The sequence below is a fragment of the Mesocricetus auratus genome, unplaced genomic scaffold, assembly GCF_017639785.1.
Source record: "Mesocricetus auratus isolate SY011 unplaced genomic scaffold, BCM_Maur_2.0 Super-Scaffold_100011, whole genome shotgun sequence".
NCBI lineage: Eukaryota > Metazoa > Chordata > Mammalia > Rodentia > Cricetidae > Mesocricetus > Mesocricetus auratus.
Window position 1 is genome coordinate 78,295,936 of NW_024429195.1, and position 502,638 is coordinate 78,798,573.

The 502,638-nt window shown below is 41.0% G+C and overlaps 2 protein-coding genes across 5 annotated transcripts; one reads left to right on the forward strand and one right to left on the reverse strand.

Annotated features, from left to right (window-relative positions):
- The first annotated feature begins 5,813 nt into the window (after nucleotides 1–5,813).
- Ano4 (anoctamin 4) lies at nucleotides 5,814–407,384 on the forward strand. Of its 4 annotated transcripts, none has more exons than XM_021225955.2 (30): nucleotides 5,814–6,247; nucleotides 19,024–19,107; nucleotides 28,060–28,311; nucleotides 204,684–204,878; nucleotides 229,361–229,465; nucleotides 239,543–239,679; nucleotides 242,783–242,941; nucleotides 271,079–271,179; nucleotides 273,090–273,134; nucleotides 296,797–296,928; nucleotides 323,170–323,276; nucleotides 328,042–328,097; nucleotides 329,062–329,183; nucleotides 331,343–331,477; nucleotides 332,551–332,647; nucleotides 337,411–337,471; nucleotides 348,423–348,505; nucleotides 351,241–351,381; nucleotides 353,220–353,384; nucleotides 364,745–364,781; nucleotides 366,617–366,728; nucleotides 367,689–367,746; nucleotides 367,878–367,975; nucleotides 370,167–370,309; nucleotides 375,314–375,466; nucleotides 376,501–376,648; nucleotides 388,497–388,616; nucleotides 396,022–396,127; nucleotides 404,306–404,544; nucleotides 406,609–407,384. In XM_021225955.2, exons 1-29 carry the CDS (start codon nucleotides 6,127–6,129, stop codon nucleotides 404,495–404,497), a joined length of 3,465 nt encoding a protein of 1,154 aa, XP_021081614.2. In that variant the 5' UTR covers nucleotides 5,814–6,126; the 3' UTR covers nucleotides 404,498–404,544; nucleotides 406,609–407,384. The 4 variants fall into 4 exon arrangements, with proteins under 4 accessions (XP_021081614.2, XP_040611036.1, XP_040611037.1 ...); XM_040755102.1 differs by having other exon boundaries at nucleotides 5,815–6,247; nucleotides 404,306–404,501; XM_040755103.1 differs by lacking the exon at nucleotides 229,361–229,465 and having other exon boundaries at nucleotides 5,815–6,247; nucleotides 404,306–404,501.
- A 6,921-nt stretch (nucleotides 407,385–414,305) lies between these two features.
- On the reverse strand, nucleotides 414,306–459,771 carry Slc5a8 (solute carrier family 5 member 8). Its single transcript, XM_005067987.4, has 15 exons — nucleotides 459,020–459,771; nucleotides 453,702–453,767; nucleotides 451,593–451,644; nucleotides 438,549–438,616; nucleotides 437,459–437,613; nucleotides 436,014–436,154; nucleotides 434,689–434,818; nucleotides 433,047–433,135; nucleotides 431,584–431,696; nucleotides 429,723–429,790; nucleotides 423,167–423,253; nucleotides 422,068–422,273; nucleotides 419,523–419,626; nucleotides 418,226–418,305; nucleotides 414,306–417,901 (listed from the first exon to the last, which is right to left on the reverse strand). The coding sequence occupies exons 1-15, from the start codon at nucleotides 459,368–459,370 to the stop codon at nucleotides 417,776–417,778; spliced, it is 1,836 nt and encodes a 611-aa protein (XP_005068044.1). The 5' UTR covers nucleotides 459,371–459,771; the 3' UTR covers nucleotides 414,306–417,775.
- Nucleotides 459,772–502,638: the final 42,867 nt, after the last annotated feature.

A 502,638-nucleotide genomic window follows, 5' to 3' on the forward strand; every position in this document is an offset into this window, starting at 1 on the left:
AAGGTTGCACCACTGCGCCTGGGCTGAGTTTCATCCTGTCTATTAATTCACACTTAGGCCTCCATCTGCATCTCATACTCAATATAGTGCTACTCCTCTGAGCTTAGACCTTCATAACCAGCCGTGCTTCACTTAATCATCTGGAATAATCTGTTCCAAAGCGTGTTAATCCATGTGTACTAACCCCCCCGACAGCCAATTTGTTCTTAATGCTCAGGCTAGTGTGACGGCAGCAACAGGAAGAATGGAGGAAATCTAGCACCCACGGAACTCATCTCAAGAAGATGATTATTCCAGGCATATCTGGGCAACTGAATTTTGGGGGCAGAGCAGTTTCATAATAATATAAATAATTATTTATTGAAGTGCTGAATAGACGGCGAAAATTCTTGTGGGGCAGCTCATTAGTAGACAGGTGCAGGCACAGCTGCTCTAATTAATGTGTTAGCAATCCAGTTCTTGATTTCCATTAGGGATCAGAGGAAGGTTTTTCTCTCTACCTGATTACACAAGAGGCTGAGTGAGGCAGGGTAACATTAGGGCAGCTGTGAGGTGATGATAACGAAATATAGAACTCCAGTGGTTTATGCGGACAGTTTGTTTTCCTAATATCAAATGATTTGAAGCCAGGGAGCAAACATTTGATGGTATTGGTTTACCAGCTTGATGATGGCCGCATTCACGTTCTTGAGATTCTTTGAGTCTTTCTTATGCCGGCCCCAAGTGACTCTAAAGATCTATCATTCCCAAGTTGGCACGAAGAAGGTAAAAGGAGTAGAGAGAACAATACATAGGCATCCATTGTTGTAAGCAGACCCACATTTAAGTCTATTGACTATGCCAGGTGGTACCTGGGTAGCTGCAAAGCAAGTTGGGAAACTAATAATTTCACGTGAAACCTTCATATGCTGGATATAAATAGTTTTCTATCACTAAAATAGTAAAGAAAGTGTATTGTGGAGGGAATTGTTCCTGTTTTCTGTCAGAGGCAAACCTAGGGATATAACTGGTATTTGTGTCTTGGGTCCATTTTCTTTTCCACCACAGGAAGAAAGAGAGGAGTAATGGGTGTCGTGGATTTTAAGTAATTACACTAGCAATCAAATACATCACAGTAAACCTCAGTGAGATGTTCATGGTGCTCTCTCTAATTAAACATGAACAGAATGCAACAGATTCAGATTCTTAGGAAATCGCCTCATTTATTTGAAGCAATGAATCATATTTAGGAGAAAGTCCTGGGATCTGTTTGAGGGGCAGTTGAAATGCACTAAAACTTGTTGTCTCTAAATTCACAAAGTACTTAAAAATATTCAAACTACATCAGGAGCTCAGGCAGGATATAAATAGAGCCTTTAGTCCTGAGGTGTGCAATATAAAATAGGCCATGGCTCAGGAGCCTCTTCGGAAGATGCCTGCAATGTGAACTTTTGGACCCTGATTCTGCAAAAAATTATCCATCTTCAAAGCTAGGTGAAACCATGGAAGTTGAACTTCTTCTCAAACATGTCATTTCGAAACCTTGTCGGATCACAATTGAAATATGAAATCTGCACCTTATTTACATCTCAGACACTACTTAAAATTGATTATGTACCCATTAAGGGTAAAGTTTGACAAGTATTATATATTTGTATTATTTGCATAATCTTACTTTCATCAATGTCTACAGCGACATTTTAAATTTGTTGGTCCCCAGAATCTCCTTTTTAAAGATTAGTGATATTCTTTTTTAAATTAGAATATAATTTAATCAATTTCCCCCTTCTCTTTCTTCCCTCCAATATGTCCCATACCCTGCTCTGTTCTATCACAAATTCATGGCCTCTTTTTCTTAAATAGTTATTATTACACACACACACACACACACACACACGTGCGCGTGCACGCACGCACGCACGCACAAATGTAGTTAAAGATACCATAAAGAAGAAAAGGTTTGTGAAATTTTGAGACTACATTCTTCCTGAAATTTTAAATACTAAAGAAAAATAACAAGAACTTCGAATTATCTGAGGCATTTATGTGCATTTATTGGTTTTTAATTATAACTTGGTCCAGGATCCAAGACAGTGATGGCATGTGTTTTGAATCTTGGGGGCAAATATAATACTGTTCTAGTCCAACCCACACTACTTTGACAGTAGAAAGACTCCAGGGAGGACAGCAGATAGTGAGACCTGCAAGAGGGAGCTACAGCCTATTTGTCATCTAACACACGTGAGCAGAGCTAGTGCCTCATTACATAATGAGTGGGAACAGCTAGAGTTACATGCTATTACTCGGAGCTCAGAGATCATCACAGAGAACAGTTGTTCTAATGATCCAGTAACATGCGCTGTTGTGCAAGGGAACAGTAAACATTCAATTAAAAAAGTTGTTTTTGCCAATACACTTTTCATATTTTGAGGATAAGCTTTAGATCTACTTAAAAATAATGCCTGGCTCCTTGGACCTCCTGAATGTCCCCACATCCTAGCACCTAAAGGGTTAAGCCTGACAAATCAATAACCTGTTTGATTTGTGGTGCCTAGCACAGTGTTAATTATTGCATATTCTGACTATCATTCCATAGTGACAGGAGTGGAAAGAGTAACTGGTTGGAAGTCTCTGGATGCTTCCAGGGGATCTGGGTGTGGTGATAATGGCATTAAAAGGCATCGAGACCACCATACAAACCTGGTCCATGAGCTAGCTTGTTGGAGCCCATTCCTCAGGGTGAGATGCATGCTCCAAGGCAGTAGGACCATGATATAATCCTGGTCCATGAGCTAGCTTGTTGGAGCCCACTGCCTATGGTGGGATGCCATGCTCAGTCTTAATGCATGGGAGAGGGGCCAGGCCCTGCCCCAACCTATTACACCAGCCTGTGTTGACTCCTCATGGGAGCCCTTATACATGAGAAGGAGTGGACTGAGGGTGGACTAGGGGGAAAGTGAGGGAGGGTGGGAAGAGGTGAGGGGGTAGGAGAGAGAGCTGTGGTTGGAATGGAAAATGAAATAAAAAATAAAAATGGAAAACAAAACACAAGGCACTGAGACCTTTTTGGTTAGAGGTGACTGGGTGTGTCTCAGTCTGGCCACATCAGCCTTCAGGACACCGGGATCATGGTCATGTACCACTCATCTTCAGTGAAGTGGTTACTCTCAGCTCCATTTTACAGAAAAGCAGAAACCAGGGGTTGAGTTTCCACCAATGTAACTAAAAAGTGATTCATTTACAGTATGTGCTTTGCTGACCCATGGTCTTTGCTAAACCTCCCCGTGGCTCTGCCTTCTGGGGGTCAGCGATCAACACTTGCTGTGTTGTACATCCCAGAGTTCTGTGCAAAGCACTGTGGGTGACGTTAAGAGAAATAAGACCCCATCCTGTTGGTGTGTAGTTCACTACTTAGAGACCGCACAGGACTCTTAGTTTCACAGTGCCCACTGTGAATTAGGAAGGCAGTATTCTTTTTTAAAACAGTTTCTAGGGCAGGGAAAATAATTTTTAAGGCAGTTTCAAATTTTCAACACAGGGGTGGAGGTGTGTGATGATGTTGTTCATAAGTATGAATACACAGAGATGAACTTGAACTCCATCAGATGATTCTGAATATAAAGTGTTAACATAAAACCATTGCAGCAGAATCTGACAAGAGACAAGTGTCTGTCCTCAGAAAGACAAGTCATTTATAAAATATAATAAAGAGGGGGGAGAGTTTTCTTCAATCCATCATGGGGAAAAACCATTATTTTCTGGAAAGATTTAGAACACAGCTTTTTCTGGAGGTTATCATATTTCATATTTTATCCCTGAAGATGGAAAATGAATAAAACATAAAGTTTGACAGACAGGCTTCTCCTTAAGACATGCTATCGGCAGCTTACAAATCCTGGACTCATCTTTCAAATGACACGGCCTCAGTGAAGTCCCGTGGGAATCCTGCAGAGAGAGTCACTTGCTGCCCTAGGGAACTTCTGTCACTGTTTCATGGGGACATCACAACTCTTCATATGCCTTGTTCCCCAGGGGTGGATGGCCACTGCTGAGTCCTCTTCCTGCTCCTCCTAGGTAGGTTGCTTCAAGGTCTCAGTCACAGCGCAGGACCTGAGAACACCTGGCAGGCTCCTTACCCACCTCACAAAGAATGAAGTAGGTTTTGCCATCAATTCCTCAAAAGGAGGTGCAGAGTTCATGACCTTAATTCTCTCCAAGGGTCTGAATATTTGAAGGACTTGCTTTGCCTGGGCAGAGGTAACCTTAAGAGAAGTGTTAGTTAATTAATTAGACACTACCTTTTAGTTCTTGCTAATTAGGAAGAGCTGTCAAGAAGAATTAAAGTGCAATTTATAACTCATTATGATTGTCTTTCCTCCTGACTCTACCTGGTCTGGAACAGTGGCAACAGGAGAAAGAATTAGAGGTCACAGCCAACACCACATGGCTTTGGGAGCATCTCGGGGAGACAGAGGCAGCTTCAGGTTTCCAGAGAGTCACCAGGAGAGGAGCACTCAGCCAGGGATGCTGAGGAGTGGGAGGTGGGGATGGGTGGGATGAGAGGAGATAGAGGATTCTGAGGCCAAAGTGGAGGCTTGAAGGACACTTCCAGACAGGAGCCCCACAGAGACCCACTGAAGGCTACAGGGGTGACCACAGGCTCAAGTTCAGCCTTATGTAGAGCCAACCAGAGCCAAGGTGAAGAGACCCGGATGGAGAAGCAGCCTTCAACTGGGAGTAGAGGCAGAGTCTTGGGAAGACACCGTCCAGAGCCCACCCAATCCCCACGACAGCCCTGTGCAGTGGGCAGTGGAGTATTAACTCTGCAGACAGTTCAGTGGAGCTCTGAGAGGGTGTCTGGAGAAGGGTCACCCAGCTGGAAGGCAGCTGACTGATGCTGAGTAAAACCCAAGTACCTGGGGCTAGCCTGGCCCTTCTCTGGTCCTGGCTTCCTTTCTCCCAAAACGACCGAGCACCTATGCTTCCTAGAGCCTGGCTCGCTGTCTGCCTTAGGTCACTAGCCCAAAGGAAAGTAGAATTTGGAAGGCTGGGTTAGGCAAAGTGAGGCTGCTGGGGTGGACGCTGTCAAGCATCTCAGAAAAGCATCCTATAAAACCTCCAGGTCTCGCCCTGCCAAATTTCTCCTCCTTGTGTGATGACACTTAAGGTGGCACCGTCCCAAGCGCAGAAGACTGGCCTTGATGGTGTCTCTTCTGTCCAAATTCGTTAAGCGCTGCCGATTCGTTAAAGCTGGGATTGCCATCACCATCAACCCGGTGTCACAGTGTCAAGGACGTGATCACAAGATTGGATGGCTGAGAATTGCAAAGTGTCCAGTGCAGCGGACCCCAGGGCCATTGTGTCACCTTTCCTTTTCTGCCCCCAGGTCACTGGCTTCTCAGCTCTCTTTCATCCACTCTCCCTTTCTCAGCCAGGTGATTTCCAAACCAGTGTTCTCAAAACAGGATAGGTGGGCTTACAAAGAGGCATCTGTCCATTCAGTCATTCAGCAAACTGTCCCAGCCCCACCAGGAGGTAGGGTCAAAACAGAGTGAGACAGAAAGCTGCTCACAGCTTCCAAAGCCCCATTTAGGGTGTCAGGATAGTGTTCTGGAATGGGTTTGAAATGCTGTGGCCAAAATTACGAATTTATCGCTCCACACCTACACTAAAAGGCCTCCACTCAAGGTTGCCACTCTCCATTGGGCTTTGGTCTCCGTGGAGGCCAGGCCAACTCTTTCTAAGTCCGTCCCCTGGGCTGGGCACGGTGCCTGAGAGTCACGGATCATTGGACCCACCCACTGCGTCCGGGGCGCGCTCTCCAGTGGAACTAGTCTTGGAAGAGACTGAGGCTTAGCCATTCGGAAGGTTGCGGATCCTCCGGGGACGCCCCCGGCAACCCTCATCACCAGGATCATACCTGTCCTCCAGGGATCAGGGCAGGGAGGCAGCATTAGGCTCGTACCCAGCTGGGTCCCCCTGGCCACCCGCCTCCTCTTCCCCGCGGGATCCCCCGGAGCGCGCCCGTTGCCCACGCCCTCTCCGCCGAGCCTGGCTCAAGGCTCCCGCACGCAGCACCTCTCCGGAGCGTGGCTGGCTGACTGGGCATGCTCCGGAGCCCGGCCCGGAGCCCTGGGAGCCGAGCGCATGCACTCGCCGGGCCGGGGGCTCGCCGTCCAGGGGCGCGGTGCTCAGGCGACCGCTCTCGCAGACGCGCTGGCCAGCTTGCGCCGGACGCGAGCCAGGATGGCCTCCCTCACCGCTTACGGTACGGCTGGCGGGAGGGCCGGCGGGGCGTGGGAGCCGAACCGGCACCCCGGGAAACTTCGGGGTTCGGTTATGTCTGTGGGGCTGCCAGGGAGGGAGCGGTACTCTTGGATGCAGGAGGATGCTTGGGAGACTGGAGGCAGGTACCTGCCAGGGAGAGTCCTGGAACCCCAAAAGGCTCACATTGGGGAGCCTCGGGACTCCAGAAAATTTTAACGGTCTCTGGAGTTCTCACAAGGGACGTGGGGTGTCAGGTCCTGTTTGGGGTTTGAGCCTTGAACTTGGGGGACATGCATTTGCTCAGAGGCTGTCTTGTCCCTGTCTGACCTTGGGCAAGTTATTTAAACTTTTCTGCTCCAGCAATGTCTCCGTCTGTAAAAGTGAGGCGAGAACATCCCTCACAGATGCCGTGAAGTTAAAATAATATGCACCGATTTTTTTTCTTTTGATGCAAAAGGGAAATCAGATTGAGGCAATAAAAGTTCTGAGGCAATCGAAGGCGTGATTCCCTCAGCCCGTTTCTCAGTTAAAGAATATGTATCCGAGTACTTGTGAGTCTACAGACATGTTAGGGCATTGCACAGTTCTGAAGGTAGTCACAGTGAAGGTTTGAGTTTCTGCGAGCAATCCTAGCAGGGCCGCTTCTTATCAACATTCCTGCTTGTGTGGGAAAAAAAGCAATTCTCTCTAGTCCTTTATCAGAAAGGCTGCTGAGCGTGGGTTATAGGAAGCAAGCTAGCAGTCTGCCAGCCCTTTCCCTGCATGCAGTAGCTGACATAACATCTAGATTTTGAGTTTCAAGGAGAAGGTTGTGAACAGTCTTGGGGAGTGTTTTTTCACAGACAACTGGAAGTCTGTGCTTGCTGGGAGGCAGTGGGTGCTCCTGGGTGTTGAGGTTTTGGTCCCCAGGCTTGTGATATTCCACGACAATTTCCCCAAGGTTAAAGGGGCAAGGTCTCTCGTTCTCTTTCTGATGATTTGGTTATTTCACAGCATTTGCAGTTGATTCCTGGGGACCACTCACACACCGTGAATAGATTATAAAGGACTTACAGAGTCAAAACATTTTTTTTCATATTCCTCACACATCTGACATGTAATTTCCTCTTTCCTCGGTTCCTATGTGGGAGATAATTCAATATCCTGATGGTGTTTTAGGCATATTCAATTGACAAAACCTCACCAAATTTATACCTTTTCCTGTCAAAGGTTCTAATTTCTGATTTTTTTTACATCACTGTAGATGCTGCCCCCAGAATACCATCAGTAATAGGCTTGCATAATAACAAGCTTTATAAGTTTTTAGAAACTCTAGAGATTTACTGGGCACCCAGGTGGGAAAATGAAATCATAACAAGTGAAATTGCTTTGTAAAGCCAGTATATTCAGCAATCAAAGGAAATGGGGGATGATTAGCTTGGGGGTACCTGTGAATCACACAGGTTCTTCTTTAGACAAGGGGAAGTAAACTGATTTAAATATAGATACCAGTTAGAACTTGTTCTATTTTAAATATTTTCCTTCTTCCCCTATTCCTAACATGTGAGTATAGTTGGCTACCAAGTCCATGTTAATTCTTAGATTCCTAGCATAGTGACTTCAGTTGCTACCCAGATAGGTTAGTCCACCACAGTTCTCAGCTTACTGGACCACCTAAAGAAAAACATGTTCTCCGTTCATGGAATATTGTGAAGACAGTTATCTGATGTGTTTTGGTGGGGCATGGGAACCTTCTATACACATCATTTTCCCAACCATTGAACTGCTTGTAAAACACCATTTTATTTCTACTAGATACAGATGTAGATAGCATGACAGAGGATGGTCTGCAGCAATTATTTTTGTCCAGAGTGTAGGAATCCAACTTTATATTCATCTGACTGGTCTAATACATGTGCAATCCTGTCTTTAGCACTGGGGTTGCCGAGAGAATGAACAGTTATACTGTAGAGCTCCTGCTTTAGGTTGGAGAGATCTGGCTTATGCATGCATTCCAGCTGCAGCAGACTCCAGCAACAACCTCCTTAGCTCCCTTCCAACATGCATTTTTTTCCATACAGGATTAGAACTTGTTCTTTCTATATTTTAAAGTGAATCTTTCTTCTAGGCCACTGTCTGAACTCAAATATTCTAGGAATGGGAGGTGAGAGGTAATTGTAACATGACCTTTGATAAGCATCTGTTCCATGATTTGTAAGACTCTTCATTTTTAAAGCCCTTTATACTCACTATCGAAATTTCTTTCTTGTCCTTTAAATAGTTAGGCTCTTAACCACTTTTAACTCATTATATAACTCTATGTACAAGGCTGAAGAAGGGTATCAAGAGAAATGACTGGTCATGCAGTAGAAAGCTCTGAGCCATGTTTGATCCAGGAAGAGCCTTGTCTTTGGACATGCAGGGATGGTCTTGAGTGGCAATCTGGGATCCCTGGATGCTTAATAAAGAACTCAGAGAGGTGACATCATGGCTGTTTCGTGCAGGGGAGGCCTCGCTAGGGAGATGTTTGGACAGAGACCTGAACGGTTAGAAGGAGCAAGGCATTCTACTATATGGGGTGGGGGATGGTAAATGGTCATACGTATAGAAAAGGTCCTGTTGATGGAATGGACAAGCTGGCCCTATCCAAGGCTAATCAGGAAGGCGATGTGGCTCGAGCAGAGACAGCAAGAGAAGACAGGAAGACCACACAGTAAGAGCGGGCACTGTTGTGACCGTGCCCCGTCACCTTCCCTAAGTCGCTTATTCCTGACTCTTAGGTGTAAGCCAGTGTTCACCTGGGTTTTGACCTTGACCTTTTATACACCCACTCTCAATTGCATAGATTGTCAAGGGCTAGACAATGGCTGCGGGTGCAGACTCTGTCTCTTAGTGAGAGACCTAACAAAGTCTCCTGATGTTAAGTAGAACGTGGGGTGTGCTTGGACACAAATATTAATAATAATGCTTTATGGGAGTTACCTCAGAAACCAGGCCCATGTCAACCCCACACAACTGAAGGAACTGTGGTACAGACAGGTTAAGGAATTCTCTTAGCCTCTGATGATGAGGGAACCCCCATCAGGGAGTTTGGCTCCAAAGCCTGGGAGTGAGTGGGCACAGTTATAAGAGCAAGAGAGGTGAGTAATGCTCTTGTTTGCTGCAGTGTGGGTAATCTCAGCCCGAAGGCTGGCTGGAGCCAAGCCTAGGAGACAATGGCTATCCAGGCCAGTAATTCTGACTGGAGGTGGATCCAGGTGGACTACAGCGGGAGGCACCACAGTACAATGTCTAAGTCAAGAGAGCCTTGAAGAAGGAGCCCAGGTTGTAATTTCTCCTTCTTGACTTCATTTTTATTCAAGCAGCTCCACATAGAAATCGGCTCAAAACTTCTTTCATGCAGGAGCTGTGGTTGCCTTCCAGCTGTTTGCTCGACCTTCCCACTTCCATGTCCCTTTGCCATCGCCAACTCAAAGGGTCCACAGCACAAAATTCCTGTCTTCTGGGAATGTCTCCATTTGCTGAGCTCAAACCACGTGTCAGGCCCCAGCTCGCACCCAGGGCTCCCAGGATGAAGGAAGCAGCCCGCTGTTTCTCTCCCAAATAGCAAAGTCAACCAGAGTAGATAGATTCATAAATGAAGAACTCTAGTGGGTGGGGTTGGGGGTGGGGGTGGTGAGGGCTGGGCCAACAACAGTTCCCCAGAAGAGGAGGACACAATAGTTAGAGATTGATGGGGGAGAAAGAAGGCATTCTGAGAGCAACGACAGCATAAGCAGAGATAGAGAGAGAGCCTCTGGGAGTGAAGGCAGCCAGGCAACACAGCTCAGGGCAGGCGGGATCACGTCAAAGGAGACAGGGATGTGGCCAGAGAGGCGCGGAGGCGTAGGCCAGAATCCTGGGAGTCAGTCGTCTTCCAGAACTTCTTGGTTGCCTTGGGTGGTGTAATCTACCTCCTCTGCTGTTGCTTCTTTTAAAATCTGTAAATTGGGTCATGATGAGCTTTACATGCAGTGGTACTCGCAAGCGCATATGGGTGGTGCACAGTAAAAGCACCTGGTGCCTGAGATCCGTCTTAGTGACTCTTCTCATTGTTGTGACAGAATAAGCACATGGTTCAAATGATGTAAGACAGGAAAGGTTCATTTTGGCTCATAGTTTGAAGGTGTAGTGCATCATAGCAGGAAAGTCCTCATGACTGGAGGTTAGGGAAGTTGGCCACAGTGCATCTTCGGTCAGGAAGCAGAGAGAGAGGAATGCTGGTTCTCAGCCAGTGCTTTAGACATGTGTCTAGAACCTCATCCCATGACATATTTAGGGAGGGTCTTCCTACCTACATTAACCTAGTCTAGAGGTGTAGAGATCAAGATAAGGATCCCTTTAGTGGGCTGTGATTGAGCTGGTGCCTGAGGGAACAGAATTCCTGCCTGGATACAGCCAGTGTGGCTAAACCTTGTATCTGTAGTGTTGCAACTGCCGATTAGGACAGCAGTTGCTTAAGGGGCAGCTACTGAATTTAATGAAAAACAACAAACAAATATGCATGCAATTTGTAACACACACACACACACACACACACACACACACACGTCTCAGTTGACTCCTTGGAGGCAGAACCTGCAGATGTGGGAGGCTGACAGATCTTTGCATTAGCTGTTACCATCAACTGCTTCTTCCAGCGAAGAAACTCACCCGCCAAGTTCTGTTGATTCTCTGCTTAACATGTCTCACCTCGGTTTATTCCTTTCCTTTAGCCTGGCTAGCACCATTGCTCAGTCTGAACCAGCAGCAGCATCTCAGCTGCTGGTCCCACTGGCATACCTCAGTCTGCTATTTCTCTGTTTGAAACTCTTTTCTGGCCGGACTCTTCTGAGGACTGGGGTCTAACCTGCCCACTCTTCTTGCCCTTGGCTACATCTGACACCTCAGGGGAGCAGGTGATGAGTCTCTTGGGTTTCCTGGGTGCATTCTCTGACACGTACCTCCACCTTCCTTATCCAGATCTCATTTCTTCTCCTCAAACTTTCTCCATGTCGCATGGTACCTCTTCCAGAGCATCTTAGGGAAAAGCTAAAGAAAGGCTTACCTAGTGTCTTCCTGTTTAGTACTGCGATGACTGTGTTGTAAGATCTCAGAGAATGTAAGCTCCACTTTTTTCATTTTGTATGTGTGGTGCCTAGGACCATACCTGGCGTGGGACCAATTCTTGGCTACCTGCCTGACTGGAGGACTGAGGAACTCTAGAGTAGGCTGTAGCAGAGGGCAGTCCAGCAGTCCATCCCCAACTCCCAAGCTGTTGTTTTCCTTTTAGAGATGTGATCTCTGTGTTCTCGAGGCTAGTCCTGAAATCCTGGGCTCATATGACCTCTAGCTCCAGCCACCTGAGGAGCCAGGATGACCGGTGCACCTGACCATTCCCAACTTTATACACACTTAAAAATCTTTATTTTTATTCTTTGACCATTTTATGAATGTATATCATCAATTTTAGTCCTTTTTACCCTATGGCTCTGTCTCATCCCCACTTCTGCTATTGAAAATTTCATCCTACTTCTCAACAAGTTTCCTCATACTTTCGTGTTGCACAGGTGTGTGTATGTGTACTTGCGTGTGCATGCGTTAGTGGTGTGTGTGTGTGTGAGTGTGTGTGTGTGTGTGTGTGTGTGTGTGTGTGTGACCCAGAGCTTCATTAGAGTTGTCTGCATGCACAATGGTCTGAATTTCCTGGAGCATGGGCAGTTTATCAGCAACTACACCATTAAAGACAGTATTGCCCAAGTCTTTGAGATTTAATTTCCCTGTTGAAATTTGCAAACAAAATAGCCTTTAGCTCCCCCCCAAAAAAACAAGAACATGCTGAAGAAAAAAAACCATTCTTGTTACAGTGAAATGAGACACATGCTAACTGGCTAGGACTCAAGTTTCACTACAAATGGCTCCAAGGAGCTATTTGATGACTTCTGTTTCCCCATCGCCATCTGGCACACGCATTCATTATGCAATACAGACAGACAATCCTGGTCAACACTGATTAGGATCCTTTGATTAAGGAGTTTCTGCAAAGCGTAAGGACTATTTGACTTTCAGCCCTCCACATTATGTAAGTTTCTTACTGGGGTAAAAGCAAGTTGAAATCTTATTTTGATTCTATGAAGAGTCATTTTACTCTTTCCTGTAAAACATTATATATGCATTTTTATGAAAGTGTCTTAGTATATTGCAGGATATATATAACAAAATACCATAGATGGAGTGGTTTCCACAGCAGACATTTATTTCTAATAGTTCTTCAGAGTGAAAAGTTCAAGATTCAGGTGCTGGCACATTCTGAGTCAGGTAAGGGACACTTCCTGGCTTGCAGATAATTGCCTCCTCATTATGGTTGACTTGGACCCTCCTAGGTATGTGCTCATGGGAGAACAATGTGTTTGTCTTCTTTATGTATGCTAATCTCATTAACAAGGGTCCCACCTTCTATAGACAGTTACCTCCTAAAGAGCCTGTACCAAATACGCTTGCCTCAGGGGTTACAGCTTCAATATGCCAAGGTTGGAGACACAAACATCCAACTCGTGAACAAACAAGGATGTGGACTTTTCTAGGACAGAGACATAGACAAATACTCTATCCACGGCTCCCAAGGAAGGTCCTAGAAGAAATATTTCAGTCTCCCCTTTGTGAAGGCTTACCGTGCACTCAGCACTGTTGTTTCTGGAAGTATAAATACAACCTGCCTGTCTAATGAATCTTATAATGGCCCAGGTCTTTATTCTCTGAGGAAAATGAACATGAAATGCGTGATATTTCAGCATGGAATTAAGCAGGCTTAAGGAGGAAAGGAAACGGTTCTCTAATTAAGGTTCATGAAAGGGCTTGTGTTACGGTGCCTGCTGCTAGAGTGGATCCAAGGGAAGCTGAGACAATGAGTGTCAGGCAGAGTGTTTAAAATGCGTGAACAGTGATTAAAGTGTTTGAAAGTTTTATGGAGACATTTGGCAAACAGTCGTTGTGCCTTGTGTACGATACACAGAGCCAGGCACCGTGGACACCGCTGCCAGAGGGTTGTCTTTGCCCTTTAAGAATGTGATTCTTCCTCACGTCGCGACGAGGATGAGCTACTCAAGTTCTCGTGCTACCTGGGGCCCCTGGAAGGTGGCAGGGAATGTGAGGAGCTGATGCCCAGCTGCTGTGAAAGCCGGGAGGTCCCTCGGGCAGTGTAAGGCAGAGCCCACGGCGTGCTGTGTGTCTGTGTTGTAGCATTAGAGAGATCTGGTTTTATAGAAAAAGCTGGGGAGGCAGACTTACTGCACTTGGATGGATTTGTCAGCATCTTAGAGAGAACTCCCCATGCATCTGTTTGTATCTGGAGCTGCTCTGTGCCTGCTCTTCATAGTAGGCATTAGTGTAGGACTAGCCGTCACAGCACAAAGAGGATATTAGAAATGTTTCTACACAGCAAACGGGACATCGCAGGACAGCATCCTTGTGTTTTTCGGCAGTTTGAGCTACATCCCTCAGAACTCATCCCGGAGGTGATGCTGGTCTAACTTGCCATTTACCTGGTGGTGTAACTGACCTCAGCAAATTCCTCTTACAAGGATGTACTTGCAAGGTGAATTCTCTTGATAGCACTTGCATGATGTGTTCATCTTGTGATGATTTTCACTGGGTTGTGAACCAGGGATTTGGGCATCTTATTGTAAGGGTGTTACACCTCAGCTCAAAAGGCTCCTTCTAAATGAGTTTTTCCTCCTCAGAGCAGATCTTTCCGTGGAGGGCTGCTTGAATAGCACCCTAGCTGTCAGCGCTCCCTATGGCCTTAGGCTGTCTGTGCTCTGCAGTCTTATAGTTCCTTGGATTTTGTCCTTTCTGACACATTGTCCTCCCAGCTCCCAGCACAGGCTAGATCACACAGACCCTTAAAAATAAGTTTGGTTGGTTCCAAGGCCTTTGAGAATATCGCCTCTCTTTTTAATGAGGTAGCAAGTCACATGGGTATCTTGTTGAAATGGAGACCTTGATTTGTATTTCTGAGGTGGGCACTTGTGTGAGAGCATGCGTGCAAGCATGAGTGTCCCCCCACATAGTAGTTACCACTCTTCCCCTGCTTCATTGCCCAAAAGGATACATACGATATCACAGGTTAAAGTTTTAAGAAATATCCTTTGATGGTATTGATCTGTAATGGTTGAGATTTGCTCTATGATGTAATGTATCATCAAGTTTTATAATAGTTCAATATAGGCTTAGTAGTTACAAATGTAAAGGGTCAGCAGACAAGATGTCTCAGTGGGTAAAGGAGCCTGCCGACCTGAGCTCTCTCTCGGGAACTGGCTCCCACAAGCTATCCTCTGACCTTCATACATGTGCTGTGTCTCCCACAAGCTGTGCTCTGACCTTCATACATGTGATGTGGCATGCGTGCACATCATATACACGCATAAATAATGTAATAAAGGGGATTAAGAATGCATGTTCTCTGTTGGGAGTAAGGATTAAACAGAGATTATTTATGCTATTTCACTTTTTGGGTGTGCTTGTGAAAGCCAGAGGTCAGTGTTGGGTGTCTTTGATTGCTCGAAATGTTTATTTTGGGACAGAGTCTCTCATAGAGCCTGAAGCTCATTGATTTGGCTGAGCTGGTGGCCAGTGAGTTTCAGGGATCCCCCTGTCTCTGCAAGCCTGCCTTCCAAATGCTGGGGTTACAAGAGCATGCCTCTGTGCCTGGCTTTGTTTCAGGATTCAGTGATCCAAACTCAGGTTGTGTTCACCTGGCAGGCACTCTACCTACTGAGTCATCTCCCTAGACCCCTATTAACTTTACAAACTGTTTTATTACCATGTGTTAATCAGACACGATAATGAGTTTCATACATATACTTAATGCATTTTGATCATCCTGATCGGCCCTACCCCCATTGCCCTCTGTTGTCCTCCTCCCAATCCTAATGATCAGCTTCCTTCCTGTTTTCTGTGTGTGTGTGTGTTTGCACTCAAATTTTATTTGTACCACCAATCGATTACTAAATCTATGTTAAACTGTCCCCCTCTGATGTTGAATTGGCCACTCTTTCTGTGTAGTGTCATGTATCAATATAATAATTTCAATTTTGCCATACATTTTATAGTTACTTTGAGTGTACTCTGAACTTTTCATGTCTTCCTGGAGAATTGAAATGTCTGTGGCTATTACTGATTCTTTTGTAGTCTTGTCATCTAAAGGTAACGGATACCTTGCGTTTATTTGGGGTAATATTTGCTTTCCAGTTAGAATTTCACATCATTTTATATCTGTTGCTTCAGTGTTTCTTGAATCATGTTTTAGATGTTTCTTTCATAAACAATAATTTGTTTTTGTAAGTCAATCTCACAATTCTTGAATAGTAGCATCAATGCGTTTACATACTCTACTATCACTAATAGGCTTGGACATTGTCCTGGCATCTACTTTTTACCCTGTCTTCTCTTCTATATAATTTTCTTGTTTGTTTCCTTTTGCTAGTTTGAACTTTTCATTAAATCTCATATCTCATTCTTCACCCCACTTCTACTCCTGAACCCAATGAAGGGCTCTGGAAATTTGTGGTTTTCTAACATATGTATATGTATATGTATATGTATATATATTTCACTCAAAATTTCCTTTTCATTTCATTTATTTATTTGTTTGTTTTTCAAGGCAGGTTTCTTTGTGTAACAACCCTGGCTGTCCTCGAACCTACTTTGTAGACCTTGCTGGTCTCAAACTCACAGAGATCCACCTGCCTCTGCCTCCTGAGTGCTGGGATTAAATGTGTGTGTGTGACCATCACCCTGCTTACTTAAAAAATTTTTAATGTTAGACATTCTCACCATATATATTTTTTAATTAATTCATTTATTTATTATGTATATGGTGTTCTGCCTGCATGCATCCCTGCATGCCAGAAGAGGGCACCAGATCTTATTTTAGATGGTTGTGAGCCATCATGTGGTTGCTGGGAATTGAACTCAGGACCTCTGGAAGAGCAGTCAGTGCTCTTAACTGCTGAGCCATCTCTCCAGCCCCTTGCCTTATTTTTTTAAGTAACTCTAAATTTACTGTGATAACTCTTCCATTGGCTTTTGGGCACTGGGCTTCTTAAATATTTTTATTATTTAGTACTTTAAGTTTTTTTTTTAACCTTCTCAGATTAGACTAATTGAGAGCTTTCACAGAGAGCTAGAATATTGACTGTTTTGCGTATGGACCATTCCTACAGTTAATTTCTCCAATCTCTCAGGCTGGCTTTAATTATTTTTCTAGTGTGGGTTGTGATCTCTTTGGGAGGGTTGAAGGACCCTTTCACAGGGGTCTCCTAAAACCATCAGAAAACATAGATGTTTACGTTATGACTCATAACAGTAGAAAAATTACAGTTATGAAGTAGCAATGAAACAATGTGAGGAACTGTATAAAGGGTCACAGCAATAGGAAGGTTGAGAACCACTAAACTAAGATGTCTGCCTTTTCTTTCTCTTGCATATTTGTGCAGAATTGACGTTCCTGATTTGTTTTACTACAATATCCACCCTCTAGATTTCCTTTTAAAAGTTATAAACCCTAACCTTTGCACAAGTGGGGAAGACACGTTATAATTAAACAAATAGTTGTAAGATGAGTGTCACGGGACCAAAACCCAGGTCAAGTGACAAATCATATTCTGCAAGAACTAGCCTTGCCTTACACCCTCTCATAATTTAAACTCTTTCCTCCACCACTACACTCACTTGAGTGGTAATTATTTTATTATTGTTACATGCAGGGTTACTGCCCATGTATGAATCTATGAGCAATGTAATTTAGTTCTGTTTTTACTCAAGTGTTTTTGATTGTGTGTGTGTGTGTGTGTGGGTGTGTGTGGTGTGTGTGTGGCATGTGTGTGTGTGAGTGTTGTGGTGTGTGAGTATGTGTGTGTAGTGTGTGATGTGTGTGTGTGTGGTGTGTGTGTGGCATGTGGGTGTGGGTGTGTGTATGTGTGTGTGAGTGTGTGTGGTGTGTGAGTATGTGTGTGTAGTGTGTAGTGTGTGTGTGTGTGTGTGTGTGTGTGGTGTGTGTGCATGTATTGCAGGTGCAGATGGAGGCCAGAGGACACCTCATGTGTTGTTCATGTTTGGGGGATGTGCCCAGCAGGCTAGGCCGGCCAGTAAGCCTCAGGACCTGTATGTCTCCACCTCTGTCTGTCACTGGGTTACACAGGACACCACTATACTAGGCTTTGTTAGTTTTTAGCGTGAGTTCTGGGGGATCAAACTCAGCCCCTCTTTCTTGAAAGGCAATTTTTTAACTGCAGCGCCATCCCAGCCCCGTTGTTCAGGTTTTCAGGAGGAGAACCACATGTACTGTATATTGTTTTTATTCAACATTATGTGCCTGAGATTAATATGATATTTTATGAGGCTTTCTGCCATTCATTTTCTTTTCTATGTAATATTCTGTTTTATTCTCTTAAAATATAGAAAAAGAACAATAGTTAACACAAAGCAAATGTTTTATGCTGTTAGATGTGGTTATAGAAAGACTATTATTAGCTGACTTAATGGTAACATAATGTCAAGTGTCTATACCTCTAATATTAAGGAACAAAGACCTATAGAGAAATAATGTGCCCACACATCGGAACAAGATATAGACTCCAGGATCTGTATCACTATCTCCATCCATCCATCCATCCATCCATCCATCCATCCATCCATCCATCCATCCATCCATCTACTCCAGGATCTACAGGCTTCATTGATTTCATTCACTTTCAAGGTTTTCCCTGGTTACATGATATTTTCCTTTTCCTGAAATTGGTTCCTCAAGGACTAAATCAGTATTAAGGCTCTCCTGAAAAATCTGTCTAAGTGCCGTGTGTAAGTTTTTGATTGACGTTTTCTGTCTGAGGCTCTTAGATGTGTTGCTCCCTTTCCCACATGGCTTCCTGTGTCACACATGGCCACGCGTCTTTGTGTGTTTGCTGCCCCGCATTTACCACTGAGATGGGATGGTTTTGCATTTCGGTTTGTTCACGGCCCTTCCTGGGCATTCCTTTCTAGTTCAAGCATCTTGCTTTTCTATTGACCCCCAGTTTTCCGTGTGCTTTTCTCCTTCATGTCTGTTCTTCACCCGTAGTCACCCTTCACGTGTTTTTCTCTGTGTTGTTTGCGTTTTTCATGCCTTCGACCTTGCCCCCTAAAAATCTCCTTTCCAGGATCTCCTAAGGACAGGCTGCCAGTGAAGGCAAGGATCTGGAACAACACCCTTAGGGCGGGTAGACTCGTTGGCAGTGCTTTAGGTCTGTATTTGGTTGATCCAGCAGATCCCACAATACTGCCTCGTGAACCAGGTACGCATTTCCCGTGGCTGACCCAGTTCTCATGGGCTGGCTGGACCTTATCTCCCCATCCCTCAGGTCAGCCTTAGAACCGCCATGCTCAGGTGGAGGCAATAATACTGAGTTACGCAACTTGAACGAGTTAAAGAACCTATACAGAGCAAAGCTGGGCTTCAAAGGCAGGTCTTCCTGTTTCTTTACAGTTATAACCAGGAAGAACTCAAAGCAGTTCTTCCGTGAGTCATTGAACATTGTGGAGTAGTTTGTGTCTGCCCTCGCCAAGTTCAGGGATTGCTGGCGTGTAAAACAGAACACAACTTTGTGTGCCAGCGGATGAACACGAGAGCACCTGTGTCACAGACACAGAGCTGGCTCTGTTGTTTTTCCTCAGTCATAAGCTTACATTGTGGTCATGGCAACCATGAAGCATATTAACCTTCTCGTCTTATTTTCTTAACAGACAAGGATGTGAGCAGTGCGAGTTATAACCTGTCGTCCGCGACAACGGGCAGCTACTACAGCTGTGTCAGCCAGATCACCATAGGTGAGCAATTGCAGCCACGGCTATATAACAGGGTTAACCTGGGCGGGAGGGTGGCTTAGGAAGAAAGCAGAAAATGTACCCATGAAAGAATTGATTTTCAGAGCCACAGGGATTGCTGGCCGGCTCGCTTCCTGGGGCGCCCTCTTGCGGATTCCTGCTGCCATTGACAGGAGTTGGAAAAACTAGTCTTGTCTGGCTTTAATAACTTTCTAACATTTGCTTTAGTACACTTAATGCCACAATCGAGTTTCTTTTCAGCACCCGTGGAGTATTATTAAGTGTTCTTTTAGAAAGAAACCTTCTGTAATTGAAAATAGCAAACTAATCTCCGGAAAAAATAACTGGCAGTTTTGTCCACCAGTCCTTGGAGTAAAGGTGCATTCTTTCTGGTCTGTAGGAAGCAAGTGTTCATGTGGCGCTAAAATCCAAAGTCAGGGTCTCTGTTAGGATCTGAACCAGAAAGAACCAGACGAACATAATGTCCTCTATCTCCCTGATGTCCTTTGGCACCTACTCAGGTTTGGGCTCTTGGCCGACCTTAAAGGCGTTCTGTGGTCTAAGGGATCCTGTGTGTACTAGCCACCCTGTCCCTTCCCTCTAAGAATGACATCTCCACACCCCGCAGTCTGTGACATTGGAAATTTGGAGTCCTCAGACTGGGGCGTGCTGTTCTCTTCTCTGCCTGCCCAAAGCCCACGGAACCTGCAGTGCATGGGCAGAGCACAGTGTGTGCTCCCGGATGTCTCCCACTTCCCTTCCTACTCAAACTTGAGTGCATTTACTGTGCCCTAAGGGGGAAGACTAACCTTTACTTTTGTTTGTTGAGTCTGCCCTCTCCATGTCTTTCTACTTCCAAAGTCCTTGTCTGATCCACGTCTAAGAACCCACGAACAGTTTTTAAAAAGATTTGATGTGTTTATTTATTTTTTATTATTTTTCTTTTCTTTATTTTTAAATTTAAATTAGAAACAAGGTTGCTTCACATGTCAATCCCAGGTCCCTCTCCCTTTCCCTCTCCTCCTCCCGTGCCCTCCTACCAACCCCCACAATATCCCCTCATTTCCCCAGGGAGGATGAGGTCCTCCATGGGGGTGTCCATAGTCTGTCATTTCATGCAGGTCAGGGCCTAGGCCCTCCCCCAAGAGTCCAGACTGAGAGAGCATTTCTCATTGTTGGATGGGCACCCAAAGTCCATTTGTATGCCAGGGATAAATACTGATCTATTACCCAAGGCCCAATAGATTGCCTAGGCCTCCTCACTGACACCCACATTCAGGGGGTCTTGATCAGTCCCATGCTGGATTCCCAGCCATCAGTCTGGGGTTCAAGAGCTCCCCCTTGTTCAGGTCAGCTGTTTCTGTGGGTTAAACAAGCCCAGTCTTGACCCCTATGCTCATCAGTTCTCTCTGTCTGTCACTGGGTTTCTTGAGTTCAGCTCATTGTTTAGCTGTGGGTGTCTGCCTCTCCTTCCATCAGTCATTGGTTGAAGGTTCTGTTTCCCAGACTCTCTGGCAGTGGAATTGTAGGCTGGCACTCCCCTGATCCATATCTAAAATTCATATATGAGTGAGTAATGTTTGTCTTTTTGTGACTGTGTTACCTCATTCAGGATGTTTTTTTCTAGTTCCATCCATTTGCCTGAAAATTTCAAGATTCCATTATTTTTTTCCACTGTGTAAATGTACCACATTTTCTTTATCCACTCTTCAGTTGAGGGGCATCTAGGTTGCTTCCAGGTTCTGGCTATTACAAATAATGCTGCTATGAACATAGTGGAACAGATGTCCTTGTTGTATAAATGTGCATCTTTTGGATATATGCCTAAGAGTGGAATTGCTGGGTCTTGTGGTAGACTGATTCCCGTTTTTCTGAGGAATCTCCATACTGATTTCCAAAGTGGCTGTACAAGTTTGCACTCCCACCAGCAGTGGAGGAGTGTTCCCCTTTCTCCACAACATCTCCAGCATAAACTGTCATTGGTGTTTTTGATTTTAGCCATTCTGACAGGAGTACGATGGTAACTCAGAGTTGTTTTGATTTGCATTTCCTGGATGGCTAGGGACACTGAGCACTTTCTCAAGCATCTCTCAGCCATTTTAGATTCCTCTATTGAGAATTCTCTATTTAGTTCTGTACCCCACCTTTTAATTGGATCCTTTGGTATTTATTTATTTATCCGTTATGCATACCGTATTCTGCCTGCATGACAGAAGAGGGCACCAGATCTCATTACAGATGGTTGTGAGCCACCATGTGGTTGGTTGCTGGGAATTGAACTCAGGACCTCTGGAAGAGCAGCCAGTGCTCTTAACCTCTGAGTCATTTCTCCAGACCTCACTTCTTTCTCTATGTTCTTGAGTCCAGAATCTTAGGCAGTGACTTACAAAAACAACAACAAAAAATGGTGGTAATCAAGATCGCCCTTATTTTGTATCTGTCAGTGGCTGTTGGCTCCCTACTCTCACCATTTACTTAATAGGAACTCTGTGAGACGGTACCAATATTTCTTCATTGTACAGATTAGGAGGCTTGGTTTGTTTTTGTTTTTGTCTTTGTCTTTCATGCAGTTATTAGTATGCTCTGGATTTCAGGACAAGTCTGTTGGAAACCCATGCCTGAGACTTTGGGATGTGGCTTCTCTAACTGCCACACTGGGGAGCTCTATAAAATATTGATGAGCCTGTAAAGTGGATTTTAATTCTTTTGATTTTAAAGTTACACAAGTATATTTGAGCATAAAACTAGACATAGACACCTTCTGTTCTAAATAGCTATAAAAATCACATTGAATTTAAAGATGCTATAATGCAAAATAGCCCTGATCCCTGATTAGTTTAATAAGGGTGTCCTTTGGCTTTGCTGGGATGCAGTTGCTGCTCCAAAGGCAACATGCTAGCAGTAACAGGAAGGAGACCTTTGACCCCACACCATACTCCTGGGTATTGTTTGAAGGGTCCGCACTTTCATCACCTCTGCATAATCTACTTGAAAGTCTGTGACTGCTCACTGATCTGAGGTCCCAAATCTTTGTTTGGTGTGAGTACACCCTGACATACCCACTCCTCCTCTCAAGAAGTCTGTGGATTGGCATCGCTTTATTCAAACACCAAAGCAGATTCAAGCATTAAAATTAAATAGTGGAACTTGGCCCAGAAAGTTGATTTTCTTTTTACTTTACAATGAAGAATAATGACATTTTAAAAATCCTCTGGAGCTCACCCTTCAGATCTAGTTTGAAAATATCAGATACTTAAGATGTTTTTAGAGATACTTGTCAATCACGGGAGGTCACAGAGGGAGGGCCTGCAGTAAGAGAGTAAGAACCTGAATGCCCAGTGTGGATGAGAGATGATCCTGATAGTGATCTTGCTGTGTTTCCTGTATGAGAACCTCGTGTCCTAGGCCAGTTAGTGGCTGCGACTAGTTTTGACATGAGAGAGTAACAAACCAAGGGTGTAGGGTCAAGAGGCATGTCTGGAGGGAGAGGGATAGGATAGTGGCTGACAGTGGTCATGAACTCAGTCTGAGGGTAGACAAGTGTGTTCTGTGATTTTGAGTCAGGGTGACAATGAGTCTAGCCATTGTGGGAGATGCTGAAGTTAGGAAAAGGATGGAACAAATACAGTTTATATGGGCCGGGCTTAGCCATTATAGTTTGGATGCGAGGTGTGCATACAACTCCATAAAAATCCCTTGTAGGAAACTGGAATTTTGGGAAGAATGGTTAGATGAATCTAGAGCATTGTCTGCAGAGAGGCCGGCTGAGTCTTTGGGATTATCTGAGATCAAGAGAGTGAGAGTCACCATGTTCGGTGTGCAGAGGGGGCTGAGGGCCGGCCTGAAGGGAAACCCAGGTAGGGGAGAAAGAAGGACACAGTAAGAGGATGAAGCAAACACGTTTCTTGAAAACCTAGAGCAAGTCAGAGGTCACAACCAGCTGTGGTGACAATCCTGCATGGGTTCATGTTGCAAAGGGATTGGTGGGCCACAGACTTGAGAATGAAGACTGATGAAACTGGAGGAGGGGCTGGCAGGAGGGGGCTGGCAGGAGGGATGATGTAGTAGAAGACCCTGTGGGAGGTGGTTTCCCTAAGTGCATTTCTGAGTACTTCCTCATCTAATACTGACAAAATCCTGAGGTAGATAGCATTACTGCCCCACTTTATAGATGAGGAAACTGAGACCCTGGGAGGTTATGCAATTGCCTCTAGACTCTCTGGTAGTGAGAACTGGGGTTTGAACATAGGCAACCTTGCTTCTGTTGGAGGCACTCCTGTAACCTGGCATCCTTCACACAGGGACAAATGCTCTTTCTTTGTCCAGGAGCTGTAGCTACCATGTCAGGTTGCACGGATTATACTATGTCTCCCAAAAGGTATCTTGAAGTCTCAGTCTTCTGTACCTGTGAAGGTGACCATATTTGGAAGCAGGGTCTCTGTGAAACGTCATCATGTTAAGATGATATCATACTTGCTTTCCCTAATCCACCAGTGTGCCTGTAATGAGAGGAATCACAGAGTTATAAGGGACAGTGCCTTGTGACAATGGAGTAAGATGTCTGTCAGCCAAGGAATAGCAGTGAATTCAGTAACATAAGGACCCAAGAGAAAGGCAGGGACCATTATCTCTGGCAGAGGCCTCACTTTAGATTTCTATCCTCTAGAACACTGACACATACGTTTCTGCTGTGTTAGGCTGTACAGCTTGTGACATATGGTTACAGGAGCTCTACAAATCTAACTCTGAAGGGGAGCTGGGAACAGAAGATGCTTAGTCTTTTCCAATGGTGATGATGTAACCAAAAGACTCAGGTCCCTCATTGGCCAAGACCATGAGAAGTTATTATTTCATTAACAGAAGGCCAGCAGCAGGCTTGTTCTTTGGAACTGTTGTGAGAGGCTTCCTCCTCTCTGCTGTCTTGGTGGCTTATCCTCCTGGTGGTAGCCACTGTGCAGAGAGGGAACACAGTGTCTCCTCAGGCCTCTGCTTGAAGGGCCAACAGATCTGGCTTGTATCATCGTGTCTATGGTGTTCCATGACCATCTCTGAGCCAATCCACTGACCTTATTCCTATCAAGGCCACTTGAGGCTCTGGATAGGTGTGGGGGGATGAAATCACCTGTTGTGAGCCTGAGGGCTCCTCGGTGGGACAGATTCCCCAAGACAAAGTCAAGACTAGGAGGAGGAAAGGGCTTAAGATTCTGCAGAGACAACAGGTGGTGTCTATGATGCACAGTCTGGCTGAAGTCCAGGCACCTTGGTAACACTCATGGCAAACAGAATATGGCTACCAATTCTAGACACAGTGCTAGCAGCAAGACACCTTTCTTTGGATCATTTAAAGAGTTTGGTCTGAACAGTTCTGTGTTTTCTCTCATCCCCTGTACTCATCGTCTTCAAGCAGAGTTTCTCAACTTGTGGGTCATTGTAACGTATAGTTTTCCTGCCAGCCTGGTTCCAGAGCTGCGCCAGTCCCAAATGAACACACAGGAGGCTATATTAATTATGAAGCTGTTGGCTATCTGCTATTGTTTCTCATTGGCTAGCTCTGACTTAATTATTGACCCATAATTACCAATGTATATTTTATAAGGACTTATCTTTACGAGGACGCACTCCTGCAGCGTCCTTTCCTCCCAGCAGATCACATGGCGATGACTCTCTTCACTACATTTCCCAGAATCCTCCTAGACTCCTAGTCCCACCTATCTTGCTTCTCTATTGGCCAACAGTGCTTTATTGACATATACACAGGACTTCCCACATCAGATCATGATCCCTTTGGGATCGAATGACCCTTTCACAGGGTTCGCTTAAGACCATCAAAAAACATGGATATTTACATTACCATCCATAACAATAGCAAAACTACAGTTATGAAGTAGTAATGAAATAATTTTGTGGTTGGGGGTCAGCACAACAGGAGGAACTGTATTAAAGGGTCATAGGACTGGGAAGGCTGAGAACCACTGTCTTAGGGAAGAGTCATCTTGCACAGTAACTTCATATGTGAGGATCTAAGTCACAGGATTTGTGTAGATAAATCTCTGCATGAGATACTGAAGCAGAGGTGTCAGAAAGAGTCCAGGCACATAAAATCACTCTTCCCAAGCCCTTCAATATGTCTTGGCTCTTGACCAAGTCTGTATTTTTGGTAGATCTTACCCACGTGTTAAACGTGTAAGAACCCTAGAGGTGATTAGCGCCAGTGTTCTCCCCAAGAATACTGACAGCTCTGGTGTGGTTTCTATACTTTCTGTCACAGTTTTGAGTCTGGCAAGTGACAATGTTGGTGTTGAACTTTTGTTTTCTTTATTCTCATTTTTGGATGTTGAATTTAAAGGGAACCGAGAGACACCTGTTGCCACCTTTCCCCGACAGGATTGATGTTGCCAGAGGGAGCACGGGCCTGCCCCTGGTGTGACATCCTGCTTCCTGTGTCTTTGTTGCCAGCTCTTCTTTTGGTTGACTGTTGCCTCAAAATCCTTTGACTTCATTGCTACTTTTAAATTTAGCATCCCATTTACATTTGATCATAACGATGTGACTTTTACTTTAGCTCATTCGTATCAATGAAATGGATTAAAATAAACCCTCCAGCCGTGTGAACAGCATCTTGATCTGCTTTGCCTCCCAGATGAAATCTAGCCTTCGTCTCTTGGCGTGTCTCATATTAACCCACCCTTTTCATTTTGTGTTTTCTTCAGACTGCTTCCACATTGCATCCCATGATCTGTACCTAAGTGACATCTGCAAAAGCCTGCAGAGGCCAGACAGGCCCAGCGGATGAGTGACGAAAGCTGGGCTGAGGTGTTAGGGAGTGTGGGGTCTGTGGCAGATTGATGTAGACTTGGCTGCCATGTGGGATACAGTGCAGTGTTATTTAATATTCATGAGAAATTCAAGAGATAGTTTTTCACGAGAAATCAAAAAGTGGCTTTTTTGTGAGCATGGTTTAGATTTAGATTTTATTCACTTCAAGTTTTACTTCAAATTACCAAAAAGGGCGGTGTACTGGGTGGTTTTGTGTGGCAAATTGACACAAGGTAGAGTCATCAGAAGAAGGAGCCTGAGCTGAGGATATGCCTCATTGAGATCCAGCTGTAAGGCATTTTCTCAATTAGTGATCAGTGGGGGCAGGCCCAGCCCATGGTAGACGGTGCCATCCCTGGGCTGCTGGTCCTGGGTTCTATAAGAAGGTGGGTTGACCAGTCACAAAAAGAGAAACATGGTATGTACTCACTCATATATGGATTTTAGACATGAATCAGGAGAGTGCCAGCTTACAATCCCACTGCCAGAGAATATGGGAAACAACCTTCATCCAGTGGCTGATGGAAGCAGAGGCAGACACCCACAGCTAAACACTGAACTGAACTCCTGCAACACAGTGACAGAGGGAGGAGTGATGAGCAAAGGGGTCAAGACTGGGCTGGTGAAACCCACAGAAACAGCTGACCTGAACAAGGGGGAGCTCTTGGACCCCAGACTAATGGCGGTGTGGCTAGCATAGGACTGATAAAGACCCCCTGAATGTGGGTGTCAGTGAGGAGGCCTAGGTAATCTATGGGGCCTTGGGTAGTATTTATCCCTGCTGTACAAATGGACTTTGGGTGCCCATCCCACATTGAGGGATGCTCTCTCAGCCTGGACTCTTGGGGGAGGGCCTAGGCCCTGCACTGGATGAAATGACAGACTCTGGAGATCCTCCATGGAGGCCTCACCCTCCCTGGGGATCGGAGTGGAGACTGGGTGGGGGTTTGGGATCCCTGGTGGGAGGGTCGGGGGAGAGAGAGGAAGTTGGGATTGACATGTGAACCAAGCTTGTTTCTAACTTAAATTTAAAAAAAAAAAAGGAAGAAAAAAATGTTGGTTGAGCAAGTCAGGGGAAGCAAGCCGGTAAGCAGCATCCTCCATGGCCTCTGCAGCAGCTCCTGTCTCTGGGATCCTGCCCTGTGTTAGTTCCTGTCCTGACTTCCTTCAGTGATGAACAGCAATGCTGAAGTATCAGCCAAACAAACCCATTCCTTGCCGACTTGCTTTTTGGTCATGGTGTTTCGTAACAGCAGTAGAAACCTAACAGAGACAGGTGGAATAAACAAGATATTTCCACACAACAGATTTCTCCCACTGGCTTGAGATGCCAACTTCGTCTATAAAGCTGTATTCATGCTACCTTCTCCACGGCCTCACTTCCCCAACATGGAGGGGCCCCTCCCTAGAACTCCCAAGGGGAAGTTTCTGTTCTCCTTTTGATGTCTTTGTCCTCTTTGTCTTCTGGATGGTTATAGTTTTGGGTTCAGACACCTCTGGGCTTGCATTCTGCCTTTGGCATTTGTGGGCTTCTTGATCTAGGGGAAGCTGATCGCTACTTTTGTCATCCACAAAACTGAAATAGTTAATAGTGCCCTTTGCAACTGCTGTATGGGTTTGAGAGTGGCTTTGTAAAGTGTCTAGCATATAGCTGGCCTTCAATTGCTTTTTAAAAATTTATGATGGGGGGGGCTGGAGGGATGGTCCAGCAGTTTAGAGTGTTTGCTGCTCTTGAGTGGCTCACAACTGCCTGTAACTCCAACTGCTTCAAATTGGACATGATCATTGGGCCTCTGTGGACAACTGTGGCACACACACACACACACACACACACACACACACACACACACACACACACACAAATCCCACCTAAAATCCTTCATGATCACAAATCTTGTCTGCTTTGTTAGAGTACCTAGAAGGCAAAGACTAGGCACCTAGCACGCGCTATGTGTTTAACGTGACAAATGAAAACGGTTCATCAAGTGTGACAATACCTGTCTGCTTATTGTGAGCATGCATCATTTCAAATGGTGTTTGATTTGCCTCACAGATTAAGAGTTTTTGAAAAATACACTAAAACCAACAGTGTATAAGGTTTTGATTGTAGTTACTGACTTAATCTGTTTTTCTCCACAGGCTATGATGTTGCTGGGCCTGTTGCAATCGGACTCACCCACTGGAAAAATCCCTATGTCCAAAACAGACCCACCCTCCCATCAGATCTGCCCCTCTTCCTCTCCAAAGATGGAGGCATCCCTGTGTACCACCAATCCTTTCCTCGAAAAGCAGACCTGGCCACACCCTTGTCCTGTCCAGCCTCCCTGTCCATCACCCCAGTGCCTTCTTACAGTAGCAGCAGCCAGGAGACCCTGAGTCAAGACACAACAGGTAGGAGTGTTGGCCTCTTTGAAGGTTCATGCTTTGTTGTAGCTAAGGTTCTTTTATGCATTTTTCTCTGCTGAACAGACTGCTCCTATGTTTCTCTCTGTGTGTGACGCTCCGGACTGGTATAGTATCTCCATGTTCCCTGTGTTTGATCATTTAGCTGGACTACAAGGGAGGTTGTGCTTAGAGACTAAACCCTTTCTGGGAAACAACTTTGAGTCAGGATTTTAAGAACAGTGTGCAACTTTTTGCTGTCTAATTTCCTTTTGAATGACTTAGAGCCCCACCAAATTGACCTGTGTCAGGGGTCTTGAAAACCATTGCCCATGGGTAAAATCTGGACAGCCAGTGTCTTGCTTTTGAATGGCCAAAGAATTAGAAACAGTTGGTTGTTTTTTAACCTATACAATTCCACCAACATGACTGCCTAAAGCTGAGATGAACAAGAACAATTGACTGCTAAAGTTGATGGGGGAAAGACCACGGGGGCTCAGCCTGTTACAAGGAACTCCAGGCAAGTAAGGGTTGCTGAGAGCAGGAGATACAGTCTTCCCCAGGGAAGAGCTCACCAACTGGTTATCCAACACCAAATGGTTAGTCCTGAAAGCATACACAAAAGTAGCATTATGTAGACTGAGAAGGATTTTATATATACATATATATATATATGTCTGTACATATACATATCTGCATGTAGCAACAATTAATGAAAAAAGAAGCCGTGAGTTTGATGAGTTTGAAAGAGAGCATGGAGAGGTATATGTGAAGGTTTACAGGGAGGAAAGGGAAAGGAGAAATGTTGTGATTATATTATAATCTCAAAAATAGAAGAAAAAATAGTTTTTTTCATTTTAAGTGGTTGAAAAATAATATTTTATGACTATGAAAATTATATAAAGTTTGAATTTTCTTATATCAGGTCTTATTGGATTCAGCCATACTTTTATTTATGCATAATCTATGGTGATTTTTGCAAAACAATGCAGAGTCAAGTAACAGATTTTTATAGCTCATAATGCCTAAATTATTTACTGTCTGGTCCCATTTTGGAAACTATTTGCTGACCACTGATGTATGTGATCTTTAGAAATCATAAGACAAGCAACCAAGGCAAAAAAATCATTTATGACCTGTCACATTTGAAGTCAGCTGCAGGAAGCTCTCCTTGGGCAAAGGTGGTCACTGTCCTTATTTCCGAAGCTTGAGGTGGAGGTTTAATTGATGCAAAACAAAACAAAACCAAACCAAACCATGCTGCTCTATTTTCTTCTATAGCCACAGCACTTAGCGATAAAGTGCTCAAATCCAATGTGTGACCCCCTGCTCAGAAACTAAATCTTTGCAGGATGGGAGTTCTTGGCAAGCAACAGTTCACAGATGCTGCCACCTACAGACAAATTGCTGATGTTGCAGAAGTTCCAGATGGTCAAAGGCTCATCACTGAACTTGTTATAATGGAGGATCCTAGGCCCTACCCCCGGGGCTGTGGTCACAGCACAGAGTGATCCTCAGCAGCCTGCATTCTACAGACTGCTTCTCCTGGAAATGAGACATTTCCCCAAACTCTTTGATGAAATTGCTCAGTTGAAATTTAAAGAGTGTTGGGGATCAGTTACTTGGACTTAACTGTCGTTCTGATTATCCTTACTGATCATTTATCTGTAGAGAAATCTGTGTAGTAGCTAAAAAAAGTCTCTGGGAGTTTGAATTTTTAAATTAACTAATCAATTAGTGTGTGCATGCATGTGTACATGCTAGCAGGAACCTGTAGAGGTCAGAAGGGATGTAAGATTCCCTGGAAATAGAGTTAGAAGATAGTTGTTGGCTATAGAATGGATGCTGGGGATTGAACTCCGGTCCTGTGCAAGAGCAGCCAGTGCCTGCAACAGCTGAGGCATCCCTCCAGCCCCAGGGGTTTGAGTTTATTGTGAGGAGTAATGACTGGTCTTCAGGACTCGTGTGCATTCTATGACCACAGTAAGGGCGGCTAGGGCATTTTCTGCACAGAGGACTGTGAAGTGGGAACTGCCAGGAGGTCATGTCACACCCCATCAGTTAGTCCCCTTTCCTTCCCATAGAGCAGTATGTGCAGAAGCAATCTGATTTTGGAGAGAGTTTCTGTTTTTAACTTACAGGTTTTCAAAAACAAGGTAAATGCCAATAATCTTTACTCTAGGGCTTTCCTTCAACTGTGATACTGGATTTCTCCATGTAACCATTTATTACTATTTTCTTTTCAGTATTACTGTTGTTGCTATTTGTAACTTTGCAAAGTAACTCTGAACACTAAAGATGATATACTGTACAAGCACGTGGTGTCAACTTTTAGAAAATTATACATGTTGGAGTAGCTTCTATAAATTTCAAGATTATGCTTATGTTGTGGGCCTATTACATTTATTTTGTTACAGCAATTTATTGATTTCAGCATGTAAAATATTTATGTGAAAGCTTCGCTTCCTTATTTATTTCTTTTAAAATATATTTATTTGCAGCTTTTATATCTTTTTCCTTCTGTTTCTAACTGGAAGAAAACTTTGGGATTACAGGAGTCAGTTCAGCCATACCAGAATGTCTTGGAAATTCCAGAGCTTGCTAAGTGACCTTTAAGGAATCTATGTTTTTTTTTAAATTTAACCCCATAAATCTTGTCACTGCTACAGACGAGCTGATGAGCTTTACATTTATGTAGCCAGACAATTATTTACTGATTATTGGACTTTTCATATGCCTGTGAACTTCCATAACCACGTTTAAAAACCATTTTTTCCACTTTATAAATACTATCATTCTACAATTCTCAGGTGAATTAACACAATATTCAATGAATGGAAGCTCTTGACCTCTCCATTAATTTTTAAACCATTTTTTAAAATATGTACTATTTCTTATTCCTTGAGAATGTTATGCAATGTGTTTTGATCATATTTACCCTCCTCCCCAACTCCTCTCAGGCCTACCTCTGCCTCCCTACCCCTAACTTCATATCCCCCTCCTCCTTTTTAAAAATAACCCATGGAGTCCAGTTTGTGCTGTCAATATACTCCTGGCTATGGCGCCACCTGCTGGAACTAAAAGAAAACAGACTCTTCTCCAGGAGCAATCAACTATCAATAGCTCCCCAGTGAGGGATCAGGGCTCATGAGTCCCTTCCCTCTCCAGAGTGTTCTTGTCACCATTCTACTCTGTCATCTTTCTCCTCATGTGTAACTGACCTGCACAACGGGTCCTCGTCCATTAGACTTAGTTCTACTTGCCAGTGTGTGTAGTGAACACGCTGTGAAACCCTGAATATACTGCTCCTTTCTGTGACAAATAATGTGGTTGTCAGTAAATAAATCACAGCAGATTAAGCTGAAGAACAGTCTCTAGTGCTGGCTTTCTCCATCCATCCATCCATCCACCCATCCACCCATCCATCCACCCATCCACCCATCCATCCACCCATCCACCCATCCATCCACCCACCCATCCATCCATCCATCCATCCATCCATCCATCCATCCATCCATCCATCCATCCATCCATCCATCCACCCATCCATCCATCCATCCATCCATCCATACATACATACATCCATCCACCCATACATCCATCCACCCATACATCCATCCATCCATCCACCCATCCATCCATCCACCCATCCATCCATCCATCCACCCATACATCCATCCATCCACCCATACATCCATCCACCCATACATCCATCCACCCATACATCCATCCATCCATCCACCCATCCATCCAGTGTGCACTAAGTTCTCTCTTTCGTGTACTGTGATACGATCTTTGGATAGGAAATTAAGAAAGACATCACAACTCTCTAAAGGAAATCACTGCTTAATGGAGAAAACAGATAAGAAACCAAGTATTCTAATTTAGTGTGATAAATGTTAAAATAGAAGTGCACTGGCTACTTTTATGTCAGCTTGACACAAGGTAGGAGGAGGAAACCTCAACTGAGATCATGCTTTCATCTCATGGGGCAGTAGGCAAGCCTGTTGGGCGTGATGGGTGTGAGAGGGCCCAGCTCACTGTGGGTGGAGCCATCTCTGGGCTGGTTGTCCTGATCTTTTTAATAAATCAGACCGAGCAAGCATAGGAGCCAGCCAGTAAGCAGCTCTGGTCCATGGCCTCTGCATCAGCTCCTGCCTCTAGGTCCCTGCCCTGTTTGAGTTCCTGTCCTGACTGCCTTCAGTGATGAACTGTGACATGGAAGAGGAAGAAAAATAAATCCTCTACTCCCAAGTTTCCTTTTTCTCATAGTATTTCCTTGCAGCGATAGAAACCCTAACTAAGGCAATAAGATTTCACAGTGAGGACTCACATGCATGCACAAACATATTCCATCATTAAAGTAATTAATTTAGCATTGAAAGTACCAATACAGGTCAAGCGTTGCTTGTCAGAAATTCATGGGATCCAAAGTGTTTCAAATTTCAGAATTTTAAAAATAATTTTGAAATGTTTTTATATACATAATAATACATCTGACTGTGGAACCCAAGTCTGAATACTGAGTTCATTTAAGCTTTCCGTGTGTTATACACACTGCACGAGGTGATTTTATGCATTGGTTTTAGAATACTTGTGGTCGAACTGTGACCTATTACTGAGGGTCAGGTGTGGGATTTGCCAACTGACACATAACGTGGGTGCTCAAAATGAGCTGGGGTTTGCAGCATTTCCGGCTCTTTAGGTTAGGGATCCTTAGCCTGTGGATGTATAATATACAAAACACATCACTAAAGATCAGTAAGGCCACATTAAATGAAGGTATGCACTTCTTCACTAGAAAAAGATGCAATTGAGAGAGTTCGAGAAATTTCCCATCTCAGACACTCTCTGTGTTTTTCACCCTGAAATTTTGATGGCCAGGTTTTATAACTCGAATCCCCACCTTCCAGCTTCCGTTTGTGGTCGCTCCCCCCAAGGAGCAACCTGACTCTCAGACCCTCCCTCTGCACTCAGATCCAGGTGCATGCCGTGGGCCCTAACCTGGCAATCCCATGCCTGACTTATCTGACAAGCTAGGATGTTTAGTTATAGCTGACTACTGAACTTCCAATTTCTTCTTTGATATTTTAAAGTTATGTACCCTGGGTGGAACTTTCTTCTGGTGGCCCTTAAAGTTGAATTTCTCATTCCATCTAATGGTGGGATAGTCCGTTTGTTTTAGTTTGGACTTCTATAACCAAAGTATCATAGACTGAGTGACTTAAATCATAATTAGTTATTCTCATTTTAAAAAAATGTAGGCTAGGAAGGTCAAGATGGGGCACTGGAAGAATTAGTCTTTGTGGAGACACTCTTCCTGGTATCCACATGGCCATCTCTTGGCTAGGTCATATCATGGTTATTGTTATGTCTTTAAAGACTGTATTTATTTATTTACTTATTAATTTAATGTGTATGAGTGTTTGCCTGCATGTGTTTCTGTATGATACTTGTGTGTTGGGTGACTACAGGAACCAGAAGAGGACGTTAGAGCTCCTGGACCTGGAATTGCAGTAGCTACCATGTGGGTTCTGAGACTTGAACCCAGGTCCTCTGCAAGAGCAGCACGTGCTCTTAACCACTGAGCTATCTCTCCAGCATAGTGCTTGGGTGATAATACTTTTCAGGAGAATTCTTCCTCATGGTTAGTTGCCTCTCAAGACACTGTCTCCAAACATATCACTTATTTGGCAGGACACAGGCTTAGTGTGTCTGTTGAATCATTCTGATGGTGTCTGCAAACTTCACTTTCTGTTGGCTTTCAGTCTCTGCAGCTAGGTAGTTAGACATACATTGCAGCTGGCTAGAAAGTATCTCTAATTAAGACCATCTTCTCCATCCCTGCTTTATCATCTCAGCTCAAGCCCTCATTTCCCTACTCATGTAGTGCTCTTCTTGCCAACCCCTTATATACCTTCCCTTCTGTCCAGAGCACTAACTTTCTCACATTCATCCTGTCCTCGCTCCACACTCCCTCCACTCTCTTTTCCTCCTCCCCCTCCCCTCTCCTCCCCCTCTCCATCTCTCCTCTGTAGTCGGAATTTTCTTTGGTGTTGGGAGCCGTGCAGCCTAGTCTCAGATCAGCATATGACTCCTGTCCAATGGGTTTCCTCAGGGCAAAGCACCTGTGCAAATGGACTCTTGCTTGGCAAGAACCAGTAATCCATGGGACAGTGTAGGAATTTGCAAAATTCGTGCAGATCGAGGGCTCTTTTCTCTCTCATTTTATTGGTGATTCTTTTGGGGCGGGGTTTAGTTTTACTTGGTCAGTCACACATGCAACAGTTGTAAATTTCTCTGAAAATTCTGTTCCTTTTCAAATATTTTCTCCTAAGATTCAGCAGGGGGCAAATGTTTCTCAAATCTCTTATCTAGAATTACTAACTACAACTCCTAATCCTGGGAGCTTTTCTGACTCAATGGAGATAGTCAGGTACATATGGGAAAACAATACTTGGAACATTAACCATGTCTCACAGTTCTGGAAAGGAGAGTCAGGCATGCATACACAGAATAGGGGAAAAGGCCTCAATAATATACATAATGTCAGCTGTTGAGAGTAAGTTCCCTGGACACCAAGCACATAGAATTAATGATGTGGGATGCATAAATCTATCTTTACCATACACAGGAGCTTATATTTGTGGGAAAAGTATGGTACAGAGAGATTGAGACATGGGACCCTCTTGTAGAAAAGGGTTAATATATATATAAAAATATATCTTGCAGACATGAAAGAATTCTCTGGGCTTTAATATTGTTGTCCTTAAAGCATTGTGCCCAAGTCTATTACTTTAAACTTTGTAATCACAAGTATCTGTGTCTGGCACAACATTTAGTTAACCCTGCAAAAATGCTGAACTCTATGTCTAGAAGTGGGTTATGAAGGGGGTGGGAAAGTGTACTGGGGAAGCATAAAGGGGGAAAATGGGAGCTTTCATAATGATCAGGACACAGTCCTTAAACTGTGATGTATTTCTTAAAGTCAAAAGTAGAAGTCAATTATAAGGCTGTTCATGTTGCCCTGGTAAGAAAAAGCTCTGTTTAAGTATAAATAAAGACAGTCTGAGCTATTCATGGCCACTTGAGTGCAATCCACTTGGTGGTCAGAAGTTTTCTTTGTGCTGAAGCTCCTTCCCTGTCTCAGGACCTGAACCTAAGCGAGGTTGACCCTGACACTTTGGGCCACCAACCAGCTCCCAAATAAAGATATGGAGACTTATTAATTATGAATGCTCGGCCTTAACTTAGGCTCATCTCACTAGCTCTTTTAACTTAACATGTTTTTATTCATCTACATTTTCCCTCTGGGCCTTTTGCCTTCCTTTCATTTTGTATGTCCTACTTTCCTGCTTCCTCTGTGTCTGTCTATCTGGTCCCTGTATTTCCCCGGCACCTCCTTCCCTGTGTATGACGAAGAGGCCTTGTGATGGGTTCCCTCCTTCGAAGCATTTGTAGGACTCATCTCTTCTCCTCTAGGGATGTCCCTGTTAAAATACATTCTTTCTTCTTTTTTTTTCCAAGAAAGGGTTTCTCTGTGTAATAACCCTGGCTGTCCTGTAACCAGGTTGGTCACGAACTCACAGAGATCCATCTGCCTTTCTTAACTCATTTTCCCTTCACTTCAGGCTGCACACAGGCCTTTTCTTCTTCCTTTTCTACTAGCAATGAATAGCAATGTGAGCAATGGTTAGCTTTTGCAATTGCTCTATCAGCTGTAGGATATTTGGATATGTCTCTGTCTTGCTCCCAATATGTGCCAGTTGCAGTAACTAAAAGTATCTCTTGGCAATGCCAGATTTCTCACCAGAGAGTAAAGTCATCTCAGTTGAGAATGACTATCTTACACTAACTTGCTCTTTGAGTCTCTACGTGGTGAGAATATTCTGGTAATTTACTCACAACAGAGGGATCATGGGTTTTAATACTTTGTATCCCATTTTAATAGATGTCTTTTGCAGACTGTGCCATGCAGCCTGGAGGATCCCCCCCCAAAGATACAGATCTTTTCCCCCTAAAGATGAAAGCCACACCCTTGACCCCTGCTCTGTTTTACCAGCCCTAAATTTACACTCTGAAATCATGTTATAAATTAGATACCATCTGTTGGTGAACTCTCTGCCTGCCTCTTGTAAGAAGAAATGAGGACTTGCTCCTCCTGTCATGTATGGCCCTTCTCCTGTGTCTCACCCTTCTCCTTCACTGGTCTCCTGCCAGAGTTAGGTTTTAGAAAGAGAACATTAGTGAATCACAACATTCTTTATGGGATTCCTAAGTATGCTCCTCATTGGTGGAAGATCTTGAAGACGTGAGATGACTGCTGTTTGCTTCATCTACCTTGTGCACCTAACGTCTGGGCAGAGTGCTTGTATCTTGTCAGGAAATGGGAAATACTTTTCCTTGCTTGCTGGTTTACCAACTGGGGCTTTCCAGTAGATAGAGAAATGTGTGTGAACTCTGGATTCTTGAGTTGTGGTAATGTAATGAGTTTGCCTGGGGTAGAGAGTGTTTTGAAACAAGTGCCCTTTTTATAGCATGAATTCAGTATCTTTCAACAAATTGTGAACAGATACTTTCAGACCAATGTCAAAGGAAATACAGAGAAGCTAAATATTCAGAGGTTGGATGGCATTAGTAATGACCCTGTAACTTGAGCTCCTGGTGATGTACAGGATGCAGAGTAATCTGACCTTGCTCGAGATCTGTGTGTGATACAGGTTGGGGTCTGCCTGTGTTTTAGAAGTAGGAGAATTATTTCACATATTCATTTGACAGGAGAGTTGACTGTGAGAAGCAAATCACTAGGTTTTGTTCAAGTTTCTTGTTTCCCTAAATCGAATTCTTCTTTTCATAATTCAAGTCTATGCCATTCAGTTTTCCAGTCCAGCACAATTCTGTCAGTTCCTGCTCCATGTGTGGTCATTATTTTGTCTTAAAAGACTAAAGTCACCATTGGATCCAGGAACAATGAATGGCACATGGGGACAAAGTCAATTAAACACTGGTTATGAAGTTACTTGATAATTATGATAAGAAACTGAAAACCTTGAATTCAAACTGCCTTCAGATGATCTATTTCAGAATTAAACATTACCATGCTCCATGGGAGTTATCCATTCACTCCGTCACCTAACTCTCACCACTCGAAGTGTTGATTACAGGTCTGAGTTAGAGACTGCTTTGGTGACACTTGGGAACAATGGTCTGTGGCAGTTGAGTATGTGAATGGATGCCATAAAAACAGAAGCTCCTTTCTGCTTCAGTGATAAACACCACAACCAGAAACAACTCATCCATCACACTCCCAACCAAGCAACGGGGATGGGGCTGCGAATGCCATATCAGTACACTCACTACTGGCTGATGGCTCCTATAAATGCATGTGGACATCGATTCACCCCTAAAATGACTGGGGCCTTAAAAATGAAACTGAAGCTCTGTGGTTTGGATGAGTAATTATCACACTTTATCAAGAACACACCAAACTGGAGATTTTGTTGAACGGCAGATCCTCCCGTGGCTGGCCTGGGGAGTTGGTGGTACAGCCTGTATTTTTGGCTTTTTCTCAAAGGATGTCTGTGCTTTTAGCCTCAGGATGTGGAATTAATACAAGAGACAGATAAAAAAATATTTTGCCAAAGCATGTAGGGTAACCACACAGGCCGGTGTTATGAAAGATATGTGTGATCTTAAAGAGCTCGGACAATGTTATCTGTGTCAGAACACTGCCTCTGAGTTTCTAAAACAGAAAGGACATTGGCTTCACCCATCAGTTGTAAGTGGAAGGCCTGCTTATCCCGTTGCCAGGAAACTGCTGACTCATGAGATACATGCTCTGACTCTCCTGTAGACATTATTTAGAGAGTAGAGCAAAATGCTGCCAACAACCGTGACACTCAGTCAAGATGGATCTCAGTTGTCTTAGCTCCAGGTCCCTAGAAACTGATTCTGAGTTACAGATATACAGGTATGACATTTCCTGAGGTAGTCCTTGGGAACAGCCAGTGTGCACGTGCATGGGTAGGAGGGGAAAGGAAGATGCCTGACAGAGGTTAATTTTGAGAAATGGTGCTGTCCAAGGAAGACCTCAGACAATTGCAAGGGAGATCTGGAACTCCATGCTCCAGGATGTCCCATAGCAAGGCATCTGCGTCTTCCCGTTGTTGCCTGGATACAAGATGCTACAGGAAGGTCTTGAAAATTTCTCTTTGTGGGCAGTTCCTCAAGAGAGAGCTGAAAGCCAACTCTGCCAACATCCAGAACAGCTGGCAGACTAAGATCTGTCACTTCAGGTGATTAACATGAAGTAGTTGAGAGGATATAAATGGGAGCATAAATTGTAGTGCACAGAATGATTCTCGGTGAGACCCCAACCATGAGAAGCCTTTCAGGCCTTTGTGAGGAGGAGGGTGTGTAATTATCAACTTGTGTGTTGAAATGCTTAGTTGAAGTAGGATGGGCTTTCATAAGTTTTTAAATCAATTTATTTATGTCTCTGTGTGTGTGTGTGTGTGTGTGTGTGTGTGATGTCACATGGGTGGAAGTAAAATGACAACTTGTATAGTCATTTCTCTCTTCTCATCATGTGAGACCCAAGAGTAGAACTCAGATCATCACACTTGGCTGCAAAGCACCTTTACGTAATGAACCATTTTACCAGGCCCTAGGCTAGGACTTTTGAGAGCTGGCTTATCAGAATCCAATTAGTGGTTTTGTAGACATGAGTTGGCAAGTGGTGTTGCCAGTCCAGACCAATCACAGAGTCATCAGAATATCTGAGGTTTGTGAGGGCAAAGGCCCAGAATCTGGGGTGATTTCCGAATGCCCAGGAACTGATGAATGCCTGGATTCCCATTAAGTTGATAGTTTTCTCATTCAAAGGGTTGGAAAATACCCTTTGCTTAGTTTTCCCCTAGTTCTGAGGGTGTGTGAAAACTATAGCTTTTATCAGACAAGGAATAATAGTAGTAATTTTGGGTCATCATTGTATAGTGGGGCTGTTAGTTCAGTTTCTTATTCCAGGTTCTGTATTCATCACTGCTTTGGGGTGCTGGGTATCCTGGAGTGACCCCAACACATGACTTCTTTCTTTATGCAATAATATAGGACCAGACTAGCAGAGGAGATAAATATTAAATAATTACAAAAACAGGGAAATCTGGTTATTTCAATGAAGACAGGGCACCCTTGTAGGTAGACCATAAATCAGGAATTAATTTGGCTTGGCGTGGTGGTTTGAAAGAAAATGGCACCCATAGGGAGTGGCCTTCTTGGAGGAATATGCCACTGTGGGGATGAGCTTTGAGGTCTCCTATGCTCAAGCTATACCCAGTGAGACAGTCCACTTCCTGTTGCCTGTGGATCAAAATGGAGAACTCTCAGCTCCTTCTCCAGCACCATGTCTGCCTGCATGCCACCATGTTTCCCACCATGATGAAAATGGACCACACCTCTGAAACTGTAAGCTGGCCTCAGTTAGATGTTTTCCTCTATAAAAGTTGCCATGGTCATGGTATCTCTCTAGAGCAATTGAAACCCTGACTAAGACACCTGAGGAAAGGGGAAGAGACTCAGGGTATGATAATAGGTTGAGGGAGAGCTCAAGGATGTCTTGGAGCTCATGGAAGTTTAGTAAAAACGTGGAATAGAAGACTGAAGATCTGGATGCTGTCCTCAAATCTGATGAACAACATGTTACCATTATCTAGAGGACTTGACTCCTGGTACCTCTGTTTCTCTATCTGCACAATAGTGTCATAAGGCCTAAAGAAGAGAAAATAGACACGTGCGCTTCTGAAATCATAGACCTCAAGTAAATGCTGTTGTCCTAATAGTTAGGGCAGCCTACTGATGTCATCCTCCCTTTGGACTTGTCTCTTCCTTCTATCTCCTGGGCTGAGCTTGTGGGCTGACTCTAGTTAGTGTTTTAATGCTGGATAGTTACTTTCTCTCACTTTCTGGAATTTTTTAGGTCAACAATTAAATTAAAAGATATTTTTATATTGTGTTCCAGTGCTCCTCCTCTTTCAGTTCTCTCTTCTATTTACACACATTAGTGAAGATATTTCAGGAAGTAATACTCAATACTTATTTGTTAGATGCTCTGATAGTTTTCAGTCTACTCCATTATGTTTTGAAATTGGACTAGTCAGGATGCAGTAATGTGATGTCACTGCCTACTGATGAGTTACAGCTTGTAATTTAAATATTGATCTAAGTAAGACAGGACCTATAACATAACACCCCCTTCTGAAGATATATACAGACTCCAGGAGCAATTAGTTCTCTAATATCTGGAAGTTCCACATATTATACGTGATTTATATAAGAAGTATAGCTATGTATAAGAAATGATTTAATTCACAGCATATAAGAAGGTCTCTAATATGTGGAAGCTCTGATATGTGGAAGTTCCAGTATATAAGAGTTGATTTAATTTCCGGTGCATAAGAAGTGATTTCTCATTGGAGACTGGTTGTTAATGCTACATTAAAAACATCTCTTATACCCACATCAGTGAGACAGTTTCCTCATATTGGTGAAGCTGTAATCTTGCAAAGGATCTGTGTTGATGAAGTTTTCACAGGTTGGGGTGACCAAAGGACTGTGGTGAAATATCCTGTCCAGCTAACTGCTGCCACAGTAAAGCTGCCCACCAGATATTATGGTTTGGATATTAAATATCTCCCAAATCTCACATGTTGAAAGCTTGTATTTCAATTGTATGAGAAAGTTGTCCTAGGTCAGTTGTTGAATGGCGTGTTGTGATCCCTGGCCCCTCCTTTCTTTTGCTTCCTTGTCACCGTGATGTGAGCAGGGTTTCGCCACCGTGATGCGAGCAGGGTTTCGCCACCGTGATGCGAGCAGGGTTTCGCCACCGTGATGCGAGCAGGGTTTTGCCACACATGTGCCACTCCATGGTCAGTCTCCTATAGGACCAAAGTGATGAAGTCAGATAACCCTTGACTGAAGCCTTTAAAACTATGAGCCAGATTGTAACTTTCCTTTTTTGACATTGTTGGAGTCAGGAGTTTTGTTACAGTGGCAGGAGACAGACTAACATACCAAACTCCAAACCTCAGTGTTATATAACAGTGTTCAGACCCGGGTGGGCGCTGGCTATGTGGCTCAGCATTCAGCTTGGCTGTGTTGGCTGATTTAGATCAACTGTGGCTAGAACAATGGAGATGATTCATGCCCACCCCACCATCTCATCCTCCAGCAAGTATGTTCTTGAATGTTCTCATGGCTGTGACAGAGGGGCAAGAGAAGAGGCCAAGCTATTCGTGCAGATATCAAGCTTGTTCTGGTTACAGATTTGCTAATGCCCTATCAGCTAAAGCCACATCACAGGGTGAGCCCAGATTTAACTGAAGATGGACAGTATTGTAGCCGACAGTGAAGCCACATGGCCACGTGGAATTGGGAATTACAAATAATTAGGATTGACGATGCAATCTGATACATCTGTCTTATATTCAATCTACTGACCCAAAACAGGTCAAGTCTCAGGCAAAGTCTCAGAGGACTCTGATCCCCTCCCCATTCCTTTCTTATAGTACCTTCCTTCTAGCTGTTCCTATGAAAGCCTTTTCTTATAAAAGTCTTTCCTCCTGGTGTAGGCTATCTTAGCAAGGCAGATGCCTGCAGGTTGCCTTCCTGTCACTCTCTGAGATGAGCCTGGGCCTACCCGGATCCTAGCCATGGCTATAATGTAAATTACGTCATAATACATGCCAGATATTTCACTCTCATATTCTGTAGGTGTAAGAGACTTGTCATTGCCTTGTGGCCTGTTTGAGTTGATTTAGTTATTTTCATCTAAATCAGAGATTTTAATGAGTAAAGCCACCACTGGTATATTTGAAAATATGTCTTTTGTCTCAACTTTTCTCCTAAGATGTTGCTGTGGATCTCAGGCTGTCTCTTGGGCTGCCTTGCTGTGCAGACACATACAGACTTGTCTGGTCTATGTTCCCTGTTTTAGCAGCAGCATCAACATCTCTCCTGCTCTGAACAGGGAGCAGAGTCATCTTGAACCCTATGCTTTCACAGTCATTATCTTTCCCTTATGAATAATGACTGGCCCCATTATGTGACCAGACACTAAAATTGCTCTTCGCTCATTTTCTGGGCAGCTTCTTTGCTAAGGACGAGGAAATGTGAGAGTGACTAAGACTCTCTCTGAAACTCAGCATTTAGTTGAGGAGGTGAATTGTGACTACAAACCTCAGCATAATGGGGGACTGTGAACAAAGTGTTCTCTCCTACCCCTGAGCACATCTAATTGCTCGCCAGTCCTTTCCCATTCTACCCCAGAGAGGCTCTTCACATCTACCTTCTCTTTGCTGTCCCCATGGCTGCTGCCTTTGCAGTGGTTCAAGGCTCTGTCCTGTTGCCCCAGTGGGGCAGTAGCCTCTTGTCTGGTTTCTCTGCCTTCACCCATTCCTTAGTTTATTCCTTCACTGGACCCAAATGTTTTCCACTTGTTAACATAGCCTAAAACATTGATTTGAATCCGTTCTTTCTTGGCTTAGAAACAATCATTGGGATGGGAAGTTCTTAAGTAACTTAGAAACAAAATTACCAAATGGCCTAGCCATTCTTCTTCTTAGTGTAAATGCCCCCTCCCCAAATGCAAAGACATGTTTATAGCATCACTATTCACAACAACCAAAGGGTGGACCCAGAACAAGGCTCTCCAACTGCTTAGTGAGAAAAGGGATGATGCTGGGTATGGTGGCACATGCCTGAAATCTCAGCACCTGGGAAGCCATGGCAGGGGAGTTTCTGTGAATTCAAGGCCTGCCTGGGCTTTACAGTAAGAACTTGTCTCAAAAGACAAAGCAAATTATAGAATAAATGCTATGTGCTGTAATATGGGCGAGCCTTGAAAATTTTATTCTAAATGGAAGAATCTAGTCATGAAAGGTCATACAGCATATGATTCCATTTATACACAATTTCCAGGACTGGAAAATCTATAGGGAAAGAAAGCAAAATCATAAGTTCCCAGGGACTTGAGGAGAGGAGAATGAGAAAAGAATGTTCAGTGTGTTTTGAGCTGATAAAAACATTCCAGAACTAGATGAACTAGATAGTGGTGATGATTTCACAATCACACACACACACACACACACACACTTATGTAATTATATATATATAATATATTTGTGAAATGATTTATTTTGTGATATGATACACAGATGCACACACGCATACACACTACTCTATCAATCAGGGTTCTCCAGAGGAACAGAACCAACAGAATGTGTTTGTGCTATAAAGGGATTCACTAGTATGACTTACAAACTGACTGAGGCTGTGTACTCCTACAATGGCCATCTGCATGCTGGAGAGGCCAAGAATGGGTCCATGAACCCAGTTCTCACCTGTCTCAGTCTAGAGCTAAATGCATGGGGGATCCCTAGAGGCGCTAGCCTTTAGTCCACATTGGAACCTGAGGAAGCCCGGTTCTGACATCAGTGAAGGGCAGTGGCAACAGAAGCCAGCCATAGCAGCAGGAAGACTGCTCATGAGCAAGATGGGAAGATCCCTAGGCAAGCAGCATGGCTCTGCTTTGGTCCTCTTGATATCTGGATCACCACCAGATGGTACTACCCTATCTAGACCTTAATTCTTCCATCATGTTGGTCCTTCCTGGAAATACCTTCCCAATCCAATTAAACTGAGATTCAAAGTTAGCCATCACGCTCACTAATGGGAAATTCCATGTCAGGTAGCACAATAAAATAGATGCAATTCCTCTCCCTGTATGTGCCAAGACCTCCATCAATTGTCTCCAGTCTATACTTCACAAGCATTGACTTCTGGATTCTCCTGGTCTGTCCTCGCCTTCTGATTAACTCAGTGGTTCCCAGACATCCTGGCTTCCAAGTCTTTTTGAGGTACCAGTAACATTCTTTGCTTATGCCAAATTCACTCCTGCAGGGTCGTATTCTTCTTGATCACAATATAATGTACCCCGCATTATATTATGCTTTGGAACCTTCTCACATTAAACAGAAGATTAACAAAGATTGCAGTGAAACTGAAGTTAGCATTTAGATTTGTGTATGGACCATTATTTTACAATGTTACTTTGAGGTAACAAACATTGACCAGGGAGTCACATAGGAAGAACAGGAAGTGGTGAGACAAATAAATTTCTTCCCACCCCATCCAGTATCTGAGTGCTTTTTTTTATTCTTTTTTTTCTAATTTTATTTAAATTAGAAACATGCATGCTCCAAATGTCAATCCCAGCTCCCTCTCCCACCCCTCCTTCCTTGTCCCTCCACCAACCCCCCCCCCACGGCCCAGTCCCCACATCATTCCCCAGAAAGGGTAAGGCCCTCCTTTGGGGGGGGGTATCTCCAGAGTCTGTCATTTCATCCAGGGCAGGACTTAGCCCTTCACCATGTGTCCAAGCTGAGAAAGCAACCCTCCGTGTGGAATGGGCTCCCAGAGTTCATTCATATGCCATGGTAACACTGATCTACTACCCAAGGCCCCAGAGATTGCTGAGGCTTCCTCACTGACACTACATTCATGGAGTCTGGATCAGTCCCCTGCTGGCCTCTCAGCCATCAGTCTGGGGTTCAAGAGCCCGCCCCCTTGTCAGGTCAGCTGTTGTTGTGGGTTTCACCAGCACCGTCTTGATCCCTTTGCTCATCACTCCTCTCTCTCTGTCACTGGGTTCCAGGAGTTCAGTTCAGTGTTTAGCTGTAGGTATCTGTCTCTGCTTCCATCAGTCACTGGATGAAGGTTCTAGAATGGCATATAAGGTAGTCAGTCATCAACCTTATCATCAGGGAGGGGATATTAATGTCGTCTCTCTGCTATTGCTTAGTTTGCCAGTTGGTGTTATCCTTGTAGATCTCTGGAAATCTCACTAGTGTCAGCTCTCTCCTCAAACCTATAATGACTCCATCTATTATGGTATCTCTCATCCTGCTCTCCTCTATTTTTTAAAAAAGAGAACTACCATATCTTGAAAGATTCATTTGTTCTACTTACCGAGAAATAATCACCCTTTCCCATTTCAGAATGGTAAATATTGAACCAGAAAAATCCAAGTTATCTATTTTATTTTAAGATTTAATTTTTCAGATTATCTAAATAAATACAGGAATGATAGTCATGTGAACATCATTGTGCTTTTGTAAGGGTCCAAAGAACTACACAATATAAAACCCATAGAAGAGCATCGACACATATTTATTGCTATAATTTTGTGACCATAAAGCTTAATTAGTGCAATATTTATTGAACACCTCCTATGTGCATGCCATTGTGCTAAGTGCTGTGGGTTTCTGGAAAGATGAAAGTGTAGAATTCCTGGTTCTTTTGGCACAGATGGAAGAGAGGACAGTTACATAAATAGTTATGATTCACTGTGATTCGGCAGTGTGCAATCGTCTCCTCTCACCCCCTCCCTCTTCTCCCTCCTCGGGGCCACTCTTCACAGTGGTAGCCATGTCTATTTAGTCTCTTCAGGGATTATACTTTTCTAAATTGTTCTTTCCTGTTCTTCTTCCTTTAGCACCAATCGTCACCCAAGTTCTACAGCTTATAAACAAATAAAATAAATGTTCAATCTATAACTACAATAAAGGAACACTAAAACAACATGAAACCCAGAGTTCCCTCTGTCCTTTCTTTTATATTACAGTTCTGTCCCAGAGAAATGGTCCTCATAGTTTTCTACCTCTTGCTCATTCCCATCTCTGTGCTTGGTACCTACCTTATAGAGGATGGCAGCTTTTATGTAAGATGTGAGCACAGGGGTCATCAATGACCCCTTAATTGCCAATCCCAAAAGATAGCTTGCTATTCTTGCCTTCTCTCGCTTTCTGACTGGCATTTCTTTTTTAGATCATTATTTTTATTTTTTAAGTATATGTATGTGACTGAATCTATAGGTGCCTGAGTATAGGTACCCAAGGAAACCAGAGACACTGGATTCTCTAAAGTACATTGCAGGTGGTTATTAAGCTGCCCAGTATGGGTTCTGGGAATTGAACCCAGCTCCTCTGCAGGAATGATATGTGCTCTTAACCACTGAGCTGTCTCTCCAGACCATCTGATGGGTACATCAACTCTTGGGAGATTTCTTCCTTAGAGCTTCTCAGCTTTGGTTTGTTCTCATTGTTCTGCCTCTTACTGTTCTTTACTAACTCCTTTCCCCCATGCCTCTTAATGTCCACATATCAGAGTGTGTGCCTGGGCTCCTTTCTCTTGCTTTCTCTGGTCCTTCGGTCTTGTCTGCCATCCCCATCTCACCAGCAATCTTCATTCTGTGCCTTTAGCTCAGGCCTCTCATCTGATCTTTTCTGACTCCCTTTCAGAATGCCCCATTTTAATGTCTCCCACATACTAATTTGGGGCAACCAAAACCCATCTTTTGGTTCTAATTTCTTTCCTGTCCATACTGTACTTTCTATCTTGGTGAATGTACCCAAGACAGAAGCCTAGACTAGTCATAGGTTTTCCTCTGCCCTGTTCATCATACTGGAATGGTATTGAAGGGGCCTATTCCTCTGTCCACATCCTGACCATCCCTTCAGTGACTCAGAACCTCAGCACCTTCCATTAGGCTCACACTTGGTTTCTAAATTTCCTTGGAATCTTTTCCATCAATTCTCTACAAGGTGGTTGGATAAATCTCTCTAAAGGGAACACTTACTTGTGTCACTTCCTTCTAGAAGTTTTGTGTGGTTACAATCACGTTGTGTAGAGTTCAAGTTCCATCTTTCTAGTCTTTCTGGTTGGCCTCTGCCTGCCTCTTTCCATTCCTATTCCTGATAGATACTATTTACCCTGATGTCTCCAGTCTAAGATAATAAACCTGATTGTTAAGACTCTGAGTCCTGTGTGCCAAGAACTATAACCTTATGGAAATCCTTGTCTGTGTGGAGTGGAGTGGCCACTGGAGACTTTGCAGTAGAGAAAGCTGAACTCCACATTGGGGGAATCTTTAGAGGCTACTGAGTCCACTCACTCCATTATCTCTGAACACAGACTGCCAGCCTGCCCGTTGTTCTTTGTTCTGATGATAAAAGGAGATCAGTATTAACTTCCATGCAGGCATATTATGAAGTCTAAAATAACTGTCAAATCTGTCAAGAAAGATTGTCTCATTTTCCACATACATTCCTTCCCTATTATGGTTTCTGCCAATTTTCCTTCTCTAAGGTATTCATCAATACATATTTTATACTTTTGCCCAATTTAAATTGATTTCCTACCTCCTTAAGGATTCTGCATATTTTAAATTTTTATTATTTTATTCTTCTCTCATACATTACATCCCAAGTACCACTTTCCCCCTCTTTCCAGTACGCCCCTCAACTTCCCTCTCCCCCAGATCCACTCTTCCTTCATTTTCCTTCAAAAAACAAGAGCAGGTTTCCCAGGGATATCAACTGAACATGGCGTAACGAGTTACAATAAGACTGGGCACAGACCCTCATCAAGACTGGCTGAGGCAACCCCAGTAAGAGGAAAAGGGTACTAAGCACGGGTAAAACAGTCAGAGACACCCACAATCCCACTTTTAGGAGTCCACAGAATACAGTGACACCACTGTAACATATATGCAGAGGGCCTATGTAGACCCACAGAGGCTCCCTGATGGTTACTTCAGTCTGTGAGGCCCTTTGAGCTCTGCTTAGATGATTTTGCAGACTGTGTTCTCATGGTATCCACCACCCCTCTGGCTCCTACAATCCTTTCTCCCCTTCTTCTGTGGGGTTCTCCTGGCTCTGCCTAGTGTTTGATTGTGGTTCTCAGCATCTTCTCCCATTAGTTGCTGGATGATGTCACTCTGATGACAACAATTTTTGAGAATAGCAGAATATCATTAGGAGTGATTTCTTTGACTTTTTTCCAGTTGTGCTTAGTTCGTTCCTTGGTCTCTGAGCCATCCAGGCTCTGGTTTCTGGCCATCCAGGCAGTGTCAGGCATGAGTTCCCTCTCATGGCATGGTCACAATTTGGACCAGTCACTGGTTGGCCATTCCCACAAGTTCTATGCCACCGTTACCCCAGCATGTCCTGCAGGCAGGCCAGATTGTAGGTTGAAATTTTTTGTGGCTGGGTTGATGATCCAGTCCAATTGCTGGGAAGATGGCTGGTTTGGACTTCTTATCCCCCATTATTAGGAGACTTCACTGGGGTCACGCTTGTAGATTTCAGAGTTTCTACTGCACTTTATTTCCACATCACTCCTCAAATGCCCCTCCCTATTTCAGTCATCTCTCTGGATACTTTCACCCTCAACTCCCATATCTACCAGCAGACTCCCCCCTGTTCCCATTCCCAACCTCCCCTAGTTCACCCGTATAATCTATTCCATTTCATTACCGGCAGTCTCATACAATCTCCCTGGAGTCCTCCTTGTTACTTAGTCTCTCTGGGTCTACGGTCCATGGCTATCCTTTAATAAACAGCTAATATTAACTTATAAGTGAGTACATACCATGTTTGTCTTTCTGGATCTGGGTTACCTCACTCAGAATGATTTATTTTCCCGTTCCACCTATTTTCCTGAAAATTTCATGATGTCCTTGTTGTTAACAACTGAGTAACACTTTATTGTGTAAATGTACCAAATTTTCTTCATACATTCTTCAGTTGAGGGACTTCTGGGTTGTTTCCAGTTGCTGGCTATTCTGAACAAAACTGCTGTGAACATAGCTGAGCAAACAGACAGGTTGATCAATGGAATTGAATTGCAAACTCAGATGTAAACCCACACACCTATGAACACCTGCCTTTTGATAAAGAAGCCAGAAATACACAATGGAAAAAAATGAAGCACCTTCAACAAATGGAGCTGGTTTAACTGGAAGTTAACATGTAGAAGAATGCAAATTGCTTCATATATATCACCCTGTACAAAACTCAGGTCTGAGTGGATCAAAGACTTCACCATGAATCTCCATATACACTGAACCTGATAGAAAAAGTGGGGAATATCCTTGAATGCATTGGCACAGGAGACCACTTCCTGAACAAAACACCAAAAATGCAGCACTAAGCAATAAATGGGGCTTCATGAAACTGAAAAACTTCTGTAAGGCAAAGGACACCCTCAATAGAACAAAACAGCAGCCTACAGAATGGGAAAAGATTTTCACTAATTCCACATCAGACACAAGACTAATATTCAAAATATATAAAGAACTCAAGAAACTAGACATCATCAAACCAAATAATCCAATAAAAATGGGGTACATATTTAAATAAAGAATTCTTAACAGGAATCTCAAATGGCTGAGAAACACACAAATGTTCAACATCGTTAGCTATCAAGGAAATGCAAATCAAAACAACTCTGGGAATCCATCTTACACCTGTCAGAATGGCTAAGATTGAAAACATGCTGGAGAGGATGTGGAGTAAGGGGATCACTTCTCCACTGCTGGTGGGAGTGTAAACTTGTACAGCCATATGGCAAACAATATGGCTGTTCCTCAGAAAATGGGGAATTGATCTACCTCAAGACCCAACTATGCCACTCTTAGATATATACCCAAAGGACTCTCCACCCTATTATGAGTGTAAATTCAACACTCTGAAATACTCTGTTATTCAGGAAAGATCAGAAATGGCATGGGGTCCACGTGGTTCTCAAGAGTCATGAAGAATGGATGCTTTCTGAGTTGGATACAGGCAGCAGGTCCTTCCTTCTGGTGCCTCCAGCTCTTCTGCCCTGAAATGTGCTGACCAAGAATTGCAGAGCTCACAGAAAAGGTCTGGCCTCTGAGTCACCTGCCCTGGGTCTTGGCTCATTCAGAATTAGAGTAAGGCTGACATTGAACTGTACTTGGATGTGTGTTGTTAGTGCAGATGGAGGCCTTGGTGGAATGTTCAGCATGTGGCCAGTGCCTAGAGCAGATGGCCATGTATTTTCTGTACTAGCTGACACTTAACTCTTCCTGAACAGCATGAATGTAAGCAGAGTGAGGCAGTGTGGGGACAGCAAGCTACCCAGACACTACCCACAGAGCTGTGCACCAGCCACCAGCCCGTCCTCTATGGAAATTGCAGCTAGAGTGCATCTGTAGATGCAGGTCTAGAGTTTTCTTTTCTGAAGTGAGACGTTATTCTCTGAAATTTTATGAATCAGTAATGATGATCACCACTTAGGCCATTTTGAAGAGTTCACGAGCATGAGATGCTTGTCCACATGCCCTGTGTAAGCTCTTGCAAATGTGGCAGCATGATGCAACATATGTCTATTTCCCCACACTTCTGAAGGCTTGATGTTTGAAAGCAAGAGGGGAGAACCATTTCTCTCCCTTTCCAGCTTTGGTGTCCCTTGGAAGCCCTCACCTTGTGGCAGTCTAACTCCAGGCTTTGCCTTGTCTTCATGTGGCCTTCTGTGTCTGTCATCCTTTTTTCTTTGTAGGGTGCTTGTCTTGAATTTAGGAGGCTTCCAAATCCAGGGGGACCTCACCCCAGGAGCCATAATCGTAATCAAATCTCCAAAGGCCCTTATTCCAATAAGGGTAAAGTCTTTTGGGAAAGGGATACTCTTCAGCTCAACACTGTTAGTATCCTCAATTTCAGGTGCATAAACTCAGGAGAAACATTTTTGCTGGTAGACACAGCAGAGTAGGAATGAGAAGAACATTGTTTCTGTATGTGTGCAGGCACTTGTATAACTAGGTGTGTTATGTATGTCCATGTGCTCACATATGGAGGCCAGAGGCCAGTGTTGGATATCTTCCTCAGTTGTTTTCTACCTTAATTTTTAAGTGTCTGTCTTCCGAGCCTGGAGCTTACTGACATGACCAGACTGGCTGCGAGCAAGTTCTAGGCATCCCCCTGCCTCACCGCCTCATCATTTGTATTACAGCTGTGTGCTGTCATGCCTAGCTGTTTTATGGGGATTTTTGAGGTATTTATCTCAAGACTTCATGCTGGTATAACAGTGGCCATACCCCCGGAGCATTGATTTTGTAATGTGTACTTATTAAGCACTTGCTGTATACCTCATGGACTGTAAATACTTTTGTCAACTTATGAATAGACTAAGCTGGAATTATTTCATTATCATGAGTGAGACCAGAGTCAGGGGAAAGCGAGTCTTGGCTCAGTTGTGTCATTTTCTTTGTCTCCCGTCTCCTGTTATCCGAGGTGTCAGGAAGAGCTGGGGTCGTCTGGTCAGTGTGGTTCACCGGACCTGGCAAGTGCCCAGAATCCTCAACACGGCTAATGGATGTGACCTACAGTGATTCCCTTCTTGTTTGGACAAAAGATACCTGTATGCCAAATTTAAAACCTAGCACAGAGTTTTTGTATCTTTGTACATTTATTAGGAGGACCATGGTATCTAAGATACTGGCCAAGGTTGTGCTATGCCTTCTTTTAAAAACTCGTTTCATGATGGAGCATTCTAGCCTCCAGTTGCCTTAGACTTCCTCCCAGGGCTTGTATTTTCCAAAGTACCAAAACTTTCCTTTTTTGCCTTCATATGAAGACTTACTGGTCTACTGTGCCATTTTTTTCTGGATAATTTTCCTTTGATTTCTTTTTGTTCATTTAGACATTTTATTACAAACTACTTTAGATATATTACAGATATTAAAATCAATATTTTTCCAAATTGGATAATGCTTTTCCATGTACTTTCTGTTTAGGCTGTAAGAGAACCCCACTCAATTAAGACTGAGATCTCAACTCAGACAAAAATTTAAGTGCCACCTGAGTTGTGCTGGTCCAGGCAGAGGGAGTAAATGACGTCATAATCCTAGTGCTTTTGACATCTGACTGCATTACACCTTCTTAGTGGAGAAACATGGCTTCCTTGGAAAGGGCCGGTGACAAGGCAGATAAATAATTCGAGAAAATCCTCTACCTGAAACATCTGCATAGAATCTGGAGATGTGAGGATCGGGTGTAAGAGCTTTTCTCTGACTGTAGGTGGTACTGTCATCAAAGAAAATACAACCGGGCATCCTGTTCAACCTTTGGAGGTCTCAGTCCCTTCCAGAACCGTGTCCTTAATTCCTCTGGATGTCAGGCACTAGACAAAGCAGGATGGGTGATGCTGGAGTGGGTGTGTCCTGAGCACCCAGTCTGTACCAGTGCTGATGCTTATCTGTGCACTCAGAGTTCTTGATAGTCAGTTTGCACAGCAGCAAGAGAGTAGGGAGTTCCTTTTGGTCCATGGGCGAGCCACTGACACTGGACCCTGAACAGCACGTGCCCAGTGGATGCTCACCAAGTGAATCTATGCTGCTTCCCACTGACTATTCAGAGCAGCCTTTGGGGAAACTGTTAGGTAGTGCGTGTTCTCTTGCAGATGAGAAATCTGTACCTGAGTCTCAGTGAGATTAAGTAACTTCCCCAAGACATATACCTAGTAAGTAGGGATGCAGGAATTTGAACCAGGTTCCTAGGAATGTAAACATAGGGTTCCTCCAGAATATGATTCCCTGTAGCATTCTATACATAGTATGCTTCGCTGGGAATTTATTTTTGTTTTGTACTCAATTTCAGCAGTGATATCTCATTTCTGTAGAGTCCACATGGTCTGAAGAGGAGTGTGAAACCACTGACTAGGAACCCACTGGCCTGGTACCACTCTCATTCCAGGGGACAATCCCTGTCTTATATCATACTAGATAGCCCCCCCCCCGCGCTCCCTGCTCCCTTTAGTCTGAAGCAGTTTATTCGTAACACATATGAAAGAGGAAAATGTGTAAATGCACACAACTATTTCACACAACGACTTCGGCTCCCTGGAGGTATTTGCTAGTTGTTTAAACCATCCCTCGCTTTACATCATGCCCTCTCTTCTTCCACAGGTCCATATTGGAGCTACTGAGATTATGCAGTGTACTCCAGTTTTAATTCACACGACTGCTTGGGTTCTTCATTTTAGATCACTGGGCTTTTGTGAACTGGCCTTAAGTTTGGTCAATACTTACAATACTGTCTTTTCATCAAACCATAAATCCTCCTTACACCGACTCCGTACATGCCGGGTTTATGTATGAAGTGACCACACTGTGCCTTATTCATGTGGAACTTGTTTTCTGAGTTTCAAGCAAGGAAATGGAAGACACTTAATCTCTGAATGTAGCACTGTGTGTTATGCATCTAAGAGAAGCAGGGCCATATTTGATTCACAGTCTTCTGAGGACCTTAGCTGTGGGCTGCATTTAAACTGGAAAATCCCCTGACAACCCTGAGTGGCTAGGGTGGGTACTGGTAGTTCCTTTTATTCATATCATTCTTTGAGATATCACTTAGTCAATGTGTTCTAGAATGAATATATTATGCACAAAGCTAAGACTCATACTATTGATCCATTATTTGAGGATAATAGGTGAGTCAAGTAGCTATTGTTGATTGTGAATGAGTTAATGGAAGTGCTTGCTTGAATAGGCTATCATAATCATGGCTATTGGGTTTTGTATGGTGAGAGCGTCCTATCTGGCAGGAATACACATTAAAACGAGTAAAAAAATGTCAAATTTCCTTATCTTCTTAAAGAAAGAAACATACTGAGACAGAATACAATTTTGGTAAAGCCTTCAGTTCTTTAAAAGTGTGAGGCAAAACTATTTTTTAATGTCTTGAAGAAATATCAAAGTCAACCTTTTGTAGAGACAGTTACAATGTCAGATTTAGTCTCGTTCTTACTTAAGTCCCAGCTCTTAGATTATTTTTCAGAGAATTATAGATAAATCTAAATAGCTCATTCCTCATATTGTAATTAACCAATCACTTGTGAGTACCATTTTAGTGCATGAATGTGATTCACAGAATGGAGTTACATGACAAAATGATAATAGGAGATGTTCAAACTCCTATTTAAAGGATTCTAAAATATGTAGTACTTGAGGTTTTGTGGAATTTTAGCTGTGGAAAATAGGGGCGTTAGTGTAGAATTTGCCAGAGAATAGCTGCCAGTATGGTTATGGTGGTCTATGTCTGTTAGTCAGCTACTTGGGAAGTCGAGGCAGAAGTATTGCTTCTGCCCAGGTATTTGGAGTGAGACTGGGAAATGTACCTAGATCCTGGCTGTAATGAATAAATAATAATTAGAAAAATAAAAATCTTAAAATTTAGTATCTGAGAACAGCTATCTCTTCCTTCTTTTCTCTACCAAGCTGAAGTGTTGTCCTGGAGGGACTGTTGATCAGCTCTCCATACTTTGTAATGCATATATTTCTTAGTAGTGGTAGGAGAAATCAAGGTGAGAGAGGGGTCATGAACTCCTTCTGCATGGTTCCTGAGAGCCGGTGAGGACAGGCAAGGTGTGACAGGATTACTGTCCCTTCTTTGAGGCCTTGGAACGCCATTGCATGAGGCTGTGAGGGTGAAGTAGGTTGCGGTGGGTACCCCAAGATGTTAGAGCTGCCAGAGCCATGAGACATCTTCCAAGGAGATCTGCAGAGCCCGCCCAAGAAGAGAAGCAGTGAAGTGGAGGGTTAGAGCCATCCAGGCCTTGGAAACCGAAGCCCCAGACACAGGGCACAGATTTGATGTTTGCCTTGCTGGGTTTCAGTCATGCACTGGTCTGGTCTTTCCTGCTTCTTCTGCGTGGATGAAGATGTGATCAGCACGCTTCGTGCTCCCACCGCCACGCCTTCCCTGCCCATTGCCATGTCTTCCCTGCCACAGCAGACTCTATCCTCCTGGAGCTCTAGGTTGGAATCAACCCTCTCTTCCCTATGTTGCCTTTTGCCAGGGTGCTCTATCACAGTAACAACAAGAGGAACTAATGTAGCCTGAAGCCTGCGTTCTCTTGAGCCAGGAGTCATGGGAACTAGTTTGTCAGTGTGGTGGGCTGAATCTACAGGGGCTGGTCTGGAGCCTCAGTTAATCTGATTCAGCAACTAGCAGATATGGGATGGTATGCTGCTACGATGAGCTAGGACCTGAATCTGAAGGTGCTGCTCTGGAGGCTGGGTCCTTATGGATAGTCAGAAGATCCTAGTATTTCACTGTAGTCTCCTGGGACAATTCTAGACTCTGAGTCGGCTGGAGCATGGGGTACTAGGGGCTATTCTAGTATCTGAAGGCTGTATCTAGCTGTGCTGTCCTGGAACCAGGGTCAAAGGGGGTTGGCCTAGTTCATGATTTTATTATTTTGGTGCTGAGGTCCATTTGCAAATTAGGTGCTGGTGTTACCTGCTTCCCTCCCGTGCTAGTTAGGCTTTGTCTAGTGAATACAACGTACACACACCCGAGGAGCAGGAGTATCAGTTGAGGAATTCCTTCCATCAGATTGGCCTGTGGACATGTCTGTGGGAGTACTTTCATGATTGTTAATGGATTCTTCAGGGCCCAGCGCACTGTGGGTAGTGCCTTCCTTGCACAGGGGTCCTGGAATGTCTGAGGAGGGTAGCTGAGCAAGTCAAGGGAAGGAAGGCAGTAAGCAACCTTCCTCCACAGTCTCCTACCTTGAGTCCCTATATTGGCCACCGGTGATGATGGATGACTGCAAGATGAAATATACTCATTTTTCTCCTCAAGTTGGTTTTGGTCGTATTTTATCACAGCAATAGAAACTGAACTAGAACACTCCTATGGGTGGAATTTCTCTGTCCATAGCAGTGTTTGGTATGGTGCGGTCTATGAAGCCATTCCCCCCAACTTCTATATGCTTTTTCTTATTTTTTTGTTATACCAAAGTGCTGACTCTAGCCTGGTTTTCTTAGGTCTTGTGAATTTTTTTATGAATAAGTCCTGTTGTACCATCTTGCTGCTGATATCTCTGTAACTGCGTTTTTATTCTTGCATGCTTATAAACCCAGGTCCCTCTTCTGTTTCTGAGCGCCCTTGTGTCACAACGTTATCCGTATTTTCATTGTTCCTGCTGTAGTAGCTCTTTAATACGTATGTTGAATTGAATGTCTTTGTTCGGTTTGTTAGAATTTTTATTTTATTTATTTTTTTGGGGGGGATGGGAGGTTTTCAAGACAAGGTTTCTCTATGTAGCCCTCACTGTCCTGGAACTCACTCTGTAGACAAGGCTGGTCTCAAACTTAGAATTCAGAGATCCTCCTGCCTCTGCCTCCCATGTGCTGGGATAAAAGACACGTACCACCACCACCTGACAGAAATTTGGTTTTTCAATGCCACACATTTATGTGGATAATTTTATGAGTATCTCACAATGGCAGGGATTTGATAATTTTCTGTAACCAAAGAACATTAGTTTCCACAGATTTCAGGCTTCCCGGTGATGAGTCTATGTCACAGCATTGTTTGGTGCTACAATTCTGCCTTTGTGAGTTCAGAAAGGAACTTTCCTCTCCTTTTTATCTGGGCAATTAGCAGATATTAAATGTCACGGCATGAATCTCTGTGCCTCTGATAAGTGTCAAAAGTGCACAAATATCATGTTAGGTGGCCATTTATAAGGGGATAAATAGCATCTCTGTTGAAGCCAGGAAGTGACCAAAATATAAGGAAACATAAAACATGCGGTGTATACATCCTTAAACTAACAGAACCTCTTTGGTTTTGCACAAAAGATCAATTTTCTTTGGTCATGTTTGCTGAATTATGAAATTGTACATCCGTGTCATTCTCACTTTTCTCATTGGGGTGCAGGGTATTCTGAGAGGTATGCAACTAGAATTTTAATTCAGAGGAAAGGTATGTCTGATCTAGCTGGCTCCTGAAATGGAGCTAGCCTCTTAATAAATGATACAGGAAGATAATAGGATATTGACAAAGATAACAAAGATGGAATCAGTACATAGGTGTTGGAATGTAACAGTGAGAGCTTACCTTGTGGTTGTGCTAGGGTGTGGAGGAAGGAGCCCCGATCTTTCATTCTTGCCTGCTGCTTTACTAACCATTGTCCAAGGACAACCCTTTAGACTCTCTGAGGCTGGATTTCCTGCTTGCCAAAGGTTACTAGAAGCTTGCACACAATATTATGATTTTTTAAATTAAGATGCATTGGTCAGAGGAGAACCTTGAGTGTCTTCTTATCAATCGCCATCTTATTTTTTTGAGGCAGACTCTCTCACTGATGCAGAGCTCACCTTTTAAGAGTATGCTCCCAGGGTCTGCCCATCTCTGCACAGTACTGGGCTTACAGACATGTGTGATTGCATTCTGCATCTATGTAGGGAATTTGAACTCAGATTCAAATTGCTTTCACAGCCAAAGCTTTTGTCCACAGAGCCATCTTCTCAGCCCCAGGATGGGTCTGGTATAAGTGTGCAAGTAGATATGTTGTGTCTAGATTGATATATTGTAAGTGTACATGTAGATATATTGTGTCTATATTCATAAATTGTAAATGTACAAGTAGAAAAGAAGAGTAGACTACCTGGTGTAGGTTATTACTCCTTGGGAATCTTTTGGGAAACTGGGCTTAGTTAAACACAGATCCATTGTAGAATGATCCACTTTCATACCTGAGATCTCTTCCCCTCTCATGCTGTTCCAGGGTATTCAGGATATTCAGAAGCTAGAGGAAAACTTACCTTAGTCAGTGAAAGAATATTTGCTTAACACAATTTCAGAAATACACTGAATACTACTTGGCATGTTTTCCTTAGTAAAGTTCTCTAAGTTTGTAAGAATTCTTCCTATGAATTCCAATTCATTTAACTTAGAATAACTTTATTGCATAGGTAGTGATACACATTATATTACCTTTAGACTTTGGAACATTGTTGTCTCCTAGCTAAATGCAGTGATGTATAACACAATGTTTCCCGTTTTGCTTTGGCTACCATAAAGCTCAGAGCTCCCATTTCAGTTGTCATGATTATCATAGCCAGTGTCAGCGTCACCTGGATTTCCTGCTCATGGTCCTTATCACAGGTTTAGATTTGTTTGTAAGTTTCAGAACTGGACATCTCCTGACAGAATACTGCTTATTCTTAGGTACACTAACATTTGAAAATTACTGGTTTGGAATTTCATACTTGGGCTTCTTCCTCTCATTACAGTTTTGATTTTTTTTTGTTTCTATCAGAATAGGTATAAACTGTAAGTTTTTTGAAAGTAGGCGAGCACAGAATGGCTGAAAACAAATGTTCATTTTAAAGGGTTACAGAAGTCACAGTGATGAATACAGTTTATGCTAGCCCCTGCCTTTCTTTCCTTAGCTCTAAGGACCTCAGGTCAGCACCAAGGGAGGCAAGGAGGAGAATGCGCTGCTAGGAGCTGCTGGCTCATCAATGGCTCCTGTGTCTGCTAGCAGTGACCTGTGTGCTAGCAGTGACCTGTGTGCTAGCAGTGACCTGTGTGCTAGCAGTGACCTGTGTGTGCGGCAGACGAGTTCCTGGAGACCCCTGCATTCCATAATTAACACTGTGAAAGAGGTCCTGTCTTGATTTCTCTTTTGACACTTCTCTTTTGCTTGATTACAAGATCCTTCCCAATAAAAGGTCAGACTGCTATTTTTGTATATTTCTTAAGCATCCCAGTGCCTTGACTTTAGAATTCATTTAGACTCATTTTGGAAGGTGAATTATGTTGATGGGTGTCCGTAATCCAAACATCATGTACTGACATAAATTCTGAGAATTTCTATATCATTGAATGCATCTACCTTTGAAATATACATTTACAAAACCCAATCTAAGTTAACTAACTAAAAATATTACGTACTCTCTCGTTCTCCCCATCCCACATACTCTACCAGAGAGGAATGGATTTGGCAGAAATGATCAGATTTTGACTGTGAGTCAATCTGCTGGAGGCAGGAGATGTTTGACCAGTGGGGGCAGCAGGAAGTACCTCGCATAGGCCATAGCTGTTGGAGGACAGGGAAGCTGGAGCGTGGATGTGACAGACAGACAGAACACTCTGCTGACACCTGCAGAGACCAGTTGGGCCTGTGAGGTGCTTAACTGAGTTGAGCTGCCACGTCTCAGGAGTGGCAGGTGAGGAAAACAAGCTAATATGAAAGTGGCAGCTAAGACTTTAATCACAGTGCAGCAGTGCAGGCCACAGGCTGAGCTAGAGAAACTGCTCCATTCCCCCTGCTCCATTCTCCCTGGTCCGTGGACTCTCGTGGTTGGGGGCAGCAAGGTGCATCACCATGGTGCATGGCTTATCTCTTTGCTGATAGAGCTTAGAACATAAGAATCTTACAGGTTTGTGGAGCCACGGTCAGCAGAGGAACTAGAAGCCAAGCAATAGAGAGTACCGGGTCAGAATGTGGAGAAGTGTCTTTCAACACCAGAAAGGCCTCTGGATACTGTTGGCTTGACTAGGGATGCAGAATGGCATGGCCAGGGCTGTAACCCCAGACTTGAGCTCTCTGTGAAGATTCTAGTGTATTGTCTGTGCACCAAGTCTGATGCAGAGGAGGGTGGTTTCCCTTGGGATGTGGACCATGTAACATCCTTGTAAATACAGAGGACTGGAAATGACCTGGCCTGTCTCGGGGTATGAATAGGCATGTCGGCAATTAAACACCATTTGATAGGGTTGTACTTAGCCCTCTGGTTGGCACTAATCAAAGAAGCATGGTTGGAAAAAGGACAGTTTTCTAGACGTCTGAGCCTCAGGGAGAGGCGATTGGATGGTTTGGAAGCTAGGGAATGTGCAATGCTAATTGCGCCTAGGTCTGTTTTTTTTGGCCTGTTTTCCAGTACTGATGTTTCTAGTGCCCCCTGCTGGCAGGCTGTGTTCCTCAATCCCCCAGAGCCCACCAGTCCTGCACAACCTGACCCAGAGGACATCTGAATTTTGGGAGACCATGAGGCTTTGTGTAACAGATGTGGTACAGGAAAACCACAACCCAGGGACTCCAGATCAGCGGGCAGAATAGTCTTTTTGACTAACTTAGGAAGGAAATGGTTTGCTTCGTCTTCTGAGGGAAGCCGGGGTAAGAGCTCGAGGCAGGAACATGGCGGCATACACTGAAGATGTGGCAATGGGGAATTCTTCTCACTGGCTTGTTCCTCATCATTTGCTCAGACAGCTTTCTTATACAACCCAGGACCACCTTCCCAGGGACAGCACCACCTACAATATGCCAAGCCTTCCCATGTCAATCACTTTTCTGCTTCTTCCTAGGCATATTTAGAGAGTATTCACCATTTTCCAAGCACTCTTATTGGCACTAGACTTTAAGGGAGAATATGACAAGCAGGGTTGATGATCTCATAGTGCTTACATTTTAGCAGGCTGACAAACAAGTTATTTGTGCATTATTTAAGGAAATGTAACTGTCACTAATGTAATTACATATAATAACTTTCTTTCCCATGATTGCTTTTTTTTGTGTGAGTGGTGTGTGTATTCATGTGCCTGTGTATATGAAGGTGTGTACACCCATTTGTATGTGTAGGCCATAGGTTGACCTCACAATGATCTCCTCAGTTGCCCTCTACATTATTTTCTGAGACAGGTTCTCTTTACAGAATCTAGAAATTGCTATTTCATCTAGAATGACTGGCCATTGTGGGCTGGGGATGCGCCTGTCTCTACCTCCCTAAGCTGTGCATACAGATAGATGCTTGTGGACACACAGAGCTTTTTACAGATGTGCTACGGATCTGAACTCAGATCTTCCTACCTGTGCAGCAAACACTTTCACCTACTCAGCCACCTCTAAAGTCCCTCTTGGTTAATTTCGATGAACAGATTGTCAAAAAAATCTACTCCATATCTCAAGCACGTCAGTCATTAGTCAAGAAAACTCTGAGACATGCTCACAGGCCAATCTGATGAAGGCCAATTCCTCAATTGAGACTCCCTCTTCCCAGGTGATTCTAGTTTATTCAAAGTGGATGAAACCTAACCAGCACGACATCCCCACTGAGGAGAAATCAGATGTAGGTTATGAGGAAAAGATCTCTGAGTTGATTCTAAAAGGAAAACCGGGACTTGGTCAATTAGCAGGAATATATCCAGCAGAAATTATAGTAGCTTTTACTAATGATGAACTGACAAATTATGGGTAGAGAGTAAACCCTAGCAAAGAGCTTGTAGTATTTTTTTGGGAGAGGTCAACAACAATTATCCTCAAAGAGAGAGAATTTAACTTATGAAGAGGACTGACTGGATCCTTTTTCACATTGTAAGGGAAACATCAATAACTGGGGCCCCTATGTTCTATACTGAGGCAAATAAATCATGAAAGGCAGGTTACAAATCAGAAATTTAAGTAAAGTGGATCTAAGTCCTTATAATTCTGTCCAAAAGTCAGAATTTATATGCTATTCTCATGGTGCTAATAGATCATAAAGAAACTCTCAACATTTGCAATATGCAGAAAGTGTAGTTTTACATATTGAAACCATTGAATTTATACCAGGTGTTACAGAATTGACTTCATTATTTATTCAGTTACAAGACATAATCAGAAATAGGAATCATCCCATATATATAACAAACATTCTAGCACAAAGTAACAAAGAAATTGACCAACTATTGATAGGAAATTTGCTAAAGGTCTCAGAATTTCATAAAACCACCATGTCAATAACAAAGGTTTGAAAAGAGACTTTTCCATCCCATGGCAACAAGTCAAGAAAATGTCCTACTTGTTATTGTATAAGCCAAATTCTACTACCTGTAGGAAGTACCCAAAGGGTACTCAAAGGAATGAAATCTTGCAGATGGATGTGCTCCATTTTGTATAATTTATAAAATTAAAATATGTACACCATACCATTGATACCTATTCAGGTTTTCAATGAGCAACTGCTTTGAGTTTGGAAAAGGCAATTATACATTTGCTAGAAATTATAGCCATCATTGGTACACTTGTACAAATAAACACATACAATGCTCCAGCATATGTCTCTTAGAAAATGAAACCATTTTTTTGCTTAATACAATATAAAGCATATTCCAGGTATACCACACAATCCTACAGGGCAAGCAGTTATAGAAAGATCAAATCAAACTCTAAAGGAAATGCTAAAGAGGCAGAAAGGGATGATAAAGAACCCCCAAAATAGGTTGCATAGTGCTTTATTAACTTTGAATTTTCTGAATGTTAATGAGAAAGGACAACAGCTGTGGTGAGACATTGCATAATAGGAAAAACTATGGAATTAAATCAGCTGATGCCTTGACCTCAGAATGGAAACCAGAACATGTGTTATATTTGGGAAGAGGGTTTGCTTTTGTTTACACAGGTGAAGAAAAGCTACAGATACCATCAAAACTGATAAGGATTTGATTTGAACAAGATATATTTTAACTAGAAGATAGTTTATCAAACAGCCTGGCCATTTAATCTAAACTAACCTATAAAACTAACAAATGCTTTTCATTTGATCAGATAAAACTTGCCAAAGAAGAACCTCCCCAAAATTTAGGGTTGATGAAGGATTTTATTTTTGCCTTTTCAGGAGAACAAAGGCACCCAGCTAAGGAATCCAGAGATCACTGGACAAATGAGTATATGAAGAAAAAGGACAATTCATCCAGAAAAGTTGTCCCAAGGAAAGGAGTAAATTGCCCCATTGCTATATTTCCAACAGGATAAAATTTCATAAATCTCCCCAAATGTTTGTTTCTGCTTTTCTCTGTAGACATACACAAATGGTCTTTTTTGTAGTCCAATTAAAGATTAAAACTGGCTTTGGAGTGGCTTTTTACTTCTATAAACCCAAGCATGCTTGTTAAAGAAAGATAAAAAATCTCTGTCACATGTCAGAAGAGTCACCTGATATGGAACAGAAGATGAACCAATATTTAAGGGCTATTGTATTGCCACTAATCTCTTAAACCTTTGGATTTATATTGACTTTCAATTTATATTAAAGCATAAATGTTATATTTATATAAAATTTGTAAGATTAATATATATGTATTTTAAAGTTATTGTCATGATACTAATGGTCATAGATACCTGTAATCTCAGCATCCAAGGGGCAGAATCAGGAGGCCCAACACAAGTTCAAGACCAACCTGGTCTTTACAGTAAGTTCCAGGTCAGCCAAGGTTACATAGTAAGACCCCAATTTAAACAATAAATAAATGATACTTCTAAAGAAAACGAAATGTCCTAGCAATAAAAAACCAGCACCTTGGCAGAAAATGTAACATAAAGAAAATTTTAATAATTTTAACATCCACCACATGGAATAATGTATGCCAAGAGCAATTTGCTGTTGTATAGAGACAATAAAGAGTCCCAACTCACCTGGTAAAAAGTTCCTAAAAGGGATTGCTAAAGTCCTCGACTAGAGTCTAGGGTGATGACTCAGTGGTTAGGAGTGCACACTGCTCTTGCAGAGGACCTGAGTTCAGTTTCCAGCACCCACATCACTAGCATACCACTGCCTGCAACTCCAGCCCTAAGGGAGTCTGTGGTGATCTGAATGAAAAATGTCCCTCATAGGCTTCAGTATTTGAATAATTGGTCCCCAGTTAGTGGCACTGTTTGGGGAGACATAAGGGGTGTGGTCAGAGGAAGTATGTTACTGCAGATAGGCTTTAAGAGTAAAATACCTCACACCACTCCCCCCCCCCGGTTTGTGCTTGATGTTTAAGGTCTGAGCTCTCAACTTTGTGCTGCTGCTACCATGTCTGTTGTCTCCCTGCCATCATGAATTCTGATCCCTCTGGAACCATAAGCCAAAATAAACTCCCTATACAAATTTCTGTGGTCATAGAGATTAATCACAGCAACAGAAAAATAACAAACATAGGATCTGATATTCTCTTATATTCTCTGGAACCATCTGCATTCACATGCATGTGTGTGCATCACACACACACACACACACACACACACACACACACACACTTGTAAACAGGGTTCTGTTGCTGTGAAAAGGCACTATGACCAAGTCAACTCTTATGAAAGAAAGCATTCATTTGGGAGACTGCTTATAGTTTCAGAGGTTTAATCCTTCATCATGGCAGGGAGCACACTGGCACTCATGGCACTGGAGCAGTAGCTGAGAGTTATCCTGATCCTCAGGCTAACAGAGAGACTCTGGGATTGGTATGGGCTTTTGAAATCCCAAAGCCCACCCCCAATGATGTATTTCCTCCAATAAGCCACACCCTCTAATCCTTCTAATCCTTTCCAATAGTGCCACTTCCTGGTTAGTAAGCATTCAAATACATGAGCCTATGGGACCATTCTTTTATTTTTTTGGTTTTTCAAGGCAGGGTTTCTCTGTGGCTTTGGGGGCTGTCCTGGAACTAGCTATTGTAGATCAAGCTGGTCTCGAACTCACAGAGATCCACCTGTCTCTGCCTCCCGAGTGCTGGGATTAAAAACGTGAGCCACCAACACCCAGCAGGACCATTCTTATTTAAATAATCACATTCCCCTCCTTGGCCCCCATAGGCTTGTTGCCATATCATAATGCAGAAATGCATTCAGTCCAAATTCAAATGTCCCTATAGTCTGTCATAGTCTTGACACTCTTTAATAGTTCAGAGTCCAAAGTCTCTTCTGAGACTCTTAGTTGTAACTCCTTGTAAAATCAAAATACTTTCAACATACAATGCAAAAGGGAGGGAAGGGAGCATGGTAAGGAAATACTGGATCAAAGCAAAACCAAAACTAGTAGTGTAAGCTCCAAATTCAGTATCTCCATGTCTAATGTCAAAGCACTCTAAAGTTCTGCTCTTTAGAACTCCAACTCCTTCCAGCTTTGTTGACGGTAACACACTTCTTTCTGTTGGGCTGGTTCTCCACTCTGCTAGCAGCTGTCTTTAGCAGGCATCTCACAAACTGTGGCATCTTTGAGTTTCCAAGGTAATCCAGGCTTCACCTTTAGTTAAATGCATCTAATACAGTTTTAATGTAATGCGGTCATTCTCATTTGTTGTCCTATTATCTATGATATTCTGATGTTTTGACCATAGAGTTGTGAAGCTGCAGCAGTGACCGTGCAGTCTGCAGGGCTGAAAATACCCACTATTTGACTCTCTATATCAAAGAGTTTGCCAACTGAGGCTCACTTGTAAAAGAAATAATTATTCCTATGTCCTGTGTGGTTTTACCCTCTCAAAAAAGCCATTTAATGAATCTGTTTGAGGAGCGGAAGTTAAATAAGTATAGCATTCAAAAATATCAAACTGTATAATCTATTTTAATGAAATCTTAAGAATAGCAAGAAACTAAACCCAAAGCAAATTATCTCTAAATCTTGACCTCCTTAAAGGTCTGCTGAATTGCATCAACAATGTTTATAACTAGAAGATTGGAACAGCCCAATCATTTTTAGGTCACAGGGTGTAACTAATTGAATAGAAAAGGAGATCACCACCTTGAGATTCTATCCCTGGAGAAGGCAATACCTGAAACAGATTGAGTTTTTTGATTAACTTATTCCTTAGTGAGTAGAGGTTAAGCATCCACACAGATGAAAAGGCCTAGAAGGAAATAGAGGAGAGCATCCACCATTCTGTAACTGACATTTGGAAAGTGTATATGCACACTGTGCCCTTCCCCAAACACGCATTCACACGTGTGTGCACATAGATGTACACTGATGCCCAGTCAGACAATTGAAAATGAAATGGTCTCTGTTCACCTGTCTTCTTCTTTTCTGCTTCCCTGTAGCAAAATCAATTTAGTTTTCTCTGGACAATCTCATAAATGGAAATAAGAAGCAGGGAGTAAGTTAACTGGCTATAGGGAAAATGCGTTTGAAGATAGATGGTTGTGCAGTCTTCACATTTAAAAAACCCAACTTCATCTTTCCTTGAAGCTGTATTTCAGTCTAAAGCTTTCCAATACTCTGAGGAAAGTATTGTTTTGCTTCTTGCGGGCCAAGAGTTGAGTTGCAATCCAAGAAATATATATATATATGTTTCAAAGCTTCTTTACACTGCTTACCTCATATCTTCCTTCCCAATTTAAAAAATAATTACAAAGTTTGTCTTTCGAACTTGGGCCCAAAGCATGTCTGTTGAGTGGAGGGGGATGTCTGAGTGAAAATTGAATACTTTAAGACTGCAGGCTTTCAGATGTATGGAGAACTGTCTCCCCTCACCTGCTTTTGAGGAAAACAAAATGGCTATGCTTGGGGATGCACACTTCTAATCCATGCAGTCCAGAGACTCAGGCAAGGGGCTCGTGTGTATTGTGTCGGGGGAGTGACCAGTTTTAACATGCAGTGCCACATAAACTGACATGGTAGAACCCACCTGTAATCTCAGTACTTAGGATGTAGAGTCAGGAGGATAAGAAATTCAAGGTCATCCTTGCCCATGAAACCAGCCTAAGGCCAGCCTGGGGTACCTGAGACTAGTTTCCAAAGAAATAAAAGCATGTTTTGCTTTTGTTGTTGTCGTTGTCTGTCTTATCAGGTTTATAGATTTGAACACTTGTTCCCCAACTGGTGGTGCTGTTTGTTCTTTGGACTTGGGGTCTAGCTGTCACACAAATAGTATGGGTAGGACTTCAGATAGAAAGCTGGTGGCAAATTTCCCTAGGCCAGCTGCCTAATGACTGCCATTGCAAAGTAACCAAGAGCTTCTTGCTGTCACTGCCATCAGAAGCTTCTCAGTACTGTGCCTTCCCCATCATGACAGATGACCCTTACACCTAGAGCTAGGGGCCAGAATAAGTCATTAGGCAGTGGTTGTCACCCTTCCTAATGCTGTGATGCTTTAATACAGTTCCTCATGCTGTGGTGGCCCCAACCATGAAATTGTTTCGTTGCTGCTTCATAACTGTAATTTTGCTGCTATGTAGCAGCAGCTATATACAGTTCCTCAAGTTATGGTGACCCTCCAACCTTAAAATTATTTTTGTTTCTACACTATAACTTTAATTTTCTACTGTTATGAATTGTAATGAACATCTATGTTTTCTGATGGTAGTAGGCGACCCCCAGAAAAGGGTCATTTGGCCCCCAAAGGGGTTGCCACCCACAGGTTGGGAAATGCCTCCTTAAGCAATTTCTCTCAGCTATTCTGTCTAGAGATGAGAGAAGCAACTGATGTATACAGACACAAGTAGACCCAGGAGTCCAGGGTGGGCATGCCTGCTTTGGGGGTATTGCTGAGAAAGTTCTCCACAGTGACTAGAGAGCTCTCTTCAGGCCCACTCCAGAGCTCTAACTTAACGACTTAGCTGCTCATCACTGCAGTAATTTAGCCCTAGAAGTGACACAGAGCCTGGTGGCCTGGGAGGAAGAGCCCTTGCCACCACCTTAGCTCATCTTTCACCGGGACACGCAGAGTAGAGAGGCCCCAGTGTAACTGCCGGACATCTTTTGGGACCAGTATTCGGACAATGGCAACTTACAGTGTATAGGAGCTACTTAACATCATCATAAAAACAATGATCAGCTTTAAGAGCTAGTCTTTAATTAATTAATCAACATTAAAAAAATCCCCTCTGCCTTAGGCCCATCCATTGCTCTTTCAGACTTTGTTTTGCCGATACAAAAGAGCAAAATCAACCCCAAGAAAACAAGCAGCAGTGTCCTTTTCAAAGAATTCCTGTCCCCTTTTCCCATTGTGAGTGCAGGCTGAATTCCTTGGAGACTGAATTGTGGAGAGATGGCTGGGATGAGAGCAAGGAGAATGTTACGATGTGAGAAAAAAAAAACATTCATATTGGGCCTTAAAGTGACCCCTAGGGACATTGCTCACCAAATATCTCTTTGGTGAGCAGACAGGATTGCGACAGTATCTGAGTGGTAAAGGGTCCCTAAAGAGAGTTCTGTGCTTGTTTTGTCGATGAGGCAGATGAGCTTGGACCAGAAACCAGCTCTCCCGAAGTCTCTCTCTGCTTCTTTTGTTTGTTTGTTTTGCAGTGCTGTATGTGAAGAGTAAAAACCCACGAGATAGGGGCATCCTTCAAACACCCCCTTGGCTAGGAAATAAGAGTCCCAACATCAGCTTATCTAATACCATAAAAAGAGTTGTAAAAATTGCAAGTCTCCTTTCTATGTTTTATTTGGCAAAACAAAACAAAACAAAAACATTGCCATTCATATAGAAATTTGGCAATAACCAGTATTCTTATTTTGTATCATTATTGCTTATGTTTAGACCTAGGAATTTAATTCCTCTATTCCCTCCCACAAAATAAATTTTACCATCCTCAAAGATGGCAAAGAAGAAACAATAAGCTTTCCCTTATATTCACAGTTTCCACTCAGCAGCATGACTGTGTGCGCTCATAAGCTACATTCACAAGGATTCTCAGTGCTGTCACTGCACTCTGAGATTCCCTAGGAGTTAAGGGGCCAACTTAACTTTTGTTTTAGAAGAAAACACTTAAATCTTGAAGCTTCTTTTTTCCTCCTCGTTGCTATAGAGCAGTTTGACGGACTCAGGAACTTTGATGACACGAGAATGGAGGTGTGTGTGTATTTTCTCTGGGGTCTTCACGTGCGTGGAGGTTATGTGGATGAGGAGGGCAGCAATGTGATTTAGTTAGCACATGCAGAAACGAAGCAGTAGCAGCCTAGCTCTGTGGCACTGTTGTCTTCCGCCACCGAGAAGATCCAAAGACCGCAGATGGGTGAGGTCCAGAAAAGGCAACTCTTGCTTGGGGCTACCTCTCTGGCTTGAAGTTCTGTGGGGTCTGGGATGAAGGCTGGCTGAAGGTCAAGGGGTTCAGGTCCATGGGAACTAAGAGTGATGGCTGATGTCACCTAGGTGGCCCGTAGTCCTTTCAGTATTAAGTTGGCTTCTAGTCAAAAGTCTGTAGCTGTCAGCTCTGGTTAAGCATGTTAACAAGTCAGACCTTGGTCTTCCTTTTGTAAAAAATAATTTATTTTTCTAAAGTTTCATTTTACATTATAATCTCAGTTCTCCCTCCCACCCTCTTCCCATGCCCCCTCTCCACTCCTCCCTGAAAGGCTTCCCATGAGGAATCAAAGTTTGGCACATTGAGTCGGGGCAGGACCAATCCCCTCTCCCACACATTACATTTTCCAAAATTTCTATTGTAAGATTTAAAACACAGGAATATGGGAAGACTTTTTATATTTACATATTTTTTCTAAAGATTTTTAAATTTAGATTAGAAGCAATCTTATTTTTACATATCAATCCCAGTTCCCTCTCTCTTCTAACCTTCCATGCTCCCCACCAACCCCCTCTTCCCCCCATGCCCTTTCTGCTCCCTAGGGAGGGTGAGGCCTTCCATGAGGGGTCATCAAAGTCTGTCAAGTCACTTGGAGCAGGGCCTAGGCCCTCCTCTGTGTGTCTAGGCTGAGACAGTATCCCTCTACGGGAAATGGGGTCCCAGAGCACATTTGTACACTATGGATAAATACTGATCCACTACCAGAGGCCTCATAGACTGCCCAGGCCTAACTGACAACCACGTTTAGGGTGCCTGGTTCAGTCCTATGCTGGTTTCTCAGCTATCAGTCTGGGGTCCATGAGCTCCCACTTGTTCAGGTCAGCTGTTACTGTGGGTTTCCACAGCCTGGTCTTAACCCCTTTGCTCATCACTCCTCCCTCTCTGCAACTGAATTCCAGAAGTTTGGCTCAGTGTTTAGCTGTGGGTCTCTGCTTCTGCTTCCATCAGCTACTGGATGAAAGCTCTAGGATGGCATATAAAGTAGCCATCAATCTCATTATCAGAGAAGGGCATTTAAAGTAGCCTCTCGACTATTGCTTAGATTGTTAGTTGGGAGTCAACCTTGTAGATCTCTGGACATTTCCCTAGTGCCAGATTTCTCTTTAAACCTATAATGGCTCCCTCTATTAAGGTGTCTCTTTTCTTGCTCTCCTCTACTCTCCCCTCACCCCAACTCAATCTTCCTGCCCCCTCATGTCCTCCTTGCCCCCTCCTCTTCTCACCTTCTCTTTCTCCTAACTCTCTCTCCTCTCCTCATGCCTCCAATTTGCTCAGGAGATCTTGCCCCTTTCCCCATCTTCAAGGGACCATGTATGTCTCTGTTAGGGTCCTCCTTGTTTCCTATATTCTCTGGTGGTGTGGATTGTAGGCTGGTAATCCTTTGCTCTATGCCTAATATCCATATATGAGTGGGTACATACCATGTTTGTCTTTTCGTGACTGAGTTACCTTATTCAGGGTGGTTTCTTCAAGTTCTACCCATTTGCCTGTGCATTTCAAGATCCCATTGTTTTTATCCCATGAGTAGTACTCCATTGTGAAAATGTACCACATTTTCTTTATCCATTCTTTAGTTGAGGAGCATCTAGGTTGCTTCCAGGTTCTGGCTATTACAAATAATGCTGCTATGAACATAGTTGAACAGATGTCCTTGTGGTATGAATATGCATACTTTTTACTATGATGACCTACCTATCCAAGAGTATGGGAGATCTTTCCATTTTCTTGTATCTTCTTTAATTTCTTTCTCTTAAGACTCAAAGTTCTTGCTCTACCGGTCTTTCACTTGTTTGGTTAGTATTATTCCCAGACATTTTATGCTGTTTGTGGCTATATTAAAGGGTGACATTTCTCTGATTTCTTTTTCAGCCCTTTTGTCATCTCTATATAGTAGGGCTACTGATTTTTTTTGTTGATTTTGTATCCTGCCACTTTGCTGAAGGTGTTTATCAGCTGTAGGAGTTCTCTGGTAGAGTTTTTCGGGTCACTTATGTAAACTATTGTATCCATCTGCAAATAGTGAAAGTTTGGCTTCTTCCTTTCCAATTTGTACCCCCTTGATCTCCTTTTGTTGTGTTATTGCTCTAGCTAGAACTTCTAGTACAATATTGAAGAGATATGGAAAGAGTGGACAATCTTGTCTTGTTCCTGATTTTGGAGGAGTCGTGTTGAGTTTCTCTCCATTTAGTTTGATGCTGGCTGTTGGTTTGCTGTATATTGCTTTTATTATGTTTATGTATATCCCTGTTATCCCTGATCTCTCCAAGACCTTTATCATGAAGAGGTGTTGGATTTTGTCAAAGGCTTTTCCAGCATCTAGTGAGATAATCATGTGGTTTTTCTTTCTCAGTTGTTTATATGGTGAATTATATTGATGAATTTTCATATTTGTTGAACCATCCCTGCATCCCTGAGATGAAGCCTACTTGATCATGTTGAATGATTTTTGTGATATGTTCTTTGATTCGATTTGCCAGTATTTTATTGATTATTTTTGCATCAATGTTCATGAGGGAGGTTGGTCTGTAGTTCTCTTTCTTAGTTGTGTCTTTGTGTGGCTTGAGTACCAAGGTAATGATATCCTTGTAAAAAGAGTTTGGCAATTACCCTTTTGCTTCTATTGTGTGGAACACTTTGAGGAGTATTGGTATTAGTTGTTCTATGAACTTCTGGTAGAACTGTGCACTGAAACCATTTGGTTGGGAGACTTTTGATGACTGCTTCTATTTCATTAGGGGTTATAGGTCTATTTATATTGCTTATTTATTCTTGATTTAATTTTGGTAAGTGATATCTTTCCATAAAATTGTCAATTTCCTTTAAATTTTCAAATTTTGTGGAGTGTAGGTTTTCAAAGTATGACCTGATGATTCTCTGAATTTCCTCAGTGTCCACTGGCATTTTTCCCTTTTTATTTGTGATTTTGTTAATAAGCATTCTCTCTCTCTCTCTCTCTCTCTCTCTCATAAAGGTTTGTCTATCTTTTGATTTTCTCAAAGAACCAACTTTTTATTTCATTGGTTCTTTATATTGTTTTCTTTGTTTCTACTTTATTGATTTCAGTCCTCAATTGGATTATTTTCTGGTTTCTACTCTTCTGGGGTAAGTCTGCTTCTTTTTGTTCTAGAGCCTTCAGTTATGCTGTTAATTCTGTAGTGTGATTAATCTCCAGTTTCTTCATATCAGCACTTAGTGCTATGAACTTTCCTCTTAGCACTGCTTGCAAAGTGTCCCATAAGTTTGGGTATGTTGTGTCTTCATTTTCTTTGAATTTAGGAAGCCTTTAATTTCTTATTTTATTTCTTCCTTGACCCAGGAATGGTGCAACTGAACATTGTTCAATTTCCATGGATTTGTTGTGTTTCTGCAATTTGTGCTGTTGTTAAATTATAGTTTTAAAGCATAGTGGTCTTATAAGATGCAGGGAGTTATTCCAATTTTTTTGTACCTCTTGAGGTTTGCTATGTTTCCGAGTATGTGGTCGAGTTTAGAGAAGGTTCCATGTGTGTCTGAGAAGAAGGTATATTCTTTTGTGTTTGGATGGAATGTTCTATAAATGTCTATTAAACCCAATTGGATCATAGCTTCTGTTAGTTCCTTTGTTTCTTTGCCAAGTTTCTGTCTGGTGGTCCTCTCTAGTGATGAGAGTGTGAGGTTTTTGTGTGATTTGAGTTTTAGTAATGTTTCTTTTACGAATGTGGGTGCCTTTGAATTTGGTGCATAGATGTTCGAATTGAGACTTAATCCTCTTGGATTTTTCTTGTGAGATGGTCATGTGGGTTTTCTTTTTCAGTTTGTTTATATGATCGATTACATTGATGGATTTTCCTATGTTGGATTTTCCTGCGATGAATATGAAATGACCTTCTTCATCCCTTTTGATTGATTTTAGTTTGAAGTCTAATTTGTCAGAATTAGGATAGCTACACAAGCTCATTTCTTGGGTCCATTTGATTGGTAAATCTTTTCTCAACTCTTTTCTCTAAGGTAACATCTGTCTTTGAAGTTGAGGTGTGTTTCTTGTAAGGAATAGAAGTATGGTTTCTGTCTTCATATCCATTCTGTTATCCTGTGTCTTTTTATATTTGAGTTAAGACCATTGATATTGAGGGATATTGCTGACCATTGATTGTTAATTCTTGTTTGTTTTGGATTTGGTGGTAGTGGTGGTATTGTGTGTGTATTTTCTCCCCTTTTTACTTTTGGTTTTTGGTAAAGTGGGGATTATCTATGCCCTATGATTTTGTGAGTGTAGTTAACTTCTTTAGGTTGGAATTTTCCTTCCAGAACTTTCTGTAGGGCTGGATTAGTGCATATGTATTGTTTAAATCTGGTTTTGTCATAGAATACTTTTTTTTCTCCATCTATAGTGTTTGAAAGCTTGCTGGCTATAGTAGTCTGGGCTGGCATCCATGGTCTGTTAGTGTTTGTAGAATATCTATCCAGGACCTTTTGGCTTTTAGAGTTTCCAAGGAGAAGTCAGGTATAATTCTGATAGGTTTGCCTTTATATGTTTCTTGGCCTTTTTCCTTTGCTGCTCTTAATATTCTTTCTTTCTTCTTTATGTTTGGTGTTTTGATTGTTATGTGACAAGGGAACCGTTTGTTGTGTGTGGTCCACTCTGTTTGGCGTTCTGTAAGCTTCTTGTACTTTCATTTCATGTTTTTCTTTAGGTTGGGGAAAGCTTTCGTTTATGATTTTGTTGAATGTTTTCTCCACATTTGAGGTGAGGTTCTTCACCTTCTTCTATACCTATTATCCTTAGGTTTGGTCTTTTCACAGTGTCACATATTTCCTGGATATTTTGTGTTAGGGATTTGTTGGACTTAAGACTTTCTTTGGTTGATGAATCTATTTCTCCTAGTGTATCTTCAGTGCCTGAGAGTCTCTGTTCCATCTCTTGTATTCTGTTGGTTATAATTGCATCTGTAGTTCCTGATCATTTACCCAGCTTTTCTATTTCCAGCATTCTCTCAGACTGTGTTTTTTTATTGTCTCTGTTTCAACTTTCAAGTCTTGAACTGTTTGAATTGTTTCCTTCACTTATTTGGTTGTTGTTTCTTGGCTTTCCTTATTTTCTTTAAGATATTTGTTTATTTCTTGCATTTTTTGGATTTTCTTTTCCTCCATTTCTTGAAAATTTTGTTTTTACTTCCATTTCTTTAAGTCATTTTCTCATTTCCTCTTTTAGGGTCTTTATCATCTTTATAAAGTTGTTTTTAAGGTCATTCTCTTCTGCTTCATCTGTGTTGGGCTGTTTAGGTCTTGCTGCTGTGGAGTCCCTAGACTCTGGTGGTATCATATTGGTCTTTCTGTTTTTGAGTGTGTTCTTATATGGTAGTCTTCCCATCCCTTCTTCAAGAGTGTGCAGGTCTCCCTCTCCTGGTGGGCAGGTCCACGGTTCTCTTCTGGTGGGTGCAAGCAGGTCCAATACTTAGAAGGCTCTCCTAGTGGGTGCAGGTGTGTCTGAGACACTTCCTCTCTCTGTGGGTAGAGGTGGAAGTGGCACCCTGGTCATGTGGGCAGACTCTGGATGACTTGGTCCCCTGAGGCTTTTAGCCCTCTGTGCAGTCCCCAGTCCAGGAGAGTGGAAGAAGGGCAGGCAGATTCGGGGCCTGATATGAGCCCACACTCACCTCTCCTCTTGGATGTTGGCAGGACTAGCACTGGTCTGTCAGCAGACTCTGGATGGCTTGATCTGGTTGGGGAGGTGGGGGAGTTGGGGGGGGGACGGGTTGCTCTGATGGCAATCCCCAGTCCAGGAGACTTGAATGGGAAGACTTTTGCAATGAACACTCACCACTCTGATTCTATTGTTAAAATTATATTGAGCTTCTAATGTCCCTCCTTCCCTCCCTCCCTCCCTCATTGTAGAATATATACCTCTGGACGTAGGGAGTGTAAAGAAAGGAGATTTTTATTTCTATGTTGTATGCCTGTATTATCGTTTTAACAATAAACAGGTATTACCACTTGTATTACTAAAAGAAATAAACAAACTGAAAGCATAGCATAACTATATATACATATATATATATACATACATATATATATATACATATATATATATATGTATATATATACACACCACCCAGGTCTCTAACTCCCAAGAAGTGTTTACAGTAGATCTGAGTTTGGGTTTTCATTTTTTTTAAGTGTAACTAGGATTGAGATCAAGGGGCTGCGTGCTCTCCAGAGTGCCATTGGAGTATAATATTCTGTGAGCCGTGAACTCCCCTTTATCATCAACCTGAAATCCCCTCTGTAGTAGATTGGCTGGCTGCACTGGATAGACTGACTGTAATTCTGTATGAGGCTGGCAGTTCAGCACTGTCACTGCAGTAACAATGAGCCTGGAGCCAACTGAAGGTGCTTCTCTGCCTTGGACAAGGCCTCCATTTCACGATTGCTGCCTTATTTCTTGGCCGTTTCAGTTTTATTGAGTCTACCAAGTCAGCTGTCTCAGACCTTCACCAGGAAGCCTTAAAACCACCCGCTTCATCTCATTCACGGTAGGTGGGATCCTAGTTTGTTGTGGTTGAGACTGGAGCCTGCTGCCGTCCTGGGTGACTCTGCGGTCAAATCGCATGGACCCCGTTCAGATTTCTCCCCAGAGGAAACTTTTTTCACGCCTGCATTCCTCTGGTTATTCCGAGCTCCCCAAACATCCCGGCCATGGGAGCTTTGAGTTAGCTCAGCCCCATTGCCACCCTCGTCTGTGCTCTGTGCTCCCCTCCTCATCTTGACCATCCTTGTGTCCCCAGCTGGAGACATTATGTAGGTCTACATGTTTGTCCTCTGTATCAATAACTGATGCAATGGGGCTTTTAAAAATATTCTTAGTAGGATTTCTGTGCCTCTGAAAGGCTATTTGAACATTTGAACATTAATCTTTAGTTCAGTAAAGTTACAAATTCAAAAGCCTAGTTTTTCTCTTAAGGTTTTAAATTTGCAAATATTATCCTTCAGTTTTTGAATATAAATAGTCACTTATAAGGAATATGTGGTTACAGTTTACATTCATTTAATTAAATTCCCCTAGCTGCTGCTGCTGCTGCTTCTTCTTCTTCTTCTTCTTCTTCTTCTTCTTCTTCTTCTTCTTCTTCTTCTTCTTCTTCTTCTTCTTCTTCTTCTCCTTCTCCTTCTCCTTCTCCTTCTCCTCCTCCTCCTCCTCCTCCTCCTCCTCCTCCTCCTCCTCCTCCTCCTCCTCCTCCTCCTCCTCCTCCTTCTTCGAGACAGGGTTTCTCTGTATAGCCCTGGATGTTCTGGAACTCGCTCTGAAGACCACACTGGCCTCATATGGGCTTTCCAACTGCTGGGATTAAAGGTATGTGCCACCACCACCTGGCCTTCATAGCTCCTTTTAAGGACTTTTTCTACATAGCAAATAAAATGTCTCCCATTCTTACAAATCTACTGAACTAAGTGTATGAAAACAGTAGAACTTACATTCTGGTAAACAGTTCAATATTTTCACAAATTTTGCACCTTTTGTTTTTGTTTGTTTGAGACAGTGTCTTCCTCTATAGCTCTGGCTGGCCTTTTACTCACTATGTAGGCTGGGTCCTTTTGGCTCTGTCTCCCAAGTGCTGGCACTGAAGGTGTGTGTCACCATGCCAGGCTCTAGCTTTTCATTTGAAATCCAAGTCACAGCTTACCCCACCACACACTTTAATTAGCATTGCAGTGCTTACTTATTAGATAATTCCTAATATGCTAAATTCTCTTATAATTCTTAGCCCTTTAATTATCACAAATAATGATGTTGCTCTGACAGACATGATTATACTATTTCCATGTTTTGCTGAGTTTTCCAAGCTTATAGTTACTTGCTAAGGGAGTAACTCTCCTAACTGTCATGCTGTTTTGTTAGTTCTAAAGTTGGGAGTTGCTGGAGTTCAGGTAGCTACATAGACCCCCTTTCCATAGATGCCCATGAGACCCCTGAAAATGCATGTCTATTTGGAATGGACTCACCATCTGAGGCTTCCCTTCTCTAGACTGACTGAGGCCTTTAGTCACCCAGCCAAATTACACATTACTAGATTATAATTTAATTAACCTATTTACTGCTTGATGGAATTTCTTTGTGTTCTGGCCACAACATGTTTAGAAAATTAAATAATGTCCAACTGTATTGTTTGAATTCTAATGACAGTTAATAGTTGTTTTCCCAAGAAGGAGGCTTTCCATGGTGCCCTGCAAGAGATATATGTTTGTGGAAGGCTTTAAAAAATGACATCATTTAATGCATGGTAGTTAATTTGTAATTGCTTTCCTTTTGGTTACCAGAGGACAAATTTAACCACCTATAGTAATTTCTCATATGCCTGGGATAATCAGTGCTACACAATGGGTTGGCATAATTCCAGCCCAAATGAAAGAAATCGCCTCTGTTCACATGAAGCATAGTTGGAGGCAGACACATCATTTCCTTAGGCTTATTGCAACCTGGAGATGTAGGCATCAGACTGGGAACCACAGAACAGTGTGCTGTGGCCCTACTTTGTCCTTTCTCAATGGCTCCATCCCTTGTCCTCTCATCATGTAGGAAGCAGAACTCATTCTTTGTATTTTGTCTACATAAAGGTTTATTTTTAAGTTTCTCATTCCCTTTCATTAGCATATATGAAGTATTAATGAATGGCTTACACACACACACACACACACCACTCATCCACAGTCATCCATGTATAAAATGTACTTGATCATATTGTCTACTTTTACTCCTCTGCATCTCTTTCCCTTTCCTGTTGGTCTCCTTTTCTTTTAAAAAAATCATTATTAGTATTTTATTTGGATGTGCATTCATGTTTTGCCTGTGTGTATGTCTGTGTGAGGGTGTTGGGTCCCCTGGAACTGGAGTTACAGACAGCTGTGAGCTGCCATGTATGTGTATGTCTGTGTGAGGGTGCTGGGTCCTCTGGAAGGGCATTCCGTGCTCTTAGCCACTGAGCCATCTCTCCAGCCCCTAGCCGTATCTCCAGCCTCCTTCTACTGTCACGCCTATTTTAAAAAATCTAGGTGAGGAAAATATTTAATGTGAGAGTTTATGGACTCTGAAATCAGTGAAGGTTTAGAAGACAAGAATGGTCTATCCCCCAAATCTCTGTAAGAAGTGTAGAGTTAAAATTCTTTTAGTCATGATCCATGGGTCAGGGATCCCAAGATGCCACTGACCATATGTGCCAGGTGTCCTTCCAATATTATGACAAAATACCCATGGCAATCTATTTGAAAAATGGAAAGGATTCATTTGGTTCTCAGTTTTAGAGATCCCAGTCCATCACAATTTCTTTTGGGCTAGTGGTGAGATACTACATTTTGGTAGGGTTACACAGTAGAAGACCATGTTAATTCTGTGGGAGCCAAAAAGTGAAGAGAGAGAGGAGAAGGGGCTGGAGTCTCAGTTTCCCTCTAGGGACACAGCCACAGTAACTTTTATTTGTTTCACCAAGTCCTACTTCTAAGGTTTCAAAACTTTCTAAATGTGCTGCAGGCTCATTCAAGACCTGATCTGTAGCACCTGCCCTTCTCACCCCAGAAGATGATTCCCTGCACAACGGTGCTGTTAAGAAAATGGACAGAAACTCAACGCAATTCCTCTAAAATCAGGAACAAAACAAGGCTGTCCACTCTCTCCATACCTTTTCAACATGGTACCTGAAGTTCTAGCTATTGCCATACGACAACCAAGGGGGATCAAGGGGATACAAATTGGGATGGAAGAGGTCAAACTTTCACTGTTTGCAGACGATATGATAGTTTACATCAATGACCCAAAGAACTCTACCAGGGAACTCTTACAGCTGATTAACACCTTCAGCAAAGTGGCAGGCTACAAGATCAACTCAAGAAAATCAGTAGCCCTACTATATACAGATGATAAAAGGGCTGAAAAAGAAATCAGAGAAACATCACCCTTTACAATTGCCACAAACAACATAAAATACCTTGGGGGTAACGCTAACCAAACAAGTGAAAGACCTGTATCGTAAGAACTTTGAATCTTTAAAGAAAGAAATTAAAGAAGCCCTCAGAAAATGGAAAGATCTCCCATGCTCTTGGATAGGTAGGATCAATGTAGTAAAAATGGCAATCCTGCCAAAAGCAATCTACAGATTCAATGCAATCCCCATTAAAATCCCAGCACAATTCTTCACAGACCTTGAAAGAACAATAATCAATTTTGTATGGAAAAACAAAAGACCCAGGATAGCCAAAACAACCCTGTTCAACAAGGCAACGTCCGGAGGCATCACCATCCCTGACCTCAAGCTCTATTATAGAGCTATAGTCCTGAAAACAGCTTGGTATTGGCACAAGAATAGACAGATAGACCAATGGAATCGAATTGAAAACCCGGGTATTAACCCACACACGTACGAACATCTGATCTTTGACAAAGAAACTAAAAATATACAATGGAATAAAGAAAGCATCTTCAACAAATGGTGCTAGCATAACTGGAGGCTGGCATGTAGAAGAATGTGGATCGATCCATGTTTATCGCCATGCACAAAACTTAAGTCCAAATGGATCAAAGACCTCAACATAAATCCAGCCACACTGCACCTCTTAGAAGAGAAAGTGGGTGGTACCCTTGAACGAATTGGTACAGGAGACAGCTTCCTGAACATAACACCAGTAGCACAGACAGTGAGATCAACAATTAATAAATGGGACCTACTGAAACTGAGAAGCTTCTGTAAGGCAAAGGACACAGTTAGCAAGACAAAAAGGCAGCCCACAGAATGGGAAAAAATATTCACTAATCCCACATCTGACAGAGGGTTGATCTCCAAAATTTACAAAGAACTCAAGAAGCAAGTCTCCAAAAACATCAAAGGACCCAATTAAAAAGTGGGCTGCACAACTAAATAGAGAGTTTTCAATAGAAGAGTCTAAAATGGCTGAGAGGCACTTGAGAAAGTGCTCAACATCCTTAGCCATCTGGGAAATGCAAATCAAAACAACTCTGAGATACCATCTCACTCCTGTCAGAATGGCTAAAATCAAAAACACCAATGACAATTTATGCTGGAGAGGATGTGGTGAAAGGGGGACACTCCTCCATTGCTGGTGGGAGTGCCAACTGGTTCAGCCACTTTGGAAATCAGTATGGAGATTCCTCAGAAAAATGGGAATAAACCTACCATAAGACCCAGCAACTCCACTCTTAGGCATATATCCAAAAGATGCCCATTCATACAACAAAGATGTCTGTTCCACTATGTTCATAGCAGCTTTATTTGTAATAGCCAGAACTTGGAAGCAACCTAGATGTCCCTCAACCGAAGAGTGGATAGAGAAAATGTGGTACATTTACACAATGGAGTACTATTCAGCAGAAAAAAATAATGGAATCATGAGATTCGCAGGCAAATGGATGACACTAGAAGAAACCATCCTGAGTGAGGTAACCCAGTTACAAAAAGAGAAACATGGCATGTACTCTCTCATATATGGATTCTAGACATAGATCTGGGGAGTGCCAGCCTGCAATCCTATGGCCAGAGAGTCTGGGAAACAGAAACTTCATTTAGTGGCTGATCGAAGAAGAGGCAGACTCCCTCGGTTAAGTACTGAGCTGAACTCAAGAAAGCCAGTAACAGAGAGGGAGGACTGATGATCAAAGTGATTAAGACTGGGCTGGTTTAACCCCTAGAAACAGCTGACCAGACAAAGGTTAACTCTTGAATCCCAGGCATCAGCCTGGGAATCCAGCATGGGACTGATCAAGACCCCCTGAATCTGGGTGTCAGTGAGGAGACCTAGGTAATCTATTGAGCCTTGGGCAGCAGATCAGTACCCATCCCAAGTATACACAGGGACTTTGGACTCCCATAGAACAATGTGAGGTGCACTCTCACCCTGAACTCTTGGGGAAGGGTCTAGGCCCTGCCCTATATGAAATGACAGACTATGGACACCCCCATGGAGGGCCTCACCCTCCCTGGGGGAATGAGGGGATAACGGGGGGGGGTGTTGGGGGGAGGGCACGGGAGGAGGGGAGGGAAAGGGAGAGGGACCTGGAACTGACTTGTGAAGCAACCTTGTTTCTTATCTAAATTTAAACTGGAAAATAAAAAAAAAGAAAGCACACATCTCTCTGATCTTATCAAAGTGGAAAACAGAGCACAGAGGTCAGGAAGGCTGTCTCATTCTCATTTCCACCTGCTGAAGCTCATGCAGGGGTGTGGTGGAACCCACTCAGCCTCGGCTTCAAGGAGTCTGGCAGGAGTAAGTGATGCAGGGCCCAGGGTCTCCATCCCACCAGGCTGTGGCTGCCTACAGCAAATGCAACCTAACATTCAGGGCCACGTAGAGTCTTGTCCCTGGCATTTCACTAAATCCCGGTCTTACTGTGTTTGCAGAGTCACTGACAGGTTCTGGACATATTCTTGTGAAATGCTTGAATGAACCTATGAATCTGACCCTGGCCCAGTTCTCTCTAGCCTCTGGCTATGGTTTTAACAGATGCAGCAGCCTCTCCTAACTTCTGACGCCCTACTCCAGCTGCTTCCCCTCCCCCTCCCTGCCCCTGCCCCAGTGGCTGGTGGTCCTTTGTGTCTCTATCTTATAGCTGTCATTGTGTCAGAACAGGGAAGCCGCTACAGCGGTGCCTCATGTTTACCTGCACACTGTGACTGCCAGCAAGCAGCAGCTAACCTCCCTCTTCTGGGGCGCCCCTCCCCAGCCCTTGTCTCATGTTTTATACCCACTTCCTCCTTACTTCCTACGGCTATGGTGAATAGTTCCCTTCTCTGGAGAGTCATTTCCTTCCTGTTTATTCCATGTGGTTAGAATTGAACTTGATCAGTTACAAATACAGCTAAGTCTTCTGTGGCCGGTCCTCTCCTGCCAGTATTCCTGAATAGATCACCATATGCTGGTTTTTTTCTCTACTAGCATGTTCCCTGTTTTAGCCCCAGGTAGGGGTGCAGGGCTTGGAAGAAAAGGGTTGGAATTCTTCTGTAAATTTCCCTTTAATTTTCTTAATAGAATTGACTGTGCACACTTGCTTGTTCTTTGGGTCTTGATAGAGGAACCCTACCACTGGAGTATTCCATTTCTCTAGGAGTCACAGTTTGTCTCCACACTGAAAAGGTGCTGGCTGGCTTAGTGTGTCTTCTAGAACTTCCCTTACTTTCTGTGGGGGATGATAATTCTCTAACCTCCACCCTCGCAATCCTTCCCCTCCTCTTCCCTTCTGTTTTCTTCCTCCCCCTTCTCCTCCCCCCTCTTTCTGCTCTTCCCTCCTCTTCCTTCTCTTTCTCTCCCATCTCCTTCCTTCGACTCCTCCTACCTCCTTTTCCTGTCTTCACGCCCATCTTCTTTCCTCCTTTCTCTCTGCCTCTCCCCTCCATCTCCGCTCTGGACCATCTGTATTTCCAGGTGTGTTACTACATGAGGCAAAAGAATTTCTTGTATGAACGCGAGCGCGCGCGCGCGCGCGCACACACACACACACACACACACACACACGTTTGTGGGGGGAATGGGAAGTCACAAGAGGATATCCGCTCCCTTGGAGGTGGAGTTAAAGGTCTTTGCAGGATGCCTGGCTTGCTACCTAGGTCCTGGGATCCAAACTCTCACTCTCACGGTTGTGTAACAGGTGCTTTTAGCCTCTAAGCTGGTTTTGGTTCACAGCAAAACGGAAGAGTTATTTGTCTACACTCCAGTTCCTCCATCAACAGATTGGCTCCTATGTTGCAGCTCACTTACCTTGTGAGTTTGGATGACTTGTTAGAGACTCAGGGTCTGTCACTGTAATATCACACAGAATGGTTCCAGTGACTTACAGATCTTCTGTGCTCTGCCTATTCACCCCTCCCCTAGTCCTTAGCAACTGCTGATATTATCACCTTCATAGTTGGAATTGGACAGCATGCAGCCATTTCACATTGGCTTCTTTGGTGCTATACATTTATGAGGTATACACATTTTCGTAGCTCAATGGCACACATCTGAACATTTTTCTGTAGTCTTGATGTACCACAGTTTACTCATCTATTTGCTTCCGGAAGAGCATCTTGGTTCTGTGTAAGTTCTTGCACTCATGAATAAAGCCACTGTCAACACCACACATGTGCAGGTTTTGTGGGGGACTTGTTTGCAGCTCCTTTGGGTAAATACCAAGGCACACGATCACTGAACCACATGATAAGAACATGTTCGGCTTTGGAAGAAGCTGCATAACTGTCTTGAAAATGGCCACACCATCTCTTGCCCCTACCTGCAGTGCAGATTTGTTTATCTTAGAGGTTCAAAAGACTTCTACAAATTTGTAAGTCAAAAGACATCCCTCTAAAGGTGTGGAAAAATTAGTTTAATTTTTTCAAAACCTGGGCATATCACGATCCTTTAAAATATTGGATCTGCTTTCATATCTTGCTTCAAGTAACAGAACTGAAACGGTTGCTGGACAATGAAGGGGCATTCCATGACAATAGAGACTTGAAAGTCACCTCCCTAGCACCAGCAGCGCTATAGTTCATTAGCAAGTTTTGGCTGTGTGTCAGCAATGCAGGAAGGCTAAGGGAAGCAGGCATACTTCAACTCCCTGCCATCAGCCCCTTTAGTCAGGGCCCTGCCAGCTAATGGGTGGGGTTCCTTGTTGGTGGATTTAACCAGACTAGCATTAAACATTCTTTATAAACCAATAGTCATTACAGCTAGTTTTGTGCATGTGAGTTTCACTTCTCCAGGGAGGAGAGGGGAGGAAATTATGTAACTCTGAGTCTGTGTGGACAGTCCACTGACACCCAAATAGTGCCCCGTTTACCTAGAGTCACATGTACAGCCTCACCATTTCATAAGATGCGCTCATACTGGGAGGCCACTGGGCTGCCCAGGAACATCCATAGTGGAATTCTTCTCTCTAGAAGGCAGGCCTCTTTTCACTCCCAAATTAAACAGCAGTAAGCTCTCTCTAAGAATTCCCTTCTGCCAGAATCCATATCCTTTCCCCCACCAGGCAGCTCAAATCAGAAAGTATGTCTGGAGTGCTTCATTATCCCCAAGGTGCCTCCATTAGTTGAGCTAGCCTAAACAAGCCAAGAACTTCTGAGGCAGTATCCTTATGAATTAATGCCTGTGGTGTTTTATAAAGAAGAAAAAATTATAGATTTTAAATTTTTTTAAAAAGTGAGCTAAATAGAAATCAGTTTGGAGAGTTAATTTTTTTCCTTTTTAATACTTGGAGCCAATTTTTTTCTCTTTTGGCCAATCATATGATGCAAAGCAATTCCACACATATGCATTAAGTGCCCATATGTTCTAGACATCATAATGAGCTGAGTGGTTGGAAAGACAGGTAAGATTCTCTTTTAGCTCTCAGAAGATATGCAATCTAGCGAGGGAGCCAGATACACAGAGAAGCCGGGGCTTTTTATATCCATTTATTTAAGTGCTTGCAGAGAAAGTTCCTCTTGGGGATGTGAAGATGATAAAGACTCAGGACTGGGGCTTCCTTGTAGGAAGCTCATACCAAGGCCCCTTTGTGATTTTGTCTGATTTTGAGGCAGGATCTCATTTTGTAGTTCAGGCTGGCCGAGAACTGGCAGCAGTCCTCCTGCCTCAGCCTCCCGAGTGCTGAGATTACAGGAATGTTCACTATACCTTGCAACAGTTATAGCACTATAAAATTAGTGCCAAAATCGGGGATGACTTCATCTGTTCCGATGCAGGAGGAGTGTTGGGGAATTCTTTTAAGCAGGGACTAGGAATGTTTGAGTTGGGCCTTAGAGAAAAAGAGGTCCCAGGGACGAGGAGAAGTTAAAGACTTCTCCGGGTCTCTAGAGATTAGGTCCAGCCCGATGAGAGGGCACAACTGAGGAGTGACAGCAAGAGGGAAGGGAAGAGAGGAGACACAGGATCCAGTATGCTAGAACCAGGATCCTGGAGAAGGTACGAAGCAGGGAAGCATTTCTGCAAGGGAGGATGTGGTGGTGTCTTCATTTCAAACCTCACAGACAGCCATACCAAGGGTAGATAGGGAAATGTAAGGCTCAAGCCAGGGAAACTGTCATTTTAGTACTGGGGGATGTTGGCAGCTAGACAGGGGCAATGGCTGCATGGGGTGGATGGAAAAGAGAGAGATGTTTAGGAAGGGATCTGGGCTTGATGGGTAAAATAGGAATGGCACCAAGACTGAAACGGTTACTCATGGACACAGGTCATTTTCTTTAGGTAACAGAGTCCACTAGGATGCACATAAATGGAACAAGAAAAGTCAGAGGAAGAGTGAATCTGGGAGAAAAACATGGTTTTATATTCTGTCTAGGGAGTCCTTATCTTTTTTTAAAAAAAACAAAATTCCAAAAACTTCCTGTTTCCTGTAAAGAAAGGTAAGTTCATATGCCTGTTTGGCAAATTACCATATTTAGTTTTGTTTTAATTGGGCATGGTCAGTGGTGCAGGTGCCTAAGATCTCTCCCTACAACCATGCTGTTGCTAATTGAAAATATTCTAATTGAAATGACCATTGGCAAGTAGCCTTCATACATTATACAGGATTGCTGTGGTTATTTATTTATTAGGCCTCCTGTAAGGCTGAGCTGATCAGGGATAGGGATGCTATGGCCAGACTCTGGAGGATTTTCTGTAGCTTGCTCTGCAATAGCTTCGTGGGAGGCAAGAAAAATTGCCTAGATTACCCAAAACTATGTGTTCTAGTTGATTCTTCAGAGATCAAGGAGTGTACATGTTTCTTTCCGGAATAGGGATTGGCTGGGGCAAGGACAATTTTGGCATAAATAAGAAAAGGAAAATGTGGAATGAGAATCCAGGGAAACAGCTGATTTTTTAAAGCAGCATTAAATATTTCCTCTTGGTGCTTAAATTATGCTGGTGAGAGTGCTATTTCTCTTCCTTCAGAACTGGGAATGGCCATCTTGTTTGTGAAGTCCCTCCCATTTCTGGACAGCATTTCGATATTTGTTGATAAGTGTCATAAATTATTAAGTACCTATGTAAACTTGAGCACTGTGGCATTGTCCTGGATTTTTTTAATGAAGTGACCTCCAATATTTTATATCTGTTCAACAGTCAAGGGTAATTTGAACTTTGTAGAGCTCTAGAGAGCATAGGAACACTTGTGTAGACACTGGCTGTAAATGTTCAGGGAGTGGGTACTGAGTATGCATTGTATTTTGGACTCAGTAAGGAGCCTGAATGAAATGGCCGCCTCACTCATGTAGAGCATACAGTGAGGTACAGGGGATGAACACTAAACAAATCATCAAATAATCAATTAGTTAGACAAATGGTATAAGGAAAATGAGGAGAATAATGACTGGTGATATCAGTGAAGACTGTTAAATTGCCATGTTATTGCCTTTCCCAAGCCAATCATGGAACACTTTCAGACTCATGACTATAATGGATATATTATTATATGTGTGCAAAATTACAAGTAGTGATATGTATATTATATATCCCATCTTATTTGACAGCATGCCAAAGTATGTATTATTATTTCCAATTCCTAGACGAGGGGCTTGGGTCTCAGAGACCAGGTCTCCACACCAAGACATTGACTTCGAGTTGGAGGCTTTCAGAGACTCCCCGCTTCTCCCCAACTATAGATGAGCAGGCTGAAAGCCAGGCGCTTGGAATGACTTCAACGCTGAGTCTCCGGCTCCTGGGCTGGTTTACATGGGCTAACTGTCTGAACACATTCTGTGATGACTGATGATATCTTGGTAGCGACAGCAATTGCAAGACACTAGTGACAGTAAGTGTGCCTACGGTCATGTGTTTACACTAGTGACAGTAAGTGTGTCTGCGGTCATGTGTTTGCACAGTGACACAAGTGTCTACAGTCATGTGTTTACACTAGTGACAGTAAGTGTGTATATGATCATGTGTTTATACTAGTGACAGTACAGTAAATGTGCCTACGGTCATGTATTTACACATTTTTAAGCACTTTATTCTACAGTCATTACCTATCTTGTAGCTCATAGAAGCCCTTGTGTATTAGGATGTAATTTGGTCTCTTTGAGGTTGAGGTGGCACAGGCTAAATACTAGGACTTGGCTCTTCTGATTCTAGCCCAAGGTCCGCCCCTTAAACCACAGAAACTCTTGTTAGAAGAAGGGAATATTTATAAGCCTGTAGTCCTGCAGACTTCCAGAAACCACTCTTGTGCTGTCTTCAAAGTGCTTTGGACTGGAAGAGGCATAGACAACAGTCATCCACTCATCATGTACTATTGTGCATCAGATGCTTAAGGCATCAAAGGACCTCAATAAATTCCTTAAAAGGTGCTAATTAAGTATCATGTATTTGTTATTTGTAGTTGTAACATGAGACCAAAAAATACTTTATGGAGAAACAAAAGTCATTAAATCACATTGGACAATTTGGTGCCTTGACCAAGAAGATGATAGTGAACTGGACCTTGAAGAATGAATAGGGGAGTGTTTTCCAGGGAGCAAAGTAAGGATGGCTATTTTAGGGAAGTAGATTACCACAGTCAAGGAAGTGGTGTCCATGGGGAATCATAAGTAATCAAGTGTAATGAAAACATACACTATAGGGGGCATAATGGTGGGGATTAGCCTGGGACGTACTAACTGAGGCCAGATTGCGGTGGGCTCTCAATTTCAAGTTCAACAACTACTGCATTTGGTCTGACCATTCCTTGATTTTAACAAGGGAATGAATGGCATGATTACATTTACTTCTATTTTAGGAAGAAAGTGCTAATGATGTTAGGGAAGTTAGCTCAGACCAAGGGAGAGACTGGAGGCCATTTTAATGGTTTAGAGGAAAGAATAGTGTGCCAAATTGGTTGTTGAGACTTGAGGACTAATTGCATGCAGACATTTCCAAAAGATTTCAGATATATGCACTGACATGCATGTCTGTTTGTGGATGCTCACTCTCTGTCTTTCTCTGTGTCTCTGTCTCTGTCTCTTTCTCTCATTTTGTCGTCTCTAGATTCAGCCTAACTGTCACTCTTTAGGTCAAATATTGCTTTACTTTGCTATCTTCAAAAACAGGAGGCAAAGAGGGCTAGCTGTGATCTTCATGGATTTTTTTTCTGTATGGTTTGATCTCTGACAATCCCAGGGGATTCTTCTGGCTTGAGGAATGTTGAAAACAAACACATTTTTCAAGACTTGGATGCACTGGTTATAGCTTTGAGCCTCAAACGCCTCTTATGTATTTAGAACTGTTGTTGACTATTAAAGCCCGCCTACTAAGCACTTTGGGAAATTATTCTCAGCTAGTCAGTGACCCTCAGCAGGTCACCCTATTCTCTCTGCATTCCAGACCTCCCACAGGAAGCAGAAGGACATTTTAGATATTAGAGATGAGACTTTAATGTTTGTGTCACTTCCATGCTTTTCTGGAATATTCTTTCCTTCTATTTTTCTAGCAATTGTGGATGACTCAGTCTGGCCTTAATATGAAGCTTTAGGAACTGAGGAACATAAATCAATAAATATAAATGGTTTTCTCTTTAAATTATGAGCATAAATTTTTGCTGTTGCATAAAAGGTTTAAATTTAATCTCTGAAGTAAAATGATCTTTCTTTTTGCTTTAGCTTAGACTTTCTCAGTCTTACTTCATTCAAATTGAGATGACAGTATGGGAAGGGTACCTCTTCAACCACATGGATTGAATCAGAAAACATTCTTGAAGGCTTTTGTGCCCTCCTCAGTATGTTTCCGTGAGAAAGTGGAAGTGTTCTGAGCCAGTCTAATTGGCCACACAGGCAGTCTCCCTTCACACCCCTGTGTGCACATCATTCACGTCTTAGGAGCCCACACATCTGGCTGACACAAGGCATCACTAGAGTAAAGCCCCGGGAGAAGCCAGATTAGCAAGGTGGCTAGTATCATCAGATGGAAAGGTTTTAACCTTATGTAAATTACAGGTTGTCAAAACCATCAACCGATAAAGTGGTATTTAAATTCCTTTGATTCTCATACCTCCTTTAATAGTTTTTGATGTTAAAAATGGAATGGGGGTCTAGGGAAATGGCTCAGTGGGTAAAAGCACTTGGAGGACCTGAGTTTGAATTCCTATGTAAAACTGGATGTGTAGCAGGAATGTAGGTAATCCCAGGGCACATACAGGGAGACAGGAGAATCCTGGGAGCTATCAGGCAAACTAGCCTGGCAGACACAGTAAAAGACAAAGCCAAAACAACAAAGAGACAGTGCCTGCCTCAAATAAGGTAGACAGCAGCACCATATCTGAGCTTGTGCTTTGACCTGCATGCATGCTCCAGTGTGTGGCATCTGTATTCACACACACAAATTGTAAACACACACATACACAGAATTACATAGCCATCTACTCTTGTAAAAGCAAGCCTGTTTTTTACTTCTTAAGTTGGTTACTAAAGGTAGATCCCCAACTTTTCCATTCCCACCCTACTTTTGAAGGACTAGACATCGACACATCTTTATCTTTTGACTGTATATGCCATTGCCAGTGAACTTCCTGGGAGATGATTTTCTGAAAGAGCAATCTTTTTTTTCTTTTTAAACAAATTGACGTAGGTACGTAATTCAATTTGTTCTTAGAAAATCCAACCTATCGAGAAGTCTTAAAATGAGGCATTAAATTGTGCACTTGTAGAAATTTAGCAAGAGTCTTCTTGGCCAATCAAGTGGCCATCCAACAGGTATTTCTTGGTAACCTATGATATGTTTGGTGCTGGCAAGCAAGTCACAGTGCCATGCCCTGAGTTTAACTGATTTTTTTGTTTATACAGTGCAAAATTAAATGTTATTTATTACTGTCTGAAGTTGAGACATTTCTATTATCATTTGAGGAAGGATGCATAGAGAAATGACCAAACTTTAAAAATTAATTACATTTGAGTCACTAGAATACCATTTTCATTGACCTCATTGCCATATAGATGTACAAGTATTTAATCTATTAGGCAATTTGTATTTCTGCTAAATTATCCTTTTCATGCTTCATTATCCTCCTATATAGTCAAGGTACTGCTTCTGTCTCATAAACAGTATTAATCTCCATTATTCAGGAGCTTTAACTAATACTCTCCTTAAACATATGATTTGAAGTGCTGCCCGCGTTATTGTCACATTAGGAACTGCTGATGCTAATCAAAACAAACATTCAGCTGAAGAGCATCAGACATTAGGTTTTAAATGTGGGCCTGGGAGATGGCAAATGTGCTTGCTCCCAAGCCCAAGAGTGTGAGCTCAATCCTCAGGACCCACATGGTGGGAGGAGGGAACTGCCTCTCACAAGCTGTCCTCCCTACCTGTGCTGGGGGTGTGTCCCTACCACACCACACAGGTACTCAAAATAAGTAAATAGACTAAAGACTATTTGTGCATTTATGTTTACCAGAAGCTGTATTTAATGTATTTAATACATTAATTTAATGTATTAATGAGGCCAGTTCAGAGCCTTGAGACTGAAGTTCTGCCTCACAGCTCGATTCACCTGGAGAACACTGAAAAGAATGTTCTGTAGGAAGTTAAATTCCCCTGTGGGACTGTAAACTCCTGGGAGGCAGGCACATCTCTGCACCCCTTCCATAGTTGATGGTCTTCGTGGATGTGTGGATGTGAGCTGGACGGGGTGGATGATAAAACAGAATTTGGGTCTCTGGGATTTCTCTTATTCAATGTACACACAGCTACCCTGGTGTGCACCCTTTTCTTCCTCATTTAAGAAGTCTCATTTTATTAGGCCTGTCTTCTTTGGGGAACAGTTTTATGGCCCCCTGATGTGACTCATGCTGAAACCCAGCTGACTGCTTCCTTGGAGCCTAGCCCTTCTTTTAAAGCTGCCTTATTCAGGTTCCTCCACACCACTCTGCAGTTTGCCATGGCTAGATGGCATAACAGAATGTCCAGTGAGTGTCCAACCTCCGAGTGAAAACAGAGCTAAAATTAGAAACCCGATGTCATACAAAACATAGAAGACATGGATCTTCCTAGTTACTCCTGACTGGAAGAGGGATTGGTTCTCCTGCCAAGGGAGGCTCTTAAAGATTTCTCCAAAGTTAAAACATCTGCAAGTTTTATTATGACATCTCATTAAACTAGCATTTAGCCTCAGAGACCACTTCCTGATCCAATTTAACCATCACAAGCAAACAGCTTAATGTGTATGTTACCAGCATTCTAGGTTCGATATGAAAATCGAATGGCTGTAGAAAAAGCAAATAGGAAAAGCTTAGAATTATCCATCATTGACCATAAATAAGGCCTTGGCTCTTTTCTGTTAGCATAAATTGTGGCATCTCACTTCAATACCTATAAATTAGTACTATTTACCTAGAGCATGTATATCCTGTCTTAAATCATGGCCGATTTAAGAGCTGTCAAAGAGAATTGTTAACTGTCCCTAGAAACTCATGTCTAACAACATTTCTATACAAACATCACACAGATGCTTAATGAAGATGGAGGCCAAATTCCCACAGAGACCTTTAACCCCTTTCTGTCTAAATTTCGCCCACGATGCTCAAAGCCCTATTCCTGACTATTGCAACCTGCACTTCTGCCATAGAGAGGCACCGGTCCAGAGTGACAATTTTGAACTCATGGTTACCTTGTGGAGGGTCCACATCAGAGCTGCCTGGCATGTGAGGAGTCACTGTGCCTCACTTACTGGGCTTCCTTCAGAAATCGTGTGGGATGCCTTGGGAAGTTGCTGAGTGGCCAGCGTAACTATGGGGCTTTGGGAATCAACACACGGCAGGAAGCAAATATTAACGGAGACTGGGGGGAAGGCAAGCTGCCAGTCCTGCCAAACTTGTGTTGCTGTGTGTTGCTGGCAGGGAGCTGTCCTGCAGCTCCCAGGACCCGCTGTCATCTGCACTCTCTTGTCACACTGGCAGCAGCCCCCTAGCTGGGCTGATTGGTTGCTGGCAATAACTGATATGGAATGCTGATGTGCTCACCAGCAGTCCCTTCCACTCCAAAGAGACTCCTTCCTAACCCAGACCTCGCTTTCCAAATCCTAGCCTGAATCCGCCCCCCCCCCCCACCGCGCGCCATGCCGCCCCTGCACCCAGTGGGGAGGGCCTGTCCTGGTCGTGATGCTCTGAGGTTGTGGTGAAACTGGCTCCAGCAGGCTGCTTTCACTCCGCTTGCTCTCCGGAGAGTCCTGGTCCAGACTTCTCAGGGTTTTTTACAGCACAAACAACTGCATGCGGGCTGGAGGGAGGCTGGAAAGGACTTGTGTGTGGAGGGTTTGTTGCTGCTCATCACTTTGCCGGCCTCCTGAGTCAAGCCTGGAGGTTTGCTGTGAATTTCTGTCTACCACAGACACTGAGGAAGGATCCCTTCTCCTTCTGTTGACTCTTTCTATTTTTATGGTAAGTGCTTGCCTTGAATGAGCTGTTCTGCTGCAGTGAAAAGGATCGCTCCCTCTCTTCCCAGCTAGGCTTAGTGACCTTCCTTCCGCGTTTCTTCTGTTCTCATGGTCGTTTTCTGAAGGACCCAGCGAACTAAAATGCCTGGGGTCATTTGTCTGCATAGTCTGTCTTTGATTTATTTATTTCTTCGTAGACCGGAGCCCTTCGGCTATGACGGAAACATAAGTGCTAGCTCTCTTTGTCCTTGAAGCAGCAGCTAGGCAAATGTGTTCTCCACAGCAAACTGCAGCAGTTTGCAGGGGGGATCCATGCAGGCTGGCTGATAGATCCCGGCAAGAGGATTCCTCATCATTCTAAGGGGCACTCTCAGAACCTGGAGGGACCAGGGGGTGACCTGCCACATTGCGAATACTTCCATCTTACCGGGTGAACGTGAGCACATGCGTGTGAGTTATGTCAGAGTCTGTATGGGCAGCTGTGCTTTGAACATTTGCCCGTGGGTCCAGAATGGCCCCATGTCTTCTGGGGTTTACAACTTGGGCAGGAACATTAGTAGTGAGAGGCATCCTGTCCTGGCAAGACAGTAGACTGCATGACCTCATCGCTTCCGAGTCTCAGAGCACCGGGATCTGCAAACAGTGCTGGGTAGCTTCTTCGGAGGGTGCTGGGGAGTGATGGCAAGAACCTTATTTTGGAGTTGACAGCATAGTTTCATCTTCCTGCTGAGAGAGAAAAGCTTTGAAGCTGTTGGAATGGGTAGACTTTTCCAAGAGGAAACAATCAGTTTTCCAGTGAAGAACGTGTGCATGGCAGGTTGATTTAAACCAAGGCAGGCTTACTGGTGCTCTCTTTTCCCACATGGCCTCCCAGGTGGGCTGTAAAGTGTACTGCAGAAAAGTCTGTTACTGGATGCCTCGGGAAGCCCAAAGGAAACCCAGAGTATTCCTGGAGTTTCACCTTGTTGAACTTGTGCCTTCCTTCCTTCCTTCCTTCCTTCCTTCCTTCCTTCCTTCCTTCCTTCCTTCCTTCCTTCCTTCCTTCCTTCCTTCCTTCCTTCCTTCCTTCCTTCCTTCCTCCCTCCCTCCCTCCCAGAACATGATTAATTGTGTTGGGCAAAGCAACAATGTAAATTTTCAGCTTCTAAGTTGTCATTCTCCTTAGTTTTTTTTATAAGTTTTGGGCTAAATGTTGTTTCTCTTCTTGTATATGGGAATTTCAACTTTAGGAAGAGTTGCCATAAGGTGTAGTTTAGCCTCCAATCCCTGTGATTTTTGTGACGAACATGGAGGAAATATAGGATGAAGTTTCTGCTCTCGGCCCTGGCTCCTGGGACTGTGGAGTGTGGGGCTCGGCCCTGGCTCCTGGGACTGTGGAGTGTGGGGCTCGGCCCTGGCTCCTGGGACTGTGGAGTGTGGGGCTCGGCCCTGGCTCCTGGGACTGTGGAGTGTGAAGCTTTGGAGCGGTCTCACTCTCTTGTACCACTTTCGTCTCCAATCTGCATTTTTCTTAAACTAGTCCTGATGACGTGTGCTTTTATCCTGTGTCCTGGGTCCAAAGTAGACACATTTGGTGTTTTGTTTGCATTTTGTAATTTGGTGATTATTATATTTTGCATGTGTTATTTCTTGCACAACAAAAGCTTGAAAGCATTCACTTAAAATAGCTCAATGATTTATATGTTTATATGATCCCTCCAAACTCATTCAAAAGTAGACTGAGCAAATGAGCAAATGTTAAAATGTCTTTTTAACAACTAAAGAGAAAGGGGATTGTTCTTGCAGACTGCAGTGGGAGTCCGTAAATGATGCTTGAGCGACTCTGACACACACTGGTTCTTGTATGAACCCTTGGGTCGTGGCAGTACTGGGATATGCCGGGCAGGCGCTCTGTTTCCTCTGAGGATTTTTTTTTAAATGTACAACTCTTTCCCTTACTTAATCTCCTCTCCAGGCGAAGCAATTTTTCTGGGGGGTTTGTGACTGACAACTTGGGTGGGAAGAGTTAGAATCAGCTTAGATGAACTGGAAAGAAGCTCTGCACTTCACCTTCAGGCAGTTTGCAGTGCCTTTAGAAAGCATTGGATTGTAATTAGCAGCAACTTGAGTGTCAAGACAAAAAGATCCCTTAGACTTACTTTGTTTTGTTTAACAGATTGTTCCTCTAAATAATCAGGACCATATATATGTGTATGTATGTATGTATGTGCGTGTGTATGTATGTATGTATTTACATCCATATATATACATAAATGCATATACAACCATATATACAGATATACTATTTAATTTTGATAGAATGGTCACTATAATTATAAAATTAAAACTATAATTTTAATAGTTGCAGCATACATAGGGAATTGTAGGAGAATTCCTGTGGTATTGCCTAGCTTTGTCTAGAGAGCCTCGTGTGTGTGTGTGTGTGTGTGTGTGTGTGTGTGTGTGTGTGTGTAGAGAGAGAGAGAGAGAGAGAGAGACAGAGAGAATTTCCCTACTTTCCTCACCTCCCGTCCAGATAATGCCTTTGGGAATTTCTCTGAACCAGGGGAGCACTCTCAGCATTTCTTTGTTCCACAGCAGGCTGTCATGTTAACTCCTTTGCAGCGTCTCTGCATAGAAAAGTACCCCAGGAACTGATAAAACGCTGTGATGAGTGGAGCCTGTATCCTCAGTATGATGAAGTCACTGCAACGTTTTATTTGAGTGTTTATCTTGTTGCTGTGCAACTGCGACACACGGAAGTTATTTCAAAAGGGTCTCAAATTCCTAGACTGATATAGATGTGATATTCATTTGTTCACACTCCTCAATTACAGCCTCCATCCAAACATTCCCCTCACTATTTCTTTGGGTGGCATTTTAATTTGAATTACAGCTTATATTGTGAATCAGGGGTGTCCATTTTCATTCTCTTGTCTCCTGCATTGTGACTTCTCTACTTCTCTCCATGTTTGATTCCATATATATAATATATAATATTCCATATATAATACATGTATATATATTCACTCGCTGAAGCACAGACACGCATATGTATATTGATAATAAACTCAGTGAAAATGAAAACCATATGACAATTAATAAAGTTAGACCTTTTCTTTGGTAACCAAACTGCCATTGTTCAAACTAATATAACTGGGAGATGAAGCTCTCCACATTAATATACATATCGCCTCATGACTCTGTAGGTATTCTTGTCATTGAAACAATTTTCCATAGCTGATTACCAAAGGACCAGAAATAGCATCACTTTTGCATTTTAATTAATGGCATTCTAGACCTGTCTAGGTTAGACCGCCCTCAATTTTTGACATGTTTACTGTCTGAACGGTTTTTGTGTTAAGAGAGAAAGTTTGTGAGTGACACAATGTGAAATCATGGGACTATAAGATTCAACCTGCCTTGTCAAACAGCTTGAGCCATGTCATTAGGAAGTTTTTTTCTATTGCCTTTTTCAATATAATTAAGCCAATGTATGCCTTTATCATCTTCCCACGAGCTCCTTTTACAGGGTAAACAAGTAATGTACAATTCCCACAGCATCTTCCTAAAGGGAAGACTGTTCTTCAGCTGAGAATCAAAACCACTTCTAACACCACCATGGTGATCCACTTTGAAAGGAACTCACTATTCCATTGGCAGCACAGACTGTATAGAATAGGAGAGATGCTTCAGGAGCTGTGTCGCTGACTGTGTTTCGGATCTGTGCCACCCTACTGAATTTAGGACTACAGTCAGCCAATCAGCCTCCTGGAGGATGAGGGGCACGTTCCCAGTAGAATAATAATCTATCCAGACTGTCATAAATGTTTATATTCCATGTTTTACATCTTGGGTGGTAGCAGGAGATGGCAGAACTTTGGAGGCGAACCAAATCACAGCCCCAAAATAATGTGAGATGAAAGTGGGGGGGGGAATTCTGTCCCTATATTTAGCAGACAATTCTCCAGTTGGACCGTTGGTTAAGTGTGAAGAGCCAAAAACTTATTCAAACATATCCTGGCAGGTTTTGTGGACCTTTTTGCTATTAGAAATCTTTAACCCTTCACCAGGCAGCTGCTGGGTGGCCCTTTGACTCAAGTCAGCTGGTAGCCTTTCTTACAGAACACAGACATTATTCATCAAGAATTCACTGTGTTCTTGTTGACTCCATCGGGGAGGGGGGAGTTCTTATAAGTGGTGGAGGGGGAGCAAGTAGAGAGGATTGAATATCAAGATGAGTCAATCATAGAAGCATGTCTTCGGGACCCTTGAACTCTACTCTAGACTTTGTCACTGTCTATATGACTCAAATTCTGGATCTGCTACCTTAGTTTTGGGCCAGATCATTTTAGAAGATGTTCTTCTAGCCATGAGAAATTGTGAGATGTTGGGTTTCCACTTACTACTATGAATAAGTGGATGGAGATACTTGACTCATATTTAGTCTTCCTGAAGGAGGTGGGTTGCATGTCCTCTCGACCTACAACACTCTCAAAGCTCGGGTATTAACGTGTCCCTCAGAATGCCTCAGATCAGTATGAGAATTTGGAACTGTCCTGAACAGAGCTCAGATATGATCACTTGCTCACATTGTGACATTTTGATTGTCTTGTTGGAGATGACTTTGAGGAACATCTGACCTTGTTTTATACAAGTTAAGGAAAGAAAGTCATTTCCTGAGGTTAGAGATCTACTTGGCATCCGGGCAAGGGGAATTAATGAAAAGCACATTTACTGATTTACTGGGATCTCTGTACTGTTTCTGGTGTGGGGCCTCTTCCATAACACACAGCTGAAATTCACTATCATTCATTGCTCACAAAACTGCTTTGTGGCAACTAACTCACTGGTGACCATTATGTCCAGGCGCACTCCATGCAGATTACGTAGCTGTACCAGCCAGCGTAAGTCACATCAAGCAAATGTTTGTGGTGATTTTGTTCATGCTTGTGTGGTAATGCTTTTTTTGTATTGAAAATTTTCTTTTCTTTTGGGCATTTCAAAAATTTTATAAACACTATGATTAGGTTTTCCTTTTGCACTTAAATCGTTCAAGTGATTATGTCTGTGAATTGATTCCTCTGTGAGCTTACAAGTTTGCTTACTATTTGCTATGCATATGCTTTATCTGTCCAGTGAGCAGCATTAGACACATTATGGAAGCAGACACGTATGGTTATCACCTTTGCAGAGCACGCACTGTCCACTCAGACTTCATACAGCTTACCTTCTCTTGATCCTTAGCCTGTCTTCTGCTTGCCGTCATATCTCATTTCTGAGAGAAACCAGTTGCCTGGGGCAGTTTGTGCCTTTGGTTTAGTCATAGAGAATTTCCTTTCATAAAAAGTCATCTTTGCTCTTACTGCAACATGCGTCCTGCGGTTTTCCAAAGCACCTGCAGCTTGTGATTTTGTTTCCTGACTGAACAAAAGAGATTAATTAGTGAAAGTGGTTTATACTGTTGCCATGTGGTGAGATAACAATTCCATTCTTTGGAAAAACTTGCCTGTTTCCTAGGATCCTAAATTGACAACTTGGGTGGAGCAGCATATGTGGAACTAATTGCAGGCTGACTACCAAGTCCCTTGCTTTTGTAAACCACAACCACCTTAATGTTCAGGGCTTGCTTCCCTGTTCACCCTGTTCTGAGGCAGGCATGGGGTATTCCAGGAGTTCCAAAACTATTTGCAGTTCTTAGAAATGCCCAGTGTTCTGACTTGCCTCACTGCCTTTGAACATGCTATGCCTTCTACCTGGAATGTCTCCCCTCTTTTCAGAGTCAACTTTAAAAGCACATTTAGGAATGATTTCCCACCAATTCTTTGGATGCCATCCTTGTTAAGCGGTATTGCCCCAAACTGAGCTAGCTGACTCTCTATCCTTGGTTGCAGGGATTATATTTCCATCTCTGTGCCCAAAGCCTTAACTTAGTAACTGTGGTAGGACAAATACCAAGTCCGCTGAATAGAGAATGACCATCCAAATCCTGCGGCAGGTCTGGTCTATGTGGAGAAGTTAATTTATGAATACAGTATGACTCCATGACTTAGGTGGAAAAAGATGAAGAGATGGAGAGAGAAATGGATGTAGTCCATTAGCAGTTCTATAAAAAAATCCTCAAGATGTCTTTGCCCTCCAGTTTAACTAAAGTAAATGATGAGAATATATTGAGTGTTCTCCATGGGTAAAATGATGCTTTATGTGCCAAGGAATGAAACAAACAAACAAACAAAACATCTTGTTCCTGTCCTTGAGAGGGTTACAAACTAGTAAAGATTAACCTGATGTATAAGGTACCTAGGATCAGACAGTCATACATAGAACTACTAGGCCAATACTTGCAGATATAGCAGAAGAGAGAGGATTCCAGACTAGGAGCATGTGGAACAAACTAGAAGAACATAATGGAGTGCACCAAAAATGAGGATGGTTTGGAAGGAGACAGTCTTAGAGTGAGGGCAATGGGAACAGTACTGGAAGGTCTAAACTTTTATTTCTTTTGAAAGCTGGGGGATAATCAATTTAGGGAAAGTCAGTTGTGGATATGAAATCTCTTCTTGTGTTTAATTACACAGAAGGCCTTCATACATCAGAGATGGCCATTGCCCTTAGAGACACACCTTTCACTCATTCCCTTCGTCCAGTGGGGTACACTGTGGCAGTTAAAGTCTTCACAAAGATACAGGCTTAGTGGCCCAGGTATGTAATTTATCCAACCTAGAGCCTAAGGCAGGAGGGACACAAGCCTAGTGGCTTCCTGGGCTATAGAGTGAGTTCTAGGCCAGCCTGGGTAACTTAGTAAGACTCCATCTCAAAACAAAAAGTAAGAAATGTGCTTTAGGTGTAGGTTAGTATTACAGTGCATATGAGACTCTTGAATTCAAGCCTCAGTAGCACAAGATGAAAAATCATAGCAAGGAATTAAGCCAAAAAAATCTAAACTAAATCAATCATTTAGGACCTGAAGAGAATTTTGGATTGATATCATTGTGGTGTTAATTAGAAAACTGTATAGCACATGAGAAGCCTCATGGGTTCATTGGCGTTCTATTGCTAGTAACATAGCTATGTTTCTTTTTCTTCAGCAATTAACTTTCTGCTGTTACAAGGAATAAGGTTATTTTGTGAATCACTGGGTTATGCATGCATAAGCTACTTTTCACGTAGGTAAAAAGTGGCTTAGAAAATTCTGCTTGTTATCAATTTAGTTCACGAGCATGATCTCTGTCATGCTGTTTCTTTCTCTTTTCCAAAAAGTAGTCAGCCAGTACATGTTTAGGGGTAAGCTGGTGTGTTTTGATACCTTGAGATTGTATCTGATCATGTATAATGCTCTTCTTTGAAAATTAATCTAAACTCATTAAAGAATTTGGACCAATGTGGGTAAATATCTCGGCTAAAGCATGAGAGCACACATATTTTGTTTGTAGAGTAATAGGAAAGAGAGAAGATTCTGTTATCCTTGCCCTGTTTGTTAACTCTAGAGGTATTGTTGAACATTTACCCGTGTTCTAGACAGAAGAAGCAACAGTGAAAAATGTCAGCATTCCCTCTTCATGGGCTGGCACCTGATGAGAGTGGTAGGAAGAAACAGAAAAGATTGCTGGCAAATATTAAGTTTATCTGAGCATGGTTATCACAGAGGCAAAAACAAAAACAAACAAACAAAAAACCAAAACAACAACAACAAAAAAAATGTTTGTGTTTGCCCTGGCTTTCATACTTGGATTTTCTTTAGATTCTAGCTTCTTGTGCTGTCTTGACCAGATTTTCTCTGCTGTGACAAAAATATCCAAGGTAAATAAGTTGCAGGAGATCCAGTATAGTCTGACTCATGGTTTCGGGGGTTTCAGAGCTCCCAGCTCCACTGCTTTGAGGTGGAGGCAAGGAAAACCCCATGATGGAGAGGGTGTGAGGGAGCAGAGCTGTTCATGTAGTGAAATCTGGGAAGCAACGATAGAAAGGAAGTGTTCAGGGCAAGATGGACCTGTCAAAGACGTGCTCCCTGTGATGTACTTCCTCCCAGTGAGCCCCACGTCTGAACTCAGCAATGGATTGTCTATTGATGGAGCGGTGTCCTCATGATTCAGCTGTCTGTCAACGACTGGATCCATGAACTAGGAACTTAGCCTTCAACCCATGAGTCTTTTGGGGAACATCTCATATGCAAATTCTATATTATGTTTAAATTATTTTTTCACTATTCACATATTATTCTTAGTTCATTGTATTTATTTATTTACATTTTCCTTCTGACTAATCTTTTAGAGTCTTGTGGGTGCTTTTCCCTGTTGAACAATTAGACTAGTCTGTATAAAGATTATAATAATAAAGCCACTTCAATCTTCAGTTGGTTACAAGAAAAAAGCTTCTTAGACATCAAAGCTCATGTAAACCCAGAGCTGCAGTGAAGGCGGAAGTAGATTTTTCCTTTGCTTGAGTCTGAGGTCAATTTGGCAGGCCATCCTAGGAGAACTGGGGATCATGGGAACTGTAGCCCTTGAAGAGGGAAGACAACCGTGTATGTAGCACAGATCATTCTGAGAAGGGGATAGGAGGGAACTAGAAAATAAACCCACAAGAAACTTGGCAAGGGAAGGGAACTAAGGAAAGGATAGGAAAGCTGGTGAGACGTGTGGATGCCAGTGAACAGCATTTACAGAAACAGGTTCTGTTTTGGGGAACATCTGAGTGAGTTGATTGATGTCTTAGTCTTTCCCTGTTATTGTGATGAAAAACTGATCAAATCAGCTCAAGGGAGAGGAGGATGATTTAGGCTCACAGTCCAGGCAACAGTCCATCATAGCAGGGAAGTCACTGTGATGGGAACTCCAGAGAGCTGGTCACATTATACCTGTAGTCACGAGGCAGAGAGTGGCAAATGCATGCTTGGGCATAGCCTGTTTTCCTGTTTTCCACAGGCCAGGGTCCTCAGCTCAGCAATAGTCTTGCCCCTAGTTAAGATGGGGTTTCTTGCATCAATTAACATAATCAAGCCACACCTCACAAGTGTACCCAGAGGCTCATCCCCTAGGTGATGCTAGAGTTTGTAATGTTGACAGCATCAGTACTTTACCCAGCAAGTGCTGATTTGTTCTCATTTTGTGTCCTTTAGTGTTAGGTGCATGTATTTCTCTTACATTTGTGCATATATTTTCCTGCTCAATAGTGTTCTCGTGATAACTATGATCATTTATCATGTTTGTAATTAATGTTAAATGATGAAAATTTTCAGAAAGTCTAATGGAGTTTTGTTATCAATCTCTTAGACTCTTGCCATAACTTGAAATTCATTTAGACTGTGTCACAGTGATGTACTTAATGGTGGGCAGGGCCATGTGGCCAGGGAGAGGCTTTGTAAATGGTTTTGTGACAGGAAAAGCTAAAAACAAAGCATGAGAATGGGAAAGGTGATTGAATCCCCCTGTCTCTGCTGACACAGGGTTGATGGGCATCCTTGGGTGGTGTGTACTCTATAAATAGGTTATTACCAAACATGGCAGACAGTTTCCTGGGTAGAATAAACAAGGAAGTGGGGTTGGTGAGGATGGAAGCAGATGGTTTAAGTAGAGTGGTCATATGTAGCGAAGTTTCTTAGGAAGATTTCTGAACTTAGAATGCTTGGGTTACAGGTTATGTGAGTTTAAATGGTTTCTTAGAAAATAATTTTTTAAACTTTTATGTGCAATGGCGTCAGAGCCCCTAAAACTGGAGTTACAGACCGTTGTGAGCTGCCATGTGAGTGCTGGAAATTGAACCTTGGTCCTCTTGGAAGAACAGACAGTGCTCTTAACCACAGAGCCATCTCTCCAGCTCCAAGTTAAAATGTTTTGATGTCTCTTGCTGACTTACTGTTGACTGAAGTATGAAGTTTATGCTCCCAGAATCCTTGGGTGAGAATACGTCCTTCCTTATGTCTAAGCTCATCGCAGACATTCTGATTTTTTCTAGCCTGCTTTGGTCAAAGGAGCATCTCAGTTTAGTTTGAAAATCTTTTCGTGTTTATGTTTTTCTTCTATGAGCTAATTTTCTGTTGTAGGATCACTTTTAAAACTCTGAGGGTTTTGTCTTCTTGATTTTTAGCAGCTTTTACTTTTATTTTACGTTTTTTTCTTTTATTGAAAATAGATTTTAGTACAGTATATTATGATTGATTGTTCCCTCACCCAACTCTTCTGAGATCCTTCTCACCTCCCATCCCATCTGAATCCACACCCTTTCTGTCTCTCGTTAAAAAACAAACAGAAATCTAAAGAGCAATAAGAAACTAAACTAAACTAAACATGGCGGTGCTGTGGGACAGTTCTTTCTTACTCTGTGAATATATAATATCTCTTTGGCTTATAAAAGCTGATTGGTCAATAGCCAGTCACAATGTATAAGTGAAGTGATCAAATGGGGAGAAAGATGGGTGGAGTCAGGGAGAGTTGCCAGGATCCCCAAAAGGTACAGGACATGCTGAAGGACAGGTAAAGAAATCCACATGACAGAATGTAGATTAATGGAAATGGGTTAGTTTAAAATGTAGGAGCTAGTTATTAATAAACCTGAGGTATTGGCCCAGAATTTACAATTAATATAAGCCTCTGTGTGGTAATTTAGAAGAGGCTCCTGGGATAGAAAACTCCACCCACTTGGTGGTCCACACCTTTAATCCCAGAGCTCAGGAGGCAGACGCAGGTGGATAACTGTGGGTTCAAGGCCAGTCTCATCTATATAGTGACTTCCAGGACAGTAGCACTACATAGAGAGGCCCTGTCTCCAAAACAAAACAAAGCCTAACCAAACAAATAAAGAAAAAAAAAGAAGATAATACAAACAAACATCATTTCATCATTTCATTTGATGAGGGGATAATGGGGGGGTTGTGGGGGGAGGCATGGGAGGAGGGGAGGGAAAGGTAGAGGGACCTGGAACTGACTTGTGAAGCAACCTTGTTTCTAATCTAAATTTAAACTTAAAAATAAATAATAAAAACAAACAAACAAACAAAAACTAAACAGGGATAGGACAAGACAGAAGAGGCAAAGAAAAAGCCTAAGAAATACAAATAGATACAGAGACTCATGTGTCCCTACACAGAGAAATCCATAAAAACATAAAAAAAAACCCGCAGCCATAATAAATACAAAAGGACTTGTAAGGTTAAAAAATGAGGAAGAAGGAAAAGAAATGCCCTGGTAAGGCATTATGAGAAAGAATCTCCACAGAAGCCACTGAGTTTGTTTTGTGTTGGCCATCTACTCCTGTGCATGGGGCCTGCTCTTAAGACTGGTTTGTATACACAGTGAGACTTTGTTGGAGAAAAGGAATTTTTCCTTGGTGAATTGTTATCAATTGGAGATAGCGTCTGGCTTAGAGATGGGGAGATACGTCTTCTTTTTCTCTCAGCCTCGTCTGGTTCAGACTTGTGAAGGCCTGCCTAGCACGTGATGGCACAGTCTCAGTGAGTTCCTGGCCCATCAGTCCTTCTGTGTTTAGGAGGACCGTTTCATTGATGTTCTTCATTCCTCTGGCTCTTGCAATCTTTCTGTCTCCTCTTGCTGCTTGAGTCCAGAGGAGTTTAGCAACGTACATACACACACACAGACACACAGCTGGGCGTTGGTGGCGTTCGCCTTTAATCCCAGCACTCAGGAGGCAGAGGCAGGCGGATCTCTGTGAGTTTGAGACCAACCTGGACTACCAAGAGAGTTCCAGGATAGGCTCCAAAACAATACAGAGAAATCCTGTCTCAAAAAGCCAAAAAAATACATACATACATTTCATCATATTTTGTTATTTATCTTTGATATTGTTTATAGCATAAAATTTTTTAAAGATGAATTACCACATTGCTTGCAAGGCATATATTATTTAAGAAATGTTTAGGAAGATTTGTATCAATGTTAACTGAATACAGTGTTGAAAATTTCTTGCCTGAGCCAGTGTTGAACTTAAAGCTGGAAGGACCTAGGTATACGTACCTAGGAATTAAAGTGCACAAACAAGATTAGAGGACTGCTATTTAGGAAATAACAGTGGGTTGGAAAGTGAGGAGATGTAGGACGTGCAGCAGGGATGCTTTAGAGTTTGGCATGCCCAGCATGGTGCATGTACCACACTAGGTTAACTGATTCATTGTGCACTTGGAAGCTGAACTGGCTGTGTGTGCTAGCCACACACACACAGAGTTCCTGCAATTGCTTTACTCCGGGAGCCTGTGTGCAATGGATTCCATCAGAAGTATATAAGCGGTGTCTACTTTGTTGAGCAATGCGGTCCACAAGCAGGCTACACTTAAATGTAACTGTAAGCAATCCAGGAGTCTGAGAATCTTCATCCAGCAGTCATCACAGACCGAAGTATATGAGGTGCTGGGAGCCCAGTGTAACTGACAGGAGAGAGGGACAACCGTGGGCCACAGAACAGGGCCTGCAGGTCTTCATCTTAAATTTGGAGTGCCGGGAAAAGGAATTTAATATGAGAAGTAATAGATCGCATAGCTCTCCATTCAAGCGTTTTACCCCAAAGCAAGAGAAAGGGTACATTTCTCTTCTAGTGAAATGTTATAAAATTGCAAGGTTGGTTCCCTGATCTGGGAAATGAGCTCTGAGTGGAAGTTACATCAGCCCCAAGTCTTTCTTTTTCTCCTACCTTTCCCTCCTTACACCCGGCTCCAAGTCTTAAGTGCATTCTTGTAACAGGTGTGATGTGTTATGCCGTGAAACTGACAGTATAGTGAGAAAATGTTTTGTGGTATCCTTCTGGTTATGCCCTGACCTTAGAAGGATTTTAGGTGAAAACTGATGGTGAAATCCATGCCCGTAGACTGTCCCAAGCACCTCAGACTGAGTATATTTCTACAGCTCACGATGAGTAGGAATTCAAAATGAGCATGAGTGGAGGCTGTTCTCTTGGTCCTACCTGAGACCAAGCCTCTACGTTTGGTACATGTTTTTGTTCTCCAGGTAGCTGTACATTGAACCATGTGTGGTTCTCTATTACTGAGTGGACTCATTAATTGAATCTGGTGCTGCCATTGTAAATCTCAGGGTTAACTTTTTAGTTACTATACCAGGGGATGGATGGGACGACATTTCTAGCTATAGCAGACACTAACTGCTCTCTTTTTTATGCCCAGTTTCCTATAGACTTACTTCATGGGGCTGGAGAAATGGCTCATGTTTGAGAGTACATCTGTTCTTGCAGAGGGTCAGAGCTCGGTTCCTGGGCATCCGCATCGTATGGCTCACAACTACCTCTAACCACAACTATAGAAGAGAGTCAAACACCCTCTCATGGCCTCTGCATGTGTGTGTGTGTGTGTGTGTGTGTGTGTGTGTGTGTGTGTGCGGCACCTCTGCACATGCACACCTACAGACACGTACACATGTGCAGAGGCACACACATACAAGTGATAAAAGTCAGTCTTTAAAAGATGTGTTTATACTGTTTAGACTTATTTCATAAGCATTTGTATACACATAACCCCGAGAGCACTCTCACTTTTTTCCAGTGTTGGTTTCTACTTAACTTTGTACTGTAGACATTTCCTGTAGTGTCTGGGGTGGTCTGCAGGTGAGCTTTCCCCTTCAGTTTTCCATGAGAAGTCTGGTGTGCTTTCCTTGCCCACCCTCCCTTCTGCAGACTGTAGTAGTCTCTTTGAAACAGGAGCCATTTTCATTTTCATTTCAGTTCTTACCACCTGATGTCTGTCACAAAGCAGGAGTTCAAAAAATTAATTGTTGAACGAAACTGAAAAACAGGTTTTGACTTCTCTTATTTCTGTTCTCTTTCTGGTATTGTTCTGTGGGTTAAATGCTCTGTATCCACTTAGTTCAGAAATGCTTTTGGAAATGCTAAGTGATTACACTTCGTGTTCTTAGCAGTTTGGTTTTATGTGACAGTCTATAGCATACTTGTGAGTCTAGCTTTAAAAATAGGTGATATTTTAAAGGGAAGTTCTGTTTCCTTTATGGGTATGGAGAAGGCATGAATAATGGGACAAAACTACAGTTTGTGGGTGTTTTTATATATATGTTACCTTATACATGCCTAACTTGTAGCCATGCATAATGGCGTGGAGTAAAAGTAGATCAAAGGTAAAAAACACGTTGGGAACAAAATGCAATGAAGAACAGTTCAGGAGCTGTGGAAATGATCTAAGCATGATTCAGGGGTCATGGTTTTGGCTTTAAGCTCTTAGAAGGTGGGGGAGGAATGCTGGTAGAAGCAAAGATGCATCAGTGGCTTAGGATGTATGTAGCTGCTCTTGGCACCAGGAAAACCAAGGTTCTGCCAGGAGTCCTCATACAGAGCATGCTGCGCTGTGCTTACCAAAGCCAGCAAAGCTGGCGAGGCTAATTCTCCTAAAGTCCATTGTGCTAACCGCAAGGCTCCCAAAGTTTTATGAAAGCAATAGTCAAAGGTACCTTTAGGTACCAGTTCTCTCATGGTCAGACTTGACCTGGGCATATGAAATACGTGGATTACGTTCCTTGTAAGCCATCTTCCTCGTGTATTGATTTTTCAGCTAAGACTTTTGGAATCATTCATATTGAACTTAAGGCCAGGAAACACTGCTCAGCAGGTAACCACAAGTGCTGTAAATTCACGGATGTGACAGCCATGTCAAATCCTGAAAAGAGCATTTCGCAATACTCCTCCCACCTCTAGTTCTTGTATTCTCTGAGCTTCCTCTTCCAGGATGTTTCCTGAGCCTTGGTGGTGGTGCACAAGATCAGTTCAACCAAAGTTCCAAATAGGTGGGGGAGGTACCCTCCAGGGCATGCCCCTTCCTGGGGAGTTACTAACAGCTGATGACTGCTGGAAGAGGAAATAGTCTCCTTTGAATGTGTGTTCACTGGTGGATTCCCATGCTCCTGTGGGTGGTCTCACACCCATACACACATGGACAGCACCAGGCGGACTTACTGGGTTATTTTAAAAAGACATGAATTTAACAGGGAGCTGTGTTAGGGGACTTGTGGGGAGTTTATGCTTGGGTATATTCATGTTTCATCCTATATACACGTCAAATTCTGAAGAATAAAGAAAAGTCATTAAAAAGAAGAGTTCCAGGCAAATAAGATCCCGAGTGCAGGTATTGTGAGGCTAGTTAGAGGGAGACTTGTTCTATCAGTGTCAAGTTAAAGCTGAGGTTATCATCTTTTTAAATGGGGCATCTTGAGTTGCCTGATAAAGACATCCACCTAAGAAGGAGGTTAGGTTACCTTCCGCATCTCCAGTGAGGGCATAGGGAAACTGAGCACTGTGACCCGGAAATGGGGTGTCCTTGAGTGCTCAAGTGGGAGGTTTAGATGGGTGTTCAGATAGTGTGAACAGATGCTTATCAACAGGCTTCGGGACCATGAGTCCCCAGATCTAGACCACGTGCTTAGACTAATCTCTTATGTGCTCATTTACACTCGCTCTTCCCTCAGTGAGCAAAGCAAAGCATCTCTCATCCATCCCAAATCTCACCACTGTGCATTGCGTGGAGATATAGAGAGGCTTCCAATACTAAAAAGAACAGCTGCTTGAAATATTCCTTTGCAGACAAACATAGTAATATAGGCAGTAAAATGCTTTCAATGTAAACAACATAAAATATGCTACATCAGGGTGAAATTGTTGGAGAGGCAGACTAGATATGATTTTAAGAAGAAAAATTGGCTTTACCAATTTCCTCACTGAAGGAGAGTATGAACTTGATACAGTATTAAAAATGGAATGTGATAGTATACAACAGTTTAAAACATGTTTCATGTTATATTTATTTATTGTGTATAAATTGTGTTTAAAAAATGTAACAACATGCTTACGTTGTTATTCACTAGGGCATGTACATTCCATGACCTGTGTGTGGATGTCAGAGGACATCTTGCAAGAGTTGATTTCTCTCCTTCTATGATGTGTGGACTGGGAATCGAACTCAGGTCATCTGGCTTAGTGTCACGCTCCTTCACCCACTGAGCCATCTCTGTAACCCAACAGTTTTGTTTTAAAAAATTTACTATTTACATATATAAAATCACAACCTTTGTAATATTATGAATGTAGGATTATAAATTTTAAACTTCTTGACAGTGTAGCACAAAGTTTCAGGAGAAAATGTGTAAGATGTTGTTTTGTTTCTAATCTTTAGATCAGATGTGAGCAAGAGTGTTTGCACAACACTGTCTATCCTATATTACACAGAACAAAAATCATGTCAGCCTGGTGCTTGCTTTCCCTAAAAAGGAAAAAAACATCAGTTGAAGATAGGTCATCTCTTTTAAGAAAGAGAGCACAGGCTCAGAAATATATCAGTGCAACACTTACCATTTCTTCTTAACTCAGTGGTGTTCTGTGCCCGGGTCATTGCAGCCACCCGCTAGCTCTGAGCTCCGCATGGAAGCCCAGAGTTACCTAGAGAAAGGAGAAGTCATCCCCTGCAGCTTACCATGCTCCTTGCCGGCCCTCCTGCACATCAGCACCCACGCTACAGCCTCAGGTCTTTGGACCGATGTGTCCTCTGTGTGGGGAAACTACTTTTCTCCTTAGCTGACCACTTTGAGAAGAATTTCCTGACCACGATGCTTGACATTGCACCGCTTTTCATCCTCATGGCAGTCGCAGACCCTCTTGTCTATGTATTGTGTGTTTTGCCTTTCAGCGTGATGTGGTGTCTACTCACTCCTCTTCATCATGTCTGTCTTCATTGAGCAGAGATCAGGGATTTCACGCACAGTGCTCCTTGACGTTCTTCAGGACTAGGAACGGTTCCTAGAACACTACAGATACATAGTAAGGGGTCAGTGGCTAGACCTATCATTCAGTATTATGAGTGAATTTTATTAATGAGATAGGTGGCAGAGTAGTAGATCCCAATAGAGACTCTATAAAGGACCCAATTGCTAGTTAACGTTGCACTCAATTTGAGTTTAAATTTTTCTTCCTTTAACCTTATTTCCTTATTCCTTTGATATTGGTTTTAATTTAAAGTTTGATGTTTCTTAGTTTGAAAATTATCCTTTTGATTTTTGTTGGGGAACCTGTGTGCCTTAAACTGCTTCAAGTCTTTTATTAGAATGAAGAGCAGCTGACACAATCATGTGAGTGTTGGGTGCCTGTTGGTTGCAAGACCCTGGGGGATACTGGGTGCTGCTTCTGTACCTTCCTGACCTCCTGCCTCACCTTTGCAAGGCACATTTCTCAGAATGAAACTAGGTGACTTTAAGATGTTTGGAGAACCACATCGACAGCAAGTAACAAGAGTGTGAATCCTCAAAGCTTGGTGGGTATAGGCTGTTGATTATTCTGTTATTTTTTTTCATAGTTTGAAATACAGCTGAAGTTCATTTACAATAATGAACAAATTTTATTTTTATGTTAATAAGAATAATTTAGCCACTTAGTTACAATATCACTGTTTATAGACAGGTAAGTTTTTTATTATTTTGCCTTTGACTAATATAGAATATTAGTTACTTTGAAAACTCATTAATTAAGGTATGGTGCCATATTAATGTATATAATTTGACAAGTTTGGAGAAAATAAATAACCATGAAACCATCACTAAAATCTATGTTGGTTATTCTTAATCTCCAAAAATTTCTTGTGTGTGTTTGTTTGTTAATACCATTCAATATTGATCTACACTTTAGCTAATATTTAAGCAAACAATACAGTTTTTTCTACTGAATAATTCAGTTTATTTATTTGAACTTTTTCTCATTTGTTGGTTGCACCAGTGATCCACAGAGGGAATATAAAAAGGAAAAGTTTATGAGTAGATATACTGCATCTGTCCCTACTGTGTGTAGTTATGTTTTGTTGTTCAGTTAGGAATTTGTAGCAGAGCTGTGTGTATGCATGCTTAGATGGTAGCTGGTGGTGAATGTTCATTTCTGGCAGTACTGGGGGTAGTTCTTGATAGTGTTGATGGTTGCTGCTAGTGTTGTTTAGATGACTGTTGTTGATGGGTGTTCATTGCGTACCACGTTGGAGTTGTTTCAGATGGTGTTTATGGTTGTTGCTAATGGTGTTGGGGTTGTTGGTAATGGCATCATTATGGTGGTGCTGGGGTGCAGGTAAAGAAGGAGGAGGTGGTAACAGTGTAAAGTTTTCTTTTCACCAATCCATTGTAAGACCTACTATGCTCTACAAATTAGATGAAATTACTTTCATATATATATGAAATATACTTACTTCACAATACATATATATATATATTTACATAACATACACACAATGACACTTGGTATAGTCTAAGGTAGTTATTGATTTTATTTAAGAAAGCCTTTGAAGAAATCCTTGGGTTTCTAAGTGATCAAATCAGAATGTTAAAATCATGTATGTATGTACTTGAGGTCCTTCAGACCCACTCTCAATTTTAGCAAGTTGAGTTGTTTGTGCCTCTGATGGCTGCTTAAGTATGTACTTGCTCTCTAACTAATATAGATTCTCTGTCTCTGTTAACTAAGGTGTTTCAGCTTAATATCTTTTGACCTTCCGAAAGCCGGGCAGAACCAGGCTACTGTTTCTTCACTGAGCCTGAAGTGCAGTTTTAGCATCTTGATGCTATGTAGCATTTTCCAGGATACTTTACACTCAATTTTGTGGCAGTAGGAGTTTTAGGAGGTAGACACAGGGTATTTCTGTCTTTATATATCCTTTGAAATTTAACAGACTTAGAAAAATAGAGATGTAGGTGGGATGAATTACTCAAGGTCAGAATAGTCCAAACAGGATTTTAACTAAAGACTCCAATTTGCTAGCACTCGATCAACTTAGCAACACTTATTCTTGCTTGTTCTATCCTCAGAGACCCCCACCTCAGTCTCCCTCTCAGATAGCAGCCTCCTGAGATTTAATTTAGCTCCTAGCTTGGATCATTATGCCCTTGATCCAGCTCTTGCTCAACCCCAAATGTCAGGGCAGCTTCTATGTATAACTTTCCTCTCTTTCTTCCCAGTAGATGACTATACATTAGCATAATCCTTGCAGAATGTGTTAGTATATTCTGATAACCAAGTAGAAACTCCTATAGTTCAGGAAAAATAAACTATATATTCTACATTTGCCAAGATTCTTTTGATGGTGCCTGGTGCCTTGGGTAACACAGAAAGACAGGCTTTTAAAATGAGGTTGTTTTCTGTATAGTTTACCTATTCCAAGTTAGAGATCAGTGACTTTAGGAAATTACCACATTGTGAGATCATCATCACAAATCAGTTTTAGACCACTTTTGTCACCCTAGTAAAATCCGCCATTCCATTTGCACCTACATCTCTTCCTTCCTTTCTTTTTCTTTTCTAAAATTTAAAACTCTTGAGTTCCAGTGACAGAGTTTATACAGGCCAGCAAAAATAGAGGTAGCCAAGAGGAACAAACCCAGAATTTAATCATTTATCAAAGCAGGGATGCTGGTATATTTTATTTAATTCAAACACAGCCTGGTGTTCTCTAGCTCTTCATACATTTTACTTATATAAATATGACATGATGTAAAATGAGACTCTTTCTCAGTTTTAGCTGGTATCTCAGGGATCAGAAATAGTATGATAGTTCCCCTTACATTAGTCACTTATTCAGAATATGGTTAGAGCTTTGCCAAAATCATGCATTGTCTGACTGTCCTGTGTCTGAAGTTTAAGTTGGGGGCCCATGTTGAACTTGACATGCACTTCCCACTACAATTGGGGGATGTGATGTTGTAGAGTTTCATAGTCGCTCTTCTGATAATTGTGAGGAATTTGTTTCAGAACCCCAAACATAATAAAACCAGAGGATGCCCAAGTCCTTGAACAAATGGTATGGTACTTACATATAACCTATGCACAGTCTCCTACATATTTTAAACTATGTCTAGATCATTTATACCCAGATATAATATAATTGGCATGTGAATAATTAATTGTATGGTTTGAAGAAAAAGTACTCTACAGATACAACTTTAAAGGATACTTTGAACCCGGGTGTGACTGACTTCACAGTTTTGGAAACTGTTGATATAGGGAACAGAATGTATGTCTGAATCTTGAAAATGTGATACTCAGGGGCCAGAGGCAAGAGAAGCAAAACTATGAACAAGCTAAAAATGTAGCATAGTTAATTAATAAACAATATATGAGATATATTTCTGTTGCATATAGAAACATCTCTTCTGCAACAGCTACTTGGCCAATGGGATTGGGGCTAGTAAGAGTAAAATTTGACCAAATTATGAAAACAATGAAGTAAATTTTAAACCCTCTGTATGAAGGGTAAACTCTTAATCCTTCTTTCAGTATTCCTAAATTACTTAAAGTCTACAAGAGTCAGAGGCAGTGGGTGAACACAAGTTGATAGTGTCGTCTTGGCAAAGCAGGACACCTGCACGTATGAACTCACAGTGACTATAACAGAATGCACAAACCCCATGCAAACTCAAGACAGAATGACCCCAGCATGGAGAGGGGAGGTGGGCCAAGAGTCAAGTCTGTCTCTCGCTGAGGAACCTTTGGCAAGTGGTGGATGCTGTGGGAGGGAGAGTCGGTTATCTTCAAGGATGTAGTCCCTGGTAAGCTGATCACACCCCACTGGAAGGATATGTGTCCAAAACTGTATGGGCAGCATAAACTGGACTTGATAGGTGAAAAAGAAAGAATATGCAGTTAAGAGGATAGCGAGCCAGGGAGAGCCTTGCAGGAGTGAGAAGTAGGCGGATATGATCAAACACATGATATGAAATTCTCAAATAGCCAATCAAAAAGAGATAAGGACATTCGGTTTGAATAAAACACAGTGTGGAAGGGTTAGAAATGAGAAGGGGGAAAAACAAATAATGGAGTTGAAACTAGGAAAACATATAGCTTTACATCTTCTCCCATGAATCATGTGTCATTTACCTACATTTCCACGTGAGTCTGCAAATATAAGTAAAACTTAAGAAGAAAAAAGAAAGAAAGGAGAAGGAAGGAAGAGAAAGGAATGAAGAAAGAAAAGACAGAAAGGAAGAGAGGAAGGAAGGATGAAGGAAAGGAAGAAAGAAAAAGAAAGGGATAAAAAGAAAAAGACAGAACCGTGTTGTGAAGCTGTTGAAACCCACATCAACCTCGGAGGCCAGTACTTGCTTTTTACACCTTTTGAGCCAGGGTTTCCATTTTGCTCTTTGACACTGCAGGCTTCCTAACTTCCGAGCTTCTGGGCTTCTCCTGTCTTTGTCTCTCATCTATCCAAGGAGCACCGCGATTGCAGACAGGCATTACTCTCCCTTCTCCAGCTTCATGGGATTCTGGGGATTCAGACTCAGGTCCTCACGCCCGGGCAAGTGCTTTACCCACTGAGGCATTCCCTGGGACTTACATTTTCTTTCTTGCATCAACTGTGTTTGTGATTTCATTACCTTTGAGGCCCTAGGCCCTTGTAAAAACAATCGAAGGGCAAAATTCATTAAGCTTTCGATGAACTCACCTGGTGTTTCACAGGTGACTCCACACCAAGCCATATCCCAGATGTTCTTTAGTAATTTTTTTATAAGTGTGACTCAGGATTCAACTTACTTTTTGTGGAATTACCCACTTAATTTTAATATTCCATTGGTTTACACAGCATTTGATTAAAACCCCCATCATCACCATAGTTGGTAAAAATGGCAGAGAAAGTTTAGAGAATAAACAGGACTAATTCCTTAAAATGGTGCAGCTTTAAGAAGGAAACGGAAATGAATTAATGAATGTAAGCTGTGAATTTTCTTTACAAAGGGAGTGGAGACTGTAGGTTAAGTTGAAGTTAGATAAGATGGCAGCTTTTGTTTTCAGTGTGAGCTGGCTTCACACTCATTAGCCTGTACTTTTATACACTGAATCAGATAGCTATAATTCTGCATAGAATATAGCTCCTGGCACTAAAAAAGACAGTATTAATATTCTATCATTCTTTTTGAGCGGGGTATAATTCTCTGTTTAATTGGTGAAACTGTGAAAGGTTTCTTGTGATTTTTTCTGTGTTATTATTCACACTTAATATCCGTTGTGTCCCATATGCCTCTCCAATACTTGAGACCTTGCATTTCTTCTTGGGCGTCTCTTTGTACTACTTCTCAGGGTCTCTTTCTTATTGGCTGCCTGCATCTTAATGCACATTTCAACCTCCCTTCCCCTGGCCACAAGGACTTCCATACTTGACCTCAGAATTACAGTGTGATCAGACTACCCTCCAATTACTTTGGCAATTCTAACCTATTACCCCACTTTGGGAATTTTTGTATTTGAACATCAGTGAATAATCTTTGGTCATTCCTAGGTTTTGTGTCTTAATGATACTTTTACTCTGTTCTTAACAATGGATCTGTTTGATATAGCTTCTTGCTAAATAGGCCTGGCTGGTCTGGAGCTTGCTTGGTAGTCCAGAAAATTGATAAGCTCTATAAAGACTCTTAGAAATGGGATTGAAATGATTGGCTTGTGAATGGCCATGACATCATAGATTAATTTCTGATTTCTCTGTCATGGGGTTTCTAAGTCAGAACTCAGAATGTAAAGACATGGCTCATTACAGAACAAAATTTGTTCCTTATAACATGTAGGCTTTGAAATAATATATTTAGTTAAACATTTACAGATCACTTATGCATGTTAAAATTTAACATGATGGAATATATTCCTATGCATATATTAGTGAGTAATTTGTTTGTTGGAGATAGGATCTAAATCTATAGTTATGACTGTCCTGGAAATTGCTTAGAAAGCCCAGCTTGGATTCAAACTTCTAGCAATCCTGCTATCTCATACCATAGTGCTCTGATTACGGGCACATAGCACCAAACAATGAAAATTTTAGAAATGCTTCCATCTTGAACCCCTCTTAGTGCTCCAGCCTCCACTTTAGTCGTTTTTCTCTAGCTGAAAAGAGTGGACAGCCAACTGTAGTCCCATCATTCCATGGCCTCTTGACTTTGTTTTGGTCATTTATTTATTAGAAACTTTACCTCACCTTGTTTTTCCCTCACTTGACAAATAATATATCATCACTTAAACCTCCTTCAGATTGAGCTTTCCACAGAAACACGTTGCCTAACACTCTGGTGTGAGTTTGTTGCTTTGGATTTTTTGCTGCTATATCATCCTTATAGAGCTATTGTAACATGTGTGTATCACACACTGGATAGCGTGTCTTCCAGAAGTATGCGCCATCTCATGTACAGGGGGCACAACAAGGCAAATATAGTATATATTCAATGTTTGTTTAACTGAAGAGACATGTTGAAGTTCTTGCTCTACAAGGTTCAAATTTTGGCTATAGAATTGTGTTTTAAAAAACTGGCCCTTATACATGTTGGATGAAGAGAACAGGAACTTGGCATGGAACTAAAAAAAAAAACAAAGGTTAATCTAAAATTGCAGTTACAGTGCTAGAGGGGTAATAGATGAATATCTTGGATGTATATGTTATCCTGACTGGCAGCCCTTGAAGCTTCAGAAGTGGATTGTAAGAGGTGGGAGCTTAAATGTTCCTCTAAGCTGGGACATTGTCTTGAGTCATTCCAGGCTGGTGTTCGGCAAACCTATAAACCTTAACTTTTCTGTAGCTAAAGAAAAGCGAGAGTGGGTAAGTTTTCATGTAGTGATGAAACAGCTATTTTTAATGTTTAAAAATGTTTAATATTAATGTGCTTCATCCCAATGAACTATGTAAACAAAACACCTATTTAATTACCAAGTAAGGCAATATCTAATGAGAGGGGGGCACTGACGAAAGAACATTAGTTAATTTACAGTTTGGAAAGTTTGTCTTTGCTCTCAGATATGCCAAACTCTATGTTAATGACTAAGTAGGTACTGGATCTCTGGGACCAGATCTTAGCGAAGAGTGACTTTGCTTCTCAGCAGGCATTGGTTGAGATCCGGAGACATGATAGATTACCACAATTTGGAGGCTGTTTCTAGGATTTAGTGGACAGAGGCCAACAATACTGCGAAGATCCTACAATTAGCTCCCAACTGCAAAAGTTACCAGTCTGAAATCTCAGTAGTACCCCCTAGTGCCCTGCACTGCACTTTCTATTTTAGAGTATATTTTAAGCATATCTGTAGTATTTTTAAAGTATATTTCGCTCACACTCTCAGGCTGATCAGAATGAGGATACTAGTTGAATTCAGAAGTTCAGCTGATCTTTAAATGGGGTTATAGTGATTTTTAATGAATTAAATAACCTAAGAAGAGGAGAATGGTTATAAACCCAAACTCACTATTTTATACTTCTTCTGTTTCAACATTCTCTATCATTGGCTAAATATAATTTGTCGAACAGAATAGATTATTTCAGTAGTCTGACAGTTTCCCAGTGCTGACAGATAGATCTCAGAAGGATTTATAAAGAATGGGGAAAGCTATTTAATGATGGAGATCATAAATGCTATAATTTCACTGAAAACTGTATTTAAGCAAATAGTAACTCACAGAGATGTATATGTCCTTATGATTTAAAGTAAGATGTGTCAGAGATATAAAATTGATATCATAGTGTGCTGAGCCTTACAGGCTCAGATAAATTCAAATGAGTATCACTGATGACAGAATTCTACAGTATTTTGAAAGAAATATAGTTTTTTTTGAAACTCATGGTGGTGGCTGATGGTTATGGCTTACATATGCATATTTGTGCAATGAAGTTTGACATAAACCTGGGAACAGGTTTCAAAAGCAGTCACATGAGTCCAAGCCATATTTTTCTAAGTGTGAGTCTTTAATCTCCCTCTAAAATGTTTTATAGCCTAGAGTGAAAATATGCACAACTTTTTGTGGCAGCAGAGCGAGAAAAGAGTGTGTTTTCTTTTTGTCTGCCTTCTGTCCTCTTTCCCTTTCTGCCTGCCTACTCTGCCTCCCTGAAAAACGGGATCTCCATTAATGGTGCCCAAATTGGAGGTCAAGTCAGTAATTAGATGATGGGCTTTTGTCTTGCTTGTCTCCAATGCCTGATGCCTGGTGCATACAGCTAAATTACATCCCTGACCCTGACCTTTGGCCCTTTCTCTGCAAGAAGCCCTGGCACAGCTTTCCCTACTAGATGCTCTGGGCTGAATCTCTCTGTGGCCTTCAGTCCACTTCTTACTGTTTCTCTGTTCCTCTCTTCCAGCCCAGGTTGGTATTCACAACCAGATTCATCCTTCAATCTATGAAGATCTTACTCTTTTTAAAAAGAAATATTTCATTTTGTGGTGTGTGTGTGTGTGGTGTGTGTGTGTGTGTGTGGTGTGTGTGTGTGTGTGTGGTGTGTGTGTGTTGTACACACGTGTAGCTCAAGACAGCTTTTTGGGGAGTTGGTTCTCACCTTCTGTCTTGTGTCGAGTCAGAATGTCTTTTGCTTCTACTAGTTTATCACATACTGCAGGCTGGCTGGCCCGTAAGCTTCCTGAAAATGTATGTCCTGTTTCTGCTTCCTGACTCACTGTAGGAATGCTGGGATTGCAGAATACGAATTCCCACATCTGGCTTTTCATGTTGGCTTCGGGAATCTGAATGTGGGCCATCAGGCTTGGGCAGCAAATGCTTTTACTTGCTGAGAGGTATGCTCTCTCCCTGGACTTCTTTCATTTTTATCACCGAAGAAACTCCTCCACTGACTGTTACGTCACAAGAAGGTTTACAGAGCTCCAGCGGTGGACGATTATAAAACACTCATTTTACTCTGTGCTCAAGTGGATTTGTGGCATTACTGTCTGAAGGAAACCCAAGCACCTGTCTCATAATGGAGAAAAATTTAAGTCATCAAGCTTGTCTCTAACTCGCCATGTTAAAGGAAATTGGGTGTTTTAGAGCTGCTGGGAGTGCTTTGTAGTTATTTCTCTACTACTATGTCAATTAATATTTCCTTCCTCAAAATGGAAGTGGTATGTAGGCAAAGTGTTAGCCAGAAGTTGAAACTCTGACCCACTATGAGGGGTAACTGTGAAAGTGCCCTCCGAGGGATGCCGGTTTGCAATTTGGGTTACAATATCATTTTTCCATGTTTGCGAGGAAACCGATAGAGGAATAAATACTTGTCACCCTCCTACTGTGTCACCCTGATCCCGATTGACCTCCCCATTAGTGATGAAAAGCCCAGTGATTGATGTTGTGCTCATGGGACATCTTTTGCATATCTCTTTCTTTCTCGGTTGAGGATCAGTAGTTTTGCAGCTGATTTACCTGCTTTGAACTTTCCATGGCCATCACACTTTTGAATAAAAGTGCAGGTGGCTGTCGCTGAACTGAAGGGACATTACTGTTCTGATTGCCTTCTCAATTCATTTGAGGATGCCCTGGAGGTGATTGTCAACTGCTTTATTTATAGAAATTGTTTGTGCAGTGTGGTTGTGTCTAGTGAGTTGCCATATGGTCTTTTAATATGCCATCAAATGGGTAATCAAAGCTTAGAAACAAATTTTCAGAACTAATAAAACAACTGTGATGTATAGAATGAGCTTTATTTGTGATAATAAATGTTGGTGGCTGGGGCATTGGAATGAGCTTTGCTTCCTCTCAACGTTCTGTAGATGGAAGTTTTTGACTGTTCTCAGTACATGCAGTGCTTACATTTCTAAAAGTATAAAATCTACACATCCTTATTGTCAGAAATATCAGTATGGCATAGAAGAATAAAAATGAGATGACCCAGTTTGTGTTTCTGATCCCCAATGCCACTCTTGGGGAGATCACATCAAGGAAAGAGTAGAGACAGAACCCACATCACACCTGTGAGGCTTAAAAATATAAATGTGTCACAATATATATGGTGATTTAATTGTTTTCCCCATGAATTTGTCCAGAAAGCGGTATGTGTCAGGAGGATATAGTGCTGCCTCACTGTTTCCAGAAGTGTTGCTGTACACCAGGTCATAGATACACTATAGATGTGAGCCTTCTTTGGAAAAACAAGGTTTTTACTGTTGTTTCATTATTATGAGCAACAACCAGGCACATCTGTGTACCTTTGTATACACAGGTTACATTGCTCACTATTAACACAAATGAAACTTGTTACGCAACATGATGAGATCCCCATGACAGTGATATGTCCGTCATCACTGAATAGAAGTATTCATTTCCCCTCACCTTCATCAGGACCACCATGCTCTTCTTGATAGGAAAGCACTTTGTGTATTTTTAGTGTGTTAGTTCGTATACACTCACCAAATAAGATTCTGTCTTAATCCATGGACATAATGAACAATAGAAAACTAAAATAATGAAAAAAAAAACCCTTCAAAGACACAGATATTTTGAGTGCCCAAGCAAAACCAAAGCAAACGAAAGAATTCTTTGTTGAATTTCAATGCTTCTGCTTTCCCCTATGCTGAGCCACAAAGTCAGCTAGATTGGATTACAAAAGAACTTAGCCCGTCTACAGTGCCCTGACAAGTCAGTAAGCAACAGCTTTAATTCCCTCTTTTACTCACATTCGCAACCTAAGTCTTATGTCTCGCTACTTCAACTGGAGAAAGTCCACACCTAGCGGTGTACACATGGCAGAGTCTTTGCCCTGAGACTTAGCAGGCACCCTCTTGAGATCTTCTCAGGGAAGGCATTCAGTCCCTCAGCTGTAGCAACTGAGAGTGTTAGTCCATAGGCAAAAAACTGTACACATGTACACACTTGCATGCACATTCACCCATGCATATACACTATGTGCACACACAAGCACACTCACTCATACACACATACATGTATACACATATGCATACATACAAATAAGCATACACAAACATGCACACATGCATATACATGCACACACATACACACATATGTGCACACACACATACACAGAGAGAAAGAGAGAGAAGACATTAAAAACAGTAGCTGGGGAGAAGGGAGGGAGGAAAGAGAGAACATCAGCTTCTGGGAGGAGGGACAGCCCTGAGCCTTAAATCTGATCCGTCTTAATTCATAGTCTGATAGGCCAGGTGAAGGCCAAGGCCTAGGGGGTAAAAGAAACTTGAACTTCTGTCAGGGACTGGCAAATGTCGTTGGATGCCCCTCTCACGCATTCTCTCTGTGGTCTGTTTGGGTCTGAGCTCCTTTTCCTTGAAATGCAGAATTTGCTGTTTCTCTACTTGGTTCTACCTTTGCAGATCTTATCATTCGCTACCTTCACTTTGTCCTATATTTTTATTTTCTTCTCTTTTTGTACCAGCACTATGCCCATTAAAAATCCAATCTCGTTCTTTCCATTCAAATGTTATTTTTGTAAGCATAGGCTTACAGATGGGTCACCACACCACAGAGGCTGTCTATTTGTGATTCTGTCTGTGTTCAATGTCATCTATGTTACTTCATTCTCATATTATGAAAATGGTTTGTCAACGTATAGAAATAGAAATTTCTTACTATACCACCATAGTACACTTCCAGTCAAGTAATTTATTTTACAGTTTAAGTTAATTTACATATGTGGCAAATTCTGTGATAATCCAGGCTAAATTATACATCAGAAACAGGTTATTTATATTTAGATTACTGAAAGGAATAAATGAATTGATAAAATATCTCTCCCTTCACATAAACATGAATGGCAATTGCTCTTGTCATTTAAACACCAAAATGTCTTCTCCTTTCCCACATTCCCTATTTTCCCTCTGGTCTGTGTCTGCTTCCAAGAGAGTTGAGGTGCATGCCATTATTTTTCATTTAAATGTTGGATGGAACTCTGGGAATCTGGAAAAGAGTTTGTGGTATTTTCCTAGACTAGAAACTTATGCTGCAATGTGTTTTCAAACTATTTAAAAGTCTAGTTTATTCACATAAGTCAATACATCTTTTGCATAATTTTTATACCTCCCTGCCCCCATTAGCTGCTAAGGATGGAACTGCAGTCTCCAAGGAGTTTTTAGGTCTTAAAGCTGTAGTTTTCCTGTAGATTGAAATGACTCCACAGGTAGCCATTGCAACAAAATCTTTTTGTAGAATGAGCTATTATACATGCACGGTGTGTATTTGATGAAATGGTAGGCAGTTATAGCTTACATAAACATGAACTGTATTGTAGAACAAAATAGAGAATAATAATTGGATTTTTATAACAGTAACCCACTAGTTAGACAATAGGAATAAAGATGTTCTAAATTTAGTCATGAAAAGTACCATTGAAAGATGGTTTCTTTTAATATTCTTCAATATTTTTCTGAGTGTAAGTGAGCAAATGGATAGTTGAAAAATAACATCGTCATAAAGAATAAATGAGACAATTTCTAACCTCACACCTGGGAGCTTGTTTTTGTTGTGTCCAGGGTCTTATGCATGCTAATTTCCTAGACCACACTGGAGACTTCCATTTTTATTTTTTATTGTTATTTTCTATGTATGGGTGTTTTGTCTGCATTTAAGTCTGTATACCACATGCATGCCTGGCTTGAAGAGGCCAGAAGAGGGTGTAAGATCCTTCCTCCTCTAGAAGAGCAGCCAGTGCTGTTAGCCACTGGGCTGCCAGGCACACATGGGAATTTTTGTGGCTCTGGAATGAGAATATACCATGAAGAGGGCTTACCCAAATCTCAAATTCCTCATTTTAAAAAAGAGGAGCCCTGTACTGCAAAGCAAAGCTTTGATGGACATAATGAATGGATGAGAGTTTCAAGAAACTGCTTTCTATGATTGTTAATATTTACTTTGTGAGGAGATAAGCTTCTGGTCAAGTCTGGGAGGGACTCTGGGATCTAGGTTAACCTCTGAGTATGCCTTGGAATAGGTTAGCCTCTGGGCATGTCTTGGAAGGATTTTACATCAGCTTAGTTCAAATGAAGACCCACCTCACCTATGGGTAGTGTTATTCTGTGAGCTGAGGGTCAGGCCTGAATAAATGGAGAAAACAGACTAAGTACAAGCATTCACCACTCTGCTTCCTTACTGTGAACACAAAATGATCGGCTTCCTGGAGCTTCAGGCACATTTTCCATCCCACAATGCACTGCACCCTTGAACTGTGTGCCAAAATAGGCCTTTGCTTCTGTATGTTGCTTTAGTCACAGGGATCGAACCAGTGACTAAAAAACTTCCCAACTCCAAGATTCTGAAATTTTGTTAGGAATGTGAGTAAGCAATGATAAAAAGGAAGACCAAACCAGCATTACAAATTTTATACACACTTCCAACCAGATAGTCTATTTAGTTTACATTTGTATGTTTATGGATTGTTCTAAATAAGTTTTCTTGAAATGGACACAAAATGATTTCTGGACGTGGATACAGTATCCTATTAGCTGGTATTCTACAGAAATGCAACTCTGGATGATGCCAGCTTGTCACAGATGGGGATAAATTATCCAAAACATTCAAATGTTACATAAAGCAACATTGGCAGCTACTGGGGAGGATCTTATCAATGAAGTACCCAGAGCTCTGAATGTTTATTTCGCAGAGGAAATCACTTCATGGACCAGTAAGCTAAGTTGTCATAGAAACTCCCATGCATGTATTTTGTTTTGGTTGGAATACTGACAGATTAAGTAGATCCACGGAGAAAAAAAAGAAATTTTCATATTTCTGTGTTCTTTTATTTTAAAATGTGCTTATTGATATCTACTTTTAAAAGGACTTGGGGAGGAGTGCATATTTGCATGTATGACTGCACATGTGTGTATGCGTACATGTGAATGGAATAATGCAATTCCTCAAGATGTTTATTGACCTTGTTTTTTGAGACAAGGTCTTTTATTGGCCTGTAGTTCACCAACCAGGCTAAACGAGTTGGCCAGCAAGCCCCAGAGAGCTGCCTGTCTTTATTTCCCAACTATGTCTGATTTTTTTTAACATGGGTTCTTATGATCAAACTCAAGTATGTTGCATGCTGAGCTATTATTGCAGACCTCAAAAAGGAGTTTCAGTATCACAAAGAGAGAAGTGTTCTTTTGCTAACTATTTCATTTGAAAACCTTTATGAAATTGTATCTGGTTGTTATGAAATGTGTTTTCACATGATTTTTTTAACTTTGTATCATCAACCTAACTGGTATCATTTGCAGACACAGAAAGGAGTATACTATACAGACTCCAAAGAAAACCAATGCTCAGATTTGCCATCTAGTTGTTTTTTTTTTATTATCTGGCAAACTTATACCTGGCTATACCAGAATCCTGATTGCTTTGATTTCATGTGATTCCTTAACTACTCCAAAATATATATTTTCTCATTTCTTGAGATACTAAAATGTTCATTTCCTCATGGCATCATGCTACTCTATGTCATACAGATAACCAGACACTCGTATCTAAAGAAAAGCACGTCTCTGTCTCAAAAGATAAGACAATTCTGGCTCTCTAACAAGAACTGGTGACTATAACTGGGGAGCATCCAGCCCTCACTTGAGATGCTCTCAGATAGACTTTTAGACCTTGAATTAGCATCAGTAACCAGCTTCTCACCTTGTGTGAAAATAAAACACTTATCACCATATAATAAACAGTAATTCCATTTGGTGGATGACTTAAGACATGCCCGCATCTGTTTATAGCTCTTAGAAAGGGCAGGGTATGACTCTCAGGCCCTTATCTGCACTACACAATGACTGAACATTTTCATATATGCTCCTGATATGCTCACACACTATTTTTGTTCTTATTCTTTTTTTTTATTTTCCAGTTTAAATTTAGATAAGAGACAAGGTTGCTTCACAAGTCAGTTCCAGGTCCCTCTCCCTTTCCCTCCCCTCCTCCCGTGCCCTCCCCCCAACACCCCCCCGTTATCCCCTCATTCCCCCAGGGAGGGTGAGGCCCTCCATGGGGGTGTCCATAGTCTGTCATTTCATATAGGGCAGGGCCTAGACCCTTCCCCAAGAGTTCAGGGTGAGAGTGCACCTCACATTGTTCTATGGGAGTCCAAAGTCCCTGTGTATACTTGGGATGGGTACTGATCCGCTGCCCAAGGCTCAATAGATTACCTAGGTCTCCTCACTGACACCCAGATTCAGGGGGTCTTGATCAGTCCCATGCTGGATTCCCAGGCTGATGCCTGGGATTCAAGAGTTAACCTTTGTCTGGTCAGCTGTTTCTGGGGATTAAACCAGCCCAGTCTTAATCCCTTTGATCATCAGTCCTCCCTCTCTGTTACTGGCTTTCTTGAGTTCAGCTCAGTACTTAACCAAGGGAGTCTGACTCTTCTTATTCTTAAAGTAAATTACTTTATTATGGTAACAAAGCCTTGAGATGTTTGTTAGCAAGGAATTTAGACTAATCAATCATTATCCAGTGGAATGTAAGCATTCATAACTTAGCCAGGCTCTGATGACAGGTGAGTTAGATACACCATCCTCAGTTCTGTTGTGGCTGATATGCTGCTCTATAATGGGCACAGCTTAGTTTGGCAATTTTTATGAGCAAAATACTGTGTAGCAAAACGAAAATCTGAATTGGAATATGAAAAATTATTAGAAAGGGGTCAGTTTGGGACTATATATGTATGTATATACATATATATATGTAGATTTTCTAAAATACCGTGTATAAAGTCAGAAGTGTATCTTTGAAGGTATAATTGAGAAAAAATATATGTAAAATGGTGTTTACCCACAGAAAGATCGCAGAGCTCATTCATTCAATATAATAATGCTTTGGTGGATGCAGCTTATGTAATGTCTACAGAAACCCAGAAGCAGCCTTTACCATTGATGTATATAGCTCAACTAATCGTATTCACGGATGTGTGATGGCTAACACCTCTTTTGTTTGTACTTGGAGCCTACTGTGCTGGGTGCTGTCCATGGTACTGAAGTGTATTAGGGCTCTGGTGTTAGTATGGAAATTGTAGAAGTGACTGATTTCCTCCTTCTGTCTCCTGCACCCTATTTTCTTACCTAATGCTGTGCTTGCATTGTGAATGCAACATATAAACCTGTCGAGAACATTTATTATTATTGGAGTTTTCAAGGATGAGAGCTCAGCAGAGGTCTCAAAATTTAAATGTTGGCTGATACAGTACCTGATATTTTTTGCTGTCTGATCTCATTGCACTCTTCATGTCTCAGTCAATGGTAATGCCATCAAAAAATTAAATTATATCTTTAAGAATTGTATACATGTATATAATTAAATACAATCCCCATTTCCCTCTCTAAATTATCCTGGGTCCCCCTAACATGACCCTCTCCCTGTTCCCTGTCCTCATGTCCTCTTCTTTTTCAAAAGATTAAAATATATCTTAATTAATTAATTAATTTTGTTTTTTGAGACATGTACTCTTTATGTAGCCTTAGATATTGTGGAACTCTCTATGTAGACCAGGCTGACCTTGATCTCTCTGAGATTCACCTGCCTCTCAAGTGCTGGAATTAAAGGTGTATGTCAACTCTCTCATCTTTTACTTAATTTTTAATACAGTATATTTTGATCATGTTTTTTTCTCTCCTCAAACTCCTCCCAGGTTCCCCCCCATCTCCCTACCCCACCCAACTTTATGACCTCTCTCTCCCCTATCTCAAAAATCCCTCACAAAACAAAATAATGAAAATAATCAAACCAAACACTGATAAGACAAAACATGCCAAAGAAATGTTAAAAAACAATCTATCCATTAAACCCCATTTTCCAGTGGACAGGCCATAACTCTCCTTAGTTGTTCAGGCTGAATCCATGATGTAATCCCTCACTCACATTCTACATATACTGATTCTACCCTTAAAATGTAGTCAGAATCTTGTCAGTGTTCACTGCCTGGACTCTTCTTCCACAGTTGACCGTCATATCTCTCTGTTCTTGGTCATCTGCTTATTTAGTGTCCCTTTTCCATACTCGCTTTCAAAGTTTACTTAATTCATTAGCCATAGCACCCTTGAATAACCTGAGTGCAGCCATGTCTCACTGTTTAGAATTCTGGCATGGTTTGCTGCTTCAGTAGGAGCCAAGGTCCTGGCACAGCAGTTTAAATGACATGGAGTGTCTGTACTGAGCCCATTTCCCTCTCTTGCTCTTTCCAGCCACAGAACATTTTGATGATTTCCAAACACACCAAATGATCTTGCTGTGGGAACTTCATATGTGTTTCTGTTCAAACGGATTTATTTTTATCATCATTATCTGCATGTATTATTTCTACACTTTCTTGAGGTCTTTATTCAATTTTTTCATTTATATTCTCTCTATTTTACTATTTAACCTTAAAAAAGGAAAAGAAAGAAACTTGTTCCTTCCTAAGTCTGATCTCCCTGTCCTAGTTATATTCTTAGTAGGTCTGTAATCTAGAAAGCTATGTGTTTTAATTGAATGTATTCCATGTGCTCTAATTGTAGAGTAATTCCTGTCACATAGTAGGAACTCATTAAATATTCATAAACCTAATGAATGAATAGAATCATGTTCACAAATGAATAATTTGGGGAGGATGCCATGCTGACATTTGATGGTATAAATAGATATTTCTCTCAGATTATTTCTCTTTAATAATAGGAAAATGACTTAGCATTGGATAACTTATGGTTAGGGTCATAATGCTCAGAGGCACTAAACATAGAGTGGCTTTGACCTTTGTAGATGTAGACGTTTAGAGGAGGTGAGGTCCTCAAGGGAACATTCATATAAGGTCCCTAATCTCACTCTTGTTTGTTATTTACTCCTACTTATAACATGTGTGTGTCCTAGGGAAGCTGAAGGCTCCTGCTCATGTGGAGTTAAGAGAGGTGCCTGCCTCAAATCATTTCAAGTGGGCTGAGCTGGATTCCCTCTTGGGCTTTAATTTTGGAGACAAGGTATGGATTTGATAAATTGCACCAGCCACTAGGGGGTGCTAAACAGTCGTTTCAGAGTAGGCTACAGATTGTCAGGTGTGGCAAACTGCACGAAGCCTTTGCTGTATTTCCTTATATGCCTTTTTGCATTTTGAGTGAGGTGATCGTTTATTTAATATTTACATTGCCACTCCCACTTTCCATTATGTTCAATGGATTGTGGGTCCATCTGGGTCTCCACCATAGTAACTGATGTTGGAAGGGGCAGGCACTGGATCTTCCTAGCGCTTTCCCTAACCCTTAGCATCTCCCCACTCTGCTGAGAAGTGTAGAAGACTGAGGTGAAGCAGCCTGTGTGTCAGAGAGATTTTAGAAAAACAATTTTCAAAATGATGCAAATGAAATGTTAGCGCACAGGATCTCTTGTCCTGTCCGTTTTTTAGTTTCATGCCATTTTAGTTTAGGAAAACAACATGTATGTGGCACCAGCTTATTCTTTATGGTATTTATATGTGATTGCTGAGAAGGTAATGGGAATTTCAGTATCCACAGTCAAGACTTAAACAGAAACCAGAAAAGGTCAAGGAGTAGGCAGTAGGACTAGAAAGACATGTAGTTTTCTCTCTCTCACAACACAGCTTGTTAGATTTTTAGTTTAAACACTGGTCATTTTTAGTTACAACAAAATATTCATGGTATGCTGGTAACAAAACACTCATCTTGTTTTCTTACAATATATTAGTTGTTGGAAATAATGGACCAATGTATGTTGTTTTAATATAGTAATTAAAGGCAGGTTATTTAGTGTTATAGATCTTGATTTAAAATTAAACTATATTAAAATTAAAACAATTAGAATTAAACTATTAAATTAAGCTTTTTTAGATGAGTAACTTCAAGAATTTTTAACTTTCACTTTCCTTATCAATTCAATGAGGATAATAATTCCTATCCTACAAAATTATTCCTGTACATATGTATGTATATATGTGCATACTATATAGGTATATTGACTATCAGTAAAAGTAATTAAGTATGATATACTGTACCTACTTCATAGAAATTAGTCCATGGTGTGTGAAACATGGGTAAAACTATTTGTCCCTCCAAGATACTTTCTTTTTCAGAGTAATTTTTATTCTTTGACAGTTTCATATACATATTCAATGTATTGTGAAGATACCCCCCACACTCCTCTTCCTTATCCATCCCTCTGGAAATCCCCCTCCCTCATATACTTTCCCCTCCTACTTTCACACCCATCTTGCATTTTAAAAACCCACCGAGTTTAATTAGGGTTGCTAGCATTGCATGGGTGTGGGGTGATGGTGGGTGTGGGGTGATGGGTTGATCGTGGCCAACTTACCAGTGGCTACAGCCCTGCATAAAATTACTCTCTGTCCCCTCAGAAGCTACCAATATCCCCAGCTGGCCTTTGACCCTAGACCTCTAGACATTGTTTCTGTATTTCATAGGCTGTGTGCCTACAGTCTGTGCAAGACGCTACATTATGGAAAGAATTGTGATGGTTTTACATTTCAAGACTTAGCTCTTCCATAAAATAATTGTGTAGTATTAGGCAAGTTCATTAATTGGTTTGATACATAGCTCTTGGCCATAAATAATAGTAGTACTTCTTCAAATCAGGTAACATTTTATAGAAATGTGTGAAAGTGTGTATATCTAAGCGCTCTATAATCTTTTCTTTTTATGGTGTGTGTGTGTATGTATGTGTGTGTATGTGTGTGTGTGGTATATGTGCACATGCATGTGAATTCTCCTGTGTACATGGTAAGGCCTGAAGAAGATGTATGCTCTGTTACTCTTTGCCTTGGTCTCTAAAGACAGGGTTTCTCACTAAATCTGGAGCTAGGAAATCCTAGGGATTAAACCTCCTAACTTCACTCACACCCACTACAGTACTGAGGTTGCAGGTGTGTGTGGGTCCGTAGGTGGATTTTTAATGGGCACTGGAGATTTGAACTCAGCTCTTCATGGGAGTTTGAACTCAGGTCTGTCTGCAAGCTTGTGCTGCAAACACCTTTATCTGCTGAACCAGTTCTCTGACCCAACTCCATAAATTTTGCAGTCACTCAGGACTGCAAGTTGTTTCTCATTGCTCAGCTTTTGGCTGCTTCCTTCACCTGTCAGACCCCATTTCTGAAGTAATACGTGCTGCTGCTGTTCACACAGAGAATATTTATTAAGAGTTCCAAGTGATGTGGGGAGCCGTTTTTCTCTACTTTCTTTCATAAGCAGTGGCAGGAAATTTACAAGAGGGAAAACTGAGGATTAATTGGAGGAAGCTCTGCTTTTGCCTGGGGGGTTGAATACCCCAAATGCTTTGGACAGACATAGGACTCTACTGGGTTCCTCTGCTTGAGTGTCCCCATGAACCCAGCCTGATTCTCTTATGTGGACCCAACACACCTTTCCTTCACCTATGTGAGACCTTCTCCTGCACCCTGCATTTTATCTAAATAACATTTTTCATTTATCTTACGTAACAACCACAGTTTCCCCCTCTCCTCTCCTCCTGTTTCCCTGCCCCCCCCCACTTACCGTCTACCCCCTTTCTGCTCCACTCCTCCTCAGTCTCCATTCAGGAAGGGCAGCCCTCACATGGGCTTGAACAAAGCTTGGCACATCAAGTTGAGGGAGGACCAAGCCTCCCCCCACCCCCTCTTGCTTCAAGGCTGGGAGAGTCATCTGCACTCTTGCCATTGACCTCATCTCTTATAGCAGATGAAGTGCCCCTGGGGCTGCCTTGATGAATATGCTGTGGACATCCAGCCCCTCCATCTGGGTCTAGGGTCCTATGTCACCCTTCCTGCTCACGCTGTGACCTCATCCCCGTGCTTCTCTGTCACCACAGCTGACTGCAGTGATACTATTTCCCGTGTTTCCCCTTCTGCTTGAGAATGTTTATAAGACATTACAAAGAATTTGACTTCTCATTTGCTGCTGCATTGAATTCACTTTACATTTAATTATCCACATTGATCACAAAGCATATAGATTTCTAAAAGGAGTTGACATTTCCCCCTCTCAATCAGTGTGCTACACACCCTTCTGGATATGATGTAGAAGCCTGTCTCCTGTGGAAAAAAGACTTGGCCTGCAATTCATAAAATAATTTCTGTCTCATGGAGTTTAATATAAGTGTACAGTGTGTTTTAAATCTCAGTGTGCGTAAAACTTGTTTGGTTAGTGACTTTGGATAAAGAATTGTACCTTGTCTGCTATGCTGTTTTGAAATGATCTTTAAAAGCCTGTAAGTATCCTATGGCTGTTGACTAAAGCAGTTGATAGGAAACATGGTGACATTTTAAAAGTTGTCAGGCTGCACTGGGTGACTTCTTGAGGTTGTTACAAATATCTCACACTAGTGACATTTAGCCATTTTTTTCCTGGCGCCAGGTGTCTTACATAATGCCTTTTGACTATGATGACGCTTGTGTATCAGACATTTAAGAGGTGCCTGGAGAGTTTGTCTCTGATGGAAATCTGCTGTGATTCTGGGTTAACTCCTTTTGCCTTTTTGGGTAAGTTGTCCCAAAGGAAACAGAATGAGTACTTCTCTGTGTCTCTGTTGTACACGTGTGCAGGTGCTGTCATCAGTGAGTTACACGGATGGGAAAATAGTTAACAGGATTTAGTGTGGGCGGGGTGGGGAGACCATGGAGGAATTGAATTGCTGTATGTGGTGATAAAGTTGGCAGAAAGAAAAGGGGTGTGGGAAATTTTGAACACAGGAATTTGGTGGTTGTTTGTTTGGGGATAGGATCTCATGTAGTCAAGTCAGTTTTGAACTCACTTTATAGAGGAGATGACCTTGAACTCCTGATTCTCTTGTTTCTGCTGTATAAATATTGGATTGAAATTGCATGCCACCATGTCTGACTGACCACACATGTTTAGCACATGCTTACTAAATCAAACGTGTGTAGTAAAGTTAGTCTGTGGTTCCATTAGGTTGCAATCAAGTGGCATTCCTTGGTGTCAGTAAACATGTGCTTTGTACGGCTGGGTCTGTCTCTCAGTCACTTAGCTGTGACTCTTCCGTTTAGTGACTTCGCTTCTCTGGCCTACAGCTTCCTTGTTGGAGGAGTGATCACCTGGGACCACGAGACTTCTAAAATTGTGCGAATCTTGGTTTTCTGCAGCATAGGCACCTGTATTTTAATGACATAGTGACTGCTAATGCTCATTGAGGAATCAAGATGGACTGAGCTGGTACTATCTTCTTATATTGTACACAGTATAACTGGTAAATCGGCAACACTCCAGTCTGTTCCTGTGTCAGAGCCAGGGTTGGAACTGAGGTCCTGTGGTCTTGCTGCTCATGCTTGTAGCTGACGAACTGCCTGGCCTCTACGTGAAAAATGATGAGGAATCTCACACTCTCCATTCCATGTGCGATTCTCCCGGATCCACTCACCGTGTTCCGGGGAGATTCCTTTGGCTCTCCATTTCTGGGTCCTCGGAGGTCCTCTCAGATCCTAGCTATTCCTTGTTAAATGGAGAAAACTTTCTGTAAAATTCCATGACTAAAGCTGCCATTGACAAATGATGGACAGGGAATGGTGTTGGAGTCAGTCACAAAGAGTCAAACCTGTGTAAATTCTTTGCAATGCCTATTTGAGAAATCTGGCAGTGCATGGCACTGTGTCTTCTTATGTAATTCACTGCCTCACCTGTGAGAAAGGGGCATCAGGTGCCAGTCTTCACCCGTCATTTTGTTCAATTTCTCTGAGACTTAGGTAACCATTGCTGTGTGCTGGGAACAGCTATTCGACTTCAGCCACCCACATTAATAATAGAACAATTGTTCTTTGCTATGCTATGCTCTTTGCTTATGTATTTGTTTAGGACTTTAATGATATCTGTTGGCCACCAACCTGAGTCAAATCTGCTCACCTTTCAAGATGTGTTGAGACAGTTCTATCTTAACAGAAAAGAAGTGAAGTTTTTGAGACATTTGGAGCTAGGCTATCTTAAAGATTGCAGGGAGAATTGGTCAAAGGAACAATTTCCGTTATTGCTTTCTTCCCCAAATCTGTCTCACTCACCTCCAGTACAGAAAGTGTCCAATTGTTAACACTTGTGACACAAGCTAAATAAACATTTAAACGCTTGTATGAACAATTCACTTTTAGACTTTCTAGCACACAGATTGACTGGGATTTATACCTCTAATAAAATAATATAAAAATTCTTAAGATGATTTGAAATTTCCTTTCCCTACTTCTTTTTCAAAAAGTGTTTTGTATGTGTGGTAGAAGCACATGGCTAAGCAGCTGTGCATATCTGCACAAAAGTGTCAAGGCCAGAGGAGGATGCCAGTGTGTGTGTGTGTGTGTGTGTGTGTGTGTGTGGTAGATACACATGACTATGCAGGTGTACACAACTGCCCAAATGTGTCGAGGCCAGAGGAGGATGTCCGAGTATCTTTCTTGGTCACTCATTGCTTTAGTTGTGTGAGAATAGGTCTGCCACTGAATTGAGAGCTCCCAGGACCTGCCTATTTCATTCCCCAGTGTGTGGGTTGCAGGTTTGTACAGCCATGGGGACTTTTTACTGTAGGAGTTGAAGAGTCAAATTCAGGTCTTCATGTTTTCACAGCAAGGGCTCTTAACAACAGGGCATTTCCCAGTCCCTTTCCCATTTCTTTATGAATACTAGGAGGCTCTGGAAAAGAGGAGTATACCTTTAAAACATATTGAAAAACCAGAAAGATTTATAAAAATTAAAAATAAGATTTAGAGTGATAAATCTATATTTTGTTTTAAGTAATTGAGAAACAAAAGGCCAAAGAGTAATTATTCCTTATACTTAACACATAACCCCAAAATCTAATAATAAACCAATGTGTAAAAAGGGCAATATGCAAATGATATTACTTTTAATATATGTAAATACATTAATTTACTTGGAGTGTAATATACACTTACTGTTTCATGTTCAAATTAGTGTTTCTTACAAAATGTGAATTCTGTCTTTACTTTCTTTAGTAGTAGATTCTCTCTACTCTATATCACCTCAGACTTAATCTCGGGTTTTATTCAATGTCCCTCCAACTGTTATGTTCTTCTGTTCTTCATTTGATCTTCTAAGTCTTCCATAGACTCCCTTGAATCCATACATCATCTTGTCTGATTCCGAGTCTCCCACTGTCCAGCATGTCATGGGAACTAGAGGAAGATGTCCTTCAGAGGCCTGGCTACAGTGCAGGATTTCAAAGTACTGACAGACCACCATGACGTTCAGTTTGTGTTAGTGATGTGTGGTGTGGAGACCTGTAAGGCATAGCAGAGTGACAGAACATTCTGCCGTTCAGGACTTACAAGTAAAAAACAAAAATGAAACAACAAAAACTGGCCAGAGAAGGTCTGACTAGGAAGAGGCCTTCGATAAAAAGCTGATGGATGAACTGGAACTAGGATGCAGATACTTGGAGAAGAGAGACCAGGGCAAAGAAAACACCAAACAATACTTAGGTCATATACTACCTTGGCACGCTGAGAGCCAAGACAGAAGCTAGTGTGGCTGCAGAGAGTGCAGTTGGGGTTGAAATGAGAGGTATGAGGAACCAGATCATGGGTACAAGTCATGAGAACAGTACAGGTTTTGCTTCTGAGGTCTTGTCGCTTAATTGGAAACTCAGCTGTGCAAGGACATGCTTCAGTAAAATACTGCCAAGTACTAAAATTTGTCATGAAACAGAGGCTAACTGCCCCTGGTCAACAGCATAGGCCTGGCTAGATCTCTGCTTTCCTGAGAGCACCGCCATGGCAGGGTGGGTCTTACTTGCATGTGTCCCGGGTATCTTGTGAAGTATCTGGCACATGCGTTTTGTCTACATAGTTTGAATTCACTTTGGGTGGCTGACCAGGGGTTGGATGAACACACTGTATAGAAGAGGATCAAGCCTTTTCCTTAACTGAACAGAAGGCTTAAGGAGTCTAAGCAAGATTGGAGGGTCATGGAGGATGGAAGATTTCAGATTTGGTTGTCTATATTCTCTCCTTAGTCCCCTTTCTGTTTCGGGCATCATTACTCTATGTTATAAAGTCTTGAAAACAAAAACTACTGTCAAGATTTTGGAGAGGCAAACCTAGTGTCTATATTAGTTGCATGATTAGTAAAGTCAAGAGAGTAGATCATTTAGCTGCAATTTGGGGAGATGATTGATTGGTTTATTTGTGCTGTTTTATCCCTGTGCAGAAGTTGTTTCACTTGCTGGTGTAGTTTTTCTCTACAGTGGACCAGAGAATACCCAAATGTAAAATATAACTGCACCTCCATATGGCTGCAGGCAGGTATCAAAGATGATATGATTTTTTTTTTATTTCAACTGTTACTGCTGGCACACTCAGTCATTTAGTTTTACCTCGTGCTGATTGGCTCCTTCTGCAATGCCCTCTTGAATTACCTAGTGGAGATTTGGTGCCCTTATATAACTAAGTGCTTACATTATTTAATTAAGCAAGGTGCTACATGAATCAAGAAAACAATGCAGCTGAATATAGGAAAACACATTTCTATTAGTGACAGCAGGACCAGTGCCTGAGGGCACCATTTATTGGGGAGAAAATGTGACAGTAACAGAAAAAATGAAAATTCATTTCCCGTAATATCGTGTGCAGAACTAGTAGTTATTGCAGTCAGTAATCTTCACATGCATCTCTTGCTTACCTCTGTTCAGAATCCTTCTCTTGACATGTGCAGCCTTGGCAGATGGGTATGTTGATCTGTTTAGTATTTGTAAACACCAGTCAAGGTTTAAGTGGGCACAGAAACTTACTGATATCTTTGAAAAAAAAGTTTTGAATCAGGAACTTGGGATTTTAGGGATACAAAATGTGAATATAATAGGAGGTGCTAAACTTTCACTTAAGAGAGAACATACTATAGCCCAGTGTTATAAAGACTGACACAGAATGTATGAGAGAACTCTGAGAACCCACAGGGAAGGGGAGGTGTTCTAAGGGGGCACAGCAGCGCTTCTAGAGAATTCATTTGGAGAAACGGAGAAAGAGAAGTAGGGCTCCAAGTGAAGATAATAGCCTAGAAAACTGCATCATGCCCCATCAAGAGTTGTGTGAGCTGAGTACCGGAAGCACTATGGAAGTGGGAGGGCTCTCTGGATTCCTCCAGTAGGTCTTGGGGGGCCACGAGGTTCCTGTGGTTGGGCAATCAGGGCAGAAGGTAGAGGCTAGTTCCAGAACCGTTAAGAGAGGGTTGATGAACTCTGACTCCCACAAAGGGAAGAATTCACACGAGAGATGAAGAAAGCCGAAGGCGTGGTCTGAGTAAGAATGTCCCTCACTGCCTCAGACTTAGGTCCTTGGTCCCACTTGGTGATGTTGTTTGGGAATCTGGTGCAGCCTTGCTAGAGGAAACATGCTCTGAGGTTTCACTGCCTCTCCCCACGTCCAGTACACTCCCTGTTTCCTGTTTGTAGTCGACAATGCGACCTCTCAGTTTCCTGCTCTGAGCACCTTGTATGCTCCTGCTGCCACGCTGCCTCACCGTGATAGAATCTGGTCCTTCTGGAACTATGAGTCCAAACAAACTCTCCCCTGTATAAGTTGCTCTTGGTCATGGCGTTTTATCACATCAGCAGAAAAGTAATAGAAAAGTATTCATCAGACATATTTCAAAAGGCTATCACGGCTTTGCTTTGAGTTGGTAATTTTTTTAGTAATAGTAAATATTCATAACAGTAAATAAAACATTCTTAGTAAAATAAGAATGTTGGCTATAATATTGACCAGGTTGTTATGGCAGCTGAATTTTAGTAAGCTGGCATTTGAAGAATTTTTTATTTCGTCCTATGAGGTAAGTTAGTCTTAATGTCATCCTTAATCATAAATGTAGAGAGTTAAGCACAGAGTCCTTAAAGTCTCAGAGATAGCGAGCGATGGGCTTTTGATGTCACCAGAGGCATTTGGCTTCAGAGAGCATATTTTCAACTTTCTACCATATTATGAATTGTATCTTTTATATGATCCTGCCATTGTTTGGGGGACTACATAAGTAAAATTTGTACTTTTGTATAACAAGCAGGGCACAACCATGTGAATGATCAAACACATAAAGAAAACTTTCAGCAGATTTCTTGATTTTCAAACCAACATGGTAAGGTGACTCCATCCTCAGAAAGTTTACTGTTGCTTAAAAAAGTCATTAAAAAGTTTTAAATTTGTACACACAGTAAGTAGTTGTTATTGTTGGTATTGTCAAATAAAAACCTTTTCCTTGTTTCCCTTCCCCAACTTCTCAGAAGTACCTCTTCCTCTAACAGGCTATGTTAGGTGTTCATTAGCCAGCATTCAGTGGCTTCTGCTGGTGAATACTAGACCTACTGTTACCAGGACAGGGATTATGGTGGTGTGACTGACCCTTGAGATGATTGCATATGAATTTAAGATGCACTAGTGCCACCCAGCTGAGGCTGGGAGGGCTATCGTAATAGATGCTAGCTGGCATGAGTAATTACAGAGACTACTGGCTAAAATGAGTTGAGTGCCAACTTGGTGGGAAATGACTGATCCCAATTATTTCCTGGGTTTTAAAATGATTCTGAGCTGGAAGTTTCATAGAGAAAAAGAATAAGAATGTTCATGCAGTCTAAAACCAAAACACTCCCACCACAGCAAAAGAGGACTACAGAAGAAAGGGAACTCCACAGAGACTGGAAAGAGGAGAGAAGACTTGTCAAGAGGAAAGAATCAGGACCACATGGGATGGGAAGATAGTTTACGCAGAGATATGATTGATACTGGTAATACATGTGGTGGGTACATGGGACAAGGAAGGGATCAGGCAAGTCAGATGTGTGATGGGAAAAAACAAGTTTGGCAAATGGAATGAGCTTAGGACGTGGGGCATTCAGAATCAGTTTGGTTTTCAAATCATAAGAAAAAAGCACAGCAAAGAGGGGTGCTCTAATTAAGGAAGAATGGCGAAAGACATCCTGATAGGATGGATTTCAGAGGGGGCACAGGTAGGAGGACCAGAGAGGAAACTGCAGATACCACATGTATGATGTATGCTGCTGCTGTGGGTCTGAGAACCAAGGGGCATATTCATCAGGAGCCTGAAGCAATGACTGATAACAATAGAGTAGAAGAGGAAGAGGAGGAGAAAAAGAGAAGGGAAGAAGAAGAGAAGGGAAGAAGAAGAAGAGGAGGACAGAGGAGGAGGAGGAAGGAGGAGGAGGAGGAGGATGAAAGAAGAACCGAAATTCAAGCCCTGCCTCGAAGTGAGAAGACAGAGAACACTCATAAATAGACTACCAGAAAATTGTTTTTCTAAATAATTTTGCAAACCCTTGAGGGGCTGCTCTCTTTTCATCATTCCAAGGTGTGTATCCTTTATCTGTATCTCTGTGATTAGGATCAAATCTCACTTCCTTGTCATTGACCAGACAGTAGATCGTGTCTCTTCCACTGCTATTGACTGCAGATTTACCTCGAGCTTGTACCCCATTTAGGGACAGTGTGGGGTCAGTTATTGGAGACATGAAATTAGGATTGCTTAGTCAAAATGTAAGAGAGATTTCAAATTGACAGTTTAGGAATCCCATGACAAAATTATTTCCTTTGCATCTAACATAGGAATGATGAACTCTGAAAGTCAGCCTCAGAAATTTTGAAAGTACGTTTCAAGAAAGCTTAAGAAAAATGGTGAAATTGATTTATCTCTTGGTTTCATTGGATTTTATTTTCTAACACACATAATAATGGGGTATAATTGGTGGTATTAATTATTTAATGAAATAAAGTTTAAAATCCAGGAGTTTCTTCTTGTTTGGAATTTTGTTGTGAGATGGTCATGACAAATGGCATTTTAACAATTGATTTCTAGTAGAACTTAAGGCTGAATGGATGTAGAACGTATGTTGCTCACTGCTGGCATTTGTGGCAGAAAATCAGATTTTATTTTCTGCTTTAAGTGCTGAAAAAACTAACAAATTATTGGGAAATGTGTCCATATATGAAATGTATACTGGTCTTTTCTAAATTCTAAGTGATGTCTTGCTTAGAATATTCAATTCCTCTTTTTATTTTAGATTAGTTTTGTGTCTATGGGTGTTTTACCTGCCTGCATGTATGTGTACCACGTGCATCTATGTTTACAGCATGCATGCCTGGTGCCCGCAGAGTCTAGAAGAGTTCACCGTATCATCTGGAGCTGGCATTGCAAATGTTTGTAAGCCACCCTATGAGTGTGTACCCAGGTTCTCTGCAAGAGCAATCACTGCTTTCAGCCGCTGAGCTGTCTCTCCAGCCCCTCGTGTTGGTCTGCAGAGAGATATGGATCCCATATTACATGGGAAATACAAATGACTTGAGACCACTGTCTAGTACATCCTTCTGGTTACAACGACTCTTGCTAAACATATTGGCATTGAGAGTGTGGCATCTCACTTCCTATCTCGTGTGTGTATGTGAACAGTATGTTTATTGAATTTCTGACATGCAAGATCCTTAGATTAAAAACATACAAATAAGCAGCAACAGTGACGGCAACAAAAGCTAAGTGGACAGAGAGCCACCTTTTTCTAACTTCAGTGACATTGTCTGTCCCTTTCAGACCCAGTGGAGCTTCTTGTCTTTGAGGGAGCTTGCCCTGCTAGGTTGGCCATTGTGTTAGAAAGACCTTAATGTAAGTGTTAGGAAGTTTTATCTTGAAATTTGGGAATAATCACATCATCTAAGGATAAAGAGCGTTTTTTATATGAATTTCATTTAAATTAGAAACAATCTTATTTTACATATCAATCCAAGCTCCCTCCTATCCTCCATGCCCCCCAGCAACCCCCCCATCCCATCTCCCATCCACTCCCCAGGGAGGGTGATGCCTCCCATGAAGGATCATCAATGTCTGTCAAGTCATTTGGGGCAGGGCCTAGGCCCTCCCCTGTGTGTCTAGGCTAAGAGAGTATCCCTCATGGGAAACGGGCTCCTGAAGTCAGTTCATGCACTAGGGATAAATACTGCCAGAGGCCCATGCCAGGCTAAGAGAGTATCCCTCATGGGAAACGGGCTCCCAAAGTCCTTTCATGCACTAGGGATAAACACTGCCAGAGGCCCATGCCTCCTAGCGGACACCCACATTCAGGGAGCCTGGTTTAGTCCTATGCTGGTTCCCTAGCTGTCAGACTAGGGTCCCTGTGCTCTTAGTAGCTCAGGAAAGCTGTTTCTGTAGGTTTCCCCAGCCTGGTCTTAACCCCTTCGCTCAGCACTCCTCCCTCTCTACAACTGGATTCCAGAGTTCAGCTCAGTGTTTATCTATGGGTGTCTGCTTCTGCTTCCATCAGCTACTGGATGAAGGCTCTAGGATGGCATATAAGGTAGTTGACATTCTCAAATAGGGGAAGGGCATTTAAAGTAGCCTCTCCACTATTGCTAGATTGTTAGTTGAGGTCACCCCTGTGGATCTCTGGACATTTTCCTAGTGCCAGCTTTCTATAAAGAGAGGTTTTGTGAAAAGCATTCTTCATCAAACACTGGACAAAGCAGGCAAGACAGTCATTATGCCACTTTATCGCTGGGAACCTGAGCCCTGAGGAGTGAGTGACTTGTTCGGTATACTGATCAGAGGAGGGGGAGATGACTGGGATGGATGACTCCTTGTTCAATGCTCTTTTTATCTTTTCTTTTCCTGTTGTAAAGGTTGAGATCAAACTCAAACTCTTCTCCTTTTCCCGACTCATGGGCCATCAGAAACACGAAAGCAGCTTTTATGCAATGATGTCATTCCTTTTCAGGCAAAGCATGGACCTTTTCCAGCAGTACAGGGAAGTACAGGGACTCACTCAACGATCCCTAAAGAAACAGTGTAATACTTACTGGAACAGTGGGTCATCTTTACTGTCCTGTGGATTGTCCAAAGGGGTATGCAAGGCTATAAATATTAATTATTTCCTGCATTTGTATTTGATTAGCCTTCTCTAACTGTAACACAAAACTAAGATCATTTTATCTTTTAGTTAGATCTCAGACTTGGCAACAGCCTTTTAGGTATGCTTAGAACATAAGTTGCTGAAACTCCATGAGTCGATCATCTTTGTTTCCCAGTGGATTGGAATTGGAGGCGAGTCTGTGCCTTAGCACCCACTTGTGGAAGCCACAATTTGAGCATTTCATGCTGTTCATGATGAGTTTATAGGGGGAGAGTCAAATGTATCTTTTTAATACTGATACTGCATTAATAAATGATAAATGACCTTTTTAATTTTTAACGCAATCTCTTGTGATCATATCTAACCCTAATACCCTTTTTAACCCTTCCACTACTGATGAACCCCTCTTCTTTCCAATTAGTCCTCATCCTACATTAATGGGTTCCCCTCCCTTTCTCCCTCCCCCTCCCCTCCCCCTTCCTCCCCCCCCCTTTCCTTCCTTTCTTTGTGTGCAGGTTTTATGTAGATAGTCATAGATGTTGTGTGTTCATGATTGCAGTGACTGTGTCATATCCAGAAGGCAACATTTTATAGCACTCTTCCTATCTTCTAGCCCTTTGAAGTGCTCATCCCCTCTTCTGTGATGGTCCATGGGCCTTAGAGGAGGTGTCATAGATGTTCTGTTTAGGGATGAGCACTCAATAGTCATTTATTCTCAGAACTATGACCAGCTACGACAAATGCAAACCTACTGTTAAAAAGTCACCTCTTACCAAAAGCCGAGGTCATAATATTCTTTATTCATCTTTGGGCACTGAGTGTCTTTCCTTTTTATTTCTGCAGCCTAACCTTTGTCATCTGTGACATTTTCATAAGTCCCAGCTTCTTTCTGACTTTTGTTATAGTTCCCTGATATTTTTCACATAGGTCATTGCTATTCTTCTATCTCATTCTTTGTTATATATGTCTCCATTCATTTTTATAGGGCTGTTTGGAAACCCAAACCTGTCAGAAAGTTGCCTCTGGAGGAACATCAGTCTTCTCTTTGAATTTGTGTGTGTGTGTGTGTGTGTGTGTGTGTGAGAGAGAGAGAGAGAGAGAGAGAGAATGAGTGTGTGAGTGTGTGTTAGAGTGTATGTGTGTGAGAGAGTGTATATGTGACAGTGTGTGTGTGAGAGTGTGTGAGTATAAGAAAGAAGGACTCTGTGTGTGTGTGTGTGTGTGTGTGTGTGTGTGTGTGTGCATGTTCAGTTGTATATTCACTGGTGACTCCACCAGTCCCCACTCTCTAGTTTAATGGAGTCAGTAGTATACAACTGAAGTGGCAGACATGCATGCAAGCACACGCACACTATAGTTTCTGTCTTTTTAAAGACATTGTGTTTCTAATTAGAATTTCCAAGTGCAGCATCATGCTGTCTTCCAATTTTTCCCAATATTATTAGGATCTATCTTAGTCACTTTGTAGTTCTATAACATAGTACCTTATTCTGGCAAATTTCTAGATAATGCAAGCCAATTTCTTATATCTCTGGAAGCTAGGATATCCAAGGTCAAGATGCTAGAACATTCTGTATTTGCCTGGGTTTTCTGTCTGCTGTTGGAATGGCGCCTTATAGCTGTGTCCTGCGGTGATGGGATGTAGAAGAACAGAAGGTCCTGTTTTGCCTCCTCTAGCTCACTTTTAAGTCACAGATCCCACCTGTGTTGAGGTGTCCTCACATACTGAAGACTTCCCAAAGGCTCTGTCTCTTACAGTGTTGTATCAGGGCTTAAAATTCATCATGAATATTGGACACAAACACTCAAACAAACAATAACAAAGTTTATGTTTTTTTCTATTAACAGAAATTATTATTTCCATTTGCCATGGACCGGTTCCAAGGTGACATATTTTCTCCTAGTGTTCCCACCATAGCATCATCTTCCCAGAATTGTGACAGAGCAACTCTGCTCAACTTTAGTGTAGCATAGTATTAATAACATGCAAATATCTGTGTTAAAAATCAAATCCATACCTACACTCCACATCACTTTAGGCAAACGGTAAGAAAGAGCGAAGTAAAGCACATCCTATATTTAGGACAGTGCTTGGCAGGTTGTCACTCTTTGGTTTCTTAGTGGTTAGCATGTCCATTATTAACATCAACACTACAATTCCAAAGAGGCAGCAGCATGATTATTTTCTAACTCTAGGAAAGTGTTTAAACTTTACTAAGAAGAAATTCTTCATTCCTTCCATTGCCTCACGAAGAGAAGACTGATTAGTTTTGTTCTTTGACAATTTCTTACGTATGTAGTGTATTTTGATAACTTCCTCTCCCTATCCTCTCCTGGCTTCTTCTCCACTCTCCACCTGCCCCTTTACAAATTAATCACTTACTTAGTTTAAGGCCATCTGTGTGAATATTGGATTGGAACTATTCACCAGAGTCTAGTGGAGGTCTTAAATGGATACACAATGACAGCTCCATCCCTGACCTAGCCGTATCATTGCTTATTTTCTGTATCTAACAGAATAATGGTCCTTAATGATACTTTAAAAGTAACCTGTAAAATTATGTCATGGAAGTGTGCAACTTAGAAAGTGGATGAACCATTCAGTGAGCACCAAAGCTCCCATTGTTAGAAGTGAGAACCCTACCCCTCAAACACGGAGAAAACAACTTTTAAATTGGCTAAAATTTTGAAAAAAGGAGAAACCACTGGCTTAAGTAGTCACTGTAAATGATTCTACCATAGTAATGTGTCAGAATTATCTGAGTCTAGAATTCAACTTGAAATATATAGTGAGAAGTTTGTATTGAAATACTCGTCAAAGGAAAGAATATTGGGCTATTAGACAATTTTCTTTTGATTAAAGTTGACCTAAAAATAAACATGTTGCTCATTTATTTCTGTCAAAGGCGAGTCATGGCTTAGTGGAGATTTCTGTGCTGAGGAAATCACCTCCCACTCTGTTCTTATTTGTTATATGGCATGTACTTTCTTGAGCTATAGAGGTGAAAAGACACACAAGGTAGCTGCCACCATGGAGCTTAAACACAAGAGACGTTAAGCAAAGGATTAGTCAAGAAGACCATTTCATGAAGTGCTGAGAACTACGAAGAAAAAAGGAAGAAAATAGTATAATGTAATGAACAGTGCCAAGAAGGGAGAAAAGAGAGGAGTTAGATGCTGGGGAGTGAGAGAAGAATGATGTGAAAGTTTTGGTCTTCAGGAAAGTACTTTGAGGTAAAACTAGATAAACATAGTTCATTCCATGTGGATAGGATTGCGAGAAGGCCAGTAACATGCTACACGGATTACTCTGACTTATTAATCATATATGTTATAGGAGGGGTTGGGGGACGTAAGGAGACTTATTTAGGACGTGGTGCAGAAGAAGGAGGATGGTGGCTTGGATGGGAGTGGAGTAAGAAGGGATGTAGAGAAATGAATAAATTTAAGGTTATTTGGTTGGCTTCACAGATAAGACTGTGGATAGACGCAGTTATGTGTAGTGATAAGACAGAGTGCTGTTTCTTGTCTACTAAGGGGCAGAAGGCAGAGCCCTTTATTAAGTTTTTTTTGAAGTAAGATGGAAAGAGTGGGAGGAATGAAAAATCAAACCTTGTAAAGCTCGATGTGTCACCCACATGGTATTATTGAACAGGCAGTCAGAGTCAAAACAAGAGGTTTGCTTGACAATACCTACATATTTGTGGCAATTATATTATGGGATGGGATATAAACAAGAAAGAGAGAAGAGAGAGGAAAAATGATGGCTTGGGGCAAAGACCTAGAGCTGCCAGTTAAATAGATGGACAGAGAATGGGAAAGTTGTCAAAAATACTAAAAGACCCAGAATTCCAACATAAGATCCAGAACTTTTGGGTCATATAGACTTGGTTTGGTTTGAAAACCTCATTTTGCTATTTAGAAAATGTGAGGCCACGGGAGGATTGTTATACAGGTCTGCTTCCCAGTCTGTGAAAGGAAATTATAAACAATTGATCTTACAGTTATTATGAGAGAGGAGGGGTTAAAGATTGATTAGCAAGGTACCTGCAGCTAGAGCCCTTCTGACTAGTGATGACTCTCATGCCCTAAGACCCTGGATGAATCAATAGTACACTCTGGAGAAAAGGTGAAGAGATTCATAATGCATAATGATCATCATTCTTTTCTGACCATTAGGTTTTGGGTAGACCCAAGATCTTACTTTATTCAGTTGGAATTATTATTCAGATAATTGTTGATTTGCGAAATATTAGAACAAAAATGGAGAGAGAACTTGTGTATAGCCCTCCCATGGCAAAATTTTAAAAATCTGTCCCCTAATATCACTTGATAATTTAGTATGCTAAAAGTGAACTTATTGTGGCTGAAAGCAATTAAAACATCAGAAAATTTCCTTTAGCCTACATTACCTCAACTCAAAACAAATATTCTGAAGTTCCCAAATTACATCATTACTCACACAGAAATAAATACAGTATGTACTTCAATTCTCTGCTCTCAAATTATTAATTTTACATAATTTGGAGCTAAAGCAACATCTTGACTGGGCATTGGAGGGGATCATTAGATTAATGGATGGAGTGCAGCAACAACTCCCTGACCTTGGTCAAGGTGCTGAACTTTTAAATTCTAGTGCTCTTGGCAAACGTATCCATCTGGTAGTGCATAAGAATCCCCTGGGTGAATGAGATGCCTTGCAGTGGTCCCTCTTGCCTCTGTTCCTAATGGATTCCCAAGTCTCCCTGGTTCCCCTTGATCCACCTTGGAGCGTCTCATTTCTTCACACACCACCCTGCCTCATCTCTGCCGTTTTCTAACTGGCCTTCCACCCCTGTGCAGCTCACTCTGTCTCTGCTTCCTTCCCTCCCGGCTTTACCTGCTGAGGTCCACACAGTCTCACCCTCTGCCCTTTTCTATTTACCCCTGTCTGACTCCTATTGTCTACATCAGGCTTAGCAGAGTCCTTTAGGGGAAGCTTCCATGCCTCCCAGTCAGAATTACCCTGTAGTGATGCCATAGCTCCATACCCTACTTGTTCCCTTAGCATCCTGGTCCTCTGCTTAATAGAATGTCAACCCCATGTCCTTGTGCATCATCTACTGTCTGTTCACCAGGATGTGGAGTGTGGCTGGGAGACGATTGCCTTGTTTGTCGTTGTGTAATAATTATCACAGCGCTTACCATTGAGTGGGCACTCAATAAATTACCCATAACATGAGTGAATGAACAAATTCAATAAACACACGCTTAACTTTTGGTGAGAAAACACTATACAGATCAGGTACAATTGTGCATGGTATTTCTTTTAGTATATGACTCATATAGATCCAAGGCTGCTAATTATTCAAAAATATACCTTTGTAGGGTATTTTGGTTTTCCTCCCCCTTCCCCCCCGTCTTGCTTTTGTTTTCCCGTTGGAATCTCTGTGTAGTTATATCTTGCACAATATGTCAAACAGTGGTCAGGATGGTTTCAGAAATTATGACAAACCAAAAATAGAGGTGAATGTTTGCGTTGGTGCACTGACAAGTCCCAAATGAGATGCTGTCTTCAGAAGCATTGAGGTATTTCAGTATGGAGTATTGCCCTGCCTCATTTTGCCTTAGGTAGTGGAATTGTCCCATTTTTAGGCCAACTGAAGTTATATATGCTACATGCATATGGATGCCAAGTACAAGGTCCTCACTCCAACTATGCGGCTGAGATAAATATAATGTTAACTTATATTGCCTGTTGTGGTACCTCATGCTAAGTTTAAAGAATCAAAAAGCAGTTTTTGTCTCTAAATTATCTTTCCCTCTGGAGACAGACCCTGCTTTGGCATGTTGTTCTGTTTCCTAGTTCCTCTGACTGTTGTAGAATGAGCCCTTGAAAACCAGACTTCTGTCATTATCAGCACTTCAGTTTGGAAGAAATTTCAAAGAACTGTTTGCCTTGTTTCTTTCCTATTCACTTAGAGGGTATTTTTAATCATCAAAAAGTCCAGGCCAGAAGGTCTCAGATACCAGTTGTTCCTATGGTAAAATTATTGTTAGCACATCCAGGTAAACACTATAAGAATGCAGATTTAGGGCTTGAGAGAAGACTCAGAGGTTAAGAGCACTGGCTGCTGTTCCAGAGTTCCTGAGTTCAATTTCCAGCACCCACAAGGAGGCTCACAACCATCTGTAATGAGATCTGGTGCCCTCTTATGGTGTGTAGGTATGCATACCAGAACACTGTGTACATAATAAATAAATAAACCTTAAGAAATTAAGATTCCTGAACTTTGTACTCTAAGTCACTCAGTAAGTTTGGGATACGACCTGAAATCAGTTTTTTGTTTGTTTATTTTAAGAGTTATTGATGTACATCTTAGTTTGGAAACTGCTTATGTAGGTGGGATTCCATTGCTTGGAGACCTTTGTGCCTATGGCTAGCAGCTTTTAGGCTCAATCTCTTCATACTTGCACAGCATTTGTGTTCTCGTTTTTCCAAAGGTGCACTGCTTCAGCCCATGACATTAGCCTGCCTCTCAATCAAGCCACCTATTATAGGTTCTTGAATGTTCCACGGGCTCCTTAATTTTTACATATGGCGGAATGGGGATTGCTTCCTCCATGCTATGGGTAATTCTCCACATCTCTTGGATTTCTCTGGAGTCTTGACTTGATGCTGCAAAGATAAACAGCACACTTACTGAAAGTATAAGTAAGTATTTATTGTAGAAAATGCAAGAGGAGACGTTCTGCTAACCGTCTTTTATACCTTCCTCCATACACGCCCCTAGCCATGCCCAGAAGTGGGCCTGGCTAGTGACTTAGCTCACCGCCTACGTCCGTATACGTCTTTAGTCATGCCTAACGTGGGTGTGGTTAGCGGTGCGGTAAACCACCCTTTTATTACCTCATCTGTATGTGCCTCTAATATACCATATGGCTAATGGCGGAGCACCAAATTTCACCCTACATTGACTGGGTTGGGTCTTTTGCCTCATGTGGGTTCCCTCTGTGCTTTCCTCTTTTGCCTTGGTTACTTATATGGCTGTTGTGAGAAAATTTCTAGTAAAAGCACCTTAGGAAGGGAAGGCATGCTTTGGTTTACTCTTTCAAGCTATAGTCCATAATGGCTGAAAAGTGGGGAGGCAGGAGAGCAAGATAGATGGTCATAATGTGTCCGGATGCAGGAAGAAGAGAGATGAATACCTGTTTAGCTCACTTTATCCTTTTATTCGATTGGGGACCCCAGGCCCTGGGATGGTACTGCCCATACTTATGGTAGACATTCTGTCTTCAGTTAAACCTTTCTGGAAGCACCATCATAGACACATACAGAGGTGTGTTCTTATGGTGATTGTTAAATCCAGTCAAGCTGGCAATGAAGTTTAACCAGCACAACCTTCCCTTTCTTTCACACTTAACCACACAGTATTGATTTGCTTGGCCCTGCGGGTGCTAGATAGTTTCAAATGGAGTAAGTGGCTTGTTTACCTTTCTGTCTTCTTACTACAGTATGGGTTCCCAAAAGGGAAACTGGTTACTTTCTAGCACATGGAGAAAGTGAAGTAAATCACAGTTATTGAACAAGTGAATGAATGGTTAGTAATGAAAGTAGAATAACCTTATCCTTTGAGTAGAAACCACTACAATAGTTACTGCTGTTCTGAGTTGGAGAAAATTTCTCTTACAATAGACAAACATTTTACTAGAAAAAGCAACTTGAGCCATTTTCAGTAATTGATACTTTGAGTATTAGGACAACAGAAATGTGTAATCAAAATCTTCTTATGTGTATCTTTTAAGTGTTTTAACATAATAGGCAACAGTCATGTGTAACAGATCCTAAAAATATAGAGGACATGCCGGGACCCCTGTCGCAGCCTCCAGACAAGTTCCCACAATGAAGAGGCAATCTTGGTGTCAGTTTTACTATTTTTTTCAAAGACAGATGGTAATATGTGCTATGTGGCATTCTGTTCCTTGCCTTTGACTTACTTTGTGTCTTGGCAAACATCTTATGCGAAGGAGTGCACAAGGGGCTTTTTTTTTCTTGGCCTCTTTTACAGCTTCCAAGTCTCCTGCTCTAGGGTATATCTAATTCATTCTGTGAGCTCCTTACTGGTGGTTTTGCAGGTTGCTATTTTAGATTAAAATGAGTTACTTTCCTCATCCATGTTGCTTTGTACGTGCTTGTGAATATGTAGGAAAATTTCCAGTGCTGTATTTGCTAAGTTACTGGATATATTGCCAACATGCCGTATATAGGGAGTATACTAATTATCCTGTTAGATGTCATTGCAAACCTCTGCTATCTGATAGCTCTTGTAGGCTCTGGCCATCCAATACACCATCTTTCAGGCTCTCCTGTGTGCTGTTATGCTATGTTATGACTTTTGTAGAAACACATAAAGAAGGATCTGTTTAGCCTCGATATAAAGAGCATTGACAGAGCAAAGAAGGAGCTCTGTCCAAGCAGGAGCACGCATGACTCAGAGGCAGCTGAGTCATTGAGAAGTCCCACCCCAGCATGGCTGACTCATGAGCAGCTGCGCTGTCTAGAGTTTCCAGCCCCTGATCAACCTTTCACTACCTCTAACTCCAGCCTCCCCAAGGCTGTGTGCAGCAGAGCAGGAGGGACGGTGGGTGGACTTCTAGGTGAAGGTCTTGTGATTCTTCTCCTCTCCAATAGGGATGTTAACAGTTTCATTAGATTACGTAGACATATCAGCTGCTTATTTTCTTCACAAGACTAGAGGTCATCACAACCTCTCTGCTTATGTGGAAGCCCGGAGGGAAGAGTCACATCATATTCTATGTGCATTTGTTTAAAATAAATTAGAGGTGTTTAAAGGCAACTGAAACTCTAAAAGGTGTGTGATAATTCAGGCTGCGTTTTCCGATGCTAGTATTTATAAATTGAACTCACAATCTAGTTTGAGATATTTAATCAGGAGTCAGTAAAATGACTGATAAAAATATGAAGATTTTCTCCTTCAATGCTTTCTCAGTTGATCCTTGAACAGGGAATAGTTCCTATGTGTCATTAAGGAATTTGAACACAGAAGCAATAACAAAGTTGCATATTGACTGAAATAGTGACCTCTATGGCCAACTGGTCACACCTACTAAACAGAATTGTTCTATTTCTGTTATATTAATGGATCATGTCTCAGATCTGAACAACAGATATACATTATATTTGAAATACCAAACAAGGCTGTTAACCTTCATTTTAGCTCATAAACTAACAGGATTAAGCATCATGGGAACTGTATTTTAATTTTGTGGCATTTTCATTGTATATATTATTATATTATATATTATTATTATCTCATATATTACATCCCAACTACAGTTACCCCTTCCTCCCCTCCCCCCAGGATCCCTGCTCAAATCTTTCCTCTCCTCCAGATATACACTCCTCCATCTCCCTCAGAAAAGAGCAGGCCTCCCAGGGACATCAACTAAACATGGCATAATATGCTACAATAAGACCAGGTACATACCATCACATCAAGGCTGGACAAGGCAACCAAGTAGGAGGAAATGGGTGCTATAAGTAGGCAAAAGAGTCAGTGGCTGCCCCCTGCTCCCAATGTTAGGAATCCCACAAGAACACCAAGCTACTCAGCCATATATGCAGGGGACCTACGCCAGACCCCTACAGGCTCCCTGATCTCTGTGAGACCCCATGAGTCTCTGTTAATTGATTCTGTAAACCTTGTTTGCATGGTGTCCCTGACCCTCATGTTTCATCTGATCCTTCCTTCCACTTCTGCACAAGACTCCCTGAGCTCTGCCTAATGTTTGACTGTAGGTCTCTGCATCTGCATCTGCCCCTGCTGGTTGCAGGGTGAAGTCTCCCTGGTCTCTTTGATGAAGGTTCCACTAGGCTCTGTTCTCAGAAAACTCTACCTGTAAGACAAACTTCAGGTCATAAGTTTTGTGACTGGGTTGGTGTCCCAATCCTTCAACTTGAGGCCTTGCCTAGCTACAGAATATGTTGGGTTCAGGTTCTGCCATTAATTACTAGATGTCTTTGATAGGGTTACTCTCATAGATTCCATGGAGTTTTCACTGCACTAGATTTCTACCTCATTTCCAAAATACCTCCCCAACTCCAGTTGTTTCTCCCAGTATTTTCTCCCCTCTACCCCACCCCAAAGTTGATCCTTCCTGTTTCCACCTTCACCATGCCCAGTTTACCAATGAAATCTTCTATTTCCCCTTCCCAGGGACATCCTTGTATCCCTCCTTAAACCCTCCTTGTTATTTAGCTTCTATGGGTCTGTGGGCAATAGCAAGATTATCTTTTACTTTACAACTAATATTCACTTATAAGTGAGTGCCTACCATGTGTGTCTTTCTGGGTCTGGGTTACCTCACTTGTGATTATTTTATTTCAAGTTCCATTCATTTTCCTGAAAATTTCATGATGTCATTTTTAGAAGCTGAGTAATACTCCATTGTGTAAATGTGCCATGTTTTCTTTATCCATTCTTTGGTTGAGGGACATCTAGGTTGTTTTCAGTTCCTGGCTATTATGAGTAAAGTTGCTATGAACATAGTTGAGCAAGTATCCTTGTGATAATGATGGAGTGCCCTTTGGGTATATGCCAAGGAATGGTATAGCTGAGTCTTGAGGTAGATGGATTTCTAGTTTTCTGAGAATCTACCATATTGTTTTCCAAAGTTGCTATACAAGTTTGAACTCCCGACAGCAGTGAAGGTGTGTTCCCCTTGCTCCACATCCTCACCAGCATGTTTTTTATCTTAGCCATACAGGTATAAGATGGAATCTCAAAGTCATTTTGATTTGTATTTGCCTGATGGCTAAGAATCTTGAGCATTTAAGTATTTCTCAACTATTTTCATATCCTCTGTTGAGAATTCTGTTTAGATCTATACCCCAATTTTAACTGGATTATTTGGTTTGCTGACATCTAGTTTCTTGAGTTCTTTATATATTTTGGATATTAACTCTGGTGGATGTGGAGTTAGTGAAAACCTTTTCCCATTCTTTGGACTGCTGTTTTGTTCTATTGATGGTGTCCTTTGTCTTAAGAAGCTTTTCAGTTTCATGTGGTCCCATTTATTAATTGACCTTAGAGGTATTCTGTTCAAGAAGTTGTCTTCTGTGCCAATATGTTCAAGGCTATTCTCCACTTTCTCTACTATCAAGTATAGTATATTTGATTTCATGTTGAAGATCTTCCATCCACTTGGATTTGAGTTTTGTGCAGTGTGATAGATTCAGATCTATTTGCATTCTTCTACATGTTGACAACCAGTTAGACTAGCACCATTTATTGAAGATGCTTTCTTTTATTTTATATTTCTGGATTCTTTATCAAAAATCAAGTGTCCATAAGTGTGTGGATTTACATCTGGGTCTTCAATTTGATTCCATTTATTAACACACCTGCTTTTATGGCAGTAATATTTTATTACTACAGCTCTGTTTTACAGCTTGAAATCAGGAATGATGATACCTCCAGACATGCTTTTATTATACAGGATTATTTTAGCTTTTCTGAATTTTTGTTGAATAATGTTCTTTTAATGTCTGTAAACTATTGTGTTGGAATTTTGATGGGGATTGTATTGAATCTGTAGATTGCTTTTGTTGGATGGCCATTTTTACTATGTAATCCTACTGATCCATGAGCACGGGGGGGGGGATCTTTCCACCTTTTGATATCTTCTTCAATTTCCTTCTTCAAAGACTTGAAGTTTTTATCATACAGGTCTTTCACTTGTTTGGTTAGAGTTAACCCAAGATATTTTATAATATTTGTGGCTATTATGAAGGGTGCTCTTTCCGTGATTTTTTCTCAGCCTGTTTGTCATTTGTATATAGCTACTGAATTTTTTGAGTTAATCTTGTATCCAGCCACTTCACTGAAGGGGATTATCAGCTGTAGAAGTTTCTGGGTAGAATTATTTGGGTAGTGTAAAAGGAAAGCCTTTTTTTTTTTTTAGAGAAGCCTTCCCGTCAGCCTGGTTCCAGAGCCGCATCAGTCCCAAATAACACACAAGACTCTGTATTAATTATGAAGCTGTTGGCCTTGCTTGTTTCTTACTGGCTGGCTCTGACTTAAGTAATTATCCCATAATTGTTAATCTAAGTATTTCTCTTACCGGAGAATAGCTCTGGGCTTCCTACCCCATGGCGTTACATCTTGACTCCTGTGTTTCTCCTTCCCAGAGTCCTCCTGGACTCCTAGTCCCACCTATCATGGTTCCCTATTGGCCAACAGGGCTTTATTGACAAATACACAGGACTTCCCCCCCATCATCTCCTCTTTTCTGTCTAAACAAAAAGAAAGGTCTTAACTTTAACATAATCAAATTATAAATAACATAACAGTTATCAAGTAAGAACACAGTTACAATATTTGGTCTATCAACATTTAAAAAGGTTTAAAGAAAATATCATCCATCCCATCCTTGTGAGTCCAAAGTTCTATATGTAGCTTATCTTTTATCATAACTAAGGAAAACTATAACTATAACTATCTGTCTTCAACTCTATCAAAGACCACAGAAGGATAATATATAAACACTAGGATTGACAGAGACATCTTGCTACCTGGACAGTCACCCAAAGTTTCTCAGCAAAGCAGGAAATTTCAAAACTGTCCATCTGCATTGGCAGTCTGTCAGTCATTTCTCTGTGTCCTGCAGAAAGTCTCGTAGACTCTTCCATGAAGCAGGAACCCCGTAAGACTGAGTTCAGCAGTCACTTTCCTGTAGGTCCTGCATGTCCAGTTTATACAGCAACAGTCAAACAGTCTAGGCAAGAGCAGTTTCTTGCCCAAATCTTGCCATGTTGAAAGCAAACTCCATAACGAGTCTCTTCGATGCCCATCTTCCTCTCAGACGTAATTGGTGCTGCCAGGAGCAGACATTTCTTATTGTTAAGAAAAACCCTAAACCATTTTAAATGCCATTTTCTGAAGGTCTTTGAAAGGTTTGAGGACTATCTATCTCAAATATATTTCTGTATATCTAGAAAACATAACTTACCTAACTATAAGTTCTGACTATTATAAATAACTATCTATAGTCTGTATTGAATTATGCATTATGTTTTAAAAGATCAGTATAAGCACAATACTTAATCAAGAGGAGAAATACACACATCACAAAATTGACCTTGAGTTTGTATCAATGAAAAACCATACCAATACAAAGTACTCATTTCCATACCATAATCCCCTTTTTCCTTTAAAAAGAGATTGGTTGTGATCATTATCCAATTATAAACAATCCCATTTAAATGAAAACAAAGGTTTATAAACAAGATGGGAATTAGGACGTCGCTCATTCCAAACTGCTTTGTGCTGGAAAGGGGCGCTGTTTGTACCATGGGGATCATGACAAAACTCAGAAACCTGTTTAAGTCCTTATTTTCAGGGTCTGTGAAGCTCCATCATCTTAGCTGTCTCAATTGTTGGAATACCTGGCCCACTGCTTCCGGGGATCTTGGTTCATCAAACCACAGAAGCCTGGAAGGAATCCTCAGCTTTCCATTTTCTGTAGAAACATAAATAAAAACACCTTTCCCAAGTAACATATCCTTATACTTAAATTTTGAAGTCAAGGCATTTTCAAAAGATATAAGTTGAATTAATTCAGCAGCATTTATAATCAAGTGTATTTTAGCAGTTGTTCCTTCCTGAGCAATCAAAAAACTGAAAAACACAATAGCATACAGTATCCAGACTCTCTGTGTATTTTCCATCTTTGCGTGGCTTATTTATTTATCTATTATTACTCTATTTCTTTTACTTTTATTTCTTTTTCGCTGAGACAGGGTTTCTCTTAGGAAATCTGCCTGCCTCTGCCTCTGCAGCAATTCCTACTGGCGTGCGCCACCACAGCTGGCTTTTCTATTTTAAATACACTGTAAACCTTTAGAGGTTTTGTTCATCCAAGTCTGACTTTACTGTAAATCTTAATGTTTTTCTGGCCACGTGTCTTATCTATTAAAACCGTGGCTGCTTAAACTGTAGTTTTTCCAAGATGGCAGGCGTAAGCATGATTCCAGTACACAGTCTATGCTGACATCCAGCAAAAGCTTGCCGGCTTGGAGATGTTGTTACTGCCACTTCACTTCCAGCTGTACATACACATCTTTCAATTGTTACTAGAGTCTCTTAAAAGAACTTTGTTTTTTTTGTTTTTGTTTTTGTTTTTTATGCTGAGTCAGGAAGCCTAACTTAAGCCAGCTGCGAGTCTCTACTTGCCGCTAACAAAACAGAGCCCACCTGAGAAAATGCTGCTAACAAAATCTGTGTTTCTCTCCGTTCTTCTGTTTCTAAACTTCCTTTAACGCTTTTGTCATTTTACGTGGAAATTTATCATCCCACTCCTGATCACCATTATGTAAAAGGAAAGCCTTTTTTTTGAGAGAAGCCTTCCCGTCAGCCTGGTTCCAGAGCCGCATCAGTCCCAAATAACACACAAGACTCTGTATTAATTATGAAGCTGTTGGCCTTGCTTGTTTCTTACTGGCTAGCTCTGACTTAAGTAATTACCCCATAATTGTTAATCTAAGTATTTCTCTTACTGGAGAATAGTTCCGGGCTTCCTACCCCATGGCGTTACATCTTGACTCCTGTGTTTCTCCTTCCCAGAGTCCTCCTGGACTCCTAGTCCCACCTATCATGGTTTCCTATTGGCCAACAGTGCTTTATTGACAAATACACAGGACTTCCCCCATCAGGGTAGCTTATGTAAACAATCATATCATCTGAAAATAGTGATACTTTGACTTCTTCCTTTCCAATTTCTGTGCCCCTGATCTCTTTTACTTGTCTTATTGTTCTAGCTAGAACTTCAAGTATTAATATTGAACAGATATGGAAAAAGTGAGCAGCCTTATCTTGTTCCTGATTTTGGAGGATCGTGTTGAGTTTCTCTCCACTTAGTTTGATGCTGGCTGTTGGTTTACTGTATATTGCTTTTATTATGTTCAGGTATGTTCTTGTTATCCCTGGTCTCTCCAGGACCTTTATCATGACGGGGTCTTGGATTTTGTCAAAGGCTTTTTCAGCATCTAGTGAGATGATCATGTAGTTTTTCTTTTGTAGTTTGTTTACATAGTGGATTACATTGATGGATTTTCGTTTGTTGAACCATCTCTGCATCCCTAAAATGAAGCCTGCATGATCATGGTGGATGATTTTTCTTATGTGTTCTTGGATTCGATTTGCTAGTATTTTATTGAGTATTTTTGCATCAATGTTCATGATCTGCAGTTCTCTTTCTTAGTTGTGTCTTTGTGTGGCTTGTGTACCAAGGTAATTGTAACCTCGTAAAAAGAGTTTGGCAATGGCCCACTTCTGTTGTGTGGAACACTTTGAGGAGTAATGGTACTAGCTCTTCTTTGAATTTTTGGTAGAATTCTGCACTGAAGCCATCTGGGTTTGGGCTTTTTTTTTTGGTTGGGAGACTTTCAATGACTGCTTCTATTTCTTTAGGGATTATAGATATGTTTAAATTGCTTATCTGTTTTTGATTTGATTTTGGTAAGTGATATCTATCCAGAAAATTATCCCATTTCCTTTAAGTTTTTGATTTTTATGGAATGTAGGTTTTCAAAATATGACCTGAAGATTCTCTGGATTTCCTCATTGTCTATTGTTATGTACCCCTTTTCATTCCTGGTTTTGTTAATTTGCATGTTCTCTCTCTGCCTTTTGGTTAGTTTGGATAAAGATTTGTCTATCTTGTTGATTTTCTCGAAGAGCCAACTTTTTGTTACATTGATTCTTTGTATTGTTTTCTTTAATTTGACTTTATTAATTTCAGTTTGATTATTTCCTGGTATCTACTCATCATGGGTGAGTTTGCTGCTTTTTTGTTGAGAACTTTCAGTTATGCTGTTAATTCCCTAGTGTGACTATTCTCCAGTTTCTTCACGAGAGCACCTTGTATTATGAATTTTCCTCTTAGTACTACTGCTTTCAATGTGTCCCTTAAGTTTGGGTATGATGTGTCTTCATTTTTTGTTGAATTCTAGGAAGCCTTTAATTTCTTTCTTTCTTTCGTTATTTCGTCCTTGACCTAGGAATGGTGTGTGTTGTTCAATTTCCATGAGTTTGTAGGGTTTCTGCAATTTTTGCTGTTGTTGAATTTTAAATTTAAACCATGGTCATCTGATAGGATACAGGGATTATTCCAATTTTTGTATCTGTTGAGGTTTGCTATGTTGCCTAGTATCTGGTTCATTTTAGAGAAGGTTCCATGTAGCACTGAGAAAGTGTATTCTTTTGTGTTTGGATGGAATGCTCTATAGATGTCTGTTAATCCCAATTGGGTCATAACTTCTGTTAGTTCCTTTGTTTCTTTGTCAAGTTTCTGTCTGTTTGTCTTGTCTAGTGGTGAGAGTGGGATGTTGATGACTCCCACTGTAACTGTGTGGGGTCTTATGTGTGATTTGAGTTTTAGTAACGTTTCTTTTACGAACGAACATGGTTTCCTTTGTATTTGGAGCATAGATGTTCAGAATTGAGACTTCTTCCTGATGGATTTTTCCTGTGATGAATATGAAATGGCCTTCTTCATCTCTTTTGATTGATTTTAGTTTGAAGTCTAATTTGTTAGATACAGCTTGTTTCTTGGGTCCATTTGATTGGAAAATGTTATCCCAAACCTTTACTCTGAGGTAATGTCTGTCTTTGAAGTTGAGGAGTGTTTCTTGATTGGAGCAGAAGGATGGATTCTGTCTTGTATCCATTCTGTTAGCCTGTGTCTTTTTATAGTCAAATTAAGACCATTAATATTAAGGGAAATTAACAACCATTGAGTGTTAATTCTTGTTTGCTTTTGATTTGTTGTTGTTGGTGGCATAGTTTGTGGATTTACCCTGCTTTTCCTTTTGGCTTTTGGTAAAGTGGGATTTGTAAGTTTAGTTAATTTCCTTAGGTTGGACTTTTCCTTCCAGTACTTTCTGTGGGGCTGGATTAGTGGATATGTATTGTTTAAATTTGTTTTTTTTCATGGAATATATTTTTTTCTCCATCTATAATGATTGAAAGCTTGGCTGGGTAAAGTAGTCTGGGACGGCATCTGTGGTCTCTTAGTGTTTGTAGAATATCTATCCAGGACCTTCTTGCTTTCAGGGTTTCCGTAGAGAAGTCAGGTGTGATTCTGATAGGTTTGCCTTTGTATGTTAATTGGCCTTTTTCCTTTGCTTCTCTTAATATTCTTTTTTTAAATTCTGTATGTTTTAATTATTATGTGCTGAGAGAACTTTTTTGTGGTCCACTCTTTTTGTTGTTCTGTTAGCCTTCTTGTACTTTCATTGGCATGTCTTTCTTTAGGTTGGGAAAGTTTTCTTCTATGATTTTGTTGAATACATTTTCTTCACCTTTGAAGTGGGTTTCTTCACCTTCTTCTATACCTGCTATTTTTTGATTTGGCCTTTTTATGGTATCCCATATTTCCTGGATATTTTCTGTTAAACATATAATGACTCCCTCTATTATGGTGTCTCTCATCCTGCTGTCTTCTATTTTTCCCCTGACTCGAAGCTCCCCCATGTCCTCCTCTCCCCTCCTCTTCTCCCCTTCTCCTTTTCCTGGCTCCCTCTCGCCTTGCCCCATGCTCCCAATCTACTCAGGAGATCTTGCCTCATTCCACCTTCTCTGGGATACCATGCATATCTCTCTTAGGATCCTTTCTTTTCCCAGACTCTTTGGCTGTGAGGTTGTAGGCTGGTACTCAGTTGATCCATGTCTAAAATCCATATATAAGTGAATACATACCTTGTTTGTCTTTTTGTGACCTGTTACCTCAATCAGGAAGGTTTCTTCTAGTGTTGTTCATTTGCATGCAAATTTCAAGATTCCATTGTCCTTTCCACTGAGTAGTACTCCATTGTGTAAATGTACCACTTTTTCTCTATCCACTCTTCAGTTGAGGGGCATCTAGGTTGCTTCCAGGTTCTGCCTATTACAAATAATGCTGCTATGAACATAGTGGAACAGACATCCTTGTTGTATGAATGTGCATCTTTTGGGTATATACATGAATGGAATTGGTGGATTTTGTGGTATACTGATTCCCATTTTCCTGAGGAATCTCCGTACTGATTTCCGAAGTGGCTGTATGAGTCCGCACTCCCACCAGCAGTGGGGGGGGGGTGTTCCCCTTGCTCCACATCCTGTCAAGCATAAACTGTCATTGGTGTTTTTGATTTTAGCCATTCTGATAGGAGTAAGATGGTATCTCAGAGTTGTTTTGATTTGCATTTCCGTGATGGCTAAAGATGTTGAACCCTTTCTTAAGTGTCTTTCAGCCATTTTAGTCTCCTCTATTGAGAAGTCTCTACTTAGTTCTATACCCCATTTTTTAAATTGTATCCTTTGGTGTTTTAGAGACTTGCTTCATGAGTTCTTTGTAAATTTTGGAGATCAGCACTCTGTCAGATGTGGGGTTAGTGAATATCTTTACCCATTCTGTGGGCTGCCTTTTTGTCTTGTTGTCTATGTCCTTTGAGGTACAGAAGTTTCTCAGTTTCAGGAGGTCCCATTTATTAATTGTTGATCTGAGTGTCTGTGTTACTGTTGTTATGTCCAGGAAGCAGTCTCCTGAACCAATTTATTCAAGGGTACCATCAACTTTCTCTTTCTATTATATAATTTTAGCTTCTTTGTAAAAGATCAGGTGTTCATACGTGTATGGGTTAATATCTGGGTGTTAAATTCAATTCCATTGGTCTACCTGTCTATTTTTGTGCCAATACAAAGCTGTTTTCAGAACCATAGTTCTTTTATAGAGCTTGAAGTCAGGGATGCTGATGCCTCCAGACATTGCTTTGTTAAACAGGGTTGCTTTGGTCATCCTGGGTCTTTTGTTTTTTCATATAAAGTTAATTATTTTTCTTTCAAGGTCTGTGAAGAATTGTGCTGGGATTTAATGGGGATTGCATTGAATGTGTAGATTGCTTTTGCCAGGATTGCCATTTTTACTACATTGATCCTGCCTATCCAAGAGCATGGGAGATCTCTCCATTTTCTGGTATCTTCTTTAATTTCTTTCTTTAAAGACTCAAAGTTCTTGCGATACAGGTCTTTCACTTGTTTGGTTAGCATTACCCCAAGGCATTTTATGTTGTGTGTAGCAATTGTAAGGGGTGATGTTTCTCTGATTTCTTTCTCAGCCATCTTATCGTCTGTATATAGTAGGGCTACTGATTTTCTTGAGTTGATCTTGTATCCTGCAACTTTGGTGAAGTGACAGCCATCAAAGTCAGCAAGCATGCAATAGTAGTGTGGACCTGGTTTACATCACTAAGGGAATTATAACTTGGTCTAACCTTCCTTGGATCAAGTTAATAATTCATGTGTGTCTGTAACTGAATCTCATTGAGAGTTTGTTAGGCATTTCTCTAATGATAAATGAAGAGAGTGGCTTTGCAGAGGTCTGGTGACCATCGGAACCTCCTCTGTGGTAAGCTGTCTGTTCATGTCCTTTGCCCATTTTTCTACTTAATCACAGTCATTTCTTTTTAGATATATGAAGTTGTTTCTGTTTTTCTGGATGTAAGCCATTTGCCTAGGATACCTGTGTGATGCAATTGGCTTGTTATAGCTTGATTATAGTCTTTTCTGGACAGAACAATTGATTCTGAAACTGTTTAACCCCCTACCATATCCCTCTCCTTGTATATCTCCCTCTGCCTCTTCCTCTCCCTCTTTCTCCACCCCCACCCCACCCCTGTGTGCTGGGAATTGAACCTAGGGCCTCATGCATGCTTGTGAAGCCCTCTACCACTGAACTGTATCTCTGGCTCTGTCTTTTGTTTCATTGCTAATAATTGTGTGTTTTTCTGTCTTCATGAAGGTAATTCACAATGTAGTGTTCCGGAAGATGGATAGTGTTTTCCTTCATGTTTGTATGAAGATAAATAATTTAAAAGGCTGCCCTCTACAGTGTCTGCATACAGAATGTCTGCTTTGCCACAGTTTGCATGTGCTGTTCTCTTTTTGAGCTTGCTCTGTCCTGCTGGCCTACCTGTCAATCACTCACTGTAACTCTGGTCTTAAAACTTAGTATCTTTCCTCTTAATTCTCTCAGGTTAGAACCCAAAAAAGTCTTTCACTTGCCTCTCTCTAGGAATTAGAGCATATTTCCTTACTCCACACTGATGGTCATATATACATAAATGTTTCACATGTATGCTCACCACATGCTAAAGACAGAATCCCTTTCTCCCTCACCATCAGCACAAAGACCTAAGTACAGCAGAACCATGGCCTTCCCACTCTTGTGTTTATTACCACATTAGCTGTCCCTACTGTTTTGTGCTTTGGTAGTGAGTAGTTTTTATGTTGCTTTACATACGTAACTATGCTTTAGTTACTTACTCCTTTTTAGGTTTGCTCATTCCATCTTTGTTCCCTAATAAGCAGCATCTTCATGAATCCTGTGAGTGCAAAACTCTCCACCTTACTTTATTGAAAATGCCTCTGCTTTGTGCATGAATAGTAAGGGTTCCAAGTATAGATTTCTACAGGTTGTTACTTTTTCTCTTCTCATCACATATTTTCTTAGCAGTTCTGTTATGTTACTCAAGGCTTTCTGACATCCTTTGTAGCTGATAAGACTCCTGTTGATCCAACAATACATTTTGATTGTAATTGTCTCTTTTACTGTTTACTGAACTACTTCCCTTTTCTTTGAAGGGGTGTATTTTTACTACCTATGCAAATCTGTATTAGGTTTAGATGTAATGTCCTCCTTCGACTGTAGGAAAATTCAGTTCCCTAATTTTTCAGTTTGGAAGTCACAGGTACATGAAGTTGAGTATTTGCCTGCTTGTGTTTCCTGATGGGCGCTCATGTTACTTCTCTCTTCCCTTTTGGGCTCTGCTCCACTTTCAGAGCCACACCACATACTCTGTGAACTCACTCCCCCAAGTAGATCTCTTTTAGATTCCTTTGCAAGACAGCCCTGGTTCTCACAGATCCCTGTCCTCAGCCTCCTGCCTCTCTATTAAATGTGTTCTGTTGGTAGTATTTTAATGCATTTACCTATGTATTCAATGTTATTAACTTTCATAAGTTGAACAGTTCACGAAGCCCAGTGTGCTATTTTAGCATACACATGCCGCATGCACTGATACAATCAGCTTTCTTTTGTCTCCCTGTTCTGGCCATCTTTTCCCACCCTTTGTCAATCACTATTCAGTTTTCAGGTTACATTTTCAGTAGTTTTCTAGGTAGGAGAAGACATATGGTTCTTGTGTTTCTTTCTTTGGCCTATTTCACTTGCCATCATGTCTTCCATTTCTATCCATTTTGCTGTAATTGACAAGATTCCACTTTTGGTGCTGAGTAATATTTCCTTGTGAATTTATCCTACATTTGAAAGTTATTCATCCTTTAATGGACACCAAGATTGATTTCATTTCTCAATATTTATGAACAGTATCTTTTAGACTTTTCTGTTTCTTTAAACATTGGGATACACTTTATTTTTTTTCTGCTCATCTTCCTGGCAATATTTCATTTCCTGATGGTTTGTGCTTCTGAGCAAGCCCTAAGTGTCTTGCTTTTTTCCCCCTATGGCTAGGAGAATTCTGTTTCTTGCTTGCAAGCTTGGTTCTATATTGCTTTTCTTTGTTATATTTGTTTATTTAATTTGTCTTCTTATTAATGTTACACTTTCTCACCACACCCTGTTCCTCCCCCTTACTTCTGTTTTATCTTCTTCAGTAGCTTCTAGTTTCTGTCTTTTGAGTTTATTGTTATTAGAAAAACAGCTTTACACTATATTGGAGAGTCTATAAAAACAGAAATTAAAAAAAAACAAGCCCAACTGTTCTCCATTATCCTACCATTTGGTGGGGGGAAGGTCATGTTTATTCTCTGGATATACCCTAAATCATTTTTCATGGGGCTCTCTAGTTATACTAATGCCATTTATTTACTTTTGTATGCTAATTCTTCTGATTTATATTTCTTTCCATGTTTCAACATAATCTACAAATCACCACATTCAGTGGCCCTGTAATAGACTTTTGAATTGGCACTCTGTTGTGCTTCAGAATGTTTCTTGTTTCCAGTTCTTCACTGTTAGATATTTTTTTCCTCAAACACTGTCTGTTGCAGTTCTTATGTTATGTGGTTAATGTCTTATGAAGGGGGTGTTACATCAAAACTTCTTATGCAGGTTTTTGCCAACTTGACCTATGAAATGACTTATTTTATGCTGACAGCAGGAATAATTTCACATAACAGCAGTAACCATTTATTTAACTCCAGCTTGTATGAGAAGGGCTGTGCATTCTATAAGACCCAGAGCACTTAGTTAAATGGTTTTGGCTGTTCAGACAGTTTTCATTTTTGCCTCTAATTGCAAGCATTGGTCTTAGCAAGCCACACACTGTAGAATCATGATTTTATACATCATTATAGACTTGTTTACTTTACACAGGAAGAAAATAATTGCTATACAGGTGAAGAATCCCTTCCTAGTTTACAGTAGAAGCTAGAAGTATGTCTAAAGTCTTCCTGGAAATACCCATTTAACTCCACTTGGGACTCTATCCTTCGGTCTGAGAGAACAAAATTGAATAAAGCATATGGTGTGCCCTCAAAGCCAGTTTCAGGAAACGGATACATCAATAATTGGAAAATTTCAGGGGAATATCAATGAATTGTAAGGTATGTGCCATATACTCTAGGACAGCTGTAGAGCAAGGTGGGTAAATTTGGAAGGCAGTGAAGTATAGATGCAGTGAAATTTGTCAACTTTACCCATAAAGACTGTTCTAGCATAAGTGAGGGCATCCAGACATGGAACCAAAGTGGGGGGATCGTAGGTGAGGCACAGAGCACAAATGTTAGATGGTGTTCTGGTGTGCAGTGTGGACTTCATGGCAGAGGATCTTAAAACATTTAAGAGGGAAACTCGGCAGGACTTTATGACTAGATGTGGGGCAAGGCTGTGCAGAGATAAGCAGCATGTGACTCTGAGGTATATTCATCTTTTCTTCTCCAGACAGCTACATTCATCATATTTAAGACAGTAGAGTTTCTGTGTCAGTAGAAGCAATGTGGCTCATACTATATGATAGAAACCCTCATCAATCATGCAATGATCTTGAGGCCATCTGGATACATCTGGAGGTCACTGCCAGGGGCCACGCACATTTCCAGTTTGCAACAGTTCTCATTTATTTTGGGCAGAGTTTTCATAAGGAGGTTGAGGATATCAAATTGCATTAAATACAGTTTAGAAAATAAATCTTAGGGGGGAAACCAAATGGACATTAACAATATAGAAAGAGAAGTTTTCCTGGGTGGTGGAATTCATCAATACAGAACAAGTATTGGTGATATACCTGTTGTCCTCGGGGTAATGACCTTGTCCACATGGTGCTTTGCATTCATAATATTTAAGCCTTACTGCAGCCCCTACTCTGGAAGACAAAAGCACACAGAGTGCAATTACTCATACAAGGCCACCAACTCCAAAGACTTCTCTCATAACAAGCCACATAGTGCCTCCCTGTGAAGCTAATCGACTAAAAGGTATGGTTATAGGATTTTCAGAGTTTTGCTGTCAATGGCTGGGGCCATCCTTGTGAGATAAAAGGTTTGATCCCTTACACCAGTTGTGTTGGAGGAATAGTAGAATATTATATGAAAGAAAGAAATCAGATAATCTCAGATGCCTCCTGAGTCTACAATGAGACAATGAAATTCTGAAGCCAGGTTCAAAGTAGCATACATCTTTTCTTTTCTTCTAAAAGAATTTTCTCACTAAATAAATGTATGTAAGAAAGCAAAATCAATCAGATGTGGTGGTATATGCCTATAATCCGGGCACTAGGGATATTGAGGCTGTGGGTTCATGTGTTAGAGGTCACCTGGATTACATGAAAAGACTTTTAAATATAAACCAGAAAGAAATAAAGCAAAATCAATCCACTTGAATTAAATTTCTCATCTGAAATCAAACCACTACAGCTAGAAATGAAATATGATATTTATTAATTCCTAAAGAGTGATGTATGTTTGAAAATATGATTTCTATCTTCTGTGATATATGATTGAGGTTATATTAGGGAAATTAAGCTTTAGAAAGATTATATACATGCTCTACTTGATAAATAAAACTATAAACCTCATACTAAACAGAGAAATTAGACATTGTCTATGTGTCGGTATATAACTAATTTCTACTTACCTGCCTTTGCTTCTTAGAAACATTAAGCCCCATGTTTAAACAAACAAATAAAACTGTCCCTTAATACCTTCAGTTTGACAAACCATCATTTGCAGGTAAAATAATCTTTTATTTCTTTACCTGGTCCCTCACTCAATGATTATTAATTTTATTGAACAATTCTGATTGAATTAAAATTCTTTAAAAAATTAAGTTTTCTGTCTCCTTATATATGTGGAGTAGTATTCAAGTTTGGGTTCCATTTTTAAATCATCTTTCTGTTTCCTGCCAGTAACTTCATTCCAATAAACTCCTCATCATCTCCCTAGTTTTGGTTTCTTTCTCTACCTCAGCTTCCTCATTTGCTAATGATGGCTAACAGGGATGACTGAAACCTATGTGAGAAGTAAGATTCCCAAAATTGCTAAATTGGAATGGAAAGTGTTACAAGACAGATTTTGAGTCATTGTATGTCTTAACTTTCATGCAAAGAAAGTCAAGCCTTGGGCAAAAAGTCACTTCATCAACACATTCAAGAAGAGCCCTCTCAGGCCTCACTCCTGCCCCACCTCTTGTGGCGTTCTTCAAGGATGTTCTTAATTATTTGCTTTCCTCCCACCCTAGTTAGCTTTAATTGCCAACTTGACCACACTTAGAGTCATCCTAGAGGAAAGCCTCCATTGAGAAACTGCCAAGATCAGATTGGCCAGCAGGCCAAGTCTATGGGGTATTGTCTTGATTGTTAATTGATATAGGAGGGTCCCAGCCCACCCTGGGAGGCACCATCCCTAGAAAGTTGGTCCTGGGCTATATAAGAGAGTTATCTGAGCATGAGCTTGTGAGCAAGCAAGCCACCAGCAGCATCCTTCATGGTTTCTACTGTACTTCCTTGACTGTGAGTTGTACTTCCTTGACTGTGAGTTGGAGGCCGTGCTGTGTGGTTTCTGTCCTGACTTCCCTTAACTGTGGGCTGTGAACTATAAGTTTAAGATGAAATGAACCTCCCCAACTTGGTTTTGGTCAGAGTATTTTGTTTCAACATCAGAATGGTAACTGGGACTCCTTTTGGTAATAGAGTACACTATTTTGGCTCATTTCTCTTCCATTGAATTCAAAGACAGCTATGTGATTTCTCTTACCCAGTTAAATGTGATGATGTCACATTTTAGCAGAAGCTTTAAAATCCATGTTTACTAACTTTTAATAGTAGCTGTTCTGTCTGCTTGAGCATCTAAATGGTGAGGAAAACAGAGCCACTCAGTTGCCTTGTCATGGGGAAGTACTGTGAGCAAGAGAAAAATCTTCACTTTTATAAATCACTGAGACTTAATAGGGTTGTTAACTCCAACAGAACCTGATCTACCTTGACTAGTATAACAAACATGTATAATATCACAGACTCATAAAATGCATAACAGAATTATTTTTAAAGATTAAAAATTATGTGTGCCTCTCCCCTCCCTGCCCTGTCCCATGTGTGTGCACGTGCGTGCGTGTGTGCACACTTGTGTGTGTGTGTGTGTAGGGCACCATATTCCCTGAAGATAAGACAGGCGATCATCAGCCACCCAGATTGAATACTTGACAACCAAATTCAAGTACCCTGTAAGAGCAGCTTGTTCCTGTAACTGCTGAGCCATGTCTTCATTCTTTGGATAAAAATTTCATGACACCATCTAAGCACTAGTTGAAAATGATTTGATGACTTAAAATTTTAAAGGACTTTCAAGCATCCACTTGAAGATAATATACTCCTCCCCATTCCAGCATACAGAACTGTTTAACTTAGCACACAATAGTTTAGTGTTCATAGATCTACATTTGCTCTGACAGGTCTTTGATCATAGGGGTGATGTCTCATTTGCTTTTACTCCTTGGAACCTGACACCACATGGTATGTTTTGTAGGCACTTGGCAATGCTATACAGGTGAATGAACAGGACCAGAAAAAAGACTGATATGTAACAAGTGGTCAGTGAATACTTGATATTGACTATATTAATGCTTGTGGTTACCCAGAGTGCATTGCTGAAATATCACCTCCTCAGTAGCGCTTCAATCTGATTTTCAGGTGCAAAGACTCAGTTTGATGCAGATTCTTAAGCTGTATTTTCTCTGCACCCAAGGCTTGAAAACTGTATGTAAAGAAGTGCCCCCAGTGGGGTGCTGGCTGGAAGGATGTTGTATTTGCATATTAACTGGCTTGGAGTGGATGCTGAGTTTGCATCTGACCACCTTTCCACTGGACATTATAATTAGGGGAAATTCCAATGCTGAATCTTGGCTGCTGTGCAGCTATTGATTCAAAGTTTATTGCCTCACTAGGGATCGTGAAGAATTTTATTTGATTCAAGAAGTGCTTAATGATATTATTCTGAGGTCTTGAAATATTATCAACTTGGGCTCTTTTTGAGCTCTCCGAGGTCCAGTGAAGGACCTGCCAGCCCTTATTTAATTTGTTTTTCCTCAGAAGCAATTCTGGTTGTCTGGAAAATTTATATACGCAAGGATGTTGCCATCAGGTCCTTGTTTGCTTACTTCATGCATTTCCTAAATTTAAATGTTCTGAGAGGAGGGTGCCTTCTTGCATCTCTGTCCTTTGTCCAAGCATTTTATCAGATGTTCCAAAGGACCTCCTCACATTCATTTATCTGTTCTCTGATGTATATGAAGAGTTTACTCTAGTAGACATACTCTAAGTCTGGTGAATACAATTTTCTTGGAGCCCACATTTAATTAGTTAGAATAATAGACAGAAAACAGAAAGTGAAGACATGTCAGGTGTCTCTAAGTAGTCCAGACAGTTCTAAGGACAGGGCAATTGTAACTGTGGCATTAGTTTGGTGCTGTGCTATTCCGTGCTATGAGTAAAGGAGAGCCCAGCTGACATTGCATTATCTGAGCAGAGACCTGATACCTTAAAGAAGTGAGGGGAGATCCATGAGCACATGGAGAGGAGATGGAAGGACTCTCAGCAGAGAAAAGCAGAAAGTGCAAATGCATGGAGCTTCCAAGACAAGACGCCAGTGTTGCATGGTGCAGAATAACGCTGGAGTGGTTTCTGCATACCATGCAGGGCTTTTTGGTCAGGTAATTCAGATTTTATCTTGATTAAAGTAGGAAACTCTTGTAGGGTTTTTTTTTTCATTTTCTAACAAAAGCATGTCTTAAGAAGACTGTGTCAAAGTAATAAGAATAAGCTATAGGATGGCTGCAGCAGAGAAAGGGTAACAGGTTAAGAATTTGTTTGACTAATGCAGTCTTCAGGTGAAGGCGCTGGTGCACAGTACTTCAGAGTTTTTAAGTGGATCCAATTCTGCCTTCCCCAGACTGTGTCAATGCTACATCTCCTAAGTGCCCAGACACATCGACTGCTGCAATGCAGGTTAGCATCTAAGTCCACACATACCTAGAGGTAGATAGTATAAGTAATTTCTGGGGAGAAGCTCAGTTTGAGAGCACTTGCCTAGTGCCTAGGAGACTCAAGGTTATGTTCCCAACATAGGAAAAAATAAAATATTTTCAAACAGCAAATACAACAGGAGTTCTCTGAGCTAATTTTCTATTAAAACAAGGTTTACATAAATATAACAAAAGTATCAGGCTAATTTAAAGTGTGTTGTGTAAATTATATACTCACCATAGAAGCTATTATGTAGGTTATTAAAAGCAGGATAATTGTAGCAAGCATGTAAAATGACAGACCATTTGAAGGAGGAGCATTTCACTCAGGTTTGAAATTGCCAGTGAGTGATCTGGGAGGGCTGACTCAATGGTTAAGAGCGCTGGAAGCTCCTCCAGAAGACCTGGGTTCCAGTCTCAGCACCTTCATTGTGGCTTTTAGCCATCTGTAACTCCGACTCCAAGGGGTCTGGCGCCCTCTTCTGGCCTCCGCTGCTACCAGGCATGCATGTAGTGCACAGGAAAACATGCATTACACATGAAATAATTTCTTTAATTGCCAATGAATGGAAAATGATAAAACAGAAAACAGACTCGGTGTATTTTATTACTGCTACAAAATTCTTCATTAAATACATTTTTCGGGGGCTGGAGAACTATCTGTGTTGGGCAGTTCACAGCCACCTATAAGTCCAGCTCCAGAGAACTGGACATCATCTTCTGACCTCCTGTGCTTACATCCACAAAATCCCACACAGACACACAGTAGTGAGCACAATTTTTAAAAATCTAAAATACCCTCTTTATGCTTTGTACCCAGGATATATTTGTCTCACAGTCATGCCCTGGGGATGCCACTGGTAGACATTTTTCTGTTGAAATTGAAAGCTTTTAGCTCAAAGCATCCCAAGCAAAAGAAAATTCTTAAGGATTATCCAGACTCGGTTCGATCCAGGGAACTCGGGGTCTTCAGATCAGCAACATGTTTCTCCAGTCTCCTTTCATGAGTTGACTTCCTTTGCAGCATGCCTATTTATAGTTGCAGTGAATACTGCCTGTTTTGACAATGGCCCTCTCATCAAGTGTTCTTGCTCCAAGCCTTTGAAGCAAGAGTCCCAAGGTATGACTGCCACATATGCTTATTCTTGAAAGAACCCTGGTGTCCCGGAAGATGTGATACTTGATCTAGCTAGACAAGGCCTGAGTCACTTACTTCTGTTTGGGCTTGGGAATAAGTGAGACCATTTCACAAGAATTCTATGAAAGTGAAGTAGGAGAGGAGACCCCCAAGAATTGCTGGAATGGGAATACATAGTGAGAAGCCACACAGTAATCACGTACTATACAAAGATATATCCTAATTATGTTCAAGCAGGTTCCCAGTTGGTAAGTTAGGCATGTCAGTGTGAAACTGTCACCCTGAAATTGACTTTAGGCTTAGGTTCTTTGGAGGTCTCTTATCATCAACCTCTCACATCAATACAATCACATAGAGAAGCCCCAATTCAATTCAGAGACTTTACTTGGTCATATAATATCATAGTGTGCGTGGGTGTGTTGTGGGTAGATGTATGGGAAGAGGTATGTTCAGAAAAATACAAAATAATGCCTTACAAAATCAATACTTTGTAATCACGTTGAGGCTATAGGAATCTCAGTCTAAGTGAGAGACAGATGGTACACTCAAATTAGGGTTATTTGAGAAAAATGTATTAAACAGACTATTTGCAAAGGTGTGAACAGTATATAAGGAAACTTCAGAGATGGTATAGCCTTTGGGACTGTCTCTGAGGCTCTGTTTATCTCCTCCAGGAGCACATGAATGGAATAAAGAGAGGGACATTAACAGAGCCAGTAGACTAGGGACAAATGGCTAGCTCCTGATGGTTCTGCAGGGAAGAATCTTGGGAGTGCTGACCTGATATCTCTCTTCATCATTCTTGTCTTTTCTGTGTTCCAGCTGGCAAACTCCAGAGGGTAGGGAGTCTGTTGACATGGTCAGTTCTTGACAGCTCTACCAAGGGGAGGGTGCAGTGGAGAAGAGAAGGTCTGGAGAGACACTGGACATTATCCAAAAGAGCCAAACCCCTTTGCTTGCTAATATATGTGTTCATAGTTTATCTAAAGAAAAAGTTCCCATCTCCTTCACAGACGTTACAGGAAGTTCTACTGTCTGTGGATCATTGGGGAGTAACTGTATTCTAGGCACTCACCTTGTTCAATTCTGTAGCAAGAGAAAAAAGGAATCCTACAAAGCATAATTGTTGAGGTTCTGGACTCCAGCATAAGATGTCTACTCCTGGGAGCATTCGATAGCCCTTTCACTCTTGCTAGCTCCTCAGCTAGAAGGAGATGCATAGGGTGTGCATGTATGTGGGAAGGTGGATAGTTGAGAACTCTTGCAGTTATAGAGGCTGAAATGCCTCAAGGTCTGTAGCCAGCAAGCTGGAAGACCAAGGGGGAACCAACCGCATAACATCTGTGTGAGTTCAAAGGCTTGGAAAACTGTAAGTTCCAATCTGAGCCTAGTTCCAATAGTGAGAGAAAACCAATGTCCTGGCTCAATAGGCATAGAGAATGGTTCTTCTGTATGCATCCCTTATGGTCTATTTAGTTTATCAGTGGATTAGGTGAGATCTACCCATACTAAAGATGGCTGTCTGCTTTGGTGAGTCCACTAATTGAGATGCTGACCTCACCAGGGTGTGCCCTCATAGACAAGCTCACCACAAAGTTTAACCAAATACCAGGCACCCTGTTGCTAAGTCAAATTGTTACTTAAAATCAACTACCATAGATCTGGTTTGGGGTTTTGTTGAATGAGGTGAAGATAGGAATTGTTACACCTGCATTCTCTGAGTCTCGTGTATTCAAACCAATCTCTGAAATGCCTGTGATAATTGTAGATGAGTAGCCATGGGGATTCTAAGTTTCCCCATGCATACTGATGATCATATGTTCAGATAGTTCAACTTTTCATTCTTCTTTTATATACTTTCTAGGACTATGAGAAGAAACCAAGAAACCCAAGCATCTTTGTATTCATTACTGTTACCATAGCAATTAAATGCTTGGACCGTTTAACCTCCCAATACCTCCCTCCCTATCTGCATTTCACCCTGTGCCACCTTGAACAGCTAATGTTGTTAATTTTCCTGGTTTACCTGTCTTCCATTCCCTCCTAGCAAGGAGGTTTTATTTGTATTTCTCAAATGAATGATCCACTGTTACTACTTCAGGGTCTCCATAGAAAGTAGCATGCTGAGATCATAATGACAGCAGGGAGCAGTTCCTGGGAGCTGAAAACAGATATTGCTGCATGGAGGTTGAAGACAGGTGTCAAGATCTTCAGTTGAAGAATATCCCTGGTGCTTTGGACATGTTGCTACATTTCATACAGTATGCAGAAATGCACCATATTTAAGTCTCTACACAAATCCTGTGACTTTCATTTTAAAAGAATGCAAAATAATCATTTCCATTTATTTAGTTATTCTTATCCTATTCTACAGCTAATAGGATTTAGTTAGGTAGCATTGACCATCTCCTGAAAGGCCAAGTGAATATGATGAGGATTCACTTGAACTTTTTATTAATTCCTTATAGGATCGTCCTTGAATCACGATTGTTTATTATCCTATATATTTGCAGTAGTTTTAAAAATGAACTGCATTCTGGGTGGTTTTCAACTTTTAAATACTATCGTAGCATGATTTATTTGAATTCATTAGCCTTTTGGTCACTTTTTACCACCTATTGCTTTCATTTAAAATTTAATTAATGCTTTAAGCTCCTTTTCTAGAATGCAGGGAAATAAACTTTTGTAGTTCAGCTCAGTAATCTATAGTCCAGCAAATCAATACCCAGATTCTATACATAGCAGCTGTTTTCTTATCTGTTCCTCAGATTGCTTGAGACTTCCACATTTATGGTATGGGATTCTGTAAGTTATGTAGGTTTAGGGACTGCAGAGAAGCTCCCTTCCCTATAACGGTATTTTCAGGTGTTCTTAGGATGTGTCCTTATCCACCTGGAGAATAAGTACATTAGCCTCTGTCTCCATTGCATCCTTTCTTTCTCCCAAGTGTGCGGAGGTGAGAAGAGGCACAGTTGCCCCTAAACATCTCTGTTCCCAGGTATGAACTGGATCCTAGGGATCCTTATACTAGGCCTGCTTCTAGCAGCCTATCTCTATCCATCATGTTGCAATTACTGGCTTTTTTTCTGAATTACCTTGGGACTTTGATGAGCTGTTACTCAAAGAAAGAAAGCCATTTGTTCTGCCTGCGTTGTTGAAAAAGGACAGGATGAGACAGGGGTGTTTTTGCCCTTCTCTGAAAGTCAGCTTCTCTACACAGTGACACTTAGGGAAACTATAGGCAATTATCTGTCTCCAGAGCTGTGGCCTAATGCACTCTGTTTGCCCTTCTGCTGTAGCATGAGACATCTGGTGCTTTGTAATGTGTTTTTACCAATTTTTCTCCTCCTGTGTCCTAAGTGCCTGGAGATCAAGGACTGTTACTTATTTCCCATTCATACAGGGTATCTTTTCCATTCAGGATGCTATAATTTTGTACTACAGACCTGATGGATTACAAATAATAGAATTTATTCCTCATACTTTTGGAGAATTGGGAATCTAAGCTCAAGTCAATGCTAGTTGGTGTGCACTAAGAATCTGCTTCCTGGCTCATACATGGCCATTTTCTTTCAAAGTCCTCAAATGATGCAAAGAATGACAAAGCTCTCTGGAGGATCTTTCATAAAGGTCCTACCTATTTATTGGGGTTCTTTCCCATCACCCAAATCGCGTACTAAGGCCCTATATTATAATACATTAGGGATGAAACTTTTAGCACATGAATTCTGGAAGATCACAACTCTGTAATAAAAGATTTGCTTGGTATGTGAATTTCAGTTGAGTAAATTTTAGCTGCAAACCCACTTGGCATATCTTTACACCTATAAATAATTACCACTAATAAATCAAATACAAAAGTTATGATTGTGCACTGGTATTGTTTGCCTCATAATTATAGACAAATGGCCATTGCTTTCACTTTTCAACCTTCTTTTCATTTACTTATTGAGCATCTATAAAGAATATACTAAAATGCTCTAACTTAGCCTCCCAAAAGATTTTTCTGCCTTTTCACTGTTTCTGTTTCCCTTTAGTTTTGAGAAAGACAGAAAAGCAAAATGATCATGGGAAAACATTATAGATGCCATCACAGGAATAGTGGAAGGGGAGATTGACTGTGGCACCTGAAAGTTGTAGTCCAGCCTCCTATAATCATGAATTGTGGCCTCAAAGTCACCTCTATTTTCTTTGTAAACCAATGTGATCGGGAACATGGTTTATGTGTCTGGGTTGCCATTTGCATAGTGTTTTGTGGTGCTAAATTTTTATGACAATGAGCTGCAGAATTAATGTGCATTTTCAGCTGAACAGGTCATTAAAAATAAATGTAAGTCCAATCTAGCAATTCTTTTAGCTTTAGTAAGCTCATTTATTTCAGCAAGAACTTTCTTAATTCCTAGGAAAAGAGCCTCAAGAATGACCTCATTTGCACTTTAATTTATATTCAAGTAGCTATAATTTGTTAAAAAATGGGACACACCAGCCATCTAAAAATTAGTTATGTAATTTCTATAAGTCACTTCAAGTAATTATCATCTTCTAATGCATATGCTTCCTTGAAATTCTAGGGAATATAAACAATTTTGCAAAACTACCAGGGCCTTTTCCCCCTGTTCTCAGACTTAACACATACTTACTTGGAGTCTACTATATGCCAGTAAACAATAACAAAACCCACAGACACTCTTTCCCTGACTGCTACATGAGGTCATGTAAAGCAATTAACTAGAAGTATTTGGGTGAGAAGTTGAGAGTAGAGATCTTAAGTGTCATCAGCAAATGTGCTGCTATGCAGTCTTGGAAGCACATGAGATCCTTAAAGGGAGCCATATATTGAAAGGAAGAAAAGGGGGGGGTTGAGATAGTGTTTGGAGAATTCCTGCATTAGAAAAACAAGAGTCAGAGCTGGCTTTATGGACAGGTCACCTATGTGGTGATGTCAGGATCCTACATGTAATAGGGTCTAATAATTTGATGATTTGTTATACATCCTTGAAATTCTTAACTATTTACTTATTTCATAGAGTTCTGCAAATTATATAGCTGCTCCTGTGGAGAGTTCTTAGGAGATGTAAAAATCCAAGAGTATGTTGTCCCAAAGTGAAGGGAGCTTTCAGGCAGAAAGGTAGTCTGAGAGAGCAAGGACAACTTATGGAAGGAATCCTGGTGAGGGGACATGACACAAGGCATAAGAGTGTGGGGGGGGGGGGAAACAACAATAGAAACCTGCTGGAGGGCCACCTGAAGCCACAGCATTGTGGGCAAGAAGTCAGAAAATGGAACCATAATTTGAAAGGGATGCTGGGACAAGGAATGCTTCTGAAAGAGGAGAGAAAGTAAAAATGTCGATTTCCCAGGCTGGAAGACCCACAGAGGCAGCTGACCTGAACAAGCGGGAGCTCATGGACCCTAGACTGAGCAACCAGCACAGACCCAGAGTCCCTGAATGTGGATGTCAGTTGGGAGGCCTGGACAAGTTTTAAAAAAGAAAACAAAAAAGAATAGGAAAATATGTTGGTTTCCTTATGTAGGTGACTTAGCAGGGTGTCTTAGTTAGGGTTTCTGTTGCTGTGAAGAGACACAGTGACCACTTATAAAAGAAAACATTTAATTGGGGCTGGATTACAGTTCAGAGGTTTAGTCCATTATCATCATGTGGTAAGCATGGTTGCATGCAAGCAGACATGGTGTCAGAGAGGAGCTGAGAGTTCTACATCTGGATTGTCAGGCAACATAAAAAGAGAGTGACACTGGGCCTGTCTCTCCCAATGATATACTTCCTCCAATAAAGCCACACCCACTCTAGCAAGACCACACCTCCTAATAGTACCACTCCCTATCCACCTATGGGATCGTTTTCACAGAGATAGGAATTGGTGATGCAGGAAAGGAAGGAAAGACTTCAGGATGAGTGCCTGAGAATGTAGAAGGCCATGGACATAGAGGTCAGCTTGAAGAATAGGTAAGTGTTTATTTCACAAGCAAAGAAAACAGATTTCTTGAGTCCATTTGCTGAAGACACTGAATTCCTCCCAAAGTGTATTCATAGAAACTTTGTCAAATGTTAATTGGCCATGAGCGTGTATGTTTATACTTTGGTTCTGCTGTCGGTTCTGTTGTTTCATATGTTTGTTCTACGGCAGTAACACATTGTTTTGGTCACCCGAATCTTGCAATATAACCAGAGAGTGGATACCCTCAAAACACAGACTCTTATTGCTCAAGATTGTTATGGCTACTTGGCATTTTAAAAAGAAGGGATTTCTATCATTGCTGAACTTGAAAGACATTAGGCTAAGTGGGCATTGGAATCAGAACATGGGTCCCAGATATAGAAAGGCAAATACCACATAATCTTACTTAACTGTGACTCTGGAAGAACTGAATCCATTGAAACAGAGAACACAGCAGTGATTGGTGGAAACTAGAGGCCAAAGGTGAAGAATGGAGAGATGGTGACCAATGATGGCAGAGGAATATATTCTGGACAAGGGTTTCACAGCCTGTTAACTGATTTAATAATATCACATATGTGAAAATCTCTGGGAAGAGTCTTCAGATATTTCTCACACATGGAAAGTGGCAAGTAACATATATGTGAATTATCTCAATTTAAACAAATTAAACATGACACAATGTATATATGCATATATACATTGTGTCTGTTTTATTATAAAAATATATATAAATATATATAAAATATAGATAGATAATATATACATATATATATAATTGTAGGTGGAAGTTTCTGTCCTGACAAGTCCCTCAGACGTTTAGTCCCAATAAATACATAGAGGCTCATGTTAATTATAAACTGTTTGGCCAATGGCTCAGGCTTCTTATTAGCTATCTCTCTCTTAATTATTAACCCATTTCTATTAATCTGCATATCTCCATGTGGTCTTGGCTTACCAGAGAATGCCAAGGCATCCTACCTTCCCAGTAGCTACCAGTGGCTACATGGCATCTGCCTGGTGATTTTCTGCATTTCTCTTTCCAGCATTTTCCTAGTCTGGTAGCCCTGCCCATACTTCCTGCCTGGCTACATCTTGTCTGTCCATTGGCTAAAACAGCTGTAATCATCAACCAATAAGAGAAACATATATTCACAGCGTACAGAAGGACATCCCCCATCATATAATATCACATTGAACACCATAAACACGTACCATTTTCACTGATCGATTATGCTTTATGTTAAGCAGGAAACAAAGAAAGCAGAGTTTATGGGTTTAAATATGTTGGTAATGTGGAAATGTTTTTCTTAACGTAATATTTGGTAAGGTCGTTAGCTGAGGGGAGTGGAGAAGTTACAAATTGGTAAGAGTTACTTCAGATACGGGCAAGGCTCAGTCTAGGCGACCCTGGCCTGAGTTCCCATGTAAAGTTTTGTGAGCATCCGAGTACTGTCAAATTCCTAGGTAAGTTTTTCCCTTAGTGTATTGCAGCTCCCTGGGGTGACAGTAAAGGAAACGGATGGATGGGTTGGTCAGTTGTGTTTGTTATGGTCCCTGTATTACTGATGGAGACACTGGGTTCAGAGAAGTAATTTATTTACCAGGAATTGGCAGAATCTGGAGGTAAATATCTGCCTTTAGACCCCAAGCATTTTGAGAACTATATTAGTTTCAGAGCTGTTCTTGCTGTCTTGGATGAATCAACATAGATTCTACAAGTTTCCATTTCTTTCTCTAGTGTGAACAGGCAAATGGGAAATACTATAATTTGGGTGTCAGCTTATATTTTTCTATACTGATCCCTAAGTAGTATGTGTTTTTCAGCTAGGCACTAAATTTGGTCTTGGCAGTCACAAAGCAAGGATCCTGGTTTATTGGGGGCAGACTGACCAAGTTTGAACACAACTTCTGCCCATCAACTTTATGACACATAGTTGATAGAATCTATACTACTTTAATAAAATCTACTTTCTCTCTCTCTCTCTCTCTCTCTCTCTCTCTCTCTCTCTCTCTCTCTCTCTGTGTGTGTGTGTGTGTGTGTGTGTTTGCCTTGTATGTGGGTGCCTGAAGAAGCTTGAAGGTCATCAGATCTCTTGGAGCTGGACTTACAGGTTATAGATTGTCTGATGTGGGCTCCAGGATCTGAACTTGGTGCCTTGGGAAAACATCAGATGCTCATAAGTACTGAGTCATCTCCCCAACCCATCTATTCCACTTGGATTAAACATATAAGGATGCAGTGAATGTGATTCAGTCTTGTCTCCTAAGGAAACACAGCCCAGTGAATTCAATGAGATAGCACATGCTTTGTGGGGTGTGTTCAGCATGCTGAGACCCCAGTTACTGACAGTTATTTTTGCCTTCTGTATGTAGCTTGACATCAAGAGCCAACATCCCTTAGTGAGAAGTCCTACACACAGTAGGAAGTTTGTGCTGGTTTCTAAATAGATGTATGCATGAATATCTATTGGTAATACCGGAAAGTTGGTTGCTCCCTCCCTAACCGTCAGCTAAATCAGACTCTTGGGAATCTAAAGCCAACATAGGGCTTTTGCTGAGCTGACTCTACCTGACTTCTCCTAAAGCAATAGGCATGAAAATCAGTGAGTTGTCTTTTCACAATGCTGGCCCAGTCTCCCTAGAAAGTACTGGTGTTTAGCTGCTGGTTGCTTTGTTTTATTCTATTTTATTTTTTAATGTGGGAAGCATCTGATTTTCCTGGTTTATTTGCTTTCATTAGGGAATGAGAATTCTTTAAATGAAGTGAATCAACAACTGATAAATCTTAGGTTTTACAGTCTTGGTGACACAGACTTCGATTTGCCAGTCAGTGTTTATTTCTGAGTCTTCAGACCTTGGCAAGGCCTTTGTAATATTTGAGTTAGTGTGTCTTAAATAACCTAGCCCTGGGGAGGAATCTTGTGGCACAAAAAGAAGACAGTATTTTATACTCCTAAAGGAGATTTGTCTGTCTTGTGTCCCTCTATCAAGGTGTCAATCTGGGCAAGTTTGTTGAACAGACAAATGGACTAACAGTGTGGTAAGTGGGGTGAAGCTTGCTTTGGATTAGTAAATTGAATTAAACACCATAAATCTCACTTTCTAAAAATTTCTAGTGCAGCTAACATTTCTGACAGTGAAGGCCGCCACTGGAACAGATCACATAAATACTGGATGCATTGTTATGCAATCAATTTAGCCTTTCATCCTCCATGTTTCTCCTTTACATTGGAATCATGTTGCAGGGAAAGGAGGAAGAGATGAAACTCAGAGGCCTGAAGGGTAGTCCAGCCAGCACTAATAGACAGCGTGACTCTCACAGCCAGCACAAATAGAGAGGATAGACTTTCACAGCTGCGGGCCATTGTATAAAGAACATGAAGTCATAACTCCTCTCTAACCATTATGAGATTAGTTTTGGTTTATTCTTATAACTCCATTGTGCAATTTTGAGTGTGACTTTTGTATACACATTATAACACAGTGTCAAAAGGTTGGACTTTGTGCTAGACTGAGAGTCTAATTGTGTTCTCTCTGTGACATAGAAATCTCTGTGGGCTGAGATTTTGCTTGTGTTGATTTTAGCATTCACATCAATGCATAACAAATTACTAGTTAAATGCTGATTTATTCTCTGGAGGAATATATAGAGACATTTTTTCAACCAGCCAAAATGCAAGCAGATATCTTTTTCAATCTATCACCCAATCCCACATCAAGCAAAGGGTTGGCATGATTCAGCAGTTGTTGACTCCATCATCCTGCAGAAATTTGCTGAATGTCCTGCTTGGTCCAACACTTAGAATACATGGATGAAAGAAAACAGTGTAGTAGGGAAAGTTTCCATCTGGTTAAAATAGAAGTTTGTTTAATCTCTATGAAACAGAGAGGGGAAGACCCTGTAGGAGTCTCGGAAAGGTCTGCAGAATGGTTGATGGTGCCAAAAGGACCTGAAATGGTGATGGTTGAGCATCTTTTGTGGAGGTGGAGCATATCAGAGTGAGCCAGCATCAGCACTCAGCACCTGGAAATAGAATACAGGAATGCAAACAGAAAGAATGACACACTTGTATTTACAGAACTGTGAAATAGCCAGCACGTACTGAGTGATGGCTTAAAGTGACTTGAGGAAGGAGTGGGTAACATGGAAGAATGATAACAATCTGAGAAACTGGAGATGGCATTAGATGTCATGACCTAATGAAAAGCACAAAACAGCAATAACAACCAAAACCCGGGGTGAATACTTTGGGAAGATGAAAATTAAATTCTTTAAGTCCTATCTCAGCCGTGGAAGTAGTGGTGGTTAATGTTCAGTGAGTACTATTTAAAATGTGTGAATCATTCCATCTTCCTAATAATTATCAGGATACAGATGCTGTCTTTATCCTCATTTAGTGAACAAAGGAACTGAAGCATTAGAGGTGCCCTCTGCAGGGTCCCGGAACTAGTTAACCCAGAGTCTTCTCTTGGTCACTAGGATTTATTACAGTAACTAAACTATATATATATTACAGTATTGCAATTCTGAAGCTAATTGTAAAACAATGAAGTTCCATAGGTTGGAATTTAATTTCCCTTTCAAGTGAATTAAGAGCATCCTGGACCACTGCTTCTGCTCTTCTGATGATTTTCAAGGCTTGTCTGCTAGTGCCTGAGACTTTTCTCTGTGAGGTGAACCAAGTTTAAAGACACTGCTGTGAGACTCACTGCCATCACAAACGTACAAACAAACCCTCAGTGAAAGCTGTTAATGTGTTTTTCCAGCTGTGAGGGTGGCTGTGAGGGTGGTTAGCCTGGCTCACCCATAGAGACATTCTCTGTGGCCACAGGCTCCGGCATCCCCTTCTTCACATGCACTCCCAGCCCCTCAAGAACTCTCAGGCAGTAGTTCGTCATGAGAGTTTACTTCAGAGAAATTGCCAAGCGTGGGTGGACTCTATTTGTTTAATAGCAAATACTCTATGACGCTAAAGGGTTTTTAAATGAGTTTCCTACCGTTTTGCCATAGCAATTTGTGGTGGCAGGAAAAACAGACTGTTTCAGATTGTAGCTTGGTTATTCATCCTACCACTGAAATTATGTAGCAGTCTTGGGACACTGTTGAACTGTTTAATGTCTCGGGTGTCCGCATCATTGGGAAATGGGAGTGTTAGTATAGTGATCCGTATGTTTTCTCCTAGCTGCAACAGTTCTTATTTGTGAAGTCTTATGGTCAAACCTACTTCTTATGAGGGAGGAAGCCATTGTTGCCATTACTACTTAATATACACTCCTATTCCTTGATCTGGCTGTTTTCCTTGAAGACATTTGCTTCCATTATGATATAAGGCTCCAAGATCATCTCTTGCCTTTATGAGACTCTGATTCCGGTTTTATCAGTCAAGAACTCAGTGAATGAAACCTATTCCTTAACCTCCCTTCTGCCTGTTCGTTTATTCTTAAAGTGACTCTGGTAATAACGACCTCATAGTATGGAACTTTTGGCATCAGGTCTTGTGCACAATGAAGAAAACATTGATATGATAATACCCACAGGAATAATAAGAAAACAGCTAACATGCATTGTATACATTCTCTGATCCAGGTATTACTGAAGTGTTAACAGCCCTACGGGCTTCTGTTAGACCTTTCATTGCTGTGACAAGTAACTGAGAGAAACTGCTTAAAGTAAGAACACATTTATGTCTCATGATTTCAGAGTCTTTCATTCATGGCCAGCTGGCTTCCTTGCTTTGACCTGAGGCCTGGCCGACTTCACACTGGATCATGTCAGCCTGGGCAGAGTAAGACTATATCTCAAAAATAAAAATCCACAGGGACATGATGGGCCAGAACTGTTCATGCCACGGCAGGGAGAAACTGCCTGCATCCCCAGTCTCCCCTTTCCTAGTGTTATTTTTCCTATCCATGCCTTCAGCAGATAGAATGAAGTCATCTACATCCAGGAAGGGTCTTACCTACTAGGTGTCTCTCAACCCAATCATATTGTCAGTTGATGTAAATGTTAGTGTTACTCCCACAGTTAGGTCAAGTTAACTGTCCAAAGTCACACGGCTGGAAAAGGGAGAACCAGAACCCCTGGGTCTCAGGTAGGCTAGGGTCAGAGTCGACAGTTTGAAACTTTTTGTCGTGGATCTGTTTTTCTCCCGTGACATTGTCACTGTATAGTTGTGAGTACTCCCTGGTTTTGTGCCTCTGGCTATGTAAGTGAAACTGCTCTAGCTTAAAGGCAGGTGCTATCAGTGTCTCCACTTTCATGGACAATGAGCTTGAATCCCCTGGACATCGAAAGCACACAGCAGACAGCAGAAGAGGAGGCTTGAACTCAGGCGTCTGACCCTGAGTCAAGTCCTCAGACATGATGCCTCCATGGAACCACTCAGTCCAGCCCGTGTAAGAAAGTCATTGCAGTGTTACATGCCAGAGCATTACTGAGCCTATTGTGGTGTGCTAGAACTCTGCTTATGTTCTCTCTTGTTGATACCTACAGCAAAAGAAAAAAAACCATTGCTCCTAACTAACATTTTACTTTGTGACCCCTAACCTAGGGGAAAGCCTGCTGTGGCAGATGATTAATGCCATTGAATTTGGAGTCTGATGCTGCTAGGAGATGGTGCTTAAGTAAATGCAGTAGCACTGTGCTTATTTTCTCTTTTCCTCATTTCCCGGGAGTCTTGATCATGTCATCACACATTTACTGATCAAGTACTTACAAGTGATTTAGCCAAACTTCCAGTGTTCACATTGCTTTGAAAGTGGCATCCAATGATACTCAATAATACATCAAAATTTGAGTTTAGCGACACGTTTACCACACTGTGTGACAAAGATGAAAAACCAGTTTTTAAAAAGCTAGTGTAGAATAAGAACATGTGAATCTATGTTTTCCTTTGAGCTATCTCAAATCTCTTGCTAAATAAATAGAGGGCAAATTATAAATTATTTTGATAAGCATCTAAGGAAAATGGAATGTGATTTTTTTAAAGACTAAGACATTTCAAAAGAGCTTTGAAACACAATCTTTATGTGTGGAAGGATTTCATTCATTATTAATTATATCAGAAATTTAATTATGTGAGCATTGAGGTTAGTTGGGATTAATTTATAACTCAAATCATATAAATCCTCAACATTATTAATTAAAAAGTTGATTTAAATGCTGCATTTCAAACTTAAATGTAATTTAATGTCCCTTTGTCCCTGTTTTTCAAACATATGTCAAACCAAGTGTCCATAGAGATACATTATGTGGCTAAGAATTGAATTGCAATGTTACGGATGAACATGGAGCTATAATCAGTAAATAATTACTGGCATGTACTTGAGGTTTAGTTTTGATAAATTTCTAGAAGCCTGAGAAATAACATTTAGTTTTTGGTTAGTTAAGTAAATTAAAAGTTGATTAAGGAAGTACAGATAGAGCCAACTTCATCATCTCTCTCCTTCAAGGACCTCTCATGAGGCTGACCACCTCAGCCTGGGATGTACAGGACGTCATGCCGTCTAGGGAAGCTGTTAAGAAATTCAGACTTGAGATTGTTTCCCATTGCTGCAGTAAGAACGGCTGCACACCGAGCCGCTCCCAGTGGCAGCTGAAAAGCTGTACTGTTCTGCAGATGGAAGTGAGGCACGGGGCTTACTGAACTACAAAGATCAAGCCCAGCTCTCTTCCTGCTGGAGAGAAGGATCTGTTGTCACCTCTGAAAGCTCCTTGAGCTGCTCTGTTCTTTTCTTCATGACCCATTCTCTCCTCTAGGAAGAATCTCTGAGCACAGTCATAAAGGGCCTTTACTCTTGAGGTTACATGCCATTGCTCTCTGCTCTATACCCCAGGATAATCTCATCTTAAAGACTTTAATGAAACCTGGGAAGTTTCTCCTGCCATGCATTCTCAGAGATTAGGACTTCAGCTTTGCAGAAGAGCAAGCGTTCTGTTTATGACATGATGTGACGGCAGCACGCTTGACCGGCCGCACTTCCTGCCATTACTGCCCCATTGTCTCACGCCTTTTGTGTTCTGACTCCATTTCTAGCTTTGTAAACTTCAAGCCTTTCTCTTCTCAGTTCTCAGTGTTTTTTATTTTCCTTTAGCATGGAGTTTCATCAGTCCCTTTCTTCTGCCAAGAGCAGTATTGCAGGACAAACTACTTGGGGTCAAATTGGACTGTGCAACTTAGTTGAGAAGACATGCCCAATCCTTGTACCTCAGTTTTTTCCTCTGTAAATGAGAATAAAGAATGTGCATGCAGGATTAATGTGATGATTAAATGAGTGGACATATTTAATGCTCTCAGAGCAATGCCGGTCCTGTCCTCAACACACGATATTGTTGCTTTTATTTTGATGTTTCTACTTCTACTTTCCTCTAAATGTTATCTGTGATCTTGTTTCTCTTCTCAAAAAATTCTGGCTTCTCTCAAAGCTCCAGCATTAATCTGTAGGCAATGAAGTCTAACCAGACACGTTTTAAGCTACATGCGTCTATTTATGGCCACACTGGGTAAACACATCTTTCAATGAATTAATTTTTCTTACCTCATTTTTATTAGTTCTTCACAATTTCATACAATGTGTTTTTGTCCATGTTCAACCTCTTTTTCCCAACTACTCTCAGACCTACACCCCTTTTTGCTAACTACCCAACTTTGTGTCATAATATTTTTTTAACTCATCAAGTACAATGTGTGATGTCCTTCTATTGGGTTTGTGGTAATCCTACTGGAGCATGACTGATATATTTGGGACCACACCCTTAAAGAAAACTGACTCTGTCTCACTGAATAGCTATCAATTGCTCCTCATCTACTCACTTGTCCATTCCATACTGAACTTTTGTCTAGCATGAGCTTGCTCAATCTTGTGCATGCTGTTGCCACCACCATGAGCTCACATAAGCAACTGCCCTGTTGTATCTGGAAAACATTGTTTCATTTTAGTTATCTAATACCTTTGACTTTTATGCTCTTTCCACCCATTCCTTCACAACAATCTTGGGAGTAGAGGGTATGATATAGATTTCCATTTGAGCCCAAATATTTTATAATCTGGTATTGTCTGCACTCTGGTCAGTTGTCTGTGTTAATCATTGTATGCTGCACAAGGAAGCTTCATTGACAAGGCTGAGAGGTGTGCTAACTAAGGGTATAACAATAAGTCATTACGAGTTGGTTTAATACTAAGTCCACTTATCAGAATACTGGTAGGAGAGTCTCCTTTCGGGGCTGTTACTGGTTCCTTCACAGGTTCTTGACCGAACCATGGTACCATGTATGGGTTTCATCTTGTGGAATGGCCAGATGACAATCTTTACTCCCCTGACATTCATGCCACAATTGCACCAGTAGTCACGTTTTGTCTGGATGGTCATTTGCTGGCAGCCATCCCCTCCCCAGTGGTGGACAGGCCCTAGCAGAGGATGCAAGGAGTTGGCGAGGAAGGAAGTGAGCCAGGCCACGGTGGTCAGGAGAATATTGCAGCCTGACTAACTAGCAGCCAGGGTGCTTCTTTATTTATACAGAATTCAGTAAGTAGGGATACATTAGTGTTGTTCCAAAACATAGATCGTATCATTTTTGTTATTGGACATGTGCTTAACATTTTCTCCTATTCGTGTTTTAGTCATCATTAATAAACTATGATAGAACACAGTTATAGTTTCCAATCATTTTCTCTCACGTTATGACATCATTGATAAACAGTTATCATTTATAACCATTTTTACTCACCAACCCCATAACCCAATTTTTAAGAATCCAGAGGCATATGACAGTGTGTTTTCAGTCTAGTAGCTCTTATGGCTACAAGGACAATAAAACAAAATCTCCAAGTTAGCCTTGGCAGATTGCCATATACCAAGCAGTGTATTGTTAACTCTTAGTGGTCACAGTACAGAAGAAATCAGAGCACCCAAGAAATAGCATCAAGCCAAGCTACTGCAGTTACTTTTTAAATTCTGGAATAACACAATGTTTGCATTTTATATCTTTATAGAATGTGTCTATATGTCTAATCCTGGCATTCTGTTGTTCCTTGGTCATATGACGCCACAATGACTCTGCATGTGCTAACTTTTCTAAGATCGGAGGACCTAACATCTCATTCTTTTATCATCTTTCCACCCCATATTTTGCTCATCAATATGAGTCTCTGTGTAGGGCAGAGGTAACTTTGTTGCTATACATACCTGGTAATTGCCTGGGCGAATAGTGGGAAGAGGCTTGCAATCTGAACTGTGGCCAACTCCTCTAGTTCACTGAATCTTGCTGAACTTTTTGAGTTTACTTTGTTTTGAATCCCTTATTCCATGTAAGATGTTTCAAGAGTGTCTCATAGCCTCATACAGATACCTCTGGCTTCTTTATGTGTCATAACTTCCAAGGCATAAGGAAGACCTTCAAGTAGATAAGGATAGCTCCCTAAAAGTGGGGGGGATAGTATGTTCAGGACTGTCCTGATGAAGCTTAGAAGCAGCATTCCTGGGAGAAGGCATAAATGATTCATAAGGAAATTTACATTAATCCAATATCCCTAAGTCATGCAAATATTAAAAAGTCCCCCAAGTATGCAACAGATGGAGATGAAAACTGAAGGTGGCATGGCAGCCACCGTGCAGATCAGCTTTGCTGGATCTTTGTCAAACAGCTGTGCTGGCCTTATAACTTTCCTGTTCCCATCAGATGTGGCTGTGCCAGTCATTATTGTACCTTGTAAGGACCACAGCCAGGTAAGATTGTGATTACTTTTCTTCCTCCAATAGCTTGCTTAGCACCTTCCAGAAGTATGAAAACTGGCCAATAGGGATGACATTCCCAGGTCAGTACGCATCTGATTTCTCCACGTTCTGCAGCTCAAGTGTGTGGTATGAAGTAGCTATTTCTAACTGACAGCTGCTTGTAAAGGAAGTCTCACTGGGTATATTAACCACAGTTAAGGGAAGGTCCCAAGCCCAGCAGTAGATGGCCAGGACAAAACCAACTCAGTGGCATTTTGTGAAATTGTTTGTCTCATATTGTTTTGTTTGTTTGTTGTTTTAATCGTACTGGTCTTTTGCTTGTATTGTATATTATGTGTTCTGATTTTGAGGTTTTATGGGTTTGCATGTGTGTGTGCTTCTGGTGCCTTTTCCTTTCTTTTTTATTCTGGTTTGGTTTTATTTGCCTATTTATTTTCTAAAAATAAAGAAGGCATGGAGTTAGATGGGCAGATCTGAGAGGATCTGGGGGAGGAGAAACATGATTCGAATATATTTATGAAAAAGTATTTATTTTCAATAAAAAAGAAACACACAGAAAAATCAAAACCAAAACAAAAGTATATGGTGTCTTTAGGAAAAGGGTTCTACTATTAAGTTTGGCAGTGGAGCAGGTAGGGGAGAGACAGTGGCAACTGACAGCATTGGCAATAGCCTATAATATTTGAGAGTCTATGGGACCTTGCTGGTGAACAACTCCAAACTAGATAACCAATTCCTGGCACTGAACTTTTTTAGTTAGCCTGGGGTATCTTGGAGAAGCATTGTTTCTCCACCAATAGGGTAACTCCAAGTAGACTCTGTTTGTGCAGGCTTATGTATGTTTCAGGAAGCTTCTAAAGCAGTGGCTTCCCATAGATTATTCAAAAGGTCTTTGGTGTTAGTTATCTTCCTAGATGTTCCTCTACTGTGTCACCATTTCTATCCCATTTAACCCTTCTGGTTCCACTATTCCCCTTAACCCTTTACACCACTCTGTGTTCTGTCCCCCATCCCCATGGCCCCTTACTTTTTCTGTCCTCTATAGGCATTCAAAATGAAGCAACATATCTAAAAACCTAAAGATAGCATCTATAACCGAGAAAATAATGTGATGTTTGTCTTTCTGGGTTAATCTCCCGCAGAATGATTCTTCTCCACCCTTCCATTCATCTGAGAATTTCGGAGTTTTCTTCTTCTCTGTAGCTGGATAATATCCTACTTAGTAAGTGCACCACATTTTCATTACCCATTCACCAATAAATGGACATCTAGGACATTTCCCTTTCTTGACTGTAGTGAACAGAACATCAGTGAATACACATGAGGAGTTAGCTCTATAGCAGGACTAGGTATATGCCAAGAACAGTATAGCTGGATCATGTGGTGTATGTATTTCTCAGTAATCAGTATAGGTAAAAATTTTTGGTGTTTCAGGGAGACACAGACCTGGCATATTTGAAGCTGAAAATACCTATAAACTATTTCAACAATGTCCTTGGTTTTATGATTGCCCCTATAGTTTGGATCCTAACTGTCCTCTAAAAGGCCATGTGTTAAAGGGTTGGTTCACCAGGATGCTGCTGTTAGGAATTAGTGGAGACATTAAAATATGGGAGGATATGAAAACAAAAGGAAAGTCTGTTGGGGGACAAAAACTGGGACAGCAAGGTAAGGCTAAGTATCAAGAGGGTAGTGGGCGAGAGGAACAAATAGGAATGATGGCATGTGTATGAAAATACCATATCAAAACCCATTGCTTTGAATACACCTTAAAATGATTAATTAAGAGAAGAGATGGAGCGTACAGGGACATCTCAGTGTAATTTGGGGTTTGATGAGACAATACTCCCTCTGCTGCTTGCCCTTACAAATCTAACTATCCCATTTCCAACACATTGTAGGTTTCCAGTCCTTTATGAACCTGTATGTAAAAATTCAATGCAGAAGACCATTAGTTCAGGTCTAAACAGCTGATGTTCCTGGTAACACATCTGGAATTCCTCCTTTCTTGAATAAGGTCTGTTCCTTCAGAACAACACACCTTCACTCTGGTAAACACTTTTCCTCACTTTGTCTATGACAACTTTCCCAGCAGCCCGCTCTTCACAGCAACACTGCTGGAAGTCTTCCCTTATGATTTTCCCTCCAACCTTCTGAGTCAGAGGTCAGCAAACCATGCCCTGAGACTAAATCCAGGCTACTCTCGTTTTTCAAATAAAACACGTATTAGGCCATATGTCTATATACCCACGTATTAATATGCAGATTCATTTATATATTGTCTATGACTACTTGAGGGCTACAGCAGCAGGATAAAGAAGCAGAGGCAACAGGGACACGTGAACCCCCAAATCCCAAATATGTATTCTTTTCCATTAAAAATTGTTTAAGCACTTCTCTCCATTGGAGATTATGCAGTCTTCCAGATTATGCAGTTACACATAAGATACCTCCCTTTTGTCGGGGTTACTTCTGACAATTTTCTTGAAAAATTTTCTGTCCCTTTAGACATAAGTTCTACCTTTAGAATTTTTGTTTCTGGGGCCTGGCAGGTTGTAGGCTCAGCAGTTATTGGTAGAAATAGATTACAGTATACCATAAAGTCCTTTTTATTTTTTCACTAAATGTTATGCATTTGCTTAAATGACCAACATTTTCTAAAGCCCTGATCCCTTTAGAGGGTCAGTACTTACCATTTGATGCTCTTGGGAGGAAAGTGTTTTGTGTTTCATTTCCAGAAAGCTTTTATTGACTACTAAGACAAGGCATAAAGTTGAGTTCAGGATCTTAAGGAGTAATGTTCATAATGCTCACTTGGTGGTGCTGGAATTTAGGACTGCAGTACACACAACCTTTCACGAAGTATAGTTTTCACCACGTGAAGCAACTACCTGCCTAGGTCCTACTTTGCTATTTTTGTTGACTACCTGAGATTTGATAATATTTGGTTGTGCTACTCTTCTATGAAACATGCTCAGCAATTACATTTATTTTAGGAAACCAGATGTTTCATTGGCTTCCTAAGGATAAACCAAGTGACATTGCCTTTTCCTCTTTATTTTCATTTATTTATTTGTTTGTTTGTTTGTCTTTGCCATGGGGTTTCACTGTGTAGTTCTGACTGTCCTGGAACTCACTCTGTAGACCAGGCTGGTCTTGGACTCACAGAGATCCACCTGCCTCTGTCTCCCATGTGCTGGGATTAGAGGCGTGCACCACCACCACCTAGCTGCTTTTCCCTCTTTATAAACCCAAGAAGTATTGATGTCCCCATTCATATCACATTCAGTGCCTGTGCTCTTTGCCGTGTCAATGGTTGTGTACTGTGTCCTCTGTTAGACTGTGGGCCGCCTGAGTGCATGGACTCTGTTTCGTAAAGCCCGAGTCCTTGATGCTTGGCACAAAGAAAGTTCTTGACACGTGCTTAATGAACTAGCAAATGAACAATTGAAGAGTTCACAAATAACCACCTCCCAAGTATTGTAAGCATATAATTGTCTTTGTAGTCCATATTATTAAAACATATGCCAGTTTTCTGTTTGAACTTTAGGCCTCTTCAGCACTTACAAATCAATGTTCATATGAGAAAGCCAGGCAACAAGAATGAACCAAATGAATTACTAGAAAACTGAAAGACTTGGTACATTTTTCTGTCTTAAGTGTTCATTGTACTGATACGTTTGCTATGCAGTGTTCAATGTAGAAGTGTTGAGTACACTTAATCATTTCCCTACTGAATCAAATAAGTATGTAATATCATTGTGAGTAGAGTGATTGTTTCAATTATAACTGTTGTGCCTAAGTTGCAAAGTCCCCAGAGACCACCAGGAAAACAGACCCACTAAACTGCAAAAGCAAGGTTTAATGTTTGTTCATTCACTGATGACAGGGACCCCCTCTAGCAAGCTGGAGCAGCAGCCCCCAGAGGGAGTGAAGTTCCTGTCTACTGCTAGGTTTTATAGACAAAAGTTACAGGATTACATCAGTAGGTACAGGTTAGTTTCTGATTGGTTGACATTTGGGAACAATTAGGAGCATTTCTCAAAGTTATATTTTGGCATGAAATACCTGTGTACCAATTATTTTCATTGGTCAGTTCTGATCAGGAACATTCTGTGGTTTCTATGGCATTGTCTTGTTACTTACAGGTGGCCTGTTGTACTTAGGTATCAATAGTTTTCAGAACTATATCCTGGAGACTACAGGGGAGGTTTTGGTCTCTCCTGGAGTTTCTTTTGTGGCCAAACAGTTCCCAGGAACCCAGCATCTAGGAGGCTGGGGGTGGTGGTGGTCTGGAGTTTCTTTTTTTTAATTTTTTCTTTTTCTTTTTTTATTTTTTATTTAAATTTAAATTAGAAACAAGGTTGCGTGCCGGGCGGTGGTGGTGCACAACTTTAATCCCAGCACTCGGGAAGCAGAGGCAGGTGGATCTCTGTGAGTTCGAGACCAAGTCTGGTCTACCAAGCAAGGTCCAGGACAGGCTCCAAAACAATACAGAGAAACCCTGTCTGAAAAAACCAAAAAGAAAAAAAAAGGAAACAAGGTTGCTTCACATGTCAATTCCAGGTCCCTCTCCCTTTCCCTCTCCTCCTCCCAAGCCCTCCCACCAACCCCCCAATACCCCCTCATTTTCCCAGGGAGGGTGAGGCCCTCCATGGGGGTATCCATAGTCTGTCATTTCATCCAGGGCAGGGCCTAGACCCTCCCCCGAGAGTCCAGGGTGAGAGTGCATCTCTCATTGTTGGATGGGAGTCCAAAGCCCATTTGTATACCTGGGATAAATACTGATCTACTACCCAAGGCTCAATAGATTACCTAGGCCTCCTCACTGACACCCACATTCAGGGGGTCTTGATCAGTCCCATGCTGGATTCCCAGTAACCTTTTGTTCAGTTTTGGCCCTAGGCTCTGGGAGACCAGAGGATCTGGAGTTTCCTTGTGTCAGAGGCCTACGGGTCTTTTCTGTGGCCTGTCATGGCTACTATAGCAGGGGGCTGAGTGAGGGTCTGGTCCCTTTATTTCTAAATTATTAGAAGTGAAGCTCTTGAGTTTAGTTTACCCCTTTCAATAATATCTGTTGTGTATATGGTTTCTATCAATAGCGCTTTGGAAAAAAGAGGTATGTTGTCCTCGGTCTACAGGACACAGTTAGGACTGAGATTCTCTTGTTTCTCCCTTTGTGTGCTATTTAGGGGGCCATATTCAGTTTCGGCTGTGTGTCACCCACCACACACCTCAGTGGTTGACACCCAGATGACTTTGTCTTTTATTTCTTTTTTTCCATTTTTAAATTTTATTTAAATTAGAAACGAGCTTGCATGACATGTCAATCCCAGCCCTCTCACCCTCCCCTCCTCCTCTGTCCCCACTAACCCCCCCAACCCCCCACCCGATTTCCCCTCTGCTCCCCAGGGAGGGTGAGGCCCTCCATGGAGAATCTCCAAAGTCTGTCATATCATCCCGGGCAGGGCCTAGGTCCTCCCTCATGTGACCGGGCTGAGACAGCATCCCTCCATGTGTAATGGGCTCCCAAAGTCCATTTGTACAACGGGGATAATTACTGGTCTACTATCCAAGACCCCATAGATTGCCAAGGCCTCCTCACTGACACCCACATTCAGGGGGTCTGGATCAGTCCCATGCTGTCCTCTCAGTCACCAGTCTGGGGTCCATGAGCTCCCCCTTGTTCAGGTCAGCTGCCTGGGTGGGTTTCACCATCCAGGTCATGACTCCTTTGCTCATCACTCCTCCCTCTCTGCAACTGGTTTCTAGGAGTTTAGATCAGTGTTTAGCTGTGGATGTCTTCCTCTGCTTCCATCAGCCATTGGATGAAGGCTCTAGGATGGCATATAGGGTAGTCATCAATCTCATTATAAGGTAGCCTCTCCACTCTTGGTTAGTTTGCCACATGGTGTCATCCTTGTAAATCTTTGAAAATCTCCCTAGTGCCAGATCTATTCTCAAATTTATGGTAGCTCCTTGACTCAACCTTCCTGCTCCCCCATGTCCTCCTCCCGTCCCCTCTTCTCCCCTGTCTTTCTCCAAGCTTCCTCTCCCCTCCTCTCACCCCATGCTCCCAATTCTTTCAGGAGATCCCATCCCATTCCCTTCTCTGGGGTATCTTGCATATCTCCCTTATGATCCTCCCTGTTTCCCAGATTCTCAGGTGGTGAGGTAGGCTGGCAATCCCCTGTTCCATGTCTAAAATCCATATATGAGTGAGTACATACCATGTTTGTCCTTTTGTGACTGGGTTACCTCACTCAGGATGGTGTCTTCTAGTGCCAATCATTTGTGTGTGAATTTCAAAATTCCATCAATGTTTTACACTGAGTATTACTCCATTGTATAAATATGCAACATTTTCTCTATCCACTTTTCAGTTGAGGGGCATCTAGGTTGCTTCCAGGTTCTGGCTATTACAAATAATGCTACTATGAACACAGTTGAACAAATGTCCTTATTGTAAGAATGTGCATCTTTTGGGTGTATGCCTAAGAGTAGAATTGCTGGATCTTGTGGTAAGCTGAATTCCATTTTTCTGAGGAATCTCCATACTGATTTCCAAAGTGGCTGTACAAGTTGGCACTCCCACCAACAGTGGAGGAGTGTGCCCCTTTCTCCACATCCTCTCCAGCATAAGCTGTCATTGGTGTTCTTTCTTTTAGCCATTCTGACAGGAGTGAGATGGTATCTCAAAGTTGTTTTGATTTGCATTTCCTTGACAGCTAAGGATGTTGAGCATTTTCTTAAGTGTCTCTCAGCCATTTTAGACTCCTCTACTGAGAATTCTCTACTTAATTCTGTACCCCGTTTTTTAATTGGGTACTTTGGTGTTTTGGAGAATTGATTCTTGAGTTCTTGTAGATTTTGGAGATCAGCCCTCTGTCAGTTGTGGGGTTGGTGAATATCTTTTCCCATTCTGTGGGCTGACGTTTTGTCATGTTAACTGTGTCCTTTGACTTACAGAAGCTTCTCAGTCTCAGGAGGTCCCATTTATTAATTGTCAATCTCAGTGTCTGTGCTACTGGTGCTATGTTCAGGAAGTGGTCTCCTGTACAGATTCGCTCAAGGGTACTTCCCACTTTCTCTTCTAAGAGGTTTAATGTGGCTGGATTTATATTGAGGTCTTTGATCCATTTGGACTTAAGTTTTGTGCATGGTGATATATATGGGTCTATCTGCACTCTCCTACATGCCAGCATCCAGTTATGCCAGCACCATTTGTTGAAGATACTTTCTTTTTTCGATTGTATAGTTTTAGGTTCTTTGTCAAAGATCAGGTGTTCAAGGGTGTGTGGGTTAATATCAGATTCTTCCATTCAAGTCCATTGGTCTAACTGTCTGTTTTGGTCTGTCTGTTTTGGTGCCAATACCACGCTGTTTTCAGGACTATAGCTCTATAGTAGAGGTTGAAGTCAGGGATGGTGATGCCTCCTGAAGTTCCTATATTGTACAGGGTTGTTTTGGCTATCCTGAGTCTTTTGTTTTTCCATATAAAGTTGAGAATTGTCCTTTCAAGTTCTGTGAAGAACTGGACTGGGATTTTGATAGGGACTGCATTTTAAGATTGCCATTTTTACTATGTTGATCCTGCCTATCCAAAGACCATGGGAGATCTTTACATTTGCTGATATCTTCTTCAATTTCTTTCTTTAAAGACTTAAAGTTCTTGACATAGAGGTCTTTCACCTGTTTGGTTAGAGTTACCCCAAAGATATTTTATGATGTTTATGGTTATTGTTAAGGGTGATGCTTCTCTGATTTCTTTCTCAGAATATTTATTGTCTATATAGTAGGGCTACTCATTTTTTTATTTAATCTTGTATGATGCTATCTTGCTGAAGGTGTTTATCAGCTGTCGGAGTTCCCTGGTAGAATTATTTGGGCTACTTACATAGACTGTCATATCAGCAAATAGTGAAATATTGACTTTTCCTTTCCAATTTGTATCCCCTTGGTCTCCTTTGTTGTCTTATTGCTCTAGCAAAAACTTTGAATACAATATTGAAGAGATAGGGAGAAAGTGGACAGCCTTGTCTTGTTCCTGATTTAAGAGGAATCATGTTGAGTCCCTCCATTTAGTTTGATGTTTGCTGTATATTGCCTTTATTATGTTTAGGTATGTTCTTCTTATCCTTGATCTCTCCAAGACCTTTGTCATGAAGGGGTGTTAGATTTTGTCAAAGGCTTTTTCAGCATCTATGGAGATGATTTTGTGGTTTTTCCTTTTTAGATATTTTATGTGGTGGATTTTGTTAATTAGCATATTCTCTCTCCGCCTTTTGACTAGTTTGGATAAAGTTTTGTCTATCTTGTTGATTTTCTCAAAGAACTAACTCTTTGTTTCATTGATTCTTTGTATTGTTTTCTTTGTTTCTACTTTGTTGATTTCAGCTCTCAATTTGATTATTTCCTGACATCTACTCCTCCTGGGTGAGTTTTCTGTCTTTTGTTCTAGAGCTTTCAGATGTTCTGTTAATTCTCTAGTGTGGCAGTTCTCCAGTTTCTTCATGTGGGCACTTAGTGCTATGAACTTTCCTCTTAGAACTGCTTTTAGTGTGTCCCATAGGTTTGGGTATGTTGTGCCTTTATTTTCATTGAATTCTAGGAAATCTTTGATTTCTTTCTTCATTTCTTCCTTTACCCAGGAGTGATGCAATTGAGCATTGTTCAATTTCCATGAGTTTGTGGGGTTTCTGCAATTTGTGTTGTTGTTGAATTCTGATTTTAAGCCATGGTGGTCTGATAACAGGGGGTTATTCCTATTTTTCGAATTTGCTGAAGTTTGCTTTATTGCCAAGTATGTGGTCGATTTTAGAAAAGGTTCCATGTGGTGCTGAGAAGAAAGTGTATTCTTTTGTGTTCTATAGATGTCTGTTAAACCTAATTGGGTCGTAACTTTCTGTTAGTTCTGTCCTTTCTTTGTTAAGTTTCTGTCTGGTATTCCTGTCCAGTGTTGAGAGTGGGATGTTGAAGTCTCCCAGTATAAGTGTGTGGTGTTTAATTTGTGATTTGAGTTTCAGTAATGTTTCTTTTACGAATGTGGGTGCCTTTGTGTTTGGGGCATAGATGTTTAGAATTGAGTCTTCATGATGGATTTTTCCTGTGATGAATATGAAATGACCTTCTTCATTTCTTTTGGTTAACTTTAGTTTGAAGTCTAATTTGTTAATTAGGATAGCTACATCCACTTGTTTCATAGGTCCATTTGATTGGAAAATCTTTTCCCAGCCCTTAACTCTGAAGTATGCCTGTCTTTGAAGGTGAGATGTGTTTCTTGTATGCAGCATAAGGATGGAATTTGTCTTGGTATACATTCTGTTAGCCTGCATCTTTTTATAGGTGAGTTAAGATAATTGATATTCAAGGATATTAATGACCACTGATTGTTGATTATTGTTTGTTTGGGATTTGTTTTTGGTGGTGGTATTGTGTGTGAGTTTTTCCCCTATTTCTGGATTTTGGTAAAGTGAGATTATCTATTGCCTATGTTTTTGTGAGTGTAGTTAATTTCCTTAGGTTGGAATTTTTCTTCCAGAACTTTCTGTAGGGCTGGATTTGTGGATATGTATTGTGTAAATCTGGTTTTGTCATGGAATATCTTGTTTTCTCCATCTATAGTGGTTGAGAGTGGGCTGGAGTCTGTGGTCTCTTAGTGTTTGTAGAACATCTGTCCAGGAGCTTCTGGCTTTCAGAGTTTCCATGGAGAAGTCAGTTGTAATTCTGATAGGTTAGCCTTTATATGTTAATTGGCCTTTTTCCTTCATTGCTCTTAACATTCTTTCTTTATTCTGTATGTTTGGTGTTTTGATTATTATGTGGTGAGGGGACTTTTTTTTGATCCAGTCTATTTGGCATTCAATAAGCTTCTTGTACTTTCATGGGCATGTCCTTCTTCAGGTTAGGAAAGTTTTCTTCTACGATTTTGTTGAATATATTTTCTGAACTCTAGAGTTGGACTTCTTCACCTTCATCTATGCCTATTATTCTTAGGTTTGGTCTTTTCACAGTGTCCCATATTTCCTGGATATTTTGTGTTAAGGATTTGTTGTATTTAAAATTATCTTTAGTGGATGAATCCATTTCCTCTATTTTATCTTCAGTGCCTGAGATTCTGTCTTCAATCTCTTGTATTTTGTTGGTTGTGCTTATATCTGTAGTTCCTGATCGTTTACTCAGCTTTTCTATTTCCAGCATTCCCTCAGTTTGTGTTTTCTCTATTGCTTCTATTTCGATTTTCATGTCTTGAACTGTTTGAATTGTTTCCTTCATCTGTTTGATTGTTTTGGTTTTTTTTTTGGCTTTCTTTTAGAGATTTGTTGATTTCTTGCATTTTTGGTTTGTTTTTTCTTCTATTTCTTTAGGGGATTTTCTCATATCTTCTTTGAGGGCCTCTATAATTTTCACGAGGTTGTTTTGAAGGTTATTCTTTTCTGTTTCATCTGTGTTGGAATGTTCATGTCTTGCTGGTGTAGAGTCTCTTGACTCTGGTTGTGTCATATTGATTTTTCTGTTGTTGACGGTGTTTTTATATTGTGGTCTTCCCATCCCTTCTTTCAGTTGGAGCTCCTAGGGTCTCTTCTTCTCCTGGTGGGTATGGGTCTTAGGTTCTCTTGTGGTGTGTTCAAGCAGGTCCAATATTCTGATGGGTTTCGCGATGTGTGCAGGTAGGTCTGAGAAACTCACAAGCACAGGGAAGAGGTTGGAGGGGACTGAAGACTGAGGTGTGGCCAGACTCAGGTTGGCCCTTTCTGGTGGGGTGGGTCCTCTCTAGGTGCAGAGCAGGCACAGGAAGATAGAAGCAGGAGGATGTTGGAAGTTGGGACCCAGAATATAGCCCTCACTCACCTCAAGCACAGAGCAGGGTCCAGAGGGGACTGAAGTTTGTGGTGTGTCCAGACTCAGGGTGGTCTTTTCTGACAGGGCAGGTCTACTCTAAGTGCAGAGCATGCCCAGGAAGATGGAAGCAGGGGGATGTCGGGAGTTGGGGCCCAGAGCAGAGCCCCCACCGACCTCAAGCACAGGACAGGGGCGTCTTTTATTTCTTAAGGGAATCTTGGCTACAGTCTGTGGTCAAGCTCAGTATATCCTGTGTGTCTCCTTCTAGAACCCATGTCTGCTTAATAAATGTATTTTTCATGGTAATAACAGAAGCATCCGAAGCACATGCCATATGTCAGTGTTTGTCATACCGGCAACTATCTTGCTGGACAGAGCAAGTCATGATGGTCGATACCCAAACCAAGGAGGACTGTATTATTTCCCTCTTAATCCAGGAAGTGCTAACAAGTGACTACAAGGAAGAGGGACGGTAGGAGCTAGGGACAGAAATCTACTCTGCCACTAAAATTTCCTGAAATGAATCCGTCTGGTAGAATTCTGAAGCAGAGGGAAACAAAGGCACTTTGCATTCATCCCCACTATCAGGAGGAAAGTACAAAAAGGCTACAGACATTTTAAAGGTAAATTTGAAAGACAAAACACCAATAATCCATCGGAGGTGCTTTATTTGAATTCCAGGAATGATGGTTCAACATTCCCCAAAGCTACTCCCTTCTCATTCTATAACTTCTTCCTGCTGACATCATTCCAAATGTTAGTTCAAGCTATATTTTATATTCAGCCCTTAGAATTTTGATTTCTTTTCAAAATGCATGAATGCCATATTCACATATCATTAAATATGTAACTGTCCACAAAATTGCAAAATGACTGCATTTTGGCAAGAAGTCTTCCTAGTTTTGATATGTTGGTACTGCCAGATTTGTGTACCATTGCTGATAACAATCTGTCAAATTCTGGCACATATCAATAAACACACACATACACACACACACACAGAGAGAGAGAGAGAGAGAGAGAGAGAGAGAGAGAGAGAGAGAGAGAGAGAGAGAGAGGGAGAAAGAGAGAGAGGGGGGATGCCTGCCCAAGAATCTGGTATAACAGAGGATGACATTGCTATAGCAAATCCTCCCATCCAGGAAATGCCCAGAAGAACCTAGATGGTTTAGGCCTCAGACTCTCCCCTAAAAGGTACCCATTCTAGTTAACATTCAATTGATGGTGCTCAAAGTTCCTTGGAACATGTTTACCCTAGGTGCATCGGAGGTCACTTTGTGGAGGACACTAACTTGTCCCCTCCACAGGAACATGCCCAAGTTAACATTACGCAGGCTGTTCTCTCCTCTAAGTACACTCCTCGGCATTGGCCTTTTTCCTCCCTAATATCACAGGGGTCTCAGCCTATTTATAAACTATGTGTAAAGTATTCTTTAAGTCAAATAAGAGAAGTTATTAGAAAAGTTCCAGGAAGTTGGAAAAAGTTAACCCAGACCTGAAAGGAAACAAATGAATTTTCACCTCAGTTTTGATCTGTGTTTGGGAAAAGAAAAGATCTGAATTTAATACTATCCACTTTTCTACTTAGGGAGAAAACTAAAAATAAATAGGTCCATTTTGCAGATTGTTATCTTTTTGAAATTAGGAATAAGTAAATCCTGTGTTTTGCTCATGGGTAGTGACATTCAAAACAGATTTTCTTTGTTTGACCAGTAATTTAACCAAGAAAGGACAAGAAGGGCGATATAACACATAGTTGCTTCTGCTGTAAGTTATAAAACACTGACAGGGCTATAGCTTTCTGAATCATGGGAGTGACATTTAGATGAAAGTAAACCACTACCTCAGACACCCTCCCATGCACACACAGCTCAGCCAGGAATAATGCCCCTTGGATATGGACCAGGAGAAGGGATTACCTAAGAATTTAATTTTATTGATGGAAAAAACCCTCACAGTTTAGTTTATTTTTGAGTAATGAAAAGATATGTGGGCTTCAAAGGAAATCTGGGGTCCCCTTCCTCACCCTCAAACCAATATATGACGCACTTACCATGTTTCTGTAGATGCACTTGGGTTCTTAGTGATTCAATAGATACCACTTACCAAAGTTAAGTCAAGATCAGATAAGCAAATTAAATAGACTGGTAACCCTCAGAAAAAACAGAAGCAGTCAAAAAGTTTCCCAACCAAAAAAGCCCAGGGCCAGATGGTTTTTAACACAGACTTCTACCAGATTTCCAAAGATGAGTGAATACCAATACTCTTGAAATTATTACACAAAATAGAAACAGAAGAAATATTCATTTTATGAGTCCACAGTCACCCTGATACCCAAACCACACGAAGATTTAACAAAAAAGGGAATTACAGACTGATTTCACTATGAGGATAGATGCAAAATTACTCAACAGAATACTTGTAAACTGAATCCAAGAATACATCAAAAAACATCATCCCTGTCCTGTAATCAAGTAGGCTTCATCCCAGAGATGCAGCGATGGTTCAGTGTATGAAAATTTATCAATATAATTCACCATATAAAACCAGCATCATCATCTCATTAATTTCCTTAGATGAAGAAAAGGACTTAGGCAAATTACAACACCCCTTCATGATAAAAGTCCGGGAGAGATTAGGAATACAAGGGACATACCTGAACATAGTAAAGGCAATTTACAGAAAGCCTATAGCCAACATCAAATTCAATGGAGGAAACCCAAAGCAATTCCACCAAAATTAGGAACAAGACAAGGTTGTCCACTCTCTATTTAATATAGTAACCAAAGTTATAGCTGGAGGAATAAGACAAGTAAAGGGGACCAAGAGGATACAAATTGGAAAGGAAGGAGTCAAAGTGCCTTTCTTTGCAGATGATACAATAGTATACATAATTGATGCTTAAAATTCCACCAGGGAACTCCTACAGCTAATAAACGTCTTCCAGTGACGTGGCTGGATACAAGATTAACTATAACAACATCAGTAGCTCTGCTGTATATAGATCAAGGAGGAGAGGGAAACTTGAGGCTTAGGAGTCGGAGAAAAACAGGAGGACTGTGGGAGCTGCACCCAGAGGTGCAGAGTCATGGAGTGCATCAAATCAGCTGGGTACCCCAAACATTACCACAGATGCAGGGAGACGAGAACCCCAAAGTCAGGCCATGGAACATGACCACTGTGGCAGGATCCAAGTCCTTGGATTTGTAACTATTCTTTTTTATTTAATTTTCTTTTTTATTTTTTACATACTGACCTCAGTTTCCCCAGTTTCTCTCATCTAGTTCCCTTCTCCCTGACTCCCATCTACTCCCTCCCCATCCACTCCTCCTTTAGGGCAGGCCTCCCAAGGGCTTGAACAAGCATGGCACATCTAGTTGTTGTAGACAGAGCTCTGCATCAAGGCTGGGCAAAGTAATCCAGCATGGGGATGAGGTTCCCCAAAGCCAGTTAAGTGCTAGGGACTCACTGATTTCACTGCGAGGAGCCTTGCAAACAGACCAAGCTACACAACTGTCACACACCTGCAGATGGCCTAGGTCTGTCCCATTCAGGCTCTCTAACTGTTGGTCCAGAGCCCATGAGCTCCCATGAATTCAGGTCAGCTGTCTCTGTGGGTTCCCCCATTATGACGTTGACTCCCTGGCTTGTACAATCCTTCCTCCATTTCTTTAGGAGGACTCCCAGAGCTTAGTCCAGTGCTTGACTGTGGATCTCTTCATCTGCTCTCATCAGTTATTAGATAAAAGCTCTCTGATGACATCTTTGGAAAGAGCCTTTGCATATGTGATTATGTTACAGGTTTTGAGAGCAGAGATTATCAAGATCGTGCAGATATCGTCTAAGCATTGTCACAAATGTCTTCTAAGAGATAAACTGGACAACAATAGAAGGCTGTGTGACCACAGAGATGAGAGGTTAGCAACATATGACCACAGGACCAGGATCACTGTAACGCCAGCAGGCTGAGAAGCTGAAGGAGGCAGAAAACTGCTTCTCCAAAGTTTCCAGAACAAATATGATCCTGCCAACACCCTGGTTTCAGACTTAACAAATTCTAGAACTGTGAAACAATAAGCATAAATTGTTTTAGCTCACTGGAATTGTGGTGACTGGCTGCAGCATATTAAGAATTGAATACTCCTACCTTTTGGACCAGAAAAGGAGCAAATATTTAAAAGTAAGAGGTAGTAAAAAGCTTAAATGTCACAGGAGTCAAAGGAAGACTTTCAAAACAGAAGAGCAGAGGCAATGGTGTCAGATGTTAGGACTGAGATAACAGAACTATGATTAAGTGGAAGTCACAGGTAAAAGAAAGGTAGTGGGTGACAGCTATGGGAAACCGAGAACCTACTATGTGTCTAACACTGCCATAGCATTTTATAGACATTGAATCAATCTTATAGAAACCTTATATTCAACCCCATTTCCTGGTGGAGAAAATAAGCTTTAAACACAGACAAATGAAACAAAGCTTTCAAATCACATGTTCTAGGTAAATATGGCTATGACTTGAGCCCCAAAATCCTTCAACCCTAATGATGTAGTTTCTAGAAGTTGTGGCTTTGGGGCCTTTATCTAGGGAAATGATAACTCGCAGGTAGAAGAAATATTTTTGTAAATACAGTTTTGTATTGAAAGGAAGGAGAAAAAGTAGATTTACCTTGCCTGTACCTTATCTTCCAATCTGATAGGAAAGAGAAGCTGAGAGAGATAGTTGTAGGCCACAGGAGTGTAGGCCATAGGAGTATAGGCCATAGGAGTGTAGGCCACAGGAGTGTAAGCCACAGGAGTGTAAGCCACAGGAGTGTAGGCCACGGGAGTGTAGGCCACGGGAGTGTAAGCCACAGGAGTGTAAGCCACAGGAGTGTAGGCCACAGGAGTGTAGGCCATAGGAGTATAGGCCATAGGAGTGTAGGCCACGGGAGTGTAGGCCACGGGAGTGTAGGCCACAGGAGTGTAGGCCACGGGAGTGTAGGCCACAGGAGTGTAGGCCACGGGAGTGTAGGCCACGGGAGTGTAGGCCACAGAAGTGTAGGCCACGGGAGTGTAGGCCACGGGAGTATAGGCCACAGGAGTGTAGGCCACAGGAGTGTAAGCCACAGGAGTGTAAGCCACAGGACTGTAGGCCACAGGAGTATAGGCCACAGAAGTGTAGGCCACGGGAGTGTAGGCCACAGGAGTGTAGGCCACGGGAGTGTAGGCCACAGAAGTGTAGGCCACGGGAGTGTAAGCCATAGGAGTGTAGGCCACAGGAGTGTAAGCCACAGGACTGTAGGCCACAGGAGTGTAGGCCACAGGAGTGTAGGCCACGGGAGTGTAGGCCACGGGAGTGTAGGCCACGGGAGTGTAGGCCACGGGAGTGTAAGCCATAGGAGTGTAGGCCACAGGAGTGTAGGCCACGGGAGTGTAAGCCACAGGAGTGTAAGCCACAGGACTGTAGGCCACAGGAGTGTAGGCCACAGGAGTGTAGGCCACAGGAGTGTAGGCCACGGGAGTATAGGCCACGGGAGTGTAGGCCACGGGAGTGTAGGCCACGGGAGTGTAGGCCACAGGAGTGTAAGCCACAGGAGTGTAGGCCACGGGAGTGTAAGCCATAGGAGTGTAGGCCATAGGAGTGTGGTAAAGACTGTGTTGGTGTAAGGAAACAGAAGGTGCTAAAGTAGACATTGGTCATTTCACTGACTAACTTTTGGCTATGTGTCATCATGACCAAAAAGGGATTGCATCATGTAGATTGAAGCATAGGGAGGAGAAAGGCCTGGAAGAGGGAGCCGGCATCTCCCATCTGTTATATGGAGAATGTTTTGTTCAGAACTGAGGAAAGAAAGAAACAAGTGAGAAGCATGCTTCTTGCCAGTGGAGATATGATCTACTTGGAGGAATGAACCTCTGGTGGTCCAGAAGAGGAAGCAGGGTTTAATGATGTTGCATGACAAAGGGCCTGTTGAAATATTAAGGACTAGGATGCTAAGTGGAATGACCAGAGGAATTGGAAAGCTTCAAGAAGAAGAGACAGGAGCAGCTGGTTCTCACCATGGAGGTGCTTGAATGGTAGTCAAGAACCAGAGGGGGCATTTGAGCATGATGGTGGTATGAGTCAGGGGAAGAAAACTGGAAGAGGATTCTAGAAGACTGAGGTTCAAAAGAAGGTCAGAATGTTATGCTTTCTTGTCTCTACCAAAATAGACCTCAAGTTCTTAGTACCACTGCCAGCTTAAGACACTCCGTGTTTGTGTTGGTATTCAGTCTGTCCTTTTATATGGCAAAACTGAGAAAAACAATTTCTCTGTGTGACCTTGGACAAGTAACTTCTTGTTTTCTATCTGTAAAATATGGATCTGTGTGTGTGTATGTCTCTCTCTCTCTCTCTCTCTCTCTCTCTCTCTCTCTCTCTGTGTGTGTGTGTGTGTTGTGTTACATTTGTGGTGAAGCATTAATGGGATAAAAAATGTCTATAGCAAGGGTTCTCAACCTTCCTGATTCTGTTTCCCATTTAGTACAATTTCTCATGTTGTGGTGACCCCCAACGATAACATTATTTTGTTGCTACTTTATTACTTTAATTTTGCTACTGTTATGAGTCATATAAATATCTTATATGAGAATATCTGCTATGTGGCCCCTGTGAAAGGGTCATTTGGCCCCCAGAGATGTAGAGACCCATCTGATTTAGAAGAATGCTTGATATTTAATTGTTAGTGTTACCATTTTTCTAAAATAATGAAGAGCAAATTAGATGATGTAATTTATTAGGTGATGATTCATTTCTAAATGAATATGAGTTTGCTATCTTTTACACTTTTCAACATTTTCAAATATTTGCAGCATATTTGTTCTCCTTATATTAGATGTTTATTTATATCTCTGTCATGCCCATGGACTTGGCCCTTGTATAAGGAGAGATTTAATGTGCCAAGGCCTTGTTCACTATCTCTGAGGATTCCTCATTTGTAGAAGAATTGCGTTGGGTTTGTTTCAGTATTGGGGATTCTTCCAAAATTCCACTGTGACATATTTCTCTTCATCATAGCTATGTTCTGCGGAAACTACTCATAGATCATTTATTTTTAACATTCTCCCCATGATCTACATTATTACGTTTTTAAAGCACAAGATTCAACCGTTTCAAGTACTTAAGCCATTACATATCCACAATCTAATTTTTACTCTCATTTATGCCACTTTATGCTTCTTTGAGAGGTGTTATGCAACACTCAGGAGTGCCACGCTGAGCCACAATCCTGTTCCCTTCACCCAAACACTCACCCGAAAGAAGTATAAGTAGAGAGTGGTTTTTCTAATATTTTCAGCCTGAACCTCCAGATACTATATAGTGTTCACTAAAAGTCTCTACCCCATCCCTTTTCTGTCATCTACAAGTTTGTCTGGATTCAGCTGGGTCTAGGGAAACCCAGGCTGTACTCTGAAAATGTGGAACTTGGAATGATGTAATGGAGAGCAGTGGAGGAGAAGGATGATAGCGTGAGACTAGTGTGCCAGTTATGGCCACAGAGAGGAGAAGGATGATAGCGTGAGACTAGTGTACCAGTTATGGCCACAGAGAGGAGAAGGATGATAGCGTGAGACTAGTGTGCCAGTTATGGCCACAGAGAGAGCCATGTGGGAATAGAAGGCTCACACATGTCCATGTGCTTTGGCATCTCAGCCAGATATTGATTGACAGAGGAAGCCTACCTGACTGTCTCCCAGGGGGCCAGCTAGCTAATCCTAACTTGAGTGAAACTTCAAAGACCAATACTCAGACTCACAGTATCATGGGTTTGGAAATCAGATCTTGGGGACAAACTCATGCTAAGCAGTCCTACGGAGGTAAATGTGTAGAACCCCAGGACAGAAGTTTGTTAGCTCTCACTGAGATCCCTACCTACCATTAGATGGGAAAAATTGTGGTTGTCCTAATCATATAGTATAAGACAAGTCATAATCCATAGATTGTCCAGCAATCACTGCCAGGATGAGGTACTTAATGCTTTAAGAACACAAAATTGTGCCGGGCGGTGGTGGCGCACACCTTTAATCCTAGCACTCAGGAGGCAGAGGCAGGCAGATCTCCGTGAGTTCGAGGCCAGGCTGGACCGACAGGCTCCAAAACAATACAGAGAAACCCTGTCTCGTAAAAAAACAAACAAACAAACAAACAAACAAACAAACAAAAAAACAAAATTGTGCCGTTGGTCTGTCTGTTCTGTCATGAAGAACTTTCTTATTAACCATTTGTCTCCCTTGAAAGACAGGATAAATGTTGACCTCTTTCCACTTGAGAGTTTTCTGAATAATAACTTGATATTTTAGCCACCTCCAACAGTAACTAATGGGCGTTTTTAAAGACTAATTTTGGAACGGAGATTCTTGGTTTTGCATGCTGCTCAATTACCAGTTCTGGCCTCTCTGCAAGTTCCATGAAGAATGTTCTTTGATTGTCATTGATACTCCAGATATCCAGGAGCAGTTCCTAAACCCCAAAGATCCATGAAATATGAAAATATGCAAATTTGTTCCCAGGATTTCAGAAGGAATTTTGTTAAGTTTAATATATGACTATATAATTCTCATTTATAGGATTCTTTTCATGACAACTGAGGAGGTCCCCATTTGAATGAAGCACTCCCAGTAAATACTGTGAAAAATCACAGTTCTAATGTGACTCACAGTCCCTGGGAATAGTTGCTGGTTTTCTCTGCAGTTCATGCCAGGACATAAATTTGTGTTTTAGCCATTAGCAAACTGACCTCTTCAGTTAATGGTGCTATTTCTCATTGCAGGTTTAAGTTTATCTATTCATGGGGCTGAAAAGCGCTTGCAAATCCATCAACGGCGAAGTGTGGCAAGTCGCCCAGGGTCACATCGTCGCCTGCCTGTGGTCAGGCATTCCTCACTCCCACCAGGCAGAAGGTCAATAAAAATGGAGGCCAGCTCTTCTGGAACCACTAATGGAAAAAACAAAGTTTTCCATGCAGGTAATGAATGGGCAAGTTCAACAGGGACCCACTCCATCAGCAGAGTCATGCACCTACATCGTGCTGTTAGTGCCTGCCATGCCTCCAGTTGGCTCATGTTTGGAAAGGAAGTCTCATTTTTCCTCTTCTCTTTACTCCAATCAGTGGCAAATGTTACCAGGACCAACAGGTGGGGGGGGGCAGAAGAGGAGAGAGAAAGGTGACAGAGGATCTTAAGGAGACATGCCACCTATGGTGGTCAAATCCAAGTGTAAAGCAGAAAAACTGTTACTCAGCTCATTAAACCTTGGACAACTGAATAGAGTTAGACATTTTCCTGTAATCTGCTTAAGAGAACCCAGGGAGGCTTTGTTTTTAAATGTCCATTCTTTATGTGAGTGAGTTATCTGGATAGACTTGCTTGCATCACCCTGAATGAGACCTCATATTCAATTTCAAGGTTCTACAAAGCATTTGTGGCCTCCCAAATTTGTTAAGCCAATGCGACATCAAAACCTGTGATTTCAACTAAAAGGTTTTGTGTGCTTGTTTGGAAGGAGGCTCATTCAGGTATTCATTCATGCGTTAATTCAACAGGTATGTGATGAGTTCCTGCTGTGTGCTAGACATTGTTCAGGAAATACCACTGAACAAGACAATGTTCCAGTCAGTTAGAAGGTAATTCAGAAGTCATTTAGAATAGGTTTCACCAAATTCCAACTCTTCTCCGTACTGTCCTATGGATGGTGGCCAGCCACCATGGAAGCCAAACCTGCAGCTGTTGCCAAGTCACACCCTTCTCTCCCTCTGAACCGGTGGCTTTGTTTCCTAACCTCTCTGAGAAACCCCAGGCTACTGAGCATGAATGCCTAGGAGCCCCTTATCTTCCACCTTTCTTGTCCTGTTTTCCAAGGACAAGTCTTCCCACTGTCTCTGACAAGCCTGTGCCTGTGTCCTTTAGCCTTGGCCCCCTCTCCTCTCTGGTGAAGCAATCAGAAGAGTGCATTTCATCCCTCACCCTGCTGGCTGCTCTGCTGAGTGTAGGTCGCGGCTCATCCTCTGTCACTTCTCAACATCTCCACTCGACACTGTATCCTTTATGGCTCTTTGGCATCTTTCCTTCTCCTAAGCCTTTGCTGCTCTGCTTTCACAATTCCCAGCCACTCTTCGGCTAATCCAACCCAGTTCTAGCCCCTCCCGCCTTCCTTTATCACAGTGTGGTAGATGCCCGGTCCACTCTTCTGATGCACTGGACTGCACTGGGCCATACACATTCCCCAGACACAAATCCCTAGTCTTCCACGGTAGCCCAAGCCCTCTCAGTTTTCTCACATGGAGCTTTCCTGGCTTCTCATCTGTAGTAGCTTTCCCTTCCTCTTGCCTGCTATTCCAGTGTGTCTGTAGTGTAAGTCCGGAAAGAACACCTTGATTTCTGATCATGGGGTTCACCTTTCAGGACCTTCTCCTGAGAATGATGACAGTGACTGCAAGAGTGACAGAGTTAATTGTTTCTGTTTCAGGGAGACATTTTACATACCTGTCATGCTGACCACGCCTGCTTGGGCGTGGTCACAGGTACATAGAAGATGCAGGGGATAATGAGCTAAGAGGAAGGGGACTTGCTGTCTTTTGGGCTTCCGGTCAGGTCTCGGAATGCAGCTGAGACTGACCTGGGTTGCCGGTTTCTCTTGTATATACCTTCCCCAATAAATAGTCATCTATATCCTCATCAGGTGCCCGATTTTTATTTCCTTACCATGCTGTGCTTTCAAGTGACTCAAAAGACTTTTCCAATGGAGTGGGTGTGCAATAAGAGATGGCCTAGAATTAATGAAAACTCTTAAGGTCTTGGCTAGAGAAAATAGGCATAGTATCACTGAAGTGGGGAAGGTTTCAGACTTCCTCTGCTTGAGGAGAAAAGTGGAATGGTGTTGAGGTTTTAATTATAGAAGAGACAGCATGAAAACTAGTGACATCTTTTGGATGGTAAGAGAAATATCTCTGAAGTTTGATCTGGGAGTGAGATTTTAAAATTGATATTTGTTAGTATAAATGCTGAATTTAAAGACATCAGGTAGAAAGAGATGACCCAGAAAGAAATACAATTGGCCATCCAAATCATTGAGCTTCACATTCTTGGTTTCTTTTTTCTCTTTTATTAAATATATTTTGATCATATTTTCCCCTCCCCCAAGTCTTTCCAGATACTCTCCCCTCTCTACCCATCCAACTTTAAGTTCTTTCTCTAAAAACAAAAACCCAACACAAAATCTACCCCAAGCCAAGAAAACAAAATAAAATCACACACAAAAAGAATAAAAGAAAACACCAAAATGTAACCAAATAAACACACACACACACACACACACACACACACACACACACACACACACGAGGCCTGCCCTGGAATGGCTAATATACCCATTGTCACTCCTTTGGAGAAAACCAATTTTCCCTCTCCCAGCAGCTATAAACGACAGTTCAGTTGATAACCTTTATCGTAGTGACTAGGTTTTCATTGATTCAATCACTTAAAAAATATAGCAACAAAAAGGGATAAAACAAAAACTACTACATCAAAGTTGGATCAGATAAACCAACAGAAAGGAAAGTGCCCAAGAAAAGGGCAAGAAAACCAGAGCGCCACTCACTTACTCAGGAATCGCATTAAAAACACTGAAGTAGAAGTCATGATGAAGATGCAGATCCTGGTACTACCCCTTGCAGGCGCTGTGCACGTGCTCCAGGGTCTGTGAGTTCCCTGGGGCTTTTCTCGTGTTGATGTAGAGGACCTCATTCCCCATCTCCTCAGCCCCTTCCACTCTTTCTGCCTCCTCTTCCATTGGGGTTCCCTGAGCTACGGGGTGGCATCTGCTGCAGGAGGAAGATTCTCTGTTGATTCCTGAACCAGGTACTGCAAGTAGAGCAGACTATCATTAGTAGCCTTTATATCACTATACTCTTTTTTTCTTCTTTAGAACTGTATTATTTGGTTTTACCCTGAGTCCCTGGGCTATCTAGTCTCAGGTTCTTGGTCAAGTGAGCATTGTTGAGTATGGATTCCATCTTGTGGAGTGGGCCTCATGTCAAATCAGGTATCAGTTGGTCACTCCCAAAAGCTTTGTGTCCATTGCCTTAGCATATCTTGCTGGTAGCAGTACATCATGTGGATAAAGGGTTTGTGGCAGGTTTGATGTTTACATTTCTCTCTTGATGTCATACAGAGTATTTTCCTGTACCAAGAACACTGACTGGAATATAAGGGTGAAGTCTCTGTGTAGGCACTAGCTTGGTGACTTCATGCTCAGTGAGTTGTGTAGTAGTTGTCTTCAGAAATAGAGACCTGTTGTCAGTTTGTGGGGAACAATCGATTGTCTTGGCGACAGCCTGGGTTATTTGGGGATTCTCATGGATCCCCTTTGGCCAACAACTCAAGTAGATGTAACCAAATTCTGGTACTGGAAGCTTTGTTTGATGACAAGAAATGTCCAGTCTGGGTTTGGTCTCCTCCATGATTTGGTGATTTCATTTAGATAACATATATATATGTGTGTGTGTGTGCGTGTGTGTGTATGTGTGTGTGTGTGTGTGTGTGTGTGTGTGTTTTAGGAAGCTTCTATTGTTTTAAGCTTCCATACTACCCTCAAATACCCCTTAATTTTAGTTGTCTCTCCCTGAAATCTTTCCATTTTCCTCCTTCCCTCACCCCCTCCACACTTCATCCTCCCTTTCAATAGTCTTGGTTCTAACAAAATATAGGTCAAAACTGTTATATGGGGGAACCTGTCCTTATCATGTGCATTTTATTCTTGTCATCATTCTCTAAACAATATAGCATAACAACTATAATGTTCACATTGTATTAAAATAATATAAAATTATTTAAAGTATACAGGGCAATGGACAATGCATTAGTTATGTCTAAATACTCCACCCTTTTATATAACTATATTGGTTATAGCTCTTGGAACCAATCTGCTGTAGATAGTGAGAGGTGATGTAGGTGAAAAGGGGTAGGAGTTCAGGGGCTAAGAACTAAGAGCTGTAAATCATCAGTTAGGGTCATGAACCACTAATGAAGTCCAGGAGAGAATGGATGACAGTACTGGAGGAAAACAATTTGAAATTAATTATCAAGAAGACAAGAGTGATAATCTAGGTGAAATGTTGAAAGTCAAGCAATATGAAGACTGAGAATTGGCCATGATTTTAGTAGATGTCTATGAGGAGTTTGATCAGAGCAGTTTAGTGAAGCAGTGTTGATGAAACCCTTTCCAAAGTGGATTTAAAAGAGAATGAAAGGATACAAATTAACCCCTATGAAAATAGACAACTTTTGAGACATTTTAGAATGAAAGAAACTAAAGAACCAGAGAAACAATTGGAGAAATGAGGCAAGAGAGTTTCTTTCCCAAATCCGACATCTAGAGCAACTCCTCAAAAGAAGGAGGAATTTTTAGTGTTAGAGATGAGGGCTCTGTAAAGTAGGGTCAAGGGTAGTATCTTTGATGACATCAAGTGGGAAGGGGAGTATTTGGATTTTAGCTGGTGTGGTGAAGTTCCTTTCCCACTGTGTCAGTTTTATCTTTGCTGTACAGAACAACATCATAACTGGGAATGGCAATGGAGCTGAGGAATAGGAAAGGTAATGGTCCAAATTGGGAGCAGAGTTGCTTGACACCCACAGTACTTGGCAGTGAGATTCATAGTCATGAAGTGAGGGACTACCTATCATTACTCTTTAACCTTATTTAATTATGTGAGTATGTAGATAGAGTCAGATGAGAGTCCTTTGACCAGGATTATGATGTTCCTAAGGCAGTAGGAAAAGAGACTAAAGACATTGATTGATGAGACATGAAAGGCAATAGTGAGTACAATGATCTAAATTTGGTAATGGAGGAAGTAAAGCTATCCGGGGAATAACAGTGGTGAGCCGTTAGTAGGGTCAGTTCTTCAGAGTTCCCAGAAGGGACAGGCAAGTGTAACAAAGATGATATGGAATATTGAACGAGGATGCTCTGATAAGGGAATACATGGTAGTAATATTGTAGAGTAGGGCACTCATACTGGTAACAGTAAACAAGATCTATCCCAGAGCATGAAGGAAAGAGGCTGTAATAGATTATAATACAAGATCATTGGAGAATTAACAAGAAACAGCCTCAGAAGTCAGAGGCAGCCTCAACCTTGAGTCGGAGACCATCCTGGTCTACAGAGTGAATTCCAGGACAACCAGAGATACACAGAGAAACCCTGTTACTTGAAAAATAGGAAGAAAGAAATATAATTCGCAAGGACTGCCTACAGTCCTATAGTGTGGGAAAGACTATGCACATAGTTGGCCTCCTGTAAGGACTCTTAAGGTCCTGTTCTGCATCTGTAAATTTAATCAATGGTGGATCAAAAATATTTGGAAAAATACCTACGTCTACAATGAGCATGTACATGTCTCTTAGTAGTCTACCACATAAGCAATGTAGCATGATAGCTGCATATTATTTAAAGCATGTTAGGTAGTATAAATAATCTTAAGATATTTTAAAACATACAAGAAGACATTGCTAGCCTAGATGTAGATGAGTATTTGGTGTAAGGAACTGAGTGTCTGTGGAGATGGGTGTCACCAGAAAGTCTAGAACCAGATTTCTGTGGACTCAGAGGACTGAAGTGGTCAAAACTGAGACATTTTAGAGAGTGTGAAAAGCCAGGTTAAAAGCTGAAGAAATAACTAAATACGACCTGGGAAGTAACAGATGAAAGCGAGATGAAGGAAGAAGGTGATAACGCCTAATAACATGGGATTAAAGAATCAGGATCTGAGAAGAAGACAAGGAAAGTTGAGACTCAAGAATGACACCAGCTGTCCATTCTGATCTGCTGTTTCCACAGCTGTGGGGCAGGAGTGCTACCACATAAGAGCATGTGAATTGATCTCACCAACTTTTCACCATCCAATACTTCATGTTATAAGCTTGCAGTGGGAAGCTGTAGCTTGGAGAAATATCTGGGTTTCAGTTAGAGCCTAATGGACAGAGCCCTCCAAAACGAGATTGATTGACTGACTGATTGATTGATTGATTGGTATCAACTTAATTCTGCAGGGCCCAATAGAAGGGTTTGGATGTTGCATTATCAACTGCGATGACTTTGTCCAGCTTCCCACATTACCCTGGAGTCTTGCTTTGACAAGGGTCAATGTCACTCCTCTTGAAAGTTTTCATGACTATCTAGAAGGAAGTGCTGCCTTAGAAACTAGTTATCAGTCCTCTGTAGTTCAACCTTTCCAGACTTAACCTCCTTTAACCATTTTTTTCTAAAGTTCCTCAGCTGGAGTTTTACTCTGCCATTGCTTGGACTCCTGTGTCAGTTTGGAAGGCTCTTTACCCAATTTTACACTTCCTTACACTTCCCTACTTCAAAGACATTCACATCCTTCTTCCCCCAAGAAGCCTTTTATGGTCTAACTAGTCAAACTGGGGGGTCCTGTCTCCCCTAGCTCATAAGCCCTGTTACAGACCCACTTGTTTTAGGATTTATGATTATTCTGCCAAGGACAGCATTTAATTCCTTTTTATATCTGCCATTCCTCTCTGCCCTATGAATTATTTTGGAGTATGCTTTAAATGAATGATTATTTGTTGTTTGTTAAATTATATTTTACCAGCCATATTTAGGTTTTCATACTGAAGTTATACACCCTAAATTTGATTTTACTTTCATATGATCTTTCAGCTGTTTAAAAACTCATCTTGAGCTTTTATCTGAGTGAAATACTTCCTAGTTTCTGCATGGTTTATTTAAAGATTGACACTCATGGCCTTTGCCATCCATGCACTCTACCTTTAGAAACAATCTTATTTCATTCTTGCCTCTTTAAGAAATACAGTGCCTAAAGTTGAATACAATATGGCCTAACCCAAGCAGAGTATAACCAGCCATTTTCTCCTTTAGCTGATAATTTGGGTTGACATTATCATAGCTATAATTAAAGACATTTTATTGCCGGGCGTTGGTGGTGCACGCCTTTAATCCCAGCACTCGGGAGGCAGAGGCAAGCGGATCTCTGTGAGTTCGAGGCCAGGCTGGACCGACAGGCTCCAAAACAGAGAAACCCTGTCTCGTAAAACCAAAAAAAAAAAAAAAAAAGACATTTTATTGAGGCATTTCTTAAAAGTGTAATATAAACCAGGTTCTTTCTTAAAACCTGTGTGTATGAACTCTTGAAAATATTAGTAAAGTCAATTGGTTAGCACCAAATGCTTTGAAATTTTTCTATTAAGCAGGAAACCCATTTAAAAACACATATTTGAAATTTGAGTTGTTCTGGCAAGGTGGCATGTGTCTTTAGTTGGTTCTCTTTATTTTTGGTGTGCTGGCACCAATGCATTATAGCCCCTATTGGGAAACTGCAGGAGAACCCTCAGACCAAGATTATGTTTAGTGAGTTAGTGATCTTAGAAGCATGTGGATGTTTTAGCCATCTTGTACCTATTAAGTCCCCTAGCTTCTGTTTACACAGCTAGTAATTCCTGATTCCAAAGTGGGTTCTAAAAGTCACTCAGACTGGTCATTTAGTATGAAGAGAGGAGGCAGAAGATTCCTCTAGACCTTTTATGCTGTAGCCTGGACACTTTGATTATTCTACCTTTGAATTTACAAATATTTCAGAGTGTGTACTAGCACTGTGTCTTCATTCGGAAGACCCCTTCCTCAGAGATAAGGTGGAGCAGAAATTTATAAAACATGGATCTTTGAAACTCACAGTCATGTGCAAGGGATGACTTTTTAGGGCTCTTAGTTAACAAAAACAAGAACTAGTTATTAATTGCTGCAGATCCACCGCAGCCAGGTTCAAGTCTTGAGACAGGGAAGGGGCACTGTCATGAAGAAATAAATTGTATGATCACAAGATGAGTTTCACACAAGTGGCCAGCTCCAAATAGCTCAAGTCGTCTTTATTTATACTTCAAAGACAAACATGTTTTTCCCATCCCCAACATTAACCTCTGGCAAAATAAATATGTCAAATAAGTTTTCCCCAACTTTTACACCAAAAAATATTTTAAACAAAAGCAACACTTATTGTTTTGCTTGTTTGGCCAAATATCAAGTCAGATAAAGCTAAAAGGTGATAAATATAGGCACACATTTTCAAGAACAACAGTATCATTCAAAACTTAACAAAGATTACTGGGGTGAATTGCCTCCCAGGCCAACAGCAGTGAAACAGGACAGCTCCCAGGGGCTGGAGTGACAGCTGACCTTTCCAATAAGAAACCTGAGAAGATTCAGTTCTCAAAAAAATTTAGGGGAAAATATTTGAGAAAAGAAATGGGGCTTCTTGGAACAAAAACATTTGTTCCATGTGTGACTGACAAAGTAACACTAAAAACCACCAAGTGTATTGCCAATATTATAGAAAGAAGAGACCACAGTGGTATTCTGCACTGTCCCAAAGTCCACTGGTCCTTGTTGAGGGACACTGTCCCCATGGGCTTTGCCTCATCTGGAGACCCATTGGACAAGCACTCATGTACTGGTCCTAAACTAGACCACATAGCTCCCAACCAAACCAATAAATTTAAATTCACAAGAAATAAGTAGAAAACTAAAGAATCAACCTTGGAAAAGGAATCAGGAAATAAACTATTTGACTATCTGGAGTGGGTGAAGTCTTACCATGTCTCTCTTGTGTGATTTAACTTCACATTTTGTACAAAGAGCCTTCCCCTTTGTCTGGTAGACAGTGATGGGCAAAAGACCTCTTCCTTCGGCTTTCATTATGGGTAGGCAAGTGTGCCAGTTCGTTTTATGTCAACTTGACAAACTAAGGTCATCTAAAAAAGCAAACCTCAATTAAGAAAATGCCTCTGTAAAATCAGGTTGTAGGCAGCCCATAAGACATTTTATTAACTAGTGATTAATGAAAAAGAGACCAGAACATTGTGGGTAGGGCTGTCCCTGGGCTGGTGGTTCAGACTTTTATAAGAAGGTCGGCTTGAGAGAAAGCCAGTAAGCAGCACCCATCCATGGACTCTCCATCAGCTCCTGCTTCCACATTCCTGCCCTGTTTGAGTTCCTGCCTTGGCTTCCTTCAATGATGGATTATGATGTGGAGATATAAACCAAATAAGCCATTTTCTCCCCAACTTGCATTTGTTCATACTGTTTTATCACAGCAATGATAAACCTAACTTGGAGAGGGAGGTACACATACCCAAAAGGGAACATAAGTCACACCAGGAAGGAGAAATGTATGCATAAAGTGTCAATTGTGGCATATTTCTTAGCCTGCTTTGGGAGAAAACTACATCAATTTAGTAACAGAGATAAGTTAAATTATAGGAGTGTTGTTACTGTAGACTGTCAATAGGAAAAGAAAATGGCCCTTCAGGTAGAGAAATGAGCCTAATAATGCATGGTGCTGCATTGATTATAGATGCAAGCCTTGTTGTTAGAATTAAAAATACAGATGTATTACCTAATAGCTTTAAAACCCTGGATAAATTATTTAACTTTTCTCAATGTCATTTTCCTCATTAATACAGTAACGGTGTTAATGTCCATTCTCACCAGGTTAAGCATAGCCTATCCGGTTAAATTTAAAACCAGTAAAATACTTTTGTCTTTGTTTTTATGTTTTTTATAATTTCAGACATGGATATAACAAAATATGATTGTATCTGCTCCACTTCCCCCTCCAACTTACACCCTCTCCTCTACAACATGCCCCCTCCAAATTTCATATTTTGTTTTGTTTGATAACCCACTAATTCCATTTAGTACTGGCCATATATGCATGGGCGTGGAGCCATCCATTGCATCATGAGAAGCTTACCAGTGACCATAGTCTCAATAAAGAATGAGTCTCCCTCCCCAGAAACTACCAAGTGCCAGTAGCTCCTTGGTAAGGACTGGAACCTGGAGACCATCTATGCCAGAATTTTGGCTGGCTTGTGCTTGTGCCAGTCTTGTGCAGGTAACCATAGCTGCTGTGAGATCATGAGTATGGTAGCCATGATGTGTCCGGAAGTCAGCGTCTGGTAGCCCTCCTCCCCATCTTTCTGTTCTTTATATTACTTCTGCCTCATCTTCTGTAATGTTCTATGAGCCTTGGGAGTGGTAGGAATGATATAAAAATGTCCCGTTCATGGCTGAGTACTCAGTCTCTTATTCTTAGCCCTTTGACCAATTATGCATCTCTTGACTGACTGCTGCTCTCTGTAATGAGAAGGGTTTTTGACCAGGGTAACAAGTAGCCCACTGTCTATGGGTATAAACATAAATATTTAGAAAGGAATTTAACAGCATGGTCCTTTATTAAAATAACAATATCAATAACAAGTTCTACACTAGGGCCTATGACTTTCCCAGTCATGAGCTTTTGACCAGAATTATAGTGCCAATAATGAAACTCCTTCCTATGAACACAGCCCCTAATCCAATCAGAAAGTGGTTATTCACCTACCATAGTGGTAGCACTATTCCCTGGTAGTCCATATTACAGCATGCGGGACTGGACAAGGTATTTTACTAGGTTTTATTTCTCCAGTAGAAGAAAGTCTAAAAGTCCTTCTACTGGATATATATATATATATATGTGTGTGTGTGTGTGTGTGTGTGTGTGTGTGTGTGTTTATATATATATACATATATATATATGTGTGTGTGTGTGTGTCTTCATTGTAGCACAGGATACATTTATAATAAAATCATTATGCTTATTTGCAAGCCAAGTTTAGCTGGACATTTGGTGCTTTTGTATTCTATTTGGCAATCTTTTGTAGTTTTTGTGACAAATAAGTTAATTCATGTAAACTGCCGAGCATGCTACCAAACACAAGTGGTCCATGTGAATGATGATAGTCCCATAAAAACAAAATTTGCAAGTCTGAAGGTGTATCTACCCTGGATCATTCCGTGCTTCATCCCCATACTGTAAAGCAGCATCCAAGTTAAGATGAGAACAAATCAGTAGGATGGGCTCTCATCATGTTGTACTGCCACAACAGCCATTTTTCTGCCATCTTTATAGTTTCCTTTTCCTTCTGTTTTTGACATGTGTATAACCAATTTCATTTGACTTTATCCATTAACTACTCATAACTGATGAATATTATTTTCTTCTTCCCTTTATAGCCATTAGTCAAAGTATTGCTATTAAAAATAGTACTGGGTCTGGGACTATGATTCAAGAGACAAAGGCAGGATGAACAAAAGCCCTGATTTCAATTCTTTGAGTATGAAACTGGAAAGCAGAGTAGGTAGATCAAATTTTCTTAGCCTAATGACTCCACCATACAAAATAGAGCTAGCAGCTTACTAAACTGTTTCTTCTATCTATTTCATTATATGTTAGCTCCATCATCTAGTCATAGAGAAGTGTCATTAGTCACAACAATGCCCTTTGTTCTTCTTTTGAGTTTGTGAAATGACACTTTGATGTTAATAATTCATTACTTTCCCAAGTGATCTCTAACACATCTTTTATGTCACTTTTAAGAACCTAAGTGGTCTTTTCCCACTTTTGCATAATCATGTCTCTTTACATAAAGATGGTGTTTGAAACTGGGACATATTGTTTCACCAGAGAGAAGCTTTTATTTTTTCCAGTGATTCCCATGCTCTGAATATATCAATATTAAATTACAATTTGGTGGTAATAACACAGTTACAACTATGATTTATTAAGCAACCTATGTATCATCTACCTCAAGAACTATTATGGGCATTCAATATTTCATTTAATTTCCATTGTGTCCTCATTCTATTATCCTTATTTTGTAGCCAGGGAAACAAAGCCTTAAGGAAAGGTAATATACAACCAAGAAACGGTGAAGGCAAGATTGCAAGTCAAGAGACCCAATTTGCTCATTCAAATGACTTAGTTACAACATTTCTAGAAAGTCAGTTTAGACATAAACCTGAAATAGTTTCATTTGTAGATAAGAAACTCAAACAGGGGTTAGATAGGACCAGTTCAATCCTGTGGCACACACCCTCATCTCCTTCACGGCACACCACGGTTTATTTCCACAGAGGTGTCGTTGTACTGCGTAGCTTCTCCTTTTCGTTCTGTTTTACACTGGATTTTTAAAAATCCTCCCATTCTCTGTCTCTGATGGAAGATTTGCTCATGTTTCCCTGTATCTCAGTTATTACTTCCCAGATGAACATTCAGTCCTGGTCCTAAATCCACAGATTCAGTAAGTACCTTATAAGGTGCCCCCCTTTTTATCTAAGAAGGAAAACATAGGGAAGAAGTAAGTACTCAGCTAATTTTCAGAATGACAACTGTTGTGATACCACAAACTCATGTTGGGATAACGTCCTGTTGTTTCCAAATGTCCTGAAAATTTTAGTGAGCTGCCTTGGCAGTCCTAAAGGGTGGGTTTACACTTGGCTGTGAGTTGGAAAATAAAATGACTTACATAAAAGTGAAAATGTGATCACTGACAATCCAACTAGAACATTACATCTTAGTTTCTTGTGGTTTTCCTGTTCTGTCATCTGTAGAGTATAGTTTCCCCTGCCGGTCGCCTGGGCCCTGCCGCTCTGTCTGAACCCCCAAATAACACACATGACATTATATTAATTATAAAGCTGTTGGTCATTTGCTTGTTTCTTACTGGCTAGCTCTGACTTAAATATTTAACCCATAATTGTTAATCCAAGTATTTCTCTTACTGGAGAAAAGGGTCTGGACCTCTTACTCTGGCGGTCTACATGGTGTCTGTGTCTGCCTCTCTTTCCCAGAATGCTCCTTCACTCCTAGTCCCACCTATCTTGCTTCCCTATTGGCCAACAGTGCCTTATTCAACAACCAATTAGAGAGACAGATTTACAGAATGACATCTCCCATCAGTCATCTTTAGGTTTTTTTTCCTTCTAGATGAGAATGGTCTGAGTGTGAAATTGTTTTCTCATCCATATTTCCCTGAAAAGTGGCATTTTCTTGAGATCTGAAACTTGGGCAAAATTATCCAATCATTTTTCTATTTGCAGGATGGGTCTTTGGTGGGGAGGGAAGGTCCACATAACTTTAAGATGTAAGGAAGAAAAGATGCAGGGATACTTTGGGCTCAGATTCCTTTTCTCTTTGCATGGAAAGTGGGTAGGGTGCCTTTCAGAGTAGCTAGTGCTATGGGTGGTAATAATACTAATCTTCCTTAATTTGAATCTCCTCCTTTGTAAGTGGATTTTGTAGACTAGGGTGTGAGTTTAAGAAATAGGGGTACTTAGGGAAATAATCCATGTAGGGTTTTGGTAAATGTGGGCACAGGTATCAGTGCTCCTGGCTCTCATCTTCTGAGAAATAAAATTGTGTTTTATTTCTTCTCTTCTTTGCATTTTCTTTTTCCTTTGCCTAGAGACACAGGTACATATTTTAGCTCATAGGATAGATTCAGGTAGGGTTTTCTGAATAATCTTTGTTGCATTCAAAGTAAATGAAGAAAGGCTAAGAAAAAGCAGCCATAGAGAAAGCCGAATGAGCACTCTATGGGAAGGCCATCGTATTTATGGAATTTGAAACTGCTTCTTATACTCAGGGCTCCTTCGATGAGTTTTGTTTTTAAGAAATCTGAAGGTCTTTAAGTACATAACTCAGGGGGCATGCAGTCAAAGCAAGTAGGACTGGAACTTAAAAGTATATATCCTTAATCCTAGTATGCAGACAGGCAATGGAAAAGTCTCATGATGGAAGAGCTGAGCAGCTGGTGGGTAAGGTGCCAAGTCCTGGCTCTTGTGAGGCATGCTGTGTGAGTGGCAGGTTCCTCCCACTCTATGCCTTACTGAATATCAACAGTTGTCATCTATACTGAAAGAGTAAACAACTTGTTAGTAATGCTGAAAATCTCAGACTTTCTGTTCTCCAACCTCTCCAAATCTTGAATTTCTCACTTCTGCTCATAAGCACTAAATCTCACCATCCAGGAGACTGCAGAGCACCAAGGAGACCTCTCTTTGTAGCTTTTGGCATAAGGATACATTATAATTTAGTACACCACTGTCCTGCTAATCCTGGGAAAGATCAAAGCATATTTCTTGAAGGTGACCCATTAGGCTGAAGCCCTCAGATGGCTAGTTTTGTTTGTACCCAAGAGGCCTTTCTCATTATTAGCCAAATGCAGTTCTCTGGTGTGTCCCAAGTCCATTTTGATTGTAAGGTTCTCTCAGTGTTGGTCACTTGAGGGAATAGCTTTAGCATTCCAGATTGTGACACATTAAAAGACTTTGGTGACCACTAGAAAATAAAATTAGAAATCAAGAGAATGGAAAGTTTTTAGAGAACCAGATATACCCTACACATGTGCCTAGTTTCTGATTCCAGACCCTCCAGAAGATTTGAATTCATTTTCCTTCTTTGGGCTTCCATGATTTTCCCTGAGCTCTGGCTGATGCAAATGATCAGGGAAAACTACATGCTGCTCTCCTCCAACTCTTTATAATGTTACAGGAATACTTCACTCAACTATGAGGGTTCAGATCCAAACTATCAATTTAAAATGTGGCGTCTTTGCTCCCTGTTACACTACATTCAGTGCCACTGTGTGTAAGGATTTATTTAAGAATTTAAGTTTGAATTTCAAAATATCGTGTTTGCCTATTCTGTAAAAATAAAATAAAAAATGTCCTTAGAGATTTCTGCTGAACATACTTCTTGATATCAACTACCAGTTTTATTGTTAGTTTATAAAAAGAATGAGATAATAGCCTAGATGTAGTATTATTATATAGAAATCATCATATAAAATGCCATTTGATCTCCCCCACTTTGCTCACTTTACCTATTGCTTATCATTTGTGTTACATAGAGAAGGTAGCATTTAACTTGTGAGACTTTATTTCACTTTAATATGAACTATTCACTCTATTTGATTAAGGACTATTATGCCATAAAAGCTTTTAGCAATATCTTAAATTAAACATAATTAGAAAAGTAAATCTTGTACTGTAGAGAATTTTTATCATGACCAATTTTCAATACTTTCTTCTCCATGAGCAAGGTAATTATTCTTTTATTTTTATTATTAGCATTCACTTGTACAAAATGGCAGTTTTGTGATGACCTCTTGGTCTATCATGTATCGTTATTATCTTCACCCACTTGTTACTCTCAATTGCCCTGCTCTCATACTTTCCAGTGGGGTACCTTTTTAAACCCATGTATCTCTTTATATTTTCACATCTTTTGCATATTTTAAAATCTAGAGCCTGAATATGAGAGGAAACAATGTAATACTTGTTTTCTGAGTCTGGATCATTTCACTTTGCATGATAACCTTCAGTTTCAACTATTTTCCTGCAAATGATGTAATGTCATTTATGTTGTGTGTATATGCCATACAATTTCTACTATTATTATTATTATTAGTAGTAGTAGTAGTAGTAGTATTTATATAACTCTGGTGGGTTATCTTAGAAAGTCTTTGCCTATGCTGATATCTTGAGGTATTTTCCTATAGCAGATGATGGGTGTGGTGGTGTAAGCCTATAATGATTTTATTCAGGGAGCAGGGACAAGAGAATTGTTACAAGTTCAAGGCCAACCTGATCTACACAGTGAGTTCAGGCTGGTCAGGCATAGATAGTGAGAGACAGTATCAACAAAACAAAACACACAAAAAAGAAAAGAAACAAAAACTGAGACTGTCTTTCATCAAGAAAACCAATGACAGCAAATGCTGATAAGCGTGTGAGGGAAGGTGAACCCTTATTCACTGCTGGTAGATTTACAAACTGGTGTAGCCATTGTGGAAATTGGTTTGGTTGTTCCTCAAAAAACTGAAAATAGAACTACCATGTAATGGAGTTATACTACTCCTAGGCATATACTCAAAAGACCTCTAGAGCTTGCCACAAGGATACTGACTCATCCATGTATTGTTGCTCTGTTCACAACTGCAAGGAAACGGAATCAGCCTAGATGTCCATCAACAGATAAAAGGACAGTGAAAATATGGGACATATACACAGTGGAATTTTATTCAGCTAGTAAAAATGAAATCATGGCATTTGAAGGAAATAGAAGACCTGGAGAATATTATAGTAAGAGAGGTAACCCAGGTTATAAAGAAAAATAGCACATGTTCTCTTTCATATGAATACCTTAGTTTTTTAATTTTTGTACTTTTATCTTTATTCGAGGGTGAGTGGAAACTAGAAAGGAGTCTATGAGAGGATAAAAAAGGGGCTTCAAGGGGTAGAAGGGTAGTAGAATATATGTGACATAGAGCTAAAAGTTTTAAGCGGGTTTGGGGACAGAGAGATGAGGTACAGGAGAGAGTTGAGGAAGAGTCAACTAAAACTATATACGAAAAGGTTACAAAGAAATCTGTTATTTTAAAGATGAAATTCTAGTAGTTCTAAAAGGTCAGACTTGACCTTTGTGATTTTACTCTTTTGTAAAAATATTTGAGTATTTATTAATTACAAAAATAAAAAAGCAGTAAGTGTGTGTGTGCGTGTGCGCGTGTGTGTGTGCATGTGTGTGTGTGTGTAAATACGCAATAGAAACTCCTAAGTAGTTATTTTAAGGGAAGAAGGCTGAGATTCAGAAAAGGCAGCTACTGGTTTTCACTATACACCACTTGGCACTTTGAAATTGTAGTTATTACTTGATGAAATTTAGATTTAGTAAAGGCTAGTAAAGCAATCCTGAACAAAAAGAATGTGGGGCTAAATGTCACCTGATGTTAAGCAATATTACAGATCTGTAGTAATAAAAAAAAGCATGGTACGAGCACAAAATAACAAGCCAAAGAGAAACATAGAACAATGGGGTAGAACTTAAGGCCCATATAGAAGTCCAAGCAACTACAGTCACTGATTTCTGAGAAAGAGGCCAAAAAAATGTACATTAAAAAGTCACAGCACCCTCAATGGTGCTGGGAAGATTAGATTTCAGCATGAGGAATACCGGGTCCTGTTCTCTTACAATGTGCAATAATCAACTCTAAGCAGTTCAGAGACCTCATCATAAGACCTGGTACCCTGAGATTGCTAGAAAAAAAGCAGGGTGCGCACTTCAACTTATAGGCACAGGTAAAGGCTTTCAGAATGACTTAGTAGCACAGAAAATAAGACTGACATTAGACAAATGTGGCCTTGTGAATTTGAAAAAGCTTTTATGCAACATAGGCAACTGTTAAGTGGGTGAATAGACAGCCCACAGAAAGTGGAAACTCTTTACTAGCTATTTATCTGACAGGAGATTGATGTCTGGAATACACAAAGAGGTAAAAAAGAAACTAAACATTAAGAAAATAAACAACTCAAATAAAATGGCTATGGGGCTGAAGTGAAAATTCTCAAAAGAATAAATGCAGATGGTTAGGAAACATTTTTCAAAGTGCCTAGCATCCTTGGGTATCAGGAAAATGCAGATTAAAACCACCTTAAGATTCTACCCCAGGCTCCCAGCATTCCTTAGTGTCAATAGTTCTTGGTGTAGGGCTGAACCTTTACCAGCTTTCCCCACTGACTCAGTCTCACGGGAAAACTCCCTGACCCTCTGCTGCTCACATCTTTTCAGTCCTTCTTCTTCAATGTCCCTGAGCCTGAGGAACTGGGGTTGCATTGTAAATGTATCCAATGGGACTGGGCTCACATCTCCCCATTTGATAGGTTGTGGTTTTCTGTAGTGGTACCCTGATGCAGAGAGGAGTTTCCCTGATGAGGGGTGGCTATCTTTTCATTTGGAGTATTTTATTTGTGTGTGTGTGACTACTGTGAACAGGATTGTTCCCCTAGTTTCTTTTTCAGTTTGCTTGTCATTGATAAATGGGAAAACTATTAATTATTGTCATACCAAACGGTCAGCCCTGAAGGCAAACACACAAATAACATTATACAGACTGAGCAGGTTGTATTTATCTATTTAGGAATGTGTGTACACATGCACACATGTGCTTGTGCATGTATAAGACAATGAAAAAAGAAGCTGTGAATTTGAAAGAAGCAAGGAGGGGTATATAGGAGAATTTGGAGGGAGGGAAGGGAAGGGGAAATTTATATTGTAGTTTTAAAAATAAAAGAAATAATTTAAAAATGTATACAAACTTTAGGAAAGCATTTCACAACATCACTTTTTAATCATTTTTTATTTTAAAACTATCTTTTCTCATTTTACATACCAATCCCAGCTCCCACTCCCTCCCCTGCTCCTAATCCCCAGTACCTTACCCCAGGCCCTTCCCCCATCCACTCCTCAGAGAGGATAAGGCTTCCCACAGGGAGTCAACAACTGTGGCACATCTCTTTGAGGCAAGACCAAGGCCCTCCCCTCTGTGTCTAGGCTGAGCAAGGCATCCCTCCAAAGAGAATGTGCTCCATAAAGCCAGTTCAAGCATCATTTTTACAGCTAACAACCAAGTAGACATTTTTGGTGTGACTGTTGTAGGAACCTGTTGCTTGGTAAACCAGAGTATTTTCGTAGACTTACATTTACTCTTTACTAATATAATAATGATATGAATAAAATTTATGTATTTAGGAATGTGCATATGTGTGCATGTGTATAGAGTAGCAATAATTACATGAGAAAACATGCAAACTGTGCAAGTTGTATTGATGGATTTAGGTATATGTGTGTGAACATATAAGCATCATTGCCTTACCAGTTATCAGTATAAAATTTATGTTCATCATCTAAATTCACATGTTAATATTAGGTCCCTAGTAAAAACCAGAAACTGAAATACATGGTGTAGCATTTTTCTTTCTTTTTTGTAGGAGAATATCTTGGCACTTTATTTATTTCCTTTTTTTCTTGAGTCATGATTTCATGTAACCAAGGCTAGCCTCAAACTTGCTATGTAGCCAAGGTTGACCTTGGGCTTTCACCTCCCATGAGCTAGGATTATAAATGTGGGTGCAGCACTTTTCTAAAAGTACCTTTTATACCTTATTTTTAAAGAGAAAGTTGAACTGAGAAACACTGTAAACAAGCATATGTTTAAAAGAAGAGGTCCCAAATAATAATAATATGCTAAAAAAAAAGATTCTACCTTACCCCAGTCAGAACATCTATCATCAGAAACACAATAATAAGTGCTATCATGGATATTTTGCTAAGAAAGTACTCATAACAAACTAATTTAACAACTTTGAAAACCAGTGTGGAAGTTTCTTACAAACTAGAAATAGAATTGCCATGTGACCCAGACACATCATTCCTTGGCATATACTCATGAGACTTTACATCCTGCTACAGAGACACTTAAATGTCCATAGCCATTGCTCCCCTATTCACAATAACTAGACATGGAATAAAGTAGCTGTCCCTCAACAGATGAATGGGTTAGAAAAACATAGCCCACAACTGCAGAGATGAGTGGACTCATGGAATTTCCAGGTAAATTTATGGAACTGAAAGCAACTATGCTGAGTGAGGTATCTCAGGCCAAGACTGGCAAATGCCATCTGTTCTCTCGCACACAGAGATCCCAGGTTTAAATCTTTTCTTTCGTATAGTTATCTTGGGGCACAAGTGGAAACCAGGGAAGCAGAATGGGACTTTTGATAGGGGGAGAGGACACTGTAATTGAGGGAGGACAATGATGAGGTGGAGTTCTGAGGAGGGGAATCTTCACAGCAGGAGGGAGTGGGAATACGGGGAAACCAACGGGTGAGTGAGTTATGAAAAGTTGTACGGAAGCTGCTGTCTCACAACACAACTTTGAAAAAGAAGTCAAAAGATAATAGAACACACGGGAAAAGAGAAAGGAGGGAGAACACCAGGGATGAAATAGCTATGGAAGCTGTGAGTAGAGGAGAAAAGAAGGTATGGGTAAGTTAACCAACCCTAAGGATGTATGCAAAAGCCTTATGGAAACACTGATCAATGCTGAATCAGCCACCGCCAAGGCTCCAAGAGCAGGGAGCTGAATGAACAGGGAGGAACTCTGTGAAATGCTGCCCCTGGATACAGTATGGCCATCACACTCATGATGTCATAGCATCTGTGGCCACTGCACAAAATCAGGCCATCCCCAAATCCCGGCACAAGTGGGGTAGATGATCTCCATGCCCACCCCTTACTGAGGAGTTATTGACAATAGATAGCAGTCAAGGAAGGAAGAATCATTCTTTATTGAGGATGTGGCCACTGCTGCATTTTCCATGCTGCAATGAATGACACCACATCCATGCACATACAAGCAGTACTGACCATTCTTAGTGTAGTTACAAATAAATAAATATAAATAAATAAATGAATTTTGCAGTTCAGAGAAAGGTGTATTGAAATGTATCTGCCAAATCTGAGTAGGGAATTAGGTAATGTAGTTATGAACATACTTTATGTATGTGTGTGTGTGTGTTGTGTGCATGTGTCTCAAAAATAAAGATAAAGGAGATTTTACAAAGGGAAAACAAATGCTTTTTTATATATCTTTCTATATATAGAACCTATTCAGAGAGGGACCTGGAACTGACTTGTGAAGCAACCTTGTTTCTAATTTAAATTTAAATTTAAAAAAAAGAAACCTTGTTTTCCACCTTTTTTTTAAGTAGCAGGCTTCCTTATGGTATTTTCTTACATCTTGTGGATTAGGTAGGAATGGGAAAACCAGAGCACTTTGTAGCCTGTAACTGTCACTGACACAAATGAGGTAAAATAGCAGTTAAAAGGCCTCAGCTGAGCAACAGCTGCAGTCAATGCCTTGTTCTGGGTAATACAGATTTAGGATGGACCCAATGTGCCCTGAGGCTATAGTGCATTACAGTTCCATTGAGGATGCTAACAGTGTTGGAGCAAATCTATATCAAGAAAAGTAGTATCCCCCATGTGCTCTGATTTCTTCATTCTGTGCTATGAACCTTAATTTTATGGGAAATACCTATTAGAGAAAATATAAAGACTAAACAGCGTCATAGGATCAATAGAAAGAAACACTATATTCACATATCAGGACCAGAAAAAAAATTCTGAAACAGAGAATGTGATGGGACCTTGACAGGTGTGAGATGGGACCGCTGATCCATTGACTGTTCACTAACTGGGAAAGACATGTTCGAAGTTCAGGTTTTGATCCTCTTGTATATAAGCATTTAGCTAAAATCCAAGCTAGATCCAAATCTGCAGTGAATGTTTAGCCCATTGCTTACCCAGCTGACAACCTTTAATCAAATGTAAATGCCGTAACAAAGTTGCTTTTGTTGCCTATGTGTGTTCAACCGTATTCAGGCAGAAGAACCATAATGAAGAGTTGAGGTATAACGACATCTATCCATCAAACTTGTGAAGATATCTGTAGATATCTCAGACCTTATAGCCTTTTAGTTTGTTAAAATTGTTTTATTCACATCTTTGAGGAATACTTTTTAACTAATTCAATCTCCATAATTTTGTATTTGGCTCATATTTATTATAAGTTTAAAAATGCTCCGTTTGAGGAGCTGGAGAGATGGCTCAGCCACTAAGAGCAATGCCCGCTTACATCTGTCTGTAGCTACTGTCCCCATGGACCCATGCCCCCTTCTGGCCTCCCCTGGCTCCGGGCACGTACAGGGTTCACAGACATGCAAGCAAAACAAAAACACTCTTCATACTCGTGAAATGAAATGGTACTTTGAAAATGTTTGCTTTGAATCTGTCTGTTCTTCCCATCTCGTGTCATAGACACTCCCATGCTCTGTCATTTGATCCCAAGTTAATTTGCTAGCAGCCATGACGAGGGTCTCAGACTTTTAACTTTGTAGCAACCATATTAAAACAACATGAATACTAGTAGGTAAATAAACAAATAAGCACAATGTAAACTTATTGCGTCTTATATAATAAAGCCATTGGCTGACAGGCAACACATGCTAAAATTGGAGAGATTCTATTTTAGAAATGGAAAGCGTCCTGGTGCCCTGGTCTCTCTCTCTCTATCAAGAAAGTCTTTGTTGTTTGGGGCTGGCATGAGGCTTGCTGCTGAAGGTTCCACGTTATCATTTTATACTGTGTGTGTTGTAGAGTAGGGGGAAGATGCCTTATGTCTTAAGGGTTTCAAGCTTGATTTTAAGTTACACCACAAAGAGTATGTTATCTGCTGCCATTTGGAGCCATTTTGTTCATACATTTTTTTAAGTTGCATTAACTTAGGACCTCATTCAACTGAATAATGCTCTAAGTCTGAATTCTAAAGTTGAAATTGTTATCACCTTTCACCGGGCCAGTCCAAAACATTTAAATGTTTTTAAGCATGTCATATGTTTGTTGTGAGAAGCAAAACACTAACACTAAAATGTAATGATTAAACTTTTTGTAGCTGACTTCTGTACTCTTGACATGTCCTTCTTCTCAATCATATTATTGTGTACTCTTTTTTATTATACTTGGGATATTTTATCTATACCTGCATTCTTGGTGGTCTCCATGACAAAAAGGCAGTACTAAATTGTTATTTTGCCATCCGTAGTAGGGGGTGTTTTTCCATGATTAGAATAAAGCAGAGGTTGAAAGGCATGAGAACTTCTCTCTGACCATCTGAAGTATCTGGCTGAGGAAGGAAAAAGATAAATGTGTTGTTTTCATTGTGGGATAACAGAAGAATATTTATTTGTCCTGAGAAGCTGTCCCACGGGTAACTTGAGACTTTGCAATGAAGCAATTGCATGCATGAATCTGAAAAGTTCATTGCAGGGTTTATATCAAACAGCATTCCCTGACAGTTAGAAGAATGGTCATTAGGGTCCCTGCTATTCCATATGTAGAAATGCTTCGCACAGATAACAGTGTAGCCTTAATGAATTACTATGGATGATAACACAAGTGACCTCCTTTACTAAATTCTGACCATGACAGCAGAGAACTTTTCTCTATATTAGTTCCTTTAATCCCCGTGCTACATTATGAAGCTGTATTCATCAACCCTGAATTTCAGACAAAGGGACTGAGAACTGGAAAGGCTTAAGGTGACATAATCAGAGTTTCAGTGCTGGCATTTAGCTTGGCTTTTGTGCCACCATGTCTCATAATCGCTTCACAGCCTCATCCTTTCATCCAATGCATGCTTGCTGACCGCAGGCCCTGTAGGAGGCTCTGTTCTAAGAGCTGTGGCCACAGCAGCAAGGTCACCTCCCTCCTAAGCCTCACCTTCTGCTGTAGAAAGTAACTTGTGAACATTCCGTAAGACAGAGGCTACGGCTTATTGTTATAGAGTTTTTGGAATATAACTAAATATTCACAGAATCCATCTATCATCTATCTATCTACCCATAGACAGAAAACACATGCACACACTTTTTAAATCTTATTCATCATGTTACCTATGTATTTTAGACTTTGTAGATTCTGAAAATTAAAAGAAGTGTTGTTTGGTTGTGCGCCTGGCCTTTAATGGCTAAGCCAACTCTCCTTCTTGGTCTCTATTGGGTCCCTCCCCCCAGAGCTCTGGGAACCCCACAGCAGAGGGGGAGGAGGAACTGTGGGAGCCAGAAGAGTTGAGGACACAGGAGAGCATGGGGGAGAGCAGGGTCTGCCAAATCAACTAAGCAGGGGACATGGGGCCTCACAGAGACTAAGTTAGAATCATGTAGCCTGCATGGGTCTGTGCTATGTCCCCTGTATATATGTTACAGTTGTTGGCTTGGTGTGTTTGTGGGACTCCTAAAAGTGGGAGTGAGGGTGTCTCTGATCCCTTTTCCTGTTCTTGGGACCCTTTTCCTCCTGCTGTGTTCCCTCACCCAGCTTTGCTGTGAGGGTTTGTGCCTGGTCTTATTTTATCTTGTGGTGCCATGTTCAGTTGTTACCACTGGAAGGCCTGCTCTTTTCTGAGAGGAGATGGGCAGGGGGTTCTTGGAAAAGTGGAGGGAGGGGAAGCTGTGGTCTGCATGTATTACATGAGAGAAGGATACTTTTTTTAAATTGTTAATGATAAAACTCCTTTTAAGGGTTCTGTTGAGTGTGTGGAGTAGCAGAGAAAAATACCTCCTTTAGAACACACTCAGATACTCCCAAAAACCTCCCACAAGAAGCTTAATTGTTTTGTAACATAGATTGACAGATCCTGCTACAGTTAGAATACATGTTGCAGCCGAGAAATCTCATTGTGAACAAGAAAATATTGATACCCTGTTTTCTGCCATATTCTAAATAGCAAATCCTTCCACAAGAATAAATTAGTATAATTTTGAAGAGAATGACATCAGAGAGTATTTTGTTAAATGCCACATTTTATCTACATAGAAAAGATATAATTTTAAGTTTCCCTGATTGGAAGCTAAGATTTTGTTTTAGCCAGAAAAAAATGTCAGTAAATTCTATGAAACATGTTGCATTATTTAAAGTAGCTGTTTTGGTTTTCAGCAGGAATGGTTTTGATACATAGTGACTTGATGTGTGTCTTTCTCTTTTTTTCCCTTCTGAAGTCAGTTGTCTAAGAGGAGGGATCACTAGCAAGCCAACTAGCTGTTCACTTTAGATGCTTATGTTGCTTTTCCTAGGGGGCCTTAATGCTGGGCCCTCATATAACCAGTGCAAACTCCTTGGATATCTCTCATTTCTTTAGAAGGTGGAGTGGATTTACAAGGCCACCAGCTGGATATGCAAATCCTGCCCGACGGCCCAAACAGTGACGTGGACTTTTCAGAGATTCTTAATGCAATACAAGAAAGTAAGTTTCACTCAAATTTTAAATTCACAAGAGGAAAAAGTATTATAATACTGGGCAAGGAAAAAAAGAACTAGTAGCTTAGATGCTTCAAAACTCAAGACTAATCAACCTATGTTGTAAAAATGATACTGGAGAAAATAATTTTGAGACAAAAAGAGACACTGTAATTGGAGTTAATTTATGAAACTGAACCACAAGATATTGGGGTCTTTGGACAATTCTATGTTTACAGTATAGCTTCAGATCAATTATAACCAAAGAAAAATTCATTTTTAGCAAATCTAAATATTGTTCTTCTGCTCCAGTGCAGAAGAACTATATGTTGGCCCACTAAGCCCAAGTCAAAGCCATACTGTCTAAAACAAATCTGTGGAGACATCAATGAAGGGTCATGTCCCTGAAGTGAGCCCCTCCTTTCTGCACAAATTGATTATCCGTCAGAGGGCTCCCCTTCCACTATTGTCTTCTGTAATTGTCACTCAGAATCCTATTTTAATCAGCACATTTGCTCAATTGCAGATTAAGCGCTGAGCAAATTATTGCCACTTGTTTCATTAACAGCAAATTTTCGATGATGACATCAGTTGTTTTCAGATGATGCTGAACTGGAAACCTTTATATTTGAAGAGCATTTCAGGAAAAACATCTGCATTTTTTTCTACTTTTAAATTAGAGGTATTACATTTTTTGTACCAATTTCTTTCTGTGTATGTGCCTATGGGGATTAGACCCAGGGCTTTTCGAATACCAGGGAAGTGCTGTACTTATAACCTCATCATGCTAAATTTCTTATGAATATTTCTCATCATTTTGTAGTACTTTCCCCATCGTTGTACTGTTTTCTTTATTTTATAAGATAATGGTTTAGTACTCTTTGTGGCATAGTTGAAGGTGGGGAAATTAACAAAGAATTAGGACAAACATTGGATGCCAGATTAGAATGGTGACTGCTATAGCCTTCATTTATTCTTTCCATGAATGAGTTCTGTTCTGAATTTAAACATGTTGAGATGCAGATGAAGCTATATTTGTCTCATTACAGATGGTTGTGAGCCACCATGTGGTTTCTGGGAATTGAACTCAGGACTTTTGGGAAAGCAGGCAGTGCTCGTAACCACAGAACCATGTCTGCAGCCCCGAAAGAAGTGGTTTTAGTTAAGAATATATGAGGACAAGTTATTTATTCTAGATGGTCAATCCTTCATATTAGCTAGTGAGTACAAAAGAAAACGTTTCCCCAGGAGGATGAAAAATCAAATTAATAGACAGGGGACAGAAAATGGCTTTTCATGGAAAGTTATAAATTTATATAATTATTTCATTTGATATGAAGAATGACAAATTGTACAGTTCTCAAAGAATTAAAAATAATGTCTCCACTGGCAAAATTTGGCTCCATATAAATGCTGGAAATGAACTTAATCAATGTGTTTTTAGAACTGAATTAACCTGCATCAAAATGAAGTGAGAGTTTATAAGGAAATAATTTTTTACAGTAATTGGTCATTAGTAGACCTCAGTTAAAGGTGTCCATGTCTAATGTTGCTAGCTATTGCTAGTTTAAAATGATTTCATCTTTATGAATATATCTTACGAATAGAGGAATACAAATTGCTGCTGCACATATTTACAGGAGTTTAAAATAAGATCATGGAGAGTTGCTGGAGAGATGGCTCGGCAGTTAAAAGCACTTGGTACTGTTACAGAGGACCTGAGTGTGCTTCCCAACACACGCATGGTAGCTCATAACTGTCCACGACTCCAGTTCCAGGAGGCCCACAACCTCTTCCTGAGAGGGCAGGCAGATCCCTTGAATTCCTTTGTCAGACGACTTCCCTGCCACCTAATGTTGCTACTGTTTCTCTTTGAGAGCAGGAGCTTCCAAGGGCTTAATGTTTACATAGAAGAACCAGTGAGGAAAGACTAACTTCCTCATACCTCTCCCTCCCTCTTCTGCAGATGCAACACAGCTTCTGCCACAGTAGAAGGAAGATGAGGAGACAGTTTCATTGATCTGGCGCCTCCTTGCCTTTCTGTGACCCCCATTTACTGCAGAAGGTTCTTAAGCTCTAATTCTAAAAAGCTGATGTTTTAAAACAGCATTCCTAAGACAATTAGAAAAAGAAAAATAACTTTCCCAGCATGGAGAGGGCGTTCACCATGAAAGCCCCACCCATAACTGAAGAGCTACCAGCGTTTGTCAGCAGCTGGGAAAGGAGGAGTTAGTTTTCTCTAAGATTGCAGCTTCTGGTATACCAACTAAGCTCCAGTGGAAGGTGTGCACTCGAGGACATGTGGGCAATGCAAATTGGACCTAATGAATTAAAAAAATAAAAGAGCACACAAATTAAGTGGATAGGGGAGGAGAGTAGATATGGAAGGAACTGAGATGTTGAATACGCAAAACATACACATAATTCCCATAGTAATAACACATATGTATGTAACTATTGATATGCTGACAATTAGCTGATTTTTTTAATTTTCAGATAAATATTGAGATCTCCTATCTGCTAGCTCCAATGTCAGTCTTCTCCATGACAGAAAACACAGTGCAGACATAAAAATAGATTTATTATAAACAGTCTGGTGTTAAAATTGAGACATAAACCATCTTTTTCTTTTTTATATTCCCACTTGCTTCTCAGAGTGTCCTTCTTTATGATTCCTCGTGGTGCTTTGAGATCAGTGGGAAATGCCTTCAGAATCCGGTGTTTCAGATGTAATAATATGCAATTTATGGCAAAAATAGCATAGTGACCTGGCACTCTGCAGAACAAATATAGACAGTGGGATTGTGCTGCTGGGGCCTCTCACGGCTTCCTCTAGGACCTATAATCTCGCCTTGCTTTGTCCCCAGCGCAAAGTGCTAGGATTAAAGTATTGCGGTGACAACATGAGGTTATCCTAATGCATTTGGAAAATTAAAGTACACTGAATTGAGTTCTTTGATTTTTAACCCCCCCCCACTTACTTTTAGACTGTTTCTCAAACACACTTACTGTTGGTTGTTTTAAACATTGCTTTTATAGCACTGTCTCCCAATGTCATCCTCTTGCCTGAGTGAGTAGACTCTCTCTTCTTGCCTCCTCTACCACCTAACGCTAAATGCTGACTCAACAAACACATGGCTCATAACTCATAATTAGTTAATCTGATTATTATCCTTGCAATATATTTGTGATCTCTTTTCCTTAGAGAATTAATAATCACTAGCGCCAAATGCCGCAGATGACTTCCCCTAGAGAAGCAGTTGAAGTAACTGTAAATATTTGATGAGTGCAACCATTATCTTTCTCATCATATATAGACAGCCTCAGTCTGCCTGATAAAAGGTCCAGGATATCCCTGGTCCTCTGGTTTTTCTTCTCTGTCCCTGCCCTGGCTTGGAACAGAAAGAAGCAGTTGTTCAAAATTTCCTTTTGTGGACTCAGCCCCCATAGCTGGTATTTTGGTTTCCCAGGCAATTTGAGATCCTTGACTCTTGTTCGGTTACTGTATGTGTCTCTGACACTCTGTTGCTGACCACCCCCCTTTTGAGCTGCATTTCTAATTTCTGAAATAGAGAATCTTCTCAGTAGCTCCCTTGCTGCCCAAACAGACCCAGCCCACCTGCCCTCACTCCCCTTGCTGTACGGGTCTGTTCACACAACTCTTAATCAGTTTGACCCCTGCTGCTGATCCCTGACTATGATCCCATTCAATTGTTGCACTCCCCCTCCCTCTTGTTATTTTTAATTGAGTCCCCAGAGCATTTTGGCTCTCTTCCTCACTTAATAAGCCTAATAGCAGAATTCTACTATGTAGATGGTTATCAAATATTTTCTGTTTGAGAAAAAACATTTAAGGGAGGTGTGAAATCCATTATCAAGTGATCTTATATAAATGCATGTCATCTCTGCGAGGTTCAAGCCATGGATGGAGAAGCCTAACTCCCACTTGAGATGGAGCTCTCTAAGGCAAGGGTCCATGCCCCTGATGTTCAGTGCCTCAACCCCAATCCCTAAGCTAATATAGTACCTAGACATAGTAGGTACTTAAAATACTTGTTGAACAAATAGATTTTTTAATTGGTAAATTTTGTAACCTAAGACTTAAGTTTCTTCTTAGGAGATAGCATAAGTTTGTATATAGAGTATTGCATTACTTTGTTTCTAAAACCTGCCCTGTAGTTAGAGATTAAAATATCAGGGGCAATGCTGGCATGCTGCAAATCCCCCTCCTCTTTTTCTCTGGAGGGTATACCTGGCCACAGTGTTCCCCTGCTTACATGCTTAGGTGCACATGCTCTCCCTTGTTCCTACTTCATGGCTGGCTCACCCACACCTCTGCCAACAGGGTCAGCTGTATTGTGCTGCCCAGGTGGTGCAGGGCTCGCTCTCCTGAGTGTTGCAGCTGCTGGGGGCAAGGGCTGCCCTTATGATTCCAGGGATAGCTATCCCCCACTCATGCCACCCATGCAACCCATCATTTTTAAACCTAAGTTCTTTTATGTTGCTCAGTTACCTTTACTCTGTACTCCCCATCCTGCCTCCTCGCCATCTAGCTGGTGACTCTGCCTTTCTTCTTCTCAGACTCTCTCTGTTCCCAGACGTCCCGTCTACCCTCTTCCTGCCTAGCTAATGGCCATTCAGCTCTTTATGAAAGCAATTGCAGAGACACATCTTCACATAGTGTAAAGGAATATTCCACATTTCCCCTTTTTGTCTAAATAAAAAAGAAAGGTTTTAACTCTAACACAGTAAAACTATATACAATAATAACAATTATCAGCTAAGAATAATATTTACCATGTCCAGTCCATTTGCATTTGGCACATTTAGAGAAAATATTCCATTATCTATCATATCTTAGTCAAAAGTTTTATACCTAAACCATTTTTGTCATAACTTGTATTACCATCCTAAAAATATCATTTTAGATCTTAAAACATCTTTTTAGATACACAACTTAAGCTTTTATGTTTATCAATCATATAAACTTTACGTTTCTTTATTTAGGTTTCTTTTATGAAATTGGTAACAAAGAAAGCTATAAAACTATAACTCTCTAGTCTTCAACACCTACCAGAGACCCAAGAAGGATAAAATGCTACTTGAGTAAATAGGGAGTGCAGAGAAAGCAACTTTCAAAACTATAGAAGTGACAGGAACCTCTGGCTACATGGACAGTCACCCCAAGGTTTCTCAGCAACACTGGATCATCCGTCTTCAGCCTACAGGACTAGAATATCTTACAGACTTTTCTGTAAAGTGGGAATTTTGAAGGACTGTCCTACCTTGTCTTGGCGATGTTCAGTAGTCAACTTTTTTGTGTCCTGTGTGTCCAGTTTGAACAACATACAGTCAGCAGTCAAGGCAAGGGCAGCTCCTTACCTAAATAGCTAACTTTTGCCACAAAGAAAGAAAACTCCTTATAGAGGTTCTTCAATACCTGTCATCATTTTTTCAAGTAGATTGATGCTACCAGGAGCAGATAGTGCTCACTGACAAGAAACACCTTATTTTATTATAATATATTAAATGCCATACTCTGTAGGTCTTTGAAGTGTTTGAAGACCATCTGTCTATCTAAAATATATTTCTGTATGACCTTGAAAACATACCTAACAAGGCCATAAGTTTGATTGTAATGGTGCAATACATTAAACAAGAATAGACACATGTACAATATTAAGAAAATAATCTTAAATATGTATCAACATGCAAAAATTCATAGCAATGTAAAATATTTGAGACTTGTGGTTGTTCGAAAGTAAACTCAACAATCCACCCTTTTATTCAATCCTTTCTATACTATATCCCCCTTTTCTCTTCAGAAAGAAATCTTGAATCTAATATCTTCTGTTTAGTTTTTTTTCTTGACCATGACCAATAACAATTTTTAACCAATACCCCTAAACAATGACAAACATCTATAACCCATCAAATGACCCAAAACCACCCACCCTACCTCCTGAGAATGTGGGTGTCTGTATTCTCTAGACTGCTTCTTGTTGTCTGTGGACAACAATATCTTTATAAAACCCAAGAAAATTGAAATAAAAGTCAAGTCTTGGGAAAACTAACCATAGAATTTGTTGTTCAGTCTCTATACAATGGGAAAGTGTAAGGCTTATTTTTAGTCCTAGCTAGAATAGTCAGTGAGGCTGGACCACCTCAGCCTGGAAGCTGTTCTGAATGCAGAACTCTGAGAAAACTGCAACAGAGGCATTCTGAAAGGCTGGATCATCTGGGCCAGCTGTTTTCATCACTGTCTGGTCACCTTGATCTGTAAACATGCAAATTTTCGAAGGTAACATACATAGCTGCATTAACACAAGTATGGACTGTGCATTGTACACAGCCATCCAAGGATGATTTTTTTGTTTTGTGTTTGAGCAGGTAAAATATACATCTCCTGTCTTGTATTTTTTTAGGATTTTTTTATGTCTGCAGCTGGGATTTTCAGGGGCTCTCATCCAGTTAAACCTGATCCCCTTAAACCTTGAACGAATCCACAGCCTTTTGTTCTCCCTGGAAACAAGAGCATAACCTCTTTCCCAAAGTAATATGTTTTTGTCTTCCATTTTAAAGTCAAGTCGTTCCTAAAATATCTAGGCTCATTTAATTCAGCAGCCCCTTTCACAATCCATTGTCTCTCAGCAGCTGCCATCTCTGCTCATTAGCATTTGAAAATTCAAATCTGTAAGATGCCATATAGGATCTGGACTCCATAAATTTTCCATCTTTACATGGCTTACCCCTTTTATATCATTTTATTCTCTGTTTAAAGACTTTATCTTATTATTTATAAACTATTTTTTCTATGAATGCCTATACCCATTTTCTTTTATTTTAAGCTTATGCGCATGTTTTTAAACACACTGTAACCTTGTTTAGAGGTTTTTTTTCCCATCTGGATCTTTCTTTACTAAGCCCTGTGAGACAAATCTTAAACTGCTATGTCACCTGTACACAGCTCGGTTTAGCACATGGTGCTGGATGGCTCCAGCCTGCAGGCAGTGGCCACCAAGCCTACCTAAAATATCATGGTCACCAGGAAGCCACTTTTGATTCTATGTTCCAAACTTTTTTTTAGACTTTCTTAGACCTTATGATGACATATGTGGCCTGGTGTGGGGTGCCGTATGAAGACAAATTTTTCTTTGGGCTGCCATCTCATAAAGAAACAAACAGACACAGACTTATTACTTGTAAAAAGCTCGGCTTGTTCCTAATTAGTTCTTATAACTTAAATGAACCCATTTTTTAAAAAATCTACATTCTTTTATGTGGCTCAGCTACTTTTACTCTGTATTCCCCATCCTCTCCATGTGACTGGTGACTCTGCCTTTCTTCTTCCCAGATCTCTGTCCCGGGAAGTCCCTCCTATCCTCTTCTTGCCTAGTTAGTGGCGGTTCACCTCTTTACTAAACCCATCACAGGGACACATCTTCACATAGTGTAAAGGAATATTCCACAGTGCTGTGGAACTCACACTCTGGTAAGGAAGACCACTACTGTAGAGAGAAGCCTTCTCCTTGCCAGCAGCTTTGGTTTTTCCCCACCAGTCGCCTGGGCTCTGCCACATTGTAGTCCCCAAATAACACACAAGACTCTGTATTAATTATGAAGCTGTTGGCCTTGCTTGTTTCTTACTGGCTATATCTGACTTAAGTATTTACCCCATAATTGTTAATCTAAGTCTTTCTCTTACCGGAGAATAGTTCCGAACTTCTTATCCCTATGGCGGCTACATCGTGACTCACTGTGTTTCTCCTATCCAGAGTCCTCCTGGACTCCTAGTCCCACCTATCTTGCTTCCCTATTGGCCAACAGTGCTTTATTGACATATACCCAAGACTTCCGCATCACACTACCGCGTATGTAAACATGAATAGAGAAGGCAGTTATGGACTGTGTTCAGTGATAGGAAAGAAGTAAGAAGAATATGACCATGGAAGGGGTAGCGTCTCTGTCCAGGTTGGTAGACAGTCTGTCTTTGTAACGCTGCCCATACTGCATCTTCAGAAGCATAAGCTCCTTCAGCTCCTGTCTTTGAACCTGGCTATGTGGAAAGAACATGAGGCTTTCTTTTCTGTAGTCTTTGTAGTCTGAATACCAATGGTGATGACATTCATCAACACTGTTATGCCGAATTGCCACTCCCTGGGTATCTTCAAACTGCTCATCTGTTATTTGATGCTCTCAGGGTCAGAGTCTGACATTAAAGTGCTGGTGGTCCCTGTACTCCTGCTGGAGGCTGTCTGGGACAATCAGCTTTGTTGGGGTTGCAGTCTTCTACAGGACATCTACTTGCTGTGGTCTATGGCTCTTCCCTCTTTTCCGAGCCTACAGTATAGAATCTCCACCTCCTCCGTCTGATTCTGAGTGTCCTGTGATTTCATGAAGCCTACTGTGTAATCCAGAAGAAGTGTCCATTTACAGTCCTTAATAGAGACACATCTGGAAGCCTGTATTGATGTAGATTAACATATTTAGAGGTTCTAGAAATTTGGTTGCCCTTGCAGGAAGATAATTATCCAGCCTATCTCAGTAAGCTACAAGTGTTAATTTCATTCCCATTTCCATTAATTTTGCTTTACAGGCGAAAGACTTAAAAGAACAAGAGAATTGCATAAAGTCACATGTTTAGCTATAGGCTGCGAATGAGGACATCCCAACTGCACAGATTATCCCTCTCTTCTCTTTTCTTTTCTAACTACTTTCTGTTTGCATTTATTTGATCTATTTCCTTTTTCCGTGAAGGCAAAGAGCCACATCACTTTGTTTTTAGTTTTTTTAACTTTTTTTTAAAAATAATGATTTTTCATTTATTTTGCATACTGACCTCCGTTTTCCCTCCCTCCTCTCCTCCCTTTAGTCAGTCCTCCCAATCCCCTTCCCTCTATTCTCATTCACTTCCACTCCTCCTCTGTCTCCATTCAGAAAGGGGCAGGCCTCCCATGGGCTTGAAAAAAGCATGGCACATCAAGTTGAGGCAGAACCAAGCTCCTCCCCTTGTGTCAAAGCTGGGCAAGATAATCCAGCATGGGGAACAGGCTCCCAAAAGCTAGATAAGCACCACGAACAGGTCCTGATCCCACTGCTAGGAGCATTTTCAGAGAGAGAGAGAGAGAGAGAGAGAGAGAGAGAGAGAGAGAGAGAGAGAGAGAGAGAGAGCCACATCACTTTTTGTCACCAGAACATGCCTATCTCACAACCATATACTTGGCACACCATGTTAACATGTCCAAAACATTTATGAGTGGGGGGGGTGGGAGGAGATGGGGGTGGGATGAATATTCAAATCCAGTGTCCCACAAATCATTTTATTCATCACCTTATGGCCAGTTATAGACCCCTGGGCACCTTTAAAGCATCAAAATAAAAAACAATTATAGTGTTGAGCCATAGTTTAAGGTGGTGAAGAAGACATGGTTGTCCACTCCTTTGGGGTGCTCAGCCTCTCAGCGTGGTGTGCTGTAAAGTGCATGTAGTCTCCCCTGATGACAGTTCTTTGTATATTGTTGTGTTGTTAGCACAGTCTACAGGGGGAGCCTCTGAAAGGCTGCTGTCTTTCACTTCGTCATTAGAGGAAGAAGGAAGCCAAGAAACGTAACTGCGTGCTTCTCTTTTGAATTTATTAGAGAGATTATAAAGGAAGAATAATGAAATAGATAAGTGCCACCAAGCCATACAAGTGGCACTTTTATGGGTTGCCTTGTCAAGCTGTATGGCTCTTAAGTAAGAAAATACAGCATTAAGAAGCATAGCTTCACAACCTGGAGAATGAATTCTTAGCTTCAAATGAAAGTACCTTTCTCTAAACAGCTATATAAAAGCAATCTGAATAAATCACCTTTTGTGATTCTGGAAGACAAATTATGTTTATGACATGAAGGTGTTTTACTTACTTTGTCTGGACTAGTGTCACCTATTTGTATGACATCTTTTTCTTAGGAAGTGATGAACCTGCCACTCAAGGTTTTGTTGAAACTGTGTGCATAGAAAGCCAAAGAGAAACACCTCCCTCACTGTGTTGTTCTCCAGTCCAGCTGCTTAGCCCACTTTAATGTATGTGCTTTGCTTCTAGTGGCCAAGGATGTCAATATTCTTTTTGATGAATTAGAGACTGTCAACAGCCCTTGCAAAGATGATGATTCCCTCCTACACCCTGGAAACCTGACCAGTACTTCAGAGGACGCCAGCAGACTAGAAGCAGGGGGAGAGGTAAGAGTTTGCATGACTTTCTGGAAGAGTAGTGTTTCAGGTCAGAACCTGGGAGGCATTCCAACAGACCATTCGGAGCTGAATCCCATCCAACGGCAGGCTTCTGGGAAGCATGGTTTATATGTCTGTGCTGCTCCATGACTCTAGCACATCTCAAGGATCTGAAATGAATGTGTGCTCAAAACTTAAAGGTCGAGCTTGTATTTGCAGTCTCACATCTAGAGATGTTTAATGTATACAGAGGAGGATTGTCCCCAACTGCCCATCATTCTGTGATGTAGTCTAAGTGCTCCTAACTAATGGAAAGAAACTGGACAAGGATGAACGTTCCAGTATAAACCCCTGAGCCTACAAACTAGCAATGTAAAACACACCAGCTTTTCAGGACATGGTTATCTGAGGTCTCTGTGAGTTTCCATTTGCCTCCTCGATAAATGGGAGACTTTGTTGTGTTTTGTGTGGATGTTCACTGTTGCTCAGGCCATGTCTCAATGAGATTTAATATTTCTTTTAATATGTGCCACACAGAAGTGAGAGGAACATAGAGGTGAAGTCAACCATTGATTGCCTCTACCCTCTGCTTTCACTTTTCCCAGCCAATTACCCATTGAAAGGATGACACCTTTGAAAAGGAAAAATTAGTAACTTCTACCAAGCTTCATAGACCTCTCCCACAAATATCACAGTCTCTCTCTTTCCTCCCTGTTTTTCTTTAAGAATAAAGTCAGTTACTGTCATCTCTACACACTTTGGATGGCTTTATAGTATGTAGATGGAGTTTCTGTTCTGCATGGTCCCACAGAATCCAAATAAACACACAGAGGTTTACATTAATTATAAACTGTTTGACTGATGGCTCAGGCATCTTACTGGCTGGCTATCTCTTAATTATTAACCCATAGCTACTAATCTATGCATTTCTACATGACTTTATCTTACCACAGAATGCCCAGAATCCTAGCTTCCCAGCAGCTACATGGCATCTCCCTGGAGGCTCCTCTCTGGTCCTCTCCCCCAGAATTCTCCTCATCTGGTAGTCCCACCTATACTTCCTGCCTGGCTACTGACCAATCAGTGTTTAATTAATCAACCAATAAGAGAAACATATGTACAGAAGGACATCCCCATCAATATTAGCCTCATGAAGGGACATTGAAAGGACCCTCAAAAGCAATGAATTTATTTCCCTTTTGGGAAAGTGGTAGTTTCTGAAAGGGTTCTGCTGGAAGCAGAGCAGATCACTGCCCAATCAGAGTGAGGCTTCCTCATGGCACTTGCGAAGAAAGCCCTGTTGTTTTTCATTTTGTTGTTGTACTGATTGTAGCATTCAGAATTGTACCCAGAGTCTTGCGGTCCTAAGCAGCACCCTTTCGCTGAACAGTGTCTCCAGGTCAAAGCCCTGCTTCTGCAGGCAGGTGCTGGTTTCTGTTTGGTGGATAACTATTCATAGGTGCCTCTTCGGTCTGACCCCCAAGTATGTGGTAAAGCAAAGAGCCAAACAGTGTTTACGGGTTGAAAATGTCAGTGCTGAAATGTGGGGCGCAGGCCTTCCATTTCTCCTGGCTGAGGATGAGCTTGCATGCTTGGTACTTGAGCATGGGTGTGATTCTAGCATGGTTTTGGAGTCCTAACATGGTTTCTGTCTTTATGCTGTTCGTGAAGAGTGGTGTGTTCTGTGGTTGAGAGAAGACAGGTTTCCCATTTCCACTTGGCTGGGTTTGTAGACTCAATTCTGAGATCTATTAGCCTGAGACACTTGGCTCTGGCTTGAGAAGCCCCAACTTGACGTTCTCTGTCAAGTCCCTACATTAGTACAGTCTAAGGAGCCTGTGTGAAAAAACCAACCCATGCATCCGCTTCTTCAGTTTCCTGAAAATAATGTGCATAACTTCTAAATATGTTTTATAATAAAATGAACATCAGTTGAACTATCATCCAATTTATGAAGTAGAAAGAACCTTTCAAGCTATATGCCTTATCAGAGTTACTAACTTGTTATTGCTTTTAATGCAATAGAAAATTAATATCAGGATGTATGGAAATAGGCCAATGCATATTGTGTTGTCTTAGTTGTTTCATATACATGTATTTATGCATATACCCAAAGATAAGAAAGAGCGTAAAATACTTTTCTTTCTCTCTCTTTTGCTTTGAGACAGAGTCTGTGCAGTTCTGGGTGGCCTGGAACTTGTCATATAGACCCGACTGGCCTTGAATTCATAGAGATATCCCTGCCTGTGCCTCCCAAACACTGGGATGAAAAATGTTCATCATCACACCCAGTCTTTAAACTGTTTTGTGTGTGTGTGTGTGTGTGTGTGTGTGTGTGTGTGTGTGTTTGCTTTGTCTTTACTGTGGGCAGACAATATTGAGAAAAACAGAACTAGAATATGACTAGAACTTGTGATCCTTTTACCATTCCAGGGGTACCATCCTCCCAGTGTTCATGGTTTCGTTTTCATTTTCTTGCCCTAAAAGTTTTACTACATATAGAAATTTGTTTTATTTTATATTTTATAGAAAATCGTGTTATGAAGTCTTCTTTGACTTATTCTTTTGTAAAAATTTATTTTTCTTCAATATTCCTTTTGTTGTTGTATAGTATTTCACTGAATATATATCTAGTACACAATGTATTAGCCATTTATTGTGTATATCTGAGTGTGTTCTCTAACTTTAAATTTTTCTACTATTCTGAACAATGCTATTATAAATATTTATCTATGTCTCTCAGTTGCCTTGCAAAGAATTTCTCTAGGGTTTTATGTTATGCAAATGTTCAGTTTTACAAGATAATGACTATATGTTTTCCAAAGTTACTCCTTAGTTTTGACTCTCACCAGCATGGTATAATGATTCTCAGTTTGCCCCATATCTTTGTCAACACTTGCTAGTTTCAAACGTCTTGCATCTTGCCCATTCTCTATAATACATCTTCAGTTTTTATTTTGTTTCTTCCTGCTTGCATATTTCATTCTGTGAGCATGAAATTTTAGTAAAACAGCATGGAAATTTCATTTAGTTTTAGTTCTTCTTTTACATTGCTTGCCTAAAGCTCAGGTTCATGAATGGCTTGAACTGGTCTCTTTCTCTTTGTACACAGACAGTGCGGGAACGAAAGAAATCAAACGGACTTTACTTTAGAGACGGAAAATGTCGAATTGACTACATTCTTGTGTACAGAAAATCCAACCCTCAGACTGAAAAGAGAGAAGTATTTGAAAGGAATATTAGAGCAGAAGGATTACAAATGGAGAAAGAGGTAAATAGGTTTTTTTGGCATAGGAACACATACACACACATACCACGTTGTGTGGGCAAGCACACACTTACATATACACATCAAGAATCAGATTTCTAAATGAGGTTTTGGCATGCTAACAGGACATTTTATTTAATTAGTTTCCCTGTTTTCAGTATTTGGGGATGTTCCATGTATTGGGCTTTTGAAGCACATTTTACCCTTAAGAGTACTTTAGTGTCTAATGACTTCATGATAAAATATTCTGTTCCAATTAACCGGGTTGTTTTAAGATATGATGACTTATCTGATTTCCCACATCTGCCGCTGTTCTGTGTCTATGACTGAGGGTTCTAGTTACACTTGGTAAAGAAAACTGAATAAAATGCCATCAGCCCCCTCTGGAGGCCATGGTTACATTTAATGGTCTATAATGAACTTAGGCATCCTTGCAAACCAGAAGAGATTGGCTTTATGGGGGAGGAGGAGAAACCACTTGGCGAGAATTTATTAAAATGGTTCCAGTTTAAAAAAAAATATTCAGATTATTTCTTACTGGGTTCCCAGATCAACCGTTAGCTCCCCTCCTGCCCAACCTCCTCCCTGTCTTCTTCGCATGGAGAGTTTTGCAGAACTAAACAAACAGGAGGCTCTGCCAGGTCTCTGATAATAGTCCCCTGGAGACTTGTACAGCTAGCACTGTGTGTGTGTGTGTGTGTGTGTGTGTGTGTGTTGTGTGTGTGTGTGTGTGTTTTAGCTGAGTTATGTAACTCTTAGATTCCCCTAAACATTGTACGATCAATAAGAAATACATCCTAACAAATTAAAATGTCTACTCTGCTTCTCAAGGCTGAGTTATAGATCATTGAAGTCAGACAGCCAGGATTTCATTGCTCAGAGGCATCGGAATAGTGGAGGCATTTTACACCCACACTGGTTGTGTCCATCTTGGGAGACAGTGGGTAAATGGGACTTTCCCAGGCTTGGTAGACTGACCTCATTCCTTGAACATTTTCAGTGCATAAGCAGTATGTCTCTGGAATGTCTCCAACAAGAAGTTGGGGAAATGATGAGAAGAGTGTTGCCTGGGAGAATCAGTTCTTATCCCAGGGGACTGGACCAGCTTTCCCTTTCCCTTCGCACAGCAAACAGAATTAAATGTTGCCTTTTCATTGTCTTTGTGGCATTCCCAGAAATCCTTCCTATGCTGATCAACTGAGCATAGCACATTGCATTTTTTCTTAACTGGCCTTGCTTTTTGTCCTATAGTCTTACTTCTAAGTGGCAAGATTTTTATATGAGAAAAAGAGAAAGATTATAACATCAGCATAGTGTGAAATAATGAAAGTCCCTTCTGACTTTGTCAAAATGTTGATTCCTATCAAAATACAGAACCCTGTGCAATTAATGAAAGATTGGTATTTTAAGCTTCACGACTATTTTTCCCATTCCCGGGGCTTCCTCTGCATAGCCCATTTCAAAATCATTTCATGACTTATTCATTCAAACTAAAAAAGCCTAATACTTTTTCAGATATGTGTATTATTAAACCGCATACCAGCCTTCCACGTGTCTCCAAACACGGGCACTGCAGTATGTAGCTGCTCTTAGTGGACCTGCCGTGGAGGCTTGCTCAGCCTGCTCTACACCTGCAGCATGCTGTGATGTGTGCCCATGGCGTGACAGGTGCATTGCTTGCGTGGCTTGCCTTGTACACTAGCTAACTTGTTATTAGTTTTAAATACATTCATAGCTACGTATTTATTTCTAAGTGTATCAGAAAAGAAAAGGTGGCAAAAGTATTACAGCATAGCAAAACGTAAAAACAAAACACCCTAAGCATTTTTTCTCATTGCCTGCTTTTCTCCTGTGGACTGTAGCTTCCTTGCTTCCTCACAATCCTCTGTATACTGGCAGCAGGCAGGCAGGCCTCTTCGGGGAACCGTTTTTCCCAAGCAGCCTTTGGCACCAGTCTTGCTCTAGCTCCCACAGTCAGCATTAGTGGTACAGCGTATCTCTAATGCGGCATCTCTGCTCTCTCTGCCTCTGCCTCCCCATGTCCTCAGCACTAGTGGTACAGCGTGTCTCTAATGCGGCACCTCTGCCTCCCTGTGTCCTCAGCTGTAGTGGTATAACCTGTCTCTAATGCGGCATCTCTACATCCCCATGCCCTCAGCCAGCTCGGAGAGAAAAGAGGGCAGTACGAAGTCATAAGCGAAGTCAAATGACCTGAGGCATCTTTACTTGTGTTGTGTTATTAGGCAGGGAAGCTGTCTGAAGCACTCTTCTGTAAATCAGGTGCTTTCCTGACAGTCCCTGTAGAGAGACAACCATTTTAACAGTAAATCTTGCTCCTAGGAGTTAATTCAACCTATTATAAGCAAAGAATGAAAAAGAAAAGTAAAAGAACTTCAAGGAACTTTCCATAGATCCACGCACATCTTAAGTGATTGACACTAAGTACTATTTTATGAATTACTAGTATTATTAGGATCTTTGTCCCACATCCAAAATTGTGGAAAAGCTATTTTTGCAGAATGGAGTTTGAGTTTCCAAATGGTTAAAGATGAGCTTTGTAGTTCAGTGTAACACAGAAATCCCTATCTCCTTTACATTCGAGGTCTAGAAACACAGGATGATCCTTGGGAATGGAGAAAGTGCTTGCTGTGAAAGCAAGAGGTCCTGAATTCAGATCCCCCACAGTCATATTAAAATCTGAGCATGACTATGTATATCTGTAACCTCAGTGATGATGGGGGAAGAATCAGAGACAAGCATATCCCAAGAGCTTGCTGACTGGCTAGTTTATCCATTAACTAATGGGTGGGTTGGGAACTCATTAAGAGACCAAAAAATACGGTGGAGAATGACTGAAGATTGATCCCAATATTGAGCATGCCCACATACATATATACACACATGCACATATATATATACACACATGTACACACAACAAACAAGTGAAAATCTTCAATTCATAATACATGTGAGGATATCATATAAAAGTTTAATAACTTTGTCAAGGTTTCTACACCCTGGGTCTTTAATAAGCAGTAACTAGAATCTCATATTATCCAGAGAAAGCAATTTATAGCAGTGGTCTCAAAGTCCAAGTTAATTTGTTTTTGTACCTAATTAAAGTGATCCCCTTCTTAAAATTATGTTCATATTATTAATTTATATTTCTCATGTCTAATTCTGTTTCCTGTTGATCTTTGCTGTGTATTTGGATCATCATTGGTAAGGACACATCTTTCCCTTGGTATTATTACTTGACTTGTGGATACCTTGAAACCCATAGAATGTGTAAGGAACAGTTGTAATCATGGAACATGGCGCGTCTTCTGGTCCCATTAGTCATATGGGACCTGAGAGAAAGCCTCTATCATTAAAGTCATTATAAAATAATTCTAATTGTATAAATGAAAGCATCTGGACAATATGCATTCAGCAAACATTCTTTGTACACCCACCCTGTGACAGCCCTGCTGTGAACACTAGGAACTTAGTAATGAAGAAAGACAAGAGTCTTTGCTTATGGGAGAATCGAACACAGCATAAATAAGCAGATGTGTGAAATGCCTGCAAGGGAAGGAAAGCAGGATGTGTTGAGAGGGGCTGCAATTTTTTTAGCAGTTGCCAAGGTTGGGCCTGTGCCCCAGACAAACAGAAAGTGAGAAGGTCCTGAGACAGGACCTGCGATGAGGCGGGTGTGACTGGAGTTAAGCAACGCAAGAGACGGAAGCGCGTGAGGAAGGAACGTAGCAGCCGAGGGGCAAATGTTACTTTCATCCCCCAGACATGGGGTGTCATAGGAAAGCTTTGTCGGAACAGTGTAGAGCTCTGTTTTCTGTTTCCTGAACTCACTCTGGCTGCCTGCTCTAATGAGAATGGCTGGGGAAGGGTGGCATGGTGGGGGAAATCTAGAAGATTTGTTGTTAAAAGCTAAGAAAGAGATGATGGTTTCTTGGCCAAGCATTTAGCAGACAGCATAGTGAGAAGGCTCAAAAGTAGAGTCGGTGGAAATGCAGACAGATTAAGTAAACAGTTTAAGAAAAGTCAGCTAGGCATGGTAGCAAACACTTTTAATTCCACAACTAGGGAGGGAGAAGCAGGTGGATCTCTGTTTTCAAGGTCAGTCTGGTCTATAGAGCGAGTCCTAGGCTTTCCAAAGCTATGTAGGGAGACCCTGTTAATACATCATTCATATATATACACGTGGGGAGGGCTCAGTCTTATGCTACATTCTGTTTATCTGAGAAATCAGATGAAAGGACTTTTCCATTTACGGGAATATGGAAAAGAATGGATCTCATTGTACAAGTCTGTGATACTGTGATGTCTGTGACATTACAGTGGAAACACCAGATAGAAAAACCTAGAATTTGAGAAGTCCAGACTAGAGGTATATACTTGGAAAAGTTCCCCCAGACGGATGTCTACAAATAGAGAACAGGCCCAAAGATGAAGCAGAGGACATACCAGTGTTTCAAAAGTGGAAGATAAAGAGGAGCCAGGAACAAAAACTAAGGAGAACTAGAAAGGAAACCTAGGGGCTGTGGTGCATGAGAATAAATGTTTCAGAAGGGAGGTAGCAGTAGGTGATGTTGGAGTAAAGAATATCTAAGAGAATGTGAGTTATTGGATTATCAGTGTAGGGTCTAAGTGAACCAAGAAAGACATTTCACTGGAGAAGTGGAGGCAGAATTGTCATTGAAGGATTTTAGGTCCTAGCTGCTTTAGCCCCTTCTGGTGACTCCTCAGACATCACCAAATCTGAAAAGTAAAACACATACAACCAGTCTCCAAAATGGCATCAAGAAACTCAGGTCACCAAGATAGGAATCTCTTAAGGGACTCAACTCCAAGTTTCTGAGAAGTCTGCATTTTTTTCAAGAACTACAACAGGAAGGGCATACATACAAGCACACACACACACACACACACACACACATATACACACACACAGTAATAATAACAAATATAACTTTAAAAGTTAAAATGTAAAGTCACAAAATAGAAACTGGTTAAGGCAGTTTTTGAGTTCACCAATCTTTCAGTATAAAAGTATCTGGCTGCAATAAGTATAGGAATGCATGCACATTTGGGATTTAATATACTGTCTGTTTCTCCTTGGAATAATAACAGAAATACTATTGAGATTTCCACACATTTGTGAGCATGGGCTATCATACCCTCTGTTAGACGAGATGATTCAGATCAATGGTAACCTTGCTCTGGATAGGAAGAGAAGAACTCATATGTTTCCTGTGAATGTCAAGGTCAATATTAGAGGCTGTCTGAGAAGATGGTCATGGTTACAGGCAGGAAGGGAGCCAAGGAAATTAGAGAAGATAGCAAAGCCAGGAACCCTCCAGACTGTCATTCATGGGCATTTTTGTTCTCTGGTAGTGTGGATTTATCTCTTGGTGCAGTTGTGGCAGAGCTGAGTAGTACAGAACAATTCATCTATGCAGACTTTCTGACTCTCCGTTTCATACATTTGACAATCAAGGCAAGATAATGCTCCGTGAAGCAGTAAAAGGATCAAGTGACCCCACATATGGGATATGCAATACCATGTCTTCATTTTTTATACTTATTTTTACTGGATTTTCTTCTAAAACTTTGGGTTCCCCCGCCCCCAGGATGCTCCTTCAGTTGTCTTATGATTATGGGGAATGATACTGATTTTTCATTTGTAAACATCATAAGGTGATACATGATATTATAATTTTATAGATGATATAGACATTTCTAGGACTCGTAACAGACCCCTAAAGATGTGTGATTCTTGCTGCCTTTTCAAACCTTTACATAACTCCTGCCCCTTGAGTGCAGGGGCAGGGCTTGTAGTATATTCTTAACTAATACAAAAGGACACTGCCATAACAGGCTATGACCCATAGGATGTCAATGTTAACAGTTGCATTGTGACATGTGAGATTCTATCTCAGCAGACTGGTGACTTTGAACCAATGTCTTACTCACTATTCTATTGTTGTGAAGAGAAACCATGACCAAAGCAGCTCCTTTAATTGGGGCTGGCTTCATTATGTCAGGGAGCGTAGCAGCATGCAGACAGGCAATGGAGTAGTAGCTGAAGGCACACTATGGACCTCACAATCTGTATGCAGAGACAGACTCTGGGATTGGCATGGGATTTTGAAACCTCAGAGCCCACCCCAAGTGACAAACTTCCTCCAACAAGGTCATGCCTCCTAATCCTTTTAATCCTTTCAAATAGTGCCACTCCCTGGTGACCAAGAATTCAAGTATAGGAGTCTCTGGGTGCCATTCTTATTCATACCACTACAAGGAGTAAGCCACCATGTCCTGAGCTGGCATATTCATTCTTGCAAAGAGAATGGCATTTATTTTAACAAGAGTGGAGCCTCATATACCTGTGGCAGGCATGGTAGAAAACCACCAAGGTCAGAAGCCTATGTTCCCAGGGCCCTCAGGCAAAGGGTGAGCCTAAAACAGGAATTAGCATTTAGAAAATAAGGATGGACAGAAAACAGGAACTTGCTTAATCTGTGTTGGGATGTTCAGGTCTTGGTGGTGTAGAGTCCCTAGACTCTGGTGGTGTCATATTGTTTTTACTGTTGTTGTGTTCTTACATTGTTGCTTCCAATACCCCGATGGGTCTCATGATGGGTGCAGGCAGGTCTGAGACACTCCCTGTCCCCGTAGGTGGAGGCGGGACTAGCACCTAGATGTTTGCAGACTCTGGATGTCTTGATCCACCTGGGGTGAGTCTACCTGCCTGCAGTCCCCAGGCCAGGAGACCCCAAAGAGGGGAAGTGGGAGTTGAACCCGAGATAGGGTCCACCCTTACCTTTCCTGAGTGGGGGTGGAACCTGCACAGCAATGTCAGCAGAGTCTGGATGCTTAGTTCCTGGGGAGGGGCACATTGACCTGCCCACCAGGAGATCCTCTTACTTTGTTTTTTCCTTTTTTTTTTAAATATTATAGACTTACTTACTTCAGTGCTTAGCTATGGAAGTTTGAATTTGGTACAAAATATTATGAATAGCTAATCACTATTTACTTTTCAGATTTGTTTATTTTATGTGTGTGAATGTTTTGTTTGCAAGTATGTATGTGTATCACATTTTTACCTGGTGCTAGCAGAAGTCAGAAAAGGGTGTCAAATTCCCTGGAACTGGAATTACAGAGGGTTGTGAGCCACTGTGTACCCTGGTCCTCTGTAATAGCAATATGTACTCTAAGCCACTGAGCCATCCCTTCAGTGAATAACTAACTTGTATGGCTGTGTTGAAATAATACTGGTCAGTTTGGTCCTAGATTTTCTTGATATTATCATCATTTGGGACTGCATAATTCTTTGTTGTGGGTCTTACACACTGTAGGATATTTAGCAGCAACTGTAGCCTCTCCATTGCAGGAACTAGTATCTCAGTCTCTAAGTAGTCTTACTTGTCCCAGCAAGAATTGACAGGGTCAGAAAGGGTTGACCTAAGCTAAGAATCACCAACTTAAACATCTGATCCAATATTTTGTGGTTTGTTGTTTTGTTTATGAAGCATTGGGGGGGGATTAAAGGTGAATAAAACCATTCTCTGATTCAGGGGACCAACTGGCTTAAACAATGGAACAGAAGGCCATTGAATCAGAAGGAAAGAGCCTATTTATTTGAGGAAAAGAATAGGATCTAAGTTAGGAATGGACCCTCAAGCCAGGCAACTGAGATTTGGCTCTGCTTACCTCTGTACCACTTACTAAGGTTTTCAGCCTATGTCTCAATTTCTTCATTAATTAACTGGCATATAAGTCCATGAAACTCTTCTGAAGACAAAGTGAATTCTGATTTCTATATTCTATTCATCCTAGGAGAGTCTGGCAGAAATGAAGTGCCCAATCACAGGCAATGATGTCATTGTTAAGAAGAGAATGATTTTATTCACTGGTCAAACGTTTGGCTGTTTTTTTTCCAGGCATTCATCCTTGTCCCCATCATTTCTTGGGATGAGGGTCCTTAACGTGTGTCTACAGAAAGTAGAAGATGTCATGTCTCAGAAAACTAGAGATATGTGTCAAGTGGCAACTGTCTACCAGGACTCAGTCCACTTACTACTGGGGACAGAGTTGTTCTCTGTATTAGCTTTCCTCAGGCTGTTTCATGAAAGTGGTGATGGCGGCTGAGCTATTTCTCCCTTTTCCCTTCTAACCCTCATCTCCAGTTCAATTTCTGAGTTCAGTGTCAAGTTCTAAGGACCTTAACCGCTTGTGTTTATTTAGGAAGAAAAGGTTGAACAAAAACATTTGTGTTGCCAGGTCAAGATGACCAGAACAAAGTTACCTTGAACTGATTTACTCAAAAGATGACCTTAAATCAATACATAATCTCACATGACTCATTTGTATTCTTTCAAACACAAAAAAGCACAACTAAATGGAAAGTAATATCCATTTTCCAAGTCACAGCAGAGGCTCCAAAGCTGTATCATGAACTAGGAGAGACGCAATCGAACAATCCCCTCCGAGCTCTAAACTGGGCTGTCTGGGGATAAAGCACATGCTACACTGTTGTCATTGCATACCACAGGGGAGCATCATATTGCTGCATCCAAAAGGGACTGAAGTCTTTCTTTCGTGGAATCGTTTTGTTCCTCTTTTTCATTAATTACTTCTTAGGATGAACTGCCAAAGGTTATACAAAGTATTCTTACCAAATTGACACCAATTATTTATGAATGAACAGAGAGACTGAAAAGCATCGAAGCAGTCTGGAGAACTGTCAGTCCATGGTCCTGCTTATCATTCTTACAAAAGTAGAACATTTAAAGAGGAACTTCATTCATTAAGCCTGATAAGTCTTAATGGCAAAAGTGGAAACACAGGGGTGGGGAAGAAGTCAATGGCATCTGATGACTGTGGTTTTGGATGGAATCATTCATTCACTTGTTCATTCATTAAATACCTCTCAGATGTCCACCATGATCGAGGATAGTGAAATATGAAAGAAGTCAATGTATCAGGTGTGGTGAAGCTGCAGAGAAACATACAGGAATATGAGACTAGCTTTTCATTTGGGAGTTTCAGGGAAGTCTTTCTGATAATGGAACTGCACACAGAGAATGGGAATTTACAGTCATAAGTCTGGCTCTTGAAGGCAGCTACTGAGATCTCCTGTTGTTATGTTTCCCCAACATACACATGTAGGAAGAATTGGCAGAGCTGGATGGCGGAAGAGGGCTTAGACAGAGAAGCTAACTGGATTTGGCTGGAATCTGGGAGACTGAGAGAACTCCCACAGGGCACAGAGCAAGAGAGAAATTAAGTTCATGAGCAGTGTTGGAACCTTTGGAGAGGCCCCACCCAGGGCCAGTCCCTCCCTAACCTGCCCTTTGTGGAAGCGCAGCAGCTTAGTTTCCAATATGTAAGTTACTCTTTCATTTGTGCCTGTCCGTGAACCCCAAGTTTCCTTTCTGAAATTCTCCCCTAGAGTCTCTTACAGTAAAAGTTACTTGGGAAAGTCAGCTCTTCTGTCTTCCAATAATGAATCATTTAATGTAGATGCTGGGACACTGATGAAAAGGCCAGGACCCAAGTCAGAGAGGCCACATCCAGCTCCTTGAGCCTGAAACATAGTAATAGGAGCTTCATACCTGAGGGTCTAGTAAGGGAAGGTGAGTCTCAGACACCCACCGGTGTAGGCTTCCTTGAGCCTCACATTTGCCTGTACAACTGAATCCCACTGGCTGTAGAAATAGCTCCCCTTTTCCATCTTCCAAATCACCTGAGTGCTCTTCACTGTAGACTCTAACTCTAAGAACCCCTTGATGAGGAGATTCTTATAAATATGACTCTAGCTTCTCTCCAGCAAAGCCAAGAGGGCTCAGCTGAGGGTGAGAGGAGGCATGCAAAGATGGCAGCAAATAAAACAGAGAAACCTCAAGCCTTCCTCCTAACAGAATTGACTGAGGAGATGTTCCTTCCCCTAGGGCTGGACCAGACCCATCTCTGTAAAACCCAAATGTTTCACATTGTGACATAGGAACTCTAAAACCTACCTCCCTTTGAGAGGCCTCTGCCAGGACACACTAGGTAAGCTGCCCACAGAGTGCCTCCTCATGCCCACACCTTTGTTCTGATGCCAAAATTGTCTCTTTTCAGAGCAGAGCTGAATTCCCTCAACACCAAACTTTAACTTGGGAGCCAGCAGCAACCCGAAGTCTGCATAAGGAAACATCCAGAATTTGCCATTCACGGGAGGGGACCAGGCAGACAAAGTGAAAGTTCTTTGTCCCACAGAATGAAAGAAAGTTCCCTTCACCCCTTGCACCCCCTACAGTGTTAGAGTATCAGTCCTTATGAATGCCTGTTTCAGATCTGCTGTATTCCAGACCCTCTGCCAGGCACTGGAGACTCAAAGATGAATAAATGCCCCAGCTATCTGCTGTTGCAATAAAAAGCTCCAAGATGTGTGGCTTGAAACAACAGGCGTTTGTTTTGCTCTCAGATCTACAGTTGGGCAGGGATGAGCAGGGACAGTTCCTCTTGGCTTCGCTAGACACCACTGGGATCAGTCCCACTAGGTCCTCAAGTGGTCCTTATCCTGGTACTGATGTCAGCTGGGCTCACAGCCAGGGCTGTGGGCTGCAAGAACTGTTTCCTTTCCATGCATGCTTCTTACAAGCTGCTTGGGCTCCGTGTCATGTGGGGATGCATCCCAAGGTGGCTGTTCATTCTGACAGCACATCGTTGGAGCAGTTTCTTTGGCTGTACTGGTTGAGGCAGAATCAACCTCTTGAAGGAGTGCAGGAAGATTCCAGACAAGAGGATGACAGTGCAATCCATTTCTGGGAAGTGCAACCTGCACTGGATGTTCATAGGGCTTTAGCTACAAGAAGAAATGAAGGAAGCATAATGTAACCTGAAAAGGTTTTCGTTCTGATATTTTTTCTGCAAACACTAAGGGGATTATATGATTTCCAGAAGCTATGGGTTCAAAGGAAGAATAGATACTAACTGCCTTGGGTTGGCACTCAGATGGGAAACACACTAGACTTTGCACAGTTAGCTTGAGATTTAGTCATCCAGGCTGAGGGCTGCATCTCTCTTCCTAGTGGGACTGTGAATCCCAGGAAGATCGCCCAAATTTCCCGCAGTTCCTGTATCATTCCTTCATGTTGACTACCATGTTATTTATGCTCACTCAGCATTTTCCTGTGAATCTAATGTAGGTCAGATATAATTGTCCTTCCAAGTCTCAGTGACAGGGCTAGCCAGTTTTCACACTCATTTCCTCTAAGTGCAGTGTCCTTTCGATTCTTTGCAAATGAAGCCCATTCTGCTTACTACAATTTAGACAGAAAGTCATCTCAATAGCTTTCTTCCAGGCTAAGAGTTTGACTAAACCACCAGTGCAGGAATCCTGACCTTGAATGGTCTTCAGGGAATATAATGTTTATTGCCCAGTGGAGTCCTCTACTTTTCAATTCCATTTTCCATTCTTATTTTTTTCTAGACATGTTGAAATTAAAAAGAGTTTCATAGAAGGCCAGGACTACAGTAGATGAAAGAAAGAAACTATACTGCCTATGATTTCCCTGACCTTAGCAGGCCAGCTAGAAGGAAAGAAAATTACATGTGGTGAGACCTTGTGGCCATTAGTGTTTTGGAAACGCATTATGTTGCCCCTGGGGGCTCCTCCTCCTCAGTCTGAAAGCTCCTGGGTACAGCTAGGATATTATTTTGGATTGTACAGCAGTAAATCACTTCAGCATTCATTCCAGGCTGCCCAGATTCAGTTTCTCAGATTCTAATCAGTGCCCATGGGTCTCCTGAAATCTACTTCTTCATTCAGTGACTTCTGAACAACACTGTAGTTCTAAAAGGGTATAAACTGTTTGAGTCATTCCTCTTTCCCTGGATTGCCTGAAGGTTTCTCCTACCTTAAGTTCACTGTGCAAACTCCATTTGAGTGAAAAACTCCCTATCTTGATTCTTTTTGTCACATGATGCTGCGTTAGGTTGGCAACGTGAAGCAGTTAGCAGGTAGGTGATGAATATCAGTTTGTGGTTTAGTTATTTTTCCTTCTTTCCACTTGAAGCCTCTATGCAACGATGCAATAAATCATGTTTCAGAAACCAAGAGTTTTAACTAAACTCAATAATACTGGGAGCCAGTGATTGGGAACTAAAACTTGTTTTGTGTAAGCTTAAATACTCTGAGTCATTAGAAAGTAAACCAATTGTGATAATGAGCTTATTGGTTAATGATTCTGAACATTCTGAAAGCATCCTTCTGTTTCCCTGTTTACTTACCAGCAGTTCCATTGTACAATGTTGAGGCTTCTCACACGTAAGACCTTGAGTTCTCAGACTGCATTGTTGCTTTGGCTTACTTGCCTGGGAAAGCCTTGACTAAATTGGATTGTCACCTTCTTTGCCTGTGTCTGATGCTAAAATGTTGGTGCAAAAATGTGCCCGATGCTTCTCTTTAAATCGTGACTACAACGCCGGATGGCCCCGAGAACACTCGGGGCTCCTCATGGCTTTACCTTTCCTCGGGCACAACTAAATAACCTTATGTCTCACTGCTTCCCTCCCTTCCTGCCCCCCTCTGTGCTGCTCTTCCTTCCTTCCTCAACTTCTGTTGCTCATCCACTGGTTCATGTCAGTTATTCAGTAAACGCGTAGCACTTGGCGCGATTGTAGTCACTTGAGACACATCAGTGAACGCCAAAAGCCTCACGTTTGCTCACACTCAAACGAGTGTGCCAGTGGGCAACAGGCATGACATATCAGTGGCGTGGTGTGTGAGAGGCTGATAAACAATGTGGCAGAATTAAAACAGAGTACGGATAGGAGTCCTAGAGAAGGGCTAGTCATTTTAAAGAGAATGTTGGGTGGCAGATTTCGTTCCCTTAGGTGGCATGTGACTGGTCTGGATATGCTGGGGTTAGGGAGTAGTGGCCTGCTATTATTTCCTGCTGTCCTCTGGCCTCTTTGATCTTCTTACCTTGTGTTCTGTATCCTTAGCTGAGGTTCTGCTCATACTGTGATGAAAAGGAACATAATCAGACAGGAGCATCTGTAGCTCCCCTGTACTCTTCACCTCCCCTCATCCTGCTGTATATGAGTCTCTGTCCCTAGTCCCAGAACACCCCTATGACTCCCAGATCCCTTCTCATCTCATCTTCTCAGGGACGTTTTTCCTGTAACTGTCTCCTCTTTCTCCTGCATCTCCATATTGACTTCTCTATCCAGTCATTAGGAATGTGATCCTGATGCTTGTATATTAGCAATAAAAATCAATAACTGTGTAATCTAATGACCAATTCATTTCTCTTCTAAAATGCACAGGAAAATGTCTTGAAAGATTTTTCTAGTGTCCTGTGTCCATTTCATTAGAAGTTATCTCCGTACAGGTCATGTAGGCCAGACTCCACAGTCGATCCTTATTGCCTTGCTTTCCTCCAACAGACTCACCTCCTCCTTGGAAAGCCCATGTAGCAAGCTGGAAGGTTGTTTCCATGTGCACCAAGGGAAAGAAAGTCAGGTGTATGTTAGCACACCTCATGGCTTCAAATCTATTCTGTATTTCAGATTAATGTGATATTACATATTTTTTATATATCCCCTGTGAGTTAGGTAAGCATAGCTATATTCATTACACCAATGCAAAACTAATTAGTATGAATTGTGTTAGAATTATCAGTTAGACAGCTCTGGAAAGAAAACCCATAGAAGCCCCATATCTTAGCAGTTTTCTCACAGCTTGTAGTAAAAATACTTGGTGAAATAATATGTGCTCTGTAGTATCCTGGGCTTTACAGCAATAACCTACCAAAAGGCAGAAGCACAAGAGAGTTGACAGCTCCCACCTCCTTAAAAAGTATTTCCAGACTTAAACAGTTTCCGCAGTACAGGCAGATACCAGTTTTTCTCTCCTTTCTGGGTCCTGCTTATTTCATAGCTGTTCATTACCCGCATTCACTGAGAACATGATATCACATGGGTTATTGACTGGAATATGTGAATGCTTATCAGTAGACTGATAATTTGTGATAACATATAACATAAGCATGATGAGATAGTTTTCCCCAAATACATGCGTGTGAGCACACTATTTTCAAAATTAGGAATGTGCTCTTCACAGACACTGTGACTGAATGCGGAATAGCTGTCATTCAAGTTTGTCATTAATGCTACCTTATTGACAATTCTCCCATGGCTAGTAGTGATAGCTGGGGGTTATTTGTTACTGTGCCAGAACTCAGCCAGCCACACATTGATTGCCTCAGATACCTGATGCTTTGTTTCCTAGTTGGATGTGAGGGTCATCAGGGTTTATGCAATGACTGTAGTGTATCCTGTTCACCTATCGGGAGCACAGAGAACCTCTGACGAAAAAGCTGATGCATTATCCTTACCCCTGCACATTAGAAGTTTCCTGGCTGTCACCTGGAAGAGAGTTTATCTCAATTTCCCATAAATTTAACCACATAAAAACCTTTGTGATATTGAGAAAGTTAATATTTTTCAAATGATAGTATTTTAACAAGTAATAAGCAATGTGGCAAAACTACTGGAGATCTAGATCCAAAACTGTTCATAATTAATTTAACAATTCTCAATAAGCAATTGCTTGGAAACATTCTAGGTCCTGGCAATATCACTTGGACAAAGCTGTGCACAATAGTATTGACATAACACTGAAGCATTTCATTATAGCATTAATTTACTATAATGTGTATTGTCTTAGTTTTATATCACCACAGAAGAGATTATTTCAGCCCTAGAACCTTGAGATGTCCTACCTTTGTGTTCCCATAGTTCCCAAAGGTCAGGAGTCTGGGTACACCTCAGGTACAACTTCTAATTAGGACCCTATAATGATATCCTGAGGATGTCAGTTAGATTGCATTCCTTTATGGAGTTCAAGATCCTCTTATGTGGCCATTTGTTCCTTTTGATTGCTCAACTAATGCTTAATTTCCTTGTAGGTACTTTTCTCAGCTCCCAGAGGCTGCTCACAATCTCTTGTCCTCACAGGCTCCCTCACAACATGGAAGCACATTATTTCAAGGTCTGTAGGAGGCTCTTTCTTACATTGGGGCTCTCTTGTGAAGATTATCTGACTAATGCAGGGCAATTTGGAATAATTCTTTTTTGATAAGCCCATGGTCAAGTGGATGGGTATCCGAGCCACAGGACTGGTATTCCTTCTGTTCATAGTGCCCGTCCACACTTAAGAGGCTGGCTGCCATTATTCATGGTCTGCTCTCTTAGACATCTGCTTGCCCCGCAACTTGAGACCTAAAAACCAAGAATGTATCAGACAAAGAACTTCCATATGAGACTGTTAGAAATGTGGCAGTTTGCATATAGAAAGAAAGAAATCCGCATGTGGCTGGGCTCAGAGACAGAGAGAAGTGGCACAAGACCAGGAATGGCCAGAGAAGGTATTGGCCACATTACTCATTTTCCAAAGAGACCTAGGAAACCATGATCACAATGCATTGCTGTTGCTTGTTTTTAATCACCAAAGTCCAACTTAGTGAACCAATGAGGTTTTTGGGATTACATGTAGGAATATGAATGAAAATTTACTTACAAGAGCAGAAACGACTCAAAGCTCACCACATATGGGTGACAGTTCTGCAAAAGCTAGGAACACGGAGCACACTATACAACCTGGAGGCATCTCAACTGTTTGCAGAGTCCATGCCTGCAGGATTTGATGAAGGAGGCAGAGGCAGGAGGATCATGATGTATTTTAAAAAGACATCTTTGATGTCAGTAACAATTTAGGCAAGGATGGAATGAGGGAACTCATCTATAAGGCTACCACAGTATTTAAGAAGAAGGCAGATTGATGGTGACTTGGAGAATGGTGGCAACATTTGTAAAGAGAAGTAGATAGATTCAGGGCAGTGAAAACATGAAATCAATAAGACTTAGTGATTAAATGGCTGTGTCATAAATTATAAATGGGTAAAGGGTGATGGTTGAACTTAAATCACTAAGTGAATAACTGACACCAATGAGAAAAATGGTTTCTTCAGAGAACTGGGTCTAGTTAAGCATCTTGAGTCAGACACACCATTGAGACAACCAAGAGTAGACAGTATATAAGCCTTGACTAAGTGATTTAGAACTGGGACACGTACTCTGGTTCAATGCTATGCATCTTGGAGATATCAGAGGACACTGAATGCTATTGGGAAGAAGTGAGGTCCATCTCAGGGAGGACCAGGAAAACGAGACTGGAGTCCTGGGGGAAACATTTTAACAGTCTGTTAAAAGCTATTTCCTATGGCAGACACTAATGTCATCTTCAGGGAATGAATGCTTTGGTCATTAGAACCAAAGCTTCTTTCCCTTGGGGGCATGGTCCTCTCCCTTTGCCGTGTGTGTGTGTGTGTGTGTGTGTGTGTGTGTGTGTGTGTGTATGTGCGTCTACATGTACATAAAGAGTAGAAAGGAATTGTACAAGCCGGTTCCATCACCCAAAAAGCCTCTTCAAACTACATTAAAACTCTGATGTGTCTCCAAGTGAATCAAGAATAACAGGCACAAAAAGTCTCCTTGGAGACATATGCCCTCATTTTTCAGAGAAAAATGAAGCTCAGAAAAGAGCAAGTCATTTGCCCAGTAGCACACAGCTGGTTAGATAGTAGCCCCCTGGGAGGAGCTGAAATTGCTTACTGATTTCCTTCAGATCTTTAACTCTCCAGAAATGTATATTCTTCCATCGGTTTCACATAGCAGTTCACAGGCACACTGAGAAACTCCAGCACCAGCCAGTTATTAGTGTCTGAATGTCAACCAAGTATTTAGTAAGTGTAGGAGGAAGAAGGGGATATTGGACCTATTTCTGTTCAATCGCATGGGCCTTAGAGGAGCCTTGCAAGGTGTGCATGCAAGTTAATTAATGTATCCAGAAACTCACAGGGGCCGAGTGGCAGAACTAGCCTGGACACTTGCTCTAACCATTGGCCTTATGTCAATCACAAGATGCTTCAAGCCATCACTACTCACGATACTCAGGATTTTGAAATGTAACTAACTGTTGTATAAGATAGTAATGGGAACCAATAGATAATTAAGGACACCTACGTGAGTCATAGCTGTCCTCTTTTGGAGAAGCAACTTGGAAGGCCACCGTGTTGGTGAGGACCTGGGCTGCACGTCCTTCGTCTGTTTATTCTCTCGTGTCTTAATTCCTTGAGTGCACTTAATGGGGGTGATACCAGTGCCAGCCTCGGAAGGTTGGTGTGAAGATGGGCGTGGCAATAGTGCTGTCTCGTGAGGCTGGCATGAAGATGGGGGTGATGCTACACGTTTAAAAGCCCCAAGCCCGTCTATCATGTAGTGACCGCATGCGGCTTCTTCTGCCTCGATCACTACTGTCCTATTATATTCACCACGGTTTTCTGCATCCAAGAAGCTTACCTGGATCACACAGACACTCATACCTACTTTTGGCTCCAGAATGTTACAGTTTTGTTTTCCTCTCATAAGAGTGTAGTGTAGTGTCCCTGAGGGGTCACAGGGAAAATGCACATGCTCATGCCAGTTAGGCCCTTCATGCTCAATAAACCAGAACAGCAAGCATGTTTGTGCCCGGGGCCTTTACTCTTTTTTTTTTTACCATTTTTTTTTATTTTTCAGTTTAAATTTAGATAAGAAACAAGGTTGCTTCACAAGTCAGATCCTGGTCCCTCTCCCTTTCCCTCACCTCCTCCCGTGCCCCCCACCCCCCCCATTATCCCCTCATTTCCCCAGGGAGGGTGACTTTCATGAAAATGATAGAGGCCCTAAAAGAGGAAATAGGAAAATCCCTCAAAGAAATGGAAGAAAAAACAAACCAAAAAATGCAAGAAATGGAAGAAAAAACAAACCAAAAAATGCAAGAATTGGAAGGAAAAAAACAAACCAAAAAAAGGCAGGAAATGGAATAAGAAACAAAGCAAAAAATGCAAGAAATGGTAGAAAAAACAAAGCAGAAAATGCAAGAATTGGAAGAAGAAACATACCCAAAAAGGCAGGAAATGGAAGAAGAAACAAAGCAAAAAAATGCAAGAAATGGAACAAAAAGCAAACCAAAAAAAATGCAAGAAATGGAAGAAAGAACAAACCAAAAAATTCATAAAAGGCAACAAATGGACGAAAAGATAAACCGAAAATTGCAAGAAGCAATGCAAACACTGCAAGGGTTGAAAACTTAAATAGAGACAATAAAAAAACACAATCTGAAGAAAGGCAGAAAATAGAAAAGCTGGGCAAACAGTCAGGTACTACCGATACAAGCATTACCAACAGAATAGAAGAGATGGAAGAAAGAATCTCAAGTGTTGAAGATACACTAGGAGAAATGGATTCATCAACCAAAGAAAACCTTAAGTCCAACAAATCCTTAACACAAAACATCCAGGAAATATGGGACACCATGAAAAGACCAAACCTAAGAATAATAGGTATAGAAGAAGGAGAAGAAAACAACCTCAAAGGGGCAGAAAACATATTCAACAAAATCATAGAAGAAAACTTTCCCAACCTTAAGAAATACATGCCAACGAAGGTACAAGAAGCTTACAGAACACCAAATAGAGTGGACCACAAAAAAAGTCCCTTCGCCACATAATAATCAAGACCCCAAATATACAGAATAAAGAAAGAATATTAAGAGCAACTAAGGAAAAAGGTCAAGTAATATATAAAGGCAGAACTATCAGAATTACACCTGACTTCTCCATGGAAACTCTGAAAGCCAGAAGGTCCTGGATAGATATTTTACCTACACTAAGAGACCATGGATGTCAGCCCAGACTACTATACCCGGCAAAGCTCTCAATCACTATAGACAGAGAAAACAAGATATTCCATGGCAAAACTAGATTCAAGCAATACGTATCCACTAACCCAGCCCTACAGAAAGTTTTGGAAGGAAAACTCCAACCCAAGGGGCCTTTACTCTTTATCTTTTCTTCTCTCATTCCTGGCAGTGTTTTCTCCATGTGTAATAAAACAGACTTCTTCAGCACTTTCTTTAGAACTCTGTTTAAAAACACTGTATTCAAAGGCTTAGCCACACAGTTCTGTCTAAAATAGCATTTCCTCCCCATCCTTGCTTATAAATTATGTATATGTCTGTCTGCCTCTTGCTTTCTAACTGAAAATTATGGCTACCGTATCATGTCAGAGTCACTGGCACACAGTGGTCCCTGACTCGTTTTATTTATTTAGTATTTATCTTAGTATGCTGAGTGAATGGATGTTAAAGTTGCACCTATAGGAGAATTTGGGGCCTTGAAGGGACAGGTGACAGGAATTGAGGGCTTAGCTCTCAGGACTTTTCTTCTTTCTGGTTAAGCTTTGTAGTCAAAGACTTCTCCCCTTTTTACCACCGTCCCAGGCTGTGACTTGCTCTGGTCCCTCAAGGAGGTAATGCTCCCTAATAAGTGAGTGTATATTCTTTCATAAACTCACCTGTGTTGATGCCATTTCAGATAATTCAGTCAAATATGCATTTCTATTACTTCTTGTTGATTTGTTAAACAAAACAGAGACACAGAGACCTTCAATAGCTTAGGAGAAACGCAGCTGGCAGGGTACCCTGCATCTCTGTGTGGATCACAGAGATGGTCACAGAGATGGCAGGGGGTAGTGTGGATCACAGAGATGGCAGGGATAGTGTGGATCACACTGCCGGCAGCAGGTAGTGTGGATATGTTCTATCCAATCTCAAAGTCTATATTCCCATGTAACTTCTGGAGCACAGCCTCACAGGCAGTACTGTACTTAAGTTTCAAACCCCATCTTATCCTGGCTACATGTGCCTTGTGTTTCTGGTTCAGTCTTCTCTTGGAAGCTCCAGACGCATTCATCAAATGTGCTGTAAGATATCTTCTCATGGGCATTTTGAGGTGAACTTTTCCAGACTGTCTGAGTCCACAGTCTAACGGTGTACCAATATTCCTTACTTCTGTACCTCTGTTTTCAAACCTGATCCCCCTAATTTTTTCTTTGTAATGATGTCAGAAGTCAAAAACAGTGTGGGTGCATGGGTGCACACGCGCACGTGCGCTCTCGCGCATACATACACACACTTTGTAAGATAGATCTCTCTTGTTAGATTATGGCATATGGCTTCATTTATTTACTTTCTCCTATTGCTCTATTTATCATTTATTTATGAAATTAATCCTACATCCCTAGGCAAGGACTGCGATTCGCATGTTCTTTTTATTCCTAGAATCTAGTACTTAGACAATATTAAATATAATTCCTGTTGAATGAAAGAAGCAGTGAGTATTTTATCTATTTCTGTTACAGATAGTTCCTATGCTGCTTGAAAATTTGTCCAGTTGTTTTCCTAAGCATGTGTTTCCAAATGCCACTAAGCCATCATTTTTCTATTCACCAAGGTTCTACCCTAAGGGGCATTTACTGCAGAATTTTAATGATGTGACCCATTTTCACTGCTGTCCCCTCTGACACTTACTTGCACGTTTGGACTTTTGTGGCAAGGGACACTTATAACAAGGAAAGATCTGTTTGAAATGGCAGCATGATCATTCAGCAGTAGAGAAGAGAGTGATGCATGAGCTGTATAATTACCAGTCATCTGTTTCACATTTATTATTCAGGGATGGCACTCAGAAAGTGTTCTCTATAGGTCAGCCTTCTTAGTTACTGCTTGAGTAGTTGAACACAAATTATAAACCACATACACTAAATTTTCCCCATGACCATATAAAAAGGGATACACACGAAAACACACAGAACCCATGGACAAGTTATTTATCAATTATTCTAGGGAACATGTCAACATTTTCTCTCAAGATAATCAAAATAAATGTGGCAGCCCCCAGTCCAGTTCTGGTTCACTGGTAGCTTAAGTTTCCTTTCTAGCTATCATAAGAGTGTCCTTTGATGCTCTTGCTTGATTTCTAACATAGAATGCTCTTTTAAGGTTTTCCTATGTAAGCTGGTAGAAGGGCAACTCAGAGAATGTGCACCTTAAGAAGCCTCCAGATAAAGTTTGCAGAGGCACCTGGAGCTATGGGCATGGGACCAGCTGCGTCTGGACAGACAGATGTTCTGTGTGCTCACGAGTCAGCTGATCTGCCTCTCTCTCCTCTAAACTAACCAGGAAAGCCTCTCTCATGAGCCTGTATAGGGATAAAATGAGCTAACACATGAAAGTGCTTTGACAGCACTGTGAGTAAAACTGAGCTACAGTTTCCTGAAAACTGTCATGGGCTTACCACATTGGTATTTTAGTGGACGAAACAAGTCAACATTCAGGTAAAAAGAACCTAGCCTTTTCAATCCCCAAAGTGCAGCATTGATGGTGATCCCTGAGTGAGATATTTTAACTCATTTTCTTGATGTTTTCACACATTTGTATAGGTTCAAATGTGGCTGTTTTTCTACTAGCTGGTTTATTCTATGCAAGATTAGCCATCACAGCAAAGCCATGGATAAACTATACTCTGAATATATCTTGTGTTCTAAATTAAAGTTTGTCTGATTGTGTGAGTTTGTCAGATTATGCAAATCAATAGCATTCCCATGTGTTGTGTTCCTGTGTTTTCATAATTTTATTCTTTTATAGGAAGGTGAAAAATAATCTTTTACTTCTATTTTATTTTTTATTTAAATTAGAAATGAGTTTGTTTTACATTTCAATCCCAGTTCCCTCTCCCTCTCCTCTTCACTTGCCCCCCACTAATCCTCTATCCAATCCCCTTTCTGCTCCCCAGGGAAAGTGAGGTCTGCCATGGGGGAATCTTCAAAAATCTGTCATATCAAGTGGAGCGGGGTCTAGGCCCTCCCCCGTGTGTTTAGGCTGAGAGAGTATCCCTCTATGTGAAATGGGTTCCCAAAGTTCATTAGTATGCTTGGGATAAATACTGATCCACTACCAGATGCCCCATAGATTGCCAAGGCCTCTTCATTTACACCCACGTTCAGGGGGTCTGGAACAGTCCTATGCTGGTTTCCCAGCTATCAGTCTGGGGTCCATGAGTTCCCCCTTGTTCAAGTCAGCTGTTTCGGTGGGTTTCACCAGCCTGGTCTTGACCCCTTTGCTCATCACTCCTCCCTCTCTGCAACTGGATTTCAGGAGTTCAGTTCAGTGTTTAGCTGTGAGTGTCTGCTTCTGATTCCATCAGCTACTGGATGAAGGCTCTAGGATGATATATAAGGTAGTCATCAATCTCATAGGGGAAGGGCATTTAAGGTACCCTCTCCACTATTGCTTAGATTGTTAGTTGGGGTCATCCTTGTAGATCTCTGGACATTTTCCTAGTGCCAGATTTCTCTTTGAACCTATAGTGGCCCCCTCTAATGTGCTATCTCTTATCTAGGAAACACAGCTTTGTGCTGCTATGACACAGTACCTGAGAAACTTACAGAGGGAGAAATGTTTATCTTAGCTCACAGTTTCAGAAGTTTTAGTCCATGGTACTTTGACTTGTTCTCTTTTAGGTCTGCTACAAGGAAACATGGTAGTTCAAAGATGTTTACCATATGGTCACACGACATGAAAACAAAACAGGAAGGGTCAGGTCTCTGATATATAGTTTAAAACTTCTCTGGTGATATAATTTCTAAAAGTTCCAACACTTTCCAGTATACCTCCAACACATGGGAGCCATATGCACAACACATGAGAGCCTTCAACACATGGAGTCTTCAACACATGGAGGCTTCAACACTTGGGAGACTTCAGCACATGGGCTTTGGGGAGCCATGTAGGATGCAGCTATGAACACAAAGAATCCCACTAATGCAATTAGATCTCCAAGTGATAAAGACATGATGTTGCTTACCTATAACTCTAGCCCTCAGAAAACTGAGGCAGGAAGACCTCAAGTTCAAGGCTAGCCTAGGCTGCTTAGAAAGTTTGGTAACAGCTATATAGAAACACACAAACACACACACACACACACACACACACACACACACACACACACACACAAAATCCAAGTGAGTATGGCACAAAATCATCCCAGACTCAGAACTGTATCTTTAATATAAGCAGAAGATGATGTTTTAAGAAATCCAATCATTCAGATATGGTCTTCTACGTGTGTTAAAACTTTGGAAATATAATATATTGGAAAGCAAAGAACTTATTTAAGGTGACTAGCTATGCCAGTTCTAAAAGTCATTTCGTTGATAGTGGCTTCCAGCTTTCTGGGACTCTGGGCACTCCTCTGCACTCGCCCAACTGTTCACAGTTTGCAGAGAAAATTTAATATAGGGGCATGCGCTCCCTCTATACCAATCCCTGCTGCAGACACAGAGTGCCAGAAATTTTCCTTGTCCTCAAAAGGTCCAAACTCAGGATCCTATTTGTCCCAAGTTAGAAAGTGAAACCTCTCTTTAGTTTGAATGTCCAGAAATTTTGATTCCTCCAATATGGGAATGGGTTCTGGCCCTTCTCTATGGGAATTTTGGTATTGCACTGAAGGTCCTGAGAACACTGTCATTCACATGGCGTACAACCATATACAACTCAAGTTCCAGGAGAGCCAATGCCCTTTCCTGGACTCTGCAGGCATCACACACACATATGCTACACAGACTTATAGATAGGCAAAACAAAATAATAAAAAACTTAGTTCCCTGGAGTAAAGATTTACCCCAGAGAGAACATAAAGTTGAGATTCTGTTTTTATCAACTGCCAAAAATATAAAGTTGGCACTGTTTTTAAAATTTTTCCGTACTTTTGATAATTTGATATACATCTGAAATATGATTATACCATACACCATTTCCCCTTCTAAATTCCCCATGTTCTATGCAACATGCCCCTCCACACTTCATGTCTCTTTTTGGTTTGTTTGTTTGTTTGTTTGTTTGTTTGTTTTCAAGGGTATATCCCTGACTGTATTGGAACTCACTCTGTAGACCAGGCTAGCCTTAAACTCAGAGATCCACCTGCCTTTACCTCCCAAGTGCTGGGATTAAAGGTGTGTGCCACCACCTCCTGGCAATGTCTTTTTTATAGCCCTCTAAGTTAGTGCTGCCTATATGTGCATAAATGTAGGGTCATCTACTGGATCATGGGAATACTTCCAGTGACTTCAAGAAACAATGGTTCTCTCTCCCCCAGATACTTTTCACTGCCAATACCTCCTCAGAATGGGGGTAAGGCCTAAGAACATCTCCCTGTCAATACCACCATTTTGGCTGGCTTAATCTTATGTAGGTCTTGTGCAGGTATCCACAGCCACTATGAATTCTTGATTGCTATGGCCTTGTCACGGTCAGAGGACAGCATTTCACAGTACATCTCCCTATCCTTTGCCTCCTAACGCTCTTCTTGCCTCCTCTTTCCCAGAGTTCCCCGAGCCTTGGTGGTGATAGGTTAGCATAGAAGTCTCCTTTAGGATCAAATTCTCAGCCTTTGTCCAGTTATCGCTACTGACTGTTTTCCACTGCAGAAGAATCTTCTCTGACCACAGTTGGGGGCATCCCAGGTCTACGCATGTACACATAAGTATTTACAAGACAATTTGACAGCGTGGCCTCATGCATCAGCAGGTACATCCTACCTGCAGGTCAGTACCACAGCATGGCTCAGGACTGGATGAGACCACTGATACAGTTCATCCCCCAGCAGCTGCATAGCTTCTTTTAGTACCTATGAAAGCTTACAAGTAGGGCGAATATTTTCTGGTCAGTTTGAAACTGATGTTTATGTCACCTATAGCCAAAGTGTGTGTTGTTTTCAGTATAGGGTCTTACTGTGTCGTTATGGTGGGTGACCAAGGGTAATGGCAATAACCTGTGTTATTTGGAGACCTCTGGGGACTCCCTAGCCAGTAACTACAGTGGCATCCCCATGCCTTGTACTGTGACTTTCATTTAATAACACATGCCTTCTGGAAGTGACAGTCCACCCAGGCAGGTCAATTCTGCTCAAACTTTTTTGTAAGTAATATTTTGGAACCAGCTTATTAACTAGTGGATTTCAATAGGCTTTTGAAATACATTCTTGGTTTTGGTTAAACCAGTCATTACCTTCTAGGTCCCCTCCCTACCTCAATCCTTTCTTAATCCTTTAACCCTCAGTATTGCACCCCCTCTCCATAATCTAGTTGGGTTATAGGATAGTGTTATTCCATATTTTCATACTCCTTCCCTTTGGGTTAGTCTCTTTCCTCCCTTGATTACCACCTGCCCCACAGTCCACTCCCCTCCCTGCTTAAGCGTTTCTTCCCTCAGCGCCCCCCACGATTTCCCTTTGCTCTATAACCTTCTCCCCCCCATGCTTAACATGCCCCTCCATGAAAGGTTCCTCTCTGCTCTCCTGCCTTCTGCTTATTCTCTGAATTGACTACACAAGACGAAAGATTTGAAACTAGAATCTACATATGGAATTTACCCTTCTGGGCCAGGGTTCCCTCACACAGCACACTTTTTCCAAGTTCTATCTATTTACCTATAAACTTCCTTTTTTCTTTACAGATGAATAATACTCTATTTGTACACATGTCACATTTTCTTATCCACATTTATGTTGGTGGATATCTTCATTGAGTCCATTCCCTGGCTATTGCACACAGAGCAGGAATGAAGGATGCACAGGTATCTGCATGGTAGGCTGTAAAGTCTGGTGGGAGCCTCTGCCATGACGTGGAGTAGGTGGTCCTACAGAGGTTCTGCTTCTAGATTTTTTTTAGAAACATTGTGTCTGATTTCCAAAGTTTATAGTCCCACTGACACTGTGTAAGACTTCCCTGCTTGCCAGATTTGTTGCCATAGGTACTGTTATTGTAGTCCTGATGGTGGACATTCTGACTGGAGTGAAGTGGCATCTTGGAATAAGTAGCTTTGATTTGCCTTCTCCCAATGGTTAAAGATGCTGAACATTTCTTACAGTGTTTCCTAGCCATCTGCATTTCTTTTAAATGAATTTTCTATTTAGTTCCATACACCATTTTTAATTGGGTTGTTTTCTTAATGCTTAGTTTCCAGGCTTTGTATCTTCTAGACACTAATCCTCTGTCATAAGTGGCTGAAAAGATGTTTTTCCTAGTCTGGGAACTGCCTCTTAGCTCACTTCACAGTTTATTTTGCTGTATTGACACTTTTGGGTTTCATGAGATCCTATTTGTTGGTTTGTCTTATTTCCTGGGTTACTGGAGTCTTTTTCAGTTCTCACCTGTAAGTTTTTCCTTGGTGTCTCCTGCCTAGTTTTGGTTGGAAGTCTATCACTTGTTTCCTAGTTTCATCTGCTTGGAGTACCTTTTCCCACTCCTTACCCCTAAGATGATTGTCTCTTGGAGGTGGGAAAAAGATTAATCCTATCTTCTGATCCAATCTGCTAGTCTACGTTTTTATTTGGGGGAATAGAAAGCATTGATATTCAGAGTTATTACTAATAGTGTATTTAATTCCTGTCACTCTTTTTATTCTGTTGTGTTCTCTTAGATCTCTTTTGATTAACTGTCCTGGCATCTATTTATTTATTCCTCATGACCTCTTTGATGTGTTTATCTTTTTCTTCAGATTAAATTATTATACTATTCTGTGTATAGCTGACTTAGTGGTCATGAATCCCTTTAATCTGTTTTTATCTCTCCTTCAATTGTAATAGATGTGTTTGCTGGATATAATATCTGAGTTGACAGTTGTGATCTTTTAGGACATGAAATACTTCTTCCCAGGGCTATCTGACTTAAAAGGTTTTTGTTGGGTAATCAGGTATTATTTTGTGAGGCCTGAAAAGCTTAGCTTTTCCTCTTTAGCTCTCAATATCCTTCCTTGGTCCTATATATTTAGTCCTTTGATTACAATATGTCATGGGGAGATTCTTTTCTGGTTCATTGGACAGACCCTGGGTACACCTAGGTGGGAATTTATTTTTCTAAGTGTGGTAGTTTTCTCCGTGGTTTTATGCCTTTGGTATGTTATTCCTATCCTTTGTCTGTGCCCACACTCGAGAGGTTACATCTTTTCTTGATTTCCCTTAGCTCTCTGAACTTTTGCCTGTGGATTTTGATAAATTTATCATTGGCCTTTACAGAGTGGTTCAATTCCTCTATCTTCTCTTCCAGTCCTGATATTCTGTCTTCTACACCATCTGTTCTATTGTGAGCTTTCTTCCCACTGAGGGTTTTATTTGGATTTTTGAGTTTTTCATTTCCAGAATCATCTAAGTTTGGCTCTTCTACTGCAATTTTCTTGATTGGTTTTTGTACTTATATCTTGTGTTGACTTCCCCATTTCATCCATGATTTAGGTTTTGTCTTCCTTTAGTTGTTTGAAAGCAGTTGTTATCATTCTCTTGTGCTCTGTCTGGAAGTTCTTCTAGGTCATGCTCATTGGGGTCTATTATTATGGGATTAATAATTTTTATAGATGATATGTCTTGGATTCTGAAGCCATTTCTGGTTTTGCCCTGGAATTTGCACATTTTGAGTTAGTTGAGTTGGAGCCTGGGAATGGTGGTCTGGGAACTACTTACCAGTCAGCATCAGGAATTAAAGAAACTGGAAGGGTGGGAAAGGAATTCAGGATTCTAGGAGCTCTTACGTAGTAGCAGCAGGAGTTGGGCAGATGAGGAAACTTTGGGCAGCATGGTCAGGGCCTGGGTGGAGTATAGGGACTTAACTGTCACCAAGAGAGTTATGAGGACCTGGTTAAAGTTAGCATTCTTAAATCATTTATAAAAACAGTGTAAGTGGCATGCAGCATGCATAAGAAGTGTCTGAGTAAACAAGTGGTCATCTTACACATTCAGACTTTTGGGGTACTGTGTTTCTTCTACCTCTTCCTAGGACTCTCTCCCTTTGGGAGACCAAGTCCAAAGAAGGATTTTGCAGTTGGTTGTTCACGTCTTTCTTATCATAGGCAAAGACCAAAATCTGTAGGGCTCTTATCAGGGTGTCAAGTTCTAGTTTACGTCCAGGTAATTTGTCAATTGAAAAGCCCCCGAAGAGCCAGTGCAGGCCTTGGAAGAGGCGCCTGGCACCAGCCCGGCTTCAGATCTCTGTCTCATTGGTGCCTCCATCTGCACACTGCTGCCCAGGTTGTTTTCATCTTGTTGAAGAATTCCCCAATTATTAACTCCAATACAGTCCAGGTTCCAGCTGCATTTTAACTGAGGGAGATTTGGATATACTTTTCAATTTAGTTTCTTTTTTCTGTTTCAGTCCTCTCTAATAAATAGTGACATTATCTTTGTGAAGTTGCATGCCCCATGGGAAGTCCTTGGAAGATATGCAGAGCAAATGAATGTAAGGATGCCTTTCAGGTAGGTGTGAATGTGTTTCCCTGCTTCTCTCTCTCTCTCTCTCTCTCTCTCTCTCTCTCTCTCTCTCTCTCTCTCTCTCTCCTCTCTGCTGCTTCACTGTAAACCTAATTACATTGTTTCTTGGAACAAATAAAATCATAGTACAGGCTGGAAAAGTCATTAAAGCAGAAATTTTTCCTAATGTTTAGAAAATGCAAATCAATCTTTGTGCCCACAGTGACTCCTTCCTGCTATCAAACAGCATTTCCAAGTAGCGTTTGCATTTTGAAAGTGTCATTTTCTAGATTGTCTGTGCACTGCTGTTTTGAACAGTTAGACACCAAATATCATGGTCTTTACTGAGCAGTACCTTCCGGAAAAAAATTTAAAAAGCAGTTTTTCCAAGAAATAAGTTTAAGAAATAAATATGATCTTTAAAAAACAATTTTTAAAATAAAGAAGTCATAAGCTCTATATATGTAAAAATAATTGGCAATTGTCACAAGGTGAATAAAGATATTTTGTATGGATTGCTAGGTTGTTTAAAAAGATCAACTTGCCTTTGTCCCACCGTGTCTATTCTTACTTCGTTATAGGTTAAGGGAATGTGATCCTCATTTGTTAGAAACAACAAAATGAGATAACAAACCTGAGATTACAAATGCAAAGATATGTGTGGGAAGAGTCGGGTATGGGGTCGGGGAAAATCACCAATATAATCTGCTGAGAGGCAAAGTGATTTAGTACCAAGGACAGTTCATTGGGCTGATTTTGAGCATTTTTTAGGTTCAAAGAAAAGTGGGCCTATGGCATAGTGTGTCCCATATACCCACCTTCTACAGTTTTCTAACCAACATCTCATGTTAGCGTGGGTGTGTGTATAGACGTTAATGGATCAATAGCAGCTTATTATTAATCAAGGTTTAATAAAGCCACTCATATGCAGGCTTATAAATGTGTGTCATCATGTGGAATCATATAGAATCATACAGAATATGATATCCTAAAAACCTGTACTTTCCTTCTTCCAGGCCCAAACCTCTGACTTTGTATTCTCTGCATCTGTGGACCCAAATGTGGCATATATTGTTTAATATGTAAAGTCCCCTCTTTACAAAAGCAAAGTAGCACAGTGACCATGCAGAATACACATGGGCTGCCTCAATCTCATGATTGATCCCTTTGTAGACCCCTGAACTATCGAAAGAAATCGGGTTTAATGAGGTGTCCAATGCACAGGCTCTCTTCTCAAATACGCCCAGAGTTCTCATTTAAACGTTTTTAAAAATTAATTAAAGTGAAGCAACATAGCAGATCATTATTGTATCCCATTCCTGGTTTTCTGTTTTCTAGGATCTTGTGTTTTTACCTGTTTAATTGACCTGTAAACAGTAAGGTGGTGGTTATACCCATATGGGTATTTATAGTTGACTACTGATACAATCTTTTCTTGTACTGGATGTGAAATATATGTTTTTTATACCTCTATCAGCGTTGTGATAAAAGTGCTCTGAAAACCCAAATTGCTATATAAATATTATCTTAACAGCATGTCTGTTAAATTATGTATGTTGCCCCTAGCCCTCTGAATTTCCACGGATGAAAGTGGACCTCCACTGAATCCATGAGAAACACTAACCTCCCTAAGGTATCATGCTGCCTGCTTATGTGCTGTAGGCCAGATGCAGCTCTGAAACAAATATAGCAATGAAAGGACGAAATCATGATGGAAACTGTTCCATTGGGTGTCACGACTCCAAGTGCCCACCCTGTGTCCCTACTACACTTCCCCCTGTTAATCTCTCTTTAGTTTTTTCTTCTTCACCTCTTACAGGATTCTATCTTCAATCTCCTTTCCTTCCTTGCTAGTTCAAACTGTAACTGACGATGGGTTTTCTTCTCGACTGGCTTCATTTTTGCTGTTCTTCCAGGAGAAAAATCTATTACCTGCCCCGCCGGTACAAGTTCATGAGCAGGTTAGTAGTGCCCTCTGTCCCTATGGTGTTGCACGCTGACTACTATACTCTAGCAATGACAAGGAGCAACAAGCCCAGGAAGATGGTAGTTGATAGAAGGACTACCAAGTACATTGCAAAAATCACATTTTCACATTAGCCTGAAAAAAAATTGCAAATGTCCTTCTTAGAGTCCTGCCCTTCAGCAGCGCACCTGGGAGCTTGCACAAAGCACCTGCAGGTGTGTCGAGGTTGTTGCTTGTTTAGCCTGCCTGTGAAATCAATTGTCCCAAATTCCAGCTAATTGGAGACATTTTAGCCTAGAAGTTGTTGTTTTCCACATAACTTTCTCCCTTCACTGTTTGTAATGTGAGAGTTTGAAGTGCAAGTGGTCACTCTGCCTAAAAGCTGGTGGCCACTCCTGAATCATGGGAGAGTTCTTGGTATCGGTGACATTGTTGAGACAATATTCAGATTGTACTGAAGAGCTCTAATGGCACTGTGAATGGAAAAGAGAAACATTGGATGAACACTGTCCTTACTGTAGTTTGTATCCTTCCAAAGCTTGTTTTCCTTGTTGTTCCATTAGAAGCTGGGGGTGGGGGGATGCCTCTACTTCTACTTTGTGATCATTGGTGACTCTAACTTCAAAATCTTAATTGGTCTTATATACCTACTCTCCCTGAGCCATACTGATGGCTTAAATGAGGATTCCTTGGGTTTCTCTGAAAATCATTAAGGTAATTCAATTCAGGCAATTCCATATATGGATCCACTGTTTATAGTCTATATGCAACATAAAGAATATCTAATTTATATTCTATTTATAATCTGTGTAGATTGGTAAGTAATGTACTTCAGTGGGTGTCCTCAAGTATGTACGTACCAGCAGAGTATGGCAAGAGAAGCAGCTTCCACAGAAACCATGATATGATTTCTCAGCATATCCCTGTGCAGCACTTTCATTAGGCAATAGGCATGGCATTTTTCACTCACCATGACTTAGATCACTCCCTTACCACAGAATGCTCTTTGGTAGAAGTTTTGGACCACACTCAAGCCCATGTCGATAGTTTTCAAGTCTCATCAGAATTATCTGGAAACTTTTAAAAGTGCATATTTGTGATCCTCACCCCACATTTCTGTTTCCACCTCTGTAAAATGAAAACACTTAATTTCTACCATATGGGGTTCCTGGGGGCTTTATGTGTAGCCTGTGTTCATAAGTGGTATCAGTTAGTGATTGTCACATGGGATGTTTGTGAAAATAATCTTATGTGGGTATATCCCTCCTACTCCACCTCTTATCTCACTCTGTTCTTATTTATTCTGAAGAAATGCCTTCTAATTCTAGCAAGTCCTGATTGTATTTGCCAAGTAACCATTTATACTCAGCATAGTCTCCTTTGTGCTACTCTTTGCATAGCTGTGTGACTTATACCTCAGGGTCATATTGGACTCTGCACTTCTCTAACCAGCCTCTTGAGTTCTGTACATGCCACTTCAGGGTAATTTCTAGAATCTATGTGATGCTCTTCATGTCCATTGCCATTCCTTAGCTGAACTTTGATTACCCTTGCCTATCTTAGATCATTTTATATTCCTGTCTCTATTCTGACAATTTGAAAGCAAATTGTCCTCTGGCAAAAATGAAGTGAAAAGACTTGGCTTAAACACAAACCTGGATAAACTTTCTTCAATCATCTCTTGCATCCTTGTCTATATTAATGCTTGAGGCTCCCAAAGCCTTATGCAGCTTGCATTTTCATATTGTTGCAGAGTAGTCTTTCTGAATAGTACTTTCTTTACTCTCACCAGGACAATACCTACCCAGACCTCAAAACTCAGTTCCCACAGTTGGACTTCTTGAGTAGGTCAAAGATGCCTCTTTCCTTTCTCCTATTGATACCCTTTATCCCCATCACCTCATGCTGCAGCCCCCTGCAGAGATTCTCATCTCCTTACCAGGATGGTGTGAGAATCTAAGGATAGCACATCCTGTTTCACAATATCAGCATCTAGTACCCAATATGTGGGGTGAATGAATTCATGAATCTCATACTTGTGCAATAAGAGTGGAGGGGGAGGAAAGGTGGACACACATACACACATAGATCGCACATATATACACAGATACACACAGATTGCATACATACACACATATAAACACACCACACACACACACACACACACAGTGGAGGGGGAGGAAAGGTGGGCACACACATACACAGAGATCACGCAATACACACATACACACACACCACATGCATACATATACACACTAAACACACATACACACTACACACACAACGAAGTCTTTCTAAAATGGGAGACTCTGACTTTTGACTGAAATATTTGCTTAGCAGTGGAAGATGGGTAGAAAGACTTGAAGACTTAAATGATGGCAGAAGGAAACAGAATCTCAAAGTTGAGTGAGACATTGATATCACCAAGTCCAGTCATTCATGAGATTCTGAAACTTCTGCTGTGTGGTCATCCAGTTCATGTTTGAACATGCTGTAAATAGAGACATCCATAGTACACTTATCAGCAGCTCTGATGACTAGAAAGTTCTTTAAAGTAAGCTAGGATAGTTATTCTCTCACGCTCCCTCGTTCTCATTCTCTGTACTCTCTTACTCATTCTCCCTTTTCCCTCTCTCTCTTTCCCTCTACCAATTTTCTTATTTCTCTTTAGACTTAATATTTAATCATAGCTCTGCCTTCTGAATAAACAAAAAATCAAAGTAGATCAAGTATTGAAATTTTAGGCAAAGTGTTTGAGTTGAGAAGGAACCTCCCCTACTTCTGAGGAGGAAAACTACAGCTGCAGGAAAAAGAAGCATGAAGATACACCAAATATACATGTGTAATGAGGTAATGACTTCCTTTTAGTAACTCTGCATTATTAGCTGGACAGTGATGGCATATGCCTTTAATCCCAATGCTCATCAGGTGGAGGCAGGAGGATCTCTGAGGTTGAAGCCAGCCTGGTCTATGGAGTGAGTTCCAGGACAGTCGGAGCTACATAGAGAAACACTGTTTCAAAAAAATATTCTGAATTATAACTCAGTACACTGCAGAGGCATTCGTGTCCTGGAGGCCATTGAAACTTATGTGAAGCCACCCAAATGAAAAGTAAAGCTAGATAAAACAACTGGATATGAATGGCATAGAAGCTATAACTCTGGCCAGGAGGATGTATGGGATTTCATGAGAAAGATGCAAAGACTGAAAAGGAGGGACCCAGTGGCAATTTCGCTTAAAAATCTGCATTATGGGGACTAGAAGAGACAGGAGAGGATTAACAAAAGAGTCTAGGGACAGAAGGGGAATGAACATCACCAGAAACAAGTTTACATAGGGGTGTGTGTTCTCCAGCTTCTGATGGGTGGCAACAAATGTGATCTATTTATCACATCCGCAAATTGTTAATGATGGCCAGAGTAGCAGTCTCTATGGAAATGGCATTCTCAAACATGCATCGCGATTACTCAACAGCTACTAAAAAGACAGATGGCTGGGTTGATCCTCAGGGTTTCTGATTCAGTAAATCTAAATGAAGTTGATAAATTACATTTCTCTTAAACACTAAGTGATGTGGATACTGCAGGGAAAGAATCATGTTTTTGTTGTTGTATCTTCCTGGTTGTTTGAGACAGAATCTCACTGTGTAGTCAGGCCCACCTGGAATTCACTATATAGTGCAGACTAACCTAGAACAAGCAGAAATTCTCCAGCCTCCCAAGCTTTGAGATTATAGGCACACAACATACACTGTGTCAAAGACAATATGACTTTAGGAATCATGACTATAGAATGGGAATTATTAGAAAAGCTTCGTAGGCAATGAGTGTTCCCTGCTGTCTTGATAAGGAGTATGAAAGAAAGGAAAGATTTAGAACAGGTGTTGACAGGAGAGAAGAAGAGGAGACGATTTACGACCATGCTCTTCAAGTATGAAGAGGACATAGTTTGAGTGAACAGAACTTGCTTCTAGAGCTAGAAGAATGACTTAATAAACACTAACCACTATCATGGAAAAGTTGATATCCAGTGCAGAAATTACTATCTTGACACAACAGAGACAATGGCACATACTGGAAGAATGTGAAAGAATAAAATAAAAAGGGACCCCAGTTATGGTAGTAAGTATGACACATTGGTTGTGTTGGAGATAATCTTCATTGCTGCCATGAAGCATTTTATTTTGGACAACACTGGAGTGATGGCCCTTTCCAAAGCCCAGTATCAAGTAGCTATTTTAAAATGCAGTTAAGAAGAAAGTGTGATGTATATTTTACTCAGTGATTCACCCCAGGATAGGTTAGTTGAACTGATGAAGAGCATACACCCCTTGTAGTTAACTCTAAAATTCAAGTTCCAAAGCACAACTGCCACTTGCGATATTAATAGCACCCCAGCAACAAAGCACTTGACTTTCACCATTCTGAAATCCTCTTAGTATACTGTATGTGGGAATTCAGTGTATTCTTTTATTTCATTTATATAAATTGCATTCAGTCACATTAACCCATGAATGTACTCTCTAACCCAACTCTATTTTAACGATAAACATTGAAAAGCTTAAAGTTTTTTAGTGAGAACAAAGCACCTTTTCATAAACATCTTTATATCAAAAACTCACCCAGCTCCCATAAAATATCCTCATGTAGCTCAGACTCATATATTTGCAATAAGTGCCTGTTAATCCCCATGCATGGGCTATTAAACACTGCTTTGATTCTAATCTCTAGGCAGGTTTACAGGTATTATAAATTATCTATCCAATAAAGGGGGAAATTTATAATCTTTTCTTTGCCTGATTTTTTTCCAGCATAAAATGATCATGGAAAGCGATCTTCAGAAAATGTTACAAAGTAACAAATGTGATTATTGTGGCAGCTATAGTTGAAGTCTCATAATTCTCTCTCCACCCCCACTGTGGGCATTCTGCCTGAGCTTATCCTTTATTCTACTAGACAGAGGGAATGCTAGGCCCTGTGCATTATAGGCTCTGTTTATTACAATCATATCAGATGGGCATACTAGCAGAATGAGAAATGATTTGTATTTTTCCATCCCAACTATTAAAATGTAATGCATGAAAATGTTCCAGGGCCCTTGAACTCATCTGTAAGTCATTTAGGCTGTGCTACAAACAGGAGTACTGTGACCTAAAAGAGTGGCATTAGCTTCCAAAGATACCTAATTTCCAGCCAAGGAGATGCTGTGAATGCGGAGGAACCTGGCTCTAAGAAGAGGAAAGGGAAACCCAAGACTCCTGCTGAGCGTTGGCAGTGAAGGAAGACTTCACTTCCAGCAGGCAAGAGCTGTGAGCGAAGAAAAACTACTAAATGCCTATAACCTCTCTCTATCACATCATCTCTCCAAATGTACTGTTAAGATATGGGTCTATAATATGCTGGTCTAGGGAAAAGCAAGTGTCTCTAAAGAAGGCCTGGTTCGCTCCTGCACTTAAGACTCAAGAGACAAAGCAGGAAGAGGGTGGGGAAGAATGTAAGAGCCAGAGAATCGGGGAGTTTGCTGTGAGAATGCGCCCCCTGCTAATGTCAGCCATAAACTCTCATGAACATGACCACCCATGAACTGAACAAGGATGACACCAATGACCATACCAAGCTAGATAAGGAAAAGCCTGTGAGGTCTCAACCCTGTACAAAGAACTAGAGACAACTGGAGAAACCTGGGAGTGAGAAAGGTGGTCTTCTCCAGGGAAGAGGGCACCAACTGGGTGTCCAGTGCCAGATGTTCGGTCCTGAAAACACAATTCAAAGAACATTATTGGAATTAGCAGGTTGTATTTAGGAATATATATGTAGGTGGTAACAGGCCATGAATTTGAAGGAGAGTGGGAAGGGGTTTGTGGTAGTTTGAGTGTAATTAGCCCCCATAAGATCATAGGGAGTGGCACTATTAGGAGGTGAGGCTTTGTTGGAATCCATATGGCCTTGTTGGAGGAAGTGTGTCACTGTGGAGGTTGGCTTGAGGTCTCCTATATGGTCCAGCCACATCCATTATCTCAGACCACTTCCTGTTACCTGTTGGTCAGGATGTAGGATCTCAGCTCCTTATATGCCAGTTGCCATGCTCCCCACCATGGTGATAACGGACTAAACCTCTGAAACTGTAAGCCACCAACTCAATTAATTGGTTTTCTTTATAAGAGTTGTCATGGCCATGGGGTCTCTTCACAGCCTAGAAACTCTAACTAAGACATGGTGTATGGGAGGGTTGGGAGGGAGGAAAGGGAAAGGAGAAATGTAATTATATCAATTTCAAAACTAAACTTTTTAAAAGGGTGTGTTCCATAAATTTTGTGTGATTAAGCCACTACTGTTAACTTCCTCCAGGTATTTAGGGATCAAAGAAAAAGAGATTTTCTTCTTGTCCTTCAGGATATGTCTGATGCTAAATGCAAGTTGGGGTCGTGCATAGAGATACTTTATAATGCCAGCAGTTAGGACAGTCCTTTACATGTGAACTTTCCTCTAGTCACCATTCCTAAGGATCCCAGGGTTTACATGAAACCTTCCTAAGATCCATCAGGGGAGGCCATTCCTTCAGAGCTGGCAGACCTGCCTGCCTATTTGCTTGTGCTTCTTTTCATGTGTTTTTTTTCTAGAACCTTCCCTGTCACAAAAACTAGAAAACCCCAGATTAACCATCCAAAGAAGTTTATATAAAAGTAATCACCTTGTAGTTCAGATATTAACTTGTGTTCAGGCCAGACAGAGTGGTGATCCATCTTCTCTTTATTGATTTGCCTGTGTAGTCAGTAAACAGGATAAACAGAACAAAATAACAATGTATCCAAGCAAAATCAATACTAAATCCGTAAGTCAAGGCCTTTGTGATGCCCCTACCACCCCCCACCCCTGGACCCATCTTCAGACAGCAGACTTTGAGAAGCAAGCCACAATCCTATTCTAAGAGATGAATGGGATGCTTCCTGGGTCTCTCATTTTGCCCCTTCAGCATATCGCAGTAAATTTCAGCTTTACCTATCTTGAGTTGTTTGTTAGAGGAGATACAGGTCTGACAACCCTCACTTACAGGGGCTGATTGTAACTTTTTAATTTCTTTTGGAACTCTGTACTTCAAAATCCTGTCATAGTCATTTTCTTTATCCTAGGAACCAGCATTAAGTGGATCCCTTTGCACATCCAAGGAATTGTGTAAGCATTGGCAGTCACTATCTTGTTTAATGCTCACACCATCTTATAAGCTAGGCACCCTCCACCCAGGGAGGTTTTGGCTTAGTTAGTCCCTCATGCTCGCCCAGCATCTCACTCAGAAAACTGGCGCCTAGACTGTGAATCAGCTTCTAATGGACTGACTCCAAACTCATCCCTGTCTCTGGAAGACTTTCCACTAATTGCAACAAAGAAAGTTCTTTAGTACATTCATTTAACAATGATATGCCCCCTATATTACTGTCTAACTCCCACCAACACGGAATTATTATCATAAAGAGCACATAATTGGTGACTATCATGGAGATGATGGCACTAAGGTTTGATGAGGGTGAACATCTCATGGCAGGACTCTCTGGTACACAGCGACAGACTGGAAAATTCCAGCACAAGCCCCATGCTTTCCAGCCCACTGGCTTTCACCTTCCTTCTCCTTTGCATAGCTGAAGTCTGAGATTGGCAGTTTGGGGACAGGCGTGTTTGAGAGAGCAGCCCAGGAGAGCTCACATTCACCATGTCCTCGTCACAGAGACATGGTCTCTTCTCCCTGCCTGGGAAATGGGAACACACTAGTGAGTGACAGCCTTACTCTTTGGGAGCCTGGCTAGCCACAGCCTGGCCTTAGGGCAGGTCAGACTGACACTGTGTTTAAGAGCTGTATCCAGATAACACAAGACCACAAACAGTGCCCCACAGACCAACATAAAACTAATAACCTGATTTGTAAGTCCTATTGTTGGGCTTATCAGCTGATTACTTTGCTCAGGGTTTCAATGGCCAAAATCAAGGGAGAGTTCAGCCTGGGCTCTTGCCTGGGCTCTTATCTGAACTCCTGGGAAGGTAATCTGCACCCAGGCTTCTTTTGTTGCTGACAGTCCCACTTTATGCCATCAGAGTGCTGAAATCAGTGTCCGTGCAGGCTGTTGGTGAAAAGTCACTCTTAACTTCTAAAAGGAAGGTACCCCAGCCCTTCTTGTCCTCAAAGGCAGGCCATGTGGACACCTGTCCTGTTGATCTCTCATCTCCCCATCTTATGTCTCCTGTCTCCACCCTGAGGCAGCTCTCTAACCTTTTAACACCTCATGTGGTTAATTAATCCCATCAGATCCATCCACAATGTTCTGCTCTAAATACTAAAACTTCAAAAGCTCTCAGAGCCTAGTATACAAGTTCCTGGCATGAGAGTGAGAACACTTTTACAAGCTGTTCTGCCAACCAGGAGAAACCACACAAGCTGTTGGCCTTGTTGGAGTGCTGGTGTCACCTGTCATTGTGAAAAGCATAGATCATGGAGTAGTTCTTCTAGAACCTGGGTGGTCCATGCTTCATTCTGCGTCTGTGCAGGCTTCCTGGAAAAGTCCAATGCTCCTAAACCCAGCAAGTGTCTCAGTTTTATTTGAAACATACTTTTGAAAATCTTCCACTATTGTGTTTTGATTTGTTTTGTTTATCTGCTTTTGTTATATAAGGTGGGTTCAGGTAGCCTAGGCTGGCCTTGAACTCCCAATCTTCCTGCTTCTGTCTCTGAGGTGCTTGGATTACAGCACTGTAGTGTTAAAATGTAGTTCTTTGGCTTCCTGCCACTGTCCCAGTAGTCCTGTGTGTTTCTTTAGGAATCACTAATGCTTGCTATGTGTCTGGAAACTTCTTTAAAGCTTTTCACATGCATCATCTTTTATGAACTTCCTAACCACCCTGATGGCCAAAAAGATGGTGATGATGATGATGATGATGATGATGGTGATGATGACGATGACGACGGCCATGATGAGGCCAGTCATTATTACTACCCTGTTTTATAAGTCTTGATTCAGGAAGGCTGGTGGCATTGCTGATAGGCAGCACATCCAGGCACAATAGTGACAAGGAACAGCTTCACCTTCCCTGCTAAGCCAATCTCCCCCTCCTGGCTTCATTGTTGCTCTCTTTACCCTTCATTTTTCAATTAATTAATCATTCTCATTACCTCACTGCGCTCTCTTTGCTGTCTTCACATTTCATTTAAATTGTGGTGACACAGCTGGCTGCTGAAAGCGACCATTCATTCCCATTGACTATTTATGTTTGATTTTCTGTGCAGCTTCATTTGTTTCTATCCACACCGAGAGCTGTTACCCAGCTGGGCTGCATTCATAGTCACTACACACAGAGCCCAGATTCTGCAAAATGCAATCCGATTAGAACCGCAAGCTGGAGATGTGTGACAGGTAAACGCGCTGTCACGGAAACCTCTGGGCCAGTGTCTCCTTTCTTGAATGAATTATAAGGCAATCAGATGAAGTGAAGCCAGGAGCCATGGCACAGGCAACCAGCTTAATGTAGGGAGTCTAACCTGTTAGTCCAGCGAAGGAAGAAGCCACTGAACTTACACAAGCGAATTTAGACAGGAGGTTGCTGACAACACATTGGGAAAGGGAAAGGTTGAGAGGCACACTATTTTTTTAAAAACCTTTATGATAAAGCATCTTAGCTATTTTTTAAAGTAAAAATTGATGTTAACTTTTTAGGTTAGCACTCAAAATACTTTCATTGGGGTATTTTCATGCATATGTCATTATTTTTGTTCTTCTTCCTAGGTCTGTTTTGGAGATTATTATGACTCTTCTCCATATGTATTTTTGCAAGTCCATTACTGATAAAGAAAAACTATCCATTTCTATATGTTTATTTTTTTTAGCATGTTGCTTTGCAGAAAGTATGTGCCAACTCTGATAATTTTCTGGTGGTGCCTTTAGAGCCCTGCCACCTCCAGTTAAGGACACTTTCGTTTCCTGTGCTATGTGAGTCCTTTTCTTTCTTTCGCTTTTCTCACTGTTCTAGCTAAGACAACGCACTGCGTGGGGAGAGTAAGCGCTGTCCTCTCACCCTTGGCTTTAAAGGAAATACTTCCTGTTTTCCCACAGAATGTGGGTCTGCATCGTCTAAGGCAGCCTTTGCTTTGTCGAGCTAGGTTCCTTCCATCCCTGCTTTCCTCAGGACTTTTGTCAGGAAGAGATGTGGAACCTGTCAAAGGCTTTCTTTGCAGATGATTTGTGACTTCTGTCCCTCAGTCTGATTATCCACTGTATTACAGTTATTGATCTGCATAGGCTGAATTAACCTTGCCTCGGGAATGAAACCATCCTGGCTATGGTATATCACCTTCTTAATGTGTTCTTGAATTTGGTTTGCAAGTATTTTAATGAGAACTTTTATATCTAAATTCATCAGACAGGCTGGTTGATAGTTTGCTGTTTTGGTTATGACTTACCTGGCTTGGGCATCATACTAGCACTGCCCTTGTTCAGTCAGCTTGGTAGTGGTCCTCCTTCTCTGTTGTGAAGCAGTTGGAGAAGAACTAGTATTAGGTGCTCCTTAAAAATTATGTGAACCAGCAGTAAATTTGCCCAGTATTGAGATTCTCTTTGTGGGTGAATTTTTATTACTGCTATAATCACATTCCTTAGTGTGGATGTGTTTATAGCTTCTTGGTTAATTTTAATAGGTCATATTCATATGTGCCTGGCAACTTATCCATTGCGTCAGATTTTTCAATTTAGAATTTAAGAATTAAACGACTCTCTGGACTTCATTGAACTCTTTTATAGCATTGCTTTTCTATCCATAACTTTGTTAATTTTGTTCTTTTCTCTCTTTTAGCTAGGAGTTTATCAATCATATCTTTTCAAAGGACTTCATTTTGTTTGATTAATTCTATGTATGATATTTAAGGTTCCATTCCATTAAGTTTTGCACTGATCTCTGGGTTTTTGTTTGTTTGTTTGTGTTTTGTTTTTGTTTTGCTTCCTACTGCTTAGAATTTGGTTTGTTGTTGTTTTTCTAAGACTTCAGGGTGCATTATTAGGTTATTATCAGACCTTTCCAGTTATATTCAAAGTTAACATTCATAGTTGCAAGCTTTTCTCCTAGAACTACCACAGCTGCATTCAGAAGGGTCTGATAAATTAGGCACCGTTTTAATTTGATTCTAGGAAGTTTTTAAATGCCACCCTGATATTTCAGTGACTCACTGAATAGTAAGATTATATTCCTCAGTCTCCAGGTATTGGAGTAGTTTCTGGGTTTCTCTGGCTATTGATTTCTCATTTTATTCCACTGTGATTTGACAAGATAGAAAACATTATTTGAATCTGTTTTATTTGTTAGTTTCCTAGAATGAACTCTATTTTAGAGAGGGTGCCATGGGCTGCTAAAAGCTCTTTCACTTTTTATCTTTTAGTCAGAATGTGCTGAAGATGTCTGTTGGATCTATTTTGACTAGTGTAGTTTAAGTCAGAAATTTCTTGTGGCCTTTCCATTTGGAGGGTCTATCTAAAGATGAGAGCATACTGGGCTATCCACTGTTATTGTTTTATTGTGTCAGGACCTATCTGACTTTTCATGCTCATTAGTGCTTTTTTTTATGAAATTGGAAGCCCTAGTATTTTTTTTCTTTTTTTATTTTAATTTTAAATAGCTTGTTTTACATGTCAATCCCAGTTCCCTCTCCCTTCCCTCCTCCCGCACTCCCCTTCCACCCTCCCTCCCACCCTATTGCCAAATCCTTCCACATAGGGGATGTCTAGAGTCTATCATTTTACTCTTGGTAGGGTCAAGGCACTCCCCTAAGAGTCCAGGCTGAGTGCTATAGGCACATGAAGACAGATTGTATACCAGGGATAGACACTGATCCACAGCTCAGAGCCCCATAGGTTGTCCAGGCCTTCTCACTGACACTCACATTTGGGGGGTCCAGATCAGTCCCATTCTGGCCTCCCCACTGTCGGTCTGGGGTCCAAGAGCACTCCCCTGTTCAGATCAGCTGTCTCTGCTGGTTTTGCCAGCCCATTCTTTGCCAATTTGCTCATCATTCCTCTCTCTCTGTCACTGGGTTCCTTGGGTTCAGTTCAGTGCTTAGTTGTGTGTTTGCCTCTGCTTCCATCAGTCCCAGGATGAAGGCTCCCGGATAGTTATAGACATCAAGTTCATTATCAGGAATGGGCATTCGAGGTGGTCCTTCCACTATTGCTTAGCTTGCCAATTGATGTTATACCTTTAGATCACTCGAGGTCACTCTGGTGCCTGATCTGTCTTCGATCCTATGATTCCCTCTTCCCCCTATTCTACCCCCACCCCCTCAACTTCCTATTCCCCCATGACCAACTCCCTTCCTCTTTACCCCCTCTATTCTTCCCAGGTCCCACTACCCCCCCCCTCGCCCTGTTCCCCATCCATTCAGAGGATCTTGTCTCCATCCTCTTCTCTTGGGTACTATGCATATATGCATATCTTTTAGGTTCTTTCCTGTTTCCCAGACTCTCTATCTGTGGAAGTGCAGACTGGCACTATCCTGATCCATATCTAAAATCCATATATGAGTGAGTACATACCATGTTTGTCTTTTTGCGACTGGGTTACCTCACTCAGGATGGTTTCTTCCAGTGCTATCCATTTCCCAGCGAATTTCAAGATTCCATTGTTTTTTTCTGCTGAGTAATACTCCATTGTGTAAATGTACCACATTTTCTCTATCCACTCTTCAGTTGAGGGGCATCTAGGTTGCTTCCAGGTTCTGGCTATTACAAACAATGCTGCTATGAACATAGTGGAGCAGATGCCCTTGTTGTATGAACCTGCCTCATTTGGATAAATGCCTAAGAGTGGAATTGCTGGGTCTAGTGGTAGATTAATTCCCATTTTCCTGAGGAATCTCCATACTGATTTCCAAAGAGGCTGTATGAGTTGGCATTCCCACCAGCAGTGGAGGAGTGTTCCTCTCTCTCCACATCCCCTCCAGCATAAATTGTCTTCGGTGTTCTTGATTATAGCCATTCTGACTATAGATGGTATCTCAGAGTTGTTTTGATTTGCATTTCCCTGATGGCTAAGGATGTTGAGCACTTTCTTAAGTGTCTCTTGGCCATTTTAGCCTCCTCTACTGAGAATTCTCTATTTAGCTCTGTACCCCACCTTTCAAGTGGATCCTTTGGTGTTTTGGAGACTTGTTTCTTGAGTTCTTTGTAAATTTTGGAGATTAGCCCTCTGTCAGATGTAGGGTTAGTGAATATCTTTTCCCATTCTGTGGCCTGCCTTTTTGTCTTTTTGATTGTGTCCTTTGCCTTACAGAAGCTTTTTAGTTTCAGAAGGTCCCATTTGTTAATTGTCGATCTCAGTGCCTGTGCCACTGGTGTTATGTTTAGGAAGTGGTCTCCTGTACCAACTTGTTGAAGAGTATCTCCCACTTTCTCTTCTAAAAGTTTCAGTGTGGCTGGATGTATGTTGAGATCTTTGATCCATTTGGACTTAAGTTTTGTACAAGGCGATAAACATGGATCTATCTGCAGTCTTCTGCATACCACTACCCAGTTATGCCAGCACCATTTGTTGAAGATGCTTTCTTTTTTCCACTGTACAGTTTTAGCTTCTTTGTCAAAAATCAGGTGTTCATAGGTGTGTGGGTTAAAATTAGGGCTTTCGATTCGGTTCCATTGGTCTACCTGCCTATTTTTGTGCCAATACCAAGCTGTTTTCAGGACTATAGCTCTATAATAGAGCTTGAAGTCAGGTATGGTGATGCCTCCTGAAGTTCCTTTATTGTATAGGGATGTTTTGGCTATCCTGGGCCTTTTGTTTTTCCATATAAAGTTGATTAATGTTCTTTCCAGGTCCTTGAAAAATTGTGATGGAATTTTGATAGGGATTGCATTGAATCTATAGACTGCTTTTGGCAAGATTGCCATTTTTATTATGTTGATCCTACCAATCCAAGAGCATGGGAGATCTTTCCATTTTCTGGTATCTTCTTTGATTTCTTTCTTCAAAGACACAAAGTTCTTGATATACAGGTCTTTCCCTTCCTTGGTTAACATTATCCCCAGATATTTGATGCTGTTTTTGGCTATTGTAAAAGGTGATGTTTCTCTGATTTCTTTCTCAGTCACTTCATTATCTGTATATAATAGGGCCACTGATTTTTTGAGTTTACCTTGTATCCTGCCACATTGCTGAAGGTGTTTATCAGCTCTAGGAGTAACCTTGCGGAGTTTTTTGGGTCACTTATGTAAACTATCATATCATCTGCAAATAATGAAAGTTTGACTTCTTCTTTTCCTATTTGTATCCCCTTTATCTCCTTTTGTTGTCTTATTGCTGTAGCTAGAACTTCAAGTACAATATTGAAGAGATATGGAGAGAGTGGACAGCCTTGTCTTGTTCCTGATTTTAGAGGAATTGCTTTGAGTTTCTCTCCATTTAGTTTGATGTTAGCTGTTGGTTTACTGTATATTGCTTTTATTATATTCAGGTACGTTCCTGTTATCCCTGATCTCTCTAGGACCTTTATCATGAAGGGGTGCTGGATTTTGTCAAAGGCTTTTTCAGCATCTAGTGAGATGATCATGTGGTTTTTCTTTCGCAGATTGTTAATATGGTGGATTACATTGATAGATTTTCTAATGTTGAACCATCCCTGCATTCCTGGAATGAAGCCTACTTGATCATGGTGGATGATTTTTCTGATGTGTTCTTGAATCTGGTTTGCAATTATTTTATTGAGTATTTTTGCATCAATGTTCATGAGGGAAATTGGTCTATAGTTCTCTTTCTTAGTTGTGTCTTTGTGTGGCTTGGGTATCAAGGTAATTGTAGCCTCGTAGAAAGAGTTTGGCAGTGAGCCTCCTGCTTCTATAGTGTGGAATACTTTGACGAGTATTGGAATGAGCTCTTCTTTGAATTTCTGGAAGAATTCTGCACTGAAGCCATCTGGGCCTGGGCTTTTTTTGTTTGGGAGACTTTTGATGACTGCTTCTATTTCATTAGGGGTTATAGGTCTGTTTAGATTATTTATCTGTTCTTGATTTAGTTTTGGCAAGTGATATCTATCCAGGAAATTGTCCATTTCCTTTAAATTTTCAAATTTTGTGGAGTACAGATTTTCAAAGTATGCCCTGATGATTCTCTTGATTTCCTCAGAGTCCGTTGTTATGTCCCCTTTCTCATCCCTGATTTTGTTAATTAGCATGTTCTCTCTCTGTCTTTTGGTTAGTTTGGACAGAGGTTTGTCTATTTTGTTGATTTTCTCAAAGAACCAACTCTTTGTTTCATTGATTCTTCTCAATGTTTTCCTGGTTTCTACTTGATTGATTTCAGCCCTCAATTTGATTATTTCCTGGCGTCTGCTCCTCCTGGGGAGTTTGCTTCTTTTTGTTCTAGAACATTCAGCTGTGCTATTAATTCTCTAGTATGACTGTTCTCCAGTTTTTTCATGTGGGCACTTAGTGCTATAAACTTTCCTCTCAGCACTGCTTTCAAAGTGTCCCATAAGTTTGTGTATGTTGTGTCTTCATTCTCATTGAAATCGAGGAAGTCTTTAATTTCTTTTTTTATTTGTTCCTTTACCCAGGGATGGTGCAATTGTGCATTGTTCAATCTCCATGAGTTTGTAGGGTTTCTGCGATTTGTGTTATTGTTGAATTCTAATGTTAATGCATGGTGGTCTGATAAGATGCAGGGGGTTATTCCAATTTTTTTGTATCTGTGGAGATTTGCTATGTTTCCTATTATGTGGTCAATTTTAGAGAAGGTTCCATGTGGTGCCGAGAAGAAGGTATATCCCTTTGTATTTGGGTGGAATGTTCTATAGATGTCTGTTAAACCCAGTTGGGTCATAACTTCTATTAATTCTTTTGTTTCTTTGTTAAGTTTCTGTCTGGAGGTCCTATCTAGCGGTGAGAGCGGAGTGTTGAAGTCTCCTACTATTAGTGTGTGAGATTTTATGTGCATTTTGAGCTTTAGTAATGTTTCTTTCACGAATGTAGGTGCCTTTGTATTTGGGGCGTAGATATTTAAAATCGAGACTTCGTCTTGATGTATTTTTCCTTTGATGAATATGAAGTGCCCTTCTTCATCTCTTTTGATTGATTTTAATTTGAAGCCTAATTTGTTAGATATTAGGATTGCTACGCCCGCTTGTTTCTTGGGGCCGTTTGATTGGAAGATCTTTTCCCAGCCCTTTACTCTGAGATAACGTCTGTCTTTGGTGTTGAGATGTGTTTCTTGTATGCAGCAGAAGGAAGGGTTCTGTCTTCGTATCCATTCTGCTAGTCTGTGTCTTTTTATAGGTAAGTTGAGGCCATTGACATTGAGGGATATTAATGACCATTGATTGGTGATCCTTGTTTGCGCTTGATTTATTGTTAGTGAAGTTATTTTGTGTAGTTTCTCCTCCCTTTTTCTTTTAGTGTTTTGTAAAGTATGATTCTATATTGCCTGTGTCTTTGTGAATGTAGTTATCTTCCTTGGCTCTAGGTTTTCCTTCTAGCATTTTCTGTAGAGCTGGATTCATGGATACGTATTGTTTAAATCTGGCTTTGTCATGGAATATTTTGTTTTCTCCATCTATGGTAATTGAGAGCTTTGCTGGATATAGTAGTCTGGGCTGGCATCCTTGTTCCCTTAGCGTTTGTAGGACATCTGACCAGGATCTTCTGGCTTTCATCGTTTCCATTGAGAAGTCAGGTGTAATTCGGATAGGTCTGCCTTTATATGTTACTTGGCCTTTTTCTTTAGCTGCTCTTAATATTTTCTCTTTGCTCTGTAGGTTTGATGTTTTGATTATTATATGGCGAGGTGACTTCTTTTTCTGGTCAAGCCTATTTGGTGTTCTGTAAGATTCTTGTACTTTCATAGGCATATCTTTCTTTAGGTTAGGGAAGTTTTCTTCTATGATTTTGTTGAATATGTTTTCTGTACCTTTAAGTTGAAGTTCTTCACCTTCTTCTATACCTATTATTCTCAGGTTTGGCTTCTTCACGGTGTCCCATATTTCCTGAATATTTTGTGTTAAGGATTTGTTGGTTTTGAGATTTTCTTTGGTTGACGATGCTATGTCCTCTAATGAGTCTTCAACACCTGAGATTCTCTCTTCTATCTCTTGTATTCTATTGGTGATGCTTGCATCTGTAATTCCAGACCGTTTACCGAGCTTTTCTATTTCCAGCATCCCTTCATTCTGTGTTTTCTTTATCGTTTCTATTTCAGCTTTCAATCCTTCAACTGTTTGAGCTGTTTCCTTAATTTTCTTGGTTGTTTTTTCTTGGTGCTCTTTAGATTCTTTGAGAGATTTGTTTATTTCTTGAATTTTTCCCCCATTTCATGGATTTTTTTGTTTGTTTTTTCTTCTATTTCTTTAAGGGATTTCCTCGTTTCTTCTTTGAGGCTCTCCATCATCTTCATGAAATAATTTTTAAGGTCTGTCTCCTCTTCTTCATCTATGTAGTGCTTTTCAGGTCTTGCTGGTGTTGGATCCCTGGATTCTGGTGGGGTCGTGTTGGTGTTTCTATTGCTGAGTGATCTCTTATTCTGTCTTCTTCCCATCTCTTCTTCCAGTGGGTGCTGGTGGGGGCTTTCTGTTTCCACTGGTCTCCTTCCTTACTGCAGCTGAAGCTGAAGCTGGCCTCGCTGGGGTTGGGGTCTTGGAGGGGCTGATCTCTTTCCTGAAGCTGGGCTCGCTGGGTTGGGGTCTTGGAGGGGCTGATCTCTTTCCTGTGTGGGCGGCTCTTCTGAAGCTGGGCTCGCTGGGTTGGAGTCTTGGAGGGGCTGATCTCTTTCCTGTGTGGGCGGCTCTTCTGGAAGCCGGGAGCGGCCCCGAAGATGGAGGGGGATGGGTGATGGGCGGGTGGTCCCAGCCGGGGACCCAATCTCACCTGAAGCTGGGCTCGCTGGGTTGGGGTCTTGGAGGGGCCTGTGTGGGCGGTTCTTCTGGAAGCTGGAGCGGCCCCGAAGATGGAGGGGGATGGGTGATGGGCGGGTGGTCCCAGCCAGAGACCCAATCTCACCTGAAGCTGGGCTCACTGGGTTGGGGTCTTGGAGGGGCTGATCTCTTTCCTGTGTGGGCGGCTCTTCTGGAAGCCGGGAGCGGCCCCGAAGATGGAGGGGGATGGGTGATGGGCGGGTGGTCCCAGCCGGGGACCCAATCTCACCTGAAGCTGGGCTCGCTGGGTTGGGGTCTTGGAGGGGCTGATCTCTTTCCTGTGTGGGCGGCTCTTCTAGAAGCCGGAAGCGGCCCCGAAGATGGGGGGGATGGGTGATGGGCGGGTGGTCCCAGCCAGAGACCCAATCTCACCTGAAGCTGGGCTCGCTGGGTTGGGGTCTTGGAGGGGCCTGTGTGGGCGGCTCTTCTGGAAGCCAGGAGCGGCCCCGAAGATGGAGGGGGATGGGGGATGGGCGGGTGGTCCCAGCCGGGGACCCAATCTCACCTGAAGCTGGGCTCGCTGGGTTGGGGTCTTGGAGGGGCTGATCTCTAAAGAGCCCAGTGAGCCCAGCTTCAGGACAGGAAGCCCTAGTATTTTTATGCATAAAACATATTTCTCTCTCTCTCTCTCTCTCTCTCTCTCTCTCTCTCTCTCTCTCTCTCTCTGTGTGTGTGTGTGTGTGTGTGTGTGTGTGTGTGTGTGTGTTGCTCCCTTTATTAATGTGCAGTGGCTTTATTTCGTCTGGATACATTTGTGTTGAAGTCTACTTTATCATGTATTAGAGTATCTAAGCAGCTTATTTGCTTGTTAGATTGACTTCTATCCTTTGATGCCACCTCTTTGAATATCTTTGCCAGTAAAGTATTTTTCTGGAGACAATAGATTGTCCGATCTTGGTTTTCTTTCCCCCTCTTTGTTGGCAGTTGAGGTGTTTACATTTAAGTTTATTATTACTGAGATGTGTTTACCAATTCCAGTAATTTTGTTGGTTGTTTTTCTGGTTGGTTGGATTATTTGTCCTTTTCTTCCTTATGTATACATTAAGCAAAAGCTGGTTTCCTGAGCTGGGGAGTTTTCATGTTTTACAGCAGTGATTCTCAACCTTCCTAATTCTGGCCCCACAACCATAAAATTATCTTGGTTGCTATTTCATAGCTTTAATTTTGCTGCTGCTATGAATTGTAATGTGAATATCTATGTTTTCTGATGGTCTTAGGTGGCCCCCATGAAAGGATCATTTGACCTCATAGGTTGAGAACCACTATTTTACAGGAACCTTGATGCCTGGATTTTTCATGTTCTTGTATTTCTAGGTTGCAACTTGTGCATATGGTTGTTTCAACACATCTAATTTGGGGTGATTTCTTATTGAGAAGTCTATTTTTTCAATACATTTTTATTTTCAAGCTCATACATATATACACATACATACATACACACACACTACATATTACATTGAATATATCTCCCACACTCCTTTACTCTACTTGAAGGCCCACTAATATTATAAACAAACTGCTGTAAGCTCAAATTGTGGAAGCCACAGGAATATGCTTAAAATTGATTAAGGTCCCCTACTATATCATCAACAGAAAAAATGGGACCAGGAAAACCTAAGACAAATGTGCTATGAAGTTAAAAATGATTTAAGGCAAATGTGTAAATAGTGAGTAAGAAAAAGAAAGGAGATGAGGACAGGGAAAATAAATAGAACCAAGTTTAAACAAAGGAGGAGAGGGAGAGTGGCAAAGAATGTTGTGGAAGGGAAGAGAAAAGAGTGAAATGCTAGAAAAAGACAGGAAGCAACCGAAAAGAGAAGTATGCAGGACAATGAAAGATAAAAACATGATCTTCAAAATAAAATAAAAATGTTACTAACAGTAGAGTAGACTGCATAAAGGGGGGAGGAACATAGCTCAAAAAAAGGGGAAGGAAAATAGAAATGATTGGTCAATAAAAGTGAAAAATGCTTAAATGAAATTAGATGACTATACGAGGAAGAATTAAAAGCATAAATACTTTTAATACAGTAAAACACAAATACTGCATAGCAGTAACAATAATGAAGGTAAGCACAAGGAACTAAATAAAATTGATATTACAGTGGCTTATTCCTGGGATGCTGAGTCTTGGAGAATTCCTATTACACATAGCGGGTGTAGGGTCAATGAGCTCATGGACTCTTGTCTTCCTGGGTGTCACTTGTATGGAGTCTATATTTGACCAGCATCTGACGTTTCCCACAGCTGTCTTCTCTTTAGTTTTTCCCCTTCTTCAAATACCAGGGATCTCTACTGCCCACACCTATCTGTGGATTCTGTGAGTTAGACAAGTTCTCTTGCCATGCCCAAATTCTCCAAACATTTCCTCTAGCTGGGGAAATCTCTCGAGCTCATTGCAACTGTGGGAAACAATCATGGTGCTGACAGATAAAAGACCTACTCTTGTACATCCAGGGTCTTCTGGGTACTAACCACTCACATGGAGGACTACATCTCAGAGTTCTTGGGCTATTGAGAAGTAGATAGAAGTGAGAGTGGTTCTAGAATTTGACCCATCTGCTGACTTAGGCTGAGGGCTATCAACTCAGGTATTACTCTGTTGGGCCACAACCACTGAGGACTCTGAGCCTCCTACACCCTGCCCTGTTTCAGTTTGCTGATGTATAGCCCTCTCGCTCTTACAACTGCCTGATACGATTGTCTCTGACTTTGGGACTATGGTAGGCTAAATTCATGCTTCCTGGCTTGTGATTCCCGTGATTACTCAGAGCCTAGGATAGCTCCATTTTAAACAATGTGTTGCCTCTCAAGACAGCTCCCAGGCCCTGACCTTTGAGTCATATAGAGTGGCAAAATGGATTCACTCTCCTGAGAGGAGCTTCTGTCTTACCAAAATTAACAACTTGATAGAAACCTGTGATGGTTGTAGATGTGTCCTGAAGGTAGGACTACCAGTCTTTTCTCACCAGAGCCCTCTAGCTGCCTTTGGTTGTGGCTTCTGATTTCCCCTCCCCGAAGCAGGCAGCTCAATGGCTTGAGCCGTGTATAACTCTGTTTTTTAGTAACATGACCTTATCTGTTTCTTGGCATCTTTGGTGAGTTTTATCAGCACTTTTGTGAACTTGTGAAGCTCTTTCTCTCTTTGGAGTCACGTCAGTTCCTCCATGCACTGGTTATCCTCCCTCATGTGGTAACAGGGTGGTGACTTATAGACCACCATCTTACCCAGGAATCTCAACTGCCTGCTTAAATTCTTATATGTTATTGGAAAGGGGTAAGACATAGTAATAGTAGCAGACACTGTTATGAAGAATTTCATTTAGTTCATCTATAACCCTACGGACTGAGTATCATCATAATGCCCATTATTTTAAAGATAAAAATACTTGAGGTAAAGCAAGGTCCATGTACTTGTTCAAAGTTGTGCTGCTCACATTTACAAAGCCAGGAGTTTAATGTAGGCAGTCAAGCATTGGAGTTCGTGTTCTCATTGTGCCATGTTGCTCCTTTAAGCCACATTGCCTGAGCGCATTCTAAGTGTTGTGGTGCATATTCATGTCTTTAGGTGAAATGGGAAGAAGAGTGATGGAGATAAGAATGGTTTCTCTCCCCTGCGCTCTTTCAATCTACTCTCCTGCTTTAGTGACCCTGGGTAGAATTCTAACTTCTCTATACACGAAGAAGGAGTGAAAAGGGTTTATGAGAGGAGAGACCTAAGGCAGCTTGAGTATTCATTCAGGGACTCCGCCAAAGTACAGCCACCACTAGACAGAGTTGGCACGATGAGGCTGGATTGCACTGAGAATAAAGGAAGTAGTAACACAAACTTTACCGTTAGTTTGTGCTGCTTTGCCTGGGCCATAGATTTCTGGATACCTGGAAGAGATATCACTTGACTATGTGTAGTAGTAGACTGAGTAAGAAGTTGGCCCCTGGGGCTGGAGAGATGGTTCAGTGGTTAAGAGTACTGGCTGCTCTTCAAGAAGACCTGGGATCAATTCCCAGTGTTCACATGGCAGCTCACTGCCATCTGCAACTCCAGATGCATGTGGTGCACAGAAATATGTGTAGGAAAAACTCCCAATACATATGAAATTTTTAAAAATAACATTTTTAAGGAATGTAAAATTAAGTTTGCTATTGTCCAAGTGGTTGGACATCATCCAATCTATTAAGGACCTAACCTTAATAGAATCAAAGGATGGAATGTAGTAAATTTGCTCTCTGAACTAGCACATTCATTGTTTTCTACCCTCAGATATCAGCACTATTATATCTCTGGCTTCAGACTCACATAGAGCTTTACAACAAAGATTCACAAGATGGTAGAGGCAAAATGTCCTATGACCTGAAGGCTGCCTGCAATGGCCTAGGAAAAGCTCATGGTCCTAGTCCCCGTATAAAAAAAACCTGGGATCACTAGGGTTGGAGGCAAAAGGCAAACACGGGCTCAAAGAGAGCAAACTTTTCCACCATTCACCTTCTACTTCTATCCAGAATCTCAGCAGATGTGTACCAGTGATGGCCAAAGTCTTGACTAACTCTATCATGGCCTTTTCTGGAAACGTGCTCAGAAACATAACTAGAGCAATGTTTTACCAACTATCTGGATAGCCCTTGGTCCAGCCAAAGTTATCTACAACATTAACCATTGCATTCGCTGAAAATGATAGTTATACAAATATTTTAATTGGAAAAAGGTAAATTCTGCCTGAAAGCTGTGTGTTTTCAGTTAACAGACATAAGAAGTGTTGAGATATTTTCTTCTTTAGGGAAATATGTTTCTTCTGTAACCCTCACATGTAAAATTCCTTTGTCAGCAAATGCAGTGATCCCTAAAATCAAGATTTTACTCTGGATAATTTGGGCTGAATAGTCACCCTTTGGGGTCTCATCTGTATGTGTAGAGGGTAAATAGCACCTATGAATCCTACCTCATAAAGATGCTATTTGATATATGTACTTGCTCAACCAGAGAAAATGTTCTATAGTGGAGATACTTGAGATAGCATATACATTTTAAAGTTTGGTGTTGCTTCACTCCTTCTAGGTGTTTGCTGTGAGCATGGTTCAGCTAACTATTTTAACTGGCCAGTTGGAAGCTAGATGTATTCAGCAATCAGAATAACTGAGGATAATGCCAGTTTGGAAATGTCTTTTATAAACCACAATAAATCACTAGCCTCCTTTTTTTCACTTGGCATTTTTGTGCACAGTGCTCAGGGCCAGGAGAACTATGCACTTTGAAAAGCATGGTGAAAGCTGAAGAAACAAGATATCTTGTCAGAGAAGGTGTGACAGGCACAGAGCCAAAACCATGAAAACATATTCTCTGTACACAGGGTGTACTATTGCCCCAGCCCCAAGTTAACCACAGCTAAAACTATCCTCTGGCCTCAACTTTTCTAGACACAGATTGTGTTGCTAGATGCTTAAAGGGCTCTCTAATTCCTTTCCAGAACCTTCCAAGCCTGTGGCCAGTTCACCATTCATTAACATGTGGCTGAATATGTAATTCAAATCTGTTCAAAGATAGTGACATTGAAGCCAATTAGTGAACCTGAAAAAAAAAACAGGTCACCAGCTCTCTTCTCTCTATCTGGAAAAATGAGGCTGTTCAGAGAATTCCTGGAGGGTGTAGAGTTGTCTTTACAACTCCATGGAGACTTCCCTCCTGTGTTTCAGGGTGATGCTAACATGCTGTACCCTTTGGTCTTGCCTTCCATGTATCACAGGATCGATAAACAAATAAGCAGGTTCCGGAGATGGTTACCTAAGAAGCCAATGAGGCTGGACAAGGAGACACTGCCAGACCTGGAGGAGAATGACTGCTACACTGCCCCTTTCAGCCAGCAAAGGATCCATCAGTGAGTTTCTGTGGGGAAGCCTGCATCATTCTGAGGATGGACTGCATGGTAGAGCCTTTCCCGGGGGAGGACCAATGTAGAACCCATTCCTCCTGAGCCTTTTGTTCATGTTCCATTTATATCAGTCATGGGAGAGCTGTATCAAAAATCCCCCCATCTCAGGTGGCTTACAGTGACCCAATGTTCCCTCCTATGTGTGTTTGGTGACTCATCCTTCCCATGGTGATTCAGACACACAGTTCTTTCTGTCCGTGGTTCTGTCAGTTCCCAGTGCTCAGATGCCAGACAGAGGAAATGGATCATGTCTTCCACACTGAATGAAAATGTGGTTTGTTTGCTCACTTCTATTGAAGTTTGCTGCTTGGTTCCTCTTTCCTTCACTAGTTCAGCAAGTTGTGTTCCCTGGCAGCCTACTTACCAGCTCATCTATTGGTCTCACAACAGTGATTTGTCATTTTTGTCACATAGGCAGAAAGTTGGCTGAGTAACTTAGCCTGGAAAGACTTGCAGAAAGGATCAAGAACTTACTCTGAACTTCCTAAGAGAACAAGGAATAATGGGAGGAGGCAGGGTAGGTGATGACAGAGAAAAGCATATCAAAGCAGCTAGGGAGAAAGCAGCCTCCCAAAGAGACCATTGATCAGGACAGCCCAGCCTACACTAAGACAGACTCAGGAATCCCTGACCTTCCCTGTGCCCAACCTGGTGATGACTTCAGTAAAAATGACTTACCAGAGGAATGGAAAGGGGTGACAGATTGTTTTAAAAATAGGTTGCCAATTCTGACTTTTTAAAAATGTAAACCAAATGGCAGCTGTCAAGAATGTGCAGGGAATGCAAGGTGAATGCATGTTTTAGCAACAGAAAAAATCAATTAAACTCTAGGAGCAAAGGAGAGAAGAAAAACGATGTATAGGCGGTCTGGACTGAAATGTGTTGTGTGGCAAAGATCAATGTAAGATAAGAGAAGCCATGGGGAAGCCTGTAAAACAGGCAAGCATTGCACCCTCGTGGTTCTGACTGATGCCAGCCCAATCTCATTACTTGAACATATAAAACATGAAGCTCATAGCCCAAAAGGCCTCAGTGGAAATTAACAGTCTGATGGTACTTAATATTAATCTGAAGATGAGGATCTGTGGGTGTTTTCTCAAGGCAGAGATGGAAGCTGATGTGCTTCTGCTTTTAATTTAAATCCTGGAGGTCTTTTTAGACCACTAATTGATGTTTTATCCTTTATGAGTGGAATTTGGCTTACTGTTACAGTTTTCCTTTGCTTCGTAGATGGCGGGAAGCTTGCCTTGCACCGGGTAGGAAGAGCTCAAAGTTTTGGGATAATGGGTACACACAGGGATGGGGGGGTGAATGGATGGGTGGGTAGATGGAAGGATAGGGTGGATGAATGGATGGAAGGACGATGGATGGATGGATGGATGGATAAAAGTAGATGGGGTATCAGCGGAGTAGAATATTTCACTAGAAGCTATAGGTTATTTGAAGGGAGTACAGCAAAACTGGAATGGAAGATGTGTCACCACCATCTTCTCACCTGTTGCATTCCTGATATCCTTGCTGTAGGACAATGCTATTCAAATTTCAAATTTAGATGCATCTACATCCCAGCCAGTATCACTAGAGATCATAAATGAGAATAATATTTTTGTAAGTATTTTAAAATATAGAACAATTAGTGGTATTCCACTCTCTGACACATTTGAAAGCCCTTTCAACACACTTGCAAATTAGTTCACTGAATAAACAGTTAGTTCAGAGGTCACAAACTCAATGTCCAAACCTATCTAGGCATTATCTGAGCATAAGCCAAATAATACAGTCCTGACACTAGTATGGCAGTGTAGACCGTGTATTGAATAGCTGCAGCTAGTCCAATAGATTCACATAAAGGGGAATGGCAGTGCTCCAGATTCAGAAAGATGCTGGCAAGTGGTGAAAGATGATTAATAAGAAAACTGCTCACATGGATGTAGACGTGGCCTATTAGGTAGCTAAGGCAACAGATCCTAAGAATCAGAGACTGTGATGTAGGTAAGAGCACAGAAGACACTGGGCAGGGTGGATGGAGGGCTGTGAACATGGTGATTAGGCATGCAGAGGGCCCAGCACCGTTCAAGAAAAGGAGACCAGCCCACAAAAGGTAAGGCTCGAAGCAGCTCAGCTAAAGAGGAAAAGGAGAGAGGCAGCTGAAATAAACAGAGTTCAGGGGGAGCCAAGAGAACAGAGACATTTATATCATGCCAATGGGACATGAAAAATTAAACAATGACCTAGATATTATGGGTGGTGGAAATTCCTTTCTGTTCGAAAATTGTCGTGCGACATGGGCGATGTCCCTTGGATTGGTGTGTAAAGAATAAGATGTGAAGAATGCTGGCTGCCAAGTTGGAAATAATTGCTGATATAATTAGAAAATAAAACTCCCTGAAGATGTTTTGAGGATGATATTAATGGGCTTAATTTAATCAGAAACAGCTGTTTAATGAGCTCTGGGAGCTGTGACATGACATCCCAGCTTTCGACATGCATCCTAAGGACTCACATGATGTGTTGATTTTGCACAGGTTTCTTCTTGTGTTTTTGCTGGAGTGAAATAGAGTGGTGGAAACTGTGGGTCACGAATGTGATGTATAAAATAGAACTGGAAGCTTGATAAATCAAGATCAAAGTGGGAAAGTGTCATAAAACCAAGCACTAAGTAACTCCTACGTCTGTCTCCCATACCCGTGCTTAGCCATACTGAGCCCTGGCCTCCTTCAGTCACCTTGTCCTTCTGTTCCCTCCTACACCCTTCCTCCCTCCACCTGGAATAACCTTTCCCTGAGACTCCCGTCTTTCAGGATCTACCAAAGTCATTTCTCCTAGAAAACTTTCATAGTATCCAGCCTCTACCAGTAGTTCCCAGTACTATGCAATCTTCCATATCTTGGTAATATTTTCCCTTTAATATGGTATCTTTTCTTTGAATATAGTATGTTATAATTGTTTTCCCTCAAAGTACAAGTTCCCGCCATTTTCAATGGCGTATTCACTGTGAACTCCCACGATATCTTATAATTGTTTTCCCTCAAAGTACAAGTTCCCGCCATTTTCAATGGCGTATTCACTGTGAACTCCCACGATATCTTATAATTGTTTTCCCTCAAAGTACAAGTTCCCGCCATTTTCAATGGCGTATTCACTGTGAACTCCCACGATATCTTATAATTGTTTTCCCTCAAAGTACAAGTTCCCGCCATTTTCAATGGCGTACTCACTGTGAACTCCCACGATATCTTGACAAATGTACCCAGGACCCTGTTTTGTGGCTGTTTTGAGTTACCGCATGGGTTATTGCTGACTATAGTCACCCTGCTGTGAAGAGCTGCGGCTATGGCTTGTGTTAGTTCATCATCCTGTCCTTGCTCCTCTTCCCCTTTATTCTCCCGGGCTTTGGGCACCACCATTCCACTCTGAACTTCTGTGAGACAGACATTCTTTAGATCTACATACAGTGAGAGTATGAACTGTTTCCAGTTTCAGAACTCAGCTCCATTTCTTCCTAGAGAAGTCATCCTATCTCCCTTTCTGTCAGTCATTCTAAAGATCAGAAAGATTTGTTCTTTACCCATAGCATTTTTGAAAGGGGGGAGCAGGGGGAGGATGCATGTGCTATGTGTTCATGTGTGCATGTGTATCGAGATCAATCTCAGGTGTCTTACTCAGTTTCCACTTTCCTTTGTGAAACAGTCTAGTCACTAAGGAGATCCCTGAGTTGCCTAGACTTGGTTAGCCAGTAAGCTCCAGGGATCCTCCTGTGTCCACCTCCCCAGCCTTGGGATTACAAGTCTGCACCAACACATCTGGCTTTCTGTGTGAGTTCTGGGATCCAGACTCAGGTCTTCATGTCAAACTGCAAGCACTTTACTGACAGACCCCACTCCCCCGCCCAGCCCAATAGCATAGTTTTTATGTAACACTTCACATTTGAAATTTAGCAATTTTCAGCATTTTATGATTAATTCATGTTTCTTCAGGCAAACTGCCAACACTCTGGGGGCACAGGCCATGCCTTGTTTTGCTCACAATCATATCTAATCTAATTAATAACTAACATACAAATAGGCACTCAACATTTGTTTAGTAAATGAACAGATTAAAGAATAAAGGAAAACATAAAGGCAGCAGAGAATACAAAACCTTTACACTTTGAATTATTATTGAACAAAAAGAGCTGAAATTGAGAATCAGTTTAAGAAAAAAAAACGGATGGCCTAGCACTGTACTTACACAAGTGTCTGTGGTTTGCTTTTTGTGCTTTCTGTTCTGTAGTGTCAAGTGCAGAAAATTGTAACTGATCATGAGGTTGTAAAATCCAGTCAGAAGCACCATAGGTTCAACATGGCCAGACAATTCTAACAGTATAGAAATTTACTGAGATGTACAGAGTTTGGGTGGGGCTAATCTCACTGTGTAATTTTTAATTACTTTTTCCCTTTATTGAACATAGTTTTTCTCACATAATATATATCCTGATTACAGTTTCCCTCCCTCTACCCCTCCCAGTTCCTTCCCACCTCCCCTCTGTCTGCATTCACCCCCTTTCTGTCTCTAATTAGAAAACCAACAGGCTTCTAAGGGATAACATAATCTAATGTAATATATTTATAACTTAATAATAAAACAAAAGCTAACGCATTGGAATTACATAAAACAAACAGGAGGAAAGGAACCCAAGAGAAGACATTAGAACAGACACACTTGTTCACACACTCAGGAATCCATAAAAACTGGAAGCCATACTTTATACACAGAGGACCTGGGCAGACCCTCTTATAGACCCTCTGCATGCTGCCTCGGTCTCTCTGAGTTCAGATGAACTTTCATCATGTTGATTTGAAGGGGCTTTTTTTCTTGGTGTCCTCCATTCCCTTTGGCTCTTAAACTCCTTCTGCCTCTTCTTGAGCAGTGTCCTGAGCCCTGAAGGCAGGGATTGCATGGAGACATCCTATTTAGGGTTGGGTTTCCAAGGTCTCTCACTCTCTGCACCATATCTGACTATAGGTCTTTGTATTTGTTCCTGTCTGTTGCAGGAGGAAGTTTCCCTGATCTATATGAGTGTAGAAGAGTGCCACTAGGAGTCATCTTAGTACCATTTTCTTTTAGGGCATTGGTGTGATTTTACCCTAGGTCCCTGGATCTAGTCTCAGGTCACCCAAGCAGTGCCATGTGTGGTTCCATCTCATAGAGTGGACCTTAAGTAAAGCCAGGTATTGGCTGGTTACTCTCACAAAGTTTGAGCCACCACTGCGCTAATGTATCTTTCAGGAAGGATACCATTGTAGACCAAAGGTTTTGTGGCTGGGTTGGGTTTGCATTTCTCTTTTGGGTAGCATGCAGAATTCCTCCATGTACCAAGTATGCTAGAACATAAAGGTGGAGGTTATCTGTAGGTAGCAGCTGGACATCTCCATGTTCAAAGAAATGTGTAGGGGTTGTCTTCAGCAATGGCACTTGCTGTCAGTTTGTGCAAAGCAACCTGTGGTCTTTGCAAGAGCCTGGGTTGTTTGAGGGTTCCTGTGGGACCCCTTTAGCCAATAACTCAATGAGGTGAAACCCAATCCTAGTTTGCAACACTGGCTAATGTGGGTCCTTCTCAGAACAGAAGGCACAGCATGCCTGCTCCATGTAGCCATTTACATACTTAGGCTCATATCTACTACTTCTGCCATCCTCGATTCCTTATAGATGAGGAAGAGAAATGGGTGGTTTCCTAGGAAGGTCATGTCTTCACCGGCTAGGATTAGACGCTGTCTGTAGCTCTTTACCCACATTGTATAGGCCAAAGCTCAGTCAAGTACTTGTCCCTAACTCGGGACTGCTGGGATGCTAGCTTGCCTGTCTTCACAGGAGGAGAAGGGAAACAGGCTTATTAAAGAATTAGGGAGTGACGGAGAAGGAATTCTAGTCCAGACATGGAGGTCCCCTGTTTGGGACTAGCACTTTATTGAGGAGAACCGCCTTATGCATTATCAGCTAGTCAGCAGGGTTCTGTCCTTCAGCCACTAAATAATAGTCACATCCTTTCTCACCTTGTGATGATCAAAAATCTCCTACACCGTGCTGAGTTTCCTTTGTTGGTGATGGCAGAGTGGCACAAAATTGGGGCTCTTCCCACTGCCTTGGCAATCACTGTATGTCTGTTTTTCACGCCACACAACCTCCAGGTCTGATAACTTAAGTTCCACAGACATCGCATGACTCTGGTAGACAAGTACATCTGAGCATTAATTTATTCCTCTTCACCTCATTCCTGGGGATGTTACTCTGCTTAAGTATCACGCTGCCCTTTCTTCTTAAATGACATTAGCTGAAACATCCTTGAGACAATTGCTTTCTAAGGTCAGTACCCATAATAAAGATTTTTCCACGGGTGCTAGATATAAAAAGGGAATAGGGGAGAGTCATGCTACTTTTTATAATGCATATGCAGTAAATCTTCCAAGAAATGTATCTATTTTGAATTGCCTTTCTAAAAGTATGCTAGGTACACATAGGAATATTTTCCACTTCTTTATTTTTATCATTATCAGCATTGATAGTTTTCTTTAGATTATACTCTCGGAGACCTTAGATTTTAGCTGTTAGCAATCATCTATAAATTATAAGCCAGTGAGTGTCATCCAGGTGTAATTTTGCAATGCCTATAAATACGGTTAAATGTCACAGCTTAGGAGTAGACACTGATACTGGCCCGGGGCACCGCTAACCACCTTCTAATGCACAAATCACCATCCAGTTGTACAAGTTGTAGGATATCCATATACAGCAGTGAATTCTGATTTCAAGCAACTATTTTAGTGATAATTTGTTATAGCTTCCATAAGAAACTCCTGATTAGGAACAAGAGGATAAGACTGGGCTGGAAAATCTGGTTTCAGAATTCAAGCACTGGAGAGAGTGGTGAGTCTTTGTGAAGTATGTGCCTCAGTTTCCTACAGCCTTGAAAATGTGAATAATAACCATATCTAGCTCATATGGGTCTTCCTGGGATAAAAATCATGGTATGCCGGGACTACATCCCTCGCTGGAGACTCTGGAGCAGACATATTTTTTTTTGCCTTTTCTAACTTCTAGAGGCTGCTGCATTTGTAACTTAAGGCCCCCCTCTCTCTCTTGAAAGCATTACATCATTATCAAGATTTTGTTATCACATCTTCCTCTCTGCCATTTGTCCACATTTTCCATTTCTGTGCATCCTTGTGATTACATTAACCCACCTGGAAAATTCAGAAAAATATTCCTGTCTTAGTCTGCTTTATGTTGCTGGGAAATGTGTGAAGAAAAGACATGCATTTAGCTCACAGTTCTAGAAATCCAAGACCATAGCCCTGGTGTTGGCTTCCCAGGAGGGACCACTGTGTGGATTTCCTTTACAACCTTTGAGAAATGCAGATAAAAGACTGGAACTCCCTTGTCATTACTCTGGCTGCTGGATTACACTTTGTCCAGAATCCAGACACAGAAACAAATAACTATGGTCTGATATAGTCAGCTTCACAATCATCATTTACAAAGGTTAATGAATCCAGAAGTCTAATATCATGTGCATAAAACATGAGACATTTCATAAAGAAGATGGCCTGAGAGTGAGAGAAAGAAAAGAGAGAGAGAAAGACAGAGAGAGAGAGAGAGAAGCCAGAGAATATTTAGAGAATTTCTATGACTGTGTTGTAATAGCATACAGCCCTGAAAGCTGAGGGAAGAGGGTAAGAAACTGAAAAAGCAATTTTATACGTCTTGATAGGGAGTTTGAGCTTTATCCCAAAGTCCCAGGGAAGTCATTGGAAGAAATCAATGTTACTTCATAGGCATAGCTTAATACTTGGTATGGGATATATATGACCTAAGGGACGGGAGGCAGGTATTAAAATCCTACACTGTTTGGCCTGAGAATCTGGAAGTGTCTTTATGTTTCTATTGCTGTGAAGAGATAGCATGACCACAGCAACTCTTTTAAAGGAAAACATGTAATTGGGGGCTGACTTACACTTCAGCGATTTAATTTATTGTCATCATGGTGGAAGTATGGTGGCATGCAGACAGACATGCTGCTGGAGAGTAGCTGAGAGTTTTGCATGTGGATTGGCAGGAAGAGAGAGTGAGACACTGGGTCAGGCTTGCCACCCCCAGTGACACAGTTCCTCCAACAAAGTCACACCTACTCCAATAAGGCCACACCTCCCAATAGTGCCACTCTCTATGAGCCTTTGAAGACCATTTTTATCCTAATTACCACAGTGGGGAGGGGTGCCTCTGAACTGTGCAAAGGTGCTGTATGGACCTGTGGTTTTAGTCTTGCAAATGACCTGTGACATGAGCACAGCAGGCAGATGTGACAATGAGGAAAGACAGGGAGGGGAGGAGACATCCTTATTGTGCAAGGGTCTGCAGTCACTTCCAAGAGGTCGATGGCAGTGAGGTCAGAAGTGGGGAGGAAGGACCAACAGGATTTACTGGCGATGGTGGCCAGTAGGGAGAGTGATAGTGTAAAAGCCAGGCAACCTGCAGTGGTGATATCCTTTTTCTTGAGTGGGAATCCTATGAACAACACATAGTGACATACATTTCTCTATTACACTATTTAGTATGTAAGTGACATTGAAAGCCTTTCTTGACTGATTGAATTGATAAGTAGATGACTTTAAAAGATTAAAAAAAAAGTGATCGGGTATGGTGGCCCACACCTTTAATCTCAGCACTTGGCAGGCAGAATCAGCCCTGTCTCTGTAAGTTTAAGCCATTTTTTCTTCTACACAGTGAGTTTCAGACCAACCAGAGCTATACAGTAAGAGTCTCTCTCCTCTTACGTCCCTCCTCCCTGTCTCCCCCTGTCCTTTTTCTCATACCCTCTGTTTCACATACACATGAAAGTATAAACATATTATCTTCAAATGCATTATAAAAGAGGATATCTCAAATATTAAGATAATTCACCGAGATTTAGAACCTCCAGATGCCCAAAGCTTTGCTTTTCCCACATGATTAGGTGATATATTTGATCCTTAAACTTAAGGTTTATGTCATTAGGCCCTTCTTGAAAGGAACCAGGTTATCTTCTGAAGCACAAGCTTCAGGCTTTACCACTAGTTTCACTGTGATCTCAACTTAAAACTTTTGAGAACACAATTATGTCCCGTGTGACTCTGCAGAGCAACCTCAACAACTTGAGGATCCTAATACAGCAAGGAGCTGCAATAAAACCAGTGTCCTGAGACTGCTCTGTGTCACTGGGGCATCAAAAGAACATTAATCCTACTGAAATCAATCTTGTATCTCATTGCCTAAAGGATTCTCCAAAGACTTCAGATCGATGAAAACAACAGAAAAACTGCAAATGTGCTAAAAGGAAAATTACAGTAGAGAGTATATGCTTTAGCAATCAATATCTTCAGATATCTATGCTGTGAAGATTTAAGAGATGATCAGAATGTGGTACTAATACATATGAGTGTATCTGGAACACTGAGCACGAACCTAGTTTGAAGTAATTCTATTTCAGTTCAAGTCAGAAAGTCTTCCAAGGATCCTCAACATATCCCTGGACTACAGTCCCACTACTTCTGCCGCTAAACTTATCCTCTGTCCCCAGACCCTGGAATTTTATGGCCTGGCAAATTCATATGCCTACACAAGGCAGGACAGTAGAACTGTAAATATGTCTGCATTCTGATCTCTAGAATTTTTCAACGCACCAATATTATGACAAAGAGGAATTGAGGCAGATAGAATTGAGGCTGTCCGCATTATTTGGAAGCAACCTAGATGCCCCTCAACCGAAGAGTGGATAGAGAAAATGTAGTATATTTACACAAAGCAGTACTATTCAACAGAAAAAACAATGGAATCCTGAGATTTGCAGGCAAATGGATGACACTAGAAGAAACCATCCTGAGTGAGGTAACCCAGTCACAAAAAGAGAAACATGGCATGTACTCTCTCATATATGGATTTTAGACATAGATCTGGGGAGTGCCAGCCTACAATCCCATGGCCAGAGAGTCTGGGAAACAGAAACTTCATTCAGTGGCTCATGGAAGAAGAGGCACACTCCCATGGCTAAGCACTGAGCTGAACTCAAGAAAGCCAGTAACAGAGAGGGAGGACTGATGACCAAAGGGATTAAGACTGGGCTGGTTTAACCACCAGAAACAGCTGACCTGACAAAGGTTAACTCTTGAATCCCAGGCATCAGCCTGGGAATCCAGCATGGGACCGATCAAGACCCCCTGAATGTGGGTGTCAGTGAGGAAGCTTAGGTAATTTATTGAGCTTTGGGCAGTAGATCAGTACTCATCCCAAGTATACACACGGACTTTGGACTCCCATCCAACAATGTGAGATGCACTCTCACCCTGAACTCTAGGGGGGAGGGTCTAGGCCCTGCCCTGGATGAAATGACAGACTATGGACACCCCCATGGAGGGCCTTACCCTCCCTGGGGAAATGAGGGGATAATGGAAGGGGGTTGGGGGGGAGGGCACGGGAGGAGGGGAGGGGAAGGGAGAGGGGCCTGGAACTGACTTGTGAAGCAACCTTGTTTCTAATCTAAATTTAAACTGAAAAATAAATTTTAAAAAAGTACATAAAAACAATAGCATAGAATGTAGAAACAGAAGCAAATGTACAAATTTGCAGCCAGTTTAGTTTTGGTAAGAAACTGTGTCGTCAGTGAACAATGGTGGGAAAGCTGGGTCTTTATCTGCAGAAGATGAAGTTGAGCTTCGATTCAATTTTAATGAATTAAGGATACAAATACAAGACTAGGAACTGAAATTACTAAAATAAAGCATAGGGGAAATGGTTCAGGAAGTTGTTCTGGGCGAAGAATTTTTGGATATGTCCCCAAAAGCACAGGCAAGCATGACAAAATACACAGGTGGAGTTATGTTGAGCTTAAAGACTACCTGTCACTGGAAACAATTAATTGAATGAAAAGGACTGCAGAATGGGGAAAATATTTACAAAACACCTATCTGACAGAGAATTATGACCAAGACTGTACAAAGAACTCAAACAATTCAATAACAAAATAAATCAAATAATTTAACTAAGAAAAAAAAAGAATTGAGACTGTTCATTGGCTGGCATGAAGATGGAGAATGCTATGGTTTAAATGCAGTTTGACAACTGATGTCATGATGCTAAAATGCATCAGGACCTTTTAGAGGGGGTCTTGAGACAGAGGAGTAAAGCGGTTCCCACAAGAGTAGGCTGTTACAAAAGAGCAAACCTACCCTGTCCCCATTAACTTACCTTTTCCCTACTACCACGTGATTGTCTCTCTAGATCTTACTCTATTAGCTAAAACAGCCTCAACTGGAAGCCAACACCAGGGCTATGGTCTTGGATTTCTAGGACTGTAAGCTAAATGCATGTCTTTTCTTCACACATTTCCCAGTCTCAGGTACCTTGTTCCTGCAACATAAAGCAGACTAAGACAGGAATATTTATTTATTTTTATAAAATTTGACCTTTTGCTAGACTAAAATCTTTAAAAGTTTTGATCAAAGTAGCAGATAGTATGACCTGTTAGGTCCATATTGTCCTGTATTCATCACCCATCATCTGGATCTGTGACAGAGAGCAGCCCCTGCCTGGAGGCTGTGAGAAATGTGTTCATAATGGACTACAGCTTTGTTTAAGATCCATTTATAGTCCTGTCCTCTTTCTCTCATGCCCTCTCTTACTTGGGCATGCCTTTTTTTCATCTCTGACATAAGCATCCTTCCTCTATCCCAGCCTCTAGAGCCTTCATTCTTCCTCCCCACCGCACGCCTCATTCCTCTTCCTCCTCCTTCGTTTTGTGGATAGCTATGGCTTTTCCGCTTGTTGGGCAGGGATTCCATCGCTGTTGATTGTAACTCATAGGATGATCTTCTCTGGGTTAAAGGATGGTTCAATCAGGTTCCACTGGGTCCTGCTGCAGCAACTAAAAAGCTTCTAATTTCAGTGTCCCCTTCAAATGATTGTGTCTTGTTTACGTAACATACTAGCTGTGACTCAGGTGAGGTTTGCTTCAAATGCCATTTTTATTTCAACGCCTGAATGAAAAATCAACCTGTACCTCACAAATGTATTTTCATGACAAAGAAGAAAGTCATGGAAAGTCACCTAAGTGTCTGCCCCCGATGTGCCATATATCACTTCAACTCATGCTCCATAAGCCAAAAGATGTGTTATGGTCAAGGATGGTACGAACAGGATGAGAAATTACACATTCCTCAAGAAAGAGGATTACAAGCCACATTACATACGACTGACACAAGGAAAAGCAGTAGTACACTGGGGATCAGAATATTCATAGAAGACCCCAAGTTAATTACAGTTGTCTTGTCATAATTATATAGTACCTCTGTCTGTGACCCCTTCTGGGGTTCAGATGAAGTCATAGTCTATCTCTGTTTTTAAACCCCTAGTATGTTTTTAGGAATGGAAATCTCAGCAGAAGAGAGAAAACGTCTTAGGGTAGATTTAGACTTTAGATCAGGATCTTTCAGAATTCAGATTTAGAAATGGCTAGCCATGTTGTGCCCTGTCTGTAATCCCAAGACTTGGAAAGAGGAGAGAGGTAAGAGGAGTGCTATGAGTCTGAGGTCAGGCTAGGCTAGAAAATGAGATCCTGTCTCCAAATATCAGACAGACAAACAAAAGCCAAACCTACAAACCACCTTTAGACTGTGCCATTTTTCCACTGGATTAGCCAGAAGGACTGTAGACATAGCTGCTGTGTGTGGCTTCTGAATAAGAGTGGAAAAGCACCTTTCCGTTATGTATTTCTTTTCATAGCCTCCTGTAACATTGGTGTTGGATTCACCAAGTGGAAGCCTGGTACTTAATGTGGGGAGTGCCATAGCTTCAGAGTCACAAAGGAAACGTAGAAGTCCCATGAACAATGACTGTAGGAAATGAAGCAGCTCCTGCCTCTAAGGCTCATGGGATAAAGAAAAGGACAGGGTGATAAGGACCAAGCCGGTAGGATGGAGCTCAGCCCCAGACCTCTGAAGAGAAGGTGCCATCCTGCCAGCGCCAGCATGCAGGGGGCACAGAGCAGGGAGTCTAGTTTGGGAAATGCTTTTCTTTGACAGCTGGAATCTGGACCCAACTTCCAGCTGTTGAAGGATATTAATTGCTAGGGCAGCATTGGCTTGACAATGAGCCTGAGGAATCTCTTCAACTTTCTCTTGTAGTCTCCATCTAGTGCCTGCACTGAGAAGACAAACCAGAGACAGCAAAGCACAAGGGTCCCCAGTCTAGTATCACAGAGAAGAGAAACCAGAGGGAAGTCAGACAGATATCTTAATACAGTGTATTGTCTAATACCTACTGTTTTGTAATTTAAACTCTCATCCTTTGAGTAAAGCCATCCTTGATTAAAACAAAAGTGTCTATTGCAAAGGCAAATTTTTAGTTCAATTATTTATTTATACTCTAATATAAATCATTTAAAAATTTTAATGGGAAGAAGAGCTAAAGAAGGATCTTTTTACTATACCTATGATACCATGAAAATAGCAGAAACAGAAACAGAGTGATCAGGGAAGATAAATGTTATCAAATTCCAAGTGTTGCTGGCACTTGGCCAAGTCTCTATGGCTTTTCTGCTTCCAGCAATGTAAATGGAGTAGAAGATCCATCCCTTTGTCACCACTTGGAACAATGGATCTCCAGTAAAGGGAAACAAATCCAAGAGCTTCAGCCAAGACTAGACAGACAAGGTAGCTGTAGATACATCTCTGGGTAATAGATTTATGCTGTGACAATTGTGTGGAAAATTTGAGTAAAATTCTGCTATTGGCTGGATGACAGTAGCACTCTAATTAGTAGAAGGCTGAGAGCCAGTCTTGTATTTTTCTGGTCTAAGGGTTAAATAAGAAAATGTTTATTATTTCCAAACTTTTTACAAATTTGTTTTAAAAAGTCTTTCTTCTTATTATTATTCTTATTTACTTTTGAATACTAACTGAAACTAACCTCTCATAAACCTGGATATTGCAAACTTCTCATTATCAATATTAACAAATTCAGCCAGCACCCAACACAGTTCTGTGACAGGGCCTAAGTAATACTAGACCAAGATAAAGTAATCACATTTTCCACTAATGGCTAAGTTCATATAAACTCTGGTTCAGAGCCAGGCTCCCCAGTCATTTGGATGGAGACTCCAGGCACCGGCTCTGAATAGCACAATGTATTGTTACGAGCTTCTATTACAATAATGTGAAAACCCCCAATGCAGGCAATGCAGGGGCATGTCCAATAAATGCTGCCCTTGTCAATGATGTCAATGGAATTCCATATGTAAAAAATAACAGTGTGAGCTGCACACATATGCTTTTTTGTAGCCTAGTCTGAAAGGTAAGATGGGTCAGTCCAAGAGCATTCCTTCCTCCCCTCTCTCCTCTCTTTCATAGCATTCTTTTCCTCTCCCCTCCTCCCACATTTCATTCCTCTCTCTCTTCTACTATCCAGCATACCATCCACCTCCAGTCCTTCACAACGCTAGCTAAGGCTAAAAGTAATGTGAATTACCGACATGTTTCCAACCTTTGTCCTGACTGAGAGATGTTCTATTTTTTAAGTAAGTGTCTTTTTAGAATACCCAATGAATTAGACAAATGGTTTGCTAGCCTCTTCCTGCTGTGACAGGTAGTGATGTTAACATAGAGTCGAGGACCTCGTGCATCCCTAGTCTACCAGAAAACACAAAAAATACACCACAGAAAACGATGCTTAAAATGCACCTTAAACCCATCCTGATTTTTAAAAGCAGTTCCCAAAGTTAGGGAGATAACAGAGCTCACCCGTGATCATGTCATATTAGTATGTTCTATAGATGGGTAGATTAGACCCCTAAATTTGACTCCTGGTATTTCCTGAGACCTGCCCAAGCCAAGCATATTCCATATTACTTTTTTCTGTGCATTTTCTGTTTCTCAAAATGTTTTATTTAAGAGAAAAAAACGTTTACAGGGCCTAATTTCAAAATAGCAGGTTGATCAAGAGCTCTTTGGATTGTGATGGTCAATCTTCCTTATCAAAGTAACAAATAGAAATCTCTTAATAGTTATTATGTTGCCATTGGAAAATACAATGTGTACACAGTCCACCACATGCAACATCTTCCCATCTACAAATATCCTTATGACATATACATTTTTTTCTTGTCCTCATTCAAAAGATAAGGATTTAGAGCAGTGGTTCTCAGCCTTGGGTCATGACCTGATGGTTCACATATCAGATACCCTGCATATCAAATTATTTACATTATGGTTCATAACAGTAGCAAAATTACAATTATGAAGTATCAAATAAATACTTTTATGGTTGGAGTCACCACAACATGAGGAACTGTAAATAGAGTCCCAGCATTAGGAAGGCTAAGAACCACTGATTGAGAGATTTACAGGGATTTAAGTTCTAATAGTGCTTATCCCAAATGCTGCTTGTTTTTATCATTTATCAAGAAAATAGATACTATTATATCCCATCTTGATGTCATGTTCCCATAACACAGCTGTGTTTCTTGGGAGTTAAAAAGCTACCAGAAGCTCTGAATGTTTTCGAAAATATTAGAGTCGGTTAAGTATGATCGCAGGCTTGTGAGCTCATAAAAAGTAAATTCTGTTATTCAGGAAGCATAATCTCCATAAAGTCCTCTTCCAGTGAGAGCAGCAGCCTTGGTCTGCTCCAGTCAGGGTATGAAACATTGAGCTGTGAAAACAATACTTCACTGCAAGGATTTGGACTGTGTATAAAGAGTGGATGTCTTAGTTTCAAAGTAATTCTAATCTTACAACTTTAGATGTCTTTGGCAAATATACAACTAAAAAGAATTCCTTCTTTCCTAGGTCCCTCTCTCACTCATTCTCTCCCCATCACCCTTTAAACAAAATCAAAATGATTTATATAAGACTGAACTGTGAAATGGTCTTCCAATATTATTTATTTCTCCTCCAAGCTAGTTTGGCTAAGGATTTATCCAGTTTTGTTTGTCATTTTCAAATAAACCCAAAATTTTTGTGAACCTTTGTGCTGTTCTTTTGAGTTTCTTCCATTTATTACTGCTGTGCTCTTTTATTGTTCGTTTCCTTTTAGTACTTAGGAGCTGAGTTTGTTCTCCTTTTTAGAAATCATTAATGCATCATTAAGGTATTTGAGGTCTCCCTGCTTTTACTATAGACACATGACTGTAACTATCCTATTAGTATCATTTTCACTGTACTCCATAGGGTCTGGTATGCTGCATTTTGGTTTTAATTTGATTTTAGTAATTTTTCATGTCCCTCTATTAATTCTTCAACAACCTTTCAATTATCCAGGAATTTATTATTATTTGGTTTCTAAATTTACTTATTTGTCTGAGTGTTTTGTACACACATACACACACACGCGCGCGCTTGCGCACCACATGAGTGCCTGGAGCTTGTGGGGATCAGAAAATGACATTTGGTAACCTAGAATTTGAATTACAGATGGTTGTTAACCAACATGTAGATGCTGGGAACAGAACCTGGGTCCTCTGCAAAAGCAACAAGTACTCATAACCACTGATCCATCTTTCCAGTCCCTTTGTGTTTTTTAAGGACTTGCTCTGTGTCCTGATATGACCCATTTTGAGGAAAATTCAGTGGGTTGATGGAAAACCCCACGCTGTTGAAAGTATGCTCCAACGTTGTTTCCTGAGTCCATTTTATTTTTGTGAATATTTTGTTTTGATGCTCTCCCTGCTGGTAGGAGTGGGAAATTGAAGTCACCCATTATTGCTGTGCTGGATCAATTGCTCCCTTTATATTCTATAATGTTTGCTTCATAAAAGTGTACTCTCCATTATTTAGATCATATATGTTTATGGTTGCTATATTTTCTTGAGAAACTGTTCCCTTCAGCAATATATAACATCTTATTTGTCTCATCTGACTAATTTCGACTTTAAAAGCCCTTTGTTTTGGGATATGAATATAACTACTTCTGTTTGTTTTCAGAATTGCTGAGATAGCATTTCAAGCTTGTTTATTCCCTCTCTCTCTTTCTCTCTCTCTCTCTCTCTCTCTCTCTCTCTCTCTCTCTCTCTCTCTGTGTGTGTGTGTGTGTGTGTATGTGTGTGTGTGTGTGTGTGTGTGTGTGTGTGTGTGTGTGTGTGTGTGTGTGTGTGTGTGTTGGTGGTGAGATGAATTCCTTGCGAGCAGGAATCTGTTAGATACTGTGGATACTGATTTAATCCAGTCAGACTGAATTGTTATTTGAAGAACTGGGACTATTTACATTCAGGGTTGTTATTGTAAGTTATATACAAATGCTTATTATTTTATGGTGTTTTCTATCCTGGGTACTTTGTAGGATCTATGTTAATTGCTTTCTCCTTTATTTAACATAGGGACTTTATCATTTTCTGAATCAATATTTTGAGTCCTTCCTCTTTCTCCTCTGCTATCTGTACTTTCAATGAGATCGGTTCCTTTTTACTTCTTGCCATACTAGGGATTGAACCCAGGTCCTCCTGCATGTTGGAGGGGTACTCTACACTGAGCTTCTGGTGAGATTTCATCACACCCCCTACCCCAGGCTCTAAAGGCTGTTTTTCTTGATTCCTCTTCTAGGTGCACATTTCTTTTGGGTGTTGTCTAGTATTCTGTCAGTTTATGATTGTCTTGGCATGTCTTTGTTTCTCCATTGGCTGTGGAGGATAATTTTTCTGACACTGGTATAATCTGTAATCCAACTTGGCACCGTTTTTACCCAGTGTTTGATATGCATCTTTCCACTCACTAGGGCCTTTATATTCCTGCTGAGAAATCTTATCCTGATGGGTTTGCCTTCACAGGTGAGTGGGTGCTTCTCTTTTGCAACTTTTTGTGTTCTTTCATTGTCTGGTTCTTTTGGCACTTACAATATATCATGGAGAAGTTCTTTTCTGAGACATCAATTCAAGGCTCTAAATGAACTCTTATACCAGATCACCATGTCTTCCCTGGGTTCTAAAATAATCTCTGCTTTTTTATTGAATAAGCTTTTTTAAGCCCATAACCTATAACTTGGATTCCTCCTTTATTCCTATTTATATAGAATTTATCTTCAGTAGTGTCCCAGAGATCCCATACATTTTGTTCATTTATTATTTTTCCTCATTTTTGTTTACAAGTGATAAGCTGTAAGCCTTGTGTTCAATTCTAATATTACTCTGTTTTTCTAGGCTGCTGGAGAGGCTTTTGGGTGAGTTTTGACTCACTGAACTTTTCACGTTTAGAATTTGAGTTTAGTTCCTTTTCTGTCCTAATTGCTGACATTCACTGGCACATTTGAATCTTCCCTGAGCTCTGGATCACTCACATGTGCATGTGCTACCACTGTGTTTTCATGGCTTTGGGGGAAGACACAAATTGAATGCAAGAACTTAACTTAACTAGAAGCCTCAGTGGCAGATTTTGTAATCCATATTTAACTTTTAGTAAAGATGCTACCATGAGGCACAATTAGAAGTGACTACTGGAATTTTTTTAAAAACTTTTCTACTCCAGTAGTTTATCCCATTAATCCTTAGAGGAGACTTGGACATTTTAACCTGTCTGAAGTTTGACTACTGCATATTTGATATGGTAATCCCCTCATTCTTTTTCTCTTAACAAGTGCACTTAAGATAAAAAATTAAGCTTTTGCACTCCAGTTGCCTAAAGCCTAGAAAACTCTCAAAATAGGTTTTGTCACATAAAAAAATTAATTGGTTGCTTTGTTCCTACTTAGCTTTTCATTAATTTGAGGACATAATTTAAGTGACAGTTAACTGTATCACCTTTGCTTCTCTTTGTTAAAATAGAAATCTCTATTTAAAAGTCTAAGTAAGAAAGTTTCCTGAAATATTTATTTTTAAGAGATTAATTTTTACTTTTTTGTATGATGAAGTAATGTAACTTCCACCACCAGGAAAGGCTCATTGTTTGGATATTGCTCCGAAACAATCCATTACAAAGCTCACGGGCTTTAAACATCAGTCACCCTGTTTGCAATTATGTTGGACTCAACTGGGAGTCTTCTGCTGCGTTCATGTGGAATCAGCACGTGGTTGTAACTCTTCGACAGCTTATCTGGGGTTTGGTGCTAGCTCTTTCCTTTCTTTGTGTTGTCTCATCCTCAGACAGACTAGCTCAGGCTTCTTCAACTTGTCAGATGGTGCATCAACCCAAGCTGCTAAGAATGTAAATGAAGAGCCATGTCAGAGATCACTGCTCTCACAGCCCTTTTTTAAAAAGTCACAAGTCCTGTTCCCATTCATGAACTGAAGGGATAGACATCATCCATGGATGAGAAGAGCAAGCAATTCACATCCCAAAGTACTAAAGAGGAATTAAAGGATGAATTTTGGTCATTTTAAGTTATCTACCATAGTGTTCTCTAGCTATAACTTATTCACATTTCCCACACATGAATGGTACAGTGGTAGACTGGAAATACAGTTCACTGAAAGAGGACTGTCTGCTAGAGATAAGGGTAGATACATAGATAGATGATGGATGAGTGGATGGATAGATTGGTATGTAGGTAGGTAGATAGATAGATAGATAGATAGATAGATAGATAGATATGAAAATCCACTCACATCCCAGGATTTCTGCAGCTCTCATTGCAAGCTCAAAGCATAGAATATTCTATTCTGTCATAGGTTAGATACACATGAAAATCCTTGTGTATCTAGCTTCTTTGTGGTCAGAAACTTGTGAATGAAAAAGATAAGTAAGTCTTCTATTCCTACATATCCAATAGCTAGTGATCAGACAAGGGCAAAATAACTATAATGGATGCTATCTCCAACATGGGGAAGCAAAACTCAAGGCACCCAGAGCAGGCACCTGTAGATACATCTGAGAGCCAGCTGGCACATAGTCCTGGCTACTTCATTTCAGAAACAAGAAGCTTGTTCTGATATGTCATCTGGCTCTTTTTCCTACTTTGGCAAAGGTCTTAGATTTTTAAATATGCAAAGGTCAATTATATAGCTATAATTATCAACTAATTACAGAACAGAATTTCCAGACACTTAAATACTTCCTGACAAAGCCACTACTTCTTGAAACTTTTAGTCATGGAGATTTTTCAAACTTGTTCTAATGATCTCAAAAATTCAGGGTAGCACCAGGCGTTGGTGGCACACACCTTTAATCCCAGCACTCAAGAGGCAGAGGCAAGCAGATCTCTGTGAGTTTAAGGCCAGCCTGGTCTACAGAGCGAGTTCCAGAACAGCCTCCAAACAAAACAATACAGAGAAACCCTGTCTCGAAAAACCAAAAAAAAAATCAGGGTAGCAATGAGAAGTCTGAAGAACTAGATGGACTGAATGGACTGAGGGATACATTCAAGTTTGGAACTTGTGAAATCGAGTATATGGCAGTGTCTTTCTCTTTTAAAAGGAAGTAGAGGAAAGGATTAGTTTTCTTTTTCTCTTTTGTTTTGTTTTTTTTTGTTTTTGTTTTTGTTTTTGTTTTTTTACGAGACGGGGTTTCTCTGTATTGTTTTGGAGGCTGTCGGTCCAGCCTGGCCTCGAACTCACAGAGATCCGCCTGCCTCTGCCTCCAGAGTGCTGGGGTTAAAGGCATGACCACCACCCCCTGGCAAGACTAGTTTTCTTTCATAAAGCTAGAGATCAAAAGTTTTGTTTTGTGTGATATTTGGCCCCATCCTTGAGCAATAAGGCACTATAACCTTCATTTTCCCAACAAGTAACTATGTTCCCAAAAGACTCAGAGACTTACTGAAGACACAGCTTTCATGGGACCATAAAACTTAAACCAAAGTCTTCTGGTAGTCTACAAATGGCCCTGTAGGGCAATTTTCATCCTTCAACATGTTTGTGTTTCAGGTATTGCCAAAAGTAAACGTAAGGTTGATGTCCCGTCAGTGAGACAGGACTAGGATCTGTATAGTGTCCAAAATGTCAATTATGACACAGGAAACTGTTGCCTGTTCTGTCAATTTGGAGTCTGCTAGCCACAGATAAATTAATTAAATTAACATTTGCCCTCTTAGGTACACTATCTCTAGATCAAGTTCTCGGTGGATACATAAAGTAGATGTGGGCCATATTGGATAGCAAGGATAGAGAACACTTGTTATTGCTGAGATTTGTATTCCAAAGTGTTGCACTCTAGCTACTCAGATTAATCTAGAATATGATGAAATTGGACTATCATCCTGAAGAGCATGGTCTAAGAAGAAATTTAGGGGGGAAAAAACGAGTTGTTTTCTGCTTTGAAGTTGCCACATCTCATAAACTGACTCTCAATTAAGTATTAATGAGCATGTTTCCCCAATTCACACCTTTGAATTTTTTACTCTCTTTCATATAGTAAGCTTAGAATCATGTCTGAGGAAGGGAGCTGGGTTAGTTTCACCTTTTCATTTCCTGCACTAAAAATACATGGATACATAATACCTGTGTTTACCTGTGTTCCACCCACTTCCGTGTGCGATACACACTCCCAGTGTACAGTGCTCTACAAAGAAAAGGCATACTATTTACTCGTTAAACAATTCAACATGTCACATTGTACCTCTGTGAATAGACGGAAGAAGAACCAATCGGTAAAAAGTAAACATAACACTGAGATGTTTCTAGCTAACACCGGCTCCACAGAGTAGCCTTTCTCATCCCTCCTCTCCTGGCAAAAAAGGACATTGGGACTCTAATATTAGAAACCAAGGTTGCTGACCCCAATAAAAATCAGGGCTTGAGTCCCTAGCAGGAGTCAGTTGGATCGGGCTCAACTGTTCATCACTTAGCAAGTCAACCAATGCCATCCCCCAAGGAAGACAGTGACATGTAGAAAGGCCAGTTTCACACACACACAAGCACATGGGCAAACTGTGCTCCTGAAGGGTCTTATTACAAATAAAAAAGACATGAAATAAGCAGGTAATTTCTTAAAATTGTATTCTTATTATTGTGTGTGTGTGTGTGCGTGTATACACATGTCAGTCACATGTGTGTGAGTGCCTATGGAGACCATCAAAGGGTGTCAGATCCCCTGAAGCTAGAGTTATGGGCAGTTATAAACAGGCTGACATGAGTGCTTGAATGAACTTGGATTCTCTGAAATAACAGAAAACATTCTTAACTGTTGTGCGCCACCTCCACAGATGCAGCCGATGGTTTTTCAATTCCTTCTTGTCGTTTTCTGTGTGTTTTAGGACGCTACATAACCCTGTAAAGAGGTAGAATAAGAAGATGAATATTCCAAGCTATGACCCCAGGGTCTTTCTATACCCAAGCTATCATTTACTCTCCTTGTCTTTGTTAGTAGAACTAAGAAACGACTCATAACAAAATTCATTCCACCTTGATTTTCTTTTCAGCACAAGTGATAATTTCTCTAAGTGGGCACACAGGGTTTCTATTCTATCCCACAGGCACCCTAGTCTCCATCAGGACATTATAGACACACATACGCATATAAACATACAGCCTCCCACAGTCATTCTGCACAGGGATCATGAAATGTGTGTGTTGATACAACTGTGTGCACATGTCTTCCCTTGACACAACTAGCTCTTTACCTGTCTGAACCTTGTTTCCCTCCTGTGTTGTGCTGGTGCCACCACCATACCTGGCTCAATTTGGACATTTGCATTATTTATCGTGAGCGCCGTTGGCCTCCTCCCAGCTACAGAGTCTCTTCTATGGAGTAGTATCACAGCTTGTTCATCTTATCCCCCACTTGAAGAGTTAGGTAGGCTATTTATGGCTTTTACTATTATAATTCATGCATAATGAGTATTCTTGTACATCTGTTACTTTCCATGTGGGCAATTATGTCAGTGGAATACATTTCCGAAAGAGAAGTTTAGATTAGAAGGTATATGAAGATAGTTGCATGATATTGACAAACATGGTCAAATGACCCTCAAAGACTCTATTCTTCTTAACCATCCTCTCAGCAACTTGTAAGATCAGAGTCAGGTCTCTAAGCCTGTAGATCTCTTCTCAGAGGCTTGTGGCTTTAAGACATGTGTTTGCCAGAGTTGGTCAAGCCAGTGTCTGTGGCTCTTTCTCTCTGTCTCTGTGTGTGTGTGTGTGAGAGAGAGAGAGAGAGAGACAGACAGACAGACAGACAGACAGAGACAGAGAGAGAGACAGAGACAGAGAGATTTGTAACGAAAAGATAGCTAGTGTTCTCCAGAAGGTCAGTCCCTTTAGAGATCAGCATGTGCTTTGCTATTGTGAGGAATGCAGAATGAGCATGGGAGGTCTCTGCCCTCAAGAAGCTCACATGGAGAAGCCAGGGATACATGTGAAGTCCTGCCGCAAGGTAGTAGAAACCACAGCTCTGAAAACCACTAACTCTTGAGACCATCTTAAATATTCATCTGCTTATCACCTCTCCTAATTCTTGCAAAAACCTCTGAGAGTAACATGAGTTAACTTCCACTCTCAACTATGACCCAATACCACATAGTACGTGGCAAAGGCAAAGGGAATAGACTGATGTCTGTTCGACTTCAGAGTCTTCAGAGAAGAGCCGGAGATGCTGAGCATGCCCAAGGCTCAACCCCCGTATCCCTCCTCATCCCACCAGCGGCTTTTTTGCTTGCTTCTTTTCCTAATGCCATGCTACAGTTTATAGTAATGACAGAGAGGGGATCACCCAAGAGTATTCAAGTGAGATATGGTCACGGCTGAAATACAAAGTGAGAGGGGACAGGGACATTCCAGGTAGAGTACTTGCTGGACTGACCTCAAAGAGTCCCCAACCTTCAGGAGTTAGGGATTACCCAAAGTATAGAGAAAAGCAGGCAGGTGAAGTAGTGAAGAGGTTAGCCTCTGCACCCAGGAATATCTGAGTTCTAATCCTGACTCTGTATCTTATTAGCTAAATGATTTGGGGTACATGCCTTACTGCCTCTGATCCTTTCCCTGCAAGATTGAGACATGCATTCTTTACCTCACAGGTTGTTGAAAGGACTGAATGAGTTTGTGTCTTTTGGGTGCTTAGAATGGTGTCTGACTCACTCCCACTATGTTCACTCACACGATAGACTGTCCCAATTCTAAGCACAATATAGATATGAAGAAGAAGGAAATAAAATTTGTAACTTATCTCTAGGGTTTATTATAGAAAACTATTGCATGTGCTTAGAGATATAAATGGGGCCATAAAATGAGAGGGAAGCAGAACACCATTTAGTGGGGGAGACATCGGCCTTTAGCTCTGAGTTTTCCCATCAAGTGTGGTTGAGCTCATGAGTTTTCTGATGTAAGTCCAAATGGACTTCTTACTGGCTGTTTGTTTATGACATCTTTATTTGACGTTAAAATGTAATGGCCTGCCTCAAATAAGATGAACAAGCAGAGAAAGACAAGTTTAAGAAGAAACACATTCGGTGTAACTCTAGAGTTTTTCCTTTCACTCTTTGGTATACCGTAAAATGTCTCAAGAAAACCCAAGTGCAGATCTGAGAGAGGAGCGACAGCTGCTCCATCTGCTGCATCTTCTTTTGTTCATGTCATGTCGCCTGTAGAGCAACATCTGGGAGGGACCTCAAAGGAAGGAAAGGGGGGCAGGGATATTTCCCCAGGGAGTCAGCTGATGTGACTTTCATGTCTCCACACTCTCTGCTTTCTTCTTCTTTGTTATCTCATTTCCCAACTTGAATCCTAAAATGAAGCCCTTCCTCTGAGCCAGTTATGTCTCTTCCGCTCTCCTGGTCAACTCCCAAGAACCTGTCTTCTGTAAGAAAAACGTGTGATGGCCATTTCCCTGATGAAAACCCTCTATGCCCTCCATACCTGCACTGAGGCCACTTGTGAGATACTAGAGCCACAGAGTTAGGTCTCAGCCACTTCTCCCAAGTCAGCTCACATTCTTAAAAGTGGGAGAACATTCATGCAAATGAAGTAGGAGTCTGCCCTTCCCCAATGTAGAAGCAGGTTTGTCTCATTTGTGATCTGCCTTCCTCACCAGACTTAATCTCACAGTCTGTTTTCCTTATCATTGCTTTATATATTGTCCTCTGTAAATATCTGGTGAAACAGTGTAAATAGATGATAGTGCATAATGGTCAATAGTTGTGAGAGAAAAAGTTCAGAGGCAGGAGGACTGCTCTTTGAAAGGGAAGGGGTATAGCTAGAGACAGTGGAAATTTGATGGAACAGGGATCTCCATGCTTAGTTTGGAGGAGAGACCTACCAACACTTACTTGCCTTCACATGGCATTCCACTTGTAGGAGGAGCCCACTCTAAGGTTACTGGGTTGATAAATCTTAAATTTAGGGAGGTAACTCCATGTATAGTATTGATGGTAGTCTACAATTCACCACATCTGGGGAGAAGAGAGGACATGACCATTTCATGGTGAATTGCATGGCTTTAGACATTCTGTCTGCTACCCAAGAAACCTGCTCTTAGAGTGGCATGGCTACTAGAAATGAAAGGCCAATGTTATTGCTGGGGGAGAAGGAGAGAAAGAAGAAGAATTCAAAAGCTAACTCTCCACAAACATTGGTATTGGCAGGACAACCAAATAAGAGCAAAAGAATCTTGAGTGTGTGCTTTTAAAAGTCCTCATCAGGAAGGACCAGGAGAAGGAAGGCTGGGCTCAGAGCAGGAGAAGGAAGGAAGGAAGGAAGGAAGGAAGGAAGGAAGGAAGGAAGGAAGGAAGGAAGGAAGAAAGAAAGGAAGGGTTCAGAGCAGAGGAAGGCAGGAAGGCCGGGCTCAGGGCAGGCATAGAAAGGTCAGGTTCAGAGCTAAGCCCCAGACATTGACTTCTTACCTGAGTCCTGCCCCAAACTGGATCTTGTTAGCTAAAATCTGCCTGAATTACTCAAGTCAATACTCCCTGAAACAGTATGTGAGTACAACATGGAAGAGGGCAGGGCCAAAGACACAAGAAGATAAAAACAGAATTAACCTTATAAACAAGACCTAAATTTGCTGTTAACATGTTTTAAGGTTTCTTAATTTCATAAGCCCCAACTCCTTCCCAGTGTTAGGATATCAGTGCCCAAGATCCCAAGAACCAAGGCTCCTCAGAGTTGTGAGCTGCCCTGGTGTGATCCCTGGGCTCTTTCATGCTATTCCAGACATACCCTCTAGGATTGATTGAAGATACCCCTGTGTCAGCAGCACCCAGTTAGAACAGGCAGATTCTCTTAACTCCCATTAATCTTCAACTTGTGTTTTTCAATGTGTGTGTGTACAGCTTCATCATACACAACAAAGACACTTTCTTCAACAATGCCACAAGAAGCAGAATCGTGCACCATATTTTACAAAGAATAAAGTATGAAGAGGGAAAGAACAAAATCGGTGAGTAGTGTTACAAACACTTGGTGTTTACAGATTCTGCAGACCTTTTCCTCGGGCCTCTGTCCACCCTCTAACTACCTCCTTGACGGAGAATTCACAAGTGCACTTAGCATCTTTAATGACCTTCTTTGAACAGCATCCTATCTCATTTATGTGTGACCACTGAGACATCCTCTCAATCCAGCAGATGCTCACAGAGAGTGAGGGACTAAGGCGATAGATGCCGTTCTCTCTTGAAGCTTGTGTATAAGAAGATGAAAGGATGCATAAAAACAGGGATGAGCATGAGGACGTTTAGGAGGTGACCTTTTGAAGGTAAACTGCAGAACTGACTGGGAGTGGTAGGGAAAGCTTCACTGAGAGGCTGAAATCTGAACCAAGCTGAGCGTGACCAACCGATACAGTATGGGATGATGGAGAGGTGGAGTGTCACCTGAAGAGGAGCCACAGTGCAGAGGTGGAGTTGTTCCAATAGGTCACAACTGCCCTTTGGGGTGTGGGGGACCTGTTGTCCAATACCACCATGAGAGGGATAGATATGAGTCTTACCAGCTCAGGCTTAGTATGAGTCACTAGCATAACAGAACTGTGGGAAAGGGAGGCATGGGGATTAACTTAATGCTAAACTGCACAAAGTAAAATGTAATGGAGAGAAGTGGATCTTCACATCTGAATACGTGTGGAATGGAATATGCAAAGACCAATGGTGGCAGGTAGATCTGAGGAGACTGAACTTCCTGTGGGTCTTTCTTAACATTGGTGGCATTATAACTGAACATAGCCCATAGTCTCTGCAGCAGTCATCCTCCCTTGAGACATGTCCCCTCCTCTGTGTGTTTGGACATTCTGGCTGGAAAAAAATTCCTCCTTCTTCTCAATTTCTGCCACTTATTTGTGAGGGGAGAGGTGGGAAAGGGTTTCTCTGTGTTGCCCTGGCTGTCCTGGAACTCACTCTGTAAACCAGGCTGGCCTCAAACTCACAGAGATCCACTTGTCTCTGCCTCCCAAGTGCTGGGATTAAAAGAATCAGCCACCATCACTCAGCTATTTTTTGTTAGTATTTCTTGTTTGTCACACATACCTCATTTTATTGTCTTGAAATATTTTTGATGACATTATGGATATCTGCTACCTTAAGAGAAACACAGTTGACATTGATCTCCTAAATAATTTAAATATTGCCTAAATTACTTTCTTCATGTTTTTGTTTTTTTGTTTGTTTGTTTGTTTGTTTGTTTTTACGAGACAGGGTTTCTCTGTATTGTTTCGGAAGCTGTCGGTCCAGCCCGGCCTCGAACTCACAGAGATCCGCCTGCCTCTGCCTCCCGAGTGCTGGGATTATAGGCGTGCGCCACCACTGCCCGGCCTTACTTTCTTCATGTTAATTCCTTTAAAATGATTTATTAAGACAAACTTCAGTTTGCTATGAACAGCTTTCAGTCATATTTTATTCAGTTCACATGGTTTTATAAATATAGTAAATAACAAGTGAATCAATGTGAAATTGTGGAAAGAGTTATTAAGGATTATTTCAAAAGGTAAAAGTAACTCTAAAGTAGTACCTTTAGTAACATTTATATTATTAGTTTTAGCATACCCTACAACTCATACTAGTGTGTTGAGTGTCTGCTACTGAAAAGCATGAGTTAAGATGACATGTCCTTAACTCTTAAGGCATAAACTTATTCGTCTTTGTACCATCAGTGTCTACTGTCTAGAAGGATAAATCAATACATGATTGTTGAACTGAATTCTATTAAACATAATATCTCCATCTCACCATCATTACATAATCAGAAACTTTACAGTGGCATCAGGGGGCAATTATGATGCCAAAATTTTTTCATCTCAGGATTTGAGCTGTCCTCACAATTAATCCAGAAGAGATGCAAAGAAGGGAGAGACTGGCTTTCAGTATTCCTACATAGCACTAGATGCCACATTGTTCCTTGGTACAAAACTTTCTCAGTTCATGATGAAGGAAGATTATATTCAAGGATCCCATCCTTCCAAGATGGCAAGGGGCCAAAGGTGGTGTTAAGAGGAGAGCACAAGCCTTAGGTTTAATTCCCAGCACCACAAATAGTATACAATTAAATAAACAAATGTTCAAAAAACTGGCAAACAAGAAATGGAAGCATACTGAATTAGAAAATCAATCAAAGAATAAACTGTCAACCAGTAAATTGTGAGCCCATGTAATTGGCTGGAAAGTCCAAAGTAAAACTATAAATGGTTTATATATCTAATATTTCATTGTCATCTCTGGTTTCATAAATGGAAGAAAACATGTTAGAATAAAACCGAACTTGGTGATGGAATTAATTTTTAGCCCATGTTGCTTTCTGCTGAAAACCCTTTCTGAAAATGTCACCTTGCATGAGACAGGATTGATCAGAAGCAACACAAGAATATTGATTTCTAGACATGATTCATGAATGTATTTTAGTGGAGTGTAAACTGTCACTATGTAGGGTTTTCAACCTCGTTCTGAGTGTATTCCAACTGTGAAAATCAAATCTAGTAAAACCCACTTTCAAAATAGAGCAATTAATAACTCAACAAAGATTTATTTATGTGCATGTACATATACAGTCACTATTGAAATTGATTTGTATTCTCAAGTTTTGTGTTTAGAAGGAGAGCTAAGTGGATAGACTATAAATATTAGTGGAATTTAGACAAAGCCATCCTCGGTGTCAATAGGCCCCTTCTGCATAATCAATTTACTCATTGCAAAGTTATCTGTTGAAGGGCGTATGTGTTAGATGAAATGCAAATGCCCTCTAATATTTGCATTTAAGTGTGCTCCTTAGAAACTAAACATTAATGTCAAGCATCTTAAGACATCAGTGTGTTACTATGGTTAAAAGTATCAAACACTGAATGACAAAAGTGAATCCATGCACATGCAGCTTCCTGTTAGGCTAGGCCCCTAGATTTTGGTCAAGATCTAACATATGTAGAACATTCTTCAAAAAATGGAATAAAAGACACTTGAGTGGTATGAAACCTATCCATGCCTTCAGAGGTCTTTAAAAGATGACTTGATTAACTCTTTGAGACTTTCATGCAAGGTATTTGGAATACATTCATCGCCAACTCATCCCCTCAACACCTCCCAGATCCATCCCTACCTCCCTAATGCCCCCTAGTGTCATGAACTCGTTTTTTAAGTTTAATGACCCACTGACTACAATTTGTGCTACATGCATACTCATGGGTGTGGGGCTATTCACTGCAGTATGGCTGACTACCAGGAGCCACACTCTCACAGACAACTAGCTTGTCTTGACCGTGATGCCATAAGCTGTAGTATAGCTAGCTCCTAGGTGAGGGATGTTTATTCATGTTGGTGGTTTCCTGAGTGCACACATATATCAGAACTTAATAGTTATGCATCTTACATATGTGCTCATTATTGTATGTCAATTTATTTACCTCATTTTTTAAATCCACGCATCTACCCTCTCTTCCATTTTAGAAGTAGATCTTTGGGGAAGATGATTTTTCACAAGTTGTGCCACTGACCCAGTACACAGGAGGTTTTGTTTCCACAGGGAATCTTCTGGGAAAGTCAGGAGAGTGTCTGGCGAATGGTGATCTTTTTAGCGATACCTTGGTCTGCTTCTCCTAGTGGATGCCCTACCGCTCGCTTTTCTGTACAAGCACGGTACTAGGTACACTCCACCATTTTTCTTTTTGAAAATCCAATTCTCAAAAAGCCTCTACCCAGCAGTGGAAATAACAGACAAAATAAAACAGAATGGAAGGTCATAATTGCAAACTACGTTTCTGATGAGGGATTGGTAGCCAAAAATTTTAATAAACATATTCAGTAGCAAAAGCAAGCAGATAATTTGATTTACAAATGAGCAAAGGACTTTAAGTGATACTTTTACACAGAAAACACATGGCTGGACAGCAGGTGTGTGAAAAACTGTTCAACATCATCAATCTCAGAAAAATGCAAGTCAGAACTCAAAAGATACAGCACTCCATACCTAAGATAGCTGTTATCAGGCAGACAGGAATGGGTGCTGGCGGGAATGAGAAGAAAAGGGAAGCCCTGAGCACTGCTGGTGGGAAAGTAAGTGGTCTAGTCATTATAGAAAGCAATGTAGAATCTTCTCAAGGCATTGGAACTAGACTTCCATACACTCCAGCAATCCTTTTTGGGATACATAGCCAAATAAATCAGTATGTTGGAAAAAACTTTGAAAAGTGAGTATTCGTTCAGCATATTCAGAACAGTATATGGAAACAATCCAAATGTGAATGAACATAGTGTGATACAGGTGAGGAATGGAAACGTATTCAACCCCTGGAAAGCCTTATGAGAACATGACTGAACTTGAAGGGCTTAGCCAAACACAGAAAGACAAATACTCCATAATCACACACATATAGAACATAGAATATTTAGACTTTAGGAATCTGATGCACACTGTGGTGGTGATGTATATATTAATTAATTTGACTATGGTAGTCAAGACACACTGTGCACTTTATATACCATGACATAGCCAATCCTGAGAAATTTAATATACTTGATTAATAAAACCCTGTTTTCCTAGCACTTGATCCCAAAGCCCTTGAGTATAATGAAGGTTTCTGTGTAAGCTGTTGGTATCCAAACTAGCTTCACTCACTATTGAAAACCTAGGCTGTGTTTTCCAGCAAGTATTACTTTGCCTTCTTTTAGTCTTAATCACTGAAGACTCAAGCTCAATGTTCATTGAAATGGGCTTCCTTGTTGCTTCAGGTCTGAACCGCTTGCTTACCAATGGCTCCTATGAAGCTGCCTTTCCCCTGCATGAGGTATTGTGTTTCTTTTTCTTACCTCCCTTCAATTTCTTGTTACTAAACTTGGCTTCTAGGAATAGTCTTTAATTTGTTGATAAGGCACACATTCAGAATTGATTTAACTTGTTTAGTAAGTAATTAGTGAGAGTCTACTTGTATCCCTCCATCTCTCTCTCTCAGCATCAATTTATTTCTATCTTTTTATGTAACTGAAAGAACATTTAAATCAAGAGTCACTCAGCATGAATTCAGAGAAACAACTTAAGGCTGCTAAGTCATGCAATTAAAAAGGCATTGAAAGGAAGTACCCAAGGAGGGTAAATGTTCCTGAACTGTATAGATTTGGCAATAAATACATTTATAGCTATTCTTTGAAAGAATGAGAGCAAACTATTTTTTGCAAAGTATTAGATAAGCAAATGTAATGAATAGAAATTAATAATACTGCATCCACTATTTTAAGATGTGTAAGTGCTGCTGGTGTCTTTATTTGCTTAGTACTAAATAGGACTTTAATAAATCATTTGTTATGACTTTACTAAGTATAACTGTGATGTTTGTTTTCTTGAATTTCCTAATGGATCTTGGATTATTTAACCCAGGATATGTCCCTGTGTTTACAGGAATATGGTCTTCATGATTATTGAGAAATTGTCATTTATAAATGGGGCTGGGCACTGACTGTGAGTGACTGTATGCATATAGACAAACACCACAGCTCCTGCCCTCTCACACCTGTCAGACCAGTGGGGAGTACCAACAAACTTTGAAGGGTACTGCAACTCTGTAAGCATGACAAGTTCCTCCAAAATATATGTTTTGACATAAAATTTCTTGATTTTTTAATACCAGGAGTATGTCAAAGGTTGGGCAGAATTTTTAAAACCCTTTTCTTTTATTAAGAAAACTAGAAGCAGGTGTCACTATCAGATTATTCCTGGATTTGTATCACTCACCAGAAGTGGTGTTCTTATCCCAGGGAAGTTACAGAAGTAAAAACTCCATTAAAACCCATGGCGCAGTGAACCACCGACATCTCCTCTATGAGTGCTGGGCTTCCTGGGGTGTATGGTATAAATACCAGCCTTTGGATCTTGTAAGGTGAGTTTTTAACTTATTGCACATATAAACATTGCACTGATCTCTGGAGGAAACTTACTTGGGGAAGACCCACTCAGCTCTTCCTCTAACTTGGGTTTTTCTCAAAGGATATTAACTGTTCTTGGTAAACAATGTACCTCAGGAGGGGCTATGGGCAGGACTTCCCACAAGACTCCATGAAGAGCAGGTCACCCCGTAAAGAGGTAATGCTAATTAAATTTATTAGTGATGGTCTAGAATATTACCACAGTTGACTATCTCTGACCCAAAAATCCAAAAATGTTTCTCTAATCCTAAACTTTCTGATCACTGATATAACAAGAGGAGAGTTCCACATCTGGTCCGTCCCACCCCCCTATGATAGGTCAGTCAATATTAAGACGAAGTAAAAATACATGACCATGAATAGAAGAAAATTTTGTGTTTAGACTTAAGTCCTTTCTTAAAGATGACTCACTGTGCAAATACTTCAAAATCCAAAAAGTACTTATTTGAAAATTGAAACATTGCTGATGGTGGGGTTTAAATGAGTCCACTAGACCCAAGATAAATGATAAATGGATATTTATTAGAGAAGCACCTCTAAGAGTAAATAACCACCGTGGTCCTCTTGCCCCAGAAGATGCAGTTGCTACCCTTCTGATGATTTCTGCAACCCAAGAGAGCATGCACCAGTCCCTCCTCTACCTTATAATGGGTCAAGCATTTGGGGCAACAATCATTCAATGGTTCGTGCAAATAGGACACATTCTGAGGTGTCTCAAGATTAATCTATCATAATATTATGCTAATAATTTTAAAGACTGTTTTAATTTGTAGGTCAAAATGTATCAGCTGTTAGCTTATGATAATTGTGTGTTTGTATTTTTATTGTCTAGATCTGTCCTAAGTGTCATGTTAGTATTGCACATTGCCATCTCATTATTATTTAAAGACTATTTCTTAAGCTTGAATGATAGCAATTCACAGCCATGAATTCCTCGTTAAAGAGTGAGCCATATGTAATTCCTTAGATTATGTAGATATGTTTTATTTACATCTGGGCCCTATAAAAAACAATAACAATAAAATTAAAAAATGCATGAACTCAGAGGGAGTAATAAAATGATAACATTTTATATTCCATCTTCCCATGTGGCTTTCTTTCCTGTCACAGCCATTGCTGCCTGTTTACCACATTTGCTCTGGATGGACGAAGCTATTAATGAATTGCACACCCTTCTTTGTGGGTACCAAACGATACAGATGCCCCAAGTGAGGAAAAAATACTCCCCAAGACAGGGTCATGTTCCTTTGACCAGACATAGTGTGTGTTAAACAAGGGAGCAGAGGAGGGAATAAAAGCAAATTTTCCTTCCAATCTCTGCCCCTCTAATTACACAATCACTGATTAGAAATTAAGGAACATTGCTAGAGTGAACCATCTCCATGAGGACAGCACTATGATTGGAATTTTATAGTCAGTCTATGTTCTCTGGAGCTCAGAAACTCAGTTTCCTGCAAGGGGAAAAAGGTCCTTAGTATTTTAAACAACTAGAAAAAAATTACTAGGCTATGAGTAATTAGATAAAATGTGTGAGATAATTTGTAAGATTTGTATCAAGATGAGTGGAAGACTCAATGTGGGTCAGCATGTACACAGAATCTAGGCAGAGTTGAGAGCTGTTGCCTTTGACTTGGTCTACCAAGACTTGAGTAGAATGAATTGTGGAACGTCTAGAGAACATGTATATTAAATTCTTCTCATCCTGTAGATGCTGCATTCTCTTCATCTGCATCTGTATCTCTGAATCTGACTGTATCCTCACATGCCTCTCCTGTCATCTATGCTGCCCTTGCTCATTATCTGGTTGGTGGCAAGGACAGTCCCTTACCTGGTCCGTTCCCCACTTTGACTCCTAATCCATTCTGTAGTGTCAGAATAAGCTGGAGTATAACAATGTCTTTTTAGGGGGAGAGTAATTCTACTCCCCCAGTATAAAGTAATATGGGAGAAAGTTCATCTTAGAGCTTTGACTTGACCAGATAGCTGGTTCTTCTCTTGGCTTCCCTTGTCTCTTTTACCAGGAAACCACTACTAAGTGACATTATTGGGCGAAGTGTTATAACCCTGAACTTCCCACATCACTGTGGTTTCAAGGTTTTTGTGTCCCAAACAGGCGGTATTTTGGCGAGAAGATTGGACTGTATTTTGCCTGGCTAGGCTGGTACACAGGCATGCTCTTCCCTGCAGCCTTCATCGGCTTGTTTGTCTTCTTGTATGGAGTCACCACTCTGGACCACTGCCAAGTCAGGTAAGGGAAACTCACGGGTGAGCTTGCCTTTTCTCCATATTCGGAGATGGCAGTTTGCACTTTGCGGTTGTTCACAGCCTGAGCACGTGTAATTTTGCACTACTTTCTCAGTCTCCGGTGGGAAAGACAAAAGCTCCTCTAGCTCTCCCGTGTCCCTCGCCCTTACAGCGTTGGCAAAAGTTACAACTCCAGACGGACGAGTGAGCAATCATGCATCTACGGAACAACTCACTCACATCCAGTGACTACAAGTTGTTATCTTTCTGAGTTATTCCCTGTCTTAAAACTGGTACCTACTGATGGAGAGTAATAGCAATCCTGATTTCATGGGTTCTCTATTTCTACAAGGAGTCTCTCTGTTCCTAAGCCATGAAGACCCTTCACCAAATGACCAATGCCTGTTGAATGGTCAGTCCCTAGAGGGCAATCAATCTTGTGGTTTCCTCACCATAATATAGCTTCAGATATCATAGGTGTCCCATTGCAGAGCTGGACGGCAGTGATATTAAAAAATAACATCCCTTAAGAATGAGTGATTTTTTGCCTCCTGTCTATGAAAATATTTTACTCTCTTTGACATTTTTAATGCTTGGTTTTACCCAAGGATTAAATCTTTAGTTATTCCTCCAATTTATGGATTTTTTCATGCACATAGAAATGGAGGCAGGCTTTTAGGGTATCTCCCTGTTTCCATAATTCAGTATGAAATTGACTCACATGGTGAAATGTTGTGTGAAGGGCTCATTTGGTACAATTTGGGGTATAACAAATTAACAAATGTTTTTCTTCATGTATTTCCCTGAGTTTAATTTATTAATATGTAAATAAAGCTTATTTATAAGTAAGGTAATAAACCTTATAAGTAAGGTTTATTTATTTATAAGATTTATCACAATATTAAAGCCTGCGGGCTATTTACTTTAATATCAGGAAAGACTGAAAAGCTTCTGGGGGCATAAAATAAGTATATTGGTTCTTATTTATCAGTTGGACATTGTAGCAATGTTTCAGAGGAAGAACCGAAACACACTCTGTGTCATCAAGAGGCAGTCCTTCTCTGTTCTCTTTTTCAGTAAAGAAGTCTGCCAAGCGACAGATATCATCATGTGTCCTGTATGTGACAAATACTGTCCATTTATGAGGCTGTCGGACAGCTGTGTTTATGCCAAGGTAAGTCCAAACAAGCAGCATTGTGGTGTGATAGAATTTAAGCTTCCCTACAGAACACTAGGTGACTATATTCCTCTGTTATTTCCCATGTTGGAACCTCAAATTATGCTGTGCCATGGGCATGTCAGCATTCAGCATCCCAATGCAAATATCCTTTTGAATGTGGTGTGTCTAAAAGATGTGTCTCCAGGCACCAGCACAAGATGCTGCATCACAGCCTGGGGCAAAGAGCTCAGCTGTTGGAGTCAGGGGAAGTTCGGTTTGTGTTTCTGTTATTGTTGGAGTGGTTTGCATTTATTACTGATTACATGTGGGGCAATGGCACAGATCTCTCATGATGTAAACTCTGAGCATCAATGTGATTTGTGTTGTTTTGTTATTTGTAATCCAGTGATTTTTATTTTTACACATGATCTTAGCCAAAGACTGGGAAGCAACGGACTTTATCTTTTTACATTTTAAAAGATTAGTCATAGAAGGGATACTGGCTTAATTTCTTGTTCTGCTGCTGTGATGAAATTCTGACAAACGCACTTAACAAGGGAGGACATGATTTTGGCTCTTGATTCCAAGGTAGTGCCCAGCATGGCCAGGGAGATCTGGCGGCAGGACTAGGAAGCACATTGCACCTGTAGTCAAGAAGAGTGGGAGGATGAATCTGTGTTTAGCTAACTTCCTCTTGTTTGTACAGTCCACGACCCAAGCCCAGGGGATGGTGCCGCCCACTTTCAGGATGGAGCTTTCCACATTAGTTAATCTAATCAAGATAGTCAATCCCTCACAGACATGGCCAGAGATCAAGATAATCCCTCATGGCCATGGTCAGGGGCCTGTCTTCTAAGTGGTTCCAGATCCTGCCAAGTTGACAACTCAGTATTACCCATCATAGATGCACAGGTTTTAACAGACTGTTAAAGGGATCCATGGCAGATAAAATGGCTGAAGCCCCTACTCTATATGTCCCATGACTAACCAGGAACCTAGACATCCATGAGTTATTCTTGGAGACCTCTGCTACATGCAGGCTCTGATTTTGACTCTCCTCTCTGCCGTTTGTTTGTCAAGAGTGAGTTATTTAAGCTTGATGATCCTAAGATTCTTTTTATCTATAAAATGAGCATGCAAAACAGTAAGATCTCAGTACATGATAGCTGTGGCTATTTAGCTTTCCTTTATCATTTTTTCAATAATCAAATCCAGCTCAGCTACCTGCCCATTGACCATGCATAGGCATTGCCTTTCTGGGACTAAGCTTATCATTCTTTTTTTTTTTTTTGGTTTTAGGAGACAGGCTTTCTCTGTATTGTTTTGGAGGTTGTCGGTCCAGCCTACCCTCGAACTCACAGAGATCCGCCTGCCTCTGCCTCCCGAGTGCTGGGATTAAAGGTGTGTGCCACCACCGCCCAGCTAAGCTTGTCATTCTTAAACATAGTAAGTGCCAGTCCTCTCTAACCCACTTCATGACTCATCCTGATAGCTGAAGAGTGCTTTGGAAAATGCTCAGGACATGACACTTTGATTTCTGTCATGTGCCATCTCATGACCCCTACTCATGGTATGTCTTCACTTTGACAAAATATTTGATACATTCATTAAATTACTAGAGCTTTTTAACTTCAGGGCAGTATCATAATTGCAAACAAAAGCTAGAGTTCAGGTCGGTGTAGTCTTTCCTAAAATCCGTTGCCTATGTGTTTGCCTAGATTCCAGATAGAAAAGAGGTTGGCAGATTTTATCAGACATCTGTGATTACAGCAGCCTGGATCTGTCTAATTACTCCGTTGGCTTTACACTGTTTTGTTCACTTAGGACAAGAGAACACTTGATAGGCAGCCCACAGCCGCTCATCCATAATGGCTCCAGCAGTGCAGGTGGCGAGTTCTGTGGGTAGAGCCCAAGCACAGCAGTCAATTTCGTCTAAAACGATCTGGACTCTGAGTATATGATATCACAAGAGACCAGAAAAGCACTCGGTGCCTCTCCCTGTCTTTAGAGGACATGTAGACTGAGGCTGTAAGGAACGATTAAGCAGAGCAACCGTGGGAATGTATAGTTAAGAAAGCAGTAATGCAATTTTACTAAAAAGTCATGAGATTTGTGTTTTAAAAGCCTGCTTTTGGACACCATCAAATTTCTATGATTTGGTCTTTGTTTGGTGTCATGTGTGTTGTGTGTGTGTGTGTGTGTGTGTGTGTGTGTGTGTGTGTGTGTGTGTGTGTGTGTGTGTGTGTTTCTAATGTGAAGAATTGCTTGGGTGAAATTCTCTTCCCAGGAAATCCTTAATAATTCCTTCAATTAACCGTGAATAGTTCAGAGTGCTCAAAGTTCATAGGAGCTTCTGTTGGCAGTAATTCTACCAGAAATCTAGAATAATCCTGATTTTAAGTTAGGTTATTTCCATAATTGCTAGGTAGCATGTGTTATTTCCAACCTGCATGTCAATTTCAAGGCAGGTGTTATTTTACTCAGAAAACTAAAACCTACTCATCTTTACTCATAGGACAGCAAACCTGAAAAACGTGGGTCTCCATTTACCAGACCACACAACATAGCTTCTTTACCACCAGACCCTGCTGAGATGTAAGATGTTTAGACTCTGAATTTTGTGTTTGGCCTTCCCTAAAACCTTTAAACTAAAGGCAGAGGTGGCAGAATCAGATTTCTACAGACTTCCTTTAGAAGCATGTATTAGAAATGTCAGCAGTGAGTTTGTGGGTCTTATACAGAGAATAGTTCCAACCCAGCCAGCAACCACTTTGCTCATCATCAAATGCCTTACCCTCATCCTTGGAAAGCACAAGAGTCTGAAATCTACTGCCAAGTGGTTTAAGCATGGAGACACTGACAAGCTTGTTGTTTTCTGCACAAAGAAAACAAAAAAATCACAAAGCATCTCCCAGCCTAGAACTTGTACCCTCCAGACCCCCAGTATCTCTCCAATACACTTGTGCACACTTCTGCAGACAGGTTCCCTTCCTGTGTTGAGAAGATGGCCAAGCCTCCAGGTTCTGTCTTCCTTCCTTTATCTCTAAGTATCCTTTTTGTGCTTATTTTAAATTCTTGTTCTTTGGACTGGGGATAAAACTCAGTGGTAGTGCGTTTGCCTAACAGGTATGAGACTCTGGGTTTCATCCCCATCTTCAAAACATTGCTGCAATTTCTATTCTGTTATCCTAGAGTCTCTGTCCCTTCGGGAAGTGTCTGTTGGGCTGGGAACATAGCTGAGCAGGTAAAGCATTTGCCATGCAAATGTGAGGACTGGACCCCAGATCCTCTAGCACCCAAGTAAAGCCCAGGTGGATGTGACATCCTCCCTGTAAACCCAGCATGGCAGAGGCAGAGACTTGGAGTCCCCTAAGCAAGCTAGCTATATTAACTGAGTCAGCAAAACTCTGGGCTTGACTGAGGAACATCACCTCAATACATAATGTAGAGAACTATCAAAGAAGACACCTGAAATTCATCTTAGGCCTTCACACATGTAAATGCACATTCATGCACATGTCCATACATACACATGCCCCATGCAAATCAGTTTGAGACCACTGCCCATTCCTTGGACTGTCTTGTAGTCTTCATGTTTTGTTACTATATAGAGTCTACTCTCTTGCTTTTCTTTAGTGGGATTTGTCCAAGAGAACCATCAGATGAGCTAGACTACCACTATGCTGGGAACCAGAAGTCCTCATTTCCTCAGCTATTCTGACTCACACTGGTGACTACAGCAGAAAACTGTCTCTTCCAATGTTTATATCCTGTCCCAAGGAAGTACTCCGCTGGGTCCCACTATCCATGCACTCCTTGGAAACAGCGTGAGAGACATCTGTTGTGTGGGTGGGAATGATCTAGGCAGCCCAGAATGACAGCCACAATTCAACCAGGAACCCACCCTCACGTTACAAACTACTGCATTCGCCAAATGTCCAGACAGGGAGCCGGAACCCACCATGTACCACTAGTGCTGCCGGGATTGTGTGATACGGGGTGGGGGATTCCAGCACAACATTCCATCCGGCGTACAAAAGGCTTAGGATTTAGATATTTGTGTCACATTTAGTGTTTGAATGCCGCCCATCTCTCCTCCACTCAAAGAACAAGAGAGCATAAAGTTTTGGAAAAATACTTGACACTATGATATGGCAATAAAACCTGTTTATCCTGGACATATTCTCCAGAGACAGTAAAGTATACTTTACTAGGGAAACATAAAATGCCCAAAAGGCTGTGTTTTGTGAAACTGTCAGTCGTCAGTTTGCCATGGACTTTGTGTGATTTAGAATGGAGGTGGAAATGAGTGTGGCTGTTTCGCAGTGAGAATAGACCTTCAGAGCACACTCTGGTGAAAAGGCATTACCAACTGTCTTTGGGTTATAGGAAGTGGCAAGAACAGTGATTACCTCAGGCTTTCATGAGTGTGAGCGTGAATCTGATAATGGTTCTTGTCTCTTGTATTTATAATGCTGAAATGTAAAGTAACCCACAAGACGTTTCAGGCACATGAATGGAATTCTTAAAAGCACTATGGGTCTGCTGACGAGTGTTCAAATGCATGAGCCTGGTGTAAGGACACAGACCCTTTCCTCCACATCTGCACTTCACAATCTGAAGGCACCCACCCCCTTCTTACTCATCGTCAAGGGGAATATTCACCAAGTACCCTTACAAAGCTCACTGTGTCACCATAACTATTTTGTGCAGCGTTAAAAATAGCAGTTAAATTATTGTTCATGAGAAACTAGCTGAATGGGTTCTTTTATTTCCAGGTGACACACCTTTTTGACAATGGAGCCACTGTGTTCTTTGCTGTGTTCATGGCTGTCTGGGGTAAGTGAACAATAGCCAGGAAGTGTGAGTTGGCCTCATCTGCCCCGCAGTGTGTTCCTTTAGAGACACGTTCTGGATGTCAATGAAGAAGCTTAATTAATTCAGTTGTGTTTCCTGTTGGCAACAAACAGATCACTAGTTTACTCTGAAAGTGATAATATACAGGGGAAATGTGTCTGATGGTTTCCTTAAAGATCTTGGACAGCTTCATCACAGTGATACTATACAGGGGAAAATATGCCTAATGGTTTCAAGATCTTGAACAGCTTCATCAATTTTCTTGGACTCATCCAACATCTCTGTCTCTCATAGTCCTTCTGTGGCTGATAGCTATCAAAGATGTTGGCATTCATACCCTATCTATGAATACTCTGGTCCCTATAGGAGTTCTGCCTTCCCTGGTGGTGTACTAACAGCCTCTCACTATTTTGCTGTCCTTAAATCCTGAACTCATTTGAATCCATTACAAATGGGGAGAGGATGTAGAGAAGGAAGAACCATACCAATGGTTGCATAGAGTTTTGGCTACAGGACTGAGATCAAGATAAAAATAATACATGTCTTGCCTTCCTAGAACATGTAAGTATCATGATCAGGAGGTGTAATAAGCAACCAGTGCTTAAGCTTTGCCATTGTTACAAATGAAGTGACTCTGGAAAACGAACTTATTTCTTAAGTTAGTGGTACCTAACTTTTTATGGTCCCAAACACATATAAAGTGAAAATAGCTGTCAAGCATACTGGTGGATATTAGAAGAGCTTGCTCATAGCCAGTGATAGAGCTGCCATAAGCATCCTCGCCCAGAATCCCCAAGCTCTTCATTAAACACTAGTCTACTGTGTAATGAGGATTGGTTATATACCTGGTATGATATGTTCCTGGTGTCATTCAGGAAGAATTAAATACAAACCCCCATACCCACTTCAGTGTTTCTCCAATTTCAGATACCCACTGATAGATTTTTTGAGTCAGATAAGTTTTATTCTCCTACAACTTAACCCCTGAGGTTATACTGAAGTGAAATTTTGGTACACTGCCCTTTGTCTGGAAGGTAGAATTTGTCATCTCTTCCCCCAATTATGCTATTGTAAAAGAGATTGCTTTTTGAAAGATTTCTAGTCCTGTGAATGATAAATAAGTTTTTTTGGTGGTCCCTTTGCCCAGCTTGACTGGTTGCTGGTGGAGCATGGAGTTGGAAAGAATCTAAGATGACAAGTGGGTAAACTGGAGACTTGACAGTATTGGGCTTTGTAATACAAGCAGTATTCATCTGATAGATTTCCATAAGACATTTGGAGCACACAGGAATATTTTAGAGTGTCTCTAGGTAAAGCAAATCTTGGGTAATTCACCCTCTAATTGCTTTATCTTGACTGATAACTTATTGCTTAAGTTCTGCGTTAGTCCCAGAAATGTGCTAGTTTGTTAACAAGACTCTGTCATCCCAAGTATTCCTTTGTAGAAAAGCATGTGTCTTCTACAGTGATCTAGGACAACCAGAAATAACAACAGTTATACTAGTAGTATATGGTTATCGCTACACACTGCCATAACCATTGAACATATCTTATCTCATTTAATCCCCACCACAACCTTCAAGAAAGCAACTATCACTATGCTCACATAACAGCCAAGGAAACTGAAGTAGAAACCAGCATAAAGCAAATTCGACAGCTAACATGAGCTGTCGTAGCTCCTCGGCTTTGGAATAGGCATGGGTGTTGTTTGCAAGCTTTGGCTGTGGAGATCCTAGCCTTCGGATAACAAACAGTCATGTTCATCCTGAGCCTTACTTTTGCTGCTTTGGGATGGTGATGTTTTGTAGAGGCAGATTCATTCTAAATGGAGCTCTGTCTAATGCTGTCAGGATCATATCCTAGGACTGATGTTACAGCGCTTAAGAAAACAAATGCACTCAGATTTTCAGAGTAATTGCTAAGACACAGCTGACGGGACAGTGATTTTCGAGACCTCTGGGCGGATGTGCTATTCACTGCGTTTGCTTTGTGTTCACCAGCTGAACAATAAAACTCTGGTTAGTAGCACTGTCCCCACACTCGGCTTGCATGCTAGTTTTGCTCATGCTCCCACATGTATGGTAGAAGGGCTCCATGAAGATCTCAGGTTACACTATGAACTAAAGGTGCAGTGTGGCTCTTTCCTCTCTGTTCACAAGGAGTTGAGGGATAGGATAATTGTGAACTAAATTAGCTTATCTCCCGAGAGACAAAAGGAGAATCATTAGAGAAGTAGATGCTGCTTGCAGAGACCTATCAGGAAGAAGATTGTCTCCCTCTGATCTTCATTACTGAGTCCTCTTTTATTCCTAAATTTTTTTACTTCAACGTTGTTTTTAAAAACTACCCCCAGCCAACAAACAATGAGACGCTGTATGTCCTCCAGTCAAAATGACAAGATAGTGGATATTTTGTTCAAATTGAACGATTTTGTACAATTTTGTAAGGGATCAACAAAGGAAGCCTGCCTCTTTTTAAATTTATTCTATTGTAATTGGCCTTTTGTTTCTGGAAACCGTCTAACTTCATCTTTTGTACTCTTGTCTGCACGTCCAACAAAAACAGTATTGTCATGTAATTAATAAAAACATCACACTAGAAATTAATTAGTTAAAATAGTATTGAATAGTCAAAAGAAAAGAGGCATGTAATTACAAAACATCCACTGCATGTGGATGCGTGTACACATGACAGTTCATCACTTTCTCATAAATCATCAGAATGAATCAGTTTCCATTTCATAGCCGAAATGACTTAGAGGTCTAGAGAAGCTACTCGGCTTACTCAAAATTCTGCAGTAGCTATAAGAAATGGAGTCTGGAGTTTAAGCCAGATACTATCTGTCCTATTCTAGAGCCATTTCCAGGTCTCCCCCATAGGGAATATCAATTAAGATCTTTGATTAACAGCAGATGGTACACTCCTTGTCACTGGACACTGGGTACTGTTGGCTGATACAACTCCTGGAGAGAGATTAACTGACATCTACTCCCCCCACAAAGGGAACTGATGACAAACCAAAGTTCGGATGCCACCAAAGTCCGGTTTGGCAAATCAGTGAGTTTTATTGGGGTCACTTACATAAACATGGCTGAGGCATTGCTCAAAGGGGTAGAAATGGCTCAAAGCTGCATCACCTGAGCCCACCCCAGCATGGTGACAGCTGGGAACCTCCAGCACACTGTACAACCTGAAGGTGGCTGACCAGGTTGCAGAGTGTCCTTTGCAGATCGTTCAGTTGGTCTGAGCTTTTCCCAGGCAGTTCGGTTGTTCAGTTTCCTCCAGGCATCTTGACAGCGTGGCTTGTCTGAGAGTCTACTGGGCTATTTGGCTTGTCTATAGTGTCACTCATTGGTTATATGTTTGTGGTAGGAGAGGCCTAGTGAATCTGGTCAGTTTCAGGGACTTCTTGATGCTATTTTTGTTTACTTCCTGAACTTCCCTGTAGAGTGCTTCTCAACCTGTGGACTGTGACCCCTTTGAGGTCGAAACATCCTTTCACAGGGGTCACCTAAGACCGTCTGGAAACACAGATATTTATATTATGATCATAACAGTAGCAAACTGTTATGCTATGAGGTAGCAATGAAAATAATTTTATGGTTGGGGGTCACCACAACATGAGGAACTGTATTAAAGAGTAGCAGCATTAGGAAGGCTGAGAACCACTGCTGTAGGATTGTTTCACCTTCCTGTAAACATCCTGTCTTAATGAGCTTCCTCCAAAGATAAAGGAAACCAACAAGATAAGAAAATAAAAATGATAATGTCTCTACTCTCAAGAGACTCCAATACATCATGAGTTGTTAATTATAGCACAGGTTACAGTACAGCAAAGTATACAAATAAAGTGTGAGTCTAAGTACATTAAATACTAATGTAGATGGGAAGAAACTGGGGGACATGATATAGCATGAAACTTTCTAATCCTGTAGAAGTTTTCACCTGGCTTGGCAGTCAGTCCATTGGCTACCCAGTACACTTTCACCCATAACATATTATATTCAAAGAGAATCAACACGCGGAATTTGGTGTCTGGCGTTTTTCACTATACTTAATGTTACTAATTTCTGCTCCTGAATAGGTCAGTAGTTTGTATCTTTATAGTTCAGGATAGTATCTATCTCATTGCCTAGTTACACCACAGTTGGTTTATACGCAACAATTAATAGGCACTTGTGCCAGTTCAGGTTTTAACAGTCATGAATGTATGAATTGCTGGCTTTCTAATTTTTTGTGTTTTCATAATAGCCTTTGCATCCATATTTTCTTGGACAAATAATGGCTGGGGGCATGATGGGATCACATGACAAGCAAATATCTAACTTCATATATAGTTGTTTCCCAGAGACTTGTCATCATGTCAACATTCCATGAGAGTTACCAGTCAGGACACATGCTCACAGACACTGGGAATTTCCAGTCTTTATAATGACAGTCATTCTTAAGGGTGTACATAGCCAGCATATTGTAGCTTTGATTTGCATTTCCCTAGCGAGTATGATGTTGAGCATCTGTCCCTGGACTTTTGTAACCTACATAGTTTCCAAGGTGAAGTGTTTGCTTACACTGATTGCTCATTTGTTACTGGGACGTTTGTCTTCTTTCTTATGTGTGAGTTTTTAATGCATGCTGATAGAAGTGCTTTTTATGTTTGCAAATATTTGTTTCACATTTGCATTTTAATATACTTCATTAATTATTTGATAATTTCATACATGTATTACTGTATTTTGTTCATATTCATCCCCATGTTTCCCTATAACTCCTCTCAGATCCACTCACTGCTCCAACCCTCCTCCCAATTTCATGACTTCTTCTTAGCTCTCAGGGAGTTGTTAATTGCCTATAGCCCTTGGTCAAGGGATGGGGCCACATGAGGTCTCCCCCTTCCATGTTAGTATGTATAGTGTATTGTCATTGCTCAGGTCTTGTTTAGGCTGACATATTGTGGGAGGTTTCATGTGTGTAGTTTCCTTGTCATTTCTAAGAGACACAGTCTCACAGCAGACTCCCTGGTTCCTTGACTTTTACAATCCTTCTGCTCCTTCTTTCATGATGTTCCCTAAGCCTTAAGTGTGGGAATTGAATTTGCAATTTGTCAATTGAGGTTGTGAATGGAATAGAACAATTGAATCAGTTTGTTGCACTTTGACCATCTGTAATGGTTTCCCACTGCTGCAAAGAGAGGCTTCTTTGATTAGGTGTGAGATCTACATTTACACTTAAAAATTCAAAGCTAGAAACCACAGGTAAGAGACACCATGCAGTGTTTGTCTTTCTAAGTCTGGGTTACCTCACACATTATGCAATATATACTAATTCTGTCCATTTATTGAAACTTTTAATTGTTTGATTTTTCTCTACTGCTAAAGAGTAGAATATTCTATTATGTATGTGTACCATATTTTCATTACCCATTCATCAGCTCAATGGCATTTAGGTTATTCCCATTTCCTAGCTATTGTGAATAGAGGTCTATGAACACAACTGAGTAAGTATCTGTGTGATAGGTGTTAAGTCTTTTGGACATATGCCTACAAGTAATGTAGCTGAGTCATCATGTACTAGATTAATTTTTAGCTTTTTAAGAATTCTTGGGTCTGGAGAGATGGCTCAGCACTCAAAGAGCACTGGCTGCTGTCCCAGAAGACCTGAATTCTATTTCCAGCAAGCACATGGTGGCTCACAACCATCTGTGGTGGGATGGGATGCCCTCTTCTGACATAAAGTTGCACATGCAGATAGAGCATTCATCTACATAAAACAAATGAAGAATTCTCCACACTGATTTACAGAGTTCCTGCACCATTTTGCATTCCCATCAAAAATGAATGAGTGCGCTCCCCCCCCACACACACACATCCTTGCCAGCCTTTATCACTCATTATCTGGTTGATGTTAGCCATTCTGATTAGGATAGGATGAAATCTAAAGTTGTTTTCACTTGTACTTTCCAATGTGTTAAGAATGATGAAGACTTTTGAGACATTTCTTAGCTGTTTTTATTCCTTCTTTTGATAACTCTTTGTCCATTAAATCCAATTTGTGATGCCCATATATACTCATAGATGTATGTGGTATCATTCACTGGAGCATGGTTAGCCTACCAGGGGCCATGCCCGTAAAGAAAGCAGACTCTCTTCCCCATGGTCCTATCATGTCCTGGAGACAGTACCTTTGCCCAAGTCCTCCTAACGTGGCCCTTCCTAGCTAGTACCCTACCTCACTTCAATGTCCTCCCTAACATGTTTTCATACTCTTTCCTGAACAGTGTTCTGGTGACTCTAAGCAATGAGCTGATGGAACAACCCTGAGTGAACACTTCATTCATCTTTCTCTCAGTTATCCGTTCTTCAGTGTCTTTCAGTCATGTGCATAATAGCTATTTTATGTATTTTAGTAGGTAAGCCCTTAAGCATGAAGTGAGGGTTCCCAGAACACTGCAGTGTGGTCCCTTTTTACAGAGAGGAAGCGCATCCTCGGTGGGCCCCATAAAACTGTAGTCCCTAGAAAAAAACTACAATGCCTGTAGAATTCCCTCAGTTACTAACTCAGAAATGGTGTCAGAACTCCCAAAAGCTAATGTGACTTGGAGAGACAGTACTCTCTCCCAGACTTTTCCAGTATCAACACAGAATGTGAAACTACATTTTGGACAGAGAATAGTTTAAAATGACTCTCCAGAATCCCTGTGTAACATGCTTGTGAAACCAAAGTTATTATTATGTCTCATTTAAGCATGGAAATTACTGCATCTAGCAATTTATTTGGTATGTTGAATTAATGGAGTCAATGATTGTTAAGTGAATGGGAAGGACAGGGTTGTTTCTTGAGAACTGTTTCTTTCAGCTTGATTAATCAGCAGTGTTTGCTCCAATTACCCAGAACACCCCTAGAAACTGCATTTCCATCAGGGTATTTTTAGAGTATTTTATGGTACATCAGACTTTCACAAATTGGCTTTTTGGACTTTTACCTATGAGTTGTAAATACCCTGCCCTGCATGTAAATTCGTGTACTCACCAAAGGTCCTGGCACCAATGGTTAGCTTTGATCTTATTAAAATATGTCTTCACTCCTGACTTCCTACACTCCAAAATTAACTCATTTTGACATATCACAGTATCTCATAAATGTCTCAGCTTCTCATTTACATGATTACACTGGCCTCTTTGGGGTCTTCTAAATTAGTAAACTACAAAAACATGCTGCTTGTGTTCTTTAATATTTAATGCTGTTATTTTGATACTGATATGGTTTATGTGAAGATTTTTTTCTCTTGAAAATTGTGGGGCTTGTTCTGTAACATGGCCAATTAGAACTAAGAAATGTTTGTTCCAATCTCCAACTCCCTAGTAAGTGACTCTTTTTCTCTGTTGCCTTCCTAGCTTTGAGTTTATAATTCTTAGCTAAGTGTTTTTTGTATGTGTGGATTTACATGTGACACTGTCAGACCTGACCTCATTTCTGTCTCTTATGTCTTGGGAGAAGCATATTGCTCTAGTTCCCCACATTTTATCCAAGCAAACATTCTCAGAGAGTTACAAAAGTCTGGTAAAAATTAAATCTGAGACGGGCAGTGGTGGCACATGCCTTTAATCCCAGCACTTGGGAGGCAGAAGCAGGCAGATCTCTGTGAGTTCGAGGGCAGCCTAGTCTATAAGAGCTAGTTCCAGGACAGCCTCCAAAGACACAGAGAAACCCTGTCTTGAAAAAAAACAAAAAGAAAAAATCTGTTGATGTCACTAATTTCATTTTTAAAAAGAAATGAGTATTGCTGGGAAAGTGGTTATATATGTGAAATAATTCATCCTACATTTCCTAGAAAGTAAGATCGTTATTATTATGACGATGATGATGTCCCAGAGAATAAACCCAGACTCGTATGCTTAAAAAACAAGAACTCCACCAACCAAGCAGTGCTGCAGATCCAGCAAGGAAATCATCGTATCTAGGTTTCTGAAGGTGCTTTGAGTCACGAGAGTGGAGCAGCCAATCAGCATCAAATGCTTTGAGCTAGGCCATCATTCTGAGATAAAAGTCACCCATTGCCTTTCATGCACACGGACCATTTTATGTAGCCCTTATTCTTGCTTTATTCACAGAAATGGAGCATAAGCTTCTGGCACTTGGCAGAGGAGATACACCATAAGATTTTTAAGTCTCTTAGTTTTTCAAATTCAAGGGAAATGTCTTCACAGCTATTTTCTGACAGAGTAATTCTTCTATTGGGATTCCAGAACAGACATTTTAAATATAAGGCATCAAATTAGGCCTTTTACAAACCATTTATATTATCAGTAGTCAAAAAAAGGTGTGGCATTGGTAGCATTGTATCCCCTGAAGCTTTTGAGATAAGTGCAGGTTTTCCTAGGCTCTCTGGAAATTACAGATCTGCATGCAGGATACAAGTACATGCCAGGTTCACCTACTAAACCTATAATAACCTTGGAACATAGCCCCTTCATATTTATAACTGTTTCAGCACAGTACCCAAAAATAACTGGAAAAGTAGACTTCCTTTTTCTTTTAGGCTGTTGTCATTTCAATAGAAGGTTAAATTAAAGTGTAACCTAGTAATTAAAACACAGATGACAAATCAGGATGGTTAAGGAGTACAGCATGGAGAGTATGGGACAATCTAAGGGGAGCATTTTTCCACCAAGCATCTCTAAACGCCTAGGTGAGATGGAGCCACCACGCATGGCTTCTTTCTTCCAGTTTGCAGAATGTAACCATAGGCTGTACTTTCCAGAAAGAAGTCTAGGTCAGCTTTCATCCACAAACCCCAACACGGGGCCTTCGGTAGAGTCTAAGCAGGCAGTCCTTATTTCCATTCAGATGAATGGCTAGGGTTCCTTCTGTCATATGACTCCATCTTCTCTCTTCATTGCTGAAAAATGAAACGAAACAAAAGAGGGAGCCTGGGGAAGCAGCAGCCTCTTCTTCCTAAGTCTTCAATCCCACATGAAGCCTGCTATTTATGGTCATGTGGGTTATGGCCATGTCTAATTTCAGTAAATTAATGTAATAAAAATGGCTTTGGTAGAAATTGTAACAGCCTGATGCAAATATATTTGAAATTGACAGTGATTGTTCTACTTCAGAAAATAATAAGCACAGTGTATATCCTCACCACTAAGTGTTCTTTATGAGCTCATTATGTCAGTCTTCTCAGCTGTATATGATTCTAAGCTAAAAAGTGTTCTTGTACAATAGTACCTTAGCTGTAATTTGTTTGGTTTTGTTTGTTTTCTTCCTATTTTAGTTACCTCTGGTCAACCATGATCCAATAATATTAAATAGAAAATTCTAGAAATAAGTACACTAAATTGTACACTGATCTAAACTAATGATGAAATCTTACACAGCCCAGCTCTGTCTTCCCAGGACACAGATTGCTTCAGCTCATCCAGGGTATCTGCACTGTATTTGCTACCCATCAACTAGTTACTCTGAGAAGTCATATTGAGTGTCACAGTACGACAGGGCTTGTGTTGAAGTTACTGTCCTAGGAATGGTCTTAATAACGAACCCAAGTTCAAGAATACCAATATTGAATGTTGTTCATGTGTATGTGCCAGAGAGGTGTTATAAAATGCTTCCTGCAGTAAAAATATGGAAAGTCTCTGCTTAATAAGAAAGAAACAGTGAATGTTGGGTTCACTAATATATGCATTAAGGCCAAATAGTAAACAGCATAGAATACACACACTTTGATACCAGACACAATTTCAAGCATCTGTACAGGTGTTGGGATGTATACCCCACAGACAAGGGAAGGTTACTGTATTTTAATACCAATCTACATAAACCCTGCCCTCATTCCTACCTGTGATAAAAGGGAAAACGTCTCATATTTTCTTAATGTGTCAACTTAATGTCACAAAAGGATTGCTATTTGGGATTGAGGTTAACACCTCAGGTGAACCTCCCTGTGGGATGATTAGGTAATAGTACCAAGCAGGGATGAGGGTAGACAGGAGGATAAAATGCAAAATCCTCTTTTACAAGTAAGATGAATAAAGGTTTAGATGAATGGCTTGAGAATTTTCTAAGGGAGTAAAATACAGGTAGTTATATCTTCATGCCTTCAAAGTAGGGTCCCAACAGCTGCATGAAACTTACCTCCTTCCCCATTGTAAAGTGTCTACACTCATTGAGATATGACTATACCATTCTAATACAAAGATCTAACATCGTTCTGTAGCATAAATAGAGGTAATTTCTCTCTTACCTAAGTGACCATTGCAGTCTGATGGACTGCCCTTCTGTATGAAGTGCAGTAAAGTAAACATGTCGCCAGCAACAATTCTTATGCTATGCACCCAGATTCCAGACACTAGTTGGTAATCATTCCTACTAAGTCCATTCAGTCAAACAGTGTAAGTGGACATCATACATTTTGTCAGACAAAAGAGAAGCATGTACCACCTAGGATATTTATATTAAATACAAATATATTTACATATATCTAAATATGGTTAACATATTTTGCATATTTTCTCTGAAGAGAATCAGGAACAATAAATTAGTACCAATGAAATGTATGCTGAGTTTTGAGGTTTTTTTCTGTTCCTGGATACCTTTTATATTAACATAAAAAGTACCTTAATAGGCAAGATATTGGCAGGAAAATTTCCTGTATTATTTATTCTAAGATCTCCACCTATGTTAAGTCTTTGTTCTGACTCAACCTGCAAGCCATCTTAATTTAAATCTAGTCAGAATCTCTAATTTTCATTATATTTGACTCAAGTTAAGTAAGTCTCAAAATTTCTCCTGATTAAATTATATTGAGTTAGAAATTCTGATTTAAAAAACAAAACAACAAAGGATCCAAACAACCACCATTGTCTCTGCCTTGCCTTCATTAATCACTGAAATAATATTGCTTTTTATTTGAAACTATCTTTGTTCTCTATTGCAGCCACCGTTTTCCTGGAATTTTGGAAGCGACGCCGAGCAGTGATTGCTTACGACTGGGATCTGATAGATTGGGAGGAGGAGGAGGTCTGTAGCACTTACCTCGGGATATCTGACAGCACAAACCACCAAAATGCAGTCCCTGAGTTGTTAGCCTGCACTGAGTGATGGGAGTCAGGTTATCCAGAAAGCATTTTTAATACCTGCCTTCGAAGGAGGTCTCAAGTTATACAAAGAAGGTCTGGGTGACATGCCTGTGACCCTAGCACCTAGGAGGTTGAGGCAGAAAGACCAAAAGTCAAAGCCAGCCCAGGTCACATAATGGAACTTTACCATAAGGCAGGAAGGTGGGAAAGTCTGGCATCATTTGGCAATACCGCCATCAAACCCCCATGTTTGAGCTCCATTCTGATGTGTTAGCGAATGAAAATTCCATGAGTCAAGAGACATTTCTCGGGCTGGAGAGATGGCTCAGAGGTTAAGAGCACTGCTTGCTCTTCCAGAGGTCCTGAGTTCAATTCCCAGCAACCACATGGTGGCTCACAACCATCTGTAATGAGATCTGGTGCCCTCTTCTGGCGTGCAGGCATACATGGAGGCAGGGTATTGCATTCATAATAAATAAATAAATCTTTAAAAAAAAAGAGATTTCTCTGATAGGAGGCAGAGACACATAGGATTCAAGAGGACAATCCTTCATATCATCCATCTTCTTTTCTTTAGAAGGCAGTTGTGTGTTTAATGTCACTAGATGTAGGAAACACACCTCTGTAGAGAACTACTTGAGGAAATGTTTCTGTGAGCCCAGGACCCACAGCAGCTCCCAGAAATGCACAAGGTCAGAATTCCGTCAAGGGTAAGTGCTGAGAAGAAGCAGATCTAGGCAGCGTCCTTGGTGGTGCGGACAAAGGGAGGCTCAGCTGTAGACCAAGCGGCCAGTGAGGGCGAGCTCAGCCCCTGGGATCTGCTTTGTCAACACTCTTGCCAACCGCTTCGTTCCGCACTCCCCCTTCTAGGTCAGAATACTATGTTCTTTCGTAATTTGTGCCCAACCCTGATTCTCTTGTCTTGAGCCATTTGTTCATGCTGGATTCGGTCACCCCATCCTTCCGTTGGACACTTCTTTATCTGGGCCTCACCCATCTTTCCTAACCCTTCTCTTAGCCTCCCTTGAGTCTCCCAAACCATCAGAGCCTTGCTATGACTGTGAGTAATAAAAACTAATGTTATTACAGCTACTATGGGTGTTTTCTTTCCTAGGGGAACATGTAAGCCTTTATATTAACAGGAGCTTTTAGAAACACAGATTATGAAAATGTTATCCCTTTGATTGGTTTGACAAGGAAAATGATTTTGACAGGGTTTTTTTTTTTTCTTATTCCATTAATGTCCCGGGATTTTGGTTTTTTGTTTGTTTTGTTTTGGTTTTTGCTTAGTTCCTCTTTGTTTTGTTGAGTTTATTTAAGATATAAACGACAAAGAACTTTGATACATGACACTGGAGTTTTTCAGTAATTCCTATTACTCTGAAAGACAGTCATGCTTATGTTTCATAAACATCCTTCAGAAAACAGTTTTCTGTTTTGAGGCAATACTCGGGTTCACAAGGAGTCCATGGGCAGCAGTTCTTGCATCTGTATCCTAAGAAACTGAGAGTTTCCCAAGGAAACAGAAGAATCTGTACCTCTGTATCCTCAAACTTCACTGCCTGAAATAAAGTAAAAGAAGATTGAGGGTATCTGTGAACACATCTTTCTACAGAGCACAGATATTCCCAAACTAGGCCTGTTTTCCATTCACCATAATTCTCTTCTGTCTCCTTTGTCTTCCGTTTTCATCTGAGCGCTGTCTGCATGGACTTAGGCTCCAGCCCATCTGGTTTTGCTCATTTTCTGTCTCTTCCCAGTTCGCTCAAGTAGAGCACGCACTTAATTAACCAGAAGCACTCTAGTTCGCCTCTTGCTGATTGTCTTCCTAATCCCATAATTGCCTTTTAGTTGGAAACTGGTCACATTGGGATAAGACTCAGCTAAATGAAACAAAAATCTCAGCTTGATTTGGGATTGAAGGAGCCTTGATACAATCACATTTGGAAGGTGTTTGGGCAATTAAGAATACATTTAGTATCTATTGATAAGAGCTTATTAAATATAGATTCACTTTGGATTTTAGTCACCTAAACCTAAGCATACAAAAATAAAAGTATTTTGGGCTTTAAAAAGAAAGATAGGAATGACACTGTCAATATAAATCACAAATATATTTTGAACATTTACCTATTCAGAAGACTTCTTCATTTTACTGTCCATATCATTGTCTGGTAATAAAGGTGATAATTTCTTACTGTTCCAAAACACTAGATATAGGACAGGCAGTCAGTTTTAAATATCAGTCTGAGCCGGGCATTGGTGGCACACGCCTTTAATCCCAGCACTCGGGAGGCAGAGGCAGGCGGATCTCTGTGAGTTCGAGGCCAGCCTGGTCTACAAAGTGAGTTCCAGAACAGCCTCCAAAGCTACAGAGAAACCCTGTCTCGAAAAAAAATCAGTCTGTCTTCAGGGAGAGTTTAGCAAGGTACCAGAAAAATGTAACTGGTATTCTAAGTTACATTGGTTTGAGGATAATGAATCTGGACCACTGTATTAACAGATAGTCTTCAAGGGATCAATTTTCAAATGCTTAAAGCTGTGTCTCCAAGCCTGCTTTATTTACTGGCTGATTGGTGTGGCAGTTGTGGATTCCATTTTATGATGGTATAAAAAGAATATTTCTTATTGTGAGTACCTCCTCAGAACTTATGGCTGTGTCTGCTTGTCTTTCAGGAAGAAATACGCCCCCAATTTGAAGCCAAGTATTCTAAGAAAGAGCGGATGAATCCCATTTCAGGAAAGCCAGAACCTTACCAAGCCTTTACTGACAAATGCAGCAGACTTATCGTTTCTGCATCAGGAATATTCTTCATGGTTTGAAACTTTTCTTAAAATCTCTTTAGTTTTATAAGTTACAAACCTCTAGTCTAGCAACAGTAATCACGATTATATAAAGCAATTTCACACAGTATGCTGTTTAATCCTCACTGGTGTATTTGGTGTCCAGGATACATCATGGATGGCATTGCTATGGCCATGTGACAGATGAAGCAACTAAGATTCCAAAAGGTTAAGGGATTTCCCAGGGTCTGCCCATGAGTAAGTGTTCAGACTCCCACCCACCTGTATGTCCTATTCCTCCCTCTTACCATGTCCCGCCGTGCTCTGTTGAAAGAAACTAAAAATGTGAGACAACATGTACGGCAAAACTTCCACACAGCAAGAAAATCTGCTCCATTAGCCACTGAAGAAATGACAAAGCAATGTCATGCTTTGCCCTCCACACACATGTTTGTATTTATTGGCTTATTTCTCATCTAAGATCGATACCTAGATTAGTTTTTCCTGTACGATGGACGTGGACCCTAAAGCCCAGGAAACTGAGGATGTGGAGAAGTCACACTAGTGGCCGATAGCATAGCTAGAACCCTGCCCTGTCCTCTAAATCCAGTGGCTTTTGTGCCCTCATCTCCCTGGCATGTATGACCGTCGGTATAGATTTTATCAGTCACCTTATCATCACCCCAGGATTCAAGTATTTGTTTAGCTATTACTATATTCCTGTCATCCTGGACACTCCTAGCCAAGGTTCATACTCCAGTTTTTTGTGTGTTTTTTTGTACCAGGGGTGAGCAGAAAATGAAGTTTATATAAAGAACACTGTAAGGAAAAAGAATCTATAAAATCAATGGCTATCACTTCAGGGACTGAATTCAAGACCCAGCTTTAGAAAATTAAGTGGGCCATGGTCTCTATTGGGAACGAAAGTTCCAAAACTGTTTGGAGTCTCAGATTCTATTATCTTAAACTATTCCCAAGTATCACGAACCTTCAACAAAAGGTGCTTCTATGCTTGTATCCAATAGTAAGATACTACGTCTCTGTCAAATCATTAGTTTATTCAGCCACACATAACAGGAGTATGCAGACAGTGTCCCTGCCTTCTGGGCCTTACTTTCTAGTGGGAGAAATTGGCAATAACCAGAAAGATTGTGAGAAATCATCAGTAGAACCCTGGAGGAGGATACATGCATGTAGCTCACGTGCCATGCTCAGCAACAACATCAATGCTCTGGTGCTCAGGCAAAGATGCAGTTCCCCGTGGTTCTCAGGCTGAGACATGAAAAGGGATAGGAGTTGTTCCCTGGGCTGTGTACAGGAGTGTGTGCACTTTGGGCAGGAGATGGGTGGATAGGTGTTATGGAAATGGTCTTGAAGACTGAAATACTTAACTCATTTGAAGCAGTGAGAAAATGTCTGTGGATTGCCATGATGGCTCAGCAGATTAAGGTGCTTGCCATCAAACTCGTCGACCTGAGTTTGATACCTGAAGCCCACAAGGTGGAAGGAAAGAACGGACCCCATAAGTTGTCCTCTGACCTCCATATATGTGCCATAACTCATACTATTGTAATTAGAAGCATAATAGGATTTCTAGAAGGATGGGTTGATGTGATCACACAATTATTTTGCTTTAAAAAGCATAACCCCCTTCCTTGGGTAGATCTTATGCTTCCAAGCAATGTGGTTTTTCCACTCTGTCAGGAAACCCAGACAGAGAAAATGTTCACCAGGATGAAAAGTGCATCTTCCCGGGGACAGTTTGGAAGCAGGATCGCCATCACTTGATTTTCCTTTTTCACCAGAGCACAAATCTGCTTCCTGAAACCTGGCATTGAGGTCTCACTGGATTTCCTCCGCCTTCCTTGTAGATCTGCGTGGTGATCGCTGCCGTGTTCGGGATCGTCATTTACCGGGTGGTGACTGTCAGCACTTTCGCGGCCTTTAAGTGGGCGTTGATCAGGAATAACTCCCAGGTTGCAACCACGGGGACCGCAGTGTGCATAAACTTCTGTATCATTATGCTGCTGAACGTGGTGAGTGAGCAACAAGGGGCAGCCAAGAGTGGGCTGCAGGGCTGCTGTGGCAATGTCCTTCTGTTGCTAAAAAGGCTGGCCTTGAGGCAGAAGGCCTGTGATGAAGCCCTGGTGGCCTGATATGTAGGTCTTGGTATTTAAAAGACTCAATGCAAACCCAGGCTCCAGGACTATCAGCACAAGGCACAAACCTCCCAGAACCTCGTTCCCTTTGCACTGACTTCCCCTTTGGTGAAACCTAAGAGTGTGTTTAGAAAAACCCTGCTCAGAGACTACAGTGTACCTCAGGGTGTTGCTCTCCATCCTTCTCCATTCAGAACATGATAGAGCAGCCAGTATCTGACACATGCTTCGAGGTACCCACGAGGAAATTGTCAGAAAGATACATGCTGCTCGTGCTGGTTTCAGACTCTTTGCAATCACATATTTCAGGCCAGACCTCTCCTCTGAACATCAAACTTGTTTATGACATGGCCCACTAGGCAATCTCCAACACTTCATTTTCAATGTTTTTGTTATACTTATTTGTGTGTGCGTGTGCACGTGCATTCGTGAATGCACATGCATACACATGCAGAATGTCATGCATGTGGAAATCAGTGCACCACGTTGGTTATTTCCTTCTGCTGTGTGGGTACCAGGGATGTATCAAAGGTAGTTAGGCTTGGATGTACTTGCCGTTCCTGCTGAATCAACTTGTAAGGCCCTGCTTTCTCCACTCTTCTTTAAAACACAAATCTATCTCCCCTTAAGGATCAGCTCCTCCCATAGCCTCCCTCTTACAGCTGGTCAAGATAAAATAAAGCTAGCATATCCTTCACGCATCCATTTCTCTCTCCATCAACATGTACCTACACCAGATGTGGTGGCACACATTTGTAATTTCAGCATGAACAAGGCCAGGCAGGAGGGTCAAAGTTCAAAGGTAGAATTAGAGCACTTTTCACAAATCCCTGGGCCAAGTCTCCAGCATCTCTTCTCTCAATGGCTTTCTGACTGGCACCCTAGCCTCCACACTGACTCACTTCAGTCTTGGCTCAATGCAGAAACCACAGGGACAACGCTGCATTCACATCAGTCATGTGACTTCTCTAAAGGTTTGCAGGCCCATGACTTTCCTCTCACTCAAAGCAAAAATTGACCTGTTCTTGTCTCCTTGACATTATGTCTTCCTGGAACCTGTGTCCCTCCCTTCCTCAGGATCTCCATAGTACCCTCTCACCTTTCCTGGCCTTTGTTCAAATGTTACTTCTTTAATAAAGGCTTCCCATCACTATGGTTCAGAGCACAATTTGCTCCTTCCATCTGATGACTCCCTATCTCCACCTTGCTTTATCTTTCTCTGTACCAAACATTACCCTCTGTTATACTCCAGACTTCATTTACTATCTTCTCCTCCAGGTGCAGGTCCACAAGAGCAGAGTCCTTTCTCTCTTTGGCTTATTTTTGCTGTTGTTATGCCCTGGTGTCTGGAGAAGCACATGGCACATAGCAGGCATTCAGGAAATTATTGCCATTTGTGCAACAACCAGAATAACAGCTGACAAGGTTAGGCTTCGAGGTCATACGTACATAAAAATACTGACCTTAGAGGTCTACAGTAGGAAACAATTGAGATAGGATACACACTGAACACTGTCAGGCGTGAATTAGATGTTCAACTCGTTATTGTTCCGCTCATGCTCATGTGAAGAGAATCTCTATTATGACTCATCATGCTGAAATGCTTACATTTTTACAAATGGATGGACTTTCTAAAGGCCAAGTAACACAATCATGCTATCACAAGGTATACATTTTAGCTTGTCATGAACAGACTCAGCAGGCTGACTCTGCATGTATTTGTGCGTACACATATATGCATCTATATGTATCTGTATATAAGAGTAATAAAAAAGAGGCTATCAACTTGAGAATGGGATGTGTGGGAGGAGTTCAAAAAAGGCTATCTAGGAGGGGCTTAGATGGAGGAAAAAGAGGGGGGAAAGTGGTATAATTCTGTTTCAATTAAAAACATATTTTAAAAACTGGAAAAAAATCAAGCCTAGTAAAGGGAGAGCTCTAAAAAAATCAGAGTTCCATAACCTATAACTCCCAAGAGAATTCTACCTGCCCAATAATAATAACCTTAGCTATGATTACCAAGTGAGCTAGTAATCACTGAGCGAACTAAATTCAGATTACTTGTTGCTGTCACTTTTAAGTCATAGGGACTTCCTATTTTAGAAAACGGTGTTTCAAAAATGAGAAATGATTGAAAAATGACTAATGGTTTGGTGTGATGATTTTGTGGATGCTTTATCCTATGAAGACTGAAAACAGATGTTTGTCACTCCTGGATGCCTCATGCCCTCTAGCTCCGTGTTAATTGCGGGAAACATGTTGCGAAGGAGGATGATTCACACTAACCTAGCCAAACAGTAGAGATTTGAAAGTTTCTGGGTCTTCATGGGGGTACAATGAACGAATGCTTGCTGCATTCTTAACCAAATGTCTTTTCATTTCAGTGTTCATCAAAAATTGATTTAGTTGGAGATACAACTCAGTTTGCAGAATGCTTGCCTAGCATGTACAAAGGCCTGGACTCAGTCCCTGGAACTCCACACACTGGTTGTGGTGGTACACATCTGTAATCCAGCACCTAGGAACCAGGGAAAGAACCTGGAGTTTAAGACCAGGCTCAACTACATAGTGAGTTTGAGGTCAACTACACAGTGCCCTGTCTCAAAAAAAAAATAATAATAATTTCAAGCTAGGTGTGTAACACAGTGGTGGAGTGGATATTGAACTTACATAAGGCCCTGGAGTCTATCCCAGCACTAATTATAAATAATCTAATTTATATATTTCCTTAAGAAATAAAGGACTGTATGAATTGGGTCTATATGCACACTGTGTTTGTCACTGTGTATGGGGCAGAGGCCACTGTCAGAGAAATACATCATGTAACTAGAAAACAGGATCTAGTCATCTCTACTTCAAAAGACAACAAAGAAAAGACGAAGTAAACCGAAATGGAAAAGAGGGCATAGGGAGTGGGCAAAATGTCCAACTCCAGACGTTATAAAACACCTACTGCATGGTGAGAACACTTTTGGTATTCTGATTTTTCAGACCATCTCAAATGGAAACAGTGTAAAATTACTAAGTAAAAAAGCACTGGTAAGGATGGCGGTGACAAGCCACAGCAAGGGAAAGAGAGAAGACTGGAGAGGGAGGCCACATCCATGGCTTTTGTTCAGTGGCCGACTGCTCTACCTTCTTTGGCTCCCTCTCCCATCCCAGCACCACACTGGTACTCCTGTCGTTTGCCCTGGCGCTTTGTGAGTTCCATAATGAGAGTAGCCAAGTGTGTAATGTAGTTTGGAAGAGTTTTCATCAGAATATAAAAACGTAATAATTTAAGTCCTTCGGAAACAATTGCAATACAATGGATGGCCAGCTAATGACTGGAACACAACCTGCCACAGCCCAGAGCGTTGAAAACCTAAATTCTCTATTGACTTCTGAAAATGCTCAATTTAAGATATTTTTATTATCTAATAATATAGCTATTTTTAACCGCTATCTAAATTGGTTTGAACAACTTAAATTTTTGACTAGGATGGCCTTCCAAAATTAAAAAAGAAAACAAGATTTAGAAATTAGTTAATAACCCTTTTTATTAACTGACTATAAAAACCTCAAGGAATAGATGGTTTTTTAAAGAATTATTTGAAACTTTGTGCAATTATTTTGAATGGCATATCCTGTTTGTGACTTTTTGTTGCATCTGTCTAATCTTAACTAAAGAAACAAATTTATATGTGATGTTTATTTTCAAGATCTTGTGAGGTGTATTTACATTGGTGTATGTGTTTAAAAAATAGAATTTGTATTATTTTACCAAGTTATCTGAACCCTAACACTCTGATGCCTCTGGATGACTAAGACACATTTATTGATTTAGTTTCAAAGAAGAGTGAATGTGATGGGCGTGTGTCTCTTTCTAACAGTTTCAGCTGTGTTCTGCTGCACTAGTGACCAAATGGCATCTCAAATGATGCTTACACACCACGTAGAGCAACAAGAGAGGAGAGCAAATGTTATACGAATCCTTTGTATTCATCCATATGGATGTGAACCAGATATTCCACTATGCTGTAAAAAGTGGGAAAACAGACTTCCTAGGGGAGGCCTTACCCTCTCTATGGAGTATATGGGAGGAGGGAGGAGTGGAGGGAGTGGGAGGGAAGGAAAAAATAAAATAAAGTGGAAAGCATAATGTTGATACAAAAATATAGTAAATCAGAAAGTATTACTTATATTAGAACAAATTCACAAGCATGGATCAGGCTGATATGATCAAATTAAAAGTATTCATAGCTATCTTATTTTGAAAATTACCTTAAAACCTGAAACGGTTGTGTCAGTTACAGATATTAATTAACAACCATGATTTAAGTATCTGATAACATTGTAAAACAAGTAATAAAATGGCTAAATCAAGACCTAACCTAGGGATAATTATCTTACATGTTAATGGATTAAGATCTCTAATTAAAAGACAGAGTTACAGAATAGATGATATGATGAGACCCAACTGTATGTTTCTTAAAGAAATTCACTTTACCCATAATGTGCAAATGAAGAGATATTAGATATTTCATTCAAATGGGATCCAAAAGGAAGCAGGACTATGACAGTATTAAACTAAATGGACATTAGATTACAAGTAATAGAAAGATAAGGAATTCCATTATATAATGATAAAGGATTGAATTAAAGAGGGGAAAATCCCCAAGGAAGTTAACTACAACCAGAAAAACATAGGCATTAGATAATCCCACTTTACCAACAGCCAAAAGAACAAAGGGGTGGAACTCCACACATAATTCCACCACCACCAACCATCCAAATAAAAGAAGAATGAACAATCAATGGTCATTAATATCCCTCAATATTAATGGCCTTAACTCACCCATAAAAAGACACAGGCTAACAGAATGGATTCGAAGACAGAACCCATCCTTCTGCTGCATACAAGAAACACATCTCACCCTCAAAGACAGACATTACCTCAGAGTTAAAGGTTGGGAAAAGATTTTCCAATCATATGGACTCAAGAAACAAGCAGGGGTAGCAATCCTAATATCTAACAAATTGGACTTTAAAATAAAATCAATCAAAAGAGATGAAGGAGGTCATTACATATGCATCACAGGCGAAATCCACCAAGATAAAGTTTCTATCCTGAACATTTATGCCCCAAATAGAAAGGCATCCACACACTTATAGTGGGAGATTTCAACACCCCACTCTCACCACTAGACAGGAATACCAGACACAAACTCAACAAAGAAGTAAAGGATCTAATAGAAGTAATGACCCAACAGACATCTATAGAACATTTCATCCACATAAAAAAGAATATACCTTCTTCTCACCACCACATGGAAACTTCTCAAAAATCCACCACATACTTGGCAACATATCAAACTTCAGCAGCTACAAAAAAATTGGAATAACTCCATGCATCTTATCAGACCACCATGCATTAAAATTAGAATTCAACAACAACACAAATTGCAGAAACCCTACAAACACATGGAAATTGAATAATGCACAACTGCACCATTCCTGGGTCAAAGAAGAAATAAAAAAAGAAATTAAAGACTTCTTAGAATTCAATAAACATGAAGACACAACATACCCAAACCTATGGTTCACTTTGAAAGCAGTGCTACGGGGAAGTACATAGCACTAAGTGCCCACATGAAGAAACTGGAGAATAGTTATACTAGAGAATTAACAGCACAGCTGAAAGCTCTAGAACACAAAGAAGCAAACTCCCCCAGGAGGAATAAGCGCCAGGAAATAATCAAATTGAGGGCTTAAATCAATAAAGTAGAAGCTGGGAAAACAATACAAAGAATCAATGCAACGAAGAGTTGGTTCTTTGAGAAAATTAACAAGATAGACAAACCTTTGTCCAAACTTACCAAACAGCAGAGTATGATGCAAATTAACAAAGTCAGAAATGAAAAGGGGGACATAACAACGGACTCTGAGGAAATTCAGAGAATCATCAGGTCATACTTTGAAAACCTGTACTCCACAAAATTCAAAAAGTTAAAGGAAATGGACAACTTCCTGGATAGCTATCACTTGCCAAAATTAAATCAAGAACAATAAGCAATTTAAATAGACCTATAACCCATATGGAAATAGAAGCAGTCATCAAGAGTCTCCCAACCAAAAAAAAAGCCCAGGTCCAGATGGCCTCAGTGCAGAATTCTACCAGAAATTCAAAGAACAGCTTATACAAATTCTTCTCAAAGTATTCCACACAATAGAAGCAGAAGGGTCTTTGCCAAACTCTTTCTACAAGGCTTCAATAACCTTGATCCCCAAGCCACACAAAGACACAACTATGAAAGAGAACTTCAGACCAATATCCCTCATGAACATTGATGCAAAAATACTCAATAAAATACTGGCAAATCGGATCCAAGAACACATCAAAACAATCATTCACCACGATCAAGTAGGTTTCATCCGAGGGATGCAGGGATGGTTCAACATACGAAAATCCATCAATGTAATCCACCATATACACAAGCTGAGAAACAAAAATCACATGATCATCTCACTAGATGCTGAAAAAGCCTTTGACAAAATCCAACACCCCTTCATGATAAAGGTCTTGGAGAGATCTGGGATAACAGGAATATACCTAAACATAATAAAAACTATATACAGCAAACCAACAGCCAACATCAAACTAAATGGACAGAAACTCAACGCAATTCCACTAAAATCAGGAACAAGGTAAGGCTGTCCACTCTCTCCATACCTTTTCAATACTGTACTTGAAGTTCTAGCCAGAGCCATACAACAACAAAAGGAGATCAAGGGGATACAAATTAGAAAGGAAGAGCTCAAACTTTCACTATTTGCAGATGATATGGTAGTTTACATAAATGACCCAAAGAACTCTATCAGGGAACTCTTACAGCTGATTAACACCTTCAGCAAAGTGGCAGGCTACAAGACCAACTCAAGAAAATCAGTAGCCCTACTATATACAGATGATAAAAGGGCTGAGAAAGAAATCAGAGAAACATCACCCTTTACAATTTCCACAAACAACATAAAATACCTTGGGTAATGCTAACCAAACAAGTGAAAGACCTGTATCATAAAAAACTTTGAGTCTTTAAAGAAAGAAACTAAAGAAGCCCTCAGAAAATGCAAAGATCTCCCATGTCCCTGGATAGGTAGGATCAATGTAGTAAAAATGGCAATCCTGCCAAAAGCAATCTACAGATTCAATGCAACCCCCATTAAAATACCAACACAATACTTCACAGACCATGAAAGAACAATAATCAATTTTGTATGGAAAAACAAAAGACCCAGGATAGCCAAAACAACCCTGTTCAACAAGGCAACATCCAGAGGTATCACCATCCCTGACTTCAAGCTCCATTATAGAGCTATAGTCCTGAAGACAGCTTGGTATTGGCACAAAAACAGACAGGTAGACCAATGGAATCGAATTGAAAACCCTGATATTAACCCACACATGTATGAACATATGATCTTTAACAAAGAAACTAAATATATACAATGGAAAAAAGAAGGCATCTTCAACAAATGGTGCTGCATAACTGGATGCTGGCATGTAGAAGAATGCAGATCTATCCATGTCTATCGCCATGCACAAAACTTAAGTCCAAATGGATAAGACCTCAACATGAATCCAGCCACACTGAACCTCATAGAAGAGAAAGTGAGTGGTACCTTGAACGAATTGGTACAGGAGACAGCTTCCTGAACATAATACCAGTAGCACAGACAGTGAGATCAACAATTAATAAATGGGACCTTTTGAAACTGAGAAGCTTCTGTAAGGCAAAAGAGAGTCAGCAAGACAAAAAGGCATCCTACAGAATGGGAAAAAATATTCACTAACCCCACATCTGACAGAGGGCTGATCTCCAAAATTTACAAAGAACTCAAGAAGCAAGTCTCCAAAACACCAAAGGATCCAAATAAAAAGTGGGCTATAGAACTAAATAGAGAATTTTCAATAGAGGAGTCTAAAATGGCTGAGAGGCACTTGAGAAAGTGCTCAACATCCTTAGCCATCAAATCAAAACAACTCTGAGATACCATCTCACTCCTGTCAGAATGGCTAAAATCAAAAACGCCATGACAATCTATGCTGGAGACTGTGTAGTGAAAGGGGAAAATTCCTCCACTGATGGTGGGAGTGTCAACTTGTACAGCCCCTTTGGAAATCAGTATGGAGTTTCCTCAGAAAAATGGGAATAAACCTCCCGCAAGACTCAGAAACTCCACTCTTAGGCATATATCCAAAAGATGTTCATTCATACAACAAGGATGTGTGTTCCACTATGTTCATAGCAGCATTTTTTGTAATAGCCAGAACTTAGAAGCAACCTAGATGCCCCTCAACTGAAGAGTGGATAGAGAAAATGTGGTACATTTACACAATGGAGTACTATTCAGCAGAAAAAATCAATGGAATCTTGAAATTTGCAGGCAAATGGATGGCACTAGAAGAAACCATCCTGAGTGAGGTAACCTAGTCACAAAAAGAGAAACTTGGCATGTAGTCTCTCATATATTGATTTTAGACATCAATCTGGGGAGTGCCAGCCTACAAGCCCATGGCCAGAGAGTCTGGGAAACAGAACCTTCATTCAGTGGCTGATGGAAGCAGGGGCAGACTCCCACGTCTAAGCACTGAGCTGAACTTAAGAAATCCAGTGACAGAGAGGGAGGACTGATGACCAAAGAAATTAAGACTGGGCTGGTTTAACCCCCATAAACAGCTGACCTGACAAGGGTTAGCTCTTGAATCCCAGACTGATGCCTGGGAATCCAGCATGGGACTGATCAAGACCCCCTGAATGTGGTGTCAGTGAGGAGGCCTAGGTAATCTATTGAGCCTTGGGTAGTAGATCAGTATTTATCCCGGGTATACAAATCGACTTCGGACTCCCATAGAACAATGTGAGGTGCACTCTCACCCGGAACTCTTGGGGGAGGGTCTAGACCCTGCCCTGGATGAAATGACAGACTATGGACACCCCCATGGAGAGCCTCACCCTCCCTAGGGAAATGAGGGGATATTGGGGGGGGGTTGGTGGAGGGCACTGGAGGAGGGGAAGGAAATGGAGAGGGACCTGGAATTGACATGTGAAGCAACTTTGTTTCTAATTTAAATTTAATTTTAAAAATAAAAATATATTTTAAAAAGTATTATTCAGCTGTTAAAATAAATGTCATCATGAAATTTGCAGGCAAATGGAGAGAACTGAAAAAAAAATAATCCTGGATGAGATAACCCAGACACAGAAAAACAAATATGGTCAGTGCCTTGGGCAGTTGTCCTCAGAAAGGTGTCCTTTGCCAGCAGATGTGAGATGATAGAGAAACCCACAGTAAGATATGTGTACAGAGAGTCTCATCAAAGGTGTACAGTTGGTACCTCCCATCGGGGCTCTGGGAATCCCACAGAAGTGGGGGCAAAAAGATGGTAGCAGTCAGAGATGATGGAGGACACTAGGAGAACACAACCCACAAATCATCTAAGCAGGGCTGACATGGACTAACAGAACCTGCAGCAGTAAGCACGATGCCTGAATGGGTTTGAACAAGGTCCTCTGTGTGGATTTTGTGGCAATTGCCTGATGGGTTTTTGTTGTTGTTATTGTTGTTTTTGGGGTTGTCTTGTGTATCTGTGGTGTTAGGGCTTTTCCTGTTTTATAAATTGACTTTTATTTAAATTAAAAACCATCTTATTTTACCAAAAAAAAGAGGGGAAAATAATTTGTTTCATTAAGTTTGGAAACTAATTTTTTTCTGCTGACCTTATCAGAATAAACCATCCGTCATTTTAATGTTTCAATGGCCTAATAAGAAATCAGCAGTTTTACACAAACACTCACCTACGGGTCCCTTACTATGAACCTCTGGCTATAGATACCTTTTCCTGATATATAGCCAAAGTCTGCTTTTCTATTCTCTCTCCCTCCATCATTTCTTCCCTCCTCCCTTCTTCCCTCTCTGTCTGGCTCTCTTTCTGTGTCTCTGACTCCCCCCCTTTCTCTCTGCATGTATGGTCATTGATGCCATGTACCCTACTATTGTTTCTCTATACTGTATTTCGGAAAGTTAATACAAATCACGTCTTCATGTCTATGCTATTTTTAAATGCCAGTTTTCCCAGTGTTCAATACCCAGGTGACCAGCTCAAAAAACCTTTGAGATAGTGCCACAAATTAACAAGGGTGTATTATGTGAAAAAGATAAAGAATAAACTAAGAACCAAAATTATACTTTTCAGGAAGGTATTTTACCAACAAATTTAATATTCTTTGACAATTATGTAATTAAGAAATGTTAATGACAGCATGTTTTTTACACTAATGCAAGTTTTACTAGAGTATCTATTCTAATCTCTTGTTTACAGAGATTTCATTTTATAGTCAGAGGAAATATGACTAACCTACACCACATAATTTCCTGTTGTAACTGTACCAATCTCTTTTAACATTGAACTCATGTCTGGGGTTTCTGTACAAAAAGTTAATAACATGGCCTTAGTAATCATATTTTTGTATAGAAAAACCATGTGCCTTAATAGAGCAGTGGCCATTGCTGAATGTTTGGAGTTATATGATCTAAGTATTTGGCCTGGCTCCATAGTAAACAGGAATCTTGAGAAAGAGAATTCAGAAATTAGGAAAGACTTTAATGTCATATGTGCATACACACACACACACACACACACACACACACACACACACACTCCATTCTCTCTGAGGACACTCTGTCAACCAGATAGCTGGATGTGTCAAGGATTCTTGTTCACTCTGGCACTTATGAGTGCTGTAATGTGGAGTCTGCAGCATTCCATGACAGTAAGATGATAGACCCTTCCCTTATAAACCAAAGCTGGATTTTTTCCCTCAGTTGTCAACACTCACAATGACTGTCTAGCCTCACTTAAGAAACTGGTAATTAGTGGCTGCTAGTCTCATTGCCACAGAATTATTCACTCCAAAACAAGAAGCAAGATTTTTTATGAGACAGAGTTTCTCTGTATTGTTTTGGTGGCTGTCGGTCCAGCCTGGCCAAGAAGCAAGATTTTTAAACTCATAAAGGAAGACTTTGCACATTTCTGATTATCCTTGAAAGTGTACAGTTGCTCACGATGTTTCTACTATTTGAAACATAAAGAAAAAAAGTTTCACTCACAACTTGATTGCCTATCTTCTTTCTGTAATTATAGACTTTAGAACGCCTAGAGTTCACTGGTTAAAGGTGTGGAATTTATTTTACAGCTCTATGAAAAAGTCGCGCTCCTTCTGACTAATCTAGGTGAGTACAAGCCTGTTGTGTTGTGCAGTCTGGGATCTAGAGTAAAGCTTCCTATCTCAGAGGCAGGAAATGAACGCCCTACTGTGGCTCCTGGTAGGCCACACCCATGAGTTTATAACCAACACAACTGGCCTCAGTGGACTATTTTTAACAAATGAGACTATGAAATTGAAATAGAATAAGGGGTAGATCTGGGGAAGCTTGAGGGAGAAAGTAGGGATGAATATGATCCAAATACATTAAATGCATATATTAAATTCTCAGTTAATAAAAAAATATAATACTTTAAAAAGACAAAAATACCTTCTTTACTGAGAATTGCATGCAACACTTCAGTCTTTCCCTTCAGCAGAATGATTTAAATGTGTCTAGTGATCTGATGTTTTCAAACCTGTCATATCCCGTATGTGCCATAAGTAATTGAAATTCAAGGTAGGTATTTTCCCTTCTGTACACACAGAAAATAGTATTGCATGAACACATATATAGAAAGTATCCTGGATCATTTCAAATGTGTTCACTAGCTATACCTACACCTTAGCATTATAGGTGGATTCCACAAGACACAATGGTATACTCACTAATCCCAGAAGGTCAGGAGGCTGGAGCAGAAGAATGGCTTAAGAGTTTGAGAAATGCTAGGAAAAACATGAAAAACTTCAAAAGTGTCAAGTTTTGAACACTAGTAACCCTTTACATTAGGACAATGATGATGGATGTTTGTGAAGATACATTCATGTAGACAAATTGTCTCCAAGAATGTTTCTCTGATAGCCAGCTATAAGCTGCACATTGCTACATTTTCAAGGTGTAGATGTTGCTTCAATTTTATTAGTGAGATATTGGCTATTCTATAGCCAATGAGAAAATCGCATGCTCCCACAGGTTTAATATATAGCTTGCTTTAATATATCCCAGTATGTAGCTTGTCCAAAAGGGAGACATTCCAAAGCGGTTTTTGTAGAATAGCCATTGTACCCCTGAACCCATTTTTTTAATTGGTATGTCCTACACAGAGATGGATGGAGTATCCATCTCCTTTAATGTCACTGGCATCTTCCATCACCACTAACCCTTTACTAAGAAAGGAAGACACTAACCATGGTAGAGGGAAATGCCTGTTGACAGACTGTGTCCAGGGGTAAACCATAGTTTGAGACACATGAGAACCCAGTGACATGAAACCCATTGAGAAGTGTTCAGTGTTCCTAGCTCCCAGAGCAGCACACCCTGGCTCTAATACTGATGTTTCAATCATTTCAAATCTCAGGTCCTTTCTCCCCTCTTCCCATCTCAGTTATGCTCCAAGGAAGCTTTAAATTCAAGTCATGGAAAAGGAAGTGATGGTGTGAAATGTTAAACGTCCAAACAGAAGCTTGGGGGATGCGGTAACAGAGAAAATGTTACTGCCTTAAATACATTTCCTTTGACTTTGCTTGAGCTTAGAAGTCAGCTCCTCAGGAAAGATAAGTGGATCAGACAAGTTGTAGGCTTGACCTCTCGAGTAACTAACTCTATATTTTGGTTTATACCAAAGGGTATTTGCATTATGGAAGTCAAAATACAATGAGCTTCAAGTTGGCCGTGACTGAGGTCACAGACATGTGCCACAGGTAGTCATATATGGGGAAAGCTCTAGAGGTGAGGCCATCCTTCCACTTTTATCTATGAGAATGAAAGAAATAGTAAATGAAGGTAAAAGCCTAGGAGACATGAGATCTAGGAGCTGAGACGAAGAACCCTTAGGAGCTTGGTGAGGGTCTGAAGCTATGCATGCAGGAGGTAGGAGGGAGGTCATGTTCAGTCTCTCAAACCCTGCTTCCTTTTGCCCACAGAACAGCCCCGCACAGAATCCGAGTGGGAGAACAGCTTTACCCTGAAAATGTTTCTTTTTCAGTTTGTCAATCTGAACAGCTCCACGTTTTACATCGCGTTCTTCCTCGGAAGGTAAGAAGCACCTCTCTGTGAGCCCCCAGCCCTGGTGGAATGGGTCACTCAGAGCCCACTGGTCAGGGCTCTGTAGGGTAATCAATGCAAAAGTGTAGGAAGAGAAGACCAGCCACCTCCTTTCCCTCCCCAAACTGCCAAACCACCTCACTTCCTAGGAAATAGTCTCTAATCAAAAGTGCCCGGGACTCTTTTGTTGTACAGATAAATAGCGGCAAATAGTTTATGTGTGCAAACAATGGATTGAAAGCTTGTGACTTCCATGTCACCTGACTCAATCCTGTGGATGTCACAGCTAAGTTAGTAGGTGATATAAGGAGATGCAACCCGGAGTGTGGCCCAAGTCCCTGGCTTACAGGATATCCCAACAGGAAAGAGGGTAGAAATGGGAACCAGAGCTTTCTAGGTAACGAGAAACCCAGCAGGGATGAAAACTTGGGAGGGATCCCCGTTATGTGGTATTGATGTGTGTATTGTCCCTACCCATCCTATGTGAGGCCATGGGACAGGGCAAGGCCGTGAGTCCCATTTGGTAGGATGGATACAGTGGCCTCTCTTGTGTTGTTTAGTTATGCCAGCAGCATGAAACTCTAGTCAAGTACTATGACTGTAACAAAAAATGACACTGCTGGTATTCAGATCAAATATGGGTAGATGCAGGAACATGGCTGCAGCTTACACAGACCAGGGCACTCTGTATTGAGCAGGAATGTTCAATACCACAGGAAACAGCAAGAGCGAGCCAGTCCCCTCAGCATCTGGGCAGGAAGGCCAGAGGGGAAATGTCCCTGGGAGAATTTCAGAAGCTCAAGTACTGACAGCTGTGGAGGTTTCCTCACTCCTGCAGACGCGCTCTGTAAGGGCTCCTATCACTGACTTTAGAGAATACACTAACTTAAATGCAATATTCACCGAAAGCCTACACCTGCAGATTGCTAACAGCTTGCTTCTGTGTTGAAGATTCACAGGACACCCAGGTGCCTACTTGAGATTGATTAACAGGTGGAGGCTAGAAGAGGTCAGTACTCTTCCCTTGTTCCTTGTTTTCTACAACTTCTACTAAAAACCCTTAAGGCAACTTTGTGCAGAGTAGAAGCCTGCCGCTCTTCTCTTAGTTGACTGCTGTATCTCTGTTTGCTTGCCTCGCAGTGCCACCCCAGCGGATGCCTTATTGATCTCTGCATGCAGATGGGTATTATAATGGTGCTAAAGCAGACCTGGAATAATTTCATGGAACTTGGCTACCCGTGAGTACCTTAGCTGTCTCACAGAGAGTCAGCATGGCTGATGGTTGGCATTTCTGAGTGTAAGCATTAGGGACTCAACAGTTAAACCTGTATGTCAAATGCAGATTCAAATGTAGTCATAGAAACACTAAACACTGGAGACCAGTGAGATGGCTCAGCAGTAAAGCCTTTTGCCACCCAAGCCCGACAGCATGAATTGCCTCTTCTTGGAACCCACATGAAGATGAAAGGAAACAACTGACCCAAAATTGCCCTCTGACCTCTGCATGTATTCATGACACACAGTCCACACACATCACACACACATACACAAACAACAACAATAAACTTTTAACTAAAAATAATTAACATTGGCTCTTTTAGGTTTTTCCCAACTCATACAAATTAAATATTCTTTTTTTAATTTTATCAATTTTTGAGAACATCATATAATGTATTTTAATCATTACACCCTCCTCTCCCAAACCCTCCCAGATCCATCCCAACCTCCCTACCCATCCAAACAAATCATGTGTCTCCTCCTCTTCTTCTTCTTCTTCTTCTTCTTCTTCTTCTTCTTCTTCTTCTTCTTCTTCTTCTTCTTCTTCTTCTTCTTCTTCTTCTTCTTCTTCTAAGTCTATCATGCTACCCAAATACTCTTGGGTGTGGAGAGAAGTTTGGTCGACCTATCAGTGGTCACCCTTAAATAAAACTGACTTAACATTCTTTGAGGCCTCTGTGCATGTGTGTACTCTGGTTGTGTGAATGTAGCATGCTTCAATGATGTCTTTGACTCTCTGGGTTCCAGTATTGCAGATCCTTAGCTATTTGTCAACTCATAAGATCTTTACTCCCCTATTCACATGATAAATCAGAATGTTAATTTAAAACAAAGAAAGAAAAGTAGTGTAAATTCAGACTACAGGAAAATGGAACTTGGAAAATGAGAAAATGTGAGAGATGCAAAAAAGCGTGTTTTCGCCCATAGAAACATTGTCACCCAGTGGTAAGATTTTCCTGTTGATGACAGTGGACACAAGTTTGTGTCATCTCCGTAAAGACAACCTTGAACTTTGCTGTGACAGCTATGCTTAGCTTGGCTTTAAGGACACAGAGCATCAACCTTTCTGTGTCTGATGGTTTTCCACACCATTGGCTTTCCACATCAGCTCAGTGATTCTGGAGGGACACAGGTCTCCAGGACTCAGGTAGAACCACTCACCTAGCACAAGCACCCAGGACTTGCTGAATGAGGAAAGTCTTCTCAAGGGCCCTGTCAGAGGCAAAGCCAACAATTTTCTATTCTTAGATTCAAGTTTTGACATCTTGCTCCAGTATCCAATATTCCCTATAAGACTTTTAAAAATAAACACAAAGCTGGAAGTACAATGTTTTAGCTTATGAAATATTAAATAGAATTTAATAGAAATATCCAAGGATGACTCAGGATATTCTACAGAGCTGTGAGGTAAGCAGCATGTCTGATAGCCACCCCTCTTTTTTCCTTCCTTGATGTGCTTTTGTTTCAGCATTTAGATTCCTGGAAATACTAAAACCATGTCATTTTTTCCTGGAACATGCCAACCTACAGGCTTGCCTCCTCTGTGGCATTTCCTTCATCTCTTTTCATATTATACAAAGGATTCCAGCATGCTGAAGAGGGCTAACAGCTCAGCCTCAAGCATCAGAGTGAGATGCATCCCATGGGAGTTAGAGACCATGCCAAGCTTGAGTCTAAAGCAGCTGAGCCTTCTCATAAGGAATTATAAGAACCTGAATGCCAGGAAAGAAAGAGGATTGTGATTTCAGATGTTCTAGGTCACTGACATCAGAATATGCTGGTCATAATAACCCATGTGACAGGACCACTATTAGGTATGGGTACAGACCTAAGCCATGTGAGATAGACCTTCTAACCATTGAATATGCAGGTGCTGCCTTGGTACCAAGTCAACTCAAGGTACTCTCAGCCCCCTATCCATCTATTTCTAAACATTTGTGGTTGATTAAATAAATTAGTCACACATTCTGTCTACTTGAAAATAGAAATGCTTCAGGTATTCAGAAGTTTTTTTTAATTTCAGACATAGCTTCCTGCCTGTGTGAAGCTGGTTTTTAACTAGTTCCAAATTGTTAGCTCTCTTCTTTCTCATTACTTAAATCTTATGAACAATTGTGTATATTTTGATAAGAAACTGATCTTGTCACCCAGGTTAATCCAGAATTGGTGGACCAGAAGAAAAGTTCGACAAGAGCATGGGACTGAAAGGAAAATAAATTTCCCACAATGGGAAAAGGATTACAACCTTCAGCCGATGAATGCCTATGGACTCTTTGATGAATACCTGGAAATGAGTATGGAGATCTGTTTTGCCTCTCAATTATAAATGCAAGCCTCTACTCTTTAGCTACACTCAATTAAATGTACATCTGTTATCATCTGTTCATTCATGTAAGGGAATTCTGGAGTGAGGGCATTCTAAGCAGCAAGTATAAGGGAAAATGAAATCTTAAGATATTCAAAGCCAGGTTTGGAGTTGTAGAGTGCTTATCTAGTATGTACAAGGCTCTGGGTGAGATTCCCCAGCATCACAAATGAACAAAGTTCAGAAGACAGTCATTCCAAACCCTTCATGATATGGTATCTTGCTTCTTGAACCTTAAGAAGGTACTCAAGTTGTAGCCTATGAGTAGAGAGATTTCTTAGCATGTTCTAAATTCTAAATTCTGAGTTCAATCTCTCTCCTCTCTCTCTCTCTCTCTCTCTCTCTCTCTCTCTCACACACACACACACACACACACACACACACACTAACCCAGTTGTGACATTCATGAAGACTCTACCCTGCAACCCAAAGACCTCCTACTATGACCTACTGCCCTTACACTGCCTTATTATGGAACTAAATAACCAAGAAAAAATGTTGGAGAATTCAGGGCATCAAAAACAGAAAGACTCGTTACTCGAAGGGATTGACTCACATATCCAGCTGACATCTGTTAAGCTTTACTCAATGCCAACGGAACAACTACAGTTGGCACCAGAGACACAGAAAGGGATTATGACACAGTGCTCAGCTTTCAAGGGTGCATAGGCAGTGGGGAAGAGCCAGAGACAGGAAGTGTTAAGTTCAGGAAGTGTCCCAGTTACTGTAGCATGAATCATGGGAAGTATAATGGCAGCCATTTCTGTTGTAGGAGGAAAGTGGCAGGAAGTGAGGAATGTTTAACCCAGGCTACACTCAGCTAAGAAAATCAGATTTCTTTAGAATCAAAGCCAAGTTAATCTCAATATGTATCTAGAGAGGAAATAACAATAATGATCCCTTGTCAGATACACTGTATGTATAGATATTTTTCTCTCTCTTCTTTTGAAAATCTACTGGTTAAGCTCTACAACCTAGAGATGAAATGAGAGTAGAGCTGGGCAAGGTGAATTACTTCTGAAGGAAGCGACACTAAGTGGAATAATCTGAAAATTAAAGGAGCAGCAGAATTGATGCTTAATGTTTCTTAGATTGCTTCTGCCCTAAGTATCTATTGATGTTTTTAGAGTTTCAATTAGAGGATGGCAGAATGATATAACTTGGAAAAGAAATCAATGCGGGCATCAATAATAAAACTTAATAAAGGCAATTCATTAAGAGAAATCACCAATTTTGAGTCTCTTAATGGACTCTCCCCCATAAAGAAGGAAATGAGCAATAATGCCCCTGAAAAGCAGCATTTATGTGGATAGCATGCTACAGCTCCTGTGGTACCACTCAGCTTGAAACAATACGAGGTGCAGCACACACAGACACAGGAATTCTTTCTTCTTCCTTTTATTTTTGTTTTGATTTTTCCTGAATGTATTGTTATTAAATACTATAACTCACTAGATTACAATATAAAGTAATAAAAAGTATTTAAATCTCAAGTCTACAGATGAATTTTCAGAGATATATACACAAAAGCAGCCATGTCTATACAGGCAAGAGGCTGGCAAACCATTGTCCACAGTCCAAACTCACCCAATAATTTTTATAAGTGACATTTCCTAGAAACATCACACACCCACTCCCTTACACACAAATATATCCTGTTCTAAGGACAGGTGGAGAGGTTTGTGCCACTCTATACATCCATGTGCTCTCTCAATTTTTAAGCTTTTATTTTAATGTTCTGGTTGGTATATGGTAGTCTCTCATTGTGGTTTTAATCTGAAAGTTATGGCAACTAATGACACTAAATATCTTCCATATGATTATGACCATTTGGATATTCTCTTTAAACCTCTATCAAGATCAATGATTTGCTGGGAGCAGGGGTTGTTCTTTTCTTGGTGCTTTATAGAAGCTATTTACATATTGTAGATATGAGTCCTGTATTAATTGATTTTCCCATTACTGTGAAGAAATGTCTATCAAGAAATAACTCAGTGAAGAAGCAGCTTATTTTAGTTCCTATGAGGACACAGTCCATCATCCCAGAGAAGATACTGTGGTGGACAGCTTCATGGATATAGAAGCCTATGTCAGCCTACATCTCATTAAAACAGGAAGCAGAGTATGCTGGAGACAGAGTCACGCTCTAAATATTAATCATACCCCTGATAACCCACGTCCTCCAGTGAGATTCCACTGTTTTACAGCGGTTCTCAACCTGTGGGTCATGACCCCCATAGGGGTCATATATCAGATATCCTGCATGTCAGATATTCACAGTATAACTCATAATAGTAGCAAAATTTCAGCTATGAAGTACCAAGAAAATAATTCTATGGTTGGTCGTCACAACATGAAGAACTGTATTAAACAACTGTATAAACAACATGAAGAACTGTATTAAAGGGTCACTGCATTAGAAAGGTTGAGAATGACTAGCCTAAAGGTGTCTCGGTCCCCCCAAATAGTACCACATGTTCAATCACAGATGTGCGGCTACATCTCATATTCAGGCCATCGTATGTCAGATAAAGTTGCTGCAAGTCAAGTGTCTTTTCATGGTTGAGGACTTGTTTTCCTACCCTTAATGCTGTCTTCAGATGAGCAGGTTTCAAGTTTGTTCTTCAAAATTAGTTCCAACTAATTTTACATCAACAGTCCTAATGTCTGTTTTTAAAACAATAGCTTTTGCTGAGGTATTGGCTGGAATTTAGTTAAACCACAGAGACAATTTGAACAAAATTTACATATTTTCCAATCCATGAGTGAGATATATCCCTGTCTTTATATATTTTTCTCAATAGTGTTAATGTAAAAGATTTGTATTGCATAGGTTAGAACTTGATAAATTTTAGTACAATTGCAACTAATGTTGCTTTCACAATTTTTCTGTTTTCTATATAATTTTTTCCGTTTGGGGAATGATGTTTTGTCTGTTGCTTTTATTCTGAGGACTCAAACCAGAGCCTCATGAATTTTAAGGACAGAGTCTACCACTGAACTGCACACATGGCCCTACTTCTGTTTGTATTTTGTTGCTAGTATATGAAGTTATTATTGGTTTGTATGTTGACCTTGCACCAAGTAAATCTTCTGAAAACTTATATAAATTATAATTCATAGATTTCTTTAGACATTTCTACATCATATACGAGTAACAATAATTTTATATTTTCTTCTCTAATCACTAAACGTTTGGGTTAACCTTGCTTCACTTCACTAAAACCAACCATATAATGCTGCCATGGGCATCCTGGCTCCTAACAGGAAGACAAAAATGTGCAATACATTACAGTTACTAATTATGTCAGTTATTTTTTATACATTTCTCATACTAAAGAAGTGTTCTCATATCTATGAGAGTCATTATCATGCATTTTACTTTTATCTAAGGGGCTGGTTTTCTTTGTCTTCTAGGACTTTCATTGTTGTGATTATAGGTCAGTCAAAGTGAGCCAGTATTATTTAGAGCCTAACAAAGCCCTTCTATACACAAATCACTCCAATGTGTATGGGAGAAAGAGAAAGATAATGAAGCTCCCATTCTTACTTTCACAGGGCCCAGTATAATAAAGGAAAAGAGAGACAAAGCCCTAAAGGCAAATGAAGTGCATTCTCTGTTGCTCAGCAGCAGTGGAAGCTACCAGATGAGACAGTGCTATCGAAAGTCTCCAGGAGAGGGCATATTTGAGCTTAACCTTAGAAGGAGAATCAAGTTTCATCAGTTTATCAATAGAGACATTTAGTGTATGTTTGACTCACAATACCCCAAGTCCAGTGTTTGCAAACCCTTGTACATGATGATGGTTGAACTTGAATCTTAGAAATCTGCATGGAAGATCACTAAGGTCTTGGAATGCCATGGAGAAAGGGAGGAGTTCATCTGTAGGCAGTGAAAACCTTCTGAATCATTACTTGTAGGTAGATGATGAGCTATGGCCTGGAGCCAAGATGTTATGCAGACTGATAACAGTGCAGTAGAAAGAGGGGTGAAAGTGAGGAGAAACAGCACCAGTTGAGAAGCCAGAGTATAAACTCAAGGAGGTCAGTAGAAAAGAAGGAGAGGGGGAGACATCTATGAGCCATTGATGGAACTTAGAGTCTAATGGTTCTGAAGGCAGAATGAGCAGGGATCTAGTTTTTACCCAAGAGGACCATGAGCAGGAAGAATGTAGGGAAAAAAGACCATCATATCAGGGGTGTGCCATATTAGTATATCTTAAGTGCTATGTGAAGAGATGCTTTGGAAGCATACAAATATCCTATTTTCAATATCCCACCCACTAATTTTAGCATTCTTCCATGGCCATAACTTTAGGGTAAAGTTTAATTAATGATGGTTTTCCATTCTCTTCATTTCTTCTATGTTTATGAGTTAAATTCTGCATGAAGAAGAACCACACGGTATTCCTCGTGTGTTTTCAGTTTATATTCATTAGTATGTTGATATGCTGATATGATTTGGCAGTCTTTGGGTTATGATCCAGTGCTGCTATGATTTTGTTGTGCCAGTATTCCAGGTTTGGCTGTTGGCAGCGCCTACATATTTGTCCTGTTGATGTACCCCCATCATTTGTTGAGTATTTCTTTATTGTCTCACTTCATAAGCCAATCCAGTCCCCTCTCCTGTTTTTCCACTGCTACCTAGAATCAAGCATTATGCCAAGAAGCCCTGGTTCCATTAATTAGTGAGTGACATTTAGAAAGTATTGAGACCCAAGATCAGATTTTTGCCACTCAGATTCCATTATTTTCAGGCCCAGAAAATACCTCTTTGTCCAGTCTTATGGCCATCTTGTAAGAAAGGTTCCTTCAGTTTGTGATTCTTAATGATTGGCAAAAATATGATGACACAATGACACATTCCAACTGCTGCCTTTTTGAAACAGCAATGGAAAACTGACATTATCATTATCTTCCTTTTCCTCCCTAGTCCTTCAGTTCGGATTCACAACTATCTTTGTGGCAGCCTTCCCCCTAGCACCACTTCTGGCCTTACTGAATAACATCATTGAAATCCGACTTGATGCGTATAAGTTTGTTACACAATGGAGAAGACCTTTGGCTTCGAGGGCCAAAGACATAGGTAAGTTGACTTCAGATAACGTTTTTCTGAAGATATGAAACATCTTGTAGGTAAAATTTAAAAGTCTGCCTGGTGTGGTGGCACACACTTTCGATCCCAGCACTGGAGGGTCAAAGGCAAGTGGATTTCTAGGAGATCAAAGTCTACTTGATCTATATAGTGAGTTCTAGGCTCTCCAGGGCTGTCTTTAAATTAATTAATGTACTTTAGAAAAAACATGTTGATTTTAAAAATAATTTATACAAGAAACAAATCTGCCTATTTAGATTGGTTTAGGTTTCCCAGTTTTATGAATTGGTGCTTAAATAGATTCTTAGCTTGGTTACTTCTACTGTAAGACTTTAAAATCTAAAATTTTGATTCATCCCTTTTAAAAATAGACCTTCTATTTGCCCCCCTCCACTTTCCTCAATGTTCTCCTGATTCACATAAAGCAAAACCTGATTTCTCTAGAGGCAGAAACGAGCTTTGGTCTTTGGCTAGAGATACTGTTGGGTTAACTGCCATGCTCTCAACAGTTGCTGAGATGGGCGTTGTCTACATCCAGTACTGAGAACAAGGCAGGCACCAGCCAGTGAGTGTGGCTGCGAACTAGATGCAGATATTCTGTTCAGAGTGGCCTCTTACCCACCAGATGAAGCAAGTGTTTATTCGTTGGGCATTGGCTTTGCCAGTGCATCCGGGACAGTCTACAAAGGTGAACAGAAAGGGACCTGGTCAGGACCACTGAGGAGTTTCCAATCTGTTAGAGGCTTGACACTGGGATGATTTTATCCAACAGCACATGAACAGGTAGGACTTGTTGGCCAGAATTGCTTGACTTATGTCTGACGCTGACCAGTAAGCTGTAAGTACATTGGCACATGAATGGAACCACAGAAATTCCTTCAATTCCAAACTGTTTGGAAGGAACAAATTGTAACTCCTTGTTGCCAGAGGCATTTAGAAAGATGAAAAGGATTATCACAGGTGGATTAGCCTTGTTGTTTTTCATTCTTACTGAAGAAACTAATACCACATTTCTATTTGAATAGGAATTTGGTATGGAATTCTCGAAGGCATTGGAATTCTCTCTGTTATTACGAATGCATTTGTCATAGCAATAACATCTGACTTTATCCCTCGCTTGGTATATGCTTATAAATATGGACCTTGTGCGGGCCAAGGAGAAGCCGGGCAAAAGTAAGTGCTATAAAATAATTAGGAAACTTTGTTGGCCATTGTTTGATGTTGGACATTGAGAAAGAAGCTTTTATATGGGACAGTGGTACACAAGCCCAGACAAGGCCTGTGGTGTGGGAAGTGAAATTATATCATTATACTTTCAGCCAAAGAACACACATCCCATTTACAAAAGGACTGGGGCTCAAACAAGTCGGACAAGTTTCAGATAGAATCTAATGTGAGGGCAGCAGCTACATTTTCCTCTGACTCCTGCCAACTCTGAATTCAGAAATGTGTAAGATCCTAATGTGTGTAACAACAAAAACAGCATATGACCTAGTGTAATGTGTAGTTATGGAAATGCTATAAATGTACAACAAGATAATTACTATCTGACATTCGCACTGTCATGGTGTATAGACTGCAATTTTTACATGGAGACTGTGGAACCCTGTGCCTAAGACACAGAAGGTACTCACTAAATATCTGTAGAGTATGCAGATTATTTTTTCCTAGCTATGGTCATAGCTGTGTCAGTATTTTGCACCTGTGTTCTGAGGTTCAAACTATATACATAGTCAGATAAAAACTAAGCATCATTATAACATGCCACCTAGCTTTTATTTCTACACTTTGCAAAAAGTCTTAGCATACACTAACAGTCCCTAAAGTCACAATACTAATCTAACTCTAATTGTGGTGTGTAAGTATGTGCCTAAGGTCTTGGATGCCCAAAAAATCATCTTACACAGGCTGGTAGCTAATAGAAGCAATCCTGTTCATTGGTTTACAGTCTGAAGCAAATTAATGTGTTCCCTAAGCCACTGTGAGTAACTGGAGTAACTCACCCGAGTTAAGCAAACCTAGTCAGGATCCAGTTTCATCATTAATCCCACATAATTGCACTAAGGCCTGGATAATTGGGGGGCAGGTGATAAATCTCACAATGCAGTCATTTGAAGAGGTTCCTATGAAGTCTTCTACAACAGTCATGGGGCCATTAAAACTAATGGTCTAGCAACTTGAAGTGAGCACACTAACTCTTAGAACAGAGACCTAAAGATTTGAATTGGACTGCCCAGGCATTGTTTCCCACTGTCCACATTCCCTGCGTGGCTTGGCCTAAAGAAGCGCCCCATCGCTGAGCCACCTTCAGATACACTCTGAATTTGAATCTCAGCACAACTCAGAGTGGGATATGCATTATTTTCCTCACTCTGGAGAGCAGAGGGATATTAAAGGGGGCAAACTCCACCATAATTGCTAGAGCACACACACACACACACACACACACACACACACACACACGTAGAGCCATGCACACACAGACCTGTCCATCCTTAGCTCCAGGACCCCAAATGGCTCTCAGTCTCACCTCACTTTAAACCTCTTGAGTTTCAGCCTCAATAGTTTAAGCCTTTTAACCTTCCCCAGTTCTTTGTATAGTGGAACCTGTACTTGGTCTGGGAGAATCAAAAGTGAACTGGAAACAGATTTATAGAGCTGGTAATGCACCAGAGCTTTAGAAGACTAGCAGCTACCGACTCACAGTAGATAAAGTCTCATGGAAATTGGAATTTAACCTATGCTTTGGTTCCATTTTATTAGGCTATTCAGCTCTGACCACTTTGTTTGCAAACTTTTCTCTTTATGAGCCATCTGCAACATTCCAGGTTATACCTCTTGTCTCTTATCCATTGGCCACTATTCTTGTTTTGTGTGTGTGTGTGTGTGTGTGTGTGTGTGTGTGTGTGTGTTCCTTCATGAATGGCTCTGTGATAGCAGACACACTATTACTTTACAGTGAATTCCTCCCACCCCCTTTTCTGTTGTCATTGTCCCTTTTTCGACTTTCTCCCCTTCCTCCTGTTTCTTCTTTCAATTTGAACATGCTCCAGAAATAAAAGAACTTATGGAGTAGAAGCACTGTAAAATCCTAGGAAGCCATAAGCTTTTGTGATGCAAAGAGCAGTTATAGTCAAATCCCACTTGGGATTTAAACCAGCTGTAAAATGGCACATTTCAATTTAAATTGAACCTCAACCAAAATACTCTATCCAAGCCCCCTCCCTCCCTCCCTCCCTCCTTCCCTCCCTCCCTCCCTCCCTCCCTCCCTCCCTCCCTCCCTCCCTCCCTCCCTCCCTCTCTCTCTCTCTCTCTCTCTCTCTCTCTCTCTCCATAGCTCTGTGTAGCATCAGAGCCTCCTCCTTACTGTTGGTTGAGCTTACCTTGGCTCCTTCATGAATGACAGTTTCACTCATGTGCCTCATGTCCTTTGGTTCCCATGACCTTTGTCACTGTGATGGCACTTTTTGGTCTACGTAATGTTGTTCCTGACTCTCCTATCAGTGCTGTCCCCAAGCAGATTGTAGACGGCTTAAAAGAAGGATTAAGGAGGAATGCTATATTATCCTTAGTCCTCTAATCATCCCATGAACCCAGCTGTGTTATTACATATAATCTATTGTTTCTTTAGTAAAAACTGAGTTTTCTGTTGCTTTCAATCAAAAGATATTTTATGAACAGGAACATGTGTACTAACCATGATAAATATTTTTTGTGATAAAGAAGTATCAATTTTTTCATGTTTGACCAAGGCAGAGAGAGTCACTCTCATGTTGTGGATGCCCAGCAGTCAAGTGTTCAAGGCTGCTGTTAGGAAGACAGTCTGTTTTAGCCAGGGCTGAGAATAAAAGACATGGTTCAAGGCAGCATTTTCTACACATCGCATGGACGAAAATCTTTCGACTGCATTCCTCTTGGTATGGTCTTCCTCATCCTCTGTAGCTGCAGCTCATACTGTTCACTGTTGAAGAATCCACCTCCTGCTCTGGGGTGAAGCTACCCCACTTCTGGGGTCTCTTTACATGGGGTCCTTAGAAGGGACTTGGAGATGTTTAGAAAGGCATTATGATTCGGATCATGATAGGGATGCAGAATGCTCTTAGCCTTAGATCTACCATGTGGCATGTACATAAAAAACAAATGTCCTCGGTCAGTTACTAAATCAAAGCTGCTTTTCCACAGCAACAGTGATGTCGTAAAGGGTTTGAGCCTCGATCAAGGACTCACAGAATTAGCCACAAGCATTCTTACTCAATGAATAATAGAGAATATATTTGTGTCAATCCTATAGTCACTCTGTAATCATCTTATTAGCCTGAGATGCTTTATCTATAAAACACATTTGCCTTTGAGCACATAAATCCAATCTTACTTCCCCTGGCATCTTCAACCTTTGATTTCTATTTTCAGGCTGTCGGAGTCACAATACTAAAACCCCAAAGACCAATGTTATAGCTAATTCAAAGACATTCAGCAGTGAGTTTGATCTGAAATTAACAAACCTGAAAGCCAACTTCTGGTTCTGTTCTTCCCCTAATAGTGGTGAGAATGAGTGTGTCTCCTGTCTTGTCCATTAAGGAATTAAAAACAATAAGTAACTGATGTTTTCAAAGGAGACTTCTCATGTTTAAAAACATTAATGTTTTCAAAAGTTGCATGAGAGCAGTCTGTATCCTGAGCCAAACAATACCTTTTGAGAGATATGTTCTAAGTCTCCTTTCTTGGCCATGCTTTCAGAGATGTCTACTGGCCCTTTAAGAAAGTGTCCCTTGTAATTACAAGAGAACTTTCTTTGTCCCATACTATTTTGTTGGTGCCTCCCATTTCTCTCTCATCAACAAGATAGCTTCATCTTCTCTCTCTCTAGAAATGGTAGGTATGCAGAGCATATGCCAGCAAACCACATGATACACACAGGATCTGCTTGCCCTTCGTGGTCCTCCAGTTGTGACAGTACGTTAATGAGTTGATGAATGGGCCTCCCTGGCTGAACTGTACACCATAAAGTGTACATGAAATCTCATTTCCCTACAGTCATAGCAAAGTCGAGTCTTAATGTGACAGGAATGGGATTTTGTCATTATAAAAAGAAGAAGAGATGTCTTAACCATTCAGTATAAGTGGTCCTTCTCCTGTGATATGTAAGAGGAATGGAAAGAAAATAAACAATATGCTTATATACTAGGTCCAGTTTCAATTTTATATACATGTGACTAACCACTCACTGGAGACGTGGTTTCAACATGGGTTTGTGACTGGAGATACATGAATGTGCTTTGTAAATAGGTTCACAAACTTCTTCTTCTTTTTAAATCTTTTTATTTAAGTTATAAACAAGCTTACAACTCCTGGAACCCAGTGACAAAGAGGGAGGAGTGATGAGCAAAGGGGTCAAGACTTGGCTGGTGAAACCCAGAGAAATGGCTGACCTGAACAAGGGGGAGCTCTTGGACCCCAGACTGATGGCTGAGAGGCCAGCATGGGACTGATCAAGACCCCCTGAATGTGGGTGTCAGTGAGGAGATCCAGGCAATCTATGGGGCTTTGGGTAGTATATCAGTATTTATCCCTGACATGCAAATGAGCTTTGGGTGCCCATCCCACAATGAGGGTTGTTCTCTCAATCTGGACACTTGGGGGAGGGCCTGGGCCCTCCTTGGAACAAAATAACAGACTCTAGAGATCCCCCATGGAGGGCCTCACCCTCCTTGGGGAATGGAGTGGGGATTGGGTGGGGGGCTGGGAGGGCTGGGGGGAGTGGGTGTGGAGGGGAGAGAGAGGGAGCTGGGACTGACATGGGAAGCAAGCTTGGTTCTAATTTAAATATATAATAAAAAACTGTAAAAAAAAATAAACAAGCTTACTTCACCTGTCAATCCCAGATCCCTCTCCCTCCCCTCCTCCCCCCACCCCCAACAGCCGTCCCAACCCACCACCCAACCCCCAGCCTATCCCAGCTCTGCTCCCTAGGGCAGATGAGGCCCTCCATGGGGGATTCACCAAAGTCTGTCACATCATCAAGGGCAAGGCTTAGGCCACCCCCCCATATGTCCAGGCTGAGAGAACATGCCTCCATGTGGAATGGACACCCAAAGTCCATTTTAAGCCAGGGATAAATACTGATCTATTATCCGAGGCACCATAGATTTCCAAGGCCTCCTCATTGACACCAATATGTTCAAGTGGTCTGGGTCAGTCACATTCTGGCCTCTCAGCCATCAGTCTGGGGTCCATGAGGTCCCCCTTGTTCAGGCCAGCTGTCTCTGTGGGTTTCACCAGCCTGGTCTTGACCCCTTTGCTCATCACTCCACCCTGTCTGCAACTGGGTTCCAGGAGTTCAGTTCAGTGTTTAGCTGTAAGTGTCTGCTTCTGCTTCCATCAGCTGCTGGATGAAGGTTCTAGGATGGTATATATGGTAGTCATCAATCTCATTATCCAGGAAGGGCAGTTAAGGTAGCCTCTCCACGATTGCTTAGAATGTCAGTTGGTGTCATCCTTGTAGATCTCTGGAAATCTCACTAGTGCCAGATCTCTCCTCAAACTTATAATGGCTCCCTCTATGGTATCTCTCATCCTGCTATCATCTATTCTTCCCCCAACTCAAACTTCCTGCTCCCCCATGTCCTCCTCTCCCCCCCTTTTCTATCTCTCTCTTTCTCCCAGTTCCCTCTCCCCTCTCCCCCATGCTCCCAATCTGTTCAGGAGATCCTGCCCCATTCCCCTTCTCTAGAGTGCCATGCATTATCTTTTTTTAGGGTCCTCCCTGTTTCCCAGACTCTCTGGCAGTAGGATTGTAGAATGATAACCCCCTGCTCCATCTCTAAAATCCATATATGAGTGAGTTCATACTATGTTTGTCTTTTTGTGACTGGGTTACCTCACTCAGGATGGTTTCTTCTAGTGCCATCTTTTTGCCTGTGAATTTCAAGATTTGATTGTTTTTTTTCCACTGAGTAGTACTCCATTGTGTAAATGTACCATATTTTCTCTATTCACTCTTCAGTTTGGGGGCATCTAGGTCGCTTCCAGGTTCTGTCTATTACAAATAATGCTGCTATGAACATAATTTAACAGATGTCCTTGTTGTATGAATGTGAATCTTTTGGATATATGACTAAGAGTGGAATTGCTGGATCTTGTGGTAGACTGATTCCCATTTTCTTGAGGAATCTCCATACTGACTTCCAAAGTGGGTGTATGAGTTGGCACTCTCACCAGCAGTGGAGGAGTGTTCCCCTTTCTCCACATCCTCTCCAGCATAAACTGCCAATCAACCATTTTAGACTCCTCTACTGAGAATTCTCTATTCAGTTCTGTACCCCACTTTATAATTGTATTATTTGGTGTCTTGGAGAATAGCTTTTTGAGTTCTTTGTAAGTTTGGGAGATCAGCCCTATGTCAGATGTGGGATTGGTGGGATCTTTTACTGTTCTGTGGGCTGCTGTTTTGTCTTGTGGTCTGTGTCCTTTGCCTTACAGAAGTTTTTTTAGTTTCAGAAGGTTCCATTTATTGTCTATCTCAGTGTCTGTGCTACTGGTGTTATGTTCAGGAAGCAGTCTCCTGTACCAATTTGTTCAAGGGTACTTCCCACTTTCTCTTCTAAGAGGTTCAGTGTGACTGGATTTATGTTGAGGTCTTTGATCCATTTGGACTTAAGTTTTGTGTGTGGCGATAGACATGGATAGATCTGCATTCTTCTACATGCCAGCATCCCGTTATACCAGCACCATTTGTTGAAGATGCTTTCTTTTTTCCATTGTATAGTTTTAGCTTCTTTGTCAAAGATCAGGTATTCATAGGTGTGTGGGGTCTTCAATTGGATTCCATTGGTCTACCTGTCTGTTTTTGTACCAATACCAAGCTGTGTTCATAACTATAGCTCTGTAGTTGAGTTTGAAGTCAAGGATGGTGATGCCTCCTGAAGTCCCTTTATTGTACAGGGTTGTTTTGGCTATCCTGGGTCTTTTGTTTTTCCATATAATGTTGAGAAGTGTCCGTTCCAGGTCTGTGAAGAATTGTGCTGGAATTTTTATAGGGATTGCATTGAATCTGCAGATTGCTTTTGGTAAGACTGCTATTTTTACTATGTTGATCCTACCTATCCAATAGCATGGGAGATCTTTCCATTTTCTGGTACCTTCTTTAATTACTTTTTTAAATGACTCAAAGTTCTTGTCATACAGGTCTTTCACTTGTTTGGTTAGAGTTACCCCAAGATATTTATGTTGTTTGTGCCTATTGTAAAGAATGATATTTCTCTGATTTCCTTCTCCATACATTTATAGGGTTAGTTTTTTTTAGGTTCTCTTGTATCCTGCCACTTTGCTGAAGGTGTTTGTCAGCTGTAGGAGTTCCCTGGTAGAATTCTTTGGGTCACTTTAAGAAGTTTTACTTCTTCCTTTACAATTTGTATCCCCTTGATCTCCTTTCGTTGTCTTATTGCTAATACAGTATTGAAGAGATATGGAGAAAGTGAACAACCTTATCTTGTTCCTGCTTTTAGAGGAATCACCTTGAGTTTCTCTCCATTTAGTTTTATGTTGGCTGTTGGTTTGCTTTATATTGCCTTTATTTTTCTTTATTTTTTTAAATATCAATCCCAGTTCCCTCTCCCTCCCCTCCTCCTGCATTCCCCCATTTCCCCCCCATCCTTCCACTCTATTGCCAATTCCTTCCACATAGGGGATATCTAGAGTCTGTCATTTCACTCAGGGTAGGGTCCAGGCACTCCTCTAAGAGTCCAGGCTGAGAGAGCAACCCTCTTTGAGTTATGGACACACGATGTCTGTTTGTATTCCAGGGATAAACACTGATCCACTGCTCAGGGACCCATAGATGGCCCAGGCCTCCTCACTGACTCTCACATTCGGGGAGTCTGGATCAGTCCCATGCTGGCCTCCCAGCTGTTGGGCTGGGGTCCAAGAGCTCTCCCCTGTTCAGATCAGCTGTCTCTGCTGGTTTTGCCAGCCCATTCTTTGCCAATTTGCTCATAGATCCTCTCTCTCTTCTCTCTCTCTCTCTCTCTCTCTCTCTCTCTCTCTCTCTCTCTCTCTCTCTCTCTCTCTGTCACTGGGTTCCTTGGGTTCAGTTCAGTGTTTAACTGTGGGTGTTTGCCTCTGCTTCCATCAGTCACTGGATGAAGGCTCCAGGATGGTGTTATGGACATCAAGTTCATTATCAGGAATGGGCATTCGAGGTGGTCTATTCACTATTGCTTAGCTTGCCAATTGGTGTCATCCCTTTAGATCACTAGAGGTCACAATGCTGCCTGATCTGTCTTCTAACCTATGATTCCCTCTTCCCCCTATTCTTCTCCCCCACTCAACCTTCCAGTTCCCCCATGACCTACTCACTCTTCCTCTTCTCCCCCTCTCTTCTTCCCACCTCCCACTCCCCCCCACCCCTTGCCATGTTTCCCATCTGTTCAGAGGATCTTGCCTCATTCCTCTTCTCTTGGATACCATGCATATATTTTAGGTTCTTTCCTGTTTTCCAGACTTTCTTTCAGTGGAAGTGCAGATTGGCACTATCCTGATCCATGTCTAAAATCCATATATGAGTGAGTACATACCATGTTTGTCTTTTTGTGACTGGGTTACCTCACTCAGGATGGTTTCTTCCAGTGCTATCCATTTACCTGAGAATTTTGTATAGGTATGTTCCTGTTATCCCTGATATCTCCAAGGCCTTTATCATGAAGGGGTGTTGAATTTTGTCAAAGGTTTTTTTTTCTTTTTCAGATTGTTTATATGATAGATTACATTGATGGATTTTTATGTGTTGAACCATCCCTGCATCCCTGGGATGAAACCTACTTGATCATGATGTATGATTTTTTTCTGATGTGTTCTTGGATTCGATTTGCTAGAATTTTGTTGAGTATTTTTGCATCAATGTTCATGAGGGAGATTGGTCTGTAGTTCTCTATCTTAGTGTGTCTCTGTGTGGTTTGGGTACCAAGGTAATTGTAGCCTCGTAAAAAGAGTTTGGCAATGATCCTTCTGCTTCTACTGTGTGGAACAATTTGAAGAATATTGGTATTAGCTCCTCTTTGGATTTCTGGTAGAATTCTTCACTGTAACCATCTGGTCCTGGACTTGTTTTGGTTGGAAGACAGAATTTTGATGACTGCTTCTATTTTGTTAGGGGTTATAGGTCTATTTAAGTTGCTTATCTGTTCATGATTTAATTTTGATAGGTGATATCTATCCAGAAAATCGTCGATTTCTTTTAAATTTTCCAATTTTGTTGAGTACAGGTTTTCAAAGTATGACCTGATGATTCTCTGGATTTCTCCAGTGTCTGTTGTTATGTCCCCCTTTTCATTTTTTATTTTGTTAATTTCCATGTTCTCTCTCTCTTTGGTTAGGTTGGATAAAAGTTTGTCTATCCTGTTGATTTTCTCAAAGACCAAACTCTTTGTTTCATTGATTCTTTTTATTTTTTCTTTGTTTCTATTTTATTGATTTCAGCTCTCAATTTGATTATTTCCTGGTGTCTATCTACTTCTCCTGGGTGAGTTTGCTTCATTTTGTTCTAGAACTTTCAGGCGTTCTGTTAATTCTCTAGTATGGCTATTCTCCAGTTTCTTCACTTAGTGCTATTAACTTTCCTCTGAGAACTGCAGAACTGCTTTCAGAGTTTCCCATAGGTTTGGGTATGTTGTGCTTTCATTTCATTGAGTTCTAGGAAGTCTTTGACTTCTTTCTTTATTTCTTCATTTACCCAGGAGTGACGCAATTGAGTATCATTCAATTTCCATGAGTTTGTGGGATTTCTGCAATTTGTGTTGTTGTTGAATACTAATTTTAAGCCATGGTGGTCCAATAAGATACAGGGAGTTATTCCAATTTTTTGTGTCTGTTGAGGTTTGCTTTATTGACAAGTATGTGGTTGATTTTAGAGAAGGTTTCATGTGGCACTGAGTAAAACATATATTCTTTTGTGTTTGGATGGAATGTTCTATAGATGTCTGTTAAACCCAATTGGGTCATAACTTCTGTTTGTTTCTTTGTTTCTTTTTTAAGTTTCTGTCTGATGATCCTGTCTAGTGATGAGAGTGGGGTGTTGAAGTCTCCCACTGTAACTGTGTGAGGTTTTATGAGTGATTTCAGTTTTAGTAATTTTTTTACAAACGTGGGTGCCTTTGTAATTGTAGCATAGATGTTCAGAAATGAGACTTCGTCCTGATAGATTTTTCCTGTGATGAATATGAAATGAGATTCTTCGTCTCTTGATTAATTTTAATTTGAAGTATAATTTGCTAGCTATTAGGATAATTACACCTGCTTGTCTCTTAGGTCCATATGATTAGAAAAATTTTCCCAACATTTAATTCTGAGGTAACATCTGTCTTTGAAGGTGAGGTGTGTTTCTTGTATGCAGCAGATGGATGGATTCTGTCTTCGTATCCATTCTGTTAGCCTGTGTCTTTTTATAGGTGAGTTAAGACCATTGATATTGAAGGATATTAATGACCATTGGTTGTTGATTCTTGGTTTTTTTTATTCGTTTTCATTTGGTGGTATTGTATGTGAGTTTTTCCCCTATATCTGGCTTTTGGAAAAGTGAGATTATCTATTGCCTATGTTTCTGTGAATGTAGTTAACTTCCTTGGGTTGGAGTTGTCCTTCCAGAACTTTCTGTAGGGCTGGATTTGTGGATACATACTGTGTAAATCTGTTTTTATCATGGAATATTTTGTTTTCTCCATCTATAGTGATTGAGAGTTTTACTGGGTATAGCAGTCTGGGCTGGAATCTAGTATGTCTTCATGTCATGTTCTAAACAGTCATTCATTCATCCTCCAGACCATCGTTCCAAGGAGAAGTAGGCAAGGACTGAAGAATGTTGCACACCTACTGACCATTTGCTTAACCCTCAAGTGTCTAGACAAGTAGTTCTTTAAGCTCAGTTCATTTTTGTAAAGCAAAAGGGCAGTGCTTTGTCCTGGACATGAAAAAGCCATGTGCTGTGGGAATTGCTTGTGTCATCAATTTGGCTTAAGATTCAGCAGTTTCAGATAATCACGTCAGATATTGATAATGAAGAGACTCTGAAGACCATGACTTATTCATTTCCATACTATGTACTGACATGCAAAATGCATGGTGTACATAAAATGAATAACCATTACTCATATTTGTCTTGTTATTGGCTAAAAACAATATTATATGCTTTACCTACATAGTGTCATTTAATCTCTAAATGAGTCTATGTGGTAGACATTTTACTTTCCACTTAAAGAAGTACATAAGATGTACTCAGCAGTTAAAAGTTTGTTACAACCTGTGTTCAATCCCCCAAATTCATGTAAATATGGAAGTTGTCCCCTGACTTCCTAAGATGCACCATGGCAACTTGTGTGCCCACACATGCATGTCATATTCTCTCTCTCTCTCTCTCTCTCTCTCTCTCTCTCTCTCTCTCTCTCTCTCTCTCTCTCTTTCTCTCTCTCTCTCATGAAAAATAAAATATTTTTAAAGAATTATATAGGGTAAATATGAACAACATACAATTATATCAAAATGTTGTAATGAAATCCCTTAGTTTGTGCTCTGACAAAAATAAGAAGGAAGAAAGCTGACAGAGTGATTGTTAGCTTTACTGATCCCATCTACTCATTTGGTTCAGAAGGATCAGTAGAATCTCTGACATAATTTTCCTCCAATTTATTTATTTAAAATTAATAAGTAAAATAGCACTTAAGACATCCACTCTACTCCCACAATCCTCCAATTCAAGTGGGGAGTCAAGTCATGCTGCCTGCAGGAAAAGACACCTTCGCAGAATAGGTGTTGTTTTGGTTGACCATTAAAGGATAAGCAATATTTACTCTTCCAGACAAAGAAGTAGGGGTTCCAAAGAAAAAGGAAACCAAGCAGAGGCATGAGTGCCTGTGATGCAGTCATGGCATAAGCATGACTATAAAGGGATATGTAAATGGAATAAGAGGGCTTAATGAGTTAGGGGTAAAGGAACAGCCACTGTTGTAATGATTACATCTGCATTTTTATTCAGGTGCATGGTTGGCTATGTGAATGCCAGCTTGTCTGTGTTCCGAATTTCTGACTTTGAGAACCGATCTGAGCCAGAATCTGATGGCAGTGAGTTCTCAGGAACTCCTCTGAAGTACTGCAGGTGAGTGTGAACCTGTGCAGGTGAGTGACTGTGAACCTCTTCAGGTGGATGAGTGTGAACCTGTGCAGATGAGTGTGAACCTGTGCAGATGAGTGTGAACCTGTGCAGATGAGTGTGAACCTGTGCAGCTGAGTGTGAACCTGTGCAGCTGGGTGTGAACCTATGCAGATGAGTGTGAACCTGTGCAGATGAGTGTGAACCTGTGCAGATGAGTGTGAACCTGTGCAGATGAGTGTGAACCTGTGCAGATGAGTGTGAACCTGTGCAGATGAGTGTGAACCTGTGCAGATGAGTGTGAGCCTCTGCAGCTGAGTGAGTGTGAACCTGTGCAGATGAGTGTGAATCTGTGCAGATGAGTGTGAACCTGTACAGATGAGTGTGAACCTGTGCAGATGAGTGTGAACCTGTGCAGCTGGGTGTGAACCTTAGCAGCTGAGTGAGTGTGAACCTCTACAGCTGAGTGTGAACCTTAGCAGCTGAGTGAGTGTAAGTCTCTGCAGGTGAGTGTGAACCTTTGAAGCTCAGTGAGTGTGAACCTGTGCAGATGAGTGTGAGCCTCTGCAGCTGAGTGAGTGTGAACCTGTGCAGATGAGTGTGAACCTGTGCAGATGAGTGTGAACCTGTACAGATGAGTGTGAACCTGTGCAGATGAGTGTGAACCTGTGCAGCTGGGTGTGAACCTTAGCAGCTGAGTGAGTGTGAACCTCTACAGCTGAGTGTGAACCTTAGCAGCTGAGTGAGTGTAAGTCTCTGCAGGTGAGTGTGAACCTTTGAAGCTCAGTGAATGTGAACCTGTGCAGATGAGTGTGAGCCTCTGCAGCTGAGTGAGTGTGAACCTGTGCAGATGAGTGTGAACCTCTGCAGGTGAGTGTGAACCTTAGCAGCTGAGTGAGTGTAAGTCTCTGCAGGTGAGTGTGAACCTTAGAAGCTGAGTGAGTGTGAACCTCTGCAGGTGAGTGTGAACCTCTGTAAGTGAGTGTGAACCTTAGCAGCTGAGTGAGTGTAAGTCTCTGCAGGTGAGTGTGAACCTTAGCAGCTGAGTGAGTGTAAGTCTCTGCAGGTGAGTGTGAACCTTTGAAGTTCAGTGAGTATGAACCTGTGCAGATGAGTGAGTGTGAACCTTTGCAGCTGAGTGAGTGTAAATCTCTGCAGGTGAGTGTGAACCTTTGAAGTTCAGTGAGTGTGAACCTGTGCAGATGAGTGTGAGCCTCTGCAGCTGAGTGTGAACCTCAGTGTCCTTTCTGGCTACGTTGAACTGGCTCTAGCATGGAAAGATTTTGCTGACACCCTTTTGGCTGAGTTTATTTAAAACACTAGTTCTCACAATCAAAATAGACTGTAAGAAAACATGTCACAACAGCAATATAAATCATTCCATTTGCTTAATTTTTTGTTTTGCTTTTAGTTTTTCAAGCAAGGTTTCTCTGTGTAGCCCAGGCTGGCCTTGAACTCGGATATCTGTCTCCCTCTGCCTCCTGATTGCTGGGATTAAAGGTGTACACTATTACTGCCTTGCTTAATTTTTAATAAAAAATAAATAATAAAAGTAAAGCAGTGTTTTTCAATTCTTGGGGAATTAAATATCACCTGCTGATTTTTTTTCATTTTTACTAGTTCTTTGAGAATTTTACCCAGTATAATTTGGTTATATTCACTCCCTCCACAAATTTACCTCCCTTTCCTGTCCTACTCAATTTTGCATCCTCTTTTTCTTTTTAGCTCATTAAGTTCACTGTGTGCTGCCCATATACTCTTGGATATGTGGTCTTCCACTGGAGCATGGTCCACCTATCAGGGGCCACACCCTTAAAGAAAACCAACTATCCTTCCAGCAGCTATCAGTTGCCAATAGCTTCTCACTTAAGGGTTGGACTTGGTGTCTACTTTCCCTAACCATATTGGTATTTTGTCTGGCTTGAGCTATCTAAGATGTGTCACAAACACTGTGAATTCACATGTGTATGTGTCTTGCTATGTCCAGAAAACACATTTCCTTATAGTCGTGTACCTCCTCTGACTCTCACACCCTGGTCCACAATGACCCTTGAGCTTTGGGAGGAGAGTGTGTAAAATAACTGACCCATTTAAGTGTATAATATAACTGACCATTTAGCATCTTACTCTCTGAATCATGACAAATTGTGGGTCTCTGTGTTAGTCACTACAAAAAGAAACTTCTTTTATCAGGGCTGAGAAATGCACTAATCTATAGATATAATGATAAATTATTAGGTGCCTATTTAATAGTATTCCCATTTAGCAGAAAAATAATAAAAGGTTTTCCCCTATCTAGCCATAGGTTCTTGGCCATATAATAGGCACAGATTTCAACTTGTGTAACCAGCCTTAATTCCAATCAGAAAGGGGTCAGTGACTCCCATAACATTTACACCACTATTGCACCAGTAGGCCATTCTGAGAGGCCAGATACTATTATAGCACGGAGAGTTCACAGGTGGGTGATAATTAGCTTATCCAGTAGTGTGTGTAGCACCTCTCAGCACTTTGGGGATAAGGTCAGTGCCAGCTTGATTTATTCATGTTCTGTGACTCAAGTATTTGGTGTCTTATGCAATAGGGCCTTACTGTCCAGTTCTGGAGGGCAACCAAGAGCACTGACAGTAACAGTAATGTTTGAGAATCTATGGGAACTTGCTGGCTAACAACTCCAAAAGGATAACTCATTTGAACTTTTTATTTGTTAGCTCCTGGTGTTTAGTGGGAATATTATTGCCACATTAACTAGCAATGAAGACCTTTCAAATATGTATATGGAAACCTACTATTGTAGAGTTTCCTAAAATAGTGTTTAAATGGATTCAGCTGGAGAATTTTAAATCCTTCTCCTGTTCAGACTGTGATCCAAAACGACTAAGGGCTTGGGGGAAATCCCCAGGTGGTTTGACTGACAGTCATCGAGGGTATGATGGGAAATATTCTTCTATATACATGTTTTTCTTATTGGTTAATGAATAAAACACTGATTGGCTGATTGGCCAGACAGGAAGTGACGTGGTTGGGCAGAAAGTTGCCACTAGCTACCCATAGACATCTGGAGGTCTGTACAGACAGACAGGAAGTGATGTAGCTGGGCAGAATCAGGATATAAGCAGGGACAAACAGGAAACTGCTCTCTTCTCTGTGGAGACACTTAGCAGTAAGGTGTGCTGTGTCTTGCTCCTTCTCTCTAATCTCTCAGCATTTCCCTCTATACTTGACTCCGGCCTTCTATTATCTAGACCATTTAAGAACTCCTTTTACAAGGGTGCTCGACCTTGCTCTACCTTTCTTTATCGCTTGCCCACACTGTATACCATTGTGCTTCCAGAATCCCAATTGATAAATGAACAGAGTACTAACTGATTGTAGCTTGTTCCTCTGCAGCACATGTTCGTGGTCTTTAAAAGGAAATTAAATGATGCCTCCAAGTATTTGTACAATAATATATGAAGAATTTATTGAGGACCTACTTTGTGTTGAGAATTATTACTTTGTTTGATAATAATACTAACCTTCCATGGTAGGCAGTATTATCCTATCTGGCAGATGACAGGACTCCTGACTTCCATGGTAGCATTCTTCTAAGAAGCCTCATAGCAAAGGTGCCATAAGTACATGGCTGTGGCACTCCCATGTGTCACACTCGAAAGGACACTTCGGGTAGAGTCTAATAGGCTCAGCATAGTTCCCTCTGGCATTAATAAACAGCATTCATGAACAGGAATTTTCAGCTTTCTGTGAGCCACAATCTGATAATCTTTCTTTTATATCATCTTTTAATGACACGCTATAAAATAATACACTTCCCATTGTCTTTCCTTCAACTTTTATTGTTTTGTACTCTTCTTTCTTCAGAGAAATGAAGAAAGTCATAAAAACTAGATGTTAGTACCGAACATCTCAATTCATTTGCTTAGTCCTAGAATAAATTACTAGACCAGATGCTACAGAAACTCATTTGGCCTGTGAGGCCAAGTCACACTATCCTTACCATGTAGACAACAAACATAAAAGCCAGGGACCTGTGCTTGCTCATCCCCAAGAAGATAAAAGATCATGTGAGAAGCCAGATGGGCCCTGCTGCTAGGCAGCAACCACATACTATTCCCCTCTAAGCCCCAAATTAATTAACCAAAGTCCCATCAACTCTCAGGTTTTATCATGCATTTTGTTTCCACCTCCTCTACTGGTGGAGAGGTCATTGGAAGACATAATATATGGGACTTAGTCCTGCATTGGATCTTGCTGGAGTCTGATGAGGGAGAATGCAAGCAAGCAACAGTAGTTGGTGTTTTCCTAGAGTCTCCCCTGTGTCATGCACAAAGTCATTTAGCATGAGGTGTTATATGTATATAGCAGTCTAAGAAGAAAATAGGGAAATGATATAATAGGTATCATTTTAATTAAAAACCATTTAGTAGACTTGGGATATAGAACAGTTGTTGAAGTGCTTGCCTTACACAAAAGCAAAGACTTCAGTCCCCAGCAGCACAAAAATTAGGTATGATGACACACTTGGAATCCCAGAACTCAGAAGGTAGAGGCAGGAGATTAGAAGTTCAAAGTCATCCTTGGTTACATAGTGAGTTAGAGGCCAGTCTAGCTCAAAAAATAGATAAAAGGTTTACTTTTAAAACCATTTTGTTACTTAAAAATAAGATAAAGTACAAAACACTGTTCATCTTTTGCTTCCTGTTTTATAAGTCTAGCTGTCCTACATAATAAAATAAATTACCTTTCACAACTACTAACATAAATGGGACTATCTTCATTTAAATTGTGATCATTTTCTTTAATGTTTTTAAATTTTTCTGAAATAATATTTTCATATTTCTTCAAAGCTTTAAATTGCAAGGGAAATGCATACATATATCTGTAAAATTCAAACATACATCCATCATGGAAAAGGCAGAGCATTAATTCTTTTTTCAGTCATGTATTAGGTGATGCCCCTGAATTGGCTCTCAGGGGCATCAGAATATAATGTTAAATATAATCAGAAAACATCAGAATATAATGTTAAATTTTTAAAACACCTTCTCAAGTGGATCAGTGGCCCGGAAAATGGTTTTATAAAACCAAAACTAAGTGGATAAAGAGCCGAGATTACACAAGAGTATTACAACCAACTTTTACACAAAGAAAATTTGTTGAACTGTGTAGAATTAAACTTTGTTTTAAAGGCTTCCCATGGGTAGGAAAGTTGAGAGAAAACAGAGAAGTTACAAGTCTATTAGTAATTCTAAGTATATACTGCATAAACAACTATAATATAGTCACACTATAATATTGCCTATTGTACAGTAGTGAAAATAAACAAGTTACAATAAAAAAGCAAATGTCAGAAGTCTGTATAAGATATAATATACTTTGATGGTTGGAGAGATGACTCAGTGGGAAAATATATACTATTCTTGAAGAGAACCTGAGTTTAGTTCTTAGCACCTACATTGTGTGGCTCACAACCACCTGTAATCCATCTTTAGTGAATCTGAAGCCTTCTTATGGACTATTGGCTTCTGCACTACATACGTATATTCATTTTCTCTCTCTCTCTCTTTCTCTCTGTTATTAAAATTAAAAATAAATCTTTTTTAAATGTATAATATCTTTATACCAAGCTCAAAAGAAATAAATAGTATATTCTCACAAATACAAATGTATAAGCATATATATATATTGTTGTGAAAAACGTTTAAGATGATGATACTACAAAGAATTTTAAGTCTAGCCTTTTACAAATATAGTTTTATCTGGTAGGCATAAGTATAATAAAATGTATTTGTATTTTGCTTCTAGATATCTACCTGCAGTATTTTGAAACACTAGTGCCTGAAAATGAGCAGAGGAATAACATGGTCCCTGATTATAGGGTAGCTAGGAAAAATAAATGGAATTTAGGGTAACCTGTTCAAAGTTTAGTCCTGAACAAAGTTCTTCCTGGAATTCAATGCATAATTATTGGACCTATGCTAAGATCAGATGAATAACTCTATATCAGACTGTGAAAATTTCCGTGCTCTGCCTAATCCCTATTGCCACAGAGAGAACCAGCAATTTAGAAGCATCAGGCATTCACTCAATTTCAGTACAAATTCTTCATTATCAGTATCACTGTAGGATTAAAAACTCCATGGTATATCATCACTACGCACCCAAAGACACTAATAATAATCAATATGATGATTGTGATGGTGATAATCTTGACCACTAATACTAATACTGTTTCAAGCATAGCCTTTATAACAACCTATTCTGGATTATCTATAAATCAGTACTGATCCCGAGGTGAGAGGTTAGACTCCATCTTTTACAAAAACATCAAAAACTTGTGTCTTGTTCAGACAAGGTAATTCTGTGCATCTACACAGCAGAAGTGTTAAAACAACCACTACATCTAGATCATTCTAATGTTCTGTGACAAAAAGAAAACTGAGTTCAAAATGCATGAAAACTTTATGGTGTTGGAGTCACTTTTCAATAGTGACAGTGGTGATGGTGATGGTAACAATGAAATGTACTTGCGTAGGTTAAAGTTCCCAGGATGATGCCTGATGCCACACAGCTGTCCAACAAACACATGTGCAGTTCAATGTCAACTCGAATGGTAGAGACTGAGGATGTAGTAGGAAGGACTTGCTAATTAGCAAGCAGCATAAATCCCATGTAAATTGACATGAACAGACAGAAATATATTTTTTAGGGAGCATCAAGAAGCCATGCAGACTTTATTTCAATAATAACTAAGTGCTAAGAGTTGGGCACAGTCAGCAGAATATTGTCTCTGATGTTCCACTTTGTTCTATTTTCATTCTCTGCATGTTCTCTCCCTTCCCCCCCTCTCTCCTTCCCTCCCTGCCACACATATAATTTGTGGTAGCTCCTAGCAGTTCTGTGGACTTAGGCCTTAGTGATAATTCATTTAATAATAGTTCTAATGGACATCCTGTTGATGAGTAGGGAGTCTTTAGAGTTGAGGTTGTAGGAGAGGTAAGTCCTACCCAACACCCACGGGTAATTACCCAGAGACGAGATGCTCTTTTTTTTTTTTTTTGGTCAGGGGTGGGGGAAGGAGTGTTCAAGACAGGCTTTCTCTGTATAGTCCTGGCAGTCCTGAAATTTGCTCTGAAGAACAGGCTGGCCTCGAACTTGTAGAAATCTGCCTGCCTCTGCCTCCCAAGTGGTGGGACTAAAGGCATGCGCCACCACTGCCTATCTAGAAGAGATAGTCTTTTACCAAAAGAAGAAATGCTGGACCAACAAAGCAACAGATATCTGACATAGAGAAAGGTTTTGTTTGTTTTCAAATTTTGTTTCCATGTATAAAGACTACATAGTGGCAATGGAAGAGAATGGAGGACCTGAAGAATCAGAGTTGAAATGCTACCCTCTCCTGTGTTTATAGATACCGGGACTACCGGGACCCTCCTCATTCACTGGCACCCTATGGCTACACATTGCAGTTCTGGCATGTCCTAGCAGCCCGGCTGGCTTTTATCATTGTTTTTGAGGTAAGTTTCCTCAAACAGTTCCCTATTTCCTGTGACATAATGAAGTCACTTGAAGGAATGGGCAAATATGTGTCAGCGACTTTCAACACAAAGTCCAGCTTTCTAAAGTAGCCTGGCCGAATACAGTGGCCTCTTTTGCATCTTTTTCTGTTACAGGACTTCCTTTCCCGTTCTGCAGCTGCCTTGACACAAAGGAACACACAGACACTGTGTTAATTATGAAACTGTTGGCCAGTGGTTTGGGCTTCTTCTTCATTTTTTTTGAAATGTCTACATATATATTTTTAATTTAGGTTAGAAACAATCTTGTTTCCCATGTCAATCCCAGCTCCCTCTCCCTCCCTTCCGCCCCCGCCCTCCCCACCAGGTCCCCCAGTCCCCCACCCAATCTCCACTTCCATCCCCAGGGAGGGTGAGGCCCTCCATGGTGCATCTCCAGTAACTGTCCAGAGCAGGGCCTAGGCCCTCCCCCCCAAGAGTCCTGGCTGAGAGAGCCTCCCATATTGTGGCATGAGCACTCAAAGTCTATTTGTACGCCAAGGATAAAAACTACCCAAGACCCCATAGATTACCTAGTCCTCCTCGCTGACACCCACATTCAGGGAGTCTGGGTCAGTCCTATGCTTTCCACACAGCCATCAATCTGGAGTCCAAGAGATTCCCCCTTGTTCAGGTCAACTGTTTCTGTGGGTTAAACCAGCCTAGTCTTAACTCCTTTGCCCATCAGTTCTCTCTTTCTGACACTGGATTCCAGGAGTTCAGTTCAGTGTTTGTTTGTGGGTATCTGCCTCTGCTTTCGTCAGTTGCTGGATGAAGGTATAGTTTCCTAAACTATCTGATGGTGGGATTGTAGGCTGGCACTCCCCCTGATTCATGTCTAAGATCCATATGTGAGTGAGTACATACCATTCAGGATGGTTTCTTCTAGTGCCATCCATTTGCCTGCAAATTTCAGGATTCCATTGTTTTTTTCCCACTGAATAGTACTCCATTGTGTAAATGTACCACATTTTCTCTATCCACTTTTCAGTTGAGGGGCATCTAGGTTGCTTCCATGTTCTCGGTATTACAAATAATGCTGCTATGAACATAGTGGAACAGACATCCTTGTTGTATGAATGTGTATCTTTTGGGTATATGCCTAAGAGTGGAATTCCTGGGTCCTGTGGTAGATTCCCATTTTCCTGATTTCCAAAGTGGATGTACAAGTCAGCACTCCCACCAGCAGTGTAGGAATGTTCCCCCTTTCTCCACATCGTCTCCAGCATAAACTGTCATTGGAGTTTTTATTTTAGCCATTCTGACAGGAGTGAGATGATATCCCAGAGTTGTTTTGATTTGCATTTCCCGGATGGCTAGGGATGTTGAGCACTTTCTCAAGTGTTTCTCAGCCATTTTAGTCTCCTCTACTGAGAATTCTCTATTTAGTTCTGTACCCCATTTTTTGATTGGCTCCTTTGGTGTTTTGGAGACTTGCTTCTTGAGTTCTTGGTAAATTTTGGAGATCAGCCCTCTGTCAGATGGGGGGTTAGTGAGTGTCTTTACCCAATCTGTAGGTTGCCTTTTTGTCTTGCTGACTGTGTCCTTTGCCTTGCAGAAGCTTCTCAGTTTCAGGAGGTCCCATTTATTAATTTTTGATTTTAGTGTCTGTGCTACTGGAGTTACATTCTGGAAGCGGTCTCCTATACCAATTTGTTCAAGGGTGCCTCCCACTTTCTCTTCAACAGGTTCAGTATGCCTGGATTTATGTTGAGGTCTTTGATCCATTTGGATTTAAGTTTTGTGCATGACGATAGACATGGATCTATCTGCATTCTTGTACATGCCAGCATCCAGTTATGCCAGCACTATTTGTTGAAGATGCTTTCTTTTTTCCAATTGTACATTTTAGTTTCTTTTTCAAAAATCAGATGTTCATACATGTATGGGTTAATATCAGGCAGGGTGTTCAATTTGATTCCATTGGTCAACCTGTCTATTTTTGTGCCAATACCAAGCTGATTTCAGGACTACAGCTCTATAATAAAGCTTGAAGTCAGGGACAGCAATGCCTCCAGATGTTGCTTTGTTGAATAAGGATGTTTTGACTATCCTGGGTCTTTGTTTTTGCATACAAAGTTGATTATTGTTCTTTCAAGTTCTGTGAAGAACTGTGCTGGGATTTTAATGGGAATTGCATTAAATCTATATATTGCTTTTGGTAAGATTGCCACTTTTACTATGTTGATCCTACCTATCCAAGAGCATGGGAGATCTTGCCACTTTCTGGTGTCTTCTTTAATTTCTATCCTTAAAGACTCAAAGTTCTTACTATACAGGTCTTTCACTTGTTTGGTTAGTGTTACCCCAAGGTATTTTATGTTGCTTGTGACAATTGTAAATGGTGATGTTTGTCTGATTTCTTTCTCAGCCCTTTTATCGTCTGTATATGGTAGGGCTACTGATTTTCTTGAGTTGATCTTGTATCCTGCCACATTGCTGAAAGTATTTATCAGCTGCAGGAGTTCCCTGGTAGAGATTTTTGGGTCACTTATGTAAACTATCATATCATCTGCAAATAGTAAAAGTTTTACTTTTTCCTTTCCAATTTGTATCCCCTTGATCTCCTTTTGTTGTCATATTGCTCTAGCTAGACCTTTGAGTACAATATTGAAGAAGTATGGAGAGAGTGGACAGTCTTGTCTTGTTCCTGATCTTAGAGGAATTGCGTTGAGTTTCTTCCCATTTAGCTTGATGTTGGCTGTTGGTTTGCTGTATATAGCTTTTACTATGTTGAGGTAAGTTCCAGTTACCCCAGATCTCTCCAAGACCTTTATCATGAAAGGGTGTTGGATTTTGTCAAAGGCCTTTTCAGCATCCAGTGAGATGATCATGTGATTTTTGTTTCTCAGCTTGTTTATATGGTGGATTACATTGATGGATTTTCTTATGTTACCTGCATACCTGGGATGCAGCCTACTTGATCATGGTGGATGAGTTTTCTGATGTGTTCTTGCATCTAATTTGCCAGTATTTTTTAATCATTTTTTATTTTAATTTTAAATATCTTGTTTTACATGTCAATCCCAGTTCCCTCTCCCTCCCCTCCTCCCACACTCCCCTTCCCCCCCAGCCTCCCACCCTATTGCCAATTCCTTCCACATAGGGGATATCTAGAGTCTGTCATTTCACTCTTGGTAGGGTCAAGGCACTCCTCTAAGAGTCCAGGCTGAGAGAGCATCCTCTTTGTGCTATGGGCACACGATGACTGTTTGTATTCCAGGGATAGACACTGATTCACTGCTCAAGGCCCCATAGGTTGCCCAGGCCTTCTCACTGACACTCACATTTTGGGGGTCCAGACCAGTCACATGTTAGCCTCCCCTCTGTCGGTCTGGGGTCCAAGAGCACTCCCCTGTTCAGATCAGCTGTCTCTGCTGGTTTTGCCAGCCCATTCTTTGCCAATTTGCTCATCACTCCTCTCTCTCTGCCACTGGGTTCCTTGGGTTCAGTTCAGTGCTTAATTGTGTGTTTGCCTCTGCTTCCATCAGTCACTGGATGAAGGCTCCCAGTTGGTTATAGACATCAAGTTCATTATCAGGAATGGGCATTCGAGGTGGTCTCTCCACTATTGCTTAGCTTGCCAATTGGTGTTATCCCTTTAGATCACTAGAGGTCACTCTGGTGCCTGATCTGTCTTCTAACCTATGATTCCCTCTTCCCCCTATTCTACCCTCACTCACTCAACTTCCTGTTCCTCCATGACCTACTCTCTCTTTCTCTGCCAGTATTTTTTTGGTTGTGAGCCTAGCCTTTAATGGCTGAGCCATCTCTCCAGCCCCTCTGCCAGTATTTTATTGAGTATTTTTGCATCAGTGTTCATGAGGGATATTGATCTGAAGTTCTCTTTCTTAGTGTGTCTTTGTGTGGCTTCGGTATCAAGGTTATTGAAACCTCGTAGAAAGAGTTTGGAAAAGACCCTTCTGCTTCTATTGCATGGAATACTTTGAGAAGAATTGGTATAAACTGTTCTTTGAATTTCTGGTAGAATTCTGCACTGAGGCCATCTGTCCCTGGGCTTCTTTTGGTTGGGAGACTTTTGATGACTGCTTCTATTTCATTACGGGTTACAGGCCTATTTAATTTGCTTTTCTGTTCTTGATTTAATTTTGGCAAGTGATATCTATCCAGAAAATTGTTCATTTCCTTTAGATTTTCAAATTGTGTGGAGTACAGGTTTTCAAAGTATGACCTGGTGATTCTCTGGATTTCCTCAGTGTCCATTATATCCTCCTTTTCGTTTCTGATTTTGTTAATTTTCATGTTCACACTATGTTGCTTGGATAAGGTTTGGATAAAGGTTTGTTTATCTTGTTGATTTTCTCAAAGAACCAACTCTTTGTTACATTGATTTTTTGTATTGTTTTCCTAGTCTCTGCTTTATTGATTTCAGCCCTCAATTTGATTATTTCCTGGTGTCTACTCCTCCGGGGTGAATATGCTTCTTTGTGTTCTAGAGTTTTCAGCTGTGCTGTTAATTCTCTAATGTAACTATTCTCTAGTTTCTTAATGTGGGAACTTAGTGCTATGAACTTCCCTCGTAGCACTGCTTTCAAAGTGTCCTGTATGTTTGGGTATGTTGTGTCCTCATTCTCATTGAATTCTAGGAAGTCTTTAATTTCTTTTTTTATTTCTTCATTGACCCAAGAATGATACAATTGTGCATTATTCAACTTTCTTGAGTTTGTATGGTTTCTGCAATTTGTATTGTTCAATTCTAATTTTAACACATGGTGGTCTGATAAGGTACATGGAGTTTGATATGTTGCCAAGTATGTGGTCGATTTTTGAGAAGGTTCATATGGCGCTAAGAAGAAGGTATACTCTTTTTTATTTGGGTGGAATGTTCTATAGATGTCTGTTAATCCCAATTGGGTCATAACTTCTATTATTTCCTTTGCTTCTTTGTTAAGTTTCTGTCTGATAGTCCTGTCTAGAGGTGAAAGTGGGGTATTGAAGTCTCCCACTATAAGTATGTGGAGCTTTGTATGTGATTTGAGTTTTAGTAATGTTTCTTTTATGAACGTGGGTTTGGGGGCATAGATGTTCAAAATCGAAACTTCATCTTGGTGGATTTCTCCTATGATGAGTATGAAGTGCCCTCCTTCATCTCTTTTGATTGATTTTATTTTAAAATCTAATTTGTTAGATATTAGGATTGCTACCCCCGCTTGTTTCTTGGGTCCATTTGATTGGAAAATCTTTTCCCAACCCTTAACTCTGAGGTAATGTCTGTCTTTGAGGCTGAGGTGTGTTTCTTGTATGCAGCAGAAGGATGGGTTCTGTCTTCGAATCCATTGTTAGCCAGTGTCTTTTTATGGGTGAGTTAAGGCCATTAATATTGAGGGATATTAATGACCATTGATTGCTCATTCTTGTGTGTTTTGGAATAGTTGATGGTGATGGAATTATATGTGGGTTTCCACCTCTTTTCTTTTGGCTGTTGGTAAGGTAGGATTATCTATTTATTGCCTATGTTTTTCTGATTGTAGTCAATTCCCTTGGTTTTGGGTTTTCCTTCCAGAACTTTCTGTAGGGCTGGATTAGTGGATACGTATTGTTTAAATCTGGTTTTGTCATGGAATATCTTGTTCTCTCCATCTATAGTGATTAAAAGCTTTGCTGGGCATAGTAGTCTGGGCTGGCATCTGTGGTTTCTTAGTGTTGGTAGAATATCTATCCAGGATCTTCTGGCTTTCAGAGTTTCCATGGAGAAGTCAGGTGTAATTCTGATAGGTTTGCCTTTGTATGTTTCTTGGCCTTTTTCCTTTGCTGCTCTTAATATTCTTTCTTTATTCTTTATGTTCGAGGTTTTTACTATTATGTGGCAAGGGAATTTCCTTTTGTGGTCCACTCTATTTGGTGTTCTGTAGGCTTCTTCTACCTTCATTGGCATGTCTTTCTTTAAGTTGGGAAAGTTTTCTTCTATGGTTTTGTTGAATATGTTTTCTGCCCCTTTGAGGTGGATATCTTCACCTTCTTCTATACCTATTATTCTTAGGTTTGGTTTTTTCATGGTGTCCCTTATTTCCTGGATATTTTGTGTTGGGATTTGTTGGACTTAAGATTTTCTTTGGTCAATGAAACTATTTCCCCTAGTGTATCTTCAACACCTGAGATTCTGTCTTCCATCTCTTGTATATTCTGTTGGCTATGCTTGTATCTGTAGTACCTGACTGTTTGCCCAGCTTTTCTATTTCCAGCATTCCTTCAGACTGTGTTTTTTTCTCTATTTCAGCTTTCAACCCTTGTACTTTTTAAATTGTTTCTTGTAATTTTGTAATTTTTGCTTTGTCTTTTCCTCTCTTTCTTGCATTTGTTGAAGTTTGTGGTCTGTCTTTTCTTCCATTTCTTGCATTTTTGCATTTTTTGAATTGTTTTTTCCTCCGTATCTTCCATTTCTTGCATTTTTTGATTGTTTTTTCCTCCATTTATTGTATTTTTGGGTTTGTTTTTTCTTCCATGTCTTTAGGAGATTTTCTCATATCTTCTTTGTGGGTCTCTATCATTCATGAAGTTGTTTTGAAGGTCTTTCTCGTCTGCCTCTTCTGCAATGGACTGTTCAGGTCTTGTGGGTGTAGATTCTCTAGTTTCTGGCGGTGTCATATTGGTTTTTCTGTTGGTGGGTGTGTTTTTGTATTGTCTCCTTTCCATCATTTCTTCCTGTGGGTGCAGAAGGAGTCTCTTCCTCCCCTGGTGGGTATGTGACCACTGTTCCTTTCCAGTAGGTGGGAGCAGGTCCAATACCCTGGTGGCTTTCCTCTTGCATGGATGGAGACCATCCTAGTATCAAGACCTTAGCAAACTCTGGGTAGGCTGGACCCTCACCTCACCTGTCCGGTGAGTGGAGACTGGGACTTGGAAGCTGGCAGTCTCTGGGTGGGCTGAATCCCGTCGGGCTGGCATCCCCTGTGCACAGTCCTCAAGTCTCTGGTGTCAGATTCTCTCAGTAGCAAATCAGGAATCGTGGGTCCTACATTTAATATCCTAGGACTGATGCTTAACCTTCAGGGGAAATGTAGTTTTTCCATCCCCACTTTCAGAGGTACTGAGACATCCTGTTTGTGATGTCCCCTTCACAAGTCCTCTAGGATGATGCACGTGCTCACAGACCGTATGGAAGACATTGATCTTGATGCCACACCTGTTGCCTTTGTGTATGTCACTTAAGCACTGATTATGAAGAGTCAAAATAGACTTAGAAAGTACAGTCTTCCTAGCAATTGCTTATATTGTGTTTCAATAAAAATAACTCAGTTATTTTCCTTCAGGCTTTTAAGAAATTGTGTATTTCTATAACTCCATTTATAATGTCACATGTATAGTCACATGAATTGGAATCACATTCACGAATACCACAGATGCCTTTGTTTGAACTAGAAGTTCCTTAAAACTTCCAATTTTATCATCACTTTGCCCCATGACTTTGTAAGCATACATACTAACAAACACATCTGCACACACACACCATACATAAAAAGTAAACAATGGATGTTATTAAACTACTTAATAGTTTTTCATTTAAAATTTTCCATATCCTTTCTGTATATTGTTATTACCTATTTGAAGCACTAGAAATATAGAGAAAAACCTCTTGATTTGTCAGAATTTTGTATCATCTGTGTGTCACTGAGTTTGTTTTTAAAAATTGAAGAAACCTTATTGCTATTCATTAGCACAAATCTATTTTTCTTAAGTAGTTTAGAATTATAAGGACTCTTATTCACACTGCCATCTGTTAACAAATGTGTCACCAGGATATAGACAAAGATGACTGTGCTTCTAGAATCCCAGCCATTCACATTTCAGGGAAAGAATGAGAGTGGCACTTTCCCAAAAAGAGAGCATCTCCTCCTGACATGACCATCTGACTAGGCCCATGGGTGACTCTCACTCAGGTGGACAGTCAGCTCCTAAACAGTGAAACCTGCTGAGTCACGACTTGCTCCTGGGGTTTCTGTTTTCCTAGTCTCCATTGAGCATCTCTCCTCATCTTCTCCCCCACATTCGGCTCTCCCCTGACCTTTGTCCTGAAGTACATGCCTCCACCAGCCTCATCGCACTCCCGCGCATCCCAGAGGCGAGGCTTCATGTCCCAACCACTTCTGATTATGTTGTGTTCTCTGTTGCGTTTTTTAGCACCTCGTGTTTTGTATAAAGCACCTCATTTCCTATCTGATACCAGACCTCCCGAAAGATCTAAGGGATCGAATGAGGAGAGAGAAGTACTTGATCCAGGAGATGATGTATGAGGCTGAGCTGGAGCGACTTCAGAAAGAGCGGAAAGAGAGGAAGAAGAATGGAAAAGCACACCACAACGAGTGGCCATGACCAAGTAGGTGACCAGTGTGCCCCGGGGGAAGCCACAGTCAGGTCAGGTGAGGATCCGCTGCTTCAAACACCCAGAAACAAAGTACAGAGTTTTCACTAGCAGGTCGAAATAAGGCTCTTAGATGCTCCCCAAACCAGCTTGTCTCCCCAATCATTGCTACTCGATCCTCCCTCCTGCATGGTCAGGCTACCTTCTCCTTCCCTGCCAGATTCTAGACTGGAATCAGGGTCTTTGTAGGTAATATAAACCTTCCCCTCCCTTCCACTCCACCCAGGCTATTCTCCTTCTATCCCCAGGGTAACATGGCCCCTTCCTTTTGGTCGAAGTCAGCATATCCACTATCCCACCGTGGACTTTCCTCCATTACCAACTCATGTTTTCCAGATGTCATTTTGTGTCCCACCATACCTTCTAAGAAGGTTTCCCAGATCTCTCAGTCAATTGAGACTTAACTCCTAAACTCCTCTGGCATTATATGCTAAGATAGATATAAAGATATAGATATAGACATAGATACACACACACACACACACACACACACACACACTGATTTGTATTGCAAATTTGTGATCCTCAAGAGCTGTCATCAGGCTTTCTCAACACAGTAGTAAGCTCATGATGGGTTGTAATTTTAATTCTTCCCATTAGCTAGTGGTAGACACATGGTACACAATAAGTGTACATCCAATAAAGAAAATCAAATAGACTGAAGCTGTAGACATTGTATGGAAATTCAACAGAAACTCTACACATCCTATCAAAAAGTTCTGAAACTTTCTATCAAGTCAGTTACTAGTTGTATGGCCTTAGACAAGCCACCTAATTTCTCTGGGCCTATGTTTCCTCTGTAGTAAATTGTTTAGATGAGCCCTCTGTTCTCATATTCCATGAGACTGATATTATGGGTCCAGGAGAGTCTTTGACCCTTTGAGTTCTTCAATGATTTTTCCTTTATTTTATCAAAAACTTTGAATATTATTTTCAAATTCTACCTCCAAAGAAAACTGAGATACAGAGAAAAGGAACATCCTATTGGCTAAGCTGTAGCAGATATCTGCAAAGATGCACATCGTTGATGGCAAAGTTGCATTACCCTCACTGCATGTTGACTGTCCCACGGGCTATTATGGCTTTGATAAAGGGCTGAACTGGGCAGAAACAAGATAGGCCTAAATCTGGCAGGAGTAAACCTCTGAACTCATGCCCCATACTAGGGTGCAGAATAGACTTGGGCTTCACGGAAAATGAAACAATTCTGCCATTCCAAATATCTGCTCTTTGACTGTGACTGTGGTAAAACTACTGAACTTGTGGAAGTCTACCTATGGAACTGAGCTAATATGTAGCTCAAATGATGCCACACAGGTGGCATTTACCAAGCACCGACACACCGTAGAGTCTCCATGTGTGTGTCACCATTAAACACTGTGTGTGGTGTCCCCTGCAGACTCCATATCTGCCTTTCACTCTCTCTGTGTGGTGTGACACGTGGACTCGGTCTCTGCGTATGCAAAAGAAGGGGAAGCAAGAGTCCTTTAGGGAACGAGGTGCTCTAGTTTTAGCTTTCTGGGATTGTGGCATATGTTCTGCTCCCCGCCCCCCCCCCACCGCAGCCCTTGGTTCATTCTGATCGCCTCCCTGGGCCTCGTTTGGAGAGGAAAGGCTGGGTGTATCCAGGGGTCTGGGTGGAGTGGGAAGCTGATGACCCCACTGAGAACTGCTCCTGCTAGCTCCAGTGGCCATAGACCACAGCACAGCCACATGCCATTGTCCTTAGGGGCCAAGCTGGGCTGCAAGGCAGACGACCAATCCTGGGGCATTCTTCTGCCTTCTCCACCACGAGCTGCTTTCTGCCTGCTTCTCATTTCATTTGAAGGTGTGGTTTTTGTGTCTTTATGCTCACAAGAGTCAGCAGGATTCCTGTTACTTCCGATTGTCTTTCTGGCTCGCTTGCCATAAAGCAGACATAATGTTCATCCTTCCCTTACTCCATTTGGGGTTCCAAGATTCTTGGGATGCCTTGGACACATAGTAAGCACACAAGCTATTGTGCACCGTGATCTAGAGATGGTCTAAGCGTGTAAAATCCTGATGCCTTTTCTCTTTCTAGGTGACAGTTGATCTCCGGGCTAAAGACCTGAATTTTGTTTACTTCTCCCAGCAGTGCAAAAGCACATTCATGTGAATGACTAGCAATGCACCCGCAGCGCATGCTGCAAGATACCGCCATGCAGCCGCAGACAGGGCGGCAGTCAGGGAAGGACTGAGATGGAGTCCCGCTGTCGTGAAATCATGCTGCAGTCCAGCACACAATTGCTATCTATCCATAGACCATTCTTGACCAAGCAAGCATGCACGTTACGGGCAGTTAACATTCTCAAGTTTTTAAAACCAAGGGGGAACTTGTATACTGGGCCCGTTTTTTCAGCCTGTTTGCTACCTTTTTTGCATTCTATCCCATGTGAATTTTACAGACACTGGGCTAAAAAGGGGGTTATTTGAACACCTAGACACATTCCTAGAATGTCATCAAGCCCTAATTCTACGTCACCAAATGACACAGACAAGACCCTGTTTACAACTTTTTCTTTCTTTTTTTTTAAGTTCAGATCTTTCTGAGGAGATGATTCTATATGACATATCTATAGCTATGTGTATGGCCATAGATGTATTTCTGTGTGTACATATGTATAGTCATGTATTCCTACATATGTACATACAAATGCAGAGATATATAAAGTACATAGGAATTCCTTATTTGTAAATAGCCAAAAGTACTGACATGAATGATGAATTTTCACATTTAAACAGTCACCAACATGAAGCCATGTTAATGCTTGTACAACATGACACAATAAAATTTAAAATAAATTTATGCACATGGAATATTTTCAGCTGGCTCTTCTGATCTTCTTTTGTAGTTTCTCCTTCTGGGATAAGCGGGATAACATGGTGCAATTTTTACCGCAAACTTTCTTATTTCTCTATTTACAAAGCACTCCAATTGTGTTTTTCTTCCTAGACCCTCTTTTCCCCGTCTTGCTTCCATACTGTCTTCTTGGGGTTCAGACCCAATGGCTTAAAAATCACTATGAAGAGTGTGGAAATGCCACTGGCACAGTATGTAAGGGAAAAGGAAATTTTAATCACCAATACTGAGCGTACTTCTATGTCCCTGCCTGCTAGACTACTGCACTAATTCTAAAGAAGAGCCACCTGTCTGGGGACTTGACCAGATAGGGGGAGAAATACATTTTAATTCTCTTCTTCCAGAGATTTGGAATCTATTAAATGCATTCACACCATGTGTATTTAGGTGTACAGCATCTTTTATAACCATATTACCAGCAGGAAATGATTACTATAGTCAAATTTATGTATTCACATTGTACTAGTCCATACTTCTGTAACACTGGGCTAATACTTAAGACCAGATACTTCATAAAGAAGAGAGATTTACTTAGATCACAGTTTTAAAGGTTGAAATTTCAGGCATGGGTGGCCCCAAGGGTTTAGCCACTGGTGAGGAAGCCACCTTTTGCAACAGAATGATAGAACAGCAAAAAGGGAAACAGCTGTGCACAAGGAAAGATAACTTGGCAAAGAATGCCACAGAAATTCAGGAGTTGGGCTCACTTATTTTTCGTACCACAAGTCCCCAGGGTCCCACAAGAATTACATTAAGCTTTGACATTATGTGACCATTGACATAATATTCTCCTTTAATGTTGGCTAGCTGCGTCCTATTTCAACATTGTACTCATCATTAAAATCTCAGTAGTTCTGGTCATTCAGGAGCACAGTGATTTCAAGCATGAACTTTTTCAAATCAGCATCAAGGAGGTTAAATCTTAGTGCAGAAATTTTTTGACTAAAATGTAAAGCTTCATGTTTATATGTGTGTTTATGTGCACATGCATTCACTAACCATGAACTAGGCTTCTTGTATGTTTGTTTGTTCTTGAGACAGGGTTTCATGAAGCCTAGGATAGTCTTGAACTCACTATGTAGCTGAGGATGACCTTGAGCTCCTGATACTCCTGTCTCTGACTGCTGAGTGCTGGAATTATGTCTGACTTCAAGATATCCCAGTAATCTTGTGGTGTATGAGGAGGGCATTATTAGAAGTTCTTGGTGGGATTCAATGAACATCTCTTCTCAGCATGCAACATAATCTTCAGCCAGGTGTTATGGCGCAGAGAAAAAAGAATCTCTAAATTTGAGGCCAGCCTGATCTACAGAGTGAGGACCAGGTCAGCCAGGGCTACACAGAGAAACCCTATCTCAAAAAACAAAACAAACTACATGGCATTAGGAGTTTACCTGAGACTGAATCTCAGAATTTTATATGTGTTAATAGATTGGTGTTAAGATCCCAGGTGTTGTTATGAATAGCAAAATCAGTTTACCACTAAATATTATAACATCCACCCCTACCAATCCACTCTGGTCCACACTGCATACCGCTATAGTCTTAATAGAAACAGTATTGAAGGGACTACTAAATAAAACACTCAAAATGCTACCCTCTTGAATCATTGTTTTTTAGCATACAATGAACTACTATAATTTGGATCTGGAGCAGCCACAAAAGGCTGTGCATAAAAGGCTTGGTCTTCAGATTATTGCCATTAAGAAGAAATGGAGCTATTCAATAAAATTGGACTACTTTTGAAAATGTGGGGCAGAGCAAGATGGCAGCTAAGATCCTCCAGCAATTGTCTCCCTGTGGGGAATGCCAAGTGGAGCATCTCCTTGAATAGCAAATTATCTTCACTATAGCTCATGGGATCAGATGTGTGAAACCCTGGGAGGAATACAGTAAAGATGCTGGTATTGAGTTCAGAAATAAAAAGTTTGATTTTCTGTGGGTTAACAAGATGGCTGAATGAGGCCCCCACCCACTGGATTCTCCTCCACCAAAGCAACAAGGAATATTGCATGTCAAGATGCATGGCCCCAGGGTAACACTGAAATTCAACAGTAGATAAAAGAGGAGTCCTGAGATAGTACAGAAACACAAGAGAAAGAAAAGGCCCACAAGCTATCAGTGCAGACACCAGCAAGCCTGGATGTTAGAAAAAAATTGAGAGGTTTTCAGATTTATGCTCTAAATACATAAGAAGCATGACACTGCTTCAGAAAAGAAATTCACTTGCCCTCCCAGCAAATCTTCAAGGATTTATCTTGAGAAGGGACCTAGTGTTTAAGTTTGGACTGACCTAGGAGTGGGAAATCCTTGCCTATTCTGGGACCTTATAGACCTTCCTCTTCTCTGGCTCAGCAGGTTGCCACCAATCAAGCAAGACTTGTCTGGTAGTTTCTCTGCCACAAACCCACTGAGAATATCACAGTGAAGTGCAGGGCATTGTAACAGAAGGAGAGCAGAACCAAGGTTTCAAGAAGCCAGCTGAACCTGGGGGCACAGCAGTCACCAGTGGCTTTGCATGGGTGACAGGACTGAAGTAGTTTCCCCTATTCCCCTATTGGTTCCTACCATCTGTCCCGGAAACTAGACAAGGCGCTCTTGATGCGAGTGTTGTGGAAAACCAGCGCGTGCACACACACACTCACACACACACACACACACACTCACACACACACACACACACTCACGCAGGCACACACGCACATGCTTCCTCTCCATCATGATCATGGACTTCCTGCTATGATATCTTGCCTTGACACAGGCCCAAAACACGGACTGAAATCCGTGCATTAAAATACACGGTTTTATTTAAATGTGGGTATTTGTTATAGAAACAGAAATCTGAGCAATACGGGGACTAAAGAAATCTAAAGTGAGGAGGTGGATATAAGTGTTGGGAGGGAACTTGCAATTTTACATAGAGACCAGAGAATGCCTCACCCGAAGGGTGACATTTGAACAGAAACCGGTAATAATTCGGGGACTGGGCCACATGACTATTGTGGAGAGTTCCCCCAGGCAGTTCAACAACCTTGAGACAGGTTTGAGGGATGAAGGCCCAGGGGGACCAGAGTGAAGTAACAGATCAGAAAGGTAATGTGTACAAGGTGGTAGGGACTACATCTTTCAAGCAGTGGCCCCTAAATGGAGAAAGCTGCCGCTTGTCCCCCAGTCCTAGGACTGATCTGTCACGCACGCTGACCGACCTCTATAGCCATTCCTTGTTTCTGTCAGCAGAATGAAGTCACGGAGGTGTCTGGGGTGGATGGTCCCCTTCACATGAACACAACATCAGAAATGGAGAGTGTGTGCCACTGACAGGTAGCTGAGAGTGTTCTACACGTGTGAAGCGTATCATGATGGCTGGGGGTGGAGGCTAAGTGCAAGATAGAACCATCTAGAGGCACGGAAGAGAGGGAAAGGATACACACGCCACCAGGTGCTAACAACTGAGCAAATATTTGTTTCAGAGATTTGAGGTAGTGCCAAGGGTGGCTTGCAGTACAAGAGGAGAGCGTATAAAATAACAAGAAAACAGGAGTGGATTGTGTATGCAGTACATTGTGGGGCACTTTAGAGAAGTTCTCCTGACTGAGGGGTGTGAGTCTTATTAGACAGTGAGGACTTAGCATCTTCTGAGTCAGGTGGAGCTTCCAAAGAGTTCAGTGAATTAGAACCATCATCTTCTGTGTGTGATTTGCAGACCAGAAGTACCATCACCCTCAGGAAATCAAAAGACATAAAATCCCGGGCTCTGTGCCAGTGCTGCCTAATCAGAAACTGGGAGTACAGCCCGGCCCCTCCAGGTGATGCTGACACTGGCCAAAGCTCTAGGACAGAATGTGAAGTGGCCGCTGTGGGTCATCCAGAGAGCAAAAAGGAAGCAGAGGACGAGGGAAGAGGAATCCCCATCTGCTCGTGTAGAAGGGGATGGGAACGGCATGAATACCATCAAACCATACTCTGTGCCCTTTGGGTGAGTTAACCTAAGCAAAGATAAAGGGGAAATGGGCCTTTGTAAAATGAGGAAATAAGAACTTGTGAAATAGGACTGGATGATAAAATTTGGACTTTTCAAAATAGTCTTTGGTTTGATGAATTTAAATTGAAAAGATTTAATCTATCCTTCACAGTAAATGGTCAGATGGAATTCCCCTCTTGGGAAAATTGGATTTTGCTCACCCAGTGACTGCACAGGGAATAAGTGGGTACTTCAATTAAATGACCAGAAGTGGTCACAGAAGAGGAAGGTTCTTGCCAAACAGGAAACTTGGGAATCTGCTTGCAGGACACTTTCCCGAATTGGGCAGTTGGATGGAACCACAGTCATCTTTTGTACCTAAACATTTCTCGAGCTTGACTGATCACTTAATTTTATATCCTATGAATTACAGCTTTGAGATAGAACTTTCAACTTTAAAACTTTTTTCAAGAAGATGAAAATTGCTGGGTCTTGTGGTAGACTGATTCCCATTTTCCTAAGGAATCTCCATACTGATTTCCAAAGTGGCTATACAAGTTGGCACTCCCACCAGCAGTGGGAATCAGTCTACCACAAGATCCAGCAATTCCATTCTTAGGCATATACCCAAAAGACTCACATTTATACAACAAGGACATCTGTTCAAACATGTTCATGGCAGCATTATTTGTAGTAGCCAGAACCTGGAAGCAACCTAGATGCCCTTCAACTGAAGAACAGATAGAGAAAATGTGGTACATTTGCACCATGGAGTACTACTCAGCACGGGGGGGGGGGAACCAATTGAATCTTGAAATTCACAGGCAAATGGATGGAACTAGAAGAAACTATCCTGAGTGAGGTAACCCAGTCACAAAAAGACAAACATGGTATGTACTCAATCATATATGGATTTTAGACATAGAGCAAAGGATTACCAGCCTACAATCCACACTGCCAGAAAAGCTAAGAAACAAGGAGGACCCTAAGAGAGACATACATGGTTCCCCAGAGAAGGGGAAGGGACAAGATCTCCTGAGCAAATTGGGAGCATGGAGGGAGGAGAGAGTGTGTTAGGAAAAAGAGAAGGGGAGGGGAGGACATGAGGGAGCAGAAAGCTTGAGTCAGGGGAAGAATAGAGATGAGCAAGATAAGAGACACCATAATAGAGGGAGCCATTATTGGCTTAAAGAGAAATCTAGCACTAGGGAAATGTCCAGAGATCTACAAGGATGACACCAACTAACAATCTAAGCAATAGTCGAGAGGCTACCTTAAATGCCCTTCTCTGATAATGAGATTGATGACTACCTTATATGACATCCTAGAGCCTTCATCCAGTAGCTGATGGAAGCAGAAGCAGAGATCCTCAGCTAAGCACTGAATCAAACTCCTGGAATTCAGTTGCAGAGAAAGAGGAGTGATGAGCAGCCAAGGGGTCAAGACCAGGTTGGTGAAACACACAGAAACAGCTGACCTGAACAAGGGGGAGTTCATGGACCCCAGACTGATAGCTGGGAAGCCAGCATAGGACTGTTCAAGATACCCTAAATGTGGGTGTCAGTGAAGAGGCCTTGGCAATCTACGGGGCCTCTGATAGTGGCTTAGTATTTATTCCTAGCATATGCATGGACTTGGGGAGCCCATTCCCCCATGGAGGGATACTCTATCAATCTAGACACACGAGGGAGGGCCTTGGCCCTGCCCTAAATGATGTGACAGACTTTGATGATCCCCTATGGAAGGCCTCACCCTCCATGGGGAGCAGAAAGAGGAGAGGATAGGGGGTTAGTGTGGGGTAGAGGGGGAGGGAAGGGAGAAGAAACTAGGATTGACATGTAAAACAAGCCTGTTTCTAATTTAAATTAAAAAATTAAAACAATGAAAATTTTCCGATTTGGTGTTTCCAATTCTAGTCTGAGGTCCTGCTGTTACCAACAATTATTCACACTAATTTTTAAATTTTATTAACTAAAAAGTGAAGTTGATACAGGAAACTTGATTTTTTTGTATGTTCATGCTTTTTGGTATGTAGGATCAAACCTTTTGCATGCTAGACAAGGGCTCTTCCACTGACTTAAAACCCTGGTCCACTTTGTTTTATATTAGTGAACTTCACATTACTACAATGAAATACCTGAGACAATGAAATCTCATTTAGCCATATATCTTTACTTGCAAGTGTTCATTGCAGAGTCATTGGTCTGTCAAGGTCTCTGGTTTCTGCTACACTATTGATGCTGGGCCCTCACTGAGACTCCTCTTGGTTATCCTGCTGTTGCTCTGTGTTGTGGAAATCCTGCAGTTTTGGGTTTGCAGGATGAGTCCCTTCATGTGCTCCAACAGACCACAGATTAAAGTTAAGTAAATCTTTAAAGGGGAAAGGTTGGTTGAATTCACAGTTCTGAAAGCTCATGGCGTAGCTGAGGTGGTCCTGTGCTTCAGCCTCTGATGAAGCTAGCTCATTGTGACAGGAGCACGGGGAGTGGCAAGAAGTCAGAGCTTGAATGCGGCAGAGACTGAAGAAAGAGCATGAATGGCTTTCAGCAATCACTTCTGAGGGCATCACTGCCTGTGATCTGAAGACCTGCTCTAGACCCACTTCCCATGGATTCAACTGTCTTCTAGGTGTGCCACCCTGTGGACCAAGTTTTCCATCATGGCTGCTTGAAGTACAACATGTAAATCATAGCATTTCTGACTTCAAGTACAATAATAATTAATTAAAATATAAAATGGTCCTCAGTGACAAAATTGAACAAGTTCATTTGCTTTCAGTGTTATGATTTATATACAGCATTTAGTTCAAGAGAACCCTTTATGAAATAAATAAAATAGAAATATCTTTGCTTTATAAAGGAAGGTAACATTCATTCTATTCACTCAGACACTTATTCCAAGAACAGACAACCATAAAGATTTTTATGGAAATTTTAATCAGTTAATTTAAAAAATTAGATTTCTCTAATTATTTTATGTAGAAATAATCAATTTTCCCCCAAGTTTCACCAACAATGGCACAGAGTTAACTCTAAATGCATTAAGGCATTTTTGATAACTAAATGGTCATACACACAGTTACTCAGTTTTTAGAGGTGCTATGAAGGAAGCCAAGGCTCTTGCACATGCTCAGTAAGAGCTTTACCACTGAATCGCAACCCCTACTCCTCAGTTTAGTCTTTGTCAATAATCTTTATGAGAAGCCTCAGACTTTCCTGTAAGAATCAATTCAGGATGATTCACTCTGTCTCAACCTCCACCCTGACCCATGGGTCTGCATCATATGTTCACTTAATTAAGGAAGCAAGTTGCATTCCCTATGCTTGTCATAAATAATGTGAAATTAGGAGATCTTAACTGTCATGTGTTTCATATCATCCTAATGTGTGGCCAAATTAGAAACCAGGTTGGGAGCTGGGCTGGCCTAAGGATAGTCTAAAAACCCACTATTTGTGAAAATATCTTAACATTTTCAGACCTCTCTGAAAATATGTGACCATTATCCACCATCATAATGTTCTACAAGCTAATGCTATTTTCAGATAGAAGCATCCGATTGTTGACTTCTAAAAAGCATCAGCATTAGCGTCTGTGGTTTCTCAAGCTACACACACTATTAGTATCTTCAGCTGACTGGTTCTTCAGGTGGACAAGGAACACTGCCCTATCCTGTGGGACTTTAAATGGATTTCCCGAATTTAACTTCCTATGTGTGTGACACTGGCACTCCCCCCTCATTGTGACCACTTAAATGTCTCCACATATCCCCAGAGAAACAGAATGGTCTGTGTTGGTAACTATGTCTTAAGAGAAAAAAAAACAACAAAAAAGGGCTATGCCAACAATTCATCATATTGATAAACAAGAATCTGTACTGTTTTACATCTTAACCACTAAAGTTTTCATCACTCTGTAGAATGAACAGGACTGAGTTGTGCCTTTCTTTAAGGTTTCTGTTCTTTCTGTTGGAATAATCCCACTGGTCTTCAAATTGTCTTATTCCTGTAGCACACATATGTGTAGAGAAGCTTTTTTTTCTCTGCAACATGATAGTACAAATTTGTCTTAGTTCAAAAAGAAAAAAACTAGCAAATTGCTTTTGACTCAAATTATTTGGATTAAAAAATTCCTATTCTGTCAAAGCTCCGATCCTTCCCATCCCCACTGTTTCTGTGGGGTAGGCAGCCTAATGCTTATACCATCAAATTCAAAGACATATTTGTCAGCAGCAAAAGGTACTGACATGTGGGGATACCTTTATTATACAAATAAAGCCTGTCTGAAGATCAGAGTGATGAAGGAGCAAGCCACAGCCACACCTTACCTCGCCAATTTCTCAGCTGGAAAGAGCAAGCTCCTGTTTCCTTACACCCATATTCCTCTCTCTGCCCTGTGTGTCTGTTAGCTAGTGGCAGACAACTTGCATGTTTTTTTTCTTCTTTAAGGTTTTTATGATTCAATAAAACTAAGAAATGATTATTTACTTGATAATATGCTGACAACTCACCCATACTCAGATTTGCCTCAAATTTCAAAGGCATTTTAAACAAATACTATTTAGGTAATAACAACCTCATTTTACTTTAAGAATTTATCTGGCACTCCTGTATGATTGTAAATGTAAAACATTTATATTTCCAAATGTCACAAAGATATGCTTATAGGAAGTATACAAGAGCATCTGGAATATCATTTCCCATAAAGAGCACATTACATAATCTCTGAGCAATCAATCAAAGGAAAAGTTATTCAAATAACCTGATTCTCATTGCAAACCTGAAGCATTCCACATACACGTTCATTCAGAATCATCTAATAAATAATTATACTTCTAATCATAGTTATATAAGACTACACATAGGATTATATGACCCTGTTCACTGGAGTACTGCAAGAAAGAGTCACAAAACTTGATTTTTGTTTACAAATATGGTGATCAAAAATAGATCTATATACACAAGAAGTACACAAATACATAGTTGATTTAAATGGTAAATAAATCTCTTTGCTTCAGATAAATGCTAATTTTTTAACATTTCAGTTTTTAGCTTTTAATGTCAGTTAACAATATTTAAATGTACAAAGCATGGCCATCTAAATATGACAGACCACAAAATATGTACAAAATTATAAAATATTTTCAAAATGTCAATATTTCTCTTTTAAAAATGTGAAAGCTTTTAAAATCTTTTAAATGATATCTAATGTGTGTATTATAGAAAAATAAGTTATTGATGAAATTCTGTAACACAAGTTGTAGCTGTGAACACATCCAAATAAATAGCTAAGAAATTTGAGACAATTTCTTGAAATATTAGAACAAAGCATATATTTAATACGTCTGGAACCGGTGGATAAAAGTAATATTTCCCTGTGAAATTTAGCTCTTTAATATCATGAATTAATAGTTCAATTCAACAGCACTAAAAGCAATTATCTGACTCCACAGGACTTGACTTTTTCAAGATATAGTGTTCTACATGGCATATGCATTAGTCAGTACTAGGTGCATGGGCATATATAATTTATAGGCTGGAACCTGGTGAATGAGGGACAGGGGTGACATGATGCATATTAGTTGTCTCAAGACATATGTAAGCCCAGGAAGCTGGAACAGTTAAGCCGGGACAATGAGCCCAACAAAGCAAGATCAGTGGGACGGAAACTAAGAATGAAGACAAGAAGTATAGTTTATAGTCTGTACTCTAGAGGAAATGGTGTATAGTCTATAGTCAACAGTCTATAGTCTGTAGTCTATGACAGGCAATGTAATTGGCCAATAGTCTGGGACTTGATGGGAGACAGATATAAGAATGTATTAAAGATGATCTTGATCCTTGGGTCCCTACTGTCTCCTGGGCAGGATCCTTTGGTTTACCCCATTCCAGAGGCAGAATCAGTAGCAAGGTTACACCATGGACTGATCCTGAAGTGAAGATCACAGACATCCTCTATCCCTCCTCATTTCACTGCTGCCTAGAAACAGAATATGTAGGGGGAGGCAAAAAGCTCTTTCCAGAATTTATGGTTTTAACAAATATCCCAGAATTTATATACTAGCACCAAAGGCATAAAAACACTTTCAGTAATTCCCAAATGTAAGACTATGCCTTTGATCAAGTGTCACCTGTATATGTCTATATTTGCCTTTCAGACTGTATGTGGTCATAACATTCACAACTGTAGCTCTATTGGAATATGCTGATGTTGAAACTCTTAACTCTAGTGTAGCATCATTGTAGAAAATAAACCAAGTTGGGATATAGCTTTAACAAAAATAGATCTTCCAAAACACCTATGATAGGGAAACAATAATCTGATAGTCAGTGTAAAACACTAAAAGCAAAAGATAGTGATGACATAGTAGCCTCTGGCCCTGGAGATGCTTCACAAGCGAGTCCCATTGATCTTGCTGCTGTGATCTGTGGCTTTCAGTTCGATGTGATTGAAGGCGGGGTTATCAGTTCCACCATCTTCCACAGGATGCGATTTATAGCTTAAAACATGATTTTTCTGCAAAGAAAAGGTTACATGGAAATTTTTTTCACAAAGAAACTTTATTTGTGCAATGACAGATAATCATTACTACTGTTTTCATTTCTCTAAATCTACCAAGGGAGAGTAATAGCCAAGCAATATAAGTCAGTAAAAGATAGGATAGTGTACATCAGATACTTTGGCTATGAATACCTATGAATTCGCTCAAATGTTTATGTATTAACTGTATGCCTGTAGAGATAGAAATATCCCTTCTGTATGTCTGTATGTCTGTGGACTAGCTAGTGTTCTATTCTGATTAAAAACCTACTTCCCTAATTTAAGATAAACAAAACTTACTTTCTTAAAAGCATCAAAATTGGATAAAAAGTCCTGTTTGGTCAGTAAGAATTGCGGGTCTAAATTCTGTTTCCTTCCTCCTGAAAAACAAATGCGTTATTTACACTGTCATACAGACACATACAACACAGGTTTTTGGCTTATGAACATTTAGCTTTATACACTCATAAAAATGCAAAGAAAACTTTAAAGTCTTCCTGAAGATCCAACTACCACTCCCTGATCCTGACCAAACTGCGGGGCCACTGAACACTTGTTTTTGCCAGATTTCCACGGTGATTTTTTTATATCTGCTAAAGTTTGACAATTGCTACAGAACACCCCGGCCCCATTTCACTGACAAAACAAACCAAACACTCAGTGCAAAGAGACAAATGGAGCTGAAGACCGATCGAGTGTGTCCATCTGGATTCTTACAGATTTCTAATACTCTGCAGCTTACTATTGCAAAGGACCTGGATTTGGTTTCCAGCACCCACATGGTGGCTCAGAATCACATGTAAGGAAGGATATGGAACCCTCTTCTGGCCCCTGTGGGCATGAAGCAAACACACAGTGCAATTGCATATACGCAGGTAAAATACTAATACATATAAAAATATCAACAGATTTAAAAATAAACTAGAGGTACAAACTAAGTGAGAAGTTGTGGGACATAACAACACAAGAAGGGGGCCAAGAGAATTCCTACAACTAGAACAAAATAAAATCTCAGGATGAAACCTCCATTCCAGATCATTTTACAGTTTGTGCATTATCAACTGATTATTAATATTTTTTACACTTTACGAATATTCTCAAAAGCTTTATACTATATTCACACATAAATATTATAGCTATTGTTCCTTACACGTATGTACATTTCTTAAATTTACAAAGAATCTGTATTGGACAATGGAAACATCCTGGCATAACAATGTTGCCAAGATATGCATACACCTCTCCCTATCTTTATAACAAGATACTGTGTATTAAGTGTTCTCATACACCTCAGTTTTATCTTAAAGCAACTATCTTCATCATCTTCATTTTATACAGAACCATGCTAAGGCTCTGAGTAGAGTGGTTATGTAGCTTGCCTGAATCCAGGTAGCTATTAAATGGCAGAACCAATATTTCAATAGTGATGGGTTAAGTTCTTCTGCCCTAATGGGCTCCTAAATACCCCATGAGTAAAATTTTAAAATTAATTTACATCATTAATAAGAACATGGTAAAGTGTTGTAAAGAGCTGTAAATCATACATAGGAAACCCTTGAATATCTGAAAGTGAAAATAAAAATATTAACATAATTACCTGTTGATAAACTAATAAGTATCCCCACTAACAATGTCACCAATGTTCCAATAGTACTGAAGTACAGATATGATAATGAATACCAATTGTCCATCAGTGGAGTCCTGAAAGATACCAAAAACATAACTATAATAATTCACCATGTTCCTAACAACAAATGTGTGTACCAATGATCCTGAAAGTAAAAAAGCAATATTTAGCTACTTTTAATGTCATAATTAACTCGTCTGATTTAAATCGGGAATATAAAATATGGCTTCACTTTGACCATGCATGTAAGAAAGGACTTTAAATATTAATACCGTAAGAATAAGGTACCATAATTCTTTGGCTCAGGAGAACGTAAAGCATGAGGCCATAATCACATAGGTCACTACAGCCTAGCATAGGCGGGTTTCTGTGGACTCTGACAAAACAACAAAAGCACACAGCCCCATAATGTCCTTATTTTGTTTTTTATAATTCTTACCTGGAATGTACAAATAACATGTAATCAAATCAACATCCTATGCTATTCCTGACCCTGTAGACAACAATTTTCTATTAACTCCTGTTTTCTTGTTGTAATCTGTTTAAATCCCTGACCCCTCAAATGCCATTTTAGGAGGCATTTTCTGAGGCGTTATCTTTGCTTTAGCACAAACAAACTCTGGTCTCACACCCAGCATGCCTCATTTGCTTCTTAGGTTGGCAATAAGTGTAGTTAGAATAAGTGTCCCCTTAAGGCAGGTGTGTTGACTGGTTGGCCTTCATCCTAAGCTATTGGTCATGGTGAACTTTTAGGAGATAATGCCTAGAAAAAAAGAGGTAAGTCATGACAGGAGTCCCTCAAACAGGATATTGGGTGCCCAGCCTCTTTTTCTCCTGCCCTCCAGCTCCATGAGGTGAAACAACCTCCTCTCCCACAAGCTGTCACCATGATCTACTGTGCCAACAAAGGTCAAAAGTATCAGTGTTAGGCCAGCACGGCCTGACATCCCTGAAGTCATAAATCAAGTGCCATTTTCTTTTATCAAGTTGGTATTTTGTAGCACAAATCTGACTAACATATGTAATAAAATGTTAAGTGTCAGTGTTCATTCATCCATCTCTTCATTATGGTCCCAATATTGTTGTTATCATTGGAGTCAGCCATAAGTAAGGTAGATAAGATTGCTGTCCCCATAAAGCTTATATCCAATGAAAGAGAACTACAATGTGCAGTAATGAAAGTCCTATAAGAAAAATGGAGCAACGCTATAGGACACGAACAGGTCAGAGAGGGAAGGTTTACACCGCAATGTGTGATCACAGACCACTGGGAAGATATGGCATCACTCCAAGATGCCACTTTCAGCTTCAATTAACTAGCTTAATTAAGATCACCTGCCCTGATGAGAACACTAAGTGGAAACAGGTTTTGAAGGCACAAGAAAGATCAAGGAAATGAGAATTTCAGAAGCCAAAATCCCAGGAAGAAGGGAAACAGGCTGAGACAAACCAATGAAGTTGAGATAGTGTGATATTGAGCAAAGACAGGAAAAAGTAGGGTAGAATGCTGACCCCTCCCCTCCCTGTCAGGAAACTGTCATTTGATTTACATTATTTTATCAACAGCAAACCTTGATGGACAACAGGGGATTTTTTTTCAATAAGAGGTACTTGATTAATTAAAATTTTACATGAGGAAAAATTAATCTTGATCACACCATTCAGTTCAGCCTCAAGTGGGTTACATTTCTTAAATGTAAACAGTTAACATTAGAAGTTTTAATTTAAGAATTGGAGCAATAGCCAGACATGATGGTGCACATCTTTAATCCCAGCACTCCAGAGGCAGAGGCAGGTGGATCTCTGAGTTCAAGGCCAGCCTAGTCAATAGAGTGAGTTCTGGGACATCCAGGGCTACACAAAGAAACTGTCTTGAGAAAACAAGCAAACAAAAGCTAAATAAATAAATTAGAAGAATATTTTTATGACCTCAAAGTAGGCAATGACTTCTTCAACAAGACCACAAAAGACTAAAAGATAAGTCATGATTTCTTACAAAAAATAAACTTAGCAAAAAGTAAAAATGAAACCTATTGATTGAGGAAAAATAACTTCAAAACGTATTTTGAATAGAGAACATATCACCAACTCCTAAGTAAACAAGGAAGAAAGAGACAGAATCTGTTGAATCTTGGAATAGTCTTCAAAAGGCAAGTGACAAAAGTAAACTTATTAAAGTGTGGCCAACTTCATTAATCATAAGAGAATTAAGACTGAAATCACCAAGATACACTAATCAACTATTAGGAAATCAAAAGAATGCAAACTCAATCCGGAAAGCTTGAAAAGCTAACTAGGCAGCACAGGATGTCTCAATGAGTCTTCAGCTGTGTCACTTGCTATCCTTATACGGTAGGAATACTAAAAAATAATGCAGCAAGAAAGCCACAGGGGTCTACCCAGTTCAGGGTTAGGAAAAAGCAGTATTATAAGCAAGACCAAAAACAAACAAACAGAAACAAAATGTCCCCTACTTGTCACACATAGAATGAAGACAAAACATGAAACTTAATACCTTTCCACATTGTGTATCTGAAAAGCACTAGTGGAAAATGGCATTTCTGTAGTTGATATCCAGTCTGACACATTGCGTGTGCTGTTACAGCCGTGGATTTCCAGGGACAATGGCAATGTTCTCTCAGGAAGTGGAGGGTAAAGCTGAGCTCCAATTCCTACCCATAAAGAAATGGCGAATCCAGCCAACAGGCCAGCAAGTGCTCCCTGAAAAACAAAAGTGCTTTTAAAAGAAAAATAATGTAATTCTCTTTGAGGTAGATTTACCATGAGAAAGTCACTTTCAAAATGGTCAAAGCCAAGCTGGTAAGCCCCATATCTGACTGTCCTCCCTTACAGTATCTTTGCCTCTTGTCAAGGTTACCATAGATCCCTGGTCTCTCTGCCCAGAGTCCTGGAGACCCACTAACCTCATTCCCTCTTTATCTAACCATTGACTGTGCTATAAATGCCTGACATCTCTTACTACATTCTAGTCTTTCCAGAACTTCCTCTTGTAATAGAAGTGGACTTCCTGTTGGCTTTCAGAGAAGTCATTTGGATTCCATTTATTCCAAACACAATTTTGTATTTCCATACACAGACATGGTTAGATATAATAGCAGAGATATCGCCTCTTTCTGAAAAATATTCCCAATTATATTCACCTCCTCAGGGCTAGAATGACGTGCAGGAGCTATGGCTTGAAGTATCAGAAGAACAAACTCTGTGGTCACAGCAGTAAAGATCTGATTACCTTTCTTTGCTGGGCTCTGACTCAAGCCATCTTTAGAGCTAAGCCTGTTGATCTCCTTCCTTAAAGCCTAGATATTTAGTTTTAAGAATGGCAAGAATTTAAATGTGCAAGAGATGTTGGTCTATTGACATGATGAGTATTTAAATTGCACCACATGGTTCTGCTAGTTTCTATTTAGCTTCTTGCATGCAAGACCTCAGTGCGTAGCTATTCACCGTGTACTCTATCAAAGTCAAAATGAGCAATTTTCGTCTCCAAGACAAGTAACTGATGATAGATCTCAAAGCAACAATGTCTTTACAGCTGAGAAGAAAAAATGTAGATGGAAAAGTAACCTTTAGATATATCCATTAGTTATACTTACAATTGAATTGGCAAAGGGGACTAAGATGCCCAAAGAAAACAGGCCCAGAAGTGGTCCACCAACCATGCCAAATATGCTGAGTGCTGCCTACAAAAATAACACAAAATCAACAGTTAGAAATCTCAAACCCAAACATAATGTTTTAAGAAATTTCATCAGAGTAGGTATTGAAGTATTCAGTCTCCTCCAGGAAAAAATATCAAAATGTTATTCATGGCAGCCTTGTCATTGGCAAAGATCATTAATAACTGGAAACTTCTGCTTCTCTAACTTAAGTGTCTTCTGTTCCTTTGGGTGTTTGCTTGCTTGTTTGTTTGTTTTGAGACAGCATCATCTCAGCCCTGGCTGTCCTAGAGCTCACTGTATAGACAAGTCTGGCCTTCAACTCACAGGAATCCTCCGGCCTCTACCTCCCAAGTGTGCACCATCACAACTGACTTTTCTGCCTCCTTAGGTACCCTCAGATAGGCAACAAAGGGCTGGAGAAATGGCCTAGTGGTTAAGAGAACATACTTTCTTTGCAGAAGACCTACATTCAGTTCCCAGCTACATCAGGTAGCTCACAACTGCCTACAGCTCCAGTTCCAAGGGATGAGTTGCCCTTTTCTATCCTCCACGGGCACCTACACTCACCATATTCACCCACACACACATATACACAATTTTAAAATGATTTTAACGACAACAAAAAGGGCTGGGAAGATGGCTCAATCTATAAAATGCTTCACAAGCACCTGAGTTTAATGCACACAAAACCTCCACATGGCAGCACATGAGGAGACAGAGACAGGAGGGTCCATGGGGCTTGCTGGCCAGCCAGTCTAAATGAATTAGTAAATTCCAGGTTCAGTGAGAAATCCTGTCTCAAAAATAAGGTGGGGAGCAATTGAGGAAGACAGCCAATGACAGATTCTGGTTTATACACACACATGTGTGACAACCCCTCTCCAACACATGTATACACACACACACACACACACACAAAAGAGCATCACAATGCAAAGGAAACAGAGTCTTGAAACCTTTGGACCACTTTTGAGAGTGTAGAAACCAAGACACCCCTTCTCAGGTTTGTTCTGATAAATCACAACACTCTTCTATGCTTTGGTGGTCTCAAAGTATACCTCCAAACAAGACTGGGGATGAGAACTGCAAATTGGCCAGAGGTAATGGTAAAACCCATGAGCATCTCTGGTCTGATCTGATAAGGATGTAATGAGACTGAAACTTGGATTTAAAATACTTGATCCAATGGTGCAGAGAAAGGTTTAAAATCTATGTGAACAACTGGAGCTTTTCTTTGATATGGAGATACTACAGCCATGAGACTGAAAAGATTTCCAATATGAAGCAGGAGAAAATGTAAATAATGCTTCAAGAGATGTATGCTCTTAATAACAATAACTTAATGTCTAGTTTTGAAGACCAGGCAAGATAAAAGCTAATGGCTAGCTGATGAGTACTAGGTTATAATTTTATGAGGGAAAAAAGTTCTGATGGACTAATGCTCAGTAGTGTGATGATGGGGAGTGATAATGGATTACATGTCTCCAAAAAAACTGTTAGAATTCTTTAAATGTTTTCACCACTACAAGACAATAAATATTTGAGTAGATAGATATATTTAATCACATTTGAATGTAGTAAAATACACATATGATATTATGCACATTTAAATATGCAGTTTTATGTATCAATGAAAATGTAAAAATAACCATTGAAGAGTGGAAGCATGGTGATTTGTCTACCAAGAGGCAAAACACAACAGAATGAATGGATCAGAGAGTATACCCAGAAAATGCTAGGAGATATGCACTGGATTGTTGATTCAAATGAATTCTTTCAAGTCTGCACTGCGAGGTGGAGATGTGTGGACACTGTGAAAGAGAAATGGTGTGTGAGAAGGATATGGGAAAGGGATATGATGGGGGAATCAGTTCTCATCGGTCATAAGACATGAAATAGACTTCACTGTGACGTGTAAGAGATATTGCGTGGCCACGAAGCCAGTTACAACAATATGATCTGTGAGCCATGTTTACATAAATAAGGAAGATGCCTCAAAAACATTCTATTGGAGAAGACCTTGTTGGGTGTGGTGGCACGCAATTTTAATCCTGGCACTTGGGAGGCAAATGCAGGTGGTCTCTGAGAGTTCAAGGCCAACCTGTTCTACAAATCAAGTTCCAGGACAGCTAGGGCTATTTTACAGAAAAACCCTGTCTTGAAAAACAAAAACAAAACAAATACACACACAAGAAAAAAAAACAGAAAAGAAGACCTTAGCAATACAGCAAAGGAGTTGGGGGTTAGGCTTGAAGTTAGGATGGTTTTGCTAGATGGTTTTTTTTCCATATATTCCAGGGCTGATGAAGAAAGAGAAACCAAGCACAATAGGAGCCACCAGCCACAGTGCAGATGATGGAGGAAAAGATGTTCACACACCCATACCAGTAAAAGTCAATGAGGGACTGAGACTATACATTGCTACCTGTACCAAGGCTCCTCCCTGCTAGGCACAATCATAGGAGACCTTGTAGAAAATAAACTGTCACCAAGGCACAGAAGTAAGGCAGCTACCTCCACCATGTGATCAGCAGAAATCACTTTGCATGTCTAGGGATGTTTGATATTGAAATTAACTAGTGCAAAAACAAAAGTTTCTCTCCCAGTTCATTGTTCAAAAAAGGCATGCCTTATACATGGTCTCAAGCAGTTAGTTCATTCTAGCTGCCCTCTTAAAAGACAGATAACAAAATCTCTATCAAGGGACCATTCTCAAGCTTTGGACTATCCTTCTATGTTTTTATATCTGTATTCAATCAAGGTTAGTTGCTAATTGTTTTCTTTTGTAAAGAGAATTTGATAAGAGTAAATTATTTGGCCATGGTTTCTCAAAGTTATATCTGCTGAGATGGCCTGGTTGCTGGAAATCCCTGGAAGTAGGTTGGAATTCTTCAGGATAGGGTTATATTATAGCATTAAATGATTCACAGTCACAGTCATTTGGATGGACCTATGGCTATCATTTATCTTATAGCCATGGTAAGTTTCATGCTTGACCTCTTGACTCTGAATAGGATCATTAGATAACAAGTTACCTGCATTTGGAAATCTGTCAAATCTCAAACACATTTCTGTTGATGGATAAAGAGCAGTCTTTGGTGTTCTCTGAACAACCTGGTGGAAATGTAACTGAGTGGATGTCAACAGGCCTATCAACAGTCACAGATCTGGGACAAGTTTATGTGTCCCTAACCCTTCCTGTTGGGAACTAGTTACTTAGGGGTTTAGGAAGAGGAACAGTCATCATCTTCACTGAGGAGCCCACCTGGCCTCAGCACATAGTTCCCAACCCACTAAACAGAGTTTCAAAAACATAACAACAAGACAACCCAAACTAACAAAAAGTAATGAATTCGGGAGGGGACGCTTGTCAGGAGAAGGGGATAGTCACAGTTACAATAATCAGAATATACATTATATGTGAATGAAATTGTCAAAGAAGAAACTTGGGTAAAGGTTTTTCTGCTAAAAAAACATTTAAAGAAGAAAATATACTTGGTTTAAAAAAATGGACCAGAAATAATTTTTACTCTGTTTCTTCTTTACCAAGAAATTGAAGTCTTTCTGTAAAATTGAAAAGAAATTAATGAGTGTCAAAATCCTCTTGCTCGTTTGCTTATGCCATTCGATTTTCAATCATCACATCTGGGGATTTGGCATGGTCTTAGTGACTAACTTCCTTGGGGACAACCTCTCACTTTCTGTTCCGTTTGCATCAAGGATAAATGGTGGCCATGCCTCGAGCAGTTTGTCCTGGCAGTGTAGGAGGCACCGGCCAGTGTCATGGTCCAGATACACTCGGGGACAGAAGACAACTGACTAGGAGAGTCTCCATCCAGACACAAGCCTCGGAATTGGGTGTAGTTTCCTCCTATACCTGCATTCAGTGGGTCAGCTACCATCATTTCTCCCACAAAGGGAGTTGAAGGTGTCCTGGTAAGGACAAACTTTGTTCTAAGGTTTAGAAGACTTAGCATGTGTGCTGAAATGCCCTTGCCTCCAGGAAGTCCTGAGGGCCATGAATAGAAATCCCTAGGGTCAGGCTGCACTACAGTACCAACTGACACATAGGCTCAACCCTGCAAGACACTTGAGTAATTCTACAGCTGTCACTAACCTTATTGTTGTTATATATCTCATAACATACTACACATCTACACCCAACAAGACAACAGGCTTCCCAGATGTTAACTGGATTTTAAACTCAAAGCGGTGGCAGTCAGTTACCCTTCTGACACTGTTAGAAGGAGCTGTTAAAAGAGAAAGTCTGACATCCAAAAGTTCACCACTTAATGAGAAAGGTCAGGTTCCAGTCAAAATTCACTCTTAACAGCAAGAATGAGAAAACCTAAAACAAATCTAATATCTCATTTACATAATATTCTTCTGTGTGCTTGTGCAGGTACACGCGCACGCGCGCGCGCGCACACACACACACACACACACACACACACACACGAAAGTACATGCGGAGGTCAGAAGTCAACATTGAATTCTTTTTCAGTTGGTCTCCACCTTATTTCTGAGACAGCCTCTCGCTGAATCTGGTGCTCACCAATCCAGCTAGATTAGATGACCAGCAAGCCTCCTGGATCTACGTCCTCACCTCTAGGTTACAGGCTTTCCTGTGTGGGTCCTAGGGACCTACACTCAAGTCCTCATGCTTTCACTGCAAGCATACTGTCTGCTGAGCCACTGCCCCAACACTTTTATATAACAGTACTTTATAGAGTGGCTATTCCATCTTTCTACTGTGTGTGTGTGTGTGTGTGTGTGTGTGTGTGTGTGTGATGAGATTCTCAGAGGCTGGAGATGGGTGACGTGAGTGAGGGCAGAGAGATGTAGATGAGGCAGCAAAAGGTAGCAAGAGGGATGAATCCTGGTGGCGGTCAAATCATTACGTATCTTCACTGTTTCAACCCCAATATCCCGGCCATAATGGCTTCTTATCAAGATGTTACCATTGCTAGATGCTATTGTGAGGTGTTTCTATGGAGAAATATAGACCTCTGCATTGTTTTAATTTCATATAAATCTATAATTATCTGAAGACATATTTTTCAAATATTAAAAACAATGGAATCTTGAAATTCGCAGGGAAATGGATAGCACTGGAAGAAACCATCCTGAGTGAGGTAACCCAGTCGCAAAAAGACAAACATGGTATGTACTCACTCATATATGGATTTTAGATATGGATCAGGATAGTGCCAGTCTGCACTTCCACAGATAGAGAGTCTGGGAAACAGGAAAGAACCTAAAAGATACGCATATATGCATAGTACCCAAGAGAAGAGGATGGAGACAAGATCCTCTGAATGGATGGGGAACACGGCGAGGGGTGGGGGGGAGTGGGACCTGGGAAGAATAGAGGGGGTAAAGAGGGAGGGAATTGGTCATGGGGGAACAGGAAGTTGAGGGGGTGGGGGTAGAATAGGGGGAAGAGGGAATCATAGGATCGAAGACAGATCAGGCACCAGAGTGACCTCGAGTGATCTAAAGGTATAACATCAATTGGCAAGCTAAGCAATAGTGGAGGGACCACCTCGAATGCCCATTCCTGATAATGAACTTGATGTCTATAACCATCCGGGAGCCTTCATCCTGTGACTGATGGAAGCAGAGGCAAACACACAACTAATCACTGAACTGAACCCAAGGAACCCAGTGACAGAGAGGAGTGATGAGCAAATTGGCAAAGAATGGGCTGGCAAAACCAGCAGAGACAGCTGATCTGAACAGGGGAGTGCTCTTGGACCCCAGACCGACAGTGGGGAGGCCAGCATGGGACTGATCTGGACCCCCCAAATGTGAGTGTCAGCGAGAAGGCCTGGGCAACCTATGGGGCCCTGAGCTGTGGATCAGTGTCTATCCCTGGTATACAAACTGTCTTCATGTGCCTATAGCACAAAGAGAGATGCTCTCTCAGCCTGGACTCTTAGGGGAGTGCCTTGACCCTACCAAGAGTAAAATGACAGACTCTAGATATCCCCTATGTGGAAGGATTTGGCAATAGGGTGGGAGGGTGGGGGAGGAAGGGGAGTGCGGGAAGAGGGGAGGGAGAGGGAACTGGGATTGACATGTAAAACAAGCTATTTAAAATTAAAATAAAAAATGATAAAAAAAACAAAAGCAAAAACAAAAACAAAAACAAAAAAATAAGGGTTTAGAGGGCTGGCTCAGCAATTGAGAGTGCTTACTAACTCACAAGGACCCAGGTTCAGTAGCCAACATCAGACAGCTAACAAAACTCTGCCTAACACCAACTGCAGGGCTTCTGGTGCCCTTTGACCTCTGTGGGTACCTGTCCACACATGGTACACATACAGATAAGCAGGCATACACATACATACGTAAGTAAAGAAGAATGTTTTTAAGATTTGACACATGCAAGTGTAGATATAGAGAGAGAGTGTGTGAAGGTGGTCTTGTGAACACTTAGGCTAATAATTTAAGGATTCTGACACCAGTCTTCAGACTCAGCTCTTACCTGTAACAAGGCTCCCATCAGGGATGCCACAGCAGCCATTCCAATACACAGCGCTCCATACAGCACACCTACATGACAACATAAAAGACAGTGTACAAATGCAGCCCCAGAGGCTTGCAGTCCTCAATAAAAGGAACGCCATACCTTTGAGTCAAAGTGAATAATACCAATGCGGTGAGAAAGGCACACACATTAAAGTCAGCAAGACAAGACAAAGAGGCATTTTTCTACAAGACCAACAGGGTGCAAAGAAGACAAACAAAGCCTTATACTGTGCCCGGGGATTAGTCACAACAATAGATTATATAAGAAAGGAGTCCCTGGAATTAACTACAGGGGTTTTAAAACTTAGCACCATTGTGTATTCATTTAATCCCCACAAACATTTGTCTATAAAGGGAGGTGCAGGACTCCGCTCAAGACAATGTGGAGGAGGAAGTGGGTAACAGACACCAGGGCTGGAGCCTTCTGAAACTGTTCCCCTGTTCTGGGAAGTGGTAACCCACACCAACCCATGGTTTAGGTTCTTCAGCCCTCTCATAATCCCCATCAGAAATGCCCAGGCCTTCCCAGGAAAGCTAGCAAAGAAAGGTCACATTAATCCATATCGTATTTCAGATCCCTTTCTCCAAACTGCTTTACAGGCGTTCTCAACACACCGCTGGCTGGCCAATAGCAGGGGTTTCCTTTTTTTCCCTTTTACCTTCGTTTTATTTGATAATTTCAATGTCATCATCATCATCACCATCATCATTCTCTCAAACATTACCTCCCAACCAGTTTCCCCACCCTCTACCCCCCAACACCCCTCCTTCCCTCTCCCCTAAATCTCCTCCTCCTCCCTTCCCTTCAGAAAATGTGTTGCTTTTAAAATTAAAAAACATTACCCCCTAAAATATTTTGTTTTTTTTTTAAACATCCATTTGGAATATAATTTCCCATGCTCAAAATTTAAATAACAAAACAAGAAAAATGACAGATGGGCTATTTCTTATCATAAAATTAGTGCATTCCCTCCGTTGTGGGGACCAGTGACTTTGTCCCAGCACTCATACTTTTATTAAGACTGTTATAAAATTATCTTATCCCAACTGAAAGGAAAAAAAAAAACCTTTCCGCCCCACAAAGGGCTCTTGTTGTAATAATGTCTATAGAGCCCAATCTAAATATAAATATTATTTCAGTGATTTAAATTAATTCTCCATTTGATAAGCAGTGAATGCTTGGCATTAGGGGTTTTTGGTGTCCATAATTAATGCAAAGTCAAGTCAACTGTCACGTTGTCTGTGATGCCCTTGACTACATATGCCTCAGTGTATTAATAGCATAAAATCCTTCAAAATGAATGAAAGTTGAACCAGGTGTAGTGTCAAACACCTGTAATCTCAACACTTACGCAGGAGGATTATGAGTTCAAAGCCAGGCTGAGCTGCAAAGAAGAACCCTGCTTCAAAGTTGATGAGAGTCTTATCACTATTATTATTAGTAATTATCACCAAGGACAACCACAGAGGATCCTTGGGCACTGTGCTTTGTGGCTCACTGACAATTAGATAGGGTTTTTGTTTTTGTTTTCATTTTTAGACTAACGCTAGCTACCTATGAACTCTCGATCCCTCTGGCTCAGCCTCCTGAGGGCCAGGGTTACCACTGTGGACTACCACTGCCATCTTAAATGTTTGAATTAGTGCCAAGTCTTCTTGGTAGATACTATCATCCCTGAGCATTGTAAGCACGTGTTCCTATTTATGTACTCATACTAGAGATGCTTGTGCTTCTTCAGGGGACAATTTCTAGTCTCATAAACAAAGACAAAGGTTCCCCCAGATGGAATCATAAGGAAGGAAACAAGGGAACATACTCATTCCTTGGGAAATCCAAGACAGAGATTTCTCTGACAGTGACTTGAAGTAAGGTTTGATAAGGTCTTCCACGGTCACCGCAGCTAAGGCATTAATGCTGGAGGACACTGTGCTACAAGAGAGGGAAAAACTTTGTTTTATAATATGTTAATTTTAATGATACTTTTAGTGGGAACAAGGAAGGAGAAAGCAAGTTGACACTTCTAAAATAGAAGCAGATGGGGCTAGAGAGATGGCTCACTGTTTAAGAGTGCCAGCTGCTCTTCCAGAGGACCGGGGTTTGATCTCCAGCACCTGCAGTAGCTGAGTCTCAGACATATGTGACTCAAGTCTCAGGGGATCTGGTACCCTCTTATGAACTCTGAGAACACTGCACACATGTGGTGCACATACATACATACATGTAGGCACAATGCCCATATACACAAAATAATAAAATAATTTAAATGGAATCATGTTCTTTTATTTTTAATGATTAGTGTACTCTCTTTCTGGAAGTTATTATCTTTCATGAATGTGTCAGGAAACATAGATAGATTTGACAGCAAATGACAGAGGATGAGGTAGCATTGCTTCTATTTCCCAGTTAGTCTTCTGTATCTATAAAATGAATTTACACATATTACTCAGATTATCACATAGCATAACAACTTCAATATACAGTTTCATTGTGCATGAAAATGTTCGGAAGATGTATTCAGCATGTAATTAGGAGATTTGAGTCTGGTTTTGCAGGCTTCCAAGACAGAAGCCATTCATGTTTAATACTCAGCAAGTATTAAAGCCACCATAAAGTGGTCATCATCACCAATGACCATATTGGGCATGCAATGCTGTGTTTGAGAGCAGGGACCTAGTCAAGTGTAGAGCCTGATGGCAGTAGAATGGTTCCATAAGTAGCCGACCAACAGAAGGATGCATGGAACACTTTGCCTTTTTTAGGTCATTTGTGACCGTGTCCAGAATTCATCTTTACCTCTCAAAGTAACCAATAAGAAAAGAAAGATACTCTGATGGTTACTCTTGATGGTCAACTTGATTAGATAGGGAAATACCTGGGGGATTAGTGAAACACATCTCTGAATTTATCGTGATGACGTTTCCAGGCCAAAATGAACAGATTAATACCCTGATGGTATGTGCCATGATAGCTTTATTGAGGAGGGTAGATAGGTAAAGGGTAGAGCCTGCTTGAATGAAACTGTTATTATACCACTGTGGACTCTCTATCTTGCTCTGGCCTCTTCCATGTAAAAGGTCTTCCAACACCTGCTCCCACCATCAGAATGTTTAGTCAAAATGCCTAGAGCCAGGTGAGTATGGGTGGAGCCTACCGAAACCATGATCTAAAACAAGTAATTCCTTCCTGCAGGTCATTTTCTCATGCATCAGTCACAATAACAGCAAAGCAAACATAAGTTCTTACAGGAATGACACCTTCATAAAAATCACAGTTTTATACCTTAATGTCCCACTGTAAGCACAGGCCACAAAAAGTCCAGGAACTCCAGGGTAATTTCGCAAAATGTCCAGTACCAAGTAAGGCATAAGCTGAAAAATTCCAAAATTTAACCCATGTATTAGTTGCTATTAAACAAAATTAATACATAGTCAATTTTATATTCTTCCAAAAGAATGAAAAATATTCTTTGTAAATTCCAATATGTAAGATTAAATCAAAATACTTCGTTTGACTTCTCAAAGAATAAATTTTAGAAATAATCTAAAATGATCCTATAATTTCCTAACCCCACAGTCATATTGGGAGGGAATTATATTTGCACCAGTGTGAAATTTGCCCATCCTCTTTCTGAGGCCTCAGGTACTTGGTCATCAGGCAGGTTTTAGGATGTAGGTTTTGCAGGAGCCCGGGCTCTTGGAGTCAGGACATGTTAATTTGAGCTGTGCAACAAGTTTACAAGAAAGTACATGTTATAGAGTTTCCAGGAGCTCTAATGGCAGGGTCTGGGTGTGAAGCATGGTCCTACAGGCCAGCTGCTTATCCAACTCTTCACTGTACCTTGGTTTCTTAAAGGAAAGTAGTAATACACTCTGCTTCAGAGTCTAACCGTGAAAAGTAAAAATTAGACTTTAAATAAAGCATATTCCAAAGTGTCTGACCTATTGTAAAGACCAGTGAGCTCTCACCCTAATTCTACATATTAGCAATATGGTCTTGTGCCAGTCAAAACCCTCACTGAGTCTGGCCGATGGCACACTGCTTTAATCCCAGTGCTTTTGGGACAGAGGCAGGTAGACCTCTGTGATTTTGAGACCAGCCATAGTGAGTTCCAGTACTGCAAGAACTACATAGTGAGGTTCCATCTCAAAAACAAAACATAAGCAGCTCACTGGGATTCATTATGGTCTCTATAAAATTGGGGTTACAGTGCTGTGGAACTGAAAGTAAGCATGTTAAGACTCTAGACATGGAATTTTGATGCATAGGATGCAAACTCTGTTCCCTTCCTAGTCTGTTTCTACATTTAAAACTGGAAGTTGAGAGCTGATGAGATGAATCAGTTGTTTGGAGCACTGTTCTTGAAGAGAACCCAGATTCTGTTCCCAGGGCCCACATGGCAGCTCACAATCACCAGTAACTCCAGGTCAGGGCTATCTGTCTCTCTTTTCTGACGTCTCGGGGGGTACCAGGAAAGCATGTGATACACAGACACACATACAGGCAAAATACTCACACACATAAAATAAAAACAGGTAAATGTACAATTTTATTAAAACTGAAAGACTGTTTGTAAGTGAGTGCTCTAACAATATCCACAAACTTTTGTGGTACAGTGTTTTGTGTATGGTTTCTGTTAACCAAGCTTACTTTTTTTAAAATTCAAACCCTGAGGTTTTTTTCTACCCAAAATCTGGCTTGAAATTTCTCCAAGCATGTGAACAATTTAGTCTTAGACACAGAAATCATCACAGGTGTTCTAAGTACTACAAATGTGTTGTCGAATGCTTTATAGAAGTGAAAGGTGTCTAGTTGTGTTGTGCCCACTTGCTGGGTCTCTACAGGAACAAGAACTGTTCTCCCTGGCACCATGCATGTTTTGTAATGTCATCAGTGCACATGTGAGAGAGACGTGGTTCCAAACCTGGTCAACTTCTGACACTTTCTTAGATGTCCAGGGATCACAGTCATAGTATCTGGAGTACAGGGAGAGCCCACAGAACACGGAGCAGATAAGGATCACCCAAAGGCCCACAAGGTTGATGTAGAGAGACCTAAAGGAGAGGGTGCCAACAAATAACAGCTCTACTTTCTATCCAAAAGACAAAGAAAGCCGCTACAAGAACAAGAGACAACGTCGTGATTATACTTAATAAATGCATATAATATCTTGATTCTCAAAAGTGATTTCTAGTCTGTCTTCTTTGATGTCAGTCAGCAACGTATCTAGAAACCTTCAGGTACTTGCCATCTCTCAGTGAATGCGTCCTCCTGCTTGAAATCCACAGGCATCCATGGCTTTATAACACTATCTGATTATAATACTCCGAGTCCTCTTACCATAAAGTAGGGATTTCAATAGGCGCTAGAGCAGTAACTGGCTCATTTTCCTTCAAAAGGTAGTTTAATGATAGGCTGCTAAACATGTGCAGCATCTGTATACCAGCCCCATAAAGTTCTTCCAACCCAGTTTCTAAAAATACCCACTAAGGACAAGAAACACACCGTGTATTCCCTGGACAGGTTTCTCCTCAAACCGTGTTCCCTCTCACCCATTAGTTCTCTCTTCACACCCCATTAGTCATAAAAGAATGAACATTTACATGTGTGTACCCAACATGTGTGTTCCCAACTTCACACGTGGTAATGGTGTTTCTTGTACTCATAACTGTAGATCTGAAACTCAGTGAAACTAAGTAATTTGTACAATACCATCCGAGTAGTAAGTTAGAGGGCATTATAGCCCATGATTAAGGCTACTAATGCAACGGGTACAACTACACCCACTCTTGAATACTCACTCTTACATTGTTTTAAGGAACTTACATTCCTGTCCATTGTCATTTCACAGTTTCCAGATTACATGTACTTTTCTAATTTCATCTTAAATTTCCTCACATACAAAGTTGTTTTGAGGGAATCTAGCAAGCTAGGTAATCATTCTTCCATTGAGCTCTCCTTTGTATTTTTTTAACTACCATAGGTTCTTGAAACATTTATTTACTTGGTGAGAGTATCTTCCTTAATAATTCATAGAAATACTTTCAGATGCTTAATTGAGAACATCTAGTACCACTTTGTGCTCAGCTACAGAACCACACACCAGCCAAGCTTGGTCCTTTAGTTCATCATTTATTTTGGGTGTTTTATGACACAAAATACTTGAAATTGAACTAAAGTTGACTATAAAAGCATTCCCTTAATTGCAACGGTAATTATTAAAGATTCATACACCATAGTCAGGCTTACAGTTTTGCATGGAGTCTGTTTTTACAGGAAATGTATCTCTGTACTTGGGACTGGTTGATACCATAGATGGTGGTCCAAGTGAAAGTCCCTCCAATGATAATTGTCCAGAATGTGTGTCTTTGCAAAGGGTTAGGATTAAAGCTGAATGAAAAGGAAAGGAAAGCAAATACAAATTGTTTACAAGAAACCAAAGACAACCCTCCCAGAATACTTTTAGATACAAGCATATACACTCACAGACTTACATAAAAATGTCCAAATTTATGATGTCAAAATACAAATATTTCTAATTTAGATTCAATTAAATAAACAATGATATTTCCAGATATTGGGGAATTCTAGATGGAATTAGGAGAAAATACACATCCTTATCACTTTGAGCATTTAGATAAATTGTTCTCCCATAGTGTTAGGAAACTACTATAAAAACAAGTTGGCTATGTTATACTGGGAGGAGGGGATTCAAAGTGTACCATGTAAATAGATATCATAACTGAGTAAATACAATCTAGCACATTGTGTGGTCATCATTCCTCTTCTAGCACATGTATAATCATAATTCAGCTTAAGAGGTCAATGAACCCCAAAAGTATATATTGGTAAAATTATCATGTCATTACGACTATGCTATCTTAGAATTCTGTGTGCAAATGCTAAAAGTTTAAAACCACTTCATGGATTTTCCATTGTTCAGATATGTTTATCCTGTCAGACTATCACGTGAAACACCAGCCATAACTTTTCTGGTCACTTTTGCTTACTTTTTAATTTTTAAATGTTATTTATTTATATATTTTGATTTTTCAAGACAGGATTCCTGTATGTAGTCCTGGCTGTCCTAGAATTCACTCTGTAGAACAGACTGCCTTGAACTCACAGAGATCTGCCTGCCTCTGCCTCCCAAGTGCTGGCATTAAAGGCATGTATGTATCACCACCATCTGGCTTTGGTCAGTTTTTAGGAAATAATATAGAGATTCATACATGAAATACTATTCAACAATATGCTATTTTAATGTGCTACATACTGACAGAGTGATATCAAGAGAATTTCTCAGTGTTGGTTAAAATAAAGCAGTATCCTAATGAAGTTACTGTCTTTCAGTATGTGTCTCTTAGGGGTCTTCCTTTTCTTACCTTTCACCATTTTTCCTACCCTACTTTCAAACTGTTTCAGACTCTAACCTCTGGAAGAAAATATGTTTTTTTGCTCTAATATCTTTCTTTGGAAAATGAAACATATGACCCCAAAGCATCAGCTTGCTTTAACCCCTCAAAAAACTAGCAAAAACTCCCCCAACATTTACTTGCCAGATTTAATTTTACAGGCCACACCCTTAGTAATTTATTTATTTTCCAATACAAACTTATTGTTCCAATAAAACTATTTCTTACAAAGAAAACAAAAGATGCATTCTATTAACCAGAAGGTAAACAGCAACTTACTTCCAGAAGTTTAATCTCCCACCATTGGAGGCATCACTTAAAATTTTATTGAAGCCACCTTGAGTTATTGAGGCCTGTATAATGACAGATGCAAATCCAGCCACCATGATCCCAACTTGAAAAACGTCTGTCCAGACAACTGCTTTAAGACCACCCTTTGAGAAGAAAGTGTGTTAGGATTAATACTTCTATGCGATGTGATTATGTATCTGTCTAAATGTGGATGTAGATGTACCATACTAGACAAAAATGATGAAACACAGAATTTGGTCAAGAAGGTTACTCAAAGGAGATGGTCGTGTTCAAAGAATATTTATAGAGAAGAAGATATTCAACCTATCCCTCAAGCAGAGGCAGAGGCAAAGATGGAAGTTCCTCCCAGGCCAGAAAACGGCCTGGGAAAAATCGGAAGAGGAGAAAACTGTACATGGTCTACTGAATGTGACCAGGAGTTAAGTGGGGTGAGGGGAGTGTTGGATAGACAATTCAGAGTTAAATTATAAAAGTCATTGTGTGGGCTAACACTCAGTCTGTACCTAGATACCCATATCATTTATTAAATTGTTGCATACTAGCCAGTGCCACAAATATTTCTCTTTAGCCTCTGTGGCCTGGGTTTAAACAGGCTTTATGTAAGGATCTTGTTTCCTAGAAGATCAAGCAAAATAAAGGTTAATATAGAGACTATTAAAGATCACATAAATTTGCATTGCTGCAAAGAACCTGTCTCCACAGTAAAGCAACATCAAGTCTGGGTGGTTTTTACATATATTTTGTCACCTGTGTCTATAGTTAGTAGACCATTATCACAAGTCTCTAGGCTGAGGTATTATATAAGTACATCTATAATATTTTGGAAACCATAATAAGGAATAAAGAGATAAAAATAGGGACCTGTGCCATGGTTAAGATGAAAGAAAATTTTCATTTGTAATCCATATCTAAGGACCAAATGTTCCTTACAAAAATGCTGTACTGTGAGGAGCCCAGAGAAAAAGAGTAAGTATGAACAGTCTACAGCACATGACTACTTGAAATTCCAGTTTTGCAAAGAAAGTAGATTAAAAGGGAAATGACACTCTTCACATACCAGTGTGCAGTAGAATGTGCAGACCACCCCAGTTGCCACCACTGCGCCCCACAGATCAAATCCTGTAACTGCAGAAGAAAAGAAAACACAAGTTCAACTGTGAAATTAGCATGACAACAGCCCCCCTCAAGAATTACCAGGGGAGGCATCTAGCTCCATACCCACTTGCTTAAAACTAGAATCATGTCTCATCTATGTCCCTAAGACAAATGGAGTAGAAAATTGTATTTGTTAAGTTCAACAGACATGCTGCTTGTTTATATTCACAGACACTGTACACAGATCCAACACTGGCTAAATGAAATACATAGAAAGGAATTTATATGGTAGCTAAGCTAAGAAACTGCTTGATTCTGTGAAGTAGTTCATCAGACCGAATGGGATCAAGGGGAATTTCCCATCCCTTCCCATTGGTTCATATAAATAGGCTACTTCATCAGACCCTGAAATGTGTGTTTTTATGATAAGACTTGAGGTAGGAAAGTCTATTATTTGCTACCAGTTTTCTAAGAAGTGGAGGAATATATTTTTAATGGAAGAATAAATAAAAGCCATCAGAAAAGGGTTACCTAATATATATAAAGGATAAAAAGGACAAAAGGGATTGAGCTATGTTAGACTCTTCAAATGTATTTTTATTTATAGATTTAACATTGGAACCATTATATATTCTGCACAATTGGAAAGGGTGAACTTAAGGATCTCATGAAATTAAAAATTAACAACCGGGCAACATCCTTAACATGCAATTTATTACTTTCAAAACTAGTAGGTAAAGGGGGAACCAGATAGGCATCCTGCAGTTCCTATATAAATGATTTTCAGAGTAACCATATAGTCAAACAAAGAAACTTCCCCTTTAGGTGTGTTCTATCTAATCAATGAAGAGGGTATTACAAAATTAGAATATAATGTGCAATGAGGTCTAACAATCAAAAAAATCAAAATAAAAAGAGCCTCAAACCTTTACTATTGCCTAGAAGACAGTTCCAAAATTTGATCTGCACTTAGAAAATTACAATCTCTCAAAATACTGTTTATAAGAAACACTGAGGACTTGGGAAATATTAAATGACCCAATATGGGTACAGTCAATATAATTTGACCCTGGGACAAATAATGCAGTTTCTTCAATAAATAAACAGAAATTAAAAGTGAAAAAACAGATGGAATTTATAAACTAGAAGAAAGAAACCTTTAAAAGAATTTCAAACTACAACAAGTAAAAAAAAATGGCGGAAATAAGCAACTCAGCAGGTGACGTGTAAATTTAAACACCCTTAGTGACCAGTAGAACACACTGTAGAGGGCATCATCCAGTGAAGACGGTGGACCAGAGGTTGTCTCCATGTGACCCAGTGAAAGAGAATGTCAGGGTAAGAAAAGAAGAATCTACCCTATTCCAAAGAAAGAGGAAATATATATTGGAAATTGGCAAGCGGAGTGGGCTGAGGTGTGCAGAGATGCTGCTGTCGGGTATAGCATCCCAAAGAGGCCAGGATAGCTGGGAGCAGCTCCAGCCACAAGACTCACTGGAGGGAAAGAGGAGACAACGGCTGCATCTAAAACACAAGCCCCGGTGGAGACTGAAGGTCCTACCCACAGGGTAAGCGCCTAGCTTTGGAAAGCCACAAATGCAGTTCTAGACACTGTTGAGGAAGCAACTTCTGTGGTAGAAAGCAGAGAAAAGGAAATAGCTCGAAGGACTGTGGTGGGGCACCATCTTGAGAGGAAACTATTGTTGAAAACTAAGCAGCTCTGGGAGCCAAGAACAGGGACTGATCGGCAAAAGTGTGACTTCAACCTGCCACAGTCCCAGAGAGAGGTTAGTTCTAGGAGGCGAGTGTGAGAGGAAGGGCGGGAGGCCATATGTTAACCAGAAAAGTGCAGGCAGGAAGAGGCTCTGCCCAGGCAGTGGAGTATACAGAGAAAGTAGGTCTACCCTTAGTGCCTGGGAACAGGCCTCTTCGGCTGAGAATAACTTCGAGTTGAATAGCCCTGATCCCAGGATCAGTAAGTAGCACCACCTCTCCGCCCTTGGATTTGCAGCTATAGTCTGAGACCTCTTATGCTCCGCGGGGTCTGAGTGTTAACTAGGTTTTGAAAGCATAAGAACAGGTTCATCTGGCCGGGCATTGGTGGCACACGCCTTTAATCCCAACACTCGGGAGGCAGAGGCAGGCGGATCTCTGTGAGTTTGAGGCCGGGCTCGACCGACAGCCTCCAAAACACTACAGAGAAACCCTGTCTCGTAAAAACAAACAACCAAAAAAAAAAACCACAGGTTCATCTGTTCATATCTCAGCATTGTAATCACTCATGCTCCCAACATATTTTGGAGGAGACACCCTCAGAACACCTTAACAGAAGCTATAGTCATCTCAGAGGAGGGAGCCTCCATTGAGAAAATGCCTCTGTAAGATAGGGCTGTAGGCAAGCCTGTAGGGCAATTTCTTAATTAGTGGTTGAAAAGGGAGGGCCCATCCTATTGTGGGTGGTAGCACTCTGGGCCAGTAGTCCTGGGTTCTATAAGAAAGCAGGTTGAACAAGCCATGAGGGACAGCATCCTCCATGGTCTCCACATCAGATTCTGCCTCTAGGTTCCCACCCACTTTGAATCTATGCCCTGACTTCCCCCAGTGAACTGTGATTCAAGATATTTAAGCCATATAAATCATTTCCTCCCCAAATTTCTTTTGGTCATAGTATCTCATTACAGCAATACCAACCCTAACTAAAACATCATCTAAATTAAAAAAAATAGTTAATGAATTAAATAGACATAATGGAAAAATACAAATGGTCAATAAACATTTGGGAAAGTGTTCAATGTGCTTAGGTATCAGGCAAATGCTTAGAGATTCCCTTTTATCTCAGTCAGGTGATTGTCATCAAGAAAACAACCAATGATGACGAAAAAGAGAAGATCCACTGGTAGTAAGGATGTGAACTAATGTATCCACTGCTAGTAAGGATGTAAACTAATGCACCCACTGCTAGTAAGGATGTGAACTAATGCACCCACTGCTAGTAAGGATGTAAACTAATGCACCCACTGCTAGTAAGGATGTAAACTAAAATATCCACTGCTAGTAAGGATGTAAACTAATGCACCCACTTCTAGTAAAGATGTGAACTAATGCATCCACTTCTAGTAAGGATGTAAACTAATGCATCCACTGCTAGTAAGGATGTAAACTAATGCATCCACTGCTAGTAAGGATGTGAACTAATGCACCCACTGCTAGTAAGGATGTAAACTAATGCACCCACTGCTAGTAAGGATGTAAACTAAAATATCCACTGCTAGTAAGGATGTAAACTAAAATATCCACTGCTAGTAAGGATGTAAACTAATGCACCCACTGCTAGTAAGGATGTAAACTAATGCATCCACTGCTAGTAAGGATGTGAACTAATGCACCCACTGCTAGTAAGGATGTAAACTAATGCACCCACTGCTAGTAAGGATATGAACTAATGCATCCACTGCTAGTAAGGATGTAAACTAATGCATCCACGGCTAGTAAGGATGTAAACTAATGCACCCACTTCTAGTAAGGATGTGAACTAATGCATCCACTGCTAGTAAGGATGTGAACTAATGCATCCACTGCTAGTAAGGATGTAAACTAATGCACCCACTGCTAGTAAGGATGTGAACTAATGCACCCACTGCTAGTAAGGAGGTACACTAATGCAGTCATGACATAAATCAGCATGGAGGATCCTCAAAAACTAAGGTAGAACTGCCATGTGAGCCTGCTGCACTACTCCAGTACATATAATCTAAGATTCTCAGTCAACATTTCACAAAGACTCTTGGACACCCGTACATAATGCACTGTTTACAATTGCCAAGATATGAAACTAGACTATACATCCATCAACAGATAAGAAAAATGTGATACATATACATAATGGATTTTTGGAGATCATTACATTAAGTAAAATAAGCCAGACATTTTCCCTGATGCAAAATCTAGATATAAACATGTGTTTCTGTATGTGTCTGTATGTGTGTGTTAGTATGTGTGTATATATTTCTATGTGTGTATGTGCATCTATGTGTGTGTCTGTGTTCATGTCTGTGTGCATGAATTCATAGCATGCACAAGGCATTAAATTAGAAAGAGCACTGGGAAAGGGGAAGAAGATGTTTAAGGCGTGGAAAAGGCAGGGTGATGGAATTTATTTCATGAAAGCAAAAGAAAGGACTGTTGGGGAGATGCAAGGGGACCAGCAAGACATGGAGAGGGGGAAGAGGAAAACAATGGAGAGGGACAAATAAGAACAAAGTATGTGTGTATATAATATCTGTATATAACTTAAGCCACCAGACATTAATGCAAGTGCTTCTACTTACGGAGTCATCTCACTGACCCAAGAGTTGGTTCTTTAAAAAGATGGACAGGATAGAGAAACCTTAGCCAAGTCAAAAGAAAGAGAAGGGCCATTTGATAACATAGAGCTGAAAAAGGAGTCATTACAACAGGTACCTATCAATGTTAAGAGGCAAATGAAAGCTCAAAAGAGCTCATTTATTCAAAGGAGTCCCAGTCAGAAAGATTAATGCTTTAGGTATTACCATAACTAATTTCAAATTGTGCTACAGAGCCATAGTAACAAACATAGCATGATAACAGCATTATACAGAAACATGGGTCAATGGAATAGAGCAGAGTCCCTACATGGAAGCCTACACAGCCATAACCACCTTGACTTTGACAACATTGTCAAAATACACATTGGAAGAAAGACAGCTTTTCTGTGAATGGTGCTAAGTAAGCTAGATGGAGAGCTACACATAAAGCATGATTCTAGATTGGTTTTTTTTCACCCTACACAAGACTCAACTCCAAATGGCCCCAAAACCTTAGCTAGTACAAGGCCTAATATCTGAAACAGCAGAAGGAAGAAGCAAGGAAAACAGTACAAGACACAAGCACAGGTAAGGTCTTTATTCTAGGACTCCAGTCACTTGGGAAATGTGGTCAACAGTCAACAAATGGGACTTCATAAAATTAAAAGCCTTCGTTACAGGAAAGGAAAAAGTTAATCAAGTGAAGGGATAGCCCATGGAATAAGAAAAAATCTTCTCTAGCTATACATCCAACAGGAAATATATAGATTAGTTTTAAAAACTTAAGAACACTAAATGACAAGAAAATATACAACTCAACCAAAAAAATGGCTAAAGGACTAAACTGAGAATTCTCAAAAGAAATGAAAATGGCCAATAAATAATTTTTGAAGTGTTCAACATCATTAGTCATCAGAGAAATGTAAATTAAAATTACTTCAATATTTTATTTTGCCTCACTCAAAATGAATATCAAGAAAACAAATGGTGCCCAATCTGACAAACATATAGAGAAGGAGAAACCTGTGTTCACTGTTAATGGGGGTATAAACTGTTGCAGTCACTATGGAAATCACTCTTCCAGAATCTTCCATTCTCTAAAAAAACTAAAAACGGAACTTTCATATTATCCAACTATACCACCCCTCAGCATATACTCAAAGAACTCTAGATTTTTAGAAAGAAAAAAAAACTATCTCCATTTATAAATACAAAAATCTTACCCAGGCATGAAGATGCATATTTTTAACCCCAGAAACTGACTGGTAGAAACAAGAATATTGGAAGTTCAAGATTAGAGCTCAGTGGGTAAAGGGACCACCAAGTCTGAAGACGTGAGTTCGGTCCCTCAAATCTACACCACAGAAGGAAAGACCTGATTCCCATAAGTTGTCCCCTGACCTCCACATGGGCACTTCTCTTCAACATACACAATGAATAATATATAAAAAGCAAAACTAAGACTTCAAGACTAGCCTCATTTACATAGCATATGTATGGGAAGAGATACTGTCTCCAAACATCAACAACAAAAGGGAAATACCAAATACTAAATTGAACTAAATAGCTAATTTATTTTGATCATGTCTCAAACCAAAAAAAAAAAAAATTAACATGAGTAGTCACCAGAAAAACAAATTAAAACCACAGAGCAAAAATATATAATATATGCTAAAAGTGCTGAAACTGAGAAAAAGATTGCTGAGTGCTGGTGAGGATTAAAGACAACGTGAATTCTCAGATACTGTGGAATGAGCATGTAAAATGGGACAAACACTTAGAAAAGCTATTTGACAATTTCTCTTAAATTTCATGCATACACTTACTCTAGCTTGGTTCACAATAGATGTATGTTTGACTTTATACTACCTTTACATACTTCATTTCTGATCAAATGAAAACAGGTATGAAAGTAAAAAAGCACATAAAATCTGTATGAAGATGTTATTAGTGTCTTTAATTCACACTACCCTAAAGCTAGAAGCATCCCAATGGCCATCAACAAGAGACTAGGGAACAGATTTTGGTGGGTATATGCTGTGAAATACCTCTAGTGATGAAAAGTAATGAACTAAACTAGTGAGATGGCTCCATTATTAATATGTTTGCCATTTAAGCGTGGTAACTGGGATTTGGAATCCCCAACTCTAGTAAATGCTAGTTGTGCATGACTGCTTGCCTACAAAGTTAAGAAGGGAGAAATAGGGAAACCCTAGAGTAAGCTTGCCAACTCAATGAATAATATCAGAGAGTTCTGGGTTCAACTTAAGACACCTACCCAAAAATGGATAACCATTGCATCCTTAGGCCTCCACACATGCACACGTGTGGGTACACACATGCACACACATGAAAGACAGGCAAAAAGACGTAAAAGAACTACTTATTCACATAGCAACATAAAGAAATCTCAGAAGCAGTTGACTGATGAAAGAAACCAGATACACAAAGGCTGTCGAGTCTTCTGCTTTCACACAATCTAAGAACAGTAAAAGCTAACTTGTGGTGATAAAGATGAAAAAGCAATCACACAAGGCAGTAGGAAAAGCTAGGCAGTGGTGGTACACGCCTTTAATCCCAGCAGAGGCAGAGGTAGGTGGGTCTCTGTGAGTTCAAGGACAGCCTGGTCTACAGAACGAGTTCCAGGACAGGCTCCAAAACAATACAGAGAAACCCTGTCTCAAAAAAACCAAAAAAAAAAAGAAAGAAAGAAAGAAAAATAAAAAAGGTAGGAGAATTTATTAGAAAGTGGCATAAGAAACTTCTTAGAAGTAGATTGTAGAAATAGTCTATATCTTGAGTTGGGTTGTAGTTACATGAGAATATGCAGTTCTTAAGATTAATCCAACTGAACTGGCTTTTGACTTTTAAAAACAAGAAAAAAATAATACATGTACTTGTGCTTAAGCAGACTTACTTGTATTCTGACTCTAAGAAACTGAAAAAAATCAGAGACATCTAGTGTTAATATGATAGGAAATTAGAGAATTGATATTAGTGTTGTAGATATGATGATGGATTATTATTATGCTCTTTAAGGACTCGCTGAAATACAGATGAACTGATGCCGCATTTCAGATTTACAGCAAAGAAAGCTACTGGGGGATAGGGTTGGTAAAATTTGGCTACAGGTAGATAGCTATTAAAATATAGTGGTGAGCACATTAAGGTTCAGGGCACTCTTCTTCTTATCTTAACGTTTGTTTGAAGTTTTTGCATAGCAAGAGAAAATGAAATCTATAAAGATAATTCTGTGGATGCTAAGTTCCAGCTCTGTGAAGCTTTACAAGCATCTGCTGTTCAGAAGGTACTGTGTCTACTCTCCTGAGTGTAGCAGGTACTGTGTCTACTCTCCTGGATACAGCAGGTACTGTGTCTACTCCCTTGGATACAGCAGGTACTGTGTCTACTCTCCTGAGTACAGCAAGTACCGTGTCTACTCTCCTGGTACAGTAGATACAGTGTCTTCTCTCCTGGGTACAACAAGTACTATGTCTACTCTCCTGGGTACAGCAGACAATTAATACTCCAATCATACAAATGCAATCCCTCCAGCTTTGATTATCTAGAAAGTGGCTCCAGACTTCTCCAGACTGAGAGGACAAAATCCTTGATTTTATCAGAGATCATTGTCTATGCTCAGATTATTCCCAGAACACACTTCAAAATCCAGACACTTTTAATTACACATAAATCAATAGGTGAGAAAGAGAAGGGGAAAAGAAGAGGAGGGAGGAAGACATGAGGGACCAGGAAGATTGAATCGGAGAAGAATAGAGGAGAGCAAGAAAAGAGATACCATAATAGAGGTAGTCATTATAGGTTTAAAGGGAAATCTGGCACTAGGGAAATGTCCAGAGATCTATAAGGACGACTCCAACTAAGAATCTAAGCAATAGTGGGGAGGCTACCTTAAATGCTCTTTCCCAAAATGAGATTGATGACTACCTTATATGTCATCCTAGAGCCTTCATCCAGTAGCTGATGGAAGAAGAAGCACAGCCCACAACTAAACACTGAGCTGAACTCTGGAATACAGCTGCAGAGAGGGAAGAGTGATGAACAAAGGGGTCAAGACCATGTTAGGGAAACCTACAGAAACAGCTGACCTGAGCAAGGGGGAGCTCATGGACCCAAGACTGATAGCTGGGAAACTAGCATAGGACTGTTCCAGACCCCTGAACGAGGATGTCAATTTGCAGGCCTGGTTAATCTATGGGGCCTCTGTTAGTGGAACAGCATTTATCCCTAGTGTACAAATGGACATTGGGAGCCCATTCCCCATAGAGAGATGTTATCCCAGCGTAAACACATGGGGAAGGACCTAAGCCCTGCCCCAAATGATGTGACAGACTTTGATGATCCCCCATGGAAAGCCTCACCCTTCCTGGGGAGCAGAAGAGGGATGAAATGGGGATCTCAGTGAGGGAGGACGGGAGGGAGAGGGAACTGGGATTGATATGTAAAACAAGATTGTTTCTAATTTAAATAAAAAACACTCAGTTCTTAAGATATGAAATAACCTGTTTCTGATGCTGGTGATGCTGGCATGGATCATGCCTGATATGCAGGCATCAAAAGGACATGACATGATGGAGCTCTTCTTTGTAATGATACTGACATATTTCACAGACTAGGGTAACAGTTTCTACCACACCTGTCATAAAGTCAGGAGAATGAAGTATGGAGTTAATAGGCTTTCTCTACATTATACTTACTTCATGAATTTCACCACATCCGTAACCATCAAAACTACAAGGAAGTTTTAGAGGTAAACTCACTTTAACTGACATGAATTCGAAGGGTACAGAGCTTTCCTATGGTCCCTTTGAAGCTGTGACTAAGCCCAAAGTGCCTCAATAAGCTGTCTCTGTTTCACCGCTTTTATCAACACAAATCTGAAGAGGAGAAGTGGTTTATTGACTGGTACCTTCCTGGGTTTTTAATGGACACAGTATTCACTAGAAGCAACCTCATATGTCAAATCACACAGCTACTGCCTATTTCAAAATGACCTTACTGAAATAGGGGAAGAAAGACCAGATTTTATCATGGATCTGAGCAGAAAACAGAAACTTCTTGGGGATTATGCTGGTTAGGTTTTTATAAGCTTGACGTCTGGGAGGGCTAGAATGGTCTGGAAAGAGGGAACCTCCGATGAGCCTGTAGGTAAGTCTGTGGATCATTTCTTAATTAATGGTTGATGGGAGGGCACAACCCACAGCAGGTAGTCCTAGGCTATATAAAAATAAGATCAACAAGATGAGAGGCTTTTGCATGAAGATTCTGTCATTCAGACAAAGTGGCAGTCTATAGAATTGGAAAATATTTTTATCAACTACACATCTGATGGATGGTTAATGTCCAAAATATATAAGGAACTCAAAAAAGCAAGAAAACAAATAATACAATTTAAAAGTGGAATACAGATCTAAGCAGATAATTCTCAATAGGGTAAACCCAAATGTCTGAGAAACAAAGAAATGTTCAACATCCTTAGCCACCAGGGAAATTCAAATCAAAACTATCTTGAGATTCCATCTTATACCTGTCAAAATGGCTAAAATCAATAAAACAAGTGACAGAACATGCTGGAGAGGATGTGGAGTAAGGGGAGCACTCATTCTTTGCTAGTGGGACTGAAAACTTATGCAGTAATTATGGAAACTCCTAAGAAATATGAGAATGACTACCTCAACTCAAGCTATACCACTCTTACTCATATACCAAAGGGTGTGTGGTTGCTTGAATAGGTATGGCCCCCGGGGACTCGTGTGTTTTAATGCTTGGCCCATCAGAACTAGCGCTATTAGGAGGTGTGGCCTTGTTGGATGAAGTATGTCACTGTGGGGGCAGGCTTTGAGGTCTCATTGTCCTCAAGCTATGCCCACTGTGGCACACAGTCTCCTTCTGTTGCCTCTGGATCAAGATGTAGAACTCTTGGATCCTTCTCCAGCATCGTGTCTGTCTGCATGTTGCCATATTTCCTGCCATAGCGATAATGAGCCAAACCTCTGAAACTGTAAGTCAACCCCAATTAAATGTTTTCCTTTACAAGAGTTGCTATGGCTATGGTGTCTCTTCACAGCAATCGAACCCTTACTAAGACAGAATGTTTCATTCTGCCACAAGGACACTTGCTTAACCACATTCATTGCTGCTCTGTTCATAATAGCCACAACTTATAAACAACCTAGATGTCCCTCAACAGAAGAATGGATAAAGAAAATGTGATACATTTACATGGTGGAGTATTACTCAACTATTTAAACAAATGACATCAGGAAATTACCAGGCAAATGGATAGAACTAGAAAAAAAATCATACTGAGTGAGGTATTCCAGATCCAGAAAGACAAATGTGGCATGTGTTTGCTTGTATGCAGATATTTGCCATTAAGATGATAATAACCAAGCTACTGTCCATGGAACAACAAATAGGTGGTAGAGAGTAAGGGACCAGAGGGTACAGATAGATTTCATTAGGAAAGGGAAACAGAATAGACAGTTATGAACAGGGGAACTGGAATTGGAGGAGCAAGTAGAGAGTGAGAAGGGAGAGAGAGTGGAGGAAGGAGTACATGGAGAGACAGCTAAAGTTCAGGGGCATTTGAGGGTAGTATAGAAACCTAACAGTAGAAACTTCCTAAAATACATATATCTATTAAGGTGATCTAAGTGAAACCACCAAATTATGGGGGGAAAGAGCCCCAAATGAACATCTCTTGTCACCAAAGGAAGCTTCCAGTACCTGAATTTGGTTACATCCAATTGAGCTGTTGATCAAAGGGGTCCCATGGGAATCCCCAATAATGCAAGCTTTTGCCAAACAATAGGTTGCTCTCCACAAACTGGCAAGGCCCTACTGCAGAAGACAACACCTACACAACTCATAGAACATGGAGAGATGGAACTGGTGCCTACATGGGCCCTTTACAACTACATTCTAGCATCTTTGGTATAGGAGCATACTCCGCATGCTACCAAAAGAGAAACATAAACACCAAGTCAGCCACAACCCTTTTTATCTATGATAGTCCTGGCTGATAAAGTGACCCCTAACAACACTGTTATCTGTAGCAGACAGGAACAAATACAGAGACCTACAGCCTGACATTATGGTAAGAGTGAGAGACCTTGGAACACTCAGCCCTAAATGGGAAGTCTCAACCAAATCTGTCCTTTCAGGGATCAAGAAGTCCCCACAGAAGAGAAGGCAGAAAGGATATGAGAACCAGAGGGATGGAGGATACCAGGAGAACAAGGCCCTCAGAATCAGCATGAGCAAGCTCACATGAACTCACAACGGCTGAGGCAGTGTGTACAGGGCATACACAGGTCTGCACCAGGTCCTCTGTGTGTGTATTATGCTTCCAGCCTGGTGTTTTTATGGGATTACTAAGTGGGTGAATGAATGAGTCTCTGAGTCTTGTGCCTTCTCTTGGGCTCTTTTCCTTCTGTTTGTTTGTCTTGTCCAACTTCCATATGAGAGTTTTTGTTTTATCTTATAATATTTTATTTTGTGTGTTTTGTATTTTGTTTGTTTAGTTGGTTAGTAGTTGATTTTTCAAGACAGGGTTTCTCTGTGTGTAGCCCTGGCTTTCCTGGAACTCACTCTGTAGACCTCAAACTCAGATCCACCTGCCTCTGCCTCTCTAGTGCTGGGATTAAAGGCATGCACCAACACTGCCTGGCATTTTGTTATATTTTGTTATTATCTCTTATAAGCCTGATTGTTTTCTAACAATATATAGAAAGGGTGTGTACTGAAAGGGAGGGGAAGAAGGAAGGAATTGAGAAGATTGAATGTAGGGGAAAACAATCAGGATTTACTATGTGAGAAAAGAATCTATTTTCAATAAAGGGGGGGAAACACTTCAGAGTTGCCTAGAGTCAGGGAAGGATTAATTCTAAGGAGGCATGAGAGAAAACATTGATGTGATATCTTAGCTGTGATATTGGTTACATGAGTTAACATATGTCCACTTTCACTGAACTTGGCATTGGAGCCAACACATCTGATTGTATGGAAATTAATCCCCAATAAAATATAATTAAAATTTTAAAAATAATAATAAAGTAGGTTTTCATATGAAAAGCAAAAAACATTGAACAAGCCACGGACAGCAAGTCAGGAAGCAGCAATCCTCCATGGCCTCCACTTCACTTCCTGCCTCCGGGTTCCTGCCTTGAGTTCTTGCCTTGCCTTCCCTTCATATGAACTGTGAGCTATAAGCCAAAACAACACCATTCCTCCCCAAGTTGCTACTGGCCATGGTGCTTATGGAATCAATAGAGAACAAAATAATACAGGGATGGCAGGTAATAGTCGAAAAAGAGGGAGTACAGTTATTTATCCTACAGTAGGGAGGGGCACAGGTTGTAAAGAAACTAAGAATGGCTGGTGAGTAGTATACCACACTTAAGTAACCACTCCTACCCCTTGCCATCTCCAGTAAGGTCTAGGACTGTCCTGTTAGCCTACAGATAGATATTTTTTAACTATCCAATCGAAACACCAAAGAAACTACTATAGACACTAAGACCACCCCACCACCTCCAAAAATCCATAAGGACTACTGGAAGTCTTTTTCCATCTGTGTATCTCCCCCAAGGAGACAACAGAACTTAGCAAAACTGAACCCAACACTGTGAGCTCAATGACTGACACTTTCAATGTACCTTGATTCAAAGCCAGAGCAGGGGCATAAATAACAATTCCGGTATACAGAATCTAGTGGGGGAAAGAAAAAAAATAATGAGTAATATGAAGTACGAAATTAATGAGTTACATATGAGAAGTATAAAATCAAATATGAATTGAACCTTTTCAATATATTTAATGTCTAATTATAACTTGGAAGTATTTAAATATAATTTTTTCTTTTCTGTCTGCAGTGTGGCTAAACATCACAAAAATCTTTTATGAAGACCTTTTGTAAGTGTGTAGTTAAAAAATACATCCATTGACCCACCACCTTCAGCTTAAGATTTAAAATACTTAACTACAGAGAAAGAATATTAGGTGGGTCTCTTAATATATGCCTTCAAATATTTTATTGCTAATCACCATTTTCTTATCTTTGTTGGAGATGGAATCCAGAGCCTTATGCAAACAAACGAAGCAACAAACAAATGATTGCTTTCCAAGTAAAATTTTTTAAAACTGGGTTTTAAACTAATTAAGACAAAAGTGTAAATGTGCCCTAAAAATTATGAGACCTTTCAAATATTATAGTCCATTATTTTATATAATACTTTCCACTCATATATTCAACAAATATTTATTGATCTTGAGTACAATAGATAAGGAAAGTTATCTGCTTCTCAAAATATTTCATTGCATCCACCCTTCAAATACATTCTGTAGCAGTCAACTCCAAGTTACATTATAAAACATATTATTTTCTAATTGAATGCTTAACTTTTCTATATGGAAGCAAATCCTTCAAAAAGGATGTTTTGAAAAGAAATGAACTAGTTTCCCGAGTCAATCGTCTGTCTATGCTAAAGATTTTAAATGTGATGGGCTATCTTCCCAATAATTGTTCCCACTTATTGTTCATGTACTCATTTTAACTCGAACATAGACAGAGGGTTCTCAACCTTCCTAATGCTGTGATCCTTTAATACAGTTCCTCATGTTGTGGTGACTCCCAACCATAAAATTATTTTCGTTGCTACTTCATAGCTGTGATTTTACTAATTATGAATCATAATGTACATTTCCGATATGCAGGACATCTAATATGTGGCCACACACACACAGGTTGAGAACCACTGTCTAGACTGTTAATACATTCAAGCAAGTTGCCTTAGAGTATCAGAGTTTCCACCAGACTCCAAAGCTACCTGCTTTCATACCGCAAGCGCTAAGACCTGATAAAATATACAAAGATACAAAATAAAACCAAGTTAAACATGGGAGAAAGCACCCTGTCTCACATCTCTCTGGAGCAGAAGCTCAAGCAGCTTTTGAGTGGAGAAATGCACAGTGTCAAGCTCCCTTACCAAAGCCAAACCTAAAAGCTCAGCATGGAGGGAGAGAGAGATAAATGATGTGACAATGATCGTGAAAACCCTCCAGCAACCTTCTACAGAAGCATCAATACAGAGATGCGTATCTGTACCAGCCACTTGGTAAACCTTTGCTTTCCATTCATGCTCATCAATATGTCTACATTTGCATATTCTTGAATGACTTCTTTGTACATGTGTCTTCAAAATGTCTTCTAGAGTTCGGGATTCTCCTTTATACTAACTGTACTGCTCCAATCGGGTTCAAGAGCTCAAGTTTATAAGAATGCCAATTCATTTTTAAGATAAATTTTTACACAAAATTGTTCCTTAAAGTCTTCCTCTCAGAGTATATAGAGATATATGTTAGATATAGATAGATATATAGATATATAGGTATATCCCTCAAATACTTCTGCCATTTAAATAATACACTCACTGTCATTTTGGTCCAGAATGGGGAAGGTAAGAAAGGGTAGTTTCCTAAAGCTCCATAACCATTCCTTGACCAATACAGTATTTAAATTCACTTAAACCGTTGTTTTTCCAGGAAGTAGCGTCTTAACTAACACAGTCTGAGGATCTTCAGGTTTCATTCTTTGTGATGACAAATATGTTTTTGTTTTGTTTTCTTTTGTTTTGTTTCCTTTTCATTTCCTCTTTTTGTAATCATCTCTATTTTATCTTCCATGTATTTCCCAAGCTAAGCTGGGCCAAGGACAAAAAATATTTCAGAGGACAGAAGAGAAAGTAAATTAATGGAGAAGTACTTACTGTTTGAACTATGAAGAGGACTGTCCCACAGAGACGAATTAATCGATTGAATCGAAGTTCCAAATACTGTTGCCGAAAAAATGAAAAACAGTGGTGTAAATGTTCTAAACACATTTAAAATCAGCTCTATAAATAAAGGGTGACATGTTTAAAGAAATGTCATAATTTATTCTGTGTTTTGTTTTACTAAAATGTTTTTACTTACAAATAACAGCATTGATGCTTTATAAAAATGGCGTTTAATATACATAAGATTTTTCTAATTCTCTTACACAATCACTACATGGAAACTCCCTCGTGGTGCCCCTATTGGTCACCAACCTGTTCTTCACCCCCCTCCCTGGTTTGGTCTGGAAAAATTGGAAAATTGATCACATAAATGGAATTATAGTCTAGCCTTTTTCTTTAAAGAATATGCAATCTGTTGTTGCTTCCCTCTTCATGACCACTCTACGCTCCCTTTGTTTCAATTGAGAAATCAACCTTTTTCTATTTCTGAGTGGAAATCTGCATCAGCTACCCTGACTCTTCTGAGCAGGACCCCTGTACACCCAATCACCTTCTCCCCCCAATGGAAGCTGCTAACCTGCGAAGGGATTGGATTGACACAGACTGATTCTAACCTTAAGAACTAAAGAAGCTGTTGAAGCTCTGTAATTTCCAGGATCTGTCTACTCAACCTCCCACACTGTTGTGTGAACTACCTTCAAGCTCCTTCCTCTGCAGTCGTGGACGTGTGTGTGTGTGTGTGTGTGTGTGTGTGTGTGTGTGTGTGTGTGTAAAACATAAGTCACCCAGGTCAAGTCTTCTGTATTGCTTTGTTTTGTTTTGTTCTGTCTCTGAGACAAGGTCTTACTGTGTAGACCAGGCTGGTCTTCTTCTGTTTCTCCTGCCCTTTACACATGAATTACAAGTATATGCCACAATTTGTTGTTAGCCATATCAGTTTGTTGGCTTGCTTTTGCTTTTGCTCTTAAAATGAAGTTTCACTATGTAGTCCAGACTGGCCTCAAATTTCCCATCCTTCTGCTTCAGTCTCTTGAGTGTCAAGTAATCTTCTGTTCAGAGCCAAGATCTTGCCAATTTTTTCTAACTCTCCCTGAAATCTGCTATAGCTTATAATATGATCTGTTTATTTCCTGTGTTGTATAATGTATAATATTATATTACAGAACTGGAATCAGAATTTCAGAGCTGAAGTCCAAGATACTATTTAATTTGAGTATTATTAGTACATGTAGAAAGAAGTCACAGCCTAGCAGGTTTGCTGTATAAAAGAGGAGGAGACAGAGAAGCATGAGGAAGAGGAGATAGTGGCATTAGTTAATCATCAAATGGAAAGACATATGGCTGTTTTTGCTCCATAGTCACAACTAAAACATCTGGTGTACTTGCTGTGCACATTGTGAAGCAGGCACTGTGTTAGAGATAAGGACCAAGCTTGTAACCTAATTGTTGTCAGGAATGTAACACAAAAACCTAGAAACCTGTGTATACAACCACACAGATAAATAAATAATCTAACAATGAGTTTGAGATGCAGTAGGTATATGGGGCCACAGACAATAAGACCTTCAAAAACAACTGAAGGATGACAAATGCCCAACACAGTGCAAGGCATTTGCAGCAGAGTCTCAGCTCTTGACCAGTCCATCACTCTCTCTCTCTCTCTCTCTCTCTCTCTCTCTCTCTCTCTCTCTCTCTCTCTCTCTCTCTCTCTCCCTCTCTCCCTCTCTCTGCTTCTAGTGTTTAAAATGAGGATCAACCAAGCAATTCTTTCCCTTTTATTTTGCAAGGGACAGTATTCAATAATATAAATTGATAAGGAGATGTAAACTGTCCAAAAGTAAGATGCTAAGACTAGAGTGGAATCAAAAATCCATGGACCTTGTGAATTAAATCAAAAACATGTTAAGGTATTTTGGAAGACATTTTGGAGAGTGGAGAAGTTTCTGAAAGCTAGAAACAGAGTGGTGTTATTTTTGAAGAACTTTTTTTTAGTAAATCTGTAGTATACATGAGTGGACATGAATAGATAGAGAAGTCTTTTTCTAGGTCCATGCATGCAATTGCTGGAGAATACACAAAGCTTAAGGACTAGGGTCTCCTGAATGTGAGTGACAGTTGGGGAGCTTTGGCAGCTTATGAGGATTCTGGCAATGGTACCAGTAATTATCCCTAGTGTATGAACTGGCTTTTTGGAGCCCGTTGCCTATAAAGGGATACATTGTTCAGCCTAGATACGAAGGGGAGGGCCTTGGATCTGCCCTAAATGATGTGACCGTCTTTAATGATTCCCCATGGGAGGCCTCACCCTCTCTGAGGAGTGGATGGGGGTCAGTGTAGAGAGATGGTAGGAGGAGTAGAAGGAAAGGAGGGAGAGGGAATGGTTGATATGTAAAATAAGATTGTTTTAAGAATTTAAAAGGAGAGGCTATGGCAGAAAAAAAGGAGCAAGTTGAACCAAATAATTTGAAATTTTTTACATTTAAAATTGTTCCAAAAATTAACTGACAAATATGTTTACACTTACATAAAACCAACTGCAGACAGAACCAAGAAGCCATGGGTCCTTCAAAGGAAAAACAGTGGGACCTAAGAAGAAACCCTGTCCTATTGCAATAGACTTAGAGAACAGATCTAGAATTTACAAGCAAAACTATGGAACAATAGATACCTACAGTGAACAAAGAACTTTCATAGTCTTTGGAATTCAGAATAACTTAGAGATGCAAAGGCTTCCACTGATATTCATAAATAAAGTAACTAAAAATAATAGTAAAGTCTAAATGATTTTGAAGACATTATTAATTGCACCAGATCCCTGGAATAGGCTTCCTGCCAATCTGTGGGTCTGGACATTGGTAAACACCTATTAGACCTATATTTTGGCAGCAATGATAAAGTAAAAATATTTGTGGCCCAACAAATTGGACTATAGAGATAGAACATGGAGATAGTTCATATTTGAGCAAGAATGTGAAGATGACCATTACTCAGTATTAGACAACTCTGTATAGGTATCCTCAGGGGAGCCACAAAGAAATTCCCCCAAGAAATTCTCTGCTGTGACTAATTAAACTAGCAGGCACAACAACGCTGCTCAATTCCCTTCTCTCTGACACCTCGCACTCCTAACTGAACAAGTACAACATGCAGTTAAGTTCAAGGATCCTCCGTGACTTCCTGGTTCCCTTTGAGCTGGCATTAGCCCTGCTTGGGGTTATAACCACTCACCAGAGCCCTCAGAGGCAGTCAGTAAGTTGCTTGGCATGGCTCCTCATTCCTTCCCCCTCTCTCACTGGCTTAACCTGCTCTGAGGCTTTCCATCCAGAAAGCAGGGCTGTAAGCATACACTTATAAGAATTTTGTTGGGTGTTGAGTCAGATAATACGTGTAAAACATTCAGCCTGGTGGCCGGCATGAACTAAACAGTCAATCAATATTGGCTTTTTGTCATTTTTAGCCAGAACCCTTACTAACTCAGCTTCTGTCACTGGAAACATAGGAGACTTCCCTTTCTGGTTGAGTTCGCGTTGCAGCTCTGAAGAGGCATGGGTTATGGATTCTCAGAGCACAGTTCCCCTGGCAGGGCTGGAGTCCTCTTGCCAGGTTATTCAAACTGTTTGCTAAGTTTTGGAGTTGGTTAACTACATGTCAGAGCTCACAGACATCAGTGTCAGCACAGCCCACCTGGTAACACACGTGAGGACAGAAGCCAGGTGTTCACATATCTGAAGATGCTGGAATATTCCTCACAGCCACTAAGAAATGTGTTCTGTCATATAACTCACTGAACAAGGGCCCCTTCAGCGCTGGTTATTTTCCATGTGCAATTTCCATAAGAACACGTATGTAGGTAAGGATTTCTCTGCCATGAGAAAGTGGGCGGTCAGGCGTGAAAAGCCTGGGTATAGGCATTAACAGAGCAAGAGTGTGGTTATTGCTGGAGACCCAGTGGCCACAGGAAATGTGACACAATTTCATCAGCCTTCTGAGTTTTCAAAAGACATTTAAATTCTTATTTGACTCTTCCTCTTCATTAAATCCTTAAGTTAACATTTTTTATTAAACAAAATAATCGGGGCTTCTTATAAATGTTTGAAGAACAGAATAAAATGGCAATGAAAGCTGAACTTGACCTGGGACAGCCAGTTTGTCACCTCCCCTCACCAACAGGGAAAGACTAAGTTTCCATAAAAGCAGTGACACGGTTAGAAGACAATGCCGCCCGGGACATGCGTAGACTCGGTGACAGCACTAGGATACAGATGCAGTTTATCATCACTCTTGTCATGCCATCCAAGTCACTATGAAACCACCTCCCAGTGATCCTGAGCTTCAGGGAAACTGGTCACAGACCCCAGACCTGAGGGGACGCTGAACCCTAAGGCCGATGGCCTAGCACAGTGAGAGCTTGTCTGTGAAGCCTGTAGGTAGAGGCCTGGGTGAAGGACACCCTCCACCCCTTCACCCTCTAGACTGAGCTTTTTAACAGGGGCACAGGCACATAACACCTTTGACATCTCTGTAAACCAAACCAAATGCTCTTCATCTTTGAAAATCCCTTTTCTGGGAGCAACTTTAAGAAGACATCCAGAGGAAGGCGACAACAGATGAAATGTGGGTCTCCTTTTTCCCCATAGGAAAGCAGCCGAGATGTTTAAGAAGCTCGCTGTGGCATTTTTCTAATCATCTCAGGATAACCTCCAACCCAGTAATTACACTCGACCCCAGCATCTACTCTGCCTAGGCTCTATTCTAAACGGAACACCTTGCATCAGTTCATTTAATTCTCTCCACAATTGGATGTGGTTGGTAGTACCATTTTCTCCTTGAGAAGAAGACATCAGTACAAGAGGTTAATTAACGGCCCAAGGTCATTCACAAGTGGATTCGGTGGAATTCGGTCTCAAGGCAAGCTCTGGAACAAGAGCTACTTCTTAACCACTCAGGTGGACAAATTCTTCTCCAGCTTCCAGAGAGAGGATCTGAGACTGGACTAGCTTAGCGTTTCCAACACACATACACACACACACACACACACACACACACACACACACACACACACACGTTTTTGGAAAGACTTGAGGAAGTAACTCGTCCATTCCACTCAGTTGGCTTTGGATCTCAGCTCAGAAAACTCAGTCTCAAGGATTTGTCCCCCTTAGAAGATACATGTCTCAATGGGGGGTTAGGGGTCCGAGACGCACCCACAGGAAGAGATTCCCATATGGCAGAAACTGCTTGCCCCCAGAAAGTTCCTTCAGGAGCTTGAAAATGCAAGCAAGCCTTCCCTCTCTTCCTCCACCTCTTACCTCGTAGGTGCTGGTGATCCCCAGTCTATAAAACACCGGAAGGAAGACCTCTGCGCTGATGACCACCACTAAAAAGTAGGTGATGCTAAAGATGCTGAATATTGCCCCAAAACGGTAGACCTCAGCAGGGGTGCCCAGGACAGTGACAGCGGACATGAAGCTGGCAGTGAGGGACAGAGCCACGGGCACTGCGGTCATACTGCGGCCACCCATCAGAAAGTCCTTGGAGGTCTGCTGGCCGCCCCCAGCGAAGGCATAGTAGATGCCGATGGAGGCCGAGATGAGCAGCATGCCTGCAAACACCAAGTAGTCCCACACCACAAAGCTGCCAATGGCCCGCGACTCCTCCATGGCCTCCCGCGGTGACCTGAGCCCGCCCAGAGTGAACGGTGGTGCCTTGCTCGGCACAGGTCGCTGGCTTTAGCCTCCGGCCGCGCTAGCTTCTTTCTCCCTGTTGCGGCTGGCGTGGCGTCTGTGGAGACCAGGTACGTCCAGCAGGTGTAGATCCTGGTGGAGGTGGGAGCCTAGCTACCCCCACCCGGTGGGGGAGCCCCCTGTCGCCAGCTGCGTCCCTGGCAATCTGGGACCTGGGGAAGTCTGCACGGCGGCGAGGAGCGCTCACCAGGTGCAGGACCAGAGTGGCCCGAACTGTGACTGCCTAGGCACCAACAGACTTTGGGGCGGATGAGATCTGGAGCCTCCCGCTGCGTCCAGCGAATCCACAGCGCGCTCTCTGCGCAACTTTTATTAAGTGACAGCGGCGGCGAGGCACCATTTAAACAGGCAGGTGATGGGTGTGTTGGGGGGGGGGGTGGATCGAAGGGCAGTTGTCACGCCTCTAAGGTTTCCAGTTCACAGTCCATGTCCTTGCTTGGAGGTATACCTGGCGTTTGAGGCTCATCACCACTTGACAGATTAATGGGTGATGGGAGTGACAACTGTGGTAGCTGAGATCTCAGTGCTTAGGTGAGTAATTTAAAGGAGACAAAAGAGGCTGTGCTGTGAGTTGCTTGAGCTTTCATTCACCAAACGTTTCTGATCCCTTAAAGGCTGTCTAATCCCCTACTCGAGCCCACAGTAGCAGTTACAGCTGTTATCCTCTAATTATACTTACGATAAAAACAACAACAAAAAACCCAGATGTGTCTAGTGCCTTTTACAGTAGGAATGTGATTCTTACAGTTACCCTTATGGTGGGAATTATCTCCGTTTTTCTAAGGAGGGAAGCTGCTTGGTGGAGGTGAAGTCACAGCCCTGCTGCATGGGTCTGTAATTCTAGCACTTGCGAGGTGAGAACGGGAAGACCAGAAGTTCAAGGTCATCCTCAGCTGTCCATCAAGAGCTGTATGAGACTCTGCTGAGAGAGGAAAGGAGGAAGGTGATGGTGGAGTGGGAGGAAGAGATAGGAAAAGAGAGGAGGAAAGTCACTTGCCCAAGGAAACGGTGGAGACGAAGGCTCTTAACCGGGTTCTTAACCCAGCTCATGTGTTAAAGGTAGACATGAATGTCACACTTAAATGAAGCTGCTTAAAATATCTTTAATGGTTTCTGTTAGATGTATTTATTTTTATTTTATGCATATGGGTGTTTTGCCATCATGTGTGGCTTTGAACCATTTTCATGAAGTGCCAGTGGAGGCCAGATTCCCTGGAATTACAGACAGTACTGAGCCACCTCATGGGTACTGGGAATCCATCCCAGTCCTCTGGAAGAGCAGTCAGTGCTCTGAAAGAGCCATCTCCTGAAGAGATCATTTCTAATACTACTCAAGACATGTTTTAAATATCTTACTTTGAAATATTACTACCAACATGTGACACATTTATAAAATAATATGATTCTCTGGTTTCCTTCTAAAACACCCCTCCAACCAACTGCACCCAGACTTCTACTAATTTTGAACTGTCCTAGCTCATTTTCATACATCTTTATGACTTACCAGTTCATCTACAGGAAGCACAGCCTGAAGAAAGTTCTAGCAGACTTTTTAAATCAGCTGTTATCATTTATATATCATCTGTAGAAGGAAACACAAGCTAAATCCAAGCAACCCAGTCATTTAAACAAGATGCCAAGTGGAATCTTGTCCCTTGTGCAAGAAATGTACAGCTAAATAACTGTATGTATCTCGAATGGTAAATACAACACAGACAGAAATGCTTCTAGGAAATGAATCTGCTTCTGAAAATGCCTGTAAAAACCAACAATCCTAAATCTGAGAAAAGGTATTAAGTGAAACTCCTCTCTTTGACACCTAGAGTCAAGAAAAGAACTTCTGGCACTTAGCCGTAGACTACATTTGCTGACTTAGAATTTTGCATCCTATTACCCATTAGCCATGCCTTGGACAAGAACCTACTTCTATGTCTTAGTTTCCTTTATTCAAAATAATTAGAAATATTTTTATGTTTACATCTACTTATGTATGTGTGTGTATGCATGTGTCTGTGTGTGTGTGTGAGGGTCAGTTCTCTCCTTCCACCATGTGGGTTCCAAGGATTGAACTCAGGTCATTAGGCTTGGAAGCAAGAGCCTTTGCTTGTTGACCCATCTTCTTGGCCTCTAAGAGATAGTGATTACTATCTCACAATTGTAGAGGGCCTGATTCAAGTCTTCAAACAATATCTCCAAATGTGTTAGTGGTCTGTTTTTGTGCCTGTGGACACATGAGTCATCATGTGTTACCTTCACACAATCTTTTTCTTCAAAAAATTTCAGGAATAGTGTGTCTTCTTCTGACATTTCTTGATGGAGAACTGGGCTCAACCAGATCTTTGTTTACTCATAAATAGCTGGTCTTCTGGCTCATCATCCAATGCTTATATTCCCAGACTTTCAATGATCTCCAGAATAGTACATCTTTCTTTCTTTTTTTTTTTTTTTTTTTTTTTGGTTTTTATGAGACAGGGTTTCTCTGTTTTGGAGGCTGTCGGTCCAGCCTGGCCTCGAACTCACAGAGATCCGCCTGCCTCTGCCGCCCGAGTGCTGGGATTAAAGGCGTGCGCCACCAACGCCCGGCTCAGAATAGTACATCTTTCAAGACTATCAAAGTGATTACTGAAGTATAACTAGCTATCACTTTTTAGGTGGAAATGTCAGATGCTGGAGAGAAGTTTACAGTGAAGAGCACTTGCCATTCCTGCAGAAAACCAAAATTTGATTCCCAGAACCCATGTCAGGCAGCTCACAACCACTGTAACTCCAGCTCCAGGGGATACACCCTCTTCTGATCTCCAAGGGCGTGCGCACACACACACACACACACAAACACACACACACACCACATTAAATATAAAAATAAATTTTTAAAATTGAAACTTGTTGTAGTAGTTATTCCAGACTCTTCTACAGAAGTCTAAAATCTTCAATAACCTCAACCAGTAATTTGTAGTTTTCATCTGTATCATATGTATTTAGCCTGTGGGTCCTGACTTTGTCTTTTATGACATTAGTTTCAGTGTCTAAAATGGTGGGCTCTACTCTACTGCCCTTGATAGGGATTCTACCTCTGCTTCTACATTTTAATATAAATAAAAAAATATCAAAACCATTCTAAAGTCTTTTTGCATTAGAACACTGCTTTCGGGCTGGAAAGATAGCTTAGCGGTTAAAAATGCTGCTTTCTGTATATTTCTTTTTTATTTAATCCATGCTTCAGTTGTTGACTCTTTGAAGGTATTCTCATTTCTCTGGGCCTTTGGTGTCCCTCCACCCCACATTGGACATTGTTTTAGCTAGGGTTACTATTGCTGTGTTGAAACACCATAACTAAAGCAAATTAGGGAGGAAAGGATTTATTCAGCTTACATTTCCACTGTTCATCACCAAAGGAAGTCAGGACAGGAACTCAAGCAGGGCAGCTCATGGAGGCAGGACCTGATGCAGAGATCATGGAGGAGTGCTGCTTATTGGCTTTCTCTCCATGACTTATTCAGTCTGCTTTCTTATACAACCCAGGACCACCTGTCCAGGGGTGGTGCCACCCAAAGTGATCTATGCCCTACATGTCTCCAGGCAATCTGGATGGAGGCATTTCTTCAATTAAGATGCCTATTCCCTAATAACTCTAGCTTGTGTTAACTTGACAAGCAAAACTAGCTAGGACACAGCCTGTGATTGTACATATAGGTATATTGGTGGGCATCATACAGACAACAGAATACAGGCCATCCAATACTTGGCAGGTGGTTCATGTATTGATCCTAAACCCAATTTAGACAAGAAGGATTTCTTTTTATGAGATATTTCCATCTCATTGTGAACAACACTGTGTGTGCGTGCGTGTGTGTGCGCGTGTGTGTGTGTCTATGTGTGTGTGTTCGTGTGTGTGTGTCTATGTGTGTGTGTTCGTGTGTGTCTATGTGTGTGTGTTCATGTGTGTGTGTGTGTGTTCGTGTGTGTCTATGTGTGTGTGTTCGTGTGTGTGTGTGTGTGTGTGTGTGTGTGTGTGTTACTTCAGTTAAATATGATGATACAGTCCTGCAATCCCAGCAGTCAGAAGACTAAGGTAAGAGGATCCTGAGATGGAGACCAGAGGACTATACATATGAGTGAATTCGAAGCCAACTGAAGTTACAAGGAAACCTATTTCAAATAACACCACCACCAAAATGTGGCCTTTAAACATTCGACAATACCTGGCCACTAATAAGCTGTCAGACATCTCCTCACATTTATTCTCCCAGTTACACACCTGCAGCCTCGTCATCTTCCTTACTGTGCCTGGGATATCAAAACTTGCCTGTCGCAGGGAGTCTGCATAGTTTACCCAGTCTGGAACATTCTTCCAGATATCACCAGGACCCACTCGCTTGTGTCTGTTCAAACATTGGCTCTTCCAGTAAGTCTTTCCTGAGAGCTCCATCATCGCCTTTGTGTTTACCGTGCTCCTCTGTGTACATCCTGGTGTTGTGTCCCTTTGTCTTGCTTGCAGTCTGCTGTCTTTCACTACAATAGAAAGTCATGAAAATCAGGGACTTTTATCTGTTTGTTCACCACCATACTTCCTAGGTCTAGAACAACCTGGTATAAGGTAGGTGTGACTTCTTAATAAATGGATGGACAGCAAAAGGAACTTAAGAAACGCCTCTAAAATATGTTGCTTTAATCCTAGTTTTTTAGAATTTTCATGCGAATTTTGAAAGTAAAAGTTGGGGAAACCACATCAAAAAGTACTTTTCATTTTGAAACTGTATTTCATACTTAAAGTTTTCTTTTATTTACCATCATTTTATTACCCATTTTATCAAATAGCACTGAATATGGTTACTATTGACAGAAACAAACAAAAGAGTATTTGGCAAGATGCAAGTTATAGTTACAAGTTTTACTCTTTCTTCTTTTCTTTCTTTCTTTCTTTCTTTTTTTTACTTTTTTTCTGAGACAGGGGTGTACTATGCAGTCCAGGCTGGCTTCAAACTCATGATCTTGCCTCAGCCTCCTGAGCCTGGGATTACAGCATGTACTGTCATGCCTGTCTTTCAGCTGCTTTTATTAAGGCTGTTAACATAGGAGTGTCTCGTGGATCTCATGAAGTAAACTCAGAAGCCAGTTTACATACCTGTTTTGTTCTTTCTTGTCTCCCAAAGGGATTTTTCTCTGCATTATCATAGCACATGGTCAAAATGCCCAAGCCGGTTCATATAAGCCCTCAGTGTTGGATAGTTCAGGACAATTAGCATCTTTGAATTCTAATTCTAAATCTCCTGCAGAGGTAGAGTGTATAGTGTAGGTCACATTTCCTTGGACCTGTAACAATATCAGCAATGGCCAGGTCTCAGGACTGTCATTACAGCTGCCCGGATCGGCCTTAAGGTGGGTAAGGGGATGAGCTGTCTCTGTAGGAGGGTATTTTCCCCACTTACACACCTGAAGCTTCATCATCTTCCTTTCTGTACCTGGGATATGCTCTCCTAATCAGTCTGCCTTTTTATCTTCTCTTGTAAGAGATGCTAAGCTACGTGGGGAAGGACCGCTGCTTGCTCATCTCGGTAAATCCCGACACCAGCATTATGTGTTGCATAAGGAAACATGTTGCCATGCTCATATTACTGCGTGATGCCTCTTGGCACTGAGATTTTCAAAGGTTTCTAAATGCAAAGTTTGGAGATCTCAGTGGGCTATCACTGGACTGTGGTGTGTTATCACTGAACCATGAATAAATGATGGCATGCTCATGGGAAAATACATTTTTGAGTACAAGTTCCTAATCACTCTTTGCCTTGAAACCACGACTGATAGAAAGCTCTGGACAGCGACAGAGTCTATATCACAGTACTTGACAGAATGTGTATCTCGGGATTACTGAAAGCAGGGATTTCTCTTTTTCATTCATGTATCACATTTAACACAAAGCATGTTCTATTAGCTCTGTATTCAAAATACAACTTGAGTGTCATTGTTTCTACTTTCACCAAGGCAACCCTGAGTTACGCTGCCTCTTCTCCCTACTGTATCACCCTTGTTCAAAACAGCTCACCCATCTCCCAGCACAAACACTTAAGTGACAGGTCAGGCACGACTAAGGTAGTCCCTGGTCACCAATGTTGCCTCTCTTCTCCACTAGGTTCCCTCACACCAGTGTTCTTGCTAATCTTCTGGAACCCCCCAGCAGGCTGGGACCCAGAGAATTAGACACACTGTTTTCCGGGACTGTCTGACTTACATTCACACCATCAGGAGATGTTCCTTCTGACCCACTAGGCCTTTCTTTCCCTGATGATTGTGCATAAGATATATCCTGCCTCTCTCAGTCTCCATCCCTCATCATTCCCTACTCTTATTTCTGATTATTTTCTCTACCACTCACCACACCCTGCCTTCCCACTATTCACTCCTGCTCTGAATAAGAGCCATGACACAAGTAGATAAAAGTATTTAGCACCTCAACTCAAGTATATGGGCATTCTTCACGTTTAAGAGCACTGATTTAGAGTCCTGGGGCCTAGGAAGTGATTGAGCAAAGTCAACAAAACTATGACTCATCATCTTATCGTCCTGAATGCGGTGCATGTCACCTTCACTGGCTCCTTTGTACTTCCCAAGGAAGCAATTATCATGGGCCTTTATTGTTCATTTCTTGTTTGCATTAAATATTTAATTAAACATACACTGAGTGTCATGAATGCTCTGTGAGCATATTCGTAAGTCCTATGGTGACTGCCTATGAAAGAATTGCCTATTTGAACATGTTAGCATAAATGGGTATTAATTTGGGGGCTTGAGAGGAAAAACATTATTTCCATTGAAATTATTGTAAGTTCATTTCCACCTATAGTAACTCTTCCTACAAGTACTTTTATAAACCAGTGAATATAATTCCTTGCTTGTTTCTTAATTCTACCCCTGATAGAATGCCAATTCTGTAAGGATAGTGACATTGTGATATCTAGAATAGTACTTGAGACACTGGCAGTGCAGATCAGAAGTACAGGGCCTGCCTAGCTTCAACCCCAGGAACCAAAAAAATAAAATAAAAAATAAAATAATGGGGGTGGAGAACCATGTTACAATGTTTAAAGAGGCACTCAATAAATAAATATGAAAAATTGTTTTCAAAATTGAAAAACTGTTGTTGTTATTTAAGAGAATTCACAAATAAAAGTTTGTTGAAGTCCACAACTTGGATTCCAGCACTGACTGCTGTATGACTTTTAAGTGAGTCTGTCTATGCATCTGTAGGCTTCGGTTTTCTCTCTTGGTAAATGGCAGGCATGAGGCTTCCCAGGTCTAGTTCTCCTCTGTTGTTATGAGCCCTTTCCATGCTTCAGTGCTGACTAGAGTCAGACTGTCAATGGCCGATCTCAATAGGCAGGACTGTTTCTATGCCTGGCAATCTTGAGGGTGGTTCTTTTCTTTACGGCACAGACTCTCTTGCAGTCCAGGAGGTAGCTCAGTGTCCTAATTGCGATGGTGTGACCTGTTCTCAGGATCCCATTCTCTCAGGACTGAGGGGACCTGCCTGGAAACCCTGGCCCTGACTGGCAGGAAGAGGCACACCCCAGGGTGTTGGGGCTCTTGCTTTTCTGGTTTGGGTGGGGTGCTGACTTCTCTTTGCTTTCTTTATTATCTGACTCTCCTTTCCCTCAGAAACAAGCTCAGGAAGGGGACACTTTTGAGATCATCAGATGGAAGACTCTAGAGTGTTAGAAAGGCTAACCTGTAAGTCCTGTGTGCCTTCAGTAGAATGGTCTCTAATTTGCATGTACACTCACTCTGTGTGTGGTCAGATGAAGAAGTTGGGAAGGGAGGGACTACAGAGTCTCGTTGAGTAAATTGCTTTTCATATCACATAGTATCAGCCTCTCAGTTTCAAAATCTCTAACCAGAAGAAACAATGTCTTCCCTTCATCACTCCTCAATGAGTGGCACTACAAGTCCTGATTTTGTGACAAAGGTACCACACCTTTGCACATATCTATCAATCATTTCCCAAAAGTCTTTCAAGGAGTGTCAAGTATAACCATCTTGTGCCAACTAAGATCACAGAGTACATCAGCTTGTTCCACAAAATCAGCAAATACTTCAGCTTCTTTTTAAAAAGTTTTGTGTGTGTGTGTGTGTGTGTGTGTGTGTGTGTGTGTGTGTGTGTGTGTGTAATGCCCACAGAGGCCAGAAGACAAATCAGATCCCTTAGAACTGGAGTGACAGGTACTTTGGGGGCACCCTGTGGTGCCAGGAACTGAACCTGGATCCTATACAACAGCAATAATTCTTCTTTTTTTATTTCTTATTTTTCAAGACAAAGTTTGTCTGTGTAGCTTTATAGACCAGACTGGCTTTAAACTCACAGAGATCCACCTGCCTCTGCCTCACAAGTGCTGGGATTAAAGGCATGTGCCACCACCTCCTGGCTGCAACAATTATTCTTAATCTCTCCAGCCCTCCAGATGAGCTTCTAAGAACAATGCTGAGATAGATACCTGTGCCTGGAAGGCTTATTTTAAGGATTAAATGAACTATCATATATCAGATGCTTAAACCCTAGCATATAACAAGTAGTCAATTCAAGTTAGCTATTGTCTGATCAGTTATTATTCTAGCATTGGGATACTATTGGTGATTCGTTTTCCTTCTGAAAGGAAAAGTACTCAAGGCAGAGATTCTCAGTCCAGTCATAATAGAGAAAAGATACATATACTCTAGTTTAACCGGCTTCTGTGACAGATAGTCTTGATGTTTTGTATTAACAGAGGAAATTATTTGTAAATGTCATTATCAGCACAGAGTATATATTGAATACCTGCCTCATGCAAGATCTGAGTAAAGAGCTGAGATGGGGGAAATGTGAGGCTCACAAGTTTTAAAGATTTGTTTTATTTATTTATGTGTGTGTGTGTGTCACATGCATGCAATTGCCTTTTAAGTTAACAAATGAACATTTCCTTGTAGCCTTGCAAGATGTGGGAAATCCCTTCACTGAAGTCTGGCTCAGGAACTGCTGCTCTTTATTTCCTCCAGTGTCAGTGCTGGTGATACATGGGAGTCTCTGAGGGAGAACCTTAGTTTCCTTGTGGCCTTGCTGCCATTATAAAGTCAAACAGTAAAACGTTATTACCTCACAGGAGCCACATAAAGTGTCTCAATAACATGGGCCTGGTATGAATTCTTATCTAAACCATGTTTTAAAGTGAGTTAGGAATATAACTTGTATGGGACTCCCTACACTTCAAATCCAATGACATTAAGAGTTCTGTCTTAGGAGAGTCTAGACACATTTACTATTCCTTCTTTTGCCCAGTGAACAGCTTTGACTTTTGGATAGCTAGAAAGTGCCTGAACTGTTTCCAGATCTCCCTAAGTCTGTTTTCCTAGAGGGACACACAGGAATTAAGTTTCGAGGGTGCAGGAGCCCTTTTCCTACATGAGAAAGACCTAGTAGACTGGCCTCCTTGTTTTCTCTGCTCATTTCAAAGAAATGGAAGGACTTGTGATGGAGAGAACCAGGGAGACATCTGCCAGCCGGTTCTCACAGGGGATCACAGAAGATAAACGAGGCTGACAGCACAGTTAGCATAGTGGGATTTTGCAAACTTCCTGAATGCTTCAGTTAAGCTTTACATTTGCTGGAAAAAGAGAAAGCTTTAAGTTTACAAAATACTTCCCAAAGCAAACATCTGAAAAGCACCCGGGGGCATCTGGGGGGTGTTCCTTGTGCATGTGCTCCTCAGGGTTATCCTTTTGCTTCAAAGGGTCATTAGCCATCAGAGTTCCAACCCCGCCTTGTCTGGAGGGCTGCCTAAGAAGAAAGGAGCCCAGCTCTTTCCCTTGTGCAGTCAGAAGGAAGGCTGCTCCGAGTGTTCCTTCTCTGCCATTGGCCCTTCTCATCTTCGAAGTTCCCGTCTACTAGTTGCAGAATTAATGGTGGAGGTGAGTAGGGCCTGGAGTAGCTCCTTGTTAGACCCTCCAGAGATAGATGCTCAAGAGTCATGTACAGCCTGTCTACCCTGGTATGGTACTGATAGGACAACATCCTTAGTCATTTCTTAATCTCAAAGGCAAGGGAGTATATCTTACATTAAACCTGAAATACAGAAACTGAGTTACAAACTAAGTCAAAAAATAGGTACCTGCTTTGAGATAGGACCTAGCAAAAGGATTGAGCACATGACTACTTAGATGTTTAGGCTGTCTTTATTTACTTTCTCTCTCTCTCTCTCTCTCTCTCTCTCTCTCTCTCTCTCTCTCTCTGTGTGTGTGTGTGTGTGTGTGTGTGTGTGTGTGTGTGTGTGTGTGTATGCATATGTGTCATGGCTCCAATATTGGAGGTCAGGTGACAACTTTCCAAAGTTGGTTTTCTCCTTTCTTCATGTGGGTCCCAGAGATGGAATTTAGGGTTTTCAGGCTTGCCAGCAAGCACCTTTCCCCATCTTGCTGGCCCTTACAATGTGTCTTTTGCAGACGTGTATTATAAAGAAAAAGTTCTACAGCACAGTATATATGCTAACCAATCAAAACCAAAACAGAAAACAACTTTTTATAAATGATTTCTTGCTACCATAGATTTTTTAGATATTTACGCAATTTTGATAGTTAAATGAAACTACCATTTATTTTTTTCCATATATTTTTTAACTTTTTACACATGTCACTTTCAGTTCCCTCTTCCTTCCCTCCTCCCCCAGCCCCCAATCCTCCCAACCCATCACCCCCACTCCACCTCTCCTCCGCTCCCCAGGGAGGGCAAGAGCCTCCATGAGGGATTTTTAGGTTCTGTCACATCATCCCGGGAAGGGTCCAGATTCTTCTTCATGTGTCTAGGCTGAGAGAGTATCCCTCCACGTGGTATAAAATCCCAGAGTCCTTCTGTATGCCAGGAATAAATACTGCTCTACTCTCGAAGGTTCCACAGATTGCCAAGGCCTCCTCTCTGTCACCAGGTTTGGTGGGTGTCTGGATCAGTCCCATGCTGGTCCCTCAGTCATCAGTCTGGGGTCCATGTGTTTCCCCTTGTTTAGGTCAGCTGCCTCTGGGGGTTTGCCAGCCCGATCTTGATTCCTTTGGTCATCACTCTTCTTTGCAACTGGGTTCCAGGAGTTCGATTTGGTTCACAACTGTGGGTGTCTGCCTCTGCCTCCATCAGCCATTGCTACCATAGATTTTTAAAAACTTTAAGTCCTTCTTATACAACTGGGATACAAGATGCTTGAACTCAGAGCTGGAGAGAGGGCTCAGCCATTAAGAGTACTAGTTGCTCTTGCAGAGGACTCACGCCCACATAAGGTGGCTGTAACTCCAGTTCTAGGGGAGGTGACACAGACAGGTTATCCAGTATCAAATAGTCAGCCCTGAACACATATACAAGTGACATCATATAGACTGAACAGATTGTATTCATGTAATTAGGAGTGTGTGTGTGCCTGTGTGTGTTTACAAAATAATTAATGAAAAAAGAAGCCATGAATTTGAAAGAGAGCAAGTGAGAGTTTGAAGGTCTGAAAGGGTAGAAAGAAAGAATGTACTTACAATCTCCAGAAGCTAAATATATATAGTCAATAATTTAAAAAGCAAAAAGGCAAGGTTGAAACATGGTAAATAATGAAGCCTAAGGGAACTCACAGGATTTTCATGATTGTGTTTGAGCTTTTCTTTGCTGTAATACTACAAAAGCTGACAATAAGGCAATAACTTAAAAATAATAATCTAAACGTGTAATGAAGACTGCCCTCTACATGGTAGTTGCCTTAAGAGACCATGTTAGCCTTATTATGTGCCCATTAGACAAAGTAGTTTCTGAAAGAAAAATCTTAATTTTTAGCAGCTGGGTGGGATTGCCAGACAAGCTTCAGGTAATGGCTGAAAGTAAATTTGTGGAAGCATAAGGTGTATCTCCACTGAAACCTCTTTGTTTACCTAAGTTCAAATTTAACTGTGTCCTGTTCTGTTGTTGCCAGTCCTGGAATCTCTAAGCCTGGGTCTCTGTGCAAACACCTTAGCCAATGCTAGCCTTCCTTGAAAGGCAGTTGTGATTTGACTGTCCGTCAAGGTTAAGGCTGATGTCAAGAAGGATAAGGTCACTTTGAGGCAGGTTTTCTGGTCAAGTGCCTTCAGAGACACTTGGAGCATGGACCAGGAGGTTTTGTACATTTTTTTAATTGGCAGACAAATAGCTTTCATGCATATGCCTAATTGTTGTGATCAGTGCCAGGATTTAGAAGTGTGTAGCCTCCCAGTAGTTAGATGCTAAGCAGGGAGGAAGGATCCAGAGGTTTGTGTATAGTATCAACTGTTAGTGCCACATTAAGGCCTGGCACCAACCGCTGAACCTTTTACTTTGTTGGCCGTGAGTCCCAGCTAGGTTTTGTAACTCACTGACCTCGTAAACACTTTGGTTTGGCTTAGAAGACCAGCACAAGAAAAAATGCTTCTCCAGAGATAACCAAATAAATTTATTCCCTGGTGAAATAACTCTCTCCATGAAAATTTCAGTCATGAATGATAATTCCGTTACTTCTGCTTTGATATTATATTCTGTTTTTATACTCTTTCTTTGTATGATAATTTTTACTTAAAATTTAATTAGCATTTACAGGATTAGGTTTGGTTTTTGCTGACTCTCATGCCACCCCTTCTCCGTCATCTCCATGACACACTCCTGTGCCCATCAACCCCATAGCCTCCTTTTCATTCATTCATATTTGCCAAAGTGCTTGGCAGTCACTACTCCATGAAGTACTGGTGCATTATGGTCACTTTGTCATGTCATTGTTAGCATTGGTGCCATCATTGTTTTCATAATAGCACCATGATATTGGCATATTAGGATTCATTCAGCTTTTGAAAATGTGTTACATTGTGTCGGGAAAAGTAAGTAATCTGCCATCAAACAGCATCAGACGAAGGTGCCTTTTTTGTTGTTAGGTTGAACTGTTCCTGGCAAAGTGGTGTTGGATAAAGAACTTTCTGAGTTTTCTCCAAACTTGAAAATTAAAAGGTTACTAAAAAATAAGCATAAAAGAGCTGGGTACGGTGGCTATCTTGGTCCTAGCACTCAGGAGGCAGAGGCAGACAGATCTCTGTGAGTTTGAGACCAGCCTGGTCTACAGAGTAAGTTCTAGGACAGCCAGGACTGTTACACAGAGAAACCCTGTTTTGAAATGCAAATAAATAAATAAAGTGTATAATGGTACATTCCTTTAATCCTAGCACTTGGGAGGCAAAGAAAGGTGGATCACTATGAGTCCAAGGCCATCATGGTCTACATAGTGAGTTCCAGGCCAGTTAAGATGATGTAGTACTATCTTTCTCTCTTTCTTCTCTGCTTCTTGGCTACAGATGTAGCCATTTCTATTCCCACTGGTCATGTCTTCTGTGGTGACTAATCTTAGTTGTCAACCTTGACTACATCTGGAATCAACTAAATCTAGGTGAAGATGCACCCTAATCTAGGTCACACCTCCCAGTGGCTGCCCACATAAAAGGACATGGAAGAAGGAAGTTTCTGCCATTAGCCTACTTGCCCTCAGTCTCTCTGGTAAGTTCATCTAATCTGTTGTTGAGGCATTCCTTCACTGGTATTAGAACCTACTTTTTCAATTCTAAAATAGAATGAAGACCACCAGCCTGTTAAGAATCCTCCAGCACTCCAGCATGAGACATCCATCCTTGTGGACTGAACAACTGCTGGATTCTTGGTCTTTCAAATGAGAGACAACCATTGTTGGAATATATGGACCACAGCCTGTAAACCATTCTAATAAACCCTTTAGAGTTATATTTTTTCTTCAGTTCTAATCTGTTAGAGAACACTGGCTAATACATTTTCCCACCATGATGGATTATAGCTCCTCAAGCCATGAGCCCTAATAAACTCTTGCTTTCCTAAGTTGATTTCATCACTTACTTTTGTCACAGCAAGAAATAACAGTCCCCACATTAACTTTCCCCAGTGCCCATCTACAGTAGAATTGATAAACAAATGATGCATTCACACAGTGAATTCTGTGTAAAATGTACCGAATCTGTAGCAGCATAGGTGGACCTCAGAAATATCAAATAAGTCAAACACAAAAGACAACAGATGATATTGTTTCCTTTATGTAAAAAACAAAAAACAAAATTAGAAAGACTTGACAATCTTGAAGGTTGGTGGTTCTAATTGATAGGGATAGAGAAGTGTGGCTAATGATTGAAAATCAACACTGAGCTGGCTACTGTGGTGTTTGTGATATTTATTCATCTGAGTGTTTAACAAGATGCAATCCAATGATGAAAATCTAGTTGTCTGTGCTCTCATGTGCTGATTGTAATGTATACTATAATGCAATATTCACTTCAAGCATAACTGTAAAAAGATCTATTATCCAATAGTTATCAAAATATCTCTTGGAGAGTAGTTTGTGTATGGTTGGAAGCAAGTTTTTCCTAGGCTGCTGGAGAGAAAGTGTTATAATAGACAGCTGTTGTTTTGCCAGCCCTATATACTTCCTTTCCCTTTTAGAAAAAAATACCATTTTTTTCCATGTGGGCACCTATCAATTGTATAGACTTATAACACCCTTCCCTTTTCCCCACTACAGAGGTAGGAATGCAACTCTGATCAAACACTCTGAGAACCTCATGCATCAGGACACAGCAACTGGGTCCAATAAAGTATACATTTACTTAACCCAGTTGATCGCCAAGTTGACTTGTAAGGAAGTCCGTTTGAGTTGCTTTCATCCATTTTCTGTTGTTACAACAGAATATCATGGCTTGAGTAGTTTATAAAGAAAAGTTTGCCTTATACTTGCAGAGGCTAAGAATTCTAAGAAATGGTGACAGTACCCAATGAGGACTTTTGTGCTGTATTATGTCATGTGAAAAAAAAAAACAGGAAAGCATGCAAGTGAATGTAGAAGAGACAAAGTGCAGGGGACAGAGTTGTTCTGTAACAACCACTCTTTCAATAACTAACCCACTCCTCTCATGGTAACAGTTCTGGTCCATGCTCAAGAGCACTGTTTTCACAATCCCGTCGTATCTCATTCTGTCACACAGCCCACATCATCACGCTGGAGACCTGGCTTCTAACACATGACTGTGAGCAACACTTCCAAACCATAGCACTACTTAGCAGTGAGGTTTGGCTGGGCAGGCTATGCGAACCTTCCCCACACAGGACTCCATCTATTGCCTTGCAGTAAATTACCACAAATGGCATTATTCAAAACAACACATTCATTACCTCAGCTTCTGAGAGACAAGAACTAAGGTATATTTTAGGATGGACCTTTGCTTCAGGCTCTCCCATAAGACACAATCAGGTGTTGACTAGGGCTATCTCATGTGAAGACCTGATGCAGAAATCCTGCTTCCAAGCTCACAAACTCAGATTCCAGTTGACGGTATGTCATTTCTGGACAATATAGATTTAACATGGCTTCCTTGTTTCGTCAAACTACACAAATTGAGCAGGCAGTGAAATGATCTTCTGGTGAAACAAGAAAAACCCTTTTTTTGCAACACGACTGTAGAGGTGGCTGCATTATACAGTAGCTAGAAGCACGTTTCAAAGTCAGTCTACATGGAAGGAATTAGCTCAGGTGACCTGGATCACTAAAGACTATTTCAGAGTCTGTCCACCATGGTGTTCAAGTATTTAATTCATCTTTAAAATCAAATTGAAAAGAGTGAACCATTCTTAGTCCGCCTGGCCAGTATGCTTTAGCCTGCTGCGTATTCACAGGGAGTCTGCACATGTAAAAGGCCGGAAGTGGGGCCCAGAAGGCCAAAGAAATTACAAACAATAGTAAGTTAAACTAAATCTGCCGACGTAACATGGAAAAACATTTTGGAATGAGATATTCCTTGTCCTCTTGAAGCCTTGAGAAGTCATAAACTTTATGAGAGTCTTGCTTTGGGAACGCTATCAGTCGGGCCATTTCCTTGCAGTAAATGTCTTCACACGAGTCATCATTCTCAGACATGCTTTGGAAAAGACAAGGCAAATTAGTTAAGATCACAAGTTCTTAAACCCCAAATTAAAAGTTTGAAAAGAAAGAGAAACATATATATGTATATAATTTTGTCTATAATGTGATTTTATATATTGCTATAGAAATGTATTGTAGATTAACATAAAAACGTGAAGCTATATATAAACCATATACACTATTTTCCTTTAGTTTATAAATGATCTCTTTCAAATTCAACTTTTTGGGTTATTGTAAGGAACACTTCTACCTCCACAATCAAGTTGTTTAGACAAAAAGAATTCACATCACTCAAATACAGGAATAAGGACATAAAACCATGTTGATAGTATCTCTAAACAACTTGATTCTGGAATAAATTCCTCAAATCATACTATAATCAGGCTATAGGAAGACAGTGTTCCAAAGCTCATTTGTAAGTATTCACTAAATGATACAGTGACTGTAATCTACAGACATACATAATCTATGAAAAATGTAAATGATTCTGGAGATATGATTTGCAGCTGTATTCTCTGTCACAGGCTGTACATTTGTATTCTGGAAAGTCTGAGTCAACGATTTTCTTGATTCATTATATCTTGGCATGAGGTCCTATGTGATGGAACTCACTGATACTGTAGGGTCTCTGAGAATCTTTGAATCCTACCCCTTCCACTAGACCAGTGGTTCTCAACCTGTGGGTCACCACTCCCAAATGAGTCACATATGTTATGATTCATAACAGTAGCAAAATGACAGTTATGAAGTAGTAATTAAATAATTTTATGGTTAGGGGTCACCATAACATGAGGAACTGTATTAAAGGGCCATACCATCAAGAAGATTGAGAACCACTTGCATTAGATAAAAGCTTGGGAAATAGGAAGCTGAAGAAATAATGAAGGCCGAGGTGGGGAAGAAAGATTGGGGAAACTTCACAAACCTGGGGTCTCCTTTCCCATCCTAATCTATGTGAGCACTACCCTTGAATCATATTGCAAGATCAATAGAGTTGAAGGAGGGGCTACTTTGGCTTACCTACAATGAACACCTCTGTTTTGATTGCCCATCCTCCTCCTCACTCTTAGTAAGAGTACTTCTGTTTTTCCTTAGGTGTCTAATCCCTCAGCTGGTTTATGTAGTCAGGTAATTTGACCATAAGATTCTTAAGATAGTCACTCAACTCTAAACAGTCAAGAGTCAGAGCAATTGGCTCATGGATGAACAAGACACCCAAGTTGTAACAGTGAACATCAGTTATGGGACTTTTTCTAGAATGCTGACAAAAGAAACATTCTTTGGTGATATGGAACAACCCTTTTCTACACCATAAATGTGCATTTGTGTTACTCTCTTTGATTTATAAGAAGCTGACAGGCTGGTAGCTGGGCAGGAAGTTAGGCAGGAAAGTAAAACTGAGAATGATGGGAAGAAGGAGGACAGAGTCAGGAGACACCAGTCAGCCACCCAGGAAGCAAGACATGCTAGAGAACAAGTAAAGCCATGAGCCACATGGCAATACATAGAATTAACAGAATGTAATAAGTTGTAAGAACTAGTTAGTAATAAGCCTGAGCTATCAGCCAAGCATTTATAATTCATATTCAGACTCTGAGTAGGTCATTTGGAACTGGGAGGTCGGGACAGAAAGTGTTCATTTACACTTTGGAAGTACTAAGGTCACTAGGACAGAGAGCTGCCCTGAGAATGAAGCTCTTGCGGGAGAGGAGTGAAACAGCATTTGAGCAATGAATCCAAGTGCCAAAAAAAAAAAGCCCTGTGGCCCCAGTCAATAAAAATTCTAAGTATCGCAAGTGTCTCCAAACATGAGTGACAGCTTCCAGTGTCCCTAGGATTCCCAGAAAAGCTGGGGGTTGCCTTCAGTTCACCCCCTATGTTTCCAAATCTAACTTCTGTTTCCCAAAGCCCTCTTTAAGTTTCTCCAGATGAGTAGCTATAAATTCTTATGAGTTATGAATCTTTAGATATGAGAGCACACAGGCAGTATGTATGCAAATGAGGCTTAATGTATGGAAATGACATTATTTAAGGAAAAAATTTCTAAAATAACTCCCCAAAACGAGATGAGACATTTTTCAAAGCTCCACATAGGTGAGGCTGTATCTATCAGTGAGGCTAGGGAACATGGATGGTGCTGCAGCTTAAATCTGAACATGGCCCACAGGATCATGCTTTGAATGTGTGTTCCCCATGTGCTGGCACTAATTCAGGCATCGGTGGAAGCTTTAGGAGGTGCAGCCTGGCTGGCAGATAGGAGTTACAGCCTGACTGGCAGAAGCAGGTCACTAAGTGGTGTGCCTTTGAGTGCTTTACCCCTGGGTCCAACCTCACTCTGTTCCTTTGTCTGTTAACATATGATCAGTTCTTGTCATGTGCTCTTCCCACCAGAAACTGAGCTTCCAAGCCATGCCTTACCTGCCATGATATACCAATACCCTCTGACATAGTCAATATAATTGTTCTTCCCCTGAGTGATCTCTCTTGGGTATTGTATTCTACAAAAGTGACCAATAAAGAAAAACGGAGTGTCAGTGAGAAGGCCTGGGCAACCTATGGGGCTCTGAGCTGTGGATCAGTGTCTATCCCTGGTATACAATCTGTCTTCATGTGCCTATGGCACAAAGAGAGATGCTCTCTCAGCCTGGACTCTTAGGGGAGTGCCTTGACCCTACCAAGAGTGAAATGATAGACTCTAGACATCCCCTATGTGGAGGGATTTGGCAATAGGGTGGGAGGGAGGGTGGAAGGGGAGTGCGGGAGGAGGGGAGGGAGAGGGAACTGGGATTGACATGTGAAACAAGCTATTTAAAATTAAAATAAAAAATGATTAAAAAAAAAAAAGTAATGTCACAAAGCCAAAAAAAAAAAAAAGAAAAAAAAAAAAAAAAAAGAAAAACGGTAACACAGAAATGGGATCATTTATGGGAGCAAACCCAACCATGTGCTTGTTAAGCTTTTGTAATTAGTTTGTAGGAGGAATCTTAAGAATTTAGAGATACAAACTGGAGAAGCCCTAAGATGCTATAAGCAGGGATCATCTGGGAGTGCAGAAGCTCAGAGGGTTCATAGAAAGTCACACAGTGAAGGCTAGGCTCATGGGGTTTATATGGGATCAAGAATTCTAATGGGAATTAGACTAGAGGTCATTCACATTTCATTCTGGGGAAGAGTTTGCATATGTTTTCCCTGTGCCATAAAAATCAAAGTAATGTAATTTCTAAAGTAATGGACTAATTAAGTTGTTAGAGTAAACTGAAAGACAGCATGATATTCAAATATGCCATGGTTATTGTAGGCTAATTTTATCCACAATGACAGTAAGAATATGACGCAGAATTGGTGAAATGACTCGGTAGGTAGACAGTGCAGTGAGACCTGATGACTTGATCCAAACCCCAGACCCCATAAGGTAGCAAGAAAGAACTAGGTCTGCAGAGTTGTTCTCTGACCATCACACACATACTATGATATGTACGTGCTTGCACATGCACATGTGTGCACATGGCATACACATACAACATACATACATCAATAAGTAAACATTTAAAAAATAGCCTTGAGTAAAAAGCAAGACCAGATAGAGAGATGTGAAAACATGTGGCTTTGTCAGAAAAAATAAGCACATTAAAATCTGTGGACAAAAAATATTTTAATTGTTAAAGAGAATATTGTCATTTTAAAAAAAGCCAAGCTGGTAGATGCCTGCATAAGACCCTCACAAGATCAAACCAGTCAAAATTCCAACATGTACAAGCGAGGGATTCATGAGGTCCCACTCCAGTGGAGTAGCTATTGGGACTTAATGGCTACTGAGGAAGAGTCACTTTTCTTTAGGAGTGGGACCATTGGCAGGCTTCCCCTGCCCCAGCGGATGGCCCCATATGCATTTGCATATGGCCAACTCTAATTAGACTCTTGTGGTGAAACGGAGAAGAACATGGAGAAGAAAGAAGAGGAGAAAGGGGGAATGGAGTTGAGAGCAAGGCAGGTTGCAGGGTGGCAGGTCTCAGAGGGAATTATGAGGGGTATTTGGGTGTGGAATGTTCAAAATGCATTCAGTGCTTAAATAAAGCATACTATTAAAAAGTAGAAGCAGCCAACCTGTTTCTACCAAGATGGTAGGAAGGGTTCCATAAGAGTATTTCAGCTGATGAGACTCCACACATGAAACTCTCTGTGGTATAAAACTGAAAACATGTCTTAAAGACAGATCTTTGAGAAATCAGTGCTTCCAGGGAGCCCTGTCGCAAAGGGGCTTGTTTCAAGTGTTCTCCTGAGCTTAGTTGTGCAGGCGCTCAGAGACTTTTGCTATTGTGACAGAAGAGGCCCCACAACTTCTTTAGGTTGCAGGAGACATTGTCCATGTGGTGCTGGTTTTGAAGGCAGGCAGTGGGAGTTTCCAATAGTCCAGAAAAGAGCTTGTGAGGACAGGGTTTTTAGTAGGATTGGGTTCTCGTGACCCTTAAGAGGGTTACCCACGAAGCCCAAGCTACACAGAGAAACCAAGTCTCCAGAAACTAAAAAAAAATGAGAAAGAAAGAAAGAGATGGAGGGAGGAAGGAAGGAAGGAAGGAAGGAAGGAAGAAAGAAAGAAAGAAAGAAAGAAAGAAAGAAAGAAAGAAAGAAAGAAAGAAAGAAAGAAAGAAACGAGAGATGAATTTGCCTTTGCCTCAAATCTCAGGAAACTTTGAACTTTGGACTATTAGACAGTACTTAAACTGTTAGAACTTTGGTGAATTCTTGAAGTTGGACTTGCATTTTTGCAGTGAGATGACTATAAGCCTTTGGGGTCTGGGGGCAGAAGATCATGGCTTGTATTTGAAGCATCACTCACAGGCTCAGGTTTTGAACACTTGTTCTCTAAATGGTAGCTGATTTGGGAAGCTGGGGGACTGTCACAAAGTGGGGCCTACCTAGAAGTATGCCACTAGAGGTTTGAAGGGTGCTCAAACTGAATAAAAGTGTAAAAAAAAATGAAAAATGCTAGATAAGTGTCAGCCTTCATCTCCCTGTTTCCTGATCTGCCCACAAGTGAGTGAGCAATATAGCATGGCCACTGTCATGATTTTTCTATCATAATGGACCATACCCTTTCAAACTATAAACCAGATTAGTCTTCTTATTCTTAATTTGCTTTCTATTAGGTCTTCCATGATGAAAACTAGAGGAGTAAGTGATGCAAACACTGTTACTAAAGGCCTGTGTAATCTTTTAGCCACCAAAGCTGATAGTACACTAGGCCACACACAGGTCCCACAGCCACAAGGGTCTGTATAGTCTGAGTTGTAAGCCAACATACACTACAGGGAAATGCATGAGTAGGTCTCATTGAGGCACAAGTCTCTGCCTCATGTTGAGGCAGGTGTAGAGCTCTGTGTGCAAGCAGAGGTAACTATACTGCTCAAGGTTACAGGAGCAGAGGACACACTGCTGAGCACCAACTCTGAAGCTAAGCTGTGCGGCATCAGAGTGTCACAGTGACTGGGAAGGATGTGTGTAATCTGAAGACTGGGGGTGGAGAAGACAATCAGACCCAAAGTTTATCTCTAAGACCAACAATTATGCAAGGTGAGAACTTGAGCCTAGAGGAGGAAGAGATGACTCAGAGGTTTCCAAAGTCAATTCCCAGCACCCACATAGTGTTTCAAAACCATCTGTAAGTCCAGTTCCATGAGATCTGATACCCTCTTCTCTGGCCTCTATTGGCACTGAATGAACACAATACACAGATATACAAACAGGGGAAACATTCATACAAAGGAAGGAAGGGGAACTGGGACTGGCATATGATAGATAGATAGATAGATAGATAGATAGATAGATAGATAGATAGATAGACAGATAGATGATAGAACATTCATACAAATAAAATAAATAAGAAATCTTTTTTTAAAAAGAAAAGAAAGCTTGAGTCTATCACACTGGAATGCTGTGAGGACATCTAAAGCTCTTGTTGAGAGTTCTAGCCGAAGGCTTTATTTTCTTCCTGGCTTTGGAATTTCACCATAGCAGTTCTAGCTCTGAGCTCCAAGGCAAAGTCCCCTGTTTTCTTCTGTACCTTGTTCCTGAGAAAGAAGGCCACGCTCCTGACTTGCTGCACCAAGGGATGCCAGGGGCAGTCATTTGGCCACTTGGCCAACACTTTGCAGTTGTTCAAGCTGTGGGTAACAACCTGGGGGGAGGAGTCATGGAACATGGCCTGGCACTTGAGTATAAGACCTGAGCTTAATTCCTTCTGCCTCCTCCCAATGACTGGTGTTCCCCTTCATGCTGCATCAGGCTAGGGGAAGAGAGGCATGGGCAGCTCTCTCCTGTCTTCTTTTGTGGTTATTTTGCTGTTGCTTGGTTTTTGTTTTTTTCATTCACCTATTGGTTTGTTTTCTGCTGGTGTTGTGTTGTGCTATCTGCAGTTTGGGTTGATTAGTTGGCTAGTTGGTTAGTTCAGTGTTTTTGAGAAAAACTCTCAAGGTTTAGCCAAAACTAGTCTTGAACTCCAAATTCATCTGTCTTATTCTCCTAAGTGGTGGAATCACAAATTCTGGATTCTTTCTTGACTCGTTCAATGTGTCTTAGTCATAACTAGGACCAGACCCAATTGCCTTACAAAGATATTTCAGTTCCTGAATATTCAAATCCGCATCTTGTGAGGAGATGATTTTTGGAGGATCTTCCTCAATCACAACTTTTTCATCATCTTCTGCTTAAATACCATTTTCAGTGGTATAAGCTTTACCTAATATTAAACAAAGGAGAGCATGATCATATGGACATATAGCACATACATATATATGATTCATCAACATGGAGAGCTTTCTATGCTTGAAGCAACGTGATAGTCACTGTGATGGACAGAGACAAACACAAATATGGGTTTGGAGTTGGTCTACTTTAGGTTACCTCAAAGACAACATATATAAACTTTTGGGCATAGACTTAGCTCTCGGCAGCTATCAGTTCTCTTATACTATGCTCCCCTTTCATGTTCTTCTCCTTAGGACAAAGTGAAAGAGACCCACGGATTCCTTTTGTGTGAGTTGAATGCAACCTTTGGCCCTTCAAGAAACTAGCATCACCTAGTATGTACAAAAAGTTTCCACCCTGGAAATGAGTCAGAATTTCCTGAGTAAATAATTTGTAGCCCTATTACCTTAGTTTTAGGCTTAGATTGGCTGGGAGAGATGAAGCCTGGGATAGGGTAACCCCATGTGTGTCTAACAAGGTAAATTCCAGGAACTGCATGTTCCCACACAAAGTCCTGTCTTGTTGTCCCCATTCATTAGCAGTGTGGGCAGCTCTGATCACTGCAGGCTTGACATAGACTGGTGTTCAGGAAAAACTGGCATAAAGGAATCCTTGCACTTCCATTATTTACTCTTGCTGAGTGTGGTGGTATACATAAAATGGCCTCCATTAGGAGGTGTAGTCTTGTTAGAATAAGTGTGGCATGGCAGGTAGGCTTTGAAGTTTAAGAAGCTCAACCTGAGTCCAGTAGCTCAGTCTTCCTTCCCCCTGTCTAAGAATCCAGATATAGAACTCACAGCTGCTTTCCAGCATCCTGTCTGCCTGTACACGACCATGATTCCTCCCATCATCATAATGGACTAAACCTCTGAACTGTAAGCCAGCCCCAATTAAATGCTTTCCTTTATAAGAGTGACAGTGGGACAAACACTGAACTGAACTCCTGGAATCCAGTGTTAGGAAAAGAGAACTGATAGGCAAAGGAGTTAAGACCCAACAAGGGGGTTTGAGTTTTCCAGAGAACAAGGGATTTCCTGACAGCAATCTTCAACTGCTTCCGAAAGAGAATAAGGATCCACTTCCTTGACTTCACCTGATTCGACTGGAGGCATCTGAACTGCCCCACATCATTGACTCCACCTGACAAGCACTATCCTGAAAGTGGCTTGAAACTACATCACTCTACACAACTCCGGATCAAGAAACTGAAACGGCACATCTTCTACAATCTGGCCAGAGCTTCAGATGAGAGCTTCAATCAACACTAGAACCCCAGTCAGGAACTTCAATCAAGCATCTCCTGCCATACTGAGACTGTCTGATCTACTGAGATTTTGTTATACTAACATTTTCTTTTCACAGGTCCCCATGAGATTCTCATCGTCCCATCTCAGCAGGAAGTAGTTTTGAGAATTCCACGCCCCCTCTCCCTACTATTGATATTATAAGATAGTTTACACCTGTTAGTGTTAGTTTTCAATTATTTTAGAGTTGGGATTGGAAGGAGGTGTTCATATTTGGGTGTTTCTTTCAGATAAGTTTAGGTTTAGATAGAAGTTTGATACATTTTGTTCATGGACACAAGTTAGTTGTCCTTTTTTAGACTAAAAGGGGAATTGCAGGAGGAAGTCTGATGCCGCCATTAAACATGTGACTTATTAGAGGCGCATACAGATGAGGTAATAAAAGGGCAGTTTACCACACCGCTAACCACACCCACTTTAGGCAGGACTAAAGACGTATACGGCTAGACGAAAAGACGTATACTTACATAGGCGGAACTACGTCACTAGCCATGCCCACTTTGGGAATGGCTAGGGGGCGTTACGGGGGAAGGCATAAAAGACAGCGCACAGGAAGTCTCTCTCTCTTTTCCTGGAGTTCGGCTTCCGGTCCGGCAGCTAGCTGAGAACTGTTTGGCTCCTCTGGGTTTGGTATCTTGTAATTTTCTACATTAAATACTTAGCTTTACTGTCAGTAATTGTGTGTCGCGTATCGTTACAGCGTCCGTTTAGCCTACAGGTTTTTGCTTGTTTGTTTGGTTGGTTGGTTTTGGTTTGGTTTTTAAGAATATGGAACATTAGCCGGGCGTTGGTGGTACACACCTTTAATCTCAGCACTAGGGAGGCAGAGGCAGGCGGATCTCTGTGAGTTCGAGGCCAACCTGGTCTACAGAGCAAGTTCCAGGACAGCCTCCAAAACAATACAGAGAAACCCTGTCTCGAAAAACCAAAAAAAAAAAAAAAAAAAAAAAAAGAATATGGAATATTTTGAGAGTTTGGACTAGAAAAGTGAAACGTGATTGGACATTTTAAGTGAGGCTTAATCAGTCATCGTCATCGTAGTGGTGCTTGGAAGACAGTGATGCTGATTTGAACTGTGGGAGTGTGACTCAAGAGGTTTCAGAGGAGAATATTAGTATGTGGCCTAGAAATCATTCTTGTGATATTTTGACATGGAATGTGGCTTCTTTTTGCCCTCATCCAAAAAGTCTACCTGAGGCCAAATTGAAGAGTTTTGGATTAATTGTGTTGACAGAGGAGATTCCAAAACAGCCTAGTGTTGACTATATCGTGTGGTTATTAGTGGCAAGTCTGATGCAGATATATAATGAAAAGGAGAAATCTGAGCAAGGATAAATACAAAATGTACAGTTCGAGGAGAAAAGGAGCATGAGCAGATTAAAGAAAAGCCTGATGCTAAGTGGATTAAAGGGAGTTGTAACCTTAGAACAAGACCCCATCCAGCTACATTTCCACTTGTGAAAAGGAAATAAAGAAATTCTTAGGGCAGGGAATGGTGGTGCACACTTTTGATTCCAGCGCTAGAGAGGCAGAGGCTAGGCTACGTTTCCACTTGTGAAAAGGAAATAAAGAAATTCTTAGGGCAGGGAATGGTGGTGCACACTTTTGATTCCAGCGCTAGAGAGGCAGAGGCTATCAGATTTCTAAGTTTGAGGCTAGCCTAGTCTACAGATCGAGTTCCAGGACAGCCAGGCTTAGGCAGTGAAGGAAACCTTCAAAAACAGAAAGCTGTTGCAGATGTAATTGAATGAGGAGGCCATGCTCCAGCCCTAGCAAGCAGCAGAACTTGGTAGCTTTAGTCACATGGTTCTGGCTTTAGAGTCAAGGATACAAGAAAGAAGTTATGGAGTCTCCCTCCAAGACTGAAGCAGGGTGTATGTCATGGGTGTCCCTGCATGAGGGCCTAGAGAGGCCATTGTGTAAAGCTGTGAAGGTGAAGCCTGGATTGACCTGGAGACCCCAATATGTTGGAGATGCCAGAGCTGTGGGATACCTGCCAAAGAAAGCTGCTAACAGGGAGTGGAACCAGCCAAGAGACAGACATGTGTTGCAGTCAACAAAGCTGAAAGGAGTTGGAGATCTGGAGTGCTTTGACATCAGACATGGAGATGCAGTCTGGAGTCTGCCCTGCTAGTTTCTGGTCTTACTTTGGTCCAATACCTCCTAATTAGGCTCCCTTTCCTCCCTTTTGGAATGGTAATGTATATCCTGTGCCATTGTATGTTAGAAGTATGTGATCTGCTTATTCATTTTGATTTTACAGGGTATTACAGTTAAGAGATTGCATGAGTCTCAGAAGATACTTTGAACTTTGGACTTTTAAACAGTGCTGATACCATGATAGACTATGGGAAATTGTGAAGTTGAACTAAACACATTTTGCATTGTGACATGGCTCCAAGCCTTTCAGAGCCAGTGAATGGAATGTGGTGGTTTGAATGAAAATGCTCCCCATAGGCCTGTAGGAAGAGACACTAAGTGACAGAGCTCTTTATCCCTAAGTCACACAGCATGGTCCTCCTCCAGATAAAAGGACCCTTTGGAGATCTGAAAAGTACTTTGACAGTCTTGACAGTTCCTGCAGAAGACATGAAGTTTTTCTTTTTTTTAAAGTAAGGATACACTGGCAATTTCTGGTTTCTTAGAATCTACACATTGGCTGATACATTTAGATACTTAAAGTATTTCTCTGTTCTTGAATAATGAGAGAATTAAAAGAGTCACTCATGGAATCACCATGTTTGACTGAGATTAGACTCAGATAGTACTGCAGCAGTGAACATGTACACGGCCCCTGTTACATATGAGGCACTGTTCAAAGACCTTAAAATATTATTTAAAAAAGTACAGCCAGGTGTGGTGGTGCATACCTTCAACCCAAACACCTGACTATCATGACAAGGTATACATCCCTAAGTGCCACTATTGCTAGTGGCACTCATATCTTGGTGGTAACCAACAGTTGTCTAATTTGACTTAAGACCTGCTCAGCAGAATGAAAATCATGCTTGGTACTGGAAACAGAGCCAACTACCCAGGGCTAGCATGGTCGATAATCTTAGAGGAGAACCTACTATGGCCACTTTATTAAACCAGTATAATTCCTAGCTGCACTCTTACAACCACAGATAAGTGTAGAAGCTCATCAAAGAAGCTTCTCTTTTTTTGGTTTTTCGAGACAGGGTTTCTCTGTGGCTTTGGAGGCTGTCCTGGAACTAGCTCTTGTAGACCAGGCTGGTCTCGAACTCACAGAGATCCTCCTGCCTCTGCCTCCTGAGTGCTGGGACTAAGGCGTGCGCCACCAACGCCCGGCTAGAAGCTTCTCTTTTAAGCAGCAGAATGCCACAACTGGTCAAAAGAAAGAGAACAACTAATTGTGAGGTGTCCAGCCCCAATTGGTGCATGTAAAACATAATCGTCATAACTAAGGTTCAGAGAACATCATGGATGAAAGAGTAGAAAGACTGTAAGAGCCAGAGGAACATAGCATCTGCAGCAAGATTGTATCTTCTGGAAATTACAGGGAAGCTGCACTCATGAAACCTCAACAAAATGGCTGCCCAAACAAGACCTGAGCAATGACAACACTGATAGACATGTTGGCATGGAAGTACAGAATCTCATCGGGTCCCTTCTCTAGATGAAGACCTGTAGGCCATTAATGACTGCTGAGAAGGAGAGAATTAGTATTCCCCAGGGTTCAGCCCCCTAATTGGTTTCCCAACACCAATTTGCCAGCCCTAAAAATATATACTCAGGAAACACTAAATGGACTCATCCGGTTATATTTATACATTTATGCATTTACATATGCAGGCTATATTTATATATATATATGCATTTACATATACATGTAACATTGATAATTAAGGAAAAAGAAACCATGAACCTAAAAGGAAATGGGGGAAGCATGGAAAGATAGGAAGTGGGAAATTATATAATTGTATCTAATCTCTTAAGTTACAAAAAGCAATGATTTAATCATACATCATATAATGTGGATACAATTATTCATAGGAAAAAATACTCCCATTGAAAAGGTAGGAAAATAGAGAAGTCAGGTATAATTCTGATAGGTTTGCCTTTGTATGTTACTTGACCTTTTTCCTTAGCTGCTCTTAATATTCTTTCTTTATTCTGTATGTTTGGGGTCTTGATTATTATGTGGCGAGGGGATCTTTTCTTCACCTTCTTCTAAGCCTATTATTCTTGGGTTTGGTCTTTTCACGGTGTCCCACATTTTCTGGATCTTTTGTGTCAGGGATTTGTTGGACTTAAGATTTTCTTTGGTCAATGAATCTATTTCTCCTAGCATATCTTTAACACCTGAGATTCTCTCTTCCATCTCTTATATTCTGTTGGGTATGCTTGCATCTGTAGTATCTGACCATTTGTCCAGCTTTTCTATTTCCAGCTTTCCTTCAGACTGTGTTTTTTTATTGTCTCTATTTCAGCTTTCAACCCTTGCACTGTTTGAATTGTTTCTTGCAATTTTTGCTTTGTCTTTTCCTCCCTTTCTTGCATTTTTTGGTTTGTTTTTTTCTTCCATTTCTTGCGGTGGGAAAAGCAACTAATATATGGGTCCTGCTTATCCATTTCCTATTCACATTCATGTGCACACTAAGTTACACATGGTAGCAAGTCCCATTATACCCACAAAGTCCTTAACCTATTAGCAGTGCCATGTCCATCCCCCTCATTTAAATCCTTAAGGCATTTATTTCTGAATCCAGTGAAGGCTTGCTTCCCTCTCACTCACTATTCTGTTGTTACTTTAAGGGAAGTGAAATATATCCATGAACTCTGAGCCTCATCCTGTTAGTGTCGGGTTATGGTGTTTGCATAAGGTTTTAATTCCACATAAACTGATTTACAATCCAGCCAGTTCGCAAGTTCCAAGTTAATGTATGAGGGACATCTAACAAATGATCGATGGAAAAATAAATGACCAACTTACCCTCAGTATTTTACTGGTTTTGTTTTCCTCATCTTGGCATTTGTTTTAATCTCTGCTCTTGACTTTTATCCAACTCTGTGACTCTGAGGGCAGCATTTGTTATTATGACTTTGGCCAAATGAAGTTAGCAGTTATCCTTGATCCCATGGGGGGGGGAGGGACATCTGTTTAAAGTTGTTCATCACTGATAGCCATGAGTAATGTTGCTCATCACTGATAGCTGTGAGTAATGTTCTCTGCTATTCTAGGAAAAGTAATGTTTCTGGGTCTGGAGAGATGGATCAGTTGGCAAAATGCTTGCTGCACAAGCATGAGGACCCACATAAAGCAGCTGGAACAGCTGTATGATCCTGTAATCCCAGCACTTGGAAAACGAGGCTGGACTGATCCTGGAGCATGATGGACAGCCAGCCTAGCTAAATGAGTGAGTTCTAGGCTCATTGAAAGTACCTATGTTAGAGAGAGAGAGAGAGAGAGAGAGAGAGACAGAGACAGAGAGAGAGAGACAGAGAGAGAGAGAGACAGACAGAGACAGAGAGAGAGAGAGACAGAGAGACAGAGAGAGAGAGAGAGGACAGAGAGAGAGAGAGAGACAGACAGAGAGAGACAGAGAGAGAGAGAGAGGACAGAGAGAGACAGAGAGAGAGAGACAGAGAGAGAGGACAGAGAGAGACAGAGAGAGAGACAGAGAGAGAGAGACAGAGAGAGAGAGACAGAGAGAGAGAGACAGAGAGAGAGAGACAGACAGAGAGAGAGACAGACAGAGAGAGAGAGAGACAGAGAGAGAGAGACAGAGAGAGAGAGACAGAGAGAGAGAGACAGAGAGAGAGAGAGAGGACAGAGAGAGAGAGAGAGACAGAGAGACAGAGAGAGAGAGACAGACAGAGAGAGAGAGACAGAGAGAGAGAGAGAGAGACAGAGAGAGACAGAGAGAGAGAGAGACAGAGAGAGACAGAGAGAGAGAGAGAGACAGAGAGAGAGAGAGACAGAGAGAGAGACAGAGAGACAGAGAGAGAGAGAGAGACAGACAGACAGAGAGAGAGAGAGACAGAGAGAGAGAGAGACAGAGACAGAGAGAGAGAGGACAGAGAGAGACAGAGAGAGAGAGAGAGAGACAGAGAGACAGAGAGAGAGAGGACAGAGAGAGAGAGAGAGAGAGAGAATGATTGAGGAATATACTGAGCATTAACCTGTGGCATCCGTGTTCACACATGTAGAAACACATTTATATCTCAACTATTAGCTTCATACTTCTAAATGTACACCTTCAGACAGCACCTCTTTCCAGAGTGCCAGCCACTCAACCCTCTAAAGAACATAATGAACTCCAAATACTAAGACCCAACTCCACCTACAGTATCTGCCTATATTCCTTTCTCAGTGGCTGACTTCACTTGATAGTCCTGGTGTTAAAACTATAATTATTTACATATTCTGTATACTTTATTTGGAATCTTAATTGATTTCTTGAGTCTTTCCCTAGCTTCTTCATATGCATATATTTGCTTTAGTTGAGTTTCTAGCCATCTTTATTCTTACTTCTTCCTTCTAACTCTAGATGAAGCACTGTAGACCAAAATTTCTATGAGTATCAGGTAGCATAACTGAATAAAATAGGCCCAGTATGGGTATTATAGCATGGTGGCAAACTAGAAACACTTGTTTTATATAAAGCACTTCCAGATCCTTGAACAAATGTAGAAGTTGGGCGGCCAAACGTAGCGCATAAAAACCTAGGACTCTCGTATGACATGTGGGCCACACACCTCCAAGTTAGGAGATGACTGATCACATCGATAAAGTTGGCAAGTTATGCTGTTGATTCGGGAAGTACAAAGGTTGAAAACTAGTTAAGTATACGTGTTTGAAGTTTGTGTTGTGCATGTTCATAGCAGCGTTGCCTGTAACAGCCAGAGCCTGGAAGCAACCTAGATGCCTCTCAACTGAGAAATGGGTGGAGAAAATGTGGTACATTTACACAATGGAGTACTATGTAGTGGGAAAAAAAATAGAATCTTGAAATTCACAGGCAAATGGATGAAACTAGAAGAAACCATCCTGAGTGATGTAACTCAGTCACAAAAAGACAAACATGGTATGTATTCACTCAAATATGGATATTAGACATAAAGCAAAGGATTACCAGCCTACATTCTACAACTCCAGAGAAGCTAGGAAACAATGAGGACCCTAAGAGAGACATACATGGTCCCCCAGAGAAGGGGAAAGGGACAAGATCTTCTGAGCTAATTGGGAGCATGGGGGGATGGGAAGGGGAGTTAGGAGCAAGAGAAAGGGAGAAAGGGGGAAAGGAGGACATGAAAGAGCAGGAAGATTGAGTCAGGGGGGAGCAAGAAAAGAGACACCATAATAAAGGGAGCCATTATAGGTTTAAAGAGAACTCTGACACTAAGGAAATGTCCAGAGATCTATAAGGTTGACCCCAACTAACAATTTAAGGAATAGTGGAGAGGCTACCTTAAATGCCCTTCCCCAACTGTGAGATCGATTACAACCTTATCTGTCATTCTAGAACCTTCATCCAGTAGTTGATAAAAGCAGAAGCAGACACCCACAGCTAAACACTGAGCTGAGCTCTGGAATCCAGTTGCAGAGAGGGAGGAGTGATGAGCAAAGGGGTCAAGACCAGGCTGGAGAAAACCACAGAAACAGCTGACCTGAACAAGGGGGGAGCTCATGGACCCCAGATTGACAGCTGGGAAACCAGCATAGGACTGTTCCAGACTCCTGAACAAGGATGTCAGTTTGCAGGTCTATGGGGCCTCTGGTAGTGGATCAGTATTTATCCCTAGTACACGAATGAACTTTGGGAGCCTACTCCGCATAGAGGGATACTCTCCCAGCCTAGACATGGGGGAGGGTCTAGGCCCTGCTTCAAATGATATGACAAACTTTGAAGATCCCCCATGGAAGGCCTTACCCTTCCTGGGGAGCAGAAAAGGGATGGGATAGGGGGTTGGTGGGGGGCAGTGGAGGAGGGGAGGGAGAGGGAACTGGGATTGACATGTAAAACAATCTTGTTTCTAATTTAAATAAAAAAGGAAAAAAAAGAAGTTTGTGTTGTGGATACTGAATTATCTGCTATGTATTGACTTATATCCCATAGAACAGATATGCTCAGGTCCTAAACCCTAGTTAACTGTGACTGTGACTTCATTTAGGGTTGGATATGACTTAATCCCCAATATAATCCTGCAAAGAGGTCAGGCTTTTAGGAGGGATGAGGCTTTGGAAGTTTTGCTGACTAGGATGGAACTGAAGCATTAAAAACAGGCTGGAAGGAACTGGATTGTTCCTAGTGTCCTTCTGCCTCTTTCTGCAACATGAGGTTGTCATAAGAAAGTGACATCAAAGTAACCAGGCATTGATTCTTCTGGTGCCACAATCTTTCACTTCCAGACTTTAGAACAAAGAGAAATAAACTTCAGTTGTTGACAAATCACCTATTTGTGGTATTTTGTTATAGAAGCAGGAAGTTTGCACTTAGGGTCTTTGCAAAAGTAGCCATACCAAGATGAGGCCATACTGCTTAGGGAGGATACTAATCCAAAGGCTGGTGTCCTTGTAAGAAAAGGGAAATTTGGGCACAGAAGCACAAGGGAGATAAACACATGGGGAGAATCCCAGGTAAAGACATAATCAGAAGCTGAAGTGACATAGCTACAAGACAAGGAATGCCAATGATGGCTTCCACCGTAGGATTCTCCATGCTCCTCCCCCATCATACTGTATGAGAGCCCATACTGGAGAGCCGAGGTCCCAGGATTAGGACTCCAGCACATGAAGCTGGGGACATCACAGTTGGCCCTCTAGAAGTCGTGGGACACTTGCAAAAACTTAATATTTAACACCCCATGCCCTAAACACAGGGCATGTTATTTTTGGCAACAGTTCCTAACCTGTTTGCGAGAATACGGCTCAGATTTCTAGTCAAAGAAAACAATGCCGATCAAACTCTTCCAAACATTTCAAGACACAAACTGGGTCTGGTTCTTTGGTCTGTCACCACCGGTTGATTCCCCTGCCCTTAAAAGAGAAGCTGCGTTTCTAAATACACACAGAGCTTCTTGGTTTCGCTCACTTACAGTTGCAGGCTGACATCTCTCTTCTTCATTTTTACATGCTGAAGCCCCAACTACCTGCACCTCCGAATATGGCAGGTTTTGTTCAACGATGTTGAGTTAACTGAGGCCATGCAGGTGGGTCCTGACTCAGCCTGTCTGGGGTCCACAGAGGACAAGAAAATTCAAACACATCAGAAATGCACACTTTTGGGGAAAGGACTGAACAAAAACCATGTGTCCAGTACAACACAGAGGGAGGATGAAACCAAGTTCACATGAGTTCAATGGCCACACTTCTCCTACCTGAATAGACAGCCTCCAGAACATGCAAGCAAGCTAGCCTAGGACCCTGGACTTATCCATCATCACCACCTGTGACACCCTAATAATGGCTGCATCTAAGTGCATCACGGTCAAGTTCCTTCCTTATGGATCAGGCCTCCTTTCCTGATCCACTAGCCATGTTCGCAGGTGCAGGTAGTTGGGGCTGCAGCATGTGAAACTGAAGAAGAGAGATGTCAGCCTGCAACTGTAAGTGAGCGAAACCAAGAAGCTCTGTGTGCATTTAGAAACGCAGCTTCTCTTTTAAGGGCAGGGGAATCAACTGGTGGTGACAGACCAAAGAACCAGACCCCATTTCTGTCTCCACTAGCCTTTGCTCCTCATCCTGAGTCAAGGCAAAAGATCCAGTTCTCAGTAACCCTAATGCAAAGGGCTGGCTTGTTGTTGTCGTTTTTAAGAATAAACATGGGTGCTCGTGCTGCCTGTGATAAATGCTCTTTGTGACAGCGACTGAGAAGCCCTTTCTGAGATACAACTCTCTCAAGGGAAGAGTCTCTACCTCATACCTGGCTGACAATTGGCGTCTTATTGCAACAATAACCTGTAAAACATCAAGGCTTTGCCTCAATTGCCCTTTGTTTTCTTGCTCTCTCGGATGTTTGGTTAGGCATTAATAGGACTTTGATTCACCATTACACCAAGGAGCTTCAGCTGAATTATTTGCAGTGTCTCCTTGTGGTCACATTACTTCTGGGAAGAGCATAATTGCCCACAGTTTTCCCATCATGAAGGAACACAGAAGACTTACATACTGCACCTTCCAGAGTAGGTTTGGCTGAGTGATAAGTGGTAAGTGATTGGCAAGGAGCCAACATTACGAGAAGAGAAAGAACCTGAGAAGATATTGGCATAAAGTGACTTTGGGAGTGGAGCACAGATTTGTGGGAGATGCAATAATGGAGGGAACATACCTACACTAACAATAGGACATGCAATAATGGAGGGAACATACCTACACTAACAATAGGACATGCAATAATGGAGGGAATATACCTACACTAACAATAGGACATGCAATAATGGAGGAAATATACCTACACTAACAATAGGACATGCAATAATGGAGGGAACATACCTACACTAACAATAGGACATGCAATAATGGAGGGAACATACCTACACTAACAATAGGACATGCAATAATGGAGGGAATATACCTACACTAACAATAGGACATGCAATAATGGAGGGAATATACCTACACTAACAATAGGACATGCAATAATGGAGGAAATATACCTACACTAACAATAGGACATGCAATAATGGAGGGAATATACCTACACTAACAATAGGACATGCAATAATGGAGGAAATATACCTATACTAACAATAGGACATGCAATAATGGAGGGAATATACCTACACTAACAATAGGACATGCAATAATGGAGGGAACATACCTACACTAACAATAGGACATGCAATAATGGAGGGAACATACCTACACTAACAATAGGACATGCAATAATGGAGGAAATATACCTACACTAACAACAGGAGCTGCTTATGAAGTACTCAGTGCTGGTCAGCCCCGGGGACTACAGGCTTTTATACATGTTAGGTAATTCATTCTCACAAGCAGGAGCTAATCCAAGGTTGAGTGGGGGTGGGTTACAAATACAACATGTGCTAAGTTGTCCTGTGAGAGTCAAGCACAGGTAAGGTGACATTAGAGGGAAATCTCTGACCTTCATGGGTCAACCATGAATACTCTGAAGTATGGTATCAATTTTGTGTGTAATGACTCTCTCTGCAAGGCCAGGGACTTGTCCATTAATAGAGCAAAGATTCTAATCAGGCTTCTAAAATCCTTCAAGGCCCCAAATAGGCAAACTGCTGACTACAACCAGGACAGATTCCCTCAAAACAGCAGTGCAAACACATTGGGGTGGTTCTATAAGCTCTTGGCAGAGGTCAGACCCGATTGGAACCCTCAGAGCTTGGGGGTAAGGAATCCTGCCAAAACTTGGATAGGAATTTGCATCTTCCGGATCCTAAGAATTGGTAAAGAAAGCTCCTGTTGATGTGGGGATACTACATACTTTAATTGTTCTCTTAAAGACACTGAGAATGAGAGAAAATCTGTGCTAGCTGTACATCAATAGAGGATTAATATCTAAAGTATTCCAAGGACTCAAAGAAAGAAATCAAACAACTCAATCACTAAATGGGCTAATGGAATGAACATAGAATTCTCAAAAGACAAAGTACAAATGCACAATAAACACAGGAAAAAAATGCTTACCTTCATTAGCCATTAGAGAAATGTAAAGGAAGACTACATTGAGATTCCATCTCACTATTTAGAATGCCAGTCAGTAATAAAACAAACAGTGGGGGAAGAGACAGGCAGATCCCTGTGAGTTCCAGGGCAGTCAGAGAGAGAGAGAGACAGACAGATGGAAAGAAAGAAAGAAAGAAAGAAAGAAAGAAAGGAAGGAAGGAAGGAAGGAAGGAAGGAAGGGAGAAAGAAAGGAAGAGAGAGAGACATATGGAAAGAAAGAAAGAAGAAAGGAAGGAAGGAAGGGAGAGACAAGAAAGGAAGGAAGGAAGGAGGGAAGGAAGGAAGGAAGGAAGGAAGGAAGGAAGGAAGGAAGGAAGGAAAGAGTAAGCTGATGAGAATACGGAAGAATGGAAGAATCCATATATACTGCTGATGGGAATGCAAACCAGTCAGACCCCTATGGAAATCACTATGAAGATTCCACACAAGGGTAAAATAGATCTTCCATGTTACCGAACTATACCACTTCTGGATCTTCATCCAAAGAACTCCAAGTCAACATACTGAAGAGGAACTTATACATCAATACTAAATGCAGCATAATTCATAATCACTAGGTCATGGAACCAACATATGCTGATTCCAGCAACACAGGAATAGATAAAGAAACTACGGAAAGACTGGGTGTGATGGCACACACCTATAATCCCAGCACTCAGGAGGCAAGGGATCTCAGTGAGTCCAAGGCCAACAAGATTTACATAGGGAGTTCCAGGACAGCCAGTAGTACATAGCGAAAATCTATCTAATAAAAAATGAAATGTTTTTCATCAATAAAAAAGAATAAAGTTGTTTACAGGGAAATGAGTGCAACTAGAAATAGTACTAAATAAGTTAAATCATTCTCCAAAATACATATATTTTTGTTTTCTCTCATTTGATAGGCATAGAAAACCATTTATGTATATATGACATGGAAATGGGTGCAAAACTATCTAGGACAACAGGGAAGGCATCGTGGAGAGTTAGAAAAAATGAGGGTGTGGGGAATAGGCTCAATTGTATAATCTATATATGCAAACATTCTTATGTTACAAAGAACCATGTACAATGAACAAGCATAATGAAAACTTAAGGAAAAAAACTAAGCAAAGAAAACAGAATCAAAAAATTGTATTTATCTGAATTCTTGAGGTGGAACACAAAAAAGACACTGAAAGTTGTCAGAATCAACATGGAGTCACTTTTGTCAAACCTAAGAACAAAATGATAAATCCATGAAGATGAGACGGACATAAACCATTGCAACAGACAATTGGAAACACGCCCTGTACAAAGGCCACCACAACTTTATACAGAAAACACTTGTTGTGGTAGTGTGAATGTAATTGGCTGCCATAAACTCATAGTGGCACTATTAAGAGGTGTGACTTTGTTGGAGTAGGCATGGTCTTGTTGGAAGAAGTGTGTCACTGTGATCATCCTATCTCTACCTCCTTCAGCAAATTCTACCAGTGTGTGCCACCACAACTGACAGAAGTATGTCACTGTAGAGGCAGGCTTTGAGGTCATATGTGCTCAAGCTATGCCCAATGTCTCAGACCACTTCCTGTTGCCTATGGGTCAAAATGAAGGACTCTTGGATATTTCTCTAACACCATGTGTGCCTGCATACTACTGTATCACACTCTGATGACAATGGAGTAAATTTCTGAAAATATAAAGCCAGTCCCAGTTAAATGTTTTCCTTTATAATAGTTGTTGTGGTCACAGTGTCCCTTCACAGCCATAGAAACCCTCACTAAGACGCTTGTACAAGAAAGAATGTCTACACATCAACTGCCTACTTGCTTTGAAGAGATGCTACCCTTTTTGTTCATTGTGTAGCCAAGAATATTGATTAAAAACAATTTTGGAAATATTCCACAATTAGACCTTAAATTGTCCCCTGTCCTCTATTTCTTTGAACACATACGATTTCATCTTTTAAAACATGTCACTTCAGTGTCTCCTGCTTATTCCCAAATAAACTGTAATTATTCCTCAGAGGGCTCACTCTTTCTCTCTTCCCCCACCCTTTCCTCACCTTTCTCCTCTCTTCTTCTCTCTGTTCTTTAGGCTGACAAGCCATCAAGTCCCTAAAACTTGCATGCTTGCTTATTTAAGAGACAAAACACATTCCAGCAGGTTCCCAAAGAATTAGTCTGAGAGAAACTGAAGACATGAGATACTGTACAGCAGAGGCAAGGGACTAGACTCATTTCTCCTGCTGCTGGGGTCTGCAGCAACAGCTAAAGTCAGTAGCTGCAGACGTGTCCAGCACAGTGCACCAGAGACATGCTGACTTCACTGCTATACTCGTGTTGTCTGTGAAGTGACCTTTCAGGACCTGGAAGAGAATGACTAAGCAAGCTGCCATGCAGTTTACCAGGCTGCTCTTTCAGAATGCTCCATGAGAAGACCTCAACCGTGAGGTGTCTTCTCTTCCTCCCTCCTTCTCTTCCCATTCCTCCTTCTTTCCTCCCTCCCTTCCATTCCACTCCTTTCCTCCCTTCCTTCCCATCCCCTCCTTCCCTCCCTCCCTTTCATTCCCCTCCTTCCCTCCCTCCCTTCCCATTCCCTCTCCTTTCCTCCCTCCCTTCCCATTCATTCCCCCTCCTTTCCTTCCTTCTTTCCTCCACCAACTACTAGTGCTGCCCTACAATGTGCCAGAGGTCACACTGGACACTTAAAATATTTTAAGAAACTAAGCACATGAAAGGCTTCAGTGGGAGAGGGGAGAGGATGAGGGAGGGAGGGAAATAATTAAAATTCTTTACATACACATATGAAGATGGCAAAGAATTGAAAGGGGTGCAAGGGAAAACACAGACATTTCCTTCAAGAACAGAAAGTATGTTGAGGAGGACCCAGCCAGGAAATAAATAATTTCAGTACAATAAACTCTGGTGGGGAGTATAGAAGAAGAAGGAAAAGTTTCACATAAAGAATTAACCTTTAACTTGAAACTCCAGAAGGCAACGATAAAAACACAGGACATTTGGTGAGATGCTTACTGTATATCAGGCAGTGTTCTAGGACTTTATAATACAGTTATGGACCACGTAGCAGTATTTCCTTCTACAGTGGCCATGACTATGATGGTGAGCTCATTGAGATTACAGTGGAGCCAAAAACATCCTGAATCCTATCAACACTGAGACTGTTGTAACATTGTAGTACAAGACATCACTTGTGTTTATGGTGATGTTGGTGTAAACCAGCCTACCACACTAGTGCTGTATAGAAGCATAGCACACGTGACTAAGTACAGGATACAGCAATCAATGATGATAATAAAGGTCTATGTTACTTCTCCATGGATTTACAGTACACTTTTTGCTTTGGTTTATTTTTCTGCCTGGCTGGGTATTGAACCCAAGGTTTCATATATTTAAAGCAAAAGCTTGACCACTAAACTACATCCAACTCATCTATTTACTATAACACTTTGATCATTATTATACAATGTACATTGATACTTATAAAATGTACTTCAACTTAGTAAAGTAAATACTGTATCATGACACTGTCTGCATTGTTACTCTGGAAGCAACCTCATTCATATCATAGCCTCATATATCTCATGATTATTGCATTGAATGTGAGAACTAACTTCAGCAAGTCTGTGTGTACAAGGTGGTACATAAATATATGGGTATGCATATGCACATAAAATAAATAAGAATGTAATAAAAATTTTGAAGCCATATAAGAATCCATGTCAAGTGGTTGACCTTTACTACCCAGGTTTATGTAAGTCCATTCTACCACATTTGCACTTACAACAACCCCCACAAGACAACTGTCATCATTATCATTAATTTAGAAACAACAAAACTCAACCAGCAAAAACTTGTTTGTTGGGGTTTGAGATAAATGGCCCAGACTGATATATATATATATATATATATATATATATATATATATATATATGCATACATAGTTTTTTGAAACAGGATTTCAGGATTTCTCTCTGTCCTAGAACTCTCTGTAGACTAGGCTGGTCTCGAACTCACAGAGATCAGCCTGCCTCTGCCTCCCGAGTGCTGGGATTAAAGGCATGTACCACCACTGCCTGGCTAGGAATATGTTTTTATTCTACTTTGTGTGGGGTTTTTTTGTTTTAATACAGGGTCTTGTTTTCGATACAGGGCCTCACTATGTAGCTCTTGCTGTTCTGGAACTCACTGTATAGAGCAGGATGACCTCAAACTCACAGAGATCCACCTCTTCTGTCTCTCAAGTGCTGGGATTAAAGGCACTCACAATCACACCCAATTCAGGTATATATTTCTTAAGTAGTCTATTGTGATTAGTATATGTACACATGAAGAAATAGCAGATTACTAGGTAAATGAAGGATGTCCTATATGTATAAAAAAGTTTATTGGGTCTTTGGGGTCTCTTTCCTTGGTTCACAAGACCATTTCCATTCTTTATTTTTTATTTTCTTTTTTTGCTGTTGTTGTTGTTTTTTGTTTTTGTTTTTTGAAGACAGGGTTTCTCTGTATTGTTTTGGAGGCTGTCCTGAAACTCACTTTGTAGACCAGGCTGGCCTCGAACTCACAGAGATCTGCCTGCCTCTGCCTCCCGAGTGCTGGGATTAAAGTCATGCGTCACCACTGCCCAGCCCATTTCCATTCTTGGGCATTCATTTTCTTTTCCTAAAAATTGGTCTATTTCTGGTCCATACCTAATTTAAAAGGAATTACTTTTTCTCCATTTTTTCTCCAGGTGGCTGTCAGAATTTTCACAAAACTGGTACTATGTTTCTGTTTCCCTCTCTCCTGCTCTCCCTCTCTTCCTTATCTTCTGTCTCCCAACTCTTTTTGAGATAGGGTCTTACTATGTAGACCAGGCAGGTCTTGAACTTACAGAGATCTACCTGTCTCTGCCTCCTGAGTGCTGGAATTCACCACCATATCCCATTATTTTTCTCTTAAATGCTTAAACATTGTCCATGGGCTCCAAAAAAGAGGGAAAAAAGGTTTAGCTAGTCCTGGGGCTATGGCTCAATGGATAAATCTCTTGCTTTGCACATGTGAACACTGGAATTTGGATCACATGAATAGATGTAAAATCCAGGGAGACATAGACAGAGGATCCTAGGACAAGCTAGTTAGCTGGACCAGAGACCATGACTCAAGCCAGGCATGGTGGTACATGCCTTTTATCCCAGCACTCTGGAGGCAGAGGCAGATGGATCTCAGAGGCATCTGAGCAAGTTCCAGGACAGAGCCCATGCCTCTGTGGCTAGCAATTGAGGAAGACACTGGATGACAACCTCTGGTCTAAGAAAGCACATGCACACATGTTTATATGCACCACTACCTGCAGACACATGCATGTACTCCCCCCACATACATACACATGCATAAAAAGCTTATCCTTTCCCTATCTTCAGAAGATCTGGTAAATTTAAGGTGAATATAGTGGTGTCTGCCTGCAAGTGCAGCACAAAGGATGTTGAAGCGGGAGGACTGTGAGTCTGAGGCCATTCTTGGACACATATGTAAACCCTACCAGGGGAAAAGAAAAAGAAAAGAAAGGAAAGATGGACAGAAAAGAAATGGCAGGTATTTACAGCTTGAGTTCAGCAATGAGGGTAGTTGGGAGTCATATTGTTAGGTGTGTGTGTGTGTGTGTGTGTGTGTGTGTGTGTGTGTGTGTGTGTGTGTTACATGAAGGCTGTCATCTTCCTGAAAGGATGCAGGCTGTGTGTGCAGGTTGCTTGAGGGACCATGTTGAACACTTATATTTAATACTTAACAGTTAATTCAAGTATTCATAGAACCGATAGAAAGGCAAATTTCAGCACAGCTCTACTAGCTTTTGGGTGCTTTGCTTCAGAGCAGTGAGCCCTCCATTTTGGTTTTAGTTAATCCCAGATGAAATCAAGTTGGCAACCAAGAATATCCATCACAAGCGTAAAGACTGGAGTTTGGATTCCCCAACATCCATATAAATGCCAGACAGACATTGCAGTATGTTTACAATCATAGATATTCCCCAAAGCAACTTGGCTACTAGACTAGCTGAATCAATGAGCTACAGTTTCACTTGAGAAACTTCACTGCAACATGTAAGGTGGAAAGTGATCAACAAGACACCCTACATCAACCTCTGGCTTCCGCATTCAGGTATGTACACACCTGTGCCTAACACATGCTTGTATACCACCTACATACACACACACATGCAAAAATGTAGCCACCAATACTGCTGAATTCTTTCTCTCAAGAGGCATGATCTGTGTCTGTTCTGAAATCTAGTGAACTCTGCCATGAAGTAGGGTGGAAATGAAGCAATGTAACACCTGGGGTCAGTTCATAAAAGGTTATGGAGCTTTTGCTTTACTTGCTGGGAACATTAGTACATAAATGATGCCTATGTGGATCAGAACCACTAATTGGAAAGAATTGATCTAGGTTGCAAGTGATGGAACTCCAACTCTCACTTGCTTGAACATATCAGCTCACATACTGAGAAGTGCATGTGCAGATGCAGAGAGCCAGATGCCCAAAATTTGTCATCTGGAACTTGATCTCTTCCTGTATGGTTTCTACACTTGTATATCCTCATTCATTTATCTTCTTGCTGGTTGTCCCTGTAAGGTAAAATGGCTACCAGCAATCCTCAGTTAGTTTATAACCAACTGTAATAGTCACTAAGTAGAAAGAGCCTTGTTTCCCCAATAATTCAACCAACAAGTTCTAGGAACAACGTTCACTGATCTGACTGGGAACTCTCTCTCTCTCTCTCTCTCTCTCTCTCTCTCTCTCTCTCTCTCTCTCTCTCTCTCTCTCTCTGTCTCTCTCTCACACACACACATGAACTGATCGCATTTTACTTTTACACTCTTGTTGTCTCCATCTGGGCCATGTATCAAACCTGGAGACAGAGGTAACCCCGTTGTCATTGTAACTGCATAGATTGAGAATAAGCAAATGGCGGTGAGAATCCCCAAAGAGAACAGAGATTGTGTAACCCAACACAGGCCAACTAGGTGAAAACCACAATGTGTACCCACGTGTTGTCTACTCCATATCCTTGATGAATTTGAGCTGAACAGTGAAATGACAACTGCTCAGCATTGTTTTTTCCACCCCACCCAGATGAATGGTTTAAGGACGAAAACTTAATTACATCTCTCTATCGCATTAAGTGAATAATAAGACCAAGCGGCTATAGACATCAAAAGAAGGGCTTGCAACAATCCCAGGAGCAAAAGGATCTCTGGACTTGATCTCAAGGCTTTTGAGTTGTGGTGCCCTTGAATTGCCTGAATCCCAAAACTGTTTTCAAACCCTCTTGATCACTTTTAGAGAATAACAAGCATCGCTGTAAATTATGGGTGAAAAGGGCTTTTAACAGTGCGGGGTATATAGCAAGCAGCAATGTTAGCTGACAATGACTGTGATGTCTTCTTTTCATAACAAAACATGTTTCTTTATTATTAATTTTTTCACACAATATAGTTTGATCATGATTTCCCTCTCCCAAATT

Excerpts from the sequence above, each read along its gene's own strand:
- Ano4 (XM_021225955.2), top strand. The coding sequence starts at position 6,127 with ATGCACTCGCCGGGCCGGGGGCTCGCCGTCCAGGGGCGCGGTGCTCAG. Across the intron at positions 328,098-329,061 it reads CTGCCTTTCCCCTGCATGAG|GGAAGTTACAGAAGTAAAAA; the intron begins GTATTGTGTTTC and ends TTCTTATCCCAG. Across the intron at positions 337,472-348,422 it reads TGTGTTCATGGCTGTCTGGG|CCACCGTTTTCCTGGAATTT; the intron begins GTAAGTGAACAA and ends TCTCTATTGCAG.
- Slc5a8 (XM_005067987.4), bottom strand. The coding sequence starts at position 459,370 with ATGGAGGAGTCGCGGGCCATTGGCAGCTTTGTGGTGTGGGACTACTTG. Across the intron at positions 422,274-423,166 it reads TCCCCTTTGCCAATTCAATT|GGAGCACTTGCTGGCCTGTT; the intron begins GTAAGTATAACT and ends TTTGTTTTTCAG. Across the intron at positions 419,627-422,067 it reads CAGATACACAATGTGGAAAG|GACTCCACTGATGGACAATT; the intron begins GTATTAAGTTTC and ends GGTATCTTTCAG.